Here is a 566948-nt window from a genome sequence, read left to right as displayed (position 1 = left end):
AAGCAGCCAGGCGGAGGTCAAGTTCGCAGGTACCAGTCTTGCTGAGTCAGCAGCTCCCCAGCCTTTCCGCTTGGCCACTGTGCGAGTCTGGGCGTGTGAGGACGGCAGGGGCAGGTGGCTGCAGTGCCATGAACTTTAGACCCTCATCTGAGCACTTCGGAAGTGGCGACACCTTTTATTGGAAATGTACAGCCTCCCCCACTCCCACCGGGGCCCTGGGTGGTGATCGCTGTTTTTTGGCTAGTGGTGGGGCAGGGAGCTGGGTCGCCCACTTGCCACCAGTGCCAGCCCTGACGGACACCATTGGACCCTGTCCCTGATCTCCTAGAGGTGACTGCATGGCAAAGGGGCTCCCCCAGGCCCAGCTTTCCTGCAGCCTTGATGAGGTGCCCGTGGAGACGGGCATGACAGGGGAGGTCAGAGCCAATGGCTCACGATCCTCACGGCTGCCAGTTATGAAGCTCTTACCCTGTGCAGGCCCTGAGTCCAGCGCTCTACGCTCAGCACTTCATTCAGGCCTCATGGTGACCATCTAAGGAGGTAATGTTGGGACTTCCCTGGTGGCACAGTGGTTAAGAATCCGCCTGCCAATGCAGGGGACACGGGTTCGAGCCCTGGTCCAGGAAGATCCCACATGCCGCGGAGCAACGAAGCCCATCCACCACAACTACTGAGCCTGCGCTCTAGAGCCCACGAGCCACCGCTACTGAGCCCACGTGCCACAACTACTGAAGCCCGCGTGCCTAGAGCCCCTGCTCCACAACAAGAGAAGCCACCGCAATGAGAAGCCCACGCACCGCAACGAAGAGTAGCTCCCGCTCACCAGAACTACAGAAAGCCCGCGCACAGCAACGAAGACCCAACACAGCCAAAAGTAAATAAATAAATAAATTTATTTTTTTTAAAAAAAAGAAGGTAATGTTTACCCCTAACCAGCAATTCCATGGCTAGGTATCTTTCCTAAAAAATACATGTACAAGGGTGTTCACTGGTTAATTATTCATTCATTGAATAAATATTTACTGAGCACCTACTGTGCACCTAGGAGGCATAGTTCTGGACTCAGGATACGGCTGTGAGCAAGGTCCCTGCCCGCCAGGAACCTAGACTGTTGTAAAATCAGAACACTGCAAAAACTGTGCCTTCAGGGGACCAGATAATTTACAGCACCTCCGTGCTTTGGAACACGATGCAGCTGTGGAGGAGAGGGAAGCAGAGCTAAATAAATACACAGGGAGCTGTGTAGGATGCATAACTCAATGGGAGGAACCATCTGGAAAGCAGAGTATGTACACACACACACGCACGCGCCCACGCGGCACGCACACACACACACGCACGCGCCCACGCAGCACGCACACACACACACCAGGCTCATCTAGTGCACACAGAGAAAAGTCGGGAAGAACACACACCAGATTGTTCACAGTGAACACATGTTAAGGGTCAGGTTTTGGGGCAGGGATAGCAAACTCTCATTTTTTAGTTTACATACTTCTATATTTTTTAAATGACCATATTATTACTTGTATACATTTGTATTTTTAAAATGTAAAAAAATTTTACGTTATATACTTTTATTTGTGATAATGGAATTGTGGCTATGTAAAGCAATAGTTTGGTTTTTTTTCTTTGGGTGGGGCAGGGAGATACAGACTGAATTATTGTAGAGGCAAACAGCCAGGGTGTCTGGGACTGGCTTTAAAATACTTCAGCAAACCGAAAAGGATAGATGAAGTAAGAGAGGCAAAATAGTGATCACCGCTGAATCTGAGTGGGTGGCACATGGGGGTTCGTTACACCGTTCTCTCTACTTTTGTGGATGTTTGAAAGTTGTGATAATAAAAACTTCTAAACGTGCTTAGAACATATTTTAAAAATTCAGTCATCCGGTGAAACCACCTGAGGCACGGCTGTGCCAGGGACGCCAGCCAACCGGCTCTGGAGCTCGCTCATCTGATTCTTCTTCCTCTGACCCCCAAGGCAGCCCAGGAGCCAAAGCAGAGCCTGCTCTCTCACCCCAGGTGGGGAAACTGAGGCCCCCCCCGGCAGGGCAGGATGGGCATGAACTCACCACAAGCATGGAAGACCCGTGCCCACTTGGTGTCACAGCTGGATGTGTGGAGGACAAGTGTGTGGTCGTCGAAAAGGGCAACGGGACCTTGGGTCCACAGGACCATGACAGACATATCTTCCAGGTCTGGGGAGCCAGACACAGGGCAGCAATTCAGGGGGCCTCCGACACCCCAGCCCCTCCGACTCCTGCTCGTGCCCTCCCCAGGGCAGAGGGTGCCGAGACCTGGGTCTCTGAGCCCCAGCTCTGCCCAGCCTGTGGAAGCACTGGGAGCCATCAGGAGCAAACCACGAAGATGGCTGTAAGCATGTGACATGGTGAGCTACTTCCTACCCTCTCTGAGCCTCGGTTTCCTCATCTGCCCAGAGAACCAGGAAGTATAGAGCGGCCAGCCTGGTGCCTGGCACACGACAGGTGTGCAGGAGAAGCATGTGTGGTAAGAAGCCCACCTGGGCGGCACAAAGGTGAAGGCCCCTGTCTCAGTCTCAGAATCGCTCGCTGCTGCCCTGGGCCAGCCCCTCCCCGCCCCAAAGCTTCAGCCTTCCTGTCTCCAAAACAATCATGCCAACTTTTAGAGTAGCATGGGCATCTCATGTGTGAAGCCCCTGGCCCACACCAAGGATGCTGCTGCAGCACCCTTCACGGGGCTGTGCATGTGGTTCAGGATGGACTTAAACGTGGGGCAGGGCTTCCCTGGTGGCGCAGTGGTTGAGAGTCCGCCTGCTGATGCGGGGGAAGCGGGTTCATGCCCCAGTCCGGGAGGATCCCACATGCCGCGGAGCGGCTGGGCCTGTGAGCCATGGCCGCTGAGCCTGTGTGTCCGGAGCCTGTGCTCCGCGGCGGGAGAGGCCACAACAGTGAGAGGCCCGCGTACTGCAAAAAAAAAAAAAAAAAAAACGTGGGGCATCTCTGAAACCCAGACCAGCGATGCCAGGGAGGAGGAAGAGGCCGGATTTCGGGTTGGAATCGGAAGGCTTGGACCTGCCACAGGCTGGCTGAGTGACTTTGGGGATCTCCTGACCTCTGAGCCTCAACGTCCTTGTCTCTAAATTGGGGCGATGTTGCCCTTCTGCTTTGATGGTTAAACGAGAATTTGAGTAAAGAGTCTGGCACATGACGGGTGCTCAAATAATGTTAGCATCCTCTACTCCCCTGGAGGGAGAGAAAGGTGAGTCAGCTCCTTTCCAGAGCTCTGCCCCAGCATGCTAGTGCCCGCTGGCACTGAGGATGGGGAGAGGCAGCTGCCAGCCTGAGGCACGTTTTAAGGAGCATCAAGGTGTGTACGGGAGCTGAAACTCTGGCGCTGAGCTCTGCCTTCAGAGCTGCCTGTGGGGGTCAGAATCCCTGCAGGGTAGCTGAGCGTTGACCCTGGGAACCCAGGGACACAGGCTGCCCCGGTGCCCCCCTTGCCTTGCAGGCAGCGCACGTGCCGGTCACAGTTGTCCTGGTCATCACAGTTCAGCTCACCAGCAGGACGGCTCCATACCCGCTAGATCTCCAGACCCACTGCCGCTGCCAATGGCAAAGCCCAGCTGATGACGGGGGCTCAGACCACACCTGTGCCTCCCTCCTCAGCAACCTCCTGGCCAGCCTCCTAACCCATCCCTTCCTCTTCACCCTGCCTTGTGATGATAGGTCCACTCCTGCTCAAGAAACGGCAATAGCTCCCTACTGCCCACACCATCGAGTTCAAACAACACAGCTGTCTCTCATGGCTGCCTGTGTTATGTCTCCAGCCAACATCCTCTTTCCAATAGGCAACTTCCTGATAAGATCCATTCCTTTCTCCAGGCCTTAGCTTCTGCTGTTCCCTCCACTTGAAATGCCCTCCGTCTTGCATCGCTTTGGAGCCCAGCGCACGGGGACTTCAAGGGAAGTCTTTCTTGCTCCCAAAGCCCACCTTGCCCTTCTCCGTTGAACTCTCAATGCATTAAGTGCCACCACAATTCAGCCCAAAGTTCTTTTACAGTTTCAGCCTTGGTAGATTTCCCTTTTCACCTAGATTAGGGGGTCAGCACACTACTGCCCGTGGGCCAAATCTGGCCCACTACTTGTTTTTTTAAATAAAGTTTTATTGGAACACTGTCACATCCATTTGTTTCTGTACTATCTCTTTCATCCTACAATGGCAGAATCAAGTAATTGCAAGAGAGATAGGATGACCCGCAAAGCCTAAAATATTTACTATCTTGCTCTTACAGAAAAAGTTTGCCAACCCCCAACCTAGATTGAAAATCCAGAAGGACTTTTCCCCAGAAAGGAAGGCCTAGCCCAGGGCTGGGCACATGTGTGCTTGAAAACTCTTGGTGATGATTTTTCTCCCAAAAGATCCCCAGCCATGCCTGGTTCCTATCTGGCTCCACTGGCCTTGACATCAGCTGGGAGGCAGGGGGATACCTATAATGATCTCCCTCCTCTTAACCCAGCCTAGAGCAGCTCCAAACTCCATGCCCCTTTCTGGGCCCAGAGATAGCCTACCTTGTCCACAAAGCCGCTATCCCGTCTGTCTTCACAGTTCAGGTCACAATCCAGGGTGATATCTGCAAGGAGAGGGCAGAAGGTAAGTCACGACAGTGTTTTCAGGGGCCCAGCACAGGCCTATGGCCTCCACATTTTAGCCTCGGTCTTGGCCCATCTGGCAAATGGAAGTCATTTCCAAGGAGACACTGCCCAGAGGTGGGAGCATCTGGAGCCTCCCTCCCTGGGCTGGGGAAAGAGGCCTTGGGGAGGAAGCAGGGTCAGAGCAAAGACCCAGGTCAAATGCTGCCCCCTCCAGGAAGCCTTCCCTGAACTCTCCCTCTCCTGCATCTCTACAGCCCTCGCTGTCTGGGGCACACCCTGCACTGCGCCTGGGTTGCCCTGGACATTCTTGGTCTGTATGAAGCTGCCTCGTCTCCTCGGGATGGGGCAGTGAGCCTGGACTTTGGTGTTAGGTAGTCATGGATGTGAATCTAGGCTCTGGCACCTATAGGCTATGTGGCTTCTGTGAGCCTCAGCTTTTCCCTAAATCCCAGCCTCCATCCCACTGTCTTAACCTTTCTCCCTAGAAAGTGGAGGAGATTTTACAATACAAGTGAAACCTTCAAGGGAGAGAGAGAGAGAGATTTGAAATGATTTTTAAACATGTGAAAAGGCACCCACCCACCACGCAATAAGTGCATGAAACTCACAAAGCTAACATGGGGCAAAACAAGCCCAACTCCAACGGACGCGTACAGTAAGATTCCACCCAGGGAGAATTCAAAGATAGGCCAAACTAGACTGTATTATTTGGGTGTGCCTATTCAGATGATAAAATCATAAAGAACAGCAAGGAAATACTTACCACCAGATAGTGGTGACCTCTAAGGGAAGGAGGGAGCTTTGATCAGAGAGGGGCTCGGTGGCGGGGGGCACTTTGGGGTATTGACCACGTTCCCTGTGCTATTTCTTAACCTGGGTAATGGTTGCTCAGGTGTTTGCTTTGTAACTATTCCTTAATGTGTGTGTATTCACACCCATACTCTCACGCACACATACATACATATGTACTTTGCTGTATGCGTATTTTCCAAAGAACAAGGGTGGGTGTGTGTTCAGGGAGAGGAGGTGGGGTGGTCCCCAACCTCAGTCCTAACTAAAGGGAGGCAAATTAAAGCAACAATGAGACAGCGACCTCTCAGAGTGGCCAAAACCGGAAAAGGTTGATAACGTACAGTGTTGGCAAGGCACTCCCATACTCCCTGCTGTGGGCCCGTGTATAACGTGGTACGGTCTTTTCGAAGAGCCATTTGGCAATATCTATCACAATTTAAATGTACCTTCCCTGTAACTCCGCAGTTCTGCTTCTAAAAACACCTCCTGCAGACAAAGCGTTTTCAACTTTCTTGCTAACTTTCTTGTTCTCCAAGTGCTTGTACCAACGCAAGCCCCACCCCCGGTAGAAGGAGTTTCCAGTTGCACATCCTTCGCAGATAAGTATCTTCTAAGGTAAGTATCCTTTCATTTGAGTTCTGATCATTGGGGCTTTTCTCATCTGTGATTTGCTGGGGTTTTCTTTTTTCTTTTCTGTTGTTATTGCTGTTGCTGTTTTGCCTGTTTCTATTGTTTGGTTTTTCTTTCTTATTGATCGGCATTCTCCATTACCTATAAGCACTGAGTCAGCTATATGCATTGCAAAGAAGAGCATTGCAAAGCTCTTCTCCATAGTATGGCTTTGTACTTGTCCTCCACTGTACAGAAGTTTTCAATTTTAATAGAGTCTAATTTATCAATCTTGCCCCTAAAGTCCTGTGCTTTTGTTTTGCCTTGTTAAAGAAAACTTCTGACTGCTTTGAAGTTGAAAAGATATTCTCTTCTAAAAGCTTTAAAATTCTGACTTTCACCTTGAGATTTTTAACCCATCTGGAATTTATTTTTGAGTATGGTGTGAAGTAGGGCTCCAGGTTCATTGAGTGTCACATGATAACCACATGAGCATGGGTCTGGGTTCTGGTTCTCCATTTGTTCCGTTGGTCTATATTTAACCCTGCACCAATTTCACACTGCCATTGGCTGAGGCCCTGGACTTACCCACACAGGTGAGGTAGAGCACCGCATAGGCCAGAGGCTCTTGGCCGGAATGGTAGGAAATCTGAACCTGTAGAAAGATGGGCCCCAAGGTCAAGTTGGCTGAAGCCAAGAGCCCTGCCCCGAAACACAGGTCTTGGGGGATCTGGCAAGGAGGGGAGGAGTTCCCAGGAAACTCTGTGCACTAAAGTTGAGTTTACCAACCCAGCTCTTCCTTTAGCCTTCTCTGTGCCATTTATTTTTCCATGCCTCAGTTGGCCTATCTGTAAAATGGGAACAATTTGTGAGGGATTCCATGGAGACGTGTGTCCCGGTGCTGCCAATGACTACTGTGTGCTTTTGGCAAGCCCCTGCTCCAAAGAACAAGAGCTGGGGCTCCTATTTCTGATCTCAGTTTCGCCATTCCTAAAATGAGGAGTTTGGACTGGGCAGGCTTTAGGGACACTCTCTTCACTCTGGGATTCAGACAGCCCTAGACTTGAGCCCAGCACCTCTGGGTTCTGTGACCTTGGCCAAGGCCCTTCACCTTTCTGAGCTGCCTTAGTCTCCTCATCTGCAAAATGGGCTTTATATAGGTCCCTACCTCAGAGGATTGTAGTGCAGATTTGAAATGATCCATGTAAAAGACGAACCTTATAGGAAACACCCAAGAAATACCAGCTACTGTTATTAGGGGGCAGGGGCTGTGATGTAAGAGTCAGTGCAGAGTTCTGGAGTCAGGTGTCCTGGGCTCAGATTCTGCATCCACCATGTGAGAATATCCTGGGAAAAGTTACTGTCCTGTCTGGGCCTCAATTTGCTCAGCTGTAGAATGGGGATAATACTAGTTCCATAGGACTGATTATAGGCTATGAGGATTAAAAAAGGAAAGCACGTGACATTCTTGACACGGTGCTCACAGCACACACCCAACAACTGTCAAAGGGGAGGCCGAAGATGGTGATGATGATAAAGCAACTCCAGGCTGATGTATCAAACCCCTTTGACCCACCGCCCTCCACGTGGACCTTCCCTTTTTGGCTCTGATGTTCTCAACTCGGCCAGAAGGTTCAGGATTTTATAGAGACCCCTCACCCCTCTGTCCTGGGAGCCCCTAAATCCTGCAGTTACTGACCCCTATGTGTCAAGCCCCAGCAATGATGCTCACCTCAGGCATAAAATTACCTGGATCCCGGGCAAAGGGGGGGAGGGGAAGTAGGGGACACTCTGATGACCCTCCTCAGTCCCTGCGGTCCTCGGTGCAGGGAGCTCAGACTGGGGAGGTATCCACACAGCCTCTGGCTCAGTGCAGGGCAACCAGGAGCGGCCCCTCACAGGACAGCTGGTCCTCTTGCCCTGCCCCGGGGGCCTCTGTCCTGACTCTCACCAACTCTGCTACTTACTAATCATGTGACTTCAGGTAAGCCACGCCCCTTCTTGGTCTGTTTCCTTGTCTATAAAATGGGTTCATTCTGCCTCACCTGCCTCACAGAACTCCCTGGATAGGATAATTTAGACACATGGATGGTAAAGATGTGGGGGTGATGGAGGGAGCCTGTCCCTGGGTGTCGAGCAGCTCTGACACCTGAATTCTAGCCTTCCCACTGATCGGCTATGTGGCTCCAGGACAGTTACTCTGAACCTTGGTGGCCCCACCTGTGAAATGGGGATCAGACCCTGCCTCTCAGGGCTGCTGTCAGGGCCGGGGGAGGTCACGGCTGCCCCAGGCTGGGCGCATGGTCAGTGCTCCTTAAAGGGCCAGTTTCCCAAAGTATCGCTCCCGACACGGAGTGGGGAACTGCCACCCACACGACAAGGCCTGGTTCCCATCACCCCTTTAGGGGGCGTCCCCTGTGCCCTGTGTCGAGGGACACCCGACTTCTCCCACTTTTTAAATCCCCCCTGCCCTGGGGCCAGAACACTGCCTCCAGCTGGGTCTTGTTAAACTCAAACTTAATGGGCAGAGAGAGGAGAGGAAGGGGAGGCACCCGGCCTCTGAGAAGTGAATGAGGGTCAGGAAGGGAGTGGGTTAGGGGAAGGTGAGGCCCCTGGGGAAAGGGGTCTCCCCAGGCAATGGCTTCCCTCCCCCATCTCTGCTTTCTCTCCCTCATTCAGAGTATCAGAGACCACAAGTCAACCCTCAGCCTACAGATGGGGAAACTGAGGCCCGACACAGAAGAACTAGGACAACTCCTCCCTTCACAAGGGGTCCTGGGAAGCAAGAGAAGGAGCAAAGGCTGGCTCCTGTTCCACACTAGGAGGAAGGTGCTATGATTATCCCCATTTTACAGTTGGGGGAACTGAGGCCCAGAGCGGTGATGTGACGCACCAGCAGACTCACAGTTTGTGTTTGTAAGTTGCAGAGCTGGCTGGCTCCAGGGCCAGGCACTTACCCACTGTGCTACCCTGCACTCTGGATAAAGAGAGGGCCCTGGGCCCTTGTGGAGTGAGATCTCTGCCTCCCCATCACTCCCTCAGACCAAGGGACCTGCTTACGTGACTGTCGTTGAGGTCGTTGCTGGGAGAGTTCATGACCACGACGATCTGCAACCCCGCATCAAAGCACCACCGCCCGGTGTCTGCATGTTCCTGGTCCCTCCACTCCGGGAGAGGTGGAGATGTCCACACCGGGGGTTCCGTAGACCTCAAACATCTCTGTTCCCTCAGGTACTGACCTGGGAAGAACAGGGAGCCACGGGAAGTGCTGGAGGGCAGCTCTTGTTCAGATGCTTGAGCCCTGGCTCAAACTCTTGCTTCCAGGAAGCCTTCCCTGACTACCCCAGGCCTCTCAGATTCTCACAGCAAGCTCCTGGAAGTCAAGCCTGGACCTCACACACAGATAAACATTCTCACATTCTAAGGTTCTGTGCTCGTTAATATTTCCCTTGTGAGTTCTCCAGGCATTAATTGTAGGGTTAAAAATTCCATGCTGTTCTGTGGGCCTGGGACCTCATTTCCCCACTCCAGCTAGTCTGGGAGTCCTGTTTGAAATCAGTCTCTTCATCCTCTGATTGTCTGTGGGGTGCCTACTGTGCATGCTGGCCTTCAGTCTGGCTAGGGAGCTGCGGACAGCACTGCCCAGGGCAGCCAGATGGGATTCAGGGTGACGGGGTCAGGGGTCAGTGGGATCCCATGTAGGGAGAGACCACTGTGGGCCAGAGGAACCAGAAGGCTTCCTGGAGGAAGCAGCACACACATCCAGCTGGGAGATAACAGTAGCTGACTTTGGTTGAGCCCCTGCTAGGTGCCAGCCCTATTTGACTTTCTTTATGTGCCTTATGTCATGTAACCCACTCAAAAACCCCAGGAGGTAGCGAATATTATTGTCTCCCATTTTACAGGTGGGAAACTGAGGTTAAAGTAAACTGTCCAAGGTCATGGAGCTAGTTAGTGGCAGGACTGGGGTCCAAACCCAGGTCTCTGGCTCCTGAGTCCACATTCTTACCCAAGAGTAATAACAACAGTAATCATGACCCCCAGGGCTCCCATCCCCTGAGCATTGACCATGGCAGGCTTGCCTGAGAGTTTCTGAGTATCAGCTCATCCAATCCTCAGCACAGTCCCAGGAGGAGGGGATCATTACTCCCACTTAACATGGGGAAACTGAGACTCAGGAGGGGCAAGAGGCTTCCCCAAGCTTGCACAGCTGGCCACAACAACTACCCAGGCCCTTTCCCTTCCCTGCCTCCACGGGGAAGAAAGCAGACTTCCTCCAAAGCACCCTCTTCACTCCTCTGCCAGCATGAGTCTGACACTTCTCGACACGCCTTTCCTTTAAAAAAAGAGAAATACATGAAGCCTAACTGTACTCCACCAGGCGGGTCCCACTCCAGGGCTTGGGCCTGCCAGGTATCCTCACCACGTGGGAGGGGCTGACACACCTGTGTCTCCTTCCAAGCAGGGCTGCCAGATTTAATAAAATACGGAACACCCAGTCGGACTGGAATTTCAGATAAACAACAAACAATTGTTTTAGTATGAGTATGTCTCATGAAATATCTGGGACATACTTACACTAAAAAAGTATTCATTGTTCATCTGGATTTCAAATTTAACGAGGCATCCTGGATTCTATCTGGCAACCCTACTCCCGAAGCTCTCATTTCCAGGGCTCTGTCCTATTGTGCCCTGGGTGTGTGAGAATCTAGATAGAGAGACATGGGGACACAGAGACAGCGACAAAGGGACATGAAAAGATATGGAGAGACAGAGAGACAGAGCCTCATGGAGATAGACCCGGGTACGAAGGGCCCCCAGCCTCCTCCCCCCAAACACAAACTAGAGCGGAGCGCCTTGGGTGGTCCTCCTGGTACGAAGCCCACCCAGTTCCCAGGCCCCAGCCTCTGGTTTGGGGTATCTCAGCGCAGCTCCCCTGCACCTCCCTGGCCTGAGGCTTGTATGAGGCACCAGGGGACCCCTGATGAAGATAGAAGTGCCCCTGCCCAGGAGGGACCCAAAGAAGCTGAGAGCTTGGTAGAGCCAGGACCAAGGTCAAGAGTCGGGTTCTAGCCTGGGCTGGGTGGCCCATCAGCCAGGTGACCTTGAACAGATCACCTAGGCTCCCCGGGCCCTGTTACCTCACCTGTAAAGTGGGATAATGACACCTACTGGGCCATCCTCACAGGCAATTGGGAGGCTCGAGCACGATAATGGATGGGCAAGTCTTTTGGAAAACCACCGGCCCAGGACTGGGGAAGGCGTTACTAGGGTAAATTAGGGCACAGGAAATGGGTGGATGGGAGCAGCTTGAAAGGGTGTACTGGGGTGCCTTCCCGGAGGAAGGCAGGTAAGCCGAGGACAAGGAAGAGACACATCTAAGGGGAAGGGGTTTCCACTGCAGAGCCTTAGGAGGTCAAGTGCAAACTCAGGCTGCAACGAGCTCATTTTCATTTCACCCGTATGTCATGGGAAGCCAGCGATGGTTCCTGATTAGGAGAGGCAACACAGTGGAACCATGACGAGGTGGCTAAGCCTGTGGACTCTGGGGGCAGGAAGCCTGGGTTCAAATCCCAGCCCCACCACTCACTAGCTGTGTGACCTTGTGGAAGTGACTTGGCCTCCCTGTGCCTCAGTGTCTACATCTATAAAGTGGGGTGATGAGAAGACGAAAGGAGTGTGAGTAAACACTGGGGATGAGTAAAATTTGGAGGCACCTGAACCCATGCCCTCACTTCACTGCTGGGGAAACTGAGGCCCAGAAGAGGAGAGACTAGAAGCCAGGGCCCTAGACTCCTAGTCTCGTACTCATGCTCCATCCTGCAGCCGTGTGTTAGGAAGATCAAAGGGGAGGTTTCTAGGCGGAGAGGCTGCGTCAGGTACAGGAGGATCTGGATTCCCCATTTCCTGGAGGACAGGGAAAGCGGCCAGAGGCTCACGAGGATGAAGTTCTTCCTCCAGCCAGGCCACCCCGAGTGCGGCATGCTGCTCTAGACAGCGTCCCCAGCCCAGTCCTAGAGGCACTTGTGGCTGGGGACCTCGTCCTCTCCCAATGAGTAGGACAGTCCAAGACCCCCCCCAGCCCTGAGCCCTTCTAGCCAGCCCAAGGGCCCAACTGATCCAGTAGTACAGCCAGCCTAGGAGCTGGTGCACAGTGGGGAAAACATGATGGGATGACCAACAGTTCTGGTTTGCCAGGGACTGAGGCATTTCCTGGGGTGCAGGACATTCCATGCTAAAATCTAGAAAGTCTTGGGCAAACTGGGACAGCTGGTCACCCTCACAGTGGTCAACTTCAGATCTAGCTGTTGAAAATGCAGATTCCAGAACCATAAGTTCTGCAGTCAGAGCTCAGGAACCTGCATTTTAAACCACACTGATGCCCAGTGAAGTCTGAGGACCATGGCTAAAGATGGACTGTCTCAGAAACAGTGCACCCTGGTCCCCCGGGAGTGTGGGAGTGACTCAATGCTAGCTCACGCCCTCCTGGGAATCAAGACAGGTCAGGTCTTCCTTTAGAGTCGTGCCACCCCTTCAATGGTGAGGATGATGGTGGCGACAAGGGTGATGAAGACGGCTCTCCTAGTCATAGGACGTCAGTACTATTTCCCCCACTTTACAGATAAGAAAACTGAGGCCCAGAGATGACAGGTGACTTGCTCAAAGTCACACAGCTGGTGAGTGACAGAGCCAGGACTCACAGCCAGTTCTGTCCCCACTCCCTTGTAAACTGAAACCCACTCTCTCCCTTCAAGGGCTCAGGGCCTCCACCTCTGGGAAAACAAAATCAGACATTTCAGAGCCACGAAATTGACAGCAAAGGTCTTTGTGGCTGAAAACAGGAAAGTTGACAAGCTGACCACCAAGGTCCCCAGCAAATTGGCCCATAGGAGCCGAGGAGACCAAGGCCCCAACAGCTCAGGCTCTGGGTACCAGCTGCCCCTCCCTCTTCAGTGAGGCTCCCAGATCCCCGACTGCACTGGCCTCACCAACAGAACACAATTCAGGAAGTCACTGCCCCTCCTTAATTCCACGTCTTCCTGCCCCTGGAAAATGGCAGTCACACAAACACTTTTTACAAAGTTCAAGTAGTTAAGAGAGTTAAAGATGCGTCCACCTCCCAGAGCCCAGCTCTCTGCACAGGCAGGTTGGAGCTTTACAGCAAACAAAATCTGGTAGAGACAGAAGGGGAGATGCCTTGTCAAACCAGGGAGGAGGCTCAGAGGCCTCCATGAGCAGAGCTTGAAATCCACTCTTCTACGCCAACCTCCTCAGAGTACCTATGGGGAAACTGAGGCCCAGGAAGGAGCAGAAAATTACTCAAGATGACATAGCAAAGGGTGAAAGAGCTAGGGCCAAAACTCTGGGTTCCTGGCCCCCGGTGCCCCAAGCCTTTTCCTTCTATTAGACCACCTCTGCTGAGCAAGGGGTGAGCTGTTTGCCCTTCCAGCTAGGGCAGCGGTTCTCAACCCTGGCTGCACATCTGATACGTGGCTCAGCACACCTGTGTATTACCCTTCCTTACCCTCCTCCCTAAGAATCCCTATTCAGGGGCTTCCCTGGTGGCGCAGTGGTTGAGAGTCCGCCTGCCGATGCAGGGGACACAGGTTTGTGCCCCGGTCCGGGAAGATCCCACATGCCGCGAAGCGGCTGGGCCCGTGAGCCATGGCCGCTGAGCCTGCGCGTCCGGAGCCTGTGCTCCGCAATGGGAGAAGCCACAACAGTGAGAGGCCCGCGTACCGCAATAAAAAAAGAATCTGTATTCAGGAGAGCAAAACCCCCTCACCAAGTCTGGGCCATCTCCAGCTCAGTGGAAGGAAGGAAGACAGGGTTTAATCCACTAGTGATCAGAGAGCCCCAATGGTCTTGCTCATCCTGCAAGGCTCTGGTTGGTGCCCTTTCTCCAGGAAGCCTGCCCTGACTGCTCAGCCTGTGTTAATTTCTCTTTTCCCATTTCCTCCTTCTCCCAGTATGGCTCAGAGTTCGTTCCCCAGCCATCTTGCGGATGGCAGGTTTGGGGACGCTTGAGGCTGTCTAGAGAGCCAGGAAGGATACTTAAAATGATGATGATGGTGGTTATAATGGTAGCAGTTACCATAATCGAATGTTCACATGCCAGCCATCGCCTACGTGCACTACACGCACAATCTCATTCAATCGTCCCAATAGCCCTTTGAAGTGAAGGCCAAAGCGCTCGGGCTGCATCCTGGCTCTGCCTCTCCTCACTGGTTGTGTGACATGGGGCAAGTGACTTAGCCTGTCTGTGCCTCAGTTTCCTCATCTCTGCAATGGGGATGAAGACAGTACCCATCTCACAGAATGGCTGTGAGCCTCAGTTAACATATGTTAGGCCTTTAGGGCAGTGACTGGCATGGAGCAGCCTCTAAGTATCATTGCTGATATTATGATGACCTTCATTCTATAGACGAAGAAAGAGCGACTTGAGAGATTAAGTGACTTTCCCAAGGTCAGACAGCTGCTAGATCGCAGAGCCAGGACTGAGCCACCATGCCCAGTGCCCTCTCTCTTGTTGGCCCACAGTCTGAGCACCAAGGATTCCTAAATCACTGTATCTCCGAGCCGGAAGGGACTTTAGAATTAGTCCAGTCCTGTTCCCCTTGCAAGACAGGAATCCTTTCCACAGCACCCCTGCAAGGCGGTCCAGCCTCTGCTAGAACTGCAGGACAGGGTTCTCAGAGGGCAGGGACCACGCCTGCTTGCTCACCATTGTGTCCCCATGCCTGGCACTCAATAGACCCCCCCCCCCACCAATACTTGAAATACTTGATGAATGTGTGAAAGAACAAACTAGGAGCTCTCCCCCATCCCCAATGTGGTCTGGTCATTGGAGGCCCAAGGGTCCCCCGTGTGAGGGTGCCAGACGCTCCACCCCCCACTCTGTGACTGTCCCACCCACAGCTCCTTTGCAAACCCCAAAGTGGCCCATCTATCCACAACACCCCAAGATACTGCTGCCTTTGCCTCTCATGGCCCAAATCCTTCCTCCATCCTCTAGGAAGGTCTGCAGGGAAGGAACCAGCCCCCGGGCTTCCTGGGGCAGGTCAAACTAGAGACACATCTGCCCCATGGGCGTGAGGAAGCCAGGGCATGAGGCAGCCGTGGGCACACAGCCCTGGAGGAGGTGGCGGTGCCAGCCGGCACAGGTACACCTCCTCCCTCATCACCCCTCTGTGGCTGCCACCTGCTTCAGGATCAGCTGAATCCCCTTCCCACTCCTCACTGCCCACCCACCCTCAACTGGGCTTTAGCTCCTCCTACTAGCTTGGAGGGCTTGCTCCAGACTTGGTTCCCTCCCATGACCAACTCCTCACCCCCTGTTATCTAATGCCCTGGAACCAATGCCATCTCTGCTTCTAAGTTCACTCCAATTTTTAAAGTCTTAGTCTGAGACACTGGTTCTCAGCAGGGTGTGATTTTTCCTCCAGGGCACACTTGGCAACGTCCGGAGATGTTTTTGGTTGTCATAAGTCGGGGTGTGCTACCAGCATCTAGTGAGTAGAAGCCTCTCTACCCCCATTCAGTCTCCCACACTTAACACCCGCTAGCGGGGGTTCTTTAAGAAGCCTGGCTGAGAAAGACGAGGACCCAAGCTTCCATGATTGACAGCTATGCCAAGGCCAAGGCTCAGGAGAGGGCAGCCAAGTCAGGCCTGAGCCTTGAGGAAGCCCCACACAGCTCGCAGGGAGAGCCCAAGAGGTCAGCACCGGGGGCCTGCAAACCCCCAGGCTTCTGGCTCTTACCCATAAATGTCCACGAGGGTCTCCACGCCAGCCACACACACGGCACTGGTGGGATGCTCCAGGGACACTCGCAGGATCCTCTGCAGAGACATGCTAGCCTTGGGCTGGGCTTGGGCCACAAAACCCCTGGCATGTGGTTTAAAAGCCTTTGTTATAAAGCGGAAACTAACACACCATTGTAAAGCAATTATACTCCAATAAAAATGTTAATAAATAAATAAATAAAAGCCCTTGGCCTTTCCCTTCCAGCCCAAGATGCTAATTCATTGGCTCCAGTCCTGGAAGCCCAGCCCCTTCCCAGAGCCAAGAGCTCAGGATTGGCTGGAAGAAACCCAATATTTGCATATGAACCTGTTGCTCCTGCCCAGGCACAGAGAGAGTTAATTTCTGACTTTAAGGGGAGCAAGTAAGTACCTCGCCGAGGCACCAGGACCCTGGGGGGCGTGCAGAGGTGCAGGGTATGGATCAGGGGACCTTACTTGCTTTCCACGCTCAGCCTCTTCACCCCTTTTTCTGCATTTTCAGAGATCATTGCTTTAGTGGGGAGTTTCTCTATCCTGATGGAGGAACTGATGAAAATGCAGATTCCCAGGCCTGGCCTCCAATTTGATAAGCAGCCTGTTGTCTGGAGTCTTTTTTTTTTTTTTTTTTACAAGCACCCCTATAGCATTTTGAGGCACTTTGAGGAACACCAACTTTTTTCTTAAGAGCATGGATTTTGCAGGCAGGACTGGATTTCAGCCCTGCCTCAATTACATCCTGACTGGGTGACCAGGGGCAAGTCACTTAATTGCTCTGTGCCTCACTTTTGGCATCTGAAAAATGGTTGTTATGAGGGTCAAAGGGGAAAACGTGGGTAGAGCTCTAGTGTGGAGCTCAGTATTCTTTTATTATGGTTGTTGTTGTTATTGTTATTATTGTTAGATGCCTAAAGCCTCTGGAAGGAGTTAGTGATAAGGGTGAAAGCCCTCTCTGGCCAGGAGCTTAGAATGTCAGAGTAGGAAGGCTCACTTGTTAGGTGGGGAAACTGAGCCCAGAGGGGCATTCGGCCACCTGAAACAGAAAGCGCGAGGGCTCTGGGGAGAGGAGTCTCAGGTCTGGACCCAGGCGCCACCAGGCACTGGCTGTGTGGCCTTGGGGGTTACGTCCCCTCTCTTGCAGCCTTGGTGTCCGCATCCGTAGAAAATGTGGCTACTCACCAGCCCTGGCAGAAATAATGGTGGGACACACCCTGTCCAGCAAGGCTCAGAAGGTGCTGAATAGAGGTTTCCTCCCTCCTCCCCGGTGACGCTGACAATCTGAGGCAGGGTGAGGACCAATATCTGCTCCCCCAGAGTCCCCGGCTAGTGCATTCACACCAATTCAAGGATCTCAGCAAGACTCTAAGACTGGCACCCCTATATCCCAGGTTCTGGTAACGATGTTCTTCTCAAGGAGAGCTGCTGGGCTGCTGGGTCCAGGGACAGCTTCACTTTTTTGGCTGTAAAACGGCTCGGGGGCTGACTCAGCTGTAGGTAAGAGTCAGAGTTCAGGAGGAAGCCTCAGGCAGGCTCCATAGCCTGTTTGTGGGCACAGCTGGGGAACAGATACAGAAGCAGGGGCATTTCTCTGGGCACTGGCCCACTGTGATGGCGACAGGATAGCCTCCAGCTCAGAGCCCTGGATCTCCCTTTGGAAGTAGACTCATGCTTTCACTTCTCCCCAGTTACTACATGCCAGCTTTTAGAAAGAGATTGGTGGTTCATTCAGACTAAAGTGTCCATGACTGATGGGCAGCAACTTTTTGCCTCTTAGTCCACAATAAATCTAAAATAAAGTGAATGAGTGAGTGAGTGAGTGTCAGGGGAGCCATCTGAGGCAGCACCAAGTGTGTAGGATGAGAGGGGTGATAATTTCGGGTCCCTGAAATCAGACCACTTAGGCTGGGTAGCTTAGTAGCTTTAGAGGCAGGAATTCAAGGGAATTATATTGGCCCTGGGCACCAGTCCTGCTGGGGACTCTCCCACTCTGCCAATAGGGCCCAGCCTGCCTGCCCTCTGAGAGATGGAGGAGATAGACCAGGGAAGGGAGAGGGATGAAGAGATAGGACCAACCCTCCCCCATAGCCATCTCAGCAGGGCAGGCAGCCTCACGGCAATGGGCGTGTGCCAGCCATCCTGCTGCGTCCGCCTGCCTGCCTGGCACTGGCCCTGGGGGCTCTCCCAGCTGGGTAGGAGCTGCCCATGGCCAGTGGAAGTTGAGCCAGGGAGCTGGTAGCATTGTGGGTGGCACTGAGAGCACCTCTCCCCCCGCTTCCCTCCCCTCCTCCCCACGGCCCAACGAACAGAAGCTAAGGAGGCAGCCATTTGAAGAAATGCATGTTGACATTTTTATTAATCAGAAAGGAGGTGACCAGTCACCTGGAACATTCTCGGAGGGAACATCAGCAAACCGCCCCCCAAACAGCCCAGCGGCAATTCCAGAGCTCCCTGCACTCAATGCCACTCCCCTCCCACCCGCAGCGCCTTCCCTGGGGAACCCCAGCTGCACACCCTTGGCCGCCGAAGAGATCCCTTCTCCTCTTGGCTCAGTCTGAGGGGCATCATGGTTATGAGCAGAAAGTGCACAGGCTAGACCAGGGGCTTGCACACGGGGTTCCCCAGAACCTTCGGGAAGGGGAGGATCCTCGTACACCACCCCCACCACCTTAAACCAGAGCAGTTCCGTTTTCATCAGTTTCACATGCTGGGTCTCCGTGGTAGCCTCTGATGGCTAAGTGTTCCACAGCTAAAAGAGTTTAAGGGCAGATGGCTCAATCTAAATGTCACCGAGAGCCAGGGAGAAAACCCAGAAGGTAGAGGCCCAGAGGCTGTGGGAGAGGAAGGCCGGCCGGTTCCCTCCTGCCCACGCTTGTCTGGGGCAGGGGCCACCTCTCGCCCTGCACCGGCCAAGCCAGCTTGCCTGTGCACGTCCCGGTGACCTCACCTGGGCCCAGGCTATTAAATTCCCGTGGCAGCTCTGCCTTGCCTTCTGTGGGAGGGGACACAGGCCTGCCACGGGGCTTTACTCACAGGTGAAACCCAAGCTACACGCAGGGTCTCTGAGTTGCTGAGAGAGACTGGGCGAGCCTTCCCTCCCACTGCCGGCAGAACGAAGGGGAATAATGAAAGACTATTAAAGGAAATTAAACCCCACCCTCAAAGATAACCTAATGACCCCCCACCCGCTTCTAACCTCTAAGCCCCCTCTCCTTGCTGCATCTGGAACAGCCAGACCCCATCACATCCAGAGTCCAAAACTTAAAGCCTGGGAGGCCTAGGGCGCAGAGGCCAGGTCCCAGGTTTTATCCCCGTGCCTCAGCTCCTCTGCCGTCCTGGCCTCCTCGCCTCCTGCCCAGCCTTCCTCCGTGCACCCTCCTCGGGCCTCACCTTGGCCTCTCAGCGTTTGTGAGCCGGAAGCAGCCTGCATGCGTAATTAAAGGTTTTCCAAACAGGTAACAGGCACCCTTCTGAGGAGGGAGTCAGGTATTAAAGGGGAGTTGTTGCTTTTTCTTCTTAAAACAGTAAAGCAATTATACTCTAATAAAGATGTTTAAAAAAAAAAAGGAACAGGCCATCAGATGTTGAGTTTTCCTGCCCTTATTCGCCTACATAAATATGGCTGAGGAGTGCTAGGAGATCACAGCCTGGGGGCCCCCTGAAGGAGAAGATAGCCAGAAAAGGAAAAAGGGGGCCCAAATCCCCCTTCCTGGTCTTACAAGAGCCACCGGTGGCCTAGACCCAGGGCTCTCACCCCAGGCCCCAGGCCCTGTAGGCCACGCCAGAGGTGAGGATATGCAGTGTCCATCCCTGTATCCTGGTACCCAGCACACTTGCGGGCACACAGGGGGAAGCGTCCAAGGCTCCCCCAAGAGGATGGAGGCCAGGTGGAGGTTCCTTATCCTGGCGGAATTCCCTGGCAGGTGGGGAGAGAGGATGGCGTGTGGGGAGCAGGCTCAGGGCACCACGTGCCACCACTTGAAGGGAAACGGCTTCCGGCGCACGTTGGTGCCGCAGTGGATCTCGCCACACAGCTCGTGGTAGGACAAGTAGTCATCGATGAAGGTACAGCAGAGGCCCAGAGGCTCCAAAAGGGACCGCACCTTCTCCTCCAGGCAGCAGCAGCCGTTGATTATGGGCCCGTAGGGTTTGGGGATGCCCAGGTACTTGCCTAAGACCACCATGTTCACCTGTAGAAGAGACAAGGCAAGAAAGAGACCTGGTTAGCTGGGGATGCTCTACACCTGCGGCCCCTTCTGGGTTCTGGCTCTGGCGGACCCATCCCCAGGGCCTGTGCCATCTTTGCCAGCATCTCCGGGCCACTAAGGCTGCCACTCGCTCAAGAACTAAGGTCTATGGAAGCAGAAAAGACATAGATCCGTAGTTGGAAGAGAGGATTAATAACAGGCAGGGCTGCCAGTAACATACATGGTAACTTCATATAAATAAAAGTCACCCCTTCCTCCAACACTTTCCTCCACCTATCAGAAAAGTAAATTATAATGACTTTGTTAGAACAAGATTTTACCGTTATCTGCCAAAAACTTGTACAGCAAATGTATCCATCTACAAGGTCCACGGTGTGAATGTCACAGGTGTGGTGCATTTATTGGTGCAGTACACACCAAGCTCAACCGTTCCTGGAAGCCCTGATAATTGTTACCGTTTATTGAGCATATTCTACGTGCCAGATATCGCATCCGTAAACCTCACAGCCTCCCTCCGAGGCCATAGCTTGGACCTGTTAAGTAATATAATTAAGGCCACACAGCCAGAGAACAGGGAGACTGAAATTTGACTCAGGTCTGACGCATGCCAAAACTCGTGCTCTTTCTACTCTGCCAGGGTGTAGCACTGTGGCTGCCTGGGGTGCTAAGGAGTTGGGGCAAGGGGCTGGGAGTCCTTGGGGGCACCTGGGTTTATCTCCAATGACACTTCTGCTTCCCTGGCTGGGGGACCTGGCAGGGGGCCCTAACACCACGGAAGGGAAGTCTGCCCAGTGCAGGGTACGGAGGCTTCTTAGAGGTAACTTCTGGCCCAGTGCATGGCCAGAGGAGCTGTCCTTGGTGTTCAGAGGGGACACTCTGACTCACTGGGTCATCTCAGTGTTGGGTGGGCTGCCCTTACACTCTCCACACCCCAGCCCCTCACCCTCAAGTCTGCCCCGCAGGGCCGTCCACGGCTGGGACCAACATGGAGCTGGAGGGTCCTGTGGGGGTCAGTCACGTGGCCTTGGCCCTGACCTGCTTGGTTGCCCACTAATGGGCCAGAACATGGTGGGAGTGGGGGCACACAGAGGGACAAAGGGCAGGGAGAGGAACAGAGAGCGGTATTCAGGACCATTGCCGGCCTGGCTTTGCCTCCTCCTAGACGAGGACTCAGGAGTCTGGAGGTCGGTCCATTTGCTCGCTGGAGACCTCAGGCAAGTCAACCACTCTCCTCCGAGGGCCTCTTTCCCCTTCTGACAAATGAGGGTTAACTGAGTGTTCCCTAAGGGCTCTCCAGTGAGAACATGCTGGGATCCTCTAGCTGGGCCTGGTCTGAAGCTAGGAGATTCCCATGGAGGGCTGTGTGCTGGGGAGGGGCTCCCAGTAGGGGAGGGCAAGGCCGCAGCCCAGGGCTGACCACGGTCATGGGCCTTCCCCCACGCTCAGTCAGAACCAGAGGCAGGTCACCCCTTAGAGCTTCACTGTCTGATACGGTAGCCATCCACCACATGTGGCTGCTGACGTTAAAATGAAAGTAAAACTTCCGTTCCTCAGTCACACTGGCCACATTTGAAGCCACATGTGGCGGCAGCCACGTCATATTGCACAGATGTAGAACATTTCCATCACCTGAGAAAGTTCTGACCGCACTACCCTAGAGCAGTGGTTCTCAACCAGGGCAATCTTGCCTCCAGGGCATTTTGCAACCATCCTACGATACACAGGACAACCCCCAGAGCAAAAGACTCTTTAGCCCCAAATATCGGTAGAACCAAGGTTGTGAAGCCCTGCCTGCGAGGTCTCTGCAGGGGCCTCACAGCGAGGGGTCAGGAGTGAATGCGACCCTGGCGGGGAAGCCAGACCCTACACACTGGCCTCCAGTCAGGACCCCAGGATTCACTGGCTGGTCCAATGACAGGGATTCGAGTAAAGGCCCCAGGCTGAAGAGGGAGGGTCTCCCATCCTAGGGAACCACCCCTCACTGCTGCCAATGCCCCGACCTCCTTTCCCAAGGGGTTGCTGGGCGCTATGGGCCGGGCTGTGCCAATGGCATCGCTCGGACCCCTCCCAGGGGCCGCATTGGTGAGATCACACCTGCTCATCTGCTTGTCAGGTGCCTGAGTTAGTGACAGCCAGGGTGGCAGCTGCCACCTGCCACCCCTGCCCAACTCAGGACCCTCTGGGGAGCAGACAGTGGGGTGCCAGCCCGGGGAGCAGAACAGGCAGCTGAGACCCAGAAGCGAAAGCTTGAAACATTGGAACCAAACCACGCTTCCGTTTTCCATTTTGAGGGGGGGAAAGGCCTTAGTTGTGGGGCTGCCCTGTGCACTGTAGGATGTTTAGCAGCGTCCGTGGCCTCCACCCACTAGATGCCAGTAGCACCCTCCTCGTGTGGCAATCAAAGTACCCGGGGCGGGGGTGGGGGGAGGAGAAATCACCCTGGTTGGGAACTACCGATGGAGATTTTCTATATCTGCCCCAAAAAGCAAACACTGGCGAGGTCCGCAGGGCCCGTCCCAGCCTCCTTGCCAGTCTGCCCCTGGATAGGGACGGTTTCTCCTCTGGACCCCCAACTGACCGCCCAGCAGGACCCCGCCAGGCACCAAGGATGGAAATGACCCGTCCTCCCTCCACGCTCTCACCATGTTGGGGAAGAAGGCTTCTGCTTGGGAATCCTTCAGGTAAAAGAGCTGGGGGATGTCCACGATGTCCCGCTCAGTCAGGCCCAGTTCCTGCTTCAGCACCTCCCGGTTCCAGTCAATGCATCTCTGAGGGTGGGAGGAGGGGCACAGGTACCCAGGGAGCCAGGAAGTATCCAACGTTTCTGAGCACCTGCTACGTGTCGGGCCCTGTGCACCCTTTAGCTTGTTTGATCCTCATAACAGCTTTGTGCCATTGCTACCGCAGATGGGGAAACTGAGGCTCAAGTGACCTGCCCAAGGGCACAGAGCTAGGAAGTAGTGGACCTGGGGTTTGGATCCAGGCAGCTTCTGGTTGCAAAAGTGCTTGCCGTCACCACACACTGTCCCAACCAGAGCCGGGCTTATGCTTCTGCCCAGCTCAGCTGTTTAGGAGAAAAGCGTCGGGCACCACTGGGGAGAAGCATGGGACCTCCTCCCGTCTACTGAGTAGGACTCCATGCCAGGCCTACACCAGGCACGTGGCAGGCATTAGCTCTGCCCCTTCCTGGGACCTCCTTCCACCCCATCTCCTCACCAGGTCACCCTGATTCTCACGCACCCCAGCCCTCGCCCCTACAGGGCCCTATTTCCCCACCACATCTCTCCCATCTCCCCAGACTTCTTGGGGAACTCAATTCTACTTCCGCTGAAACCCATCATTTCCCCAGAATGGGGGCAAGATGTCCCCCACTGGACTGGCACGGCTGTGTCTCTTCCATCAGACTGTGGGTTTCCCAAGAGCAGGGGCCCTACCCAACCCACAGGTCTCAGCAGCCCCCAGGAGAGTCAGAGGCCCAGGGCTGAACCCCTCACCCCCACCCCGGCAGTTCCTGGGGCTGCTTCACCCTCCACCCCCCTCACCTGTGCATACAGGTTGTCACTCCTGAGAATTCTGTCTTCCAGTATCTCATTAATGCTTCTCTTCACCTGGTAATTTAACCCTGCAAGAGAAAGAAGACTGCAGCCGGCTCAGGGAATACTGCCTGGGGCCACCTCAAGCCTGGGCTTGAAAATCCGGGCCAGGATTTTTCTCCCACCTCAGCGCCAGGGTCTGAAGCAAGGACTGAGAAAGCCAGAGACTGGAAACCCTGATGGGACCAAGCTCTGGCTGCAAGTAAATCCTGGTGATGGATTATAAACTCCTTGGGAAGGGACGCCTGAGCTCAGAGCCTAATAATAACAGAAGAGCTACCGTTATTGACACCCCCTATGCTCTGGGCCTCCTGTTATATTTATTATTGATCTCTAAAACAATGCTAGGTCAGGTTAGTTACCACCCTGCATTCAGAGAAGAGGAAATGGAGGCACTGAGAGGTTCAGAACACATCTTTGATCTCATAGCCGGCAAGTGGCAAGACCAGGATCTGAATCCAGGTCTATCTTTGCTGAAGGCTATGTGACATCCCTTCCAATGCTCCATTCCGCAGGTGAGAACACTGCGATCCCCGGTGGGGAAGGGGGAGGTGCTCAAGGGGGCCAACCAGGCCCTTGGAGGGTCTGTCGATTCCCCAAGGAAGGTCCACAGAGGGGCCCCGACCACCCTCCTGGCTTCTCACCCCTCCCTCTCTTGAGCCCCTGGCCCTGCTGCTTCCTGCTTCTTAGCCCTGGGCAAGCCGCTTCCCCTCTCTGAGCCTCAGTTTTCTCCTCCATGAAAAGGGATAAGGAGAAGGGGGTGAACGATCTGATTGGGCAAGAGCATGAAAGTGTATGTACGGACAGGTACGTGGGAAGGCTCATGGCTTCCTGTTCCTTTCTTCCCCTGGGGTGTGGCCAGGAACAACCCAGTGTATGGAGGAGGCCACCCAGGCTTCCATCCCTGGCCCAAGAAAGGGAGAGCCCTCATCCTTTGCTCCCATATGAAGGTGTTGGGAAAATCAGTGATGGACTCTGAGCTGAGAGCTGGCAGACAAATGGCCTGTAAGCAGAGCACAGCCACGTCAGGCATCAATGGTGCCCAGGGCTGGCAACGAGAGGGCACGGTCTGGCAGGGTGATGGGCTCACTGGCACTCACCGTCAAACTGGGCCGCCTCCCCGTAGCCCTCCTCCTTCTTCTCTTGGAACAGGTTGAGGCAAGCGATGGGGCTGGCCAGGAGCAGCCGGAAGCCCTGGCACAGAGGATGGGAGAGCAGCTCAGTGGACAGGTTCTCCCCCCATGCAGGAAACCCCAAACTCAGGAGGGGCCTGAGTTCAGAGGCCAGACTGCACATGGCAACCCCCCTCAATCCCTCCCACCAGCCACAAAGGACTGTCTGCACCTCCCCGAATCCTCCAAGCCGGTTCACACCTGCAGGCCTTTGTCCATAACCTTCTCTTTTCCTGGAAGCCCTTCCCCACTTTGTACACCAGGGAACTCAACCACTGGTCACTAGGAAGCCTCCCCTCCCAGGCTGCCTGCTCCCTGCGGGCTGTACCCTCCCTGATCGTCTCTGCAAGGTGCTGAGTGGTTAACATTGCTGGTCCAGAGCCCACCGTCTTGGTCTGAATTTTACCCTACTAGTTAGTTGCCCTTCTGAGCCTCGTTTTCCTTATTTATAAAATGGGGGAAATGATAATAGTACCCACCTCATGGGGTTGCTAGAGGATTAAACGCATTAAAACACATACATCTCACAGGTGCTCAGTAAATGTTTCCAATTATTACCAGTGTCAGTCCTGGGTCTTGACTGAGAGGTCTGGATCAGAACAAACACCCAGTAAGTGTGAGAATGAGTGTATGAGAAGTGAGCGAACGAGTTCCCTCCTGGGCTCTGACCTCCTCCAGGAAGCCCCCCCTGATTAACACCACCTGGCCCAGAGGGTACCCTGACTCCAAGCTCTCTATGGACCGAGGTGGTGAGCTAGTTTCAGGTGCCTTTGCCCTATCCTGACCCATCAGGATAGGGAGGGGCAGAGGTAGCTCAGGCAGGAGGAGAGGGGATGTACCTTTTGGTCGGAGGTGGGCACGAAGCTCAGGAACTCGTCCACGTGGCCCACCCAGAGCCAGTCAGAGTAGATCTCCACGGGCGCCTGCACCTGCTGGGCCTTCAGGAAGTCGCGCACCACCTTGGCCATTCGCCGCCCACCAGACCTGGCCAGGGAGGGAAAGAGCAGGGTCACCTCGTGCGTGTTGTGTGCTGGTTCCCTGCAGGCACTTCCTGAGCCCCTCCCTGCCCTGTCAACCCTCTGAATGGGTCTTCTTTGGTCCCTGCTTCCTGGCCCCAGCGCCCAGGTGCTCCCAGGAACTCGCTGTCCATCCTGAGTATCGCCCAAGAGAGTCTGTCCCTCCCTCACCTTAAAGCATCCTCCCCAAGGCCAGAAAGGTCCTGCCACCCCTTCTTGCAGAAGAGAGTCAAATGAGAGCCCTCCATCTGCCAAAGGGAACTGAAGACCCTCATCTCAATTCCTGGGACTCAGAGAGGTTGACTCTTTACCCAAGGCACCAAGCTTTTTGTTCAAAACATGACTGGGAGCTGGCAAGCCACCCCACATCCTGCTTAGCCCAGTGTTACCCAAAGTGTGGGAATTGTTGCCCACCCCCCATGTCCCTCACTTTCTTCAGGTTTAACTCAAATGTCACCTCTTTCTCTATGTGGACTTTGGAAATAACAACCACCCCTCAACTCCTTTCCCAGCTTTATTCTTCTCTACAGCATTTGGTACTATTTGGCATACTTGATATCTTGTTTATTGCCTGGCAGCCCACTAGAATGTAAACTCCAGGAGGGCTGGGATTTTTCTCTAGGTTCACTGCTGTATCCCCAGCACCTCTTATAGAATAGCTGCTGAAAAATATTTGTGAATGATATTAAGGCTTTTGAACAGCTGTGTAAGAGTCCACAGTCTATATAACAACAAAACTAGAAGGGAGACCCAACAAGCAGTGACACAAGGCAACACTGATTTGATTCAGGGGGTGGGAATGTGGAAAATATTTTTCTTGTATTTCTGTTTATTTTAATATTTAATATTTTAGTTTCTGTTATTTTAAGTCCCTCCTTGGGACTCTGCAGCCCTCTGCCTGGAGGCAGGGGAATGGACCAGATGACTCCAGCCTTGAGAAGCGTCAGACCTGGTCTCTGAGTCACATCAAAGCTGCCACCAGGAGGCAGAATTGTTCCAAGATCGTTTTAAATGTGCGGAGCAGAGCTTGGAGAACCCAAGATAGTAGAGAACAGAGGGGGCATTTGCTGAGCACCTGCTGTGTGCCTGCCTGAGGCTCCTCACACTGGGTGTCTTATTTAATCCCCAGGATAACCCTATTATGTACGTAAAAATGACAGGTCCATGTCATGATCTGAACTCTGCCGGACCAAGCTGTCTGACCTCATCCCCCCACACCCCCTCGTTCCCTCTGCTCCTGACCCACTGGCCTCCTTGCTGTTCCTCTAATGTCTCCAGCACACTCCTGCGTCAGAGCCTTCGCACTAGTTGTTTCCACTCCCTTGCACATCTTCCTCCCAATTAGCCACATCTTTAACTGTCTCATCTCCTTCAGGGAAATGTCAGCCTCTCACCAACGCTTCTTTTACCTAACATACAAGATGATTTACTTATTTATTATGTTTGCTTATTGTCTGTTTCTCTCTTCTAGGTTGTATGTAGGTTGTTTTGTTCACTGCTAAGGTCAGAAGCCAAGACAGGAACACAGGACAGCAGCCTGGATGTTAAATTTTAATTTGGGGTCCAAGGAGGAGATCTGAATTCTGACTATTCCCCTAACTTGCTGTGTGGTCCTAGGCAGTAGCTGCCCCTCCCTGAGCCTCAGGGTTCCATCTGTCTACCAAGAGCTTTGTTCCCTGTTTTCAACACAATAGCCAATGGAGTGAGGCCCAGCTCTGCTAGAGACCCCCCACACATTCCCATCCGGGGTCCTTGCTCTGAGCCTGGGATTTTCCAGAACATTTCTTTTATCCCCAGCACGGGGCCCCGAACCTGGCATATAGGAAGTCTCAATAAACAGTTATTGAATTGATAAATGAATGCATGAATTAGTGCATTCACTTCATTTATCTAAGCCTCAACTTCCTCATCTGTAAAATGGGGATAATAGTCATCTCAACCTCATAGGGCTGTTGTAAGAATTAATGGAGGTAACCTGGGTAAAGCTCCATGTTCATGGCATGTAGGTGATCAATAACTTTTATCCATTGAGTTCCAACCTACTTCAAGGCACATCCACTGCCAGGGGTCCAGCTAAATAATACCCAAGCATTCGGAAGTTGGTTAATGTGAATCCTTTATCCCCATTAACGGCTATTATATAGCTAGGACAGGGATTTTTTTATAAGCCCATTTCACCGAGGAGGACACTGAGGGATGACGTATAAAATAATTTGCCCATTTAATAATGTATCTTTGTCATCTGATGTATCCCTAGTACCTTCATCAGTGCCTGGCACATGGTAGGCATGCAATAAATATTTCTAAATGAATTAATCAAGCACCTACTATGTTCCAGGCCCTGTGGTAGGCACTAGTTAGATGATGTGCCCCAAATCATGTGGCCAATAAGTGGCAGAGGCAGGACTCGAACCCAAATCCGTTAGATAGCAAAGTCTGTGCTCGTTCTTGCCAGATCCCTCCTGGAAGCACAGAATGACTGCCCAGCGGTCCCAAGGCCCTTCTGCCCCCAGAGCTGTGGGCAGGATCCAGCCCCAGAGTAGTTCTGCACATGAGTCAGCAGCAAGGTGAGTGCACTCCTCTTGTCCTGGCCAACCTCAGCCCCGGGTACCCAGCCTGGGCACCCGGCTTCATGCCTGGGGTTGGTGCCAGGAAGCCTCACCTCACCTGATCCAGAGCCATGAGGCCACCAAGGTCACCACATGAGCCTGGGTAAACTTCCCAGGACTGCCTGGCTGCTCTGGGCCCAAGACCAGATAGCCAGGGCTTGGGGACGCAAGCTGGGGCACGCCTGGGCTCCATGCCAACCCCACACAAACCGGAAGGCAAACTCCAGGGCCTGGGGTGGGCTTAATCTTTAGGCAGGAAGCAGGGGATCGCACTAGCATCCCTGTGCTACACACCCCATTCTTCGACTGCCCACAGGCTGGGTGGGGACCCACCAGGGAGATTTAGCAGATGCTGTCATCTGTCTGAGCCCTAAACCCTAAATACCTTGTTTCCTCCTAGATGACAGCTGTCCAGGTAGGACCTGTCAAGTTACCTCTGTCACCCTGGTATCCTGACCTGCAGCCTTGTGGTGATGGCTGCACCCTTTCTAGCTGTTGCCAGGACAACAGCTATTTCGATGTCCTCACTGGAGAGGTCAACGGATCCAACTCCTACTTCTGCCCTGGATGATACGTGACCTCCCTGCTCTTCTGATGTTTCAAAAGAAGTCAGAAATCTGGCTTTTTATATGAAGCCTCCTGATACATGTATATTTAATGTTGGTGACGAATTATGCTCATAAAATACTAGGCAGGGCAAAAGACCGTGGACCAATAGTTTGTTTTTTCCTAAGATTCTGTGATCTTTCCTGTGACCTGTGATCCTAGGACTCTATTCCAGGATTCCGTGCAGGAACTTAAGACCACTTTTCAGACTGGAGAATTGTGTTTGCGGTGGAGGCAGGGGGTGTTGGAGAGTGGCTGCTGCCTTGGGGCCCCCGGGCCCTCCCGTGACCTCCACCACCCTCCTGCCCTGGTTTCTCACTTGGGGAAGCTGCTACCAATGAGGATTCGGCCCAGCGGGTACTCCTTGCCCCCCACTGTGACTGGAGGGCTGATGTCCAGGTTGCCGAAGGAGTCAAGGTCAGAAACACCAGCGAACTGCGTTTCCCGGATGACATATCCAAAGTCGGGACCCTAGGGGAAAACCATCGAGAGCTCTAACCATCAGTTAGAAAAGGAAGAGACAGCTCTTGGGGCAGGGGAGCGAGGGGTGCTCCTGGGGGAATCCCACTCCCTGAAAAACAACCACTATTCACTTTTCACACATCCTCCCGGTGCCCTGAGCCTTGCGCTGTTAAAGCCGAAGCCAATAACAGAACAATAACTAGAAAATCCCTGACTGTTTGGAAAGGAGGCAACATGCTTCTAAAGAACCCAGGGGTCAAAGAAGAAATCAAAGGGGAGGTTACACCGTATTTTGAAGTGAAAGGTAAAAACCACACAGCACGTTAAAACTTGAGGGGATGCCGGTAAGGCTGCACTTCTAGGGAATTGCCGCAGCTCTAAACACATATATCAAGAAGAGAAAGGCTTGAAAAATCTTCGCTTCCGTTTCCAGCTAGGAAAAGAACAGCAAATTAAACCTAAAGAAAGTAGAAGGAAGGAAATGATAAAGACAGAGCAGGGAACAGTGGAAAAGGCGCTGGCCAGGTCAAGCCCAGGGCTTGGGGTCAGGCCCTTTGTTGATGCAGACTCACCCCACAGAGCTCACTGTCACCTCCCCAGGGACTCTTCCCTGATCCCTCCAGGCTGGGGTAAATGTCCCTGCTCTGTGTGCCCATGAGTTCCTGGACCTTCCCCATCATATCCCCCACCAGACCCTGGCATTGTCCTGGAGGTGGGGGACAGGGGCCAGTAAACAGGCAGAGACGTGAGTTCTGGGACCCGGACCCACCTCAAAAGGCAGGTTAGCCTAGCGGTAAAGTTCAGGGGCCGTGGAGGCAGCCCCTCTGGTTTTGGTGCCACTGCTAACTAGCTGTGTGGCCTTGGGTAAGTTGCTTAACCTCTCTGAGCCTCAGTAAAGAGGGAAGAATAATATCCACAGGAGTATGGATATCCATACGTATCCATAGGAATCCACGTGGATTAAATGAGCAACTGTGTAAAGCTAGGAGGGAGGGCCTGGAACTCAGGACGTGGCTGCTGGGGCGGCTCCTGTCGCCCTCCTGTGTGTAGAAGCAGCATTGTGCCTGGCACACAGTAGGCGTTCAGAAAACATTCGTTACCTGAAGAGAGGACCTGGCTCACAAAAGCAAGAGCCATGAGGGCTCACTAAGGGTGTGTTGCCCTCAAAAGGCAGTTTGGTTTCCCCAGAGCTGACTCCTTTGTTCACTCCCCCTTGGGGGAAAGGAAGGACCCCAAGGAGGACTTTGCTGGCCTGTTCCTCCCAGAACAGGGGTGATTTGCATGAGATTTGCATTTCATTTACATATCCCTCCCAAACCTCCCACTAACTCCCCATTTGCCAGAACCCACCACCTGTGTCCTTTTGTAGCCCCTGAAGGACTAGGACCAGGCAAGAATGACCGGAGAATCCTATAGGAGGAGCCACCCACGGTTTCCCCACTCTGCCCTTGGCCGCATACCAGGATCCTCTTATAAGGGAAGTACTTCAGGCCTCTGTCTCGGGGGGAGTCAAAGACCACCGGGAAGGATTTGTGAGGCGCCTCGATGTAGCCAAACTCCATCTCGTCCTGGGAGGGGAGAGAAAAAGACCACAGGGACTGCCTCAGTATAGTATTAAGAATGGGTTAATCCCCCCAGGCCCGGGGCGGGGCGGGGCAGGACAGTGGATCTTCCCCAAGACCTGGCGGGTGCAGGGGCCAGGGAACAGAGGTGGAGTGAGGGCTCTCAGGACCGCAGCCAGAGGAGGACTCTGCCTGGGACCAGAGCACTTGGAGGGAAGCGGGAGACACTGGGGCGACGCAGGCAGTGGCGGGGAGGGGAGGGCGTTCCCCCAGACTGCATGCCCCCCACCCTAAATCCTGGCACCCAGGCCGGCCTGGCTTCTCTAGGGAAACAGAGGCCAGTAGGAGCCTGCGCAGGCCAGCTTTCCCAAAGCCAGTGTAAAGGACGGGGTTCAGGCCTCCCGGGCTGCCCTCCTCTCCCGGGATCGCTCCCGCACCCACCTGGATCCAGCGGTCATTCCGATTCTCAGTCCAAGGGCAGACGATCAGCTTGCAGTTGGCTTTCAACGCCAGGTCAGATATGTCTTTCAGAAACTTCTCATTTGAGCCATGGGAGTCTAAGACACTGCAAAACACAGGGAGAGGGGAGCGAAATAATGACTGCTGACTGTGGCCTTGGCCTCAGGGCCGGGGGGCAGGGGATAGATGGGGTGGCCTTGGTGCGGTCTGTGCTAGGCCCCGTGTGGACCCTGGGCACAGGGGTTCAAACCCAGTCTCTGCACTAGAGAGATTCATGGGCTAATGACAGAGACAAATAATGTCCCCAGATCACATCAGGTGACAGGTGCAAGGGGAGGGACAGGCCCGAGGCTGTGGAGCCCGAAGGCAGGGCACCATAAGTCCTGGAGAAGGTGACTGGGGACTGAATCTCACTGGTTAAGGTGGTAGTGAGGGGGCAGGTAGCCCCATCTCCTCCTGTTTCTCACAACTGGCCTAAACAAAGGAGTCAGGATGGTGTTAGTGAGCAAACAGAAAGAAAGAGTGCCCTTCTGAACACCTGGGCCCAGCTCAGCAGAGCAAACCTGTTTGGCCACACCCTTCCTGGCCTTTTGACTTATGTTCCAAGTCATCTATGGCCCTTTCCAGTGGTCCGACCTCTGATGCAGAGGCCCGGAGTAGCCTTGCCAATCCAGGCTCACCTGCCCATCAAGGGGCCTGACAAGGATTCTGAGAGATGGCAGAAGGACCAGGGACCCGGGTTGGGCCAGGGCTCACAGAGGAGCTTGGAGTTTGGGTCCCGAGTTCTCTGCAGGCCCAGGAGTACACCCACATCTGAGCAAGGCTGGGTCTCCCGCAGCTGCCAGCAGTCTGAACGGGGCCTGGCCCCACTGCCTGGAATAAATCCTAGATGTTCTGGGGCTGCTACCTGCAGGACACGGTAGGGCAGGTGTGCTGGACTTGAGTCATTGACCTCAGCCAGGGCCTTAGCTGCTCAGAGCAGGTGGGGCTGACAGGCCCAAGCCAGCCTGCTGCTATCCTGTTCCCAGCTTGTGTCCGTGGGTGCCTGCAATGAATCTGTCCAGTATGAGGGCAGGGCCAAGCCTGGTACGGCATTCTGTTCCTATCTCTATGAGTCCAGAGACGGTGGGAGAGCTGCAGGAGGGGCGAGGCCTCACCTGCACACATACACCTCCAGGGGGCACTGGGTGTTGGGGGTCATGATCCAGGGGGCCATGCGGAAGGTCACGGTGTCTGTGAAGTAGGGCACCTCAGGCAGCGTCTGGGGGGGAAATGAGGACTCAGTGGGCCCTGCAGGGAGCCCCATCAGGCTTCAAGACCCCGCAGCCCCCAGCCTCCCGGTCCTGGAGCCTCCACGCTGGTCCCTGAAGCCCCTCATCCTCTATCACGGCCCCCAGCGCCATACATACCTTGGTGTCCACCAGGCTGACGCTGAGAGAGACCAGCCCCAAGAAATCAGCGTCGGGAAAGGTGAGCCCCTCCACGTAGAAGCTGATCTTCCGTTCCCCCGGATGCCGCTCCACTTCGTAGTACAGCTGCTGGGGCCCCAGCACCTGCTTGTAGTCTGAGAGAGAATTCCCACCTAGGGGGAACCAGAGTCAGCACTGGGGGCCCAGTGCTGGGACAGGGGTGTGGGGCTGCGAGGATGTGAGGACAGGAAACCCAAGGCCAGGAATGTAGAGGCAGAACCACCTTTGTGTTAGATCTACTTGGACTCCTCCAGCTCTGCCATGTGCAAGCTGTGTGACCTCAGCTCAATGACTCAACCTCTCTGAGCCTCAGTTCCTCACCTGTAAAATGGGCTAATATTACATTTCTCATGCGGTCAGCGTAAGCTTTAAACTAGATAAGGAAGTAAAAACAGCCGGCACAAAAGATGAAAACAACCTAAATGTCCATCAACGGACGAATGGATAAACAAAATGTAGTATGTCCCTATGCTGGCATGTTATTCATCCATAAAAAGGAATGAAGTATTGATACATGCGACAGCACAGATGAACCTTGACATTATACTAAGTGAAAGAAGCCCGACACAAGAGGCCTCATATCGTATCATCCCATTTGTACGAGACGTACAGAATCGGTACCTCCACAGGGACAGAAAACAGATTAGCTGTCGCCTAGGGCTGGGGGTTGGGGGACGGGGAGTGACTGCTAATAAGTACAGGCCTTTATTTGGGGGTGGTGAAAATGTCTTAGAGCTAGAAATTTTGTGGTAGTTACCCAACATTGAGAATGTACTCAATGTCACCGAATTGTTCACTTTAAAAATGGTTAATTTGGGGACTCCCCTGGTGGTGCAGAGGTTAAGAATCCGCCTGCCAATGCAGGGGACACAGGTTTGGGCCCTGGTCTGGGAAGATCCCACATGCCGTGGAGCAACTAAGCCTGTGCACCACAGCTACTGAGCCCGTGCTCTAGAGCCTGTGCGCCACAACTACTGAGCCCACGTGCCACAAATACTGAAGCCCACGCGCCTAGAGCCCGTGCTCTGCAACAAGAGAAACCACTGCAGTGAGAAGCCCGCTCACCACAACGAAGAGTAGCCCCCGCTCGCCGCAACTAGAGAAAGCCCGCGCCCCTCAACAAAGACCCAATGCAGCCAAAAATAAATAAATTTATAAAAAAATAAAGTAAATAAAATAAAATGGTTAATTTTATGTTATGTGAATTTCATCTCAAATTTTTAAAAAAATCGCCTGGCACATAGTAGTTCTGGCCCGTAGCCTTTTCCCCTCCCCTGAGGGTTGTCTGGGAAGCGCCACCCTGGCACGCTCTCACAGCATGAAATGTTGTCAGCTCACTTACGGAGACTTTGCTTACGTTCTGGTATCACAGTAAGTGTTTCCAAGCTGGACTCCTGGGTAACCTTCCACCATTGGAACATTCTGGTCCCTGCCAGGCTCATTTAGCTGGGACAAGCTCTGAGTCAGTTTGAACAGAGGAGGATGAAGAGGAAGAAGGAAGGGGCAGGAGAGGTCTCTTGTGATTTATGAAAATGAGTAAGGGCACCTCAGGGTTAAGGATTAGTGTTTCTGCCAGGTTTTTTTTGTTTGTTTGTTTGTTTGTTTAATCCACAGACTTTGATTAATAAACTGTCAGAACAACTGGATTCTGAAGGCAAGCCTGGGCCTCAGCTGTGCTAGTCCCTGCCTCCACCCCACCCAGCCTGGACACTGCTGTTTTACATCAAGAACTCATTCCATGCTAACCGACCAGAGGAAGGATGGGCTCAGGAGAAAGGGCAAGGGTAGTGGAAAGAGGGGCTTTGGTGCCCAAGAGACTGGCTTTGAATGCTTGCTCCATCCCCAACTGGTTGTGGGACCTTAGGGCAGTGAATTCACATGTCTGAGCCTCAGTTTTCCCCTCTGTAAAATGGGTCTAGTTTGGGAACCTCTTTCTTGGGCGATACGTCGTGTCCTGATGGAGTGGCTGTTTGTAAGTGGTAGTGAGAGTCACAAAATGATGATGGAAGGAGAGAGAGAGGTGGATAAGAGAAGAATGGTTTGGGAAGCAGAAGATGGAGCAGGAAGGGAAGAGATCCCTCCAGGCCACTCACCCCTAGCGCAGAAGACCGCCATTCTCCTGGAATCAGAAAACGGCACGTTCAAGACCAGCTTGTGGCTGTCAAAGAGCTCATCAGGGCCATCGCAGCTCAGCACCATTGGGGCCATGTCCTGCAGGTCTGGAGAGAGGGGTGCCCATGAGACGATCTTGCTCCATCCCACACCATCACCCTGGACAACGCCATACACCCCTTCTGTTGCTCACCTTCCAGTGATGTCAGCTGGGTGCTGGTGAGGTCGATCTCCCTGGACCTGAAACTATCCCGGTCACAGTTCACCAGCAGGATAGCCCCATAGCCCTCAGGGCCCCAGCGCCAGGTTTTCTGTGGCAAAGCAAGAGGACTTAGGATCAGTGGGACCCAGGGGTCTCTGAGAAGGGGTTCTGGACATGGCTAGAGCTGTCTGCTTTGTTAACTTGGAGACTTTTGTATTCTGGGTTTGCTTAAAGATTTATAGAGGGATCATAGATTTGGGGAATGGAGTTCCAGGTCCCTACACCCAGAGCCACTCCACGCTTGTGCAGTGAACAACTTGAACAACAGCTCCTCCCAGCCATCAGACTGGAAGAGGAAGGGTGATGGCGCAAAACCCAGAAATGGCCTTTGCCAGTCTGCTGAGCTTTGGTCCTGCCAGCAGACTAAGACTGCCTCGCCCTGACCTTGATGGGGCTGGAGAATTCCTGGGAGACTCTCCCCATGCCAGTCCTCTCCTGGGGCCTGTCCCACAGTTTTCTCTGACTTTCACTTGAGATCCTGCAGGTCCTGCAAGATAGTCTGAGCAGAGAGGTGGGGAAGATGGCTGGAACCCTGCCTCTGTGATCAAAGCTCTTCCTGATGTGCTTCTCTTTTTTTCTTTTAATTTATTTGCTTATTTATTTTGGCTGTGCTGGGTCTTAGTTGCGGCACACAGGATCTTTGTTGCAGCATGTGGGATCTTTAGTTGCAGCATACATACTTCTTATTTGCGGCATGCGGACTCTTAGTTGCGGCATGCATGTGGGATCTAGTTCCCCGACCAGGGTTGGAACCCCAGGCCCCCTGCATCGGGAGTGCAGAGTCTCACCCACTGGACCACCAGGGAAGTCCCCTTCCTGACGTGCTTCTACTTCATCCCCAGCACACTCCGCAAGGCAGGGCTTATTTTCCCCATTTCACAGAAGAGGGAAAAGAGGCTCTGGGGTGTGAACCCCAAGTCACATAGATGGGATTCAAACTTGGGTCTGGGGGACCTCACAGGACCACTGCTAACTTATATGGCACTCTTGTTCACCCCTCTGGGTAGATGCTTCTCTGTACCGGCGCCCAAGACATGATTTATATCATAGGCCCCACCCGCCACCTTGCCCAAGCAACCTTGTGCAGTGAACACTCTGCACAGCCATCCGTGGCAGCCCTACCCCATCTTGTCCACAAAGTCTTCTATATGATTCAGGCTTCCTCTGTGGGGTCTTTCCCTGCAAATCATATCTTCTACCCTCCCAGGATGGCTTTCAGATACATCCGGTGGGATAATGCCTTGAGCCCACCCCATCTTCGTCCTCACTCTTCACGATCTGTCAGTCACTTGACAAGTCACCTACCATGCTTGGGGGTCCAAATACAGCCCAGGAAATAGAAAAGGCCTCAAGAAAAAGAACTAATCCCAGTTCTAAGGTGGCACAAGAGAGACCCAGAGAGGGTAAGCTGTTTTCCAGGAGTCACACAGCATGTTGATCACACAGTGTAAGTTAAGGCCCGTTCATGCTGATTTGGGAGTCCTCAGATGGCTTCCCTATACTGTTGGATACCACAGACCCTAGGAACCCATCACCCTTCTGGAGGAAGAGCCCACTCCACCCCAGGACCACCCCCAGGTTTGCCTGTCAACTCTGCCATCTTGGGGTAACCAGGAGAGTCCCACCTTGTCACCGTGGCTCCTCTTCACCTTGCCCGTGCGGCCCGTGTCAACGTCGAGGGAGATGTCTGCAAAGAGATGTAGAGGGACAACAGGGCTCCCCAGGCCCACCCTCGCACCATAACGTCCAGGTCGGGGCAAGCTTCGGCCCCTCCACAAGCCCTTGGGAACCAGGAAGTCCTGTTCTGGGGACCACACCCAACACCTGAGAGGCCCTTGTGGCAGCCCCGTGTGGTTCTGGGTGTTGGAGGGACCCAAGGCTCTGGCTCTTGAATTTTTGACTCATCTATGTGGGCTGAATTGCTAGCTCTTGGGGGCCCTGACTCTGGAGGTCGGGATCAGGCCTGAGGTTCTAGGTGCTGGTTCTGCAGTTCTCAGGGCCAGCTGCCGGGGTCTGGCCCAAGGTAGTGTGTGGCTCTCCATGGTTTAGTGATGTCTTGAAGTTCCAGTGAGTGTGATAGGCAGACTCTGGATGAAGGAGGCCTATTGTTGGTCTAGCTGGTGACCCATGGGCAGTGCAGTTTCCAGATTCTTATGGCCCTAAGTATGGCCGGGACTCCACCCCTGAGGCTCTAGAGTGGATGAACCACCTCTGAAGAAGCCAAGCTCCTCGATGGGGGAGGAAGATGTCCGTGGGCCTTGCACTTGGGGGCTCCCCTAAGACCCTCAAGCGGTCAGCATGGAGGGGTGGTTGTACGGAGAGCCAGGGAGGTGGGACTTACCGGCGCCAGTGAGGCAGAGGACACTGTGGCCCAGGGCAGCCTTCTGCAGCCCGAAGTAGGAGACTTGCACCTGTGGGGACATGGTCAGTCCTAAGCCAGCACGGCCACCCCTTCAGAAATGGCTGTGACAGGGGGCGTTAGGGGACACTCCGGCGGCCCTGCTTAGAGGTAGGGGAGGCATGGGGGTCCCAGCTACTCCCTGCTGCTGAAGGCCCAAGGCCCACGGGCTCCCGGCTTGGATCCACAGCCCCCTTCTCCAGCTGGAGAGGCTGGGATGCCTCCTCAGCTCCCAGGGCTGGGCTGAGGGGCGAGGAGGGCCAGATGGGGTGCAGGAGGATCCCAGAGGGAGCAGCTGGATCCTCAGGAACCCATGGGGATGTCAGAGAGAAAGAATGAGGGAAGGGACAGCTGTCACTAGGGACAGGCAAGTTATTCAACCTCTCTAGGCCTCTGTTTCTTTATCTGTAAAATGGGAACAATGACCACCCCCCACCCCCACCCCACAGTAGCAGCCCAAGCTCACAGAGCTTTCCCCATGCCCCAGAACCCATGGCCAGGGCTCCACCCAGGCCATCTCAGTGAGCCCCCAGGATGACCCCAGTAGATGGGGCTCAGAGGTAGGACTTGAGCTCCAGGGCCCCTACTCTCAACAGCTGCACAGTCTCCACCTTTTTGGTGTCGTTGGAGAAAAGGCTGAATCAATGAATCAGGGGTCACTGTGTATGTGGTGGGTGCCTGAGGGTGAGTAAGAAGGGTATCCTCTGTGAAAGAGAAGGCTTCCTGCTTCCTTAGGTGGGAGACACACACCCTGGTACGTACCTGTGTCCACATGCATGCATGTGTGTGTGGGTGCTGCCGAGAACTCCTGTCTGCACAGGAGCGGGGGGCTTGTTTGGGGTCTGTGCGGAGCTGTGTTAATGCGGGTGTTTGTGAATTTGAGGGGGTGAGCAGGAAGGCTGTGCTGTTACGGGAGCACTCGTGTATGCGTGCGTGTGACGTTGGGGCATTGGGGTGGGTTTGCATCTTTGGGTGTCGGTTGGGTTGTATCAGGATGTGTCGCGTGGATGTGGGTGGCAAAGCCTTGTGGGGTTTGGTTGAGTGGGGGTGATGTGTGAACGGGGTGTGCTTTGTGGGGGGCTCTTACCTTCTGTGGGGAAGTAGCCTCTTACCTCGAGATCGTTTAAAGCCTTACTGGCTGTGTCCACAGATATGATCACGTCCACGCCGGCATTCAGGGGCCAGTAGGCCTTACCTGTGGGCTCTGTCACCTGTGCTGTGTTGTAGACCGTGAAGACCTCCACCCCGGAGCTCCCAGAGACACTGAAGGTCTCAGCACCCTTGGGCACATCGCTGATAGAAAGGAGAGAGGAGAGCATCCGGGGGCTCAGGAGAGAGACCAGTGGGGTAGTGGGCTGGGGCTACCCGGCTATGCAACGGCACCCCCTAACAGCTGGAGTGGGGAGCGGCGGGGGGTGAGGGGCCCACTGGCCGGGAGACCAACCTGGTTGGGCCCCAGGGCTCCATCCCAGCTCTCCACTGATTTCCACGTGACCCACCCTGGGCACGTCGTCCACGGGCCTCAGTCTCCCCCTCTGCAACATGAAGGGCTTGGAGCAGAGCAGTGGCTGTTGAGCTCTGTTTTAGTGGCAGAGCCCTTTCAGTGGACCTCGCATGGAACCCCAGACAGAAGAAGGACAAAAGGGAGCCGGGGGTGGTGCCGAGCCACGGTGTTTAACCCTTCCACCCCCACCGTGGCCCCTGAGGCTCCAGAGAGCAGAGACTGAAAACCTCTGGACATCCTCAATCCCCCACCTCCCCCAAAGCTTCCTGCTTTTATGCTTCCAAATTCTCTAACCCAACAAGAAATCCGTTTGAGAGCACCTCTCATCTCCTCCACTGCCACCCCTGCACCCACCTAGAGTGCTGGGCAGCTTCGTAAGCCCACCTGTGCCCGCTCCAGCCTGTTCCCCACTCAGAACAGATCACGTTGTTCTTATGCTCAAAAGCAACGGTTCCCATCACACACAGCGAAGTCCTCACACTGGCATAAAAAGCCCCTCCCCCGGGCTTCCCTGGTGGCGCAGTGGTTGAGAGTCCGCCTGCCGATGCAGGGGACACGGGTTCGTGCCCTGGTCCGGGAAGATCCCACGTGCCGCGGAGCGGCTGGGCCCGTGAGCCATGGCCGCTGAGCCTGTGCGTCCGGAGCCTGTGCTCCGCAGCGGGAGAGGCCACAACAGTGAGAGGCCCGCGTACCGCAAAAAAAAAAAAAAAAAAAAAAAAAAGCCCCTCCCGATTTGCCCTCTGCCACCCCCCGGGAACCTCCTCCACCCCACTAGGCTCAGTCCTCACTCACTCTGCTCAAGCCACACTGACCTTCCTGATGTTCCATGAAGCTGCCAGGCTGTCCTGCCTCAGGGCCTTTGCACTGGCCGTTTCCTCTGCATAAAATGCTCTTCCCCCAGATATCCACAAGGCTCACTCCTTTACCTTCTTCAGGGCTCTGCTTAAATGTCACCTTCTCAGTGAGCACCCCCCGCCCATCGCTCTATTTAATGCTATACCTTGTCCCACCTTCTCCCACACTCTCCTTGTCCCTGCCACTCTGCTCTGATTCTTTTTGTTTGTTTGCTTGTTTGTTTTTAACATCTTTACTGGAGTATAATTGCTTTACAATGTTGTGTTAGTTTCTGCTGTATAACAAAGTGAATCAGCTATATGTGTACATATATCCCCCAACCCCTCCCTCCTGCGTCTCCCTCCCACCCTCCCTATCCCACCCCTCTAGGTGGTCACAAAGCACTGTCTGCTCTGATTCTTCATACTGTTAGGTATTGTCCGTCTCTCCTGCTAGAAGGTCAGGGAGTTTTGTCTGCTTTGCTCATTGCTAGCTCCCAGCACCTATAACAGTGTCTGGTGTGTGGTCAGTCTCATAAACACTTGTTAAATGAATGAATGGATTCAGTTGCCCCTAGTCTGCAGGGGGATTCAGGCCCATCTGCACCCAGTGGTACAGAATTTGACTGAGGCCATACCCTGCAAATTTCTCCCCATCTACCTGATATACCACATCCACCCAATACTCCAGAGCTCTGGGCTCCAGAAAGGGGGATCAGGAAGCCCTCAGTCTGCCAGGTCCCAGCCGGGGGCACCCATCTGCTGGGCCTCCACGCTACTTCTCAAGTCACCAGCTGCTTCCAGCCACAGCAGGTAGGGGCCAGCCTTCCTGGGCCGTAGACTCAGAGGGGATGCTCTGCAAACTCGGGCCACAGGGCACTAGGAGCAAAGTCAGCAGGGCCTCTGGGGGCGCTTGTCCTTTTTCAACCCCTGAATAAACCTGAGCTGTGTGCCTCCCTGCCCCAGCCCTGTGATGGGCCCCAGGGTTCCATGAGGCGTTTGGCCATGTGGAACACACACCCCGGAGGGGAAGTCGGACGAGGGAACTACGTGTCAGGGCTACCCACTGCCGTCCCCCAGGACAGAGCCGTCAGCCTCAAGGCCACCACCAAAGGTCAAGTCAACTTGCAAACGTCCACCCGACTGCAAAGATGCCAGGCCCAGAAGGGTCCTTTGATACATCCTCCTGCCTCCATCATTTCCTGTATCCCTGAGAAACCACCGAAGTATTAAAGCCCCTGGAGAAACCAGACACCCCTTCCAGATCCCTGCCGTGGTCACTCAGTCCCCACAAACAATGGCCCCCATTGACAATGGTGGTGATGGTCATAGTTACAACAGGCCCAAGGCCCACTCAGGACCTGGCTCTCTGACGCACATCATGGCCCCATAAGGCAATTATTATTCTCGTTTTAAAGATGAGGCTGGGGTGGAGAGGGGCCCCTGAGCCCTGCAGGCTGCTGGCAGGAACCACAGGTCCTCACCCCACTCCTGGCCTCACCATCCTCAAGAGGCACTTGCAGGCATCTTCCTTTGCCCTTTGCCCTTTGCCATTGTTTAGTCAGTTACCATAGGAACCTAAGCCTCCCAGACTTAGAACCCCCACTTTCCATCTCCAGACTCAAAGCTGTCTTTTGAACATCTCTTTAGGGTGTCTAACAGGTTTTTTACATTTAACGTGTCCAAAACGAAACTCTTAGCTCCCCACTTCTGCCCCGTCCAAACCTGCCCGGGTCAGGCCACAGTTGCCCCATCATCGGATTCATCCTGGCCTTCTCTCCTTCCCTCGAGCTCACATCCAGTCACCAGTGAACCCTGTCAGCTCCCCCTTTACAGCATCACCTGCTGACATTCACGTCTCTTCCACGCCTAACGCCCTGGTCCAGGCACCAGTGTTTTCCATGTGGATTTTCACAATAGGCTGGTCCCCCTGCTTCTTCTCCTGCTGCCCACGATCTGGTCTCAGCACAGCAGCAGAGGGATCCTCTTAACACAGAAGTCATTCAACATCCCTTCTGTTCACAGCCTTTCCCCGGGGGCTCTGCAGTCTGCGCGGAGTTGGCTACGCCCTCCTCACTCCTGCAAACCCAGCTCTTGTTCTCCCTCCGGTTGCCAAGCTCCCTCCTGCCTTCGACCCTTTGCACTTGGGTTCTCTTCGTTCACAATGTTCAGCTCCCGAGCCTCCGCTGGGCCCTCCATGCCTCATTTCCTTCTCAGAGGTCTTCCCTGACTGCCCTATTTAAGTCCGTGTGACATGGGTGACACCATGAACCCCACACTCCCTAACCCCACGACCCAGCTTCATTTCAACCCATGGCGCTTGTCACCTGACATGTCATGTTTATTTGACATGTTTTTCTATTGCCTGTCTCTCCTGTTTCTCCCTCTAGAATGTGGGGAATTTTCCTATTTTACTTTCACTAAAACTACTGTCTTCTCAGCACCCAGCGTGGTGTCTGGTGTGGGCAAGGGGTACAAGAAACCCCTGTTTTATGGTTGAGGACAAGGCAACCCAGGAACGTGGAACTGTACCCGAGCAAGAATCTATGGACCGGGCTTCCCTGGTGGCGCAGTGGTTGAGAGTCTGCCTGCTGATGCAGGGGACACGGGTTCGTGCCCCGGTCTGGGAAGATCCCACATGCTGCGGAGCGGCTGGGCCTGTGAGCCATGGCCGCTGAGCCTGAGCGTCCGGAGCCTGTGCTCCGCAACGGGAGAGGCAACAATAGTGATAGGCCCGCTAAAAAAAAAAAAAAAAAAAAAAAAAGAACCTATGGACCTTTCTGGGACAGACCCCCCTCCACCATGTCTTCTGCCTGCCTCTTGTTTGTAATTTTAGCCTCCTAGGCCTTCCCCCAAGTTCCAAAGAATAAATTTAATCAGAAAAATGAGAAAATGCAGAAACAATGGAAAACAGCCAAGCAAGACAAAATAATAATAGTTTAGCCATTAAACAAAGTCAAGGATCTCTAGTTCCTCCTCAAGGGCTATGGATAATATTGTGAGCCACGTCCTTTGAGCTCTTTTGCAGATACTGAAGCCCCCACCAGGTGGAAGAAGTTAACTGTATGCTGCCCACAAGCACATAGACCCCAGACTGGTTGGAAGGTTGATGATGTTGACTCCCAATTACCTCACCACCAGCCAATCAGAAGAATGTGCACGAGCTGATCACACACCCCGAAACACTCTCCCTCACCCTGTCTTTGTGTGTGTGTGTGTGTGGTACACGGGCCTCTCACTGTCGCGTCCTCTCCCGCTGCGGAGCACAGGCTCCGGACGCGCAGGCTCAGCGGCCATGGCTCACGGGCCCAGCCGCTCCGCAGCATGTGGGATCTTCCCAGACCGGGGCACGAACCCGCGTCCCCTGCATCGGCAGGCAGACTCTCAACCACTGCGCCACCAGGGAAGCCCCATGCTCAGCTTTTGGTGCCTCGTCTACCCTTCACAACAACCCTCGCAGGAACCCTTGCTGTCCTCATTTAGCAGATGAAAAAATCTTCTCAGAGAGGTTAAGTAACCTTCCTGGTAAAGGATGGAAGGAGCGGCAGGTTTGTCTTCTATATTATGCTGTCCCGCTGACTTGAAAATGAGTGTGTGTGCCCTGAGCGTGTCCCCGGCGGGGACCGGAGGAAGGAAATAGTCACGGAAGACGTAGGAAGGAAAAAGGAAAATGTTGAAACTTTGCAACACAAGCGCTTCAATGTGATCCCTTGGGAGCCGGCAGGATGTGGGGCACTGAGGCAGGAGAGCTCTCTTCCCCCTCCACGCACCTGAACTTTGCAGGGTGAAGTCAGTGCAGACCAGGAAGATGGCACCATGACCTCTGACCCCTTTCTGCCCTAAGACAATGAGACTGGGGTGTATCTTCACAGGCCTCGGGTCGGAGAGGGGTCTCAGAGGCCATCCTGGCCAGCTCCTTGCCTGTCGCAGAACCCTGTGCTTGAACAGGCAGCTCACTACCTTACAGCCCTCTGTGCTTTGACAGCTCAGGTAATTAGAAAGCTTTTCCTTTTACTTGGCTGCAACCTGTATCCAGAAGCTTCCTCCCACTGGGGCTCCACAGGCCACACCTTACCTCCGCTACTCGGAAGTTGACCACCTGGTCTCTAGGGAGAAGAGAAACACAGCAATCATGGAGCCCCTCCCCTGCCGTCCATCCTACCTGCTGCTTGGACACCACCAGCCCCCAGGGATGATCTCATGGGTCAGGGGACTCCTCTGCCCAGCCTAGGGTCTGGGCAGGGAGGGCAGAATGGGGCTGACCCCGCCTCCAGCTAGGGGAGTGGGTATGGGGGTGGCGGCAGAGGACCAGGTTGCCCTGGAGGCTTGTCCAGGGCATTGTGCCGGGGGAGAGGCGAGGGCAGAAGGGAGAATAATGCAGAACTGGATGGAAAGGCTGAGGAGCAAGCTGGCGGGCAGCCCTTGAGCAGACCAGGCCAGCCAAGCCTGTGACTCCTCCTTCACACTTGAGCAGCCACCTGTCTGCCCAGAGCCCCAGAGGTGCCACTCTCCAGGTGTCCCGGACTTGACGTTCCCTGGACCGAAGCCACAAGAAATGCCCTGGGACCAGCCAGCAGGACCTGGCAAGTCCTCTCGGGTACGACCAGGTCTGTGGTCGCTTCTGCCAGGAGCCGAGAACCACTGTGGCCAACAGTCCCACGGAGCTGGCCAGACCCCCACAGGCTCCGGCCCTAAAGAACGTCAGCTCCGGGGAGCACACGGAGTCCTGTTAGTGCTGTCGGCCGCTCTGCCTCAACATGCATTTCCTGAGCACCTACTGTGCCACGCTGGGCACCAGGAAAGAAGAGATGAGTCACCCCTGGCCCTGCCCTCATGGCATCCACCCAGGGCAGGGACATCACGGGCCCCAAAGTACTTTTACTCCGTTCCGATTCCATCCCCACGGCCCCTGTTTGCTGAGCAGAGCAGTTATTATCCTTCTCCCCATTTTACAGATGATGTGAAATTCAGAGGGAGGTCACATGCGGGGCGACAATGGAGAGCTGAGATGTGACCCCACTCAGGGTCTGACTCCAAAGCTCACCCTCTGCCTTGCCTTCACCCACCCCTCGCACCAACCCAACAACGTAGAAAATTCCCCAATAATGGGCTCTCTTGGGGTTGAGCTCATAGAATTTGCGATCAGGCAAACCTGGGTTCAAATCCCAGCTCTGCCATTTGTTGGCTGTGTGACTTTGGGCAAGTCTCTTGACATCTCTGTGTCTCAGTTTCCTTGTCTGCAAAATGGGGATCGTAGTAGTCGCTACCTCATAGGCTTGTTGTGAGATTTAATTGAGATAGTACAGCAAGCACTGTGAGCTGAAGATGGTGCTGTCACCATTGTCATTACTGTCACAAGGGGCATGGGGAGGAGGCAGACCCTGGGGAATAGGATTCTTCCATCTCCCTTCACTCTCAGACCTGACCCCAAACCCGGTTAGCGATGCAATTGTTAGCGTCCACATTCTGAAGGTTTTTTAGCTCCCAGACTAAGGTGGGAGCCCCTCGGGGGCGGGGGTGGGTCATATCATCTCCAGGTGCCTCAGCCCAGCACAGAGCTGAATAAGGAGCAGGTGACCAGTAACATTTGTCAAGTGACCACAGCAGGGCAAAGGTCACAGAAAGTTCAGGCCCCCGTGTGGCTTCCTCCTTGGTCCTCCCTGGGTGCTGGCTGTGGCCGACAGAGGTTGGGGAGGGCAATGGCTGACATCACATCACAGGCAGACCCCACATCACAGGCAGGGATTTTCCCCTAAGTGTAGAATGGCACAGGGTGTAGCTATGTCCTCTCCCTCTTTCCTTCCTTCCCAGAGATAAGAATCACGGGTGCTTTATGCCCTGTCATTGCTCAGCTAAGGCCACACCCAGAGAGCCTGCAAGGAGGGCAGGGCTGGCCAGGCCTTCTTTCAGTGGACCCCTGCCTGCCCAAGGATGGGGGCTAGAGATGGGGGGTGGCAGCTTTCCACCCCGGGCCTTCCCAGCAGAGGCAAACAGGAGCTGGGGGCCAGAACATCCTTAAGAGAAGAGCCCTGAATGGAAAGTCAGAATCATGAGTCACTTCTCCCCTCTCAGCCTCAGTTTCCCCATCTGCAAGATGGGAAATTGTATGGCTGTGCTCCGTGGATTATGCAATTCTCATCTGTAAAATGGGGGCCAAATTCACAGGTACAATTAACTGGTGATATTATCCTCATCTAGCATGGGAGGAAACAGGCTCAGAGAGGTTAAGTAACTGGCCCAAAGTCACACAGCCTGCAAGGACCAGCCTGACCCTAACTGGTGGTTATGACTGGTTACCAGCCATCTTGTTCTCTGCAGTCATCGAACTGACTCTCAGAGGCCCCATTCCAAAGGAGCTTCCTCCTCTGGGGCCCAGGCTGCACAGAGCCCAGTCTTCCTTCTTGTCCAGGTCCGGAAGCCCCAGCCCACCCTTTCACTACATCTGGCAGCCTGGCTCAGACCACACCCTCTGCAGGATCCTTCTGAGGGATTTCTGGCCTTCCCTTTGCCCACTCTCCCAGCACAGCGATGGAGACCCAGGTGGGGGTATAGGCAGGGTCATAAACGTGGGGGTATAGGCAGGGTCATAAACGTGGGGGTATAGGCAGGGTCGTAAACGTGGGGGTACAGGCAGGGTCGTAAATGTGGGGTTATAGGCAGGGTCGTAAACGTGGCAGGGAAGGTGTGCAGGAGAAGTGCTTGGCAGGACTTCGGGTGGCCTTGGTCTCAAATGCAGAGTGACTGGGTTCTCTGTTCTGGGGCCCAGGGTGCATTTGGAGACCCAACTCAGGTCTGTACCTGCTGCGAGGCCAGGCTCCTGAAAAGTTCCGGCCGGACCCAGCTCCCTCGGCACCCGCCCCTGGGTGGCAGCATTTGGAATCGCCCCCACTGCTCCCGGCCCACAGCTGAGGTCCCCCTCCTGGGCTCCCCAGGTGGCTGATGTCTTTGGCTGGGTGTGGAGTTGCCAGTTCCTTCCAGCCTCAGCCCCACCGCCCACACGTCTTTGAGCATCAGGACCACTTGGCAGAGCTGAACGGCTGCTTCTAGCCACAGCAGAGGGAATGGAAGCTTCTCTGGACATAGCAAAGGAGAGGACAACACATCACAGGGAAAGCATTTTGGGGGTCAAGGAGGCATCTACATCATGGGTGAGCGATCACCCCTCCATTCCCTGCATCTCGAGTCTTCTCTTGGGGTCCGCTGCCTGGCCCCGGGCCCGCCACCAAGAGAGGAAGGCGGGGATTGGGGGGAGGAGAGAGAAGTGGAGTTGGAAGTGATGGGAGCAGTAGGGGGAAGAGGAGACAGTCAAGGATGAGGAGAGGTTCCAAGACCAAAATGATGGGAAGGAGAAGCGGGGACAGGGAAGGGGCTATAGGGCCAGAAGAGGGGAGGGAAGAGTGTCTGAATGGATTCCCAGGTCTCAAAATGGGAGTTAGTTAGCAACGAGGACCAGGGAGGCAGGCACAACTGTAGACTTAGGGGGCGGCTGACCTCTGGTACCCTCTCTGATGCCAGTATTTTACGTTTCAAGAGCTCACACTGCCCCATTTCACATCCAGATCCTGTAACTCCCTGGCTCTCCTGGCTCCGTGGACCTTACAGGGGACCCCGGCCTCATAATCTCCAAGAACCCTCGAATCTAAACATTAACATCACTTCCAATGAAGGAATGCGATACAGCAACAGGACGGAACAAGTAGGAGAGGAGATCCTCACCTGGTTTTAAATCCAGGTCCCAGCCCGGCTCTCAGAGCCTGTCACTCATCATGAATTAGTGTTGGCCTTAATCCTGTAATTATCCCTGAGGAGCACAATTATGTTTCATTGTACTTCTTCGCAAGTTAAAAGCATTAATTTACTTAATGTAAACATCAAGTATATATAGATCAGGACTACCCTGGTGGTGCAGTGGTTGAGAATCCGCCTGCCAATGCAGGGGACACAGGTTCGAGCCCTGGTCCGGGAAGATCCCACATGCCGCGGAGCAACTAAGCCCATGCGCCACAGCTACTGAGCCTGTGCTCTAGAGCCTGCGAGCCACAACTGTTGAGCCTGTGTGCCACAACTACTGAAGCCCACGAGCCTAGAGCCCGTGCTCCACAACAAGAGAAGCCACTGCAGTGCGAAGCCCGTGCACTGCAATGAAGAGTAGCCCCTGCTCACCTCAGCTAGAGAAAGCCCACGCACAGCAACGAAGACACAACACAGCCAAAAATAAGTAAATAAAATAAATTTATTTATTTATTTTTAAATAAATTTATTTTTTTAAAAAAAGAATATATAGACCACAAGTTTTACAACTCTGTTTTGGCATTTTGGGTTTTTGAAATACAGGGAACCCCAGAAAAGAGAAGTGGTCTGGGTCTTTTCTCTGGCTCATCTGAGAGGCCCTACAGAGACCCCCTTCCCTGTGCTCCTGGAATTCCAGTCATCTTGGATCTAAGAGTCTATTTGGCTTTGAGGCTTGTGTAGGGCTGGGGGAGGCTTAGAAAAACTCCAGGAGATCGTCCCGAGCCCCACCCAGCCAGCCTTCTCCTCCATCCCTAAGGGTAAATGTTCATGTGATCTCCAGCCTGGGGCTCTGATTCTGGCCTCTGGGCAGCCAGGGAGCGCCAGGCTGGACGGCTAATGGATTCCCCATGCCACACCCCCTCTTTTTTGGCATAAGTCCTCTGGGGACCACCTTCAAGAAAAGGACAGAGACAGCCAGGGCCATCTGGCCAAACCCAGGGGTTCGCGGTGGAGAGCTAGCCCGCTGGGGTGAGGGTGTAGGATCTGCAGAGCATGCTGAGTCAGGGGATTTCTAAGGTTCCTTGGGCTGGGACCCCCTGGGGCACACAATTACCCCCAAATAACCAGCCTAGAGAGCACATGGGGGAATGAATCACATCCCATGACTCCCACACGCCCATCTCCACTGGCTCTGGAAGGTTGGGAGTCTGGGCAGCTCAGGTGACCAGCACAGGTGACCCTCTTCTGGGGGGCTTCTGCCTTCTACCAGCAAGGCCAAACAGAGGCCCCTTGCTCAGCCTCAGCTGGAGCCAGGCACCTGGCACTGGGGGTGGGAGAGCCCCAAGTTCATCATCAAGTACAGCCCCTTCATCCTAGACAGCCAAGGCCCTGGAGTGAGCTTCAAGCTCCTCTTAAACCTTCCCAGGTTGTCAACACACGGCCCCCTTCCTCCACCTGTCTTGACAATTCTATATCACCTTTCTCCACCTATCAGAGACCTCAGTGGCTGGAAGTTCTTCCTTAGGTCTACTTTTAAACCAACTTGCTGCAGAATAAACTTCTGTTTTCTAGTTTAGAGATTCTCCGTGGCTATGATGCTAGTCACTACCAACGTCCAGGGTGAAGTTTCTTTTTTTTTAACATCTTTATTGGAGTATAATTGCTTTACAATGGTGTGTTAGTTTCTGCTTTATAACAAAGTGAATCAGTTATACATATACATATGTTCCCATATCCCCTCCTTCTTGCATCTCCCTTCCTCCCACCCTCCCTATCCCACCCCTCTAAGTGGTCACAAAGCACCGAGTTGATCTCCCTGTGCGGCTGCTTCCCACTAGCTATCTATTTTACATTTGGTAGTGTATATATGTCCATGCCACTCTCACTTCGTCCCAGCTCACCCTTCCCCTTCCCCATATCCTCAAGTCCATTCTCTACTAGGTCTGTGTCTTTATTCCCGTCTTACCCCTAGGTTCTTCATGACCTTTTTTTTTTTTCTTAGATTCCATATATATGTGTTAGCATACGGTATTTGTTTTTCTCTTTCTGACTTACTTCACTCTGTATGACAGACTCTAGGTCCAACCAGGGGTGACGTTTCTTGAAGGGCTCTTGGGTACAGGTCCCTCACGGTGCTCCCTCAGGACCCCAGAGCAGCCCCCTCTCCCAGAGTCGGCCAGAGCACAGCAGCTACAGACAACCAGGCAGCTTCCCCTCGGCTGGGCCACGGCCCCCACTTGAGCATGCTAAAGCATCTGGTGACCCCAAAGGAGTTTACAGATGGCATCGCCCATGTTCCCACCACACACCCGCTGATCTGTCCTCTGCTCCTTCCACCCTCTGACACAGGATGGGAAGAACAAATAGTGGAGGAAAGGGAACCCACAGAGCTGCCAGAGCGGTAAGCACTTCCCACTCTCACAGAGCCAGGGCCCTACACATGCGTGCCCACACTCATCCTCCCCCTAAGCCATTAACATCAGTGCTGTTGCTTCCCCATTTGTCAGATGAGGTAACAGGCTCAGAGAAATGCAGCAGCTCGCCCGGGGTCCCACAGCCACCAGTGGAGCTACGATGAGGCCCCGAGTCTGTCCAAGTCCAGAGTGGGTGCTTTACCGCCACGCTAAACTGAATCGGGGGCTCAGTTCATCCTGCCAGGGCCCAGAGAGGGCCAGTGGCTTGGCCCACGCCAGACAGCAAGTCAGTGGCAGAGCCAGAACCAGAACCTAAGTCTCCTGGCTCCCAGTCAAACGCTTCTGTCCTCAGTCAGCAGCACAACCTATCATGTAGGGCCTGAGGTTCTGAAATTACCTTCCAGAAATAGCCATCCCCTGGGATGAGAACAGGGGTCTGGAATCGGGAAGATAGGGGCTCACCAGAGACCTCTTCCCTACTTTTGATGTTGAAGCGGAGTTACCAGATAAAGTACAGGATGCCTAGCTAAATGTGAATTTCAGCTAAACAGCCTTAAAAAAAAAAAAAAAGTATGTTCCATGCAATATACTAAAAAAAAAAGCATTTTTTAAAATCTGAAATGTAAACTTAACTGGGTGCCCTGTATTTTCATTTGCCAAGTCTGGCAACCATATGATAAAAGGGCAGCGGAAAATGGGATCTCTGTTAGCCACCCAGATGCAAGAGAACCAGCCCCACGCCAGGGCCCCCAGCATGACTTAGAGCCGAGGTCTGGCCTCCCAGGGCTCCTGGCTCTCCCTCCCCAGCCCCAGGCCACTGCCCCAGAGAGGGAGGCAGGGAGGTCTTCTGGGGCAGAGGCTCCCCTGAGGCCAGGTGAAGCTGGGCCCAACTCAGATCCCACCTTATAACAGACCTCAGCCCCCACCTACTCTGGGAGGGAGACTCTCACCTTGACTGCCCCCTGCCCATCTGCAGGGTCTCTGGTCCCATCCAATCCAGTAGAGATGGAGCTCATAGAGAGTGTGTTGAGTTGGAAAGACCCCCAAAGACCCCCAAGACCAACTTCCTCAATGGCCAGGTGGGGAAACTCACACTGGGCCAGGTCCCTGGACCTCCATCTGGGTAAAGCCAGGCCAGGAAGTATTGGGACCAACAGGGGCAGCTAATGCTTCCACTGCCCTGAGAGGTACCATCAGTGTCATAATCACCATCATCCTCCCGGCAAACACAAGCCCCAGGCTTGTTCCAAGTTCTTTTCCTTTATTAAAAAACACATCAAAACATAAGCCCCAGGCTTATCCCAGTTCTTTTCTTTCATTAACACATTGAATCATTCCCTAACCACTCCGTCTTGATCCCAGTCGCCCCGGCTGGCCTTCTAGGAACGAGCTGCACCACACACACTGCCCCTCCCCACCTCAGAGAGATGGGTTGGCAAGAAATTGAGGGCAAAATCAGGGGAGACCAGTCCTGTCCCCCGTCTTGAGCAACAACTCATTCTGATGCTCCACACAAGTTCCACTGGGATGTCAGAACGCAGAGCCCAGACCCTAAAGTCTGGCCCCAGGGCTCAGAGCTGGAACACTCATCCAGGGGCTTGAGGCCAAAGGCTTGACCCTGGTGCCAGGAGCCAGAGCCCCAAGATGGACCTGATATCCTAGTCCCTCTGCTCTGCTGTCCAAACAACCTCTTGTCAGCATCCTCCAATATGCCCCATTCGTCCACCAGGCGCCCACGCCGTTGCCGCGGGTCCTCCAGCCCAGCAGCCAGGTGGGTGCTTTCGGCTCTCACCTGTAAACATCCACGTATGTTTCGATTCCCACCACACACACAGCGTAGGTAGGCTTCTTCAGGGACAGCTGCACAGCTCTCTGTGGGGCCATCCTGTCCCCCAGGCTCCAAGTCTCCTTGCGCCCTGGCTTCCTAGCTCCTCTCCTAGGCACCTCGTCTCCAGGAAGGAGCGTGAGTTCTGAAGTTTCGGTGCTTTCCTCCTCCCTTTTATTTCACACTATGACCTGATTAGCCTGCCTGAGCCCGGTCCCCACCTCCATGCCCATCCCGCCTCACTTGGGCCTGTCAATCCAAGAGGCTGAGGGAGGTGGCACCCAAGGCGTCTCTGGGGGATGGGGAAGCGGGGACCCCTGGTGGAGCAGGGCTCAGCTGTCAACAGAAGACAAGCTCCCCAGCAGCCCCCGTCCCCCCTTCTCTAGCTTCCCCTCTATCCTCAGACTCTCAGTGCCTGAATCCACAGGGTAACGATGTCAGCATTTTCTGAGGGCTCTGTGCTGGCTAAGTGGCTTGCAGATCTTATGTCATACGTTAAGGGATCAGTTCGCACATAAAAGCACGGTGCAATCAGACTGTTCCGGCTCCGCCACTTAGAACCTATGATCTTGGCAAGTTCTTCAACCTCTCCATGGCTCCGTTTCTCCACGGAGAAGATGGCAGTTGTAGCCGTAGTACCTGTTCCACTGGGTTGATGTGGAGATTACATGAGCTATGTGTAGGAGGGTTAGCACAGTGCCTGGCACCTAGTATTCACTAGAAGAAAGCCTGGCAACTATTACTAGTCTCCTCATTTTACAGGAAGAGTCTGTATGAGGGGACAGAGTCCCCACCTCCAGAAATGCCCAGACTGATTAGGGAGATGGGAAACACACAAATGGCATAGACGTTTACTTGGTTACTTTTGATTTCGAAGATCTTCCTGGAATGATCCTTCTTACTGCCAACATACCTGATTGCAAGTGTTCTTGATCTGCAAAGTTCATTACACCCAAAAGCACTGAGGCAGAGTCTAGATTTGCCACATGGATACGGAACCCAGCAAAACAGCACTTCAAGGATGCTCAATGATTTTGTTTCCATCACTCTCACCCCTCCCCATTAACCAGGACCTGAGCCATTTTGTTTATCTGTAATGTAATGTGGAGTGTATAAAACAGGTTCCTGAAGAGCATGTGGGGATATTCCCATTAGAGAAGGATGGATGGATGGGTGGATGGGTGGATGGATGGATGGGTGGGTGGATGGATGGGTGGATGGATGGGTGGATGGATGGATGGGTGGGTGGATGGATTGATGGGTGGGTGGATGGATGGGTGGGTGGATGGATGGGTGGGTGGATGGATGGATGGGTGGGTGGATGGATGGGTGGATGGATGGGTGGGTGGATGGATGGATGGGTGGATGGATGGATGGGTGGATGGATGGATGGGTGGGTGGATGGATTGATGGGTGGGTGGATGGATGGGTGGGTGGATGGATGGGTGGGTGGATGGATGGGTGGATGGATGGGTGGGTGGATGGATGGGTGAGTGGATGGATGGGTGGATGGATGGATGGATGGGTGGGTGGATGGATGGGTGGATGGATGGATGGGTGGATGGATGGGTGGGTGGATGGATGGGTGGGTGGGTGGATGGATGGGTGGATGGATGGATGGGTGGATGGATGGGTGGATGGATGGATGGGTGGGTGGATGGATGGGTGGGTGGGTGGATGGATGGGTGGGTGGATGGGTGGGTGGATGGATGGGTGGGTGGGTGGATGGGTGGGTGGGTGGATGGGTGGGTGGAGATATTGGAAAGAGGGAGGAAGGCAGGTTGGTGCATAAAGAGCTGTCTGCAAAGACGATGATGATAACGGTGAGGCCAATGGTGATGATGATGATGGTGATGACGATGACAGGTGATGATGAGATGCTAGCAAACGCATCCATAGCCCTCACTGTGTGCCAAGCACAGTTCTAAGCCCCTTCCATGGATCTACTTATCTAATCCTCACGACAATACTGGTTGACAGGTACTGATTAGGCCTGGAATCCCAAGTTCAAACAGACCACAGCCTGGGTGTGCAGGATGTGTCCTTTATGGGTTGTGGGCAGGGTAGGGGCCTGGGCAGATCGTGGTGTCTTAAAAAGAAATGTACTCAGAGCTGGAGGAAAGGAGGAGGCAATAGCAGAGAGTGGGCAGAGAGGCTGAGAGGAGCACAAATATCCCCATTTTACAAGAAGAAATCGAGGCACCGACAAGTAAAGACCCTCTCAAGATCCATAGCTGGAAAGTGGTCATGCCAGGACTTGAGCCCAGGCCATCTGACCCTAGAGGGGCTTATACTGTGGAGGCCTCTACCTGGGAGGAAGAAGAGCGTGTCCTTTTTACCTTTTCTTCGTGCTCAGTTTTTATAAGCAAATATTTTTACCTTTGAAAAAAATAAAGTCTCTCTTGGAAGAAAAATAAGAAGAGTTTCCTGCTCCCAGTCTCCCTGCCCACCCTCTGCAATTTGCTCCCTTCCTCTAGTTTCTTCTGGTTCTGAGAACACTTAAGACACCAAGACCTGCCCAGACCCTTGCCCTGCCCACAACCCACAAAAGGTACCTCCTGCACACCCAGGCTGTGGTCTATGTGTACTTGGGATTCCAGGCATGATTCGTCAGGTCTGGGAGGAGGAGGGGTGGGGGAGCCAGATGACGTCATGGCCCCTCTCCCTTCTGGCAGGTAGGACACAGCTGGGTTTGCCTCCAAACACAGCGCTGTGCAGGGGCAGAGGCCTGGGGGTTGCTGGGTGACCATGAGACTCCAGCACAACTCCAGGACGTCCCTGGAACCACCCAGGGAAACTGTAGCAGGGAGGGGTTCCGGGGCTGGTGCTACCATGCCTAGCGCCTCATTTTCCCCATTCTTCAACAATTTTTTTGAGCACCTACCATGCGCCGGCATTATTCTGGCACTAGGGATACAACAGTGAAACCAAGTCCCTGCCCTCATGGGGCACACAGAGTAGCAAGAGGAACAGAGAATAAACTGGGAGGCTAGAGAGGGGGATGTCAGGAGGTGATGAGGACAAACAGAGCAGGGTACGGGACAGAGAGGATAGGGGTGCTGCTTTGATCAGGAAAGGTCTCCAAAGAAATGATACTGGGACAGAGATCTGAAAATGAGACCTTTGTGATCTCAAGGGCTCTTCCAACCTCTAGGTCATCTAGGATTCCATTCTCCCTGCTCCAGTCTCCCTGTCCACAAAGCAGGGCTGTTGATCGAGCTCAGAGTTTCCAAATGCCTTCAGGGGTCAGGCAGATAACATGTGTGAAGCTACCAAGTACAAGACAATAGGGACAAGTGGCGACTGTGGCAAAGGGAATAGAGCCTGCTTTGCCCAATGTATTGAAATTCAATGTTTCTTAAAAAGCAGAACACTATGGCTCAAGCAAAACTAACTCATTTGTAAGTCAGACCTGACCCTTGGGCCTTTAGTTAGAGACCCCAGCACTGACTGTTTATGAATTGCTGGGTAAGGAGGGTATAACTCTGGTTGGGGAAGTCATATGATGCCCACAGGGATAAGCTACCTGGGCCCAGGTGAGTCTTGGCACCATCGGGGCCTGGAACCTGCCTGTCTCGGGCCTTGTGACCAGTCAGAGTGGGCTCTGAGCTGTTCCCATGATAGCTGACACCAGCTGTGGGCTCTTCCACTCTGGGGGAGCCCCCCCCCAACACACACACACAGAGTCTGTACCTGAGCTTTCCTAGGACAACAGTGGAGGGAGGGAGGGAGGGAGGACCTGCAGAGCTGAGCTCCTAGACACCCTGCCCTGTGGCCTTTCTCCATGCCCCACACCCCTGAGCACCACGGGAACAGTTCCCTCTGCTTTCCAGAATCCTCAGCTTCAAGCTGGAAGGGTTCCTGGAGACCATCAGACCAACTCCTCCATTTTCCAGTTGGGTGAGCCAAGGCTCAGAGAAAAGCAATGACATCCCTGAGATGACATAGCAGTCACTGGATCCAAGGTTTTCCTTCCTTCCTTCATTTCTTCATTGATAAAACATCTATTGGGCACTTTCTGTATATAGGTGTTGTTCTAGAAATCAGAGTTCTCACCACCTGTTGAGTCCTCTCAGTTTCTTATATGGACACACCCCTCTGGGACCTCCCAGGTCACCCCCAACACCCTTCTGTGCCCCTGATACCCAGAGCAGGATCCTGGACCCCCAGGTGGATGGAGGAAGGGCCCCGAGGGCTCTCGAAACCAGTAGGTGGCATTTTGGGGGTGCTTTGAGAAGCCCCGGTTCTTTATGTCTCAGAGCAGAAAGAATTCAGCGAAAGGCAAAGTGATAGATAAGAAGTGATTTATTAGAATAGGACGCTTGTGAAGCTGACAAGCGAATGGGCAAGAGGGTGCCACGCCCCAAGAAGTTAGTGGGCTACAGTTTTATAATCAAAGGAAAAGTGGGGAGGAGGAAATAACCACCTTCTTCCTCATTCTTGAGCAGATGTCATGCTTCCATCATCAGCTCCTCCTCCAAGTTGGGCCAGGGAGTTTTCTTGTCCCTATGTGGTCAAGCCACGACTGTAAATGATTGATTTTTATGTGTGCAGAGAGCACGTCCTAGGGGTCATTAACTTACTGAGCTCACTGGGCAGGATGTGGGACTCATGCCACCATTGTTTTATTGTTTTGGGGCATGTCTCGTGCTTCTGTTGAATTGTTTCACTGTTAAGCAAGCTTGCTTGCTTTTGTGGCTAAGCAAACCTGTTTTCTTGAGTGATCATTAACTTACAGGGGTCTCCCATACTTTTTTCTTTACTTACAATCCCCCAGTGGGATTAACTGTTTAATTTGTCCCTTTACTCTCTCCCTATTACTCTGACTTAGCCATAGTGAGAAGGCAGGATTCCCACCAATTCCTGCAGGGCCAGAGCGCCTGGGGCTAGCGGCTCTAAAGGCAGGAAGTGGAGGGGGCCATGAGTCACCCAACTGGATCCACACTGTCCCCTCAGAGCCCCGAAACCCCAGCCCAGGTCACCAGGGACCTTCAGGAATCACCAACTCCTTCCTCGGCTCTGGGACATCTATGGCTCCGCCGCGTGGGGGGACTGGACTGGGCAAGGTCTAGGCCTGCGGGGCTGTGGTCAGGTAAGATCAGCCCCATCTCCGCAGGTGGCCGACTCAGCTGCCTCCGCAGCACATCTTCTCCTTCCCCACCGCCAGCATCGAAAGTCACACCACCTGACCCGTCTGCTCTCCCTCCCAAATCTCTCTTGACCCCACCCCATCCTCTCTGTCCCCACCCTCATCCCCGTTGCTACCCTGGTCCCAGCCACCATCATCTCTCAGCAGAGACCTGAGCTGCCTCCTGGTCCCCCAGACCCCAGACTGACTTGCACTCCACGCTGCAGGCAGCAGTGATCTGTTTGAAACCTACATCTGATGACATCATCCCCTGAGAAGCCTTCCACAGCTCCGTATGGTCCCAGGATAAAGGAAGGTGGGCAAAGCCTACAGCTGGGGGCTGCTGTCTGGGGTTCCAGCCTGGGCTCTGCCATTTCTTAGATTTCAGGACCCTGGGCAAATGATTTACCTTCTCTGAGGCTCAGTCTCCTAATTCATAAAGCCTGGAATAATGTAGAAATTATTAAGGACATATGTAAAGTGCCTGGGGCAGAATGGATCCTCAAAAAATAGAAATTTAGGAATTCCCTGGCAGTCCAGTGGTTAGGACTCGGTGGTCTCACTGCCAGGGTCCTGGGTTTGATACCTGGTCAGGGACCTAAAAGCCCATAAGCCACGCGGTGCGGCCAGAAAAAATTAGAAACGTAGCCTGGCATTCAAGGCTCCCAGACCAGGCCCCTGACGAGCCTCCTTCACTCAGTACCTGGCCCCTGTCTTGATCATTTTCCTCTGGGCTGCACTCCTTCCCTTCCTGGGGGTTGCTCCCTGACCTGGGCTTTTCCATGAACCTCTGGCCATCAGCAGCCTTCCTGCTCTCCCTTCCCCATTTCCACGTCTCTTCCTCCAGCATCCACTCCACAGGAAGACTCAATGCTTCCACTTCTTTCATGGATTCATAGCCCACATCCTAACAGAAAGGATTTGAGACAGCTTACAAAATACATCCAGGATGTGACTGATCTTTTTAAGTGAGAAAATGAAGTCAAAGAGTGGGAAAGAAAGAAAAAGACAGGGAGAGACGTTCTATCTGGTTGGCAGACTTAGCTGTGAGTTTCCTGGTGGCCCAGGAAAAAAAGGAAATGCAATCAATTCTGTGAATCATGGTGCTCAGAAGTTAAAACTAAACCAGTTGAGGAATAGAAGCCTGGCTCTCCAGGCCCTGAGAACTGCGAGAAATGCCCCCACCACTGGGTGTAGTTTAATAAATGGGGCAAGGGTGGAATATTAAACTAAGTGATTCACAACATCGCTATGGCTGGGTTTGGCTTGATTCACAGGTAGATTGGGGAAGGGACTGTCTATAGAAATATGTGCTTTGTATCCTTCCAACTCTCCTCTATGAGCATCCTTATTTTATCCAAACCTTTGATTAAATAGGGAGTGGCAGAGGATTTGGGGGTATCCTCTTTGATATTGGCTCCTCCTTGTGCTGAGAAAGCAGAGATTCAATACCTTTGAATGTCAGCCAACCTGGCAACCACCGACATCCCACTGTGAGAATAAGCCTGGATTCAACACCTTCTACCGGCTTACCCAGAGCTGGAGAATCATTCCTGGAAAGGGGCTTGGGGACAGCAATGTGTTAGGGGGCGTCCCCTAATGCTGAACTCCACATCTAGGCAGGCCCTTCCAGAAAACATGGTCTGCGGGCCTCACAGAACACACAGAGACTGAGAGGTCCAGAGAAGGGGAGTGACGTGCCTCTAAAGACACAGCCGGGTGGAGGCAATGTGGAGTAAGAGAGAATCAACCTCAGAGCTAGACACTTGGATTCTCAAGTCGTCGGACACTCCATCTGCATCTGACCTGTCCAACTGCTGTTCTCACCAGCTATGTTACTGACGAGACGCCATCAGCCAAGACTCCCACTGGAGAAACCACTGTACAGAAGGGTTCAGCATCTTGCCAAAATCAATCACCCATTTATTCAACAAACATTTCTTGGGCATCTACCATGGGCCGGGCCAAGAATAGATGAGAAAGACCAGATCCCAATTTGCCTTATAGGAAAGCATGGTTTATGGGGAACGTGGACGTGTGAACGCGTTGTCACGAGGACATTTTGTAAAAGCCACAATAAGGGGATGTGCTGAGGACCAGGGATGCATGCACGGAGGGAAGGGAGTGTAAGAATGCGAGCCAGCGCTGACTGAGCACTTAAGACGTGCCAACTAAGCGCTTTGCAGGCATCATCTTTTCTTCTTGCATCAAACCTAGGAGACAAGCGCTGTTGTTGCCTCTGCTTTGCAGAGAAGGAAGTCTAGTCTCAGGGAGTTTAAGCAACACGTCCAAGGTGTCCTGCTAATGAGGACAGAGGCAGAGCTGCAGCCCCATCCATGGGACTCAGAGACTGTGTATTGATCACCATGTTCCGCTGCCTCCAAGGAGGATGAAGCCAGGGCAGCTCTTGTGTTGTTATAGGCTGCAGGGCCACTGGCCTCAGCCTCTCCTGTTACGTCACATGCACCCCCAGCTTCTGCCCTGGGAAGGCGAGACTGTCCTGTGTCTGGCCTGCTGGTCCAGAGCAGCCCCGATCCCAGACCCCCGCACAGAGGCCTGATGGCAGGAGGACCCAAGAGATACCAGTTCCCAGACACCTCACACCATTAAGGTCCTTTGGACACTGGCCACCCAACTCTGGCAGCCCTTCAAGCCCTGGAGCCTCCCAGGACAGGGACCCAGGCCATCCAGCCCCTGCTGGCCTTGGCCTGGCCTGAGTTCCGGGGTCGGGGGCTAGCCTGGGGGCAGGGGGGGCCCTGATGGCTGGGGTAGAGGAGTGGGGGGTACGTACGATCCTAGAAATTCAGGGAAATAGGAGGCTTTACAGAGAACCTGGAAGTTCAGGAGGCCACAGTTAAAACAGATTAAAGAGCAGACCCTCGGGACCAAGCAAGGTAGGGGCTCAAAGCCCACATGCTCACCTCCTTCCCCCTCCAATAGGTCCTGCAGCCCTAGTATGGGGGCCTGGGGCTCCTCAGGCCCTCTCAGAAAGCCACTGGTCTGATTTGTCCCAGGTGATACACCCAGAGAGGGCCAGCAATTGATCCAAGGCCACACAACCCATTCTCTTTACCCCACGTCCAGGGAGGGAAGAAGGGGCGCTGCGGATCCAGGGGCATCAGCAGCTGGGGAGGCAGTACCAGCACTGCACAGAGCATGGGTCCAGCCCTGGCCCACCGTTCGCTGGCCACATGACCACGGGCAGCCACTTGACCCCTCTGGGGATGCTTTGGCCTCATCTGCAAAAAGGGACTCGTTATGTACACACCTGGTCCAGGTGCTGGGTTTTACAACACACTCTCCTCGACATCTTCCAGGTGGTGGCTGTGCTTATCCCCACCCGGCAGAAGAAGAAACCAGGGAGGTTTCTAAAGCACCTAGCACAGTGGACATCCCTGGTGGTCCAGTGGGTGAAACTCCAAGCTCCCAACGCAGGGGGCCCGGGTTCGATCCCTGGTCAGGGAACTAGATCCCACATGCTGCAACCAAGAGTTCACATGCCGCAACTAAAGATCCTGCGAGCCGCAACTGAAGATCCTGTGTGCTGCAACGAAGACTCGGTGCAGCCAAATAAATAAATAAATATTGAAAAATAAATAAATAAAGCACCTAGCACAGGCTGAGCTCCCGGGCCTATTAGGTTCCCTCCTGGTCCCTCATAGACCACCTCCTCCAGGAAGCCCTCCCAGATGGTTCTGGTTTCCAGAAGTGTTCTGTTCTCTAAGTAACCCCCACAGGCTCTGCCCTGGGAAACCACCTGCTTCAACCACATTCTCCTCGTCCCTCTGACAAGACGTCACCTTTCAGAGGGACAGGGAATGGCCAGGCCTTTGGCTCTGGGGGATCAGGAAGCTGGCTTAAATGAAAATATCTAGACTCACAGTGGTACAAGTGTTCTCAGCCACCCATCCCATAGATTCCGTAGCCAGTCAGAAGCCCCCACGTTCCCCAGGCAGAGGTTCCAGCCATCCCTTAACAGAGCTCTGGGGCTGTCTGGCCTTTATCTCCTTGACCCTGGCACTGAACTGAGCATCCTCAGGGACCCCAGTGTCACCTGAGAGCAGAGCTCCGGCCTTCTCCCCACCCCACCTGGCCCAGCAGTTCAATGAAGCCAGAGGACCTCCAGAGAGGAGAGAGAGTGGGAAAGGGAAGGAGAAAAACAGAAGGAAACAGTCTGAAAAACAGAGACAGAGACAAAGAAGGCCCAAAACAGAGAACAAAAGGGAGAGAGTGAGGAGGAGAGACACAGAGAAAAGCAGGGACAGAGACAGAGCGAGATGCAGAGAGAGACCGAGACGGAGAGAGACAGGCTGAAAGTCAGAGCAAGGGACCGAAACCAAGAGAGAATGAAAGGCACAGAGACACTGAGGAGAGAGGAGGAGGGAGTCTTAGAGCCCACAAGATCCTCTCTCGGCTTCCTGCTCCCCCAGGGTCTGTTCCTCCAAGCCCCCTGCTCCCTGCACTCGGACAGGTACTGATCACCTACTGTGTCCCTGGACTGGGTGCTGAGGGGACAACCCCCTTCACATCTCCCAGGTGGTAGCTGTGTTTATCCCCACTATGCAGATGAAGAAACTGAGGCTGGGAGCCATCGGGCGACTCAGCCAAATAAACTGGATCCAGCAGCACTAGGGAGCAGGCAGGAAGGTCATGGACGGGGAGACTGAGGCCCAGAGATGGGTGGTGACTGGCTCTGGATCACAAAGCAGCCAGCCACAAAGCCGAGGCTGGAAACCAGCTCACCTGGCACCTTACCTGGCTCCAAAGAAAACAAATAAATCTCATGAAGTCTTTGGCAAGGAAGCTACAGGGCTTATCAGATGGCCAACGCCCTAGAAGCTGTCAACACCTCCCGCCACATCCGTCTTGCCCACTCACCTCCCACTGCCTTTTCTGGGACCAGCTGCCCAAACTCGGGACCTGGGACCCTTTGCTGCAGTGCTGGCACACAGACAAATGTCTCCTTGAGCAACAAAATACAAAGTAACTATAAGGGACTAAAATAACTGCGTGCATGTGCAGTTGGGGCAAATGATGGACAGCAAGATACAAAAAGACCAAAAACTCAGCTGCCACTTCTGAAGAGCCGGGAGCAAAAGCAGGGTACCGCCCATGCCCTCCGCGCACACCACCACCAAAGGGGAGGGCAGACCCCCTAAGCCACCCCTCCGGCCTGACCCCTGGACACACCCCTACCCAGCTCACCCCTCCTCAGTGAGCCAGCAAGTGTTCTCGCTCCCTCCTGCTGCAGCAGGAGCCCCAGTAAAGCCTTGCCTGAATTTCTTGTCTGTCTTCTTATCAATTTCTATTGATTGGGGAAGGCCAAGAATGCTGATTGGTAACGCCAAGAGCCAGGTCCCTGGCTGTGGCAACTCCAGCTCCCCAACCCCTGCCCTCCAACCTAGCCTCCCATGCAGATAAGAGGCAGGGTGGCTGTCCCTACACCCCTCACTTTTGCTGACATCAGCAAAGTGTGTCCTGAGGCTCCCCCAAAGTGCCCGGTCCCCCTGGAGGAGGGGAGGGAGGACACACACTGAGACTCTGCTCTAAGCACTCACCACAGCTCACCGTGGTCCCTTGCACCCCAGAAAGGCGGTTACAGGTGAACAGAGCATGGCTCAGAGAGGAGCAGCTGCCTCCCAGAGTCATACAACTCATTCAGGACAGTTGTGACTCTGAGCTCGTGCTCCTGCCGTCACCCTGGCCCCCAAGGCTGATGGCTCTTATGTGCTCTGCATCCGTCCCTGTCCTGGGGTACCTGGGCTGAGAAGGGGGAAACACCCTCAGACTGGTCAGAGCCCTGATTGGGTTTTCCTATCTATGTCAGGGGACAGGGGATGGTTTGATGGTCTCTGAGGGTCCGCAGGCTTGCCTTTCATGATCCTCACCTTGCCCACGTGCTGTCTGGGGCCCGAGGTCCTTGCTTCCCCTCTCCAAAGTGGCTGTGATTCCTCATAAGCTGATCCCAGGATTCCCAAGTCTTCAGGACACAGCACCCACAGTTTCTGGGGGCAGGCGGCATATAGACATGAGTGTGGTCGTCTGCCTGGTCCCCCTGCCCCTGCCTCCTGACCCAGGGAGGCAGAGGGTGTGGGGGCAATAGCTCAAGGGCTCGAGGCTGCTCACAGGGGCACCACACACCCCCATAGTGCTGCCCCGCCGTCTGTGCTGGGGTGGGACACAGCCCGTGCCCTCACGGAGCTCTGGGGGCCTGGGACAGTCTCAGGCAGATGCAGAGTTGACAACACAGGTCTTACAAACAAGCAGAAAGAGATGCCCCCAATTCCACGGGCTCCTGGTCCAGCGTGGGGTCCGGAGCCTTCCGGTCAGAGGTATTGCTGGAGCCTCCTGTGCAGGGACTGGGTTTTCCCTCGCTGATTCAGAGATGCCTCTTGCTTCTCTGTCTTTCCTCCAGGCTCCCCAAGGAGGGAACATGATCCAGCGTGTTCACGGTCCCTCCTTCTCAGTCACACTTCAGAGAACGTCAGAGCCGTGGAGGCCACTTCACAGATAAGAGAACTGAGGCCTCTTAGATAAGAGGGGAGTTGGCTGTTGGCACGTGGCAGGCCAGGAACAGGGCCCGGGCTGGAACCCAGGCCTCTCTGCCCTCCTCTGCCTACCGTCACACTTCGGACACCCTGCCCCCAGCCCGCCAAGGCCCCACCATCCGTGCACTGGAGGGCCGTGGACGTCTCCGTGGCCTGGGCTCCACTTCCGTGCCAGGCCCATCCGACCAGCCTCGTCCTGCCCCCTTTGCTCCAAGGGTTGGCCTCTGCCTCCGTCCTGCTCGCAGCCTCCCGAGTCCCCTTCAGGGCTGGCAGCCCAAGGGTGGGAGTAGAGTCTGGCTCGGCCTGACATGGTACTCACAGACCCCAGGACAGGTGAGGAGTCCTAAACTGGACCCAACTTTGCAGAATATTCATCGGGCCTGACCCCACCCACGCTTCAGACACTTCCAGGCCGCTTGACTCACGTCCCCTGAGCACAAAGAACCGGGTTCCAGGGTTAAGAATTCGACCACGTCCTGGTGAAGCCACCCAAAACCAGGGCAGAAACCAGGCAAGAGGTCAGGGGCTCAGTACACGTTCAGCCAATGGGGCTTGTGGAGTCAAGGAAGCTTCTAGAAGCAGCGCTCAGTGCACAGGATTTAAAGACCCAGCCCAGAAAACACGGGGAAACCTCTCTTTTCATCCTGCCTGGACTCTGAAGAAAGTTTTGATAAAACTTTTGTAAAGTAAATCATGTTAGCTTGGTGAGAGAAACTGGCCTTTCTTTCTTCCTCATTCTAAATGTCTCTCCTCCAGAGATGTGCTCCGTTTGAGGGCAGGGACCACATCACATGCACCTCAGAACCCCAGCACCCAGCACAAACAGGGTCTGGCCCATTCATTATTTTTTTTCCTTATTTTTTTTAATTGAAGTATAGTTGATTTACACTGTTGTGTTAATTACTGCTATACAGCAAAGTGATTTAGGTATACATATATATATATTCTTTTCCATTATCATAGGATATTGAATAGAGTTCCCTGTGCTATACAGTAGGACCTTGTTGTTTATCCATTCTATATATAATAGCTTACATCAGCTAACCCCGGCCTCCCACTCCACCCCTCAACATGCTCCCCCTTGGAGCATGTCTGTTCTCTATGTCTATAAGCCTGTTTCTGTTTCATAGATAGGTTCATTTGTGTCATATTTTAGATTCCACATATAAGTGATATCATATGGTATTTGTCTTTCTCTTTCTGACTTACTTCACTTAGTATGATAATCTCTAGTGGCATCCATGTTGCTGCAAATGGCATTATTTTGTTCTTTTTTATGGCTGAGTAGTATTCCATTGTATATATGCACCACATCTTCTTTACCCATTCATCTGTTGATGGACATTTAGGTTGTTTCCATGTCTTGCCAGTCTGTTCATTATTGATGCTCCTGGAATGAGCTGATGACTTAATATTCCACGTAGAAGAGAAGATACTCGTAATCTGTGTCTCTGACAAAGGACTCACATCCAGAATACATAAGGAACGTCTACAAATCAACATGAAAAAGATAAACCACCAGCCCTGCACAGTAGAGCGGAACTCAAAACTCACACACTGCAACTATTAAGCAGGAACGTTCAAGGAGTTTCTGTGCTCACAGCTAGCTTCCCCGGCTGCAACCCCAGAGTCCCTCCAAGGTGTGTATCTGGTTGTGCCTTTACTCAGGGGTAAATTCTGGAAAGTATCAGGCTTAGTGTCCTGGGTAAGAGGGGCTGGGAAGTCTTCCAGACAGCACCCAGATTTGTCTCTGGGTTATCCGGACTCAGTGCTAACAGTGAGGTTGTCAGGGGTGGGGGTGGGGGGGGGTGGTTCTATCCACCCTCAGATGGGAGGAGAGGCTCCCTAAGAGCACAAGCTGAGTCTCCCCAAGAAGTAGGCAGGCAGAGTGGAAGGGGCACTGGGCCAGGAGTCAGAGCCTTGGGTTCCAGGCTCAACACCCTGCAGACTGGCTGGGTGGCATGGGCACCCTCTGTATGACCTTGGTCTTTACAGCTGCACAAGGAGAGGACTGAGTAGCTCTGATCCGCGGAGAGCTGTCCAGCACTGACTCAGTGACACTAGGCCAGGTCTGCACCACCTGCTACCCCTCTCTCATCTCCTCCCCAACAGCACCCCAGTGCCCCCAGCCTCAGCGACCCACTCCCACTCCAAATAAGCAGGTGAGGCCAGGTGGGGTTGGACTGAGTCTGGGCAGGCCTGAATCACCCAACCCGACCCTGGCCCTCTGTCCTGAGCTCTCAGTGCCATCGTGGCCCGGCAGCCTCGTTCCGAGCCGCTGCTTTGCTTTAATACGCACTTCCCTCTCCACTTCCCCTCGGTCCACGTGTGGCCTCCTTTCTCCCTGACGTCCAGCGCTGGTCCCCAAGGGCCAGCCCCGCACCCAGCAGCAGTCCACAACACAGGTGTCCTGGGCCCTGGCTGGGAAGGAGAAACACAGAGGAGGACAGTGGGGCCCCAGTCTGAAGGGGGAGGCACAGCCCACGCTCTGCAGAACCCTCAGACTGAGAGGAGAGACACACTGCCCGTCCTCAGGAGATTCCTCTCTGAGAGGAGAGGACAGCCCCTACCCTCGGGAAACTTCCCATCTGCTGGGGAGGTATAGCCCCTGACGACACAGATCACCTAGTCTGATGGGGGAAAGACAGCCCCTACCTTACAGGAGTTAAGGGTTAGGCAACGCCCCTCTCTCTCTCTTTTTGAAACTTCTGATCTAACAAGGGAGGCACAGACACTATCCTGGAGGAATCTCCAGTCTGACGGAGGAGCCCTCAGGAAACTGTCTTCCTGTCTCTTCCTGGAAGGGAACTGCTCTGTCGTGAGGGTCACTCTTACGCAGCACATTTGCTCAGTTCTGGCAAAGGGCTTTCACACGCTGTCTCCCTTAAGTCTCAACACCATCCAGGAGCAAGGCCAGCCAGAGATTGGCCCCCCTGTTTGACAAATGGGGAAACTGAGGCCCAGAAGGAGAAGTGACAGGCCCAAGGCCACACAGGAAGGCAGGACTAGAGTCCAAGTTTATATCCAAAGGGAAGGAGGGAAGGAGAGAGGCCGCAGACAGGGTGGATGACTAAGGGAGCTGGTTCCGCACACCCTTGGGCTGGGAGGGCTGGGCAGCTGGATGCCCTCTGCACCACTGCCCCTGTTACAGTCTGACTCAGGGCTGCCCAGAGCCAGCCTTTCTCAACTCTGCTTGGAAAACACTTTTTATCTGAGGGAGGCCTGCTGCCTTGCCAGACATTTACGAGCCCTGTGTATTGGTCTGGCCCAGGGAGCCTGGGCGCAGCTCCTGCATGAGCCAAGGAAAATGCCTGCTGGGGTGCAGCCCTGGCCCAGGCCACTTCTCTGAAAGTCACAGCTGGGTGGAGGCTGGAAATCAACAATCAGAGCCAGAGGGACCCCAGGGCTGAGTTGGCCCAATACCTGCCTTTTATAGGAGGGAACAGTGAGGACCAAAGGAAGGGCAATGACTTGCCCAAGGTCACACAGCACAACAGCAGCAGAGGTTGGACCTGCCACTGGTCCCCTGACCCTTGGCCGTGGCTCTAGCCTGCACTGGGGCCAGGTGGAGCAGCTCTACACCTCAAGCTGTCCTTGGGGGGACAACTCAGGTGTCAGAAAGATTGCCTGTATTTGGGGTATTCAGGGATCACCTTGGGACTGGATCCCCCTTCCTGGTTCTGCACCCTTGCCCCTGAGCATCCCCTAAGGAGGCCAACTCAGGTCCTGGCCGTGGTAGGAATTTGCCACCATGGAGGTCGTGGGGCTTGGAGGGTCACCTCACCGCTCTGCCCACCACTACGCGGTCAGCTGGCAGAATGCCCTGAGCAGGGGAAAGGCCCGGCTGAGATAGCTGCAGGAGGAGAGGGACTTGCTGTTTATTGAGCACCTGCTGTATGCCAGCCCAGAGAAAGCTCTTGAATATTACCTCATTCGAGCCTCATGCCATTGAACTGGACATCTTTATTAGAGGAAACAGGGATTCAAAGATGTTGAGACACTTTGCCCAAGGTCATGCAGCACGTACATGGGGAACTGGATTGCCCGCCCGGCTCTGAGCGCTTCTGAAGCCCAAGCTTTATTTCTCCATCGTACCCGCAGCCTCTGGAAGGGCCCCAGGGGATGCCCGCCTCCTCTGGGGAGTGTCCAGAACCTCCTGGAGACCTCACCCTGCTGACTTGGGCCTGTGGGGGATGGGCTCTCCCCATGGCTCAAAGCTGGCCTTGCTGACCCCCACCCCCAGTTGTAGCCCTGCTCACGGGGCTCCCTAGGCTTCCCGAGGAGAAGCAGTGAGGACAGCCAGACCTGGCCTTGGTGTATGCATGATCCCATTGGCATCCCCAGGCCAGCACAGGGCAGCACGAGATGCCCAGGGGCCCAGCTGAAGAGGATTCATGGGCCAGACTCAAATTTGCACAGTTCCAAGACTGGGATGGGAGGCTTAACTCCCAGCTGAACTCTGCCATATGCTGCTGTGTGACCTTGGACACGTTGCTGGCCCTCTCTGAGCTGCAATTGCCAGGAGCTGGTCACGGACATTCTGTGATGCATGAGTCTACACATGCCTGGTTAGGTTCAAAGATTCAGACAGGACCATTGCTCAGTCACAGTCCGCAGAAAGAGAGCCAGGCCAGGAGTGGGTGTGAGTTCCTGGGCCGCCCCTCTCTGGCGGGACCCTGCCAAGATCATCCCTCGCTAGCGGCAACATCAGCAGCTACCAGAGTGGAGGGTGGAGGGTGTCTTGCTCATCTGCAGCAAGACATGGCAGGTTTCCATTTCTTGTGTGAGAACTCAGCAGTGTGCTGGTGGCTGCCTCTGCACTCAGTGATGCCATATTGGTAGCTTGAAACTGGCTGTGGTGGGAAAATTTACACCACAGAAATTGGTAAACGCTACAAATGAGCAGATTTTGTTTGTGTGTGTATGTGTTTGGTTGGTTTGGGAAGCCAACTGTTAAGCATTTACCAGCATGCTGCTGGTTGTGTGGATGTTATCTTTCTCTAGAAATTTGTCCATTTCATTCACCTATATTTTCTTTTCATTTAAATTTAGTTTTGGGGCTTCCCTGGTGATGCAGTGGTTAAGACTCGCCTGCCAATGCAGGGGACACGGGTTCAATCCCTGGTCCGGGAAGATCCCACATGCCGCGGAGCAACTAAGCCCATGTGCCACAGCTACTGAGCCTGCGCTCTAGGGCCCGTGAGACACAACTACTGAAGCCCACATGTCTAGACCCATGCCCTGCAACAAGAGAAGCCACCGCAATGAGAAGCCCACGCATCGCAATGAAGAGTAGCCCCCGTTTGCTGCAACTAGAGAAACTCCGCGTGCGGCAGTGAAGACCCGACGCAGCCAAAAATAAATAAATAAAATAGATAATTTTTAAAAAAATAATAAATAAATAAATTTAGTTTTAGCAACTAAAGAAAAAATAAATTTGATTTCATCAAAGTTTTAAACTTTTGTGGGACTTCCCTGGTGGTGCGGTGGTTAAGAATCCGCCTACCAATGCAGGGGACATGGGTTCTAGCCCTGGTCCGGGAAGATCCCACATGCTGCGGAGCCACTAAGCCCGTGTGCCACAACTACTGAGCCTGAACTCTAGAGCCCACGAGCCAAAACTACTGAGCCCCTGTGGCACAACTACTGAAGCCTGCGTGCCCAGAGTCCGTGTTCCACAACGAGAAGCCACTGCAATGAGAAGCCCGCACACTACGATAAAGAGTAGCCCCTGCTCGCCACAACTAGAGAAAGCCCGCTCACAGCAAGGAAGACCCAATGCAGCCAAAGATAAATAAATAAATTAATTTTTTAAAAAAAGTTTTAAACTTTTGTGATTCAGAGGACAAGAGAGTGAAAAAACAATCCACAGAATGGGAGGAAATATTTGCAAATCTTATATCTGATAAAGGTCTAATATTCAGACTATATGAAGAGCTCTTACAACTCAATATTAAAAAGAAAACCCTATTACAAAATGGACAAAGGATTTGAGTAGACAGTTCTCCAAAGAAGAGACACAAATGGTCAATAGCACACGAAAAGATGTTCAACATTATTGGTCAGTAGAGAAATGCAAATCAAAACCACAGTGAGGGGCTTCCCTAGTGGCGCAGTGGTTGAGAGTCCGCCTGCCGATGCAGGGGACACGGGCTCGTGCCCCAGTCCGGGAAGATCTCACATGCCGCGGAGCAGCTGGACCTGTGAGCCATGGCCATTGAGCCTGCGCGTCCGGAGCCTGTGCTCCACAATGGGAGAGGCCACAACAGTGAGAGGCCCACATACTGCAAAAAAACCCCACAGTGAGATGTCACCTCATACCCATTAGGATGACTACTACCAAAAAACAGATTATGGCAAGCGCTGGTGAGGATGTGGAGAAACTGGAGCCCTCATGTGTAGCTGGTGGGGATGTAAAATGGTGCAGCAGCTTGGAAATGCAGCTTGGTGCAGCCCCGTGATAGTCTGAGAGTTCCTTTACCTCTCAGGACGAGGCGAGTGAGGAAGGAGGTATGAGAGGAAGGGACTGTGACCCTGGAGACTCTCTTTGGAGAGGTAGCAGACACCTCTCTGGAGGCCTGGGCTCCTGTGTGTTTGCATGTAGGAGTGTGAAGGTTGGCTCCACAAGCTTGGCTCCCAGAAAGATCATAGGACATGGGTGTCTCCCCTCTTGGGGTCATTCAAAGGCCAGTAGATCTAAGATGGTCTCTATCTTCCCATTCCAGGTACCAAGGGGGTTTCCTTGGGTTTTCTACGTACAGCTTCATCCTCTCCTGTGCCTGCCTCATTAAGTCCCTTTGTTTATGCCTTTCTCTTTTCCCCCAATGAATCGCGTCAGAAGTTTACCAGTTTAATTAATCTTTCCAAAGAACCAACTTTTGGAATTTTAAAACTCCCATTTTTTTTTTTTTTTTTTACCATCTCTCACTTTTACATTTACCTTTCCTTTCTTTGGGTCTATCTTATTTTTCTAACTTCTCAAACTGGGTGCTTAATTCATTGATTTCTTGCCTTTCTTATTTTCTACCCCAAACGTTTAAGACTATGTTTTTGTTCTAAGAACCAATTTAGCTGAGTCCCTGAGTTTCCATATGTTGTCTTTTTCACTATTGCTCAGTTCATAATTTCCATCAATGTCTTTGATCAGTAAGTTCTCTAAAAGACTTCTTAAAATTTTCAAACAAATAGGATTTTCTTATTATCCTGACTGAGTTCTCAGTTAATTGCATTAGAGTCAGAGGATGTGGTCCGGATGATACAATTTATTTTGATTCTGTTGAGACTTGCTTTGTGGCTGGTACCCATATAGTCAGTTTTCACAGGTGTTCCCTGTGCTTGAGAAGAATGAGTATTTGTCCATGCTTGATGCCCGGTTACGTGTATGTTGATTGGATGGAGTTGTTATTTTTTTTATTATTATTTTTTTTTCTTTTTTTTGCGGTATGCGGGCCTCTCACTGTTGTGGCCTCTCCCGTTGCGGAGCACAGGCTCCGGATGCGCAGGCTCAGCAGCCATGGCTCACAGGCCCAGTCTCTCCGCGGCATGTGGGATCCTTCCGGACCGGGGCACGAACCCGTGTCCCGTGCATCGGCAGGCGGACTCTCAACCACTGCGCCACCAGGGAAGCCCCTCCCTTTTTTTTTAATGTCAGCATTTAGTGCTATAGATTTCCCTCTCCACATTGCTTTCATTGTGTCCCATGTATTTTGGTATGATGTACTTCTATTTTCAGTTTAATGTACTTGTTATTTCCCTGAGACTTCCTCTTTGACCCATGTATCATTTAGAAGTATATTATTTAATTTCCAAGCTTTTGGATATTTTCCTATTATCTTTCTGCTATTGATTTTTGTTTACATCTCCCTGTGGTCAGAGATCACACTCTGTAAGTTTTCAATTTTACATTTTTTGAGATTTGTTTTATGACCCAGGATATGGTCTGTCTCGGCATATGGCCCATTGGTCCTTGAAAAGAATGTATATTCTGCTGTTGTTGGGTGGGGTGTTCTATGCATGTTAAAATAGATACTGTTGGTTGGTAGTGTAGTTGAGTTCTTCTATAACTGCTGATTTCTGTCTAGTTTTTCTATCACTTGTTGAGAGAGTTAAAGTCCCCAGCTGTAATTGTGGATTTGTCTATTCTCTTTTCAGTTCTGTCAGTTCTTGCTTCATGTATTTTGTAGCTCTGTTGATTGGTGCATGCACATTTAGGATTTCTATGTCTTCTTAGTGAAATGATTCTTTCATCATTATGTAATGTCTCTCTCTGTCCCTGGTAATTTCTTTGCTTTGAAATCTATGTTACCTCATTATTAATGCAGCCACTTATGCCTTCTTTTATTACTGTGGGCATATTATATCTTTTTCCATCCTTTCATCTCAGCATTGGTGTATGGTGATTGTCTTTTCTCATTCAAGTTGAGATCGTCCTAGTTCTTGGTATAACAAATAATTTCCTACTGAAACCTGGACATTTTGGGTGTTATGTTATGCAACTCTGGATCTTATTTAAACATTACGTTATAGCAGGGCCCCTCTGACACTGCTCTAGTCAGGAAACAGGGATGCCACCTCACGGCTGCCAGGTGGAAGTGTGAGCGCAGTTTCCCTGTTTAGCTTCTATTGACAACTGCCGGGAAGGGTCTCCTGATTACTGTTGTGTGTGAATAGCATCTTAGGCTCCCCAGTAGGCTGGGAGAGTCAGGGGTGAATTGTTACTGCTCCCTATGTGGTCTCTACTGCTACCACAGGGGTGGGGGGTTGGCCTCCTTACCCTGGATGGTAGTGAAAGTCCTGACCCTCTTCTAGACCTCCTCTGACACCATGTCAGTGAGAAGGAGCCTCTCATTACTTCAGGGTGGTGGGAGACCAGACCCCCTCACGTGGTCTCCACTAATACCACAGCATCGGGGAGGCACCTCATTAATACCCAGTAAGAATGAAAAGCCCAGCTCCTCAGTTTCCTCTGACACCAGCACAGCAGAGCAGTTGGGGCACCTCCTTATTGCCTGACAAAGATGGAAGTCAATGTCCCCTACTCATCCTTCGCTGGCAAGGTAAGCCTGGGGTCACAGTCTTTCCTACACCGTTTGGCCAAAATAGGCGGTTATTGTCTAGAAGCTTCCAGTCTTGTTCAGCTGACCTTTTCCTGGTCATTTGGCTAAAGACAGCAGGCTTTAGTGGGGTTTTTTTGTCTGTGTTTTTGTCTGATGTTTCTGGGTTGCTGGCTTCTCTGGTACCTGGTCTGGGATATACAGGCATAAACAAAACTCAGGAAACTCAGCTTTGTATATTTTGAATTTATGTTATTAAACCATCCAAGTTCAGAAGTATTCTAGCTTTCCAATGTATTGAACGTTTTAACATTATCTGGTAACTGCTTTATTATATTTATTAATAATGTATGTTTTCTATATTTATATACAATTATATTTATTAATTATATATTGTATTTATACATTAATATATAATTATATATATTAATCATATATAATTATATATATCAATCATATATAATTATATATCAATCATATATAATTATATACGATTAATATATATAATTATATATTAATCGTATATAATTATATATATTAATAATATATTGCATATATAATATATACATACATTATATATATATATATGAAATAAAAATTCATATTCTAAGGCAAGTCAAGGAAAATTTAAACATAAAAATGTTTCTCTGCCCCTTGGCCTCCTCTCTCCCCTGGGCTGTGCATCACATAGCTGCATTATGCATTGATGAGACCTCCCCACTGGCAGAAATACTTTATACTCAACCATAAAGAACATTCTCCCAGCACCAACAAGACAACTCCTTAAAAGACAACATTCTTTCTTAATCTTGTAAGGGCTCATGACCTACCTCTCTGTACCTGTAGATCTGAATTGTGCAAATTACCTACATCATTTAATGTACAGTCCTCTGTCTCCAAGGCACATATAACAGTGCTTTGACCTCTAATGGGCAGATTAGAAGAGATTTCCAAGAACTGTTCCTCAACGTGGCGCAAGTAGAGTTTTCCATTTCTTTCTTAGATGGACTGATTTTTTTCGTCGATAGTATATATACTTATACAATATATAAACATAATTACATGATTGTTCCCTAATAATATTTTACGCACAATTTCTAACGCCACGCCAGCTTCCTTCGGGTTGGCTTTTCTTTTCGTATGTCTTTTCCTATTCCTTTACTTTTCAAACTTCCTGTGATTTAGTATCTTGGGACTTTCTCTGGTACAAAGGTGTGCTTTTTTCACCCATTCTGACAGTATATGTCTTTAAACTAGATAATATAATCCATTTCTAATTATTGTCGTTGCTGTCTCATTATCTTGTTCATCCAAATATTCAGCTGCCTACTACGTGCCCAGGTGCTGGGTTCTAGGTGCTAGGATTTGGCAGTGAACCAGAGAGCTGACATCCATGGCCTCGGGAGAGTCCGAGTCTGGTTGGGGGAAACAGGCAATAAACAAATGACTAAAACACGCATTGTTTTAGTCATGCATGAGAATTCCAAGTAGTTTATGTAGATATTCTCCCCTCAAGGAGGTAGAGCTTAAGTGTGGGCTGCACATAATGACTTCCTTCCAATGCATAGAAGATGGCAATGGGGAAAAGAGCGACTTTACAGCAGTGTGTTGATTTCCTAGGGCCACCCAACAAAGCACCACAAACAGCGGAGATTTATTACCTCAAGTCTGGGAGGCTAGAAGGCCACCATTAAGATAGCAGCAGGGTTGGTTGCTTTTGAGGGTTGTGAGGAAGAGAGCTCTCCCAGGCTTCTTTCCCTGGCTTGCAAATGGCCGTCTTCATGCTCACATGGTATTCTCCCTGTATGTGTGTCTGTCTCCAAACCGCCCCATTTATTATTAGGTCACCAGTCATATTGGATTAGGGCCTACCCTAATGACCACGTTCTAACCTGATTACCTCTGTAAAGCCCTTATCTCTAGATAAGGTCACATCCTGGGGTCCCGAGGACTTCAACATGGGAATCGGGGTGGGGTACACATTCTACCCATAACAAGTGGAGAAAACTAACCGGTTGGTCAGCCGGGTGATCAAAGCCAACATCAACAGTGAAAAGATGTGGTGATCAACACCATAGATCAGGGCAAGTTCGCTGCTTTATACAGGGGCCGGGAAGCCTCTCTAGCAGAGTAACACTCTAGCGGGAACTTGAAGGAAGTGAGGGAACAAGCAATGGGTGTATCTGGGGAATCCGAGTGCCAGGAAGGGGAACAGGATGTGCAAAGCCCTGATACAGGTGCTTGGTTGGCACATTCAAGGACCTTCTGGGAGACCAGCATGGCCAGGGGGTGGAGGGAATGGGCCAGGGTACTAGGAGATGAGGTCAGAAAGGTAGAAGGTAGAATCGTGTTGACCTTGAGGCCAAAGGAGAGGTCCCACTCATCTGAGTGAGATGAGGAATTATTGGAAGAATTTAGACAGAATCCCTCTGGATACCTTTCTGACCACAGATTATAGGGAGGCCAAGTGGAAGCAGAGAAAGCAGCTGGAGACGGTGTTAATAATCCCAACCAGAAACAGGCAGTGGAGCAGGGAAAAGTGGTCAGATTGAAATTATTTTTTGGAGGCAGATCCGACAGGGTTCACTGATGAATCAAACGTGGGGTGTGAAAGAAAGAGAGGAGCCAGAGATGACTCCAAGTTTGACTCCAAGTGTAAGTAACCGAAAGCATGGAGCTGGGACTGAGAATCTGGGGAAGGCACAGGTTTGTAGGGCTGCAAAGCAGGAGGACAGTTTTGCAGGTGTTGAGACTGAGGTCCCAATTAGACCCTCAAGAAGTGAACCGCAGGAGGGGACTGGGCAATCTCGCTGGAGTTCAGAGGCAAGGGCTAGTTTGGAGATATGAATGTGCGCGTTGTCTGCAGTTTTGAGCCAGGAGACTGGGTGAAAGCTCCTAGGGGGTGTAGATGGAAGAGAGGCGAGGCCCAAGGACCACATCGTGGAACCCTCCAATGATTAGAGGTTGGGGAGAGGAAAGGAGCTGGGAAGGAGTAGCCAGGGAGGTAGGAGGAAAACCGAGGAAGAGTGGGCACGTCCCAGAAGAGGAAGTGTCTCCTGAAGGGGCATGATGAGCTCTGGAATGCTGCAGACGAGTCTAAGAAAGGGATTGAAGATGGACCTTAACCAAGCCTCCCAACATTTTCCAAGTTATGGCACACACAGAAAACACCAGTATTTGTGTGACCCCCAGGGAAACCGACAAGGCTGTCGAGGATGAAGGTGACTAACTTGGGACCTCTGGCCACCCAAGGCTCTGTCCAATGCCCCAAGAGTGAAGAGAACCCACATCTGGGCATGTGAGACCCTTCCGTGCATGGGACTCCAGATGGAACACTCTGGACAACTGGGCTCAGCAATGTGGATGTCGCTGGTACCCTTGACCAGAGCTGGGACAGTGGGCCATGGGAACAAGTACCTTATTGCAGGATTTGGGGAAGACGTGAGAGGCAAGGTATGGAGACTGTTCATGCAGCCACCTCTGCAGTGCTTTGCTGAAATGGAAGCAGAGAATCAGGCAGTGGCTAGAAGCATTTGGACTTCTGGCGGGGGGGGCATTAGTTTCCTCCTCATGCTTTTCTCCCCCTCTGTTTGTTTAAATATTATATCCTCTATTTCTGTTTTTTCAGTAGTTAAAAACTTAAAAGCAGTTGTTGGCAAACATTTTCTACAAAGTGCCCAATAGTAAATATTTTAGGCTTTGTGATAAAATATTTTAGCCATACTGTTTCTGTAGCAACCACTCATGAAAACAGCCATAGAGAACACATAAAGGAGTGGGCATAGCTGTATGCCAATAAAACTTTATTTGTAAAAACAGGCACCGGTCCTAATTTGGCCCAAGGGTCATATTTTGCAGACCTCCGTCCTAACGCATATGTAAAAAATCTCTATATTTACTCTCCTCCAAAATCATAGAGCAGCCTTAGAAAGCTTTAAACCTGATCACCCCTCTTGGCTTCCCATGCTACCGTTGTCTGGTATTTTCACTCTACTCTATTTTTTTAAGCTCTCAAAAAAGACATTATCACCACTAATTACAGATTCGCTGTTTCATTCGATTTACTCACATGTTTCGCATGTTTATTATTCACATTTCCATCTGTTTAGACTTTTCTTCTAAAATTATTTTCTTTCCTTTTGCATCATAAAGGATGTACTTTATGATTTCCTCTAATGTGTCTCATTTGGAGCTAAACTCTCAGCTTTTCTTGATCTGAAACTGCCTGAAACTCCCCCTCACTTCTCAGAGATAATTTCACTAAGTATCCAGTTCTGGCCAATAGCTAGTTTTCTCAGCACTTTGAAGGTATCATTCTACTGCCTCTGATACAAAGTGAGTTATCAGCCGAATTGTTATTCCTCTGTAGGTGATCTGACTTTTCTAACTGCTTTAAAGGCCTTCTCTATCCTTGGTGTTCTGCAATTTCAATATAACTGTCAAGATGTGTATTTCTTTTACGTGTTCCTGGTTGAGTTTCTGAATTTGAGGATTCGTCTCTCATTAATTTTGGAAAATTCTCAGCCATTATCCCTTTGAAAAATGTTTCTCCTTCTTCTCCCTATTGTCCCTATCTAGAATTCTGAATCCGTTTTAGACTTCTTCATGTCATTCTCTTAAACTCCCTTCCATAATTTTCATCTCTTTGTCTTTCTCTGTTGCAGTTTGGAGATTTCATTCAGCAATCTGTCAGTTCACTAATTCTCTTTCCAACTGTGTTTAATCTACACTCAACCTATCCATTGTCTTTTCTATTTCAGTTTTATGTATTTCATCTCTAAGAAGTTCAGTCTAAGTCTTTTTCAAACTGCCTGATAAGTGCATTTTAGTTTTGAAATTAACTTTACTGAGGTATAATTTACTGAGATGTAATTATATTGTCTAAATTTGCATACAATAAATGCATCACTTATAAGTATACAGTTTGATGAGTTTTGACAAATGTGTACACTTATGTATAACCACCACCACGATCAAAGCATAGAGCCTTTTCATTATCCCCAAAAGTCCCCTTGTGTCCTTTTGCCATCAATCCCCTTCTCCACTCTTGGCCCCAAGCAACCGTTAATCTGCCTTCTGTCACTATAGATTAGTTTCTGCCAGTTCAAAGAGTTCATATAAATCAAATCATACAGTGCATACTCTTTTGTACCTAGCTCCTCTCTCTCCACATAATGTTTTTGAGATTAATTCAGGTAGTTGAAAGTATCCATAGTTCATTCCTTCTTATTGCTAAGTAGTATTCCATTATAGACCACAATTTGTTTCTCCGTCTACGTGTTGATGGACATTTGTGTTGTTTCCATGTTTTGAATATTATAAACTGTTATAAACATTCATATACAAATCTTTTCCAGGACGTATGTTTTCATTTCTCTTTGGCAAATACCTAAGTGTGGAATTGGACTCCTATGGTAAATATATGTCTAATTATATAAGAAACTGTTCCTGATCATTCTTAATAGTCTCTTGTACCATGGTGATGCTCCCAATACTTCCTTTTATTTGTTTAAATTATTTAGCACCCTTATTTCCCAGTATGAATGCTCTAATTCATATTAGAGCTCAGGTGTTTGCCAGTCTGATTCTGCTGCTTGTTTCTATTAAAACTTGCTCATGGAATCTTGGGTTTTGTGTGTTTTTAAAATTGTTCATTGTAAGCTCATGATCATTAGAACTCTATCTGGAAATTTTATAAGGCTTTGATTGACACGTTTTCCTCCAGAAAGGATTTCCTCCAGTTTGTTTTTGCTGGACACCTGAGAGCATTACTCCCTAGGAACTACTTGAAATTCTCAGCTTGAAGTTTCCAGACTAAGCAAGAAGCAGGAATTTGGGCTCTGATCTCACCTGAGGGTTGATCCAGGAAGTAGTTTATTTCCCCTTCCATCCTGAGTCAAAGCCAAGGCCAGTCATTTTTCCTGCCATCTCCTTTTGGAAGACAGGTATTTTTCAAGTGTACCCTTTCACTAAAGATGTTGTCTACAGAGGTTCTGACTTTATGAGGGATCTCAGATCCCACTACCTGGTCAGCTCTTGGGTTTTGTCTCCTGCCTCGTGCACACCTGTTAAAAGCAAAGGTCCACTTGCTGGCCCTGGAGGGGATGCAAAACGGCACAGCCACTTTGGAAAACAGTTTGGCAGATCCTTATAAAGTCAAGCATGTACTTACCATACACCTCAACAATCTCACCCCTAACTCTTTACTTAAGTGAAATAAAAACCTACAGTTAAACCATAACCTGTACACAAACGTTTCCAACAGCTTTATTCGTAATCACTAAAAACTGCAAACAACCCAGATGTCCTTCAACAGGTTAATGGTTAAACACACTGTGGTACAGCCGTACAATGGCATAAACTGCTGATATACACGACACCGAGGAATCTCGAATACATTATGCTAAGTAGAAAGAGCCAGACACAACAGGTGACCTAGTGTTTGATTCCATTTATATGACATCCTGGAAAAGGCAAAACTAGAGGGACAGAAAGGAGATCAGTGTTTGCCAGAGGCTGTAGATGAGAAAAATGGTTAGAGGGACACAGGGAAATTTGAGGGGAGGTGAAATGACTCTGTATCTTGATTGTGGTGGTGAGTACACAACTATATGCATTTGTCAAAACTCGGAGAACTGTACACTAAAAAAAGGCGGATTTTACTCTATGGAAACTTGGCCTTCATTTGAAAACCAGCAAAGCTCTAGTTTACAAGAATTTTGCGGGGAGCTGCAGTTCAGGGCTCACATAACTCTCCTGACTTCTGCACACATTCTTTTCTATTTATTATTTTTTAATTTTTAAAACTTATTTATCTATTTTTTGCTTTGGAGTGCTTCTAATTTCTTGCCAGCTCAGTCACGCGTTTTAAAACATTCTCTTAGATCTTTTGTCCAGAGGACCAGCCCAGTGAGGGAGATATCATCTTTATCCTCAGAGGATAAAGGCAATGGAGGAAGACAGAGCAGGTTAGCAAGGAAGAGCCTCCTCCCAAGTTTCATCCATGGATAGCAGCCCCCCCGGGCCTCTCGGGGCTTCCTGGACCTGTGAGATCACATACATTTTTCATGATGACAGTAATGGCTATAATTAACTGGCAGAAAAATGTGACGCACAGCAGGCAGCTGGCTGGGCTCACGGACAGGGAAGTGGCGCTGCATGACTTATGACACTGCTCTGGGTACCAGCAGGGCAGGCCAGAGGGACAAGTGGCCTGACCAGGCTCCAGAGAGAGATCTGGAGAAGTGCAGACATTCCCTCGCACAGGCAGGCATCAAGGTACAGAACGCTGAGGATGGGCCTGACTCAGTCCTAGTCAGCGAGTTCCAGAGCCTGTGCTCCCTCCACAAGGGAAATAAATGCCCACAGTATCAATTTCACTGGCAACTCTTAGAGCTGAGTGCTCACCGGGGCCAGACATGTAGCCTAGCCTTTCGCCAGCATTACTGCGTGGAATTCTTCGGTGCCCCTGTTTCAATAGCACCTGTCTCATGCGGTGGCTGTGAGGATCCAGTGAGCTGCATTTGTGAAGCGCTTAGCATTGGGGCTGTGACTCAGTGAATGCTGGCCATTGTTATCACCATCCCCATTAAAAAGACAAGGTAACTGAGGCCCACTACTGTTAAGGGACTTGCCCATGGCCACACAGCTACTAGGTTGCAGAATTGGGAGTACGTGGCTCTAAAGCCTCACAAGACAGCCTTCCTGGAGCCAGGTCACAGCTAGACAGAAGTTTTCTGGCCTCAAGTGGGGCTTTCGTTAAAATATTCCAAAGAGGGCAAAATGGTTCCCTTGGGCCTTCTCCACCCAGCTCTTTGCATCTCTACCCTGTCCTCACTGCCAACCACCTATCCCTGCCTTGCATTTGTTTCCCAGCTCTAAACACCTCCTCCAGGGAGCCTTCCTTGATTTCCCCACCTTCCTTCTCTCAAAGCACAGGATGGATTCTGTGTCATTTAATGAGGGCCTATTTGATGCCAGGTACTGCCTGAGGCTCTGGAGATGTGAAAATGAAAGAGAGAGACAAGTCCCTGCCCTTGTGGAGCTGACATTCTAGTGGAGAGAAGGGATAATAAACAAATTTTAGGACAGTAAAGGTAATTGCAGATTGTGATTAGATCTATGAAGGAATCAAATAAGGAAGTCTGAGAAAGCTTCAGAAACAAGGAAACATTTAAGCTGAAACCTCAGGGATGAGAAGGCCCCAGACATTGTCAGGAATAGAGTGTTCCAGGCAGCAGGAAAACAAAGGCCCCGGTGTGGAAAACAGCCTGGAGGGTTTAGGAAACTGCAAGGAGACATCTGTGACTGGAAGGTGAGGGAGGGAAGGGTTAGGGTAGAAGATGGAAGTGACAGGCGGGGGTTGGGTCATGCCAGGGCCTCCATGGTTTTGACTGAATAAGGTGGGAATCACTGCAGGGTTCTGAGTGGAGGATGCCAGGCAGGGAGTGGATTCTACGGAGGCAGGATAGGAAGAAGGAAGTTGCAGCGGTCCAGGCGGGGCTGATGGGGAGGCCTGCACCAGAGCAGCGGCAGTGAGGTAGCGAAAGGTCAACAGGTTGAATGCCTGAGGACCCAGGGCTCGCTCCTCTTCAACGCTGCTGACCACTGGTGCCACCCATCCCTCCTCTGGATTTATTTCCCAACTGCAAACACCTCTTCCAGGAAGCCCTCCCTAATTCTCCCACCTCCTCAGCTTGTATCCCAGGGACCCCTTCCCTATCCGCATTGCTGGCTGTTGAGAAGACCGTCCTGGAGCCGCACGCACCTCCATGCCCAGGGCCACCACATATCTATGGGATCAACAGCTTCAGCTCAGGACGGAGTCCAAGACTGGAGACAGTTCCTGAGACTGGAAGTTTAGGACGAGCTGTCTTCGGAGGGAATCTCTTTTCCCCAAATCCTTCTTAATACCCTTCTGCTCCAACAGAGGCTGCAGCTCTGGATCCAAAGGTTTGGGAATGGATCTGCAGAGGACAGAGCCTCCCAGCGCTGGCGGGTATTAACATGAGCCTCCCATGTCAATACCCGCCTAGCACTTTCCCCTATACTACCCCACTCCCTGCGCGACCCCCGCCATTAGGGCTGGTCCTGACGACTCTCCCTCCAGAACCTCACTCATAACTTTCCCCTCCTCATCAGCCCCAGGCCGGGGCCCTGCCTTCTTCATTCTCCCAAGAAACACTTACCGAGCACCTGTTGTGTTCCTGCTTCTGAGCTGGCCACTGGGATCAAAAGTAGCCAGGGCACAGCCGCGCCTCACAGTCTGGGGGAGGCAGATGGCAAACTGACGATGACAGTGATGGTGGTAATGAAGTGACAGTGGGGATGATGGGTCTGATTTGTTGAGGGCTCACTATGTGCCCAGCACGGTGCTAAGCACGTAACGTGTGTTAACTCACCTGGTCCTCATAACAGCCTTATGAGGTGACAGTAATTCTTTTAATAATGGGTAACGTTTACCACCTACTAGTAAAGTGCCAGGCACTGTTCTAAACGCTTCACAGGTGTCAGCGCATTCGAAGTGGTACTAATATTACCCCTATTTTACAAGTGAGGAAACTGAGGCACGCAGATGTTTAATAACTAGCCCAAGGTCACATGGCCAGTTATCGTCAGAGCAAAATGCATTTGCTATGGCGGCTGAAGGTAGGGGGTGCTGTGGGGCACAGAGGAGAAAGAAGTCCATTCCTCCTGGGCAGATCAAGGAAGGCTTCACAGAGGAGGTGACTTTTAAGTCTTAAGGAAGTAGCAGGGGTTTGACAGGTGGGTGTGAGGGAAAGAGCATTCCAGGCAGAAGGTCAGTGGAGCAAAGGCCAGAAGCATGTTTAGGGGCAGGGTACAGTTCAGCTTGGCGAGAGTGTCGGGTGGGGAGGCTTGGGTTGGAGAGATGGGGAGAAGCCAGGTCACAAAGGGCCCTGGGGGTCAGGCTGAGAGGCCTAGACTGATCCTGCAGTCCCCTCCTTTCTCTCCTGACCTGATAAAACTAACTCCCAACACTGCTGGGCACAGAAGAGATAAGCCTTCCTTAAATCAGACCCACGCAGCAACCTCCACCTGCCACCGGAAGACTGTGGGCCCTGCTTCCCACCCTGTTCTTGTTACACCCCAAAAGTGTTCTTGGTAGCCCTCAGGCCACTTCACTGCCACCCCTAATACCGTACCCAGATTCAGTGTATGGGTTTCACTCCACCACCACACTTCCCTGTACCTCCTTCCTCTGCCCAAAAGCCCTCCATTCTCCTAGCCATCTGTGCACATCCTGTTCCTCCCCTGGGCTCAGCTGAGGAAGCCCCTCCTCCAGAAAGCCCTCCTGGATCACTGTAACCCAGGTGAGTTTCCGTCTTAACTCTTCCCCCCTACTTGCCCATCACTTGGGACCCACATCATGGCTGGAACTATGGACTCTCAGCTTGCTTCTTACCAGTGCTGTGTCCTCAGCTGGAATGTGACGTCCCCAAGGGTCAAGACCATATCCTATAATTATGTATAAAAGGTAGGCTCTGTTTTCTGAACGCTGCACACTGCGCCCAGCAGCAGGACCATATGAGGCTGCGCTCCGTGCTCACTTGACCCCACAGTCATCCTGCATCTTGAGGAAACAGGCTCAGTGGGATGAAGGGGTTCCTCCACAGGCACCCTAAGTCTGTCTAACTCCACACTCCATGTAAGCAGCTGCCTCTCACATCTGACCCACATCACACACTCCTTACAGCAGATGCTCCGTAGAGAGTCAGAGACTGATCAAAGGTTGCTCCAACCCCAGGAGTCACCTTCTGTGCCATATCCTGCTTCAGCTCTGTTCTTTCAGATGCGATTCTCCCGCAGGGCTCCTGGCGGCCCTCCCTAGTACTGCTACGGGCACTGGCCGACGACAGTGGGGTCTGGGTGGCTGGAGGCTGAGACTCAGAGGTTCTGAGTTCCTCCATCAGATGCTGGCCTGGACTCACTCCAAAAGGCCACGGGCGGGACTCTGAATTGAGGCCCCAAGGAATCCAGCTGGGTGACAGGTGCAAGCGCTCGTCGCTTTGCTCTACCAAATTGCAGCCAGATGATAATAGTCACAGGTGGCGTGCGTTGGGCACTTGCTGTGTGCCAGGCACCGTGCTAAGCCCCTCGCAGGCATTTCTCATTTCTGCTCCCAGCAACCTTGAGAAGTCAGTACTGTGACCACCCCCATTGCACAGGTGAGGATGCTTGGTGCATTTATTCCACCATCCGGTCACCTGCCGAGTCTACAAATATTTACTGAACACCTACTACACACCAGGCATGGAGCCCAGAACTGGGATACAAAAATGTGCAAGGTGGGCTTCCCTGGTGGCGCAGTGGTTGGGAGTCCGCCTGCCGACGCAGGGGAACACGGGTTCGTGCCCCGCTCTGGGAAGATCCCACATGCCGCGGAGAGGCTGGGCCCGTGAGCCATGGCCGCTGAGCCTGTGCATACGGAGCCTGTGCTCCGCAACGGGAGGGGCCACAACAGTAAGAGGCCCTTGTACCACAAAAAAAAAAAAAAAAAAAAATGTGCAAGATAACACACAATCCCGGCTCTGTAAAGCATACTGCTTTGGGTTGCAGGTACGAACCCTCCTGGGGGCAGGAGATGCAAAGGTTTCACTAATTGCTAATGGTGGGGAACTTAGCGTGTCCACAGCAGAGCACGGGGAATTGCAGTGAGCCTGAAATCGTGCATCCTGTCGGGTTGCACTGGGCACCCACCCAGAGGGAACGCCCTGGGAGTTGCTCTCACAGAGGGACGGCTGAGCCTTGCTGAGTGTCCCCATCTCCTGCACCCTGCCAAGGGTGGGGGAAAGGAGGTGACAGTCGGGGCAGCCAGAGGGGAACCAGGAACCTGCCACGTTACCCAACCCAGGGAGGGTGCAGGTCATGAAATCACAGCTGCCGTGCGGTCAAGGACTGACATTTGGCTTTGGCAGTGAGGACTTCCTTAGAAGGGGCTCTTCTGGGGGCACTGGGGGCTGAGAAGGACTGCGGAATGGAGCAGGCCAGGCCAGGAATCAGGGGTGGAGGGGGTTCAGGACCACATTTCCCAGACTGAGGGCTCCTGTGGGTCTGTGGCCTGAAGGGACTGAGCCATGGAGGGACAAAGGCTGTCCAGGGCTATTCCTCCCATTGGCAGATGGAGAAACTGAGGCCCAGAGAGGACAAGGAGTGGTCCGGGCCACACAGCAAGTGGGAGAGGGCAGACGGCCCGGGCAGGCCACGCACCACCCTGCAGGGTAGCTCCTGAGTCACCAGGTCCTCCACACGGGGCTCTGTGGCTTCCTCATGAGGCCCCATCATGTCCTCATGCCTGGTTTCCTGGCTCCGGGGCAGTTACTCACAGGCTTGTTACAGAGGCCCCAACAGACAGGGGGAGGGGTGAGGCAGGAGAGACTGGCCTTGGCCTTGGCCTTGGCCGCTGGCCAACTCCCTGCTCCAGCTTCTCCTCTTCCTTAGGCCCTTCTCACCGCTGTTTCTTCCTTCCTGGGGCCTCTGTTGGTATCCAAGCTCCCCAAAGTGGGGAGCAAGGGCTGGGGCTAAGCCTCCCTCATTAGATTGGGGTCTCCTGCAAGGCAGGGCCTGTGTCTCTCCAGCCACACCAGCAGCTCCCCCAGGACTTCCCTCCTCAGACTAGTGGCTCTGCCTGGACAGAAGCTTCTCCAGAGTGGACCTGTGTCTCTCCCATGCCCTGGAAACTGCCGGGACGCCCTGCTCTGGGAGACCGGCCAGCCCCGGTAAACTAATCCCTTTTCTATTTGGGGTCAGTAACTAGAATCCAAGAAGTGGCTGTTTGGGCAGCCGCTTCAGGACCTCATCCTGCTAACGGCCTTGGGGAGAGGGTTTACCTCCAGACTCAGCATACCTGGGTTTGCATCCCGCACAGCCATCTCCTCACCCTGGGACCTAAGGCAATTTACTAAACCTCCCCGAGCCTCCTTGCCTCACCGGTAAAACACAGACAGTAGCAGCCACCTGCCTCGTGGGGTTGGTGAGGATCAATGACATAATGCTTGCCAAGTGTCTCAAGCGGGGCCGGCACACCACAAATGGGTGTTATCATCATCGTTATAAAGAGAACCACGAGAGATGACCACACCTCAGAGGTGCCCGGTGCACGACTGTTTACAAAGCACTTCCATCTGTGGTCGCGCGGGAGTCTCAAAGGAGCCAGTGTGGTGACTTGGATGGAGGTTCTCAGCAGAGGCTCCAAAGATCCAGACTCCTTTCCTGGAGTCACAGAGTCCATCCTCCTGGCTCTGGGCTCGTAATCCTGACCCAGCAGTTGCTCGGTATCTGTACTGCATCTGAATATTTACAAGCTGGTTGCCTGGAGCACATTACTTCACCTCTCTAAGCCTCGGTTTCCACATCTGTAAAATGGGGACAAGAGTAGTACTTCTCTCATAGGCTTGTTGTGAAGAGTAAACAACATTATGCATCATCAAAGAGCACAGAACAGGGTCTTGCAGAGTTAGTGATATCTACTTTTTTTTTTGGCCGTGCCTCTCAGCTTGTGGGATCTTAGTTCCCCGACCAGGGGTCGAACCAGTGCCCCCTGCAGTGGAAGTGTGGAGTCCTAACCACAGGACCACCAGGGAGTTCCCAGTGCTATCTACTTAAGAGTTCATTAGTATCATTATTTACCCAGCACCTGCTGCGTGCTTGGTGTCTCACTTAAAATATCACATTTAATCCTCATAACCATATTGTTTCATTTTTACAGATGGAGGCAACTGGCTTAGAGTGCATTTGAGGTCGGGTTCCCTGGGAAGCAAACTCTGAGATGGAGATTTGCATGCAGACGGTTAACTGAGAAGTGCTCCCAGGATCAACACCTGTAGTGGGGAGGGGGGTGGGAAGCTGGCTTGGGTGAAGGGAGAAGCTGGGCTGTGATGCACTCACAACGGGGCCTCAACCGACCCTACCAGAGGCTCTGGAGCTGCAATGTCCCTGAGAGATGACCTACGTCGAGCCGAGGGGCGGGGCTTTGTACCCCACATTGAGGAATCACTAGATATGGGCTGCCCAAGGAAAGGGGCGTGGCCTTGGGCGAGGCAGCTCCCTTTGGTTAAGGGCAATTCCTGGAGAGGGACTCGTCCGAGAGCAGTCAGCCACCGATATTCCCCAGAGCTGGGGCACGTGTTCTTCAAGGATCTTCTGTTTTAGTGGAGGCAGTGAGGGAAGCATGTAGGCAACACGAACCACACAGAATTTAAATGACTTGCCCTACATTTCCCAGCTAGAAAATGGCAGATCCAGAATTTAAACCCAGGTCAGATCCTCATTCTTCCTTCTACATCACACTGCCTCCCATCAAATAGGGAAGGAAAAAACACAGAAAAATGAAATCCATAATACAGGGCAGGGGCTTCCCTGGTGGCAGTGGTTGAGAGTCCGCCTGCCGATGCAGGGGACACGGCTTCGTGTCCCGGTCTGGGAAGATCCCACATGCCGCGGAGCGGCTGGGCCCGTGAGACATGGCCGCTGAGCCTGCGCGTCCAGAGCCTGTGCTCCGCAACGGGAGAGGCCACAACTGTGACAGGCCCACGTACCGCAAAAAAAAAAAAAAAAAAAAAAAATACAGGGCAGGATAATTTCACTAAGTATGGAAATATAAAGAGGGATACTGAAAACCATCCATGTGGCAGACTGCTAGATGCCCCTCCCCAGATCCACCCTCCCCTTCTTTAACAGTAAAAGCTTTAGCTGAGCACACGGCCACCCAGCTAAAGACTCCGTTTCCCAGCATCCCTTGCAGCTGGTGTGACCATGTGACAAAGATAGGTCCAAGCCACGTGATAGGAAGTGATAAGTGCAACTTTTGGATTGTGCCCTTAAAAAACAAAAGAAAGAAAGAATCCTGCCCTCCTTTCCCCTTTCTCCCTTCTCAGTAGGTGGAATATAAATGTAATGCAGGGACCAGGGGCAGCCAGATTAGATCATGAGGTAGAAGCCAAGTATTTAGGAAGACAGAGCAACAAAATAGAAAGAGTCCGGGACCCAACATGTCAGTCGGCTCCCATATCACTCCTAGACTGTGTATGTTCTGCCCGTTCCTCTCCTCTCTTGTGAAAGCCACTGCTTTTCTGGCCTTTGTTACAACTACAAAACCTAAATGCCAGATGATACAAAGCAGGGTAGCCCCATCAAAAGGGAACCTATGTTAACATTCGATTCTTTTTTCCTCATATATCAATATATACATGAATACTCGTCTATGTATGTGGGCACATGTATTTGATATGCAAAGGGTGTGGATTTCCCAGCCTACAAACTCACGTACGAAAGAAATGCAACTTTATTTTCCTGCAATTGAACATAGTTTATGTCTCAAGCTCCTTGTTTGCTGCTGGTGGAAACCCGAACAGGCCAATGGATAACCTCAGTCATTTCAGATTAATTTCAGTTAAGGATTCATCTGCCTTGAGCAAATCAGGGTGAGTTCCATCAATTTAGGGTTCTTCCTCCTCATCCCTCACCCCTTCCTCTTTCCTCAGTAGCATTTAAGTTCCAGTTAATAACTGAAATAGAGCATCACAATATCATTGACCAGAGCCAGGCCATCTGGCATTTGGGTAGAATCAGAGGTGGACATCATGCCCTGTGGCTAGTGACCGTTCTGAGGAATCTACATCCCTTTCTGGTTTCCAGCTGTGGAGTCTCAGCTGCTCTGGCCCAGCGCCACCTTGTCATGACCCCACAGTGCCACTGCACAACTTGCTTGGAAGTTCCATAGCCTCTACACCCCACTTGAGGTTGGAGAACTCAGGCTGCTGCTGGGCAACCCTCCCACATCTCTGTTTCCTGGGCTCCAGGCTTATGTTCTCTCTCTTCTCAGATTCCCAAACTTCTGTGGCTTCATCCCCTGCCCTCTGAGCTCCTCTCAAGGGAATGGGGGAGGGGTGCAGTCTGTCTGTTTTCTTCTGAATCTCTTTGCCGTATACAGTGTGGCAGTTTCGCTGCTTTTGCCCTGATCCCCAGGGCCAGCTCCCCTGCCTTGGGCCAGGGAGGTCTCATGTCTAGGCCCGAATGCAGGACGGTCGGTGGGTTGAAAGGAAGTACATGGCAGGACAAGCTCCCTTTTAAGAGTTGCTGCTCACCCCTCCCTCCACACTCCTGCTGGCACAGAGGACACAATCATGGGAAAACATAGTTCCCAGCAAGTCTGAGTTGAAAAACGACTCAGAAAAGTGGGATTCTGAATGGGAAGATGTTTGAGGAACATCTTAACTAATACATTTCACTTATATTTTCCTCTTAATGTGTGTATAAGACTGACAAATATAAAGAACATTGCCTGAAAGAGCTCTTTTGGTAAGAATAAAACAAAACCTGAGAGATAAGGGAGCATCCTGTCCTAGTTTAATTGGTGGGTTCTTTTCTCTATTTATGGTCCATAAAATATTGGTGTTGGACAATTGGTGGGAGTCTTAGATTTGATGAACTTTGGTTGCTTCTAATACTCTCCCCATATTGCAGATGAGCAAACTGAGGCCCAGAGAGGTGAAGTCAAGGTCATGCGGCTAGTAAGCAGGGGAGCTGGGACTTGAACAGAGGCAGTCTCGCCCTAGCCATGAGACCATTCTGCCTACTTGAGGCATCCTTCCCTTTCCCCTGTCCAGTTTTGTCCTCATGGTCTCATTTGCTGTTTACAAACATCTCATAAGGAAGACAAGGACTAAGGTGGGGATGACCCCTGCTTTTACAGTTAGGGAAACTAAGGCCCACTGAGAAAACATGACTTGGCCTTAGTGACCCAGCTGAGGGAGAGTGGAACCAGGTCTAGCCCCAGGTCTCCTCTGAAGAGGACCCTGCCGTTCCCCAACACTTGCAGACCCTCCTCTGCCACACATGCGCAACACATATGCCCAAATGCACGTATGCACCCAGAAATACACACACACAGAACAGGGCTGGCTTGACCTCCTCCCGGTGGCTTCATCCCAGGACACAAAACCATAACCCGGCACGTGTGCTCTGCCTCCTGCTCAGGGCAGCCGTGCCGGGCTGCCGGCAGGGAAAGTGGAACCACTAAGCTGTGATTGACTCTCCATCCCAGTTACCAGGAATAGTTTGGGAAGGGCCTGTTGGCTCCTGGAACCAGGAAAGCAACATCAAACACGGCTCCTAATGCACCAGAAGGAAGTCTGGTTCATTAACCAGGAGGTGGCTACCGCGTGGGGAGGGGAGAGGCCATGAGTCTCAGCAGAGAGAACTGGAGGCTCGGGGTTCAAGTCCCAGCTCCACCAACGTGTGGCATTGGGAATGTCACTCCCCACCCATGACTGGCTGGGGAGGCCCCTCTGGCATTAGAATCTTTTAATAATAATAACAACAACTTCTATACTTGGGAAACTCTGGGCCCCTTGTGTCAGGGATCACGTCTGTCTTGCTCATCATTAGAGCCCCAGAATTGGTCCTGGCACATGGTAGGTGCTTAATAAACGGTTGTTGAATGATTGGATGGCCACCTCTTTCTATTCACACAAACTTTTACAAACCTCCTCTCATTTGATTTCATGCTGGGGTTGGTATTCCCATTTTATAGATGAGGAAACTAAGGCTCAGAGAGATTGAGACTAAGTACAAGCTGTGACGTTAATTTCTGTGTGCTACTTCTCCCCAGCTTTATACTATTTGACGTTCATTTCCTCTTCCCCCTAACTTCTTTGTCATTTGAACACCCCTACACACACACACACACACACACACACACACACACACACACACACATCATGGTGTCCATAGGTAGAAATATGCCCGTTGCTCAGATTGTCATACATTACAAAGCTGTATGTCTTTACCAGGGGGACATGACGATGACGAGGAGGGTAATGCCATAGACTCCCCAGGATCCATTCTCCCTTCCTAATGGGACCCTGAATTTGCCAACCTGATGCTTTGGGAGGAATTAACCCCACCCTCAGCTTCAGAGGCAAGTGTCAATTAACTTAAGCCACTTAGCATGTCCCATTCTTCTGGCCACAGTTATTGACAGGGAGGTGGACAGATGACCCAAGGCAGATCAATCAAGACCAACAAGACCCCCTTCCAGAACTTTTTTGAGCCACCAGGTAGCTTTCTCTTTTCTACTGCATTTGAATCTAGAAACACAGAGTCACAGAAACTTCTTCAGCCATCTTAGGAACACAAGGGGAGAGTCTGACTGAGCATGGAGCTAATGTTGAGGCAGTATTGAGCATGTATGAGCTGCTGGATCAAGCTGTACCTGAAGGTCAACCTACCTTTGGCTTTTCAGTACCATGCGCCAATAAATTGTTTGAGTTGGGTTTTCTACAACTTGTAGCTGCAGAAAAGTATCCTAACAACTATAAACAGTTTCAATAACATCCCCACAATAAACACAGTGACTGCTTTTATAGGTTCTCATAACCCCACTTGTTATTAAGGTAGATTGTAGGAGAACAGGAAGGGGGGCACGGCTCCTCCAGCTCCATCCATACTGCCACTTCTCTCCACAGTTTTGTTAAATAATGACCTCAAGGTTATACCCCCAGATGCAAATCTAGGGTGAAGCCCCAGAAGCTGCTGGATGAGCATGGAGGCAGAGCTTAAGAGCCCACAGCAGAGGACACTGGCCAGAGCCAGGCCAGTCTCCCCAGCTCCATCTGAAAGGAGCCGCAGCTCTCACAAACAAGTTCCTGTCTCTCAGGCAGCCTTGGTAGAAAGATCAACTTTCCATGAGCAACGGTGACACTTAGGTAGTCCCACTCCTCCATCCCATCTTTCCATTTCTGTCCTCAACTAATCTTATCTACTGAGCAATTACCTACTGAGACCTCTTAGTTTCTCAAATGATTTATTAATTTAGAAGTTCCCTGAAACCTTCAAACAAACTTCACCCAGACAATAGAAGTTAGAACTAGAGCGGCAGAAGAACACGGTGAGAGAGGTCACTGGGATTTGGGATTTGGGGTTTGGGTTCAAGTCCTGGCCCTGCTGCTTCCAGGATGTGTGACTTTGGGGAGCTCACGTCACCCCTCGGTGAGAGGCAAAATAACGTCCCTTCAAACATGTCCACATCCTAATCCCCAGAACCTGTGAAGATGGCGAAAGCTACTTTGCAGACGTGATTAAAGTGAAGGATTCTGAGATTAGGACAATCAGGAGGTTATCCTGGATTATCTAGGTGGGCCCAATCTAACCACACGAGTCCTTAAAAGTGGAGAACCTTTCCCGGCTGTGATCAGAGGGAGACGGGACTACAGAAGGGTCAGAAAGACACAGCATCGTTGACTCTGAAGCTGGAGGAAGGAGGCTGTGAGCCAACGCCAGTGGGTGGCCTCGAGATGCTGGACAAGGCAAGTAAACAGACTCTCCCCTTAGGGCCTCCAGAAAGGAAGGCAGCTCTGTCGACATTTTGAACTTAGCGAGGCTCATGTCGGAATTCTGACCTCCAGAACTCCACGAAGATAAATTGGTATTGTTCAGCCACTGAGCTTGTGGTAACGTGTTACAGCAGCCATAGGAAACTAATACAGACACTGAGCCTCAGTTTGCTCATTTGGGAAATAGGTAACAGCACCGACCTCCATGGAATCCTGGGAGAACTGGAGGTTGAGAGCTCAGTCCTGAAATCCCAAAGTCCAGGGTTCAAATCCAGACCTACGCGGGGGTTTCACCTCTCCACCCAAGTGGCCCAGCCCTGGGAAATCTGTCCCCCACCTCAGCAAGGCACCGCCCCTACACTTGCCTCACCTGGCAAGGCCAGAGCAGTACAGATTAAGGGAGAATCTTGGGAGGGGCCAGAAGAAACAGGGGCGGGACCCAGGTCCTGGCCCAGATGCCAGGTGCATCCTGGATGTTGGAGAGAAACGGCCCCCAGAGTCTCAGTCCCTCCCTCCTTCTATCCAGCCCACGGCTGACACTTTCTCCAGGGAGCAAGCAAAGGAGAACCTCTAAACCCCCACCTCAAGCCAGATCCAGGTTAGACTCCCTTCTCCCCAGTTCTTTCACTGACCATTGTCCCCAGAGACTTAATAAAGAAGAAACAGGGTCACACAGTGGGCCAGAAAGATAAAACCAAATCCCAGGTCAGCCACCTACCGGCTGTGAGAACTGGAACCAATGACTTTGTCTCTGAGCCTCCTCATTTTCCTCATCATAAAAATGGGATAATAAGGGCTTCCCTGGTGGTGCAATGGTTGAGAGTCCGCCTGCCAATGCAGGGGACACGGGTTCGTGCCCTGGTCTGGGAAGATCCCACATGCCGCGGAGCGGCTGGGCCTGTGAGCCATGGCCGCTGAGCCTGCGCGTCCGGAGCCTGTGCTCCGCAACGGGAGAGGCCACAACTGTGAGAGGCCTGCGTACCGCAAAAAAAAAAAAAAGAAAGGGATAATAAGAGTGCCTAGCTCACTCACAGAGCTGTTTATTGAGCACTACATGAATAAGCACGTATTAGGAAGGATTAGAAACATAGTGTTTAATAAAGGTTATCATTAAATTCCCTTTAAGTATCTCCCCTGCACACACACAAACACACTCTCACACACACAGAGAAAGAAATAATAGCAGGGTCAGACCTCACAAGCCTCACAAGCAGGTATTAATGACTTACTGTGGGTAAGGCCCAAGCAAACCCTGGTAGAAAACTGGAGGACTTATGTCCTTTCCCTGCTGGGGGGCTTGGCCTTAGGGAAAGAGGGACACCAGGATTCCCAGCCCAGAGGGGTGGGGCGAGGGCCAGAGCTGCTTTCTGGGAAAAGAGAGCAGACAGCAGCCTGCAGTTGGAGAGGCAGCGAAGGTGGGATGTGGGAACCCCTCGTGCTTGGCTGTCGTTTATGGAGTCTTTAAGTCTGTCCCAGGCACTTTTCAGTTTTTGAATGTTTAGGTTGTTTAATCCTCACAACAGCTCTGGAAAGCACGCTATTATTACCCCCATTTTATAGACAAGGAAACTGCGCCCCAGAGTAACCTTCCCAGCTGGCAGGGGGCACACGGGGTCTGCGGGCAGGTCCTGGCACTCCAGCGCTCCCCAGACTTCAGCCTGAGCAGGAGTCTCATGGGGATCTTGTTAACACGCGGTCTGGCTCAGGTCTGACCGGAGGTCCAGCCGCCGTATTTCTAACAAGCTCCACAGACCATACCTGGAGCTTCCAGAGTCCATATTGACGAGATTAGGATAAGTGTTCAGTATTGTTGTTATTATTAATAATGAGTTTTGCTACAGTCCTTTAAGGAAAGTGGGGGCTTGGAGAGCTTAATTTGTCAAAGCCATAGAGCCAGCAAACAGCAAAAGTGGGATTTGAACCCAGGGCCCTTGATCACACCAACACACCAGGTCGACGTGAAACAGAAGGATGCCTGGGACGAAGGATGCCTGAAACTACCGACGAAGAGGGACTCTTTTTGGGGTCTCCGGTGTTTCTTCAGCATCTGGAGGGCGGTGAGACGAGCCCTGTGATTGGAGGAGCGCCCCCCACCCTCCGCGCGCCTCTGGTCCTCTCGAGCTGGGATGCCCCCGGCGCTGGCTCCAGCTGCGAACCCGGGCTTAGTCACTAATGAGCTCGCCGCCCGCCCTAATCCTGGGCGGAAAGGCGCTAAACCCTTGCTCCGGGCTCATTCCAGGGCCGGGTCGGGCCGTCATGGGTCGGGGCTTGGCCGGGCGCGCCTCTCTCGCCCCGCTCACGCCACGTGGTTCACCCCTCCCCAGCCCGGGCCCCCCAGCATCACCACGGAGGGCCAGAGGAAGGGCTCTGGCAGTTCTTCTGGTCCAGGCCGACATCCCCGTGTCACAGATGGGAAAACTGAGGCCCAGCAGGAAGTAACTTACCGAGAGTTAGCAGAGCTGGTCTCTGTGGAATTCTGGTCACCCGACTGTCGTCACCTGTTCCCGTCTAGACTAAACTAGTGGCTTAGTGCTTAGGTCAGACCCTGGCACATAGTAGGTGTTGAGTGAACCTGGGCCTTTGGGGTCATCCCAGAATTCCACAATGAACAGGTGAAAAAGACAAGACTGTGGCTGAAGACTTAGTGGGAGAAGTGAGGGGGTGGAATATTCTAGAAAGTGCAGAATAGACCAGTAAAATGTGCCTATTTTATACGAATATCTGCTAGAAACACCAACATTACTGTCTTTGGAAACAGAATTTGCCCATTTTTCTTTGCTTTTGCCTTCACTTTGTAAAATGTAAACTCAAGCCCTGGGCTGACAATTTGCTTGCGTATTTCATTTAATCCTTTTAGCTGGAGATTATATTATCCTTGTTTTACAGATGTGGAAACTAGTTGGAATCAGAGGTATTAGATCACTTGCCCAAGATCACGTAGCTGGAAAGAGAACTGGAAAAAAAAATTATTTTTATACAGCAGGTTCTTATTGGTTATCTGTTTTATACACATTAGTGTATATAGGTCAATCCCAATCTCCCAGGTCATCCCACCACCACCACCTCCCCCCAACCCCGCGTTCCCCCCTTGGTGTCCATACATTTGTTATCTATATCTGTGTCTCTATTTCTGCCTTGCAAACCTGTTCATCTGCACCATTTTTCTAGATTCCACATATATGCGTTAATATACGATATTTGGGGACATCCCTGGTGGTGCAGTAGTTAAGAACCTGCCTGCCAATGCAGGGAACACAGGTTCAAGCCCTGGTCCGGAAAGATCCCACATGCCGCGGAGCAGCTAAGCCCGTGTGCAAAAAGCTACTGAGCCTACACGCCTAGAGCCCGTGCTCTGAAACAAGACAAGAAACCACAACGAGAAGCCTGCGCACCGCAATGAAGAGCAGCCCCCGCTTGCTGCAACTAAAGAAAGCCCGCGCGCAGCAACGAACACCCAATGCAGCCAAAAATAAAAGTAAATAAAAAATAAATAAATTTATTATTTAAAAAAATATATATATGATATTTGTTTTTCTCTTTCTGATTTGCTTCACTCTGTATGACAGTCTCTAGGTCCATCCACGTCTCTACAAATGACCCACTTTCGTTCCTTTTCATGGCTGAGTAATATTCCATTGTATATATGTACCACACCTTCTTTATCCATTTCATCTGTCAATGGGCATTTAGGTTGCTTCCATGACCTGGCTACTGTAAATAGTGTTGCAATGAACATTGGGGTGCATGTGTCTTTTTGAATTATGGTTTTCTCAGAGTATATGCCCAGTAGTGGGATTGCTGGGTCATATGGTAATTCTATTTTTAGTTTTTTAAGAAACCTCCATACTGTAGGACTGAGATTTAAACCCAGGTCTGTGTTTTTTTTCCAACTGAATTGAACTAAAAGTCTGTTGAGAGCTTTCAGACTTGAAGTTCTGTGGTTCTGCTGGGTTATTTAAGATTTTTGAATTGATCTTTTTGCAAAGGACAAAGTCAGCTCTTCTGCAGCCTGGTACCTGAGTCTGTTCCCAGCCTCTCTGCCCTGGTCATCCCACAGCTGCCAAGAGGAAGCACCACTCTGATTCCCCAGCCTCCTCTGGAGGCTGGGTCTTGATGGAAAATATCCCAGGAAACATGCAAGTTTTTGTGCAGCAAACAGCCACTTGGCCAGTTATAGCAGAGAGAACCTGAAACTGGAACTCAGGAGAACTGGGCTATTAGTCTCATACAAGTCAATTCCACAGATCTTTCCTAATGTTGAGTGACAGATACTGTCCTGGGATTGGAGATAGAACAACAAATAAGACACTTCCACACTCTGCCCCTCAGTCTCCCCATCTGTAAAATGAGAGCATATGACTGGGTCAGAGATGGCAACATACATAGCACACAGGCCTCTTCTCTCCCTTCCAGCTCTCATGGCAGACATTGCTAATTGATCCCAGTGTGCTTTCCTGCTGAAACACATCTCAGCCTCAGCTACGTAACTCCCAACAGCCACCAAACACCAAGGATAGAAGTGCCAGAGAAGATGAAATATTTTGCCTTCCCACGACTAAGGCAGCTCAGGTTCTGCCCAGCTCTGCCAGTTCAGCCAATATCTTCCAATTCTCCCAGAGCCCCCAGCCCTGTGATTTGTCTGCTCCTGGAAAGGATCCTCCATCATGATGGGTAAGACCGCTGGGCCAAGCCAGAGAGCCACAGGGCAGCCTCCTGCTGCCTCTTTCCTGGTGGTGAGAGGAAGGAGACTTAGCAAGCCCCCTAAAGACCTGATCCCCAACGCAGCAGCTCCTAGCAGTGCTGCTTCCCAACCCTCCCCAGGGAGGCTTAGCACTCCTGCAATCATACATCGTCCACCTGCCCCCCAAGACCACATTGGCTCAGACCAAAGTTGCGAAAGGAAAGAAGTAGGAAGTAGGAGCCAGGGAGGAATCCCACAGAATTGTAGCTTTTCCATATTCATCGTGTTGTTGCATACCTCCAAGCCTTTACACATGCAGTTCCCTCTACTCTGACTGCTCTGCCCCCTTGTCTGCCTGAGGAACTCTCATTCATTCCTTGAAACTCTATTCACCTATCCTCTCCTTTGGGAGGCCTTCCTTGCCCTCCCTCTTAGCAGTCACCCACTTCTTCTTGGGTATGATGTCTGTGCACTGTGCACACACTTATCATTTCTGCTCGCCCTTGTAGTGATTTGCACACTTGTCTATCTCTCTCTCTGAACTGCAAACTCCTTGAAGGCAGAACTATGTCTTATTCCATCAGGGCCTCGGCACAGAGCGCAAACTCACTAAATATTTGTGGGTCTGTTGATCCAACCCCAAACCCTACCACCTGAAACGTTTAAAATACCCCAAGCTGATGAGACGGGGACAAGTATCATTAACCCCAATTTGCAAGTGACTCAGCTCAGGTAAAGAGGCATGCCAAAAAGCCACCTGCTCATGCCACTAGCTAAGTCAGGGCAAGGATCTGGGTGTCCAAGTTCCCCAACATTCCAAGGAGGGGAAGTGTTCCCTCCCTTTAATGCTGCATAAGAGTTGACCAACCCTGAGTGTCCATTCGTGTTTTTTCACTATTTATATTCTGAGGCTGGAGCAGTTAATCCAAGGGGTAGGAGCTACACACTCATGCTACCATAGTCAAAAGTTTACACCATTTGTCCCAGCAAATGCCTTTCAAGAAATCAAAAACACAAAGTGCTAATATCTTTAATAAGCAAAAAGTGGTTACAATTAGATAAAAATAATAACTCAGTAGAAAAAATAGATAAAAGTCACAAACAGGCAAGCCTCGTGATTTCAGATCATTTCAACAATTATTCATTGAGCAACTACTGCATGCCAAGCACTGTTCAAGACATTGCAGGTGCATAGTGAACAAGACAAGGTCCCTGCTCTCATGGAATAACCTAGTGAGAAGGAGACAGGCAATAAGGTACAAATAAACATATATATCTCATACAGCAGGCAGTGATAAGTACTATGTAGCAAAGTAAAATACGGTGTTATGGGGACTTCCCTGGAGGTCCAGTGGTTAAGACTCTGCTCTTCCACTGCAGGAGGCGCGGGTTTGATCTCTGGTCGGGAACTAAGATCCTACATACTGCGTGGCACGGCCAAAAACAAAATTTTTTTTTAAGCTTTGGTTAAAAAAAAAAAAATACGGTGATACGATGAAGGTGATAGAGCTACTCTAGTTGGGATGGTCAGGAAAGATCTCTCAAGAAGGTGCTGAGCTATTTACAATAGCCAAGACATGGAAGCAACAAAAGTTTGCTTCCATCAACAAATGAATGGATAAAGAAGATGTGGTATATATACACAATGGAGTACTACTCAGCCATAAAAAAGAATGAAATAATGCCATTTGCAGCAACATGGATGGACCTAGAGATTATCATATTAAGTGAAGTCAGACAGAGAAAGACATATCATATGATATCATTTATATGTGGAATCTTAAAAACATGATATAAATGAACTTATTTACAAAACAGAAATAGACTGGGAATTCCCTGGTGGTCCAGTGGTTAGGACTTCATGCTTCCACTGCAGAGGGCACGGATTTGATCCCTGGTGGGGAGACTAAGATCCCACATGCTGTGCAGCATGGTCAAAAAACCCAAACAAACAGAAATAGACTCACAGACATAGAAAACAAACTACTTATGGTTACCAAAGGGGACAGCAGGGTAGGGGGAGAGATAAATTAGGAGTTTGGGATTAACATATACACATTACAATATATAGAATAGATAAATAACAAGGACCTACTGTATAGCACAGGGAACCATGTTCAATATCTTGTAATAAACTATAATGGAAAATAATCTGAAAAAGAATATATATGTATACATATATATGTATGTATGTACGTATGTATAACTGAATCACCTTGCTGTATACATGACACTAACACGACATTGTAAATTAACTATACTTCAATTTTTTTTAATGGTTTAAAAAAAAAGAAAGTGCTGATATCTGAATGATAAAAACACTCCAGAGGAGGGACCACTGAGGTAGTACAAGGTCTCTAAGTAGGAATGAGCTCAATGTTCAGGACGCCAAAAGAAGGCCCGTGTGGCCAGAGAGAAGTGGGCAATGAGGGGAGTGTAGAGTACAAGAGGGGTCAAACGTGCAGGGCTCAGTAAGCTGGAGGGAGAGTTCAGATATGAGGGAGGGGGGAAACCATCAGAAGCAGGAGAAGGACATGATCTGGTTGCATTCTTTTTTTTTTAAATCACTTTGGCTGCTGTGTGGGAAGTTGACAAAAGTGGGGCCAGAGGGGAAGCAGGGAGCACAGTTAGGAGGCGCCCATGTCAGTCCAGGGGAGAAGTGACGAGGACTTGGAATCAGGTGAATGTCTGGAGGTGAGGGTGGTAAGGATTCAGGATGTTTTGGGGAGAAATTGACAGGATTTGCTGATACCGGACTGGATTTGGGGATGAGGGGGAAAGAGGAATCAAGGATACTGTATATATTTTACCTGGGGTAGGTGGTGGTATTTTTCTTGGATGGGAAAAATGGCAGAAGCGGGGGCAGGGGGCGGGTGGCAGGAGCTGGTTTGGACAGAAGTTTGGATCTTAGTTCCCCGACCAGGGATCAAACCCATGCCTCCTGCAGTGGAAGCACACAGTCTAAACCACTGGATGGCCAGGGAAGTCCCCAGAAGTTTTATTTTTTTATTTTATTTTTGTTTATTCATTTTATTTCCTGGCCTACAAGTAAAATTAACCAGTTAGTCACTATACAGAAATACATTCTTATTTTACAAGAAATACAAATGGATGACATCCCTGATTTTGCAAGCTCAGTAAGTGTATTGAGTGGCTCTGGATTTCCCTATTTCCCTATGTCACCTGGTGACAGCCACCAGTGGAAAGACCAAAAAGGTAAAATTACTGGGCTTCCTAGAACTCTAATTTTAACTATTTTTAGGATTTCAAAGTGGGAGAAAGTGTCATCATTATTAATGCTGTGCCTATGCTAACATAACCTTTCAAGATTTAGAAGATAGCTGAAATATTGTGCATGTTTCAGTGTGAAAATTGATTTTTTAAAGTATAAATCAGGGAATTCCCTGGTGGTCCAGTGGTTAGGACTCAGCGCTTTCACTGCTGGGGCTGGATTCCATCCCTGGTCTGGGAACCAAAAGGTCCCGCAAGCTGCGAGGCAATAAATAAATAAATAAATATGTGATTCTCCCTGGGGGTGGGCAATAATAGTATTAGCTAACATTTGTTGAGCTTTTCGTCTGTGCCTGGCACGCTTTACATCAGGGGTTTGAGGTCAGATAATTCTTTGTCATGGGGCAACATCCCTGGCCTGTGCCCACTAAATGCCCGTAGCGCCCGTGCACACGCACACGCACACGCACACACTCAGTTAGACAACCAAAAATGTCTCCAGACATTGCCTAATCATCCCCTGGGGTAAAATCACTCCTGGTTGGGAACGCTGCTCTACATAGATTCTCTCATATAATCCTCGCAAACACCCTATGAATTTGGTCATCATCCCCAATTTACAGATGAGGAAAACTGAGGCCCAGAATAGTTAAGTTGTTTTTTGGCCAGGGTAGGCTGGAGTGCCCATTGACCATCCATGGAAAGATACTGAGCAGGCAGGTATATGGATGCAGCTGGAGTTCGGAGGGGCAGTTAGGGTGAAAAGAGAGAGCCTGCAATTGGTAGTCACTGGGGTCTAGAAGGAATTGACACCAGGGGCTGGGGGAGGTCACCTGAGAAGGTAATGTCCCCTCTCTTATTTTTCTTTTTGGCCATGCCACACAGCTTGCAGGATCAGTTCCCTGACCAGGGATTGAACCCAGGCCACGGCAGTGAAAGCCCGGAATCCTAACCACTATGCCACCAGGGAAGTCCCCCCTCTCTTCTTTTGAAACACTTCATTCCTCCTGTTATCTCTGCTGTCTCCTGCATCACCAGTTTCTCTTTCTTTTCTGAATCATCCCCATAAGCAAACACAGAAAGTGTCACCCTCCCTTGATCTCACCTCCCCCTCCAGCTCACTGCCAGGGAGGGGGCAGGCTCCCCACCCCTCCTTGATGCTGAGGATGAGACATGCCCTCCAAGAGGGGTGCTGGTCCCAGGGAGGGGCATAGGAGGCTTCTGGGAGCTATTACTTACAGGGTTCATGGGACTGAAGCAGCAGCTCGTGTGTGAGACCTCGGTGTGGGAGTGAAGAGAGATCGTGTGTGTGTGTGTGTGTGTGCACGCACGTGTGCGTCTGGGCTGGCCTGGGTGAGCATCAGCTCATCTGTGCACGTGGAGTCTGGTTAATGGGGGCAGAGGCCGAGGCTTCGACCCCTCACAGGCCCCTCTTAATCCAGGCCTGACCACCCCAGCCAGGAGCCATGCGTCCCAGCCCCATGGGGGCCCCAGGGCTCCACCTTACATCCCATGGCTTGTGAGGGCAGGAGGGTCACCCACCTGGCCCCAGGACAGAGGACACTCCTGCAGGCCACATGTGTGACTCCTGTCTTCTCTCTTGGGCACACAGAGGCCACACCCACAGTGGGACTAGAGGGTGACTGAGCTCCTCCTCGGGGTGTGGGATGCACTCAGCCCTGCTCTCGGTACCATCTCCCAGCCTCGCGATGGTGGAGCAGATGGAATGTCATGGTCCCTCAGTCACACCCTGAGGTGTGGGACTCCTGTTGGGAAAAGTCAAACCTGCCCCCCTGCAGCACTCGCCCCCACTTGGTCCTGGCTCTCCCCACCTGGCCAGCCTGAACTGATACTGTTACCAAACCAAACCCATTCACGGTAAAGCCAATCTACTGACACTGGTTGCAGTGAAGGAAAGGGCAGTGTTTATTGCAGGTGTCAAGCAAGGAGTACAGGTAGCTAATGCTCAAAAGACCCGAACTCCCCAGTGGATTTCAGAGAAGGGGTTTTAAAGACAGGGTGAGGGAGAGAGTTGCAGGGTCACAGTCAGCTCATGGACATTCTTCTGATTGGTTGGTGGTCACATAATCGGGAGTCAGCGTCATCAACCTTCTAGTTCCATCCAGTCTGGGGTCTAAGTGGTCAGCATACAATTAACCTCTTCCACCTGGTGGGGGTTTCAGTATCTGCAAAACAGCTCAAAGGACGTGTCTCAGAATATTATCTATAGCCCATAAGGAGGGACTAAAGATCCTTGCTTTGTTTTATGGTTAAACTATTATTTTGCCTTGCTTGGCTGTTTTCCTTTGTTTCTGCGTTTTTTCATTTCTCTGATTAAATTTGCTCTTTGGACCTCAGGGAAGGTCTAGGAGGCTAAAGCTTTTCTACAGAAAAGAGGCAGGGGACATGGCAGGGTTCTGCTCAGTTATGATACCTCTGTCAGCTCCTGCATTCATTCACTCATTCATTCATTCAGCACCTACCATGGGTTGGATCCTGTCCTGGGAACAGGAGCACAGCAGTGAACAAGACAGAGGGAATGACCCCTCCAGGCTCGCAGGGAGATGGTGCAGGACAGGCAATTACCAACACAAATAAGTAGGGCTGCCAGATAAACTACAGGACACCCAGTTAAATCTGAATTTCGGGTAAACAACAAATCAGTTTCCATGTCCCAAGCAATACTTGGAACCTGGGATAATTATCCATTGTTTATCTGAAATTCAGATTTAACTGGGTGTCCTGTGGTTTTTTGCCTACATAAGGTATTTTCAGCTGGTAACAAACAATCTGAGGAAACTAAGCTAGGGCAATTTTTGTGATAGAGAGTGATGGGGGCGGGGTCTACGTTAGCCAGGATGATGGGGGGGGATGGACCTGAATAAGGAGGAAGATCCCACCCACTTCCAATTTCTTCAGCTGTATCCTGGCTTCTAAGATTACACTCATTATCACTATAAAAACCTTAGAATTGTCCTGAGGAGCCAGGCAAAAGCGGAGAGATTCAGTGGATGTGATTCAGACGCCTGTAACAGGGTGGCCCCAAAAGGACGTCTTTGAACAGAGCTGAGAATAGAATCAAGGAGTAAATCCATCAGTTGAACCCAAACCCAAACCCAGACACTGAGCCTCAAATCTGACTTGAGAAATGGGGAGTATGTAAACTGAGCTCACAAGAGCCAGGCTACATAACCACTCCCTTTTTAGATGATGGGAGATCCTTTTCAAGTGATGATAAGGGGGACGCAAGTCCCATCAAGGTCATGGGCAAAAACCTAGGTCTAAGCCTGAGGTTTCTGTGGACGTTAGGGAATCTTAGAGGAGATGATCACCCCAAAATGGCTTGGGAAGTCAACCCCAAAATTTGCTTGAGGTGGTAAAGTCCTTGACTCAGTGAGCCCACCTCTCTTAAGCATGAAAAGAATTGAGTAAAAAAAAAATTTAAGAGAATCAAACATACAGTAGTTACATGTTTGTGTTAAAAAAAATAATGGGCACATGTTTGGAATTTTAAGTATTTGTAATATTTAAAAGAATGTGCTCTATGGGAATAACAGATCAGCCTTAAGTTTCTAATTTAAAATGCATAAACAAATCATTGATTTAGACTTGTGATTTTTAAGTCAAAATCTTACTAAATTTGTCAACACTATTAAAATAGTTATAAGAATTTAAATTCACCATATTTATAAATGTAATTATTAGATTTCTAAGATCTATTTAAGTGCTTGAGAGAGTTTTGTCATTAAAGCAAGTGAAATATTTTAAAAAGAAACTGAATATATTAAATTTATAAGTGTAGTTTAAGATGTTTAAGCCTGTTTAATTAACCAAGATTATAGAAAAAACATTCATCCAATGCCCCCTTAAAATTATTTTAAAAGTTGCTATATTCGTAAAAGAAGATTTTTAAGCTAACTCAAAGACTAAAGTGAGATTGTTGAATTTATAAATATAATAAATTGAACATCATACATTAACAATTTTTGAAAACCAAAGGAGAGTCCGAATACTTTTTTCTACTCAGAAAAGCCACCCTCAAGGACACCAAAAACTCACGTTGACACTCATGTAACAATAGCTGTGGAAATTAAAATCAGGTCACCTGCTCCCACTTTCCCAGTGATTTGAGGTCCTCGCAGGCGTCGCCAGACTGTCCAGATGGACTGGGCGCTCTCTGGCGAGGCCCAGGGTCTCTGGACTGCTCATGTCACCTTCTACAGACAGCCAGCCTCTTGGCTTCAACCCTCATAGGCAATGCTGTATCCAGACCCCGCCCACCAGTAACAGCAGCACCTACTATGTACCAGGGGCTTTATGTGCTTTATCTCCTTTCATCGTTTCAACAATCATGTGAAGAAGATACTTTCAATCATCCGCATTATACAGGTGGCAACATGGAAAGGTGAAGACACAGAAAGGTAGAGCAGCACCAGAATTCAAATCCACGCTGCCCAGCTCCAGGGTTCTCCTGGCTGTGTCACCGCAAACTTCCCCCTAAAGAATGGAATCCGTCTAATTAACTAACGGAACGAGCCCCTTCTTTCTTCCTTCTTTGAGCGCTGAGGCTGAGGGTTCCTTGTGTCATTGGTGCCCCCTGCTGGAAGCTGGGCATATGGCACAGCCGTTGACAGCCACTCAGAAAGGAGCTCACCTGAGGTTTCTACCCAGCAGAGGGAAAGAAAGGGCTCCAAGGGCTACCCTGGTGGCGCAGTGGTTGAGAGTCCGCCTGCCGATGCAGGCGACACGGGTTCGTGCCCCGGTCCGGGAAGATCCCACATGCCGCGGAGCCCCTGGGCCCGTGAGCCATGGCTGCTGAGCCTGCGCATCCGGAGCCTGTGCTCCGCCCTCCAGTTTGCCCCTAAGGTCAGTTCCACTGTCCCATCTGAGCCCTCATCACTTGTCACTTGGAGTACAGCCTCCCAGCTGCTCTCAGAAGTCCCTCCCACCTATCCTCACCTGCAGCAGAGAGAGATCCTACTTTCCATGGCTCCCTACTGCCCAAAGAATCCAGCGAGAATGCTCTCTGGCCTGGCAATTGAGGCCTCCATGGCTTATCCTGGGACTGTTTTCCTGGCTTTGCCCCCAAAATATCCCCCCACAATTTACCCTGCCCTTCCACATTTCCTTTCCTTGGCTGTGCTCTGCCTCCTGCCAGGAATACCCTTCCCTCATCTCTGCTTGTCAAACTCCTACCCAACCTTCAAAGGTGAGTTCAAAGGCCACCTCTTCCATGAAGCCTTCCCTTCTTTCCTCAACTTGAATTAACTTCTTCCTTCTCTTTTGAAGCAGAGGCTGTGCATACCAGCCAGACTACCAGCAGCACCTGTATCTCTGCCTGAAGGCTTTCTCTTTGAGCAGACAACAAACCAGGAGTGCTGGGGAATTACCCCAGCCCCCACCCAGGCGCAGCCCTCCACCCATGGTACAGTTGGAGGATGGAGGATGAACACCCCAGCTCCCTCGCCCCTCGCTGGGATAACTGAGTTAGTGCTCCACAAGCAGCAGTTGCCCACCAAGGTAAATCGCTTTATTCCCTAACCTTTACCGCCGTAATTCCTCGCTCCCTTACTGGTGTTTCCTGGCACTGCCTCTCAAATAAACAACTTGCACTGAATTCCTGCCACGGGATCTTCTTCCCGGGGAACGCTTACTAAGCTGTCAGTGCATTCTGTCCATGGAACTTAGCTGATGCCTTTGCTGTAGCCCTGGTCAGCAGAGGCCTTGACTGATGACTATTAAAACCACAGACAAGGTGAATCAAGCACTTTCTACGTGCCTGGCCCTTTATATGTACTATCTCATTTAATCTTATGACAACCTGGGAAGTAGGGGTCATTGTTACCCCATTACACAGATGAGAAAATCAAGACTCAAGTAAAATGGCTTGTCCAAGGTCTCAAAAGCTAGCAAGTGTCAGAGCTGGGGTTTAAATCTAAGAGGACTTCTTCTAGAGATGGAGAATTTAACCATCTCGTGGGGTGTAACAAGAATAATTATAGCACCTATGTCCAGGTAGTTATAAATGCCTAAGAAGCATTCTTATAAAAGGGTATATGTGCGTATGTGTACACACATGTCTTATAGATCACGCACCTTCTCCTGCCCAGCCCAGTGCCTGGCACATACTCAGTGGTTATTTATTAAGCTTGTTAGAGTGAATCAACAACCCAGGCTCAAGGGACCAAGGCATTAAGGCAACAGGACAGCCATAAAGGATGAGGCTCAAAGGACCTGGCTCTGCTACCAATAGGCTTGGGCAGGTCACTGCCCCTCTTCAGGCCTCACTCCCCCTTCTCTGGGCCTCAGTTGCCCCTCTGTCCAGGGAGGGGACCCTACTTTAAGGGACTGGACGTCACACAGAGTCCCTGAACCCTGACCCCAAATGCCTGTGGGGGAGAGGGTTCCAAAAGCTAAAGGAAGGAGCTGAGTGAGGCTGTAGAGAGACAGGAGGCATCCTTAATCTCTCAGATTCTCGCTGGCTAGTACCTTTTCTCAGGTGAGAAAAACCTCCTTCCTCCCGGCTTCTAAAATGGGGATCTGGCGCCACCTTGTGGTCACTAACCTCTGCCATCCTCCACCACATTTTCTTTTCCGTATCTTCTTGTCACAGACCTCACTGATGCCCTCTGGGAACTCCAGAGCAATTCCACTCTCTCCACCAAATATGTATGTACTATGCCCAGGCACCAAGGCTCAACCCAGGAGGGATGATCACAAACAAGGTGGCCACAGTTCCTGCCTAACAGTTCAGAAGAGTCTGGACCAGCACCGCCAATAGAAATATAATACAAGCCACAAGTGCACAATTTCACATGTAGTTTTCAATTTTCTAGTAGCCACATTTTTTTAATTAAAAGAAATAGGTGAAGTTAATTTGAATAATATTTTTATGTAACCCAATACATCCAGAATATTATCATTTCAATAGGTAGTCAATATATTTTTGATTATCTTTTTTATTTTATTTTTTTTGCACACTAAGTTTTTGAAGTCTGTGTATTTTACACTTCCAGTGCATCTAAATTTGGACTAGCCACATTTCAAGCGCTCAGTAGCCCCAGGTGGCAACAACTACCTACCATGTTGGAAAGCACAGGTCTACACAGACCAGTCAGCTTAATCCGGCCCCATGGCAGCTCTTCAGAGGTTTGACCCATTACATCTTATTCAAGGTCCACATTCGTAGCTCTGCTTTAGGGACGTGGAGGGATTAAGAATCCAAGTTCTGTCCTCCCACTGAGCTGGGTTTGAATTTCAGTGACTACGATAGGATGATGGGCAAGTCAATTTACCCTTTGGAATGTAAAGTGAGGGTGCCTCTGGGGTCGCAGCAGGAATGCCTGGCAAGCATAGGCACATGAAAAAGATGCTCAACATCACTAGTCATTAGAGAGATGCAAATCAAAGCTACGATGAGGTATCACCTCACCGCAGTCAGAACGGCCATCATTAAAAAGTCTACAAATAACAAATGCTGGAGAGGGTGTGGAGAAAAGGGAACCCTCTTGCACTGCTGGTGGGAATGTAAGTTGGTGTAGCCACTATGGAAAACAGTATGGAGGGTCCTCAGAAAACTAAAAATAGAATTACCATATGATCCAGCAATCCCACTCCTGGGCATATACTCAGACAAAACCATAATTCAAAAAGATACATGCACCCCTATGTTCATAGCAGCACTGTTCACAATAGCCAAGACATGGAAACAACCTAAATGTCCACTGACAGATGAGTGGATAAAGAAGATATAGTACATATGTACAATGGAATATTACTCAGCCGTGAAAATGGATGAAATAATGCCATCTGTGGCAACGTGGATGCAACTAGAGATTATCATACTAAGTGAAGTAAGTCAGAAAGAGAAAGACAAATACCATATGATATCACTTGTATGTGGAATCTAAAATATGACACAAATGAGCCTATCTATGAAACAGAAACAAACTCACAGACATAGAGAACAGACTGGTGGTTGCCAAGGGGGAGGGGTTGAGGGAGGAATGGAGTGGGAGGCTGGGGTTAGCAGATGTAAACAATTATATATGGAATGGGTAAACAGTAAGGTCCTACTGTATAGCACAGGGAACTATGTTCAGTATCCTGTGATAAACCATAATGGAAAAGGATATTTTAAAAAGAATGTATATATATGTATAACTGAATCACTTTGCTGTGCAGCAGAAATTAATACAACATTGTAAATCAAATATACCTGAATAAGAAAAAAAGAATGCCTGGTAAGAAGTCAGTGCTCCGTAAATAATGACCTTGTGAATCAGAGCGTTAGCCCACTTTTTGGCACCATGAAGGGTACTTTTAAGTGTCAGATTGACTTGGCTCTGGCTCCCCAGTTGTTTTAGTCAGACACCAGACTAGGTGTTGCTATGAAGGTTTTGGTTTTTTTGTTTTTATTTTTTTGTGGTACGCGGGCCTCTCACTGTTGTGGCCTCTCCCGTTGCGGAGCACAGGCTCCGGACGCGCAGGCTCAGCGGCCATGACTCACGGGCCAAGCCGCTCCACAGCATGTGGGATCTTCCTGGACCGGGGCACGAACCCGGGTCCCCTTCATCGGCAGGCGGACTCTCAACCACTGCGCCACCAGCCCTATGAAGGTATTTTTTATTTAGTTGTTATTAACATTTAAATTAATAGACTTTGGGAATTCCCTGGTGGTCCAGTGGTTAGGACACAGAGCTTTCACTGCTGAGGGCCTGGGTTCAATCCCTGGTTGGGGAACTAAGATCCCACAGGCCGCCTGGCATGGCCAAAAAAATAAAATAAAATAAATCAATGGACTTTGTGTAAAGCAAGTCACCGCCCCCCCCCCCCATAGTGTGGATGGGTCTCAAGAGCAAAGACTGAGGTTTCCAGAAGAAGAAGAAATTCTGCCTCAAGTATACATCATAAGAAACCCTGCCTGAGTTTCCGGCCGGCAAATTTCAGACTCAAGACTGCAGCATCAACTCTTCCCAAATTCCGGCCAGCCTGCTGGCCTGCTCTGCAAACTTCAGCAATGCCAACACGAACCATGGCATGAAGCAGTTCCTTAAAATAACTTTCTGTAGGTGACAAGAGCCCCGGAAGGATCTGAAGGGTGAGTATAGAGCAGGACACACGTCCCTCATTCTGAATACCTATGGTATTAGCGGCTGAATAACCGCCTGGCTCCAGTCACTGCATAAATATAACAATGTAACACCCCAGCTCTGCCCTCCTCCTGAGTGGAATATCTGGCAGGACCAAGGGCAGGAACAGGAGCAAAATTAATGCCCCATACCAGAGCCCATCCTTCACTGGCTGGCCAGGGAACCCTTCCAAAGGAGTGGGATGAGAGAGTGGGCTTTGCTGGGGAAAAGGGGATGTGAGGGACCAAGGAAAGGCCCAGGGTATGGGGAGCTGCTCTTGAGGGCAGAGTTGGGGGGTGAGGAGGTCCCTGGGCACAGAGTAGCTGCCTTGGGGGTGATGGCCCAGGCCCCATCACCTTACCACTCTGGCCTCCTGTCAAAGTTCCTGTCGAACTCAGCTCCACATGGCAGCCAGAGTGATTTGCCTAAAGCACGCATCATGTCATTGCCATGTTTCAAGGTCCTTCCTAGGCTTTCCTGTGACCTTAAGATAAAGCCAAAAGTACTCTTCACGACCTATAAAATAAGGCATTGTGAGACATGGCCATGGCCAGGCCAGACTCTCCCCATCCCCGGCCCTGGCCAGATGGAACTCACCAAGCCTTGCATGTGGACTTCCCTCCGTCAGGAACACTCTTTCTTCTTCCCCTCCCTATGTCCAGCCCACCCTCCTGGTCTCACCTTGGACACCCAGCTCCATCCCCTTATTTGACATGGTAGCCCTGCTTCCCCTCCTCTGGGCCCCCAGGGCCCTGGCTCAGTGGCCCCTCCAGAGCTTCTGTATTTGAGGATCTTAGACACAGCCATCTGCTTGGGTGGCTTCGGGGGGGCCTAAAGGTGATCACAGGGCACCCGCCTGTTCCTGCCTTCCCACTCCCTCGAGGCCACAGCTGTACTGTTTTCACATCTCAGACTACCTGGTACCCGGTACAGCCTGGCACACAGTGGTTCACTGAATAATGTCCACTCTGTGCCCTGGGTTCCTTCATTTGCTCTCTGGCTGGAGGACCTTGCACCATCCCTGTCCCTCTCTGAGTCTCCTCGGCTAATTAGAACCTTGCTCTGATTTGCAGACTCTGAAGTTCTGGACATCATGAAGGGGAATGAATGTATGCTTGTGACACATTGCAGAGGCCTTTAAAGTGTGATATCAAATAGCATGTACAGTCAGAAGCCTATTTTTACAAAAAGTTAACTATATACAGGCATAGAAAATAATTTCCATCTCCTAGGACTTGAGTCTGTAGTCCTAACACACTAAGCCTTTTGCTGTGTATCCGCTGGTTATTCCTTACAACCCTGTGGGCTGGGTATTGCTAGTATCTCCCATACAGAGGTAGAAACCGAGGCCCAGAGAGGTCCCCAAGCTATTGAGGGGCTGAGCTGGACTTGACCTCAGGTTTGCCAAGTCCAAAGGTCATGCATGCTCTTCACCGCCAGGCTGGTCGATGTCTCTGTGCAAATTGGGGATAATAATAGCTCCCAGCTCTTAGGATCTTTGGGAGGATTAAATGAGCTAAGAGATGTGAAGCCCTTAGAGCAGCTCTTGGCCCAGCCTAGGACTCAGTTAGCGCAGTCACCCACAGCAGCATCAGACTGCTTCTGCGTGGGCCCTGTGAGATCACATGCCAAAGTGTTCACAATGCTCATCTCTAGCCCTGGGGTCATGGGAGACCTTTTTTAAAATTATTTTTCCAAAATGATCAGATAGAGGAGTTCCCTGGCAGTCCAGTGGTTAAGACTTTGCCCTTCCACTGCAGGGGGCACAGGTTCGATCCCTGGTCGGGGAACTAAGATCTCACCAGCCAAGCGAAGAGGCCAAAAAAAAAAAGAAAATGATCAGGTATTACTTGTGTATTTCTTCCTTTTTAAATTCTTGCATGTATGATGCCATCAGTGAACCTGAGCACAAGGCAGGCCCGTGAATTATCTGGGTCATCTCCCCCGTCCCCTCAAGGCCTGGCACAGCGAGAGACAGCTCAGACGAGCTTCTCCCAGCCCAGCTTCTCTGGCCACTTGCTTGGCGGGAGCCAGACTGAGCTGGGGGTGTGAGGTGCATGTCGGTGTCAGAACTGACCCAAGCTAAGCCTGCCCTTTGCTGGCCTTCCCCAAAAGGCACAATGAGATGCCACGTGGGTCTTCTGGGCCCCAGGGGAGCAGCCGTGATGGCTGAGACCTCCGGCCCTGAATCCACCAACAGCTGTGACCACTTCAGCTATTTTAAACCCTTGGGCACCCGGAGGCTCCCATCCCACCAACCAGGCGCCGTGACCCAACACTGCAGGCCCCAAGCCAGGGACAGGAGCCTTGGAGCACGTGTCAGCGGGCCTGGGTGGGATTTTTTTTCTTTTAAGAAGAGGGAGTTTCATTTCTTGAGTGCTCGCCTGTGCCAGAGACTGTGCTAGTGTTTTCTGTACATCGTCTCATGTCATGTCATCCTTACATCTGGGCGGAGAGATCACTTCATTCGCAGATGAGGAAAATGGGGCTCCAAATGGCAGGCTGGGTGAATTGTCCAAGGTTCCACAAAGGCGGGGCTGGGATTAGAACTTGGGATTCGTCTTCTGCCAGTTAAGAGACAACATTCCTTCCCGGCTCTTACCTGCTTTGCCCCTGCCGTCCACCCCCAACCCTCCCACCGCACCCCTGCAAGTTCCTATCCTGGCTCTGCCGCTCTTAGGCGCTATGAGACCAGACCGAGGGCGAATTCTTGAACCTTTTTGCGGCTCGCTTTCTTCATCTGTAAAGTGGTGGGGTTATTGGGAGGGTATAATGATCTAATTCCAATGCATGAAAGGTGCCGCTGGAACAGCCCCTGGCACGCAGAAAGAACGCATTAAGGGCCCACTGTTATTCGCTCTCTCCTGGCAATCACCACCTCTGCCTGATGTTATCACTCCCCTGCTCCTGGGATGACCTGCCCAGGCCCGGGTCCGGGTGCGGTGCTTCTTCCCCCACCCTGGGCCCCAGTGGGTGAAATGAGGGTGCTGTGTTCTATGATGTCCAGGAAGGTGGGGACCCTGGCATACGCCCCATATCTGCCGCATAGTAGGGGCTCAAAAGTAACTCTGGTAGAGGGATGCCGGGATAAGAGCCCACCTCGGAGGCCTCGAAGTCAGCTCTGAGCTGCACAAGTTTTTTACCTCTTTGGCAGGTGGTCACCCTGCCTCCTGATTGGACGGTGCACCCAGGGGCCATGGGAGCCTATCAAAAACTACCAGCATCTCCCTGGGTCTGTGCACCTTGAGGACGGATGCCCCCTTAGCCCGATTCAGGCCTTCCTCCTTCCCCACCCACATTCCTCCTAGGTGCCGGCTACCCAGGAACAGCTGGGGTCTTGGCTATCTCCTAATTTGGGCTGCCTCAAGGAGGCTGCTGGGGTCAGGAGTCTGGGTGTGTCTCAGCCTTGAGCCCTTGTGAGCCCCGACCCTCTTATTCAGACGCACCCCGTCCCAGGGTTCCCATCCCCCTAGCAGACATACCCCCTTCCCAAACACGCATCCCCTCCAGCCTGCCACGTCCTTCTTAGAACCTCCGCCCTGTCAGGAACACATCAGTTCCTGCCCCTTCTACCAAGGACCACTCAGTCTTATGTGAATTATCTGAACAGGCCCTGGCTTGGCTTCAGAGCTGGAAGGGTCTGGGATTCGGTGGGGGCTGCTTCAGGCTCCCAGTGGGTGTCATTCTGAACCTCAGCCTCCACAAGACACGAACTGACCTCTGCAGGGGCACCGTCCTTCGCCCAGTGGCCCAGGCCAGAACGGTGCCCCCTCACTATCCCTCCACGGGAACATCAATATTTCAGTCCACCAACAGGGGTCAGATCAATCCCCTTCTCTCCAGCACTCTCAGCAGCCCCAGCAGGGGTCTTCATGGACCCTGCCCAGGGGCACCTCCATCCAGGGCAGCCAGATGGCCTCCTTCACTTCCACCGGCAACCGTTCCTCGCTGAGGAAGCCATGGCAAGGCTCCCGTCGCCGCCCACCAGTGCCTTGGCTTGGCGTTCTGGCCCTGCAGCCTGTCGAGTTCCCCACTCCCACCCCTCTCCCCTTTCCCTCTGTAATACTGATCTGATTGTTGGGGGCCTAACGGGGAGAGGGGGCAGGCTGCATCCGGCTTTCCGGTTTGGTCAGGAAGTTCCCTCTCCTCCTTTCCCCTTAGTTTGCAAACCCCTCCTTTAAGAAGGTTCAGGTCCGGGACCCTGGGCTGGTTTAGCGCATCCGCTCGCTCTGAGCCACCGCCTCCTGTCCCCGCCCCTATGACAACTCCACATTTGCATTATCTGCCCCGCAGGGCCGGGGGGCGCCCGGAGGGGCGGCTGGCCCTGTGTCCTGGCGCCGGCCAGCTGGGGGCCCACCGAAAGTATGTTGAATGAAAGAATGAGCAAATCAACCAGTGAAAGTAGGAAATTGGCAACTGCTGACATCACCCAGACCATGGGGGGGGGAGGGTTGGGGTGGGCCTGGGGGGGAGGGGCAGGACTGGGGGGCCTGGGGGTGGGGCCCCGCGGGAAGAGTTATGGAGGGCGTGGCCACGCTTGACGGACGGGCCCACAGCCCACTGCGAGAGGAGGCCGACAGGCCGCTCCGCCCACCGGCGGCAGGATAAAGGCAGAGCCGGGGAGCCGCGGCGCTCGCGGACTGCTGGAGGGGTTACCTGCGGCAGGTGCTCCAGGCAGACCCAGAAGAGAGAGGACTGGCACGGGGCCAGGCACTACGGGGAAGATGCTGCGCGAGCGGACGGTGCGGCTGCAGTACGGGAGCCGCGTGGAGGCGGTGTACGTGCTGGGCACGTACCTCTGGACCGATGTCTACAGGTGAGCCGGGCCTCCGCGCCGGCCCAAGACCCCCTCCGACTCCGGGCTCGGCCCGAAATCTGGGCCCAAGAAATCCTGAGACCCTCGCCAGACTCGGGGACACGGACAGCCTGCCTCCAGCCCGAGTCGTCCCTCATCCGACGCCCCCGCGCCCAGAAATCCTAAGAACCTTGCCCAGAAACCTGACAGCCCCCAAACTTTGTGTCAGCCTCCCCGGAATCCGGAGACCCTCCCAGACACCCTGACACAGCCCCAGCACCCCTACTACTCCTTTCCAGGCGCCAGACCTTTCACCAGAGTCTTCCCACCTCTCCCGCCCCTCTCCCAGGACGACCTCAGCACCCACTCAGCTTCCCCAGCATCCTTTCCTCTTTTCCTTCCCCGCTCTCCCCTCAGCACCTCCCTTACGCCCTCAGACCCTCCTGGCTCACCACCCGCCTCAGCCCAGCCCCTCCCTCCACTCCCAGATCAGCTGAGCTTCCTCCAGGATTTGCCAGGGGCTGGGGCAGGGCCAGAGGGGAGCTGCCCAAGGGCGGAATCTGGCCCTAGGGGTTGCCTAGGCTCCAGCTTCGCCCTGTGGGGGCTGCTGGTGGTTGCCTGTCGCCAGGCACTGGCCATGAGCTCCCTGTCCCCCTTCCCCTGACTTCACCCTGGGCTCGGGACCGAGGGTGTGAGGTGGAGTCTTTGTCAGAGGCGCTCTCCTGTTCAGGATGCTGTTCCCCCTGGCCCTGTTCTCCTGTCCACGAACCCTGGTGGGGTGCAGGATTTCTGAGACAGCAGGACCTGGGCTGGGGGAATTGAAGTCAGGGATCCCCTGCTACCCAAGTGCAATGCCCCGTCTCCCCACCATGCATGGGGCAGGTCTGGCGAAGGTGTGGCTGGTGTGAGTGAAGGGGTGGAGGGTCCAGGGTGGGATCCTGCAGCCCTCTGTTCCAAGCATTTGAAATGTTCCCCACTGCTGGCGTGGGAGGGGTCAGTGCTGACAGGAGGGAGCGTGCAGGACCCAGGGGTGGGGACCCCATGCTGATACCCTTGGGCAAGTCCCCTGAGCCTCTCTGTGCCTTGAGCTAAGCTGGAAGTGCCAAAGTGGCTTACTGCTCCCAAATCGTTCTGTCATCTGGAGCGCCCTGCCTCTCTCAGGCCCCCCCACCAAACCCCATCCCTGTGTCTTCCCACACATCCTCCCCAGCCCATTGTCTCTGTCGCCTCCAGTGGCCCTGGCGGCCCTGCTGGCCCCTCTCTAGCCTCTTCCTCATCAGGCACTGGTCTTCCCTGAGAGCAAAGGGCCTGGTCACCGTGCAGACCAGGGACCCTCTCCACTCATTGGCCCCTGGCTTCTGTTGTCCACATGTAAACCTCAGGGGTGGTTTCTGAAGGTCATAACACAAAACTGGAGTGTGGTCCAGGCCTCAGTGGCCTGGGAGCGCTCCCCTCCCTTCTCCACCCCCCAAGTCCGAACTAGGCACTGCCAGGGAGTGGGACGGGAGCCAGGACGCTCAGGTCTCTAAGCCTCAGCTGTCACCATACCCGCCTATTTGTTCACTGCGGCACTTTCAGTGCAGCCTGAAAGGCTGGCATGGTGCCTCCACTGAGGGGTGAGGAGTAAAGAAGGGGTTCAGGCTCAGGCCCCCTGCCCGCCCTCTGTCCTGGCAGAGAGAGGCCCAGCCCGCGTAGGGGCAGGGAGCAGGGGAGATGTGGACTCTGGCAGGGGGCAGACGTGTGATGATCCCCTTTGTCCTTTCTCAAGAAACCAGCCGCAGCCCCAGCGACCCTCACCTCCCACCTGCACTTCACCTAAGACTCTCCGCCACCCCCAAGAGAAGCAGTACAGTCTAGACCAGCGCTGTCCAGCGGAAATAGAATGCAAGCCACAAATAGAGCCACATGTGTAATTTTTAATTTTCTAGTAGCCACATTTTTAAGGTTAAAATAAGCAGGTAAACTTAGTTATAATAATATATATTTTATTTAACCTAATATATCCCAAATATTAGCATTTCAGTATGTAATCAATATAAAAATTATTAATGAGCTAGTTTACATCCTCTTTTTCTTGCTAAGTGTTTGAAATTCAATGTGTGTTTTATATTTACAGCCCACCTCTATGCGGACTCACCGCATTTCAGGCACTCGAGAGCCACAGGTAGCTGGTGGCCACTGTCTGTGCTGAACGGCGCAGGTCTAGAGCGGCGCTTCTTAACCTCGGCACCAGCTCATTTGGGGCTGGATCATTCTTTGTCGCCAGGAGCCGTCCCGTGCGTTGTAGGATGTTTAGCAGCATCCCTGGCTTCTAACCCCTGGATGCCAGTAGCAACTCCCCAGTTGTGACAACGCCAGCAGTCCCTGGCGGGCCAAGTCACCTCCAGCTGAGAACCACTGGTCTAGTGGACAGAGGCCCCTTCTGAAACTAAGGAGACTGGGCCATTGTTACTCCTGATAGCTGTAGTGGTAAGAGCGACTGTCAGTATTAATAGCAGGAGATATTAGTGAGCACTTACAGACCAAATGCATTATCTCCTCTCTTCGTCTCCACAGACCTTGGAGGCTGTGCTAGGATCATCCTATTGTGTAGATGAGGAAAGTGAGGCTCAGAGAGGTGAAGCCATTTGCCTGATAACACACAGGACTCAGGTCTAGTTCCGTGTGGGTCAGAACTCAGGCTCTGAATCTCCACTCCAGCCTGTGTGACCCTAAAACTAGCAGGTTGAACTGGGTGCACCTCTCAGCATGTGTCCCTCCCACCCTCCACCCAGGCCGTGAGCCCACTGCCCCCGGAGACTTCACCCACTTCCAACTGACCCTCCACTTCCCACTGAGCCCGTCCCCACCCAGACACAGGTCCTGACCCAAGACCCCACATGATGCCCCAGGGGCTCCAATCTCCAAGGAGACGCCAAGGGACAAGGTCTGGTGGACCCTGGGCCTAGTTAGTGAGGGAGTAGTGTCTTGACCCCTCACTCCTGAGTCACAGAGGCAAGTGAAGAGACCTCAACACCCACCCCTTTTCCCAAGGGCTCTGGGCCACCTTTCCTGAGATGTACACACGACCTCCTTCCCCTCCAGACACACAGCAGGGGCCTCGCCTGCCCCTTCCTCAGCAGGCCCTGAGGGTCACCCTCCCTCTCCCAGCAAAACTGGTCCTTTGGGGATGATGACCTGACCCAGCCACATTCTGAGTAATGGCAAGCTATAAATAGATGCGCAGAAAGAAGGAAGTAGGATTTTTTTTCTGGAGATTTCCTTGGCGATCACTGTTGAAGATACTTGCTGTTTCCTTCTACCACCCCGAAGTGTACTTATCTTAGGTCTGGCACATGTACGCCTTGTCCCCGCACAATCTCCCCTGATGGTCCCTTTAGCTGGCAGCCGTTTCTCCACTGGGGCTGGCCGGGGTCCCCATCTGATTCTGGCTTGGAGTTGGAGAGAGGACATTGAGTGAGCGGCACCCCCATGTCGGTTTCACCCTCCCCGCTCACCTCGGCCGGACACCCCCCGAGCCTGGAGGGATTGGAGAAGGGGCAGCCTCGGAGTAAATTAACGGGGTGATCGCGCTCTGCCTGACTCTCCCGCAGACTAGGCTGTGCAGACAGCTTCTCCTATCCCTCCCTGGTTCACGCGTCTGTCCTGGGGCGTGAGAGTTCTCCATTGGGCCGGTGTCCCCTTCTCCCTGGTGGAGAGAGGTCAGGACCCGTACCCTGAGGTCTGCAGGAGCTTCAGAGCAGAGACGATGGTATCAACTATCTCTTGCCTCTCCAGGGCTTTCTCCTGGTTACATTTGACTCGTGATGAGCCCATGAGGTAGGAAGTAGGGGTGATCCTGTGCCCCTTTCTCTGAGATACCCTAAGGCAGAGGCTAGCCAGCCATTTCTCCCGGCAGGGTCTTGCCCATCACTCTCTGGCAGAAGATAGGAAAGGTGGTACCAGGGCAGGAATTCCTAGACGTCAGCACAGCAAAATGCTGGAAAAACGGGGCATGGGGCAGTTCCATATCCTGGCTTGGAGAACCTGCCGAATCTAAATTCATCCCCATCTCACTCCCTCAACTCACTCAGACCCCCTCTCTCTGTCTCTTGGTTGGTCTGAGTGTTTTAGAAGGTATCCTTAGGCAAAGGCCAGGGAGGGTCAGCAGTCCGGCCTGAAGCAACGAGGACGTGGCGCCTCCCCGTAGGGTGCCAGGCCCCATCTCCTGCTGACTCCCCTGCGCGCATTCCACTCCGGCCACATTGGTTTCGTGGATGCTCTTGGCCCTGGAATGCGCCCCCCTCATCCCCACCTCAGGGCCTCTGCAGGTGCTGTTCCCTCTGCCTGGAACACTGTCCCCCAGACCTCTGCGAGCCGGGCAAGTCTCAGCTCACGTGACCTCCTCCAAGCAGCTTTCTTGACTCCACCCCATTTCGCAGTGCCCGACCCAAAGCCCCAGTCACTCCCTACCCCATGACTATTGTTTTTATCTTTGCAGATCTTACTATTTACTTAATATTACTAGCTAACTTATTCTGTACCAGGCAGCCTTCTGGGCGCCTTGCACACGCATCTCACGTGTACTTAATAATTTACATGTGTTTAAACCTCACAACAACTTTATGAGTTAGGTACTATTTTGGGGGAAACTGAGGTAAGGGATGTTTGTCCAAGATGGCACGGCTGGTAAATGGCGGTAGTGTGGAGACCAGGCCCGTGACTGGTCTGCCGGGCCGCCTGCTAGGGCTCGTGTTTTAGGCTCGTCCTCTGCCTGCTCACTGTCTTCCTTCTTCCTGTGAGCTTCCTGCCCTCAAGTCACTGAAGGGCCCCTTGGCTGGCTGAATGGATGGATGGCTGTGGCCAGGGATGCATGTGGACTGGCCTATCGTTGGCCTGTCACTGGGCTCTCCACCCCCGGCCTCAAGGGATGGATACCGTTGGACGGGCCAGTGGAAGGTCAAGGGCATGTGGCCGAGTTTGGCCAGAGCAGCACTTGCTCCTGAGAGAAGGACAGGAGGTGGCATTCAGGCCAGGTCAGGTGGCCCCATAAATTAGGACAACACCCAGAGCCCTCGACTCGACAAAGGAAGCCCTGCCAGGAGCTGCTCCAGGGCCTGGGCATCAGGCTGGCTCCCGGGCAGCAGCAGGGTCCTAAGGGGCAGCTGGCACCCTGTGGTTCGAGCCCACAGCCCCCTGCACGGCTGGGGTCCCTGAGAGCCTTGCCTCCCTACCCACAGGGCCTGAGCACAGTGGCAGGGGCTCACCCCAGTGCCCACCCCCGGCTGGACAGGCACACCTGTTCAACTTTGGGGGAGGCCAGTTTTTGGAGACAGCTCTGTCTTGCCCAGCCGGGCCCAACCCCATGCCTGGGGCTTTGACTGGCCCAAGCCTGCTTATGCTGGTCACTCACCCAGGAGCCCAGGGCAGGAAGCCAGCCTTTGGTCTCCCCTCTCTGGACCTCTGAGCCCCACGTGCAATATAAGTAGGGGGCTTCTCATTTGATCCTCTCCTGAGCCAGGCCTGACAGTCCCCCTCCCCCACCAGGTGTCCCTACCTGAAGGACCTTTAAGGAGGACTGTAACCTCTGGATCCTCTCCCAGGAACAGAGCAACCAGGCCCGGAGCTCAGAGCACTTGAGTTTACCCCACACCCTGCCCATCTCAGGCTGTCCCTGAGACTCAGAGCAGGTGCTTGCACTCTGTGGGCTTCAACATGCTCATCTGTAAAATGGGATGACATTAATACAGGCCTCGTGGGGTTATCGAAAGGATGGACTGAGGTCACGTGGGCCAAGGGCATGAAACAGTGCCTGGTACATAATACTCAGTAAGTGGTTATCAGGAGTTAGTATTGGGTTTATTATAATATTATCAAAACAAATAATAATGAACTATGGCCTCAGAAAGTTTATAACGTTCATGGGAGAGAAATGTTGAACAAGTGTTAAGTGTTGTTTGAAGCACCAGCAAAGGGAGGGAGAGATGAGTCCTGGATCATAATAGGATCAGGGAAGACTCCCTGGAGGAGGTGGCAACCTAGCTGAAGGGTGGACAGGGGTTCACAGTGTGACCAGGACAGGCCATGCAGGAGCAAGTGTACCTGGCAAGAAAGTCGGGACACGTGGGGGCAGAAAGGGCATAGTTTCTGTAGCCTGGAGTGTAAGACTAGAGGGCGGATACATTTAAACTGGGGCTTTGAATGCCAGGCTCAGGTGTTAAACTTTGTTCTGCAGGCAGGAGGGAGTCATTGAAGGTGTCTGCGGAGGGAGTGACCATAGATTAGATTGTTTCTTCCCTCAGCAGAGGGACCTTGGGCAGCTGGAGGCACCAGTGCCTAGTGAGAGAGGCTGCTGAGCTTACCAGGCACAGAAGAAGGCTGGCTGAAGACAAAAGTCATGTTTCGTCTTCACCCATCCCTGTCCAGACCAGCTACCCACCCCAGGCCTCCAGCCACCACCACACCAGGCGGCTCCTGGAGGGTGCTCGCCATGGGGTTGCACGCCAGGTTGGCACCCACAGACCCCCTCCGATTCCTGCAAAGACCCAAGGACAGGGTGTTAAACCCAGCCTGCCAGGAGCTGGGCTCACTGTGGAGTAAGCCCCGCTGGTGTTAACAAGGCCCAGGGCAGGCGGACAAGCTGGGAGAGCCAGGTGCCAGCGAGCAGCAGGCACGTAATGCCCTCGAGTCCCAGGCTGAGTGAGCATCCCAGCCCCGCAAGGCCAAGCTGGTGACCCTCCCCACTGACTGAGCGAAGACCAGAGAGGCTGACTGGCTCCCTAGAGGCCACACAGCATTTGTAGGGCTGAGCAGATATTAGGTCACAACACCCAGAATTCTCTTGGGCCAGGCACAGTGAACATCCCTCTTCTATCAATACATCTGACACTACTTTCCAGTCTTGCTCAATGTTCCTTTGGTTGACTCCTGAATCCATTGCCCACCCTGCACCCTGGTGGATCTGTCTGCAGTGCAAAAATGATCACGTCTCCCCTGCTCAGAAGCCTCGGTGCCCGCAGGAGAATGGCCAGCTCCTTGCCATGATCTGGGTCCTCTCCCCCCACCCCTCTCCCTCCCCTTTGCTCCCAAACTCCAGCCACGTTTACCTCCTTCCAGTTTGTTGAACATGCTGGGCTAGCTTCCACCTCAGGCCATCACCCAGGCTGTCCTTGCTGCCTGGAAGTCCCTGCTCCTCTTCCTCTCTTCGCTTTGTCCAAATTCAGCGGTTCTCACACTGGTCCCCAGACCAGCAGCAGCAGCATCACCTGGGAGCTTGTTAGCAACGCACTTTGCTCCCACTGTATATGTGTATCAAGTCATCCTGTCATACACTTTAAATACATACAATTATATTTGTCAGTTTTTCCTCAGTAAAGTTGGGGGGGGGAGAGAAATGCAGTTTCTCTGGCCCCACCCACCCCATCTGCTGAATCAGAAACTCTGGGGGTAGCCCGACAACCTGTATTTTAACAGGCTCTTCAGGTGTTGCCGATGCAACTCGAATTTAAGAACCACTGATTTAACTAATTCTTAACTATCGTTTAGAGTGTAAAATTTAAACCTCAACTCAAATGTGCCACTTCCTCCACGAATCCTTTCTCGACCTCCAGGCGAGGGCTTCATGGAACCCCATACGTCTCCTTTAGAGCAATTTTCACAGCTGTAATCACATAATTGTGTAATCCGTCGGAAGTCCTTCTCTTCCACTGGAACATTTGCTCCATGGGCCCCGGGAACATATTATCTTTTTTGCTCTACCCCCCAGGACCTAGTATACGCCTGGCACATAGTAAGTGCTCAATAAATACATGTTGAGTGAATGAATGACCACATAAGCAAGTCCCCTCTTCCAGCCCTTCCTGCAGCAAACATTTACTTACCGTGTGTCTGTGCTAAGCCAGGTGCTGGAACAAAAAGAAAATCCAATCTCTACCTTCAAGGAGATAAACTGCCACAAGGGGAAATAAACATGGATGGAGACAAATCAATTGAGTCGTCAGAGAGGGATGGGCAGTTGCCAGGCAGAGAAGTCAGGGGAAAGCACTACAGGTAGAAGGAGCAGCATATGCAAAATGCATGGTGAGATGAAACCATGCAGGGAGTTGAGAGGGTGGGAGGAGTTGCAGGAAGTGAGGCTGGGGAGTCCAGTTGAGATGCGGTGGCTAAATGCCGCTGGGCGGATACCAGGCTACAGAGTTTGGATTTATTGTTTGGTAGACACTGAAGAGCCATTGAGTATTTTCAAGCAGGCACGTAACCTGATTTCTTTTTTTTTTTTTAATCACTCTGGTAATACAGTTTGGGAAACCAAGAAGGGTGGGTCCATTCATTCGTTTATTCCCAGAATATATATTGAGCATGGTCACGTCCTGGGTACTGGGCTATGGGGGGCAGTGCAGATGTGGTCCTAGCCTGTCCTTCCATCTACATATCTTTAGCCTCTTTTCCATAAGCAGGAGGTCATGGCCACCACCATCCCTGCTCTAGTTCCCTCCGTAACTTCCTAGGCCCCTCCCTGCAGCATCCAGGGACAGTCAAGGTGGCGGCAGCCCCTGGCTCTTGGGTTTCTGCAGGGGATTCTGAGAGGTTCTTCCTGGGGAGGGAGGGAGGCAGCCATCCGGAGCCACGGGGGACAGCCATGGGGGACAATAGATGCCTTTGTTGCTTCTGCCAGGGCTGCTGGAAGAATAGTTGTTTGCTCAGCTCAGAGCAGGACTGTTGCTGGGGTGGGAGGGTGTGAGTCCCCAGAGCTCCAGTGTGGGTGGGGCGTTAACCCCCGAGCCTCTGCAGCCTCCTCTAGTTTCTAACTAGCTCAGAGGAATGAGGGTGGCAGGAAGCATCACTTATATCTCACTATTGTCAGAATCGAGGCCCTAAAGATTATCCTGCCCTGTGAGTTTATAAAGCCATTTTTTCTAAATAGAGTTGTATGCAGAAACCCATTATATGAGACAAGATGAAATAACGTGACTCTGCTTAAAGGGAGGGTGGGGATCTGGCAGAGAGATCCCCAGCTTTTCAGCACCTCCTCCCTACCCCTTTGTCCAGGCCTGCCCGCTCTGTGCTCCCCAGACTCCAGCCACCTCTGACCTGGTCCCATTCTCTCATTTTACACTTGGTGAAATTGAGAGAGGAGAAACGCCTTGCCCAAGGCCACCAGCAGGTTGATGGTCAAACCCAGGACTACTCACTAGGGGAATGTTTCCTAGATCTGAGCCTACAACTGCCCAGACTCCCGTAATTTTTACCAAAAGCATATTCTACCTCTAGTACCATTAACTTAAAAATTTTCTTTAAACCAACTCTTATTTTTGTTATAACTTTAAGTGGAGATCTTATATGATTACCATAAATGCCCAACCTTTATCACTTGCCATAAAAGATAATACATTTAATAAGTACATAAGTCTTCTTTTAAATTGTGCATCCATGTGCCACCTAAGAGCATCTCACCTGGGTACCCACACCTCCTTTTGGGATTTGCTGCCTGGAGCTGCTAAAAGGTTCACCTGTGTCCTGCTCAGCTCCACCCTCTTTGCTGAGTGTGTGTGATGTGCCAGCCGTGTGCTAGGCCCTAGAGGAGACCAGACCCTGCCCTTGCGGGCTTACAATGCAGAGGAAGACAGACACCCGGGGTAACACCATGAGGCAAAATGCAGACACCCCGTTCCCCCGTCCCCGCCGAAGAAAGAGAGACAGGAGGGATGGGCGGTCGTCCTGCATCTTATGGGTCGGCAAGTAGACACTCAGAAGGAGCGAGGGACAGACTCAAGACCCCCTCGGCAAGTCAGCGGCAAAATTGGGCTTGAACCCATATCTTTTGCACATGTGCTCCCAATCCAGTGTTTCTACCCAGACTCTGTGCCTCTCCTAAGGCTGGATGTGAATGGAGGGCAGCAGACCACAGCCAACAAGTGTCCCCATGATGGGCTGAGGAGTTTAGAAGGGGACAGACAAGAAACAGAGTGGTTCTGGAGCTTCTCTTACAAGCTCCTTTCCCAGCCCTGGACACAGGCTGCCTGACCATTGCCCAGTGGTCTCTCCTGCCAATGCCCGAGACCAGTGGTCTTTGCCAGTAACTCCTACAGTCTATGGCCTGGATCGAAGAGACCCTGCCTGGGGGCCTTTGCAAACTCACACTCAGGGCCTTGGCCATCTCATCCCAGGGCTCTAAGCACCAGAGTGCGTTGCTGCACATCTAGACCAGTGGTTCTCAAAGTGTGGCCCCTGGACCAGCGGCACCAGCAGTTCCTGGACACGTGGTAGAAATGCAAACTCTCAGGCCCCACTCCAGACCTACTGAATTTCCGAAATGCTGAGAAGGGGCCAGGCAATCCGTGTTTCGACGAGCCCTCTGGGTAATGCTTTTGCTGCCACTGCTACTGCTCCTGAACCTTGAGAACCACTGGCCCAAAGCTCTCATTCAACCCTGGTCACTGTTTACAACTTCAGCTGCCCCTCAGGCATGCCAGCCAAACTCTCTGGGAATGGGATCCACAGATCTGTAGCCTTCAAAACAGTGAAGATTTAAACAGCACCCCCTGATGATTCTGATGCCCGATCACAGTGGAGGACTCTTCGGGAGCCCAGGAACACCAGACCTTCAAAATAGCAGACGTGCCTTTGAGGCAGACACTTGTACCTGTATCTTAGTCCCAAATCCCATGAGAATCCACCCAAATCCCTCTGAGCCCTTTTCAGCCTTTAGGAACCTTCAGACGGGGGGCTGGAGATTTAGCAAAACTGTCAGGCCTGGGTACCTTCCTCCTCTATCTCCCCGTCCTGCCTGTTATCTCCCCTTAAGCCAGTGTCTTAATCTGCTTGAGCTGCCGAAACAAAATGCCACAGGATCAGTGGCTTAAAAACAAAAATTTATTTCTCAGAGTTCTGGAGGCTGGAAGTCTGAGATCAGGGTACCAGCATGGTTGGGTTCTGGTGAGGACTCTCTTCCTGGCTTGCAGCCAGCCGCCTTCTGGCTGTGGGCTCACATGGCCCTTCCTCGGTGCACGAGAGATCACTGTCTCTCCCTCTCTCTCTCCCCCTCTCCTCCCTCTGCCTCTTCTTACAAGATGACCAATCCTATCAGATTAGGACCTTACTCTCATGACTTCATTTAACCTTAATTATCTTCTAAAGCGCTGTCTTCAACTACAATCAGATTGGGAGTTAGGGCTTCATTGTCTGAATTTGGGAAGACTGAAACATTCAGTCCATAGCAAGCAGCTCAAACCAGTTCGTTTTCTGCCCTGAAATCTTGATGGCTTTTCAAGAATTCCAAAGTTATTTCCCTTTCAATAGAAAACCACTCCAGAGCCCCAAGGAATGACTCTCAGAGAGAATTCCAAGCTGTGAAAGCTGTGACAGAAAGTAGAGGTCTTTGTGAAAGAGCCAGCCCACGCTTGCCCCTTGAAGACCCGAGTTCCAGGCTTCTTCTCTGTGCAAACCCAGCGCTTTGACACCTGCCTCGTCTCTATCAGCCGAGGTCTCCTGGCCTTCAGCTCAGACGCTGGACAGGGGTTGGGAGACAGGGTTCTAGGCCTGGCACTCTCTTTGGAGCAAACTCATTCCTCTGTCTGAGCCTCAGACCTCCACCCATACAGTATCAGGTGGCTCCCAAGCTGGTTGCCTGTCAGAAACACGAGGAAGCGTGTTAAGAATTCAGATCCCCAGGCCCCACCCTGGAACATTCTGACTCAGTGGGTACAGGATTGGCCCAAGGAATCGGTAATTTTCTTTTTTAGGCCAAAAGATGTTTTCATTAGAATACAGTGATTTTTAAAAAAAAATTAAAGTATAGTCAATTTACTATGTTTCAGGTGTACAGCAAAGTGATTCAGTTATATCAGTTATATGTTCACGTATATGTGTATATATAGGCTTTTTCAGATTCTTTTCCATTGTAGCTTATTGCAAGATATTGAATATAGTTCCCTGTGCTATACAGTAAGTCGTTGTCGTTTATTTATTTTACATACAGTACTGTGTAGCGGTTAATCCCTAATTCTTAATTTATCCCTTCCCCCACTTAAGGAATCTGTAGTTTTAACAAGTGCCCTCTTCACTACCAGGTGATTACAGTATAGCTGGGTCCCTAGGGAGACCAGGCAGCCAGGGAGTGTCCTTACAGCCTCGTCCCTCCAGGAGTCTTCTCCTGAAGCCCCTTGTCCCACCTGTCCAGGAATCCCCGTGACCGCCCTCCTCTCTCCATACAGCGCGGCCCCAGCCGGGGCCCAGACCTTCAGCCTGAAGCACTCGGAGCGCGTGCAGGTGGAGGTGGTGCACGACAGGCAGCCTGAGGAGGTGGCCGCCGACGGCAAGCAGCGCTGGCCTCTCTCGCCCAGCACCACGCTGCGGCTCACCATGAGCCAGGCGAGCGCCGAGGCCAGCAGCGACAAGGTACCGTGGCCGGGGAGGCGCCCCCGCGAGGGCCGCGGGAACTGGGGACCGACGGTGCTGGCATCAAGACAGGCTGGACCAGCGCTATTGATTGAAGCCGCATGAGGGCCACACGCGTCATTTTATGTTTTCTAACAACCACATTAAAAGAGCAAAAAGAAACAGGGGGACTTAATTTTGATATTTTTTCCTTAACTCCATCATCAAAATATTATCATTTCAACATGATATCAATGTAAAAAAAGTAACTAGCTTACATTCTTTTTTCACATCAAGTCTGAATCTGCTGTGCATTTCACGACTGTAGCACATCTCAGTTCGGACTTGCTACGTTTCAAGTGCTCAATAAACATTCGCAGCTAGTGGCTATGGTATTAGACAGCCTGTTGTTAGATCATAGAATGATGACTTCATGGCAGGTTAAAATCGTGTGCTGCTGAATGACGAACTCTTAGAATCATTGGAAGTTACAGCCACAAACATCCTTGGTCTCATCGTGTATCAGACGGGATGCTGAGCGCCCACGCAGCAAAATGATTTGCCCAAGTGCTGGAGCCGAGACCAGACTCTCTCTTCCCTAAGTTCTCTAATTATGAACTTCACTGTGTGCCCCATGTCATTGATGACGCTGGGCGTTATCCAGTAAGAGCAACCTAAGCCCCGTCGTTGCTTGGCGGCAGCTAGACACACACCAAGGCAGATGTGCGGCCCCCACAAGCAGCAGAATGCACCATGCAGATGCACTCTGAGAAAGGGGAGTCCCATATCTAGTTGGATAATCTGAGAAAAACAGCCCACCAACCCAGGAGTACTTCCTGGAGGAGAGGGTTCAGATGTTTAGAGAGGGTCAGCTTGACAGGCTGTGAGGTGTGAGGGAGGGAGGTGGTCGTTGCAGATCTTCCTGCCTGTGATCTGTGATCTCTGCCCTTCTTTCCCTCCCAATGTGTCCCCTCCCTGTCAAGGTCACCGTCAACTACTATGAGGAGGATGGGGTCACCCCCATCGACCAGGCTGGGCTCTTCCTCACGGCCATTGGTGAGTTGACATGGCTATGGCCTGGGTGCCTTTGTTCCCCAGGGGCTGGCATTGCTGCTCTTCTCAGCGACACTTGGGCTGTTTTCAGTGCTGCTGACCTGGCACTCAGAGCTTCCTCTGAATAATGCAGGCCCGAAAAGTGATGCCACACGTGCCCAGGCCCTTATGTCCTGGGGTGGGGATGCTGCAGGAGGAGGCATGCCTTAGTCTGCCAGCGACTCACCCCAATGTCAGGGTCCGCATCGCAGGCTCTGGGGGCCATGGAGGAGAAAGAGCAAAGTCTGCTCCTCTCCCGCCTCTCCCCTGCAGCCTGGAGAAGAACTTGACTCTCATAGTGAGGGGAATGACCTGTCTACAAAACCTGTGCTATCCTCAACAATCCAAGCTACACACTTGCCTTCCCCAGACCCAGCCCAGGGACACAAAGATGCAGCCTGGGTCCTTAACTCACCTAGTCCAAGTCCTTCATTTGATTCACAAGGACACTGAGGCCCAGAGAGGTTAGGGAACTAGTTCAAAGTCACACAGCAACTCAGTGGCAGGTTGGGTCCAAAACTCAGGATCATTCCCCTCCTGGGTTCTTCCCATTTGCAATGCACTCCCCTGCCCTGGATGCCAGGGCACGTAGGTTGTGGTCTTCTGCAGCTTCATTCACTCGACTCCTCTGCAGTGGAGGTATTACTTTTTTAAATTTTAAATCAGATAATGTTTAAGCCAGGGCGACATTTCAGTGGGTCATTTTGTCCATCCAGCTTCAGTTTCACATTGATAGAGTGGCCGCATGTCAGGGGGAGGGAACTACCAGTTACTGAGAGTCAACTGTGTGCTGAGTGCTTTAAAAATAACAATGTCTATTTTCTGAACACCTGCTCTGTGTCCGGGACTTTGGTGAAGAGGTGGCATTTATTGAGCACCTACAGTGTGCCAGGCTTCAGTAATAAGTGGTTTACTATCATGATCTCAATCTATTCTTACATCTATTCTGAGAATGCACACTAGTATTGTCCCCATTTTACAGATGAGAAAAATCAAGGCTCCTAAAAAAAATAAAACGAACAAAAACTTACCTGAGGCCACAAACCCTGAAAGTGGTTTGTGGGACACCCCACCATTTCAATTATCTCACATCCTCCAGGGGTCTCAGAACTGTCCCCACAAAACAACTAGTTCCCAAGCCAGCCCCTCCTTCTCCAACCCTGTGTCTTTAGCCACTGAAGCAGGCTCAACAGCAGTGCTCTCCTGCTTCTGAGCTTATTCCCAAACGGGCTTCACTGCTGGCCACCTGCCCTTCCTTCCTCACCGAGGGAGTGAGTACCTGGCCTTGGGGGTGGGGGGTTCCTCAGGACAACCTCGGGGGGCCTTGGGAGATGAAACCCAAGCCTCCCGGGTCGCAGCTGAGGGCTGGCACGTGTGTCCACCTCACGGGCACACAGTGCCCCCAGATTGTCTCAGGTGACCGTCCCTGAGGAAACCTAACCCCACAGAGACAAGGACATCTGAGGACATTAGCAGGAAGGGCAGTGGCCAGAGGCCTGGCAGAGAAGGGAGATGCCCAGGGGCTGACGACACCACTAACGAGACTTCCACCCTAAAGCATGGCAGACTCGGGATGGACGGCAAAACAGTGCACTGTGAGGAGGCAGGGCTCTGCTAGGAGACTCTAAGCTTGTGCTCGGAGCAAGCCTCTCGGTGCTGCAGGCATGAGAGTCCGAAGATACCAAATCCGCACGTGATGAATGACCAGGCTCATCCTTCTGGGGTTCCGAGGCTGTGCTCTCACTGAACAATGATTTCTTTAACTGCCCCAAGTTCCAGATATTTAGGTTCCGTGGGTCAGTGAAGTGTCCCCTCTTCCCCCCGCCACCAAAAAATAGTAAACCTGACCATTTTGACACTTGGCCAGAAAGAAAAGACAGGAATAAAACCATTTACCGTCAATTATCACCATCATTTTAACATTTTAACACCTAAAGAGTAGGCAGGGCATAATCTCAGAACAAAAGACAGTCGTTTACATTGCAGAAATAAAGCTTTATAAAAAACTCACCCCATTGAACTTGCGTTTCCTGTTCCACCAGCAATCCTAGTGAAAATTGGGTTTCTTTTGAGACCCACTGGTCTATCTGACCCCTCCGGGTCCCATATTCCCTCAGGCATCTACCCCAGGAGCCCCTGAGCCCCATGCTCTGAGTAATCATGCAGGGGCAACACCTCAGAGGCAGGAACGCTCTGAATGTCCCAGGATGGTGGGGCTGCCCCCAAGGATGTATCTGAGTCTGTCTCACCCTAGTTCTGTGCTGAGTCCACGCTGAGCCAAAAACACCCCTGACTTCAGAGTGGACAGTGTTCTGGCTCTGCCTCGTCCAGCCACATTGTGACCACCACCCTGAGCCTGTTTCCTCATCCGCAAAATGCGATTCACGGTGAACTCCTGCACAGTGTTTACAAGGGTTCAGTGGGGTGGTGCATCCCGAGGGCCTGGCGTGGGCTAGGTGCGCAGTCGATGCTCTTTGCTTTCCTCCCTTCCTCTTGGGGCCGTCCATTTTCCCTCTGCCTGGATGAAGCTGAAGAACCTTCCCGTGCCTCAGTCTTCCTCCTGGGATTCGAGAACGAAACTATAATGCCCTTGGCCAAATCAGACTGTGGGTCTTGGTCCCAGTCCTGCCAAAAACCTGTTATGTGCCCTCCCCCTCCAGACCTCTTTTTTTTTTTTTTTTTTTTTTGGCTGTACCACACAGCTTGCAGGATCTTAGTTCCTCAACGAGAGATTGAACCCGGGCCCACGGCAGTGGAACTGCAGAGTCTTAACCACTGGACCCCCAGGGAATTCTCTAGACCTCCTTTTTCCCAGCTATAAAATGAGAGTTTTGAGCTCATTTGTCCCTGAGGGCCTCTGAGCCCCCAGTTAGGGCTGATTTGCCAAGCCCTCCAGGTTAAGGGGGAAAGTGGGAGGGGAGGGATCTCGGAGGGAGGAATAATCTCACCCTCTTTGCTGTGGTCCTGGCAATGAGAGCAGTACATGTACAGGAGCCTTGAGAATTTTTAGCATCAGCTAAGGCCCTCATTCCTTGCATCCCCTCCGGAGAGCTGAGGATAACTGCCCTAGTTGGCTGTTGGGGAAGAGAATCCTTCCTCCCCAAGCTGCCCAGTTAGGCAAGAAGGCCTGGCACCCTGCCACTGTCCATGGGGGCCGGAAGCCCGCCAAAACTCTTATGCCTCTGTGTCGAAGCCGAGGCAGTGTTTTGATTCTCAGGGCAGACTGCCTTGAACCCAATCCCAGTGACATTTCCAGTTAATCTGCCCCATACCCCAGGTGCCACCTGACACCTTGGGGCTATTCTGGGGAGCTGAGGTAGGATTCAGAGCCTCTGGGAAATGTCTGGACCCCAGAGGCCCTGAAACAGATGTCCTCTCCCTCCTTCCCCAGGGAAGACAGAGCCATCCCGGGAGGCCAGAGCCCTGCGCAGACCATGCCCGCCCTGCTCCCGTCCCCACAAAGACCATCCCTTGGAATCTAGATAAATTGGACATTGGGGGAAGCTTTGAAGGGGAGAAGTCCTTGAGGGATGGCTTATAGCTTGAGGGTGTTTCTGAGGGAGGGGTGGAGGGGAGAGGAAGCCATTCCAGTTGACTGTGAAGTTGGGTCATGGGTCATAAGAGAGAACGTGTCGAGCACTGTGGGAGGTCGGGAGGTGGGCGATGAGGGAGCCCCATTACGCAATGCCTGAATTTCATAATGGGAAGTCAGTGAAACTTGTCTGAATTTAATAAACCCAGAAAGAGCAATAAGCACGTTATTCGGTATTATAGAGATTGCCTCAGGCAGGTGAGGGGACGGGCTGGACAAGGAACTCCTGGGTTTTTTTAGAAGCTATTTGGTACTCTTTGATTTTTTTTTGTTTTTTGCACTGTACAAATATTACATTGATTTAAAAAATTTAATTTAAGAAATTCATAGTGGGGAGTTCCCTGGCAGTCCAGTGGTTAGGGCTCGGTGCTTTCACTGCATGGCCTGGGTTTAATCCCTGGTCAGGGAACTAAGATGCCGCAACCTGCGCTGCACGGCCAAAAAAAAAAGTAAGTAATGAAGTAAAGCACAATGAAGTGCTTCATAATTTCTCTCCTGTGCCCCACTGCTTTCACAGACCACAGGATCCGTGATGTGGAACCATCTTGCAGCCTAGAGACCAAAGCCACACGGCTGCCAGGGTGGGGAGGTGGCCAACTTCCCTGAACTTCAGGGGGGAAGTCCTGGTCTTGAAAGGCAGGCTTGGGTTTTGGAAACAGTCCAGGGTAGAGATCAGCCTCAGACAGTGGAGGGAACGGCCAAAGGCAGGAGTCTGGAGTCAGAGACCCGAGTGGGACCCCTGGCTCTGCACTCTCTGGGGACTTCATGGTCAATGCCCTGCTGGGTGTCTCTGTTTCCTCATCTGTATGGTACGAGTGGCTGGGTGGAGAGGGGGGCAATTGAAGGGAAAACACACATGGGAAGTGCTGTACCGTCCACAAAGAACTATACGCGCAGGAGAGATTGTTATCTTGAAAAGCAAAGAGTGATTCCTGGAGGAGGCTGGGTCTGCAGCCGGTCCCCAGGCAGGAGCTTCAGGAAGCCAGCCTCCCCGAAAGGCAGCATTCCCTAGGGAGTGTCCCGCTGGAAAGTTCATGAAGGTCTGGGAGCCAAAATCAATATTGTTGCTCCAGGACCTTGTTGTTTATCCATCCTATATATTACAAGTTTACATCAGCCTCTTTAACAGTAGCTGGTGGTGCCGCCTTCTTGGCTTTCTCCCTAGAATTCTTATCCTGCACCAGCCTCCCAGCTCATCAGCCCAATTTGCTGACAGGTGACGTCTCCAAGTCTGGGTTTGCTCACCTGTAAAATGGGAACAATATTTATCTCATAGGACTGGGGGCTTCTTGGGAGCAGGCACGGGGCCCCGATTGCCCACCGCTGGTCCCCACGACTTGTGTGGTGCGTGGAACACAGTAGATGCTCAACAGTGATTTGCTGCGTGAATGGGATCAATGGGAAGAGTTTATTTAACTATTTCCTATAGCGCCTGACAGTGGGGCTGCAGAGGTGGGAGTGCTGCCTCTCCAAGGACCAGGTGCCCTTAAAGCCCCCCCGCTCCTACCTCCTTCAAAACCCAGAAGAGCCACAACCAGGGTTAAAAGGGAATCGGACTGCGGGCAAAGGGAGGCCCCGAATATAATACCCCGACTTAGGAGAGAGAGAGAAGATGTTTCTGCCTCTTCAGGGAGAGAGCACGCCTGCCAAGGGGACTGCCCAGGAATCCATTCATTCCCACCCAACTCCTACCTCGGTGCAAGTCATGCTCAGCATGAGGCCGAGCCCACTAGGCAGTTCGGGGCCCTGAACCCAGCTTAGCTCATGTGTCGCGCCCATCACCTTCCCAACAACTCCCCTGCCCCGCCCCGTCGGTCTGTAACTCAGGGAGCCATGTTGCCTTCCAAAGGACACTTGGCAATATCTGGAGACATTTCGGTTGTCATAGCTGGGGGGAGTTACTGGCATCCAGGGGGCAGAGGCCAGGGGTGCTGCTTACCACCCTGCAGTGCCCAGGACGGCTCCCACAGCAACGACAACAAAAATCCGGCTGAAAGTGGCAGCAGTGCCCACCATTGCAATTAGGGCAATTCATCTAACTGGAAAGGGCCCCACTTTTCAGATAAAGAAACTGGGGCTCAGAGAAGCTGTCTAACCTGCCCAAAGCCACACAGCTTATAAGCAGAGAACCAAGGTTGAAGCCCAGCACCGTCTGGTACTAAACCTTGGGCTCATTTCAATGCCCCACACGGTCCCCACAGCAGGCCGAGGGATAGAGAAGGTCCCTCCCCCAAGAGAAAGGATAAACAGGGACCCTGCAGTGGATCCTCTATCTGGTGGCCTGGCCTCTTGGGCACCCTCAGATCAAGAGGGGTTGAAGACCCAGTTTCCCACCCAAAGTAAAACCCTCAGTCCTTAGAGGTGGGCCCTAGACCACCAGGAGTTCTGGGAGAGAAACGCACACACGTGCACGTATGCACACACGCCTAGGGCAGACTAGGAAAGGCAGGTAGGGAATCCTATGAAAGTTTTCAAAATATGAGCTTTGATTCAGACCAGACGCAGCGTGTGCTTCAGTTCTGCTCATGCGACCTGTGTGCCCCTGCGCATGTGGCTTGGCCTCTCTGAACCGAGGCTCCCAAATCTGTCCAGTGAGGCTCATCCCATCCACCACCCAGAACTGACTGAGGAACAGTAAAGGGGTGAGAGATCCCTGACCCACCTGGCAGCCCCTCCAAGAGCTGCGCAGTCTGCACGGTATCTGCTCGTGTTTCCATCCCACAGTGGGGGGTGTTGAGGTAGGGGGTTGGCTAAGATGCCCTCAGCAAGGCACTCCCCTTCTGGGAACCAAGCAAATGGGTGAGCTGCACCCTAATCCCACCCTAATCTTCCCCCTGTCCCAGGCCTACCCAGTCTGGCAGGCTCAGCAACTCACCCATGTGTCTGTCCCCAGAGATCTCCTTGGATGTGGATGCAGACCGGGATGGCGTGGTGGAAAAGAACAACCCAAAAAAGGTACCTCGCTACAAGGGCAGACTGAACGGGGGGCTTCCAGGGCCAGAGCCCCAGGCTGGGTCCTGCAGGCAGCCGTGGTCCTCCCAGCAAGCTTCAACAACTGTCATTTTACAGATGAGGAGACAGGTTCCCAGACACACACTCCAATGACAGAGCCCACCAAGGAGCAAGCTCCTTAGAGGGACAGCGATGGAGCAGGTTCCCGAGTCCCAGTGGCTCCCATCCACAAGATGGGGACACCCAGTTCACAGAGTTGGTGGAAAGGATGAATGTCCTGCCACAGAGGAAGTACTGCCAAAGCATTTGCTCTTATTATTTTGCCTTTTTTTTTTTGGACCATGGGGAGCAGAAGATTGCATTAATCGTTTCCAATTCAAGGCACATCATCTGTAATGGTGCGTGCACAACCCCTCTCCCGTTTTTAGTTTTTCATTTATTCATTCATTCGTTCATTCATTCATTCATTTATTCTCTTTGATCCTGCATTCCCCACTCCCATTCTGCTCCCCTACGAAGGAGCACTTCAATGGTTTTAACACATCACTTTCTGTTCTTGTGATTCTTGCGAAACATGCGGTGTGGTTTGCGTGTGTGTATTTTTAACTTGTGCAGACAGATAGCATTGTGTTCTCCAAGTCGTTGATTCCTACTTTTTCCTCAACCCCATTTTTAAGCTCTGCTGGTTTTGCTCTATGCACATCCAGGCTTCTTTTTTTCCATTTTCTGCCCTTGTATGGCATTTAAATTTTTGCCATGGCCATACATTACTTTTTTTTTTTTTTTTTTTTTTTTTTTTTTTGCGGTTCGGGGGCCTCTCGCTGTTGTGGCCTCTCCCATTGCAGAGCGCAGGCTCTGGACGCACAGGCTCAGCGGCCATGGCTCATGGGCCCAGCCACTCCGTGGCATGTGGGATCTTCCCGGACCGGGGCACGAACCCGTGTCCCCTGCATCGGCAGGCGGACTCTCAACCACTGCGCCACCAGGGAAGCCCCCATACACTTCTTTTATAATAACAACGTAAAGTCTGGTTTAAATTATATGGAGATGGATACTTTAAAAAGCTAAATAAATACAGCCCATTGAGAAGCCTGGGGCCTAGCAGCCAGCCGCAGACTCTCTGCATGTCCTCAGGCCTATAGGGGAGTCCATTCCCCCAGCCTTCTTAGGGGGCTCTGCCCCAGCCCTGCCTTCCTGAGGGCAAGGCAGCCCCACACATATGTTCTCTGTGTCCATGGCCAAGCTACGTGCCAGTAGGCACCACAGAGGCCTCTGAGGCATCCAACCTCCGCTGAGGAGCTGGGGAGTCACCCAGTCCCTGTGGGTCTGAACTTACCCAGGCTTCCTCCATCTGGGCCAGTGAAGTTTCATACGTTCTTTACTCATCCCATAAATATTTTTTTAAATTTTATTGAAGTATAGTTGATTTACAATATTGTGTTTAATTTCTGCTGTACAGCAAAGTGACTCAGTTATACATGTATATATTCTTTTTCATATTCCTTTCCATCATAGTTTATCCCAGGATATTGAACATAGTACCCTGTGCTATACAGTAGGACCTTGTTGTTTATCCATCCTATATATTACAAGTTTACATCTGCTAACCCCAAACTCCCACTCCTTCCTTCCCCCACCCCACCTCCCCCTTGGCAACCACAAGTGTATTCTCTATATTTGTGAATCTGTTTTTTGTTTCATAAATATCTTCATTTGCATCATATTTTAGATTCCACATATAAGTGATATCATATGGTATTTGTCTTTCTCTTTCTGACTTACTTAGTATGATAATCTCTAGGTCCATCCATGTTACTGCAAATGGCATTATTTCATTCTTTTTAATGGCTGAGTAATATTCCATTGTGTATATGTACCACATCTTCTTTATCCGTTCGTCTGTTGACGGACATTTAGGTCATTTCCACGTCTTGGCTATTGTGACTAGTGCTGCTATGAACATAGGGGTGCACGTATCTTTTTGAATTATGGTTTTGTCCAATATATGCCCAGGAGAGGGATTGCTGGATCATATGGTAATTCTATTCTTAGTTTTTTGAGGAACCTCCATACTGTTCTCCATAGTGGCTGCACCAGTTTACATTCCCACCAACACTGCAAGAGGGTTCCCTTTTTATTTTATTGAAGTATAGTTGATTTACAAAGTTGCGTTTAATTTCTGCTGTACAGCAAAGTGACTCAGTTTGACATATATTATATATGTATAGTCTTTTCCATTATGGTTTATCTCAGGATATTGAATATAGTTCCCTGTGCTATACAGTAAGACCTCCTTGTTACCCATCCTATATATAACAGTTCTCACCTGCTAACCCCAAACTCCCAATCCTTCCCTCCCCCACCCTACCTCCCCGTTGGCAACCACAAGGCTGTTCTCTGTGTCTGTGTGTCTGTTTCTGGTTCATAGATAGGTTCATTTGTGTCATACTTTAGATTCCACATATAAGTGATATCGTATTGTATTTGTCTTTCTCTTTCTGACTTACTTAGTATGATAATCTCTAGGTCCATCCATGTTGCTGCAAATGGCATTATTTCATTCTTTTTAATGGCTGAGTAATATTCCATTGTGTGTGTGTGTGTGTGTGTGTGTGTGTATGTGTGTGTGTGTGTGTGTATTATGTTTGTTTATTTATTTATTTATTTATACCACATCTTCTTTATCCACTCATCTGTCAATGGACATTTAGGTTGTTTCCATGTCTTGGCTATTGTGCTGCTGTGAACATAGAGGTACATGTATCTTTTCGAATGATAGCTTTGTCTGGATATATGCCCAGGAGTGGGATTGCTGGATCATATGGCAACTCTATTTTTAGTTTTTTGAGGACCCTCCATATTGTTTTGCATAGTGGCTGCACCAATTTACATTCCTGGGTAGTGGCTGCAAGAGTCTCATACTGGGTCTGTCTCTCCAGTGTCCTATGGGGTCTGCGCTGGGGTTGAGAATATCTGACAGAAGATAGAGAAGACAGCACTGACCTCTCTCCTCGCCAATGCAGGCATCCTGGACCTGGGGCCCTGAGGGGCAGGGAGCCATCCTGCTGGTGAACTGTGACCGAGACACACCCTGGTTGCCCAGAGAGGACTGCAGCGATGAGAAAGTCTACAGCAAGGAAGGTACCACAGAATCCACACTTGAGCTTGGGGTGGGGAGCAGGGAGGAGCAATGAAAGCACTTATGATAAGTCTTGGGCTGGGCCAAGGGTGAGGCAGGTGTGGCCTTGGGTCTCCTGAGGATGGTGGACTCAGGTATCCACTCCTGCTAAAAAACAGACAATAAAACTATCGATATAGTTCAATTGGAACCATGTTTTTTTCTTTTAAAGTTTTTTTGTTTGTTTTGTTTTGTTTTATAAATTCTTTTATTTATTTTTGGCTGCATTGGGTCTTTGTTGCTCTGCACGAGCTTTTTCTAGTTGTGGTGAGCAGGGGCTACTCTTTGTTGAGGTGCGCAGGCTTCTCATTGCAGTGGCTTCTCTTGTTGCAGAGCACGGGCTCTAGGAGTGCGGGCTTCAGTAGTTGTGGCACGCGGGTCCAGTAGTTGTGGCTCACAGGCTCTAGAGCTCAGGCTCAGTAGTTGTGGCACACGGGCTTAGTTGCTCTGCAGTATGTGGTATCTTCCTGGACCAGGGCTCTAACCCGTGTCCCCTGCATTGGCAGGCGGATTCTTTTTCTTTTCTTTTTTTTTTTTTTGCAGTACGCGGGGCTCTCACTGCTGTGGCCTCTCCCGTTGCGGAGCATAGGCTCCAGACGCGCAGGCCCAGCGGCCATGGCTCACGGGCCTAGCTGCTCCACGGCATGTGGGATCTTCCCAGACCGGGGCACGAACCCGTGTCCCCTGCATTGGCAGGCGGACTCTCAACCACTGCGCCACCAGGGAAGTCCCTGGAACCACGTTTTTTTTTTGTTTTTTTTTTTTTTGCGGTACGCGGGCCTCTCACTGTTGTGGCCTCTCCCGTTATGGAGCACAGGCTCCGGATGCGCAGGCTCAGCGGCCATGGCTCACGGGCCCAGCCACTCCACGGCATGTGGGATCCTCCCGGACCGGGACACGAACCCGTGTCCCCCGCATCGGCAGGCGGACTCTCAACCACTGCGCCACCAGGGAGGCCCCTGGAACCACGTTTTTTAAGAAGTTGTACATATGTAGAAAAAGGAGCAGAAGGAAGTTCCCAAAAGGTTATAGGAAGTCATCTGTAGTGTTGGAGATAACAACTACTTCTTATGCTTTTTCATAATACGCAGGCTTGAGGTTTGCTTTGTCCTGATTATAAAAGTAACAGGCCAACATTCCAGCCACAATTCTCCTTTGTTCTTTTAATTAAGATATAATTGACACACAACACTAAGTTTAAGGTATACAGCATAATGATTCGATTTCCACACATCATGAAGTGAGTATTACAATAAGTTTAGTAAACATCCATCATCTCATATAGGTACAAAATTAAAGAAGTAGAAAAACAAAATTGTGATAAGAACTCTTAGGATTTACTGTCAACAACTTTCATATATAACATACAGCCGTGTTAATTATGTTAATCATGTTGTACATTACATCCCTGGTAACTTATTTATCTTACAACTGGAATTGTGTACCTTTCGACCACCTTCATCCAGTTCCCCCACGCCCCCACCCCGCCCCAACGCAATTCTCTTAATTCTAACCTCCTCATGCATCCACCCCTCAGACCTCAAGGACATGTCCCAGATGATCCTGCGGACCAAAGGCCCCGACCACCTCCCCACCGGATACGAGATCGTTCTCTACATTTCCATGTCGGACTCGGACAAAGTGGGCGTGTTCTACGTGGAGAGTGAGTGTCCCCAGCCTGGCCCTCCTGCAGTTCCCATCCAGTCAGTGCTCTCTGAGATACCCCTCGGGGGCCCAGCTCCTCCCTTTAAGGCTCCCCAGACCCCTCCCCTTAGTAGTCACAGGTGCAGGTGACTGGAGAGGGCCAGCTTCTTGGTAATGGTAACCAGGACCACCGTTGTCCTGTGAAGTCAAGAGGACCCGTGGGATAGATCTCTCCTCCCTCAAAGGAGTTGGCAGTGACAGATTTATGTGGAACCCCGACGAGTTCCACGTGAACCAGGGGAGGAAGGGCTTTTGAGGTCCATCTTTCCCAGAATCACATCACCTTCATGATACCTGAGGCAGGTACCCACTCCCTCCCACCCCCACCAGGTGTTTTCTGCTCATCTCAGACTTTCTGAACATGAGAACTGCCCCTGACTTTTAAAGAGCCCGTGACGATGCTGTGGGCACCTTCAAGGAGCGGAGCCCTTGTCCTCTTGCCAAGGACAGGGCCTCCTGGGTCCCCAGTGAGTCAGGAAGGTGCTTCTGCCATGGAGCTAATCCCCGCAGCTGCCTGCTCTGTCTCGTTCCTTCTGTGAATCGGTGTCGAGCCCCCTCAGTGCCAGGTGCTGGTCTCAGCGCCGGGATCCCTGGGTGAACTCTGCCATCACACCCTGCCCTCGGGAAGGAGACGGTCTAATGAGGAAAGCACAATTGGAGGAAATGACACAGACCAAGCAGTAGAAAACGGCAGGGGCAAAGGCGAGGCACCGCTAGCCTAGATGGTCTGGCAAGGCCTCTCCGAGCAGGCGACATTTGAGTTGAGAACCAAAGCAACCATGAGAAAGAACCAGCCGTTCATGAGCTGAGGGAAGAGTGTTGTAAGCAGAGGGAACAGCGCGTACAAAGCCCGGAGGAGGGAACCAGTATTGGAGGAACAGACAGAAGACCGGAGGAGGGAGATGTGTTGGAGTCAAGGTCAGCGAACTGGGCAGGGGCCAGCGCATGCAGAGAGGGCTTGCATTTTATTCCAAGCGCACTGGAAAGCCGTTAGAAGGTTTTAAGCAAGTGACTGTCAAGGTCTGATTTATGTATTAAAAAGCTGTCTCCGCAAAATCGTTTGCTGTGGTGCAGGGTGAGGCCTCCCCCGCATGCCCAGCTCTCTGGGGGGCCCAGGGTCTCCAGGCTAGCTCTGGGGCCCTCCTCTGACCAGGCCCACTAAGAGCAGTCGCCATGAGGACTTGGTCCCAGTGGCCCTGGACCCTCACCTCAGGGAGGGATTTAGCCAGGACAGCAGTGGACCCAGCTGCCACCTGAAGCCAGTCCACCTCCTGATCCGCCCTGGGCTCGGGCAGTGACCTCACGCAGGTTGGAATGTCCCCAGAGTCAGGCCGGCTCCGCCGCCTAAGCGGGCCGGAGATGTTGATGCTTACCCTGTCCAGGCCAGGGTTGCCACGGCGGATGGGGCTGCCGGCTGGACAGGAAGGGTACAAGCAGGATCTCGGCTTCTCGAGCACATTGTGTCGTATTGTGACCCTCAACCTGTTGCTGCTAGTGACACCTGGACATTATCTAGAGCGTCTTTTTGTTGATGACAGTGGATTGAGATCTGGCCCTTAATCACATCCCTCTCCCTCACTGCCGTCGAGATGGGTCCTGAGCAGACAAGAAAAGGAGGAGCCACTGCTGTGAGTGCTTTGCGATGCTGTTCCCCGGTCTGTCTCATCTGGGCTGCCATCTTGCAATGTGGGGGGAGGGGCGGTGTTACTGATGCAGCGATGATCCCAGAATCGTCAGTTTCCCACAGAATTGGAATCCTGGGTGAATACTCAGTGCCACACTAACCGGGATGAAAAATAATTCATCTGTGGTACAGTTTCCTCTTCTTCCTTTTCAGTCATGCAGGCATTTGGGGGTTTTGTCAAAATCCATGTACACCTGTGGATAAGAATATATTGTGTTACATGAACGTCATGTGTCACCTGTGTCCCTCAAGGGCAGGGGGCTTGGCTGGAGGCTGAGGGACCCTGAGAGGGAGCTCCAGAGCCCAGGAGGTTCAAATCCTGCATCTGGGCAAGTCTACTCACCAGGCCAGGCCTTGGGTTCCTCTTCTGTGATGTGACGTGGGGCTAAGGAGAGGCCTGACAGTTCCCGCTGGTGACAGAGATTAGATAAGGAACATGTGTCAGCACTCAGTAGCCGGCCCGTGGAACACTCTCTCTTGCTTTTGGGGGGTTATTATTATGAGTATTAATTACAGTAAGTCCCCTACATACGGACGAGTTCCGTTCCAAGAGAGCGTTCGTAGGTCCAATTTGTTCCTAAGTCCAGCAAAGTTAACCTAGGTACCTAGGTACCCAGCTAACACAATCCAAGGGCAAGCTGCAGTTTCACTTACGCCGGATATTGATGGAACGCACGTTCGCATCTTTGAAATTTCGCAACTTGAAGGTTCTTATGTAGGGGACTTACTGTATAATGATTGCAGTGGACAGGTGTCTCCAGTGCTGTTAGGAGGACCCAGGTGTCTGTGCTCCAGCCTCAGATTCTGCCTCAGGATCCCAAAGTTGGGACCTGACCTCTTCCTACAAGGGTGCAGTGACCAACTTGTCCCAGTTTGCCCAGGATTTTCCTGGTTTTAGCTCTAAAAATCCCTCATTCCAGGAAACCCCTCAATCCCAGGCAAACCAGGACAGATGGCCACACTATCAAAGAGTCTCCTTGGGAGGTGGAATGGCTCCAAAGTGACCAGAAGGGTTATGCCACATGCCAGCCTGCGGGGCCGATGCCTGGGGCTAAGGAGAAGTCAGGGTGGCTGGCGGGGCCCAGCCCGAGGCACGTGGGCTGCTCAATAGAGGGTCATTGTTGGTTCCTGCAGGGAGAGCTGGTCACACTCAGGCAGGACTGCACCCAGCTGGGACAGGGGATGGGGGAAGGAGGCTCCGCGGGACAGTGGCTGGATTGTTCCCGCTAAGTCATCAATCTACCTAGAGCTGGCCCAATACACTAGAAAGAGAGGCACATGTAAATTGCAGGCCATAGAGGGGGAAAAACTGCATGCAGATGGGCAAGAACGCATCCTTCCATCTGGCCCAGCTCCCCTGCCAGACCCCCACCCTCCCAGGCCCGGGTGGAGCGCGCGCACACACACACACACACACACACACACACACACACACACACACACACACACAAAAACCACCTAGCTGCCCAGAGCCCTGGGAAAGTTTTGGAGTTTTCTGCAAAGACAAGTCAGTTTCCAGGCCTGAGGATCTCTTTCCTAGCACCAGTTCAAGTGCAGCCTGGGACAGGTGGACATTGGAGGGCCTGGGTGCCCGGGGGAGAATTTTTTTAATTATGCGGAGCCATCTGGATCTACTTAGTGATTGGGACACAAGGCATATGTTGTCTTTTCTGAATGAGAAGGACTTCACCTTCTGTCTTGAGCTGTTCCTTGGGACACCCAGTGTCTGAGTCTATATGCCTCATTTCTTGGGCCCACCTAAGGGAAGGTGAGGTGAGGTATTTTTCTTTGCCTTCTGTTCCTAAGCCATTCAATGAAAAGGTCATGAATTTTGCAGTAAGGGGTGTGCTGACACATTCATGGGCTCTCATAGTAGTAATACCAGCAAGTCCTAGCTGTGTTACCAATGGTTACCCTTGGTTACCGAGCTTACCTCAATTGCTGATGCTGTCATTTTATCTTGCAAGGACCCTGTGGCGTAAGTGTTATTATCCCCCATTTAACAGACGAGTAAACTGAGGCTCAGGGAGGTTAAGTGAATTCCCTGAGGTTTTGCAGCTTGTAAGCCAGAGAGGTACTTGAACCCACATCTCTCTGACTCTGGAAGTAATAACCACTAAGGTAACCCACCCTTAATGAGATGTATAACCAGGGTCTAGTTGAGCACATTGTCCTACGTGAGGAACCATCCTGAGCCTGGGCTTTGCTGGTTCCTCCGTTCATTTTGCAAGTTTTAATCAAGCACCCTATTCATGCCAGGACTGTTCTAGTTACATGCTCTAGCCCTCAGGTGACTGGTCAATAATCATACCCATTGTTGTTGACAACAGTACTAAGCTGAGCCTGATTCTGCCCTTCCAGCTCTGCAGGGCATAAAGAAACTCCTTCTGGAACTGCATAGGGTCCTACCTCCATGCCTTGGGCAATGCAAGTATCTCCTCTCCTCACTGCACCCCACCTCTGCCGCCCCCAGGGGCATCTCAAAGGCTGCCTTTCTCTGCTCAAACGCCTCCCACCCCGCCTCCCTTCCCCTGTCCTCCTCACCCCAGTAACCCCACGGGCTCTCTCACCCCGTAGCTCTACTATGACGCTTCCCACATCTGTACCATCTTATCATCAGCTGAGCACTGCTCCTAGACAGAGGGGCTGCATCTTGCCCATCTCTGTGTCCCCCAGAGGTCCATGTCCACGTGGTCACAGAGTAGTGATTCAACACATGTGCTCTAAATTGGCCTGAAAATTCTCCCACGGGGAGTGGTATGGGAGCCATCGGTTCATTCAGTAGATATTTATGAAATACAACCTGCCCTGGACCGGGCCTGTCTCAGCCCCCATGCAGGTGACAGTCTCTCAGAGCCAGCAACTAAACACTGAGATCATGTCCATTTAAAGGCTGTGATGGGGAAGGACAGGGGCTGCGGAAACTCCAGACAGAGCCCCTGGCTTGGTCTCTGGGGGATCTGGCTATGATTCCCAGAAGTGACACAAATCAAGGCCTGAAAGAAGGAGGGAGATAACTCTTCCAAGCAGAGGGAGCAGCGCTGTGAAGAGCTGGGTGGTTTCAGTGGGGCAGGAGCGTGGGAGAAACCAGCCACAAAAACGTGCAGCCAGGGACCCACACGCCAATGTGGCTTGCATTATATGGAGGAGAATTTGGGGCACAAATGGACACTTTGGTGTTTTATTTATATAAAGGAGAGGAGAGGTCGGGGTTCAGAACTAGACAGGGATTTGAGTCCCAGCTCAGCCACTTACTGGCTATGTGACTGGCTATGTGACTCTGGACAAGCCATTTCTTATTTCTGGGACTGTTTCCTCCTCTGTAAAATGGGAACAATAATTCCCTTCCTTGACATCACTGGCTGCCCGGTCCTCAGCTGCTACATTTCGTGTCCCCTTCCTGGGAGAGTTAGCTCACTTTATAGGCAAGGAAGCCAGAAGCCAGGAAGGGTGTCTGGTTGAGTGCCACATGGCTGGGGCCCTGCAGTGCTGGGAAGATGACCAGGCCACGGCCCTTCTGGTGGCATTTTCTGCTTGTGCTTTTCTCTCTGTGTCTAGAGGACAGGTTACTCTGCCATCGCGTCCCCCATCAGTGACCCCGCCCCACGGACGGTTGTGGATGGGGCCTGACCTTGGTCCTTCTCCCTCCAGACCCGTTTTTCGGCCAGCGTTATATCCACATCCTGGGCCGCCGGAAGCTCTACCACGTGGTCAAGTACACGGGCGGCTCTGCTGAGCTGCTGTTCTTCGTGGAAGGCCTGCGTTTTCCCGACGAGGGCTTCTCGGGCCTGGTCTCCATCCACGTCAGCCTGCTGGAGTATATGGCCGAGGTGAGGGCTCCGGGCCTCTACCAGGAGGGGCTGCCCTGCGGGCCAGGTGGGGCTCCTTCTAGAGGGCCACTCCCGGGGGGTCCCCAGTATGCTCTACTCCCCTCAAAGCTCCAAGGGGAGGGGGTCCAGGCTTGGAGTCCCGGATGCCCCACCATCCACATGTGTCTGCCAGCGTCCTCTGAGCTATGCTCTGGGGGTTCCTCCTTACTGTACCTACTCTCCCGGATTCTCTTCAGGTGATTTTCTCTTACCTCATGCCTGTCCCTGGTCTGTCCTCCTCCCTGCAGAGAGCGGGCCTAGTTCTGAGGCACAGAGTGCCAAAGGTTAGCACAAGAAGCAAAGTAGGCCACACACATGAGCCTTCCCTCCCTGCCTGGTCCCACACCCTAGCTGTGGGTTCTACCAACTCTGACCACAGGCCGAACCCCAAATCCCAGTCGCAGGCCGTGTCCCCTCCCTGTGGCCAGACATCTCACCCACCTTTGCTCTTGGTTTTGGGAAACTGGACGAGAAGGAGAGCACCTTCCCCTCCTGAGGAGAAGCCCCCCACCCGCCAGCCTAGGATGTGTCCTGCCCACAAGGACCTCTCATCAAAAATGGCAGCCCCAGACCCCTACCCCTCAGGCCCACCCAGCTTTGTTCAGATATAGGGAGGGACTTGGTTGCCCTCTCAGACACAGGGTTTGCTCCCCAGTTTCATCCCCGGACCGCTTTGAGGCAGGAGGCCAAGGGCTCTGCCGAAGGTGAAGCTAGGTCTCGCTTAGATTTATGAGAAGGGGCTCTGGAGTCAGATGGCCCAGGTTTGAGCCCATGAGACATTGGGCAAGTGAATTTACTCCCTATGCCTTAGTTGCCTCATCTGGAAAACAGAAATGACAAATACTGCTGCTTCCCAGGGTGACTGTGAGCATACAAGCTTGTGAGATCTCACTCACAAAGCAGCCTCAAGTCGCTGGGAAAAGGGAAAGGCAGGAAAAGCAGAGCTAACAGGAGGGGGTAGGGAGAGGGCTTCTCCTGCTCCCCCAGTGCCTGGAGCAACCTGGCCATCAGGGTCTCTCAGATTGGCCCCCTCCAGCGGCCACTCAAAAGGCAGACCCTGGGGGACTTCCCTGGAGGTCCAGTGGTTAAGACTCTGTGCTTCCACTGCAGGGGGCACAGGTTCGATCCCTGGTCAGGGAACTGAGATCCTGCCTGCCGTGCAGTGTGGCGAAAAATAAATAAATAATTTTTTTAAAAAGGCAGACCCATGCAGGAAAGGCCACCTCCATCCTCCCCACCAAGGGCAAGGGCCCGGTTTCCTGTAGCTTTCCAAAGCCAGCCATGCAAAGGAATCATCTCATCTTCCTTCAAGTTGCAGGCAGGCTTCCCGAACCTTTCCCTAAAGAGCAATGTGGACATATCAAAATTTCCCCCAATAACATTATAACACTCACACATAGAAAAGGGCAAGGTGCCCAGAGCAAAAACAGAGGAAGGCCGGGGCTGGTTCAGCCATCATGTGAGCCGATTTCAGGAAGAGAACTTTGATGCAGCGAGATCAGACAGTGGTTGAGAGTATGGGCTCGGCAGCCAGACTGCCCGGGCTTATATACAGGCTCTACCACTTACTCACCGTGTGACCTTGGACAGCTATGTGACTTGGTTTCCCCATCTATAAAACAAGGATTATAATACTATCTACCCTCTGGGGTTATTGTAAGGCAGAAGTGAAATCTCACATGTAAAAATAGGACCTGGCGCACCGTAAGCGCTCCCTGAGGTACTACTGTTATTGGTTTCACCCACTTTGTTAGGCAGGAGTGAAAAGCACCCTGACAAGACTTTTTGATCCCCTCCTCTTCTCCCCCACGCCCAGGAGGTCCCCCTGACACCCATCTTCACGGACACCGTGACATTCCGGATCGCTCCGTGGATCATGACCCCCAACACCCTGCCTCCTTTGTCGGTGTTTGTGTGCTGGTAAGCATTAGGCACAGCGCAGAGAGTGGCTAAAGCTGGGGCTTCAGGGGCAGACAGACCTGAGTTCAGATCATGCTCTGTTACTTAACAGCTGTGTGACCTCGAGCAACTCACTTGGCCTCTCTGTGCCTCTGTTTCTCTGAGACGCTCACATCACAGAGTCACTGTGATGATTAAGTGAGATGAAGCAGGTGAAGTATTCATCCAAGGTCCTGGCACAGAGTTTTTGTGCTCTAAAAAATAATAGCTAGCGGGCTTCCCTGGTGGCGCAGTGGTTGGGAGTCCGCCTGCCGATGCAGGGGACACGGGTTCGTGCCCCGGTCTGGGAGGATCCCACGTGCCGCGGAGCGGCTGGGCCCGTGAGCCGTGGCCACTGGGCCTGCGCTTCCGGAGCCTGTGCTCTGCAGGGGGAGAGGCCACAACAGTGAGAGGCCCGCGTATCACAAAAATAATAATAATAATAATAGCTAGCATTTCTTTCCCATATCTACTTGGCCCATACGATGTAGTCAGGAACCTTTCTCTACAATGGATATTCAACTCATCTTATTCATCCAGCAAGTCTTTAACTGAGCATCTATTATGTGCTAGACAGCTACAGCGAGATGAGAAGCAGGGGAAAGAAGTGCCTGCAGGTGATACTGGCCACACCACCTGGCCACACACCCCTGCTGTCCTGGACCCATCCCCTACCTCCATGCTAGGCATAGCTCTTCCTTGGAAATCTGGGGAGTCAGAGATGTAAGGCTTTGGGGCAGGTGAGGGTGAGAATTCCCCTCCTCGTTTTGTTTGTTCATGACTTTGGTAAACACTGCATGAGGGGATGAGTTTGCTTGGCCCTTGACTCCAGTGGCCTTTGCAAAGGTGCCTTTGAACACAGATGTGGCCTCATCTGCCCAGCACAGCCCAGAGATGCCAACTGCTGTTGCCACCTCAGTGGGCTGGCCCTCATCCCTCCTCACCCTCCCTCTTGGCCTCCCCCTCTTCCTACACTTCTCAGCATGAAGGACAATTACCTGTTCCTGAAAGAGGTGAAGAACCTGGTTGAGAAAACCAACTGTGAACTGAAGGTCTGCTTCCAGTACATGAACCGGGGAGATCGCTGGATCCAGGTAAGGAACCCTAAGCTGGGAAGGACGTGGTCCAGGGCTCAGGCAAGAAGAGGCAGCTTAATGTCAATGCCCTGGCGCCCAGCTGCTCCACGTATGCGAGTTCTGTCCTCAGATCACACATGCACGTGTACACAGGGACAGAAATGTACAAGGTAATTCACTGCAGCTTCTTAGGGTAGCAGAAGACTGTAAAACAACCTAAATGTCCATCCACAGGGCAAGGGGGTGACCATATGATTGGACAGCCTTTCTGTGGAGTACTATACATCAGCTTAAAAGAAGCCAATCTATAAATAAAGAATGCACTTCCAGTTAAGGTATTACTTGCAGGAAAATGTATACAGATGTTACCAGTTATGTTTTTTAAAATGGGGTCAGTATGAGTACAAACATGCTGGGGATGTGCAGAGACTATCTGAGGGATATGTAAGAAACCACTGCTGTTATGTGCTTGGGAGAATTGGGGAGGCTGGCTAGTATTCACTGGTGGCCCCCTGGGCTCGTCTGATAGCTCTTCCCGGTGTCCCCACAGGATGAAATTGAGTTTGGCTACATCGAGGCCCCCCACAAAGGCTTCCCTGTGGTTCTGGACTCCCCCAGAGATGGAAACCTGAAGGATTTCCCAGTGAAACAGCTCCTGGTGAGATGCTGAGGACCACCTTGGGGGATGAGGGAGGGCACAATCCTGGGACTCTTACAGGACAGAGTGGTCGGGAGGCCTTGGGCACGCCTGGAAAATCAGTTTACTGCAAATTAGTCTGTTGCCTTCATCTTCTCATCTGCAAAATGGGTCAGTTGGGATAGTAATCTCTAACATCCTTTCCTGCTCTGATAACTGATGCTTTTCCAAAACATGGAGAGTTCTCTCATGGGAAAGGAGAGCTATGGGAGACAGAGGCCTGACTCCTGACACTGCCCCGCCTCCAACTTACAGCAAAATAAGTTTCAGAGAGGAAAATTATAGTCAAGCAATTGTCGAAAAGCATGGTTCCAACTTCAAAGCTCATTAAATCTGTGATTTTTTTTCAGTTCATGAGTTTTTTAAAAAGCAATCTGACCCCCACCCTCGATTCTAGAGGTCATTACCACTCTCTTTTTATGCCCTCAACAACCAACTGAATGAGGACAGAACCAAAATTAGTCGTCTTTGTCCTCACCTTCCACCCTGAACAGGCAGGACGAGGCTTGAACAGAACACGAAACAGAGACTGGGTAGATCAGGTGGCTTTGCCAAGGTCACACACAGGGCAGCCTCCCGTGAGACGTCAGGGCTGCTCAGAGGCAACCCTTTGCCAGGTCCACACCTGCTTCTTGAGAACATTCACTAACCTAGTCCCTTCATCACAGGGAGATGGCACAGCCAGTGGTGTGAGCACAAAGCTCTGGAAGGCCAGACAGATCTGGCCTTGAGTCCCAGTTCCACCCCTTAGCAGCAATGTGACCTTGGGCAAACACCTTAACCTCCTCAAGCCTCAGTTTGCTCATCTGTAAAGTGGGGATAGAAACAGTATCCATCTCACAGGCTTATTGTGAAGATTGAAAGCATTATATAAGGCATCCGTTCTGCTCCTGATACAATGACTATTATTAGCTGCTGTTCTGGTTCTCATTCCACAGCCCTGGACACTGTCCTCGGTGAGGACTGTCCACTTCCTCTAACATGAGGGATAGTCAAACCAGCCAGCAGGCAGGAGAACCAAGGCCTCTCAGATCCTTCTCTTACTCTTTCTTCCCAGGTCACCACCTGCCTTCAGTGTTCCAGGCTGGCCTAGTACCAAGGCCCCCAGACTGCATTATTCCTGGAGGCCTGGGCCAAGCCCAACTTTGTGCTGCATGCCTGCCTGCCCATGTGAGGCTGTAAAGCCCCAGCTGCCCCAGCCTCTGGCGAGTCTCACCTTGCCATCTGGGGCTCATAGGCGAGAAAGCACTAAGCTGCAGCCATTCACCCTACTGGGCACAGCTGTCTCTTGAGCCTCTAAGCTGGGCCAGGATAAGCCACATCTTCTCACTCTTTGGTTTTTATTAGCAAGGATTTGTGCCAGACAAGCTTAGTTCCATCCCCAGTGCAAGCTCCCAAGCAAGATCCCTACTTTTTTACCAAAAAATCATGAAAGGAAACTTAAAATTCAGGGGGTGTCACTGGGGTTATATCATGTAACTGCAGTCTGTTGGAGCTCTGTGCTAAGAAGGATTCTGAGGCTATATCTGGGCTCCAGATATAAATATGAATAAATAGGGTTAGTTGGGAATGGGTTGGGATGGTATATGTGTTACATATCTGCCATTCCTGCATGTATTGGTCAGCTTTCACTTGGTAAGACTGTAGTAACAAGCAGCCCCCATATCTCAATAGCTGACAACAGCAAAGGTCCATTTCTTGCTCACATTAAGAGATGAGTGGGGATGTCAATAGCACAAAATGAGGACCAAACCAGAAATCACCAATATGTCTCCGTGTTTAAGCAATAGAGGCACACCCAGAGACCCAGATGTATACACACACACAGACACTCGTATATTCACATTCATTCTCACGCTCATACTGACATACTCACAAACTCAGCCTCCCCATGCCAGGGTCCTGCTCATCAGTGGGAATAAGAAGAGCATGGGTGACCCCCCTAGAAGCTAAGTGCTCACAGAACCAGACCAAAGGTAGTGAAAAGTGGTCATCAGAGGGTGGCTGGCTTCGGGCTAAGGGCTCCTGGCCGCAAGAGACTAATGACGGGTGTCTCTTGCCCAGGGCCCAGATTTTGGCTACGTGACCCGGGAGCCCCTCTTTGAGCCTGTCACCAGCCTTGATTCCTTTGGGAACCTAGAGGTCAGTCCGCCAGTGACCGTGAATGGCAAGACATACCCCCTGGGCCGGATCCTCATCGGGACCAGCTTTCCTCTGTAAGAGAAGCCAGGGTGGGCCTGCGGGCAGGTGGGGGGAGGCAGGGGGTGTTATTGTTTCCCTCTAGGAGCAGACTGGGTTGCTCGTACATGGAGTGATTGGCTGGGAGAATTAACCTCTCCCATGACTCTCTGACAAGATACAGACACTCTTGGAAAGAAAACCAAGTTAGCCTTTACATCTTAGTATGAATTAGGACCTAATACAAAACTAAATAAATAACCCTCCTCCCAAAATGGGAGGGAATATAATGGCATTATAAAGAAAGTGGGGAAGGGATGAAGGAGTTCAGAGAAGGAGTACTGAAAGAGGATCAGTGCACACCAACAAATCCTCGGGGGTGCCCATTCACAAAAGACACATGAGAAGACATGGCTCTGCCCCAAAGCCTGAGTCCCTGGCTCCCTGGCCTGTCAACAACACCTTCACTCCCTCCCCAGGTCACCCACCAGTTGATGAGAAGGCAGAGTCTTCCTTAGAGCAGTTGCTGGGGAGAGAGTGAGTACTGTGGGTCCTCACTTCACAAAAGGGCTGCCAGGAACCCGCACATGTGGGACCAGCCAGGATTTGGGCACCAAGTCCCTATAAGCCACATGGGATTCTCTACCTTCTGCAGCAGGCCACTGACACAGACAGTGACCATTTGCTCACCCTGCCCTCCTTCTCCCTCCACTCAACAGTCACTCATCCATTCAGCAGGTATTTCCCAGGCACCAGCCAAGCACCAGGCCCTATGTCAGACATGGGGTTCTAAACATGAAGCCCAGCCCCCACCTTCCAGGAGATGGTGGAGATCACAGACATGAAACAGAGGGTGTGTACAGTGATAGAATGATACAGAGTCAGAGAAACCCAAGGAGGGGTCCCTAACCCCCTTAGGGGAGATCACAGGGGCTCTTCTTAGAGACAAATATCTATTGAGAGTCTTCTCTGTGCCAGGTATTGTTCTGGGCTGCGGGGAGACAACAGTGAGCAAAGCAGACAAAGTCCCAGCTCTCAGGAAGTTTTCCATTAGGGATGGAGGCAGTATAGACAATAAACATGGAATTAAGCAAATAAATAAGATACTTCTGAGTGCTAATAGGTGCAATGAAGAAGATAAAATAGGGTACATGATAAAGAGCGATGAGTCAGGGGCACTTTGGCTTTTGTGGTTTTGAGGAAGTGACTTTGGGATTGAGGCTCAGATGATGAGAAGGAAGCAGCCATGGGAAGATCAAAGGGAAGGAGCATTCCAGATAGAAGGAACAGAAAGGACAAAACCTTGGTAACAAGTTTAGCATGTGGCTAGAGCAAACAGAACAAGGAGGAAGGGAGGAAGATGAGGTAGGAGGGACAGGCAGGGGCCAGATCACAGAGGCATTTGTTGGCCACTGTGAGGTTTTGGGGTTATATTATAAGGGTAATGGGGAGATTGAAGACCTCAGGGAGTGTGGAAGTCAGGAAGGGCTTCCTGGAAGAGGTGTCACTTGAAATGATTGAAGTTGACAAGTTAACAGAGAAGAGGTACATAGGCTAGGGAAGATTTTGGAATCACGCCTGTGTCCTAGCCCCCTCCAGCAGTCCATGAGGGATCCCTGAGCAGAGAAGCTGGCTTCTTACACCTACTGACACCCTCAGTGGCCAAAGAATGGGCTCTATGCTCTTCACACAGACCATGGCTACAGCTAACTCCTCCTTTTTCCCCTTGGGCTCAAACACCTTTCTGCCTGTGCCAGGGTCTCTGCAACTCAGGCTCCTTCCCATGACTTTTCCACCAATGCTATTCTGGGTCCAGGCTAGATTCTAGAGTCTGAACTCCTCCTGCAGACCCTCTGGTGAGACAGGCACAGTGGGCAACCTTCTGAAGAACTGTCTCCTCCCCAACCCCACCCCAGGTCTGGTGGTCGGAGGATGACCAAGGTGGTGAGGGACTTCCTGCAGGCCCAGCAGGTGCAGGCACCCGTGGAGCTCTACTCGGACTGGCTGACCGTGGGCCACGTAGATGAGTTCATGACATTCGTCCCCATCCCAGGCACAAAGGTGAGCTGGCCCCTGAGGCTGGAGTGAATAGGATAGTGCAGAATCCCTGTACTACCAGCTCTTGTCAACAGAGAGGGGTATCTAGAGGAAGACAACCGCAGAGAGGAAGAAGGAAGTAGGCTGAAGCTGGTTTGTACGTTGTTGCTGTGGCAGGTAAATGTTTAACCCAATAAATCCAAAATATTAGCGCCTTAGCATGTAGTCATTATAAAAATTATTCATGAGGGATTTTACATTCTTTTTTATATAAGTGTTCAGAATCAGGTGTGTATTTTACTCTTAGCACATCTCAACTCAGACCAGCCACAAGTCAAGTGTCCAATAATCCCACAGGGCTGGTGGCCACTGCGCTGGCCATAATGCTCTAGAGAGCAATGGGGTATGGGCTTAGGGCTCTGGAAAGGGGTTCTTTCATTTCCCAAGAAGTGAAAAGAAACAACTGCAACTTCAAACCCTGGAAATTTGGTGCAAATGGCCTGGCCTCTTGGCCACTTGGAGAAGCTCTTCCTCTCTGTCCAAGGTCACCTTTGACTCTGAGCTTTGACTCGATGGTGTTGCTGAGGTGGAGGAATTTCTATAGCAGGAAGGGTGAGAAATATTCCTCTGAGGTAGAGAAAACCCTGCCAGGTGGCCTTTGCTCAGCAGAGAGTGGCTTGAGACAATATGCAGGTGGGACCCCGGGGGCTGAGAGCAGGGGCTTCTTCACGTTTCTTGGCCACCTCCTCTCTGCTGACACTGGCCCTCTGAATGGTCTCTCACAGGAATTCCGGATGCTCATGGCCAGCACCTCGGCCTGCTACAAGCTCTTCCGAGAGAAGCAGAAGGAGGGCCATGGGGAGGCCATCATGTTCAAAGGTGAGTGCCCTCAGGGCCTTGGCAGGGAGCAGGGAGCTGAGCCCCCAGAGAGACCCTTGGGAGGACAGGGCAGATGAGTGCCTTGTCCCTGAATACCCAGCTCCACTTCCTGGACATCCGGCCCACTCCGGGGCTGTGAGGTCACCGTGGTGGGAAGCAGCCCTGGCCTCTGTGACCCTCGCTGTGGCCAGCGGGACCATCGAGCTGCCCACTGCCCCTTATGACCACCAGCAGTGCCTAGTGCTTCTTCAGGACCTAGTGTATACTTCAAATGGCACCAGACCCCAAGGAGAGTTAAATGGTTCAAAACTGACACGCAATCTGTGTTCAAGGAGCTTGTGTTTTCGAAAGGGAGATAGAGAAGAATATACATAATGCACTTGAGGGGTAGGAAGAAAAGTGGGAGTCGACAGACGTGACGTACAGTCAGACGTCATCACCGTCAGTCCCGGAGTGAGAAATCATCTGCTTAATTTAGACATCCACGTAACTGGGATAGACAGACTGGGATGAGCTTTGCTCTTAAACTAATCATGGAAAGAGACAGAGCTGATCAGGTACAGACGGTGAGCCAGGTCAGAGAGGCCGTGACAATGTCTTATGTGCTCTTCCTACATTCCCTGTTGACACCTTTCAGGCTGGCGTCTCTAATCCACCTGCTCCCAAAAGTCTGCACCCCTAAGGCTGATTGATACTTACATACATTACCACCCTCCATGTCGAAAGGCAGTGTTCCTGATAGTGACTGGTGTCTGGGATGGACAAGACCAACTTAAGACCACTGTCATTTTTTAATTCCCACCGATAGGAAATTTTTCTAGATTGGCAGGCATGAGTCTTGACTTTCTGGAGGCTTCTTTCTATATGAACCCCTCAAAGCTACCCATAAGGATATAGGAACTATTATCTTTGTACAAATAGGTCCAAGGGGTGGTGTGGAGACAGCTCAGGTACAGGGTGCAACAGCACCGATCTCTTTGCCACTAACAAGCTACGGGACTAGGAAACACAGAGGACCAGGATCAGGCAGGGAAAAAAAGAGTTAATAGCTTAGGCTCTGGAATCAGACTGCCTGGTCTGCTTACGGGCTCTTCCACTAGCTGTAAGACCTTGGACGAGTCATGTAGCTTCTCTGTGCCTCCATTTCTTCATCCTTAATGCTGGAAGCTACCTTATAGAAATGTGGGGAGGATTATTGAGTTAATCCATGTAAATATCTGGAAGACTACCTGCCACATAGCAGGCGCTCCTTGAGCATTAGCTATCACTAATCAAGCCAGAAGCCACGGGGGCCATCATGATGGAATAGGAGGCAGACGCAGGCATAGACCAGGACAAGGGCCAAGCATGAGGCAGGTCTGGAAAACAGGAAGGGTGACGCCCCTTGGCATCCTGCTTCTGCCACACTCCCTCTGGTCTGCTGCTCATCCTTAGAAGCAGGCTTCTTGTGCCACCCTACCCTCTGGCCAGAGAGAGAGCAAGACAGCTGCCACCCCTTCCCTGGCCCAGGTGACGTGGCCAACCCTGGGGAAAGGAGTTACCCCTGGGGTTGCCCTTCTGTGCCCCACCCTGTCCCAGCCCCTCTCCCTCATCCTAAGAGTTAGCCCAGAAGCTGGGGGCCTTGGCAAAGGGGAGCACCCAGGCTGGACACCTAAAACTAGACTGTCCCCTGTCCTCTGACCCCCACAGGCTTGGGCGGGATGAGCAGCAAGCGAATCACCATCAACAAGATTCTGTCCAACGAGAGCCTCGTGCAGGAGAACCAGTACTTCCAGGTGAGGGCAGGGCAGGGGCTTGTGGGAGGGACAAGGCTATGACCAATGGCACCTGTCACATCCTCGGGGCTTCCATAGGGAATGGCCAAGGGTTCAGGGCACATGACAGAGGGAAGGACCTCAGTAAGCATTCGGTCCAGCCTTTCTGGTTTACACCTCTAAACTGGAGGCTGAATGGGGTGACAAAGCAGGTCAGTGGAGGCTAGAAGCAGACAGGAGACCTGGGAAGGAAGGTGTATCAGGCAGTACTAAAGAACCAAGGGCTCTGTAAGGCTGCAGCCCAGAGCATTTGGGGGAGACCCACACTCATTAAAATATGATGACAACTACAGACCTGCTCTCCAGAAAATTTCATATGTAAACACATGCCATGAATTTTTATTTGTTTTAGGGGATCAGAGATCCCTGAAGTTTTCGATCTATGGATGAATCCCACCTTTGGAGTCCCTAAATCTCAAAGATTGTATCCAGAAGTAGATACCAGTCAAAAGGGTCATATTTAGTTGAATTAGATCTCTCTTTATTTGCATGGGCATATTTATTTATTTATTTACTTACTATTTATTTAGCTGCTTTGGGTCTTGTTGCTGCGTGCGGGTTTTCTCTAACTGCGGCGAGCAGGGGCTACTCTTCATTGTGGTGCGTGGGCTTCTCACTGCGGTGGCTTCTCTTGTTGCAGAGCACGGGCTCTAGGTGCACGGGCTTCAGTAGCTGTGGCACTCAGGCTCAGTAGTTGTGGCGCACGGGCTTAGTTGCTCCGTGGCATGGGGGATCTTCCCGGACCAGGGCTCAAACCCATGTCCCCTGAATTAGCAGGTGGATTCTCAACCACTGTGCCACCGAGGAAGCCCTGCATGGGCACATTTAGAGTATCAAGTTTAAATTTAAAAACTCAAACTGATTTTTTTAAATGGCTTAATTGACTCATATGAGTAGGAAGTCCAGCAGTGATATGGATTTCAGGCACAGGTTGATCAGGGCTCCAGCTCTATTTCTCTGCACTTCTTGGGCTCTACAGGTGCCCTCATGACAGGAGTATAGCTGCAACAGTTCAAGGTCTCATATCCATCCAGCACACCATCCACAAAGAGGGAGGTCTGTGCCCCCAACAATTAAACAAAAGTTTTGCATTTCACTCTGATTGTGCCAACCTGAACCAATTATTGTAGCCAGGGGAATTCCATATACTGATTCCCTTAATCCTGGTTTATTGCCCATCCTTGAACCAATCACTGGAGCAAAGAGGCAGGGGCAAGGGTCCACGAATTAGCTGTCACCAGGAGGGGAGGATGGAGTCAACCCAACCCAATAACGGGCTGCTACATTTCAGGGGGAGGGGTGGAGTGGAGGCTGCAGAAGCAACTGCAGAGTTTCCCAAAGTTCATATAATGCCTCACTGGCTATTTGAAAGCTGACTTTATTGTAACTCCCCTCCGTGGACATTTTTTGGCTTCGGGTAAATCTGAGGTCAAATCCTGGCCCCTCGTTTTGGCAGTTGGACCTTGGGCAACTCACTAAGGACTCTACATTTTGGGTAGAGTCTCTAATAAGGGGCTAATAATAGTGTCTACCTCATGAGGTTGAGGCTTAAATGAGTAATGTATGTAAAGCACTTAGAACAGTACACTTAGGGTTCTTGTACATATTAGTTTTAATTATTATTAATCAAAATCATTGTCACTGTTATTCTCACCACACGGGACAGCCTAAGGATTCAATGAGATACTGCATAGCAAGAACTTACCACAGCGTCTGGCTTGTAGTAGGTGGTGCTCAGTAAATGAGCCCTCACTAGTGTTATTTCTGTGATTTTCTAGTATTATTTCTGTAATCTTCTCTCTCGTTCTCTTTATTACTACCATGACTGGTGGGAGGGGCACCAGAGAGGTCGGCGCGTGCTGGAGTGCCGGGGTGAGGTTGACACTCTCCCTGGAGTGCCGGGTCCCCTGCAGGCAGGGGTGAGGTTGACAAAGGTGGCAGGGGTGTCCCCTCACTTGCCTGCCCTCCCTTCTTCCCCATCGCCCAGCGCTGCCTGGACTGGAACCGCGACATCCTCAAGAAGGAGCTGGGGCTGACGGAGCAGGACATCATCGACCTGCCTGCCCTCTTCAAGATGGACGAGGACCGCCAGGCCAGAGCCTTCTTCCCAAACATGGTGAGGCGCTCTGGACCCCAAACCTCATCCAGGCCAGTCAGGGGCAGCCAGATCCAGAGGGACCCCTCGGCTGAGGCTGTCCCATCAGGAGGCCCGGGTCCCAGTCCCGGCTGAGTTGCTGTGTGGCCTCCCACCCACCCCAGGCACTCACCCTCTCTGGGCCTTATTCCCTTCTGGGGTGATATCCTTATTCTAGCTGCCCCCTGGGGTCCTGGGGGATCCTTTAACAGATTGGAGAGTGTCTTGTAAATTAAAAAGGCCTTTATAGACAGGAGGGATTCTTGTTATCATAGAGCAGAGTCTTCTATGTGATAGAAGGAGGTTAGAACACACATACACACACACATAGATACATATATACACACATGTACACACATGAAAACACACATACACGCATGCGTGCAATGCACACGCTGATGCGTACATATATAGCCGCATGGACATACACATAATACAGGGGTGGGTTGCCTCGTTTTCCACTCAGCTCTGCCATGTATGAGTTGCTTGGCCCCCCCGAGCCTCAGTTCCTCATCTGTAAAATGGGGATAATCACAATCGCTACTTCATAGGGTTGTTGGGAGGGTTCAGTGAGCTTAGAACAGGGCGGGGCATAGTAGGTGCTCACTAAACGGAGCTGTGCCCCCCCCCCCCCCCGCTTCCTTGTTGCAGGTGAACATGATTGTGCTCAGCAAGGACCTGGGCATCCCCAAGCCATTTGGGCCCCAGGTTGAGGAGGTATGCTGCCTGGAGACACATGTGCGCTCCCTGCTGGAGCCCCTGGGCCTCTGCTGCACCTTCGTGGATGACATCTCCGCCTACCACAAATTTCTGGGGGAGGTGCACTGCGGCACCAACGTACGCAGGAAGCCCTTCACCTTCAAGTGGTGGCACATGGTACCCTGACCTGCAGGGGGCTGTTGTGTGCCTGTCACAGCCCATCAACAACCAGTGTTGAGGCTGGACCAACCCTTGTGGGTTTTATTATGATTGCAAAATGCGCTTCAGCAATAACTATCAGGAAACTTGGGGGAAAACGTTTATTACTTTTCATTTTATTTTTACTTACAGGACCTAGAAATAACCTGGCACACCTGGGGCCACACAGTGAGGTCATGGGGAGAGAGAGAGAGAACCCACGGAACTGGGGTTCTGCTTTTATGGGAGTTGAGGGTGAGGGCCTAGGATTTCAAGGACTCACTCTTTATTGGGGAATTTAAAGCATAAGAGTGGGAATTTAAAGCGAGGAACGAGGAAAAAGGCAGGTGGCCCAAATGGTCAGTTATCAAAAGCAATCAAGATCTCTAAAAGAAAGGAGCCTCAGTGGGGGGAGGCGGCCTGGCTCTTCATCTAGTTGTGTGGCTGGCAACGTGTTTACTCAAGATCGCCGTGTTCGAAGTGGATGTTCAGCAATCAGAGCTGAGTCAGGCCCTCGTATTAGAAGAAGGAGAAAATCTGACTGTCAGGGTTCACACTACAGGGGCCTGGGCACCTCCCTCCTTCCTTGAGTTCTCCAGACTCTTCACACCCCCAGAGAATCCCCCTGCCTGACGTGGACTGGAGGCCGCGTCCTCCAGACGCGGGGAGGGGATTTGAGATATCTGTGCCTTGCCTTCCCTCAGAAGGGCCTCAGGGTCCACGAAGTCACCCCCTGAGCCTCCATGCTCTCCTTCCCGAAAATAGCTGGACATTTGGCCAGTGTCTGTATAGCCCTGACGTGAAAAACAAAACAAAACAAAAACCGCTTTACCCAAACCCTTCCCCAAAGAATCTTTAGTCTCTTGTCCAAAACTGAATGAGGGGAGAAGGGAAGGACGTTCTGGGATGACCAGTTGTCCCTGTAGCCATGCCTTGTGGGTCAAGGTAGATGGCATGGAAAGGGATTCTGGAACCCCAGATGTACCTTGAACTGTCATCATCCTTTGAAATTCACCTCCCTTGGCCACCTGGACACCCCCAATTATTCATTCCTTAACAGCCTCTGTCAAATCCCCTTGGCTTTCCCTCTGCCGTGTAGACACCGTTGGCTAGCCTCCTTAGACTTGGACTCCCTGAGGGTCCAGTAATTGAGCTTACAACCTTCCCTGGAAGTGGACTTTATCAGAGCAGCCTTCCCTGTTTACAAGATTCTTATGCTTCTTCTTTCTCATGGACCCAGGCTCTCCCAGATGCTTGGGGGTTGCTCCCCACACCAGCATCCTTGTGGCCTGAGAGTTCACTGTATCAAGATGCTCCAGGGTGAGCCAGATCCATCTTCTCTTGCTGGGTCCTTGATTCTCTGGCCAGTCCCTGACCTCCCTCCTCTCACAGCCTCCACTTCCTATTCCAATGCCGTCTCTCCAGACGGCTAGACAAGGACTTCTTCCCCACCAGCCAGGCTCAGACCTTCCCCCAGGACACAGTGAAAGACCTGCCTCTCCTCTCCAGACCTCAGATCCAACACATAAAGACCCTGTCCTAACCTCCAGCCTGAACAGCCAGTTCTGGGCCAGCTGCTGGCCTTAGAGACGGATTGATTATCCCATTGAAGTTTCTCAGTGCATTTGCTGAAGACCCTCTCATTTGGACATAATCAGATTCATTCTCTGGCTCCAACTGAAAAGACTCAGTTTCAGCTAAAAAAAAATTCCTTTAAGGCCAGCTGATTGAGGAGAATAAGTGAATTATAATTCCACTTTGAGGGTTAGAGAGGAACTGATATATAACCAATGAAAAGGTGGTAAATGTGTATTCTTAGAGAATGGGATTTTCTTCTTGGATTATTCAGTCATTCAGCAAACATATACTGTATGCCTCCTTAAGTTCCAGGCGCAGTGGTGGGCCCCGAGGACACAGTGCTTAGTAGCAAACTGCATCTGGCCCCTGCCTCACGGAGCCGGTCAGTTCCCAACCTGAGATGCCCACACTTAAATGGCCAGCATTTGCCCTTTCAGGGATGTGCTCTTGAGAAATACCAATTCGCTATATTCAGGAAATGCACAGGACACAGAGCTTCCAGCAAGTCACTATCTCAGTGAAATGAGGGGATTGGGTCTTCTTTAAACAGGCCTCCTTCCCATCCAGCTGGGCCAGTACCACCTAACAGATCAGACCCCAGGGCCTTCAGAAGCTGTTGTCCCCCCCTTTGGGGACAGTGGCTCCTGCTTTTGGGGGCCAAAGCCCCAGATCTCTCCAACCCCAGAGCTGAAGACACCAAGTGCCTATTTGTGGATGTTTATCTGCAGACTTAGACTTTGTTGTGTGTGTGTGTGTGTGTGTGTGTGTGTGTTTGGTTAATATGGGTTTTGGGGCCTTCTTTCATTTTTTTCTAGTCTGCCATAAAGGGAAGTGAGTGCTTCCCTGGTGGAGACAGTGTGTGTTTCTAGATTTTTCTAAGGCTCTCCCCATCAATAAGTCAGTAACTTCTGATGATTCTGGAGCCCCCAGGACTCACTCATTCCCATCTTGCTTGCCCACTCATGTGACTACCCTTGGCACGGACATCTCCCCCAGTACCCCCTGGACTCATCAGTCTTCCCCACCCACCACTTTCTATAAATGTAGACCTAGAATACACTTCTGTGTTGCAAAACTCAGCTAAGTTCCTGTTTCAATCTTTATTTTGAAATATTTTGTATAAGAGAGCAGGGGGTATCATGAAGATGGCAAGAAGTGGGGCACAGTTTCAGCTTTCTGGACGAGAGGCCATGCTGGAGATCAAAAGACGTTTGGGGAAGAACCTGAGTAAACAGCAAGAAAATAAATGGTCAGATGGGAAGTCATGTGGCTTTTGGTGTGATGTTCATGGTTGCTTCACGGCCACGGCCTGGAAGGAGGCAGGCCATACGCGGGCCCTCTCCTGGTCCTCCAGCCCCTGCCCCTCTGCACACAGGGTCAGGGCTCTCAGCAAGGGTATCTCAAGGGTTTGGAATCCCACACGCATTCAGTAGATGTATATTAAATGGCCACCACCCAAGGTCAAGACCAACACCCACAGTAAAGTCTGACAGTGTTTCTGGTGGGGCTCCCCAAAAGCAGACCCCGAGGTGAGCGTTTGGGAACAAGTGACTTATTAAGGAAGAGCCTCCAGGAGAAACCAGGAAGGGAGTGGAGGGAGCAGGGCCAGGAACGGGAAGAAGCCAAGAGCGTGATTTCAGATGTAGCCTCAGCCTGGTCACAGGAGAGCTCTAGAGCGTAAGTGGCAGCTCAGTTGTTCCTCCATCTGGAGGCCGAGTTTCGTGTACCTACACGAGTCGGTCATTAGCTACGGGGACTTCGGCTCTCTGAACAGGCAACGGGGGCGCCCGTAGCCTACGGGCAATCATCCAGCTGTAGTTTTGTTTTGTTTTGTTTCTGCCACACCGTATGGCTTGCAGGATCTTAGTTCCCTGATCAAAGATTGAACCCGCGCCCTTGGCGGCAGTGATAGCGCAGAGTCCTAACCACTGGACCACCAGGGAACTCTCCACAGCTGTAGTTTTTAGCAGCAGAGTCACAAGAGCTGGGGAATGGGCCCGAAAAGGATCTGGGCAGAGCACTGACTGTGTCCACTGCTCTGAGTAGTATCATGTTCTCGTAATATGGAATTGTTGCACGTGGGTATTTATGATTTGACCCATGGTATAAAATCCATACAACATAGCCACGATCTAACAGGGTTTTTGTGAACAAACCCCCGAGGCTCTAAAATAGAACCACCTAGTTGGTTGCTACACCTAGAAGCCACTTCCAAGCACTTTGGAATGCACCTGGGGGGTTCTTACCCCTCAACCCCATCTTGGGTTTCTGGACAGATGTTCTGACGCAGCCATTTACAAAGGCCACTGCAAAATGAAAATCACTAGTTCGCTTATTCCTGGACTTAGTCCGGGGGTCATTCTTCCCTTTTATACCCAACTAATGTGGCCCAAGCCAATCTTCTATGGGGTTTTCCTGACGCACCTATTTCTGAGACTCCCCAAGGGATGCTGGTGTGTTAAACCCATCCTGCTGGTGTTTTCACATCTTGGCCACTCACTCACCTCAGGATTGCTGAAAGTCACCCTGAGACGTCTAGAACAGCACCTTCCAATAGAAATACAATGCAAGGGGCTTCCCTGGTGGCACAGTGGTTAAGAATCCGCCTGCCAATGCAGGGGACACGGGTTCAAGCCCTGGTCCAGGAAGATCCCACATGCTGCGGAGCAACTAAGCCCGTGTGCCGCAACCACTGAGCCTGTGCTCTAGAGCCTGTGAGCCGCAACTACTGAGCCTGCGTGCCACAACTACTGAAGCCCACGCGCCTAGAGCCCATGCTCCGCAATAAGAGAAGCCACCGGAATGAGAAACCAGCGCACCGCAATGAAGAGTAGTCCTGGCTCACCACAACTAGAGAAAGCCCACGCGCAGCAATGAAGACCCAACACGGCCATAAATAAATAAATAAATAAATTTATAAAACAAGAGTTCCCAGAGAGCTCCCCATCCCCTTAAAAAAAAGAAAAGACAAGAAATACAATGCAAGCCCCATATGTAATTTTAAATTTCCTGGTAGCCACATTTTAAAAAGTGAAAAACAGGTGAAGTTAATTTAATAATGTCTTCTTTATTGCAGTATATCCAAATTATCATTTTGACAGGTAACCAAAATTTTTAAATATTAATGAAATATTTCACGTTCTCTTCTTTGGTAGTAAGTCTTTGAAAGCTGATATATGTTATATACTTATATCACATCTCTCTTAAGACTAGCCACATTTTAAGTGTTCGATAGCCACAAGCGGATCATACTGGAAGGCGCAGTTGTAGAATCCTGTCTACCAGGCTGAGTCCCAGTTATAGAAATAGGCACGTTCCTTAAATCCCCAGAATCCAGCTAGGCCAACTGCAACGCTAACAAAAGCTGACTGTGGGTTTTTTTGTTTTTGATTTTGGCTGTACCACATAGCTTGCGGAATCTTAGTTCCCCGACCAGCGATCGAACCTGCGCTCGCAGCAGTGAAATTGCAGAGTCCTATCCACTGGACTGCCAGGGAATTCCTAAAAGTTGATTGTTATAATACCAGAGAGAGAGACAGAAGATAGACATCGGCCCTCCCTGGCCCTGGTGTACAGAGCCTTGTCCCTTCAGAAGGTCCTCTTGCCTGAACCGTGGCTGCTGCCACGTTACCAGGACTGGCCTCTCTCTTGGCAAGGGGAGTGCCTTTGGCCAAGTCCCCTCTGCCCACTTTAGGAAGCGAATCCCCACCAGCCCCATGGAAAGGGAAAACATAATTCCCTCACCTCTAGCCTCTTTTCCCTCATCGTTCCTCGGGATACAACTTGATTCTGCATCTTAATGTAAGATGTCTTTAGTTCCCAGGTGAGGGGAGTTCGGGTCCCCATTATCTCAGCCCCTTCATTCCAGATAGGATCTGATCCAGACCCTGACATAGCCAAAAGCCTGTGGGAGTGGGATCCCTCCCCCCTAAACAAAAGAGCAGCCAGGGATGAGCTCTGCCTGCCCAGTGGGACTCATCCGGGATCCTTGCCCAAGTGGCATCAGCTCCAGGGGACTGACGGCAATGTTATTGGTAACTCAATACAGTGCGGTGACACCAAATGGCAGCATGTGGAATCTTTTCTCTAGCCGGACAACCAGAAAAAGACATGTCCAGGCAGAGAGCTCAGTTCTGCAGCCGTGCCTCAAGCCTGACTGATGTGGCAATCTGGTTTTTTACCTATGCCTCACCCCCCAGCCAGCTGGGCTCCGGTTCAGCCCTGACTTCTGAGAAAGCAAAGGCCTGGTCTCTAGCTAGTCTCTAAGCAAACTACCCAGTTCAGTTTGCTTTTGCCTCAGCCCCTCACGGTCTGCAAGCTAAGGCCCCTTTATCACAGTCACGGGTAAACCCCATGATGACCCTTTAAGGACAGTCTCTGACTGGCATTCTAGGGCCCTACTCATAAGCTTCTCTGCCACTGAAGTGTTAAAAGACACCTTTAAAAGGACTGCTTTGTTTTCCTCCCGATGGCAGTTCCTGGCACATAGTCAGTGCTCAGCAAATATGTTTTGAATAAAACAATGAAACGCCTCTTCAGCTAGGCAATGGAAGCAGAAATAGCCCAATCAGATGAGGTAATAATAGCCACCATTTCTCAAACACTGACTACCTGTCAGGCACCTGCCAGGTTGAACTATATGAAATGCCATTTTTAAAGGTCACAAGGGTCAAATAGAGATGATTTCATATAGTTCAGCCTAATAGTTTACATTCATCATCTCATCTAATTCTCACAACAAAGATGTGAGAATTATCCCCACTTTATAGATGAGGAAACTGAGGCTCAGAGAAGAAGTGACTTGCTCCAGTTTACACAGCAGGAAGCAGCAGAACCTGGATTTGTTGTACCCAAGTGGTCTGATTCCAGAGCTCGCCCGCTGAACCCCTGCTCTTGACTACCTCATCTTAGGAACAACTTTCTAACCCGAGTTCAATGAGTCGTCATTCTTTTCTTCATAAATGCTGCCTTTGCACTTGTCATTTTTTAGCATACTGGATGAACTATTTCGAATCTTATAACGAGAACACCTGCCACCTGCAAGCAAGTGTCTGGAGATTATAGGATTCCTGTAAACCCTTCAAAGGCAATAGAGCCCAAAGTGAAATAACTTCTACATAATACAGAATATGCTTTCAAGTCTTCCGCTCAGAGTCAGATGGCATCTCACAATCATGAAATGTAAATTATAGTCATTCATCCACCCATTCATTCTTTTTTGTTAATATTACTGTAAGCATCTATTGTGTGTAAAACTGGAGCGATCATATAATCTTTCATCTAAACCAGAATGAAAGGGGGCACTACTAATAATTTTACCAGTTTAACAGATGAAAACTGGGACCATGCTGAGCAAACCAGGATGTCTCTTCTCCCTGAAAATCCTGTGTCTGAGACATGATCTCATCCCTCAAGGAACTGAGAGAGTCAGGGAGACAGGAGAACAAAGAGGCAAACAGATGGAAGAGACACTTGATAAATATTTGCTGAATGGAGGAATGAATAAGGCACAAAAGCTGTGGAATCATACATACACGCGTGCGCACACACACACACAATTATTTCCAGCCAGGAGAGTGACCAAGGGTGGCCTTAGTGTTCAACTGGGCTAGACTGTTGAATGAACGCAGGAACGCATGACTGGGCAGAGAAGGGAAGAAAGGCTGCCGAGCTGAGCAAGGACACAAAGGGGTGTAAGTATATGACAAGCTTGACAAGCTTGAGAAATGGTGAGTATACGGAATGGCAAAGATATAGACTGAAGTCATACTGGAAATACTAGGTTTTGAGCAATGGAAACCCCCTGAAGGTTTGGGGCTGCTGCAGTCACATGACCAATCCTGTATTTTAGAAAGAGGACAGTAACATATATTCCTTTGTTGCTATTAAGAAACTACCTGAGGAGGGATTTCCCTGGTGGCACAGTGGTTATGACTCCGTGCTCCCAATACAGAGGGCCCAGATTTGATCCCTGGCCAGGGAACTAGATCCCACATGCATGTGCAACTAAGAGTTCGCATGCCACAACTAAGGAGCCTGCCTGCCGCAACTAAATAAATAAGTAAATAAATAAAATATTTTTTAAAAATACACATAACATAAAATATTTTAAAAAAAGAAACTACCTGAGGAATGATCAAACCATGGTACATCCCATTTATATATTTTGTAGCATGTAAGATGAAATAGATCTATGTGTACTGACATGGAAAGAGCTCCAAGACAGAGCACTTGATATATAAAAAAAACGTCAAGCAAAGCCATGGATTTCCGTAGACACATATATGTGTATACACACGCAAAGAAAAAGGTATGGGAGCAATCCCATGAAACTGACAATAGTAATCACCTCTGGGAAAAGAAGCGTGACTGAGGGGATTTAAAATTTATCTGTGTTGCTTGAAATTTTTACACAGTGAGAATTTAATTACATATGTACTTTTAAATAAGTTTTAAAGTCGCCTGAAACCCTTGGCATCTTATTTATGCTGAAGTCTTTCCATCCTGATTAGCATAATCTCTTTCTCCTAATAATTCACAGTTCTCTTTTACCTTTTTTCTCCCCCCAGCTGGGCTTCCCACCACCAGTTGAAAATTGATAGCTCCTTACAGATACTAATTCATTTTCTCCTCCTCCCTGTGAGGTGACTATGATTTTTTTCCCCCATTTTACACAATAGGAAACTAAGGCACAGAGAGGTTAAGTAACTTGCTGAAGGTCACGTAATAAATGGCTGTCCTCTCTCCGCCCCGGGTCGCTGCAGCCTCCGCCGCTTTCGGGCCTAGCAGCCTGAAAAAAAAAAGAGAAAAGGATTAAAAAAAAAAAAAAAACCAAAACGCTTTAAAATCCATCAGGGACTTCCCTGGTGGCGCAGTGGTTAAGAATCCGCCTGCCAATGAAAGGGACACAGGTTCGAGCCCTGGTCTGGGAGATCCCACATGCCACGGAGCAACTAAGCCCATGCGCCACAACTACTGAGCCTGCGAGCCACAACTACTGAAGCCCGTGCGCCTAGAGCCCGTGCTCCACAAGAGAAGCCACCGCAACGAGAAGCCCACGCGCCGCAACTAGAGAAGCCTGCGCGCAGCTACGAAGACCCACCACAGCCAAAAATAAATAAATTAAATAAATAAAAAATTTTTTAATCTTAAAAGAAAAGAAAGAAAAAAAAGAGCGAATCCTCCTCGTAGGACCCGCGGGGCAGTCACTTTTGCACGCTTCCGGCCTGCCCACTGCCGCCGCACCTAGGCGTCCGTGGGTCCCCGTCCGTTGGTGCAATGGTGAGCCGCTCGCGCGCCCGTGTTCACGCGCCTCCGCCCGCCCCCGGCGCGCCGGCCTCCGCGCTCCACGTGTCCGCGCAGCCCTTCTCCCGCCCGGCGAGGGAGGCGGCTGCGCGCTCCAGCCGCCCCGGGCTTGCCGAGTGGGCACCAACAAGTATTTGGTTTCCCTCTTCCCCGGGCTGCTGTAATCTTAAACTGCCGGGAGCCCGAGGCCTATATTTATAGAGAAACGCACGTTCCGGAGGCCGCCGTGGGCACCACTGGGTTGCCTCTGGGAGAATTTTTGTAATTTGGAGGGCAGTCCCCGTTTTAATTTTTTTCATTTTTTGAAATTGGGAGCTTCCAGACCAGGACAGCTGAAACTTAACAAACTCCCAGGGAGAGCCGTATTGTTTTTGAGAGCCTTTTGTCTGCGGTTTGGCATTCTCGTCCGGACTGTCCCCGAACTCCTCTCAGGCCCTCCCCTCGGAGCCGACTCCAGCTTCTCTGAGCTTCACGGCCACCTGTGAGCCGCGGCACGGGCCTTGGCTCGGAGGGGAGCCCCCTTTGTCCTGTGTGGTCCCTCTAAGAAGTCCTCCTGGCGGGGCTCGGGGTGGTGGGGAGATGAACGCTGCGGCCAGCAGCTACCCCAGGGCCCCCCTGTACGTGGGTGACCTGTACTCGGACGTCACCGAGGCCACGCTGAACGAAAAGTTCAGTCCTGCGGGGCCTGTGCTGTCCATCTGGGTCTGCCGCGATATGCTCACCCGCCACTCCCTGGATTATGCCTACATCAACTTCCAGCACACAGCTTTCGCGGAGCGGGCCTTGGATACCGTGAACTTTGATGTGATTAAGGCAAAGCCAAGACGTATCATGTGGGCTCAGAGGGATCCCTCTTTGAGAAAATTTGGTGTGGGAAATACCTTCACCAAGAACCTGGACATACAGATAACAAGGCACCGTATGATACTTTTTCTGCTTTTGGAAACATTGTCCTGCAAGGTGGTGTGTGATGAGAACGGCTCTGAGAGTTATGCCTTTGTCCACTTTGAGACCCAGGAGGCTGCCGACAAGGTCATCGCGAGGATGAACGGCATGCTCCTCAATGACCGCAGAGTGTTTGTGGGCAGATTCAAGTATCGAAAAGAGTGGGAAGCTGAGCTTGGAGCCAAAGCCAAGGAATTCACCAATGTTTATATCAAAAACTTTGGGGAAGAGGTGGATGATGAGAGTCTGAAAGAGCTATTCAGCCAGTTTGGTAAGACTCTGAGTGTCAAGGTGATGAGAGATCCTAGTGGGAAATCCAAAGGGTTTGGCTTTGTGAGTTACAAAAAACACGAGGATGCCAATAAGGCCGTGGAAGAGATGAATGGAAAAGAAATCAGTGGGAAAGTCATTTTCGTCGGCCGTGCACAGAAGAAAGTGGAACAGCAGGCCGAGTTAAAGCGAAAATTTGAACAGCTCAAACAGGAGAGAATTAGTTGCTATCAGGGGGTGAATCTCTAAATTAAGAACTTGGATGACACCATTGATGGTGAGAAGTTAAGGAAAAAGTTCTCTCCTTTTGGATCAATCAGCAGTGCTAAGGTGATGCTGGAGGATGGGAGAAGCAAAGGGTTTGCCTTTGTCTGCTGCTCATCCCCTGAAGAGGCAACCAAAGCAGTCACGGAGATGAACGAACGCATTGTGGGCCTCAAGCCACTGTATGTCGCCCTGGCCCAGAGAAAGGAAGAGAGAAAGGCTCAGCTGACCAACCAGTATATGCAGCGGGTGGCCAGGATGAGAGCAGTCCCTGCCAATGCCATCTTAAATCATTTCCAGCAGCTGGGGGCTACTTTGTGCCAGCAGTTCCACAGGCCCAGGGAAGACCTCCGTATTACCTAACGAGTTAGCACAGATGAGGCCTAAGCCACGCTGCAGCAAGGTGGGAGACCTCAAAGCTTCCAAGGAATGCCAAGTGCTATACGCCAGTCTGGGCCTCGTCCAGCTCTTCGCCATCTGGCTCCAACTGGTAATGCTCTGGCCTCTCGCGGCCTCCCTACTACCACTCAGAGAGTCGGATCTGAGTGCCCAGACCGCTTGGCTATGGACTTTGGTGGGGCTGGTGCCGCCCAGCAAGGGCCGACTGACAGCTGCCAGTCTGGAGGTGTTCCCACAGCTGGGCAGAACCTAGCGCCTCGTGCTGCTGTTGCTGCCGCTGCTGCTCGGGCTGTTGCACCTTACAAATACGCCTCCAGTGTCCGCAGCCCTCACCCTGCCATCCAGCCCCTGCAGGCACCCCAGCCTGCGGTCCATGTGCAGGGGCAGGAGCCGCTGACCGCCTCCATGCTGGCCGCAGCACCCCCCCCCCCGCCCCCAAGGAGCAGAAGCAGATGCTGGGTGAACGTTTGTTCCTCCTCATCCAGACGATGCACTCAAACCTGGCCGGGAAGATTACGGGGATGCTGCTGGAGGTTGACAGCTCGGAGCTGCTGCACGTGCTGGAGTCCCCGAGTCTCTCCGCTCCCACATGGATGAAGCTGTGGCGGTCCTACAGGCTCATCATGCCAAGAAAGAAGGTGCCCAGAAGGTGGGCGCTGTCGCTGCTGCTACCTCGTAGACAAGGACAAAGCAATTCACAAGCCAAATAAACCCTCATGGAATTCAGCTCAAGGTTTGCAGACTTCCTAGCTCGTCCTATGGACCTCAACACCAAGACCCACAAATTGCGCCTTTAGTAGGTCATTTTGTATCAAAAGGTCAATTTTGACGTGCCTAGAATTTTTCAATTAAAAGAATATATTCTCTGGGTTCTGATATGGCCCAGACAGTGTTAACTTTTTTTTTCTATTGTGAGTTTTGATTTTTTCCCCCCAGAAATTGGTTTTGTTTGATGTACCCAAGTCTTAAGTTTCTCAATAAAGAAAAAAATCTCCATAATAAATAAATAAAAATGACTGATATAACAGGATCTGAACCTCCCAAAGGACTGCATACTTAACCATTCCATCTCCCTGCCTCTCTGGAAAGTCAACTTGCTTTTAATATTCTGCATCCCTCTGACTTCTTTTGCTTTCACTGAGCCGATATCTAGCCATTACAAATGAAATTTACCACCATTCCCTTTTTGCATTTCATTTACATGGTTCTGTCTCTGATACAAAGGGGTGTTCAAAATTCATACTCAGCTGGAAAGGGAGTTTTATCACATACTGTGTTTAAAAAGCACACACCCACACACATCCAGAAGACCAAATTAACTGCTAATTTGAGAGTATGCTGGTGATGTGGCAGGCAGATGAGAGCGGGACAGAGGTTGGCAGTGTGGGTGAGCTCTGATTTGTGTGTGTGTGTGTGTGTGTGTGTGTGTGTGTGTGTGTGTGTGTGGTGCTATAGGGTCCACCAACGTGACAGTCCCCAGAAGGCCTCAGGCCACTTACTAAGTCCAGCAGCTGAGCTGACTTCAGCTGTGTGAAACGCAGCCCCATCTGGAATGGGGGTGGCTTGTGACTTTTTGGCTCCGGGAGTTCATAGAGACTGCTCATGAAATTGGAGAAGTCTGTAGCATATGATTGTCCCCATCCCACTCAGACAGAATATTTTGAGAAGTCTAATTATATAGTGAGGGTGGAAGGGAGCGGGTTTAGATAAGCCCTTTCTGAGGGCAGGTTGGAAAGGGCCTATAGGGAGCCCTGGGCAGTTCTGCGAGGCAGGGGTGCCCTCTGCAGGTAAACCAGAGGGGCTGCAACCACTGTGTTCCCATGGGCCTTGGGGGCATGTCCGTAGCCCAGCCATCCCCCTAACAGAAGATGCTCACCTCCTCGCTGTGTGACTTAGGGTGAGTGGTTGACCCTCTCTGAGCCTCAGTTTCCCCAACCGTAAAGGACAAAAACCCCTACCTCATGAAGTTGCTGTAGTGATCAGAGAGAGAAAATGCACCCAAACTGCTCTGCAGAGGGCCTGGTACACAGTAAGTCTTCCAAATGTGGCAGCTACTACCAGCAGAGGCAGTAGCAGCAACAGCCCCATTATCACTGTCACTGGCATCTTGAACAATAGTAAAGATGACGACGGAGTGATCTAGCAGAGGGAGAAGGGCTTCTCTGAAAGCAAGCACAGGCAGGGCTGGGGCAGGGGCTGGAGGAAATCGGGGCCAGGCAGCCCGAAAGCATTTTGATTTACCAACTATGTCTATTCCAATTCTGGGAGACAGTTTTCGCCTCCTCTTCTCCCTAGAGCCCCACGGTGCCGAATTACACTGCTCCCTGGAAGCAAAATACCCCAGGCAGAGAGCTGGGATATACTTGGAGGAGCCCAGATGTTTGCAAATCTCACAGTGGTGGACCTACTCACACTGATCCGCAGAAGGGACTCTTTCTACAGCTGAAGGGAAGGAAGGAGTCCCTTCTGTCTAACTTTGTCTCCTACCGTGACCCAGCTCCCAGCCTCTCTGTAAGGGTGTCCTGCTTTCCCCCTCCCTCCACCTCCCCACCTCCCCCCACCCCCCATAGATCAGAGGGCTGGACCAGGTGGAGGCCTGGGCTGTGATCACCACCATCCGTTTCCTCCACCATTCCTGCCCACCCAGGCTCACTCCTTCCTTCACTCTGGTCCCTGCAAAGGCACCCAACCCTCTTGACGTATCCTAAAAGGTCTCTAATGCTAACTTCAGGGAAACAAACAGGGGTTAGCAAGACTAAGATAAGATGGAGAAGTTACTAAAAATAAGTAAAGGAAGAGTAGACTCTGGTCTTCACCAGGACAAAAAGGAACCAGGGTGATTGCTCTCAGTTCCCCTGACTGACTCAGTTCTCTGGTTTTTCTTGGAGAATACTTCCTTTACTTAAAAATTTGATGTTACAAGAGCACCCAACACGGATTTCGAGTTAAGAATTCCTGATTTAGGGGAACTGGTTCTGCCGTTTATGACGTGGAAGATTTGAGGCAGACTGTGAGCTTTTAGGGGTTTCCACTCCTTTTAAGTGAAAAGAAGGGTATTGAGGCCTGTGAAGTCAGGAACTCGTCTGCTTTGCTCACCACTGAATGCTTGATGCCTAGAAAATGCCTGCCACACAGAGGCACGCAGTGACCATTTGATGAATGAATGTGATAATAACTGTCTCTCCAAAGAACTGTTGTCTGGATGTAAAGAACTTCATAAATGGGAGTATCTACTCCACTTAAGCTAAAAAAAAAATTTTTTTTGATGTTTTGTTCATCACGAATTTTTTTGCATTTTTTTAATAGTGCACTAAAATATTACTTATCTTAATGAACCGAGTTTTTTGACCATCTTAAATTCTGTGCACTCACCTTGCACTAGTCCTGGCCCAGAGATTAAAGCTGCCTGGGTCTCCACTGGGCTCCCTCCTCCCCAAACAACCCACCCTTAACCCCATCTCTCTTTTCACCTTCTACAAGGAACAGGGACAGCTCACCCTTTGTTTTTATTTACTCCTTCCTTCAACCAATACTGACTACATACCTACTATGTGCTAGGTCCCGAGCCAGGCACTTTGGAGACAAAGACGCACTTGTTCATTCATTAAATGTTTTCTGGCCACCTTCTGGGTGCCCGGTCACTGTGCCAGGCTCTGGGGACACAACAGTGAACAAGATAGACATAGTTCTTGACCTCTGGTGTGAGAAGTTCAGAGGATAAATATATTCGTAAAGAATTAAAAACAAACTTATTGCAGATAGCAATAAGTTCTACAAGGAAAATAAAGTGAATAGGCCATGCCCTCAAAATGCCCACAGTCTGGGGAGACAGACACATAAATGGGTAATTGTTAAACCAGGTGTTATGTACATGGATGGCAGATGCAGAGGATGTTTCAATGGAGGTGGACAAGAGGTGATTTCCTAGGGAGGAGAAAGTTGGAGCTGAATCTTAAATGGTGAGGAACTGGCCACATGGAAAAGGAGGAAATGGCACCCCAGATCCAATATGGAAGTGAGCAAAGGCTTGGAGGTGAGGAACAAGGAGGGGAGCAGAGCTGGTTTTATCACAGGGAGAGATGAGACAGGAGGGGCCAGTCTTGGAGGCCACTGGGACCCTAGGTGGGAATGCCCAGAAGATGGCTGGAAACGAGAGAGGGTCAGCCAGAGAGATGGAAGACGATGGCCCATTAGTCGAAGGCAAATAAAATTCTGAATTTTGGATGAGAAGGCCCCTGAGTCCCAGCACAGGGATCTATTGGGGTGGAGTGAGTTTTTCTCAGAGACAAAACTCTCCCAGGCTATAAAATCATCAGGTATTCAACTTTCCTTAGCCCTATGCCTGGAGGGAATCCAGTCTGGTTGCCCTAAATCACAAGACACTCAAAACATAGTTGAGTGTACAAATGACAATTGATTCTATGCTTTTTGGTTTTAATTTTTAATTTCCAGCCCTTGGAGAAGAAAGAGGTCCTGAAGCAAGATCCCCACCCATAATTGTTCAGCTTTCTCGTTATCCAAAGGCTGAAGTCTGTAAAATGGAGTTAGTTATGCCAACCCCCAAAAAAGTTGTTATGAGGACTAAAGGAGACTGCTTATGGAAACACCTTTGTGAGTGATGAAGTTCAGAATAAACATAAAGCCTCTAGCTAACCGGCGAAAAGCAGTACTTCACTAGCTAGACAAGTGGAAACAAACCAAATAACTTTGGGTCTTATCACAGACCCTTGGGAAGATATGTCAGGAGCAGGCCATGAAAATCTCTAAGTCCTCCTGTAGCTGTGCCTTTCTGGAATCCCAAAGTTCAGGGCGGAGGTACAGCTGCCCAGGAATTTATTTCTCCATAAATTTGAGCTCCCCAAATCCCCATGAAGCCCAGGAATGATGTGACTGCAGGGTGCGTGGGCCCATTGGCACCAAGAGCACCTCCATAAATCAAGGTCTCACTCCCGCTGGCCTCAGACTGCTTTTTCCAAGGTGACTGGGCAAAGCAAAAGGGTAGTCACTAACCTAGGAGTGGCATCTGCCTCTGAGAAGAAAGAACCCTGCAAATGCCTACAGGACCAATTCTCTAGAAACACATCCCTCAGAAGGAGAGGTCGCTCTTCCTTCATCTCAGAAGGTAATGCAACCAGGAGGACTTCAAGGGAGGGTGATAATCTTCCCCTGAGTTCATCCAATTTGAGTAGCCCCTTGAGGCAGACTTGGAGGAGCCCTATTCCAGTGCGGGGTCAGCCCCAGTGAAAAGTCAAGGTGACCACAGCCCTGTCACCAGTTACCCCTAGGGCAGCTGCCCAAGGCAGCCCCCCAAGGCAGCCATGTGAATCACAGAATCTTAAATCAGCTGGTACAACACCCTGATGATACAGGCGAGGGAACTATAGGCCGGAGATGGGGAGGGACTAGTCCAAGGTCACACAGTCTCCAGGGGAAGATTCAAGGTTAGACCCAGGGGTCCTGGCTGTTTCTTGTGGCCTCACTACACACCTCCTCTAATGAGGCCACGTGGCAGATCTAGCCCAGGACTCCAGGAACTAAGCCTCATCCACCAATTCATTTGGCCACCTTAATTTCTCCAGTAGCATCTAAATTATGTGAGTGTGGAAGCCAAAGAATATAAAAAGGTGCCTTTCACAAGGGTAGGGGATTAAGAAGTACAAACTACTAAGAAAAATAAACAAGCTACAAGGATATACAGTACAATACAGGGAATATACCCAATACTTTATAATAACTATAAATGGAGCGTAACCTTTAAATTTTGTGAATCGTGTCATACACCTGAAACTTATATAATATTATACATAACCTATAACCTCAATTTTTTTTTTCTTTTGGCCATGCCACGCAGCTTGCAGGATCTCAGTTCCCTGATCAGGGACTGAACCCTGGCCTTCGCAGTGAAAGTGCCAAATCCTAACCACTAGGCCACCAGGGAACTCCCTCAATGTTTTGAAAAGGTGCCTTTCAGGGACTTCCCTGGTGGTCCAATGGCTAAGACTTCACGCTCCCAATGCAGGGAGCCCAGGTTTGATCCCTGGTCAGGGAACTAGATCCTGCATGCCGCAACTAAAGATCTCCCGTGCGGCAAAGATCGTGCATGCGGCAATGAAGATCCCATGTGCTGCAACTAAGACCCAGTGCAGCCAAATAAATCAAAATAAATATTTTAAAAAATATATAAAAAAATAAAAAGGTGCCTTTCTTGGACTTCCCTGGTGGCGTGGTGGTTAAGACTCCACCTGCAAATGCAGGGGACACGGGTTCGAGCGCTGGTCCGGGAAGATCCCACATGCCGTGGAGCAACTAAACCCGTATGCCACAACTACTGAGCCTGCGCTCTAGAGCCCGCGAGCCACAACTACTGAAGCCCGTGCGCCTAGAGCTCATACTCCGCAACAAGAGAAGCCACCGCAATAAGAAGCCCGCGCACCACAACGAAGAGTAGCCCCCGCTCGCCGCAACTAGAGAAAGTCCGCACACAGCAACGAAGACCCAACGCAGCCAAAAATAAAACATAAATAAATAAATAAATAAAAGGAAAATAAAAACCTGCCTTTCATATGTGAAAAACAAGTGGGCAGAGAAGGAAAAACATCATCCTGGGAAACACAGGTACCTGCAAAGTTAGCTAACTACATGAACTGCGGGAGGTGACTGAAGAGACCATGTGACTTGGAAGACAGAGGCCACACCTGCCCAAGGTAATCAAGCCCCCAGAGTTTTAACCGATCAGTGTTCTTGGCCTCCTTAATAGAAATTGATAAAAGGCCAGACAAGAAATTCAGGCAAGGCTTTATTGGGGCTCCTGCTGCAACAGTGGTGAGTGAGAACAAGTTACAGGTTCCCTTGCTGGCTCACTGAGGAGGGGTGAGCTGGGTTGGGGTGTGTCCAGGGGTCAGGCCAGAGGGGTGGCTTAGGGGATCTGTCCTCCCCTTTGGTGGTGGTGTGTGCGGAGGGCATGGGCGGTACCCTGCTTTTGCTCCCGGCTCTTCAGAAGTGGCAGTTGGGTTTTTGGTCTTTTTGTATCTTGTTGTCCATCATTTGCCCAAACTGCACATGAATGCAGTTATTTTTAGTCCCTTATAGTTTCTTTATATTTTGTTGCTCCAGGAGCCATTTGTCCAGGTACAAGCACTGCAGAAAAGGGTCTCAGGTCCCAGGTCCCAGGTCTGAGATGAACTAAGCAGGGGTCTGGAAAAAGCAGCTGAGATGACTGAAATGGAGCCTTAAAACACAGTCACACAACCTACTGTATAGCACAGGGAACTCTACTCAATGCTCTGCGGTGATCTAAATGGGAAGGAAATCTAAAAAAAGTGTGGATATATATATACGTATAACTGATTCGCTTTGCTGCACAGCAGAAACTAACACAACATTGTAAAGCAACTATACTCCAGTAAAAAGTAATTTAAAAAAAAACACACTCACACACACAACACTTTCATAGGACTGTTGTGGGGATTATGTAAGATGATGGATCATAACGTCTGGTACATAGCAGGTGTTCAAGAAATGGTTTCTGACACTAAATGGCTAAGCCATGAAGGGCCTGGTTCCCTTCTCGCCCCTCTTTTACAGAACAGAGCTTACTGTATTGCAATCGTCCAGTTGCTTGCCTATTGAGAGTAAATTCAGTGAGGGCAGCAACCACGCCTGGCTTGTTCACACACTGTAGCACCCCAGCTCCTGGCACATAATAGGTGCTCCATGCAGATTTTTGAACAAACGAAGGAACGAACAAACAAATGAATTGAGGCAGGAGATAGATGGGCCCCAGGCTGAACAGTTTCTCCTCTGTGGACAGAAACTCCAAAATAGCAGAAACTCCATAAAAACAGGATGATGGAGGAGTTGGGCCCTGACCAGATAAGAGATAAAAGACCACCTATTCCTCATTCTTGGAATCAGGGAGACCTCCTCGACTACACATGTGCAGAAAGGCTCCTTGGGGGCTTCCGTGGTGGCACAGTGTTTGAGAGTCCGCCTGCCGATGCAGGGGACACGGGTTCGTGCCCCGGTCCGGGAGGATCCCACATGCCGCAGAGCAGCTGGGCCCGTGAGCCATGGCCGCTGAGCCTGTGCGTCCGGAGCCTGTGCTCCGCAATGGGAGAGGCCACAGCAGTGAGAGGCCCGCGTACCGCAAAAAAGAAAAAAGAAAAAAGACAGGCTCCTTGGAGGTCAAAAAGGGAGGAGGGGGGCGCCACCTCATAGTAAGTGATGTGAAGTACCCATAGGCCTCTTCACTACAATCCATCTTGGCTAAGAGATGTGCACGCACACAGGGGAGGACCCTGAGATATACCAAATACCGACTCAGAACCAGGCAAAGCAAGATGACTAATCAAAGGAAACCCGGAAGAAATGCCCCATAAAAGTGATTCAAACCAAAAGGGTGCGATTCTCTCTATGAGTCCACCCGTGTATCTAGCCACACGTACTGTACTCTTTTTTTTCTCCTAATAAACACTTCACTTGTTTCACTACTTTCTGTCTTTGTGGGAATTCTTTTTCTGCAAAGCTGAAGAAACAAGGCCTTGCCACTGACCAGTGGTCTAGTGGCTAGTTTTCGTGCTCTCACCGCTGCGACCTAACCTCAATCACTGGCCAGGAACTGAAACCCTCTTTCAAGCCGCTGCAAGGCGGAGGCCACCAGAGATCAGAATTAATGAATGAATGAATGACACTTCTGCCGGTCATCTTTGAAGTCCCCGCGGTTCATTCACCAACCCCCCTGATTTGCCCGCCACTAAGGGGGTTCTCAGGATGTGGGAGTGTTGAAACCTGGACAGTCTCAGGCAAACCGCACTATGTCTGACAGAACTCAGCGACAGAGTTGAGTGACGTGATTGATTGATAAATGTTCAGGAAGAAAGGGGTTAAAATCGGGATAAGGGGCTTCCCTGGTGGCGCAGTGGTTGAGAGTCCACCTGCCGATGCAGGGGACGCAGGTTCGTGCCCCGGTCCGAGAAGATCCCACATGCTGCGAAGCGGCTGGGCCCGTGAGCCATGGCCGCTGAGCCTGCGCGTCTGGAGCCTGTTCTCCGCAACGGGAGAGGCCACGACAGTGAGAAGCCCGCGTACCGCAAAAAAAAAAAAAAAAAAAAATCGTATTAAGACTTGTATCAGATGGCTCCGCCCCATCATGCTCTTTGTCCCACCCCTTTCCACTGTCCTCCTTTTCAGACTCCGCCCCCTTCCTTGAGGAAGGTCACCTTCCAACGCGGGAAGCCAAGTGGGCATGCGCTGAGCCCACCGCAACTGCGCACGCTCTTGTTGGCTTTCTCCTCCTTCCCTCCTCCCCCTCAGAAAACCGGAAGCCGCCTCCCACTCGGTGGTTCCTGCGCGGCTAGCGGGTCCTCGGTGGATCCTGGCTCGGTGCCGCGGTGCTCGGCGGGACGCCGGCGGAGAGTGACAGGGGTTAAGGGGTGGGGCTCGACGTCAGGATCCAAGATGGCGGCGGTGGTCGCAGTCTCCTTGAGGCACCGGTTCCCGGCCACAACCCTTGGCAGAGCCTGCCTGCAGGTGAGCTTCGGCTCTGGGGTGGGAAGGGCAGGGATGAAAGTCACAGAGATGGCTTGCAGCTGAGGGGCGGCGGAGGAGATTGAGGGGAGCACAGGACCAGGCCTCAGGGAGGAGGATACCAGCTCCCGTTTGCTCAGGGCTCTGATTTTGGACGGGAGCATACCTGCTGGTTATCTTTCTGCACCTCTCTGCAGCCTGTGAGTTGGTCTGGGCGGAGAGGACTTTTTTAGACATAAGAATAAAAAAGAAGTTCAGAGAGGGGACTTGAATTGCCCAAGGTCACATGGCGAGCGAGTGACGACTGGCTTGGAAGCAGAATTCGAGTCCAAACATTTGAACGCCAAGCCCTTTTCTGCCACCAAACCATCCCCTCTGAGAAAGAACCGCCGGAGCGTGAAGGATGGGACTGGGAGGCGAGGCACTCCTCCGGGGTGCAAAGGTTGAGGGCTCAGTAAAGAGGGGAAGGGAGAAACGGAGGAAAATCCACTCAGCCCCTTGAGGATCTATCTGGGTTCCTTAAAGCAGCGTCATCCTCTCAGTATCCCTGTCTGTAAAGGACGTATCGTAATACCGACAGAGTTTGGGCTTGGATCACAGGTACAGAGCTTGGCACTGCTCTTGTTTATATTATTGCGGGTGCATTGATACGTTTCCTCCGCGCCCCTTGTATTGTCAGGAAACTACACACTTCTGATCTGCATTCTAAATGGAAACAGGTAGAAGGGGAAGGGAAACTGCCATTGCAATCTGTGTATATCAGGGACTGAGGTATTACAAATATCTTTCAAATCTTTTTTCCTCCTCTGGGCTCCTGAAAAAACCCTGTAAGGTGGGTGAGCAGGAATTCTAACCTCCTTTTTAGAGATTTGAAAACTGAGGCCCCAGAAAGAAGATTTTTTTACTTGCTCAAAAATATCGCAGCCAAGAACCAGTTGTTCCAGGACCTAAACTCAGTGTTTTGAACATAATGTGTGAAAAACTCCTAGCACAGATCTGGGCACATGGTAGGTGTACAAGAAATATTCGGTCCTCTCCTCTTCTTGCACTCCCATGAGAATACGTCTCATCTTAAGAAACTGCTCTGGCTGCGCAGCACCGTGCATATGGCCCATCTTCTAATGCTAGCTCTTTCCACTATGCTATACGTGAACTTAGACGGGTCATTTTACAGTCTTCCTGAGAAGGAGGGCTGAGAAAGAGGACTGCCTACCAGAACCTCAAGCTGGTGCCCTCTGAACATTAAATTGGTGATTGATAACGACATTTTGACCAGTTCCTTTTATAGCTGCTGAGCAGGCAATTAAGTTGTGAGAACCCCACCAATGAGAGTGAGTTCTAAAGCTCAGGTGCCTCTTCCAAGCATGAATTATAGGAAAGGCTGGTTTCATAGGTCAGTGTTGCAATTCCAAGTGAGGCCATTGTAGGGCCTCCTGAGGGCAGAGAAAATAGAAGATTCCCACACACATGCACCCCCTTGTAGGAATATGCATTCAGACCCACAAAAGCCACCTAAAAAGTAATGAGCTTGGTGTATTAGCTCTGGGTACACTCAGGTTCCTAGGAGTCTAGGACACAGTAGGATTTCTCTTCTGAATTCCTTTTATTTAGTTTGCACCACCGAACCACAGTTCTGCCTGTATTTAACTGTAATGTATTAACTGTTGTTTGTGGTGTTGCCTCATTTCTTCGTCTAGACTCTGTATTCCTTGAAGGCAATTACCACCTACTTTCAGTTGTGTATATCATTGCTCCTAGCACTGGCAGGGCGTAGGATACCTATCTGCCAATCAGAATAATACGAGAACTGGTACGGTTGCCAATACTGAAAAGCAGAACTTATTTTCTGAGCCATGCTAGAAACTTGGCCCTCTAGTTAATCCTATGAGGTAGATTTTAATACTCCCAACCTTCTTACAAAAGAGGAAATAAAATCAGAAAGGTTAAGTAATTTGCCAAAGAACATCCAGCTACTAAGTGGTAGAGCTTGGATTTGGACCCATGCCATTCACACATCTAGCTCCAAGCCTGCTCCTTAAGGAAGATTTCCTAGGGACATAACAAGCTGCCTTCAGCGTGATCCAGAATTCCCCCTTCTCATCCTCCGTCCGGTTTCAGTCCAGTTGTTGATGATCTTGCTTCTTCCCTTAAATTATAAACTGTGGGTTTCATCTTATCCAAGATTTCTTACAAAGGTGCGCTAAGCCTTGAATACTCACTAGTTTTGTAGATTGAGGTAGAAATGCTTTTGAAGGACCACCCCCCCACCCCCCGCTCCCGCCACCTTGGTCATGGGTTTGTGGTATAAATTTCCGGACAGGCTACAAAGAAAAAAAAACTCAAATTTTTGCCCACCTCCCCACTTCCTCCTGTATATCCTCCTTTTCTGCCTGTTACTGTGGGACAGTCGGCAGCACTCCACTGGCTGCCCTTCACTCGTGCTCTCTGTCCCACTGCTTATTCAAAGATAGCTCTCCAGGGCTTCCCTGGCAGCTCAGTGGTTAAGAATCTCCTGCCAATGCAAGGGACATGGGTTCAAGCCCTGGCCCGGGAAGATCCCATATGCCCCGGAACAACTAAGCCCGTGCGCCACAACTACTGAGCCCACTTGCCAAACTGCTGAAGCCTGCGCACCTAGAGCCCATGCTCTGCAGCAAGAGAAGCCACGACAGTGAGAAGTCCGTGCACTGCAATGAAGAGTAGCCCCGGCTCACCACAACTGGAGAAAGCCCACGTGCAGCAACAAAGACCCAACACAGCCAAAAATAAAAAATAAAATAAAATAAATATATAAATTTATCTTTTTAAAAAAAAGATAGCTCTCCATGAGAATTCCCTGGCCGTCCAGTGGTTAAGACTCCACGCTTCCATTGCAGGGGTCATGGGTTCAATCCCTGGTCAGGGAACTAAGACCCCACAAGATTTGTATGTGAAAAAATAAAGAGGCAAAGATAGCTCTCCAGAAAGTCTCCCCTCTCCCCTGCCTTACCAGGTTTTCCTTCTCTGTTGGATCAGCAGCAGCAGCACACAGCATGGTGTAATTTCTTCCGTCTTAAAAAAAAAAACAAAGAAAAGCTGGATCCAGCCACCACCCCAGTTCTCCACTCATCTTTATAGAAAAATGTCTCAAGAGGTGTCTAAACTCACTGACCACAGTTCATCTCCCCACATCTTCCCATGAACCTATTCCAGTCAGACTTTTCACACTTACCACTTCACGGAAAGTACTTGGGTCAGGGTCACCAGTGACCTTGGCTTTATTAAATCCAGTGTCAGTCCTCAGTTCTCATGGTACTTGGCTCTCTGAAGCATATTGTTCACTCCCTCCTCAAAACACTTTTTTTGGCCTGACTCCCAGGACATCCCAGGCTTCAGGTTTTCCCCCTTGCACGTTGGCAGTTCTTTCTGTCTCCCTTTGCTGATTTCTCCTTTTTGCCCCAAATTCTAAATGCTGTGGCTCAGTCCTTAGGCCTTGTCTTTATAGACACTCCTTTGGGCTTTAGAAACCTCCTAAATTTATGTCTCCAGCCCAGACTTCACCCCAAATCTTCAGATTCAGATGGCCACCCAACTATATTCTCAAAATCTCCTCATGGATATTTAATAAACTTTGCTTGCCTAAAACCAAAATCCTGCCACACACACCAACTTTCCCTCCCATTGCAGTTGATGGCAACTTTATCCTTCACGTGGCTTGGGCCAAAAACTTTGGAGTCATCCTTACTCTTTGCCTCACTCCCAATCTGTAAGCAAATCTGTCAGTTCCTTCTTAAAGTGTATTTAAAAACTAACTGCTTTTCACCATTTCCACAGCCACCAGCCTCGTTCAAGCCACCATCATCTCTTAGCTGATTATCGCAGTTACTTCCTGCTTTTCTTGCTTTCATCTTTGCACCTCTACAGTTGGTTCTCAAAACAGGAGACAACATGATCCTTTCAAAACTTGTCTTTGTCACTCCTCTTCTCAAAACCTTACAGTAGTTTCCCATCTTACTCGGGGTAGAAGCAAAAGTCCTTCCAAGGCCCTGCGTGGTCTGGTTCTTCCATTAACGTCCTGATTTCCTCTCCTGTTCCTGTCCCTCTCACTCACTCCATTCTCAGCTACCACCGGCGCCTCATTTCTCCTCAGACACATTCCCACCTGAAGATCTTTGTGCTCCGTGCTCCCTCTGCGTTCTGTGCTCTTCCCCTAGATTTATGTGTGGCTTGCTTACTCACCTCCTTTGGGTCTTTGCTCAAGTGTCAGCTTTTCAGTGAAGTCTTCCCTGGCCACCCCATTTAGAGTTGTCTCCAGGATCCCTATTCCCCTTCTACCCCTCCCTCCACCCCCATCATGGCATTTATCACCACCTGACAAACTATAGGTTTTATTTGTGTGCGTCTCCTCCAATCACTGTGTAAGCTGCACAGGACTGGGATGTATGTCTGTTTGGTCCTTGATTCCCCCAAAGCCCAGAACAGTCCCTGGAGCATAGTAGTTGAACAAATAAGTGAATGACTATATCTGGACCAACTACCGCCTAAAATCTTGCTGACTGTATAAGTAGAGTAAAAACTTTTGCTCTGTGGATCTTTTGGGGGAGAGGAATTATCTTTTTGTGCTGTTCTGTTTTGGATTTGCATTTTCACCACTATATAGCAGCTAAAAGGTTGGACTTTGGAGTCAGATGACCTATGTTTGAATACTGGCTCTTCTGTTATATGACCTTATTCTCATTTTTTAATTAAGAATAAAAAACTTTCCTCATAGAGATGTTGTAAAGATTAGACATAATTTAGTATGACATCTGGCACGTGGTAAGGGCTGAGTGATGAAAGCTATTACTATTACTTTCTACTACATAGACACCTACAGAACAAATTTTTAGATTTCTTTGTTTGGGGAATGTTGTTTTAATCACAGCTCCCATAATCCTGTGGATTAACTCTTAGTTCAGCCCTCAAGATGAACAAAGTTCCATCACTTTTAGAACCACAACCTGCCCTGGCCATTTTGATTTCAGTATCTTCTCTCTTCATTCCTTTTAGCCCCCCCTTACCCCACCAAATGTTGTATAAAATACGTTGTGTACAAAACTCAAAATGAATTTAAATTGTTTTGGAAAAAAATTAGTGACACTTTGGGGTACCCCAAAACTTATGTTGGGCTTTATCGCCTTCAGATATTCTGTTGTGTGGGGTTTTTGTTTGTTTTATTTTTTTTTTTTATTTATTTTTTTTTTTTTGGCTACATTGGGTCTTCGTTGCTGATCGCAGGCTTTCTCTGGTTGTGGCAAGCGGGAGCTACTCTTTGTAGCGGTGCGCGGGCTTCTCATTGCGGTGGCTTCTCTTGTTGCGGAGCACAGGCTCTAGGCGCATGGGCTTGTTGTGGCTCGTGGGCTAAGTAGTTGTGGCTCGCGGGCTCTAGAGCGCGGGCCCAGTAGTTGTGGTCCACGGGTTTAGTTGTTCTGCGGCATGTGGGATCTTCCCAGACCAGGGCTCGAACCTGTGTCCCCTGCATTGGCAGGCAGATTCTTACCCGCTGCGCCACCAGGGAAGCCCCCCTGTATATTTTTTAAAGGCATTTTATCCCTTTCCCCCTACTACCTGCCTCAGGCATAGCAGCCGCCCACTCTGGGAAACAGTTGAGCAGTTTCTTAAAAAGTTAAACATATAACTACCATACAACCCAGCAATTACACTCCTGGGCATTTATCCTAGAGAAATGGAGACTTATGTTCACACAGAAACTTGTCCACAAATGTTCATTAAACTGTATTCATGATAGCCCAAACCTGGAAACAACCTGCATATCCTTCAGTGGGTGAATGGCTTAACAAACTGAGGTGCATCAGACCATGGAACACTACGTGGTAATAAAAAGAAAGACTGTTGAGGCACATAACTTGGCTGAGTCTCTAGAGAGTTGTGCTGAATGGAAAAAAAGCCAGTCTCCCAAAATTACATATGAGATGATTACATTATATAACATTCTTAAAATGACAAAATTACAGAAATGTAACAGATTAGTGATTGCTAGGGGTGAAGGAGTAGGAATGGGAGGCCTGAGGGGCATGGCTGTGGCTGTAAAAGAGCGGATCTTTGCCGGGCTGGAAATAATGTTCTGTACCTGGACTATATCAGTGGTAATACTCTGGTTATGATACTGTGCTGTAGTTCTGTACAGTGTTACCACTGGGGGAAATTGAGTGAAGAGTACACGGGATCTCAGTATTATTTCTTATAAATGCATGTGATTCTACAGTTATTTCCAAATGAGAAGTGTAATTTAAAAAACTAACAAATCTGTGGGTATATGCAACAACGTGAATGAGTCTCAGAGCATCGTGTTGAGTGAAAGAAGCTAGACTCAAGATGTATTGTCACATGGCATGTATATGAAATTCTGTAAGAGGCAAATCTGTAGTGATAGAAAGCCGATCAATTGCCAGGGGTAGGGAGAGAGTGCTGACTGCAGAGAAACACTAGAGAACTTTCTGAATGGAAATATTCTGTCATAATTGTGGTAGAAGTTATATAACTTTATCAAAACTCATCAAATTATACACTTAAAATTAGTGAATTTTATTGTAATGAATATACCTCATTAAATCTAACAAAAACAAAAAAGGGGGTGTGTTAAGCAAGCGAAAGCCGCTGGAGCTAATATCTTCAAGAGGGAATTCCCTGGTGGTCCAGTGATTAGGACTCCACGCTTTCACTGCCGAGGTTGCAGGTTCCGGGCAACTAAGATCCCGAAAGCCATGCAGCGCGGCCAAAAAAAAATAATAATAATGTCTTCAGGAATCTTTTCACTTCCTCCACTTCCTCTTAAACACCACAAGGTGGCATTAGCCAAACGTTCCTGTCATTTCACATTGGAGCCCCTAGTGAAGAGTGTTCATTTGCAGAAATGACTTTCCTTTTATTAAGGATCTTAGCCAGCGTGGTGATAAGATAAAATACAGCTTTCATCCTCACCTTCACTTTCATTTTCTTCATATATTCTCTTCTTTTATGCTGAGAGCTGATATTTTCAGCTTCACTTAATTTGGGGCGGTTTTTGCCAGCAAGTAATAAACTCCATTGCATTTCTTGTAATTACTCAGTTAACCTTAAGAGTTTTTACTTTCTTTAACAGTGTATAAGAGAAATAGCTGGCCTGGAATACCATCTGAATATTTCTATCTTCAACTTATAAATGCTCTTTGGACTGGCAGGATCCCTCATCACCATAGTGGAAGCTCAGCAGGACTTGTTGAGACCTTGTTTCATCTGCCTAAATGCAAAAGGGCTTCAAGGACTATGGGATGGGGGCAGCTTAGCATTACAGTTAAGTCCCTTACATACGAACAAGTTCCGTTCGAGAGCGCGTTCGTAAGTCCGGTTTGTTCGTAAGTCCAACAAAGTTAGCCTAGGTACCCAACTAACACAATCGGCTATATTGTACTGTAATAGGTTTGTAATACTTTTCACACAAATAATACATAAAAAACAAACACAAAAGATGAAGACATTTTTAATCTTACAGTACAGTACCTTAAAAGTACAGTAGTACAGTATAACAGCTGGTGTACAGGGGCTGGCATCGAGTGAACAGACAAGAAGAATTACTGACGGGAGGAGGGAGAGGAGGTGGGAGATGGTTCCTTGCTGGAACCAGATGCACGTTCGCACGTTTGAAAGTTTGTAACTTGAAGGTTCTTATGTAGGAGACCTACTGTATACAGTAAGTTGTTAGGACTCCGCGCTTTCACTGCCGAGGACCGGCATTCAATCCCTAGTCGGGGAACTAAGATCCCACAAGCCACACAGCGCAACCAGAAAATAAAGTAAAAAAATAAAATTGTATTAAAAATTTTTAATTAAATTTAAAAAATTGATAGACTGAGTAATGCACATTACCCTCCCTTATCCAATCAACTGAAGGCCTCAGTAGAACAAAAGGCTGACCCTCCTTCGAATAAGAGGAAGTTCCTCCTGCCTGACTGCTTTCAAACTAAGACACTGATTTTTTTTCTTGCCTTTGGACTTGAAATAACGACTCTTCCTGGGTCTTGAGCCTGCTGGCCTTTGGACTAGAACTATACCATTGGCTCTCCAGCTTGCCACCTGCAGATCTTGAGACTTGTTACCCCTGTAATCACGTGAGCCAATTCCTTATAATAAATCTCTTTTCCTATATGTGTATATATATGTATACACCATTGGTTCTGTTTCTCTGGAGAACCCGAACTAATACACCTGCCCTTAAGGAGTTAAGACGTAAAGAGAAGAAAACGGCACCACGAAGAGACCTGAGAATGTTCACAAATGAATAGTACAGTGTTTAGGAACATGGGTTCTGGAGCCAGACAGACAGACCTGGGTTCCAATCCTGGCTCCACTCACCAGCTCTGTAATCATGGGCCCATCACTTGATCTCAGAGCCTCATTTTTCTCATCTTTAAAATGAAGATTCAATGGAGTAATTAATATAAAGCATTTAATTTGGTGCCAGGCAATAATAGTGTTTTTTTTAATGAGTATAAACTTAAATATAAAACTTTTTTTTGAGCAACAGCACCCTTTTTGCAAATATGTTTTTATGGGGAGGCTGTTCTGGCTGAAGGAGTGAGGGAAGTCAGGCCTACCCTCTTAACTTTATCCTATCCCGGCAGCCCTTGGGTGGCACTCTAGGATTCCTTGGCTCGCTGTGTGAAACCCACTGGCAGGGACTGTAAGTGCCCAGGAGATGGAACAGAATCATCAGAGAGAGCAGGTCTCAGCTGTTTGTTAGTTCCCTAAATTTATTTTAAGATACAATATTCTTTATCTTGTTTCCTGCCATAATGCTATGGATGGAATGTTTGTGTTCCTCCAAAATTCATATGTGGAAGCCCTAATCCCCACTGTGGTGGTATTTGAAAATGGGGCCTATGAGAGGGAATTAGGGTTAAATTAGGTCATGAGGGTAGGACCTGTATGATGGGATTAATGCCTTTATAAAAAGAGGGAAAGACATGAGATCCCTTTCCAACATGGGAAGATAGAGCAGGAATGTAGCTCTCTGCAAACCAAGAAGGTCCTCACTAGACATCAGATCTGCTGACACCTTGATTTTGGGCTTCCCAGCCTCCAAAACTGTGAGAAGTAAATGATTGTTGTTTAAACCACCCAGTCTTTGGATTTTTTTACAATGGCCCAGACTAAGACACCTAATCTAAAAACACCAGCATCTCATTTTGACAACTGCAGTGGCTTTCTAACTGGTTTCCCCAGATGTCATGTGACAATTCTTCCTTTGTAAGCCAGTGATGTTCTTCTCAAAAAGAAAAATGATTGTGTCACCCACCTGATACATTTTTATTAGCTTCTTATTGCTCTTAGGATAAAATGAAAACTTACAAGTCTTTCTTAACTTCCTTGAGTCTGCCGCTCTTCCATCCCTTGTCAAGTCACCCTGCTTTACGGTGGACTTCTCTCTGTCCTCACAGGTGCCTGTGCTCTCCCCCACCCGGGCCTCTACATGTGTTGTTCCTAGGTTTATAACACCCTGTTCTCCTTCCCCTTCATCCCTATACATCAAGCCTCAGCTTAAGTATCATTTATAGAGCCTTCCCCGACCACTTAGACTAGTGCAAGTCTCTGCTGCATTCTTCCCTCTCTACACTTTATTGTGAATATTTCATTTCTTGTTCACTACAAAGTAGATTCTATAAGGGCAAAGGCTATGTCTGTTTTATTAAGCACCATTTCACCAGCCCCCAGCACCATGTCTGGCATATTACAGGTACTTAGTATTGTGTGTTGGATATTGGATGACTGCCTATTCCAAGACTGTGTCAGTAATGTGTGGGTTTGTATCCAGTATTGCAGTTTATAGTGGCAACTAAATGAAGGACTTATCTTGCATTTTTAATGATTTTTTTTTCCTTCTTGTGAACTTTTTAAATTTCAGGCCTGCCGTGGGGCCCAGACAGCTGCAGCCACAGCTCCCCGAATCAAGAAATTTGCCATCTATCGATGGGACCCAGACAAGACTGGAGATAAACCTCATATGCAAACTTACGAAATTGATTTGAATAAGTGAGTATCTCTCTGAAAGCTAGGTATTTGATAAATGAAGGTGAGCTCTTGATCTATTTCAGGGACATGCTTTTCCCATCCTTGGAAGGTTTAAAAACAGATTATCCAATGGCTCTGGAATTTATCATCTATTTTTAAAACAAGGTAGATACCTGATTGAAAAACATAATACCAAGAAGAACAACTTTTACAAAATTCGTTTCCTTCCTGCAAATCAAAGCATAACAGTTTCTAGGAATACTGACAGAGATGGCATTATGCATAGTATCTGAAGTCATTAACACATTAGCAATTTAAAAATACTCAATGTTTTTATGTTAATTTATGTATATGGACCTGTGTATTCTGTAACAGTGATAAGCGGTGTAAACTTGGCTGGAATGGTGATAGGCCAAGATAGGGTGTAGTTTAAATATTAAAAATGATCCATACTTATGTTTTAGCTTTCTGTTTCTGTCGTAATAATTGCCGCAAACTTAGTGGCTTAAAACAACATAGATTTATTATCTTATAGTTCTGTAGGTTAGAAGTCTGGTAAAGTTTTCGTGACTAAAATCAAGGTGTCAGCAGGCTGTGTTCCTTTCTGGAGACTAGAGAATCCGTTTTCTGCTCCTTCGAGCTGTTGGCAGAATTTAGTTCCTTATGGTTGTAAGACCGAGGTCCCTGTTTTCTTGTTGGCTAAAAGCTGAGAGCCATTCCCAGTTTTTAGAGAAACTGTATTCCTTGGCTCATAGTGCACATCTTCAAAGCCAGCAACAGCACGTTGAGTCCTTCACATTACCAGTCCTGAACCACTCCTCTTCCATCTTTAAAGAATCTCCACAGGTAGCCAAAAGGAAAGAAGAATCTAGTGGGCTGTGCTCTAGCTTCCCACCACTCCACATCTCCACCTCCCAAGTAGAACCAGCGCTGTTTTGTTTTATGATCTGTTTTATTTGTAAATGAGTAAGTATTTCTTTTGAACAAAAGCTTCTATGGCACCAAAAAAATTGTTCGAAAACCACAGGTACTTTAAATGCTTTTTTTAAACTCTATCAACACACAAACTCTTTTAATAAGATAGAGTTAATTGATATATAATCTTCTTCTCAGACAAAATTATCAAATATTCAGCAACCAAAAATTATTAATAAAATTCAAAGAAAGGGAAATTGTACAGGCCACATTTTCTGACCGTAATACAATAAAACTAAAAATTCATATTAAGAACAAAAAAACCCTAATTACTTGGAAATTTAAAGCACTCTTTTAAATAACTACTTGATTAAGGAATAATAAAAATATTATTATCAGATACTTAGAAAATAAAAACATTGCAAATTAAAACTACAGGATGTGATTAAAACTGGAAGAGTTAAATTCATAACTCTGTTCTTAACGATAAAATTTAAAGTGATTGCGTTTACTTCCAGTAATGGCAGAATAGTTTCCCTCATACTAACCCTTCAACAAATAATAACTGTACACTCTGGTTTATAAGATAAATATAAGAAGCAATGACCTGAAGGCACAGGAGAGTGACCAAAGCAGGCAGACACTGGAAGGGAGTTGACACTTGGAAGTATAGGGTGTTGCTTGGATAAATAAACGGTTTTTGCATGTTTTGTTTTTTTTTTTTTAATATTTATTTATTTATTTTTAGCTGTGTTGGGTCTTCATTTCTGTGCGAGGGCTTTCTCTAGTTGCGGCAAGCGGGGTCCACTCTTCATCGCAGTGCACGGGCCTTTCACTATCACAGCCTCTCTTGTTGTGGAGCACAGGCTCCAGATGCACAGGCTCAGTAGTTGTGGCTCACGGGCCTAGTTGCTCCGCGGCATGTGGGATCTTCCCAGACCAGGGCTCGAACCCTCATCCCCTGCATCGGCAGGCAGATTCTCAATCACTGCGCCACCAGGGAAGCCCCCTGCATGTTTTTTTTACCTGAGGGCAAGCCCCGGTTGATGTGGGAGTGCAAGGGCTAAAACTCGATTTAAAAAAATCACAGTCTAGGGACTTCCCTGGTGGTGCAGTGGTTAAGAATCCGCCTGCCAATGCAGGGGACATGGTTTCGAGCCCTGTTCCAGGAAGGTCCCACATGCCACAGGGCAACGAAGCCTGTGCGCCATAACTACTGAGCCTACGCTCTAGAGCCTGCGAGCTACAACTACTGAAGCCCACACGCCTAGAGCCTGTGCTCCACAACAAGAGAAGCCACCGCAGTGAGAAGCCCTCACACCGCAACAAGGAGTAGCCCGCGCACCACAACAAAGAGTAGCCCCCGCTCACCACAACCAGAGAAAGACCACGCGAAGCAACGAAGACCCGATGCAGCCGAAAATAAATTTATTGAAAACAAAGACAAGAAAACCCCACAGTCTTAGTGTGGTCACTAGCTTGAATAACCAGATGATATACTTGGAAGCTACCATAGCACCAGAAAATGAGGGGGAAATCCTGGAAAGAAGTACAGAGGGGGAGCCCCAAATTCTATTTATGAACTGTGCCCAGATCTTGAGTTCAGCCATACTAATTGTTGCTTTAAAAAAAAATCAGGGGCTTCCCTGGTGGCGCAGCGGTTGAGAGTCCGCCTGCTGATGCAGGGGACACGGGTTCGTGCCCTGGTCCGGGAAGATCCCACATGCCGCGGAGCGGCTGGGCCCGTGAGCCATGGCCGCTGAGCCTGCGCGTCCGGAGCCTGTGCTCCGCAACGGGAGAGGCCACAACAGTGAGAGGCCCGCGTACTGCAAAAAAAAAAAAAAAAAAATCAGGCCGTACTGAGGGCACAGGCAAAAGCGGGTGCGAGCGGGTGGCTGGTGGAGCTGGTGTGTCGGGTGGGCGGGCCGGAAGCTGAGTCGCCTGAGCCCGCAGCTTCCAGCACCCTGACCCACGCTCGGCTTGTCACTGGAGGGACGGTGGAGGGGCTCGGAGCAGCCGCACAGCGAGGAGCGGCAGCAGCGGCCTCAGGTCCTGAGTCTCTATAGAAGCTGAAATCCATCAATCTCCGTTCTTCAAAATGCAATGAAATGTACCAAAGATTGTATTCCGACTGGCATGTAGGACATGCATGGAACCAGATAAAGCTGGTCTTTGGGGACACTGTCAAAACATAAAGGAGCCATTACTTTTATATACGTCGGAATCCAGAGTGGTTTGGGTACCGGGCCCTCGGAAACGATGGCTGCACTTACCTGCTGCCCAGTGTGCTGCAAAGGAAAGGAAGCCATTCATTGCTCATACACGCCAACCAGGGGTCCTTCACCATAAACAGTGGGAGCAGGATATCTTACCCAAGAGGGTTCTGTCATCCAGTGCTACATCCCCAGGAACTCCCTCCAAAAAAAGGAAGAACCTGATCCTTTACAAGACAGATCAGTTAGTCCTTACCAACGATTTAAGACAACATTTAGGGCTTCCCTGGTGGCACAGTGGTTAAGAATCCGCCTGCCAATGCAGGGGACAAAGTTTCAAGCCCTGGTCTGGGAAGATTCCACATGCTGCGGAGCAACTAAGCCTGTGCGCCACAACTACTAAGCCTGTGCTCTAGAGCCCGCGAGCCATAACTACTGAGCCCACGTGCCACAACAACTGAAGCCTGTGCGCCTAGAGCCCATGCTCCGCAACAAAGAGAAGCCACCACAATGAGAAGCCGGTGCACCGCAACAAAGAGTAGCCCTCTCTCACTGCAACTAGAGAAGGCCCGCACACAGCAACAAAGACCCAACACAGCCAAAAATAAAATAAATAAAAATAAATAAATTTATTTTTTAAAAAAAGAAAACATTTAGATAATATGGGAAAGTTTTGATTCCAGTGCATCTAATAACTTCCGGTGTTTGGTTTGGAATGTTTTATTATGCAGCCATAAAAGGAGTGAATGTCGTTCCTTTTCTAGAACTTACTGGGTTACCTGACAGCGTAGTAAACATTCTGAAAAATTCCCAGAGTGGAAATGCACTAACAGCATATGCCCTGTTGAAGATTGCAATGCCTACGCAGTACACTGTGACCCTGGGGGGGACCTCCTTCACTGTGAAGTATCTGCGCAGCCACGGCTACATGTCGACGCCACCTCCTGTGAAGGAGTATCCGCAAGACAGGATGGAGGAGACAAAAGAGCTCCTCACAGAGAAGCTGGAGGAGACAAAGGACAGGCTCAGTGAAAAACTGCAAGAGACCAAAGGAAAGGCTTCTTTTAAGAAAAAAGTGGAATAGGGTGCCTCATATACCAGGTTATAGACAGTTCCTGCACTTTAACCCTTGGAGACTATGGACAAAGGTACATGCTCTTGATTATTTTTTTGGTTAGCAGCCTAAATATAGCAGTTCTTTGAGGGTTAAAGAACTAAGATAACTTTTTAAAGTTAAACATCACTAGAAAAATCAGTGTTTTTTGAAAAGAAAAAATGAATCCAGTAGAAGAATTTCACGTCTGTAGCAGCGTTAAGCAGTCGCCCATGTCTTCAGGCATCCCTGCTTTGTGCTTAGATGCAGCTGCTCTCTCCTTGAGTAGCTGATGCAGCCCTCCACAGATTCAACTCTAGGTCTTCATCTTTGTTATTCATTGAGGTTTTAACTATATTCAGTTCTCAATGTGGAGACAAACTGTTATCATCAGAACTGTTTGTGAATAAGAGGATATTTAGTCTTTCTATAAAGACAGTATATAACGGTTACATACCAGTTAAAATGTAGGCTTCATATGAAGAAAGCTGAATGAAAATTGGGTCATGTATATGTAAATAAGATGTATTGGTTATATGTAAATGAAAAATTGACCCTTTAAAAACGATTTTTACCTGAAGCTTGCCAGAATCAAATTTTTTAAGCAAATCTGTGCAGCGTAGCACTTTCTCACCCAGAACGTAAAACTGTAATTCCTGCATCATGTCCTCTCCAACTGATCTCTCAGAGGAAAAGGGAAAATCATCACACCTTAAGTTTATGGTGGAGATCAGACACCCTTAGCAGTTCCTGGAGCTTGTGGTTCTCAGCAGTGCAGGTTTGGGAGGATGGGACCTGCCTGTCCCTGCCACCTGGTCTCCACCAGCCAGAGTCGGTCTTGATTCCATTTTGGAGTAAAATTTTAAGGTTGTAGCCGCTGTTTTCCTCTTGCATTGAAACATCCTTACTTGAGCATTTTACTTGAATTTTCTAAATAGCAAAGCTATCATTAAAACCTGCTTGGAATGAAATTCAGTCATGTCAGATGTGGAAGTTGCCGCAGTTTGTGTGGGTGTGTTTGAGGATGTGTTTGTGTGTTTCCTCTTGCTCTGCCTTTACTTCAGTTCTAACCTTTGAATTGAAAGAGGGAACGGGCCTCTTTCTAGACTGTCTTTGTTATGGGTGATCTGATAAGGCAAGAGAATGCCAGAAATAGTCCCATAGGCATCACTGCTGTGAGGCTGGGTTTTCGTATTAAATACTGAGTTTGGCCAAATTTTGAGAATACGTTAAAGGGAAAATAATGTTTACATTTGATACGTCTAATCATTATATTGGCTGTGCTGTGGTTGGACTCTTCTTTGTGGGGGTGGGTGGAGTGGTGAGGGGGCAGGGCTCACTCTGCCACATGCAGGCCTGATAAGGCAGGATGGTTTGTCTCCTGATACAGATCGAACGCGTGATTTCAAATTGACAGCACATTTTCAAATCCAAAAACAGTGAACATGTTTTAGCTTGTTTATTAAATAATTCACATTTTTGAGTATATTAAATGCTAAGATAGATATGAACGAATTTGTTTATTTTTAACCACTGAGACTGCCTGGTTTAAAATCACGTGTTATATGAAATTTACTTTTCACGTTGCATAGGGCGTGTTTTCCAATGAGGATAAATTGTGGGTTTTAGAAGCACTAATAATCCTGAGTTTCCACCTTTGGTTCAGCCCATTTGAGATTTGTTGCCATCCAGTTTCATAATTGTGTTGTGTTTGTCCAGTTACAGAAAGTGAGGCGCTGGGGAGTGCTTTGAAATTCTCTAGTGAAACATTCTCTGAAGGTGTAAAAAAAAAAAAAAAATCACTCTTCTGAGGAGCGTGATACAGTCCAGGGTTACTACAGCATGTTACTCATAAGGTCCAGCATACAACCCAAAATTACTAATCATACAAAGAAACAGTGAAAAGTGAAAAGACAATCAGTGGAGACCAGCCTTGAAGCAACCCAGTTGTGGGAACTAGCAGAAAGGATTTTAAGCAATTATAATTGTGTTCATAGATAAAGGGAGATACGCTCATGATGGGATAGGAAATCTCAGCAGAGAGTTAGAAACTATTGATAATTAAAAAGGACCAATGGAAAATCTGGAACTGAAAAATACAATATCTGAAATAGAAAATTCACTGGATAGGCTTAACAGCAGGTTGGAAATGACAGTAGGAAGATTTGGTGAACCTGAAAGTAAATTACTAGGAAGTGTCTATTCTTAAGACAAAAAGGAAAAAAAGATTTTTTAAAAAGAACCTCATTGATCCATGAAACAGTATCAGAAGGTCTAACACACGTGTAATTGGGAGTCCCAGAAGGAGTGGGGTGGGAGAATGGGCAAAAAATATATTTGAAAAGGTAATGGCCAAGAATTTCTCAAACTTGTGAGAAACATAATTTACATATTCAAGAATCTTAGTGAGGGCTTCCCTGGTGGTGCAGTGGTTAGGAATCCGCCTGCCAATGCAGGGGACATGGGTTCGAGCCCTGGTCCAGGAAGATCCCACATGCTGCGGAGCAACTAAGCCCATGTGCCACAACTACTGAAGCCTGCACGCCTAGAGCCTGTGCTCTGCTACAAGAGAAGCCACCACAATGAGAAGCCCATGTACCACAACGAAGAGTAGCCCCCGCTCGCTGCAACTAGAGAAAGCCCTCACAGAGCAACGAAGACCTAATGCAGCCATAAATAAGTAAATAGATAGATAGAGAGATAGATTTTTTTTTTTAATCTTAGTGAACTCCAAGCCCAACATAAATAAATAAATAATAAATAAATAAATAGAATCTCAGTGAACTCCAAGCAGGGTAGATATACAGAAAACCACCCAAGCACATCATAATCAAATTGCTGAAGATAAAAATAAACAAAATCTTGAAAGCTATGAGAGAAACACATTGTATGCAGGGATATGAAGGATTGTTTACTACTCATCAGAAATTACAGAAGCCAGAAGACAGTGGAATGTCTTCTCTAAGTTACTAAAAGGAAAGCTCTGTCAACTGAAATTCTGTATTCAGCAAAAAGATCCTTCAAGATGAAGATGAAATTAAGATATTTTCAGATAACAAAAAGTAAAAGGAGTCATAGCTTCCTGTACTGCGTGAAAGAGGAAGTTTTTCAGCCTGAAGAAAAATAATACCAGGTGGGCCAGAGACCTATGCCACATGGAAAAGGAAGTTTTTCAGGCTGAAGAAAAATAATGCCAGGTGGAAACTCAACTCTTAGAAAAGTAATAAAAGGCACTATATATGATAAATACAAAACCATTTTTTTGTCTTAACTTTATTAAAATAGATATGACTGTTTAAAACAAAATCATAGGGACTTCCCTGATGGTCCATTGGGTAAGACTCCACGCTCCCAGTCCAGAGGGCCCGAGTTTGATCCCTGGTCGGGGAACTAGGTCCCACATGCATGCTGCAACTAAGAGTTGGCATGCCGCAACTAAGAGTTCGCCTGCCACAAGTAAGAAGTCCACATGCCGCAACTAAAAGACCCAGCGCAGCCTAAATAAATAAATAATAACATGTTTTAAAAACAGAACAAAATTATAACATTGTCTTACATAAAATATAACATACATAGAGGTTGGAATGTTGTTACATGAAATGGTACAATATTAACTCTAAATAGACTGAAAAGTTAAGGACATATAATTCTAGAGTAACCATTTTTTTAATGCAGAGAGATATATAGCTAAAATGGAACTGGAATATATAAATTAAATATATGTATACTAAAATGGAATTCTGAAAACATTTACTTAATCTAAAAATACTACTTAAAAGAAGGCAGGAAACAGAGAACAGGGAGAAAGTGTTGGGACAGATAGTAAAATGATAGACCCAAATCCAACCGTATCAATAAGTACATCAAATGAAAAGAGACTAAACACTCCAATTAAATGGCAGAGATTGTCAGAATAAGTAAGTACATCAAATGAAGAGACTAAACACTCCAATTAAATGGCAGAGATTGTCAGAATAAGTAAGTACATCAAATGAAGAGACTAAACACTCCAATTAAATGGCAAAGATTGTCAGAATAAGTAAAGAAGCAAAGCCCAACCACATGCTATTTACAAAAAAATGCACTTTAAAAATTTTTTTGGCCACACTGTGGGGCATGCAGGATCTTAGTTCGCCGACCAGGGATCGAACCCTCACCCCCAGCAGTGGAAGTGTGGAGTCTTAACCACTGTACTGCCAGGGAAGTCCCCCCAAATGCACTTTAAATATAAAGACACAGATAGGTTGAAAGTGAAAGAGTGGAAAACAATATACATGCAATCTGCATTAAACATAAAAAAGAGTGGCTGTGGTAATATCAGATAAAGTAGACTACAAGGCAAAGAACACTACTGGAAATAAGAGGGAACATTTCATAATGATAAGGGGATCATTTTATCAGGAAGACATAACAATCATAAATGTGATTATGAAATACACATTCTTTTTAAGTGCACATGCTACATTCACTAAGATACTGGGCCATAAAACAAATTTCAATAAATTTCAGAAAGTTGGAATCTTACAGGGTATAATGTCTGACCACAGTAGAATTAAAATTTAAAGCAGTAACAGCAAGATATTTTAGGTATCAAAGCAGAAATCACAAGGGAAATTAGAGAAGATATTGAACTAAATGATAATGAAAATATAGCATTTCAAAATATGCAAGATGCATCTAAAGCAGTGCTTAGGGGGAAAATTATAGCTTCAAATGCATACATTAAAAGAAAAAAGGTTTAGAATCAATGATCTAAGATTCTACCCTAAGAAGGCAGAAAAGTAAGAGCAAGGTAAACCAAAAGCAAGTAGAAAAATGAAATAATAAAAATAAGAGCAAATAGGATGGGGGCTGGGGGTAAGACAGCTGGTAGAAAAAAATAAAACCAAAAGTTGGTTTTTTTGGAAACAAATTTGATCATCTCCTAGCCAGACTGGAGAAAAATAAGAGAAAACAAAATCTCAGTATCAAGATGGAAAGAGAGCCTATGGATATTAAAATGATACCGAGAGTATTATGAATAACTTTATGGCAAATTCAGTAATTGATGAAATGGACAAATTCCTTGAAAAAATACAACTTACCAGATTGACATAAGATGAAATAGAAAATATGAATAGTTCTATGTTACAGAAATTAAATGTGTTATCAAAAACATTTTCACACGGAAAACTCCAGGCCCAGGTGGCTTCACTGGTGAATCATATCACACATTTAAGAAAAACCTAACACAGATATTCTTTCAGAAAATAAACAAGGAATATTCATTTCCTAGTTCATTTTATGAGGCCATCATAACCTGATACCAAAATCTAACAAAGACATTACAGAAGCGAAAATTACAAATTGGTATAGGTCGTGAACATAGACACAAAAATCCTCAAGAAATTTTAGCAATTCAAATCTAGCAATCTATAAAAAGGGATAATGCCTTAATGACCAAGTTTCAGTTTATCTCAGGAATATGAAGTTGGCTTAACACTGGAAAATCAATCATTGTAATTCATCATATAAAGGATAAAGGAGAAAAGCCATAACTCTGCAAATTTGAAAAAGAAGGAGACTTCCTCAACCAGATAAAGTATCTAGGGACTTCCCTGGAGGTCCAGTGGGTAAGACTCCACGCTCCCAATGCAGGGGGCCTGGGTTCAATCCCTGGCCAAGGAACTAGATCCTGCATGCATGCCGCAGCTAAGACCCGGCACAGCCAAGATAGACAGATAGACAGGTAAATAAATAAATAAAAATGAATCTTTTTTTTAAAAAAAAGAGTATGTATGGAAAAAGCTACAGCTAACAACATGCTTAATTGTGAAATATTGAATGCTTTATCCATAAGACCTGGAACAAAACAAAGATGTCCACTCTCCACTTCTATTCAGCATTTTACTGTACATTCTAACTAGTGCATTAAAGGCAAATGAAAGAAAAGACATGAAGATCGAAAAGGAGGGAATTAAATTGTCTGTAGTCACCAATAACTTGATTGTTTACATATAAAATTCCAAGGATCCAAGGAATCTACAAAACTACAAGAACATACTAAGTAAATTTAGCAAGGTTGCAGGATACAAGGTCAATATGCAAAAATAATTTTTTTATACTAGCATCAACCATTCAGAATTTTAAGGTTTTAACCAGGGAAATTAGGCAACAAAAAGGAAGAAAAAGAAATTGGAAAGTAAGAAGGAAACTCTTTCTTTTCACAGATCACATGACCTTGTATATAGAAAATCCTAACAAATTCACACCAAAAAATTATTAGAATCAATAAATTAGTTCAGCAAAGTTGTAGGATACAAGATAAGTATATAAAAATCAATTGTATTTCTGTACACCAGCAATGAACAATCCTAAAATAAGAAAATGATTCCATTTACAGTAACATCAAAAAGAATAAAATACTTAGGAACAAACTTGGCAAAAGGAATGCAAGACTGAAAACTATAGAACATTGTTGAAAGAAACTAACAAAGACCTAAATAAATGGAAAGATATTTCATGTTTCTGGGTTGGAAGACTTAATATTTTTAAGGTGGCAGTGCACCCCCAAGTTTATATACAGATTCACTGTAATCACTCTCAAACCCCAGCAGCCTTTTTTTGCAGAAATTGACGAGCTGATCCTAAAATTCATATGGAAATGCAAGGGACAAAGAATAGCCAGAACAAGCGATTTCTATGTACCAAAATGTTATTTGCAGCATTGTGTGTAACAGGGAAGGATTTTAAGTGTTCTTCCATAGGAAAATGGTTCTTCCATAGGAAAATGGTTCTTCCATAGGAAAATGCTTCTTCCATAGGAAAATGGTTACGTAATTACAGTCCCTTGGCCGAGTTGTTTTGAATGAAAAAAGCAAGATACTATCATATATATATTGCATTTTTTTAAGTCTGAGAAAATTTATACCAGACTCTTAATATTGCCTACCTATTATGAAATTTAGCATGAGACAGGTTAAGGGAAGAGCTTTAGCTTTTTAGCTATTTATATTTGAAATTTTTATAAAATGCAAATACTAACTTTTGTAACTTAAAGAAAACGAATAAATAGAATTGATGTACATAATTTAAAACATGCCAGGACAAGAATAGACAGATCATTAGAATAAAAAAAGTTCTAGGGAATTCCCTGCCAGTCCAGTGGTTAGGACTCCATGATTTCACTGTCGAGGGCCCATGTTCAATCCCTGGTCAGGAGATTTTTCCCCTAAAGATCCTGCAAGCCACGTGGCGTGGCCAAAAAAAAGAAAAAAAAAAAAGAGTTCCAAAATAGACTACATTATATATAAAATTATAGTATAGAATGGGGCGGTTGGAGGGGGAGCATCACAAATCAGAAGCAAAAGAGGGTTTAGTCAGTCAGTGATTTGGGGCAGTTGATTAGCAATTTTTGCAACTTGGGGGAAATAATTTTAAAATGGAAGAAAATTCAAAATATTCATCAAACCTCAGGAAGGAGTGTGGTCTTTTAGACTTAAAAGAGGATAGTATCATAAGGGGAAAAGTGGTCAGTTTTTAACAATGTAAACATTTAAATTTTATGTGTGTTTGAAAATTTTGATTACTGGGGGTTTCCCTGGGGGGCCAGTGGTTAAGACTCTGCGCTGCCAGTGCAGGCAGCGCGGGTTTGATCCCTGGTCGGGGAACTAGGATCCCACATGCTGCGTGGAGCGGCCTTTAAAAAAAAATAAAAGTGAAAAAAAAATTTTGGTTACCAAAATCAGAAGTCAGATAGCCACTTGCTGGTTGAGGGCGGGAGCAAGATTAGCAACAGATGTATTAGATGTGTGATGCTGTGGTATATATTTGGTCTTGTTCTGTCTTCTAAAACCCTTGTAATCCTAAAGAATAAGAACTATAGGGTCATCTTTTGTTATATTTTGTTTTCGTTCCCAGTTCCTGAAATAGCTTCAGAAAATAATAAAGGTGAAATGGGTATCTTTTGTTATTCATAACAAGCCCCTTTCAACCACACCTGAGTTTATATTAATGCGATGATTTCTTAAAAAGCCCCTAGATAACCACTGGATGGGGGCTGGTTGCTAGGGAATCCAACCATGTGATTAGAGGGCTGGAACTTTCAGCCCCATCCCCTGACCTCCCAGGAGGGGAGAGGGGGTAGAAGTTGAATCAGTTACCAGAGACCAGTGGTATAGTCAATCATCCCTACGTAATTAAGCCTTCATAAAAATCCTTGAAGTACACGGTTCAGAGAGCTTGGGTTGGTAAACTCCAGGAGGTGCTGGGAGAGTGGCCTGCAGGAGAGGGTATGGAAGCTCTCCTCCCCTTCCCACATACCTTGCCCTGTGTGTCTCTTCCATTTGGCTGTTGCAGGGTTGATCCTTTTATAATAAACCAGTAATCTAGTCAGAAAACTTTTTTTTTTTAATTCTGTGAGCCACTCCGATTGATAGTGGCAGAATTGAGTTACACTGTGGGACACCCACTTGGTGTTGCAGAATTGCTTGGCATGGGAAAGACACCCACACATTTGGTGACCAGAAGTGAAGTATTGGGAGTTAGTAGTACAGAAAAACAGAAGAGTTTTTGTTTTAGAAGATGGTAGGCTCAGATCTTTAAAAGAAAAAAAAAAAAAAAATCCCCAGACTTCAGTAAACAAAGAGGCAAAGAACATGGACAGACTGAGTCTATAGAATTAGTCCACTAGAATGAACGCTCTGTGCGGGCAGGAATTTGCATCTGTTTTGTCCTCTGGTGTATCTCTAGCACTTAGAACAGAACCTGGTACAGAGCAGGCTTTCAGTAAATAATTGGTAAGTGAGGAAAGCTCAGTGAATTTATGACAAATATTCAATCACTGTAGTATTCAGAGATCTCAAATTAAAACACTGACAGTAATAACTTCTCCGTTCTCAGAATAGCAGAGGTTTTTAAAGGTTACAATTCCCAGTGTTAGCAGAGGTACAGTGAAAAAGGTATAGCATATTGTTGGCAGAAATACGTACAGATAATGCAGGTATGTTAACCAACCTTATTATGGTAATCATTTCACTATATATCAAATTACCATGTTATACACTTTAAATTTACACACTATTATTTGTCAGTAATCTCAAAGCTGAGGGGAAAAAAGAAATAGAGACAAAGAAAGGAAATTGGAGGGGGGGGTCGCATATTTTTTTAAATCCCATTCATAGAAAATTACTGAGAGGAGCGCAGGTAGCAGTGGCAACCAGGAAGTAGATTTGCTGAGCGCTTCTCTGTGCCAGGTGCTATAACAATTGCACATTTTGTTTTGTTTTTTAATTTTATTGAAGTATAGTTGATTTACAGTGTTGTGTTAATTTCTGTACAGCAAAGTGACTCAGTTATACATACATATATTCTGTTAAACATACATGTATTCTTTTTCATATTCTTTTTCGTTATAGTTTATCACAGGATATTGAATATAGTTCACTGTGCTATACAGTAGGACCTTGTTGTTGTATGTTTTTATTTCATCTTCATAATAATCCTGTGATACAAATAATAATTCCATTTTACAGATAAAGAGACTGAGGCTCAGAGAGAATAAGCCATTTCCATAGAGTCACAGTCTCTGCATGATGATAATCATAGTGAGACCAAATGTCTGTGGCAGACACTGCTCTGAGTGTTTCATTTTCCTCTATGTTAATTCACCTGCAGCAGTCCTGTGAGATGTGGGCGTTGCTCTCTGTGCTTTGTAGATAGGAAGCTGTTAACTAACCATATAAAGCTACTTACTATTTTTGTCCAAAAAAATAAAACTAAAATTTGAAATAAATTATTTTGGAAAACTTTTCAGTGAGCTTTAGAAGAAAAAATAAAAACTGCCAGTATATGGAAGTTGTCTCCTAACCTAAATATTTCTCTTCTTCTTTAGCTTTCCATTTCCTAGAAATGTATTTGCAGTGTGGCACTTAACATGTGTAAGAATTCTGCTGTACTTAAAATGTTTAAGAATGTGCAAAAATAAAACTATGGAAAAAATTCTGAATGTGACCTGAGAAGGCCATGGATAAGAAGAGCAGCTAATATATGCAGCTGTCTCAGATCATATTTTGATAAAGTGTAGGGAGATTGAACTTCACATAAGTACAACTGGGTCTTTTATTTTTGTGAGTTTTTTTCTTTTTTTTTTTTTTTGGTCAGCTGTGGTCCTATGGTGTTGGATGCTTTAATCAAAATTAAGAATGAAATTGATTCTACCTTGACCTTCCGAAGATCGTGCAGAGAAGGTAAGCATTTCCTTCCCTGTTGTTAGGCTTGGACACTTTTGTTCTGTTTCCCAAAAGAAGCCTGGGCTGGCCAGAACTGATACCAGGGGATACCTGGAGAATGGCTGCAGCGCTCTGCCAGGTGACCTTGCCACAAGTCACACTTCCTTTTCTTAGGCAGAAGTGTTGGAAATTTGAACTGTGGTATAAGTTCTGGTTTCTAAGTTTGCTTCCCTTCAGGAGCTTTCACTTGCATGGTTACTGCTTCTGGCAGTCCCTGTGAGCTGCTGCATCCTTCAAGGACCAGCTCAGATATGCTAGCTGGTCACCACAGAGCTCTTCTTTAGGGGAGTAGTGGGGAATTTCTAGCTGGTGCTCGTGCACACTTAACACTTGTCCAACAAGGGGGACATGCGTCCCCTTCCAGCTCCCAGCATTACACGTGCACAGAGCAGGTGGTCAGTAGGAATGTTCTGGATGTAAACAGCGATTCCTACAGTGTGCTGCTGATTCCAGGCAGTGTGCATACCGACATTCTTTAATAGCTATGTATCGATTTTATGTACTAGAAAAATATAATTACTAATGACAGTGTAACAGTGATAGAAATGATTTTTAAATATAATTTTAAGGTAAAATGAATTGATTTAAAGTAAACTCCTAAGTAATCATTCAGATGGTTCTCAGGTGTGGGAAGAATCACACGGGGGTGCTCTGACGGCTAACTGATCCTGGTGGCTGTGGAACACAGACTGTGCAGACTCCATTCTGTGCACTTCACGTGAGATAGACAGGTGCTGTTACCATTTACACTCAGCGTACATGTGAAGAAACTGAGGCCCAGGGAGGTTAAGGGACTTCTGAAAGGACACAGAGATGGTGAGTCAGGAGCCAGGACTCAGCCAAAGTTGTCAGATTCCAGAATTACACTCTCAGGTGATACACTTACTGGCCGGGCTCGGAAAACCTGGGATAAAACCAAAACAGGGCAGCTGGGGCCAAGACCAAGGGCTGTGATTGAACTTTCTCCCTAAAATAACCTTCCATAAAAGAAAAAGTCGTTATAGCTATTGGCCCATCGCTCTTTATCTGTGTTCTGCTGTACATCTCAAGCATTTAAAGTCCTACTTCTAAGACATCTGTTTTGATTCAGCTAATCTTACAGGATTGGATTCAGTGTAGCAGATGCTAAGGGTATGATAGTTTGGCTGAATCCTGCTGTTTAGGGAACATTCTGCTGTAATTAAGTACCAGCCTTCCCACATAAGTCCTGACAACACAGGAAATAGACGCTTTTCAGTAAGCTTCCCCATAAAACTCTTTCAGAGCCAAGAACACAAGGTGTGGCCCATGTGGGCAAAAAAAAAAATGAGGCAGAATGATATTAATTGTGGCTACTTCTGTTTCCCTTGTAGTTTGTGAAGAGAATTTCCAGGGGAGCCTTTTTAAGAGAAGTCTCCTTGGATTTTTATTATTATTGTATTTATACCATTTCTTATCAAAGCGCACTGCTCTGCTGGATGCCAGGCTCACAGAAATGTGCTGATAATATTCGACCTCTTGGGGAACTGTAGGAGTATTTGCTTAAGTGGATACTTGTGTCCCATTATACTTTTATTAAGATTAACGGGAGGGGGAGAGAAAGTTGATAACCCAGTCCAAGTTTCACAAGTAACCACATTTCTCCGGCCTAACTACTTTCAAAAAACAGCTTCAGTCCAAAAAAAGAAAAAAGAAAAAACAGCTTCAGAAGAAGTGGTAGCAGGGGCTTAGAGCGCGTAGTCATTTGTAACTCTGAAATACCTAGGAAATTCCGTACACAGGAAGTGAGTCCAGGCTAAGAAAATTCTCGTTTCAGGGTCCTTGGTCAGCACCTTATTTTGCTTACTTTGGTTTGGTTACACATTAGCTCATCCTCCTTGAAAAGTCAGTGCTAAGGCAGCTTTTGTGGGTTTCATGTCCCCAGTGTAGGCTTTGTGGAGACAATAGAATGAGATCTGTCTCTGGACAGTCTGTATCCAGGCCTCAACTTTAAGATGACCAAGACAGTGTTGATTTATTTTGGGGTGTTATAGCTGTTAAGAGTTTGAGTCCAGGGAATTCCCTGGCGGTCCAGTGGTTAGGACTCTGTGCTTTCACTGCCGTGGGTCTGGATTCAATCCCTGGTCAGGGAACGAAGATCCCACTAGCCTTGTGGTGCGGCCAAAAAAAAAAAAGCTTAAGAAAAACAGAGTTTGAGTTCAAATAACAGTGACTTAAAAAAAAAAACAACTGGTTTTTCTCTCAAAATACATGAAGCAAGGAACTAGGACTGGTGTGGGCCCTCCGTGATGCCAGCAGCACCCCAGGCTCGTCTGTGTTCCAGTGCCATCCTGAGCAGATAGCTTCCAACCTCAGGGTTGCCTCCTGGTCTCACAACATGGTTTTTGGAACTACAGCCGTTAGATCTACATTCTAAGAAGAATGGGAAGGAGAAAAGGCAGCGGGCACCTCTGCACAGGTGTATTCCATGTCAGTGCTACTCCTGCTGGTAGAGTAAGGACAGTCGGGAAGGGAGAATTGCAGCTGGACTGCCTCCAGCTGGGTAGGGGAGTGTTAACTGTGCTGTGTCTCAGGCATCTGCGGCTCCTGTGCCATGAACATCAATGGAGGCAACACTCTCGCTTGTACCCGAAGGATTGACATCAACCTCAACAAAGTTTCCAAAATCTACCCTCTTCCACATATGTATGTGATAAAGGATCTTGTTCCTGTGAGTTCCTGCCTGTGTGTGTGTGTGTGTGTGTCTCCCCACCACCCCAGCACCTCCCGCCCGCTTCTTTTTTTTTAAGGGGGGCAGGAGGTATGTGTGTTGTGCTATAGTTCTTCAGGGCAGGGTTTTTTCCTGTCTTGAGTTTAGTTAAGGAATTTGAATGGCAGAAGATAAATGGCCTAGAAGGTCATCCAGCAGCTCATTTGGTGAGGATTGTTTGGGAATAACAGGGCACAGAATTTTAGACCTGGAACAGTTTCAGAAATGAAGAATTTGGCCATAACAACAAAGAGTTCATGTGGCAAATACCAGTTGGGAATGCAGCCATTCTTATGTGTTTTCATGTCTACCTCCCTATATTTGACCACCTTCCCTTTCCCTGACTGGGTGTTCTCAAGGGCATCTGAGGAGAAAGGACTGTGGGATTGGAAAGTTTCCCAAGTGGGTGAAGGAGAAATTCCCTAACCACGCTTACATGTGACCACTTCTCCTTTCGTGACCTTTGCATGTATCAATGCCAAAGGAGGAGAGTCTGACTACTGCCTGTCACAGGGCAGGAAAGTGGGCGGTGTCCCAAAAATGGGATAAGTAGGAAAGCTAAGGAGTGGTGGTGGAATCTGACCCATTTCTTCTTCCTCCTCTTAACCTCAGGATTTGAGCAACTTCTATGCCCAGTACAAGTCCATTGAGCCTTATTTAAAGAAGAAGGATGAATCCCAGGAAGGCAAGAAGCAGTATCTGCAGTCCATAGAAGATCGTGAGAAACTGGTCATTATCCCTGTTCATTGTCTTGACTTGAGGAATTTTGTTGCAAAGATGTTTGTCAGGAAGTGGGGCTTAGGGGCAGAGGGGGTGGGGGGCACAGCATGGGATCATGCAGAACATTCAGCGTCTTCTGGAAAGGAACTTGAGAACCATCTGTCCAAGGGTTGGACACCCATCCTATCGGGGCCAGGTGGGTAGTGAGAACCTATGAAGGGCGCAGAGAGGACCAAGGCCCTGGAGTGCTCTGCCTAGAGGGGCTCCCTGCTACCGTGTTGCCAGACATTTGTCTTTTTCAAAAGAAACCAGGATGTCGATCGCCAGGTCTTGAAAAGTTGACAGCTAAATCAGAGTTACTCTTTAACCCTGTGGGCAACTAAAACACATGCCGGCTGTTTGCGGTCCTGCTGCCACCACCCTGTTTGCAGATGGGAGTGAGAGAAGCCGATAGCAAAATTGGAACTAGAACTTGGTGCTTTCCTGACACCACACGTCTAGTGACGCGGTGTGGGCTTGTGGCAGGCCCACTCACTCTTGGAGTTGCTACCCCTGGGTACAGGCTATGAAGTCTCTGCAAGTGAAGGGGTTATTAGCGAGCTTGTAGTCTCTTTCTCGTGTACACTTCTACCTCCTCTAAGAAGGAGGCACGCACACTCACTGCCTGCACACTTGGTGTCCTTTGGAGAGGAAGAAGTGGGAAGGGGACCAGATGGAGATAGGTCCCAACATCATGCCTACACGAGGGAAGGACTCGTGCTGTCTCAGGGTCACCACTTCATTCGTTTACATGACAGTCCGTTAGCAGACTAAGCGCACCTCAAGGGCAGGGGCTGTGTCTTATACCCCTTTCTGGATCCCAGGATCCTGGCATGTGCTGTCTTATCAACAAATATGAGTTGTGTGAATGAATAAATGAATTCTGCCTTTTAGGTCTGGGGGAACATGTAGCCCCTCTCCTCTTCCCCATAAAATATTAAGAAAGGAAGGTCCTGGTAAGAATGCCCAGCTCTGTTGTCATCAAGATGTTGAGGGTCAGCGTGGTGATGTTGGAATTCAGAGCAAGCAGCTGCCTTCTCTTCCAAGAGTTTCTTGTTCTCAGGGCATAGCTCTGCCCAGTTTCTAACTCCAGGGAGTCTGACGCATCCCAGGGTCCAGGTTGGAACTGGCCACCCTGGCCCAGCTTGTCATTTCACAGTCCTCAGGTAGGAAAGCTTGTAGCTTATAAACATCTCCTTGATGTACTATTTTTAGGGATTGGAGGGTTCCCCTGAGCGTGTTTTCTAGGTAGTCAAAATTCACTCATTTAAATACCAAACATTTGCTTATTTAGCATTTTTCACTTCTTCAAATTAATATTGCTGAACCTAACTTTTTTTCATGATTTTAAAAGCCATAATGCTCATTATAGGTAATTGGAAAAGAAAACTAATTTTCAAATAATCTATAATTCCACCACCCAAAGGTAATCTCTATCGACAACTACCCTTTTATAAGTAAAGAATATGACTATCGTGAAGGCTCTTAATCCTGTGACCTTATGCTTTCTAGACAGTGGAGCCAGTTTACACTCTCACCAGCTGCCTGAACAGAACATAAATTTTGTTGAAGACTCTGGGTTACAATCATGACCATCAACTCTGTGTCATCTGTTTTCAGCTGTCACTTCACATGTCAGCGTGCCCTCCTGTTTTGCCACTTTTAATCAGTTTCTGTTGTTCTCCAAATCAGAAAGTCCAGTTAGAACTGGTTGGGCGTGTTGAGTCAGTGTGGCAGTGTTAGAGGACGGATTTCAGAGTCAGGCCGCCTGGGGGCCCATCCCAGCTCTGCTGTTTGCAGCTGTGTGACCCTCGGCAAGTGACCTAACTTCTCTGAGCCTCAGTTCCTTACCTGTAAAATGGGAATCTCATAGCACTCACCCCAGGATTATTGTGACAATCAAATGAGGTAGTCAGTAAGGCACATGGTGCTCAGTGCTGGTTGGCTGTTTAGGATAATGTTGATGTTCCTATCGAAAACTTGAGGTGTCTGCTGAGCCAGGGCAGAGGCTGGTGTAGACTCCAGATGCCTCAGCACTCAGGGCCTTTTTAATTTCTGCTAGACTGCATTCGAGGTGGTAAGTTGTTTTCACGTTTTTGTTTTTGTTTTGTTTTTAAGATAAGTGAGGGGTTATTTATTAAAGGATGAATACACTGTACTTGGACTTAAGAACTCTGGGCTCTAATCCAGCAGATGTCTAAATTTCAATTCCAAGATCTTTTTTATGAATCTGATAAATCTCTGCAAACCACTCCTAGGATTTTGCCAAGAAGACTCGCGTGCGAGTGGGCACTTTGTCCGTGCTCTGACCCCAGACCTCGCATTTAATCAGCTCAGAACACGACCACCTCTTCCGTGGTGGGCTCCTGACTGCCCTTTCTCCCCGCACAGGACGGGCTCTATGAGTGCATTCTCTGCGCCTGCTGCAGCACCAGCTGCCCGAGCTACTGGTGGAATGGAGACAAGTACTTGGGACCCGCGGTTCTTATGCAGGTAAGGCGCTCCTTCATTTCTGTAAGAGAAATGGAAACCGATGTTCTGAGGGGCGATGGCTTCCTTCTTTGGCATCCATTACAAACGGTAATTGGTTGCATCACCTTCACTTGGCTTTCAGTAAATCTGGGGCTTCATCTGCAAAATGCCTTCACTTAGTGTGGTGAGGGTCACGCCAAGGGGCGGTGGCTGCGGGTTGGCACACCAGGCCTTGCAGATGTTTCAGATGTTTCCTGTGCTGCTGGCTCTTCCCTGCCCACCTGCCCGCTTTGCCCGGACTGCATCTGTCAGAAGGCTCCCCATCTACCTCTCACAGGATTTTTAACGTGGAAGCAGGGGAGAGAGAAATTTCGTTGAGGAGCAGTTACCCAGCTGCAAGGTTGGAAATTGTTTCCAGGCTAGTGAAAGCCTGCAGTACTGGGCTTAGGGGTTGCTTGGAAAGAAAGTAGTGTTGTTTTTCGTCGTCTTTCACTATATGTGTAGTTCACTGCAGACAGAGTCACTGTCTTTGTTCCCAGAAAGCTCATACTTTTTAGATTTGTGGCCAGTGCTCTTCACAGACTCTGAAGCAACTCAAAGAAACTTCTTGTTTCTCATTTTCCCACAAAAAGAGAAGTTCTGTGGTTGTGTGACCAGTTAGCAGTACCGATTGATTCCTGGCCAAATTAAAGATTGAGTAATGAGGTACATTTGTAGCTGGCGCTTGGACCAGTGATCTGAGTTGTTGGGAAATGTAAAAGTGGTGTCCGTAACACTGCTGGAGCCGGCCCGGTGACCAGGAGCTTAATCAGTTTTCAGCTGGCTGATCTCAGGCTTCTGGGATGGGTATGCTAATCAAAAGAAGCAATAAGTGGAACAGATGTTCTCTCTGTGCAGGTCTGTTACCAGTTCACCCAAAGGGAGTGGGTAGGTGCTCTGAAGGCAATTAAAGAGAGTCGAGGACACCATCCCTGCCTTCGCTCATTCATGTTCTAGGGAGGAAGCTAATGAGCAACACGAAATCAGTAGAAGGTGATGCTTGATGGTATATTATTAAGCACCAGCGACCAGGGGCATGTGGTTCAAAGGTTGGTGGGGCTCATTAGTCAAGGTGATCAAGAGATGTTACAAAGGGTTGGGAGCCTTTCCTTGAAAGATGGCAAGAAGTAAAGTGTGGAGATGGCTTCCAAGCTGAGAATTCCTGTTCCTCTGCGCGCCTGGAGCTTTGAGTTGAACCAGAGGGCTGCTCTGGCCAGTTAAGGTGACAGCTCAGCCCACCAGTCCCCGGTTCCCCCAGGCCTATCGCTGGATGATCGACTCCAGAGACGACTTCACAGAGGAGCGCCTGGCCAAGCTGCAGGACCCGTTCTCTCTGTACCGCTGCCACACCATCATGAACTGCACGAATTCCTGTCCCAAGGTACGCGGCTGCGGCCCCCCGTGCGGCCCAGCACTGACGTGTGCTCGGCGGGGAGCAGAGAGCACTCTCCCCTCCGTGTGAGCCTGGGGGTGTTGGCGCTTAGTTGCGGGGCACAGGCTCACTCAGGCCCCCTTGAGAAGGGTTTTCAAGTCGGGTTCACACGGGCCTGGTGGGAGTCAAGGATGCCACGAGGACCCGTGAACAGGAACCTGGGTTTGCCCTGACTTTGTGGGAACCACGGGAGGAAAGCCGTCTGAGCACAGGCAGCTGTGAGGGCTACATTCCCTCTCCGGGCCCCAAGGTCGCTGTGTGGCAACATGGCTGCCGGTCCGCGCGGCTCCCTGGCAGCCAGCCTGTGCTTCCTCCTCTGCGTGTCTTTCCTCAGTCTCGGGGCTCCTGCTTGCTTAGCTTTCACTCCCTCTTCCTGTTCATACTTCCTGCTTCCTGTTCATATTCACCCTGCCTACGGCTTCAGCATCTGCCTGGCTTCTCTCAGCATTTCTCAGCTCACATTCCTCGGAGGGAGTCTCCTTGGCCCAGCTTAGCTTTCCACGGCGCAGCCCACGCACGGTCAGAGCTGGCCGGCCAGCTACCGTCAGGTGCCAGCCCTGGGCCGGTCAGTGGGCGGGGAACAGCCAGGGCTGCCCTTGGAGCAGAGACTGTGGGCAGAGCAATTTCATTTTAAAGGTGCAGTGAGTAAGCAGGCAGCGAGATGGAAAACTCTAGCACGACCAGTTAGCAGCTTAAAAAAGAAAGAAAGAAAGAAAGAAAGAAAAGGCAGCGCATCTTAACAAACATGAAATCCAGACTGGGTAATTCCACAGTGTTTCAAGGGCCCCCCTTCCCCTGCCAGATGCTTCTCATGTGCCATCGGCATTGGGGTGGGCCTGGGGCCTGGTGGGGTCCCGAGCAGTGTGGGAGAGCTCAGGCTCCGCATCCTGCTGCCTGCGTTTCTACCCAGGCTCTGCTCAGCGAGCCTTGTGGCTTCTGAGGCAAGTCATGCCACTGAAGCGCTTAGGACAGTGCCTGGCACATAGTAAGCACTTAATGGGACCTTCTGTTCGTTTGAGCCGGTCAGTCAGAAGACAGCCTCTCCAAGGCTGGGGCCTGGCTTGTGTATTTCTTCAAAATCTCCGCGGAGGATCCTGCGGTGCGCTCCTAGGCGTGAATGTTTGCATCGCAGAGGGCAGCAGACAGACCAGACAACCAAGGACAGACTTCTCTGTGTCCTGCCCTCCCCTTCAGTAAAGCAGGGGTGGACACTGGGGCTGTGAGGCTAGACATAGGCCCAGATTGTTTGAACTAGAAGGGACCTCAAAAATCGTCAAGTGCAGCCCCTTTACAGGTTCGGAAGCTGAGCCCATGAGCGGGAGTTGGGGGTGGGGGCATCTTGCCAAGGTCACTCTCAGGTTGGGGGCAGGGCAGGCCTAGAAGCAGGCCACCCGCCTCCCAGTGCCTTCTTCCTACGGGGGGACTGGGTACAGTCTGTTTACTGACTCTAAATTCCTTTTGATGGGGCAGGCTCAGCGTTCAAAAGGAAGTGCTGTGGAGGGCCTTCCTCCTTCCCCAGCCCCCTCCCTGGTGGTGGTATCAGCTTCCTTCCAGGGATAGTTTGTGCTACACGCAAATGTTCCACGTGTCCTTTGTCACAGTGTCTACCTTTTCTCACTTAACACATTTCGGGGATCCTTCCATATCCGTCTTTTAAAGAGTGTCTTCTCTTTCCTTTTCTGTCTCTCCGAAGATCTTTTTTCTTTTTCTTTCTTTGCACACTTTAATTTCAGAGTTAAAGTTGTCCTTCTAAAATGAGGGGACCCAGGACTTCCCTGGAGGTCCAGTGGTTAAGACTCCACGCTTCCACTGCAGGGGGGCACGGGAACTAAGATTCTGCATGCCGCTCAGCGCAGAGCCACATAAAATAAACAATTTAATTTAATTGAACAAGGGGACGCTTCACTAGCCTCAGATGAGTGCTTGTCTGATCTTACCAAATATTTGGTGATCTCACTTCCTGCTCCCAGGAGACTGGCCCCGCTGGGTTTAATTGCCATACCTCGTGCAGGACAGATGTTACAGCTGTGAGGCCAACTGCAGCTAATCCAGTGTTGTGGGCCACTTAACCAGTGGTGCTTAGGAAGGTTAACAGAGGCTCCTTTCTCCCACATACCTTGAGGGCTTGCAGATGCAGATTTCTGGTGATGATGATTGAATGATAATGGTAATGATGTGAAACCTTTAGAGATAACTGGCTAATTTTGACACTGTAGTCATAGAAGAGATGACTCTTCCTTGGGCTCGTTGACCTGCCACACTGAGCCTCACCAGCAGGAATTCAGTGAGACAGGGCTCCTGCCAGAGAGAGCTGGCCGTTTTCAAACGTCTAAGAGTGGAAACAGAAGAGAGCTCTTAGTCCAAACCCCTGGGTATTAAAGGACTTGGTTTGTAATCACCGTGCTTTGACCAGCTAGGTCAGGAGGTCCTGGGTCGCCCAAGGTCATGGGGTTCTTCCGTTCAGTTTCACTTACCACTTGGTATTGCTTCTCTTCTCTTTTTTCAAGGGGCTGAATCCAGGGAAAGCTATTGCTGAAATCAAGAAAATGATGGCAACCTATAAGGAAAAGAAAGCTTCAGCTTAAGTGTTCCCGTGCTAAACATGACTGTAACCAGCTCAGCTGAACGTAATTTGTATCTAATCTGAGTTCCTTCAAAGGTCTCGATTTCCCACAAATACAGCATATATAATAAAAATTTTAATAAATAAATGTTATTCTACTTTATTAACAAAAAAGCAAGCCTGTTCCTTGTACTTGCTGCAGTGGGATGTGAAGGTGCCAGAAGGAGGAGTCCTTGTCCTTGAAGAGGGGGCCAGGCCTCCAGAACTGAGCCACCATTGGGGGTGGCTACGATGGGGACAAGCATAGAATTGGTGTCACGCAGGACCTGGGGCTTGTTCCCAGCTTTGCCATTCACCAGCTGATGACACTGGGCAAGTCCCTTCTCTTTGCTACTCCATTTGCCCATCTGTAAAATGGGATTCCTAGCTGTGCCACCCTCAGCCACCTGGTGTGAGGATGCCTGCATTTACTCTGGGTGCTCAGTAAACAGTGGCTCGTCATTATACGGCACCCCAGTTTCTACAGCTTTCAGTATTAGAATTCTTCAAACCAAATCTTGGTAAGTTCTTTTCTGTCTCATTGAGGCCAGGTTACAGATACTTCCAGCACAGCTATAAACTCCAGTTAGTTCCACAAATGACCTCCAGAGACCTCGCACGGGAAGCATGAATTCCCACCACTGCTGCCTTGGCTCTGACGCTTACTACAAAAGCGGTAACACTGAAAAAGCAAACAGTGTAAAAGTTTGTCAAGTTAAAAATGGAAACTCCTCAAGTTTCACATCCCCTGTTGACAGTTCACACATTTCCTCCAGACCTTTATGTCATTACAATGTGCAGCATATGTAAAGTTTTTTTCCCTTCAGAAATAAGGTACAAAATATTGATATTAGCAACTTTCTATTTTGTCTTTTTTTTTCATTGTGGTTAAATACATACAGAATTTACCACCTCAGCCATTTTTCAATGGAGAATTCAGTGGTATTAAGTACATTCACGTTATCGTACAACCCTCACTCCAGTCTATCTCCAGAGCTGTTATCATCTTGCAAAACTCAAACTCTGCCCATTAAACACTAACTCCCCATTTCTCCTCCTCTAGCCTCTAGCCACCATACTTCCACTTTGTATTTCTGTGACTTTGACTACTCTATCTCATATAAGTGGAATTATATAGTATTTGTCTTTTTTGTAACACATTTCACTAGGCATAAAGTGCTCAAGGTTCATCCCTGTTGCAGCACGTGTCAGAATTCCCTTCCTTTTTAAGGCTGAATAATATTCCATTGTACGTATGTGTCATATTTTGTTTCTCCATTGATCCATGAATGGACATTTCGGTTGCTTCCATGTTTTAGCTGTTGTGAATAACAGCAGCTTTCTACGTTTACCCCACGATATACAAGGGCCTCTGGTGCTAAAGATCTACCTGTGTGTGTGTGAAATTTATTTTCAACCTTAGCTTTTTTAACCACTGGTTTCTTGCTCTGTGGCGTAGATGCATCATTACTTATTTACCCATTTCCCCTGCTAACGCACATTCGGGTGGACCCTATTTTCACTCTTAGGAATACTCCAAGGCTGTTTTTAAGTTGTAGCATTGAGATCATCCTGGAAACAAAGGCTTCTTTTATCAGGAGGCTAAGAAAAACGTCTGACTCACCAAGAATGAATCTTAATGAGCATTTCTGGCTTTAAAAGGGGATGGTTCGGGCTTCCCTGGTGGAGCAGTGGTTGGGAGTCCGCCTGCCGATGCAGGGGACACGGGTTCGTGCCCCTGTCCGGGAAGATCCCACATGCCATGGAGCGGCTGGGCCCGTGAGCCATGGCTGCTGAGCCTGCGCGTCCGGAGCCTGTGCTCTGCAACGGGAGAGGCCACAGCAGTGAGAGGCCCACATACCGCAAAAAAAAGAAAAAAGGGGGGATGGTTCAAAAGCACTAGTGTCTGGCATTGTGAGAGGTGAGGTGCTGAAGGTAAAGATGAACAAGATTTGTCCCCTCCCACCTAGGAGCCAAGTTCACCAAGAAAAAAGGAACAAACATTAAATTATTAGAAATTTAGAGAACACAGTCTTTGCCCTTATGTTAGCATCTAAAAATTCTTGGCCACCTCAGTAAGACCACACAGTACACAGTCCTCAGATGTTAAAGCTCCAGCTTCGGAAGTGAGAACTGGAAAACCCTCAGGGAGCCCTCCATGCCCGGGCTGGGAGGGCAGTAGGGCGAAATCTGCCTTCCAGGTCTGTTCACACCTAATTGGTTTCAGACAGCCCCACGGAAGGTCGCATTCCTTGGATTCATGGGTAATTTGACTTTGCTTCTAATCACTAGACCTGTATGGAGAAAGATGGGTTTTTTTCTCATGACTAATTTAATGGCTTGTAAAGATGAGTTCTGCACCAGCCAGCTTCTGAGGAGAGGCTGGGGTGTTGCCACTTCAAATCAGCTTCATCAGACGTCAAGTTTGCAACTGTAGGTCACTCACCCCATTTAAACTCAAGCTAAATTAGAATATGTTATCAACTGATAGTTTAACTTACTGCTTATTTAATCTTTTATTGGATTGCAGGCAAATGTTCTATTTCAAGTCACAAAGACTTTACTAATAAAACTGCAGGCTTGAGCAGAGAAAGACAGTGTTTTGTCCTTTATGCTACTTCTGTTCTCTGATAGTGTCCAGACAATGTGCTTTCATTCACAAAAATCATCCTGTGGAATGCTTCAAGTTTCTCTAGGGCTGAAGCCAGCCATCCCTTCTTACCCGGTCTTTGTGCAAGTTGTTGAACCTCTGAGCCTCTATTTTCATATCTGTAAAATGGGAATTAAGAGCATTTACCTCTCAGAATTGTGGGTAAAGTCTACATAAGAATAAATGTGAGTTCTCGCCAAAAAGAAAAAAAAAGTAAATATGTGAGGTGTGGATGTGTTAATTGATGAGGAAAAATCCCTTCACAATGTATATAGATATATCAGATCATCACATCAGACACTTTTTTTTTTTTTGGCTGCGTTGGGTCTTCATTGCTGTGTGCGGGCTTTCTTTAGTTGCGGCGAGTGGGGGCTTCTCATTGCGGTGGCTTCTCTTGTTGTGGAGCACGGGCTCTAGGCATGCAGACTTCAGTAGTTGTGGCTCACCGGCTCTAGAGCACAGGCTCAGTAGTTGTGGCACATGGGCTTAGTTGCTCTGCGGCATATGGGATCTTCTGGACCAGGGCTCGAACCTGTGTCCCCTGCATTGGCAGGCGGATTCTTAACCACTTCGCCACCAGGGAAGTCCACATCATACCCTTTAAATATCTTACGATGTTGTCAATTATACTTAAGCTGAAAAAAAAGAACTTTAAAAATAAATTCTTAACATGTATGAGTTTAAAAAATAATAAATGTGAAAAGCATCTAGCTTGCAGTTGAGCAAATGCTCCATAAACTCAAGTTAACTGATTTGTCTCAAATACCTACTGTGTGGAAGGCTGAATCCTACTACAAAGGTGATTAATTCCCTGGGAATTCGCTGGCGGTCCAGTGGTTAAGACTGCGCGCTTTCACTGCTGAGGGCCCAGGTTCAATCCCTGGTCAGGGAACTAAGATCCCACAGGCCACGCAGCACAGCCAGGCAAAAAAAAAAAGGTGATTAATTCACAGCTCTCTGGACTTGAAAACTGGTGTATTTCCGACACAGCTGGCTAGAGTTAGAGACCTCCTGTTCAGAGGATGGATTATCTGTGCGAGACTAAAAATGCTCATTTCTCGTCTCCCACATCACACTGACTGCTGGGTGCCAGAGGGTGTGCCGCTGACTCCCAACACTCAAGTTCTCTTCCAGCCTCCTCCTTGCCCGGGAAACTATATACAAGACAGACTGCTGAAACTGCACCTTATGTGTCTAGACAGCCATAATCTTGTCATGGGGTTTGTCACTAGGTGAGAAAATCCCTTCTGTTGCAAAAATCTAGTGAAACTAGAGAAACTGAGAAGTTTGGCAATGCTCTAGAATAAACCAGTACAAATTAGTGAATTCTCCAGCTTTTTGCCACTCGGACTGTTACCCCAAAACTGGGTTTACCTCTTGGTAGCTGTCGAAAAGACACAACCAAGGCAAAGGTCAGGAGAAGGAAGGATTTATTCTTTGCAGCGAGTAAGGAGAACCCCGGGATATCTCCCAAAGCAGTGTCTCCCCAACAGCAAAACTGGAGAAGTTTTAAGCTAAGGGTACATACCTATTCGTGAAGGGGCTTGGGCGCTCGACAGAGTCCAAGCTTTAGTTGATTGAAGTCACGAGGGTCAGAAAAGGTCATCATCATCCCTCAGGTTCCAGTTGAGCATTTCAGGCTAATCTTCACCACTGAAACAGAACTGGGAGTCTTTACAACTGATATCTTTGCTATTGTTACTTCTCTTGCCTGATAACAGTTGTCTATTCTTTTGTTCCCTTAAGATCATTAATTACTGAGACCTGTTCTAGGTCAAGGATTGTGGCCAGGCTTAGATCACAAAAGACGGCTTCTCTTATGTCAAGAAAGCCGTGCCTGGTTTTCTTTCTCTGGGTTCTCCCTACCCTACCTGGTTGCAGGACCAGGCATATTATGTCCTTCCTGTGGGCCCCCAAGGGAGCAACAGCCCCCGAAGGGAGTCTTCTCCATGGGTCCTAGCCCACAGATGACTGCAGCCCAGCCCACAGACCGCCCAGATGACCACAGCGAGGGCCACTTCCCCAAAGGTAACCCTGGGCAGAGGCGAGGACTTCCACATCCTCTGTGGTTTGGAAGGAAGCTTCATCTGGTCTCCCGCCTCATGAAGACCATGGACCAAGCGGCAGGTGCAGCTCCTTCCCAGATGGCTCAGAGGATGGAGTCTCTTAAATGCCAAGTAGCAATATGAAGAATGAGGGGCCAATCTTGCGATGCAGTCCCCAAGCCCCCTGCTTTTATGAAGCTTGTAGCCCAGCACCAGGATCTCAAGAAAGCAACTGACTTCTGCCAAGTTCCTGCCCCCCCATTTCATCTTTCCAGCAGCTTTCATTTCACAGATGAGCAGAGAGGCTCAGAGAGGGAAAGTGACTTTTTAAAGCTCACACAGCTAGACAGCAACTGATGCACATCCAAACCCAAGTCTCTCTGGTGCCAGAGCCCAGCCACTTGCCACTGTACCACACTGCCTCTTGGCAAGGGCATCGAGCAAGTCATTTATACAAACCTAGCCATCCTGCCTGCCATGGAAATCAGGGTTCCCCTGGTTAAGTGGTCTGCCAGACATCCAGCTGAGCCCTGGAGGAGGAAACAGGGGCTCTGAGAAGTTCAGTAGGCTGCCCTCACTGAGGCATCAGCAGAAGAAACAGGTCTTCTCACCTGAACTGAGTGAAGCCAGCCCCATCCCCCAGGTGGTCAACCTGCTCCACCAGCAGCCTGCCCCAGCTGAGCGAACAGCTCCACCACCCCCTACCTGCTCAGACCAAAACCCAGGGAGGAGAGGCATCTTTGATTCCATTCCTATACCTCCACCTCCCATGCATCAGCAAGTCCTGCCGATATGTACCCCTTTATCAAGTGTATGTATTGAGTTCTCGGTATGGACCAGATACTGTCAAGGCCTTCCCTGCTTCCCCTCTGGAGTCTCTCCCCCACCATTACTCTCCATCGCAGCTCTGTCTCCTTCCAGCCCTTTGTGTCTATGTGTTCATGTGTCTGAGGGCTGTCCTGTCGGATTCCCTGAGTGTCCTCCTCTCTATGTGTCAGTCTGTCCCAGGGCTGTCACGTCTGTCTCTCGGCGCCCCGCCCCTGCGTGCGCGTTGGGAGCGGCCTCGGACTACAAATCCCGGCAGCCCCCGCGGCGCGCGGGAGGACGTGGGGCCGCAGAGGGCGGGGCGGGGCTTGGCGGTGCGCAGAGCCTGACTGCGGCACCTTCGCCGCCGCTCCAGCCGCTGGGTCCTGCAGGTGTCCCGGGCCGCCCAGCTCCGCAGCGCCCCGCGCCCCCGGCCTTCCGCCTCGGCCCCGACCGCGGGGCATCGCGACGCCCGGGCCCGGCGATGAGCGCGAGGAGCCGCCATGAGCGCAGGTGAGCGCGCAGCCCCAGCCGACAGGAACCGGGCGCGGTCCCCGGACCGCCCGTCGTCGCATCTGTCGTGGGGGGACACCCCCACCGCTGGGGCGCGGGCCGAGGGAGCGGCCCCCGGGACATCCCCTCGCCCGTGCGCCCCCCCCCCCCTTCCCAGAGAGGCCAGGAGCCCGGGGATGGCACCGCGCAGAGCCGTCCGCTCCGCGCCTTCCTAAAGCCCTGGGAGAGGAAGCGCCTGGCGCCGCCGTGCAAAAGGATAATCCGGGGGCCGCGGTGGCGGGGCGCAGGGAAGTGTCCCCGCGCAGTGACGGATGTCCAGGTGGGGGAAGAGACGTGGAGGCCGCTGCATCCAGGGCCTCTGAGCGGTTGTTCCTCTTGGTTGAATGAATGAATGGGGTTGGAGAAGCCAGGGCTCCTAAGTCCCTGGATCGGAGTGCCTTGGGGCACAAATGCCACTCCTGATCCCCTGAGTCAGGCCTCCAGAGCAAGCCTGTTAGCTCGCCGGTCCAGGGACCACACCCTCCATGTTACCTGTCCCAGGCCCTGTGTCTGGAGGCCACCCTTTCCAGAGTCTAATTCTACCTGCTGCAAAGGGTGCCAGTAGACCTCTCGCGTTTAGAAGGGTCTCATTTCCACGTGGGTCACTCAGAGCCTAGACCTCAGCCAAGGGCCACCAACGCTTGAGCATCCTCTCTGCAGCTGCAGACCCTTCATTCAGTTCTCTCCCTCCGGTCTCCCACCTTACTCCCCCCCATCCCCCCCTCCAACTCTAGGCTGCACCCAGGGTGAGGAAGGGGAAAGGCTGAGGACATATGGTCCCAGGACTCCAGATCCAAAGATCAGGGAGCTCCTGGCAGATGATCCCTCACACTCAGCCTGGCCCAGGAGAGGAGCTTCTGGCCACAGAAGCACAGCAAGGGAGGAGGCAGCAGTGCTGCCCTGGGCCTCTGCCAGGTCATCAGGAGGAAACCCGTGCTTCCGCAGGAAACGAGAGATTCCCAAATGGCTTTGACGCCAGCCCCTCCGCTCTGCAGTACTCCTGGCATTGCCCCAGGGCCAGGGAGTCAGACTAGGTTCAAGTCTAATCTTGACCACTCAGAGCTGTGTGACTTTGGACATGTTAATCAACCTCTGTGCCTCATTTTAAATGGGAATCCTAATCTGCACTTTTGGAGAGGTGGCTGTGAGGATGAACTGAGAGGAATGTGTTCATTTAGACCCACTCATTTTCAGCTTCTCCCCTTGCAAGCTGTATGACCCTGGGCAAGGGATTTTGAAACTGTGTTCCTCAGTTTCCCCAACTGTAAAATGAGATGGTAATAGTCCCTCCCTCAGAGGGTTACGCGTGAAGATCAGTCGCGGTTATTCAGAAGACCAATGCAGTCAGTCATTTGTGAAAGTATTCTCCTCCCAAGCAGCTGGCCTGAGCTGGTGGTACCAGAAGAGATCAGACACTGCTCCGACCTTCCTGTGCCATCCCTGGGGAGACATCCCTGCCATCCCTTCTGAGTGTTTTGACAGATGTTCTGCAAGAGCATGCCCTGGGCTTGACCTTGCTGGGAGACTAGAGTGTTCCACAGATGTGACTGCCTCCTTCCCCAGGTTGACGGGGAGAGCATCCTTGTGAAATGATGGGTGTGTGATAGACACAAGGAAGAACTTCCAGAGGCAACATTGTTTAGGTCCTGGGGGAAGTGATCCAGTGAGGGCAGCTCCAGATGGTCTCTGGCAGGGCCCTTCAAGAAGAGGCTTGTTCCTCTGCACCTCCCAGCTGACCCAGAGGCAGGAGGTGGACACACTGACTCTTGCACCATTGCTTCCATGCTCTGTTATGTCCGCGAGGTGTACAACCTTCATTCATTGGTTCATTCAATAAATGGTTCCTGAGTCCCAGCCACATGCCAGGCAGTGTGAGCAGGAGGGCGATGACACCTGTGCAAGCCTGATGTGTTAGTGTCAGTGGGTGGGGGTGAGGTGGGCAGAGAGGATTTTGGAGCAAGGCCCCTTCCAACTGCGAGACAAATTGGTGGGCACACTGCCTCTCTCAAGGCTCAGTTTTCTCATCTGTAAAATGAGATAAGTTGCTTGATTGTTGCAGGACGAAAGCAGATTGGCAGGAGCAAAGTGGCCCACGTGGGGTCAGTGCAGCACGCTGCAGTCCCATCCCCAGCACAGCTGCTGGCCTGAGGGTTTGAAGGCCCGGGGAAGAGCTGTTGAGTGCACACAGGGGAGCAATGGCACAGCTGTGGGTTTTCAGACAGGGCAATGGGAATGTAGAGGGGAGCCTGAGAAATGGGTCAGAGCGGAAGCCACACCTCCTTGGCAGGGGAGCCAGCAATGCCCTCCTGTACAGGCCATGCTTCAGGAACTTCAGACGCCCCATGTGCCAGCTACTTTGTGGTTATGATCCTAGAGATGGGAAACGGAAGCCTGGAGAGAGGCTGAGTCATTTGTGAGAGAGCCAGGAGCACAGTGACTGATGGGGACGACAGCGATGGCGCTGGTAGTGCCGTGGTTAAGAGCGTGGACCCTGCAGCCACACTGCCTGGATCCACGTCCCACCGCGTGCTGGCTGTGTGGCCTTTGGGCAGCTTACTTCACCTCTCTGGGCCTGAGTTTCCTAATCTGTAAAATAGGGATAAAAGTAGTCCCCACTTCACAGTGGTGAGGAATGAATGAATCGAGGTGTGTAAAGCCCTGAACGGTGCCTGGCCTGTGTCAGCCCCTGATAGCCCTGAGGTACTCTTTTTGTTGTTGTTTTGGTTTTTGGCCGCACCGAGGGCTTGTGGGGGATCTTAGTTCCCCAACCAGGGATCGAACCCATGCTCCCTGCAGTGGAAGCACGAAGTCCTAACCACTGGACCACCAGGGAAGTCCCCCCTAAGGTGCTTTTTTTCCTTACACCCCAGAAACTGCCCGACAAGAACCCTAAAGGGGGCGAAACTACCCGCCCTGACCCACTCAAGGAGCAGGTCTCCAGGGCTGGTGAGGGGCTTCGGCAAGAAGGACAGCTGGGACTGTGGCCTTTTGAGGAGGGGACAAGAAAAGGGCTGGGGCTTGTTGGTGGCCAAGGACCTGAGAACCCAGGTTGCCAGACCGGGTCAGTTGCCCTGAATACCTGTGGTTCTGCCCCCCAAGACAGGATCCAGGGCGAGCCTCCCCCGCCCCTGCACAGCACACACACACCAGGGAGCAGAAGGGCCTTGGCTGTTGTCTGCGGGCTGTTGTCAGGAAGGGAAGGAAATCGTGCCCTGACAAGCCTCCCTCACAAGCTGGACTGGCCGGGACCAGAGAGCAAAAGGGACTACCCCCGGGGACCCAGGCTGGGGTCTCCGAGCCCCAGGGCAGAAGGCTGACCAGGCCTCCTGCCCTCTGGCTTTGAGACTTTACCGTTGGCCAGACACCAGGATGGTTGAGAGCTACAGGCTTCGTGTGTATGTGTGTGAGTTCCCCAGAGACCAGGCCCTTTCTGGAGCTGGTGGCAGCTCCGTATATTTTCTGAGTCACCCAGTGGACAGGGGAGGGATTGACTGTGGGTGGAGCTTGGGTTAATTTGGGTTTTGAGTCCTCTTGTTTGAAAGAGGCCTCAGGTGGCAGAGGGCATATGCCCTGTTCTCTGGAAGTGCCCACATTGGCCCCCAAAACACAAGATCTGGGCTCTGACTTCCTGGCTCCACCATTTACCAGGGGGCCTTTGTGACTCTGAGCCTCGGTTCCCTCATTTGTACAAATGGGAAAAATAAGAGTCCCCTCATCGAGTTGCCAGAGGGTTAAATGAGCTAATTCGCGTGGAGGGTTAGAGCAGCTCTTGTCACCTGGGAAGCGCTTAATGGATATTGGCTGTTCTTATTATGGTAATTACCATAGTAATTATTATCACAGTCCTTATGTGGAGATATGGGGGGCTGCGATAGGACAGAACAGACTCTGCGTGGTCTGATGGGAATTAAAACCCACCCTGGGACTTCCCTTGTGGCACAGTGGTTAAGAATCTGCCTGCCGATGCAGGGGACACGGGTTCGAGCCCTGGTCCAGGAAGATGCCGCAGAGCAACTAAACCCATGCGCCACAACTACTGAGCCTGCACTCTAGAGCTGGCGAGCCACAATTACTGAGCCCGTGTGCCACAACTACTGAAGCCCATGCGCCTAGAACCTGTGCTCCACAACAAAGAGAAGCCACAGCAATGAGAAGCCCACGCACCACAACAAAGAGTAGCCCTCGCTCGCCGCAACTAGAGAAAGCCCGTGCACAGCAACGAAGACCCAGAGCAGCCAAAAAAAAAAAAAAAAAAAGAAACCCCACCCTGGAGTCAGCCTGCCTAGGATTGCATCCTGACACTACCATGTACTTGGCTGTGTGATCTTGGGCAAGTTCCTTAACCTCTCTGAGCCTAATTTTCTTCTATAAAAAGGGGATGGGGCTTCCCTGGTGGCACAGTGGTTGAGAGTCTGCCTGCCGATGCAGGGGACGCGGGTTTGTGCCCCAGTCCAGGAGGATCCCACATGCCGCGGAGCGGCTGGGCCCGTGAGCCATGGCTGCTGAGCCTGCGCGTCCGGAGCCTGTGCTCCGCAGCGGGAGAGGCCACAACAGTGAGAGGCCCGCGTACAGCTAAAAAAAAGGGGGATAATTATTGTGCTTACATGGCAGGGTCATTGTGTTAGCCATGTAAGAAGGACCAGGAGCAGAGCCCGCACGTAGCGGGGCCTCGGGAAATGTTGACTATCATGGTTGCTTTGGGGCTTGGAGAAGCTGCAGAAACCTAAGTGTTTGGGGACAGAACAGCTGAGGGGCTGGGGATGTTGTGACAAGCAGTTGCTTGGGACACCCTGGGCTTATTGGGTGGAACTTTCAGATCAGGCCTCTGCAGGGCTCTGGTTGGGGAGGAGGAGTAGGGAGCCCAGAAAACCAGCAGGTTGCCCCCCACCTTCCCTGCTTTCCCATCCCCCTTAGTGAACTTCTCCAGAGGCTCCTGGGAAACATGCAGATGCTCAGCACCACTGCCATTGTGCCAGCAGGTCTGGGAGGGGCCCAGGCATCTTCATGTTCTAACAGGTTCCCCAAGAGGTCCAGGGAGCACAGTTAGAGAAACCCTGACAGAGGCCATGAGCCCCACCCCGTCCCGGGCCCCAGAACACCCACTGTCTGCTTGCTCGGCTAGGACCGCAGCACTACAGCAGGGGAGGCAGTAGAAAAAAAAGAGTTTCTACAGTAGAGATGCCCACTGGTCTTCCCTGAGCCACAGTTTACCCATCTGTAAAATGGGGGTGATAGTGGGCCCTTCCTCACAGAAGGAACCTGTCAGCTGTTCAGCTGGGCCCTGGCACATAGCGGCTTCTCTCCTTGAGCCTTGGGGGCTTTCTCAGCTCAACCCTCCTCTCCAGCCCACCCCCAGTGACTGGGTTCTTCCTTCCTCCTCCCCGCATTCCACCTTCAGAGTGAAGCTGCCCCTTTCATGGCTGCCCTGACATTTTATCAGTCCATACTCGACTTCTCGGCATCTCCTCACTGCCAGGCCTGTGCTGGGCATGAAGGTTGAAAAAGGATGAGCAGGGACTTCCCTGGTGGCGCAGTGGTTAAGAATCCACCTGCCAATTCAGGGGACACGGGTTCAATGCCTGGTCCGGGAAGATCCCACATGCCGCGGATCAACTAAGGCCATGTGCCACAACTACTGAGCCTGCACTCTAGAGCCCGCATGCCACTACTCCTGAGCCCACGTGCCACAACTACTGAAGCCCACATGCTCTAGGGCCCGCATGCCGCAACTACTGAGCCCGCATGTTGCAACTGCTGAAGCCCATGTGCCTAGAGCCTGTGCTCCGCAACAAGAAAAGCTACCGCAATGAGAAGCCCGCGCACCGCAACGAAGAGTAGCCCCCTCCCGCCGCAACTAGAGAAAGCCCACGTGCAGCAAAGACCCAACGCAACCAAAAATAAATTTTAAAAAATATAATAAATTAGAAATAAATAGGGCTTCCCTGGTGGCGCAGTGGTTGAGAGTCCGCCTGCCGATGCAGGGGACACAGGTTCGTGCCCCGGTCCAGGAAGATCCCACATGCCGCGGAGCGGCTGGGCCCGTGAGCCATGGCCGCTGAGCCTGCGCGTCCGGAGTCTGTGCTCCGCAACGGGAGAGGCCACAACGGTGAGAGGCCCGCGTACCGCAAAAAATAAATAAATAAATAAAAATGACGTCTAAAAAAAGAAAAAGGATGAGCAGCCCTGTCCCTGCCCTCAGAGTGTAGACCAGATGGAACGTGGGACACAGAGCTCCCAGGAAGCTAATAGCTGGAGGTGTGGGGGGGTGCTCTTGAAGCCCAAAGTGCTCAACAGGCCCCGTCCCCCGACTCTGCGCCCACACCGAGTCAGAAATCGCCAGACGCATGAGGAAACAAGGTCCTACGAGTAAGGACCCACAGGACAGCCCGGTAACAGACCCGTGAAGACTCGAGTTACTGGATTTATCAGACCAGATTTATAAAATGACTGTGCTTAAGTCGTGGTTAAAGAAAGAAGGAGGAGCCCCCCCAACCCCCCCCCCAATGACATTTCTCCCTTCTGTCCACAGACAGCAGCCCGCTCGTGGGCAACACGCCCGCCGGTTATGGGACCCTGACGATAGAGACATCTATAGATCCCCTCAGCTCCTCAGTTTCATCCGTGGTACGTGGGCAGGGGAGGGGCAGGGGCAACTCCAGGTGGGGGTGGTACAGGCCCAGCCAGATACCCTGGCTTCCTCCTCCAGCCCCCGCCCACCCCACTCCCTGGCCTGCTCTCGCCCGTGTCCACAGAGGCTCAGCGGCTACTGTGGCAGTCCATGGAGGGTCATCGGCTATCACATCGTGGTCTGGGTGATGGCGGGGATCCCTCTGCTGCTCTTCCGATGGAAGCCCATGTGGCGGGTGCGGCTGCGGCTCCAGCCGTGCAGCCTGGCCCGCGCCGAAACCCTCGTTATCGAAATAAGAGACAAAGAGGTGAGAGACGGGGGAGCAGGGGCGAGCCTGGAGCTGGAGTGGGGTGGCGGTGGCTCAGGGTTGCGGGGCGGAGGATGCTCGGGTTCTCAGCCCAACCTGGCCGCTGACGTTCTGTGGGACCTTACACAGGTGCTTCTCCTCCCTGGACCTCAGCTTTCCCATCTGAGCAGTGGGCAGACGGGACGGGGTGGGTGATTCCCAAGGAGGTCACCTCTATCCTTGATCCCTGCCTCCTCCAGCAGGGGCCACCTGGCTGTCGGGTGGGGCCGGGGAGGGGAGGGGTCTCTTCCAGGACTGAGTCCACACCTCCGTGTTCCAGGATAGTTCGTGGCAGCTCTATACTGTCCAGGTGCAGACTGAGGCCATCAGCAAAGACAGGTGAGGCAGCCCCATCGCCCCTTCCCAGGAGCCCCTGCTCCCCCTGCCCTCCCCCCGTGAAGGCTCTGATCCCGGGGTCTCCCATCCGAGAGAGGGAAGGTGGCTCTGTGGGGATGGGGAGGTGCTGGGGCAGCTCCCAGAACTCCATGGTAACCCCACCCCCGTCCCCAGCCTGGAGCTGCCCCCACAGACCCAGGCGGAGGACGGCCGGAGCCAGGCAGCTGTGGGGACACTACCAGAGGGGACATGGAAGGACACCGCCCGGCTCCACAGGACCGAAGAGGCAGTAAGTGGACAGCTGGGTTCTGGACAAGTCCTTGCCTGTCTCTGGGCCTCAGATTCACACCCTGTACAATGGGGACTGGACTCCAGCTGTTCTCTGGGCGCCTCTGGTTCTCTCGTCCCAGTCGTCCAGGATGCTGGCCGATCACCTTCTACCCCTCCATGCCTCTCCCGCCTCTTTCCTGTGCCATCGCCCTGCCGCCCCCCACACACTCCTCCTGGGGCCGCCTCCAGCCCACCTCTCCTCTCTCCCACCCAGCAGCGGACGCTGCGCTACTACCTCTTCCGGGGCCAGCGCTATGTCTGGATCGAGACCCAGCAGGCCTTCTGCCGAGTCAGGTAGGGGTCAGGGCCGGCGACGCTACACCACGCCCACAGCGGGTGCTGCATTGGGCAGAGAAGGTGGCATGAGGTGGCCCAGCCTGGACTCCCCTCTGAGCTCTGTGCCTTGGCCCCCTCAACTCGCTGAGCCTGTCTGTAAATAGCTCATGAAGGGAATCCCGGCCTCCTAGGGTTGTTTCGAGGGTAAAGTATATTACTGTCATGTAAGGCTTGGCACGGCACCTGGCCTGAGGTGGCAACACTGCTGTGAATCAGACCGTAAGCTCTGGACTTGGACCTTCTGTTTGGCGTCTTGTACCTGCTCTGCCACCTACTAAGTGCTTGATAAATACGAGCTCAGTTTATGTCTTAGTTTGAGCCCCGAGAAGCAGACCTCAAGACGAGGATTCAAGTGCAGGGAATCTGTTTGCAAGGTGATGCCAGGAGACGTAGGGGAAGTGAGGCCGGGAAGAGAAGGCAGCCGGTGGAGGGGGCTTGACGTGGGCACCTGGAGCACAGTCCCTTGGGGATCCCTTTGAGCCAGTGTAGAGCACGCACCTCAGGGTGCCCTCACCCAAGGAGTGAGGAAACCAGGGGGTACGTACCCCTCACCTTCCTACCGTTACCGGTTGCGGAATACATGAACTCTTGCACAACTTCGCCCTTCCTAGCTCACGGGCAGACCATGCTTATGCAGCCAGGAGAAGCCCTCAAGCCAGGACAGGTGTTTCCAGTAAGAGGCTGCACCGCACAGACGTGAATTCCAAGGGGGTGTGGGGAGGGCACCAACAGCCTCTGCTACGTGAGAGGAATAGCAAAACTCGCTGACGTGGGACTTCCCTGGTGGCGCAGTGGTTAAGAATCTGTCTGCCAACGGAGGGGACACAGGTTCGATCCCTGGTCCGGGAAGATCCCACATGCTGCAGAGCAGCTAAGCCTGTGCGCCACAACTACTGAGCCTGCGCTCTAGAGTCCGCGAGCCACAACTACTGAAGCCCCGCATGCCTAGAGCCCATGCTTCGCAACAAGAGAAGCCACTGCAATGAGAAGCCCGTGCACTGCAAAGAAGAGTAGCCCCCGCTCGCTGCAACTATAGAAAAGCCCGCACACAGCATTGAAGACCCAACGCAGCCAAAAAAAAATTTTTAAAAATCGCTGACCTTTGTCACCTAGTAAGTGCCAGGAACCGTCCAAGCACTTTGCAAAACTTATCTCATTTAATCCACCCGTAGCCCTGTGAGGGAGATGCTGTCACCGTCTCCATCTTGCAGATGAGAAGTCTGAGGCCCAGAGAGGTTAAGTGACTTACCTAAGAAGGCATCATTGTAAAGAAAGCTCTAAATGTCACTAAATAATAGCGGCTGTTGTCACTGTTAAGTATTATCATCATCACTCATCGTTTTTCCTGGGTGAGATGGTTTGGGGCCCCATCAGAGGAACAGAAGGAGAAAGTTAGGCCCAGAGTTCGTGAGGGACCAGCTTTCTCCCGGGAACTCGGTGTGGCAGAGGTGGGCCAGGAGGGGTGGGGGGTGCAGAGCTCAGACCCCACCACCCACACAAGTGCCTCTCCCATCCTCCCAGCCTGCTGGACCACGGCCGCACCTGTGACGACCTCCACTGCTCCAGCACCGGCCTCAGCCTCCAGGACCAAACCGTGAGGTGGGTGCTGCCCTGAGAGCTGGGGCCTCCTCTCTTACCCCCCTGGGTGTGGCCTTCTTCCAGTCACCTGCTTCTCTGGGCCTCAGTTTTCCCAGCTGGAAAGTAGGGCGCTCCATCACTGCTAGAGGGTCCAGCTGCCACGGCCCCTCCATCTGATGGCCCTGCCGCTTTTCCTCTTACAGGAAGACCATCTACGGCCCCAACGTGATCAGTGTACCAGTCAAGTCCTATCCCCAGCTGCTGGTGGACGAGGTAGGGCTGTCCCTGGGCCCCACCCCAGCTCTGGCCTGAGCTGGCTGTGTGACCTGGGCCAGGGGCTTGCCCTCTCTGGGCTACCCTTACAGAGGCAGATTGTACCAGCTGTCCTCTCCTCCGTGGTGGAGAGCTGTCTCAGAACCAGCCCCAGTCAGCTCAGGGAGAGGAATTGGAAGTTCTGGTCCAGGCTGGGACTGGGGCTTAGAGGCCAAGAGACAAACCCACACAGCCTGGGCTCCTGCTGTGTGCCAAGCGCCAGGCTCCAGAGTCTGGGTCCTTTCCGTGCATTACCCACTTTCACGCTCCAACAGCCTCGTGGTAGGGACATTCCGTTCACACATGAAGAACCGGAGCTACAGAGTAGGGGACGTGGCATGGCCAAGGTCACATGGGGACAAAGGGAAGCCAGTGACGTGGACACACCTAGAGTACGCTGCTAACATCCCAGCCCTCTGAGCCAGGGGCAGACACCTGTGAGACAGAGAGGAGGCCTTGGGAGTCTGGCCTGATGTAAACTCTAGTCGGTCACCTGGGAGCTGTGTGGTTTTAGGCAAGTGACTTAACCCTTCTGTGCCTCAGTTTCCTCAGCTGTAAAATGAAACTGATGGTAGCATCTGCCTTGTGGAATTGTCCTCACCATCGTATGGCATTTAGATGATGTGCTTAGCAGGGGCCTGGCGTGTAAACACCCGTGTGTCCTCTTTAGAGCAAAGAAGCTGCTGGCTCAAGGGACATCTGGACAGGACTGACCAGGAGACAGGCCTGGCTTTCGTCCTTTGGCAACTGCCGGGCCCTCTGCTTCCGTGGGCACAGGAGGCCCAGCCTGCGGCTGGGCTGCCCTGGGGGACCTGGGCCCTGACGCTGCCTCCCCGCCCCTCCCCCAGGCACTGAACCCCTACTATGGGTTCCAGGCCTTCAGCATCGGGCTGTGGCTGGCTGACTACTACTACTGGTACGCCCTGTGCATCTTCCTCATCTCCATCGTCTCCCTCTGCGTGTCGATATACAAGACCAGAAAGGTGTGCGGTGTGAGGCGGATGGGGCGGGGCAGGCGGTGTCCGAGGAGACCTCCGCCCACCCACTCCCTGCTTGTCCCCCTGCCCACAGCAAAGCCAGACTCTGAGGGACATGGTCCAGCTGTCTGTACAGGTGTGCGTGTGCCGGCCTGGGGGAGGTGAGAGGCTGGGGGAAGTGAGAGGTGCGGGAGGGAGGGAGGCTGGGGGAGGTAAGAAGCTGGGGTGGAAGGGAGGCTGGGGGAGGTGAGAAGCTGGGGGTGGAAGGGAGGCTCGGGAGGGAGGGAGGCTGGCTGGGGGAGGTGAGAGGCTGGGGGAGGGAGGGAGGCTGGGGGAGGTGAGAGGCTGAGTGAGGGAGGGAGGCTGGGGGAGAGACGAAGGCTGGGGGAGGCAGTGGGGGAGTCCCCTCCAGGCTATACTGAGGCCCCTGCTTGCCCGAAGAGGAGGAATGGGTCGACTCCAGTGAGCTCGTGCCGGGAGACTGCCTGGTGCTGCCCCAGGAGGGTGGGCTGATGCCCTGCGATGCTGCCCTGGTGGCTGGCGAGTGCATGGTCAACGAGAGCTCTCTGACAGGTCAGTTCCTGCCCCTGGCCAGCAGTCTCCCATCCCCCATGCCGGGCCACTGAGCCTCTCTGCCTTGTGTCAGAACTTTTAGATGGAGTTCTCTTTTCCCTTTGCTCAGGTAACAGTCCCGGCCTCAGCAGGTCCTACCCCTGCAGATGCTGGGTGAGGCACTGCTACTCTTTGCCAGGCAGTGAGCTCAGGGCTTTACAGAGGTTGAGCCCTCTCGTGTCAATATCTTATTTGAACTATAAAAGTAACACAGCTTGTTACAAAATAATTCCAACAGAAGGAGAACACCGGCCCCCACCCTGGCCCCCCACTCTGCCCATGCTGTATGCTCACAGCTCTTTCTGGCTCCCCTGAGAGATGGTTCCTGGAAACTGGCTGCACACGTCCCAGGATTGTCTCACTGTGCCTGTGTCTTTTGCCCTCTCTGAGCTTCAGTGTACCTCTCTGTAAAACGGGGGCAGTGATTTCTTCAAACATAGTTACAAGCGTTAAATGAGACCTGGGGCTTCCGTAACAGTTCTAGGCATAAGGCTTGGTCTTGGTGGTGGGAGGGACCAGCATGGGCCTCATACCACATCCCTCCCAGGGGAGAGCGTTCCAGTGCTGAAGACCGCCCTGCCGGAGGGACCGGTGCCCTACTTCCCAGAGACCCACCAGCGGCACACGCTCTTCTGTGGGACCCTCATCTTGCAGGCCCGGGCCTTTGTAGGACCCCATGCCCTGGCAGTGGTGACCCAGACAGGTAACGAGTCTGGGAAGTGGGGAGGGATGCTGGGCCCAGCACCTAGAGGACAGGTGACACAGAGCCAGGCAGGACCCATCTCTACCACTGTCCTGCAGTGTGACTCAGGCACGTCCCACCCCTACTTGGGATTGGCTGGAGTGGGCAGGGGTGGGGCAAGAAGGAAGGAGCGCATCCCTTAGGAAGAGAGCAGTGCTGTACATCTCCAGCAGGCCCCTGCCACGTGTGAAAGGGACCCAGTGTGTCACCAGATTTGACATTTTTCAGCGAAAGACACACATCTGGATTTTACGTGAAACCACCCAGTTTGTAGATGGTACCAATTCCTTATTTACTAAGCTTATGAAGGCTGGGCAAGGCCTGTGGCCATCCCGTGTGACCGCCACACTGGGTGATTGCTGACCCCAGGAGCGTCATGCCTTACAACCCCAGGGGTGTGGGTGGTGTGGGGGAGGGGTGGGGTCATCCTGACCCTCAGCTTCCCCTGCCTCAGTCTCCCCATCTCCTCCCAGGGTTCTGCACGGCTAAAGGGGCCCTGGTGAGCTCCATCCTGCATCCCCGGCCCATCAACTTCAAGTTCTATAAACACAGCGTGAAGTTTGTGGCTGCCCTCTCCGTCCTGGGTGAGTGGCCCCCCGCACCCCACTTTGCCAGTGGCCCCCGGAGCCCCGTCCCCAGTCCCGCTGAGCCCCTTGCTGTCTCCTCAGCTCTCCTCGGCACCATCTACAGCATCTTCATCCTCCACCGCAACCACGTAAGCCTTGGGGGCCGGGGGGGGGGCTGCCACCGGGGGCCCAGGGCCCACCCGGCCTGGCCCTTGGCATTCACAGTGCCCCCTGCCAGGTGCCTCTGGACGAGATCGTGATCCGGGCTCTGGACCTGGTGACGGTGGCAGTGCCGCCCGCCCTGCCTGCCGCCATGACTGTGTGCACGCTCTACGCCCAGAACCGGCTGCGGAGCCAGGGCGTCTTCTGCACCCACCCGATGCGCATCAACCTGGGGGGCAAGCTCCGGCTGGTGTGTTTCGACAAGGTGGGGGCCGTGGGGTGGGGGACACAGCCAGGCCCCCCACACCCACATCCCTCATTCAGCAACGTTGACTGAGGGCTTGCTGAGCCCAGCGCCCCGCCGCCTGCCCGTGTACCCCTGCTGTGGACACTGGCCACCGCCAGGTCCTGTCCTGGGATGGAAACACTCAGAGGCACCCTCTCCCCCAGCTCCCACCTGCATCAAGCTCACAGTCTGAAGCATGAAATGTCTAAACTCATTTCATTTGTTTGTTTGAGAACCATTGAGGGCCTCCTGGGTACCCAGGGCTGCTGTCAACACTGGGGATCCAGCAGTGGCCCACACAGAGATGTCCCCACCACCATAATGAGTGAACCAGGGACCACAGAGAGCTGCAGATGGTGATGGGTTCTGGGGAGGAAGCAAATGGGGTACGTGATGGGTGGTACATGGGGGTCACTCCCTTAGAGGGCAGTCAAGGAAGGCTCCTGTGGTCCCTTGGTGACCTCTGAGGGGTGGGCCACACTGAGAGGAGAGCAGGGCTGGCAAGGTGGAGGGGAAGAAGTAGAGTGGCTCATGGCTCCTTGGGGGAACAGAGCGGTGTGCCTGGGGCTCGGGGAACAGTAGGGAGGGGGACAAGATGAAACGGGCAGAGCCCTGATCCATCAGAGGCGGGTGGGCCCTGGTGTGGAGTTTGGACGTTATTTAAACTGAAAGGGTGGGGCTTGGTCGTCTTCGCAGAGCTCCCAGGCCAGCGAAGGGGCCAGACGTGTAACTGAGCCATTGGAATATGGTATGGGAAAGGCAGGCCTCCGTTCACTCATTCATTCACTCATTCATTCATTCATTACACTGAGAGCTGTACATGGCCAGGCCCTCTTCTTGGTACCACAGTGAACAAATGATGGAGTAGTAAAGAGGCCATGGGTGGGAACCCCGAGCAAGCACTCCCTGACCCAACTGCAGGGTTAAAGAAGACTTCCTGGGGGAAATGATGCCAGACCAAGAAACGCCGCGGGTTGGGGAGGACAGCCTGGCAGAGGGACCTGCTTGAACAAAGGTCCAGCTCTGGCTCCTGGGGTTCCCATGGGCCCCGCCTGGCCAGGGGTGTGGGCGCCCACCGCAGCAGGGCGCAGCTCACCCCAGGACTCATCACTGGCCCGCCCGCTTCTTGCCCCCTGCAGACAGGCACACTCACAGAGGACGGCTTGGACGTGATGGGTGTGGTGCCCCTGAAGGGGCAGGAGTTCCTGCCACTGGTCCCGGAGCCCCGCCGCCTTCCCATGGGGCCCCTGCTCCGGGCACTGGCCACCTGCCACACCCTCAGCCGGCTCCGGGACACCCCAGTGGGTGACCCCATGGACCTCAAGATGGTGGAATCTACTGGCTGGGTGAGGAGGCCGAGCCCTAACTAAGCCCACCCAGTCTTCATTCTAGGCCCTCCAGGGGGCGTCTCTATCATGCCCACCACGGAGAATAACAATGGCCAAGGCCTAGTGCTGAGCACCTACCCGGTGCCAGCGCTCTGTTGCACGGGCCTCGTCTCATGTCCTGCTCCCCATAGCCCCAGGGAGGTAGCTTCAAACCTGCTTCACGAAGGAAACTGAGGCTGAGGGCGATTTGGAATAACTTGTCCAAGGTCACCCAGCGGCTTGTAAATGGCAAAGCCAGAGTTTGAACTTGGGTCCTCCCAACTCCACGAGCTTAACTTGAGTGTCACCCACTGCCTCTCTCCACGGGCCGAGGATTGGCTGCCCCAGGCCAAGCCGGCACCCGGCCCCTCGGTGCCAGTGTTCTCTGCCTGCCTCCCAGGTCCTGGAGGAAGGATCGGCTGCAGACTCGACATTTGGGACCCAGGTCTTGGCAGTGATGAAACCCCCGCTTCAGGAGCTCCACCTGCAGGGCATGGTGAGCTGAGGGGGTGCCTCTGGGGCGTGGGCTGGGAGGGGTGGGCTCCACAGGCCAGCCCCTCAGCTGCCCCCCAACCCTACAGGAGGAGCCCCTGGTGCCGGTCAGCATCCTCAGCCACTTCCCCTTCTCATCGGCTCTGCAGCGCATGAGCGTGGTGGTGGCGTGGCCGGGGGCGGCTCGGCCCGAGGCCTGCGTCAAGGGCTCCCCCGAGCTGGTGGCAGGCCTCTGCGACCCCAAGACAGGTGAAGGGGGAGGGCCCCAGAGTCTGCAGGTCGGCACTGGCACGGAATGGGGTGGGCGCCCGGCCCGTGTCGCTGCCTCCACCTCCCCGTCCCAGTGACACCTGCCTCTCCCTGGCAGTGCCCACCGACTTCTCCCAGATGCTGCAGAGCTACACAGCTGCTGGCTACCGCGTGGTGGCCCTCGCCAGCAAGCCGCTGCCCATCGCACCCAACATGGAAGCAGCTCAGCAACTGACAAGGTGGGCCCTGGGCACTGAGCCTACGGCCTCGCGAGGGCAGAGGGGGGCAGAGCCCAGGGCCGATGCCCCTGCCCAGTGGCTGGGGAAGGGGTCGTGGCCACTGCATGACCTCTGACCCGGGTCTGCCCACCCTCCAGGGACACAGTGGAGTGGAAGCTGAGCCTCCTGGGGCTGCTAGTCATGCAGAATCTGCTAAAGCCACAGACGACACCCGTCATCCAGGCTCTGCGGAGGACCTGCATCCGCACCGTCATGGTGACAGGTACCAGCAGGGCCTGGGTTAGGAGGGCAGAATCTACCCCATCCCGGGCAGAGATAAGGGTGCCTGGCGTCCCTTCCCGGGGCATCTCTTTGGGCCCCTGCCTCAGGCCTGGGCCTTTTCAGACATTTCAGGTATCTTCACAGTCTCCCTCCTGAGTGATAATTGTCACCCCAGTTGACAGATGAGGAAAGTGAGGCTCAGAGGAGTAGAGTGACTTCCAAAGAGTCTGGGGCTGGAGTTGGACAGCCCGGGTTCCAGCTCAGCTGCTGGCGACCTCTCCCCAAGTTCCAGTTTCCAACTCTGAGAAATGGGGGAAGTTAGGTCAGCCTCAAAGGTTGTGACAATTTCATGGAGCAAGAAAAGAAAGATTCAGGGGACTTTCCTGGCGTCCAGTGGTTAAGACTCCTCGCTTCCAGTGCAGGGGGCACGGGTTCGATCCCTGGTCAGGGGACTGAGGTCCCACATGCCGCATGGCGTGGCCAGAAAAAAGGTACACGTAGAACTCCAACCCAGGCTCCCAGTTTCTCCTAAGACCTTTGATCCCTAGTTTTATAGACAAGGAAACCCAGGTTCAGAGACACTGATACCCTGCCTGAGCTCACTGAGCCAGTCATAGCAGACAGATGCTGTCCGGCCTCAATTTCCCCATCTATACGTGTCAGGGTGAGGATGGCCCCCTCAGTAGCAGCTGGACCCTGACCTTGCCCCATACCCCCAGGGGACAACCTGCAGACGGCGGTCACCGTGGCCCAGGGCTGCGGCATGGTGGGCCCCCAGGAGCGCCTGGTCATCGTCCACGCCAAGCCGCCTGAGCGGGGCCAGCCTGCCTCCCTCGAGCTTCTGCCAGTGGAGTCCTCTGTAGCCGTGAACGGGGCTCAGGTGAGGCTGACCCCGAGTTCCGCCACAGACCCCACCCATGACCCCACCCCTGTGTCAGCTGTCCCGGGCCCCAGCTCTCAGGGTGGGCAGGGGGAGCTCAGCTGAGCTTCCCGGGCCCCCAGGATGCTGACCAGGCCGCAAGCTACACCATGGAGCCAGACCCCCGATCCAGCCACCTGGCCCTCAGCGGGTCCACCTTTGGTGTCCTTATGAAGCACTTCCCCAAGCTGCTGCCCAAGGTAGGGCTGCCCCGGACCTCCCTGGTCGCCCCACACCTCGCCACGCTCTGCTCCCTCCTCTTGGCTGCCTCAGCCCCTCCCCTGTCTCCCTGTGCTCCCAGGTCCTGGTCCAGGGCACCGTCTTTGCCCGCATGGCTCCCGAGCAGAAGACAGAGCTGGTGTGTGAACTGCAGAAGCTTCAGTGAGTGCCTACGGGGGAGGGGCCTGCGGGGGCCCAGCTGGCCCATATGCCCCTGCTTCCCACCCCAGGCGTTCAGGAGCCATCAGCCTCAGAGAGCCCAGCAGGCACCCCCGGGTCTGTCCTGCTGACAGTAGTACACCGCCCTCAGTATCTGCGGGGGATTGGTTCCGAGAGTCCCTGCAGATACCAGCGTCCACAGATGCCCGAGTCCCTTATGTAAAACGGCGTGGTACAGTCGGTTCTCTGTATCCATGGATACAGACCCCGTGGATACAGAACCTGTGGATACAGACCCTGTGGCCACTGTAATTGCACCTATTTACTGAGCACCTACTGCGTACCATTTACTGAGCATTTCCCAGGCACCCGGCGGGCAGTCGGGATGCAGCCGTCCCCGGGTTCTGCCAGCCGGCCCGGGAGGTGGGTGGGCCATTTCGCAGCTGAGGAGGGCCCTCCCGGGCTCAGAGCCAGCACGTGAGTCCGGACCGCGCCTGCCCTCCCCTCTCCGGCAGGTACTGTGTGGGCATGTGTGGGGATGGTGCCAACGACTGCGGGGCCCTGAAGGCGGCTGACGTGGGCATCTCGCTGTCCCAGGCCGAGGCCTCAGTGGTCTCGCCCTTCACCTCGAGCGTGGCCAACATTGAGTGTGTGCCCATGGTCATCAGGTGAGGCGGGCAGGGGCCTGGTGGGGGGCGGGGTCTCGGCAGGGCCCGTCAGCCGGCCTGGGCCCCCTCATGCCCATACCCGCTCCCCAGGGAAGGTCGTTGTTCCCTGGACACGTCATTCAGCGTCTTCAAGTACATGGCCCTGTACAGCCTGACCCAGTTTATCTCTGTCCTGATCCTCTACACGGTGAGTATCTGCAGGCCCCGTGCCGGGCCCGGGGCGAGGACCTCAGCGGCGCGGTGAGGAGGCCGGCAGGCTCTGGAGTCGGCAGCGTGGCCTCAAATCCTGCTGCAGCCGCGTGGCTTAGGCGCTCCGGAGCCTCGGCAGTGAGGCTTGTCTGAGATGATGAAAGCACTGAGCAGCTGGTGCACAGTAGGTCCTCAGGAACGGGAGCAGCTGTCCTGTGCTAGCGTTGCATCCCTGTCCTCTGGGAGTTCCCCATCTTCAGGGGGGCCTGAGACAGAGCCCAGGCAGGGGCGAAGGAGGCAGAGGCAGGAGTGGGACACCCGAGGCCTCTGCCCCTTTCCCATGGATCCGCCCATTCCCCGCTCACGCTAACTCAGACCTCGACTGTGCCTCCGGCCTCCTGTCCAAAGGGTATCACCCACTCCTCTGCTCAGAGCATGCGTTGCTCGCCCGCACTGGAAACAGGTGACGCCATGGGGCACTGCAGGCCTTGCGCCAGCTTTTGTCCCTGTGTCCACCTTAAACCTGAGGGCAGGAACTGTGTGTCTTCCAGAAACCTTGGGGCTCCACAAGGCAGAGCCTCAGCCTCCCTCTCAGGCCGGTAGTTCCCATCAGGTCAGCAGGGATGCCTTCTCCCTCAGACGGGGAGAGGGGCTTCCTGAAGGCAGGGCCGCGTCTCCTTCATCAGGTTGGGAGTTCCCAGAGGCAGGAGGGTGCTGTCCGCCCATCAAGTTACAGGGCAAGAAAACACCTTCCCCATCAGACTCCTGAAGGGCAGGGCTGGTGCCTGTCCCATCAGACTGGGAGCTATCCTCCCCTCCGCCCTCCCTCCCTGCCGGCAGGTCAACACCAACCTGGGCGATGTGCAGTTCCTGGTCATCGACCTGGTCATCACCACCACGGTGGCGGTGCTCATGAGCCGCACGGGGCCGGCGCTGGCTCTGGGTCAGGCGCGGCCGCCAGGGGCCCTGCTCAGCGTGCCCGTGCTCAGCAGCCTGCTGCTACAGGTGGCCCTGGTGGCCAGCGTGCAGCTGGGGGGCTACTTCCTGACCGTGGCCCAGCCCTGGTGAGTAGCAGGGAGCTCACCCCAGATCCCACCCATGCCCCGTCCTCCTCACCCTCGCTCCCTGACTCCCGGTCCCTGTGCTCCCAGGTTCGTGCCTCTGAACAGGACGGTACCCGCGCCAGACAACTTGCCCAACTATGAGAACACGGTGGTCTTCTGTCTGTCCAGCTTCCAGTACCTCATCCTGGCCATGGCCGTGTCCAAGGGGGCGCCCTTCCGCCGGCCGCTCTACACCAATGGTGCTGCTGTGCTGGGGGTGGGATGTGCTGGGGGTGGGTAATGGAGGGGAGGGGGGATGTGATGGAGGGAAGGGGGGATGAGATGGAGGGAAGGGGGTATGAGATGAAGGGAGGGGGGATGTGATGGAGGGAGGGGGGATGAGATGGACGGGAGGGGGATGAGATGGAGGGAGGGGGGATGAGATGGAACGAGGGGGATGAGATGGAGGGAGGGGGGATGAACTGGAGGGAGGGGATGAGATGGAGGGAGGGGGGATGAGATGGAGGGAGGGGGATGAGATGGAGGGAGGGGGGATGAGATGGAGGGGTGGGGGGATGAACTGGAGGGAGGGGATGAGATGGAGGGAGGGGGGATGAGATGGAGGGAGGGGGATGAGATGGAGGGAGGGGGGATGAACTGGAGGGAGGGGATGAGATGGAGGGAGGGGGATGAGATGGAGGGAGGGGGGATGAGATGGAGGGAGGGGGGATGAACTGGAGGGAGGGGATGAGATGGAGGGAGGGGGATGAGATGGAGGGAGGAGGGATGAGATGGAGGGAGGGGGATGAGATGGAGGGAGGGGAGATGTGATGGAGGGAAGGGGGGATAAGATGGAGGGAGGGGGGATGAGATGGAGGGAGGGGGGATGTGATGGAGGGAGGGGGGTGTGATGAGGTAGGGGGGATGAGATGGAGGGGAGGGGGATGAGATGGAGGGAGGGGGGATGTGATGGAGGGAAGGGCTGTGGGGCTGGTGCCTGTGGGGTCCCGTCAGGCATGGGTGTGAGTGTGCGGGGCTCCCTGGCTGACGGACTCCCCCCCCCCCCAGTGCCCTTCCTGCTGGCCCTGGTGCTCTTGGGCTCTGTCCTGGTGGGCCTCCTCCTGGCCCCCGGCCTCCTGCAGGGGCTGCTGGCGCTGAGGAGCATCGCCGACACCTACTTCAAGCTGCTGCTGCTGGGCCTTGTCGCCTTCAACTTCGTGGCGGCCTTCATGCTGGAGGTGGGGCCCACCCCGCGCTGGGGTGGCAGGGGGCTCTGGGGGGTGGGACTCAGCCACAGCTGCCCCCTGCGCCCTCCCTGTCCCCGGCAGAGCGTGCTGGACCAGTGCCTCCCAGGCTGCCTGCGGTGGCTCCGGCCCAAACGGGCCTCCAAGAAGCGCTTCAAGCAGCTGGAGCAGGAGCTGGCCGAGCAGCCCTGGCCACCGGCCGCCGGGCCCGGGAGGTAGCGCAGGCCCGCCGGCCGGCACCCTAAACACTGGATCTCCCTGCTTCTGAGCCACCGGCCAGGACCTATCTCCAGAGACACCACTGCCATCGCTCCTGCAGCCCTGAGGTTGGCGGTTGTCACACTCATGTCCCACGTCTGCCCGGCCCAACCTTCCCTGCCCCCGCCCGGGGAGATGCTAACTACCCTTGTCCCCCACTTTGGACGCCCCATGTAGAGACAGCGGCACCACCTGCACTCAGAGCCACTGTCAGTGGAGCAAATAAAGTCATAATATTTTCCTGCCTCGGCCTGCCTGATACCACTGACCTGGGTGCCCCTGGCACGTGTCTGCTCCCGGCATCCGCTGATTTTTCAGATCATGTTGGACAACTCCCCTCTCTGAGCCTCTGTTTCCTCATCTGACAGTCATATCTCCAGGTTGAGCACATGCCCGGTGCTCCGTTCAGCATTTTATAGGCATCATCATTTAATCCTTATAACTGTGGAGTACTGCCCCCGCCTTTTTTATTTTTATTTTTGGCCGCACCGCATGGCTTGCAGGACCTTAGTTCCCCGACCAGGGATCAAACCTGGGCCTGTGGCAGTGAAAGCACTGAGTCTTAACCACTGGACGGCCAGGGTATTCCCCGTCCCCCTTTTAGAGATATGGAAACTGAGGCTGAGAGGTCACGCAGGTAGTCAGAGCTGGGACCAGATTGCTTTGACTCCAGAGTCCACACTCTTAACCGTCCTACCCTCCTGCAGGGGCAGGAGAGAATGGGCTTGACTCAAGCCCATCGAGTCAGCACCTAGTCAGCTTGCCAGCACCTACAAGGCGTTTAACTGGGGCAGTTCCCTGCTTTCCCCACCTCCCGCATCCTGGGATGTGTTTACGGTCCAGTTCTTCCCTCAGATGCGATCCAGGCTCTGAGCCCACGTTTCCCAGCCAGAACCACGTGCGCCATCCCCCGGGGAAGGGTGGGTGCTTCTGACCTCATCCCACCAGTGGGACCCTCGCCAAGCCCTGCTCTGGAGATGCGGCTCCGTCATCGGGTCCATCTGTGCTGGGCAGGGGACCACAGGAAAGAAAAGCCCCCGCCAACCTCATTACTGGAAGCCCTGGCACCACCCCCAGCCCACCCTCGTAGGAGCTCAGCGAATGTTGAATCAAACTGAGTGCAAGGATGGGGGGCGTGAGGAGGTAACCTGTGACACCAGGCGCATGCACAGACCCTCTGCACTGGGCACTGAGCCATCAGACAGCAGTGGTTCAGGGGGGCACATGCTGTTCAAAGGGAGGTTGGAGGACACGGCGAGGCCTGGGTTTGATTCCCGCCTCTACCCCTAGCTGATTCTTCGTGCATTTGTTGGGCAGTCGTGTGCCAGGCACAGGGGCTACGGCGGTGAACAAAAAACATGACCTCTGCCTGGGTGCAGCTTATAACGTGAGAGGCGAGCAGGGAAGGAGCAAATCTCCAAGAACACTGGGAGAAGAGTCACCACACCTGCTACTCCCTCCCCGGATAGCTGCCACCTGTGCTTGGGTCCTTCGAGCCAGAGGAGTGGGTAGAAGCAGCAGAGGATCTGAGAGCCAGGACACTAGAGGTGGCAGCTTTGGGGCTTCAGTTTCCCCTTTTTGTCAAGCGTAGGGGACAGCAGTTCTGCCAGGCGGTTTCCTCTCCTACACTAGTGGGATTGCATCTGGCAGCCGTGAAGGGCTAAGGAAGGGCAGAGAGGGCCGGGCTGGCCCCCGGGGCCCATAGTGCTCCAAGTGACAAAAATCCCTGCTTATTGTGCCATAGACACTGGAGCGGGGAGGGGGGCGGGGTGGCTGATAGTTATTCATTCATCCATTCACTTGACAGACCAGCACTGGGGAACGAACGATGCATGGGACATGGTCAGTCCCTGCCTAACAGGATTCAGTGTCTAAGGGACAAGCAGCCTGAGGAGACCTGACGGTGAGGGCCTGAATCAAGGGGCATCTCGATCCCCCTCCCAGCCTGAGCCCCCTGCCCCAGGCCTAGATTCCCGTGACCAGGCAGGACTGCCCCAGGGGCAGGAGACCTGCAACCCCACACCCGGCCAGCCTCCCAGGAGAATCCACTGTACATCATTTATTCATTCCACAAATGTTTACTGAACAGCTGCTCTGAGCCTGGCACTGTGCCTAGTGAGCAAAAACTGAGGATGAGCAGAAGCAGACCTTGTCCCTGTCTTCACGTGGCTGACAGGCTCTTCGGGGAGAGGGGCGGGATTCACATGGTCTCAGACATAGGGCAACAGCTGTGACCGGTAAAGCAGAAGATGCTTAAGAGCTCTAACAGGGAGAAAGGGAAGCCGCCTCTGAGGAAGGGAGGGCTTGATCTATAATCTGAAGGAGGAAAACCTCACCAGTGTTGCAGAAGGAAGAAACATCTTGAGCAAAGGCCTGGTGGCAGGTGGAGGAAGGGAGGGGTTTACTGAGAATCAGCCAGAAAGCCATTGAGGCTTTTGGGAGACCAGGCAGAGGGAATGAGGAGGCAGAGCCAGACTGTGATGAAAGGTAGGGCCTTTGGGGGCCCCGGGGGAGTTTAGCCTTGTTCCCGGGTACCTTGGGAAACCAGTGAAAGGCTTTAGGTAGAAGCCTCCCTGCCCCCCACCCTGTCTGAGGTGAGTGGGTGAGGGCAGGGCCCGTTTGGGAAGGCCTAGATTGGAGGTATTACAGAGTCAGAAGTAGTGGTGGGAGCTGGATTGCCTGCAGGGGGTGAGCACACGGGAGTTACAGTTAGCCGGGTGAGGGAAGGACGGTGGGCTCATTCCCTGCATGGGAACACCTTCAAGGGCCACGTCTGGGAAAGGTCGGGATGTTGTGAATTTGGACTTGGATCCTGTTGAATTGGATGTGCCTTGGGGACATTCGTGTGGCCAGGCCCAGTAGCCTGTAGCCTGTGGTTTCAAAGAAATGCTGGTTATGGAAGGCAGCTGTGGCCAGGAGCTGGCTAGGGAGACCCGGAAGGCACAACCAGAGAGGCAGAAGGAAAACCAGGCCAGGAAGGCTGTCCTGGAAGCTGGGAGAAGCCAAAAGGGAGGGCAAGGCTCTGTCTCTCTGAGCCGCGGGAGGCGAATCATCTTCCCGAGCCTCCTCTGTAAAATGGGGGCAGCACGCCCACTTCAACCATCTCACCACTTTGCGCTCCAGCTGTGATGAGGCCGTGAGGAGAAAGCACTTTGCACAGCGGAAAGTGCTGAACAGACGTGAGGCTGGCTCCGCGGGCGCCTCCTCCCCGCGGGGCTGCCCCCAGAAGAGGGTTGAAGACCCGAGGTCGCGGCGTGGCGGCCCCGGCGGCGGCGGCGGCGCTCGCGTTAGGACCCAGCGGATCCAGGCTGGAGGGCGGGCGCCGGCCCCGTCGGGGGCCCGGAGGGGGGTTCGGAGCGGGCAAAGGGGCGGCTCCGGCGGGCGGACTCGGAGCGGGCCGCGGAGTGACCCGGCCAGGTAGGCGCGGGCCTGGCGGCCTGACCGGGCCGGGGGCGCAAGGGGGGACTGGGTCGTGGGCCGCGACGTCGGAGGGCCCCCAGGTACTGAGGGTGCGGGTCTCTGCGGGTCCCCGATCCTGGGGGCGGCTTTCCTTTCGGGATCCCTGAGTCCGGGGCCGTCTGAGCAGATGCTAAGAGGGCACTTGGAAAGTTTGGGGTCGTTTGGAGGGGAAGACGCAAGTTGGGAAGGGAGGGGAGCCCGATTTGGGGGGCGTCGGGGATGGGGCGGCTTTTGTTCTCCCTGGGAGGTTGGAATGCGGCGGTTGGGGTGTGGGTGTCCGGCGGGAGCGGCGGGGACAGAGACGCGGAGAGACAAAGAGAGATCAGAGACCGAGAGAGCGCGAGGGAGCGCGCCCGAGCAAGTTTCCATGGTTGATTGTTCCCAGCTGTGCGGCGCTGCAACATCTGGTTTCCTCCAGCCGGACCCCAGCCCGGCCTCTGGAGCAGACAGAGCCTCCAGCAGAGTGAGTCAGTGAGCGTGGGGGCAGGGGGCCCGGAGGAGGCCCCACTAGTGCCCCTCCTCGCCAGGCACAGAGGGTAAGGGGCGTCCCAGCCGTGGAAGGGGCCAGGGGCCAGGAACAGGCCTCCTAGGCAGGTCCCGGCCTCCCGACACCCAAACAGTCTGTCGTCTAGATGTGCTTGGAGGTGTGGTCCCCTGGAGGGACCCGCTTCTGCCACAGGGACTCTCTTCTTTACAGCCCAGCCCTCCTTCCCCCAATAAGCCTGGGCCTGGGTGCTCAACCTCCGAGGGGAGGAAAGACTCCTTGCAGGGGGCCGAGAGGCCTAGGAGGGGCTTTGGGGACCGACAGAACCCCCTGCCCCCCAACCAACCTCCCCAGCTCGGGGCCTTCTCCTGAGTGGTGACAGCTCCAGCTAGCCTGCCTGCCACCAGCCTGGGGGGCAAGTAGGGGGCAGTGAGGCCTTGTGGGGAGCTCCAGGCCTTTCAGTCCCCCACCAAGAGGAGGCCAAGGGTGCTCAGAATGGGGATGTGGGAGCCAGATGTCCCGGCCTGGGGGGCAGCTTGAGTCACAGGTCTCGCCCCCGCCACCCCACCTCATCCCCACCCACCCCATCGACTGCAGCTAGGGTTGAGGAGGGAGTGAGAGGCTGAGTGTATGAGACAGGCAGCGGGACTGGACAGAAGGAGGGAAAGATGCCCATGTTTCTGCCCCTTCCCTCCCCCTCTCCCTCGACTCCCTGGGCGAGGCACGATGGGACAAAGTTAGGTTTCCATTCAGCTGTCCGGAAGAACTCCTTTTGTTGTGGCAGGGCGGGGGTCCTCCGGATGGGTGAGCCCGGGGACTCTCTCCCAGCCCTCCTAGCAGAAGGCTGACAGCCTTGGGGCTGCCCCGCACTGAGCTGGGACTGGACAAGAGGACCTGTAGATTCTGCCAAGTCCACTGTGGGGTCAAAGACTGGAGGCTAGACTCAACCAGGAGCTCTTGAACTTCAAGAGCCCAGTGAAAGCTAAGGACCACGGCCCTCTCCCCAAAAAACTACACACATAACACTTGTCATACAATGTCAGGTTGGGGGACATCACGGTCCCCTTCAGCGCTACCCTCTAGGATCTGGAGAGGCGCTTTTCAGACTCCACCCTAAGTGCTTCCTGCTGCCGCAGACAAGTAGACCTCAGTCTCGGTCTCGTGAGTGTGCGATGAAGTCAGCCAGGTCTTGGGAGGCCTGGAGGCCTGGCAGGAGAGGAATCTTCTAGGGGTGGGAACCCTGCCCAGGCCTGGCTGTCCCAGGGGCCCCCGAGGCCCAGGCACACATGTGGTTTCCTGCTAAGTCTGGGTTGCGATGTTGGCTGGGCAGGGTTGGAGTCCCGAGGATGGGCCTGGGGTCAGGATCAGTGCATTAGACACCTGGGGAAGTGCTGAACCAGAGGGTGGGCATGGGTTGTGGCAAGGAGAGCAGGGGCAGGGCTGATAGAGGATTAGAAATGTCCATTTAGTGAGCAGGGCAGGGTAGGGTCTGTTTGTCAAGACCAGCTCTGGAGCCAGGTTGGAGGCCAAGTCCCTCGGGACCTGAACACCCAGTGGGCCATCAGGGACAGAGGATGTCCGTCCAAAGTAGTCCCCTCCCCCTGGGCCCAGACTCCATGACCCTCCACCTGCCTGGCTTCTGTTCCGAATCCCTCCTTCTCCAGGCTGAATTCGGGGCAGCAGAAGTGGGCTCTGCAGCCCTGGGGTAGTGGCCCGGGATACAGCTTGCTCCCTCCTCTTCCTCCAGCTGTCCCCTGACACCAGTCCAGCCCGCCTTGTTGTGTAACCATGAGAGCTGCCTACCTCTTCCTGCTGTTCCTGCCCGGTAAGTGGCACCTAGGTGGGTGGGGCTCCCTTTATGTGGGTTCCAGTAGGATTTGTAAGGGGAGGGAGCTGGCAGTAAGCTTTTGTCGTGTCCTATGGCCAGAACTCAGCTTCATCGCTCCCAGGGCCGTCCACCTCTTGGGCCACAGACAGCTGGTAACCCCTCCCAAAGACTAGAGGCACCTCCTGGGCCCCTCCTCAACCCTCCACAGCAGCAGACTGGCAGGATTCTGGAGAGTGGGCCCAGACACCAGGATCCACATTTTTCTTCTTACTTACTGACCCTCCCAGGAGCTGAGGTGCAGGAATGGAGGCCCCTAAGGCAGGGAGTCTGAAGGCCTGGGTTCTAGACCCCTTTGGGGCCCAACTAACCTATACAATCTTGACCTTGGAGAAGTCCCTGTTAGTCAAAATGAGGAGTTATCAATGGGGACCCCAAAGGCCCTGCCAGGTCTAACATCCATTAATTTAACAGATATTTGTGGAGCTCCTTCTTTGGGCCAGGCACTGAGCTAGGCCCTGGGAACACAGTGATGAACCAGGCAGACAGACCCCGCCCTCATGGTGTTGCCTGCCAGTCTAGGGAAGGGAGATGTGATAAGTGTCAGATTATGTTGAGTGCTATGATGGAAATAAACAGGAGAACGAGATGGAGAGTGTGGGTGGGCCAGCGAGGGCCTCTTAGCAGAGCTGAAATTTCAGTTGAGACTTGAAGGAGGAGAAGCAAATCAGGATGACAGGCCCAGGGAGAGTCAAGTGCAAAGGCCTTGGGGCAGGCAGCGGCCGGCATGGGGGAGAGGGGCAGGATATGACCCGTGAGGCGACACAGGACCAGGGAGTATAAGGGCCTTTATAGTCAAGGAAGGCGCTTGCCTCCTATGGGTCTAGAGTCTGTTGAGGATCTTAGGGTCTTACAGGCCTGCCCTAGGGACCTCTACCTACCCTCCCCAGAAGTGCTTTGGGGCCTCTGCTGCCCTTCCCTGCTGGACGTCCCCTCAGCTTTGCCTCCCCACAGCAGGCCTGCTGGCTCAGGGCCAGTACGACCTGGATCCGCTGCCTCCGTTCCCAGACCACGTCCAGTACACCCACTATAGCGACCAGATTGGTAAGCGCCTTGTCCGCCCCCAGGCCTCCCCGCCAGCCCTGCTCCCTGGATCTGCACGGCTCAGCCAGGGATCAGGTGGGGTGGTAGGGTGATGGGAATCTTGGGGTATGGTCCCTTGCTCAGTTGTGACCTGGGGCTGGGGGCTAGCCTGACCCCCACCAATTCCACATTCATCTTTATTTTCAGACAACCCGGACTACTATGATTATCAAGGTAAAGGGCTGAGGGCAGGATAGGATGGGCAGGCAGCTGGGTGGGGAGTCCGTAGAGACCTGCGGGCGATGGGAGTAGGGGAGCAGACCCTTTCATCATCTCTCGTTGCAGAGGTGACTCCTCGGCCCCCGGAGGAGCAGTTTCAGTTCCAGTCCCAGCAGCAAGTCCAACAGGAAGTCATTCCAGCTCCCACCTTAGGTAGGCCACCAGCTCCAGCCAGCCCCGGGAGTGGGGAGGTCTGTCCAGGGCTGGGAGAGGTGACCTCACCCTGCCCTGAATAGACCCGTCCCAGTGATCTCTGCCTGCCTCTCCCCCAACACCAGAACCAGGAACTGTAGAGACGGAGCCCACGGAGCCTGGGCCTCTGGGTAAGAACCTTCCTGACAACTGGAGGGACAGAGGCATGGCCCCGGAAGTTAGGGTGCAGTGGCGTGCGGCACTGGGAGGACAGAGAAAGCCAGGCCTTTTGCTCTCGCTGGGGTAGATGGTGGGGTGAGGGGCTTACAGAGGTGCCCCTGCTTTAGGCTGGCAACTCCAGGGCCCCCCGAGGCAGCTCTGGGAGATCCCCCTGCCCCTGGGCCCAGCTGGAGGCCAAGTTGGCTGCAGCCTCAGGAGGCGCCTCTACTCCCAGACACTGGGGCGGGGCGGGGCGGGAGCACGCCGGCGGCAGGACAGGGTGGTGCTCAGAGGCAGGAGAGGCAAGGATGGGGCAGGAAGCCCAGGCCAGCTCAGCGGTCCTCCCCTGGCCAAGAGCCCAAGAGCCAGCCTGTGTGTGAGGGACCCTGTCTCACAGCTCAGCGTGTGAGTGTGCGGACCTCCTGTGAGGCTGCTGTGGACTTTTGTGACTGTGTGCGGGTATAGGTTTGTGTCTGAATATATGCTTCCAAGCATGGTTGTGCATTTGTATATGTATAAATACACTGGATAAAATTGGGCAGCCTCGCAAGGTCCAACAGTGCTCGCGTGTGCGTGTGTTGGTGTGTGCACGCAGGTCTAGGCTGGGCCTGAGGGTGCAGGGGTACCTAGGCCCTGAGAGCCAGTCTCCCATGGGTGCGGTTGGGGGCTGCCACCCAGCTCTAAGCCCCCAGCTGCAGCCCCCCCAAGTGTGATCCCACCTGTCACTCAGACTGCCGCGAGGAGCAGTACCCGTGTACTCGCCTCTACTCCATACACAAGCCCTGTAAACAGTGTCTCAACGAGGTCTGCTTCTACAGGTGAGCGCAGGCAGGGACTGGGGGGACGGGGGAGGCAGGGGAGCGAGGGGGACCACAGCTCCAGCCAGCAATGTGGGAGTGGGGAAAGCTAGTGAGTCCCAAGGTTGAGCTCAACTCTGGTTACGCCCAGGCCTAGGGGCTGGGTCTCCGGCTCTCCCGTGGGGCAGGGTGAGGATGGGGCTGACGTTTCTCCCGGCCCCGTCCCTCTGTCCCTCTCAGCCTCCGCCGTGTGTATGTCATCAACAAGGAAATCTGTGTCCGCACGGTCTGTGCCCACGAGGAGCTCCTGCGAGGTAGGAAGGCCTCCACCCTCCTCTTTCCCCTGCCCCCATGCCCACTCGTCATCCATCCACGCGTCCACCCATCTGATGTTTATTAAACATGTGTTCAATCCAGGGCCACTTCCGGGGAATCCTGAGCTCCCCTCCCGGCTGCTTTTTATCCTCAGAACATCCCCCATCACCACGGTTGGGGCGGGGGTAGCAGTTTCCATCACCTAGCCGCACCCTGACCCCCACTCCTTCCTGCCACCCCCAACAGCTGACCTGTGTCGTGACAAGTTCTCCAAATGTGGCGTGATGGCCAGCAGCGGCCTGTGCCAATCTGTGGCAGCCTCCTGTGCCAGGAGCTGTGGGGGCTGCTAGGGTGGAACTGACACCCCGAGCCCTGGACCCTCCTCGGATCTGGGGCCCTCAGGCTCTGCCTGACCTGGTGCTTTTCTCCCCAGCCAGACGTTCCTCTTATCCCGTAAAATGTTAGTGGCTGCAGCGCCGGGGGTTGCCTCAGGCCCTTCCCCCAGCCTGCGGCCACCCTTGGGGCACAAAGGGGGCTCCCCGGTGTCCAGTCTCCGCCCCCAGGTGGGGGACATCCCAGGCCTCTCTGTGGGACCTGGGCCCCTGATGTGTCTTCTCCATCCCTCTGAGGACAGTCCCCCACTCCAGCCCCACCCCAAGGTAGGCTATGACCCTCACCCCAGCTGGTCTGCTTGGATTTCCTACAGCCCCTGGGCATAGACCACCTTTGTTTTATACAAAATTAAAAACAGGTTTTTACAAAAGATTCAGAGTCACTTTTTCGGTCGAGGGCACAGAGGAGATGGCCAGCCTCAACACTGCATGTCCTCAGGGAGAGGCTCCCAGGCCCCTTTGGGAGAAGGGTAGGTTCAGGTGACCTGTGGCCTTGCCTCCTCATCCACCCGCTTCAGCTCTGACCTGCCCAGAAATGGGCCATGACAACTGCCCCCCGCCCCCAGGGTGTGTGTGTGTGCGTGTGTGTGTGTGCGTGTGTTGCAGGGGGTTGTATCAGAAATAGAAGGTTCAGGAATATAGCTTCCTCATTGTCAGGGCTGCCTGGTGAGTCTGTGAGTGCCCCATCACCAGAGAAGGGTGCAAGGCAAGATGAGAGGCCGCCCATGTGGAAGCGTATAGGGTGGAAGGCAGGAGGTCAAGGTTGGTGGACTCTGATATCAAGGGCTTTGGCAGGAGGGAAGGCTGGTGCAGTTCAGAGGGCAGAAACAGGGCAAGCTGTTACAACACCTCCCTCTGACCAGCATAGGAGACCAGGCTCTGTCTGAAGGCTCAGCACACAGGCCTATTTAACCCTCCAACCAGGCCTATGTGGTGGGTACAGTTAATATTCCCATCTTACAGACAGGGAAACTAAGCCTAGATTACATAAGCCACCCAAGGGTCCACAGTGGTAAGTGGCAGGGCTGGGGTGGAACCTGACTCCACTGGACTCCATGAGATGAATGGAATTTCTCCTTGGAAACACTCACTGAGCATCTTCTGTGTGTACTTCCTCATAACCACCCTGGGAAGCACGTTCCCATTTTACAGAGGAGCAAACTGAGGCTCTGATAGGTTAAGCGGCTTTGCCCAGGATCACCCAGCGGAGCCAAGGCAAGACCCCACGTCCACTCCCAGGCCTGCACTTGTTTACCACACCGCCTGGAATGCCTGTTACTGTCCAGAGGGCGGGCCCTGTCCTGAGGAGGAGCCAGAGAAAAGGGCAGAAAGCTTCAGCTGGAAAGAGTCGAGCGGCACAGGTTGGGTCCCATCCCAAACCTCAACAGCTCCATCTGTTAAATGGGGTGGGTGGCCCAGGACCCTGGAGGCCTCCACATCCCGACATCCTGTGAGGTTGGTAAGTTCCTTACCTTTCGTCACAGGCCTTTCAAAAGCTGCCCCCATCTCCCTGAGCACCCACTCGGGGACCCCATCCCTCTGGCCCCAGGGCCCTCCTGTCCCCCCTCCTGTCTCCCAGGTGGAGAAGGCACATTAATAGTAAAGGGACACATCTGTACAAACCGTCTTTTTTTAAATGGGGTCGTCTTGTTACAAAAAACACAACAGTTCTGAACAGTTAACATTGTAAAAACGTACAAAAATACAGGGACTCTGAACTCTGAGGAATTTCCTGACAAATACTCTGAACTAAGGCAAAGAGATCTCTGGGAAGCCAGAGAAGGTCCCCTGCCCCAGGCCTGGACATCCCTTCTCTTTCCCGTGAACCTGTGCTCCGGGGTTGGCCAGAGACAAGGTGGGGGGGAGGTCTCTCCAACCCCTGGCTTTGGCTCAGACACTCAGGGAGGACCTCAAACTGGTCCTGGGGGACCTCACACGGGCTCATCCTGGGGGAGAGGGGGCTGGACTGAGTGGGGAGCCCACAGAGGGTGGTCGGCTCTGACGAGGCTGGGAGGGCGCTGCCGGGTCTGGCCTGGTGCCGGAGTCCCCCCCTCCCCTGTCCCGCCCCAGCCACGGGACTGCTCTCCAGGGTGCCCGCCGGCAAGGTGCTCACTTCTCTGGGGGGCCGGAGGAGGGGGAGAAAGAAGCTGAGCCCCTTCGAAGCTCCTGCTGCAACTGTCCCTTCAGTGTGGATACCTGGAGAAGAAAGAGGCGGTAGGGCCAGCCCAGGACCCCAGCCTGGTTTCAGAAAAAGTGGGGCGGCGGGGGTGGGGTGTGGCTGATGGAAGGACACCAGAAGGGACCCAGTGCTGCCTGTTTCAGAAAAACCAGGTGTCATTAAGAGCCAGGGTATTTCCTCCCCTTCTCATTTTGCTCCATGGAGCAGCGGGGTGTCTCCAGACTGCTCGGCCTCTCTTTGGGGGCCACCCATCCCCACTCTCACCACTAGGCCAGGCCTGGAGCTAGCTGGACTCCAGGGGTGGACCTGTGACCCAGGCCTGGACCACCAAAGCAGCCTTGCCCTGCAGACACGATCAGGGCAGAGATGGTCACAAGGGGGCCTGCGGTCTCAGCTGGCCAATGAGGCTCATCCTTGGGACTTGTGCTGCTGACCTCAGGGAAAAGGGCCCCCCTCTCCGCTGGGATCATGGGTTATTAGGATAACCCGAGGCTGGAGCTGCTGAGGCCACCTGTGCCACCCGGGGAGACGGCCTGCCCGGGCATGGAGCCGTGGCAAGGGGACTGAGTTCCAATGACATCACTTGAGCCCGTGTCCAGCCGTGGCTCATAGCAGCATAGATCCACCCGGACCGTTTCAGTTATGGGTGCCATTGACCACTTATACCCAAGAGGTTACTGCCAGCCCTCTCCCTGCCCCCACTTCTTCCTCTCCCTCACCCCCTCCTCTTCCTCCGCCCCCTTCCCCCAGCTCCACACTTCCATCCTGGCCCAGCCTCCTGAAGGGGGAGTCCTGCCAATGCTGCCGCCCCCTGGGGAAGGACCAGAGCCCACCAGGCCTGAGTACCTGCTCCTCCAGGCCACGCACCCGCTGCCGGTGGGCCCGCTCCCGCGCCTCCAGAGTGCGCTCCGTCTGCACCTGGGCACTGCGCAGGCGCTCCACTTCCTGCTGCAGCTCCAGCCGCTGCTCATCCACCTCCAGCCGCGCTGGGCTGTGGTTCTGCTGCAGTGCTGCCACCTGGGCCTGCAGGAGGGGCCACGGGTCAGGCCTCTGGCCGAAGGGTGTCAGGCACCTCCCTGGGGTGGGAGCCTGAGGGCCCCTTGGGGCAAAGCAGGGGCTGTAGGAGAGACCCTTGTTTTTCTCCCACCCACCCCCCAGCCCTCCTGGCCTGCAAATCCTGGGTCAGGGTAGTTAGTGACCCCCGTTCAGGCACACAAACACACACACAGACATATTCAAACACAGAAACAAGCCCATATGTGTATACAGATATAGATAGATAAGATAGATAAAAGCATGTAAAAACCTGTGTTCACACGGATGCATGCATATGTGCAAAAGCCCAGTACTCTTACATACATCTACATACAAGAAGAGACCTGTACACGAAGATACAGATATATCCCTAATACTTAGATATGCCACATCCATGCACCAGATTCGTGCTACACGCGCAAGAATACTCTCACAGACACTCATAGCTCTTCACGTCCACAACCAACGTGAGCACACAGGCGCGTGTGCTGACAGGTCTCTTTCCTCTCCACTCTGGGGAGGACCCCTCCCTCTGGGACCTGGCTCTGGGCACCCCCTCCAAGGCTCTGGGCTTGTGGACTGTGGGGGTGGAGTTGGGTCCAGGGCTGGGGAGAGAAAGCGTGTCCAGGGCTGGGTGGGCAGGGGCTAGACCTCCAGCAGCTGGATCTGCCCCCGGGCCTCGGCCAGCTCCAACTCAGCCTCTGTGAGCGTGTGGTCCAGGAGGCCCTTCTCTGCGCTCAGCCGCACCGTGTCCTCGTGACTGCGAAGCTTCTCCCATTCCACCTAGGTGGGGAGAGTGGGAGGGGGTCAGGGTGCTCGGGGAAGGAGGGAGGTCCCAGGAAGTGGGAGCAGCTCAGAAAGGGGTGTTGGGTTACAGGTAGCAGGGCCGGGGGGACTTGCAGCCCCCACATCCTGGGGACACACAGCTGGGACCAACCAGGGCTGGGACCCAAGGAAGTGAAGGGAGGGCCCTAGGGACACAGCCCACCTTGTCCAGCATCCTCTTGAGGGCCACCCGGTCCTTCTCCAGCTGCAGGGCTGAGCGCTCCGCCTCCCGCTTCTCGGCCTCCAGCTGAGCCAGGGCACGCTGCAGGCTCCCCAGGCGCTCCTGCAGCAGCCGCCGCTCATCCTGCAGCTTCTGGACCGTGTGTAGGGCCGCAGCCTCACCTTCTTGCCGTTGCCGCAGCGCCTGCAGCAGAAGCCAGCGAGTCCCTAATCCCTCTGGGCCTCAGGGTGTGCATCGGAAGCTTGGAGATGACGATGCCAGCCTGCCAGGCCCACTTTCTAGGTAAGGCTATTATGAGGCCCACATCAGGGAATGGTCACCCGAGGCCAGACAGTTCTCTCTGGGCCTCAGTTTCTCCATCTGTATAATGGGGATATGGACTGAGTGAACCACGCTTCCTCACAGGAGGCTGGGCCTAGGTTTGGGATAAGGTGGAGATAGGTGAGAAGGTCCCGATGCCGAGGGCCTCACGGTCCTGGGAATGGAAGGGCCACCCTGGCCCTCACCTCCTGCAGCTGTTGCAGCCGGCCCTCGGACTCCACCCGCCGCAGCTCCAGGTCCGCTAGCTCGCCCCGCACGGTCTGCACCTGCTCGGCCAGGGAGCTGCTCTGCTTCCTTGCCTCGGATAACGCCTGCCGCGTGGCCTCCAGCCGTTCCTGCGGGACAAGGGCTGATGGTGCCAGGCTGTCCTGGGAGCCCTGAGGCAAGGGGCTCCTCTCTACTCGGGACCTCCGGGCCAGGTTCACAGCCCCTTAAACAGGTAGTCCTCTCACCTGGAGAGTAAGCCAGACAGCAGGCCTGGCCCACAGCCTAGCCACTGACCTACACAAGGTGGGGAAGCCCTCAGACCCCAGCTCTTCCCTTAGCCTGCCCCTGGGTCCTGCAGCCTGTCCCAGTAGGCTTGATCCCACCTCCCCTCAGAGCCTCTCCTCATTGCCTGATGCTCTTACTGGGCCCACCCCTCCCTCAAAGGCAGCGCTTATTGACCGTCCCAGGGGTCAGCTCTCCACCAGGGCCCCCGAGCCTGCCTTTGTAGGCTAACTCTCACTGGGCCCGCCCGCAGCCAGACCCTGGAACCCCCATACTTGGAGCACTTGGCGGTCATGTTCACAAGCAGTCAGGGCCTTCTGCATGTGCAGGTTCTTGTCCTGGGTGCTGGTGAGGCTGGCGCTGCTTTGGGTCAGAGCCTCCATCAGGCCCTGCACCTTGTCCCGCAGGACCCCCTCGCTCTCTTCCACCTTGGCCAGGGCCCCCCTCAGCCGCTCGACCGTCAGCTGCAGAGTCCCCGCCTTCGCCTCACTGTCTGCCACCTGGTGGGAAGACAGACAGGATGGTCCAGGTGTGCCTAACCCAAGCCCCTGCCACCTCTCTCTAGGCCTTTCTCACTGATACTGTTCCCATGCGTTCCCACTGGCTCAGGTGACTACAACCTGGGCCCGGTCGCACCGCCAGTTAACTACCCTCACACAGAATGCCATCAACCTGGCTGTCCCAGACCCCGTGGTCTTCCGCCGGTTCTCATTCCCCTTTCCTCCCTGTTATGGAGAAGAAAGGGTAACCACCACAACCCTGAGATTTTCTGTGTTCTTGACTTAGGTGGGTGACAGTGTAGGGCTAGCAGAGCTACTGAACATTCCAGTTAGAGCTGAGCTTCCTGGCGGCCAAGGCAAAAAAAGAAAATGAGTGAAATCTATCTCTCTAACTGGTCCCACATGCCTCCTATGAGTGCAGACTCCATCAGCAAACAGTCCTGAATTCTCATTTTGGCCCTGCCTCTTATTAGCTATGGGATCTTGGGCAATGACGTCACCTCCGTGAGTTTCCATCCGCCCATCTGTGAAATGGGGTGATGATAATACCTGCCTCGCAGGGTAGCTGAGAGGATCAAACAGAGTCCCCATAATGCACTTGGCACAGGGCATGCAGAAGAGGGGCCTGAGGTCAGGGGAGGGGACCCACCTGCCTCTGCAGGGAGTCGACCCGCTCCTGGAGGGCCTGGGCCTGGGCCTCCCGGTCGCTCAGGCCCAGGCGGCTGCGCTGCAGCTCCCCCTCGAGCGAGCGCCGCTGCAGCTCCAGCTTGACGCTGCGGCTCTCAGAGGCATCCAGCACCTCCTTCAGACGCCGCTTGTCGCTCTCCAGCTTCACCTCGTTGGCCTTCATCTTGCTGATCTTCTCCTGTGGGTGGGGCAGGGCTCAGGCCCCAGCTGTGCAGCCCACCCCACGCCTCCCACATCCCTCAGGACCCTTAGGAGGAAGTGGGGAGCAGCCTGGAAGTGGTCACAGACACCACTTGCTGTGTGACCCAGGGCCAGCCCCTGACCCTCTTGGGGCCTCCGTCTCCCCACGTGCTCACAGGGTGACCTGAGGATCCCAGAGCACTTTCCAGTTTTGCCCAAGTCTCACAGGCTGTGTGATCCAGGCTCATCCCTCCGTCCCTGCTCTCTGGCCCTATTTCACCTCTGTGTGGTCGAGGGACCAGATTGGTCCAGGGACGCCACAACCTGGGTGTTTACAGAGCCCCAGGGCGGTGAGGGTGGAAGGTGTAAAAATGCAGATTCCAGGGCTTCCCTGCTCTGCTGCATCGCTCTCCAGAGGCGGGCCCAGAGCTGCATGTGGGACCTGAGCTGAGTCGGGCAGGAGCCCTGGGCCCTGCCGGGTTTTAGGGGATGATACTCCTCCCTTCCCGATACGGGGTCAGCTGGTGAAGGAGACTTGGGGAGTGGGGATAGGGCAGGAAGACAGACAGGGGTCCTTCTCTTCCTGTCACCATCCTAGAGACAGGGCGGGGCAAGGGGGTGTTATTACAACAGCGTCCAGGCCTGCCCCGCTTCCACCCTGCTCAGAGCCCCAACCCTGCCATGTCTGGGCCCAGCAGCCCCACTCTGGCTCCTGCCCAGCTTTGTTCCTGGCCTCCTCCCGCGGCCCCTGTGGCTGGGCCCAAGGCCAGAGCCGGAGCCGCAGACACAACAATCCAGCTCAAGCTCGGCCTGGAGCCAGAGGCCTGGGGTGGGCTGTGGGGACAGGCATGGAGGGCCAGAGGAGGAGAGGGGAGGGGGAGAATCTGCCGCTGCAAGAAGGGCTCAAGGCTTCGGCGGCCTGGACTGTCACCACCAGGGCCTGTGCTTCCTGCCCCAGACACACACACACACACACACACACACACACGCACGCACGCACGCACACACGTATATACAGATGTCTCCCAAACACACAAAACTCCCAGAACACCAGTGGTGTGGCTACACAGAGATGAAGGAAACAGGTCCGCTGAGCACCGTCTATGTGTTAAGAGTGCACGTGCATCGTCTCTGGGAGAGAGTTACTGTTCTCCCCCTTTTATACATGAGGAAAGCGAGAATCACACAGCAGGGCAAGAACTTGAACCCAGGTCTGTGAGCTGCAAACGCCCAGACTCTTTCTTCTGTAGCCTAAGGACCTCATATGGAACAAGATGATGAAATCTGAATGTGCTTTTGGAGAAAGTCACAGGCTGGTCACGTCAGTGGGTGCTGGCAGACCCAGGCAGACAGAACAGAGATGTGCACAGGAGGCCTTACAGACGTCCATTCAGGCGCACACAGATCGCCCGCACCCCGCCGCCCTCTCCCACTGGCCCTCAGCTCCTGCCTACCTGGCTGGCCCGGAGCTCGCTCTCGGTGGCCTGCAGGCCCCTCTCCAGGGCAGCCACCTGGTCCAGCACAGCCCGGCGCTCCCGCTCGCTGTGCCGCGCGCTCTCCTCCTGCAGCGCCAGCTCGGCCTGGGCCCCGCTCAGCCGCCCGTCCACGCTGCGCTGGGCTGCGGCCCCCGCCCAGCTCCGTCAGGCCCAGCCAGGCACACAGCCTGAGCCCTGAATCAGGTTCACCCTCCGCCCACTGCAGGGCTTGCCTCTCTGAGCCCTTGGGGGGTCCGTGGGTCTGGACACGGGGTGAGGCTGACCAGGGAGGGGGCCCCAGAGGAGACAGCCCGCTCAGGCCACGGTGGCCAGGGCAGGGACGCAGGAGTGGCTCAGGCCAAGCCCATAGCCTCCCACCTCAGCTGCTAAGGGCACAAGAGAGCAAAGCAAGGACCCAGAGGGTCAGACTCACCCTCCTCACTCGCAGCCACCGCCCTCTGCAACTGCCTCGCCCGTGAGGTCGCACTGTCCCTCTCGGCCTCCGCCTCCGCCAGCTGGCGACTCAGGGTACTCGTCTGGGCCCGAAGCTCATCCTGCAACCCCAATGTTGGGGGGAAGGGAAGACCTGCTCGGACGACCTGCGGCCCCTCACAGGGCCCTGGGCCACGGGGCTCCCCCTGCAGCCACTCACGCCCCACCTCACCCGTTCTCTCTGGGCGCTCTGCAGCTCCTGCAGGAACTCCCGGAGGGCCCCCCGCACTGCTTCCGGGTCCAGGTCTGGAGATGCCGGGGAGGTGGCAGGTCCTGGGGATGGTGGCTGGGACCCAGGGCTGCGTTCCAAGGGCTTGGGGCTGCTGAGCTCTTCCCCACTTCCTAGAGAATGAGACACGCTCAGGATGCAGGAGCCACAGGCCTCTCCTGCCTGGTTGGTGCCTGCAGGCTCCCAAGGCATCTCGCCCGTCCCTGCTGAGCCCGGCAGCCCAGTGAGCTCCCCACAGCGCAAACTGGGTCCCCTCGGCCTCTTGCTTAACCCTTGACCAGCTCTTCCAATCCTCAGAACCAAGCCCAGCTTCCTTGCCATCACCTGTCACTCACCCCTACCAGCATCACCCTCTCCCTTGACAAGCTGGCCACTTCACATCACCCACAGCTCCCACGTTCTAGAACATTCCCTCTTACAAAGGCACCAGGACCTTTGTACCTTCTGTTGCCTTCTCTCTCAATGGCTTCTCTTTGCCTGGCCCATTCCTACGTGTAAAGAACCCTCCTCAGGGGCTTCCCTGGTGGCGCAGTGGTTGATAACCCACCTGCCAATGCAGGGGACACGGGTTCGAGCCCTGGGCCAGGAAGATCCCACATGCCATGGAGCAACTAAGCCCGTGCGCCACAACTACTGACCCTGTGCTCTAGAGACTGCAAGCCACAACTATTGAGCCCGAGTGCCGCAACTACTGAAGCCCGAGCGCCTAGAGCCCATGCTCCGCAACAAGAGAAGCCACCGCAGTGAGAAGCCCACACACCGCAAGGAAGAGTAGCCCCCGCTCGCCGCAACTAGAGAAAACCCACATGCAGCAGCAAAGACCCAATGCAGCCAAAAATTAAATAAATGAATAAATAAATAAATTTATTTTTTAAAAAAAGAACACTCCTCAGACGCCTCCCTGACCCCAGGCTGGGTTAGGGTGAGCTCATCCCACCCTCATGGGGGCCCGATGTCTGCCTCTCCCACCCAGACCACAAGCGCATGAGGGCTGCATCCCCTGGGCCCAGTCCAAGGGCGGACACTCCATCCCCTCAACACCGCCCTGTAACGAGCGCTTACTATGTGCCAGGCACTGGGCCAATGCTTTCCCTACATCATCTCGTTTCATCCTCACAGTAATTCCCTGAGAGGTAAGGACCAACTTCCCCCCTTCACAGGCTGGGCAGGCTCAGAGCAGTTAAGTGATTTGCTTGGTCTCAAAGCTTGGAAGATCCAGAGCTGGGATTTGAACCCAGGTGCCCCTATTTCCCAGCAGAAAAACTTGAACTGTGCTTCGGAGATGACAGGCAATGACGAGGTGGGAGGGGACAGGGCGGACAGAGATGAGACAGCACCTGGAGGTCAATAATGAGAACTGCAGGACAGGGGTCGGCCTTAGCAGTGACACCCAGCCAGCCCCACGGCTCCATCAGCACCCAGAGGACCCAGAGCGGGACGTCTACCCACTGCCTCCCTCCCCTCAGAGTGAAGCCGGTACCCTCATGGCGGCCTGCAAGGACCGCTTGAGCAGGTCTGGTGTCCCATGGCCTCACATCCCACACCTCTCCACCTGGTTCGCTACACTCCGGCAGCGCTGTGGCCCTTGCTGTGCACAGGACAGGGGTACCGCCACTCAGGACTTCTCCACTTGCCCTCAGTCTCTTCTCCCACCCTTCCCTTCCCCACCTCCTCCTCAGCGGGGCTCTCCCTGCCTCCCACAGGGACACCTTAGCCCCCGTCCTGGCCTTAGCTTCAAAAACAATTTTACTGGGGCTTCCCTGGAGGCGCAGTGGTTGAGAATCTGCCTGCCAATGCAGCGGACACGGGTTTGAGCCCTGGTCTGGGAAGATCCCACATGCTGCGGAGCAACGAAGCCCGTGCACCACAACTACTGAGCCTGCGCTCTAGAGCCCGCACGCCACAACTACTGAGCCCGCGCGCCACAACAACTGGAGCCTGTGCTCCGCAGCAAGAGAAGCCACCGCAATGAGAAGCCGGCGCACCGCAACAAAGAGTAGCCCCTGTTCGCCACAACTAGAGAAAGCCCGCACGCTGCAACGAAGACCCAACGCAGCCAAAAATAAATAAATTAAAAAAAAAAAATTTTACTGTGATAAGATATATATAACAAAACATGCCTTTCTCACCACCTTTAAGTGGCATTAATTATATGCTGTTGTGTGAACATCACCACTGTTTCTAAATCCTTTCCATCACCCCTATTATGGGTTGAATCGCATTTCCTCAAAATTCGTATGTTGAAGTCCTAACTGCCATACCCAGAATGTGACCTTATTTGGAGATAGGGTTGTTATGGATGTCATGAGTTAAGACGAGGTCATATTGGAGTAGGGTGGACCCTAATCCAGTATGATCGGTGTCCTTATAAAAAGGGGGAATTGAGACACACACTCAAGGAGAGCTCCGTGTGAAGACTGGGGTTATGCTGCCAAAAGTCAAGGAACTACCAGAAGCTAGGAAACCTGGAACAAATTCTTCCCTAATGCCTGTAGGGGAAGCATGGCCCTGTAGACACCCTGACCTTGGACTTCTGGCTCCAGAACCCCGAGACATAAATTTCTGTTGTTTAAGCCACTCAGTTTGTGGTACGTTGTTACAGCAGCCTTGGCAGACTAATACAACCCCAAACTCTGTAACCAGTAAGCAGTAACTCTTAATTCTCCCCTCCTCACACCCCCTTATACCCTGGTAACCTCTACACTCTTTCTGTCTCCATGAATGTCTATTCTAAATATTTCATATAAGTAAAATCATACTATATTTGTCCTTTTGTGAGTAGCTTATTTCGCTTAGCATAACGTTGCCAAAGTTTACCCATGTTGTAACACGTATCAAAATGTCACTCCTTTTCAAGGTTGAATAATAATGGTATCACACGATCAACTCACCTGCCGACTCACACTTTGGTTGCTTCCACATTTTGGCTACTGTGAATAATGCTACAACCAACACTGGTGGACAATATCTATTCAAGTGCCTATTCTTTTGGGTATATACCTAGGTGTGGAATTGTTAGGTCAGACGGTAATTCTAAGTTTTAGTTTTTTGAGGAACTGCCGAACTGTTTTCCAAAGGGGCTGCACCGTTTTACATTCTCACCAGCGATATCCCTTGACTGATTTTTCCTTACCTATTTTCCAGCTCCTACCACCACCCAATACATTCTATATTTAATTTATACAGCACTTTTATTGTCTGCTACTCCCATACCTAGACCATAAGCTCCATAGAAGCAGAACTGCTTGTCAGTTTTGTTTACCACTCCATCCCCAGTGCTTCAACTGTACTGGGCACATAGTACGTGCTTAATAAACAGCGGAACTGAATGAACGAATGCAATCCTGGGGCTAAATCCGTGGATTTGAAGAGGCAACAACTCAATATCTCATAGTGAAATTTCCCACCGTTCTAAGATTCCACAGGTTCTATTCTAGGCCCTAGGAATCAAGGTGAGATTGGGGTCAGGCCGAGACAAGACGAATGCTCCCTAAAAGGCTGCTTGCACCCGCTGAAACACAGTGCTGATTTTCCCAGAGTCATCCCCTGGGCCTTGGGAGCAGGTGCGGGTGGGAGGATCTCTTCTGAAGAAGTTCCTGGAAAGGGGGTTGGGCTGAATGTGTATCTTTCTGGGGTAGATATGGGGGTCACAGTTCTGGTATGGAGGGGTGTGGAGCCAGCGACAAGAGAATGAAGAGGATGAGGTGCTGATGGAGAGAGGGCAGGGGTCAATTAGAAAGGGTGGAGACTCAAAGACTCAGAGGAGTTAAGGGCATTAAAAAGCAGCACCCCCAGCCACTATGGAAAACAGTATGGAGGGTCCTCAAAAAACTAAAACTAGAGCTGCCATATGACCCAGCAATCCCACTCCTGGGCATATATCCAGACAAAAATATAATGGAAAAAGATACATGCACCCCTATGTTCATAGCAGCACTATTCACAATAGCCAAGACATGGAAACAACCTAAATGTCCATCGACAGATGAATGGATAAAGAAGATGTGGTACAGGGACTTCCCTGGTGGCGCAGTGGATGAGACTCCATGCTACCAATGCAGGGGGCCCGGGTTCGATCCCTTGTCAGGGAACTAGATCCCACAACTAAGAGTTTGTATGCCACAACTAAGGAGCCAGCGAGCCGCAACTAAGGAGCCCTGGAGCCACAACTAAGGAGCCCACCTGCTGCAACTAAGACCTGGTGCAACCAAATAAATAATTTCTTTTTTTAAAAAAAAAAGATGATGTGGTATACACATACAATGGAATACTACTCAGTCATAAAAAAGAACAAAATAATGCCATTTGCAGCAACATGGATGGACCTAGAAATTATCATACTAAGTGAAGTAAGTCAGAAAGACAAATACCGTGTGATAATCACTTAAATGTGGAATCTAAAATATGACACAAATGAACTTTTGTAACACAGAAACAGACACAGAACAGACTTGTGGCTGACAAGGGGAAAGGGGGGTGGGAGAGGAATTGAGTGGGAGTTTGGGATTAGCAGATGCAAACTATTATGTATAGAACGGATAAACAACAAGGTCCTACTGTATAGCACAGGGAACTATATTCAATATTGTGATAAATCATAATGGAACAGGATATTTTAAAAATGTATATACATGTATAACTGAATCACTTTGCAATACAGCAGAAATTACCACATTGTAAATCAACTATATTTCAATGGAAAAAAGGAAGCGCCACCCTCTACTCCCTTTAAAAAGAAGCTATGTTGTGCGCAGATCAGCCTGGGTGAGTGGCAGGACAGAGACTGGGCTCGAGAGGGGCGTGGCCCAGCGAAGGGCCAGAAAGTGATGTAAGGGGGGTGAGGGGCGCAGGTAGGCGGGTCTCAGCAAGGAACTAGCTGAAGAGGCGGGGTTTGAGACTGGTCATCAAAAGAGGGGCGGGGCGGACCAGGCCAAGGGCGGCCTCGTAGGCGGGACAGAACTGGACATGGGGGCGGAGAGTAGGGGCGGAGGTTCTGCGAGGCCCGCCCAGTGACCCTCCCCCTCTCCACCGAGCTCTCTCACCTCCAGCAGGCGCGCTCCGGTTAGGAGAGACGGGCGCGGGCCGCGGGGGAGGGCTGGACACACCACCGAGGCCCAGGCCCCGGCGCAGGGCTGAGCGCAGGCCCCCCAGCTGGGCCTCCGCTGCGCGCCGTTGCGTCTCCACGCGGGCCAGCTCGGCCTCCAGGCCTTGAGCCCGGCCCTCGGCCGCGCTCAGTCGCAGCCCCAGCTCCGCAGCCTCGGCCCGGGCGGCCTCCAGCTTCAGTTCCAGGCTGCGGGCATGGTCCAACTGCTGTTTCTGGGCGCTGTGTGCCTCCTCCAGGGAGCCCAGCAGGCCTCGCTCGCGGGTCCGGAACTCGCCCTCTTGCTCCTGCAGCTTCCGCTGGGCTCCCTGGAGCTGGGGTGAGGGGTCAAGGCCGGGAGGTGGGGGTCAGCAAGGCCGCCCCTCAACCCGACACCCACCCTCCCAGGCTCAGCCTGGAGCCCACGGGCCCGAAAGTGGCTTGCAGAACTCCTGTTTCGTTAATGGTCTCCACCCAGGCAGGAGATGCAGGAACATCATGGGAGTATGGAAGGAAACTATTAGAATTTGTTTACCTCTTTCTTCTGTGTATATGCCTTGCAATGTACACAGTTTATTAGTAATAAGCTCACAGCTAATGCTTACACAGATAGGAATTATTAGTGCCAGGCACTAAGTACTTTCCCCTCAAAAAAATCAACTCTAATTACCACTATAAATCATCCCCATTTTACAGATGAGGAAACTGAGCACAGGGCAGTTATGTAACTTGCCGGAGGCCACACAGCTAGTAAACTGAGAGCTAGGATTCAAAGCCAGGCACCCTGGCTCCAGAGCCTTTTCTCTTAACCACTAGGCCACACTGCCTCTCGGTACACATAATTTATCAATAAATCCCACAATGAGGGGAGGTAGTAAAAAATTATTTACCAGTGAAGTGCATGGTCACACACACTCACACATACCCCTCTGGTTCCGAGAATGAGTCAACCTCTCACAGTCATCAGTTTCAATGGAGACCATCTATGGAACACCTCCTGGATGACAAGACCTACACAAGGACCTGGTATACATCCCCTGCTGTGCTAGCCCCTATCCCATGAATGCTCTAAAGCACAGAGAGGTTGAGTGATTTAGTCAAGGTCACACAGTAGATTCACTGCCAGAAAACACAGAGTGAAAAGAGTGTAGGCTTTGGAGTCTGACAGACCTGGGTGGCTGTGTGACCTTGAGTAGATCCCTTGACCTCTCTGAGCCCCAGTGTCTGGTTCCCTCTGTAAACTGGGGCTAATTATACCTACATCATGAGGCTGCTGGGAGAATCAAACAAGATTCTGTCTACAAGGCTCCCCCCACCCCCACTACACAGTTCTTGCAGTTGTTATTACTGCTATTATTATACCTGGGGAAGAATCTCAAGGAGTGGGGAACAGGGACCAGTCCTAGGCGTGATCTCTCAGAATGACTCCAGCATTGGAGTCCCCATTGCTTCTCACTGGAGAAGGCCCAGGGCAGCCTGGCTGCCTCTGAGGATCCTCCTCCTCCAGGCAGTCTGCCCACCATCTAGTTACCTCCTGCCGCACAGCCTCCAGGTTGGCTTCGCCCTTCAGCAGCTTCTGTCGGAGGCCCAGGGCCTCCCGTCTGCCCTCCTTTTCTGCCCTCTCGCCCAGTGCCACGCGGCCCTGCAGCTCCACCAGCTCCCGGCCCAGCCTGGTGTTCTCACTGTCCAGCATCTTCATCTGTGAGAAAGAGTGGACACAGGCAGGACCTAGGACCCATTCTCAGCACCCACAGCCCCTTCTAGCCCAGGGTACTGGAGAGTGCCCGCAGGCTCAATGGCAGCCTTTTCAGCTCTGCCCCTATACCCTGCCCAGTCCAAACCGGGCACAGAGGGTATTTGGGACCCACTGCTCTAGGGACACATACATTGAACACCACCCCAATCCACTGGGAGCCTGCCCCTGATAACTCCACCCTGGTTGAGCCACGCCAGGCACCTGGGCACCAATGACCTCAATGTACCACCTAATCATAACTACCTATCGTGGAGAGTAGAGATAGGGCAGGGCAGGAACTCTGGGTCACTTTTCACCTCTACGATGATGCCTAACTTTTATGGAGTGTTTACCATGTGTCCAGCTCTGTTCTAAGCACTTTGCTCCTATTAACGGGGTAAGTACTAACATTCTCCCTCTTTAACAGACATGAAGACGAAAGCTTAGAGAGGTGAAGAGACTTGCCCAAAGTCACACAGCTCATAAGCAGCAGACTGGGATTTGATCTCAGACAAGCAGAATCAAAGGGATGTTTCTAGGCCCCTATTTCCCCAGAGGAGCAGGTGGGGGGATGAGGCCTACTTACCCCACAGTGCTACAGCAAAGGGAATATGAAAACGTGCCATAGCAGACAAAACACCCAGCAAGAGCCTGGCACACAGTTCCTTTCAGGGATTCCTAATGTTTCCTGGGACTTCAGCCCGTTGGGAGGGGGCCCGGGTAGAGGGGTACATCGGTGGGAGGTGGAGGGGATTTGTTATTCAGGCTGCAATATCTCTGGGGAGGCAGGGCCTGGGTGCCAAAGGGGGCTGTTTCCTGTTCTGCCGGGTCTTCTAGGGCGGGAAAGCCTGAGCCCTTGGTGTCCAGGGCAGTGCCCAGTATACAGCAGGCACTTGTTAAATGCTTGCTGTTATTGATGGGCTTGGAAATCATCTAGTTCAGGGCTCTGCAAACTGCAGGCCAAAATTCTGCAGGCCAAATTCCACCGGTCATCTGCTTCTGTAAGGGCTTGAGCTAAGGATGGTTTGTACATTTTTAAGTAGTTAAAAACGGCTCATTTTTACATGGTTGAAAGAAAAGCAAAAGAAGAACAATATTTCCGACACGTGAAAAGTATATAAAATTCAGGGGACTTCCCTGGTGGCACAGTGGTTAAGAATCCGCCTGCCAACGCAGGGAACACAGGTTCAAGCTGTGGTCCAGGAAGATCCCATATGCCACGGAGCAACTAGGCCCGTGCGCCACAACTACTGAGCCTGCCCTCTAGAGCCCGCGAGCCACAACTACTGAGCCCACATGCCACAACTACTGAAGCCCGCGCGCCTAGAGCCCGTGCTCCGCAACAAGAGAAGCCCGCGCACCGCAACGAAGAGTAGCCCCCCGCTCGCCGCGACTAGAGAAAGCCCGCACGCAGCAAAGAAGACCCAATGCAGCCTAAATAATTTTTTTAAATCATAAAAAAAGTATATAAAATTCAAATTTCAATGTCCATAAGCAAAGTTTTAATGGAACACACGCCACTCATGTAGGTACCGTCCAGACCTGCTTCCTCCCTACGATGGCAGAGTTGAGTGGCTGCAACAGAGACCGTACGGCCCATAAAGCTGGAAATATTTACTACTGGGCGCTTTACAAAAAAAGGTTGCCAGCTCCTGACCTAGTTCACGGGATCTGCACCTCTTGCTGTTCACAGATTCCTTTGAGAATTGGGCAAGAGCCCCAGACCCAGTCTTTGGAGAAATGTGAGCGAGTGTGAACACAAATGTATCCACACACACACACAAACACACGGTTTCAGGGTCTGAGGATTCCTCAAAGCCCACCCATTAATACCAAGGTTAGGTAACAAGCCTTGTTATAGTTCAAGGCCCTGGTTTTACCTATGAGGGACCTCGGCTCCCAAAAGGGGGTGCTGTGGCCCAGCGCACACAGTGACTGCCCAGGGGTGTTACCTGCCGCCGGAGCTCCTGCAGCTCCCTCCGAGCCTCCAGCCGTGAGCGCTCCACCTCCTGCAGCCCAGCCCGCAGCTCGCCAGCCTCCTTGCCCACAGCCGCCCGGGCCTCCTCCAGGAGCACGAGCTTCTGTTCCTTGTCCTCATTGGCAAGCTTCAGGCTGGAGGGGACAGAGGGCAGAGGTAGCCCCAGGTCCTGGAAGAGTAGGTGAGTGGCCCTACACAAAGGTCCCTTCCCCTGATTCCCGGAGTGGGTCTGGCAGGCTCTTGGCCTAGAGGTTCCCCCAGTGCTGCCTGCAAAGTGGCCCTCTCCTGAGCTGAGCCCTCCAGGGCTGGGGATCAGGCCCTCGGCGGAGAGAGGTGGACCAGCGACACACGCTAGTCTCCAGGGTGATGCCAGTGGGTGAGGTCAGAGTCTGGGCCCAACCCTGCCTGCAACCACCATTCCCCTTCCTTCAGGGAGGACAGTCACCTAAAACAAACCAAGTCCGGGCTTGGTTCGAGGGCAGAGACTCCCCATCTGCGCGATTTCCCCAGAACCATGGGGGGTGAAGTTAGTTCCTGGGATGACATTCAGTGCGAATGAAGGACGAGGCTTGGTGAAGGGCTGGGGGCTGGGCCCCCGTGTCACCCCACCTGATCCGCTCACTCTCCGCCTTCTTCACGGCCACCCGCAGCTCCTCGTTGGACCGCCGCAGGGCCTCGAGCTCCTTGGCCCCCTCGCTCAGGCTGCGCCGCAGCTCACCCGCCTCCTGGCGCCGGGCCTCACGGCTGTCCTGGCTCTCACGCAACTTGCGCTGGGCCTCCAGCAGCTCCCGCCGCAGCCCGTCGCGGGCATCCTCCAGCAGGTGCAGCTGGGTCCGAAGCTCTTCTGCCTGTGAGGACAGCGGGGGTCCACATACGGGGGTCGGGGCCCACTCAAGCTGGGTGGAAAGGAGCCCATCCCCGTCTCCCTGGCCACGGGGCACCTGCCCCATCCCTCTGCAGCGGCTCGGACTGCAGGTGTGAGTTATGATTTGGGGCAAAACATATTGGAGTCAGCGGTGCTCTGGCCTGAAATAAACATCAATCAAGATCATCCTGTGGGACTTCCCTGGTGGCACAGTGGTTAAGAATCCGCCTGCCAATTCAGGGGACACGGGTTCGAGCCCTGGGCCGGGTAGATCCCACACGCCGCAGAGCAACTGAGCCAGTGCGCCACAACTGCTGAGCCTGCGCTCTTAGAGCCCACAAGCCACAACTAATGAGCCTGCATGCCACAACTACTGAAGCCCGCGCGCCTAGAGCCCGTGCTCCGCAACAAGAGAAGCCACTGCAATGAGAAGCCCGCGCACCGCAACAAAGAGCAGCCCCCGCTCACCGCAACTAGAGAAAGCCCGCATGCAGCAACGAAGACCCAACGCAGCCAAAAAACAAATAAATAAAATAAAATAAAATAAATAAAAAGATCATCCTGTGGATCAACCTCAAGAGGGCAGGGACGCCCAGCCCAGCCTCTCCGTGAGAGCCCAAGTCCCTCACGTACCCAGCATGTACTTAATAAACGCCTAACGCCTGCCGCCTGCTTCCTTTCATGCATTCCTTTGTCCTCGAACACACGCTTCTGGGTTCCCAGCGGCGTCTAGGCTGCACTGCCTAGGAGGAAGCGGGTGGGTGGACGGGCAGGCAGCTCACCTCACGCAGGCAGGACTCCCGCTGCCGGCCCAGGTCTCGGGCCTGTTCCTGCAGCCTCTTCACCTCCTGCGCATGGGCCGCGGCAGTCTCCTCAAGCTGGGCCCGCAGGTCCCGCAGCTCGGACGTCAGGGCATTCACGGTGCTCTAGGACACACGGGCTCCTGAGACTTGGCACTGCCGTGTCCTCCTCCCCCGCACTCCCAACCCGCACCGCCACTGATCCCAGCTGCGCCAACTGAACTGTCCATTTGCGGCTCTAGACACGGCCCCTCACACTGGCCTGCCGGGCCCTCTACTGGTCCCTTGACGCCTGGCAAGTGCTATGCACGTAGCCGGTCTCTCCCTCAGGCTAGGGCATTCACAGGGCAGAGCTGTGCCACCTCCCTCCAGTGGGGACTCCCAAGGAAGGGGGAAGCTCCGCCGACCGCCTGGATGCCGCCCCCAGGGCAGAGCCACGTGTCCCCCTCGGGCAGTGCTGTGCCCCCCCCGATCCCCAATCCCGGCTCCGATGGAGGCCCACCCGCCCCCGCCTGGCCTACCCGGTCCTGCTCCTGCCGGCTCTGAGCATCGCGCTTCTGTCGCTCCATCTCCAGGGAGATGGCGGCCAGGCTGTGCTGCGTCCCCATCAACTTCTCCGACAGCGCCGTCTTCTCGGACTCCTTCAGGGACAGGGCCTGGGCAGAGGCAGGGAGCAAAGGGCTCGGGGTGTTGGGTGGTCTTGGGCATGCTTGGGCCTTTCCCCCACGTTGGCCTCGGAAATGTGCCCACTGGGGGCTCGGGGACCTGACTGAGCCACCACAGGTGAAGCCAGGGCAGAGGTGCAGGCTCACCCCCTCGGCAGCCCCAGGAAAGGGTACAACAGCAGTAACAATAACCTGGACACAGATACAACTCGGACATCTCACATCCTGAAGCAGGGCCTTTCATTATTCCCATTTTACAGATGAGGCTACTGAGGCTCAAAGAGGTAAAGTGACTTGCCCAGGGTGATGCAGCAGGTGAGGAGAGGAGATGGACGCAGTCTGCCCTGTCTCCATTACATTATGGGAAAGTCAGGAGTTAGTTCTTTCTGAGGAGGGTCAGCTGCTGCATGTGGGCTTCGCAGGGACTGCTCAGAGGCGGTCATGGGGACGCCATGCCCAGCCTGGGGTGGGAGGAGGGATGGGAGAACGTGGGTCAGCTTTTCTGGAACAATGCTCACGGTGTCATGACTGCTGCTGCCACTCAGTAAGCGCCCACCACGTGCCGGGCGCGCTCGCTGGACAGGGGTCTCAGCGACGCTTCACAAACACCCCTTGAACTCCCCCATCCTGAAGGTGAGGAAACCGAGGCCCAGAAAAGGACTCCTAGCTCCTAGCTGCGGGGTGGCTGAGCGGGGACCAGCCCCAGAACAGGGGCCCCTCAGGCAGCAGAGGCGGCTCACGAACCTGCTGCTTCTCGCTCTCGGCCAGGAGGAGGCCCTCGTCGCGCTCCTGCTGCAGGGCGGCGATCTCCTCGCTCAGCTCTTCCTTCTCGGCCTCCAGCCGGGCCAGCAGTTCCTCCCGTTCCCGCTGCAGCTGACTCTGCAGCTGGGCCCGCTCTGCCTCCAGCTCCCGCCATGCCGCCTCCTGGGGGCCAGGCCCACGTGCGTGTGACCCACGAGGCTGGGCCCAGACAGCCCCTCGCCAACCTCGGGGCAGCAAGGGCCGTGGGGCAGGTAATCAGGGAACTACAAGGTGGGGTGGGTGATAATGAGGGCCGTGATGGGGACATGCCAGGAGCAACAGCCTGGCCTTTGGGTGGGCGGGGGGAGGAGGGTGAGGGGTCAGAGAATGTTTCCTGGAGGAAACAAGCAGCCGTCAGTCAGGTAGAGAGAAAAGGAAAAGAACCCCAGGCCAGAGTACAGCCCCGGAGACGACTCGGAGGAAAGAGGAAACATGACGAACAGGGAAACTGTGATATTTAAGGTCACTGGAGCTTGGATTACGAGGAGGACATGGTGAAGGACGAGGCCAGAGCCACAGGCAGCAGCCAGGCCAGACCAGACCAGTGGGCTTTAGGGAGGGGTGACCTGATTTTCAGGACAGTTGAGACGGCAGAGCCTCAAGACACAGTGACAAGGAGCAATCTGAATTTTAGAATAGCGGGTTGCTCAGAGCTTGTGAAAGAGGGACCAGGATTGGGGGTTGGGGTAGAGGGGAGTTGGGTCAGCTGTGAGCAATGAGAGGGCATGGGTCTGGGGGTGGCAGAATAGCTGCAGAGAAGAGTACAGGCATGGTGACATTAAGAGGCTGAGTCTGCTGGTGCAGGGAGAATGAGGGAAGGCACAGGAGAGTTTGGCTCCCTGGGGACTGGGGGGGTACAACCCATAGGCAGAGCCCACTTGGGGTCTGAGGGAGGTGCCTGGCCCCAGCACTAGTCCCTAACAGCTGTGTGAAAATAGTTTCTGCTTCAAATGCTCTGTCGCCACCTGCTGGAGAAGTGATTCTATCCACAAATCCAAAAAGATTACGTACAAGGTGAATGGCGCCCCCTGGTGTCGGGAGCCACAGCCTGAACCTCTGTCAGTAGCAGCCCAGTCCAAGATGAGGGACTCAGGTCCCCTGTCCAGAGGCCCACTCTGGAGAGTATCTCAGTACGATAGTAATAATGACAACCAGCAATTGTGGAGCATTTACAAAGCGCCAGTCTCTATGTTAAGCTCTTTGTAAGGATCATCTCACCTCATTCTCATAAATTATACTATCATTATCCCCATTGTCAAGATGGGGAAATGGGGGACTTCCCTGGTGGTCCAGTGGCTAAGACTCCGCGCTCCCAGTACAGGGGGCCCAGGTTCGATCCCTGGTCAGGGAACTAGATCCCACATGCCGCAACTAAAGATTCCACATGCTGCAACTAAAAAAAAAAAAAAGATCCCGCATGCGGCAACGAAGATCCCACATGCCGCAGCTAAAACCTGGTGCAGCCAAATAAATAAATAAATAAATTTTTTTTTTTTAAATGGGGAAATGAAGGCACAGAGACCTTAGGTAACATAACCAGCATTTGGCCAAGATCAGGTTGAAACCCAGGCAATGTAACTCCAGAGCCAGTGTTCTTAGGTACTTCTGTCTTTTGGTGACCTGGCCCCTCGCCTTCTATGTGCTCTGGTCCCCCAAGTGATTTTTCATATGCAAACTGCACTTCTTAGCAAATTAAAGTGCTTTCTGACTCTACATGAGATCAGCATTTTCCAAATATGGTCGTGGACCCCCTGCATCAGGATCACCAGGGCTGGACCAGATTGGGGCCCGGGAATCTGCATGTTTGATAAGGAGTGGTCCCCGATGGATCCTCCCAGCTGCCCCCAGAGCCCCTGAAACAGAGATGAAGTTCCATTTCACGGATGCAGAGTGAGAAGGATACTCGCCTGAGGTCACAGAGGAGACAGAGACAGTGGTTCAGAGCCCTCCCCCACCCCACCGCCTGCCCCAACCCAGCTGCCTGAACCTTCTCTCGCTGGAGTCGCTGTAAGTCCTCCTTGTGGACTGCCCGCTGCTCCCGCAGAGAGGCCTGGGCCTCCCGCTCAGCCTGCACCAACTTCTGGGCCATCAGTTCCTTGTCCAGAGCGACCTTCTCCTCTGTAGTTGTTATCTGCTGCCGCAAGCCCGCCAACTCCCCTGCACAGAAGGGACGGAAAGGAGAAACAAGCTCCCCTCCCAGTGGGCCAACAGACTCAGGCCAGGTGAGCTATGTGGGCAAAATCCCAGAGGGGAGAGGGCCCACCGGTATCTAGCTGAGTTCCCTTGGAGAACATTCTTGCCCTCTCTGGGCCTCTGTTTCCCCGTCAACTGCATGGGCCCAGTGGCCCTGTCCCCCTCCCTACCTACCTGGAGTGGCATCTAAAGGATGAAGTGACTGATGAGGAGGGCCCCCCACATGGAGAGGACAGCAAAAACATGAGAACCCCCATCACTGACTGAGTGCTTATCACGGGCAGGCACCTGGCTGAGCACAACACAGCTTCACATCACACCCACGTGGCTTATCCCCAATTTACAGATGAGGAAACAGAGGCTCAGAGGACACAGGTAACCTCCCAAGGCTGCACAGCTTTCCATGAGGCATCACCTTTGCTGACTGCCTGCCATAAGCATACTTGCTGGACTCTCGGCACTAATGAAAGTGACCAGGGGAGGGTGCACCCCACAGGGGACAATCTAAAAACTATCCTCGGGGTGGGAAGTCCACCAGAGACTGTCAGCATTTCCCTTCCCGGTTCTGTCTGGCTCACGTGGACGTGGACGGAAAACTTAATTTTCGCGGCCCAAGCAGGTGCTTAGTAAATGTTTGTTGAGCAAGAAAAACCTGTGAGTTCAGAGACTGGGCGGGAATGAGAGTCGTCAGAAAAGCAGCTGATGATGGCTCCGCGGAGACGCAGAACTCTCTAAGCGCCCTGATGATGACAGACAGCAGCCACCGCTGGCTGCAGAGCCAGGCACTGTGCCAAGGCCATGCTTTTCTCACCGCATCCTGGCAAAGCCTCATCACCTCTAACTGTCAGATGAGGAACCCGTGGCCCAGAGAGGGAAGCGGCTGGCCTGGGACAGTGGCTGGATTGGAAGCCAGGTCAGCCACAGCCCAAAGCCAGTGATCCCAGTTTCGGTGAGACCCCAGAACTCGACAGGTTACAGCTCCAGCTCCGGGCTGGAGCCCGGGGTTCCCCACCCCTCACCCCTGGCCTCCCTACCGGTCAGGGTCTCCTTGGCCAGCAGTAGGGCCTGCCCATCTGCTTCCAGCTGCTCCCGCCGGGCCTCGAGCTGCGCCAGCTGCCGCTGCACCTCAAACAGGCTGCTCTCCAGGGCTTCCTTCTCCAAGCTGCAGCACGTACGATCCCTGAGGCCCCGGGACCCAGCCTCCCGGGCCCCAGGACACTGTGAATCCCAGGGCGTGGCCAGCCATGGGCCAGGCGCCAGCCCACCTGCCCAGCCGTACCCACGCTCCCCGGGGAAGCCTGAGCCCAGGCTGAGATGAGCTGGTGACCTGGCCCCTGAGGGCCCGTGCTGGACGTGGCTGGCCACGGGGTGGCTCCGTCAGACCCCCCAGGGCGGGCTGGGCAGAGCTCAAGGCCTCACCGCAGGCGTGTGGCCTCCTCCGACAGGGTCCGGCCCTCACGCTCGGCTGCTGCTAGCTGCACCGCCAGGCCGGCCCGCTCCTTGGCCAGCGCCTCCTTCTCCCGGGCCGCCCGCTCCGACGCCTCCGTCTGCCGCTGCGTCTCCCGCCGAGCCTGCTCCAGCTCATGCTCCCGCCCGCTCAGCTGCCGGGAGAGCTGGCCCCACCCCGGTGCTGTGAGCACCAGCCCTGGAATCCCCCAGCCTGCTTATCGGGCATCACCCCGACCCTGGGCCCGACCCGGCCCTGGCAGGCAGGAGACCAGGTTCAAGCCCCGGTTGTACCCTGATGTGCTGTGTGAACCTGGACAAACCACAGCCTTCTCTGGACCTGCAGTGCACGCACATGCAAACATAAGGGTCGTCACTTAGTTTGGGTGGCAACCAAACACTTCCTGCACCCCAAAATGTCCAGAAAAGCTGAATGTATAAGAGAAAGCAAAGGAGAGCTGTGCTGCAGGCCTCAGAAAGGGAACCTAGAGCCTGGCTCCCTGCACCGTGTCGTCTGTTCCCTAGAGGCCCCTCCCAGGAAGCCAGGCCCTCCAGGACAGACACCCTAAGATCCCTTCCAGCTATGATTTCCCAACAAGTCTAAGATTCCAATTCTAAAATTCTCTACCAATTATCATATCATTAATCTTTACTGAGTGGTGATTCATTTCTCTAAGTGCTTACACCGTATACTCTTCAGAACAACGCTTTGTGTTAAGAACTATTAGCCCCATGTTACAGGTGGGGCCACTGAGGCATGGGGAGGTCGGGTAACTTGCTCAAGGCCCCCAGCTGGCAGAGGTGGGGCTGGATTTCAGCCGGGAAGCAGGCTCCTGAGCCTGTGACAGCCCCCAGGACAGACTGCAAAAGGCCGGGAGCCTAGAACCCCTTCCCCACCTGCTCCCCAGACCCCATGTACACCCACCTGGGCCAGCTGCTCCTGCAGCCGGCAGCGCTCCTGGTGCAACTCCGGGAGCTGGCGCTCCAGGGCCCCCCGGGCCTGCTCTGCCGCCCGCAGGGAGCCCTGCAGGCCCTGCCGCTCCACCTCGTGCTCCAGCCGCAGCTGCTCCAGCAGCACCTGCCCCTCCTGCGCGGAGGCGGCCTCGCGCTCCGCCTGCCGCTGCCGGCCCAGCAGGGCTGCCTTTTCCTCTTCGAGCTGTGGGGGCCAGGCGGAGGCGAGTGACCAGATCAGCCCAGGCCCTCATGGTCCGAAGAGGTCCCACCCGGGACCAAGGATGCCTTCTCCACCCACCTATTACAGCCAGCACGTGGGAGGCTCCCGGGGGTAAGGGGCGGTGCCGTAGGGTGTGTGGACACTGGGGAGGAGCAGAAGGAAGGGCCCATGGAGCTTCTTCCCTCTCAGACCATGAGAGAGAAGACAGACAGACAGAAGGAGTCAGAGACAGAACAACAAGACAGAGGGACAGAGGTGTACAGGGAGATGTCGGGGCCTGGGGATGCCTCAGCGGGGTCTCTGAGCGGGGAGGACAGGCAGGCGAGGCAGGAGGGCCTGCTGGCACACAACATACCTGGGCGACAAGGCGGTTCAGACCCAGCTTGTCCTGGGCAAGACTCTCGTTCAGGGCGCTCAGCTTGGATAAGGAGTCCCGCAGAGAGGCCTCCTCGGCCCTCAGCTTGGTCATGGAGAGCTCAAGCTCCACGCGGCCAGCCTCAGCCTGCAGGGTCAGGACCAGGGCAGCCAGAGACGGTCAGGCGGGGAGAGATGGAGAGAGATGGGAAAAGACGTGCAGAGACATGGAAAGATAAGGAGAGATGGGGAGAAAGGCAGAGAGATGGGAGAGGCAGGAGGTAGGGAGGTGACGAGAAGAGGCACGGAGAGACAGGGCCCCCAGAGACAGGGCAGGGGACACGAGGAGGGAGATAGAACATGAGAACACGAGACAGAAACAAAATCCCTGCAGACGCCCTGCTGCCCACGCTGCTGCGCACCCAGAGCCGTGCAAGGACCAATGAAGCTGCTCCCACTGTGGGGCGCGGCCAGAGGTCAGAGGGCACCCCAGAGTGGGGTCTAGGGTGGCCTTGCTCAGGGCCCAGACCACAGACAGCAGGGCAGGCACCGACCAAGATCTGTGCCCCCAACCCTCACAGACCCCAGGACCTGTGTCCACAGATGGGACTGGATGACCTGAGCTGCAGGCCCTGCCCCAGAAGCATCTGGAAAAGCAGGGATATGACCAGTCCTAAAGGTCAGTTCACTTATGGCTGGGATCAGAGATCAGTGTGTGGCCAGGGTCAGAGGTGAGCCTGAAATAGGGGTCAGTCTGCGCCCAGAGTGAGAAGGCCTGGGGCCTAGGGTAGAGGTGGGTTTGTGGCGGTGTGGCAAACGGGGACCCACCTTGGTCAGCGCCTCGGCCACCTCGGCCTTCTCAGCCTGCAGCATGTCCCGCTGAAGCGTGGTACAGCTCAGTGCCTCCCTCACCTCCACCAGCTCCTTCGCCAGCCCTGAGCGCTTCACTTCCAGCTGCTCTAGTTGTCTATGGCTGTGGGACAGAGGGTGGGGGGGTGCCCCACGTCACTCCCCTACCCTGAGTCTCCCATGGCCAGACATGCTGGAGCAGCCAGGGGCCAGGCCCAAGGCAGGAGCCTCATCCACAAGGACAGCCAAGCCCACTGTTGGGCCTCAGTTTTCACATCTGCAAAATGGGGTAACGCTCGCCTCATAACGTTGTGAAAAGGATATGTGTCCTGGGACTTCCCTGGTGGCACAGTGGTTAAGAATCTGCCTGCCAATGCAGGGGACACGAGTTCGACCCCTGGTCCGGGAAGATCCCTCATGTCACAGAGCAACTAAGCCCGCGAGCCACAACTACTGAGCCCATGCATCGCAACTACTGAAGCCCGCGTGCTCTAGGGCCCGCGTGCCGCAACTACTGAGCCCGTGTGCTGCAACTACTGAAGCCCACGCACCTAGAGCCCGTGCTCTGTAACAAGAGAAGCCACCACAATGAGAAGCCCACGCACCGCAACGAAGAGTAGCCCCCGCTCGCCACAACTAGAGAAAGCCCGCCCACAGCAACGAAAACCCAATGCAGCCAAAAATAAATAAAATTAAAAAAAAAAAAAAAAAAGGATACGTGTCCTTATTGTAGCTGACATATCTCTCCAAGGGCCTTCGGAAACAAGGATAATATCCACCGCCACAATGTACTAAACATCACTGTTACTAATCCTCACAGAAGTAAATAGTGAAGTGGTTAAGAGATTAACTCTGAAGCCCCAATGACTGAGTTCAAATCCTGGCTCTTCCACTAACTAGCTGTGTGACCTTGGGCAAGTTACATAACCTCTCTGTGCCTCAGTTTCGCCATCCATCTCATCCAAATGGAGATAATAATAGCTCCTACATCACAGAGTTATCACGAAGGTTAAATAAGAGAATCTAAGTGCTTAAAATGGTGCCTGAGGCTTCCCTGGTGGCATAGTGGTTGAGAGTCCGCCTGCCGATGCAGGGGACACAGGTTCATGCCCCAGTCCAGGAGGATCCCACATGCCGCGGGGCGGCTGGGCCTGTGAGCCATGGCCGCTGAGCCTGCGCGTCCGGAGCCTGTGCTCCGCAACGGGAGAGGCCACAACAGTGAGAGGCCCGCGTACCGCAAAAAAAAAAAAAAAAAAAAAAAAGTGCCTAGTACTTAGTAATATAAGTACTGATGTTATTATTATAACTTTAAATTTAAAAATTATTAATGTTATATTAATATTATTGTTAATTAACTTAATTAATAATACTAATGCTATATAGTTAATATAACTACTGTTATATTCGTTTTTTTTGTTTTTTGGCTGTGCTGCAAGGCATGTGGGATCTTAGTTCCCCAACCAGGGATCGAACCCACGCCCCCTGCAGTAGAAGCACAGAGCCTTAACCACTGGACCGCCAGGGAAGTCCAGTTGTTATCATCATCCACACTCTACCTCCTACCAGTTCTCTGATCTCAGGTAAATGACTAAACCTCCCTGAATCTCAGTTTCCTGAAATGGGTCTGGTGAGAAGACCCTATAGCAGAGGGGTGCCATGAGGCTCCTCGAGACGGTAGAAGGCCCAAGACACAGTCAGTACTCCCTAGCCCCCAGGGACAGTCGGGAGCCCCATGGCCCACCCAAGCGGCCCTGGCAGGGAGCCAGAAGCCACTCACCTGCGCTCGAGCTCCCTGCGTGTCCGTGCGCTGTCCTGTGCTGCGTCCTCCCGCTCTTCCTCCAGCTGCTCCCGCTGGCGCCGCAGCTCCTCCTGGGCTGCATGCAGCTTCTCCCGCTCCTGCGGTAGCTCCTCAGCCTGCTGCTGGGCCACCTGCAGGCTGTGGGCTAGGCTGTCCTTCTCCCTGCAGGACAAGGGGAGGGGGAGCTGAAGGGGATGCAGAGGCCACTCCCACCGGGGAAGACGGCCGTGCTGCTGTCCTAGCCAGGAGCCACATCCTCCCATCCTCCAAGGCCCCGGCCTCTAGAAAGCCTTCCTGCCCCTAAGCATGGCCCACTCATTTCATCCATGTCTCCCTGGAGCTGACTCTTCCCGGCATAGGGCACTCAGCTTTCCTTCTACCCCAACCAGCCCGCTTGGAGGCCCAGTGGAATGGATGGAGGCACTGGCGTTATCTCCAACTACCCCACCAGGTAAAGATGCCAGGCTAGGTTCCTGAGACATGTGGGCAATTTTGCTGCCAGCTCTGCTAGTCCACGTGACCAGGAAATGCCCCCTACAGCACCCTATGCCCCTCAATTCTGGGAGGCTCAATAGAGCTGGGTCTGTCCAGATCCCACAACTGCCTGCTGCCCAGGCCAGCAACACATGGTAGCCAGGGCAGGGGAGGGAGGAGGCTCCTTCCAAGGCAGGGGTTTCTAGCTCAGGCTTAGGGCTGATCGCTATCATATCCTCCACTGCCGCCCCCCTGCGCTCAAAGTGGCAACCTGTAAATACTGATATATTAGATACGAAGGCTGGCAGTAAGTGGGAAAAAATATTCGACATGGGCTTCCCTGGTGGTGCAGCGGTTAAGAATCCACCTGCCAATGCAGGGGACACGGGTTTGAGCCCTGGTCCAGGAAGATCCCACGTGCCTCGGAGCAACTAAGCCCGTGTGCCACAACTACTGAAGCCTGTGCACCTAGAGCCCATGCTCCGCAACAAGCTACCGCAATGAGAAGCCCACGTACCACAACGAAGACCCAATGCAGCCAAAAATAAATAAATGAGTAAATAAAATTATCAAAAAAAAAGGGTGGGGGTCAAACTCTGTCCAAGTTTAAAAAAAAAAAAATTTGACATGAAATTAAGAAAAATAGTAGAAGGCAAAATGAGGTGTTCAGGCTTCCCTGGTGGCACAGTGGCTGAGAGTCCGCCTGCTGATGCAGGGGACATGGGTTCGTCCCCAGTCCTGGAAGATCCCACATGCCGCGGAGCAGCTGGGCCCGTGAGCCATGGCCGCTGAGCCTGCGCGTCCAGAGCCTGTGCTCCGCAACGGGAGAGGCCACAACAGTGAGAGGCCCACATACCACAAAAAAAAAAAAAATGAGGTGTTCGCTGCGAATCCAACTACATAAAAAGCCCCTTTCCTTCCAAGGCATGGGAAGCACTGGTTTTGCTGTCAGATGGACCTGAATCCTAATTCCTACCCCAGCCACGTCGCTGTGTGACCTTGGACAAGTCTCTCAACCTCAGGACGGTAACAGTTGTGAACTGCATGAGTTTGATGGGAAGACTAACTGAGATAATACACAGGAAGCACTTGGCAATAAGCCTAGCACATAGTAGGTATACTGGAAAGGTTTGCAAACTGACTGCCAGGAAACACAACCGGAAGCAAAGCCAGTGCATTAACAGGGGTTAGGATGAGCAGGGGAAGCTGTGAGGAGGTCCCATCTTTTTATTTCCCCTCAATTTTTCAAACTTTTTATTACGTGGTTACATTTACAAAGAGAAAAACCAAAAAACAAGCACCCAAATAATCAAAACAACCAGGCAGCTAAGAGTGGATAATTTCTTGTCTCCAAAATCTCCAAGAGACAGAGTCGAGAATAACAGTGTCAATATGGCTCTTGGAGATGATAGAAATGTTTTACAGTCAAATGTCCTACTTGTTAGCACTTGAAATGTGGCTAATGCAAACATTTACATTTGTAAATGTTTACTTAATTTACATTTGAACAGACACATGCGGCTAGTTATGACCATATTAGTGCAAATCCGCATGTTCACAGGCTCTGGCTCGTGTTAGGCCCAGACGCTGACTTATTCTCTGGGCTCCCCGCCTCTGACCTCCCCGCACCTGTTCAGGAGGTCGACGGCACTGCGCAGGCGCTGGGCCTCGCGCTGTGCATCCTCCTGGGCCTGGGTGGCCCCGTCGGTCTTATCCCGAAGACGCTGCAGCTGTTCCTCAAGGGCACGGCGCTCCAACTCGCTGTCACTAAGCTGCTTCCGCAGGGTGCCCAGGAGGTCCTGGCTGGCCTCATAGCGCCCCCGCATGTCCTGTGGCATATGGGAACCACTGAGTGTAGGGGAGCCCTGTGAAGCACCCTCCCCGCTCTCCGCATGATGCACACCAGCCTACGCTGCGGCCTAGGCCTGGGTCCAGGCCTGGGGCAGGAGAGTGGAGCTACGCCCCCAGACTCAGTTTCCACTCCCCTGCATCGTGCCCTCACCAGCCTTCTGAGACCTCTGCAAGGCCTCTGAGCCTCCATCTCCCTGGGGTCCCAGGCAACCTAAGTCCCCAGGACACCAGACAAACCGCCAAGCACACTCCTTCCCCTCCCCCACTTCTGACGCCGCCCCCCTCCAAACACACACCAAGGCTCTCTGGCTCTGTGTGGGAACCCCATCTCCCTTCCTATACCAGGCCTCTTACTCCACCCCGGGCTCCGCCCCCAGCTTCTCAAGCCCCTCCCACTCTAGACTCAGATTCCTCCAGTGCTCTCAGCCACCTCCATGGGTCCTGACTCAGCTGCCGTTTCTCAAGGCTCTGACTCTAGCCTGAATGCTCAGGCTCCTCCCCTAAGACCCCGGCTCCGATCAAGGTTGCCCAAGCCCCTCCCCGCTGGACTCGAGCTCCGCCCCAGGACACTCAGGCCCCTTCTCACCTGGACCTGCAGCTGACGCTTGTGCAGAGCGGAGTGAATCAGGGCTAGTGTGGAGGAGTCCGAGCAGGCAGGGGATGGGCCTCGGCGGGGGGAACGGCCACGGCCAGGCGAGGAGCGCCTCGGTGGGGACGGGGTCCGCGCCCCCGAGAGCCCCCGCAGGCTGCCGTCCGATGCGGCCGCTGTACGCTCAGAGCCACTTAACTGGACGCCGCTCTCCATGTCTGACAGGACGGCCTGAGGGTGGGTTAGGGAGGCAGAAGGAGAAGGGGAGCTGCGGGGTTAGTTGGGCAAAGAAGCTTCAGGAGGCAGTGGGGCCACCAGGGTCCTCATGTCTAGCTTCATCCCTAACCCTGCAGCACTTTCTCACCTCCGCTAGCTCACAGCCCTCAGCCCACCAGGTAAGGCCTCCCATTTACTGGGAAGACATGATTCAGCGTTTCTCACAGATGGGCAGGGAACATGCAGTGCCTCCTCTCCAACGGGGAACTCCCCCGGGGTGGGGGGCAGGGGGTGGCAGATTTTGGGCGGAGCTAGCAGGGGTGTTAAACAGCAGCCTAGGTTTCCAGGGCCCCTAACCACTTGCAGTTCAGCTGAAGGCCACCAGGGGTCGTGGTGGCCCAGGACTACCTGGCCTTGCCCTGCCCAGGGTTCCCACCCCTTCTGGCTTCTCCCGGCTCCGAACCTGTGCCAGGTCCCTCAGGGTCTGCTGCAGCCCCTCTCCATCCTCCGTCTCCAGGGCCGCCTGCTCCTGGAGCCGCAGGGATTCCTAGAGTGGTGTTGGGGAGACAGGCAAAGAGGGGTCAGGGTCTCTGCCCTAGTCAGAAACCCCACCTTCGTCTCCCTCACGGGACTACCACCAATCAGTTGGCCTCGAAGGCCATGCCCAGGGGCCAGCAGCTCGGTAGACCCCACAGCGGCCCCAGTTTCCTCACTGAACAGACCAGGCCCAGAGAGGTGTGGTGTCCTGCCCCAAGTCACACAGCCTATTGGAGGAGAGCTGGACGTAGAACCCAGGCCAGACCCCACACAGAAGGATGACCAACCCAGGCAGTACCCTTGAGAGGGGTCCCTCTGGTGGGGAGGCAGCTGAGTTCCAAAAGAAAGAGCCCTGGGCTAGCAGGGCACAGGCATGAGTTCAAGTCCTGACTCCCCAGCTTAATGGCTCTGAGACTCTGGACAAGTATTTCCCCTTGGGCCTCAGGTTCCTCATCTGTATAATGGGGATCATGCTACAGAACTGCTGACAGGATGAAATGGGATAAAGGAGGTGAATGTGCTTATCACTCAAGCTGGCACATACTAGGTGCTCAATTAATGAGGGGTGAAACTGAGTCTGAGTGGGATGCTTGGGGTTGGCCCAAGCTACCCAGCCCTCAGCCTGTGTCCATGGATCTGGTCGGTCCCCCCGCCCTGCCCTGCACCTCACCAGGGCCTCAAGCTTCTCAGTGAGGGCCTTGTTGAGCCGATCCTTTTCCAGATTCTGGTTCTGAAGGCGCTCGACTGTCAGGGCCAGCTCAGTCACTCTGGAGGTAGGGGAGCAACACAGGTGAATGGGAGACCCACCCAGCTTCTCCTCAAACCCACCAGCTCTGTGCCCTTCATGCTTCCCCAAACCTGAGGCAGGGACCCTAGGATTCGCCTCCCTTGCCGTGTGACCTGAAGTCACTCTCCTTTCTCATCTCTAAATGAGAATGAGGTGGCCACCCACTTTATCTCACGGGAAAACCCCTTGGGACTAGTCTAGGTCTCAGGAGCAGAGGCTGAACCGTTTGTGATGTGCCCTGGGCAAGAGCCCTACGAACCTCCGTCTCCCCCTCTGCCAAACGGGGTGCCTGGGGAGACTGGCTGAACTCACACAGGGGAAGGGCCCATCCCTGTTGAACAGACGCCCCCTCCTCCCTGTATCTCCGGGCGTACACTCTGTGGGGAGGTCTGCCTCGCGTGGTGCCTCTGGGCGCCCACCTGGCACTGAGGTCGGCTTTGTCCAGGTTGCTCTGCACCTGCAGCTGGGCCAGGTCCTTCTCCTGGAGCACCTTGTCCCGCAGCTGCTCCTCCAGCTGGGCCTGCAGCAGGGCCTGCTTCTCCAGGGACGCCTCGGCCCGGCTCTCGGCCAGCTGCAGGCCTGCGCTCAGCCCCAGGCTCGCCTCCTGGATGGCTCGTGAGGTCCGGGCCAGCTCCCCTCCCAGCTGCAGCAGGTCCCTGGTGTAGAGAACACAGGATGGGGATGGGATGCGGGGGAGGGCTCCCAAGTGTAAATTAAAACTACAGTGGGAAAAAAAAAAAAAAAAAAAACTACAGTGGGATGCCATTTGTCGCTATCAGACTGGGGACAAAAAGTCACATAATGCAGTGTAGGTGAGGCTGCGGGGAAACAGGCTCTCCCTACACTCTTGGTGGGAGGGTGAGTGTAACCACACAGAGGGCAATTAGAAGAACTCTGAAAATTATAAATGGATAGGTTCTAGGACCCACGGACTCCATCGCTCAGAATTTATCCTACAGATATGCCCCAGAGCAAGGAAAATGACCTGTGTATAAGGGGATCTCCACTGCAGCCTTGCTCATGTAAGAAATACTGGTGGCAACCTAAATATCTATCGAAAGGGAGCTGCTATCGCCTTTTCTTTTTTCTTTTGGCCACCGCGTGGCTTGCAGGATCTCAGTTCCCAGACCAGGAATTGAATGCGGGCCTCGGCAGTGAAAGCCCGGAATCCTAACCACTAGGCCACCAGGTAACTCGGCAGGGAGCTGCTATTAAAAACATCATGGGGCTTCCCTGGTGGTGCAGTGGTTGAGAGTCCGCCTGCCGATGCAGGGGACACAGGTTCGTGCCCCGGTCCGGGAAGATCCCACATGCCGCAGAGCAGCTAGGCCTGTGAGCCATGGCCGCTGAGCCTGCGCGTCCAGAGCCTGTGCTCCGCAACGGAAGAGGCCACAACAGTGAGAGGCCGCGTACCGCAAAAAAAAAAAAAAAAACATCATGATACATCCCTTCAATGGAATACTCTGGAGCCAAGAAAAACGAATGGGGAAGCTCTTTAGAGCCTGATGTGGAACCAATTCCCAGCTATAACTATTGGGTGAACAAAGCATCTTCAAGAACTGCAAAAAGGGAACTCCCTGGTGGTTCAGTGGTTAGGACTCTGTGCCTCCAATGCAGGGAGCATGGGTTCAGTCCCTGGTTGGGGAACTCCCACAAGCTGTGCGGTGTGCCCGAAAAAAAAAAAGAACTGCAAAGATGAAATTCTCCCGAGTGTATAAAAGAAAAGTGGGGGCTGGGGGTGAAACGTACAATCTGCTGTATTTGCTTGTATCAAATGAGCCTGAGGGCTTCCCTGGTGGCACAGTGGTTGAGAGTCTGCCTGCCGATGCAGGGGACACAGGTTCATGCCCCGGTCCGGGAAGATCCCACATGCCGCGGAGCAGCTGGGCCCGTGAGCCATGGCCGCTGAGCCTGCGCGTCCGGAGCCTGTGCTCCGCAACGGGAGAGGCCACAACAGTGAGAGGCCCTCGTACCGCAAAAAAAAAAAAAAAAAAAAAAATGAGCCTGAGTGTCTGGGTCAGAGGCAGCAGGAAGAGTTGAGTTTTCACCATATACCCTTTTGAAATTTGAACCTTGTGCATGTGTGAGTTATTCAAAAGCAAGATGTTAACATTTTAAATGCTAATTAAAAATTAGGTATTTTAAATATATCAAATAGGTTAAATCCTCCCCTTTCCTGAATGAACTGTACCACTGGGTACCTAACGGTAAGAAGAGGAAGTGCCTTATTATAGAAGAATTCCAGTTAATACGTGAAGAAGTGACAGAATGAGACAATCATGATTCTGCAGCCTCTGACGAATGTCTGGACCTTGGCATTGAGCGTCAAGGGCTGCTAACGCACAGACAGAGGCTCCTGATGGCAGAGTACACACGGCGCTTATGAAGAAGTCTTGTCAAAACAAAACACAACAACCCGAACCTGAATCTGATCAAGCCTTAAATCCAACATCCAATTTACAGGGCACAACCCTGTTAAAGGTGTTAAAGGACACCACAGAATCCAGACTGTGGGAATCTCTAAGGACGACTGTCCCGGTTTCCTGAACAAATAAAAGAGACTTAGAAGACAAATCAGCCAATCACACTTTGTGAACATCTATGGATCCTGATTCAAACAATTTTAAAGACAAAAAGTGAAGAAACACCATCAGTGACACTGATGAGTCAGCTGGAAATTTGGATACTGAGAGAATAGTAGATGATCTCAACAAAAGATCATCGCTCAAACAAATGTTTAAGGCACAAAAGGAAACAAACTGGTCGGCCTGCCTCTAGGCTCTCCCCTCTGCAGCCTCACCTGCCCAAAGACCAAGCAGGACCAAGTACCCTGTGGCAGGAGGCCTTTGAGGCTCTTTTCCAACCTGACCTCCTTTCACTTGCCTTTTGCTTCAACCCCACTGGCTGCCATTTTCTCGCACCTCCAAGCCTTTGCTTCTGCTGCTCTGCCTGGGGCGCCCTCAGCTCTGCCAGTTAAAACCCCGCCCATCCCTTGGGGTCAGAGCAAATTCCACCTCCTCAATGAAGTATTTTTCTGACCTCTCCACCCCTCCCAGTTTTCTGAGCATCCAGGACAGCCTTTCTGTTCCACTCTCACGTCTCTAACCACTCACTTCCTCAGTCTAGAGGTTGCAAGTTCCTTTTTTAAAAAATTTAATTTAATTTAATTTAATTTTTGGCCACACCACACGGCTTGTGGGATCTTAGTTCCCTGACCAGGGATTGAACCCCGGCCCTTGGCAGTGAAAGTGTGGAGTCCTAACCACTGGACCGCCAGGGAATTCCCTAGAGGTTGTGAGGTCCTTGTTAGCAGAAGCTGAATATCATAGTAGATTAAAAGCAGGAACTGCAAATCCTGATTCAGCCACTTACTTACTGCTGTGTGACCTTGGGAAGGTCACTCTACCTCTCTGAGCCTCAGTGTCCTCATCTGTAAAATGGGGATCATTCCAGTTCCTACCTCATAGGGACACTGTGGATATGAGATGAAATAAAATGTACAAAGAGCCTAGCTCAGAGCAAACACCTAGTAAACCTTTACTATTTACTGGTAATGACTAGGAAACAGTAAATTTAGTAAATACCAAATAGTATTTAGTATTTAGCCTTAGTCATTTGGTCATAAATAGCCAATTTAGCAAGTACATTAAGTAAATACTAAGTGACCGCCATGATCTTGGTAAGAGTTAATTATTACTAGTTGCCTCTGCATCTCCGTAGGGCCCGGCACACGGTAGGTGTTTTGGGTCGGACCGAAGTTCAACTGAGTTGAGTTGAATTCAGTGTGCAAAGCAGGGTTGTCTCCCGGCTGCTGCAGCGTCTCCCCGAGCCGCCCCTCCGCCGGCCAGGCCTCCTCACCTCTCGGTGGACATCTTCACCTCGCTGAGCAGCCGTCGGGCCCCCACAGCCTGCCTCCACAGGAGAAGCAGGCGGCTGTGCTCCTGGCTGAAGTAGGCGTTGAAAGACTGGAGGGCAGAGGGGCTGAGTGAGGGGCTGGAGCGGGGGCCGGCCCACTTCCTGCCCCAGCTCTGACCACCCCGGAGGCTCCCAGGGGGCCGGCTCTGGGCCCGCATACAGGGCTGTGCCGGAGCTGTATGGTCACCAGCTCAAGCCTCCCGCTGGCTCGGGGAGCTGGATTTCAAAGCCTCCACGGACTGCAAGCAGCAGTGAGGGAGGGCAGAAAGCGCTGGGGACCGAGGTTTGCATCCCAGCTGCCAGCCAGCTGCATGACTGGGCAGCTATCCAACCTCTCTTTAGAAGGAGGATGATGACACTTTCCACATATGGTTACCATGAGGAACAGAGGAGAAATCGCCTGCCTGGCACTGGCACGTGGTATGTGCTAATCAAGGCTATTATTATGACAACCATTTACCTCTACTAAAGGGCTCACCTGACCAGCAGGGCCCTCCCTCCCCCTCCCCCTCCCCCTCCCTCCCCCTCCCCCGCCCCGCCCCCATAGGCTGTTCCCCTCGGGTCAGCTCCCCGGTGCCCACCTCTCCCTCGCGCCTCCACGCTGCCTCCCGCTGCTCCAGCTCCTGGCGGCTGCGTGTCCAGTCACTGGTCACCTTGCGTATGTCCTCACTCAGAGCCTGGTTGGCCGAGTTCGCCTGGTCCAGCTGCTCTCGGAGCATAGAGTTCACCTGGGCCAGGCTGGCGCTTCTGGGTGGGGGAAAAGGGACCAGTGGGTGCGTGGCCAGAGAGGACAGCCCTGCCAGCCACGTGCTATCCCCCGCTGTGTCCCACCTCTGCTGTTCCTCCTCCAGGCGGATGAGGGCGCTCTCTAGGTCATGGCTGTGCTCTGTGGCCTAGGTGGGAGAAGCGGGGGCATTAGGCTGGGCAACATGGAGGGAAGCGTCTGCCCTGCCACAGCCCGGCACCCACCCTCAGCCGCTGCTGCCCCAGCTCCGCAGCTCTCTCCAGCAGCTGCTGCTCCAGCTCCGAGGTCTTCTTCTTGTACTGGAGGATCTGGGGATGGGTGGAGAGTGGCCGGTCAGCCCCAGGGGTCATGGGGGCCGGGCCAAGTGAGCGCAAGGGTGGGCAGGAGCAGGAGTGGGTGGCCCTGACCTTGGCCTGCAGCCGCTGCACGAGCTGGGCCTGCCGCTGCTGGCCCTCCTGGTAGGCCTGCAGCTTGCGCCGGTAGGAGGCCTGCTCCTCCTGCAGCTGCCTCCGCAGCTCCACGCTCTGCCGTGCCAGCCCCCTGGGCTCCTGTGTTTCCAGCTCCCCAGACTCCAGCCGCACAGCCTGCTCCAGCTGCAGGGAAGGGCCCTGGGTGAGAGTCCTGGGCCCCCCAGGAAGGCAGTCACAGGCCTCTGCAGGGGGCGCCAGGCTGGACCCGGACCCACAATGCCTTGCAGGCACATGTGGGCAATACCATGATGCAATGCACGTGTGCACGGGTGATGCAGCCGTGCATGGACACACAGACTGGGCAAGCGCGGATACACAGACTGGGTGTGCATGGACACATGCAGGTGGGCCCACAAACGTGTGCATGCAAAGCACAAAGATGCACCTGGGATAAACCTTAAAGGCCCTGGGCACACCGCGAGCCTCTCCTCCAAGACGCCCAACCCCCTCTGGTGGATAATGATTGGACTCATGCCCCTGTCTCCCCACCCCCACCCTAAGTGAGCTCAGAAAAGCCTGGATTTTGCTCCGCATTGTATTTTAGAACAGTGGCAGTAGCAATGTTAATGAATTAACAGCATGAGCACACGTGAATACATTCACAGGCATCAATACACGTATGCATATCTGAGCTTAGAGACATGCAAGCACATAACACACAGAGGCCACCTAAAACACCCCGAAGGTGACACAGATGAACTCCTCCCGCCCCCGCTCCCCACACACACAGCACTCAGGTTTGTAAGAGGTGCGCACAGGGGTTCTAATATAAGGTGTGGTTTATTAATGCCCTCTCAGCCCAGCCTAGCCTTGGGCTCCCTCCTCTCCCTGGGCTCATGGGAAGCCTCTGCGGTCGCCGCCCTTGCCTTACCCACAGGCAGCTTGCAGCCCCTTCATCATCAGACCCTGGGGGCAGAGGCGGGATGCCTGCCGGCTCTGACTGCCTCGCTAGCCTGGAACCCCCTAACACCCTTAGGTACCCGCTGGTCCCAGGGGGCCCCTCAGCCTCCTCCAGCTGTTTGGAAGGGAGGAGGGAGGAGGCCGCTGAGGACAAGCAAGAACAACAGAGGAGCGACAGTGCCCAGGGAGAACCAACAGCACGAGAGCCCAGCCCAGTGCCTGGCCTGCAAAAGCCCGGGCAGGGTATTCACACGCCCACCCACACTGGGTCCCAGGGAAGCCAATGGCAAGGGCAGCTACTCTCACCCACGCTAGTAGCGGGGCCAGGCCAGGTCAGCCCTCCAGGCCTGTGTTAAGCGGTATGGCAGGAGAGACCCAGTGAGCCACCAAGCTGAGAGGCATCTCCAGCCCCACCCCTGTTGCAGCAAATATAGAAATGGAGTTTTCCCTCCCCTGAGAACAAGGAGAACAAAGGGAACAGTGAACAGGCTAGAGAAGAAACATAACCTGGCCTGAAAGAGTTAATCACTCCTCGTTTTACTTTAACTGTCACTAATTAGTAGTAACTTTACAAAGCTAACCTCACTCCCTGACACTATGTAATTTAGTTCAGCACCTATCACGCCTAGCTCTTCAAGTTACATCCCCTGCCTCTCAATCCCTAACCTTACTTTGTCCTGGCACTTACATTCGATAACAAATCACCCCCTATAGTTTTTGCATTTCAGAAACAAGGTCGCCGGCTGATAAACCAGAGGCAAACGAACGAGGCAAACGGACACCATTACCAGACCGCCGGACCCCAATTACTGGGCGACCTGACGCCAGCTATGACTGTTTTGAAATAATGCAAAGGAAAGGAAGAATGCAAGACCTTCACTACTCTGATCCTCATCACACACCCCGGACTGCGAGCCCCACATATAAAATCTTCCCTGATTCCCAAGGGTGGGGGCACAGTTCTTGAGGTGCTAGCCTGCTGTGTCTTGCCTTCGGCCTGGCAGAAAAATAAAGCCATCTCTCTCTTCCTCCAAAATCCCTGTCTCCGTATTTCTGTTCGGCCTCGGTGCACAGGGAAGCCGATATTCGGCCAAACCACGCCCACCCCCGGGGACAGCGCTGGGCAGGGTGACTGTGCCCACGGAGGCTGCCTGGGGGCTTCAGCTTATGTGGGTGGGGATCCGGTCTGAGGGTGGAGGAGAAGGCAACGTGCAGGGGGTCTCCACCTGGAGGGTGTGCTGCAGGCCCGTGGCCAGCATCTGCGCGAAGTCCACCTAAGTCAGGTGATGGGCAGAGCATCGCATCTGAGTGTGGTGACGGTGGCACCGAGATGCCGTGAGTGTGTTGTGCATGGATGCGGGCGCTTCCTTGGGGGTGGGGGGGTGCGTCTTGTCGTCTGTCTCCATGTGGGACCCTGTGTGTCTCTGGGTCTGGGCCTTCACAGGGACCGGGTGAGGTGGTGGCTGCAGTCCCAGGACTACGTTGTGCTGCGGGCGATGGGTCGTCTTCATGTGCACCCGTGTGTCCATGTGTCTGTATGACTGTGTGCACAATCACAAGTGGGCGGACCTGGGGAGCGAAGCTGGGCTCTGCACGCGTCTGTGCACTTGTGTGTACCTTTGTCTGGCTGTAGGTGTCCAGGAGCTGTGAGACAGTGTTGTGTTGTCTGCGGTGTGGGTATGCCGGATATACCGCGGTGTGTGACTGTGCGTGTGGGTGGGACTGTGCGGTGTCTGGGCAGCTTCTGTGAATCTGAGTGTCTCCCCGAGGTAGGTTTGTGTTGGTGTGCGGGGAGGGTCTGACTGTGGCTGTGTTGTGTGCATTTTGCACATCTGTGTGAACCAGCTGCTGTCTGCTTCGTGGCTTTAGAGGGCTTCCTGCAGCCGCCAGGTGCTCCACCGCTTCTCCAGCGCTCACCGCCAGACCCAAGCCACTCCTGGCCACACCCCACCCCTTTCCACAAACTTTGCTGCTCACCAAGCAGCCTTTCAATTTTACTTGTAATTCAAGAGGGAAGGAGGCTGCTACCAAGCCAGGGATGAAAGAAGTTTACTGTCCCCCCTAGCAACCGCTGCCCCAGTCCCCGACATTCCGGTCCAGGTTGCCACGGACACTGGGGGTGGGGGGGCAGGGGGCCTGGCCTGTGGAGCCGACTCCCTCCTTCCCATCCCAGCTGCCTCGCCCAGCACCTGCTCGTCAGGGACAGGAAGAAGCGGGGGTCTCCACTGGGACCCTGAGGTTCTCCCTCTGACCTGGGAGGTAGCCACTAGGAGCCCCTGCCTCAGTTTCCCTACATGTAGTCAATAGGACAGAGACCCTGACCTCACCTCCACTCCCCTTTCCCAGGGATGCTGTGGGGTTTAAGGGGTCGGAACAACCTCACTGACTGGCCCCCAAGCCAGCGCACGTGCAGCAGTTATAGCCACAAGGGCAGGCCCTGTCACCTGCAGCCCGGGGACAAGTGGGCAGCAGGGAGTGACCGTGCCGCAGGAGCACAGAGTCCCGGACCAGGGGTCTCGGCCCAGCTCCACCACCGACCTTGGGCCTGTCACGTCCCCTCCCTGGGCCTGTTTCCCCATCTCTAATGAGGTGATCTCCAGGCTCTGAGGTTCCCTGTGGACCCACCCCCAGGAAAGGCCTCAAGGTCACTGTCATGCAGCCCCTGCCTCCAGGGGGCCACATCTCAGACAGAGGACAGTCTCCTGCCAGGCTCGCTCTACATGCTATTCAGGGGCCTCTCCAGCCACACAAGGAAACTTTCTAGACCAAAGCAGCTCCCCCAACCGGCCCAGCCCCACAGCTGTGTCCTAGAAGCAAAGGGACCCGCTACCTCCACCTCTTCTTCCCTCCCCCTGCCAGCCTGAGGGGCAGTGCTAGCCTCACTGTCAGTCAGAAGTTGGCATTTAAAAGAGGCAGCCAGGGTTTCACTGGTGGCACAGTGGTTGAGAGGCCGCCTGCCGATGCAGGGGACACGGGTTCGTGCCCCGGTCCAGGAAGATCCCACGTGCCGCGGAGCGGCTGGGCCCGTGAGCCATGGCCGCTGAGCCTGCGCGTCCGGAGCCTGTGCTCCGCAACGGGAGAGGCCACAACGGTGAGAGGCCCGCGTACCGCAAAAAAAAATAATAATAATAAAAAATAAAAAATAAAAATAAAAGAGGCAGCCAAAAATAAATAAATAAAAGAGGCAGCCCCCAGGGGCCTGACACTGTGCCAGGGGCCAAAAGATGACCAGCCTAAACTAGGAGGGGGCTGTCTCAGGGCCCACCACCAACAATACAGACTCCGCCCAGCCCACCTGCCACGCCCCCTGCAAACTTTGGGAAAACTAGCTCTGCACGGTCCCCAGTGCCGGCCACCATCCTGCTCTTCTGCAAGTCCCAACACGTCAGGGGCTTGTCCAGGCAGGCGGATGTCAGGACACAGGCACATCCCACAACGACACAGTGGAACACAGATCCCTCTTCCCATCACGGGTATACAAGCCCCTGTGTGGACAGGCCCGGCTCAGGGGTCTAGCCATCCCTAGCTCTGCTAGTCCCACACAGGGGACCCTGGGCCAGCTTCAATCTTCCGTTTGTAACATCAGGGGTCACGTCTGAGGCCCTTCCAGCTTTCCCAGGGCCAGGTGCCCCCTGGAACTCCCAGGCCGGTTGCCTCTTCCCATACCCAGGAAACAAAACTGTAACACAGAGCCCTCAGCTGTGTGACCCTCAAGCAGGGTGCTTTCCCTCTCTGAGCCTTGGTTATCTCCTCTGTTGAATGAGCATCATAATGGTCCCGACCTTGGTGCATTACATGTAAAGCACCCAGCTCATGCTTGGCACAGAGTAGGCACTCAGTAACCAGCAGCTACTATAATGAGTGTTATTACCACCCACACATCTCCCATCCGCACACACACTCCCTCCCTCATGCAACTCTCTCACCAACTTTCAGCCACCATCAACTCCCCAGGGTCACTTCCCACGAGCCTGGAGGCCTAAAGGAGAAAATGCACTAAGAACCACCTGTACTCCACCCACACCGACCTCCTGCCCAGGCCCTGCAGCACAGGTCCGGGGGACGTGAATCCTGCCTGGACTTGCAGGCAGGCCCGGCTTCTCCTTCCTTCCTTCCTTTGCTGGGCCTCACCCCCACGGGGAGCAGGGCAGGTCTGTGGCTACCTGTGCCTACCCCAGCCTGTTGGGTGGACCCCAAGGCCCAGGTAACCGGGGGCACAGGAAGATGCCCAGAGACTCAAGGGGTGGCAGGGGCCTCTAGGGGTCTTGTGCTCCGTGCCCCACCCCCCAAGCAGGCTCGGGACAGCCAGGAATGAAATACCCCAGTTTCCAGGCACTTCATCCCCTCGTCTCATTGATTCCTCACAGCTCCGTGTCACATTACTGTCCCCGCTACGGAAAGCAGGCTCGCAGCGCGGGGTGATTTGCTCAAGGCCGCTCAAGTGGGCAGAGCCACAATCTGAATGGAGGCGGCCTGACTCCAGGGCCCACATTCTGCCCAGAAAGCGGGCCTGCCCTGGCTGTCTCCCCACCCCTGCGGCAGGGGAGCCCCTAGCCCAGCTCTCAGCCCCCCGCAGCACCCACCCTCTCACTGACCGCGTTGTACTTGATGGCCAGCTCATCGCGCTCAGCCCGGCTCTGGGCCAGCAGGTCCTCCACGCGGGACAGCTCCTGCTGCAGAAGCTGGCTCTCCTCCTTCAGTGACAGCATGGATGCCATCTCGGTGGCCGGCAGCAGGGCTGGAGAGGGACAGCGGGCACACAATTAGCTTCCACCTGCATCCTGAGGGACCGCCTCCCCCTACAGGTGCCCTACCCATCCCTGGAGGCAGGAAGATGGACCAGGTCCCCACGAGGAGCTGTAGCTGAGGGGGCCCTTCCCAGACTCTCTCGACCCAAATATGAGGTGTGGGTGCCGCCCTCCAGGGGGAGCAGGGGCCCATCAGCCTTCCTGCCCGGGTGGGGAATGGACACTGCCGCTCCTTATACTTCTACAAAGCCCTGAGCTAAGCTGAGCTGCCCTCCCCCTCTAATCTTGGGTTCATCCAGCTCACACCTTCCCTGGGAGAGAATGTGGTGTTTGGGGTTTAAGTCTTTGCAGCAGGCTGCCTGCAAGCAAGGAGGGGACGCTCAGCCCTGCCTTCCAGCAGCATCACATGGAGAACAAGTCTGGGAAAATTACACCTCTGAGCCTCCATTTCCTCATCTGTAAAATGGGACCCTCCACCACAGGCTTGTGCCTGCCCCACAGTGATTATTCAAGAAGTGGAAGCTGCACTCGTTACCGTCATTATGACTGTCGAGGAGGGGGATGTGAGAAGAGGTGAGATGCAGGCAGTGTCTGTGAAGGGGAGCGGTACCTGGGCTCTCAGGCTGGGAGAAGTTGCGGGTGACAATCTCCCTGATGCGGGCAGGCAGGCAGGTGGGCTGGGAATCCTGGGCCGGGTCCTGCACGTTCAGGCCCTTCTCCTGGCCCGACCCCAGGATGCTGCTCTCCAGTGTCTGCAGGGAAAGAAGGAGGGTCTGCGGGGAACCTGGGACCTTGGGCTCCCTGGTGTGGGTGGGAGAGAAACAAAGTCCTGCCGCACCAAACAGATGTGGGTGCCCAGGAGACCCTCGGGAAATCCCCAAATGGAAGGAAGCCTGGGAGTTAGAATCGCAAAAAGCCCAATGGGAGGATACTCTGTGTGCCCCCTGCCCCGGGAAGGAGGCCCCCTCGGGGGCCAGAGAAGCAAACCAAAGCCCACGGCCCACTCACAGACCTCCCAGGGCAGCACAGAGCGTTGGGGGCTCCAATCCAGCTCCCGCCCTAGATGGGTGATGACCCCACTGCTCCAGCAGAGGTCACCTCAACCCTAAAATCTGGAAGTAGGGACTTCCCTTCACTCGAGGGGCACTGGATAAGGGAGTCACGGAGTTGAGCCCTGAGCACCCCTCTACCACCAGTCTGGCCGGGAGCTGCAAGCTGGGGTCCCTGCGCACCCCGTCACCACACCTCTCCCACCCCTGGACCCCTAAGATGTGCCCACGCCTCCCACTCCTGCTAGGCCCACACTCCCCTGCCCTGGACAGGGTGGGCACAGCCCCCAGGACCCACCTGGATAACCGCCTCCAGTGCCAGCTGGGCCTCCAACGACCCCTCCAGCCCCAAGTTCATGGGGTGGAGGCCGTGGGCACCCCTCTCCAGGCCCTGCGCCAGGGCCCTGGAGACCAACACAGCCCGCCCACCCTACAGACAGACTGCTGTGCTGAGCGCTGGGCAGATTAGGCTTAAATCCGGCGGCGCCCCCACGTGATCAGGGAGGTGGGCGGGGCTGAGGGGGGAGGGGAGGGGAAAGGAGAGGGTGGGCGGGAAGCTGGGCAGCGGGGAACAGGAGGAGGAAGGACGAATAGGGGGAGGAGAGGAGAGAGGGGAGGAGGTTGGGGAGAAAGGGAAGGAGTGGAAAGAAGAGGGAAAGGATGGAGAGGAGGGGGAAGGGAAAGGGGGAAGGGACCTGGGGGTGAAGACCCCCCCACTACACACACACACACACGCACACACACACACACACGCACACACACTCTACCCTCTCCAAGCACAGGGCGGTGGGGTCAGCATACAGGAGGCGGGAAAGGCCAGTCTTCAAGACTGTCTTTACTGACCCAGAAAAGGGGTCACAGGGTTTGCTAAGAATGTCTTTATAGGGTGCTGGGATGAGGTTTTCCCACATCAGGTGCAGGCTGTGGAATTGCCCAGTCCAGGCAAGGAGCTGAATCCCTCTTCTCCAACTCCCAGCCCCACCCCCCGCACTAGCTGTGTGCCCCAGGGAAAGCAACTTTGCCTATCTGAGCCGCCGTGTTGCAAGATGCGAATATTGGCACCCATCCCATGGAGTCACCTGGGGGCATAGAGAGCTTACAGCTGGGCACCGGGCTCAGAGTGAGCATGTGATCAATACTGATTTCATTCATCTGAAGATCTGAAATGTACAGTCCCTGTACCCCGGACCCTGGGGCTCAGAGGTCCACCCACTGCCTGCCATTGTTCCTTCCCTAAGGCAAGGAGGCTGTGCGGTGTAGTGGTTAGGCTGTCAGCTCTGAAATCAGGGTCAGATATGGGGTCGCATCGGAGCCCCAGCTCTGCCACTTGTTGGCAGTATGACCTTGGACAAGTTACCTCTCTGAGCCTCAGTTTCCTCATCTCTAAAATGAAACTGATAGCACCTACCACATAGAGTCACTGTGAAGATTAAATGGGTTGAACAGTGTAAGGGGTTTGCACCACAGCTGGCACGTGGAGTAAACGGCGGCTGCTCTTCCCATTGTCATTAGCACCATGTGTCTGGGCTCCTGCTACCTCTTGGCCCACAGCCTCAGGGTGCCCTCTGCTCTAATGCCGTGTCCCATAGGAGGCACATTCATGTTATCTCATTAAATCCTCACCTCAACCCATTTCCAGATGAGAAAACCGGGACACAGAAAGGTTGGGGCTCCTACCTATTCAAAGTGGCACACTGCTGCAGGGAAGTGGGAAGCCCTAAGTTCTTTCCACTTAAGCCAGGCAGCCTCCCAATAAGTGCCTCAAGGGCAAGACCGGGGCATTTGCACTTCAACGCTCTACCAACCGTGTCTAAGTCAGACCCAGGAATGCAGCAGGTGCTGCATCAACGTACATCAGTCTAAGCGGAGCCTGGAACCCTCACCCGCAACTAGGGAATCTGCTCTGGAAATGCAAAACCAGGAAACAGGGTACACTGGGCCAAAATAATAAGTGCCTCCACATTGCCATGGCAACCAAGGCCAGATTTAGGCAAAACTAAACGCAGCCAGAGGCAGGAAGCCGTCACTACAAAACCCTGGGACTCCATTTTCCCCCCTCCAGACAGCCTCCAGAAAGCCCCTCTACAGGCTGCACACCCATAACCAGAGCAGGGGGAAGCCACAAGCACCCGCAGGCCAGGCTCTCCAGACCTGCTTGCCCAGCTTGGCAGAGACGGGGCCCCAGATGTGCTTGGTGAACTGAACTGAATTATTCTGTGCCCTTCCCCAGCCAGTGCCCTAGGGGATGGGGGAAGGGAGCAGGATACCAGAACCCTTTGGGCTGAGTGATTCCAGCCCTTGGCTCTGTCCACAAAGTTCTCCCCCTCTGGTCCTTCTGGGTTCTATTATAAAGCCCAAGAAACCGTATCTAAACCCTGCGTGTATGTGCATTTTCTAATGTCTGCAGCTTCCACCCAATTCTCAGAACAACAATTGAATTCCTCATAGGAAAGATCTGGATGTTACAGCTTCAGCGTCTGACTGCCAGGAATCCAATCTGGCTGTGCCTCCCCACAAGCTGTGTGACCCTGGGCCAATGGCCAATGAGTTTGCCTCTCTGAATCTCAGTTTCCTTTTCTGTAAAATGGGATAATAACAGTACCTGCTTCTATTAGGAGGATTAAAAAAGATGATCTACGCTTAGCTATGTGCCTGGATATGGTGTGACAGAAGCTGCTCTGTGTTCACCAAAAAACATTTCTGATTCTTCTTAGGAATATGGCTAGAAGTCATTTCCCAGACTCCACTGAAGTCAGATATGGCCATGTGATCAAGTTCTGACCAGCAGAATTAAGACAGAAAGAAGGTGTGCCACTTCGGACCTGGCCCATAAAAACCTCCCACAAGGACTCCTCTCCTCCCCCCAGCTAGAAGGAAATAACGCTGAGTTCCTAGGGGATGCGAGAGCCACAAGCTGGAAGGGGTCTGGGTCCATGGGTCACCATGTAGAAAGCCACCGAACAGGACTTTTCACAAATGAGAAATAAACTTCTGATGTGTTAAGCCACTGAGATTTCAGGATTTCACTATCCTATCAGCTAGAATTACTTTAATGATTACCCACTGTTACATAGTGCATACGTGTTGTCTATTATTAGCGTTATCATCACTAATATTATTGGCTCCTCCCAGTACCCAGTGTGCTTGGTGAACTGAACTGAATTATTCTGTGCCTCTCCCCAGCCAGCGCCCTACCCAATCTAGAACCCTGCCTGGTACACAGTAGACCCTCAGCCATGGTTGGGCGAATAAACACAGAGGAGACACCCTTTGCACTTGCTCCCTCCCCAGTCCTGCTTAGTCCTTTGACCACCCTGCAAAGCTGCCATTTACCAGGTCCAGCTGCAGGCCTTAGCCAAAAAGTCCCTCAAAGGCCACTCATGAGTTTCAAACATACCAGCTGCTCTCACCCACTTATCCTTTCTTTATCCTCCAGTTGCTGACTAGAAATTATAATAAAAATATTGAGCCAACCATGAGTCAGGCTCTGTGCCCCAGTTTCTGCATCTGTACCATATCTGTTTTAACCTTCTTGACAGTTCCATGATGCTGGTACTGTTCTACCCACTTTACAGATGACAACACTGAGGCTGGGTGAAGTTAAATGGTTTGCTCAAAGTCATCCAGCCATGAAGAGCTGAAGCCACAGGTGAGAAGTATGCCTGGTTCCAAAGTTTTAAACAATCACACAATGGCTACCATCATGCACTGCTTACTGTATGCCAGGCGCCACCCTAGGTCTCTGATGTATATTATATAAGCCACTGCCACTGCTTGCCTGGCCTGCTGAGATGGCTCCTCATGGGTCTCCCTACTTCCTCTCTTGTCCCCCAGCCCAGTCTATTCTCACACATCCCTCTTCTATTCAACCCCCACGCTGGCTACTATCACTCTCAAAATAAAATTCAAAGTCCTACCGCAGTGAACAAGGCCTGCTCAGTCTAGCCCTGGTCTACCTCTCCACCTCATCTCCCCTCTCCCCCAGCTATTCCACTCTAGCCATGCTGGCCTTCTTGATTCTCAAACACACCAAGCATGCTCCGACCTCAGGGCCTTTGCATCTGTCATTTTCTCTGCCTGGAATGCTCTTCTCCCTTCCTTTCATGGTTGACTCCAGACCCTGGCCAAAAATGTCACCTTCTGAGATTGTGAACTCTGACTTCCCAGCCAAAGTGGTTCCTGCCAGTAACTGTTCACTGTTTTCTTCTACATGTACGTTGTCTGTCTGCTCCAAGGTCAGGGACCAAGTCGTCCTTGTTTACTGCTGTCTCCACAGGGCCTAAGGCCCAAAGCGCCATGAACAGCTGTTGAGTGAGTGAATAAATGCTAGGAGACAAGTAGTAATATAGGAAATTAAATGAAAAAAACAAAGAAACGGTTTGGCAGGGGTCACACAAGGCAAGTCTTGGCCATGTTTGATGTGACCCACAGACTGAGTTCCCATAAGGGCCCCAGCGAACACATACCCAACCCCTGAACACCTCGCAGGAGTTCAAGGTAAAAACCAGGCAGTGTCCCCCACAGGGGACTCCTGGGTGGGAGGGGTACCTAGTCTCTGAGGGCTGACCCCCATCCCCAGGGCTTGAGAGGAAGACCAGAGAGGAGGAGCTAAGTCAAGGAAACCTCCAAGATCCAGGGGTTCTAACTCCTGAGGTCTTTCCTGGCTGAGGAGCCTGGCCTTAGCCTCTGGTCTGATCAGGCCACAGGATTTGTTTGTTAAGCACCTACTGTGAGCTTAGCTAAGGAAAACAGGGCCCCCTCCCCCAGTGTCCCAATCCCCCAGACAAGTCAAGGTCCCAGATGGAGCTGGGGAGACTGGCCACCAAGGGGGCAGACATTGCCTCAGAGCGCTGTCCTCTCGGGTTGGCAAAAAGATCACAAGGGAGCCTGCTCGTAACGGCAACCCCAGAGACTGGCACGAGGGTGGGGTCTCAGGCCCTACTTTGAGTAACCCAAGGAGGGCCCAAATCCCTGCACAGGCGGTGCCATCTTGGGCAGTTCAATTGGCTGCTCTGGGCCTCAGTTTCCTCATCGGTAAAACGGAGCTACTTTCGACGCCGTAGGTTGCACTGAAACACAATCCCAAGCGAGGAGGGCAGGGACGGTGCCTGGCCCACACGAAGCCGCAGCAAGTTATCGCTGCTGGTGGTGACAATTGGGAAAAGCCTCCTACCCCAGCTCAGCCTGGAAAGAGGTGACCCCCGGGGCGGAGAGGCGCTTGTCTGCAGGCCGCTGCGCCCGGGCAGGCCCCCGCCTCCTGCCGCCTACCCGAGCCCGCGGGAACCCGGGCAGGATTTGGAGCAGGACGGCTGGCAGGATGTCCGCAGAGGCCCCGGGCGCGCTCTCCAGGAGGCCGAGCCGGGCAGCGCCGGAGGGTGCGGCGCGTACGCCCTGAGCGCCTCCAGGGCCGGGACGGCGGCTCCAGCCCGCCCCCTGGCGCGCGCCCGCCTTCCCGCCCTCCGCGCGCGCCGCAATCTCGGCCCCGCGGCCTTCTCCCGCCGCAGCCCGCCCCGCGCGCCCGAGCCCCTGACCCACGGGAGCGCGCGCCGCGGACCTCCTACCTTGGCGCGAAACCACCGCTGCCGCCGAGGCCGAGCGGGCCGGGCCAGGCGAAGCCAGAGGGCGGAGCCCGCGCCCGACCCGCCCGCGTCCCCGCGTCGCCTGGGGTGGAGGGCGCGCCCTGGGCCTGGGGCGGGGCCGGCCGCTGGGAGCGTGCGGCAGCCTCAGTCTACAAGCGCTTATCTGGGAGCCGCACTAGATGGGGGGCTTTTCATACACGATCGCATTTACTGCGCCGGACAACCCAGGAAACAGGGATTATTAGCTCCTTATGCATAAACGGGAAAGTGAAGATTAAGCTAATTGCTCAGGGTCTCGAAGCTGAAGCGTGGCAGAGCTGGATGCTTGGGAACAAAGACCCAGCTGCAGTCTCGGTTTTGTGTTCCCTGGCCCAGCCTTAAAGGCCTTAAACTCTTAACACCACACTTTCACCAATGGACAGATCATCCAAAATGAAAATAAATAAGGAAACACAAGCTTTAAATGACACATTAGACAAGATGGATTTAATTGATACTTACAGGACATTTCATCCAAAAAAAACCAGAATATACTTTCTTCTCAAGTGCTCATGGAACATTCTCCAGGATAGATCATATCTTGGGTCACAAATCAAGCCTCAGTAAATTTAAGAAAATTGAAATCGTATCAAGTATCTTTTCCGACCACAACGCTATGAGACTAGATATCAGTTACAGGAAAAAAACTGTAAAAAATACACGCACGCTGAAAAGCAATTAAGCCCTTGCACCACAGCTACAAAGCCTGCGCTCTAGAGCCCATGAGTCACAACTACTGAGCCCAAATGCTACAACCACTGAAGCCCGTGCTCCTAGAGCCCGTGCTCTGCAACAAGAGAAGCCACTGCAATGAGAAAGCCCGTGCACCACTACGAAGAGTAGTCCCTGCTCGCCGCAACTAGAGAAAGCCTGTGCACAGCAACGAAGACCCAACGCAGCAAAAAAAAACAAAAAGAGACAAATGACAATGAAAACACAATGACCCAAAACCTATGGGATGCCGCAAAAGCAGCTCTAAGAGGGAAGATTATAGCAATACAATCCTACCTCAAGAAACAAGAAAAATCTCAAAAAAACAACCTAACCTTACACCTAAAACAATTAGAGAAAGAAGAACCAAAAAACCCCAAAGTTAGCAGAAGGAAAGAAATCATAAAGATCAGATCAGAAATAAATGAAAAAGAAATGAAGGAAACAATAGCAAAGGTCAATAAAACTAAAAGCTGGTTCTTTGAGAAGATAAACAAAATTGATAAACCATTAGCCAGACTCATCAAGAAAAAAAGGGAGAAGACTAAATCAATAGAATTAGAAATGAAAAAGGAGAACTGACACGGCAGAAATCCAAAGGATCATGAGAGATTACTACAAGCAGCTATATGCCAATAAAATGGACAACCTGGAAGAAATGGACAAATTCTTAAAAAAGTACAACTTTCTGAGACTGAACCAAGAAGAAATAGAAAATATTAACAGACCAATCACAGGCACTGAAATTGAAACTGTGATTAAAAATCTTCCAACAAACAAAAGCCCAGGACCAGATGGCTTCACAGGTGAATTCTATCAAACATTTAGAGAAGAGCTAACACGTATCCTTCTCAAACTCTTCCAAAATATAGCAGAGGGAGGAACACTCCCAAACTCATTCTGAGAGGCCACCATCACCCTGATACCAAAACCAGACAAAGATGTCACAAAAAAAGAAAACTATAGGCCAATATCACTGATGAACATAGATGCAAAAATCCTCAACAAAATACTAGCAAACAGAATCCAACAGCACATTAAAAGGATCATACACCATGATCACGTGGGGTTTATCCCAGGAATGCAAGGATTCTTTAATATACGCAAATCAATGTGATACACCATATTAACAAACTGAAGGATAAAAACCATATGATAGGGCTTCCCTGGTGGCGCAGTGGTTGAGAGTCCGCCTGCCAGTGCAGGGGACATGGGTTCGTGCCCCAGTCTGGGAGGATCCCACATGCCGCGGAGCGGCTGGGCCCGTGAGCCATGGCCACTGAGCCTGTGCGTTCGGAGCCTGTGCTCCGCAACGGGAGAGGCCACAACAGTGAGAGGCCCGTGTACCGCAAAAAAAAAAAAAAAAGAAACGAAATGGAATCATTTGTGGTGAGGTGGATGGACCTAGAGTCTGTCATACAGAGTGAAGCAAGTCAGAGAGAGAAAAACAAATACTGTATGCTAACACATATATATATAGAATCAAAAAAAAAATGGTTCTGATGAACCTAGGGGCAAGACAGGAATAAAAACACAGATGTAGAGAATGGACTTGAGGACACGGGGAGGGGAAGGGTAAGCTGGGACAGAGTGAGAGTAGCAATGACATATATACACTACCAAATGTAAAATAGATAGCTAGTGGGAAGCAGCCGCATAGCATAGGGAGATCAGCTCGGTGCTTTGTGACCACCTACAGGGGTGGGATATGGAGGATGGGAGGGAGATGCAAGAGGGAGGGGGTAAGGGGATATATGTATACATACAGCTGATTCACTTTGCTGTACAGCAGAAACTAATACAACATTGTAAAGCAATTATACTCCAATAAAAATGTTAAAAAAAAAAAAGGAAAAAAAGAAAAGCAAAGGCCTTAAACTCCTAAGATCTGGCCTTGACCCGTCGCCCAACCAGACTAAGGGGGCATGCCTGCCCCATTTCAGAGCCCAAGCCATGTGAGACCTCAATGACTTGACCTGTAGGGAGAATGTCTTTGTTTTCCTGATTGACCTGCAACCTTGGTTGAGGCACTCTGGCCTCAGTTTGTTCATCGGTAAAATGGTGGAGCTGCCCATTCTTTCTCACAAGCTCAGGTGCCTTCTCCACATGGGATGGGGATGAGACCATAGAGAAAACCATGCTTTTGAAACTAAACAGTGATGTGTCCTGTCTATTCTAACAATAGGTTAGATGTCCATCCTCTCACCTGGCCTCAACTTCCCTGCGTTCTTTTTCTTTGCATAAATTTATTTATTTATTTATTTATTGGCTGCATTGGGTCTTAGTTCCTGTGCGTGGGCTTTCTCTAGTTGCAGAGAGCAGGGCCCACTCTTTGTTGTGATGCGCGGGCTTCTCATTGCAGTGGCCTCTCTTGTTGTGGAGCACAGGCTCTAGGCGTGTGGGCTTCAGTAGTTGTGTCTTGAGGTCTTTAGAGAGCAGGCTCAGCAGTTGTGGCACACGGGCTTAGTTGCTCCGCGGCATGTGGGATCTTCCTGGACCAGGGCTCAAACCCGTGTCCTCTGCATTGGCGGGCAGATTCTTAACCACTGCGCCACCAGGGAAGTCCATTCCCTGCATTCTTGAAGGCACCAGATCCACCTCAAAAGGGGGAGGCAGGGCTTCCCTGCTGGCGCAGTGGTTGAGAGTCCGCCTGCCGTTGCAGGGGACACGGCTTCGTGCCCCGGTCCGGGAAGATCCCACATGCCGCGGAGCGGCTGGGCCCGTGAGCCATGGCCGCTGAGCCTGCGCGTCCGGAGCCTGTGCTCCGCAACGGGAGAGGCCACAGCAGTGAGAGGCCCGCGTACCACAAAAAAAAAAAAAAGGTGGGGGGGAGGCAGGTCTGAATCTCTAGGGCTTAGGGAGGGGTGTTTTGTCTATAAAAGCATATTTCATTTTATGATTTTACATTTGAAAAAAAGTAAATACCCAGAAAGAAAAGCAGCAGGCCTACAGCCAATGGTTTCGCCATCAGTCAGAGGGGATAAGTGGGAGTTTTATTTATCAAAGAGGAGCCTGGGCTTTTTGGGTTTTTTTTTTAACTTTTTTTTTTTTAATTTATTTTTGGCTATGTTGGGTCTTTGTTGCTGCGCGCGGGCTTTCTCTAGTTGTGGCGAGCGGGGACTACTCTTCGTTGCGGTGCATGGGCTTCTCGTTGTGGTGGCTTCTCTTGTTGCAGAGCACGGGCTCTAGGCACACGGGCTTCAGTAGTTGTGGCTCACAGGCCAAGTAGTTGTGGCTCGCAAGCTCAGTAGTTGTGGCTCACGGGCTCTAGAGCGCAGGCTCAGTAGTTGTGGTGCACGGGCTTAGTTGCTCCATGGCATGTGGGATCTTCCCAGACCAGGGCTCGAACCCGTGTCCCTTACATTGGCAGGCGGATCCTTAACCACTGTGCCACCAGGGAAGTCCCCAAACCCATGCTCTTTCCTCTACACCATGCTGCCTAATGTGAGATTTTGGGAGGGACAGCAAACACGGTTCCTCTCTCCTTGACCCTATCCCCGGGGGCCCCAGGATCCTGCTGCAGGGAGGCACATACTTACACCAACCCTCCTCCAGAGGCCTTGAGCTCCCCTGCTGTGCTGACTCAGTGACTCTGCTCAGCTCAGCCTGGCCTGTGAGCATTTGAATACCCAGGGCTGCTGCCCACTGGTCACTGCTCCATAACCAGGTGGTGCCCAGCCCAGAGCTCCAAGGTCCAGCCACCAGAAGGGAGTTGTGTTGGGTACTCACCCACTCACTGCGGAGGGTTCTAAGTCTGCAACTCAGGTAACTGGGAAACAAGTGACTGGGACTTACCAACCCCAGGTTGCTGGAGCCAAGTGCCTGCTGAACCCAGGTGCTAGGCTGGGTTGGACTCTGCCCACCAACAGCAAAACCACATTACCCAGGAGGCTTAGAGGACAGATGTTCTGGTTAACTGGATTTGCCAGATATCTTAAGGCTAATTGGCAATGCCTTTTAATGCCTGGCTTTAACAGCAAAAAATTAGAAAGACCAAAATGTCCAGCAATAGGGGACTTGCATATGTAAGTTGTTCATTTAATGGAATACTATGAAGTCATTCCAAATGTTACAAAAAAAGTTCAGCAACTGGAGAAATTGTTATACATATATATTTTAAAATTTTATGTGTGTATGTATGTATTTATTTGGCTGCGTTGGGTCTTCATTGCTGCTTGCTGGCTTTCTCTAGTTGCGGCGAGCAGGGGCTACTCTTTGTTGCAGTGCTCAGTCTTCTCACTGCAGTGGCTTCTCTTGTTGTGGAGCATGGGCTCTAGGCGCACGGGCTTCAGTAGTTGTGGCTCGTGGGCTCCAGAGCGCAGGCTCAGTATTTGCGGCACACGGGCTTAGTTGCTCCCTGACATGTGGGATATTCCCGGACCAGGGCTTGAACCCGTGTCCCCTGCATTGGCAGGCAGATTCTTAACCACTGCACCACCAGGAAAGTCCAGAAATTGTTATATTAAGGGAAAAGTTTCGGAATAGTAGGACAGAATTAGCCCTTGTTTGTAATTTTTTTTTTTTTTTGCGGGATCTTAGTTCCCTGACCAGGGATTGAACCTGGGCCACAGCAGCGAAAGTGCCGAGTCCTAACCACTGGACTACCAGGGAATTCCCGAAAAATATTTCTTGTATATAGATATAATAGGAAAAACATGAGAAGACACTAAAACGTTAACCATGCTATCTTTAGGTGTTAGGATGACAGATGACCTCTTAAACATAGATTTTCTTTTGTTGAAAAGATGGTACATTTACATGGTTCGAATTCAAATAGTGCAGAACATTGTAAAGTAAAAGTAAGTATCCCTCCCATCCCTGTCTCCTAGCCACCCAGTCTCTCCCTGCAGGCAACCTGTGTGGTGCTGTTTCCTATATATCTTTCCAGATATTTTATGCACATAAAGTATATTTTCCCCTTCCCATTTTATGTGAAAGAGAGCACGTCTACACCTTACCCCCAGTACTTAGCAGCTTAACACATTTATTGTCTCAGTTTCTGTGGGTGGGAAATCCAGGTGCAGCTTAGCTGGGTATTGTCTCCACACCTCTCACAGGCTGCAGTCCAGGTGTCAGACAAGAAATGTCTTAAGCTAAGTTTTGGGGTGATTGTTACCCAGCAATAGATAACTAATATAGACGTGTAGACTATTTCCAGTCTTTGCTATGATAATATTACATTTGCTTGTTAATATTGTGTTTTTCTGTTTTCTCATTGCATTACACACCCATAATCAGGTCTACTCTGCCCACAGAGGATGGTATATTCCTGTCATTCCTTGCTCAGAGAAATCAACAGATATTGAGCACCTACTGTGTGTCTATAATGCATTTCAGTGGTTTCCAATTACCTATGGAATAAAGCCCCACCCCTTGGTCTGTCATTAAACACCTGCCATACTAGGGACGCTTTCTTTTGCGGTACGCGGGCCTCTCACTGTTGTGACCTCTCCCGTTGCGGAGCACAGGCTCCGGACGCGCAGGCCCAGCGGCCATGGCTCACGGTCCCAGCCGCTCTGCGACATGTGGGATCTTCCCGGACCGGGGCACGAACCGTGTCCCCTGCATCGGCAGGCGGACTCTCAACCACTGTGCCACCAGGGAAGCCCCCATATTAGGGCTTTCTTAATCCACATGGAGGGAATGGGAACTTCCATGTATTAGGCAGGTCTTAGGTGCCAGCCCTGTCAGCAGCACCACTCAAGATCAACCTGATTAAAAGCATGGATGCTAGAGCCAGGCTGCCTGGGTTCCAACTTAGCAGCTATGTGACTTTGGGCAAATTACATAATCTCACTGTGCTTCAGTCTCATCACTTGTAAAACAGGGATGAGTATCTATCTCATAGGGCCGTTGTGACAATGAAATTAATCTTAAAAATTATTTATTTATTTTGGCCGCACGGCTTGCAGGATCTTAGTTCTCTGACCAGGGATCGAACCCGTGCCACCTGTAGTGGGGACGAGGAGTCTTAACCACTGGACCGCCTGAAATGAATTTTATGTTAAGTGCATAGAACAGTGCCTTGTGCAGAGTAAGCAGCACATAAGCAATAGTTGCTGTCCACATACAGGGAAAGTGAGGCCCCCAAGGAGCAGGTTAAGTGACCTCCCAAGGCCATACAGCCATTAAATCTGTCCACTTTAAAAAAAAAATTTGGGCTGCATTGTGTCTTCGTTGCTGTTCCCGGGTTTTCTCTAGTTGCGGTGAGCAGGGGCTACTCTTCATTGTGGTGCGCGGGCTTCTCATTGCGGTGGCTTATCTTGTTGCGGAGCACAGGCTCTAAGCGCTTGGGCTTCAGTAGCTGTGGCACTCAGGCTCAGCAGCTGTGGTGCAGGGGCTCAGCTGTTCCATCGCACGTTGGATCTTCCTGGACCAGGGTTCAAACCCGTGCCCCTGCATTGGCAGGAGGATTCTTTTTAAAATTTTTTAAATTTTTTGCTGCGTTGGGTCCTCGTTGCTGCACGCGGGCTTTTCTCTGGTTGCGGTGAGCAGGGGCTACTCTTCATTGCGATGCGCAGGCTTCTGATTTTGGTGGTTTCTCTTGTTGCAGAGCATGGGCTCTAGGCGCACGGGCTTCAGTAGTTGTGGCACATAGGCTCAGCAGTTGTGGCTCACAGTCTCTAGAGTGCACGCTCAGTAGTTGTGGCGCATGGGCTCAGTTGCTACACGGCACATGGGAATCTTCCCACACCAGGGCTCGAACCCGTGTCCCCTGCACTGGCAGGCGGACTCTTAACCATGCATGACCAGGGAGGTTCCTGTCCAGACTCTTTTCTCACACTGACTCCCATCTCCAATGCCCTTCGCTCACCTCTTGTATTAGTTATCTATTGCTGCCTAATGATATTACCATCTTGGCAGCTTGAAACACAGTTACTAACTCAGTTTCCGGGGGTTAGGAGTCTGGGCACAACTTGGCTGGGTCCTCTGTAAGGCTGCACTCACAGTGCTGGCAGGCGGGGCTCATCCGAGGATCAACTGAGGAAGGCTCTGCTTCCCAGCTCAGGTGGTTTTGGTAGCATCCGGTTCCATGCAGACCGCTGCCCTGAGCTGCAGCTATTTGTTGGCTATCGGCAGAGGCTACTTTTGCCACCTTGACACTGTGACCCTCGGATTAGGGCAACTCACACAACATGGCAGGTGGTTTCTTTAAAGCACGACAGATGTTGCAATGCCATGTCATTTAATCATGGAAACATCTTGCTGTAGTCCGCCTGCCACCTCAATGCGTCCAAGTCCTCCTGCTGTACAGAGAGCAGCTCAGGTCTCAAAATCCCGAAACCCAACATCCATCTCTTACCCCCACCCCACCAATTTGGAAGCTCCAGTCAAGGGTGTAAATGAAGAGATGCCTGGTTTGGTACTGGGAGTTTTCCTGGGGACCCTGGTCCCATAGCTGGGATTCCAGTTGGTGATGGAGAGCACCAGACTATCCCCTGCCCACCAGAGACCCCTCAAGGTGCTTTTCAGGTTAGATTTTGTGACTGCTGTTTCTTCATCAGCTGCCTTATCAGCACCATTATGAGTAATGGTTCTGGATGCGTTACCTGATTCTACATCAAGGTGATTAAGGTCAAATTATAGGATGGGCACCCACTAGTGCTTCATATGCCTCATCTGAGTGACACTTGGCTTAAGGAGCCTGTGGTCACACATTTACCAGTAGACAACCTAGATCAAAGCCCAGGTCTGTCTGCAGGACCCAAGGGCTTACCTTCAATGGTATATGCTTCTGGTTAAGGCTCTCCTCTAACTCTAAGCTTCCTCTTTTCTAGCCTCTAAGCACTTATAAAGAAGATAGGGAGTAATGGGAAGCAGACACAAAGAAGTTTACCACTCCTGAGAATCCCTTGATGCAATTTCCTTTTCCTTATTCAAAGGACATGAGGATCCTCAATTCCAATTTTCTTTGTCCTCCCTTAGACAGTTTATTAGCCAGAGTGGCCATTTCTATAACCAACAACAAAAATGCATCTTTCTTACAGAACCCAGACATGACAAGCACCAAGGCCTTTATCTTATTTTTTGGCCTCTGTGTGCCCAGATACCCTTACTATTTAGGAAGATGCTTCTATGGGGAGGTCTTGGTGGGAGGCAGGACTCTCCTCCCACATTAGAAGGCAAGGAGCCCAGAATGTCCCAGAATGGCAGAAAGACTGTCTCTTCTATGTGGAAGGGAAATTGCTGGTTGCCTTAGGGCAAGAGGGCCAAATTCCCCTATTTTGGCCAATCTGTCACCATGGCCCTAGACTTTTAAGTCTGGACAAATGCTCAGTGGTGAGAGGTGGCTGAGGCATCCTGGAGGGTTTGGCAGCCATGCTGCCAAAAACACTTCCATCTCTGATGTACACTGACAGAGTAGAAATATTTATTTTTCATCTTAGAAATCTGGTCCCACAAAGGGGCTAACACTTCAGTTCATCATCTTGACCCTTCAAAAAAAGAAATCTTTCAATTAAGAGGTAACGTACGTCGATAAAAGCAATTTTAGAGGTTGTGCTCAGATAAAATTATTTCTTATAAAATTATTTCTTATAAACCAGGCAACTCTAGACTTCAGGTTGCTTCAGAACTCCTTCTGTCTTTCATGTACAGTCCCTGAAGAAGAAAAGAAAGTAAGAGGTTGTCTGCAGACAAGGCACTTCAGAAACCACCCAGGAGAAAACCCAAGTCCGCCAGGAACTGCACTGTGAGCCCAGAGAGCTGCCAGCGAAAGGGAAGGCCAAAGCCCCACCTGCATGAGAACAGCTGCCACTTGCCAGCGCAAACACTGTCGCACCTGGTTTCCAGCGTCTGCCCGGCCCGGCAAACACGGAAACCAGGCCCCATAGCCGAGATGAACACTGCTTCCTGGGGCTCAGAGCAGCTCCTGCGACTGACAGTGAGGAATGCTTTCAGAGGCCCCTGCGGGCGCAGACTACAGAAGCAAGCCTTTTGCAAAGACAATGAGTTAGTGCAGATCAGCATGTTAGCAAAGCAAGTATCAAAAAAATCTTAAAAGTCTGGATAATACTCTTGATTTCCCTCCTGATTATCTGTCCAAGCTGCAGCCTATAAACCTGCTAGAAATCAGGAAGGAATCCCTCCTCTTAAGGCACCTGACTGGAATGGCTACAGCCAATGGGAGTGAGGAAAGCCCCCCTCCAGACACTGATCACGTGACACCTGTAACCCCCCCCCCCCCCCGAGAAGGGGTGATCTGAATCCAGGCAGCACACTCGACCCCTTCTTTTGCTTCAGGGGCTTGTGTTTAACACGAGTCTTTGCGATGGAAGAAGTCTCAGAGTCTCTCTCAAGTCAAGAGGACAGACAGGGACAGGGATCCTGCAACGCTTCTCCCGTGTTCTGGCTGCACGCTCGAATCCCAGGAAACAGCGCGACATGGTGCCCATTTACTGCCTGACACGCCCAGTCTGTCAGGCGAGTTCAGGCAAGGAAGAGGAGAGGAGAGAGTCATGCTCCAAACAGAGGCTGGCCAGGGAGTGCTTCATCCTCCTTCCTTCTGCCCAGATGAGGCAGCTCCTTTCCAGAAGTTGTGTGAGGAAAAGGAGTTGTGCTCAGGTCAGAACTGGACCCAGCCTGTGCCTGGCTGAGTCTGGCTGGAGGTGGACCTGGAAAGGTTAGATAGGGAGGGGTGGGAGATTTCAGATATCTGAAAATACAAAGCAGATAAGACGGGACTTATTTCTGGGCAGAAAGAGCTCCAAAAGGCCAGTCCCCGAATGTTCTAGAACAGGGGTCAGCAAACTACAGCCCAGGACTAGACCAAATCTAGTCCTCTGCCTTTTTTAGTAGGTAAAGTTTCACTTGTACAGAGCCATGCTCATTCATTTATATACTGTCTGTGGCTGCTTTTGAGCTACAAGAACAGTGCTGAGCAGCCGGAACAGAGACCACATGGTCTGCACAGTCTAAACTATTTGCTTCCTGGTCCTTTATAGAAAATGTGTGCTGACTCCTGTCCTAGAGCTTGTCCACATAAACAACTGTGTGACTAGTATTTAGCATCTCTTCACCCTGACACCAAGTAAAGGCTCGAAATTTTAAGGAAGCAGAAAAGGCAAGAGACCCTGCCTCAGAGGTCCCATGACAACGGGCCAAGGCCAGAACCCAGGTTAACTCTCAGCCCAGTATCCTAGGGTAGCTGCAGGGGAGGAGGGGAAGAGGGAGGTACTGGTGACAAGCCAAAGCACTTGGTGAGGTGGTTTAAAGACCAGAAAGAGTTGCAGAAGGTGGCTCCAGGCCACCCAGCAGTGGACACCAGCAAAAAGCCTTCCCGGAGAGAAACATGCCTCCCAAAGTGGGCACTCTGGGGCTCTGTCCTCTGGCTGGCCGGAAAATGTCTGAACCAGAGCTGTTGCTCCCAGGTTTTTGAGAGAAAGAGCCTCGGCCCCAGTCCCCCACAGAGAACATGACCCTCCTCACCCTGTGGATTTGGTAAAGTCTCCCCAGATGTCGGCGGTGGCAGTAGCGGCAGGCTTGGGCTGCGGCCAGGACACAGTGGCACCTCCAATTGATGTCTCCAAGTCTGAAGGGAAGGGAGAGAAGAGAAGGAGACAGAGGAGTCAGAGATCTCCCCTCTTGGTTGTCTCAGTGACCCCGAAATCAGACTCGAGATTCCAGGTGACTGAGAAAGACATATGCGGAGAGACGTGCTTTGGGGCAACAAAACACCTACAAGCAGCCACATTTCCACTGTCTTCTTACGAGCCCTTGAGGGGCTCCTGGAGACAGCAGACGGCCACACACCCGGTGGAGGGGAGGGGTACCAGCAAGGGCGAGTCACACACCATCGCCTGTACCTGAGGCTGACCTCGTTTCAACCGTTTATGTTGGAAATCTGTTTAAAATTTACTATCTCCTGCCCTGACCTCTTGGATGGAGAATGCCCACCAAAACCACAAGGTCATCTTCATATAAAGTCCTCAGTCCAGAGTCTGCATCAACAAGCTGAGACAATTCTGTGCCAGACAAGTACCAAGTGCTGGGAGCCAAACTGGTTAGGGGCTGGGGAGAGCCTTCCAGAAGTAACAAAGAAGTGGGCATCTGTGTGTATCTTTTTTTTTTAAGTGTGTGTGTATGTGCAGTATTGTGGGGAGCTGAGGGCTGCACTGTAGGCTTTTGGCCTCTGGACCTCTCCCACTATTAGACTTGATCCCGCAATTTCTCTTGTTATATTTTGCCAGTTTATCCTTTTTACTGAACACGTGAACTAGTTTCTACCATTTTACTTCGTATTTTCTGTTTACCTTGCTTAATTTCTTTTCTAATTTCCTACTTTTCATAAGAATGATAAAGTTTAATTTACTCCTTTTGGCTTTTTTTTAATCCCTGGGCTGTTTTGGAAGCTATGGATAGCATTATCAGTCTTTCCATATCTACTGCTTAGAATGCCTAGAGTTCCACCATTTTTAGTTATACAGCTGCGTGTATCTCTTCACTGGGGTGGGTGGCATGATGGGGCACCAGTGCTGCTTTTGTGTCTTTCTGGCACCTCCCCCAGTGCTGCCAGCTGTCCTTTCTGAAGGGCCTGTGCCTGCTACCCTCCACCTTCCCACCAATTTGCTATGTCTAGGGACTTTCCTGGAGGTCCAGTGGTTAAGACTCTATGCTTCCACTGCAGGGAGCGCAGGTTCGATCCTCGTCAGGGAACTAAGATCCTGCATGCCACGTGGTGTGGCAAAAAAAAAAAAAAAAAAAAAAAAAATTTTTTTTTTTTTTTTTTGCTATGTCTAATGTGCTCTGGGCTGGGAAACCAGATAAAACTAGGGCCCTCCACAGTTTAGTTTTGCAGTTCACCAAGTGCCTAACAGACATTATCTCATTTGAACCTCATCACAGTCACTGGAGGAAGACAGGCCAGGACCAGCTGTTTGACTTTATGCAGGTTACTTAAGTCTCAGTTTCCTTATCTCTAAAATAGACAGTAACAGTGACTACTTCATAAGACTGACTGGTCTGAGGATTAAATAAGTTAATATATGTGGAAGGCTTAGAACAGGCCCAGCAAACAGTGATGATAATGACGACAACATCACTAAAATGCGAGCTAACATGCAGCGAGTGCTTACAATGTTCCAGGCGTTGTTCTGAGTGCTGTATGTGGATTGGCTCATCGGATCCACACAAGAAACCTGTACTGTAGGGATCATTACTACCCCCACCCTACAGATAAGAAAATTGAGGAACAAAGTAGTAGGCAATTTTCTGAATTTGAACTCAGCCAGTCTGATTTTGGAACATAGAGTAAGTGCTCAAAAAATGTTAGCTATTCACAACTCTCATTACATGACACCATTTTGTTCGTAAACATGCCAACTGCCTGTCTTACACATTAAAACATAAGGCCTTGAGAGCAAGGACTTGGGCTGTACCTGTAGTATCAAAAGGGTCTCAAACACTACCTGGCACATAGCAGGATCTCCAAACTGGCCATTAAAAATGCACCAGCAGGGCTTCCCTGGTGGCACAGTGGTTGAGAGTCCGCCTGCCGCTGCAGGGGACACGGGCTCGTGCCCTGGTCCGGGAAGATCTCACATGCTGCGGAGCGGCTGGGCCCGTAAGCCATGGCTGCTGAGCCTGCGCGTCCGGAGCCTGTGCTCCGCAACGGGAGAGGCCACAATAGCGAGGCCCGCGTACCACAAAAAAAAAAAAAAAATGCACCAGCAACGGAGGGACGGCCTAGGACAGTGGCTCTCAGACCTTAGTAAGCACACAAATAACGTTAAGTATGCAGAGTCCTGCCCCCGTCCCTGGTGATGCCAAGGCAGGTGGTCCTCTGACCTTACTCTGAGAATAACTGCTAGGGTCCAGGCAGGGGTGCTCCCTGACTGCTACTCCGGCCACCCTGCTAGATTAAGGTATTTCCCACAGGGCTGAGGTTTGAAGCCTGACCTCCAGATAGGGGAGCCAATGTCCATGACCATTAAAAGGGCAAGAAAGCAGGCTTCTTGTCTGGATCCTGCCCCCCATTCCCCCAAGATGCTGGTGAGAGCTGTGTGGAGAAAGCGGGCTGGTGACAGTCACCCAGCCTGGGGAAGGCCAGGAGCATCAAGCCGTGCTGGGCAGGCAGGGCAGGGACATTGAAGGACTGGGCTGGCATCCCAGCACTGCCAGAGGCTGGCACTAGACACTAACTTCTGGAATCCCAGGGTCTCCAAAAGGCATTCCCTACAACCTGGAACAAGCACCAGTGCACCTGCTGGGGGAGCTGCCTCCCAGCTTTCTAGCGCCAAACAGCCTCACTGAGGAGCTTGCTTCAAACTAAATCTCCAATTTTATTTCCCACCACTCACCTTGGAACACTTATGCTGCCTTCATCTCCCTAAACACAGCCAGTGTTTTAAACATTAAAAGTCTAAGCCTTATTCACGCTCTTCTTCTGTCTGGAATGGCAAGTGTCCCCAGCCCCAATCTTCTTCCCTCAAGGTCCAGTTCAATGCCACCTCTTCCATGAAGCCTCCCCAGATCATGCTGGCTGGTAGTTACTCTGGTCCCCATACGTTTGGTCTCTGTGCCCATGACTCCTCTCTCCTACTATGCTGAGCTCCCTGTGAGCAGAGACCATGTCTCCATCACTTACTCACTCACTCAGTGAGCAGCCTCTGAGAACCAGGAACCCACATGCTGATGATTTCACAGCAACAAATGAGTTGTAGCCCCTGCCCATCATGGGGGACAGACGCCCTGAAGGGGTAAGTGGTGGGAAGAGAGGAAGCCCTTACCCAGTGTGGACAGGACCAGCTTTGTGGCACCCACCTTCCAGTTTGTCACACACGGGTACTAAGTGTGACCAGTGTGAGTGAAGGAGGGAAAGCCATGGGGCCCCACCTGCCAGAGAGGAAGAAGAACCCAAAGGTGCAGGTTTAGCACCAAGAATAGTCACCCTCGAGCACTGACCTGAACTGGGAGCAACTGCTGGCTGGACAATGGATGCCGCCACAGACAACTGCTCCCCAGGGGGAGGGATCAGGGTGGAGGTTTTCCCCCCTGGGGGAGGGGGAAGCAGGCTCAGTCCTCCTGTGCTGGCGGGCCGGGCTCGGGGAGGCCCAGCTGCTCCTTCCTTCTTCTTCATGTTCTAAAGAGAGGGCAGGAATGCGAATCAGTCAGTTCTGCTGGAGTGCCTCTGCGATCAGAAAACTTCAAGAGGAGGCCCAAGGTGACCCCTGGGCCCCAAACGTCCGTATCACCAAAAGATGGTCAAGAGCCATCCATCCAACACTTCCATTGTTATGGGGTGTATTCAATGCATCACAATTCTAAAGCTATCACAAATGCTTTTAATTTAAAAACTCAGCACCCGACTTCATTAATCATCAGGGAAATGCAAATCAAACTACAATGATATACCACTACACACCCACCAGGACGGCTAAGACGTAGCATATCAAGCACTGACAAGGGTATGGAGCAACCAGAACACTCACATTCTGCTAGTGGAAGTGTAACCAGAGAAAACCACGTTGAAAAAATGGAAGGGTCTTTAAAGCTGAACGTATGAACCGACACCCCTGCCATTCCACTCCTACATGGACCCAACAGAAATGCATACACATGTGCACCAAAAGACGCACATTTGAACATTCACAGCAGAACTACTTGCAATAGCCCCAAAATGGAAACTACCTACATGTCCACCATCAGTTAAATGGGTAGATACTGGGATACATTCTCATAACGGAGCATGCCACAACGAGAATAAAGCAACTACACAGAACAATATGGATGCTCTCACAAATACTACAGAGTAAAGGAAAGGAGTCATACACAAAAGGGTATGAAGTGTATGAGTCAATTAATAAAACACTCAAAACAAAACCTAGGGTGTTCAAAGTCAGCACAGTGGCCACTCCATCCTGTGCGAGAGAGCAGGAGAGGGGCTTCCAGAGTGCTGAGAATCACCCACTTTCTTGATCTGGGAGCTAGTTTGTAGGGGTAAACCTGGTTTTTAAAAATTCACTGAGTTCTACATTTATAACGTGTGTACTTTTCTGTACGCGCATTATACTTCGACAAAACATTTAAAAAAGAAAAACAAAAACCTGAACACCCAGGTGAACCAGAAACCAGAGTAGCTCAAAGGTGAAGACTACGTGGTTCCCACCTTGTCAGGAGAGCAGCAGCTTAATCACGTGCTGAGACCACAGCCTGAAGGCAAAAGCCCTCAAAGACCTGGGCGTGAGCCCAGCTGTGCCAGTTATTTCTAGCTCTATGACCCTGGGCAAGACCCTCAAGCTCTCTAAACCTCAATTTCCCCACCTATAAAAGGGGAGGATGTTTAATTCACACGAGAAGTACCTAAAAAAACACTACCTGGCACAGAGCTGATGCTCATTAAATGTTAGTTTCCTCCCAGCAAGATAGAGATTCACATCCCCAACAGTTCACTGGACATGACCTGGATTTTCTCTTAAGGGCCAGCTGGCCAACTTCAAGGGTCCCAAACCATCACCAGCATGAAGCAGAAAAGAGGAGAAAGAGATAGTAAGTAAAGAGGAAGAGCGTTATTTTAGGGTTACAAACTTTCTTCAGAAAACAAATCCACGGGGTCCTTGGTTCCCCCAAATCACTCATCTCCACCCCCGTAGCCAGGTAAAGGCCAAGTCATGGCTGTCCAGCCCAGCTCGACCTTTCCCTCTTCTCAACAGGAGCTAACGGGGGAAAGCCAGATGTAGGGCAGCTCAGGACAAGACACAGGGAGCCAGGACAACACCACCAGCAGAAGCTGTCCATGACTCCCAGTGCCCACCCTCGAGGCTTTCCTGCCCAGAGTGCTACCAAATCTTCTTTCCTCAAGGCTCAGACCAAGACACAGCTTGGGATGAGCACACTGACCCCCCACCCCACCCCAGCCCCCAAAGCCAGGACAGAAACACCAGCTCTGGCAGCAAGTGACTGACGTTCCTTAAAGCAGAGGCTTGGCACATGCCGTTCCCTCTGCCTGAACCACCCTTTGACCCCTCTTCCCTTGCTTACAGGTCGCTTCTGCAAGGAAGCCTTCCTTGGTTCCCCCTAACTCTGGACTGCACGCTCCTCCTCTAGGAGCTCATGGCACTGAAGACATCCCTAGGTCGTAGAACCATCCCGCCATGTTGTAATCACACCCAGACTCCCCCCATCTCAGCTCAACTCTGAGCTCTATGACAGCAGAGCCCTTTCGTTCGCCCCCAGCACAGTACCTGGCACCAGGCAGCTGCTCAATAAACATGTGCTGAACTGTGAGAAAAGAGTGATGGGCTCTGGGCTGGGCTTGGTGTGGTGGCCGTGACAGCCAAGTGAGGGGGGGACTCACTGCAATGTTGAGCTTGATGGTCTGGCCCTCCTTGAAGCTTAGGTCCAATTTGGGACCTTGATCTGGGTTCTCAGCTTGTTTTGCAAATTCACACTGCTGTTTCACCCACCTGGGGAGAGAACAGGAAGGAAAAGGTGAGGAGGAGGCGAGCTGCCCTGCCTTCACGCACTCACTTCATTCATACCTGCCACCAGTCCAGGACGAGGCTTTTACTGCAGCAGCGGGGCAGAAACTGAGAGCAGCTTGGGAGTTAGGTGTGAATTTAAATCCTAGTGCTGACGCATACGCAGCTGCACGCACGTCAGTTTCCTCATCAGCAAAATGGGATGACAACTCTCTATGCCTTAAAGACTGCTATGAAAATCATGAGGTCACTTATGTAGAGAGTCCTAACACTGGTCTTTAGGAAATCTGAGAACCTGGCCATCTCCTCCTCAGCATGTGGCATCAAGACTAAGACAAGTTCTCCACATCCTTCCAGGGGCTTAAAAAGTAGATGGTGAGACAGGACAAGTGCCCAGAAAGTACTGGAAGCAACCAAAAAGGTCTCCTACCCTCCATACACCCCTCTTAGTAGCCACCCGAAGCAGAGAAGAGCTAGAGGGGCCCACGAGAGCAGCTGCACACTCCCCGCAGCCAGAGGTGGAGGCCTGCAGATGGCAGGCGAGAAGGCTTTCCTGCCCATTTAGCTTCAGAAAGCACCACCAGGGTGTGTGCTGAGTGGCCTGGGAATCCGAGCACTGCTTATCACAGCATGGAGGGACAGCCCCAGAAAGGCCAAAGGAGCCTGACAAGGACTCTGGCCGCTCAGGGGCCTGATGAGGGAAGAGATGTGACACCTCAAAGGCTGGGCCAGCTGACTGGGATGGCAGAGATGCACCTCGGGTAAAGGGAATGACTTCAAAGCAGAGATGAGGACTGGCAGAGCGCAGAGAAGGTGACCTGCCCCGAAGGAGAAGTGAGTTTTCCTGAGGCTCTGCTGGCAGACGTACCACACACCACCGCCTGGGTATCCTAACCTGGGAGACCATTCTGTCCGGGGAGAGAGGGAGGAGGCATGAGTATGTGTCTCCTGGAGCCACTCACTTGAAATGGTCCTGCAAGGCAACATTGAAGTCAAAGGCATCACCTCGGTCCCCGAAGCCAATTCCAATAAACGCCCGTCGCCCTGGGGGACAACACACGATCAATCCCACTTCCCAGAGGCAGAGAAAACCCTTCTCAGAGGAAGAAGCTCCAAGTCCCATGCGTACCGTTTCCATCTTCGATGCGGATAACGAAGTACCTGCTGGAATCCATCACGCTCTCCACAGCTGTGCCTGGAAACTGATCCACTGGGGCCTGAGCAAAGAGCTCCCCTGAAAGCATAAGGGAGGGTGAGCCTTGAGGACCCCCCAGACTGTTTCTATCACATGACTGGGGCCTTTTCCTGAGAGGCAGATGGGCAAACCTGACTCTGGGTTTCAAGTCAAATCCACTTTGGCCGAAGGGAAAACAGAGGAACATAACCAAGGAGAGGTTTAAGTCAGAGGTGGCTTACAGGTCAGATCCACTCACAGTTTCAGCATTTTCAATTTAACTGCCAAACACTTCAAAATCAGATTACTTGTAAAATAATCCAGATGTCTGGCTTCTCTTAAAATCAAAAGCTCTAGCAACGCTGGGCCTCCATTTCTACATGAGAACGATGGGCTGGAGCTGCTGGCCACTCATTCCACCTGCCTCAGCCATTCACAGCCACGGCCTGCACCCCCAGGGCCCTGGCTCACGGAGATCATACCTTCAGAAAGGACCTGGTGCCTGAGGCAGGCCTCCAGAGGAGCAGGTGAACCCAGTGGAAAGGGGGGAGGGTTTTTGCACTCACAGAAGAATCTGAAGCCAGTGGATTTAATCTAATCTCAGGCCAAAAGAGTGACTGCTTTTAAAAGGAGCTCTTGTGAAATGCATCCCCTCATTAACTACGGCTCTCCAGGGTGCAGTGCAGCACACACCTTCTGTGAACATTTACGACTCGCATCATTTTTGCGTGTGCTGATCTCAGTTGACGTTTTAAGTATTTAGCCAATAGTTTCTACTAAGTCCTATGGTTCAGAGGTGACTGTGTAATTAAGGCTGAACTGAATCCAAATCGGTGGCCTGAGTCTGTAGCTTCTTGTTAATTTCTCTCTCTAGTTCTGTACCTGGGGACTGGGATTCACCTGGATGCCTTCAGCCTAGAGCAGTGGTTCTCCACCATGGCTGATTTGTCCCTCCCTTCCACCAAGGGACATCTGGCAATATGCGGTGACATTTTTGTTTGCCACAACTTGGGGGGTGCTACTGGCATCTAGTAGGTAGAAGTCAGGGATGGTGCTAAATATCTGAAATATGACTTAGACCACAACACTCAGCTGGCCCCAAATGTCACTAGTGCTGAGGCTGAGACGCTCTGGCCTGGAGTGATTGCAAAGTGAGAGACGAGCACGACCCAGTGGGCATGACCTCAAGCTAAGAGCGTCCTGGGGTGGGTCCTGCAGGTGAGGCTCAGCTTTGAGCAGTGGCTGGTACCCCAGGTGTGTACCTTAAAGTCAGTTCCCAAGGCCCCTAGAGAACAGGTGTTGCCATTCCCTTGTGACACCTCCTGGGACAACCCAGCAACTCTGACAGCCAGAGTTCTCTGGCCTAGCCACAGCAGCTGTCCCTTCAAACTCCTCTGCCACCAATGCTCAGTCATGCTCAAAACAAATCAATGCTTTGGGTCACCCTGCAGTTCACAAAGCATTCGGATAAATATGTGCTCACTTTGTATTTCCAACAACCTTGTGAAGCAGGAGCTAATGTGAGCCCCATTTCACCAAAAAGGAGGCCAAGGTGCCAAAGGTCACGTGGCTGCCCAAGGTCCCACAGTTCAGACAAAAGTGATGCAGACCTGAGAAGAGGCAGCCGGTTCTGCCTATGAATCTCGGCATTTTATTTGCCCCACAAGGAAAATCTCTACATGTTAGAAAAAATAAATGACCGAATGCCGGGGCATCTGACTGGGCAAGCCCTGCGCCCGATTCCGGCTCTGGCTGCGGGGGCTGGCACTATTCCAGGCCACGCTGCCCTGCACAGCTCACCCAGAGGCCCTGGTGGTGCAGGACTTCAGAGAGATTTCACCAAAGGTGAGAACTGCCAGCTGACCCCAGCACAGCCCAGCTTGGCTTGTCCTCTCACCACAGAAAGAGCTGAGAAGGACAGTTTCCAGTTCTTTCAGTTAATGGGTGTGGTCAACCTGGGAGGTTACCATTTGGTCGATAAGCAGAATTCCTGATTAAGAACCCGAGCTCAGCAGCAGAGGGCTATGCGTCTTCACCCGGCTTATCTTCCAGGCAAGCTCCGGAGCTTCCTACTTGGGACCAACCTGCATGTCTTCTCTCCCTGGGCTCCAAAATTAGTATTTTCTTAAGGATGCCCAAAAGAACAGGTGCTTGACAGGAAATACTTCCTTTTAAACTAAAGGCTGGGGGAATGGAAGCGGCTTGTAAGTATACCCGGGCCTTTGATTTCCAGGACAGGGCCCCACGATCCCTGAGTGGCTTGGCCAGGCTCGGGCCACCCATCCCTTCACAAAGTGGGAGGTATGGTACCACGCAGACCTCCCTTGCCTTTACCTGAGGTCCTGTCCTCCAGCTTGATGTAGGCCACCTGCCCTTTTGCAGTGATCCGCAGCCGGCCACTCCATGATGGCTGGTCCAGCTGCCATTCCGCAGCCCTAAATGGACAAAAACCATTGTGCCTCTGCCAGAGGTTCCTGCTCCACTACTCCAATGCTGGGGGTGGGAATGGGAAGGACATGTGGGCTGCTCGCTCCAGACCAAAGGTTGGCAAACGTTTTGAGAGAAGAGCCATACGATCTCTGTCCCAACTACTCACTCTGCTACTGCAGAGGGAAAGCAGTCATGGTGCATGAACATGTGGGTGCTTTAATTATTTTAACCAAATATTTTCTACTGAGCATGGCTGTATTTCAGTGAAACTTTATGGACAACCTGAATTTCATACAGTTTTCCCATTATGGAATATTCTTTCAAATTTTCCCCAATCACTTAAAAATGTAAAAACCATTCTTAGCTTCTGAGGCAAACAAAAACACAGTGGGTCGTAGTTGGCCAACCCCAGTTCCAGATTATAGAGACTGTCTCTGGAGTAGGATTCCAGTTTTCTTTCTGTAGAGAAAGCAGCTACCAGGGCCCATGGTTTGTTTATGACACTGCTAGGCTGCAGTGGTCAGAGCAAACATTTGGGACCACTGAGACCATCTTGAAGGAAAAGGAGAGAGGGGAGCAATCATCAGCAGAAGAGAAAAGGAGAGCAACAGGACATGTGGGATAAGTGAATGAGCATTCAAGAAATACATTCTCAAAGGTATCCTAAGAAGAAATAAACCCAGGAAACCACAGACCTATCACAATGGCCTCTTTTGGCTCTTTTAAAGTATTAACTTCATATTTTAGTTCTAAGCAGCAGCTCAGTAAAACCCCCAAAAGCAAAAACCTTGGGTGTTTCCAAGAGGCTTTTCTTGGAAGTCCCTTAGCGTATGCCAGGACTTGGAGAGATACCATTAACTGTGGACGCAGATTGTTTTGAAGGCCACACAAATGCAGACTCTCGATTCACAAGTCAGCTGACTCAGCTTCAGTTCCTCTTATTGGGGCAGGAGGCCTTAGACTCAAGATAAGCAGAGTTCTGAGGCTGAAGGGCAGGGGTTGGCAGTTTCCTCTATGCCAACCTAGCCAGTCCTAACACTTGGTAACCTCGATCTCTTGGGACCAAGAGGGACCAAACTCATCCTACTGAAGGGGATGGGGGCAGATGATCACCTCTGGTTTGACGGCCCATCTCCAGTTTGACGATAGAAAGCAAAATGTTTGTTATTTTACTATTGTTGCTTTCATATTATTTTAAAATTATGTCATGGATGTAGTAAGTATTCAATAAAATATTTGTTCACTAGAGAATCAGCTATAAGGGCTTCCCTGGTGGCACAGTGGTTGAGAATCCGCCTGCCAAGGCAAGGAACACGGGTTTGAGCCCTGGTCCGGGAAGATCCCACATGCCGCACAGCAACTAAGCCCGTGCGCCACAACTACCGATCCTGCGCTCTAGAGACCGTGAGCCACAACTACTGAGCCTGCAAGCCACAATTACCGAGCCTACATGCCACAACTACTGAAGCCTGCATGCCTAGAGCCTGTGCTCCGCAACAAGAGAAATCACTGCAATGAGAGGCCCGCTCGCCACAACTAGAGAAAGCCCGCATGCAGCAACGAAGACCCAACGCAGCCAAAAATTAATGAATTTTTTTAAAAAAAGAAAAGAAAATCAGCTATAAGCCCACATTAACACAACTGGAAAGTAACAAGAGGCCAGGTATGTGGACACACCACCATTCTTGTGGTGCAGGCCAATCCTGTATTTCCAACTAACTTGGACAAACATTGCTTTCAAGAGCCCACCCCCACCCCCGGTGGCACAAACAGCCATTGGCCAGGTTGTCTGTGTCAGGTACATCATATTTTCTTTTAATATTTTTCTTCTTTTGATACATGGTGACAAAATGCAAACAGTACAAAGAGATATCAAGTCACAGGAAGTCTCCTTTCAACCTCCATTCTCCTCTGGGGGGGTAGTTTCCTGTGTTCCCTTCTACACACTCTACGTTTACAAACACGGGTATTTATTTCTCTCAGGTGAACATTTCACCAGCGAAGTACGGATGGATGCTTCCCAACTGCCACACGCTGTGATAAGGACTGCAGCTCGTGCCAAAGAAGCTGGGCAGGGAGGGGTCCCTGGGCTTTCAACATCAGCTTAAAACTACCCGGGACGAGTTCTTTTGACCGATTCGGGGCTCCCTTTCTTCCCCTCGGGGATTTCTGCCAGTGACAGAGTGCCTTTCCCGAAGGCTTTTCAAGGATCCCTTCAAGGCCATCGGTTAGCTCTGAAAAATATAGGTCTGTGACACCACCACTACTGACCCCGTTTAGGGTCCCTGGCCCACCTGGGTCCCCGGCAGCCCGCTCGGCGCTAGATTCGGCTTTCATGCCTTCCGCGCTGCCGGGAGCCCCATGCGTCAGACTGAGAAAGGCGAAAGTTTGGGTCCCCCTCCCTACTCTGGCCTCGAACTGGAAGAAACCGCAGCATTACCTCCCCGCGCACCCTGCCCCTCGCCCGTCAATTGGCGGGGCCGTCCTCAGCTCCCACAGTGGGCGTGTCGGGGGTGACAGGGAAGGGGTTAGGTGGTGGCTAGCCTGGCCCGGCGGCGGGTGGTCACCTGTAACCACGGTTGGTGGCCCGCGGCGGGATGCGGTAGACGTGGACCTCTGGCTTGACACAGAGAACCGACTCGTACTCGCCTTCCTCCATCTCGACGCCCGGGGCCCGCTGGACTTCCGGCTCCTTCCCCGCCGCGAGGCGGAAGCGGCGCGACTCTATGATCCATGTCAGGCTAGAGCGGCAGCCCGCGGGCTTCGGCCGCTCATCGCCCACGCGCCCTCTGCTGGAGGCTCTGGCTCAAGACATGCGGCGGACGGACCTAGGAGCTCATTTGATGCGGAGCGGACTAGGGTTGTCTGGGGGCTTTCTCTTCCACGAGGTCTCGCGGGCCTTTGCAAAGAAAACTTTAATACAGATCCCACTGCAATCCATTGTCTGGTTGTGGGTCATCCCCATCGCCTCAACACTTACACCTGGTGTCCAGTTGGCTGAGATTCAAAGCTGTAGCTACCTAGACAGCTCAGCCTGACGCCTCTCTCTCCTCCAGCCTCTGCTTCCCTCGGCTTTTCCTGAATGTCCCGCCATCTCCTCACTCGTAAGCCGCGACTGAGGCTTTTCCTCCTAGAGAAATCCTTACCTGTCCCACCAGCTAAATGCAATGTCCCTACCCTGCCACCCTTATCCTTACCCACTGTGGGCCCAGGGCCCCTGTTGCCTAGACTCAGCAAAAGGTTGTATTCAAAGAAGCAAAGTTTAGTAATAACATAAATAATTTAAAAAGTATCCCAGTCTTAACTTGGATTTCTCACAGAATCTTATAGGAGTTACAATGTCTAACCGGAGTCAAATTCTCAAAATCTCTTCTCCTCCTCTACCATTCTCTCATTCATTACACAAATATTTAATTAAGTGCTTACAATGTGCCAGGTCCTCTGTGGGGCACAGCTGATCCCAAATTCACTGATTTACTGAATGCTCCCAAACTTTCTCCACTCCCTTCTTCCCTCTCCTCTCTCTCTCCTTTCACTCACTCTTTATAAGCTCTTTATTATAGGATTGATCTACCCTCTTAAATTAAAAAAAAAAATTATTGTGGTAAAATATACATAACATAAACTTTACCATTTTAACCATTTTAAGTGTACAATTCAGTGAAATGAACAACAGTCACCACTATCTATTTCTAGAACTTTTCATCATCCCAGACCCTTTACCCATTAAGCAATAACACCCCATTTCCTGCTACCCACCCCCCACCCCTGGTAATCTCTATTCTACTTTCTGTATATGAATTTACCTATTCCAGGTACCTCATACAAGTGGAATCATACAGAATTTGTCTCTGTGTCAGCTTATTTCACTTAGTGTAATGTTTTCAAGGTTCATCCATGTCATAGCCTGTATCAGAATTTCATTCCTTTTAATGGCTAAATGATATTCTATTGTATGGTGTAAAACAATTAATAAACAGAAACTGCAATTAAATAGGAGACCAGAATGGGGAGCTCTTACACCCTGGGATGATAGCAGAGCCCAACAGGAAGAAGAAAGACTCCTCTTCTTTCCTGGCAAGAATTCAGCCAATGAAAAGCCACGAACTCTTTGTTTACTGTATCCTTCTTTTTCCCAACTTCCTTTCCCCCTCTGTGAAAGAGTTCTGCTTCCCTTGCCCCGAGGGAACTTGCACATGGCTGGCCATTGTTGCAGACTCTGAGTTGCAATTCTCTGCTGATCTCATGTAAACCCATCTTTGCTGGAGAAATTCTGGCGGTCTATTTATTTCAGGTCAACAACGGATACACCACATTTTATCCATTCATTTGCTGATGGACATTTGGGTTGTTTCCACCTTTTGGCTATTGTGAATAATGCTGCTGTGGATTACTGGTGAATAATACCTGTTCAAGTCCTTGTTTTCAGTTCTCTTGAGTATATATCTAGAAGTGGACTTGCTGGCCCATATGGTAATTCTGTGTGTAGCTTTTTGAGGAACTACCAAACTTTTCCACAGCAGCTGCATTTTCCATTTCCACCAGCAAGGGTCCCAGTTTTCCACATCCTTGCCAATACTTATATTCCATTTCCTTTGATAATAGTCATCCCAGTGGGTATGAAGTTAACCTCTCTTTACGTGAATTGATTTAACTTCTAATTTCAACTTTGCTCCTTACCCTGATTCTGCACAGCAAAGAAGAAATTGAGAAGTGAGATTTCTTCCTCCTAGTTCTTTGTTCCTAACTCATTTTCCTAAAGTCCTGGAGTGGCAGAGACAGAAGTCCCCTTAGAAGCTGGAGGGGAGAGATGTTGAGATGGGAGGGGAGAGCACACTCTCACACTGACAATCTTGTCCCCTCACATTCTCATCATTCTGTTTACATGTCTGCTCTCCCACTAGACTGCAAGCTTCTTCTTTTTTTCTTAAAGGTTTTTTATTTTATTTTATGTGGACCATTTTTAAAGTCTTTATTGAACTTGTTACAACGTTGCTTCTGTTTTATGTTTTGGTCTTTTGGCCATGAGGCATGTGGGATCCTAGCTCCCCGACCAGGGATCGAACCTACACCCCCTGCATTGAAAGGTGAAGTCTCAACCACTGGACTGCCAGGGAAGTCCCTAGACTGCAAGCTTCTTGGATGCAGGACCCTGTCCCTGCCTTTGTGAATCCCTGTATTCAGCAGCACAGGGTCTGGTACAGAGTAAGTGCTCAGTGAATGAATGGGTAAATGAGTGTGTGTGTGTGTGTGTGTGTGTGTGCGTTCATTTGGTTACATCCCAAAGCCAAGGGGCAATTTGGGAATGAGGCACTGTGTTTCCTCTTTCACACTGTCTTTGCATCAGTATGTGCTGCACAACAGTAGGGGAAAATAGGGTATCCCAGGAGTAAAGCACCTGGACCTTTTGAGTTGGAGAAAATTTCAACTGGGAGAGCATCTAGGACCAGCTCTTAAGAGCTAAACTTTGGGATAGCATCCACCATCAGCACCAAGATCCGTCACTTCCTCTCTGGAAGCCAAGCAGTGTGAAGGTGGCCCACGGTGACTGTTTTTATTTATTTATTTATTTATTTATTTATGGCTGCGTTGGGTCTTCGTGGCTGCGTTGGGTCTTCGTGGCTGCGCTGGGTCTTCGTGGCTGCGCATGGGCTTTCTCTAGTTGCGGCGAGCGGGGGGCTGCTCTTCGTTGCAGTGCGCAGGCTTCTCATTGCCGTGGCTCCTCTTGTTGCGGAGCACCGGCTCTAGGTGCATGGGCTTCAGTAGTTGTGGCACGTGGGCTCAGTAGTTGTGGCTCGCGGGCTCCAGGGTGCAGGCTCAGTAGTGTGATGCACATGGCATGTGGAATCTTCCCGGTCCAGGGCTCGAATCTGTGTCCTCTGTCTTGGCAGGCGGATTCTCAACCACTGCATCATCAGGGAAGCCCACGGTGACTGTTTTGGGGCTCCCCATGAAGCTGCCCCTGGTAGGACACCTTCCTCTCATGAATCTGGAAGGGAATGCTCACTCTGTGCCAGGGGGCAGCCAGGTTTTACAATGTGTTCAGAGCACTTCCCGTTCAGTTCAGTCTAACAAAGATGGGCATTGAACATCGACTATAGGCCAGGTGCTGGGTGATGGGACCACAGAGATGAGGCCCCCCCAGCTCCTGCCTTCAGGGAGCTAACAGAGAGGAGGAGACAGAGAGAAATGCGGAGTGAAAAGTGCTATGATGGAAGAAACTCACAGGGGGATGTGGGAGCGAAGAGAAGAGAGATCCCACTCAGCCTGGGGGCAGTCAGGGAAGGCTCTCTGGAAGAGGTTACCTTGACACAATAATCCCTGTGAGGTAAGCAGAGCAAGGATTTGTACACAGATGTTCACAAGAGCATTATTCATAATCCAAAAAAGTGGAAACAACCCAAATGTTTATCAACTGATGAATGGATGTACAAAATGGGGAATTCCCTGGTGGCCTAGTGGTTTGAATTCCGGGCTTTCACTGCCATGGTTCAGGTTTAATCCCTGGTTGGGGAACTGAGACCCCGCAAGGTGCACGGTGCGGCCAAAAAAAAAAAAAAAAAAAAGTATATTGGCCATAAAAAGAATGAAGGGTTGATAGAAGCTACAACACAGATGAACCTTGAAAACATCTGCCCCGTGAAAGCCAGTCACCAAGGACCACATAGTGTATGATTCCATTTAAATGAAATGTCCAGAATAGGCAAGTCTATAGGGACAGAAAGATTAGTGGTTGCCTACGGCTAGGGGTGGGGTGGGAGGACTGAGGTGATGGCTAAGGGGTGTGGGGCTTCTTCTGGGGGTGATGAAAATATTCTAAAATTGGAGTGAGGATTGTCCAATTCTGTGAAGATACTAAAAGCCATTGAATTGTACACTTTAAGTGGACGAGTGGTACAATACATGAATCAAATCTCAATGAAGTTGTGAGGAAGAAAGTGCCCTGAAAGGGGGACAGAGTCTCTATTGGCCACCCACCCCCCTCAATTCTATCCTCAGATCCCATGCCTTTCTGCTAGGGGTGGGGCTTCCTCTTCTCATCTAGATTCTCACAGAGGTTGTAAGCTCCAGATGGGGATGGAGAGGGGGCTGGATCCCCTCCGGAGCCTCTGCCCCCTTAAAACTCCAGCTTGTGGAATACTGGGACCTGAGAATTCTGAGGTTGAGACTGCGCTTTCTGAGGTGGAGACGATGGGGGGGGGTGTTTGAGGGGTCTGGGAGGGGGGCAGGTTTCCCCCAGATGGGTCATCTACCCCTGGGGCAGGAAGGCTCAGAGGAAAGGGGAAGGCTTAGGGAGCCCTAATGGGAGAGAAGGGAGGAACTCCAAGGAGAGAGAGAGGGGCTCGGTCACAGAGCTGACCTCTCTGTGCCAGGTGAGAGCCTTTGGGAGGCTGGAGCTGCACCTGGAGTGGGGGTCACCTGGGAGCGGAGGCTTGTTTGCATTGTGGGGATACAGGCCCAGAGGGTAGGACTGGAGGGTAGGCAAGGCTGGGAGGAAAGGAGAAGGGAGAGGGGATTCGGGTCAGCAGCTGTTAAGGGTACCTCCCCTGTGCCCCTTGTAAACAAACTGTGAGAGCTACCAGACCCCCAGTGTATCCCCAAGGCCTGATGTCACATGTCTGTTAAACAACTGGTGATTGCATGGGTGAGTGAGGGAATGAATTAAGCTTGTTTGGAGGCAAGATAGTGTGGTGAGATAAGCAGTCTTGGGAGTCACACAGGCCTGGGTTTGAAGCCGGTTCTTCTGCAGATTTGCTGTGTGGTATTGGACAAGACTCTGGGCTACCCTGAGCCTCCGTTTCCATATCTTTAAAACAGGGCTGAACCCACTGACCTCAAGGACAGGGTGGTTAGAATACCGTTGGCAAACGTGCCCAGCAAATAGAACGTCCCTCCGTGGATGGTGGCCGGCCTGTCATGATTTAAAGTGGAAGAAGCAACATCAAGATCCTCAAGGTCTCACTGATGGGGTAGGATTTACCCTTAGAAACCAGTTAACAGTGAAGAGAGGTCCGTGGCGTCTCTGTAGAAAGGGTGTTGATGTTGCCTCAAAGGAATTCAGAGGCCGGAGAGAGGGCTAAGGTGGTTGGAAGCCTGGAGAAGAGTTGGGAGCTTGAAGGATGGGGGGGGAGGTGCTGGAGAAAGAGAGAGAAGTGGGAAACGAGCGGAGAGGCTGGGGGATCTGCAGGGTTAGGATCGCAGGAGTCTGCCCAGATTAAAACAGAATGTTTGTGTAGGGTGTGGCAGTACAGCCTAATAGGAGGTTGGGTAGGAGAAGCAAAAATAGAGACCCTAGGGGCTTCCCTGGTAGCTCAGTGGTTGAGAATCCGCCTGCCGATGCAGGGGACACGGGTTCGATCCCTGGTCCAGGAAGATCCCACATGCCGTGGAGCAACTCAGCCTGTGCACCACAACTACTGAACCTGTGCTCTAGAGCCCGTGAGCCACAACTACTGAGCCTGCGTGCTGCAACTACTGAAGCCCACGCGCCTAGAGCCCCTGCTCTGCAACAAGACAAGCAACCACAACGAGAAGCCCGCGCACCGCAACGAAGAGTAGCCCCCGCTCGCCACAACTAGAGAAAGCCTGCGCGCAGCAGCAAAGACCCAACGCAGCCAAAAATAAATAAATGAATTTATTTAAAAAAAAATGACCCTAAGAAAGGCTTTAGAAAGGGATGTGTCCAGGGCAGGGTCAGGGTGCTTTGGTGAACTACCTATTGCCATTGGTGACTTTAGGGCCCCAAGACAGACGTTCCCCACTCCTATTCCTTAGCTCCAAGAAGAACGGAATTTTCCTCTCTAGCAGCAGCAGCCGTGACACTCCTGGGCTCTCTTTATTTTTGTTTTGTTCTGTTTTTGGCTGCGCCGTGCAGCATGTGGGATCTTACTTCCCCGACCAGGGATTGAACCCGCGCCCCCTGCAGTGGAATCGCGGAGTCCTAACCACTGGACCGCCAGGGAATTCCCTCTTGGGCTCTCCTTAAAATGCATCTTAGGATATTAAGGGCTCTGAGAAATCCTGCAGGAAGGAGCCTATTTCATTTTAACTCAGCACTTTCCAGACACATTTGGCCTCAGAACCCTTTTTTTTTTTTTGTGGTGTACCTCATGGGACCAATATCCCCAAGAACACCTGTTAGGAAATGCTGCTGTAGGGAAAAGTGTGTGGGTTTTGGGACCCAATAGGCCATGGTTTGATTCCTGCTCTGTGACCTACTTGGTGTTGGACCTCGGGCAGGTCACTTTGTTTCCCAGAGCCTCCTTTTCCCCAGAGTCATCATGAGAATCGGGGAAAACATGTGGGTAATGCATGTGGCTGGCTCTCTGGTCTTGCTGCATGCCTCTCCTATGCCGGGCCTGGTCCTACCTCTTCCCCTGAGCCAGGCTCTCTGCATGACAGACTCCACGTGGGCTGCTGAAGAGGCAGTTGGGTAATGGGCTTGGTGGAACTTTGATTGGATTTCTTTTCTGGGAACACAGCATTTGATGCTCCTCACTCGGTACCCTCGTTGGCCCTGGCACAATGCACAACAGAAACGCCCTGATGTACGTGGAGTGTAGGATCACGGCTCCAGAGGCCCAGCCAAGTCCTGGCCTGAGGACTGCCAGCAACAGGGCTGGTGTTGAGCCCACCATATCAGAAGTCAGCCAGGTAGGGACCTGCATCTCTACTCCCAGCAGCCACCTTTCCTTTCCCCTGCCCAGGTTTCCTTCCCTCCCCAACTTCTTTAATTAAGCCTCTATTACAAGTGGCACAAAACTCAATTCAAACTGGATTAGGCAGGAATGAGAACACATCAGCCTGCGTAACTGACAAATCTACCTGTAGACTTCAGGTATGGCTGGATCAAGGTGCTCAGTGAGTGTCTCTCAGCTCTGCCTTCCTCTGTGGCATTCCCAGGCAGGCTCTCTCTGCAAAATGGCAAGAATTGCCCTGGCCACTCCAGGCTTAAATCTTCCCATCTTACATCCTCTGGCTTAGCATTCCTAACAGGAGGAGAGCCTCTTTGCCATAGTTGAAGTCTCTGGTATCAGTGTCATTGGCCCAGGTTGTAGTCATATGTTTATCCCTGAACCAGTCACCATGGCAGGGCAGAGTGGCCTGGATCTCTTGGTATAATGGAACCAGAGGTGGTACTCAGCTTGCTCCGCTGAGCTGCGTGGGCCGAATGGAGACAGGAAGTTTCCCATAAAAGAATGTTGGCTTTGTTATCAAAAGAGATGCTGGCTGGGTGAGCAAAATAAGAATTGCCTATTTACTTCCATCGCCTTTAGCCTCCCTGTCCCTGATATCCTTTAGTCCCCTGACAGCTGCTCAAAGCTTCCATCCATGACCCTCCTCATCCCCTAGCCTGCAACCTAAGCTCTCAGTGCTCCTCTCGGCCTCTTTCCATCAAAAAAAAAAAAAAATTTTTTTTTGAATGCCAAGTGGCATGAATTGAAGAGCACAGAGAAGATCTTCCTTTCTGTGTCCCCAGAGCCAAAAATGTCACCATAAAAATAGTCAACACTCCCTTGGATTAAGTATCACCCTCTCCCTGTAGCCTCTGTTATAAATCATGGCTTCTCCTAGGCGCCCGGAGAGGGCCTGAAATGGGGGTCTTGGAAGGAGGCTGTGGTAAACATTCAGGGCTTCCTTTACCTGCCCATTTACTTTTCCAATGCGCATAGTCAGGGGGTCTCAGTGCCACCACTTAACCAGCTGTATGACCTTGGGCACGTCACTGCAGCCCTTTGAGCCTCATGGGCTCATGTGTGTCATGTCGAGGATTAACTGAGTTAAGTCCCTGGAGGCACCTGACACTGGCCCTGCCCCGTGGTAGATGCCCTTAGTGTTGGCTCACAGTGAAAACTTGTATTATCAACTGATTGAGCCAGGTTGCCTGGAGTTTGCTGACTCAGGTGAGGCTTGGAGCTGCCTCTAAGTCACTGACTCAAGGTCACCCAACTAGAGAGTGATGGGCATCAACACCCAGCTCCAGAGCCTGAGCTCTGAAGTAGCGGAAATTGTGGAAGCCTCTCTTGGAACTTGTGAGGGTCTTGAAGTCCCCCAGGGCACTCTGTCAAGTTGTCCTCAGTGGCATCCCCTTGGCCCAGGTACTACTCTGGACTCCAGGTTCACGTTGGAGCCATCGGTGCTGACCGAGCCTCTCTCCCCCTGCCCCTTGTCTCCTCCTTGCCTCTCTCCAATGTCTTCCCCAGTTAGGCACGGGATCTCCCCGTCCCTGAGGCCAGGACGATGCCAGAGAGTGGGAGAATCCCTCCAGAATGGGCCAACACTTGAGCCAGTACCATGGGCATCTTCGTTCTAGGTTGTGTTTACAGATGCTGAAGGGATAGACAGTGGGAAGCAGCCCTCATCAGAACCAGGAGAGCCAGAGGACGGGCCCAGACACAGAGAGGCAACAGAGAAGGGGTCTCCAGAGCTCAGCACCCAGGAGCAGATGCCTCCGGCGGGGCCAAGGTGAGCCAGGGGCTTCCCAGAGAGCAGCTCCAGGAGAGAATCCCCTGTGACTCACCTGGTGGTGGGGGAGAGGAGGGACAACTTCCAGGCTAAGGTGGATCCACCAAGTCACAGCCCCTGTGACAAGTCACAGCCTCTTTCATAGCATGAATCACACTAAATAATTATTCATGTCGACCTTTTGCCTGAGCTCCCCCACTAGACCACAAACTTCTGTGATGTGTCTTGTTCAAGGGGCATTTATGTCTTGTTTAACCTCACATTCCTCATGCCGTGGACTCTGCCTGTAGCAGATGAGCAATAAATACGTATTCACTGAATTCATAGAAGAATGAACAAAAGAGAGGCTGAGAGACACAGAAACACACATTTATGTGGAATTATTGTTATTACTTTCTAAATATTGTATATATCTTTAAGCTTGCCTACAGTGAGAATATATTCTTTTTAAAAAGAGAAAATGGAGGGGCTTCCCTGGTGGCACAGTGGTTGAGAGTCCGCCTGCCGATGCAGGGGACACGGGTTCGTGCCCTGGTCCGGGAAGATCCCACATGCCGCGGAGCGGCTGGGCCCGTGAGCCATGGCCGCTGAGCCTGCGCGTCTGGAGCCTGTGCTCCGCAACGGGAGAGGCCACAACAGTGAGAGGTCCGCGTACCGCAAAAAAAAAAAGAGAAAATGGAGAGAGAGCCAGACAGAGGCAAAGTGAAAGACTTGGGAGACTGGTCAGCTTATCATTTAAATTTGATTATAACCAAAAACCTCTAAATAATCTCTTCTACACGATAAGTTAGGGGAATCAATCAAAGCCAGGTGTCAGCACCCCTGAGACAGGCGTTGCGCACCGTGCTGGCAGAAATAGAAACCATTTCCACACATCTGCTTACACAACTTGGCACTTTGTTTAAACTGCTTTAAAACTGTCTTTACCCTCATCTATTTCTAGAAATATCTAGGAAATAAGTGCATATTCAGGCAAAGTTTTATGCACAAAGATTTCCACATTATTTTAAATGCTAAAAAATTGGAAATGCCAGTGTGCACTAAATGCTCACAATAGGGGGATGGTTAAGTAAATTATGATTTTCTATAAAATAGAGAATTTTAGGGGACTTCCCTGGTGGTCCAGCGGTTAAGACTCCACGCTTCCACTGAAGGGGGCGCAGGTTCAATCCCTGGTCAGGGAACTAAGATCCCACATGCCACACAGTGCGGCCAAAAAGTAAAAAAAAAAAGAGAGAGAGAGAGAGAATTTTATACTTTCATTAAAAAGCATGCTTAGGGCTTCCCTGGTGGTGCAGTGGTTGAGAGTCCGCCTGCCGATGCAGGGGACACGGGTTCGTGCCCCGATCCGGGAGGATCCCACATGCCGCGGAGCGGCTGGGTCCGTGAGCCATGGCCGCTGAGCCTGCGCGTCCCGAGCCTGTGCTCCGCAACGGAAGAGGCCGCAGCAGTGAGAGGCCCGCATATCGCAAAAAAAAAAAAAAAAAAGCATGCTTATGAGAGATTTTTGGCATGGGAAAAATTTAGATTATACTGTTAATTGAAAAAAGATTGCAAAATTGTATTCGCAATATAACTAGGTAAAATTATGTAATAATTGAAGATGGTATTTAAATTAATCCCCATTAAAAATATGTATGTATATCCTTAGGAAGAAGCCTGCAGGAAATACTCCGGAATATTAAAGTGAGATCAGATAGGTGCAGATTCAAATCCGGACCTGTCAACTTCAGCTTAATGACCCGAGGCTTAAGTCTTCCGACCTCTCTGAATCTCAGTTCTCCCTGATCTTTCTTTTCTTTTTTCTAAAAAGCAATAAGTAATAATAAAATATTAAATCCTAACTCTCTTAAACATTGACCTCAAAGTGTCTGTGATTGGGGGAATTCACATTAGTCCTTTATTCTTTCTCCTAGGCATTAAGTTATGCACCTATGGTGTGCCGAGCCCTGTGCGGGTGCTCTGGGAACTACGAAGAAATATAAGAATGTAAAACTCTGCCCCAGTTTGGGAGCTGAGGTGTCCCTTTGTCTGTTCTCCCCAGGATGAAGCAGTCATCTTTGGCCCCCACAGGAAGGGCCCGGGGAGCTGCAAGCAGGCCAGGATCAGGCCACGCCAGGAAGTGAGCTGGAGGTGCTGCCATCCAGGGTCCCTGCAGCACAGGAAAGGCTGCAGCAGCAGAGCTCATGGAAGGAGACCAAGGACCAACAGGGGAGCCAGCAGAACCTAGGAACTGTGGAGGGTCAGTTCCCCGAGAGCCACCAGGTAATGTCCATGGAGACCTGGGCAGGAGGGTATGGAATGACTGACCCACAGGGGAGGCGAGGGAGCAGGGAATTGTTGGAGGAGATGATGGGGGGTTCTGTGTAAAATTAAAATCGGGACATGCTGGTTTTAACAAAGCTCAGATAGCTTTTCACGATGATGGCGCTGAAGGCAAAGAAGGAAGCCCCTGCCCCTCCTGAAGCCAAAGCTAAAGCAAAGGCTTTGAAGGTCAAGAAAGCAGTGTGGAAAGGCGTCCATAGCCACACACACACACAAAAGAAGATCCGGACGTCACTCACCTTCCGATGGCCCAAAACACTGCGGCTCAGGAGGCAGCCCAAATATCCTCAGAAGAGCCCCCTAGGAGAAACAAGCTTGACCACTGTGCTACCATCAAGTTCCCCTCACCACCAAGTCAGACATGAAGAACATAGAAGACGACAAGGGACTTCCCTTCCTTGTCAGAGTGGCGGAGTGGTTAAGAATCCGCCTGCCAATGCAGGGGACACGAGGTCGAGCCCTGGTGCCACGTGCTGTGGAGCAACTAAGCCTGTGTGCCACAACTACTGAAGCCCGCGCGCCTAGAACCCGAGCTCTGCTACGAGAGAAGCCACCGCAATGAAAAGCCCGCGTGCCGCAACGAAGAGTAGCCCCTGCTCACCACAAGTAGAGAAAGCCTGCGCGCAGCAACGAAGACCCAACGCAGCCAAAAATAAATAAATAAAAAGAAAACAAAAGAAAGGAAAATAGAAGACAACAACACACTGGTGTTCATTGCAGACGTCAAGGCCAACAAGCACCAGTTTAAACAAGCTGTGAAGAAGCTCTATGACATTGACGTGGCTAAGGTCCACACCCTGATCAGGCCTGTTGGAGAGAAGAAGGCACATGTTTGAGTGGCTCCTGACTATGATGCTTTAGATGTTGCCAACAAAATTGGGATCATCTATACTGAGTCCAGCTGGCCAATTCTCAATATAAAAGTTTTCACTATAAAAAAACAAAAACAAAGCTCAATTTCTTTTTTTTTTGGCAGTACGCGGGCCTCTCACTGCTGTGGCCTCTCCCGTTGCAGAGCACAGGCTCCGGACGCGCAGGCTCAGTGGCCATGGCTCACGGGCCCAGCCGCTCTGCGGCATGTGGGATCTTCCCGGACCGGGGCACGAACCCGTGTCCCCTGCATCGGCAGGCGGACTCTCAACCACTGTGCCACCAGGGAAGCCCTCAGTTTTTTTTTTTTTTAATGCTAGGATATTCTAGCATCTGTTTCTTAGCTGCTGAGCACTATGGGACCCTGCAAGATGTGGTTAGAGTATGGTACCTTTTCCAAACTTATTTGAATGTAAAATATCTTTTAATTTATTTTTATTTTAAGATTTAAGTTTTTTTTAAAAAAACAAACAGCTTCAGTGAGGTATAATTGACATACACTTGCGCATACTTCAAGTATACAATTTGATGTTTTGGACACGTGTATACCCACGAAACCGTCACCACAATCAAGAAAACAAACACATCTATCACCCCCCAAAATTTTCTGTGCCCCTTTGTCATCTCTCTTCCCATTCACCCCCAGCCTCAGGCAACCACTGATCTGCATTCTGTCGCTATAAACTTGTTTGTATTTCCCAAAATTTTCCATAAATAGAAGCATACAGTATCCACTCTTTTAGTCTGGCTTCTTTAAACCATCATGATTATTTTGAGAGTCAGCTATGTTAATGTGTGGATGAATGCTTTATTCTTTTTATTGCTGAGTAATATTCCATTGTACGGATATGTCACAATTTCTCGTCCTACTATATAGCACAGGGAACTATATTCAATATCTTGTGATAGACCATATAGGAAAAGAATATGAAGAGGAATGTTTATATATGTATAACTGAATCACTTTGCTGTACAGTGGAAAGAAACAAAAACCAGTTTCTTCATTCTTTCATCTATTGATGGACATTTGGTTTGTTTCAACTTTTTGACTACTACAAATAAGACTTACAGAAACATTCATGTCTATACGTACATGTACTTTCATTTCTCTTGGGCAAATAAATGCTTAGGAGTAGAATGGGCCATATGGTATTTGTATGTTTAACTTATTAAGACACTGCCAAACTTTTCTCCAAGGTGGTTGTGCCATTTTACGTTCCCATGAGCAATGTATGAGAGTCCCACTTGTTCCACATCCTCCCCAAAACTTGGTATGGTCAGTTTTTAATTCTAAGCATTCTAATAGGTGTATAGTTGAATCTCACTGTGGTCTTTATTTTCATTTTCCTAATCATGTCAAGCATCTTTTCATGCGCTTATGGGCCATTTGTATATCTTTGGAGAAATGCCTATTCAAATACTTTGCCCATCATTTTAATTGAATTAGTCAATTTATTGTTGAGTTGTAAGAGCGCTTCGATACTGTTATCAGATCTACGATTTACAAATTTTTTCTTCCATTCTATGGATTGTCATTTCACTTTCTGACCTTTTCTTACAAAACTGGGTTGTTTTTTTATTCTTGAGTTTTGAGAGTTCTTATCTATTCTGAATACAAATCCTTTATAATACATGTTAATTTGTAAATGTTTTCTCCCAGTCTGGGAGCTGTCTTTTCCATTCTCTTAACAGTGACTTTCAAAGAACAGAAGTTCTTAATTTTGATGAAGTCTAATTGATCAGCTTTTTCTTTATGGCTTTTCTTTTGGTATTATTTCTTAGAAATCTTTACTCAACCTGAAGTCACATAGGATTTTCTCCGATGTTTTCGTTGAGAAGTTTTATTGTTTTAGGTTTAACATTTAGGTTATGATCCACCTTGAGTTAATATTTTGCATATGGTCTGAGTGATGGATTGAGGCTCATTTTTTGCATATGGCTGTCCAACCATCCCAGCACCATTTGTTGAAGACTATCCTTTCTCTGCTGAGTGTGCACCTTTGTCGAAAATCACTTGACCACATATGTGTGAGTCTCTCTACTTTGTTTCATTCATCTATTTGTCTATCCTTATTCCAACACCACACTGTCTTGATTATAGCAACTTACTAAAGTCTTAAAATCAGTTAGTGTAAAAATCCCCTTTGTAGGGAGTGCCGTGAAGGACTCTGGTTCTTTGAAACATCCCTTGGGAAATCCCATTTAAAGAAGATCATCTCACTTTCTGCAGGCTCCCATTCTACCCGCACAGAGAAGCCTGGATATGACTTTGGGCAGGTCCTGCCTCCTCTGGGCCTCAATGTCCTCATCCCTCAAAATGATGGAAAGTGGGCAACCTTCTAGGGGTGCTGGGAGAACTCCGTAAGATAATGCTTGCAGTGCTTGCTTGAGTAAGGGTTTGACAGCTGGTCTCTGGTGAGTGTTGAGGGTCAACTGAGAGCCAGGATGGGGCTCACCATCTTGATGTCCTTGTCCTTGGCAGGACCCAGAGTGTCAGCCCTTCCCAGGTCACCTGGCCGCCAATGAGCCAGACATAGTGCAGCCAACAGAGCCTTGTTGCACCTTGGACAGCTGTGGACAGCAACTGGGGGACAAGCCCCCCAAGGAAGTGGACACCCCACCCATCAGGCCACAGGGCGCTCTGCCAGAGCCTGGCTCAGGGGGACATGAGGACAGTCCCCAGGAAGCAATGTCCCTAATGCCCACGGCAACTCTGGAGGAAAAGACGGCCCACTCTTCCCCACCATCTATGCCAAGACCTAACACACCCAAAGAAAGGTAAGGCATCCTCTGATGGCCCCCCCACCCCACTCCCTGACCCCAACAAGACTGCTGTTCTGCTAAGCTACAGGGGAGGTGAATTCTAGTCCTGACAGCTCCTGATATGATGTAGAACTTGGTCAAGTCATGCCCCGCTGGGCCTCCATTTCCCCATCTGTATAGTAGCTCTAATACCAGAATTCTTTGTTCCACGGGCCTATTCTTCAAGAGCCATGTCCCCACAGGGGATGTGAGGGTATGAGGAGCCCGTCTGGGATTAGAAGGCCAGGGGAACTAAGCTGGGGCGGTGGACCTGAGTGTCCTGGGGGCTGAGAGAAGGAGTGTGCAAGGGGCAAGCCTTGAGCCGAGCCCCTCTCTCACCTGGGAGTTCCTCCCTTGTTTAGGGACAAGGCTGTGGAGATCCAGGCAGCACTGGGGCCTGTTCCTCCACCTGTAAGTAGAGCCACAGTGGGGATGGGGACAGGGTGGGCTGGGGATCAGGAGGATGAAGGGGGCAGAGACAGAAATGGGACAGTATTTGGAGTCAAACTGGGGAAGGTGTGAGCGTGTGCCTGTGTGTTTGCATGAGTGTGCACATGTATGTGCATGTGTGTATGTGTGTGTTTGCACATGTGCATGTGTGTGCATCTTGGGTGGGGGTCAAGGATGCTCTTACACTCTAGAGTCCTTGGATTCACCCCAGGTCATGGCTTTTTCCACATCAGCACGGATTTCTTCCACCCATTTGCTCTCAGTCACAGCACACAACCCAAAGCTTCCCTGAACACCTGGGAGGCTCCCATCCCCCTCCCAGCCATCCCCACCTCTGCCAACTCTGCCACTTCCCAGTTCTTTGATTTCATTGAGCAACCTGTGAATATACAGTCATCGTCTGCCTGGTGGAATGGTAGGTTGGAAAAAGAGGAATCAAAAGAGCCTTTAGGGAGTATAATCTACAAAAATATTGAACCACTATGTTGTACACTTGAAACTAATATAATATTGTAAATCAACTGTGCTTCAATTTAAAAAAAGAGGCTTTAGGTTTGGGGCCTGAGCAACAAGTGGTGTCATTAACCAAGGTGGTGACACTGGGGAAGCAGCAGACAGGAAGAACCTAAGGTTCTGCTTTGGTCATGTCCTAGACACCCAAGAACAAATGCCAGGAGGACGTCTGGAGTTAGGAAGGACAGAGAAGTCAGGATGGGAGATGTAAATGTGAAAAAAATGGGGATAACATCTAGGAGAGTGAATATAGAGCAGGAAGGCATCTGAGGACAAGTCACTGGGTCTCTACCACATTTAGAAATGGAGGGACTTCCCTGGTGGTGCAGTGGTTAAGAATCTGCCTGCCAATGCAGGGGACACAGGTTCAAGCCCTGGTCCGGGAAGATCCCACATGCTGCGGAGCAACTAAGCCCGTGCGCCACAACTACTGAGCCTGTGCCCTAGAGCCCGCGAGCCACGACTACTGAAGCCCATGCGCCACAACTACTGAAGCCCGTGCGCCTAGAGCCTGTGCTCCGCAATAAGAGAAGCCACCGCAATGAGAAGGCTGTGCATGGCAACGAAGAGTAGCCCCCGCTCGCCTCAACTAGACAAAGCCCACGTGCAGCGACGAAGACCCAACGCAGCCAAAAATTAATAAATAAATTAATTAATTTTAAAAAAATGGAGCAAGAGCAAGGAATGGCCAGCGAAGGAGGCTGCCGAATACTCAGGGAGAGAGCCAGCTGGTGAGAGAGCGGGAGTCTGGAGAAGAAGGCATTTCCAGAGGGATGGAGTGGTCTTCTGGGTCTATCACCACTCAGTGGTAGGCTCTGAGGAGGGCAGAGATCTGACCACCACCTTGCAAGGGTCTGGTTGGGGCGTGGTGGCAGAAGCCCGACTGGAGATAGGAGGAAAGTGGAGATGGAGTACAGCCAAATCTTTCAAGGAATTTTGCTCTAAAGGAAGAGCAGAGAACTGGGATGGTAGTTGGAAGGCTTTGTACTGTCGGGAGAGTTTTTTCTTTTAAAGAGGGAAGATAATACAGCATGTTTCCATGCTGATGGGAATAATCTGGCGGAGACGGTAGTGCTGATACTTTAGGAAGAGCGGGTGTGTGGTGAGAGCTGCATCTTTTTTTTTTTTTTTTTGAGAGCTACATCTTTGAACCAGAGAAAGGGCTGGGCTGGAGCCTGCGTGGCGTGGCCTGGTTGGAGGTGGGCAGGGGACAGCTCATCCCTCTAATGGGACGGATGCAGGAGGTGCTGCATTTGCTGAATGAATGAGTGGGAATTTATCGAGCGCCTACCACAAGCTGGCTGCTGGGTCAATATGGATAAAAGAGGCAGATGAGGTCCTGCCCTCTGGAAACTTACTTCTGGTCAGGCAGGCAAACAACAGGCACGGACAGGGCCATTGCAAATTGTGTTGATTGCAGTGAAGCAAATAAACAAGTGGTGAGATGGGGAGTAACTCGCTCAAGACCACAGCTCAGAGAGCCAGGAGGGGGCAGAGCCCAGGTCAGGGGTGGGGGAGGACATGGGGCGGGAGCCTAGTAGGTTGCAGGAGAGAGGTGGGCCTCCCCAGGGGCCCAGAGAGGGAGGGGCAGGGTGAGGATCCGCTGCAGAGTGGGTGGCTGGGAGAAGTTTTGTGGGACAATCTGGCTGGCTGGAGGCCTCCCAAATCCCCTCCCCGGTCCTGTCCCCAGGAGGCGAGGGACATCGGAGAGAGGAGGGAGATGGACCATACCCAGAAGCAGCCTCAGGATCCCGCGGGGGCCACGGGGGCCCAGGACCTTGGCAACCCCCGGCCGGGCTTCATGAAGTGCTTGTTGGAGGTGTAAGAGGAGAAGGCCACGCTTTGGAGGGTCACCAAGGCCCGTGCGCCGCCAAGCCGGAAGTCCCCCAGGACCCTGGCCCCCGTGCCTGTCTCTGTCCCGGTTGGCAACTCAGCCCCAACCCTGCCTCTGACCCTGCCTCAGAGTCCTGCCTCAGCTCCTGCCATGGCCCCATGCTGGGCCCGACCGCCAGCCCCTGGGCCACTTCCTGCCCCCATGGGAGCCCCAGCTTCAGTGCGCATCACAGTCCTGCCGGTCCCTGCATCAGACCTGGGCTGGAGAAGGACAGAACTTTTGCACCACAGCGGGGAGAGGAGCCTGAACTACCCCAAGGCACGGTAGGAGCCACCCCAGAAAGGGTGTCTGGGATCAGGGCCTGGTCCCAGGGTCCCTGGCTACTCTCTTCCAGATTCTTGTCCCTGTCACTGCACCTGTCTGTTCCCTCCCATGTGTCCCCGCTCCATTTCCCCTCACTTCTGTCTCCTGTCTTTCCCAGCTCTTGATCTTTCATATCTAGGCCCCTTTTTCTCTCTAACCCCCTTTAGACTCCCCATACCTCTGCCTTGCTCCTCCTCTGGGTCACTCGTAGACTCTCTTGACCTCTTAAAGCCTCCCCCGGGGTTCCTCCCATGACCCCCTCTGCCTCGGCTCCCCATCACCCGCCCCTAGCTTTTGGTGCAGGGCCGGGGTGGGTGGCTGAATGTGTGCCCTTTGCCCGGGCTCTGTCCTCTGCAGGCAGGAGCTGGAAGAACACTGCCTCTTGAAGGTGTGTCAGATCTGGGAGGAGAGGTCGGAAGAGCACCTCACACTGAAGCAAGAGGAAGGTGAGGGTGGGCCTGGCCACGGGAGCCCCTTGCGGGGCAGGCAGAATGCTCAGTCCTTGGGTTTATGAGCCCGGGGTGGGGGACAGGGTTGTTGATCGTGCTGCTGCCCTGGTACCTACCCCAGGCCTGCACTTGGCTAGTGGGGTAGGAGGCTGACCCAAACTCTCACACACCACGGAGTTGGGGAGCACAATCCTGCTGGGTCCTCTCACCTGGGGTCCAGTTCTCTTCTCTGTTCCAGAGCCACCTGTCTGAATGAATGGAGCAAGCCTTGCAAAGCTCTTTCGCTTCTGGAGACGTTTGTGCCTACCCCAACCCAAGCCCGTGCTACTGGTCCTCTGCAGAGGCCACCTGGATGGGACGCAGGGCTGTAGAGCCTCCACCTGTCCTAGACCATCCCTCACCATTTAACAAGACCACCCGCCCTGGACATGTTACTGAACCAAACTGGGGTCTGCTTGCCCACACGCAGTAAAGTCAATCTACTGACACCGGGTTGTGGTGAAGGAAAGGGCAGCGTTTATTGCAGGCTCCAAGCAAGGAGTCCAGGCAGCTAGCGCTTAAAAGGCCTAAACTCCCTGATGGCTTTCAGGGAAAGGTGTTTAAAGAGAGGGTGAGAGACAGGGTTGTGGGGTGTGTGATCAGCTCACGGACATTCTTCTGATTGGTTGGTGGTGAGGTAATCGAGAGTTGACATTATCAACCTGGTTTCAACCGGTCTCGGGTCTACGTGCTCATGGTCAGCATACAGTTAACTTCTTCCACTTGGTAGGGGTTTCAGTATCTGCAAAACAGCTCAAAGGACATGGCTCAGAATATTATCTATAGCCCTTGAGGAGGAACTAAATGTCCTTGACTTTGTTTAATGTCTGAACTATTATTGTTTTGTTTAACTTTGTTTAATGTCTGAACTATTATTAGGTTGTCTTGTTTGACTGTTTTCCTTTCTTTCTGCATTTTCTCACTTCTCTGATTAAATCCATTCTTTGGAACTTGGGGAAAGCCTAGGAGGCTAAAGTTTTTCTACAAACAAGAAGAGGCAGGCATAGGACATGGGAGGTGTGTGTGTGGGGTCTGTCCCAGGAAGGCCCCATAGGGTCCTGCTCAGTTACACACAGGTCCCCATTTTCCACTGCATCCCACCTCCACCAAAAAATTTAAAAGTTCTGAACATGCACCCTGGGCGAGGCACTGTGCCCTTTGCTCCCCATCGTCCTTGGGGTTGGGCCCCGTGATTCCACTTACCTGCGCTTTGAGGAGTGATTGCTGCTTCCTCTGGGCTCTGGAGGTGGCCTAATCAGCCGTCCACATCCACTGCCAACCCAGCCACACCCGGCTCTTGCCCTGGATGAGGAGGTGTGTGCCCTCCTTCCACCCTCCGCTCTTCCCCAAAGTCTGGGCCAGAGCGGCCCCTTCTTCTGCCTTCCCTGAGTGCACTCTCTGGCTCCCTAGGACCCCATCTTTGAAGTTCACTCCTTTTAGCATTAGAAGTCTCTAGTCATTTTTAGAGGGGCTTTTCTAGGTCCAGCGCCCACTGCCCATCTTCTTGAGCTGAGTTCATGGACAATGTGCCACTTTGGCTTAGAGACTCAGCATTCTCCCCAAGGCTCAGCCCTGCCTGGTGAGGAAAGAGCTGGCTACCTGCTCTGATCGTCCAAACCACCCTGCATTTGGGATGATCTTACCACTTTTGAGAGCTGTTCCGTTTTCCTTCTTCAGCGTGCCTGCCTGTGGCAGCTCACCACTTAGTCCAACCCTAATCCCAGCCCTACCTCTTCCCCACATTTCAGTTCTGTTCATCAGAGACTTAGTCTACGATGTGCCAAGCAATGAATTAATACAACCTCTCTGGGAGGGTGTACTGTTGTTCTGTCCATCTTACAGATAAGAAAATTGAGGCTCAGAGAAGCACAGTGACTTGCCCACGGCAACTATATTAGCTTGCTCAGGCTGCCATAATGAAGTACCGCAAACTGAGTGGCTTAACATTTATTTTCTCATAGTTCTGGAGGCTAGAAGTCCAAGATCAGGGTGTTGGTATGTTTGGTTTCTTCTGAGGCCTCTCTCCTTGGCTTGCAGACGTCTGCCTTCTCCCTGTATCCTCACATGGTCTTTCCTCTGTGCACATGCATCCCTGGTGTCTCTCGTGTGCCCAAGTTTCCTCTTAAGGACACCAGTTAGGTTGGACTAGGGGCCACCCCAGTGGCCTCATTTTAACTTAATCACCTCTTTAAAGGCCCTATCTCCAAACATCATCACATTCTAAGGTATGGGGGTGGGGTGGTACTAGGGTTTCAGCACATGACTTTAGGCGGCAGGCACAGTTCAGCTCGTAACAGCAACCCAGCTTCTCAGGAAATGGCAGAGCCAGTCTTATCACTAGGTCTGTTGATTCTAACCTGGATTTTGCTGTGGGCTGTGAAACCAGACACCACACATGTTATGACCAGGACACGACTTTTCTATCAAGTGGTGCTGTTCTGGGACTTTCTCAGCATTTTTCCTGGTCCTCTGCTCCGGTCCAGACAAACGGAGCTGTCTTAGAGGGTATGTCTATCCAGATAAGTAACTGCAGAGCCCCAAGGCCAAGGCACAGACTCGGAGTCAGAAAGATCTATCTGGTCCTCTAACCTCTGAGCCTCAGTTTCCCCATCTTTACAAGGGAATAAGCATTCTACTCTTACCAGGCTGTTGTAAGAATTAAATGAGAACATGGCTATAAAGAGCTTAGCACAGTGCCTGGCACATAGCAGGGGTGCCCTAAAGTGGGCATGTTCTGGTGCAAGGTGAAGGCAGCTAACTAGCTGAGCTTTTGCCACACCAGCTGAGCCCTTGGTCTGACCTTGTACTAGAGAGTGAAGTGAGTCAATGGGCCCACACCCCTCCACTTTCAGTCTTCGTTAAGTTTGTCCCTCTACCCAGCCATGGTGATAAAGAAGGCTGGACAGGTGGTGGTTGGAGCGGATGGGATGAATGGTAGAAACAACCCCAGTGCCCACCCCAGCCTTCCGCAGCTACTTTGAGATCTTCAGTGGTCATGGCGAGGTGGATGCACAGAGCCTGGAGAACATCCTGCTCCTCGTGGGCATGTCCCTGACACCGGCCCTGAGGAGGTGGACTCCTCCACCGGTGGAGGATGCCCTGAGGAGTGCTGATATCGATGGTGAGTTGAGGGAGGCTTCATCCTGAACCCCAGGCAGGGTCAGGTTCATGGGCAGCATGAGACCTGTGCAGTCACACAGGGCTCTGCGCTTACAGGGTCCTGACTTTGGTTTAATGCTCTGCTGTTACAGTCTAGAAATTCTTGATAATCTTTGAAAGAGGGGCCCTATTCTGCATTTTCATTTTGACCTGGGCCCCACAAATGATGTAGCTTGTCCTGGCCCCAAAGTTAGGGCTCCCTGAGTACCTACTCAGTGCCAGGTTCTGGGGACCCAGAGATGACCAAGACTTATTTCATGACCTAAGATGTAGGTGATCTCTGAGATCACTCCTTCCAGAGCTTTATGTGTGCTTCATCGGACATTCCTCCATGACTTGGTCACTCATTTTACCAGCTGTATGACCTTGGACAAATCACTGAAGTTCACCAAGTCTCAGTTTCCCCACCTGTAAAATGGGGCTTACAGCAATACCCATCTCACTGGGCTGTTAAAATAATTAAATGAGATAATCCAGGCAAAGCATGGAGCACAACACTTGGTGCAGAGCATGCATCCGGGAGACATTAACTGCTGGTACTATTCATTCACTAAATCTTTATTAACTGGCTACTGTATGTCCATTCCTGTGCTGGGCACAGGGAATAAAGACATGTGTAAGACCTATGAGACCTGCCCTCGAGGTGCTCACACAGTCAATGACACAGAAGGAAGAGTTGCTAAAGGAAGCAGTGCTTAAGGTGGCTTGGAGGAAGGGATCAGGAAGGAAGGCTTCCTGGAGGAGGTGATGCCTGAGCCAAATTGTGAAAGATGAAGCAGGAGTTAGGCAGGGAGAGGGGAAGGAAGAAGGGCATTGCTGGTGGCAGAAATAACCTGGACAAAGGGAATAGGGCACAGGGTGAGAAGCATCACATGTGGTTTGGTTGGCTAGATGCAGGGAACACAGCGGAGCTGTAGGGGGCCTGGGCTCCTGACCTCTGAGTGTCAGCTCTGCTTCCTCCATCACTGCCTGAGTGTGAATCCTCAGACACAAGCTAAGAATGGACCTCAGCTCGGCCCCTACATGACCCCAGGCAACAGCCTACTTTTGTCTATGCCTCAGGCCTCATCTGTGACATGGGGATAAGAGTATTAGGCGACCCCCCCACCTCCTCCCCCCCACCCCCCCACAAGGGTGGCTTTAAGAATTAGAGACCACTCATCAATTTGTCAAGTAGTTCAGAGAACATTTGCCAAGCACCTCTCTGTCTTAAGCCCTGAAGACACAGTGCAGAACAAAACAGCCAGTTCCTGTCTCCCAGAGCTTCAGTTAAATCCCAGATCTTATGAGTGTGTGGTTCAAGTACAAGGGTTCTATGACAGTGTCCAACAGGGGGTCTGACCTGCACTGGTCTGACTTCCCTAAGGAAGTGATGGTCAAGGGGGAGCATTAAGTGAGAGAGTTGGAGGGAATTCCTTGGCAGTCCAGTGGTTAGGACTCCGCGTTTTTCACTCTGCGTTTTCACTGCCGGGGCCCGGGTTCAATCCCTGGTTGGGGAACTAAGATCCTGCAGGGCCACAACAGACAAACAAGAACAAGCAAACAAACAAACAAAAAGAGTTGGAGGGTGGTGGAGAGAAGTCTAGGAAGAGGAAGCAGCGTGCACAAAGGCCCGCAACAGGGAAGAATGTGGCCCCTGGAGGGAGAGCAGGTTAGCGCTGGGGAGTTTGGTACCAGGTGAGGCTGGAGACAGGTAACGGGCAGGTCTAGCAGGACTTTGAAGGCCAAAGTGGGAAAACTGTAGGTACAAATATGTTCTCATGCAGAGACTAGCACACTGTAATAAGAGTTGCTGACGTTTAATGAGCGTGTATTATAAGCATGGCCCTATTCTGAGCACGTTGCCTCAATTTCTCTCCCATGAGAAAGGTGTTAAGGTCATCCTCACCCTATAGATGAGAAAACTAGGGCTTAGTGGGGTTAAGAGACTTTGCCAAGGTCACAAAGATAGTAAGTGGTACACCTATGACATGAACCCAATCTGCTGCTTCCAGGAACTTCTGGGAGCTTCTAACCCAGGAGATTTTAATTTTCACCTTCCACTTTCCTGTGTGCACCACGCTCTCCGCATTGAATATGCGTTACTTTTATCATCAAACCCAATGAGTAAACGCTAATAACCGTGCCTGGGTCGCAATGCCCGAGCCTGCTCTGAAAGGCCCCTGGCCACACTGTATTCTTCTGGCCTCCACAGGAGACGGCCACGTGAACTTCAAAGACTTCTTGGCCGTGATGACAGACACCAAGAGCTTCTTCTGCTCTGTGGGTGAGCAGGGGTGAGCCCAGGGCACTCAGAGCTGGGGGGAGGGGCCAGGTGGCTGCTGGGGCTGTTAGGCATCCAGGGCTGTTAAGTGGTAACGGCAGCCACCATCCCACGTCCCCAGCAGAGAAGGCCTGACGGACATGGCTCCCCCAAACCCCCGCACTCTGCTCTTTGAGATCCTGTCCCTGCTGGTGGAGATGCTGGCCTTACCTGAGGCAGCCTTAGAGGAGATCACCAGGTGAGCAGGACTGGCTGTTGGGAGTGGAGGGTTGCGGACACGGAAATGGCACCTAGCGTTTTGGCAGCTGAGGACTTTTGATAATTAGGACTATTAGTTGCCGGTGAAACCCACATAAAACTGGCTTATACAACAGGGGAATGTATTGGCTCACATCACTGCTCAGGGCCTCAGGAATGGCTGGATCTAGGAGACCAGATGATACCATTCAGGCTTTCTCTCTCCCGCTCATCTCTGCATTAGCTTCAAGCTCAGCGAGCCTCTTCCCACAGTGGGAAGGACGGCAACCGGCAGCCTCTACTCTACGCATACCCTCCTTGTCTTGCAACCTCAGCAGCAAGAGGAATACCTTCTTGCAGTACTCATACAGCAGTCCCAGAAAGGGAATGTGATAGGGCCTGTCTAGGGCTAGAGAACACGAGGTGGAAGCCTCCCCGTGTTGCCAGAGTGGGCTGGTGGGTGGTTAGTGGTTCACCTAAGGAAGAGACGGCTGTGTACAAAAACAACACGAACATTCGAGGGCTAGAAGCAGAGGGTCAAGGCAGAATGGCCCACCTGGTCTCTCTTGCAGCACACAGAAGCTTGTCCCTATCGCTCAGAAAGTTGGATCATTTTTTCCTGCCACAGACCAGGCTTTTTCGGCAGGGGCCGGAGGAGGGGCAATGATTGCAGGCTGTTCCACTAATACCAACTTAGCAAACCCCAAAGACAAGAGATCTTTCTTCCTCCCGGCATCTATAAATCACTAAACATATATAAGTCTGAAGACGACAAATGTATGATTTTAAAAGCAATAAAACAAATTGCCAGGTATCAATTTCTCCAGTTTAAAAACAGGGGTTCCCTGGTGGCGCAGTGGTTGAGAGTCCGCCTGCCGATTCAGGGGACACGGGTTCGTGCCCCGGTCTGGGAGGATCCCACGTGCCGCGGAGCGGCTGGGCCCGTGAGCCATGGCCGCTGAGCCTGCGCGTCCGGAGCCTGTGCTCCGCAACGGGAGAGGCCCGCGTACCAGAAGAAAAAAAAAAAAAAAAAATATATATATATATATAAAAATTCCAGTAATCTTGAAGCCCGTGTGTGCCCTACCCCAATCACAAAGTACTTTCTCCCTAACAAGAACCAACCCTTATTCCTTTGCTTTTTGTTTTAAAATTTCACTGCTTATTTTTTCCCTTATCGTTCATTGAAAATTTCACACATACGGCAAAGTTAAAAGAATTTTCCAGTGAACATTTATATACCCACCACCTAGATTCTACTGTTGCCATTTTGCTGTACTTCTTTTGCCATGCTTCTATCCATCTGTTCATCGATCTATATTTTTACTCATTTCAAAGTAAATGATAGTTATTTCCCTCTAAATACTTCAGCATACATGGCATTAGCTAATAATCAATATTTGAATAGAGCCTCCCCCCCGCTGCATATTGTGAGGTATAATGTACATTCAGTGAAATGCACAGATCTTAAGTGTATCATTGAATGAGTCTCAACACATGCCCACACCCCAGCAACCTGAACCCCTTTCAAGATATACAGAACTTTACCATCATTCCAGAAAGTGCCCTCATGACCCTTACCAGTTGGTCCCTGAACTGCCCCCGCCATCCAGAGGCAATCACTCTTCTAATTTTTTTTTTTCCATTACAGAGTGGTTTTGCCTGACAACTTCATATAAATGGAAACAAACCGTATATAGTCATTAGTGTCTAGCTTCTTTCACTCAGCATAATGCTTTTGAGATTCATCCATGTTGCTGTGGGCAGCAACAGCTCACTCCTCCTTATTACTGTATCCCATTGGATGAATATACCACAGTTCATTCATCCATCCTTTCATTGGTAGATTTCTGAGCTGTTTTTAGTTTTGGGTTATAATGAGTAAAGCTGCTATTAACATTTTTGTACAAGTCTTTGTGTGGACATATATTTTGTTACTTGGGTAAGTACCCAGAAATGGAATTGCTGGGTCACAGGATAGGTGTATTTTACTTACAAGAAACTGCCAGACTTTTTTATCTAAGTGATTCTACCATTTTACACTCACGTCAACAACGTACGAGAGTTCCAGTTGCTCCACATCTTGTGCATATCTATACTGTCAGCCTTGCTAGTTTCAGTCTGGTGGATATGCAGTGGCACTTTTTAAAAAAAAAATTTCATTTACTTATTTTGGCTGCGTTGGGTCTTCGTTGCTGCGCGCGGGCTTTCTCTAGTTGTGGCGAATGGGAGCTCCTCTTCGTTGCTGTGTGCGGGCTTCTCATGGCAGTGGCTTCTCTTGTTGTGGAGCATGGGCTCTAGGCACACGGGCTTCAGTAGCTATGGCACGTGGCCTCAGTAGTTGTGGCACACAGGCCCTAGAGCACAGGCTCAGTAGTTGTGGCGCATGGGCTTAGTTGCTCCACGGCATGTGGGATCTTCCCGGACCAGGGCTTGAACCCGTGTCCCCTGCATGGGCAGGCGGATTCTTAACCACTGCACCACCAGGGAAGCCCTGCAGTGGCACTTTTAAATTTTGACTCACACTTGTTTGTATTCCTGAATATCTTATTGTTTAGCTTTCCATATTTTTTTACCTCTATCGGAGTGGACTCATACTATAAGTCCTCTGTTACTTTTTCTTCTCAGTGTTAGGTATTTGTGACTCATCCATGTTCTTATGCATAGCTGTAGATCATTTATCATTTTCACTGCTACATACTATTATCTGGTATGACTACATCATAATATATGTATTTGTTCTGCAGATGGACATTAGGTCTATGTTCAGTTTCCAGCCATGGTAGAAACAGTGTTAAAATTTTGTATATGTTTCCAGGATACCTGGGCAAGAGTTTCTCAAGAGCAGCAGTTTTAAAACTTTTTCATCTAGGAAACTGTCAATATTTTCTATATATGAACTTAAAACTGAGAGATCTAAAAAATATTAATTTATTTAACAAAGATAACCCCATTACATGTTAATAGAAAAAAAACATTTTAAATGAAAAAATAACGATATTTTCCAAAACAAACAAACAAGAAAGTTAATGAGAAGAATGGCACTGCTTTACAATATTGAGAATCTCTTCAGTGTCTGGCATAAAAGAAGTTGGCTGGATTTTCCTATATGCTTCTGCATTCAATCTGTTGTTTTGGTTGAAGAATATGAAGAAATCCGGCCTCACACAAATATGTAATTGGAAAAAGTATTTTAATAGCCTTTTCATTTAATATCCCATATATCATGGAGGTAGTTTTCTTTGATAGTACACCAAACTTGACGAGCAGTAGTGTCTTAAAAGTTGGTTGCAATATGGAATCTGATGCCATATCTGTGAACTGTTCGTTGTACTTTTTAAAAAAAATATTTATTTATTTGGTTGTGTGGGGTGTTAGTTGCGGCCGGCAGGCTCCTCAGTTGCAGCTCCAGGGCTCCTTAGTTGTGGCAGGCGAACTCTTAGTTGCAGCATGCATGTGGGATCTAGTTCCCTGACCAGGGATCGAACCCGGGCCCCCTATATTGGGAGCACGGAGTCCTATTCACTGCACCGCCAGGGAAGTACCCTCGTTGTACTCTTTTAAATAAAAAATCTATTGTTTTTGTAGTTTAAATGGATCTTTTCCCATAAATGGCTTTTGTAACATGCATTGTTCATTTAGAACATATTGCGTATCTTCTAAATGTTGACACATTTCATTGTAGTTATTCCATATATTATATGTATAATTATTAATATCACCCCTAATGTCAGACAAGTCTTTAGGGAATTCCCTGACGGTCCAGTGGTTAGGACTTGGCGCTCTCACTGCTGGGGCCCAAGTTAGATCCTTGGCTGGGAAACTAAGATTCCACAAGCCACAAACGTTTTTAAATATTAGAAGTGTCGTGTGAGGCTACAGTTCAGTTCACTCATTTGACTGTTATAAACTATTCTGTGTATGAACATGCATATGACACATGCTTATTATAATGGATTTTTAAAATTTTATTTATTATTTATATTATTTTGGCTGCACTGGGTCTTCATTGTGGCACGTGGGCACTCAGGCTCTTCGTGGCAGTGTGCGGGCTCTCTAGTTGCAGTGTGTGGCCTCTAGAGCACTCGGGCTTAGTTGCAGTATGTGGGGATCTGAGTTCCCTGACCAGGGATCGAACCCGGGCCCCCTGCATGGGGAGCTCGGAGTCTTAACCACCGGGCCACCAGGGAAGTCCCATGATAATAGATTTGCTTTCCCAAATTCTAATTTTTTACTTGAAAGCTTTCATTTTGTCATAGGTAACAAATGCTGTCAGCTCTTTTCCTTGAAAGGATGGGCTAACTTCATCCATTTTCGAGAAAACACCTGCCAAAATACGCAAGGCTGCATAACCATAGTTTGTCCTTTTTTCAAGTAAAAAATGACATTTAGTGTGTAGGGGAGGTAAAATTTTCCTTTACCCTCTTAGAGCTTCCAGCTGGGACTGATGTAAGACAGACCAACAGGAGAAAAGCATACAAGTTTAACTTACACGCACATGGGAGCCCTGACAAGAATAATGAAGACCCAAAGAACTGACAAGCCCGAGGGGCTTGCATACAAGGATGAAAAGAGTAGCAACTGTAGAAGAGTAACTAAAACATATGGGCAGGGGCTTCCCTGGTGACGCAGTGGTTAAGAATCCGCCTGCCAATGCAGGGGGCACGGGTTCGAGCCCTGGCCCGTAAGATCCCACATGCTGCGGAGCAACTAAGCCCGTGCACCACAACTACTGAGCCTGCACTCTAGAGCCCACGAGCCACAACTACTGAGCCTGTGTGCCACAACTACTGAAGCCCGTGCGCCCAGAGCCTGTGCTGTGCAACGAGAAGCCACCGCAATAAGAAGCCCGCGCGCTGCAACGAGGCATAGCCCCCGCTCGCTGCAACTAGAGAAAGCCCGTGCGCAGCAATGAAGACCCAGCACAGTCTAAAAAATATATATATATATATGTGTGTGTGTGTATATATATATATATATATATATATATGGGCAGAATTAGGAAGATAAGAGTTATTTTAACCATGTCTGTTTGTACAGAGTTCTCTTGGCCTGGACTCTTTTTTTTTCCTTTGGCCGCACCACACGTATACACTGGCCCTCGGCAGTGAGAGCACAGAGTCCTAACCACTGGACCGCCGCGAAGTTCCCTCTTCCTCTCTTGTGATAAGAATGTTTCTTCCTCCTGGTTCAGGGAGGGCAGCTTTCACCTGGGAATTTTGTCTCCTGCTTTTAGAAAGAAAAAGTCAGTGGACCCTTCTTGCATCTACTGTTTTTCAAGTGCCTTTAACTCAAAATAATCAACATGCTGAAGTGGCACATATTGGGACGGCATGTCCTAAACTCCTTCCTTCCCTCCATCTGGCACTTCCCTAGAAGGTTCATCTATTAAAAGCCGAGTTGGTGGCCGTGGAGAAAAAGTCGGGTTAGAAGTTGCAAAGAGATCTGTGAAAGGGGGAGGAAAACACAGATTGGAACAAGCAGGAAAGAACAAATCTAAGCACATGATCCTGTATTTCCCTGGATCCGTCTCTTAGTCCTGAGAACAGGTCAGTTCAGTGACAGTCGGAGCTCACTTTAGGAGGCAATGGTATAGGTGGGAGTAGGGCACCCGCCTAACTTAGGCCTTTATATGGTGAGCTGCTAGCAAGCATTTACTGAGGGGCATTTCTTTGGAAAAAGAGAAACAGAAGTTAATGGTTAGAATAAATTGTAAACTCAGTTTCTGAGACCAGAGGGCAGTTAATTGTGAGATTCTTACATGTCAGTCTCAAAGCATCTTCAGATGGTGAAGGGACTTCCCTGGCAGTCCAGTGGTTGAAACTCTGCGCTTCCACAGCAGGGGGCACGGGTTCGATCCCTGGTTGGGGAACTCGGATCCTGCATGCCACACAGTGGCCAAAAAAGAAAAAAAAAAGGTGGAGTGAGGCTATCTGGTGGCTCTCTGATGAATTTTCTGGCTTGCAGTTTGAATGTCTTTGGTGACGGCACTGGGTGTTCCCGTGAACTAACAGCAGCAGGCATACAGGGTTGTTATACATGATCTGTTGCAGTGATTTTTTCTTATGGACGTTTATATTAAGTTGCTTTAGCTTGCAGGGCATTGGGAAAAGGGCAGTCCTAGTTTTCAGTGATGCCAGGTCAGGAGGGTGGAGGGAAACTAGAAATGTTGATTCACTTTGTGAATACAAGTGGCAGGAGCCAGTTTATAAAGAAGACAAAAAGCTCAAAGTGAACTAACTGTTCAGCAACCTACAAAGGGGTGTTATAGCTTTTATTGAAACACAGAATTTTTCTTTCCACAATCAGTTCCATTTTTATCAGATAATCAAAGTAAGACTAATTTGTCTGTAAAAATTTTTTTTGTTATTGAAGTGTAGTTGATTTACAATGCTGTGTTAGTTTCAGGTGTACAGCAAAGTGATTCAGGTCTAATATATACTAATATACATATTAGTGTGTGTATATATATATTAGTGTGCGTGTGTATATATATATTAGTTTCTTTGTGGACAAATCAGGCAAGTACCAGAAATCACAAAGAGTTCCCTGGTGGCCTAGTGGTTAGGATTTGGCGCTTTCACTGTGGAGGCCTGGGTTCAATTCCTGGTCCAGGAACCATCTCACAAGCTGCACAACGCGGACAAAATTAAAAAAGAAAAAAAGAAATCACAGAGACAAAGAACCTAGAAAGTTAAACGTATGGCTCTCTCCATTCTTTTTTACTTTTAATTTACTGTCATGGTTGACAAACATCAAACAGTGCACTTTAATTGTGCATTTTGTTCTTAGGTTGAATTCATAGCATTATAATGTTAAACATCTGGTAGAGATAACATATGCTTGTTTGACTAGTCTTAATTTACATAAGCTTTTTTTCCCCTTTCTTTAAGCCAATTAAATACAGCTCTCTTACAAGTTAATTTTTATCAATACCATCTGGAGTAGAAAAACATTACTTACATATTATATATATACATATATATATGCGCATAAATAAACATGCAAGACCCAATGCAGCAAAAATAAATAAATTTAAAAAATAAATCTATTTAAAAAAAGGAACTCGTTTCATTTCTGGTGGGAATGCAAAATGGTACAGCCACTTTAGAAGACGGTTTGGTGGGTTTTTTTTTTTTAATTCATTAATTAAGTTATTTTTGTCTGCATTGGGTCTTCGTTGCTGCGCATGGGCTTTCTCTAGTTGCAGTGTGCGGGCTTCTCATTGCGGTGGCTTCTCTTGTTGTGGAGCTTGGGCTCTAGGTGCGTGGGTTTCAGTAGTTGTGGCATGCAGGCAGAGCACAGGCTCAGTAGTTGTGGCGCACAGGCTTAGTTGCTCTGCGGCATGTGGGATCTTCCCGGACCAGGGATCGAACCCATGTCCCCTGCACTGGCAGGCGGATTCTTAACCACTGTACCATCAGTGAAGTTCCAGTTTGGTGGTTTCTTACAAAACTAAACAAACTCTTACAATATGATCCAGCAATTGTGCTCCTTGGTATTTACCCAAAAGAACTGAAAACTTAGTCCACACAAAATTAACTGTGCTACACCTACATAGTGGAATATTCAGCACTAATAAGAGCCATCAAACCATGAAAAGACAGAGGAAACTTAAATGCATACTGCTACGTGAAAAAAACTGATCTGAAAAGGCTGCATACTTTACAGTTCCAACTATGTGACATTCTGGAAAAGACAAAACAATGGAGACAGTAAAAAGATCAGTGCTTACTGGAGTGAGGGGAGAGGGAGGGAAGTGGAGCACAGATTTTTAGAGCAATGGAACTATTCTGTATTGCCATAATGGTAGATACATGTCATTTCACATTTGTCACAACGTTATACAATGTACAACACTATGAGTGAATCCTAAGGTAAACTATGGCCTTATGGTAATAATGATATGTCAGTGTAAGTTCATTAGTTGTAACAAATGTACCACTCTGGTGGGGGATGTTGATCATGGGGGAGTCTGTGGGTGTGTGTGTGTGGGGGAAGGGCAGCGGGTAAATGGGAACTGTCTGTACTTTCCACTCAATTTTCTGTGAATCTAAAAAAGTCTATCAAAAACCTTAGTTAAGAAAAAAATACACTATAAATAGAAAGTCCCCCCCCCCAAATTAATTAACCATATACACTTGGGTTTACCTCTGGATTCTTTATTCTCTTCCCGTGTCTATATTTCTGCAAATACCACATAGGTCTTGATTACTACAGCTTTATAGTAAGTATTCAAATCAGGTAGAGTAAGTCCTCCAACTTGTTCTTTTTCAAAGAGTTCTAGATCCTGTTCTATTCTAGGTCCTTTGCATTTCTATATAAATTTTAGAATCAGTTTGTCAATCTCTATAAAAGAGGCTGCTGGTATTTTGTTGTGATTGCATTGAATCTATATGTTCATTTTGGGAGAAATGACATCTTAATAATGACAAGTCTTTCAGTCCATGAACATGGTGTAACTCTTCACTTATTTAGGTCTCTAATTTCAGCAGGATTTTGTAGTTTTCAAGATATAGATCTTTTACATATTTTGTTGAATATACCCATAAGTAGTGATAAGGTGCTGAGAGTTTAGACCTCTGCAAAGCATGAGAGTTCACGGTTAAGAAGTTTAAAAAAAAAAAATATATATATATATATATATCCGTAAGTATTTCATATTTTATACTGTTGTAGATGTTTCCATTTTCCTATTGCTCATTGCTGGTATTATAGAAGTATAGTTTATTGTTGTATATTGATCTTGTATCCTATGACCTTGCTAAATTCACTTATTAGTGCTGGTAGCTTTTTATAATAGATTTCTTAAGATTTTTACACACACAATGATGTCATCTGTGAATAAAGACAGCTTTACTTCTTCCTTTCCAATCCATTAGCATTTATTCCTTTTGCTTGTTTTATTGCACTGGCTAAGACCTTAAGTAAAACAAAAGTGATGACAGCAAACATTTTTGCCTTGCTCCTGATCATGGGGGAAGCAATCAATCTTTCGCCATTAAGCTTGATTTTAGCTGCAGGATTTTCGTAGATACTTTTATCATGTTGAGGAAGTTCCTTTCTATTTCTAGTTTGCTGAGAGTTTTTATTATGAATGGGAGTTGAATTTTGTCAAATGCTTTTTCTGCATCTTGAGATGATTATAAGGTTTTTCTCTTACATTCTGTTAATATAGTAGATAAAACTGATTTTTCAATGTAAACTAACTGCATTCTTTGGAAAAACTCCACTTAGTTGTAATGTATCATCCTTTTAATATATTACTGGATTCAACCTGCTATTTTGTTAAGAATTTTGGCACCTATGTTCAAAGGAGATATTGGTCGTTAACTTGCTTTTTGGGTGATATCTAGTGTTCCTGTTAGTATAATGCTGGCATCATAAAATGAGTTACGTGCTCTCATGTCCTGAAAGAGTTCATGAAATCTTGGTATTCAGTCTCCTCTAAAGGTTTGACAGAACTTACAGTGAAGCCGCTTGGACCTTATTTTCTTTGTGGGGAGGTTCTTTTGTTTGTTTGTTTTGTTTAATTGAAGTACAGTTGATTTACAATGCTTCAGGTGTACAGCAAAGTGATTCAGTTACATATATACATATATTCTTTTTCAGATTCTTTTCCATTATAGGTTATTACAAGATATTGAATATATTTCCCTGTGCTATACAGTAGGTCCTTGTTGTTTATCTATTTTCTATATAGTAGTGTGTATATTTTAACCCAAAGTCCTAATTTATCACCCTCCAACTTACCCCTTTGGTACCAATTAGTTTGTTTTCTATGTCTGTGAGTTTATTTCTGTTTTGTAAATAAGTTCATTTATATCATTTTTTAATTTTCCACATACAGGTGATATCATATGATATTTGTCTTTTCTCTGACTTCACTTAGTATGATAATCTCTAGGTCCATCCATGTTGCTGCAAAAGGCATTATTTCATTCTTTTTTTATTCCATTTTATATTTTATCATCTTTATCCAGTCATCTGTTGATGGACATTTGGGTTGCTTCCATGTCTTGGCTATTGTAAATAGTTCTGCTATGAACATTGGAGTGCATGTATCTTTTTGAATTAGAATTTTCAGCTTTTCCAGATATATGCCCAGGAGTGGGATTGCTAGATCATATGGTAACTCTAATTTTAGTTTTTAAAAGAACCTCCATACTGTCTTTCATAGTGGTTTGTGCCAATTTACATTCCCACCAATAACGCAGCAGGGTTCCCTTTTCTCCACACCCTCTCCAGGCTTCCTCTTTCTTCTTGAATATTTCTGGCAGTTACTTCTACATAATATGGATGTACTACAACATTTTGGTTAATGATCTTTAGACTTGTATCTACTGACTTCTTGTTATGGTAAGAATTTAGCTGTCTGATACAACTATCCCCTCAGCTCCTCCTTCCCCATTCAAATATATTATCATTCTTTTACTAAATATTTGGGGTTTCTAATATTATGGCTACACAATTATTCATAGCTGAGCATTTTTTATATAATGATTTCATTTCCTTTCTTATTTTTTCATTTCCTAAAAGTTGACAATTGCCTTGATGTTTTTTTTTTTCTTTGTACTCACTGACAATTCTTGTACCTTCCTAGAGCTTCTTTTTCTTGGAGGCATTTTCTAAATAATTCCATTTTTCTCATTTTTGGATTAATTTCTTCTTAGGCATGCTGCAGAGCCGTCATCTTGGGAGTCTGTTGTCATCCTAGGAATTCTTTCTTCCTTTCCTCTGATTGGAATTCTGTCTACTGGATCACATGTCTTACTTTTCCTTGATTTGCTTACTCTTTCTTGGTTTGATTTGCTTAAAAAAAATAATAACGGGAGCATGTTTCACCAGTAGCTTTTTGGGGTTAGAAAGGCAGTAATTCAGCGACAGATATGGGAATGCCAGCCCTTGAAAGTTTTGTCTTTTAAGCTATAGTGATCCAACCTAAACTGGTTGTCCTCTATGGCAGTTGCACTGCCATTGTGGGATCTCCCTTCACCATCTTCCTTTAACTTTTGTCTTTCTCCTGTGTTAGATTTCTTATTTTCTGTATGTATATCTTCCTTTTCTTTTTGGTTTATGCCCTCATTTTGGAAGAACATGCCCTCCAGTACCTTCCTGAGAAAGGATGAATGGGAGGCATGAGTTCTGAGATTTTGTATGTCTACAAAATTGTTTATTCTACCATCACACTTACTGAATAATTTAGCTAGGTACAGAATTCTAGATTAGTGTATTCATTAAGGAATAGACCCCAATGTACTACAGTTCAAACAATATAGTTTATTTCTCTCATATTGATGGCTTGGAGGAAGCAGGCAGGAAGGCAAGGTTGCTCAAGCACCCAGTTTCTTTCCCACTTATTCTTCCGCCATTCCCTAGGTCAATCCTAAGCCAATTTACCAGCAACACATCTAAATTCAAGCCCATAAGAAGGGGAAGGAGAGGAAGTAGAGAGCAAGCAATTTCCTTTAAAATGGCGACTGAGAAAGTTGCACACACTCTGCTCATGTCCTGTTGGCCCCTGTGGGGTGAAGTTATTTCCTAGTCCATCTTTTTACTCAGGATGCTGTCTTTTCAGGTTCTAATTCTACACAGGGGTCTAGATCCAATCTCCATTTGAGGGCTCTGGTATTCATTTTCTATTTTCTCTGTGTGAAGCTCATTAAAACCCAAAATTCCAGGCTTCAGGGATAGGCAGAGGTCCTAGCAGAACCACCTGCTTAAGCCCTACGGGCTTCCTAACACTCTGAGTAGCATGCCTAGCCTTCATCACTGCCTACAAAGTCTCAGGTAGTCTGGCCCCCCCATCCTGCTGCCCATTTCTACCCCCTTCTCCCTCACACACAAGCTCTAGCACCTCTCTGTTCTTAGAGCTCACCAAGCTCTTTCACGCCTCCTGGCCTTTTCACAAGCCATTCCCTCTGCCTGAAAGAGGCTTCTTCCCGATATCCACTTAGCTTGGTTCCTCCCCTCATTTTGCTCAAATGCCACCACCTCGAGACTTTCACTGACTACTATGGACAAAATAGCTCATCACTACCTCCTACTCAGCTTTTACTTTCTCTCAGAACACCCATCACTCCCCACATGGTACCATAATTTATTTACTTGTTCATGGTCCGACTCTCCCACTAGATATGTGCCTAGGTGGTTGATTTAAAAAGTGATACCAGGGAGCAGACGTGAGGGAAGGGACATGGACACAGAAGGAGGAGGAGCCAATACAATGATGTGCTACTGAGTCAGCCATCCCCAGGATCTTCTGAGGAGACGATGAATGGTGGCTCAGAACCATCAGGGGAAGAGACAGGAGCCTGTATACCTCAGCTGCTGGCTCCTTTGTCAAGGGTGCCCCACACAGATGTTTAACTCCCCTGCACTTCTGGGGCGCATATGTGTCAGAGAGGCTCTGGAGCAAGCAGCAAGAGGTAAGATCTGAGGTGAGACTGGGCCAGGTTGTCCCTGTGCAGAGCTGGTTGAGGCCCACGTAGAAGTGGTTGCTGTGACAGTGGCTGGACTAAGAGGTGGGGCTGAGAGATGACACAAGGACCTTATATGAATATCTCCTGCACTGCTCTTTCCCAAGCGTTTAGGTGAGTGGCCAGCATACAGTAAACACTCAATAAATATTTGAATGAATGAATGAATGGTGCTGCAGTCTAGTGGGGAAAAGGCAAGTAGTGATGAGTTAAGAGTATTAAGTGGGCTGTGATAGGGTTAAGTACAAGTTGTCAGGGGGCCTATAGTGGGAGCCTAACCCGTCTATTGGAGGAGAGAGGACTTCCTGGAAGAGACGGCCTTTAAACTGCGACCTGGAAGACGAGGAGGAGTTAACTGCACAGCTGGCTTACAAAGCACTTGCACATCTAAGTAAAAATACCAGTGATAGAAATCATGGGCAACATTTACCACGCTCTTTCCTTGAGTCAATTTGCTGAATGCTTAATGGGTCTTGTTATTTAATCTTTGTTTTTAACCCCATAAAAAACGCTGACTGATCTGCTTAGAGAAGTGACTTCCAATGACTGGCAGAGATAACCATTTCCCCCCACTTTATAGGGGTGACCGAGACCCAGAGCAGAGCAGTGACTCGCCCACAGTTACAGGAAGTTAACAGGTGAGCCAGGACTAAAACCCAGATCTCTTGTGGCCCTGCTCCTGAGCTGGCCAGACAGAACAGGGGCTCAGAAAGAGTGAGGGAGGAGGAGGGTGAATTAAACACGGCTGGGCTGAGCTGGGTGGCACTGCCTCCCCAGCTATTACCAGAAGAAGCTGAAGGAAGGCACCTGTAAGGCCCGAGAGATGGAACCGGCCATTGGCCGGCTGCAGTCCCAGAAGAAGCTTCCCTACAACCCGCAGCAGGCAGACTCCTTGGAAGTCCCAGAACGAAGAGCCCTCAGGATCCTGAGCCAGCTGAAGCAGCAGAACTATGGTGAGGGCCCTGGGTGCCACACAGCCAGGCCCAGGAGCTGAGACATGGTTTCCCACTTCGGGCTTAACTGTGTGCCATCAGCCAGCTGGCTGATAATCACCACCCATCTCCAGCCTTCCGCACACCCTTTCCCCTGAGCCTTAGCCCTGAGCACAGGTTGGTCCCAAGAGCCTGGACTGAGGAGGAAGAGTGCTTAGCAATCCCACCTCATCATTTATTGAGCACCCTCTGGGGTCACTCACTATGCTAAGCCCTTTGCAGACATGCTAGAATTTAATCCTCATAATCACATACTTACCCCACGTATTCACGATGAGAAAACTGAAGTTTAAGCAACTTGCCCAAGGTCCCACAGCTAGCATGTGTCAGAAAGGGGAGATTATACCCAGGTCTGACTCTAAAACCTGTGCTCTTTCCTCTGGGCAAGGTTACCTTCCCATAATAGTAGACTTCTACTGTGTGCCAAGTGATGGGCTAGAAGCTTTCTAGAGTCTGTAGAGTGTGCCTATCAGACTCTGCCAGGACTCATCCCAAAGACATGTGCTCCTTTTTAAACAGGTATTAGCCCTTACACTGTTCTCAGCATTTAGCTGAGTGCTTTGCATATATTATCCCTTTAATCCTCATCATCAACTCTGAGGCGGATACCACCATCAGCTCCAGCTTATGCAGAAGCTCAGAGAGGTTAAGTTACTTGCCCAAACCCACCCAGGTCGTTATGTGGCAAAGCTGGGATTTCACATGGGTCTGCCTGCCTCCCAGCACTGGACGTGCTCTGAAACATTCCCCTCTCCTGCCTCTTCCACCTTTGCCAGCTGCCAACCTGCAAAGCCCCTATGCCCAGGTGCCTTGCATCCCACTCTGCCCGAGGCTGGACAATACGGTCCGCCGGAAGCAGGGCAGCCACTACATGCTGGAGCTGTGTACCCCCACAAGCCTGGGCCCTGACACCCGTAGCCTCTTCTTCCAGACTAGATCTCAAGGAAGCAGGTGGGTACCCAGAGGGCAGGGACTGCAGCCCAGGCCCATCCACCTCCTTCCTTATGAAGTCCCTGGCCTAACCCAAGGGAAATCCATCCTTCCAAGAGATGCCTCAGAGACTCTTGTTCCAGGGAGGAAAAAGGGGAAAGGATGGAAGGGGGAAGAAACTAACCTTTGAGTGTCTGTGTCCCAGGTAGATTGTTCCTAAGTCATGGTACTTACGCCTTTCTGTGCCCGGGACTCGGTAGCACTACCTGCCTTTCTCATGCAGGGGGTTTAAGTCCTTTGCCTGAGTCTGATTCCATGTTAGGAGTAGTAGGAAACAGGCTTAGCAGCTGGGTGGAGGGAAGCTTCCCCTGCAGCAGTCCTCTTCCAGGCATCCTGGGATAAAAGAACACTGGACTTGGAATCAGGCCTCTGAGCCCGACTGCTGGCCCCATCACCTCCCTGGGAAGGACTCCTCTCCCCTTGGGTACATGGGGTGGTTCACTTCCTCCCACCCTTCTCTTCCACCTCTCTCCCTAGGGAACCCAGCTCTGACAGCCGAAAAGTGGCTCAGTTCTGTGCCGGCTCGAACCCACTGACCCTGCGGAGTCCTGACTCTGGGCAGCTTAGCAATCAGGGCCTGCAGACGGACGGGTCATCAGGCAGGGACTGCTGCTGGATTTTGCTTTTGTGGCCTGGTAAGCCAATAAACAACAAGAACCTCAGCCTCTGTGCCTGGTGCCAGGGAAGGCCCCAGGTTTTCACCCTTCCACTCGGCTCTCAGAGCGGAGGGCCTCAGTCTCCCTCAGGCTTCGGAGCCCCTGAAGCAAGACTCGCCTCAAAACACCGCCGAGGGTCAGGAGTCCTGCTAGAGGTGGCCCTGGGTTCAAAGTCTTGACCTCCTGTGCACTCTCAAAGCACAGAGCTGGGACTATTCTCAGATGGGTGCCTCCACGCCTTGGACTAGGAGTCCCATAAGGGCAGGAATTCTCTTTCCCACTTGCTTGAAGGGAATGGTGAACATAATGGAAGTACCTGGGAAAGACACTGGCCCCTAAAACGGACAGACCCTGTGGAAGGGCAGGAGGGGCCTCAGCCATGCTCTCACCAACAGAGGGCCAGGACCCAGGGGTGCCCTTCCCTTGGAGCCTAAGCATGTGGGTCCGTGGCCCCAATCCATACACCACCCCAGGCCTATTACTCAAAGCGAGAGCCCCTCCCTAGGACTGAGCAGAGATAGCTTCCCAGTGGTTAAACAAGCAGCCACAGCAAGAGGTTAGGAGGCCAGAAACTGAAATGAGGACAAGGTTCTGACAAGTTTAAAACATGTATTTAAAATACAATTTATAAAATGCTTAATCTGCCAACTCAGGAGCCCGCGGTGCGGGGTGGGGTAGGGTGGGCAGCTACCCGCTAGACCAGCAGAGCAGGACTGCAGGGGTGCGGCCCTCCCTCCCATGCCCTTCTGTTCAGATACCCAAGGGGCCCATATGCACCCCTGGGATCACATGGCCGAAAACAGGACCCCAGAGGTTTCCAGAGTCTCTGCCTACCAGGGAGGCTGGGGCAGCCCTGCCGGCCCATCCCTGAGCAGAGCATCCCCAGATGGGGCAGAGCAGGGTACGGCTGGGCTAGACAGGGTGGGGTGAGGCAGTGGGCTCTGGAAGGGGCTGATGGTAGCAGATAGGGTGTTGCCTCCTGCCTGCAGGTGGGGAGCACCCTGACTGAGTGGGCGGAGAAGGGTTGGTCACCAGGCCCAGACCCCCAGCTCCTTTGGTTATAGGCTGACATCAGAGTAGTGGCTCATGGGAAGCAGTTAGCTGGAAGGTCTGAGGCCTGGCTCACGGAGTCAGGGAGGAGCTGGGGGAAGGGGACAGTACCATGAAGGCAGATAAAGGGGCAGCAGCCTCAGGTTTCTGCCCCCAACTCCCCTGGGGTTTTCCAAGCCAAAGCCTGCAGCTTACTTTTAAAAAATTAAAAAAAAAAAAAAAAAAAAAAGCACTTAAGGAAAGTTACAGACAACTACCCCCCCAAAAAAACCCCCAAAACAACCACAAACACACACACAAAATCCAAACCGTTCTCTCATCTCCCCTCCCACCTCCCCCCAACACAATAGTTTCCTGTTTTCATTTCTTTCTCTTTAAAATGTTGCCTGTCACCTCTCCATCTGGGAAGCCAGGACATGACCGCTGGTGGGTGGTGACAGGCACACAGCGGGCAGAGCCCCATCTTTGGCCGCAGGGAGGTGGGAGCATCAGTCCCTACTACATCCTTGATCCACAGACACCCATCAGCCAGCCTCCCCTTGGCTCCCACTAGAGGAGGGCAGCAAGGACAGGCGGTCCCGACAGCTGAGCAGTCAGCACTTCTGGCCTTCCCACCTGGCCTACCTCTGTACCTTCTCCAACTGAAAAGGACAGTCTCATCTTGGGCCAGAAACCACTATTACATGAGGGATGGACACTATCCGTTTAGAATGCAGAAACTTGGTCAGGGCAGTGGAACTGTAAAGACAGCAGCAACCTTCTCCCTTGCACACTCCTGGAGGTCACTTCCCCTCAGAACAGCAATGTGGGCACCATTCAATGTTCTGTGGGTTCTTACTGACTGAAGCTTTGTTCCAGCTCTGCTCACGGACAATATCCTGGCTTCACGCAGTTATAAGCCTGTGCTATGGACTAGTTACTGACTTAACCGACAGCTGACCTTTCCTCCTAATGGGAAGATGTAGTGGGCCAAGGCTTGCTGGGCCCGGCTGACATCCCCACAGGGCAAGGCTGAGAGCCAGCAAACCAAAGGTGGAGTGAGCCTGCAAGACCTAGCTTGCCACCTTGGCCACCGCGAGCTGCCCTAATCACAAATGTCACACCAACCACTCCAAAACTCATCTGCTGAGCAAGGAGGCCGTCTGGCTGGCTGAGGGATATAAGGCGAAGTGGAACGGAAGAGATCGGACAGCCTGAGAGGGACCAGATTGTATACACACAGCTGCTCTGGGCTGGACCCCCTAAGCCTCTTCCACCTCAAAGAGCCAAAGCAAATCTCCAGGCTCCAAAGACCGAGGGGAAACTGCCTTCATTCCAGGCCCTTGCTCTGGAAAAAGGGGTCGAGGGTAACCTAGGCCTATGGGGAACCCGTCTGTCATTACCAGTCTTTGCAATGCACAGCTTGTCTTTCCCCAAATGTTATTCAGAATGGTCTGCTCCCAAGGTAGTGATTTCACAAGGGAAATGTACCGGGTAGAGTTACCGAGCTGATGCCATCAACAGAGATGGTGCTCCACAGACCCCTGAGAGTTCTAAGCCTTGCTGGAGTGGGAAGACCCACCTACCTTCTGACCACACTAGGCAGGAGGCTCAGAGTCCTGGAGTCAGACTCTCTCCTGGCTTTCCTTGTGCTGACAGCAAAACACTGAGCAAGGCTTGCAGCCTCCCTCCTAAAGCCCGGGAGTGCAGCCTCACTCCCTGCCCTCTTCTAGAAGTAGTGAGCCCAGCTGGTAGGGAACCACCCTGAGGGGTTTTGGAAGGGAAAGTCTGTTCACTTTCCCTATCTCCCAAAATACTAAAGGTGAGGGGTTGGCACCCTCCCCAGGCTCTCTGAGCCTACAGAGCTGGCCCAGTCTCCAGGTAGGGCCCAGATGCTCTGGTACTTAGTTGCGGGGAGGGAGGTATAGGCATGGGGTGCTCCTCTGTCCTGGGCTGCAGAGCCCTGCCCCTTTTCTCGGCGGCAGTAGGAATACAGAAGCTAAGCTCACCAAAATCCTATTGGTTAATGTTTCTAGTGGATTGACCAGAAACATTTTTAAGTAGACTACCAAACTACCCTTTCTCAATTAAAAATTCATTAAACTGCTAAAACCCCTCCCATGTACTTTTTTTTGCAAATCAAATATTTGTATAAACAAACAAAAATAGGAAGGAAAGAAAAAAAAAAAGAAAGGATATCTTCAAATGGAACTTGCTTTTAAGTGATGAAGACATGCACTTGAGGGTGGGTGGACGGGAGTTCTCATTTGTGTTTTGAAATCCCAAATTAATGAGCATGATAAACTGTTATTGCTGGCACTGGCTTCACCCCAAGCGGCCAAGTGGCACTGTCTGACTCTACTCTGAGTCCTTGGTGGGTCCCCCCAACCCTCCTCTAACCCCCACCCTTTCCCTTTCCATGGACTTGGGACAGCCCTTGTAGAAGTGCCAATCACAGTGGGAAGGGGGGGAAAGGGAGGTCACAGTGCATGGGGTTCAAGGTCACAGTGGGCGGAGCAAAGGGGATCACAGTGCAAGTAAGTCAGGTCGTTCCCTCTGCTCAAGTCCAGCTGTCTGCCACGGCAATGCGACCCGCAGCGGACGACCCAGGAGGTGGTGACGGCGGTGGCGGCGGCATCCTTCCCTGCCCGCGTTTATCTGCGCTGTTTGAAGCCTTGTGATCCATCAGGACCCAAAGGCTGTCTGATCACATTGTTAGGCTGCCTGCTGTCTTCAGGTTGGGAGATCCTGGTTGGCCTGAAGGGAAGAAGATCAGAGTGAGGCCTGAAAAAGGGTATAAAAGAGGCCCCTAAATCTTAAAATCAACCAATTCTGCAGCTGGGGCAGAAGTCACAGTGGCTATTAGCCAGCTCTGGCTCTCTGAGCCTGCTTCTTTGGCAAGCGGACTCAGTGCAGCTCCAAGCTGGGAAGCCCCTGGGAGCAGGTGGGGTGGACGGTCCATGTTCACCTCTAGCGCCTGCAGCACTCTTCCCCACAGGCTGGTTTGCCATCATTCACCGGAGGCAGAGGAAGTGCTCAAGGGCCCATCCTGTACAGAGGCAGTGACCATGGATAGCATCTCTTCCACAGAACTTCATGGCACAGACTCCCCAGAGGTCGGGCCAAGGTAAAGACCTCTAACCAAGAGCTCATCAGAGTGACCTGGCTCCCGCCACTGCTGCTCTCCTGCTTCTCTCCAAATCATGGGATTAATGGTTGACTCATATTACTGTGGAAAACTACAAGAAAATGGACTTTTTCTACTTTGCCAAATGAAGGCTTACAGGAGAGATAACAGAAGTCCATCAAAATAATGAAGGCGTAGAAATAAGGTACAGATTAGCACTTCAAGTCCCAGAATACACCATCCAAGGAGGAGTCTCAAAGTTAGAAAGAGGCTGTTTCAACAAATACTGCTTTACCAGGAGGTGACAAACTTACATAATACAACCTCTAGGACTGCAAAGAAAAAAATGCCAGGAATAAAAAAGAATTTAGAAAATTCACAGAAACATCACAGTGGGCCATTATAAGGCCCAAAAGATAACATCCAGAATCCACTTATTTAATTGCACAACAAATGGACAAGGCAGGTACGATCATTATCCCATTTTTCAGACTAGGCACAGAGGGGTTAAGTAGGTCTAAGTTAAGCAGAAGTTAAGTGGCAAAGGGGGACTTTTCCTCTGTGGCGCAGTGGTTAAGAATCCACCTGTCAATGCAGGGGACACAGGTTCGAGCCCTGGTCCGGGAAGGTCCCACGTGCCGCGGAGCAACTAAGCCCGTGCGCCACAACTACTGAGCCTGCGCTGTAGAGCCTCAAGCCACAACTACTGAAGCCCACATGCCTAGAGTCCGTGCTCTGCAACAAAGAGAAGCCGCTGCGATGAGAAGCCCGCGCACCGCAATTAAGAGTGGCCCCCACTCACCACAACTAGAGAAAGCCCGCGGGCGGCAATGAAGACCCAACGCAGCCAATAAATGAATAAATAAATAAATAAATTTATATATAAAAAAAAAAGAAGTTAAGTGGCAGAGATGGGCTCAGACTGGCTGATTTTGACTCAAAGTCCATGCCTTTACCCTGTATGCCACACTGGCCCCTGGCGCCTGCAGAGGCAGCATGCCAGCAAAGCTTTCAGAGCAGTCCCAGAGCCAGTGCAGACAACAAACCAGCCCTACCAGCCGGGGTGGGCAGCTGCAGCCACGATGGTTCCGGCCATGATTCTCACTGCTTTTCACTACTCTGCAGGCAGCCAGCCCACTCTCCTCCTCCTCCTCAAGGTGGCCTGGTGGAGTGGTCAAGTCTGGCTGGCAGGTCACCCCTGCCAGCTACACTCACCGGTCGAGGATGGGTTTCTCTTGCTCCTCCTCGGGGCTGGCACTGCCCAGGATCCGCTTCCGGGCCTCCGCGTACTCTGCCTCCCGCTGTGCTAGGGACTTGACGGGAAGGGCTGGCCTGCTGGTGGAGTTGGGGCTGCTGACCACACCGTTGCTGGTGGGCCTCTTGAGGATGCGAATCTGTGGAGGGGGCCCCGTGGGAAGGCTATCGTCCTGAATCACAATGGGCACTTTGGGAGGAGATTTGGATTTCCTGCTGACAAAGAGCAAACACAGCTTCACAAGTCCTACCCTTGACTACAGAGGCCCCATCCATGTCCCACACCCACCCCTCACCACTTTTCTCTCCCTCCCCCTCCTAATTCTATTCGTTATTCTCTGGCCTCTGACCAGACATCAAAATTCTCACTCTTCAAGAAGGGTTTCTCGAAAGAGCAACCTTGCCTATTAAGCTCACGCAGCCCACAGGTCTGCTCCTCAGACCGAACCCCAGGCAAGGGGGGCAGGAACGTCAGCTCATTCTGGAACTTCTATCCCCGTGTTCGTCAAAGTCACATCAACCACTGTCGGGCCCCTGCGGCAAAACACCTCTTGTCCAGAATCCAATGGCCTCAGTTAAAACCCCAGCTTCCCTACACAGACCAGCGTGTAACAGGCCAGTGCGGTGGGAGCCCCTTAGCTTGGGGATCAGCAAAGTGTTCACTCCCAGTCAAGGTCCCACAACATGCACTCAGACCAAACACTCCAGCTCCGCCGTCCCTGCCTGGCATCAAGACAGGATTTACCAAACTGCCTCAGCCTCTGGTGAGTGTCCTGTGCCTCCCAGAGACAAGCTACTCCAGACACTGGATGGCCTCTTCAGAAGAGTTTCTGAGCAGAGACCCCTCCCTCACCAGGACTCTCTGGTCTGCTGGACGCGGCGGGGCTGGGGTCAAGGATGACCCTGGAAATAGTGCTTGGCAGTGCTCAAAGGAAAAGCACTGTCCAAGGCTGGTAGATGTGCACATCGGGCAATGTGTCCACAAGGGGAGGAGGAAAACGACACAGGAAGGGAAAGAAACAAAAGCCACAGGAGAACAAGGGATCCAGGCAGGAACAGCCACCCCTCAACAGCCACAGAGACCCTCCCCAGAGCAGTCAACTAGCTTCTCTTCAGAACCAAATAGCGCTCAGGGGCCTGTTTTCAGAGCCTTGGTTGTCAGGAGGAGTAGGTACTGGAGGGCTGCTGCCAGGGGGGCTGGAACAAGTCTTGGGTGGGACAGGACAGCATGGCCAGGGGACTGTAACCAGGCGCTAGTGTCGTTGCTGAGATGAGCAGACAGACAAGGAGCCAGCACTCGGATCACAGAGGCAGGGAGCCAGGAAAGTCAGCAGACGGGCAGGGCACCCTCAGTTCCCTGGGGATGACTGTGCAGCCCATCAAGCAAGTCCAGAGAGGCCCCCCCTCCTCCCTGCCGCCTGTCCCTGGGGGAAGCTGACAGGTTACCAGGGCAAAGACAGACTGCTGAAGTCAACTTTCACCTGCTTCGGAAACCCACTTCCTCTGCTGCCTGGGTGGGGGAAAAAAGCTATCCTTAAAGGTCTTGAAGGATTCCCAAGAATCTTTTCTTCTAGGATACCCTCGTAATGCCCCAAGCCACCAAGTCACGGAGGGCCCAGGGAAATCATCTGTCCGACCTCCTCGTGTCACAGAGAGAGAAAGTGATGTCCAGAAAGGGAAACAACTTGCTCCAAACCTCAGAGTCAGGCCTCAAGCCGAAGCCTTCTGACTTGTCACCCCCCACCTCACACAGGGTGCCCACTAAGGCAGGAGGCAGGTGCAACACTCCAGCCTCACTGCCAAAGCCGCAAGCCACCGTGTCCCTAAGGGAAGGGTTCGCTGCCCAGGAGCCTGACCTGCCTGTATCTAACGGCCAGCTGGAGAACACCACTGACTGCCCAGCTCTCACGGCAGAGAGCATGAGCCCTCAGACCAGACAGCAGCCTTACCTCTCCTTTTGTGTGATCTTCAGTTTTTTTTCCAACCGTCTGTCTATTTCCTAGAGGAAAAAAATGTATATAAAAAGTGGAAAAAAATCTCTCTCAAATAAAAACTTACGTCTTTATTTTCAGAGCTAAGGGCACTGTCCTTTCTGACCAGGGACATTACTGTGTCCTTTGAAGTAACGGATGCAGCCCTCCCTTTATGAGACTCCGGGATTTGGGGCTCTGACTCCCTGCAGGCTCATCTCCCTCCATCCCCGTGGCTGCGGTGAGAGTTCTAGACTTCATCCTTCAGCTGGGTTCTTTGCATGGCCTCCAACTAGTCTCCTGGTCACCAATCAGTCCTTCACAGAGCCAGTCGTATCAACTTTCCAAATGTAAGTCTGACTGTGTCACTTCCCTACTTAAAACACTTCAACTGCTGGCCGGATCCAGTCCAAGCTCCTAAGCGTGCCTCGCCCACACATCCCCTTAGCTTCTGTCCCTGTGCTACACCACAGCGAAACCGAACTGTGACAGCCCCCAGAACCCAGCGTGCTGATCCGCCTGCCTGCAATCTCCGCCTCCTTGCAAACTCTCATTTATCCTGCAACACCCAGCTTGAATGTCCACCTCTTCTTTCTGAAGTCTTCTTTGATCCCATACAGCTAATCACCTACTCCTCAGACATAAGCTCTCCCTTTTACATTCCTTCATGATCATGTGTGTCACATATTTTATGATCTATTTTTCTTACTCGTATGGACTTGAACTGTGAGTAGCACCTAGCAAAAGGCCTAGAACAAAACAGAAGCCTAACACCTGTGGAACTGGATGGAAGTCAGAGTCCTCAGGCACTCAGCACCAGGAACTCCTCCACGGCCTCGTGTACGAGCCTCCATGCACGGGACAGGGAAGCTGTGCACAGAGCACAGCCCAAACCTCCAGGTTCCTTGGCTGTCCCACTGCTTTTTCTTAAAAAACGTTCCACCAACCTGCAACGGCAAGACCATCCAGCTACTGGATTATGCAAAATTATGTATTTCTCTGGAGAGTAGATCTATAACAGTGGTTCTCAACCAGGAGTGACTTTGTCCACCAGTACGTGTGGCAACGTCTGGAGACATTTTTAGTTGTCATTACTGGAAGGGAGCTGCTACTGCCATCTAGTGGGTTGAGTCCACAGATGCCACTAAAATCCTACAATGCACAGAATAGCCCCACAGCAAAGAATTATCTAGCCCCACATGTCAACAGTGACAAGGCTGAGAAACCCTGACTTATAAGATGGATGGGATTTTCAAAGGAGTCTGTTACTTGCAAAATGTTAAGAATGACTACCTTAGTAAAACGTTTTTGAAATTTGCTGAGTTCCATCTCAGAGCTCAGCGTGTAGCTAGTTTTCACAAATGCTCTGTATTTCTTCTGCAGTTCAAGCTGGTTAACCATATTATTCAAATCTTCTACATTCTTACTGATTTGTTTGATCTATGGACTACAGAAAGAATCAAGAATTATTCCTTCTAGTACATTAAAGTTTATCATTGTGAAGTAATCTTCTTTACCTTAAAATCTATTATTTCACATTAATAAAGCTATGCCAGTTTTTTTTTTTTTGGTTAGTATCCCCTGAAATGTTTTCCTCTCTTACTTCTTGTCTCTCCATGTCCTTATTTTTGTTTCCTGTAAGCAAGATGAAGCTAGCCTAACCATATGAAGCTGAATTTAAATCGAGTCTGACACTGACACTCATTATGACTGATGCTGAGTTGTGTTTAAAATTTTTTGTTTTTATGAAAAACCCAAAGTATATTTAGGCAAGCACAACAAACTGTATTCTGAGGGCACCATCAACTCTCTGGAGGGGGTAGGAAGCCACAGAACAAAAACCTCTCACTCAAGCATGGAACACAAGTTGGCACCCGATGGCTGTTAAATGACTGAATAGAAATGGTGCACGGAGGGTAAGAGAATGGCCTAGATGTTTTCTGTGAACAGACAGACACGCACTCTAAGGGAATCTATGCCACAGCACAGTCAGTAATGTAATTCTTCTAAATTTTTGGATTAATAACAGTGTTACTGCCTGAGTAAATACTATGTTTCACATTAGTCTAATGCCCCCTACCTTTTATGGGCTTTTCACAAATAACGTGCAGTTTTAAAATTCCACACTATCATTCTGCTCCAATCTGAAGATGAGACTTCCTATTCAAGTTTCTCCATCATAAATGCAAGGTTTCACATCTGTGGGATTCAGGTGTCTTCAAACAGTCAAAATCAAATGCCTCCACCGGCGGGCAAGTAACCAAACTCCGTAAGCAGGCAGCACCGTGAGGGGGTGCGGGGCTGTGAGGCACCAGAGAACACGCATTCCTCCTACAGACAGGCAGCCAAGCCCTGGAGGACACGGCCAGGGCTGCTGTTTTAGGAGATTTTTATGGGACAGCTCTAAATGTTTAAACGTCATTATGTGAACTCTGGCTTTCATATCTCCTTAAGGGCCAAATAAGACAAGAGGCAAATGGGCCTAACACGGTAGCTGATTTTTTAAAACACTGTGGAAAAATACACATTACAGTGGCTGAATCTGAGAGGTCGCATCCGGGTTTCCTCTCAGGAAGGCAAACTGCTTCCTTCTTTCTCTAGGGCCTTAGGGAAGACGAGGAATCTGCCCAAGCCCAGCAAATACAGCTCGGGTGGAAAGAAGCCTTTCAAGAGGGCATACGGACTATAATGCTTAATGGCTGTCAATACACTCCCAAACACTCATTTCTGGCACACCAACTCTGTTTGATAAACAAAGTAGCTTGTATCCGTCTCTGTCAGATGAAGGCAAGTTGCTCAGGGAGATTAAGGAACTCAGCCAAGGTCACAAGGTGTACATCATGGAGGCAGCCCTAGAACTACGGCCTCTGGAGGCCCTGTCCCGTGCTGCCACACCCCCAGGAGTGCTCAAACCCTTGGAAATGCTGCTAGAGTCATTAGATATTGATCCCCTCTTCCATATAGCCCCTGAATCCTACACTGCTCCCTGGCACTCCAATAACTAATACTCCCATCAATTTCCATCGCGTCAGACAGGATGGTTTATCGGAGTTGAAGAATTCTTCCATCAGATGAGAGGACAAGATATGAACCCAACAGCTCTGGTGGAAAGCGGATCCTGGCCATCTCCAGATGGCCAGCTGTACACCAGCATGCTCAGCGCCGTCCAAGCAGGAGAGGGGTGCTCTGCCAACAGCTAGAGAGGGCACTGCACCTCACTCTGGAGTCTGTCCAGGTACCATGAGTCAGTCCATTCTCTCCTTGGACAAGGCTTTGCAATCAATCTGCTCTCAGACTCATGCTCTGAAGAGCTGGACCAAGTGGAAACTTTCCTACAGGGTGCACTACAAGGAGAATGCTTGTCTCCTCCAGAGATGCAATAGCCCAAAGGAATTAAACAGGCCTCAGAATGTGTGAGGAAGCATCTAGATGTGGGCCCCAACAAAGAATCTAGTTATCTAAGGGCACCTTCTCTTTTTAAAAAGATGCACAGAGGCCCGGCCCAAGGTCAAGGCTCCTGTGTTAGAGGACCAAGGACTTCTGTGTTAGTGAAAGAAACCCATAAGCTCATCACTTTATAACTCAGCTCTGAGTGAGGAAGCGTCGCCTGGACACAAGGCAAGTTTTAGGGGATAAGCAATCAGAGGGGAGGTGTTAAGAAAGTTTGATTTCCTACGGCTTCTCCTTCCAGAAAAGCTCTTTGTTTGTCAAGTAGCATTGAAGAGACTCCAGAAGATGATGCTCTCTGCTAAGTGGGGTGGCCACCTCTCTTTGGGTCAAAATTCTAAACAAAAGATCTCTTGTTACCAAGCACAGGTATCACTTCTCCTGTGGAGCTACTCCTCTACAAAAATGAGGTACATGCTTCTTGGTCTGAGAGAACAAGCGAAACCATAAAGAAAGCAAGCATGGGGGCAGGAGGTCATGAAGAGCCACAGTGGGGAGCAAGGTGGTTCTGGATGGGCTCATCCTCATGGGAGGCAGAGGGGAGGCCACAGCCACCGGGTGAGCGACACAAGACATCAACATCTGCAAATTCAGCTCCCCCAGGGAAGCAGCACAGCTTCACCGGCTGCCGAGGACCTTAGTCTTGCAATGATTATGCTCACGTGAACCTCCAGCAGAGGGCTGGGAATGGAAGCATGGGAGGGGAGGAGACGCCTCAAACAGCCTAAGCCGTGACCCAGCCACAACCTTCAAAAGGGGCAGAGGCAACAAAGAGGACCAGGATGTATGTGCAAGGGCAGGCAGACTACAGTGAGAGCCTCACTCCTGTAACACTAAGAGGCGCATGAGAAAGGAAAAAAGAAAAGTGAGAAGGTAAGGGGTGAGGAAAGAAAGGCAGAAGAGAGAAACAGATAGGTTATTCTGGGCCTTGGTGCAAAGTACAGCAAGTACAGCACCATTACAGCTTACTGTCCCCAAAACCAGACTTTATCAGCTCACCTAGGGATGGTGAAGCTGACTCACACTAGCCACACTCGCAGGAGACAGAGTGAACAAACCCCAATCCTGATCCGTTACACTAGGAGGGGTGGGAGGAGGTGTCCTGTCCTTTCCGGAGCCCGACCTCCGGCTACCAGCTCCCCAGGGCCCCCACCGCACGGTGTCCTGCTCCACCACAGCACCCCTCTCGCTGATAACCCAAATCCTCTGGTCACCAATGCAGCCAGCACAACTTCCAAAGAATCCAAGTAATCTTGTATTGAATGGAGGTCTAAGAGGTCTTGGCTCTGAGTTAGGAAATAACATCTTTTTATCAGCAACAGTTACTATTTAAGTGACTTTTCCGGGGCAATTTGCCTCTCTTTGTCAGTTTCCATTTCAGAAGAGGATCTTTTCTGATTTTCCTCTCAGATTCAAGGAATTAATAACTGGTCTTGGGCTCCCTGTGAACCACTATGCCCCACAGGCTCATCTGGTCTCGTCCAGCTATCCCAAATTGGGGAGCACATATCTACAAGCAGACCACTGGGGGGATCTGAAGAGACAGGAGTCCTGAAAGTACAAGTGTTTCTCTCAGAACCAGAGCCTGACCGGTCCTGATGAAAAGCAAAGAGAAGACGCTGTCAAGGAGTTGATGGTGAGACCACCTTCCAAGTACGTTCCGGCTCCCGAACTCCCACCACAGCAGGAAGTGCCCAAGCAGGGCCTAATGTCTTTAAGTTTTGGGCAGGACATCAGCGCCCATTCCCCTAGCTAAAAGACTGCCTGTGTCTCCATACCACACACAAGGATGGAATTCTGGCTCCTTCCACGAGGGCCTCAATTTCATTCAGGAATAAAGCAAAAAGAATTCATGGGGAGAACCAGCAAAATCTGGTCTAAAACCGGATAAGAAGGTCTCTGTAACTTTTAAAGTGCACCACTGGTCATTTCAAGTCCAGATGTGCAATCCATAGAGACGTTTCCAAACAACCTTCATATCGACGTGTGTAACTCCGTGCTTCATCCCTGCCTTGCTTCTCTACATCAGTGGCATGGCAGTGACACTGTCCTGCCCCAGTGGGGCTGGCCGTCTCCAATGCTTCTGCTTATTCTACCTCCCCCGACTAACTCCAGGGAGGGAAGCACCCAAAGTCGTACCACCCCAGGTTTGATTTTACAGTGATGCTTCAGGATTACTGTCAAGTTCAGAAAATCAACTCAACTCCTGAGCACACAGGATTGGGTAATTCAGAAAAAGCAAAAGGCAGAAATCAGAAGTTGAGACACAAAGAAGACCTGTGGGGGCACAGCTAGGCCATCAGCTGCCTTTTTAATACAGACGCAGGTTAGTCTGTTTGAAGGTTCCATTTCCCGCAAAACATTCCTCCTTCCTCTGTTACTCCCACAGCAAGGAAAACATTCCACTTTAATTACGTGGGCCACTGTAGGGCACAGGATATAGTTCTAAAGCTCCCTCCCTAAGGAAGTCTACGCTTTGTTAATGTATCTCAAGGCCATTTTCCTTTTGCTTTTCAGTGATAAAAAAAAGCTGGAGACAAGCATTTATGGAAAACCTACTATAAAGTAGATGTGCTAGAAGCTGGAAACCCAGAGATGAGTAAGGCAATCCCCGCTGATGAGGAGAGCCTAGCCAGGTGGGAGAAGACAGATAAACCACAGTTGCCATGTTGGTTGTAACAACAGTGTTTTGGAAAGAGAAATGAAGGCGGGACGAGCCTGCCATGAGAAGTCAGGGAAGCTGCAGAAACTTAAAGGACTAGAGTTTCAAGGAGAAGAGAAGGGGCATAATAAAGTTGGGGAGAAAGAATGAAAACATGAATAGAGGGAAAGAAAAAAGGAACCCCAAATAAGATACTTCTTAAATGGAGATATTCAAATCTAGAAAGGTATTTGATAATGGACCCATCTCTCTTTTAAAAAATCTAGGTTTGGAAAACCATCTGAGATTACTTTAGCTGCAGTCAGCAATGGTTCTTATTATTTGGGGACTTCCCTGATGGCACAGTGGTTAAGAACCCACCTGCCAATGTAGGGTACATGGGTTCAAGCCCTGGTCCAGGAAGATCCCACATGCCATGAAGCAACTAAGCCCATGAGCCACAACTACTGAGCCTGTCCTGTAGAGCCTTCAAGCCACAACTACTGAGCCCACGTGCCACAACTACTGAAGCCCGTGTGCCTAGAGCCTGTGCTCTGCAACAAGAGAAGCCCGCGCACCGCAACAAAGAGTAGCCCCCGCTCGCCACAACTGGAGAAAGCCCGCGTGCAGCAACGAAGACCCAAAGCAGCCAAAAAAACCCCCCAGAAAAACAAAAAAACAAAACATATTTGGTATCAACACTACTCAAAAAGCTACTGCATGGGCTTCCCTGGTGGCGCAGTGGTTGAGAGTCTGCCTGCCGATGCAGGGGACACGGGTTCATGCCCCGGTCTGGGAAGATCCCACATGCCGCGGAGCAGCTGGGCCCGTGAGCCATGGCCGCTGAGCCTGCGTGTCCGGAGCCTGTGCTCCGCAACGGGAGAGGCCACAACAGTGAGAGGCCCGCGTACCACACACACACACAAAAAAACAAACTACTGCATAAAATTAGTTGTAACTCATAGGGCCAGCATGATACGAACTGGAAGAACTTAGGCACACCAGAAAACCACAAAAGGCTTTGGGGTGGTACACTGTAAAGACCAAACAATTCGTACTTGCTCGTAAGAAACAACCACTTCCTGCTTTCTTTTCCAAGTTCGCTACAGCTTTCTGGACCTCTCTGCGCCTGCCCAGGAAGAGGGAATCCTTTGGGCACACTCTCTTCTGCACTAGATCCAGCTATACCACTCAGTGCAGTGGTGACCGCCACGTGTGGCTGGTAAGCACGTGACATGTGGCCAGTCCAAACTGAGACGTGCTTTAAGTTCCAAATACACAGCAGACTTCCCAGACTTAGTACAAAAAAAAAAGAGTGTAAAATAGCTCATTAATATATTTTCAATATTTATATGTTGACATGATACTACTTTGTATGTATTGGATTAAATTAAAAATATTAAAATTAACCTCACTTGTTTCTTTATACTTTTCAAATGTGGCTTCTAGAAAAATTTGATATTACCTATGTGGCTTGCATGATACTTCTGTTGGACAACACTGCTTTAGATCTAACCCTAGAATAAGATGTGCCTCTGTTGTACATTTCATCTGTCGGCAACTAGTGACTGAGCGTCTTAAGGACCCAAGAGGCACGGTGTGTATTGATGTGCAAGACCTACTTTGGTGGGTCCTATCTGTCATGTCGGCATAACAGCAACTAGCACTCATCCAGCGCCCAATATCTGGCTCAGGTCCTGCTCTGGGTAACATTCACCACCTCAGTTCAATCCAGCTCTCTAAGCCCCACTGTCCCACTGAAACTGTTCTTGTCGAAGTTGCCAAAGACATGCAGGCATTGGCCAAAATCACTCGTAAATTCCAAATCTTCACTTAGCTCCGTTGGGTCTTCGTTGCTGCACACAGGTTTTCTCTGGTTGTGGCGAGTGGGGGCTACTCTTCGTTGCAGTGTGCGGGCTTCTCATTTCGGTGGCTTCTCTTGTTGCAGAGCACGGGCTCTAGGCACACGGGCTTCAGTAGTTGCAGCACACGGACTCACTAGTTGTGGCTCACGGGCTCTAGAGCACAGGCTCAGTCGTTGTGGCACACGGGCTTAGTTGCTCCGCGGCATGTGGGATCTTCCCGGACCAGGGCTCGAACCCGTTTCCCCTGCATTGGCAGGAGGATTCTTTTTTTTTTTTTTTTTTTTGCGGTATGCGGGCCTCTCACTGTTGTGGCCTCTCCCATTGCGGAGCACAGGCTCCGGACGCGCAGGCTCAGCGGCCATGGCGCACGGGCCCAGCCGCTCCGCGGCACGCGGGATCCCCCTGGACCGGGCCACGAACCCGCGTCCCCTGCATCGACAGGCGGACTCCCAACCACTGCGCCACCAGGGAAGCCCGGCAGGAGGATTCTTAACCACTGTGCCACCAGGGAAGTCCATTAATTAACTGAAGTAAGCTTTTATATATAGAATGCATAAAGCATTTTCTTTATTCAGTCTCCAGACACTACTCTCCTGGTAGTTCCCTCTCACATTCCATATTTGATTTCTCCTATAACAAGATAGGTTCCTCTTCCTCTCCTGATCCCTTGAGGTTGAAGAGTTTGCCCCTTCTGTATCCAAGCTGGCTTATTAAGTGATCTCATCTAGTTCCACAGCTTTAAAACCATTGATACACAACTGCCAACTTGACATTCCCACTTGCATTTCAAAAGGTATCTCAACCTTTTGTGTCCAAAACCCAACTCTTGATTTTACCCCATCACCCAAACCTGCTCCTCCCACATTCCCTTTACTCACCCCATTTCAGCAATTCCAGTCTTCTAGGGATCAGGCCAAAGACTCTGCACTCATCTCGATGCCTCCTACACACCCACATCAGCAAATCTTGTTGGTTCTATTTTCAAAACGTACCCTGAATTTTCTCAACACTTCTGCTTCTGTGACCACCCTGGTCCGAATTACCAACAGCCCCTGAATGGTCAGTTGTAACAGTATCCTAATTAGTCTCTGTGCTTCCATTCTTGCCCCTGAAGTTTATTTTACACACAGCAGCCAAAACTACCTCTTTAAAAACCAAGTTAACTTCTGTTTAACACCCTCACATGGCTTCCTACTTCAAGGCGATCTCCACCACGGCCTCCTGTTCTCTACTGGATCTGGCTCCCTGCTACCTCTGACCTCATCTCTTGCCACTTTCTCTTTCATCCATTCCTACTACATAAAATAAGCACAATTCAGCCTTAGAGCCTTTGCACTTGCGTTCCCTCTGCCTGCAATGTACTTCTGCAGCTTCTACATGGCTTGCTCTCTCAGCCTATCTTTATCTGAGAGGCCTTCTCTGACTGTTTTTAAGAAAAGGTACTCCTGGGGAATTCCCTGGTGGTCCAGTGGTTAGGACTCCACGCTTTCACTGCCGAGGGTCCGGTTTCAATCCCTGGTTTGGGAACTAAGATCCCGCAAGCCACACAGCACAGCCAAATTTTAAAAAAATAAAAATAAATAATAAAAAACAAAAAAGGTACTCCTGCCAGTCACTTTCTATGCTCCTTTATTTGTTTTATTTTTCTTCATTGTGTGTGTACATAAAATATTATTTATTATTTATTGTCCATCTTTCTGCACTAGAAAGTAAGCTTTATGAGAGTAGAAACTTCATTCACTACAGCTGTCCGGAGTGCCTAAAACAGTACCCAACACATAAATCAAGGAACAATCCTATGAAACAAGATTTTAGCGCTATATCCCCGTTTTACAAATGATTTACAAACCAATTCAGAGGCGGTTATGTAACCTGACCATGGTTCCACAGCTACTATGGGGTGGAGCCAGAATATGAACTGGGTCTATCCGGATCCAAAGGTAGTGACACTCTCCATGTTCCAAATAAAATCTAAGGCTGCCTTAAGCACTTCACAGTAGTGGTGGTGGGAGCACACTCTCCAAACACTTGCCACAGATATGTGTCAGGAAGGCACCAGGTCCTTCCTTCACCACCCTAATCCTCACCACAACTCAAGCGATGTACAGCACCCCTGCTGCACGCTCAGAGGTTAACTGACTTACCAAAGGCTACGCAACTAGTAAGTGAGAGAACTGAACCCTAAACCTCAAGAGGAGGAAGCAAAAAGGTTCAGGAGTGTGGCTGGTGTGTGGCCGCAGGAACTAAGAAGCAGAATAAAGACTGACAGGGAGGCTCCCCCGGTGGCACAGTGGTTGAGAGCCCACCTACCCATGCAGGGGACGCGGGTTCGTGCCCCGGGCCGGGAGGATCCCACATGCTGCGGAGCGGCTGGGCCCGTGAGCCATGGCCGCTGAGCCTGCGCTCCGCAACGGGAGAGGCCACAACAGTGAGAGGCCCGCGTACAGAAGAAAAAAAAAAAAAAAAAAGACTGACAGGGATCACCAACCTGCCTGCCTGCCTGTGCACCCCGAGCCAGGTGAGTGCAAGCCCACAGTTCCTGAGGAAGGACTACAGCAGAGCTCAATTCCAAAGTCCAGGTCTTAAATCTAAGAAGTGCCCCAAAGGAACAAATTTCCAGAACAGGCCTAGCAATTTAGATGTATCCCTCAGAAACTCTGTAACTTGCCATCTTGAGACGATGTATTATTCTGCTTCGAGTGCCTCTTCAGAGGGTCTCCATGGGGGAGGGAATCCACACAGTCCCTTACCTTAAAGGAGTGGAACAGGCAGGGGTGGGAGTAGCGGTGGTGAGCCCAACCCCTGGAATAAAACAGGAAGCAGAGTCTAATGGGGGTCCCCTTTCTCCATGTTTATTATTGCTTTCTCCTTTCCCTTTTCATACAACACTAAGCAATACAACTCTTAGAGTAAAACAACATACAAATTAGTCCTCTGGGGCGCCAAGAAAGAGACCCCTCAGCCAGTCCTGTTGCACCCTAATGGGACAGAGGCCACACTGTCAATGGCTGGAGAGCAGCCCTCACACTCAGAGCAGCAACACGCTCTGCTCCAGCACTGTCTTTGAACGATGCTTTATTTACCTCTCATCACCAGGCAAGGCAGATTTTATTAATCTAACTTTACAAATGAGGAAAACGAAGCTGAAAGGTAGTGATGAAATAAAAATTATTTTAAGACAAAACAGGAAAAATTTAAACACAAAAGATTCCTCTGCCCGTTTGGGCCCCCTCCCTCCCCCTCTAGTGTGCACTGTGCACCTGTATTATGCATTAACCACACCTTCCCAATGGCAGAAATACCTGCTCAACGGTAAAGATCCACTTTTCTTCTGGTGTCGGCTACGCACCTCCTTAGTAGATAACGTTCCTTTCTCAATCCTGTAAGGAGTCAGAATGACCTACCACTTGCCTTGTACATGCAGACATCTTTGGTGAACTTTATGTACAATGCCAATATATCAGTTTGCTTAAACACAGTGATTGGTGCAGAACAGACTGGTCAGACAACCTGGGGAGATACTGGGTTGCACCTAATGCAAGTTCTCAGCTTAAATACTTACTTATGACCTTATTAACGTTACTAGCTCTATTACTTGTATTCTACCTGTTTTACAAGATTATAATTTTTTGCACTGCCAAATGTATGACTGAGCCTCTAATAAAATTAATGATGACTAGGTCACTTGAAACAATTGACCAGATATACAGTTCTGTAAGATCAATGACTGTAATAGTCTAACCCTACATACAGGAAGAAGCAACAAGAGGGAACCACTTCCTGGACCATAACAGACTAGTAAGTCAGGTGGTCCAGAAGCTTTTGGCTACTGTTAACAGGGCCTAGTCGAGTAATAGCACATTAAGTGGCCTATCAACAAAATCCTCACCTGACCTGGGAATGAGCATTCCTAGTGCCATGGGGCAAACTGGTCAGGAAATGTCTCCCAAACCTTGGTTGAAATTAAGACCGAAAGGGAAGGGACTGTACAATAAAGAATGTTGCCCACCATCCAGTTCTACAAGAATCAGGCCATTAGCCACTGCAGTCACTGACCTAACAATACACCTAAAAAGAATTCAGGGTGATGATCAGGATGAGGCATTTTGTGCTCTGGGAAAACTGGCAGAAATGGCCCTCAGATATTTTCAGGAGAAGATTGTATGGACCCAGTTTCTCACATCTTCCCATACTTAGAAAGCACTAAAAGCATTAACTGAGATGACCTGCTCCTCGTAAACAGCAGTAACCTTCTACCAAGGTGCACGTGCTTGAAGTACGTGCACCCCTTCGCCAAAATCACACATCTACTGGCCTCTCCCTTTACCTCTTCGGAACCGTTCTCAGAGCTCTCTGAGAGACTGTCTCCGGGTTATAATCCTCAGGTTGGCTAGAATAAAATTTTCCATTTCTTACTTAGACTGACTGTTGATTAATTTTTTCATTGACAGTAGGTAGTGACTTGCCCCAAAATCAGACATGGCACTTGAACCCTTAGCCTAGACTTCTGACTTCTGCCACGGATGGTGGAAGTGCATCATTGACTGGCAGAGGCAACCTATTCTTTCTTGCTACCTTTTAGAATGAAGACAGCAAGTCTCCTCTCCCAAAGGAAACATTAGGCATACAGACTGGGAGACGGAGCAAAGTCACTATTACCACCCCCCAACACCAGGTTTTATTCAAACACCCAAGGGCGCCTTCACCAAAGGCTAGTGAGAATCACGCACTCAGGAGGGTCAGCAAACAACGCCTCCAGGGCCAAGTCAATCAATAAAGCAGGCAGGACAAAACACAACAGGTAACACAATACGTAGGTAGGTAACATGCGGTGGGGACTATGGAAGAGAGGAGACTGAGAGGAATCAAGACGTAGGTAAAGACATTCAGACTCAATATTTAAAAAACAACGTGCACCCCAAAAAAGTCTATAGGTCGAATACCTGAGGGCTGGCAGTGTGAAGTACAGATAAAGGGATCCTAAGATAGCAGAGATGTTCAATCTTCTCAGGAGATCTGAGCAAAAATTATTTACATTCTCTCTCTCTCTGCTTGGCTAGATGTTAAAAAGTTATTTCCCATTTATAATCAAGATCTCAGGGAATTCCCTGGCAGTCCACTGGTTAGGATACCACACTTTCACTGCCAAGGGCCTGGGTTCAATACATGGTTCAGGAACTAAGATCCTGCAAGCTGCGTAGTGCGGCCAGAAAAAAAAAAAAGATTAAAAGAAAGACTTCAATCACTTGCAGTCACTGTTCTTAGTATTAACAGCTAACAGAAGCATTGTCCTTCTGGCTCTTGAGCACCGAGTTCAAGTTTCTCAGATACACAAAATTTATTAGCTGGTCATCCAGAAGCAGGAGGTCAATCCCAGGCAAAACAAATACAATACTTCAAAGGAACTAGCAACTAAGCACCCTAAAGCACTTAACTAGTTAAATATCTGCCAAGAAGCAAAGGTAAACAAACTGTCCAATAAGATTCCTAAGTGTAGGCTCAGGATGCCAAAAGCCTCGGCTGAGACCGACCATGTGATTTCCTCTCCTGGACACTAGGAATAATAGTACCTACACTTCACTAGGTCACTGAAACAGAATGGGATAATGAACGTAAAAAGGCACTCCACCTGCCCAGTAACGAGCTCTCAAGATGCTGTCTAAGAAGCCCTTTCAGAAAGGCCAGTGGAATTTGGGAGTTCACAGGTTTATAGGCAGTGTTCATTCATTCACCACCGCGATGTGCAACTAGGTAGCAGAAACACAACTGACAGCTGAAGGGTCGCAAATGCTTTTATAAGCGAAGAAGGCAAGAGCATGAGGGCTGGTAATTTGGCTCCCAATGTCTATAAAGAGTAACGACAGTCCTGACCTTTCCAGACTCGAGTCATAACTGTCCTGTACAATCTCATCTAAGGATCACACCCCTGAAGAATGCAACTTTTTTTTTTAATCTTTTTTTGGCCACGCCACACGGCATGCAGGATAATAGTTCCTCAAACAGGGATCAAACCCACACCCTCTGTGTTGGAAGCATGGAGTCAACCACTGGACCTCCAGGGAAGTCCCAAAGAATGCAATTTTAACTGTACATATTTATTATTCCTTTTAGAAAGGAATGACTATTTCCTGTGTTCATTTTATAAGGAAAAGAGTTTTGGGTGTGGGGAGTGGATAACTTACTGTGAGGGACATTTTAAAATCTCTTACCCTCAGGGCTAAGACTCTTTTAAGTACACACAGACCACTGTTAGGATTTGTTGCTAATTTCTGTGGTGGCTGGTTTTAACCTTTATCTTGCATAGAGCTGAGCTGGATGTTAAGGAGAAGGATGCTTGGCGGAGTCTAGCATAGTTTAAAAAACCCTTGGGAAGAGAAATCTCTATAGCTACCACTTAAAAAAAAACATTTCATTTTGTATTTTGGCCACAGATAAAAGTAGCTAAACTCAATCTTCTCCTAGGAAACCAACAAGTCAGTAGTTGTCATGACAGGAAAAAATTTCCATTTCCATGGAAAGTGTGCAGGAAAGAACCGACTCCACCTTGTGAAGGCTAGCTAACTGATACAGCCAGAAACTGACATTAACTGTGGGAGGCCCACAGCAGTGTAAAGGGAGAAACTGGAAAGAAAGGGCTGGCCCCAAGAATACTTTTGAGTCACCAGATCTAGACAACAGTGCCTTTTCTCTTGGAGGATTTTACCAAAAGCTTTAGAAAGACACACAATTCTGTCCTGTTGTAGAAGGAAAAGCAACTTTCCGAATTCCAACCCACAGCACCATGGCAGTTCTCTTGTACACCCAGAGCATGCTGGAAACAAGACCCCCGTGCAGCCTCAAAGAAAAGAGCTGAGCAGTTACGAGTGAAAAGCTTTCTCCAGAGTCCCAGGGACAGACTGCTCAGCACAATCATGTCTAAACTAACTGCTTTATAGAAAGTCCTTTCTGAAGACATCAGTGCCTAGAACTCAATCTTTCCAAAAGGACCAGAAACATTTTAGAAATGGTTCCTTTGGGCACAGTACACCTAGATTTGTGCTGATAGCACAAATCTTAAATACCTTCTTTACTGTAAGGACAGACATAAGGAAATCAGCACCAGGTAGCCCCAAAATAGCTAGTATTTGCCCACTATCCACAGCCACTGTACACCTTCTGTGATGACAGCAATTACAGGTAGCACTGAAGACCCCAAAGTGAGGTGGCAGCCACACTTCAGGGAGAATGGCCTCTTCTCTAAAGAAAGATAAGCAAATCAAAGGTCTTATCTCTTAAATTAAAAACTATGTCACTACTCTGCTAAAAAAAAAAAAAAAAAAAGCCTCCAAAGCTCCTTTCTGCTTTCAGGACAAAGTCCAAGCTCCCCAGAACCAAGTACAAGGAGGCTCTTCCTGATCTGGCCTCTGCATACCTCTCCGCATACCTCTCGGGCCTCATCTCTTTCCACTCAGTCCTGCCAACACTCTACCCTCCAGCCAGAAGGAAATACTTGTAGCTCTCCCAATGCTGCAAACTCTTCTCTCACTGCCTCCTTGCCTATGTGTGCATTTGTCCTACATTCTACCTGCCCCTCCCCTCTCAGACCTACTACTGCTTTATTCAACTGGTCCTTCAAATCTTATCACCTTCTCTACAAGACTGTCTCTGATCCCAGCCACGGTACCCTGTCTGTGCCTCTTCCAAAGAAAGTGCTGCCCCACTTGACTCCTCCACTGGACTGTGCTGTGCCTAGTACCTGGAATACAGCAGGTATTCCATGTTTACTGGCACCTTACTAGAGACTTATATACCATGCAGTACTGCTGAAGGGCTAATGTTTAGATGACTAGCTCAATGAGGGTAGAAAGTAAACATAATTTAAATTCTTAATCCAGAAGACCAGTATCCTTTAACTTACGCAAGATGCATTTCTTTCCAATTAGCTACATGACTTGCCCTTGCAAAAAAGAATAAAACACAACTTTTGAGATGCAAGGAAATTAGAAAGGTTGCCAACTCTTTATAATAAATACCAGTCCAATTCCATTTATGTACTATCTGTCTTCCCCTAGGACTGGGTTAGCTCATTACCAACAAGATGGACTAGGTCGTATCTTTTTTGTGTGTCTAAACAACAAGTGAATATAAAGCTTCAAACTATCAGAAATTTGAGCCTGAGTCCATTAACCAGCTTTTAAGAAAGCTTTGATTTTAAACTTTTCCCCTTCTCCCTTTTCTTTTTCCTCCTCTAAATTCTACCCCATGCTTGCACAGTAATAATTAACCAGTACCAGATATCTGAAGACTGCAACCTCTGATAACATCACTGATGCACAAGCCTAAGTTGTTTTCAGAACAAGATGACCTTTGCAGGCTCCACGTCCAGACCACCAGGTCACAGACCACCGGGCAGGAGGCACATAGACCACAGACAGCCTGGCTCCTGGAACTATGATTAAGAAATGTCACAAGAGCATGATTAACCACCAGCTTCCCCTCTCCTTCCCCTTTAAAAACTCCTAACTAAGGAATTCCCTGGAGGTTCAGTGGTTAGGGCTCCATGCTCTGAAGTTGAGAGGCCGGGTTCAATCCCTGGTCAGGGAACTAAGATCCCACAGGCCGTGCAGCTCAGCCAAAAAACCCCCCAAAACAAAAAACAACAAAAACAGAAACAAAACAAAAAACCAACTCTTAACTAAAAGACCAAGTTGGAGTGGATCCGAGACTTGTCTCCCACTTCCTTGCTTGGCACCTTGCAATAAAATCCTTACTCTGCTGCAAACACCTTACTTTGCTGTGCCCTGGGCACGTGAGCCCTTTTCGTCTTTTCAACTTGAGCAAACTGCTGATCTGATTTCGGGGGGGAGTAAGGATTACAAACTACTGTATGCTATTTGTCCCTTGAGATGTGCTTAAGACAAGGATGCAATTTAGAGTTTGAATCAACATAAACTCAATTCTACATTTTCATTTCTCCCAAAGGCAGCATATTTTTAAAGAAGCATTTCCTCAACGGAATGTAAGTTACATTTTTTGAATTGTCCTTTTTTTGAGGATGTAACTCCTTGGGAGAACAGGTAAAGGGACAATTTTATATCAGATACACCATATTAACTAAAAGCAAAAAGCAGTGTATTTACAGAATATTTGAGGTGTTTCTCAAAGTCAGTCTTCCCCTGAAGGACACAACAGAACTTGATATTGAGTGTTCTGAAAATACAAAGGAGACAATGACCTCACATGTACTGACAAATAAGAAAAAAATTCTAGCATGATGGCAAAATTCTTTTGTGGTATTGGAGGAAAGGGATCACCAAAAGCCTCTACTTTCAAGGATTAGAACTGCCTCTAAATTATATAAAGTTTAAATGCTCACTTTTAGAATTAGTCGACCCCAGTTGCTAGTCTTGCCATCCCGGTGTTTCATTTTTTTGCAAGGGGTTGTGTATGTGTAATTTAACACTCATTACCATATATCAGTTGAGAGACAGGGTAACCTGAAGCTAAGACTTTCACATATGCAACCGGGTACGTCTTCAGACGCTGTATAGTTAGTTGGTTTCCCAGTGATATGGACACTATGCTTCAACCCCTCCTTCTAAAATGCACATTTACAAGACCCTTTGTGAAATTCGCAAAGGGAATCAAATTCAAGAGAACCTTCAAATATAAGCCCAAAACAAACATATTAAAAATGAAAGTTAATGCCCAACTCCCAAATTTTCCATAGGTCCCCAGGTAGGAGACAGCAAAATGCTAAAGAATCCAGCTTTGGAGTCAGGTCAAAATCCCAGCTTCCCAATTACTATCTGTGTGCCTTGAGCAAGAGAGGTTACTCCCTAAACCCCAGTTTCCTTATTTACTAAAGGAAGGTAATACCTCTACGGGTTACTTCAATTAAATAAAAGCTATATAAGGGAACTTGCATTTTGGCAGTACTGCTCATGATGTCAATGAAATAAGGTTTGGGTTCTATTTCTGTACCTGGCACTTATAAAGGGTTTTCGTAAAGTACAGTACAAATACTGGACGAGCACCAGAAAGATCTAAGTTAAATCTTACATCTCTGGTGTTTATTCAGCTATAAAATGCAGGAGTGTGCTAGCTGATCTCTAAGCAGCTTACCAGTTCTGAAAAACTAAAGCAATCCTCAATTTCTGAACCCTACCTTCATTTTTGTTTATTTTCTTATTCCTTAACATGAGAAACTCATGTCCCTTTGAAACATGTGAGGAAAAACAAAGAAAGGACAAGATGCTCAAGAAACTTATCATTTGAGTCATATTCAAACTGTAGGCCAAGCTTTTTTTGCAGGGAGCAGCATGAGGGGTTCTGAATGATTCACTCACATTGGTGGTAGGCAATAAACGCCCTACCGGAGACTGTAAATTCTCTGGCACAAAGTCACTGCTAAGCACGCTGTCTAGCACAGAGCAGACACTCCCAAATGTCTGTTGAATGAATAATACCTAGCTGACACCTGTTGCTCCCTATAAAATCTTTCGATTGCTCTCCTTACTCAAGTCAAAATCCAAGGAAGATGGTCGGCACAGAAGAGCTGTACCGAATACCTTCTGAACGAATTAATTCTTCAAATCCTCAATTATGCTAAGTGGGAAACAAAGACCTTGAGAGAAACGCTGAACCACCACCGGGAAAAACTTCAACGCCAAAGTTTCAACATTAAGGAAATGTTAAGGGATCCGTTTCTCGACCTCTTCAAGCGCTGACAAGCACCCTAAAGTGCGCTTGGGGGAAAAAAACCCAGCTCGTTGTTCTACCCCGGTACACTCGGCTCTCCACGCCCTACTTCCGACACAGAAACCTTCACGGTGGATGTCACTCGAGCCAGCACTGAACAGACACGAACACGGGGAGGACAAAAAGACATCTCCCCACCTTCACAAGGGTCACCATAGAACCACATACTCTGAAAAGACCAAATTAAACACGAACCTAATGGAACTGGCTATTCGGCTTAAGAAAAACTAATTTCCTATAGCTTATGGAGGTAAACAAAACTCCAAAAACCGAAGTCGAACGGTCCATTTTCCCCCTCCTCTCCCAGGAATGCGCCTACTTCACATACCGCACCCCTCCCCCCTCGACCCCGGCGATCACACTTCGAGACCCTTCCCCGGTGCTCAGATCGTTGGGTGGGCCTCGGGGAGAGAGGCTGCCCGCTGGGCTTTCGGTTGTTACGGCGAGGTCCCCGGGAGACGAGCCTGCCGCGGGCTCTCAGAGTAAAATTGAAAGAGGAAAAAAACCCCAGACTCGCCCACCGTGGCGTATGGCGCAAAGCAGTGGGGGATTTTAGCAGAGTTGAGGGGTCCAGAAATGACTCAATTTCCTCCTCCTGCTCTTCTGCGGAGCCGGGCTTGCCGCCCCAGGTCCGCGCACCCCCTCCCCACATGGTGTGTAGCTCCTCTTCAAAGCACATGAACTTTAAAATGGTGCTTTGGGCGGGGGGAGAGCCGACTGGGAAAGGAAGGATCAAAGGAACTTGCGGCGGGTTAGCAGGCGCCTGAAAAACAGGCCCTGGGGGGCGGGTGTGGCGCCCCGGGTGACGTGCACGTCGCTAAGGGGGTGGTGGGTGGAAGGAGGCGCACCGGGCAAAGGTGGAGGGAGAAATGGAACGCGGCCCCTTTAAGAGGCCTTCACGGCGCTCTGGGGCCGGGGGCCTCTCCTTCGCCCCCGGTCCGGCGTGCGGGGCCCTTCCTCGGGGAGAACCATCCCCAGACCCGCTCCCCGGAGGGTTCCCTCACGCCAGGTCCCGCCCGGTCCAGCCCCGGGGCGGCGGCTCCTCCTTACCCCGCTGTCTGCCGCCTCCTCCCAGCTCTCAGCGACCTCCTCATCTTCCATCTTACTCGCCGCTTTCCCTCCTCCCCCACCCCCTATCCGCGCCTGCGCCCTGAGTCGCGTCTCGGTCGCGGGCGCCAGCGCGCAAGGTTTTGCTCAATGAACCCCGCCCCGTTCCAAGCCCGGAAGAGGCTTCAGTCCAAGGCCCAAGATCATCCAGGAAGCCATCTTGGGAGAGGGCAGAGAAATCAGAAAGTTGCCATTTTTCTTAAGGGCAACGTGATTTTTCTCTCTCCCTCTCCCCCGCCCCCTCCCCGTCCCCCTCCCCCGCCCTTTCTCTCTCTCTCAGTGGGAGTCCCTGGAACCATCTTTTCTAAGGGCAAACAATTACTTTTTTTTAAGTCGTAGTTTCCATAAACTGCATATTATGCTTTTTCAAAATTCTGAAAACATTTTTATACCTCAACAAAGTGAAACAGGAGATAAAACATTGACCAGCTTAAACTGGTTTTGACTCCTTAAATAGGTTATTGACTAATCAAATCTTGAGGGTTTTTTATAGAGACATTACTGCGCATGTGCAAGGCCGGAACCCACGTTTCCAGGATGACCCCGGAACCAAGAATCTTCAGTCTGGGGAACTCAAACAATAGAAATGTTGCCATCGGACCCCTTAACCAGCTGAAGCAAGAAGTCCTTCAGTAAGGAAAATCCGGCTTCCATCTGCCATAGTACCTTGTTTACCATATATGGACTGCTTTGAAAACTAGCCAATCAGCTTGTGCCAAGTTTGAAATGTCCCTAACCTCTTAAATTTTGCCCCAAACCCTGGCTGGGGGAGACAGATTTGAGCCCTGCCTCCTGTCTCCTTGCCGGTCCACCTCGCAATAAAGCTTTTTCCTTTCTCAAAAGCTGGTGCCATAGTATTGGCTTCTGTGCGCGCCAGGCAGTGAGCCCTTGCTCGGTGAGAATTTCTGGCGATCGCAAACGAACTAAGCTCCTGTGATCGCCTGGCTGAGGCACTGTAGCCCCCGGCTGGGTGTAGGCCCTCGTCACCGACCCTGAGTGGCCACCTAGACCCGATTTGTCTAGAGGCTCGGCTGTCGGGTTCCTGCTTCCCGCAGCAGCTGCGCTCCAAGCTCCTCCGCGCTACTTTCACTTTTGGGGAAAGAAACAGCTCCTGGATCTTTTGGGTGAGTAACCTCATTAAAACGCGCTTGTGCCTAAATTGTCTAATAACAATTATTAGACAATAAATGTCTAATCAGGATTGTGGGTTAGAGTCCCACTCTAAGGGAGACAGTATGAAAGGTTCAATCCGTTGTCTGGGAACTAAGATCCCACAAGCCGCACAGCGCGGCCAAAAAAAAAGTTATAACCACCGAGGTACCCAAAAGATCCGGTTAGAATCCCAGGCCTTTGGATTTCTTGGTCTATGTCTGACTGTTTTGCTTGTTAGGAATTGGCTAATAGGGTTAACTATTGGATGACCACAGAAAAACTTTATTGAATCTGTTTTATGTCATTTTGCTGTGGTCATCCTGAGAAAAAAATACTTCCAAGATGGGGAATGATAACAGCGTACCAGACGGCACTCCCTTGAAAAGTGTTCTTTGAGGTTGGCCAATGTTTACCTCTAATGATGAAAGAGGTATAAAAAAAAGAAAATGATTTTCTTTTGTAACACTGCCTGGCCCAAATATCTACTGGAGTCAGGGGAAAAATGGCCCCCAAATGGGTCTTTGAACTGTAATACTATTATACAGTTAGACTCGTTTTGTAAGAGAGAGAAAAAATGGGACGAAATCCCGTATGTAGACTCATTTATGTCTTTATATAAGAGGAGAAATATGCATAAGGCATTTATTGATAAAATGATGGGTCAGAGGGAAGAACCTCACAAAAAGCCTGTTTTACCCGAGTCAAAGTCTAATGACGATCTAGTCCCTCTGTCTGCACCTTTTGCAGTAGCCGGACTGTGGGCACTTCCTACGGTAGCCCCTCCCTCAGCACCTCTTGTGGTTCCCGCGAATCCTGAAGGGGATCTTCCTGCAGGCAGTGCCAAGACTTTTACCAGTCCTCCTAGGGCTGCTGGTCCGGCTCTGTGCTCGCCCTTAGCAGATGGTCAACAAGGAATGGTCTACCCTCCCTGTACCCTCCAGGGTATTCAGTTTGGCCCAGGGAACACTCGACTGTAGGCGGGACAATTTCCATTAAGGCAGGTCCCAGCAGGCTTGGATGACCAAGGCCAATCCAGAGCACTTGGAATCATGCATCATCGTTATCAGTCATAGATTTCCTTAATTATAAAGCTAAAATGCCATCTTATCAAGATGATCCTAGGAATATGGAGAATCTCTTTACATATATTTTTGCTGTTTTTCATCCTAACTGGGCTGACATACAGACCCTCATGTGTATCCTACTCAGTCCAGAGGAACGCAGCATGATATTAGAGAAGGCCTTCCAGGAAGCCAAAGGCTTCATGAATTAAAACCAAATAATCCAATCAGAACTCCAGCAAAGCAGGCCATCCCTGGAACTGAACCAGGATGGGATCCCAGTGACCCAGGGGATCAAGCAAGGCTGAATCATTATAAAGATTGTTTAATAACTGGACTGCAGAAAGGGGCAAACAGCTTCAAGAGGGTCCGGAATGTACAGCCAGGGCCTGAGGAGGGCCCATTCACCTTCCTTGAAAGGCTTTATGAGGCTTTCCGAAAATATACTGATATTGATCCGGAACACCCAGATGACATGGGACTGGTCAATTTAAACTTTATCGGTCAGAGTGCCCCAGATATAAGAAAAAACCTAGAACGACTGGAAGGGCAATCATGGACACCAACGTCTCAGTTGGTCCAGATTGCTTTTGAAGTGTTCAAAGGCCGATACGAAATTTGGGAAAAGCAGGAGCAATGCATCGAGCACTGCATCGTGAGGCAGGTTGCTCTGCTCAGCTGTAACCAGTCAAAACCCAGCAGGACGTCTGCAGGAGAGAACAGACGACCACGGGTAAGACCCTGGGGACCTCCAAAACCCAGCCGGAAAGGCCATCCATCTGTTGGGCCACAACAGTGTGCCTTTTGTTAACAGGAAGGGCACTGGAAAAGGGAGTGTCCAAAAACAGACAGGGCCCCCTCTCCCCCAAGATAACATCCATTACTGGTGTATCTGGGGAAGTCTCTCAGAAACCTTCTCTACAATGGCTTGAATGTCATGTAGAGAAAACACATGTAAAGTACAGCTTTGTGTATGTGCCTGGATGTCATAGTCCCTCATCAGGGCAAGAGGTACTAACAAATTTAAACGACCAAGTGGGTTTCTCAGCAGAAAAAGTAGACACCAAAGTACTCCCAGGTCAAGACTGCGCCCTCCAAGCTGCGCCATTACAATTGGGAGACAAGCCTCAACCAGATGTCCCTGAAGAAATTCTTCAAAAGGTAAGAGCAGAAGTTTGGGCTGACGGGACACCAGGAAGAGCCAAGACGGCTGACCCAATAGTAGTAAAACTCCACCCAGGTGCCCAGGCTCCAAAGTTAAAGCAGTACCCTTTAAAGAGGCACCCAAAGGAAGGTATAAAGCCTCTGATAAACACTTTTCTTAAATGCCAATTAATCCGACCTTGTCAATCCCCGTATAACACTCCCATCCTACCAGTACAAAAACCTGGGACTGGAGATTATCGTTTTGTACAGGATTTGAGAGCTATCCGCCAAATTGTAGAGGATGTACATTCGGTGATGCCAAATCCTTATACTTTGCTTACAACTTTATCTGGAGACTTTTGCTGGTTTACAGTTCGGAACTTAAAAGATGCCTTTTATTGCATACCCCTAAGTCCTGAGTCCCAGGAACTGTTTGCCTTTGAGTGGAATGATCCAGAGACTAATATAAAACAGCAGTAATCCTGGACTGTACTTCCACAAGGATTTAAAAATGCCCCCACCATCTTTGTGGAGGCCTTAGCCAAGGACTTAAAGGATCTTCAGTTAAATGAAGGAATCTTACTCCAGTATGCGGATGATATACTTACTAAGCGCTAGTATAACTAAGGAAGCTTCAGACCGAAATACAATCTTCACTTTAAACTTTTTGGCAGACCGGGGATATAAAATCTCCAAGGGAAAGGCACAAATTTCTCAACCAGCTGTAAAATATCTAGGAATTGAGTTATCAAAAGGAGAAAGAAACTTGAGAGATCGAAGGGAAGCACCCACCACCAGAAAGCAATTGAGAAGATTCTTAGGAATGGCTGGGTTTTGTTGTATTTGGATTCCTAACTTCGGACTTATAGTCAAACCTCTATATGAGTCTCTCAAAAGAAATGCCAATGAGCCATTAAGCTGGACTGCGAAATGCCATGAGTCATTCCGCACCATCAAGGAGAAAATTTCAACAACCCCAGCACTTGGTCCCCCAGACATTAGAAAGTTATTTGATCTTTTTGTGCATGAAAGACAGAGCATGAGTCTTGGAGTGCTAACTCAAAATTTAAATACTGCCAAAAGGCCAGTAGCTTACTTTTCCAAACAATTGGATGTTGTAACTCAAGGATGGCCAGTTTGCCTCCGGGCTGTGGCTGCAACCTGTGACCTTTTACAAGAAGCTGAAAAATTTACCCTGGGTTGTCCTACCACTGTGCACACCCCACATCGTGTGCAACTTTTACTTGAACCAAAGGGCCGATATTGGCTTACTTTGGGGAGACTGGGCAAATACCAGGCCATACTATTTGACAACCCAAAGGTAACATTAAAAGAAGTATCTGCTTTAAACCCAGCCACTCTGCTCCCCGGAAGAACCTGTTTACGATTGTACATGAAAACAGAAGAACCTGTTCACGATTGTATACGAAAAATTGAAGAAGAGTATTCTAGCAGACCTGACCTGACTGATCAGCCTTTAGAGAATCCAGATATGGAAATGTTTGCAGTCGGGAACAGCCTCATGGATCGTGGACTCCGAAAAGCTGGATATGCAGTGGCAACTCATCAGGAGGTCGTAGAAGCAGAAGCTCTCCCTCCAGGTACGTCTGTCCAGAAGGCAGAGCTCGTAGCCCTCAGGAGAGCCCTGCATCTTGGAGCTAAGAAAAAGGTAACCATTTATACTGCTTCTAAGTATGCCTTCTCTGTCATGCATGCACATGGGGCCATGTGGAAAAAGAGAGGTCAACTAACATCAGGAAAGAAAAAAATTAAACATGCAGAGGAGATACTGGCCTTATTAAACTCTGTTTTTAATGCCGGAAGAAGTAGCCATAGTACATTGCCCGCACCAAAAGACTGATAGCTGTATAGCTAAAGGAAATAATTTGACTGAACACGTAGCAAAACAGGCGACCAGAGCCAAACACCCTAGCACTCATTCAAAGTGTGGACCTGTCCCTGTTTAAGCCTCAGTATTCAGAAATGGATCTAGAGAGAGATGATGAATGGGGATTTCACACTGACTCTTGAGACATAGATGGTGATCAGTACCAAACAAACAAAGAAGGCTGGATATATAATGAACAGGGATTAGTGCTTATGCCCCAACATTTAATGGAAAGAATTATTACTCATCTACATCAAGGAACCCATTACGGGAAGGATGCAACCTATCATTGGCTACAAAAGTTTATTGTTAGTCCATAAATGCAAAGGACCATCCAAAAGGTAATACAAAATTGCCTGATTTGCACCAGAAACAATCCTAAAGCTGGGCCACCTCCAATATTCAAAGGGGTGCAAACCCGAGGGACAGAACCAAGAGATGCCTGGCAAATAGACTTTACTGTTATGCCAAGAGCCATGGGACATTATAGATATTTGCTGGTATTTGTGGACACCTTCACAGGACGGGTCAAAGCTTTTCTGTGCTGGAGAGAGAAATCTTCCTAGGTAAAAAGGCCTTACTAAAAGAAATTAGCCCTCATTTTGGGTTGCCTCTTTCCATTCAAAGTGACAGTGGAGGAGCTTTCATAGCCAAGGTAACGCAAGGGGTATCTGGGGCCCTCAGACTACAATAGAAGTTACATGCTTCATGGAGCCCTTATTACTGAAATGATGAATCATACCTTAAAAGAGACAATCACCGAAGTATGTTAAGAAACCAACTTCACTTGAGATAATGTCTTAACAGTTGTCCTGCTGAGGGTAAGAGTAGCCCCTAGAAGCAAGTGCCACTTGAGCCCTTATGAAATGTTAACGGGAGACCCTTCCTTAAGACTAAGTATTATTGCTGTCTTGAAAGTGATCTCATTGTAAAAGAATTAGATACTATAAAATGTGTACAGTCCCTTGGTGCTATCTTATTTTCTGTATATAAATATGCCTCTAGCCAATTAACATTTCCTGCAGACATTCCTGTGCACTGCATAAGCCCAGGGAATTGGGTCCTCCTCAAACTTGGAAAAATGACTGCCCTGAGGATCAACTGCAACCCAAGTGGATTGGAGCCTATGAAGTCCTTCTGGTTACACATTCTTCAGTAGAGCTGAAAGGAGTTAAACCTTGGATACACCCCTCCAGAGTAAAAATAGTACCCATTTCTAACCAGCACCCCCCTTGTCCCCTTTACAGTTCCCAAACAGGGCACGCTCTCCATGGACAGGAGGAAGTAGGAGGACCCAACCTTACTAACACCAGAGGGGCCTGGAAACCCACTACTGATTTCTCGGCCCCTAATTACACTTGTAAACCCTTAACTGAACTTAAGTTACTTTTCAAATAGAAACAGGACAGCTAAGTCTCCACCTGGTCAGGAAGAGAAGACGAGGACATCTCGAAAGTAGACAGCTCCACCCAGAAGTCTGGACCAGGCTGATATAAATCCAAATTCAGTCACTAAGAATGTTAAAAATAACATGTTTTCACTGGTTCCCAAAGAATAAGTTCTGTTTTTGGAGGACTGTTAAAATTAGGAATCATAGTTCTGTGTATCATGGGGTTAATCTTTTTACTCACCAAATTTTTTACTTATTGTCTATCTCATATATTTAAAAAGGCCTCCCCCACTCACAAGTTGATTGCCCAAGACTTAAGCGTTCAGAGTGGGACTCGTGAATATTTACAATCAAGTGCAAAAACAATTTCATTCCTCTTATAAAAATCTATGCCCCTTCTCAGCAGGAAGCAGCTAGAGCGGTCGTTGCCCTATTTCCCTTAAGATTGAGGAATGTCCAAAGTAAAAGAGGGGCACTAAAACAGCACATAAAACATTGACCTGCTTATCCTAGTTTTGTCTCCTTAAATAGGTTGTTGACTAATCAAACCTTGAGTTATTTTACAGAGACAGCACTCCCATGTGCAAGACAGGAACCCATGTCTCCAGGATGACCCCAGAACCAAGAATCTTCAGTCTGCAGAACTCAAACAATAGACATGTTGCCACTGGAGCCCTTTACCAAGCAAGAAGTTCTTCAATAAGAAAAATCCAGCTTCCAGCTGCCCAAATAGCTTGATTCCAATCAGCTTCTGACTGTGAACACTAGCCAATAAGCTTGTGAAATTCTCCTAACTTACATTTTGCCCTGAACACTGGACAGGGAGACAGATTTGAGCCCTGCCTCCTGTCGGTTGACTCACAATAAAATGCTTTCTTTTCTTAAAAGCTGGTGCCATAGTATTTGCTTCTATGTGTGTTAGACAGTGAGCCCTTGCTTGGTAACAAAAGGATGAAAAATATCCGCTGATGCATAAAACATTTTATTATTTCTATCTGGTAGAGTGAAAATGATTACAGTATTTCCTGCTCATAAAGCAGTATTCCAAGCATCTATTAACACTAGTTTATATCCTCTAGCTTGAGGTGAAAACATTAGTTGTTTTATCAACATTAGTTGATAAATTGCACCTGAGCTGGATGACCAGAACTGAAGTTCTCCTGAGTCTTTAATGACAGATTCGTACATTAACTTCGAAAGTTACTTTATGTGTCTTCCTAAACAATGTTCTTTTTTTTTTTTCTACGGTATAGAATTGGAGACCCTGGACTTTAAAGTTCAACTTTGGATACTTCCAACTTTTTTTTTTTTTTTTGCGGTACGTGGGCCTCTCACTGCTGTGGCCTTTCCCATTGCGGAGCACAGGCTCCAGACGCGCAGGCTCAGCGGCCATGGCTCACGGGCCCAGCTGCTCCGCAGCATGTGGGATCTTCCTGGACCGGGGCACGAACCCGCATCCCCTGCATTGGCAGTCGGACTCTCAACCACTGCGCCACCAGGGAAGCCCTGCACACTTCCAACTTTAATATGCTGTGTGATCTTATGGAAGTTGCTTAGGATTTCTGTGCCTCAGTTTCAGTTTCCCCAAGTGTAAAAAAAGATAATAATAATAGCTCCTTCAAAGGTAGATTGTAAGGATTAAATGAGTTACTATGCTAAAAATCTTAGGAAAATGCTTAACCCATAGTAAGAGTTCTAAAAATTAGCTATTATCATTATAGAGGTGTCTTGCCTGCCTTAAGAAGACTTATAATTCTCACTTCTCTAGTTATCCTTTTTTCCCCAAAACACAAAAGCAGGAGGAAAAGCAAACACCTTGTGATTTTATTCTCACTGACATGTTCCTGTAGGCCTCTCAGTATTAAAACCATATCATTCAGTAGTGTTGCATTTGGCTACTATAATCAAGTTATCTGACTTAGAATGGGTTTTTTGAATGGGTTTTTTCTTGTGTTATTAGCATGCCATTAATCTTTCTTTTTTTAAAATAAATTTATTTTTGGCTGCGTTGGGTCTTCCTTGCTTCGTGCAGGCTCTCTCTGGTTGCGGCGAGCAGGGGCTACTCTTCATTTTGGTGCGCGGGCTTCTCATTGCAGTGGCTTCTCTTGTTGCGGAGCATGGGCTCTAGGCATGTGGGCTTCAATAGTTGTGGTGCACGTGCTCTAGAGTGCAGGCTCAGTTGCTGTGCACGGGCTTAGTTGCTCCGCGGCATGTGGGATCTTCCTGGACCAGGGCTCGAACCCGTGTCCCCTGCTTTGGTAGGCGGATTCTTAAGCACTGCACCACCAGGGAAGTCCACCATTAATCTTTCCAAAGTGACAATTTCCTGTTGAGAAATGTTGCCATTTGTATTCCTAATGATTATTATAAATTGCAGTCATGTATTAACTCTGAATAGTCTTTATTTAAAGTAACATGCTTACTAATTTTCTGGTTTCATGACTTCCTGTCTCTGGAATATCAGTCATCTCTGAGTCTGTCCTCAGTCCACTGTTTTTACCTAGATGCTCATGGTGTAAGCCACCCACTGTTGGTGACTCCCAAAGTTGATTTACAGCCCTGAATTGACCCGGTGTTTCCGATTCATATAGCTAGGCTTCTTATTGGCACTTCACATGGCTATTCCACTAGCAGCTCAAATACTCTATTCTAAAATATCACTAATACCGTTAACGGCCTGACCAACTTCAAAGATGAAAGATTTTGTCTTGGGCTTCCCTGGTGGTGCAGTGGTTAAGAATTTGAGCCTGTGCTCTAGAGCCCGTGAACCATAACTACTAAGGCTGCATGCTACAACTACTGAAGCCTGCGTGCCTAGAGCCCATGCTCTGCAACAAGAGAAGCCACTGCAATGAGAAGCCCGTTGCACTGACCACGCTCACCGCAACTAGAGAAAGCCCGCACGCAGCAACAAAGACCCGATGCAGCCAAAAATAAATAAATAAATAAATTTAAAAAAATGATTTTGTCTTGTTCACTCTCTGGAACTATATTTACTTTGAATACATCCTCCTGTGAACTCATTCTTTTAAGTAAATTATCCTAACTGAGCCTTGGCAGCAGAAAGGTGGATGAGACCATCAATCAGTCATCACCTACGTCTAGTTTTCCCTAATTGCAAGTCATCAAGTCGTTTTAGGCTTTGTAGTTGCAGTATGTTACCAGCAGAGGGAGACAGTTTCTTACAATTGTGTTACATTTGGCAATGAGCCTTACTTAACAAAGGAATTTGCTGGGCATTTTTTTTTAATTGTTTCTGATATTCTCCAATTATCTTTTTAAAAATTAATTAATTTATTTATTTTTGGCTCCGTTGGGTCTTCGTTGCTGCTCCTGGGCTTTTTCTAGCTATGGCAAGCGGGGTCTACTCTTCATTGTCATGTGCAGGCTTCTCACTGTGGTGGCTTCTCTTGGTGTGGAGCACAGGTTCTAGGCACGTGGGCTTCAGTAGCTGTGGCACGCGGGCTCAGTAGTCGTGGCACACGGGCTTAGGTGCTCCACGGCATGTGGGATCTTCCCAGACCAGGGATTGAACCTGTGTCCCCTGCATTGGCAGGTGGACTCTTAACCACTTCACCACCAGGGAAGTCCCATGCTGGGCATTCTTAAGACTCAATCTACTAAGAGACCAGAAAGATAGATATCTTGGAGCTCGTTTGAGCTCGTTTCCTTTGCAAAGGAAATAGCTTTTCTTCCACTAAATGGATAATCAAGAGGCCAGCCCTAGTTAATCACATAGGCCTCCTGGGCAAGTCCCTTCCTCATCTGTAAAATGAGGGGATGGAGCCAAGTAAGGTCTAAAATTGAGGAAGTGGTGGAAGTTTCTTCCTCCAGGGGGAGAGCCCCAAAAGTTGAGGCAGTGGCATAAACAGGCACTGGCAGAGACCCTAAAGCATGAGCTTCTCTTTCTTGTGAAATATGTTTGTTATACCCTTCATGTTTGGGGCTTAGTGATTTGCACTCAGACCTGCAGGTACCTTTGATCTATCACGTGAAACACTCTGGTATGTGATAGGAATATAAGAGCAAAGCCCATAGTGAGAAAACTTTCCGTCTGATTTCCAATGTGGGGCTATGTAGACAGTTAAATAAATGGCAAAACCTACCAGTATTTAAAATGTACATGCCCGTTGAGCCAGCAATTGCATTTCTAGGAAATTTCCCTGTAGATACATTGGCTCATATGCAAATAAAATTATGAGGCTATTCATTGCTGCTTTGTTTATAATCACAAAAGACTGGAAACAAATGTCCATCCCTAGAGGATTCATTTTAAAACTATATGGTCCAGCTATGCAAAGGAATAGAATGAATTGTTAACTTAGATGGTTCTAAATAAACTGACATTAAATGATCTCGAAGAACTATAGTTAAGTTTAAACAAAAAGCAAGATCCAGAGCAGTGTTTATAGTCGGCTGCTGTTTGTAGGCTTATCTATTTATATGTGTATGTGTGTATTTGTATATGCATCTCTGGAAAGATACAAGGGACTTGTAACAGTGGTCACTTTGGTGGAGAGGCAAGGTTTACCAGGTAGCTGGGGGGACTGGTAGGATGGACTTAATATTTATTATATGTCCTTTTGTACCTTTTGACTTTTTTTTATGTACATATATTATTTATTCTAAATAAGTAAGAGCATAAGAAATGAATTTCAGTAATGGATTGTGGGGATGAACTCTGCATGATACTTATGAGAGAGACCATAGCCACTCCTCTCATCCTAGCCTTATATCTTGTCCCCGTACCTCCAGCCATGTCCCAATCTGTCTTCACACTGCAGAGAGATTGTGCTAAAACACCATTTCATCACATATCCTCTTTGCCCCCAAATCTCCATGACCTAGGAGGTAATACCCAGTTTTCTTCCTGATATTCCAGGCCGTATATAAACTGACCTCAATCTTATGTCCTCTTGTTTGTCAGAAGCAACATTGTGTAGAGTTCAATAGCAAAGGCTTTGAGGTGAGACCACCTGCGTTCAAACCCTACCCATGACCATGAGTTGAGTCACTTAATCCCTGGGTGCTTCAGGTTCATCATCTGTAAAATAAGCTAAACAATGGCACTTACTTAGCAGTTATTTGGTACATAATGAGAGTATACAATATACATCGACTGTGATTATTATTAAAGACTTTGCTTTAATAATAATACTTTTGTGCTTATCACAATTGATAATTTTATATTGGCTTATTTATTTGTTTATTGTCTGTCTCTCCCAGTAAACTGTTGGGCTCTCCACGAGGGCAGGGACTTCGTTGTTTTATTTAAAAGTACGTTGCTGTACATACCACATGGCTTGGCACATATTAGGTGCTCACTAAATATTTGACTGAATGCCCTCTTAGTTTTCAAATTCCCAGTTCATTCATTCTTTCATCCATTTAACCAATATTTAGCGAGTCCCTACAGGGTGCCAGTCTCTATAATTATGATAAAGCATTGAACAAAACAGACAAAAATCCCTGCCATCCTTGAGCTAGGAGATTCAGGGTGGAGTGGTTTCTGTATTTGAACCTGTTCTAACATAATCTAGCAGTTCCAAACCTAACTGGACATCAGAATCCCTGGGGAGCTTTAGAAGAAGTCTAAGTCAGTGTCTAAAGTGAGCCCTGCAACCTGCATTTTTTTATACAAGTAAGATTTTATTTTTGTCACTGTTAAGCGTCTGAATTTTAAACAGATTCTTGGACTCATGACTCATATCAGTTGGCTCATTCAACTTTAGTACCTACCTCACCCCTAGTAGCTTTTCCAGAACTACTACCTTCATCATGGAACTCCATGAGTTTTCCCAATTCAAACTTGAACTTCTTCAGCATTTTTACTTTATTGTCTATTTATTTTTATTAAAAATTTTTTTATTGAAATATAGTTGATTTACAATGTTGTGTTAGTTTCAGGTGTACAGCAAAGTGATTCTATTATACATATGTATATATATCTGCATTTTTACTTTTCTAACAAAGACATCATGGAGTGGATAATTAGACTGGTGAGCCTCATGTCTTTTCCAATGCTGTCTGGAATCAACTTATTGACAATTTCTATCTCGTCATTTGTCTGCATCATCTTCTGGATTTGTCAGACCCGTTGGTGCTGAGCGTAAGTGGTCTTCTGAATTTGATTGTTGCATTTTTTTAGTAAAGCCAAGAGAGAATAGACAAGCAAATAACCATTGGTAGTCTTGACATCAACATGAGTTTCAGTCACGATCTGCTGTTTTTTTGACCATGGAGCTCCTTTTGTCACAGGTATGATCCATGCCATGGAAATTAAGCAGTTTTTCCCCTGAACATCTTCAGTAATCAGCTTGAATTTTTTTAATGCAACTTCATCATTCTGCAGATCAGGAAGGCTCACTTCAAAAACAACAACCCCTGAGGCCATCAGATGGGATTTTGGTTCCCAGAGGTTTTTTTTTTTTTTTTTAAGATTTTTTTGATGCGTACTATTTTTAAAGTCTTTATTCAATTTGTTACAATATTGCTTCTGTTTTATGTTTTGTTTTTTTGGCCATGAGGCATGTGGGATCTTAGCTCCCCAACCAGGGATCAAACCCCCACCCCCTGCATTGGAAGGCAAAGTCTTAACCACTGGACCGCCAGGGAAGTCCCCCTGGAGTTCTTATGACTAGTGTTTTTCCAATATTTCTTATATTGAACATAGCTGGTGCTTTCACAACATACCAATCTTTCTTAGAAAACAGATCAACCACTTTCTTCTTGGTACCCTTTTTGCTGCTATTCATAAGGTGCTTGTTCTTGCTGACCTCCGTGGTACTGTTCAGAGAGCCAAAAGGTGGAGCCTGCATTTTTAAAAGGAAGTGCTCAAAAGCTGGTCCAGTGTTTCTAACATTGAGTCTACAGGGTACTTGGGGGTCGGGGTGGTGGGGTTCACAAGTTCTATGACAATTTTTAAGCTTGGGATTTTTAATGATACAATTTTAATATTTATTTATGTTTATAATTGCCAAGTTTCTCTTTTGCAGTGATATTTCCTAACTGAAAGACTTGAGTTTCTTAAATCAGTGTTTCTCATACTGGGATTCCATGAGTGTTTACCCAGGGGTCTTTGCATTATTCAAGTTTGTGGAACACTGATCTAGTGCTTTCTAGTGTGAGATTGACCCAAGTTTGTTCAATAGCATCTTGCCTTCCCAACTTGAGAGCAGACCTGGGTTCTGGCCCAGCCCTATGTCCTAAGAGATGTCCCAGAAGGTCCACTTTACCCAGGGTGGTGGGCTGGCAGCTCAAGGTTGCTTCATTTTTAGGTGCAAGGGATGAAGACTGAAGCCCTTGGGCTCTGTATCTCTGGCATTTCCTTAGACCACATGCTGTGCAGGTAATTCACGGAGGTTCTCACCTACACACCAGGCTGCTCCCTTGGAAGGGGGATTTTGCTGGAACCAGTGATAGTGATACTGGAAAGTACAAGAGCTTGGGAACCAGAAGCGCCTGAGTTCAAATCCTACCTTCCCCCCCAACTCCCCAGATATGTGGCTTTGGGAAAATAACTGATATATCCCGCACCTCAGTTTCCTCATCTGAAACATGGAGCTAGTAACAAGTCACACAATGGTTGGTACACAATTATGGGAGGCTTCGGTTGCATAACCAAGGCACTGAGTTTCTCTCCTTCAGTTGACATCAAGAGCGCTTGTGCTCATCGGGCCCTCGGGGTACACATGAATTAATTCCTGGTCTAACATCTATCATAGACTCAAGCCGTTGGGAAAACTGCTCAGTTGTCCCTAGCAGTGCAGAGGAGGGTGAGTGCAGTTCTAATGCCGTTTGTAGGCACCCGAAGAAAGCGGGCGCGGAAGCGCGAGGTTTCCTCACTCCAGCTTGGCTCCCCCAGGCGGCGTTCCAACCTCGGAGAATCTCCGGGGACCAGGGGGTTGGAGGGTGGGGGCGGCGGGCCGCGGCGTGTACCTTCCCAACATGGCGCCGCCCATAGGCCGCCTGCCGCGGTCCCGCCGCACTGACGTGTGTGCGCGCGCGTGTGTCCTGTGTGCCGGTCCCCGGCGCATGCGCGCTCCGTGTGGTCTTCTCCCGGCCAGAGCAGCAAGAGCGGCGGCGGCGGCGGTGACGGCGGCGGAGGCGGCTGCGGCGTTAGAGCGGAGGAAGATGGCGGCTCGGAGCGGCTGGGTGTCCCGCCAGCTGTGAGGAATCCCGAGTGCGGCAAGCGCGGCCTGGGGCGGAGCGCCTCTGCTCAGATCCTATCCCCGGCTCCCTCACCTTCTTCGCCAGCGGAGCGTACCCGAGAGCGTGGCGCTGGCTGGGCCAGGTGAGGCCTCTTCCTCTCACGGGGCCGCGGCGGGGAGCTGGCGGCTTATGCCCTTTATGCCACGGGTCCGGCGCAGGCCCTGCACCCCGCGCGGGGGTCGGTGCCGGCTGGCCTGGGGGCCTTGCTGTAGTCATTCTCGGCCTCCCCGGGTGAGGCAGGGCGGAGGAGAACCCCTTTCCAGGCAGCCCTTGGGATGGGGGCGAACCCGGCCTCTCCCCTCTAGCACGGCGGTTTTCGTCCCCGCACCGGAGCCACGAAAGGGTGTGTGACCAGTGTAAGGATGGCTTTGGGGTGTCAAATTATCTTCCACCCCACGCCCAAATCTTTAACGCCTTTTGAGAGGAGCCGGAGTTCGGTGCCCTCCAAAATTGGGGCTGCGGCGAGGGGCCAGCATCTCTGAAGCTGCAAAAGGAAGATTTTGGAATTGGCTTAAAAAATGAAACACAAGCAGCCTTTCCTACCCCTTAGTTTTTTGAGTGTTCCCCCAGTGAGGTAGGAACTGCGGATCTCCTTGATTGAGACAGCAGCCCACGTTGTGACCGTGGAAGGCTTCTGGTGAGAATTGGTGCAAAGGGAACCGTGGAGGGTGGGAACCAATTTGTAAACGAAGAAAAAAACAGTCGTAAGATCTTGATAGTGTCTGGAAAGTAACTTCGGGGCTAATGAAGTCCTCTCGATCCTTTGAAACCTTTGGATTGTTGAGATTCGGAATACCCAATTGCTTTTGTCTGTTAATCTCCCGAATTTTATTAGGAAAATAAAAGCTTCATTTCTCAATTGCCAAAGTCTTTGGACTTTTCCGTGGTGGGATTCCTACTGCTCAGCGTGAAGATTCAGACACATTACCAGTTCTCGCTTGCTGGCAGGGACATTGTACTATACTTACCCTTTTTGAGAACAACTTTTGTTGTTGTTGTTCAAATGCTAATTTGGAGACTTTGTTTCTTTCAAGTAGGAAAGCCGGTTTGAAGCCTTGTGGTCTCTTCCTTGAGGAATGAAGGCTTCAGTTGCAGTTGTGCTATGGGGAATTGTTGAGGAGATAGCATTGGCTTGGGCACACCAAATACCTTTTATAACTTAAATTTGTGTTTAAGAATGATGACGTCATGGATTTAAAGGGACAAGGAAAATTTGAGAGGAAATAGCATCATTTAGAATTGAACATTTAAGATTCAGTCTATAGCTTTTACAGTGAATAGTGGTGCTCTGTTTCAGATCCCTAATTTTGAGTGTATTCATGTGTATAATCTGATTGGTTTCCTTTCTGTTGTATGTTGTCATTTTATATCCTGTAACTGTTTGCTTTTGACAAGCCCAGTATGAATATATTACTTTATCTACATTGACCCATGGGTGTTTTGTCTGTTTCAAAAAGCTTTTAATTGTTAAAATGACAACTGTTTAGTTTAATAGTAGCTAATTTTTTGACCCTTTTTTTCTTTTCTTAAAGCCTTTTCCATAGAGATTTGTACATTTTCTTAGTGCCTTTGCTAAGGACATAAACCTAAACCAACGACTTCTCCATTTTAGACAATTGGAGAGCCACTCTCCATTTCAATTTGCTAATAAAGAGTCATGAAATTAATGCAGTGAAACATCCTGGTGGTTTGACATTATACTTCTTGGCATAATGTGTTGCATTGTTGTGCTAAATCATCATCAGATATTGATGCACCTTCATGACATCCATGACATCATTCACTCTCCAGCATTTTGCCTTTTGCAATTTCTTGCTTTCTCAGAGTCACAAAGAAAGAGGATCAGGAAAAATAGCTTAGGATGCTTCTTAAATGTCTGATTTCTAGAAGAGCCTTCTCTAACACTGCTTTATATAGTTAAAACCCTTCTGTAGGACTCAGAGCTGTGTAATTGCTACCCATTGTGAAAATGCTAGCAAAACCTCTAGGTTTTACAAGAATATTGAGGTCCCAAGGAGAAGTTATCTCAAAGATGAACAAATACGTGATTATCTTTGTGATTTCAGGGTTGTTTTAGTCTATATAAAACTAGAAGCCATTTGTTTAAATATTGCCCTTCCCACTTCACAAGATTGTTAATGTGAAGCAAAAGAGTAATGTTTGTGAAAGTGCTTTGTAAAATAGAAGGTGAATGTAAGATTGATTATTCAATAACCAGTTTTATGAAAATACCTATTGAGAGCCCTCTGTGTGTTGGACATTTTGGGAAGTAGGTACTGATGATTCTAACCGCTTTTGGTCTCAAGTTGCCAGCAGTCTGGTCAGGGAGCCAGACTGAGAAACTAGTTAAATATATTGTAGTGTAAGAAATGCACTGAATGCAACCAAGGAAGTCAAGGAAGGCTTCTCAGAGCCAGGATGTCTTTCCCCAACCTTTCCTGTTATTCTGCAGAAAAATATGCCTTTTGTGAGCAACCTGCTTTTTATAAAAACTTAAAAATTTTCTGTCACAAGTTCTTTTCCTCTTTTATTCATTCATTGTCATGACACTTCCCACACAGTATGCCCCAGTTATGGTTTCTGCATTCTCAAAAATCCACCAGAGTCTTGGGAGAACCTTTTTGAGAGTGAGTCATATGCACAGGCAATAAACACAAACATTGCAGCTGCAGTTTCAAATATCTCCGATTACTAAGTGGTGACAGCTCTAGAGTGGTGATGCTTTTATTTTTGTTTTGTAAACTGGCACAAGAAGTACTGTATGATTTGAATTTGATCACATTCAGTTAATAAGTGTTTAGTTGTCAGTCCCTTAGAATGTTGGCTGTAAGTGATTATTAGTACTGTCTCCGGTCTCCCAATAATAAATAAAACAAGAAGGTCCTTCTCCTTTTGAGGTGAAGCTGACAGTTTAAGCCAGAAGTATACTAAACTGTTTTATAGAATCTATTTATGTAGATCGAGGCTGCTTAGCATCTCTGATATTAAACTTCTGTTCAATGCAAGTTCCTCATCTTAGTGCTGTGGTATTTTATGATTAATTTAGCATGTTGTCACCTACATTGCAGAAATTTTATGGATTTTTGGATTGAGTGGAATCTGTAAGTGGTGCAGTATTGAACACATACCATCTGTATCTTAACTGAACATGAGTGCTTTAAGGTGGTGGTTGACAAGGAAGTGAAGGTGATGTGTCTGTTCATTCTTCTATATTGTGGCAGTTTGTCACATGTAGAAAGGTATGACCTACAGACAAGTCACTTTAAAATTGCCCAGTATGAAGCTCATAACACTACAGCTTATTTTTAAAATTGTTTCTTATGACATTCTTCTAAATATCTTGTAAAATTAGTGGTACTCCTGTATAGCTTAATTTTGTGCTTACTTACTCATGCATGTATCGGAAAGCAAATTTGCTTTGAATTCTGATTCTTCCTTTATTAAGTTTCTACTTTTTAATTTCTAAAGTTTTCTCCTAGGCTTTTTATTTAATTTTTTCTAGTGTTGCTGTTCTGTTTTGCTTCAAAGGTGGCTGTTTTGCTTCAAAAGTGGAAGTATCTTGTGGTACTTTGATGCTTGTTTATATATATAAATCTGATAAATGTACAGATATTCTATAAAGCAATAGTTACTTGTAAATTTTACTACTCTGGACAGTAACTTAGCTTAAATAGTAACATATTTTCTCTTGTCTCCTAGTAATACATAGATTTCAGGTAGTTCATTTAATTTCTTTTTTTTTTTCCTGGCTGTGTTGGGTCTTCGTTGCTGCGCTGCGGCTTTCTCTAGTTGCGGCGAGCAGGGGCTACTCTTCGTTGTGGTGTGCGGGCTTCTCATTGCAGTGGCTTCTCTTTGTTGCGGAGCACGGGCTCTAGGTGCATGGGCTTCAGTAGTTGTGGCACGGGGGCTCAGTAGTTGTGGCTCGTGGGCTCTAGAGGGCAGGCTCAGTAGTTGTGGCACATGGGCTTAGTTGCTCCACGGCATGTGGGATCTTCCCGGACCAGGGCTCGAACCCGTGTGCCCTGCATTGTCAGATGGATTCTTAACCCCTGCACCACCAGGGAAGTCCCAGTTCATTTAATTTCTATAAAGGCAAGCAAGTTCCAGTTTTAGCTACTAATATTCCCTTAGAATATTTAACATTTAGGATACGTTTATTTCAGCTATTTTAAGGAATTCACTGGTATGGCATACTCTTCCAAATTTGTGTTTCCTTTATTATTCTCATTTTAAATGTTTGATTCATGTTACTATCTAGAGAACAAGAAATTTTTTTCCAGAATGAACCTCTTGGTGCATTGTTTGGAGAAAGATTGATGTTAATTATAAATTGATCAATACAGTTTTACTAAATGTTGCCTCTCCCATCTGCTGGTTTTTCAGATGCAAATCAAGGGAAAATGGAATTTATCCTTCTGTTTCAGTATTTATTTTTAAAGCTTTTTTGCTTAGTAGTCTTGCTGTGTTTTTCCAAAAAGCGACAGTGTCTTGTCTTTTCTTGGTTGATCCAGCAGTGTTAAATGTTTGCAGTCTGTTCTGCAGGACTGCTTTCTTAGCTTTTGCCTTGAGATACTTAGATAGATCCTTCAGTCTAGTCAAAAGCAAGCAAGCTGCTGTCTTCCTTATTACTGAATCTGAAGTTTTACTTTCCTGTGGGTCCTTCAAATTTTGATTTGTCTGTCTTCCTTACGTCCCCCCACCTTTTTTTTTTTTTCCAGTAAATGCAGTTCTCTCTTCCAAGTGTGTTTCATAAATCATAATGGAATTTTGGAATATAATTCCCTATAGAGCTGCATAATGATGTGTGCGTTAGAATTTCACATTTTATTTAACTTATAAGTAACTTAATGGTAATGAATCTTGAAGACATTATGGTAGGTGAAATAAGCCACAAAAGAACAAATATTGTATGATTACACTTGTATGAGGTACCTAGAATAGTCTAATTCATAGAGAGAGAAAGTAGAATGGTAGTTGCCAGGGGCTGAGGAGAGGAGGGAAGGGGGAGCTACCTTTAATGGATATGGAGTTTTCGTTTGGGATCAAAGTTCTGAAGATGGATGGTGGTGATGGTTGCACAACAATGTGCATGTACTTGATGCCACTGAACTGCATATTTGCAAATGGTTAAAATGGCAGTTTTTATGTCAAGGTGTATATTAACACACACACACAGGAAGCTTAATGGTTTACGTGTGCTCTGTGGGCTGGCTTGATAATTATTTATTTCAGTATAGTAATTAAGATCATAGGCTTTGGCCCCAGGTAGACCCAGGCCTCTACCCTAGTTCTGCTACTTTGCTTGGGTACGCACCTTAGGTTCTCTAAGCCTCAGTTTTTTCATCTATAAAATGAGGATGATGCCCCCACGTTTTGGGACAATTAAATGTGGGAATACGTGTGAACTTTCTCAGCACATTGCCTAGCATATAGTAAACACTTAAATCTTACACATTATTATTACATTGTTTTATGGAACAGTAAAACTGGGACAAGGGAAACTTGTCTCCTAGCTTCCTCATAGCATAGTCCAATGGCATACTTGTCCTGTATGCAGACATACCTGTAGCAGGAATACATGTTTTCTGGTTTCTCCCGTGCTTCCCTTTCTGTATTTGATTGGAGAACTGGGCTTATTCATGTCTTCATTTGATATCACTGCCCTTATGTCTCTTAAATCCATCTAGATGTGATCTTTCTTTTATGCCTCTTGGTTTTCCAGGGACTTTATAGAGCATATCCTCTAACTCAGCTGTCCACGTGTTCACAACTGAGTCCATTGTTTCACCTCTTACCTCCCTTAACATAAAAACCTTTACTAACCAAGTTCCCTTCTTAATATTCCCATCTCTGTAGATAGAATACGTTTATTCTGGTCTGATAGACCATGAAACTGGGAGTCATTTGTTAATACCCTTTTTTTAAAAAAAATCTTTTGTATCCTGCCATGTAGATCTGTATTATCTTCCTCAGTATCCCTTAGGTTTCCCTGCTCCTCGTTATACTTGCTGACATGACTCTAGACCAGGCTTTTATGAGCTGAGGGCAGACTGAAGTACTGCTGTAGTTCTTAACTAGTCTTGTTGCCAGGGCTCTGCTACTTACTAGTTGTATGATCTCAGCCTCCCTCATCTTCAAAATGGGAGTTACAATTCCTACTGCATGACATACGTGTGCAATATTTAACTAAGTGTCTAACACATGGTGAACACTGCATAAGAAGTATTTGCTGTTACTTGAGTTTTTCTTCTTGGTAACTTCTGGAAATGGTTAAGATCGAAGTGACAGTACTACAACAGACCAATCTTAAGGGACTGCGATCTGAATGTTTCCCCTCTGATCGGGAACCTACGGTAACTCATTATTGCCTACTCCCTTGCTGATCTTTGAAGCTCTCCATTTGGCCCTCATTGTACCTTTCCAGCCTTATTTTACATGATACCCATCATGCGGTCTGTTCAAGCCAGACTAGTCTCACTGCCTCTCATGTATATCATGTTCATTTTTATAACTGGAATATTCATTTTCCTAGGTAGGAGGCATATTTTTCATTAACTACTCTATCCAGCTCTGTAGAGTATCTCCTGTATGCTCCACCACTTAACCACTGTTGCCCTGTGCTAATGAATTCCTGCCAAATACTTCAAAGGAATATATCATGCAGTATAATTCACATGTAATATTTTTAGTGTCTTCTGTGCACATTTAGTACTTACATATTAGGCACTCAAATATTCATTCAGTGTATGCGTTTGATTCTTTTGGGCTGATGTTCTTCGTGAGCTTTCTGAGGCATTGCATGATCCTAAGTGTCTGTTGAGTCTTTTTTGCCTTTTTGTTCATTGGTCCATTCATTCAAAAAACATTTATTAAATGCTGTGTGCTAGGCATGGTTCAAGATATTAGGGTTACAGTGGACAAAATAGGCAAGGGCTCTGATTTCTAGGATCTTACATTCGAGAATGAAGAAAGCAGTTAATGAATGAACAAAACTTCAGACAGTAATAAATACTTCAAAGAAAATAAAAGAGAGTTAGCTAAAAGGGAAGACTGAGATTGGTTTAGAGAAAGCCTCAGTGAGAAGGTGATATTCAGGCTGAAAGACACAAGGCAGAATGTTTAATGCTAAGTTGTGGGGACATAAGGAACAGCTAGCGCAAAGGTCTAAAGTACAAACCAGGATCTAGTTGAGACTCTCAAGTTGCATTTGGCTGTTGTTTAGTTTTTGCTTCATAATCTAAAATAGCCTCCTCCCCTTCCCATTTTTTTTTTTTTTTTCTTTTGCTCAATGACACTGCCTTTTTTTTTTCCTTTTTTCTTTTTTTTTTTTTTTTGCTGTACACGGGCCTCTCACTGTTGTGGTCTCTCCCGTTGCGGAGCACAGGCTCCGGACGCGCAGACCCAGCGGCCATGGCTCACGGGCCCAGCCTCTCCGCGGCATGTGGGATCTTCCCAGACCGGGGCACGAACCCGTGTCCCCCGCATCGGCAGGCGGACTCTCAACCACTGCGCCACCAGGGAAGCCCGACACTGCCTTTTTGAAGAGACCAGTCTGGGTCTCTGGTAGACTCTTCCACAGTCATGATTTGTCTTACTATTTCTTTGTGTCAATTAAGTCCTTCCTTTATCACCTTTTAAGACAATTGACAATTTGCAATCCTTTGTGATACTATGTATTCAAGTTGTATCACACTTGATGTCAGCTTTTGCCATTATAATGATGCTGAATTTGATCACTTGGTTAATGTGCAAGTCCTAGATCTTTCCATTGTAAAGGTTTCCCTTTACATGGATCAAGTAATCTGTGGGTAGCAATTTAATACAACACAATTACTCTATTCCATCTTTCACCTGTTGGTTTTAATGTCCGTCAGAGATCCTTGCCTGAATCAGTTGTTTCATTGGAGGTTGCAAAAGGATGATTGTTATTGTTGTATTCCTTCCACATTTATTAGCTGGCTAATAAATGAGAATCAACTGAGAATTAACTACTAAAAGTCTCTCCTAATAAGGCAGGGTGTTTTGTTTAATTCTTTGCTTTTCATTGTAAATTTTCTTGGTGAAGAACTGGTCACCTCAGTGGTAGCAAATGAGTTTCTTTTCTATTTTCTGTATCATTGTAGGCACGTGAATTTTTATTTATTCATTATTTTACAGTTAGTTACAGCCATTAGTCTCTTTTTTTTTTTTTTCTCCAGTACGCGGGCCTCTCACTGTTGTGGCCTCTCCCGTTGCGGAGCACAGGCTCCGGACGCGCAGGCTCAGCGGCCATGGCTCACGGGCCCAGCCGCTCCGCTGCATGTGGGATCTTCCCGGACCGGGGCACGAACCTGCGTCCCCTGCATCGGCAGGCAGAGTCTCAACCACTGCGCCACCAGGGAAGCCCCATTAGTCTCTTTAACGCAGAACTTTCACCAGTATGAGTGTCTTCAAGCTAGTGTTGTGTCCTTTTGATGTGCCCCGTGTGCCCTTTGGTGTTTGGGTTGTTTTCTCTTGCAAGATCTTCCAGGTGCACCTTGTACTCTCTCTGTTCTTGACCCGAAATCAGTCATTTTTCTAGGAAGACCTAGTTACTTTTACAGAGAATGCCATTAGAAACCAAGATCTGAGTGCTACGAATGCTCATTGCTTACTGGGTCTTCATTATTTCTAGGTCCTTTCAATGGGCAGAGATAGAAAATATGTTTTTTAGAAATCAAAACTTCATATTGATATTTCCAATTTAATTTGAATCTTTACAGGGTTCTTTTCTTTAGATTTTATATTTGTCTCTCTTTCCTTAAACTGGAAATCTTATTTTTTTAGTACTGTTCACGTTTATTTGTTCTATACTACAGTATACATAACTCTTATTTTTATTTAAAAAATATTTATTTATTTATTTGGCTGTGTCGGGTCTTTGTTGCAGCACGCGGGATTTTCGTTGCTGCGCACGGGATCTCAGTTGCAACATGCGGGATCTAGTTCCCTGACCAGGCATTGAACCTCGGCCCCCGTGCATTGGGAGCGTGGAGTCTTAATCACTGGACTACCAGGGAAGTCCCATACGTAACTTTTAAAAATATAGTCTTCAGGGCTTCCCTAGTGGTGCAGTGGTAGGGAGTATGCCTGCCGATGCAGGGGACGTGGGTTTTTGCCCCGGTCCGGGAGGATCCCACGTGCTGTGGAGCGGCTGGGCCCGTGGGCCGTGGCCGCTGGGCCTGCGCGTCCGGAGCCTGTGCTCAGCAACGGGAGAGGCCGCAACAGTGAGAGGCCCGCGTACCACAAAAAAAAAAAAAAAAAAAAAAAAATATATATATATATATATATATATATATATATATATATATACACACACACACACGTATATATATACACATACATATGTACATATACATATATATATAGTCTTCATGTTGTTACTAACAAGATTACTGAGGTAAATTTAAAATTTATTTGTCATTCTTTTTTTACCCTTAGAACATTCTGTCAACATCCAGTAAAGAAAATGGAAAACATACTAGATAGTTCAAATATAGGAGATTTAATGTAGGTTGCAAGACTGAGAGAGCAAAAAAGAGTAGGGCAGGGTGATTTAGAGATTAATAACTAGGGTGAAATTGAAACTTCCCTGGTGGTCCAGTGGCTAAGATTCCGTGCTCCCAATGCAGGGGGCCCAGGTTCAATCCCTGGTCAGGGAACTAGATCCCACAAGCATGCCACAACTAAGAGTTTGCATGCTGCAACTAAAGATTCTTCCCACTGCAACAAAGAACCTGCATGCCACAACTAAGACCCAACACAACCAAGTAAATAAATAAATATTAAAAAATAAATAAAGTAACTGGGGCGAAACTATTATCTCAAGAGTTGGGAACAAAAGGGATAGATGGTATTATCAAACCTTTTAAAGAAAATGGAGAGGGGGTCACCCACGACCTCAAGCACTGCTGCCACTTTCAGATCTGGGACCAAGAGGGGGAATTGCCAAGATACGCCACATGGCTGGTGCTTGGATCATCCTCTTCCTAATGTTTATTAGTTTCTGGTTTATCCTTACAGTGTTTCTTTTTGCAAAAATAAATATCTACATATATTCTTTTTTATCCGTTCTTACACAAAAGATTGCCATATATGTACACTGTTCAGCATTTCTTTTCACTTAATATATCCTAGAGATTATGCCTTATTGGAACAGAGGTAGTCCCTAATCATATTCACAGCTTCATTGTGTGGATGTGCCAGATTTGTTCAACTAGTCACTTTTTGATGGTAATCAGTAAGTAATGCTTTACTGCTGATCTTTTAAAAATAGATTTTGGTGGGAATTCCCTTGCGGTCCAGTAGTTAGGACTCGGCACTTTCACTGCCGAGGGCTTGGGTTCAGTCCCTGGTTGGGGAACTAAGATCCCACAAGCCATGTGGCGTGGCCAAAAAAAAAACCCACCCTACTTTAAAATAGATTTTGGTATGTGTGTTAGAAAGAGCATTGAGCTGATAACAGGGTCTGTTTTGCCACTAAATACATGACCTTAAGGAAGTCACCTGTTTTTGGACTTCAGTTTCCTCATTTGTAGAATAAGGGTTAAATTGCTCCATAATCTCTAAGATCTCCTGCTATAATATTTTATATTTTTCTGAGAGTTTTATTAGCCGTATTTTAAACCTATTGCTCAGTAAAGTATGTAAAGCATAGGAAAATTATAAACGAGAACGTAAGGTTAAGTTTTAGAAGTACTACTGAGGGTTTTCTAAACTTGAATCTGTTCAGGTGCTTGTTAAAAAAATTAAGATTCCTGGGCCCATCCCTGTTTTCTGAAACAGTCTCTAGGAAGTGTACCTACTAAGTGATTTTTTTTTTTTTTTAATGATCAAGCTTGTGAAACAAGATTTACTTTATGTGCATATGCCATTGTCCTTTAGGTTTCCTGAGGATAGGGAGTAGTCAGGACATTATTTACCCTTCATGAATTCCTTTTCTCTGACCACCACCAGAAGAAATATAAGTAGAAATGAAAATTTCCATTCTCTTACAGCATCTTGTCAAAATGTACTATGTTCTTTGCAGAATGTTTTTGTGTCAGTGAGGTTGCTGATTCTATATGCAAATTGAGAGATTTGATGGGAATACCATACAGTTGTAGAGTGCTTTGAATTCTGCTTCCTGAAACACTGTTTTCACCATGCTTCTCATTTGCTCACATTTAGTGAATTCCTTCCTAGAGACTTCAGAACATATTGGATTCCAGTTCTGGTTCCTTTTCTTTTTACAAAGCTGGCTAATTGTAGGCAAATGAATTTATCTGGGTCTCATAATCTTCATCTGTAAAACATAACTGATAATATGTCCCTTATAGAATTGAGGTAGGGTTAAATGAGATAAGGCGCTTGGCACAAACTCTTAATACCTGTTGATTCCCTTTCCTCTCAGCTAGTCTTCACACCAGCTGCCTTTTAATGATTTCTTAAGAAGTTGGTACTCAGAGTCCATGGACTGGCAACGTTGGCATCACCAGGGTGAGAGTGCAGAATGTCAGGTCCCACTCCAGGCCTGCTGAATCTGAATCTGTAGTTTGAGTTGCTCATTAAAATTTGAGAAGCATTGGAACCTTAAGAGATTTTCTTTTTGTCTGAGTTCCTAATGATTTCGTTGTTCTTTTTACCTTTGGCAGGTTGGTTTTGCTGTGCGCTATTAGCTAAAGCTATTTTAGATCAAATATGTGAGCACGTGTTCAGAATAAAAGTTCACCTGCAGAAGTGTTTACGTATTATTATTAAATACTATTAAAAGTTAGGTTTAGGTAGATTTTTTTATAGTGAGAAATTCAGAAGAGTGCATAAAATATGTGCAGTGTAAAGAATAATTATAAGCAAACATCTGTGTAACCGCCATCCAGGTCAAGTGATAGAATATTGCCAGTGCCTCAGAGGTACTTCCAGTGTAGCCCTTTTTGATTACAACCATTTCCTGTCTTAGAAGTAACTACTGTTTTGTCTCATGATACTTTCCTTGCTTTTCTTGATAGTTTTATCCCCTGCGTATCTAAACAGTAGTTTAGTTTTGCCTGTTTGTCAACTTTACATAAATGGAATCATACTTCGTGTATTTTTTTGTTGTCTTCTTCTGGTCAGTATTAGAGATGTATCCATTTATTGTATAGATTTTCTTTTTAAAGTAGTAGAGCGCAAAAAAATTCTGGCAAGTTTTGAATAATTTTAGCTGTAGTATTAAACCTTGATTTTTTAAAAAGAAAACAGAAACATTAATTCAAAAAGATATATGCACCTCACTATTCATAGCAGCATTATTTATGACAGCCAGGATATGAAAGCAACCTAAGTGTTCATCAGTGGATGAGTGGATAAAGAAGATGTGGTACACACACACACTGTAATACTACTCGGCCGTAAAAACGAATGAAATTTTGCCATTTGTGACAACGTGGATGGACTTGGAGGGTATTATGCTTAGTGAAATAAGTCAGACAGAGAACGACAAATACTGTGTTATATCACTTATATGTGGAATCTAAAAAATACAGCAAACTAGTGAATATAACAAAAAAGAAACAGACTCATAGATATAGAGAACAAACTAGTGGTTACCAGTGGGAGAGGGGAGGGGCAAGGGTCAAGATAGGGGTAGAGGATTAAGAAGTACATTCTACTGTGTATAAAATATATAAGCTACAAGGGTATATTGTATAACACAGAGAATATAGCTAATATTTTATAATAACCTTTAAAAATTGTGAATCACTGTGTTGTATACCTGAAACTTATATGATATTGTACATCAACTATACCTCAATTAAAAACAAAAACCTTAATGCTTAGTTTTCTTTGGAAAACACCCATTTATACAGTTTGTTTTTTTCTCCTCTACTTAAAGATACATAGCTGTAATATCTAAACCACTGTGCACTTTGTTTCTACATATTACAAAATTGCTAGTTTTGTTATATTTATTTTTTGCAGGAATATTATACACTCTCCTGGGTGTCTTTTGTTTTAAAATTAGACTGTAGAGGGGACTTCCCTGGTGGTCCAGTGGCAAAGACTCTGGGCTGCCAATGCAGGGAGCCCGGGTTTGATCCCTGGTCAGGGAACTAGATCCTGCATGATCTGGCATGTGGCAGTGAAGATCCCGCATGCTGCAGCTAAGACCTGGTACAGCCAGATAGATAGATAAATATTTTAATAAAATAAAATTACACTGTAGAATAGCCTACTTTTATTTTTATTTATTTGTTTATTTATTTTTGGCTGCTTTGGGTCTTAGTTGCAGCATGTGGGCTGTTTGTTGCCGCGCACAGGCTTCTCTCTAGTTGTGGTGCGTGGGCTCAGTAGTTTTGGCACGCAGGCTTAGTTGCCCTGCAGCATGTGGGATCTTAGTTCCCTGACCAGGGATCGAACTCATGTCCCCTGCATTGGAAGGCGGATTCTTAACCACCGGACCACCAGGGAAGTCCCTATTCTACTTTTTTTTCTTTCATTTTTATTTTTGGCTGCGTTGGGTCCTTGTTGCTGCGCGTGGGCTTTCTTTTTAGTTGCGGTGAGCAGGGGCTACTCTTCATTGCCGTGCACGGGCCTCTCATTGTGGTGGCGTCTCTCGTCTTGGAGCACCGGCTCTAGGTGCGCGGGCTCTAGAGCTCAGGCTCAGCAGTTGTGGTGCATGGGCCTAGCTGCTCCGCAGCATGTGGGATCCTCCCAAACCAGGGCTCATACCCGTGTCCCCTGCATTGGCAGGTGGATTCCCAACCACTGCGCCACCAGGGAAGCCCCCCTATTCTACTTTTAAATATGTATTTTTACATTTAAAAACCAGAACCAAGTTGAATTTACTGAAAATTTGGGAGACATTTTTATAAATTACAGAATAGATGTTTGTTGTAATCAATTCACATAAGTGAATCCTTTTTTACAAACTACCACAGATAACTACTTTTGACAGTTTGAAATGAAATTTTCTCTGTGGATTCAAAAAAATTCACTTCTGCATTTTTAGGCAGAAATGGCTTCTTAAATTTTGTAATATGTTGTAGAGTATTGTCCACCTCCTTTTAACAGCTACTTAAGATGGTTGTGTCATAATATGTTTGTCTACTCCCCTGTGAATGGACACTTGGCTTGTTTCTATTTATTTTTTAAATTTGCTGTTAAAACAGTGCTGCATGGAACACCTTTTTTGCAGTTGTGCCAAGGTTTACTTCAGACGTATTTCTAGAACTAGAATGTCTGAGTCATCTGGCCTGTGCATTTAAAATGTTGATAGATAACACTTTAAAAAAGATTTTAACTGGTATGGTTTAGTTTTCCTTGACAGTCCTCAACTTGATCGGAAATTTTGAATTATTTTTATCTTAAAATTTATCTTTATTCCTTTGTCATTGATCCATTCTATTCATTTACCCATTGTCTACTACTTGCTAGTTGCTGAAGGCAGTATATATATATGAATTAGACATACTTGCTGAGAAAGATGTGTACCTGATTATTATATATGGTAGAAAGTGAGAGGGAAATATAAAGGGAATTCATAAAAAGAGATTCCTTCTAGTTGGAGAAATCAGGGAATGTTTTCCACAGTAGGTGGTGCTTGAGCTAGCCTCGAAGGATGGGTAGATTTGCACTTAGGCAACTGCTTCCCAAACAGAGAGCAGCAAGGAAAAAGGATTTTGGAGGTAGGAAGGAAGAGGCTCTGCTGAGATTCAGTTTGGCTGAATGATAGAGGACTAGACTGCGGTAGGGAGAGATACACAGAAAGAGAGCTTAGACCCAGATTGTGTTGACTTTAAAATGATATACCAGCTGTGGAAGACAGTTCTTCAAAATATTAAACAAGGGACTTCCCTGGTGGCGCAGCGGTTAACAGTCCACCTGCTAATGCAGGGGACACGGGTTTGAACGTTGGTCTGGGAAGATCCCACATGCCTTGGAGCAGCTGGGCCCGTGCACCACAACTACTGAGCCTGCGTTCTAGAGCCCGCGAGCCACAACTACTGAAGCCTGCACGCCTAGAGCCCATGCTCTGCAACAAGAGAAGCCCCATGCTTCTGCAACGAAGACCACGCACTGCAACGAAGAGTAGCCCCCGCTTGCCACAACTAGAGAAAGCCTGCGCGCAGCCACAAAAACCCAGCGCAGCCAAAAATTAAAAAAAGAAAGATTATAGAGTTACCGTATGATCTAGCAGTTCCATTTCTAGGTGTCTATCCAAAAGAATTGAGAGCAAGAACTGAAACAGATATTTGTATATCAGTGTTCATAGTAACATATTCACAGTAGCCAAAAGGTGAAAACAGCAAATGTCCATCAATTGATGAAGGGATGGAATGGAATAACATGTGGTATATACATACAATGAAATATTATTCAGCCTTCAAAAGGAATGAAATTCTGACACATGCTACAACATGGATGAAGCTAGAAGATGTTATGTTAATAAGTAAAATAAACCAGACACAGAAGGACAAATGTTTTATGATTCCACTTACATGAGATACCTAGAGAGTAGTCCAATTCATAGAGACAGAATAGAATAGTAGTTACCGGGAGCTGAGGGGAATTAGTTTTTGTTTTTGTTTTTGTTTTTTGCGGTACGAGGGCCTCTCACTGTTGTGGCCTCTCCCGTTGTGGAGCACAGGCTCCGGACGTGCAGGCTCAGCGGCCACGGCTCACGGGCCCAGCTGCTCCGTGGCATGTGGGATCCACCCGGACCGGGGCACAAACCCGTGTCCCCTGCATCGGCAGGCGGACTCTCAACCACTGTGCCACCAGGGAAGCCCAGTATTTTTTTTTTTAATGTGACTTTATTTGGAAATAGGGTCTTTTAAAAAAAATTTTATTTATTTTTGGCTGCATTGGGTCTTCGTTGCTGCGCGTGGGCTTTCTCCAGTTGCCTCAAGTGGGAGCTACTCTTCCTTGCGGTTCGCGGGCTTCTCATTGTGGTGGCTTCTCTTGTTGTGGAGCACAGGCTCTAGGCGCGTGGGCTTCAGTAGTTGTGGCACGCGGGCTCAGTAGTTGTGGCTCATGGGCTTAGTTGCTCCGCAGCATGTGGGATCTTCCCGGACCAGGGCTCAAACCCGTGTCCCCTGCATTAGCAGGTGGATTCTTAATCACTGTGCCACCAGGGAAGCCCGGGAGGTAGTATTTAATGGGTATGGAGTTTCCATTTGGGATGATGAAAAAGTTCTGGAGATGGATAATGCCATTGAAATGTATACTTTAAAATGATTAGAATGTTAAGTTTTATGTTTATTTTACTACAATAAAAATAAACACAAAATAATGCAACGTTAAAGACCTTGAATATTAAAGAATTGGCACTGAGGACTCAATGATCTAGATTTGCACCATGAAGATCAATCCTGAATCGAAATAAAGGATAGATTGGGGAAGGAAGGAGTAAGCAGTGGGAAAACCAGCTTATTCTCTTCATTGCAGTAGTTTAGTTAAGAGATGATTTTGGCCTTTAGAGTAACAGTGAGGTAATTGGAAGGAAGGGATAATATGAGAGAAATCTGTCAACTAATTAGATGTGAGAGGAAAGAGAAAAGGAAAAATAAAAGGGACTTCTAGGTTTTGAGTCAGGTAAATGGAAGGAAGGAAGATAAGCGGGTAGCTGGGAAAATGTTCAATAGGAATTTGGTGTCAGCTGTCTAGAAGGCAATTGAAAATAAGAAGATGCAGAGAGGTAGTTCAGGAATATCAGGCCTAGAATTTTGGAGTGATTAATTTGTCCATCCGTCTGTCCATCCATCCATTTTTTTGAACAAATGTTTCATTGAATTTGTCTTATACCAGGCATAGAACATGGACACATCAGTCTGTATCCTCAAGGATCTCACAGTCTAGCAAGTCGCTCTCTTAGTAGTCATATTTGAAACCATGTGATCCTCTAAGGAGAAAATGTAGCAAGGGCAGAGAAGGCAAAAATGGAATTTTGGGGTCCACCTCAACATTTGGGGTATCAAAGGAGAAAGGAACCTCAAAATTAGGGGACAGAGAGATAGTAGACACCAAGGGGAACATATATAGTCATCAAGAAGTAAACTGAATTTGAGGAATCAAAATAGTGCTAAGATGAAGTTGGAAAATTTCAGAAATTTCTTTAAAATGAATTTGAAGTTTTGCTATTTTTATTTTGTCCATGGGAGTGATGACAATGTAATCTTGTTTCCTTTTTTTCTCTTTGCCATTTTTTATATTTTTTGATCCATAACTGATTGAGATAGAATTACATTAGTGTGCCAGTCAGCTGTGCTTTCAGCTTTGGATTTCTGCTGTCATCAGCAGAAATTCCCACTTGGAACTTTTGTCCTTAGTTTTTACCTATAAATAAAGTATTGTCGGGACTTCCCTGGTGGCGCAGTGGTTAAGAATCCGCCTGCCATTGTAGGGGACACGGGTTCGATCCCTGGTTGGGAAAGATCCCACAAGCCACGGAGCAACAAAGCCTGTGCGCCACAGCTACTGAGCCTGTGTTCTAGAGCCTGCGAGCCACAACTACTGAGGTGTGCACACCTAGAGCCCATGCTCTGCAACAGGAGAAGCCACCACAATGAGAAGACCACATGCCGCAACTAAGAGTAGCCTCTGCTCACCACAACTAGAGAAAGCCTGCGTGCAGCAACGAAGACCCAGTGCAGCCAAAAATAAATAATTAATTTAAAAAATAATAAAATAAAATAAAATAAAATATGGTCTTCCTTCAATCTAAATTGGCCTAGCTCACAATATACTTCTTTTTTATTGTGGTAAAATATACATAACATAAAATTAACCATTTTAGCTGTTTTTAGGTGTGTAGCGGCATTAAGTGTATTCACATTTTTAAAAAATTTTTAAAAAATTTATTTATTTATTTTTGGCTGCGTTGGGTCTTTGTTGCTGTGCGCAGGCTTTCTCTAGTTGCGCCGAGTGGGGGCTACTCTTCGTTGCGGTGCGCGGGCTTCTCATTGCTGTGGCTTCTCTTGTTGCAGAGCACGGGCTTTAGGCACGTGGGCTTCAGTAGTTGCAGCATATGGACTCAGTAGTTGCGTCACGCGGGCCCTAGAGCATGTGGGCTTCAGTAGTTGCAGCACATGGGCTCAGTAGTTGTGGTTCATGGGCTCTAGTGCGCACACGCTTCAGTAGTTGTGGCTCACGGGCTCTAGAGTGCAGGCTCAGTATCTGTGGCACATGGGCTTAGTTGCTCTGCAGCATGTGGGATCTTATCAGACCAGGGATCGAACCTGTGTCCCCTGAATTAACAGGCGGATTCTTAACCACTGCGCCACCAGGGAAGGCCCACATTTTTTACGTAATAATAATACCTTTCTTTATTCTTACTGCTTTTTAAATCAAACCTTTTTCCTAACAAGTTTTCATCTTTCCCACATAGAAAATTGATTCTGTTTATTTAATTTCACTATAATATTTAACTTATTTAATTTGAAGTACCTAGTAGGTTGATTCAAGAATGATACTTCATATGTGGTATATATACACAATGGAATACTACTCAACCATAAAAAGGAATGAAATGTTGCCATTTGTAACAACATGGATGTACTTGGAGGGTATTCTGCTTAGTGAAATAAGTCAGAGAGAGAAAGACAAATACTGTATATTACTTATATGTGGAATCTAAAAAAATAAAGCAAACTAGTAAATATAACAAAAAACCAGACTCAGATATTGAGAACAACCTAGTGGTTACCAGGGGGGAGAGAGGGGAGAAGGGGAAAGGGACAAGATAGAGGTAAGGGATTAAGCAGCACAAACTACTATGTATAAAATAAATAATCTACAAGGATATATTGTACAGCAAATTGTACAGGAAATATAGGCAGTATTTTATAATAACTATAAATGGAGTATAACCTTTAAAAAGTGTGAATCACTATGTCGTACATCTGAAACTTATATATTATACATCAACCATACCTCAATAAAATTTTAAAAAATACTTCATTTTCCTTGTTTCTTTGAAAAAAGAACTATAATGTTTTATATTTTATACCATATTATACAGAAAAATGGTTTTGGGGCAATAAATTTTTTTAACCTTTCAACTAGCTTTATCAAGTTTCCTTTTCCCGTATTTGCTTCAGAATTTTATTTTATTTATTTATTTTTGACTACGTTGGGTCTTCATTGCTGTGCATAGACTTTCTCTAGTTGCCGCGAGCAGGGGCTACTCTTTGTTGCGGTGCTCAGGCTTATTGTGGTGGCTTCTCTTGTTACAGAGCATGGGTGCTAGGAGTGCGGGCTTCAGTAGGTATGGTGCGCAGACTCAGGGGTTGTGGCTCACGGGCTTAGTTCCCCCAAGGCATGTGGTATCTTCCCGGACCGGGGCTCAAACCCGTGTCCCCTGCATTGGCAAGCGGATTCTTAACCACTGGGCCACCAGGGAAGCCCCAGAATTTTTTTTTTTTTTTTTTAAGGAAAATGTAAAACACAGGTAGTAGTTGAAACCGTATGTATTCCCCTTCCAATCCCAATTGTCTTTATCTCTCTCTAAAATAACCATAATGAATTAGGTATTTATCATTCCCATGCATGTTTGTATATTTTACTATATATTCATGTATTCACACTATAGTATATAGTGAATGTATTGTTATGCAAGTATAAATGTAAATGACAGTCAGTTTTAAGTTTAAAATGAGCAATATTGCACAAATTACATTCTGTTTTTTTTTGCGGTACGCGGGCCTCTCACAGCTGTGGCCTCTCCCGTTGTGGAGCACAGGCTCCGGACGCGCAGGCTCAGCGGCCATGGCTCACGGGCCCAGCCACTCCGCGGCATGCGGGATCTTCCTGGGCCGGGGCACGAACCCGTGTACCCCCATCGGCAGGCAGACTCTCAACCACTGTGCCACCAGGAAAGCCCTACATTCTGTTTTATAAAGTAATTTTTGTGAATGTGAAAAGTGAGTTGGTGGAGCATGTCGTTTGTACTAACATATGTAACTTTTTTTTTTTTTTTTACTAACGACTTCCCTTACATTTGAGGTCTAAAGGTAATGTAACTTGCTTTAAACTGAAAGTATGTGTGTTTTTTAGATTAATTTATTTTATTTTTGGCTGCGTTGGGTCTTTGTTGCTGCGTGCGGGCTTTCTCTAGTTGCGGCGAGCGGGGGCTACTCTTCGTTGCAGTGTGCGGGCTTCTCATTGTGGTGGTTTCTCTTGTTGCGGAGCATGGGCTCTATGCGCGCGGGCTTCAGTAGTGGCTCGCGGGCTCCAGAGCACAGGCTCAGTAGTTGTGGTGCATGGGCTTAGTTGCTTCGCAGCCTGTGGGATCTTCCCAGACCAGGGCTCGAACCAGTGTCCCCTGCATTGGCAGATGGATTCTTAACCACTGCGCCACCAGGGAAGTCCTGAAAGTATGTATTTTATGAAATGTATATTTAATGAATATATTTATTTCAATATATTAACTTTTTAAGTTAATTTAATGAAAAAGTGTATCCATTATTACTTCAAGTAGTTTTTGGACAACCACTGTTGCCAAACCAGCAGAGGGGGCTCAGCAGTGTACAAAACTGCCAGTGTCTATTCTGACTGGGAAAGTTTTGCAAATTTAGTTCAGAATATAGAAGTAGAATAAATAGAAGAGTCTTGATGATTCCATGTCTGCATATAAATGACTACATCTCAGTTATTACAAATTTGATATCAGTATCACTGCAAGTGAATGTTATTAATAGTAAAATTCTTGTGTAACATCTAAATCTTCAATGCTCTTTCTCCTCCCTCCTTACCCCCTGCACCTATATATGTGTGTGTGATTTCACCCCCTGCACCTATATATATGTGTGAGATTTTGCATTTCTTTCTAAATTAGATTCTGGTAGGCAGCAAACATTTGTAGAATTTGGTGCAATTGTTTTGTTCGAATTCTGAAAATTAATTTTTTCCTTCAGTTCTTTTAAGTTTACAGATAGCTTCTTGTTCTGGCCATAACACTATGTAAATAGGAAGTAATAACGAAGGTAATTAATTATGCTAATCTGCTGTTTTAGTTAAGAAGCCTTTTCTCTATAAAATTAAAATAAATACTTAGAAATATAACCATAGGCTTCCCTTAAGTACTTCTGCATTTTACAAAAATTGGTATAAACAACTTGTGGGTAAGCTGATTTTAAAGAAAAGTTTTCTTTAAAGTTGTTAGGCTTCCTAAATTGGAATACTTTAGTCTAGAAGTCAACTATGGAGGGAAATAAGAGAGAAGAATATTTTTTTCTCTACTAGTGTAATATAAGCAGATGAGCATTAGTATAAGTAAATTGCATAGGTTTAGTTACTTTATCAGTAAATATAGTTTCTATACTAATTCTCTGTAGAGGATCATAATTAGAAAATTATTTGAAATGTGAAAGAAAATATTTATTTATATACAGTGTTCTGTTCCACTCAGAAGGCAGGAATAGGAATATTATTTGTACAAAGTAACAGTAACAAACTCTTCTATCAGAATGAAACTAGAGATTATAAAATCATTCGGAAGTCAAGACATAGATACTTTTTACATGATGAAAAATAGTTTCAGGAAATTTTAAGGATAACAGCGTGAGATTTGTAATTATGGGATGATTACTTGTCATTAAAAAGGTATAAAATATATACATATATAGTATTATTTCTCTGTGTATGCCTTGTGTGTATAAAGACATCGCCAATGTTCTCTGACTAAAGGATTATGCTCATTGGAAACCCAAATCAAGTGAAACTGATCATGAAAGACTATTTTATCTCCCTTTGGACCTGTAGTACGTGGTACTGCTTTCCAGTGGAAATTTCTTTGCTAGGCTTAGAACTGCTGGTATAAGGGATTGTAAATTGCATATTTTTCTTTGAATAATTTTTGCCTCATTGTGTAACAATATAGGGCACACTATTTTGCTAACCAGCTTGAAGTAAAGCTAAATATGTTTACATCTTTGTGCTTATTAAAAACATTGATTCGTTCAATTTGTTTCAGAATATACAACTGCTTTTCTCAAAGGAAACTTTAACAAGCATGTCTTCTGGTATAAAATTGGTATATATGGTAAAACAAATGTATTTTCACTACTGGCTTGTTTAAAATGTTCTATTAATATTGATACTTTAACCATTAACTTCTGCAAATAGAATGTAAAACAAAATGCAAGGAATATTTACTATATGCCTTACACTTTTCCGAGAGTTTACGTGTGTTAAAGCATTTAATTTTCACAAAGCCTCTATGAGATAGGTATTATTATTACCCACATTTTATAGATAAGGAAACTACGGCTTTTTAAAGAAACTCTAAAATATTGCTTTTTTTTTTTTTTTTTTCCTGGCCATACCGAGTGGCATATGGAACTTCCCCGACTAGGGATGGAACCCGTGCCCCCTGAAGTGGAAGCTCAGAGCCCTAACCACTGGACCACCAGGGAATTCCCAGTAGTATCCTTTTAATTAGTGTAGCAGTTTAATTAGTTCAGTAAACTCTTTTTCTTTCTTCCTTTTTTAACTTTATATAATGGAAAATGTCAAATACATGCATAAATACAGAGGATAATACGGTGAATCTCTGTGTACTCATCACTCAGCTTCAAAAATTACCAACATTTTTAACTGTCTTATTTCATTTATCTCCCCACTTTTGGGCAGGGTGGTGGTGGAGTATTTTAAAGCAAAGTCAAGATACCCTATTATGTCATTAATGAATACCTAGATATTCATCTTTAGCTGATTTTGGGGTCTTGGAGGTGATTTGTTCATGAATTTTGCAGTTCTTATTGAGAGAGTACACATTTAGGATTGCTTTTTCTTCTGCATGAATTGACGCCTTTATCATTGTGAAATGTCTCTCTTTTTTTTCCTAGTAATATTCCTTGTTTTGAAGTCTACAGTGTCAAGTGTTAATATAGACATTGTAGCTTCCTAACGCTTGAAATTTCCCTTATATCCTTCCCATCCTTTGACATTTAGACTCTCTCCACCTTTATATTTAAGGTGCATTTCAGGGAATTCCCTGGCCATCCAGTGGTTAGGACTTGGCGCTTTCACTGCTGAGGGCCCGGGTTCAATCCCCCTGGTCAGGGAACTAAGATCCTGCAAGCCTCTCGGCGTGTCCAAAAAACAAAAAAGTACATTTCTTGTGGACAGCTTGTATTAGGCTTTACTTTTTTAGCCAGTCTGATAGTCTCTGTCTTTTTTTTTTGTTTGTTTTTTTGGTACGCGGGCCTCTCACTGTTGTGGCCTCTCCCGTTGCGGAGCACAGGCTCTGGACGCACGGGCTCAGCAGCCATGGCTCACAGGCCCAGCCACTCCGCGGCATGTGGGATCTTCCCGGACCGGGGCACGAACCCGTGTACCCTGCATCGGCAGGCGGATTCTCAACCACTGCACCACCGGGGAAGCCCAGTCTCTATCTTTTGATTGGAGTGTTTAGACCATATGCTTAGTTTATTTCAATATAGTTAGAGTTTTTATCTATTGATGCCATCTTGCTATTTGTTTTCTCTTTGTACCATCTGTGCTTTGTTCCTTTTTGTCTTTTCCTACCTTGTATTAAGTAATTGAGTATTTTTTAGTGTTCCATTTTATCTCCACTATTGGCTTATTAGCTGTACTTCTTCTGGGTGCGTGTGTGGTTCTGGGGTTTACAATATAGATATTAAACTTATCACAGTCTACAATATGCATTTTACTTTTATCTACAGTCTGTTATACAGGGGTATGATGTTATACCTCTTCACATGTAAGACCTTGTACTTTCTTTTTTCCCCATTCTTTGTGCTATTGTTGTCATACATTTTATTTCTATGTGTTGTAAACCTCGCAATACAGTATTTTTGCTTTAAACAGGTACCTTTTAGGGAAATTTTTTAAGTGAGAAAAGAAGTCTCTTATATTTACCCATATATCTATCATTTCCTGTGTTCTTCATTTCTTAGTATATGTATATCCAAATTTCTAGCTGATATCATCCTTCCATCTGAAGGACTTCCTTTAACATTTCTTGTCATGCAGGTGTACTAGTGTTATATTTTTTCTACCTTGCTTGTCTGAAAATATTTTTATTTTACTTTTAGGATATTATCATGTATATAGAATTCCAAGTTGGTTTCTTTTTCTTTCAGCACTTTGAAAATGTCATTCCATTGACTTATGGCTTTTGTAGTTTCTGACAGGCATTCCCTATCAGTGGTTTTCAGCAATTTGATTATGATGTGTTTTGGTGTGGTTTTGTCATTATGTATGTGTTTTTATTCTACCTGGTTTGTTTAGATTCTTGGAACTCTGGGTTTATAGTTTTCATCAAAGTTGGAAAATTTTTCACCTTTTTAAAAAAAATCTTTACCTGGCTCCTTTTTTCTACCAGGACTCTAATTACATGTGTGTTAGACTGTCTGCTACTACCACAAAAGTTACTGAAGCTGTGTTAAATTTTTTCAGTCTTTTTTTTCTCTGTGTGTTTCATTTTGGATAGTTTGTGTTGCTGTGTCTTAAGTTTCAATGGATTCTTTCCTTCTTCATGCTCTGATCTGCTGTTAATTACCTACAGTGACACTTTCTTGTTGTATATTGTATTTTTCATCTCTGAAAGTTTTTTTTCCTTTTAAATGTCTTCTCTCTCTCTCTATTATAGTTGTTTCTTTTTAATTCCTTGAGCATAATAGTGGTGTACTTTTTATAGCTCTTTTAATGTCCTTGTCTTCTAGTTCCATCTGCCATTTCAGGGTCTTGGTTTGGGTATCTGGCTTTTGTTGTCTTTCTTTTTTTTATATATAAATTAATTTTATTTATTTATTTTTGGCTGCGTTGGGTCTTCGTTGCTGCATGCGGGCTTTCTCTAGTTGCGACGAGCGGGGGCTGCTCTTTGTTGTGGTGCGGGGGCTTCTCATTGTGGTGGCTTCTCTTGTTGCAGAGCACAGGCTTTAGGCACGCAGGCTTCAGTAGTTGTAGCGGGTGGGCTCAGTAGTTGCAGCCTGCAGGCTCAGTGGTTGTGCATGGGCTTAGTTGCTCCACGGCATGTGGAATCTTCCCGGACCGGGGCACGAACCCGTGTCCCCTGCATTGGCAGGTGGACTCTCAACCACTGCGCCACCAGGGAAGCCTTTGTTGTCTTTCTTTTTTTTTTTTTTGCGGTACGCGGGCCTCTCACTGTTGTGGCCTCTCCCGTTGCGGAGCACAGGCTCCGGACGCGCAGGCCCAGCGGCCATGGCTTACGGGCCCAGCCTCTCCGCGGCACCTGAGATCCTCCCAGACCGGGGCACGAGCCCGTGTCCCCTGCATCAGCAGGCAGACATTCAACCACTGCGCCACCAGGGAAGCCCTGTTGTCTTTCTTTAAAGAGTGTTTTGGCAGACAGGTAAGTTGCCTGCTGATCAGTTTCATCTTTTTGAGGTCTGTTTTTAAGTCTTGCTAAGGTGGATCTACAGTAGTCCTCAATTTAGGGACAGTTTAGCTCTATATTAAGGTGAACTCTCTGGGGTCTGCACTGAATATCCTAGGTGATCACCGAAACTCTCCAGTCTGACTTGATGGAACTTGAATGTCTTCCTGCTTGGGAGCTGTGGGAATTGATCATCTTACAACTTTCTTGTAATTCTTTGCCTGACTTTGTGGAGTTTCACTATGTATGTGTTGCCCAATACTAAGCAAAAATTCAAGAGGTCACTGACCATTTCTGGAGTTCTTTTTCTGTATGGCTTCCTTCCTTTCTGGAATTCTGCCCTCACAAGTTCCAGCCTCCTCAGCCTCCCTGAACTCTGTTATCTGTCTCCTCAAGTCAGAGAAGTTGATGGGCTCTTTTGGTTCCCCCTCACTTCATTTAGGTCCAAAAATTGCCTTCAGGCAGAAGGCCTGGGCAATCACTCTTTTTTTTAGCTTGATCTAAAGGCATGATTAAGTTAAAATTTTAGAGCAAGAAAGCTTCACAGGCAGTTCTGCGTACTTCCCATTGTATTCCTCATGAGGTGTAATTTCTGTTGGTCTCACAGATTGAGCTCTAGTTTCAGATATCAGCCTGATCTAGCTATTAGTTTTCCATCAATCTTTTATATAATGCTTTTAGCACCCTTTGTTGATTATAAATTATTAGAGTTTGCAAAATGATAATGCTCTTATTCAGTCATTCCTTCTTCGTCTAAATAGAATTCCTCACAAGGTTCTTTCCCATTTTAGCTATTTGGTTGCTCTGTTGGTTAGTATAGGAAAGGCAGGAAGAGGACTGGATTCTTTCCATTTTATTAATGAAGTTTTAGTAATCATGAATTAGTCCCTTAGCAGCCTCTCCTAGTGACCGGTAAATTTTCTTTGGTATCATTTTGAACTTACAAGTTTTTATATATTGGATACATTTGACTCCACAATAGTTTTCTTAGGTTTTTGTGTTTTTTATGCTCAGACTGTTTCCTCTTAGGCCCATGGGAGTGCCTTCAAGTTGGGTCCTATGACCTTTTGACATGACTGCTTTAGTCTTTAATAGCCTCTTTGCTTTTGGGCACAAGAAGATATTCCAGGCTCATCTTGTACGTTTCCTGCCCCAATTGTAGAAATGGCCATTTCTTTTTTTTTTAAGTGATTTTTAAATGATTAATTAGTTAATTAATTTTTATTTTTGGCTGCATTGGGTCTTCATTGCTGGGCACAGGCTTTTCTCTAGTTGTGGCGAGTGGGGGCTACTCTTTGTTGTGGTGCGCGGGCTTCTCATCGCGGTGGCATCTCTTATTGCAGAGCATGGGCTCTAGGCGCGCGGGCTCAGTAGCTGTGGCGCGTGGGCTCTAGAGCGCAGGCTCAGTAGTTGTGCATGGGCTTAGTTGGTCTGCGGCATGTGGGCTCTTCCCAGACCAGGGCTCGAACCCGTGTTCCCTGCATTGGCAGGCGGATTCTTAACCACTGCGCCACCAGGAAAGCCCCTTTTTATCTCCTTAATTTTATACTTGTATCTCTTTTATGTTGGGTTTTTGTTTTTAATGGAGTAAACGTAATTATTTATTTGCTTTACACTGCACCTGTAGTAGTTTAAAAAAAATAATGACAATATTGTTACTACAAGTAAGACAACTGAATACAGCTTTATTTTTTTCGTGAATTTTTTTGGTACTTAAAATATAACGCACAGAAGATATGCAGTAAGAAACACTGCTTTTTTTTTTTTTTTTTTTTTTTTTTGCGGTACGCGGGCCTCTCACTGTTGTGGCCTCTCCCGTTGCGGAGCACAGGCTCCGGACGCGCAGGCTCAGCGGCCACGGCTCACGGGCCCAGCCGCTTCGCAGCATGTGGGATCCTCCCGGACTGGGGCACGAACCCGCGTCCCCTGCATCGGCAGGCGGACTCTCAACCACTGCGCCACCAGGGAAGGCCAGAAACACTGCTTTTTAAAGCTACTTGAACTAATTTCTCTCTCAGTGGTATTATGCCACCAACTTGTTATACAATTAAGTAATTTTATTTTTTCAAATATTTTCTTCTTGTTAATTTCTCAAGATCACTGCTTTCCTTTCTGAAACTCCATTTAATGGGTGTTTACTTTCGTCCAGAGAATTTCATTGTACAAGAATAAAAGAAGTCGAATGTTTCTGCATACCTGTTTGTCTGTTTGGTTCATCTTCATGTACTCTCCATTTAACATTTCTCCTGTCTGGAGTTTTGACTATGGTTTGCAGCTTAAAAGAAGTAACAGGGAAGTACATAACTCCTCACAAACCAGGGGTTATCTTTCTTTTGTATGGTAATGTTATTGTGTGAGTGGGAATTCTACAAATGTATGTCAGTTTGATTTTAGAATTTGTAAACTGATCTGGAATAGTAAATGTGAAGCAGTGAAATTAGGGGCATTTCGTTTTATAGTATGTTATTATTTATGGGCTTTTTTTTTTTGCGGTATGCGGGCCTCTCACTGTTGTGGCCTCTCGCGTTGCGGAGCACAGGCTCCGGACGCACAGGCTGAGCGGCCATGGCTCAAGGGCCCAGCCGCTCCGCGGCATGTGGGATCTTCCCGGACCAGGGCACGAACCCGTGTTGCCTGCATTGGCAGGCAGACTTCCCAACCACTGCGCCACCAGGGAAGCCCTATAGGCTTCTTTTAAAGAATATTTAGAAACTAACAAAACATTGTAAATCAACTATATTTCTATGAAATTTTTTAAAAAAGAATATTTAAAGGCAGCTGTTTAGGATAGACCATTCAGTTGACCTTTGGCTCCAAGGACAAAATCTCACCATCACATATTTCTTTCTACCTGGAATTTAATATTATAAACATTCTTTGAATACATTTGTATTTTGCACAGTCTTCACTTATTTTTATAAAAATGGTACAAAATACTGCATTTTGACATTTCTTGTTTTTTTTTTTAAACCAGACAATTGATACAGTATGCAGAATCAGCTTCCCTGAGATTATAGCAAATTTAAAGAAAGTCAAAGATAGAAATTTGTTTCCCTGACTCCACCCTTTAAATGTGGACTCTTAAATTTGAATTAGAGTATTAAAGATTTTCAGCCATCACAGTATCCATCTGAATACAATATGATACAACACATATAAAAGGGCAGGTGGCATTGGCAATTTTCACTTGTTCCTGGACGCTGTATCTTACGGCATATTGTCTGCCTAAAAGCAAAGTTCTGGCTGTGCATGTTGCATCTTGATTGCCTTTTGGGCTCTTGCCTTTGTCTGGACTTTATCGGAAACTGCAACAACAATACGTGAAATATGGGTTTTAATTAGACAAGTTATTAATGAGCAGAGTCGTAACTTGTGAAGTGGTGAAAAGTAGAAACCATCTGTATTATTTATCTAATGTTGCTTAGGTCTTATAGGCCACCTAACTCAACAAATATTTATACAACTCTAAGATAATGAAGATACTGTACAAGATGAATAGAAGGCCAGAAGCATACTTAATTGGCTGGAGGGGATGGGAGAATCCCCTCCAAAAGAAAGAACTCAAATAATGAATAGGAATTTGCCATACTGGCAAGTAGGAGAAGGGATTTGAGGAAGAGAGATTGGTGGCCAGCAGGAGCAAAGACCAGAGATGGGAAAAGAGTTTAGGTTATTTGAGGAACAAGTAGCTCAAAATGACTGGTATATTTATTTTATATTACCTGGTAATTTCATTCATTTTATTAAAATGTTCATATTTCTGATGGGAAGAATTAAACCAAATAAGATATATTTTCCAGGGTTCAGGAGGATAACTATTTACTTTCTGTCCAGTTGACATTCTATCAGAATTTCTTCCATTAAATCTTTTCATATATTCCATAAGTGTTCTCTTTTTGGAGAGAAATACATGTATTTGATCTTCCTTCATTCAGTAGTAATAATAGCAATCTGCTTTCCTGCTATGTTGGAGAAATTTTAAAGTTTTAACCTATAAATGCAATATCATTTTTAAGTATAAGCAGAGCTCTCCGTATGTGAGGTTAAATTTACTGAAGATGGCAGTGACATTTTGATATCATTTGTTTCCTTCCCCCTCCCTATATCTGCTTATTATCCCAGAATCAATCAATTTATCATAACTTTTGGGGGGAAGCAAAGGCATTCCGAAATCAGTGGATCTTTTCTAAGGAAAAAATATGCTGCGTCAGAAGTGACTAAATATTAAAAATGAGGAGATATAACCAGTGACTGATACTATGTATTTCCTCTAAGTCCTTTATTTATTTATTTTTTAATGGGTTTGCCTGATTTCTTTTCTTTTCTTTTTTTTGGCTGCGGGGAGGCGTGTGGGATCTTAGTTGCCCCACCAGGGATCGAACCCACGCCCCCTGCAGTGGAAGTACATAGTCTTAATCACTGGACTGCCAGGGCAGTCCCCCCTCGAAGTCCTTGAAAATGTTAGTTTATTTATTACTTCCTACATACTTCTGTTGACATTTTCGTTATGGGGTGTTTTAGAGGGAAGGTGTCTTAGCTCAGGCTGCCATAACAAAATACCATACGATAGTTGGCTTAAACAACAGAAATTTATTTCTCACAGTTCTGAAGACTCGTAAGTCGAAGATCAAGGTGCTAGCAAAGCAGCTGTCATTCTGAGGCTTCTTTTCGTTTGTAGGTAGCTGCCATCTTCTTGTAGGCTCACACGACTGCTTCGGGGAAAGAGAGTGAGCAAGCTCTTCGGTGTCTCTTCTCATAAGGGCACTAATCCCATTATAATGGCCCTACCCTCGTGACTTCACCTAACCCTAATTATCTCCCAAATGCTCCATCTCCAAGTAACCATTACATTGAGGGTTAGGACTTTAGCATATGAATTTGAGGGGGGGACACAAACATTCAGTCCTGAACAGATGGTAATAAGAGTTCCTCATCGGTATTTTATGGTTTTATCATTTCAGGACTATTCCCAAAGGAAATGAATAGAAGATCTTAAGAGTTTGCTTAATAATGTGATCAGAATTGAGCTTCGGAAAATCCTCTCAAAGGGGTCAATTGAGGCCTTGCCTCCTTAATATTGATATGCTTTTGTCATACAGCTCTTTTACTATCTATATTTTGAGTTATTTGCACGGAAGCTGAATATATATTAATAAATGTTGATAGCTCACTTCAGCAAAGGGAAGAATAGTTTGTAAGCAAGGGTTTTGTGATTTACTTAATTCTTAAGTCAGCTACTTAAACGAGCAGTCTAGTTCTGCGTGTGCAAATGTAAAGGAACGCTTGTGGGGGTAAAATTGGCAGTCATATGACAGTTAGAAGTGAGGTCTTGGGTGCCATCTTGATGCCTTGTAATGGAAAGTACTGGTTGTTTTTCATTTCTTTATTTTTAACCTTCATTTCCCCATTGTGAATTTCCTGGCATAGATATACATGAAAGTTTTATTTGCCCAAGGTATAAAGAATGAAGTTATGCAGCAGTCTTCTGGTTGAAATTATTTTCTAGCTCTCTCGGCCTTAGTGCCATCTTCTTAGAAATTTTGGCGCTCTGAGAGTCAAGTGGAGGAAGAAGTGAATAGGCACAAAAGAAGAAAGATGAGTCAGAGGTCCAGATAAACCGCTAGCTAGTGCAGCATGGAAGCCACAGGAGCAGAAACAAGGAGAACCAGAGGCCAGGGACACTGGTGCAAATTCTTGGATCGCATGCCTAACATCTAGAACTTGTCTCAGTGATCTAGAGCATCCATTGCCATCTGATTGCCTCCACCACATTTGAGAGGCCCTTCTTGCTCATACCAAATCAGTCCCCTTTGGTCCTTTATCCTGGACCTGTGACATTCTGGACTAGTTCTGTTCTCAGTGTGGTTGAATATAACACATGTACAATAAATCATCTCTTTTGTTGTCTTAGCTGAAGAAAAAAAAAGAAAAATTATTTCCTATCCACTGTAAAACTAGCTTAGTATCAAGCTACATTGTATGCGCATAAGAATTTTACCTAGGTGGAGACAAATTAGGAAGATGAGGGAAATTAAGCCACACCTACTGGAAGGGGGAGAATCTACATGAATCATTTGGAAATTTGCAAGGGAGATTTCTCTCCCCTCTTTTTTTTTTCCGCCCCCTTTTCAATCATTTATATTAGTATGAACTCATGGATATTTATTTTGTGCTCAAATTGTTTCATCTTTGGCCATCAGGAGTTCTTTCATTTGTCTCTTATGTTCTTTTGATATAATGCCATACGTGTTTTGTTTTTGAATCACATCCTTGCTTTCTGGCACTACAAAATTATTCAGGCTCATCGTGTGTAGTTCCTGTCCTAGTCCTAGTTCTGCCATTTCACCAAGCTGCTGTTGTTCCTTTTATTGGAAAATAGTATTAGAAATCAAGATCAGGGGACTTCCCTGGTGGTGCAGTAGTTAAGAACCCGCCTGACAATGCAGGGGACCCGGGTTCAAGCCCTGGTCCAGGAAGATCCCACACGCCTTGGAGCAACTAAGCGCATGTGCCACAACTACTGAGCTTGCGCTCTAGAGCCCGTGAGCCACAACTACTGAGCCCATGTGCCACAACTACTGAAGCCCACACGCCTAGAGCCCCTGCTCTGTAACAAGATAAGCAACCACAATAAGAAAGCTGCACACCGCAATAAAGAGTAGCCCCCGCTCGCCACAACTAGAGAAAGCCCGCGTGCAGCAACAAAGACACAATGCAGCCCAAAAAAAAAAAAAAAAATCAGGATCTGGGTGCTAGATATACTAATTGCTACTGGGGGTGTTGTTGCTTCTAGGCCCTCTCAGCTGACAGTGCAAGGATATATATGTATGTATACTAACCCCTGTATATATATAAATCTATAACTTTCTATATGTAACCATCTATATTACATTGTATCTCTACTCTGATCTGTTATCACATGATCATTCTACACTCCTTCCCTCACTTGTCTGTAAATTCCCACTCCAGGACAGTGAGAAGCTTGGCTCCTGCCATCCACCATTCATCTACTAATTGTTCAGCTTCATTATACATATATAGCTATATTAGAATTAACTGTGTTTCTGTGGGAAACGAGTTCAAGTAGAGTCTAGTGCTTACATGCAGTTCCTTTTGCATTTAGTGTTACAGATGCCACTCATGTGGTCAGCAACTTTTCATGCACTCATGACTGTTTTATATATTTGTAATACAGTTAGATTCTTTAGTCATAGTCTCACTCCTTCCTAATAAGCTTTTTAAGAATTTGCATATATTAAGACTCTGTGCTGTAAAGTTCTGTGGGTTTTGACAAATGTGGATTGGGATAGTAAGTTTTACTTGAATTTTAAAATGCTTTTAAAAATGGTTTGGCCAGAACTGTAAGTCCCACTTCTAAAGTGCTATGATTCTTTTTTTTTTTGGCTCCACTGTGCGGCACGCGGGATCTTAGTTCCCTGACCAGGGATCGAACCTGCGTCCCCTGCAGTAGAAGCGAGGACTCTCAACTATTGGACCACCAGGGAAGTCCCAGTGCTATGATTCTAATGCTTATCATTCTTTGTGGCCTCCCTTTAATGTTTTTCTTTTGGGACGTAGCACTATTAAAAGTGGGCAGTTTGGGGCAAGGGAGTGGGAGCTTGCTTTTTTGTTTGTTTTTGGCAACATGCAGATTTCCATAGAGGATTAGTATGTCTTCAAAAATTCCAGGCGTCTTAGAATCTGTGATTGAATCATGGCAGTTATTTGTAATCTGGCACAGAATAATATCCTGGCGTTTTCCCCTGATCATTTTGAAGTGTCATCCCTATTGTTCATTTTACAGTTTTATACTTAGTTGACTCATTTGGTTAGCAGGGAGTTCAGGTGCAGCAAGTAGCTCAAGATTTACTTTTATTTCAGTAGCTTCATCAGGGAAGAAAAATTTTTTTTTTTTTTTTGCGGTACGCGGGCCTCTCACCACTGTGACCCCACCCGCCGCGGAGCACAGGCCCCGGACGCGCAGGCCCAGCAGCCATGGCCCACGGGCCCAGCTGCTCCGCGGCACGCGGGACCCTCCCAGACCGGGGCAAGAACCCGCGTTCCCTGCATCGGCAGGCGGACCCTCAACCACTGCGCCACCAGGGAAGCCCCCCCAAAAACCTATTTTATATCGTACTACCAGCTAAGGCAAACTGTCTTAGTAGATGTGCTTTTGGTCACAAGGAGGGCCATGTGAAAGAATGGTCTGATAAGAGTTCTTCAACACTAAACGCTTCAGGAGTGCACTTGGCAACCCAGAAGTGAGTCACTAACATTAAGCTCTTCAGTAAGGGACCTTGTGATCTTCATTCATTAAAAAAAGTATTTATATTGGTGGGCTTCCCTGGTGGCGCAGTGGTTGAGAGTCCGCCTGCCGATGCAGGGGACATGGGTTCGTGCCCCGGTCCAGGAGGATCCCACGTGCTGCAGAGCGGCTAGGCCTGTGAGCCATGGCCGCTGAGCCTGCACGTCCGGAGCCTGTGCTCCGCAACGGGAGAGGCCACAACAGTGAGAGGCCCGCGTACCACAAAAAAAAAAAAAAAAAAAAAGTATTTATATTGGTAAGGTAACTACTAATGTGCTAGATGTACAAAGATGAATATGACTTAGTCTCTGCTCTCAAGGAGTGTACAATGTAGTGGGGAAGAAAGGAATCTAGTGGAGAAGAAGCAGGTTATAGACATGGGGGCTGTGTAAGTGAACAGACTTTTTGGTGACGTCTGTTGGAGATTAGAAGAGGTTAGTTGGCTCAACATAAATTGAAAGTTTTCAGAACAGATAAAACCTGTTCAAGGGCATTTACTCATTGCTTACATGGCATCAGTGTAGCTCACCTCTATGTTTTGTCACTAGTCTAAGTTTAAATTGTATGGTAATAAAAGCTATAGTTGATTGTGGCTAGTGAGACTAACTCAAGTAGTCCTATTACAAAAGAAATGGAATCAGTGGACAGAAAGGTCTCACAAAGAAAACTCCAGGGACTTCCTTGGTGGTGCAGTGGTTAAGAATCCGCCTGCCAATATAGGGGACACGGGTTCGAGCCCTGGTCCGGGAAGATCCCACATGCCGCGGAGCAACTAAGCCCGTGGGCTACAACTACTGAGCCTGCGCTGTAGAGCCCATGAGCCACAACCACAACAAGAGAAGCCACTGCAATGAGAAGCCCATGCACCACAACGAAGAGTAGCCCCCGCTCGCCACAACTAGAGAAAGCCCACGCACAGCAACAAGGACCCAATGCAGCCAAAAATAAATAAAAATAAAGAATCCGCCTGCCAACGCGGGGGACACAGGTTCGAGCCCTGGTCCGGGAAGATCCCACATGCTGCGGAGCAACTAAGCCCGTGTGCCACAACTACTGAGCCTGCACTCTAGAGCCCACGAGTCACAACTGCTGAGCCCGTGAGCCACAACTACTGAAGCCCACACGCCTAGAGCCAGTGCTCCGCCACAAGAGAAGCCACCGCAATGAGAAGCCTGCGCACCGCAACGAAGAGAAAGCCCTGCTTGCTGCAACTAGAGAAAACCCACGTGCAGCAACAAAGACTCAAAGCAGCCAAAAAATAATTAATAAATAAACTTCCTTTAAAAAAAAGAAAACTGCAGGTCTATATAGATTTGCAAGCAATTTCTGCCAAATATTCAAGGAACAGGTAATTCCAGTTTTATGTAAATTCTTCCAGAGAATGGGGGGGAAAGGAACAGTCCCCAAATCAGTTTATGAAACTAGCATGATTTTGATTCCAAAACCAGGAATGGACAGTACAAGAAAGAAATTATATGTTGTGTTTCTCATGAACATAGATGCAAAAATCCTAAACTAAACATTAGCAGAATGAATCTAGCATTGTAAAACATATAATAAACTGTGGCCTAATTCAGTTTATCTGAGGAATGCAAGCTTGTTTTAACATTAGAAAATCAATTAGTAAGGTGGTCCAGTGATGGTCCTATGGTTAATCAAGAATCTGCGCTCCCAATGCAGGGGGCCCGGGTTCCAATCCCTGATCAGGGAACTAGATCCTGCATGCCGCAACTAATCCCACATGTTACAACTAAGGCCCGGCGTGCCGCAACTAAGATCCAACACAGCCAAATAAATAAATATTTTTTTTAAATCAATTAATATAACTTATTTCACCAATAGACTAACAGGAAACATGATATTTTAATAATTGAGCGAAAGTATTTGATAGACTTTTTGTTTTGTTTTGTTTTTGTTTTTTTGCGGTACACAGGCCTCTCACTGTTGTGGCCTCTCCCGTTGCGGAGGAACAGGCTCCGGACGCGCAGGCTCAGCGGCCATGGCTCACGGGCACAGCCGCTCCGCGGCATGTGGGATCTTCCCGGACCGGGGCACGAACCTGTGTCCCCTACATCGGCAGGCGGACTCTCAACCACTGCGCCACCAGGGAAGCCCTTGATAGACTTTTAAAGCCCCTTTATGATTTTAAAATCAAGTCAAATTAAAATCACTTGTTGCATACACTGCAGGTGGGAGTGTAAATTGGAACAGTCACTTTGAAAGACAGTTTGACATTATCTAGTAAAGATGTATAACCTACACCCAGCAATTTCACTCCTAAACATGTACTCTAGAGCGTTGTTTTTCAGCCTGTGGCTTGCAGCCCATTAGAATGAAGACAATTTAGTGGCATTTGACCAACCATTTTCTTAACTGGTAAATACAATAGAAAATATCAGTGTACTTTACTGTAAGGGTATTATTTTGTGAAACTTATTCCTAGCTATGTATCTGTGTATGTGTGGGTAGACTGATTTATGAGGTAAAGTGTATTTTCTTATTGTGGTTGCTGTCAAAATTTGAAAGCCAGTATTCTAGAGAAGTTAAAAAATGCTCATTATTTCATAAGAGCAAAACATTGGAAACAATTGATTTCATTCAACAAGGATAAATTATGACTGATTCATACAGCAAGGTTTTACACTGCAGTGAAAATGAACTGCAGCTACGTTTAACAACTAAGCAGTGTATTGCTTAGGAATATATATGTATTTTTTGTTAAAAATTCTTTTTTTACAATTTAAAAAAAATTATCTATTTATTTTTGGCTACATTGGGTCTTGGTTGCTGCGTGCGGGCTTTCTCTAGTTGTGGCGAGTGGGGGCTACTCATTGCGGTGGCTTCTCTTGTTGCAGAGCGTGGGCTCTAGGTGCACGGGCTTCAGTAGTTGTGGCGTGTGGGCTCAGTAGTTGTGGCGCACAGGCTTAGTTGCTCTACCGCATGTGGGATCTTCCCAGACTAGGGTTCGATCCCGTGTCCCCTGCATTGGCAGGAGGATTCTTAACCACTGCACCACCAGGGAAGTCCTATGCAGTTTTAAAAAATTGTGGTAAATTTACATAACATGAAGTTTACCATTTTAATCATTTTTAACTGTACAGTTAAGTGGCATTGAGTACATTCACATTATTGTGCAACCATCACCATTATTCATCCCAGAATGTTTTTATCTTCCCTGACTGAAACTCCATACACATTGAACAATAATTCCCTGTTCTCTCCACCCTCTAGCTCCCCTGGCAACCACCATTCTACTCTGCTGTATAACTTGAGTACTCTAGGTACCTCACATAATCGGAATCATGTGGTACTTATCCTTTCATGTCTGGCTTGTTTCACTTAGCATAATGTCTTCAGGCTTCTCCTTGTAGCATGTGTCAGAATTTCCTTCCTGTTTAAGGCTAAATAATATTCTGTTACGTGTGTATACTACATTTTGTTTATCCGTTATCCACTGATAGACATTTGAGTTGTTTCTACCTTTTTGCTGTTGTGAACAGCGCTGCTATGAACATGGGTATACAGATACCTGTTTGAGTTCCTGCTTTCAGTTCTTTTGGGTATATACCCAGGAGTGAAGTTGCTGGATCATATGGTAAATCTGACTGATTTTTTGAGAAATTGTCATACTGTTTCCCACTGTGGCTGTACCTCTCTATGGTTTTGTCTGTATGATATATCAATATTTGGCTGTTAAAAATTAATTTTAAAAAGGCAAAGTCTCCTTCTTTCCCTCCTCAGAGGTGCTGCTCCTAACTTTGATGTGTGTCTTTCTAGATCATTTTTCTATGCATATAGATATAGATACAGATACCTATGTGGATATACAATTTTGATTTGTTCCTTTGTTGTTGTTGTCGTTGAACTGGCTGTGAAAGAGCTGTTCAGGTGCTCTCTTAAAAATAAAAATGCCTGGGATCCAACCCCCCAGAGATTTTGATTAGCTTGGCTTGAATGGGCTTAGGAATCTGAATTTTAATAGTTCTCAGACGATTCTGATGGGCAGCCATTGATTTATTATTTAACATAAGTGGTATTATATTAATCATATTATTTTTCAGTTTTTGGAGATCTTTTCATGCCAATATATGCTGGCATACCCACATTTTAAAAAACTAGTGCTTTAAATTCTGTAGCTTAGATATAGCATAATTTACATAGCCATTCTTCCATTAATGGACTTTTATTTTCCTCTTTGGCCGCACTGCACAGCATGCAGAACTTCCCCGACCAGAGATTAAACCCGTGCCGCCTGCAGCGGAGGAGCTACATCTTAACCACTGGACCACCAGGGAAGTCCTATTAATGGACTTCTAGGTAGTTGCAAGTTTTTGTCATTACAGAGAAGATGCAGCAAACCTCCACTAGTGCACATGTATAGATGTTTGTGTTGGAAAGATGCCTGAAAATTAACTTGCTGAGTCAAACGGCAAGTCAATGCCACCAAATCCAATACATTACTGCAGTATTCCTTCTTCTGAAGAAGGAAATGCTTATATAGTTGACCCTTGAGCAACAGATGTGAACTGCAAGGGACCACTTATACAGGGCTTTTCTTTTTCCAGTAGTAAATACTGCAGTAGTACACCATCTGGGGGTGGATTGGAGGAAACGCATATAAGGAGGGCTGTTATTGGGTTGGCCAGAAACTGCGTTGGGCGTTTCCGTAAGATGGCTCTAGTAGCACTTAGTTATCTTTAACTTGATTAAAAACAATTTTGTTAGATTGTATTGTGGCAGCTGTCATACCAGCGTGCACTTAAAAAAAACCCATCAAAATTGGTGAATTTTTGTGTAGCCATTTTAATATTGAAGATGGAAGAAAAAAAGCAACATTTTCGGCATATTATGCTTTGTTACCTTAAGAAAGGTAAGAACGCAACTGAAACTCACAAAAAGATTTGTGCAGTGTATGGAGAAGGTGCTGTGACTGATCGAACGCGTCAAAAGTGGTTTGTGAAGTTTCATGCTGGAGATTTCTCGCTGGGCAATGCTCCACCGTCGGGTAGACCTGTTGAAGTTGATAGCGATCAAATCGAGACATTAATTGAGAACAATCAACGTTATAGCACGCAGGAGATAGCCGACAGGCTCAAAATATCCAAATCAAGTGTTGAAAATCATTTGCACTAGCTTGGTTATGTTGATCGCTTTGATGTTTGGGTTCTGTATAAGTTAGGTGAAGAAAACCTTCTTGACCATATATCCACATGTGATTCTCTACTTAAACGTGACGAAAACGTTCTGTTTTTAAAACAAATTGTGACAGGCGATGAAAAGTGGATACTGTACAATAATGTGGAACAGAAGAGATCATGGGGCAAGTGAAATGAACTTCCACCAAGCACACCAAAGGCTGGTCTTCATCCAAAGAAGGTGATGTTGGGACTTCCTTGGTGGCACAGTGGTTAAGAATCCACCTGCCAATGCGGGGAACACAGGTTCAAGCCCTGGTCTGGGAAGATCCGTGCACCACAACTACTGAGCCTGCGCTCTAGAGCCCACAAGCCACAACTACTGAAGCCCACGCACCTAGAGCCCATGCTCCGCAACAAAGGGAGGCCCCCGCTTGCTGCAACTAGAGAAAGCCCACACGCAGCAACGAAGACCCAATGCAGCCAAAAATAAATAAATTTATTTTTAAAAACCCAAAAAACAAAGATGGTGATGCTGTGTATATGGTGGGATTGGAAGGAAGTCCTCTATTATGAGCTGTTTCCTGAAAACAAATGGTTAATTCCAACAAGTACTGCTCCCAGTTAGACCAACCAAAAGCAGCAGTTGTCGAAAAGCGTCTGGAATTAGTCAACAGAAAATGCATTATCTTCCATCAGGATAATGCAAGACTGCATGTTTCTTTGATGACCAGGCAAAAACTGTTACAGCTTGGCTGGGAAGTTCTGATTCATCCACTGTATTCACCAGACATTGCACCTTTAGATTTCCATTTATTTCAATCTTTACAAAATTCTCTTAATGGGAAAAATTTCAATTCCCTGGAAGACTGTAAAAGACACCTGGAACAGTTCTTTGCTCAAAAAGATAAAAAGTTTTGGGAAGATGGAATTATGAAGTTGCCTGAAAAATGGCAGAAGGTAGTGGAACAAAATGGTGAATACATTGTTCAGTAAAGTTCTTGGTGAAAATGAAAAATGTGTCTTTTATTTTTACTTAAAAACTGAAGGAACTTTTTGGCCAACCCAATAGTTATACGCAGATTTCAACTGAGTGGAGGAGGGTAGACGCCCCTAATTCCCGCCTTGTTCAAGGATCAGCTATACAAGAAGTTCTGTGCAATAGTAGAAATACTTGTATGTGTTGATATATTTAAAAGAAACTTAAAATCAATTGCTGTTTTTTAATTATGGGGAAAATATTCATTTAATGCTACAGAGCTGATTATGCAAAGTAAAATGAATTTGATTTTTTAAAAATTATTCCTTCTGGGAATTCCCTGGTGGTCCAGTGGTTAGGACGCTGCACTTCCACTGCAGGGGCCACGGGTTTGATCCCTGGTCAGGGAACTAAGATCCTTCAAGTTGCACGTTGTGGCCAAAAATAATAATAATAATAAAATAAAACTTAAAAAAAATTTCTTCCTTCCATTGAAACAGATCTGCAGTGGATGACTGAACTAGAAAGATGTTAGCCCTTCTTAAAACTGAAACCATGAAGTGATGATTGCTTTAACTATCCTTAACTCAGGGGAGACTTTTGTTTTCCTCTGGAAAAAGACTTTCCTCTGGATTTTGAAGAGTTTTCTAACTTAGATCATTTTGGAATGAGGTTTGGATTTGTTCCTTTTTTTCCTTTCTCTTTTTTCTTTTAATGTGTCATAAAATAGCATCTTAATGTTTTAAACTTTAGCTTCTATGGGAAGTTTTGAAACTCTATGGTTTGACTGTAGTATCCCTAATAACAGTAATAAAATTTGATGTATTCCATTGCAGTTTAAAAGAAAAAAAGGTGCTACAGTTGTCTTGTTAAAAATACAGACCTTAAGAATTTAGTGGGGGAAACACTTGAGTAAAAAAACGTTATGAATTCACCAGCCAATGAAACAAAAGAGCAGCTAAGCTATTTTTAAAAGAAATCAGGTTACATTCATCTTTCATGCATTCTTGCCAGTAGCCATCATTGTCTCTCTTTTTCTAGCATGTGGAAATGGTTTCCCAGCATGCTGGGAGTTTTAATTTAAATTAGCCTTTAAAAAATTTCAGACTGTATAACTTGTTTAAATTGTGGGATTTTTTTTCACAAAGTAAATAAGTAGTAAAATGAAATAGCCTGACATAGTAGTGAAATAGTAGTCCCCAAAAAATTGGTTCAGGTTCTTATTGTCTTGAGGGTTTGTGCATGCGTGTGTTTATAAGGTTTCCTTTCTTGGAAGGAAAAGCCTTTATCAGAGATTATGATCTTCCAATCCAACTTGTTCAGGTTTTTAAACGTCCTTTTATGAAACTATGACGATATTAGATGGTAGGATTTGTGGGTGTGGGTAGGTAGGTTTTTTTGTGTTTTTTTTTTCCTGCCTTATTTGGGAAAATAAAAAGTTGTCGACCCTATGTCAGTTCAAACAAACTTGCTGGTCTGTGAAATTCAGAGGTCTGGGAACCATTGTGATAGAACCTTTCCCCAAAAAGCTAAGAGAATCCTGATATGCAGTGGTTTTGCATACTCCTCCCTTGTTTTCAGAATGAGGGTACATAATGGCAGAAAAATCAGAGCATCTTAAAAATAGTAATGACTTGGGACTTCCCTGGTGGCGCAGTGGTTAATACTCCGCGCTCCCCATGCAGGGGGCCCGGGTTCCATTCCTGGTCAGGGAACTAGATCCCACATGCATGCTACAACTAAGAGTTCACATGCCGCAACGGGGGAGCCCATGTGCCGCAAAGAAGGAGCCAGCGAGCTGCAACTGAGAAGCCCATGTGCTGCAACTAAGACCCGGTGCAACCAAATAAATAAATAAATAAATAAATAAATATATATATATATATTTTTTTTTTTTTTGGTATGCGGGCCTCTCACTGTTGTGGCCTCTCCCGTTGCGGAGCACAGGCTCTGGACGCGCAGGCTCAGCGGCTATGGCTCACAGGCCCAGCCGCTCCGCGGCATGTGAGATCTTCCCGGACTGGGGCACGAACCCGTGTCCCCTGCATCGGCAGGCGGACTCTCAACCACTGCGCCACCAGGGAAGCCCATAAATAAATATTTTTTAAAAATAGTAATGATTTGCTTAAGTACTATACATTTTATTTATTTTTAATTTAAAAAAATTTTTTAATTTTTTTGGTTGCACCATGCAGCTTACAGGATCTTAGTTCCCTGACTAGGGATCAAACCCGTGCCCCCTGCAGTGGAAGCATGGAGTCTTAACCACTGGGCTGCCAGGGAAGTCCCTTATGCCCCATTTTTACCCTCTAGTTTTATTTGTCTTTAACCATCTGAAATCTGTGATTTATTATTTTTCATTTAAATTTTTGATATGAAGTTTGTCTTTTTCAATCAGAATATCTAGAAATGAACATTTAGCTTTTGTTGACTCTAAAATGAATTCATAAAGCTTTGTTTGCTTATTCATTCAGCAGCCTTTTGCTGAGTGTGTATATGAATGCAAGAAATAGAATTATTTTCTTTTGTGCCCTAAGGGGAGAGGAGGAGGCAGACAGACAACAGTATAGTAATTGCTAGTATGAAGGCAGGTACTTAGTATTGTGGAAGCACAGAGGGAGAGGTAGGTGTGCTTTGAGCGTTTCTGCAGCCTGGTGCAGTCAATTTTGAGTTAACCCAGTTTACTACTGTTACAGTATGGTTATTGGCCTCTTTTGCATTTTCTTACTTTCCTAAATAATTATTTTCAAGAGGAAAATAATTTCCAAGCCTAGAAAATTGTACCTTTTAATGAACCTTTTCTCTAACTCTCCTCTGATTTGTACTACACTTCAAATGAAAGCCTTTTGTTTAAAATCACTGTTACAGTTAAATTATTATTATTTTTTATAAATTTATTTGTTTATTTTTGGCTGCATTGGGTCTTCGTTGCTGTGCGCAGGCTTTCTCTAGTTGCGGCGAGCGGGGGCTACTCTTCATTGTGGTGCGCGGGCTTCTCATTGAGGTGGCTTCCCTTGTTGCGGAGCACGGGCTCTAGGTGTGCGGGCTTCAGTGGTTGTGGCACGCGGGCTCAGTAGTTGTGGCTCTCAGACTCTAGAGCATAGGCTCAGTAGTTGTGGCACACGGGCTTAGTTGCTCCGCAGCATGTGGGATCTTCCCGGACCAGGGCTCGAACCCGTGTCCCCTGCATTGGCAGGCGGATTCTTAACCACTGCGCCACCAGGGAAGTCCTACAGTTAAATTACTACAATTAGAATTACGCTATACTTTGTATATTATTACTGTCTTCTCTTAAAATCTAAAAATTCAAGCTCTCACGAAATATAAATTTGAGTGTTAAAGTTTTGTTATACTTTTTTCATTTTGTACCACATGAAACATTTTGCTGAACTTAGAGTATATGGTTCTCCATATGGAATTTTCAGAACCTAGAACATCTTCATTGATGATTGAAACCAGTATATTTTTCTCAGCCGTTTATACTTAGTAAAATCCTTTGGCTGCTACATATGAATATGGGGAATGGCCCTGAGAACTGTACGTTTCTGCTACTATTCTGTAACAGTCATAAAATGCTTTCATTTAACATCAGCCATTGCAAAGAATGATAAGAAAGTATACTGTTGAGTAGTTTGGGAAAATACTTTATTTTTCTCTTTTATTAAAGGGACTCTTACTTGGATAACACAGAGATGAGTTAACCATTTAAAAAGAACAAACCTCACTGCTGCTGATATCTGTTATTAAATTTGGAATGCTTTCTAGAAACAGCTCTCTGAATTTACTTGTCAAAATAGCTCACAGTTTGCTAATAGCAACAGTAGTTATGCCAAATTATTCTATTTCTAGACTTTTTTTATATCAAAACATTGACTGTCAGGAACTAAGGAGTCTCCAGATCATGAGCTTCTGTTAATGTAGATAAAATATTAAGTAGTTTGTACATGTGGTAAAATGCCCATCGAGTAAAAAAGTTTTTGCTCTTTTTTAAAAAAAATTTTTTTATCATTCTTTTAAAATTTATTTTATTTTTGGCTGCGTTGGGTCTTCGTCACTGCGCGGGCTTTCTCTAGTTGCAGCGAGCAGGGGCTACTCTTTGTTGCAGTGCACGGGCTTCTTATTGCGGTGGCTTCTCTTGTTGTGGAGCATGGGCTCTAGGCACATGGGCTTCAGTAGTTGTGACACGTGGGCTCAGTAGTTATGTTGCATGGGCTTAGTTGCTCCATGGCATGTGGGATCTTCCCAGATCAGGACTCGAACCCGTGACCCTGCATTGGCAGGTGGATTCTTAACCACTGTGCCACCAGGGAAGCCCAGTTTTTGCTCTTTTGTCCTAAAAGTAATTCTGCAAGTGGCAAAGAATATCGTACAGGAGACAGTAACTTGAAAATCTTTCCTCTTTCCACCTTCCCCCATTTCATTCTCTGGGATGCTACCTATTCTTTAAAGCCAAAATGCTTGCTTCTGTGTTACTTCCTTCTCATACTAGTTGGAAGCCATCTCTTCCTTTCCTGAACTGCTAGAGCTTCTTGATTGGTACCACAGTCTGTCCTGTGCTGGTATTCTTTATGTGTCTTTGGCTCTTACTGGGTGAATCTCTTTGAGAGGAAACAGTGGCATATCTTCTTTTTATAATTCCCATGAGATCTAAGCACAGTATTTTCACATATAGCAAATGTTCCATTGGTATTTATTGAGTGCATGAAGTAAGGTAGAAATTTATATTTTACCATTTTTTCACTTCTTGTAACTTTTTCATTTGACCTAGTACAATGATGATAATAATGGTGGTATATTAATATGAAGAAGACTTATTATCATCTTAGATTGGATCATATTATGGTCTGTAAATCTTCATTCAACAGTATTTTCTGTTTTCAAGGATAGTATTTAATACTTAGCTCACGGGACTTCCCTGGTGGTGCAGTGGATAAGACTCCACGCTTCTACTGCAGGAGGCCCGGGTTCGATCCCTGGTCAGGGAACTAGATCCCATGTGCATGCCATAACTAAGAGTTTGCATGCCACAACTAAGGAGCTCATGTGCTCGCGGGCCACAACTAAGGAGCCTGCGATCCGCAGCTAAGGAGCCCACGTGCTGCAACTAAGGAGCCCACCTGCCACAACTAAGACCCAGCACAACCAAATAAATAAATAAATATTAAAAAAAAAGCTTAGCTCCCATTAGTGTGGCCGGGGTGGGTAACTTCATGAGTTCATAATGAGGTCTGTGCAGGGTTGCTACTTTGCCCCGAAGCTTGAGAGGCCCTCATGCTGACGATGACTGTGGGTGCTTTCCATTCAATCCAGCTACGCATTCTTTAGTTAGGTCTCAGTGCTTTTTTTTTACCATCATCATTAAGGTTCTTCCTTAATTGCATTTTTTAACCTTTTGAAATTGTGAAGAATAAGCTTGATTGTATTTTAAATGTTCAATTTCCTTTCAGGTAAGTGAAGTGTATTCTGATTTTCTTAAGAAAAGAAAATGTGTTTACTCCAAGAGGATTGTCAGATGGCTAGTTGTGTAGAAATCAAAGGTACAATTGGTCAAATATTGTACTAGGCAGTGATTGTTACATGGATAACAAAGTAGTTTCATTCCCATCTTGAATTTCTTTGAATCGATTTTAACCCTTCACAAGTTAATCTGTTTCCTCCAATAAGTTCAGAGGAGTTTGTTGCCATCTGCTGGCTTTACAGAATCTTTATGAAGTAGGTGGGGAACTTTCATTACTTAGGGATAGAGAGATTTTCCTGTTTTAACTGTGTGACTTAGCCTTGGTAACAGATCATTATTGCTAGAAGCAGTAGCCAGATCTCCCAGTCTCAAAGTCTTAACCTTAATTTAAACTCCAGAAGGGCAAAATATTTGGGTTTTAAATATTGGTTTGTATTTAGTTGGATATAGTGTAGTAGTTTTTCAAAAGAAAAGATACAGCTGGGCCAAATAAATGGTTTCTCTTCAGTACCATCCCTCTTGACCCAGCAAAGGGTCATTGGGTACGGCTCAGGAGTCTGGCAGCAGACTCTCAGGCCAGTGTACACCTTTTGGCATGAAAAAATGAAAAACTGTTTCAAAGTGTCTCTATATCCTCTGGGAGTATGAGTGATGATTTCATTACCTAATCATGGACATGAAAATGAAGGGTTGTGCAAATTGGTGCAGGGCACGTAATTACAGAGGATTTGCATCTGAGCCCATACCTGTGTGTTCTCATTGGCATCTGTGCTCAAAGCCAAGTCAGCAAACATGCCCTCGGGGGCATGAGGTTTGCTGCTTTTATGGACAGTGAAATGGTTGAACGATGAGAATTGCTTAAAACTTGGAATTACAAAAGTGTGAGTCCCTTTATTTAAGCTTGCTAATTGTACTTTGAGAAGGTTTGGGAAGAGAGTAAGAAGTTGTTTTATTGAGCCAAACAGATTTATTTTGCTTGGGAAAAAATAGTAATATAAATAACCTTTTGCAGCCTTCATTGATTCAGTTTGTTCAGAAGCAGACCCTCAGCTCACAATCTGTCAAGATGTGTAAGGGAGCAGTTGTATTTCACATGTTATATTTAATTCAAATGTGAAAGATGCAGCCGAAATCAAGGAATCTGTTTCTTTGGACTCTTTTCCTTGGTGAATTTCAGAGGTGAATGAGGGTTAAATATACGAGAAAGTCAACAAATAAAGGAATATGGTCAATGGGAGATGAAAAATGATAACTTGCAGGGGAAAGAGTAAGAAGGATTGTGGGAAGTGATATTTTTTCCAGTAGAAAAAGGCACTTTTGTGGGAGAGGGGCCAGAAAAATTCTAATTATTTTTATTGTTTTCTGTACTCTTTTTTAAAAGATTTTTAGAAATTTTATATTGGAGTATATTTGATTAACAATGTTATGTTAGTTTCAGGTGTACAGCATAGTGATTCAGTAATATATATAAATGTGTCTATTCTTTTTCAAATTCTTTTCCCGTTTAGGTTATTACAGAATATTGAGCAGAGTTCCCTGACAGTAGGTCCTTGTTGGTTATCTGTTTTAAATATAGCCGTGTGTACATGTCAGTCCCAAACTCCCAATCTATCCCTCCTCCCCCCCTCCCCCCGTAACCATAAATTCATTCTCTTAAGTCTGTGAGTCTGTTTCTGTTTTGTAAATAAGTTCATTTGTATCATTATTTTTAAGATTCCACATGCAAGCGATATCATATGATATTTGTCTTTCTCTATCTGACCTACTCCACTTAGTATGATAATCTCCAGGTCCATCCATGTTGCTGCAAATGGCATAATTTCATTCTTTTTAATGGCTGAGTAATATTCCATTGTACCACATCTTTATCCATTCATCTGTCGATGGACATTTAGGTTGTTTCCATGTCTTGGCTATTGTAAACAGTGCTGCAGTGAACACTGGGGTGCATGTATCCTTTCGAACCATGTTTTTCTCTGGATATATGCCCAGGAGTGGGATTGCTGGATCATATGGTAACTCTATTTTTAGTTTTTTAAGGAACCTCCATACTGTTCTCCATAGGCTGTACCAATTTACATTCCCACCAGCAGTGTAGGAGGGTTCACTTTTCTCCACACCCTCTTCAGCATTTATTATTTGTAGATATGTTTGTTTGGCTGTGCCGTGCAGCTTGCAGGAACTTAGTTCCCTGACCAGGGATTGAGCCCGGGCCCTGGACAGTGAAAGCACAGAGTTCTAACCACTGGACCACCAGGGAATTCCCTATAGATTTTTTTCTTAATAATGACCATTCTGACTGGTGTGAAGTGTTATCTCACTGTAGTTTTGATTTGCATTTCTCTGATAATTAGAGATGTTGAGCATCTTTTCATGTGCCTCTTGGCCATCTGTATGTCTTCCTTGAAGAAATGTCTATTTAGGTCTTTTGCCCTTATTTTGATTGGGTTGTTTGTTTTTTTGCTATTGAGCCTCATGAGCTGTTTTTAAATTTTGGAGAGAGACTAATCTCTTGTCTGTTGCATAGTTTGCAAATATTTTCTCCCATTCTGTGGGTTGTCTTTTCGTTTTGTTTATGGTTTCGTTTGCTGTGCAAAAGCTTTTGAATTTAATTAGGTCCCATTTGTTTATTTTTGTTTTTATTTTCATTATTCTAGGAGATGGCTCAAAAAAGATATTGCTGCAATTTATGTCAAAGAGTGTTCTGCCTGTGTTTTCCTCTAAGAGTTTTATAGTATCCCGTCTTATATTTAGGTCTTTAATCCATTTTGAGTTTATTTTTGTGTATGGTGTTAAAGAATGTTCTAATTTCATTTTTTTACATATAGCTGTCCAGTTTTCCCAGCACCATTTATTGAAGAGACTGTCTTTCCTCCATTGTATAGTCTTGCCTCTTTTGTCATTGATTAATTGACCATAGGTGTGTGGATTTATTTCTGGGCTTTCTATCCTGTTCCATTGATCTATATTTCTGTTTTTGTGCCAGCACCATACTGTTTTGATGACTGTAGCTTTGTGGTGTAGTCTGAAGTCAGGGAGCCTGATTTCTCCAGCTCCATTTTTCTTTCTCAGGATTGCTTTGGTTATTCAGGGTCTTTTGTTTCTCCATACAAAATTTAAGATTTTTTGTTCTAGTTCTGTGAAAAATGCCATTGGTAATATGATAGGGATTGCATTGAATCTGTAGATTGCCTTGGGTAGTATAGTCATTTTGATATGTAACTGTTCTTTTTAGGGTAGGAGTTAGGGCTAGAAATGGAAAGGCCTTCCTCTAGCAAGTTAAGCATGTGGAAAAACAGTTCACTGAAAATAGGGCAGATGTGGCTAAGGATTTTTTATTTAACACAGTTTATAGTGAACCTATCACAATACTTCTCTACTTTTGAGGAATGGAGGGAATTGCTGCTGCCCTCCCTCTGCCGCCACCACTCTCCCCCAGATAGGGGGATTTAGGCTACTCTCCTACCTTTTTTTTTTGGCTGCGTTGGGTCTTCGTTGCTGCACGTGGGCTTTCTTTAGTTGTGGCGAGCAGAGGCTACTCTTCGTTGCGGTGCATGGGCTTCTCATTGCGATGGGTTCTCTTATTGCAGAGCACGGGCTCTAGGCACACAGGCTTCAGTAGTTGCAGCACGCAGGCTCAGTAGTTGTGGCATGCAGGCCCTAGAGTGTGTAGGCTTCAGTAGTTATGGCACGTGGGCTCAGTAGTTGTGGCTCACAGGCTCTAGAGCGCAGACTTAGTAGTTGTGGCGCACGGACTTAGTTGCTCCGTGGCATGTGGGATCTTCCCGGACCAGGGCTCGAACCTGTGTTCCCTGCATTGGCAGGCAGGTTCTTAACCACTGTGCCACCAGGGACGTCCCTCCCCTACTTCTAATTAGCCACCCGTTGTTCATCATCTTCAAGATTCTAGCAGCCACTTTGCTAGGATACATTGCAGTATCATGAGCTAATTTTGTGGATAAATTATGTTGGGAGCAATTTCATGAGTTTTGACTCATGTTTTTCTTAATGTGATCATTCTTCCAGTTTTTAAGATGCTGTACATAATTAGTATGTGAATTACAGGAGCGGTAGAGATGAGGTTGGAGGTTTCTTTCCTTTGCTCTCCTCGCACCCCCGCCCCTCACCTTTTGGAACATTTCAGATCTTTCTCTAGGCCCCAAAGTATATTTCAGGGTCACTCTTCTCTTCCTGTTATTTCTTATCCTTCTCGTTAGTGCTGGAGGGAATGCTGGAAATTTGTAAGGTGGATGGCGTAGTGAATGATCAGGGTAGGTGTGTATGGTCAAGGGAATAGATGTATTAACAAATTATAGAATGAACTCAGATGCCCCTTCAAGAAATGACTTGCTGCCTGTTTGTAAGGAATGTAGCAAAAGAAAGCTGTTAGTCCTTTCAGGGTCTGCCACAGCATTGGAAACAAGGTCATGCTCTTCTCAGGGCAGGCAGTGGTGGTGAGCAGAGCAGTGATCTAAGAGCCTCACCTTCTTGCCCAGCTCTGGAGTCCTCTGCTGGCCGTCCTTGCTCCCGAGCTCTCTGTTGGACAGGCTTTGTCAGATCTGCCTCATGGTCTGATGGCTCCTCCTGCTAAATCCTATTCTTTTCTTCTCGTAAGAGTTCTCCCCATTAAACCTTTTTCATTCCTAATTTTATTTTAGCATCTGCTTCCTCTAGAATCTAACCTGTGACACACTTCTTACATAAATCACCCTATTTCCTGAACATTGTACTGTTTTTACCTCAGGATTTGCATGAAACATCACTGGTGTGGTATAAATGAATTACCTGCCTCTGTGTATGTTTTATTTATTTATTTATTTATTTATTTTTGGCTGTGCTGGGTCTTTGTTGCTGCATGCGGCTTTCTCTAGTTGCAGTGAGCAGGGGCTACTCTTCATTGTGGTGCGCAGGCTTCTCATTGCGGTGGCTTCTCTTGTTGCAGAGCATGGGCTCTAGACGCGGGCTCAGTAGTTGTGGCTCATGGGCTCTAGAGCGCAGGCTCAGTAGCTGTGGTGCACGGGCTTAGTTGCTCTGCGGCATGTGGGATCTTCCCGGACCAGGGCTCGAGCCCATGTCCCCTGCATTGCCAGGCGGATTCCTAACCACTGCGCCACCAGGGAAGTCCATCTGTGTGTGTTTTAACTTGTGCTCTTCCTAGAAAATTCAGGGAATACAGGTAGCACAAAGACATTTAAAAATACCCATAATATTTTTTAAAAAATTAATTAATCTCCACTAGAGGTAACTGTTAATAGTGGCTTATTTTGGTAAACTTTAGAGAAGTGTGTTAAGTGTTCACCTGGGTGAATTTTTCACAAACTGAACACATCTGTGTAACCATCACCCAATCAGGAAGCTTTACCACTACCCCAGGAGCCTCCCAGTCGTTACCTTTGGTAACCGCTATCCTCACTTGCAACAACATAAATTAATTTTGCCTGGTTTTGAACTTGATATAAGCATGGTCATGTAGTATGTACTATTTTGTCTTCTTTGCTCAGTATTATGTTTAAGAGATTCACCCATGTGTGTATCTGTGGTTCCTTGCTGTATAGTATTCTGTTGTGTGAATGTGCCACAATCTACCTGTTCTGTTGGTGGTGGGCATTTGTATTATTTCCAGTTTTTCACTCCTTGGATCTGTTATGATGTTTTCTAATATAAATATTGCCTTGTGTTTGGTATTATAGCTAGTTAAGCCTGTTATTGAAATATTTATTGTCCTCTTAAGTGAATTACCTTGTATAAAAGCTAAAAAACCTGTCATTTCTTATTCCCATATCCTCAGAATGTTCTTTTTACTCTTTTAGGACCCACAGTTAGTTTTTTCTTCTAAGTTTGAGGTGTTGAATCATATTACTGGCCAAGGGAAGCTAGTTGCTGTTCCCTTTGCTGTCTGCCAGTCAGATCCTTGAGTTAGAGGAGTTGTTGAGAACAAGTTTTTTGGTTTTATGGTTATACCAGAACTCGGCTGTCACTCTGGTTTTCAGTGGAGAGAAAAAAATACCATCAGAAGCCTTTAGGGATTTATTAGATATTTGGGATGGCATTGGTATTTGAGCTGTACTTGATAAATTAAGGCGGCTCACAACTGGTGTGGGAAAGTGCTAAAGGACAGATTTCAGATTGAGCATCTAAAAGAAATCATGAACAGCTTGGATGCCTTGCCTGAGTTATTTCAGAACTTCAGACAGTGTATACTGATGTTTGTTTCTTTCCCGCTGTAGCTGTCAAGTGGAATGTCATGGCCAGCTCCTCGGACAGTGAAGATGATAGTTTCATGGCTGTGGACCAAGAAGAGACTGTGCTGGAAGGGACAATGGAGCAAGATGAGGAGCCCCGCCCAGTATTGGAGGTTGAGGAGACTAGACATAATAGGTCCATGTCTGAGCTGCCAGAAGAGGTTTTGGAGTATATCCTGTCCTTTCTCTCACCATACCAGGAACACAAAACTGCAGCCCTTGTCTGCAAACAGTGGTACCGACTTATTAAAGGTACTGTGGAAAGTGGAAAGTTTTTTTTTTTTTTTTTTTTGAAAGTTTTATTTATTTACTTAAAATTTGTTTGAATGATTTATTTTTACCTCCCAATTTCATTTTCTCTTTTCTCCCTTAAATTTATTGTGGTTCTAAAATTCAGTGTTAGACGATTAGCATTGTACATTTTTCTTTTCTCTTTATCCTGCCTAATTTTATGAACAGCTTGAATACTATAGTATTTAATCCAATTTCCAGTTTTAAAATGAGGATTCTTTTTCTGCATATTCTTGGAGTTGATCTGGTATGTTGTGTTGTTCTTGAATAGGTAGAGTAGGGATGGATTTGGATTGACAGTAATAGTTAACCTTCATATAACCCTTATTATTGTCAGGACTATTGTAACTGTTTTACAATCCTCATAGCGAACTATGAATAGCTTAAAGTAGCTAATTGTGGCAGATGTGGGATTATGAAAGCATTTACTGCTTGATTTTATCTCTAAACACAACAGGCCCTATGTATGTCTTTTACTTTTTAAATGAGTTTCTTTTTTTTTCCCCTCCATTTTCTAATCAAGATTTCAACTTTGACTAAATGTTGAGGTTACTAGTTGTACTGTAGTTTTAATTAATAGCAGTTATTTGGTTTCATTCCATTTTAGGTGGAAAGGGCCCATTTTTTGAATGAAGATGACCGAGCCAGTTGAATAATCTTTGATCAAAGCAAGGGTCGTATCAATTTTTTCTTTCCTGTTGGGAACAAGGCAGCCAGAGATATGAGAGAGAAAAACCTCTAGATCAGAATCAGTCTTAAAATCTTTTCCTCAAATCAGAGTGATTCTCTGAGGATTAGGGTCCCTGTCATTTGTCCAAAGTCCAACCTAGAGAGCTAATAAGGACCAGCTGTGTTGAAACTGTTTGCTGGGCCCTGTGCTCATCTGCTCCCAACTGGTAATACTGGTATGCACAGCCTGCTTCTGTTTGCAGAGTTAACGGACTCTTCAGGAGAGATTGGCTCCTTACACTGTGGAAATAGATGGTTTTACCTCTAAAATAGAGGTGGAGAATCACAGACAAGGGGTGGTGATCTAATCAAATATATGAATTTATTCTTAGGTTTTATTTGGCGTTCTTATCATTTTGATCTTTCTTTAGGAGAGAAGAGCCTTAACCTAGTACTCGCATTCTTAGATCTTCTGGGGGAAGTCACTGCCAAGACAGCTTTTTTTCCCCTCAATCATTATGTGTCTGTCTTTTATTCATTACTGCCTTACCTCATTTCAGCATTTGCAAATCTGTATTACTTCACCAGTGCGTAGTTGGCAGTATGGTCACACATTAAAAATGGGCATGTCTTTTTTTTTTCTTTTTTTAAACATCTTTATTGGGGTATAAATCCTTTACAATGGAGTGTTAGTTTCTGCTTTATAAGAAAGTGAATCAGCTATACATATACATATATCCCCATATCTCCTCCATCTTGTGTCTCCCTCCCACCCTCCCTATCCCACTCCTCTAGTTGGTCACAAAGCACTGAGCTGATCTCCATTTGCTATGGAGAATATAATGTAAAATAGCTATCTATTTTACATTTGGTAGTGTATATATGTCCATGCCACTCTCTCACTTCATCCCAGCTTACCCTTCCCACTCCCCGTGTCCTCAAGTCCATTCTGTACATATGCGTCTTTATTCCTCTCCTGCCCCCAGCTTCTTCAAAACCAAAAAATGGCCATGTCTTTTTAATATTCCATTTCTTAACTGTGAGTTCAACCAAGGGATAATGATCATCATTAGAAAATATGTTCTGTGATCCTGCTTAAGGATCCATTAAGGTGGCATAAATTCAAGAATGATACACTCTTTCAAAATATAAATAATTGGGGCTTCCCTGGTGGCGCAGTGGTTAAGAATCTGCCTGCCAATGCAGGGGACACGGATTCGAACCCTGGTCCGGGAAGATCCCACACGGCGCGGAGCAACTAAGTCCGTGCACCACAACTACTGAGCCTGCGCTCTAGAGCCCGCGAGCCACAACTACTGAGCCCACGTGCCACAATTACTGAAGCCCACGCGCCTAGAGCCCTTGCACCGCAACGAAGAGTAGCCCCTGCTCACCACAACTAGAGAAAGCCCACACGCAACAATGAAGACCTAACACAGCCAAAAATAAATAAATAAATTTATTTAAAAATTTTTATATATATATATATATATATATATAAAAATTGGTTGTACTCTTCATTCAAAATGTTTCTCTTTGAAATAAGAAAGTAATTTCATGTGTTGGGAAAGCAGATTGTTCCAGAAATATAAAGCTCTCACTTTTTTAAAAATAGACTTTACTTTTTTAGAGTGGTTTTAAGTTCACAGCAAAACTGAGCAGGTTCGTAGGTTTCCCGTATACCCCTGTCCCCAGACATGCACAGCCTCCCCTACTTTCAACATCCCTCACCAGAGGGGTACATTTCTTACAATTGACGCTCATACATTGATACATCTTTGTCACCCAAAGTCTGTAGTTTACATAGGGTGTACATTCTGTGAGTTTGGACATATATATAATGACATGTATCCAGCATTATAGTAAAAACTCGGATTTTTTTTAAAAAAACAGCTTTCCTTTGTTATAAATTCATCATTTCATAATCCACTGTAAGCTTATTATTACTCCTTGTTTAAGATGGAGAATACTTGGTTGCCATGGTCTAACCATAGATATTTACTGAACAGCTGTTATATTCCGGAGACTGTTTTACCACGCTTTTTCTCATAAAACTAAATTATCTCCCAGCCCCTTTGCTTTGGAGTAAATAGCACCAATTATTTTGATGTGTTGCCTCATGATATGATGTAGAGGGGAGCAGATTTTAAGTGTGAGCTGATTTTGTAACCTTGAGGGAGTCACTTAACCTTGGTAAAATGAAAGGATTAGATCTTCCAGTTTTTAAATTCTGTGATTCTGTTTTCTGTCTTTGAATGAAAAAATCAAAGAAATTTGGAGTTCCTCAAAGAAACTTATGTCTTATAAAAGTGATAAGACAATTAATAGATGCAGATTTAATAATTTGATTTACAAGCGAAGAGTCCAGGCTGAAGCTTTTGTTATTTTTGTCTTTAGGTGTAGCCCACCAGTGTTATCATGGTTTCATAAAGGCTGTCCAGGAAGGAAACATTCAGTGGGAGAGTCGGACTTACCCTTATCCTGGAACCCCAATCACTCAGCGGTTCTCACACAGTAAGTATTTACTGTGAAAGCAGATCCCATCCTGCCGGTGGTCGTATTTCCAAAAGCTACTTTGGAGGCTTGTATTTTGTCTGACTTCTTAATGAAGAAAATGTTAAATAAGGGTTTATATTAATTTTACAATCAGAATTAGGGAAGAGCATGAGCCTAAATATATTGTAGGCACTGTGATATAATTTTGTATTCTGCTTTTTCATTGGATTTTTGTACTATCTCTACTCCAAAGAGGTCAAGGTGTTATGCTTAGGTTTTTAAACATTTGACATCATGTAAGAGGCAAACAAAGGAAAGGCATACATGAAGGTTTTTCTGGGATCCTGCTTAGGGAGTAGCCAGAGCTTAGCACTAATTTTTGCAATAACTCTTTATCTTAACGTAGTGTATGTTCAGCAAACACTGAATTTGACTAGGGTCACACAAAAATTTTGAACATGAAGGATATTGTTTATAAAATACAAATTTAAGTAGTAAAATTATAAATAAAATGTTTTGGCAAATAGACAATTTAGAGTTTTTGACTTCTAGAATTTTTTTTTTTTTAGGATTTTTTTAAAAAATTAATTTATTTTATTTATTTATTTTTGGCTGCATTGGGTCTTCGTTGTGGTGCGCGGGCTTCTCTTGTTGCGGAGCACAGCCTCTAGGCACACAGGCTTCAGTAGTTGTGGTACGTCGGCTCAGCAGTTGTGGCTCAGGGGCTCTAGAGTGCAGGCTTAGTAGTCGTGGTGCACGGGCTTAGTTGCTCTGTGGCATGTGGGATCTTCCCGAGCCAGGGCTTGAACCCGTGTCCCCAGCATTGGCAAGCGGATTCTTAACCACTGCGCCACCAGGGAAGCCCCAACTTTTTCTAGAATTAACTCTCCATTTTAATTGATTTTTGTAGATGCCATTTTATTCTTTTTTTTTTTTTTTTTTTCCGGCTGCACCCCACGCCTTGCAGGATCTTAGCTCCGCCACCAGGGGTTCAACCCAGGCCCTGGCAGTGAGAGCACCGAGTCCTAACCACAGGGCCACCAGGGAATTCCCGATACCATTTTATTCTATTAGTGATTTATATCCCTCCATCAAAGTGAGACTGAGATGTGATCTATCTTAGGCCACAAAAGCTGTATTTATTAATGGTTTTTCATAAAGAAAGTTCATTGACAGGAGAGGAAAGCCGCTTAGAAAGTTCTCAGAATTGCTGCTTTAGTTATATTACTTCTGTATTCAGAAACCTTCAGGACTTCCCCGGTGGTGCAGTGGTTAAGAATCCGCCTGCCAATGCAGGGGACACGGGTTTGATCCCTGGTCCGGGAAGATCCCACATGCCACGGAGCAACTAAGCCTGTGCGCCACAGGTACTGAGACTGTGCTCTAGAGCCTGCGAGCCACAGCTGCTGAGCCCGTGTGCCACAACTACTGAAGCCCGCACGCCCACAGCCCAAGCTCTGCAACAGGAGGAGCCACTGCAATGAGAAGCCCACGCACTGTAATGAAGAGTAGCCCCCGCTCGCTGCAACTAGAGAAAGGTCACGTGCAGCAACGAGGACCCAACGCAGCCAAAAATAAATTAATTTTAAAAAAAGAAAAACAGAAACCTTCAGTGTCTATCCAGTGCCTACAAGATAAAAACTTAGTCTTATATTTAAAACCCTCTTTAAGTTGACTTATTTCTAAATTACCACTTCATCTCCCAACTTTTCCCAAGAGCTCTCCTCTTTCAAGTTGTCACTTTGCTGTACTTGATTCTTCCTCTCTAGAGTATTCCCAGCCACTTAGCTGAAGCCTGCTTCTCCTTGAAAACTCAGTTGAAGTTTTAGCTCCTTTGGGAAACCTTTTCTCAACTCTCTAGCCCACAGAAAAATTTTTCCTGTTCCGAGCTTATGTCTGGAATACTAATTTGGCACTTAACTCACATTGTCTTTCATTGTTAACTTGTATGTCTGTGTCTTTTTTTTTTTTTAAGCCATATTTTGAACTCTTGAGGGGAAGGAGAGTTATTGGTTATCCATGTTGTGTAAAAATTACCTGCAGACTTAGCAGCTTAAAATAACATTATCTCACAGTGTTCCTGAGGGTCAAGAATTTGGGAGTGGCTTAGCTGGGAGGTTGTGGCTCAGGGTCTCTCATGAGGTTGCCGTCAATCTGTCAGCTGGGGCTACAGTCACCTGAGGGCCTGACTGGGGCCCGGTGAATCTGCTTCCAAGCTCACTCAGTAACTGTTGATAGGAGACTCAGTTCCTTACTACATGGACCTCTCCATAGAGCTGCTCACAGCTTGCCAGCTGACTTTCCACAAAATGAGTGATCTGAGAAACAGAGACAGACACTAAGACAGCAGCCAAGGTATCTTTTACACCCTAATCTCTGAAGTGAATACCATCTTTTCTGTTCTATCCTGTAAGTCACACAGGGATTGACCAAGGGCGTAATACCAGGAAGTGAGGATCCTTGGAGGCCTCTTGGTGGTTGACTGCCCCAGACCACATGCTGTACTCTCATATCCAGAGGAGAGTTCCGTAAATAATGAAAATAATGATAACTCGTCATTGTCTTTGAATTGTATCTAAATAGATCAAAGGAATGGGTCAAACTATTTGCTGTGTTTTCAGTTCTCTCAGGGAGCTATTTTTGTGCTGTTGTAAATCCCCTGGAGCAGTAGATCTCAAAGTGTGATTCCTGGACTTTGGGGGAGGAAGGCATCTATGAGACTCTTTGGGGGATCTGTGAAGTCAGAACTGGCTTCATTTGTTTTAATCTGTGAGTGTGTGGTAGTGAAGAGCACAGTGACAGTGGAGTAGTTGAGTTCCCTTACCTTGAGTCATGCACAGGCTGCAGCAGTTTCCCCAGCATTGCCTTGGCACCGTTAGTGCACATGTCAGCACAGTGAAAAAAACAATAAATTACTACCTCTACAACTACTACTACTACTAGTACTTATTATTATTATTATAAAAGTAGTTTTGAAAGAGTCTCAAATGTTTTCAGGAGTCCACAGACCACACTTTGATCATGACTGCAATAAACTATACATGAGTCCTTGCTGAGAACATTTAATGAAATTACAGGAGGATCCATATTAGGTCCAGTATTTATTGTTGAGGGAGGGGTAACCTCAGTTACCTACAGATGATTGGAATGAGAAGCAAAGACGGGGTTTCTAAAGACAGGACTTTTATTAGAATGGTGTTTGGAAACAAATAGTTTTAGAACCCTAAGAGGGCAATCAAATGAATCAGGGTGAAAGTGAAACTAGAATAGGAAATAGGGGTGAATAAGTATCATAGCAACAGTTTGGCTTTCTGATAAGAGAGGGGAAAAAATATTTTTCAGTTAACTAGCTTTCGAAAAAGAGTATTACACAAAGTAGAGGCAGTTCTTTGAAGGGGAAATAGAAAGGAATAGTACCATGAGTAAGCTCACAGAAGCTCAGGGGTTGGTGGGTTTTGATACTTGTTTTTGCTTAAATTTTTTTTTCATTTCCTTACTTGGTATTTTCATTTCCTTACTTGATATCCAAGAAAAGATTTCTCATTGTCTTTCGTTGTCTCTTTCGGTCTGTCTCTTTATTGTTTTCTTCCATCAGTCTCTACATGCTATCTAACTGGCAAACTGAAGAGGATTATTACAGGGAATGGGCAGTTTTCAAAATAGGTTGAAAACAAGGCATTCCTTTAATTTTTTTCCTTAGCTCCTTCAACTTCCATCTCTGTATTTCTCCGTTTAGCTCTATTTTATTCCTTATGCCTAACTCATGTGTAGCTTGAGATCCACATTTCCAGTTCTTTGCTCGTACTGCCACAGAGATTCACAGATGTTTCATATTTAGTGAGCCAAAAGTAGAATTCAGTAGTTTCCCCCCAGTTTTCTCCTCTCTTTAATTTAGTTAATGGCATTATCATTCTCTCAATTATACAAGCTTGAAATCTTGGATTAATCCTCAATTCTTCTCCCTCCCTCAACAACAAAAGTCAAATCTTGTTGATTCTGTTCTATCTCTGCACTCTCTCTCATATCTTTCCTTTCACCACGCCCCCCATTACTCACACTTATGACTTAATCATTCCATCTTTCCTAAATCTTTTCTTTCTTTCTTTTTTTTTTTTTTGGCCGTGGCATGTGGGATCTTAGTTCCCCAACCAGGGATCGAACCCGCGCCCCCTGCAGTGGAAGCATGGAGTTTTAACCACTGGACCACCAGGGAAGTCCCCCTAAGTCTTTTCTATACAATCTTCTTGCCTTTCTTCTCTCTTCATCTGAACCTGGTGTAGACACTTGGCAGCCATCTCCAAACCTGGGGACAGTGCCACCTCCTAGGGCATCTGGAAATGTGTAAGGCCATTGTTTATTGTCTTGACTGGAAAGTACTACAAGCAGTTAGTAGGCAAGGACCTACTTGGGTTGCTAAATGTTGTGCAGTGAATGGGATGATCCTGCACACAAAGAATTGACTTGCTCAAAATGACAGGAGCTCCTGTCGGGAAAAACTGCAAACCTGAACCATAAAACCAGCCTTGTCACTCCTCTGCCAAAAAGCCTGAGCCTTTTTGCACTGCATGTAGAAGTTTCCACCCCACCTGGCATTCACCAAGCCTACCTTTTCAGCCTGACTCACTGCTGCATCCTTACACAGCCAGGCTCTGCCCACACGAGATTCCTTGTTTGTCTTCAACTTCCCTACCTCATGGCTTTGTTTGGATGCCCTGATTTCATTTTCCCTTCCCCTTCCATTCCTCTTTCACCTCTAGACTTGTTCGCCCCATGTTAATTGATTGAAAATGTCCTGACCTCTAAAACCCATCTTGGAGACAAAGCCAAAAGCCACCGTCTTTCACACTACTCTCAAATTCCCCACCATGGAGATTAAGCTCTTCTCTTTTTCTGCTTATACTCGTTTAATACACTCTTCATACCTTCTTCTTAATGTTTTACCATTTGTCTTTTACCATAATTATCTGTGTAAGAGAGGCTGCATGCAAAGGAAGAACTTTAGACTTGGGAAGCAAATTCCTTGGCTCCTCTAACCCACAATTTCCTCATCTGTAAAATGCGTATGATAAATTCTGTTTGTGCCACCGGGTTGCTAGGAAATTTAATTGAGGAAACACTTGCAAAAATATATTTTAACCTGCAAAATTATAGGACGATGATGATGTCTCCTCCACAAGATTGTTGTCTACTTGAGGACAGTCAGGCTCCATGTCTTAGACATCTGTGCACCTTTCATAACACCAGGTTCATAGTTGACATCTATTAATTCTGTGGAATTGTGTAACAAAGATACAAGCGATAGAGCTTCTTTCTTATGTAGAAGTCTGGGACAAAAAAATGCAGGGAAAATAAAATGAAGCCAGTTCTCCTGGTTATTTGATGAGTATGTTCATGGCCAATCATGCAATCCTTGATTGAGGTAGAATGTCCCTTTCAGATTGACATAGGGGTCTGTTGAATCCCCAGCATTATGTTTTGAAAAACCTTTTAGTGTTTAGGCTCCAAATATGGTCAGGTCATTCCATACACTTGCTAATCTTGCTCCTGCAATAGCCAGCAGGCCCAGACTGGATAACCAACCTTTCTTATTCCATAGTTACATAATTACAGGCCTTATCAAGTATGTCCTGGCTTGTAGATGTGAGACACATGACAGCATAGTCTCTAAGCATGGGATAAATGCCTCAGGACCTTTCCCTGGAGACAAGTGAGGGAACAAGAGAATTTAACCTCTGAAAGTGCAAAAATTAGAGTTCAGTGAACATTAATCTGGTGACTACCAGGCACCATGGAAAATAAGAAACAACTGGAAGACCTTGAACTTCAGAGGATTATAATATAGTAGGAAAAGTATTCAGAACACTGAGGAACTCTTTGCTTGTCATGAGTGTAATTGTGCATATTTGACTTGTCTTCGAGTAGGGATTATTAGATTTTAACTTGAGGTATGTGACTTGCAATAGTTGTTTGTGGAGCAGTCAAGCACATTTCAGAAAGCTTGAAGAGATCTAGCAGTTGGAATAATCACGTTCTCAATGTTATTTCTTAGCAGAGCAGTCATACTGTACTACAAATGGTAACTTTTGTATAGCACATTCCAGTGGTCTAGATGTTCTGAAAGGAGAATGTTCTGTTTGGGTGGAGAACTTTGGTAGAAGGAAGTATTTACTTGAGCAGTGGTATTTGCTTAAATTCTTAATTTTTTCTGAAAGGCTCATTGAACTTGGGTCCCCAACCCCCACCCAGACCAACATGTACGCATCTTAAATAAAAATAGGCAAACAGAGTTCAGTAGGATGCTTAAAATATTTGAGTGTATTATTGATGGCTGTTTCTCATTCCCATTATATCTGAGTTCTAAACATAGCTGCCTAAATTGACTCCCTTCCTCTCCAAGCTTTGTTGATAATGACTGCTGGATATTGAAACTACAGTGTGTGAAACTTGTCGTTTCAGTCGCATTAGCTTTGCATAGGGTTTGGGCTGTACCTTCCTCTTCCAGAAACCTTTGTTTGCTCAAAGAGAAGCAGGAAAATGCCAATTGCCTTATTTTAGTATAGCATTAAAATACACGTGGTAAGGACCTCATGGGGCCCAGCTGCTGGCTAGGTTTTCAGTCCAAATAGAGAAGAAGAATGTTTGCTACCTCTTTGAAAAATAAAGGCGCTGTGCTTTTTTGCTGCACGAAGGAAGCAGCTGCCCAGAGTTGATCTTTGAGGGATAGTGGGACATAAATGAGCTACTGACTTTTAGTTATGAAATCATGGATTTGTCTTATTAAACATTGTTACAGTGAAGATCAGTTAAGGTTTCAGAAGCCAGAGGATATTGCTAATTTCTGTTCTGGGGTTATGGATTATCAGGTGGAAGAGAACGTTCTTTTATGCCAGGCACCAGTCAGTTCAATTCAAAATTGCCCCAGTTTGTTGGAGTAGCTAGTTCAAAAAGGTATGTATGAGAAGACCAAGATACCTGAAGCTTGCCCCCTTTAGTGGATATTAAAGTGTGGCTTCAGTAATTATCCTTTTTGTTTGTTTAATGTCATCTAACTTGATCCTTTGTTATTTGCAGTTCTCAACAAACCTGAAACATGAGCAGTGGACTTACATAGGGTTTTACTTATTTTTTTTTCTTCTTCTTTTTCCTTTGGGCCATGCTGCTTGCATGATTGAACTTGGGCCCTGGCAGTGAAAGCACAGAGTCCTAACCACTGGACTGCCAGGGAATTCCCAGGATTTTACTTCTTAATAGACTTTCTTATTGGAATGTTAATTTAAAAACTGATTTAGATATGGATTAGAAGTTATTTTCAAAGGCAAAGAAAGTCAGTAGGAATAAAAAAGGGGATGGGGGAATTACCTGGCAGTCCAGTAGTTAGGACTCGGTGCTTTCACTGTGGGGGCCCGAGTTCGATCCCTGGTCAGGGAACTAAGATCCCGCAAGCCTCAGGGCACAGCCAAAAAAAAAAAAGGAAGAAAGTCAGTGGAAAGTGTAAGATCATTTAAACCTTCATATACCATTGTAGCATGTTTGAGTTCTGGGAGTAATTAAGTATTTTGCAGATGTGAGCCTGTTGATGATTAAATGGTATTTCATTTCTTCACATCTCTAGTTTCTTTAATTTCTTTGTTAATTTGAAAAGTCTGTAGCTCTGTTATTGCACAGCATCAGAGGTCAGATTTTTTTTTTAAATTTTATTTGTTTATTTATTTTTGGCTGCTTTGGGTCTTTGTTGCTGTGCCCCGGCTTTCTCTAGTTGTGGCGAGCAGTGACTACTCTTCATTGCGGTGTGCAGGCTTCTCATTACGGTGGCTTCTCTTGTTGCAGAGCACGGGCTCTAGGCACACGGTTTCAGTAGTTGTGGCTCAGAGGTTCTAGAACTCAGGCTCAGTAGTTGTGGCGCACGGGCTTAGTTGCTCTGCCGCATGTGCGAACTTCCTGGACCAGGGATCAAACCGTGTCCCCTGCATTGGCAGGCAGATTCTTAACCACTGTGCCCCCAGTAAAGTCCCAGATGTTTTGGATTTACGCCTTCCACTGGCTGAGATTACCGGGTGTGACTGAACACATTGCTTTTATTATCTCTTAACTCATCCAATTTTTGGACTTGGCTTTCTTAGTGTAGAGTCCTTAAAGGCATATCAAGTGGGCTGAGTTAAGAAAAAATAAAAAAGGAGGGTTATTCCCAGAGCTAGTGTATATCACAGAGGTAATTATAGCGGTGGTGTTTCCCTTTTTCTGAACTTGAATAAGTGGTGCCAGAGTTCAGAAGAGATCTTAGAAATGGTGGTGTGCTAAACTGAACAAGACCTACAGGTAAACTGGATGATCACTGAAGCCACGCACTAGTGGGTTGAATCTCTGAATTTCTTTTCCCTTTACCCTTTCTTTTATGTGACGCTTAACTTTTTTAGCCTAGTTTCACATTGAGAGGTCTGTTTTTCCCAGTGGTATGCATGAAATGAATGAAGTTTTGCTCAGCCCTTTTCCTGAAATACAAGATGGTAAATGCAGGACTGGAAGGAGCGCATGGTCATCTTTTCCAAAGGACAGAGGCTAAGTGAACTTTCCAACGAGAAGCAAGGTGGCAGCGCTTAGCTTTCATGTTTCTTGTCTAGACTCTGGCTCTGGTCTTTCTGGTTTTACGGGAACAGCCCCTCTCACAGTCATTGACTCTTTTCTTCAGAATAGTGCCCATTGGTGAGGTGTATATAGTCACCTAATTAAAAAGGCTTTTCTTGGAGACCTTGGTGCTTTTTAACTGTTACCTACTGCATTGGTTTTCTATTCAGCACCAACCAGTCGGCCTTGGTGGCTTTTGGATACACACCTAGGAGCTTAATGACTTTCATGTTTTTTCTCTCAGTTGTTTGGGGACCATACTACCTCTGAGATCGCTGAGCTACATTGGTTCTGTATGTGTGGTTACTTTACGGCATTGATTAAAATTGTTTTCTTTTCTTTTGAAATTTTAAATTTTATTTATTTATTTATACATACAGCAGGTTCTTAAAATTGTTTTCTGTCATTCTCTTCCATATAAAGTCTTGTTATTGTTTTGTGCCTCATGTTTCATTTGAAAGCAAAAGCAATAAGACGAGGACAGGTGGAGAGGAACGGGAGGACAGAGTACTTCTGTTAGCGCTGACTGTCTTCTCCTAGCCCTAGATGATGATAATGCAGATTTAGATTAATGATGCAGCTGTGCTGAAATTTCACTCATTGAACACCCGTAGTCTGAATTCTTGTGTTCTCTTGCTAGAATTATATTGTCTTATTTAATGATATCATTGTCAGTTTGCTTAGTGTGCTCAGAAATAACATAACATTTCCATAGCTTTTCTCTGGTCCTTATTTTAAAGGTTAATGTGATATTGATCAACCTGAAGACAGGAGGCTGGTTATAGAAAGGTTGATACCTGGGAACAACTGCGGAATGTGTGAAGTAATTGATCTTTGAAAGATATGGGCTATAGTTAAGGTTTAGAGTGGCTTCAGAATTAGACATCAGTTATTCATTTATTGTTTTCTCTCTAGGTGCGTGCTATTATGATGCTAATCAGTCTATGTATGTGTTTGGAGGCTGTACCCAAAGCAGCTGCAATGCTGCCTTCAATGACCTCTGGAGACTTGACCTAAATAGCAAAGAGTGGATCCGACCTTTGGCTTCAGGTAAGAGAGAAAATGCTGATCTTTGCTTCCTTATCAGGTAACCCCCTTTGTGTGGAAACTCTACCTGATCCTTTAGGTGTTGGTCTCAAGAACAGATTATTGGGGCCCCAGATCCTTTGTCAAATCTGCTTGTAAATGCTAAGAGTAATATGCTTGTGTAAGGTCTTTGAATTTTTTTTTAATTATACTTCATCATTAGTATTGGTACCCTGCCAAAATTGCTATACTACTGTGTGAATTCATTTGTGTGGTTTTCTGAAGTACTTGTACAGGTGTGATATGTTCTTTGGTATGAAGTTGAAGTAAGAGCAGAAGAAGCACAGTCGTGAGAACTGTAGTTGACTGACAGAAGCTATTGTCCCAGGGCTAAGATGTCTGAATATCTTGTTGTTGCCAGCTCAGGTATTTGGGCAGTGTATGGAACATGCCTCTGCTGGTTACTTTTAACAACTCAGGAGTGTGGGAAGATTCCACAGCAGGTACATTCCTGCACAGTCCCACTATGCCACAATTCTGGCAGAAAGAAACTAGATTATTTTCTCTTTTGACCTAATCTTTCTTGGGGAAGAAACACACACACACACACACACACACACACAAATTGTTTTTGCACTCATGAGGCGGGACAGTTTGAAAAGGCACAGTTATGAGATTGGAGGGGCTGGTGTGATGGAGAAATAGAGTCCACTGAGTATAAAGTATTCTGCTAGATTTGTTGGCAAGCTCTTCCCAAACATTCTTCATTGGCTTTTCAAGGTTGGAAATCACTCTAGGACTAAGGAGACTTGGGTATCCCTTGGGCAGATTCCATACTTATTTAGGTCTTGATTTACTTTGATTACTAAATGGAAGACAACATGGTGTATTAGAAAGGTCACTGGACTAAGAGTGAGGAGACATGAGTTTCATTTCCTGGCAAAATCACCAATTCTCCATGTAACTATGAACAAGTTACCATATCTTTCTGGGAGAAATATGGAGGAGGAGCAGAAGATTCTGTTTTTAAATGGGTCGGGAAAGCTGGTTTATGTTTCGTTTATTTCTGTAATGACTGCTGTGAATGTCTAGGCCAGGGGCTTAAAATCATTTCATGAGAAGAAGCTACATTTTGCTTCCCCAGAGCTGTAAGTTCTGTTTCTTTCCTCTGCAGTAGGCAAATATAGGAGGGAGGAGCATACTGACAGTGGATAGTCACAAGTGGGGCTGGGTTTTGTACAGATGAAATTCTTTCAAATTATTGGAAAGATAAAGAGATGTTAATCATTAAAATTTTTTGAAGATTAGTATTATTTTAGAACCTTCAGAATTTTGTACTTTGGAGCATTTCCTTTTCTAGCACTTTGTCCTTTATTGTACTTAATGCAATATTAATTAAAATCTAGAATCACAGATTCTAAAATGCAGAGGGTCTTATTGGCTTAAACATCCTACTGCCATTGTACTTGTTGTCCAGGCCCCATTTCAGAGTAGCTTTGATGTTCCACTCGCAAAATACAAATACTGCCTTTCTCTGTTTCGTAACTAAGCTTTATGCCTTTGGCATGGGTGTTGCTCTTTCTTGTAGACATGGAGCTCTGGACCTTCATGGCCTGTTGGCATCTACTTTGCTTATTTTTCCTTATTTCTCCCTATAAGATAGACATGGGATGTTTTGTTGTTGTTGTTGTTAAATACTAAGTTTAAAGGCAATGCTTTGAAATCCCCAAGGTAGAAGTATCAGAGAAATAACTGACTTTGTAATTCAGATTCTACAATGGATCTGAATTTTTTTTATTATTATTATTAATTTATTTTTTAGCTGGGTCGGGTCTTAGTTGCAGCACGTGGGATCTTTTCATTGCGGTGCAGTATCTTCGTTGTGGTGCACAGGCTTTTCTCTAGTTGTGGTTGTGCAGGCTCCAGAGTGAGTGCACGGTCTCTCTAGTTGCGGCACGGGCTTAGTAGGCCTGCGGCATGTGGGATCTTAGCTCCCCCACCAGGGATCGAAACAGCGTCCCCTGCACTGCAAGATGGCTTCTTAACCACTGCACCACCAGGGAAGTCCCAGGGATCTGAATTTTTTAAAAATACAATGTTACCCAAGTCTTAAGTTTCTCAATAAAGAAAAAAATCGCCATTAAAAAAAAAAAAACAATGTTAGACTGTTCCCTTTTATAAAATATATTAGCTCCTGAATGTTTAAAAGTAATTTTCTAACAAAATGTCTCAAAGAATCTAGTTTCTGCTTCCCTCTAATCTACAATTAGAGCCTAGTTTTAGAGGGGTGGAAACTGAGCTTCTTGAATGTCTACTTTAAAAAAAAAACCCACTAATTTAATAAAGAGTCCTATGAGATTCTCATTTAGGCAGAAATCCCATGGGAAGATTGCCTGGGGAAATGTTTCTATACGCTGTCATGAGTCGCAACCAAAATTACTTCCTAACTGAAACATCAGTGAGTCTTTCTGAATAAAACACAGTTGTTGGTATGTCTTGGTGTGCCTGACTCACCCGTTTTCAGTGCATGGTGGTGGCTAAGTTAGATGGTAGCTGAGGGAAGGGTGCTACCCCCACCCTTTGGTACCAGATGTGACGTCTTCTAGCATTTGAGTATTTGCAAGTGATGGGTATCTAGGGTGATAGTTTTTTTTTGTTTTTTGTTTTGTGGTACACGGGCCTCTCACTGTTGTGGCCTCTCCCGTTGCGGAGCACAGGCTCCGGACGTGCTGGATCAGCGGCCATGGCTCACAGGCCCAGCCGCTCCACGGCATGTGGGATCTTCCCGGACCGGGGCACGAACCCGTGTCCCCTGCATCGGCAGGAGGACTCTCAGTCACTGCGCCACCAGGGAAGCCTAGGGTGATAGTTTTAACAGTGCTCAGTCTTCAAAAGTGTAGCTCTTTGGAAAAGAGCATCAGAAAACAGTGGAACAGTTTGGGTTAAGAGCAGAATCTTGATAAAGAATGCTACTGTATCAGGTATCTTTTTACATGTGTATTTGGTTTTATTACAGATGAGACTGGAGCATCTCATTTTGGTTGGTGTCTTAGCACAGGCTGCCATAACAAAATACCAAAGTCCGGGGGGATTTAACAACAGAAACTTATTTCTTACAATTCTGGAGGCTAGGAGTCTGAGATCAGGGTGCTGGTGAAGGCTCTATTCCTGGCTTTCAGAGAGCTAGTGAGCTTGCTGTGTCCTTACATGGCAAAGAGTGAGTTCTGGTATCTCTTCCTCTTTTTATAAGAGTGTCTAAACCTAATTATCTCCCAAAGCTCCCGTTCTCCATATGCCATCACACTGAGATTAGGACTTCAACATATGAATTTTGGGAGGACAGAATTCAGTCCATAGCAGTTGGAATTAATGTGATTTGCCAATGAAACCTTGTCTTGCATTCCTTTTGAAATGATAGAAGGAGGGAGCATCTGGAGGGAGCATGGTGGTGATGAGTGCTGGAATGACAGCTCTTACAGTTGAGAGAGACCTACAGTACTTCTCCGACATTTCGGAGTTACGTGAGTTACCGCCTCCTCCCTTTTACATGAGGGTAGGTGATCCCTACCCTCATGGAGCTTATACTGTAATGGGGAAGAAAAAAAAAACAGTTATGAAGGAAATGAGGAATGAGATACAGAATAAGAGGGGGAGATCTACTTTAAACAGAAGACGACCTTTTTTGCTGAGATATGAAAGATGCAGCAGGGAAGGAAGTGATAATGGCATATACAAAGAAGAGGACATATTGGAGGAACTGAAAACAGAGCTTTGTGGATGTAGCATAATGAGCAAGGGATAGAGTGGCACAGATGGAGTTGAGGTATAGATGGAAGCCAAATCATTCACAGACCATAGTCTGTGAGATTTTGAGATTTTAAGCAAAGGAATATTATGATCCTGTTTACATTTTTAGGAACACTTTTGCTGCTATTTAGGAAATGGGTTAAAGAAGGCAAGAAAATAAAGCAGAGAGAACAGGTAGGAGGCTATCAGAATAGTACAGGTGAGAGACTGTGATGGCTTGGACTAGAGTCCTAACAGTGGAGATAAAGAGAAGTGAATGAATTTGAGCTGAATTTTTGTGTTAAAAATGATGGGACTTCTTGATGGATTGGATATGGGGGGGTGAGAGGGTCAATCAAGGCTAACTTATGTTTCAGGTTTGTTCACTTAGGTAGGTAGTGGGGCCATTTGCTGAAATGGAGAAGAAACATTTGGAAGAGTTTTTTTTTTTTTTTTTTTTTTTTACCTCTTTAAACATTTAAGTGATGGTATCAAGTAATTAGTTGTTATGAGGAGTTTGGCATTTAAAATAGAGGGCTTGACTTTCCTTAAATGGCAGTACAGTCCTTTTGCTTAGTTAATTCTTCTTTTATCCTTCATTTGTTCATTCAGCAAATATTTATGGATTGCCTACTCTGTGCCTGGTATTGTTTTAGATGCTGGGGATACATGACTGAATAAAACAGACAAAAAATCCTACTGGAGATTAAATTCAAGTGAGGGAAGACATATTTAAAATGACAGGTACAGGGCTTCCCTGGTGGCGCAGTGGTTAAGAATCCGCTTGCCAACGCAGGGGACACGGGTTCGTGCCCTGGTCCAGGAGGATCCCACATGTCGCAGAACAACTAAGTCTGTGCGCCACAACTGCTGGAGCCCGTGTGCCCCAACGACTGAAGCCCGTGCGCCTAGAGCCCGTGCTCTGCAACAACAGAAGCCACTGCAATGAGAAGCCCTCGCACCACAAAGAAGAGTAGCCCCTGCTTGCCGAGAAACTATAGAAAGCCCACGTATAGCAACCAAGACCCAACGCAGCCAAAAATAAATAAAAATAAATAGATTTTAAAAATAAAATAAAATGACAAGTACCTAATATAATATATTAGAAGATGATTAATGCTATTGAAGCAAAACTATAGCATAGTAAAGGGGATGAGGAATAGGGGAGATTATAACTAGGGGGATCACGGTAGACCACATGGAGAAGGTGACATTAGAACAAAGACTTGATGGGTACAAGAAGTGAACCATGTGGATATCTAAGGAAACAACATTCCAAAGAATAATCAGTGCAAGGGTTCAGAGGTGAGAGTGTGCTTGGGACAGTCAAGGGGTAATGCGAATCCTGTGTGGCTGGAGCAGAGTGAACAAAGGAGACTGTACTAGGAGAGGTTGGACAAATAATGGAGGAGAGGGTGTCCTACATATAAGGCTTTCTGGCTGTTATAAGGACTTCGTGGACTTTGTCATATTCTTTGAGTGAAATGGCTGATGATTGAGGTTGCTGAGAAGACTGTCAGATGGCAAGTGTAAAAGCGAGGAGATCAGTTAAGAAATGGTAGCAATAGTCTAGGCAAGAAATGATGGTGATTTGGACTAGGGTGTTAGCAGAAAGATAAAAATTGGATGCATTGGATAGAGCCCACAGTTTGGATATGGAGTGTGAAAGAGAGGAGTCAAGGATGGCTGTAAGGATTTTTAGCCTAGGCACTTGAAGGAATAGAGTTGCCATTCACTGAGATGAGTAAGACTGTGGGTGGCCAGGGTTGGCAAAGTGCAGGAGAGATGAGAGATTCAGTTTGAAGCATGTTAAGTTTGAAATGCACATTAGGACATCCAGATAGAAAAAGGTATGTGCCTGGAGTTCAGGGGAGAAATGCAGGCTAGAGATTTTTGTGTAGATAGCCAAATGGGAGTCATGTAGATGGATTTAAAGCTGTGAGACTGGGTGAAATTACCAAGGGAGTGAGTGAAGATAGAGAGGCTAAGTCTGGGAGACTCCACCATCTGGAAATCAGGGAGGAGAGGGAAACGGCAAAACATTAGAAAAAGAGCAAGGTTGGGGGGGTGGGGGCGGTGGTATGAGAAAACCAGGGGAATGTGGCATCTTGGAAGCTACCATACTTGCACGTGTTTCCAGAAGAGGAGGAAATAGTCAACCACGTCATATGCAGCTAAGAGGTCAAGTCATATGACTGAGAACTGACTTTGAATTTAATAAAGAGTATTTTCAATGAGAGGTAAGGATGAAGCCTACTTGGAATGGTTTTAAGAGAATGGGAAGAGAGGAGTTAAAGATAGTAAGTATGAACAATACATTAATTTTTTTAAAAGAGTGTTACTATAAAGGAGAGCAGGGAAGTAAGGTGCTAAGTAGAGATGAATGTAGACTTGAGAGTTGTTTTTTTTTTTTAAGATGGCAGATATAACATGTTTATTTGCTGATGGGAATGATCTTCTAGAGGGAGGAATTGATTTGGATAAAGAGGAAGAATTAATTGCTAGGACAGTGTCTTCACATAGTGACAAAGGCAGAATCTACTATACAGGTGGAGGGCTTGACTGTGGATAGGAACACTGACCCTTTATCCAAAGGAACAAGAAGGAATATCAGATTACGGATGCTGGTGGATGGGTAGATGTGGGAACTGGTGGAAGTTCTCTACTGATTGCTTCATCACTCAGATAAAATAATTAAGAATGGAACAGAACAGAAGCCCTTGGAAATCTGGGCTGGTGATTATGAATGTACAATTATATTCATTGTAGTCTTTGCCAGGCGGTTCTAGGAAGTTGAATGTTTCGACTTCCTGTATTGTACTAAGGTAACACCTTCACTCTTAGTTTTGTTTGACTCAGCCTGTGTTCAGTTCCCAAAGCAAATGAGCAGTTCTTAGGACAGGCACTTCAAAAGACTAATGTTTGAACCACTCTTTCTAAAATACCCTTTATTCAAACCGAAGCTCATTTTGGCATCTGTTTAATATATAATGTCGTAAGTCACAGCCTTTTTTGGTTACTTTAAATCCAGGTAGAAATTTTCAAGTAGAAATTTTTACGTTTAATATTGGACTGTTGTTGTGATTTTTAAAACTTATTAAACATTAGCTCACACCCATTTACAAAAGGGAAACACATTTCAGTTTTAAAACCCTCCATAGTTATGAGAGTCTATAAATTTTGGGAGAGCCTATAAATGTCAGGTAAAGATTTAAAGCTTAGCCTGTCAACTCTAGTCCTGGAGCACAGTTGATTTTCCTACCACATTCTCCCCATAGAATCTTCTTTCCCAAGGATTTTTTTCCCCCTTTCTAGTTTCTTCCCTTTTAGTCACACGTGGAGTTCCAAATGATGGGTTGTGGTTCAGGCCCTTTGTTTTAGAAAAACATATCAAGGTCTGAGACACACGTACTAGATGCCTGTTCTAATCTTGGCCTTGCTACTTCTGAGCTACTTGCTTTTGAAGTTAATCACGTCTGCATTTTCTGGGCCTCGATTTCCTTCACTGTATAAAGAGGACAAGACAAGACCACTGTTCCTAAAACTACACAGCAAATCACCTGGGAAACTTACTAAAAATATAGATTCCTCAGCCTCATAACAGTCACTCGCCTGCTCTCAAGGGATTGGGGAGATCTGCATTTTAAAAAAGAAAATGTCCCAGTTGATTCTAAACCTAGCTAAATTTGGAAACCCTGGATCGCTGCGAAATCTTCTTGCTTTCTTACTGTGCAAACTGTGACCTCACTTTGTTGTCACAGTCTATTAGGTGGGTGTGTGCCAAACTGGACTCCCTAACTGTTGTTAAGAATGGCCGCTCTGTGCTCTCTTAGCTGCTGCTTTGTAGAACTAGCTGTTACCCTAGTTAGGAATAGCCTACTTTCTGAGGAAATGATTATGGAGAAAGGTTTTGGGTGTTGGTTGCCCCAGACTCTTCATACATACTACCTAACTTTCAAACCAACCCAACTAGGTTGGCACTACTATTATCCCCATTTTGCAGGTGAGGAAACTGAAGCTCAGAGAATCACCTAATAATTTACCTAAGATCACACAGCCAATAAGTGATGGAGCAGTGATTGAAACGCAAGATTTTGTCTCTAGAGTCTGTGTTTTTTTCTACTATGACATGCTGTGAGTAGTTTTATTTTATTCTATAGTTTGCTAGTTTCACATTTTCAATTTTACTTTTTAAATGGACTTTTAAATTTTAGAATAGAACAGAGTTCCCACAACCAGTTTTCTGTGTTGTTAACATCTAGTCATAATAGTACATTTATGATAATTAATGAACCAATATTGATACATTATTATTAACTGAAGTCCATACTTTATTCACATTTCCTTATTTTTTTATTCTGATGTCCTTTTTCTGTTCCAAGATCTCATCCAGGACACATTACATTTAGTCTTCAAGTCTCCTTAGGTTCCTCTTGGCTATGACAGTTTCCCAGACTTCCTCGTTTGTTGATCTTGACAGTTTTAGGGGTATTTTGTGGACTATCATTCAGTTGTGGTTTGTCTGATGTTTTTCTTATGGTTAGACTAGAGTTATGGATTTGGGGGAAGAAGACCATAGTGGTATAGTGCCCTTTTCATCCCATCCCATCCCATCAAGGGTAAATGCTGTCACCATGATTTATCACTGTTGATGTCAGCCTTATCATCTGGCTGAGATAGTGTTCATTAGATTTCTCCACTATAATAATTATTCTTTTTTTTCCCCTCCCTTTAAAATTCTTTTTTAAAGTTTGTTTATTTTCCTGTGATTCTCTTTTCTTTCTTTATAGTTGCCCTTGGTCCTTGATATTCAATTTGAGGGGGAATAACTAAGCTGTCTGGCCATTATGTCTATCATCAGAGTCAGGAAAGAATGATGAGCAGAGGGTATGTCAGCAAAGAAACCTTTTCGCAGCTTAGAGAATTTTAAAATATCAACATGATTTGCCTTTTTAAATTTTTTGGTGGGAAGCAGGAGGATGCTGAAGACAGAATCTCTCTTTTATTATGACTTAACCCAATCAAGATCCTTCCAGCTATCCAGAGTCAGAAGCTCTGTTGGAAATAATTTTGTTTCCTTAAGACCATTCCTCAAGAGAAAAATCACATCTTACAAAATCACTGAGTAATCCTGCAGAAAGTCTACTTTTGGAGTCAGGGGCAGGAAAAAGAAAGAGTATTGGTCATATCAAATGTTTATAGGAAGGCCAGAGTATCCTCAGAAGCTGAGAAGTGCTGGAACTATCCAGAAATAACTTCCCAGAGTGTCACTGTTTCTCTTCTGTGTAAATGATACCTTAAAAATGATACTCATAGGGTTCTTGGATCCATTGATGAAGCTTTCTGTTCTGTGTCTAGTGGAAATGCTTACTCTTAGGTTTTCTACTGCCCTTTCCTGAGCCTGTGGTAATATCACCTGGAAAGAAGGAAGTCTGGGACTGATACCTGGCACCAGATATAACCAAAACAGCTGACAGAAAAATGTGTTCAGGAGAAGATGACCCAGTCCTTCCCTTGCCTTAGGTCCCAAATGTCAATGCTGACATTGAAATAGCTGGATGTGGAATTTTTTAGAATAAAATGTATTAGTGTACTTATAGGCATTAGATTCTGCTTTTTAACGTTGCTTTGCATCTAAACACTTTATACATTTTTTTAAAAAAAATCACCATTATATGTAAATGTGTTCTGAGAATACTGTCTATGGAGAAGGGGGAGAGATGGATGCTTATCAGCTGGTACATATTAGACTGTGTAGCAAGAGGACACGATTGCATGCCTTTCAAATGCACTTCAAGCTTCTCTTCTGTCATAAAAAACAAATCATTGATCCCATTGTTTTAATATTTTCTTCATGAAGGAGAAGTCCCAATTTGTTCTTACCTACAGATCTTTTCTTGATTACCAAAATGTATTAAAATCTGTCCTTAGTTTATCTCTTCCATGCTGGAAATTCTATATCCTTTAACTTTATTCATTTGGTCCAACTCATGAGCCTTTCCTGTCCTTTCTTAAAACCTTCTAATCTTTTTTCTTATTTTAGATAGAAGTTCAGAGTGTCATTGAGAATATAAGCAGTGACTTTCTTTAGAATTCTGAGCTTTCATATCTACACGTGTGTTCATGTCTGCCTACTATCTTGACAAACAATTTTTGGTTGCTCTTGGATTCCTTGTGCAGTAAAACTCTCAGACCATCTAGTGTTTCTGTTTATTGTCAGGTATACACATAATTCCCTACCCCACACCCTACCCCGGGCAAGAGTACTTCATGTTTTATGACCACAGTAAACTTCATTTTGTATGATTTATTAATGTTGTGTCCTGAATGAAGTTTTAGAAAGCTAGTCCTGTGTGGGGGAACACAAAAGGTATTGTCCTTGTGTTATCTCTGACTTCTCCTTCCCCATGAATGACCCTGTTGGTTTCTAGTACACTCAGCACTACAGTGTACCACCTCGTGCCCAGTGCACATTGTTTGGCTGTTTACAATCCAGGATCAGGCCAGTTTCTCAAGTTTTCCAACTCTCTTAACCTTGAGGAGATTTTGTAAAGAATCTACAGGGTGCTCTTCCCAGGTGGGTGAGAGTTGCATTTGGTCATTTATTAACTTAAAAATATCAGCCTGAATTCTGGGAAACTACTTTATCCTTTCAAAGCTCAGAAGCTACCTCTCATCTCTTCTCTGGGAGATGAACTCTTGAACTATACTTTAATTGACTACTTATCAAACAAGTAGTACCCCTGATTATTTTCTCTTTTCTATGGTTCTCTTGAAAGTGACTGTGGGCTGTGGATTTTATATGTGGTTTGTTGGCTTTTGCACTGTGTTCCTTTCTTGCTTTCTCTTCCCATTTTAGTAAGCTGTGTGAAATCCCATTGCCCAGTCTTAAAATGTTTGTTGCTATATGATTTATATGTATATATGAGTTATAGAGTGGTTAGATATTAAATGAGGAATGTGTTCTTAAAGACCTCACATAATGAATTTTAATTCTGACAATGGATTGCTGGTATTTCTGTTTACTGGTGAAAGTAGTGGGTGATACCATGTGACAACAGTGTAGCATGCTTTAACATTAGCTTTGGCATTAGCCATTTTTTCTTTCTTAACAATAAATTTATTAAGACAGTTTACATATAGGGAAATGAACAAATCTTAAGTGTATAACTCAAAGACTTTTTTACATGTGTATACAGCCATGTGATGATCACCTAGATCAAGATACAAAATACTGCTATAACTTCAGAAAGCTCCCTGTGCCCCTTTCCTGTCAGTACCACTCCCCACAGAGGTAACCACTATTCTGACTTCCAAGAGATTTTTTTGAGATTCATCTTGGTTTTTTTTTTAAGATTCATCCATATGGTTGCATCTATCAGTGGTTTATTCCTTTTCATTGCTGTCAGTATTCCATAACATGAATATACCACTTTTTTTTGAACCCATTCTCCTGTTGATGGATACTTGGGTTATTTCCACTTTGAATATAGCTGCAGACAACATTCTTACATAAATTTGTTTGTGGACGTATGCACTCATTTCTTACTTAAGACCTACTTGTCAACTTTAAAGAATATTCTAGGGGGCTTCCCTGGTGGCACAGTGGTTAAGAACCCGCTTGCCAATGCAGGGGACACGGGTTTGAGCCCTGGTCCAGGAGGATCCCACATGCCACGGAGCAACTAAGCCTGAGCGCCACAACTACTGAGCCTGAGCTCTAGAGCTCACGAGCCACAACTACTGAGCCCGTGCACCACAACTACTGAAGCCCACACGCCTAGAGCCCGTGCTGTGCAACAAGAGAAGCCACTGCAATGAGAAGCCTGTGCACCACAACGAAGAGTAGCCCCCGCCCGCCTCAACTAGAGAAAGCCCGCCTGCAGCAACGAAGACCCAACGCAGACAAAAATAAATAAATAAAAGAATATTCTAGACACACTAAGTACCCAGAGAGTTCTCTCCTCACTTAGTCTTGCTCTAAGTAGGAGGATATGTTGATATAACTAAGTATTTTAGAGGTTTGAAGAAAAAAGACCACTCAGCTAGTAATTAAAGGTACACTCATTATTAGGGCCTCATAACCTAAAGTGATGGGAGGAAGAAGGCTAGTTGGTGGTAGTACCATTAAGAGCATGGTTTTTGTGCCGAGCAAACACAGGTTTGCATCTGATCTCTTCAGGCTAAGGTTGCTTAGTAACTGGATGACCTTAGACAGGTTGTTTAACATTTCATTTGCCTCACCTATAAGGTACACATGGTAATACCTACATTTCATAGTTTTTGTTCAGATTATATACAATACACCTTTATATATATACTGAAGTCCTAGCTGAGGAGTGTAGAGAGTGGTCATAAGTTATCCTCGAGTTCCCAAAGCTTGAAAAGTGCATTCATTCCTTTGTTTGTTCATTTTCATGCTTTATTTATTGAGTATTTATGCCCAGTGCTGTTCTAAGTACTGCAGATATAGATGTGAACAAGTGGCAAGATCTATAAGACAATAAACAAATCAATACGAAGAAAATATAAAGAACTAAGAGGAAAATAACTGGTGGTGCAAGAAAGTAGATGGAGGTGTTTAAATAAGTTATAAAATGTATATAGAGCCAGGACTTATATGGATGGATAGGTTTTTAAAAGAAATATGACTTATGAGGAGAAAGGTAGTAAACTAATGAAATAGGATTCTGTTCACAATTTGTTACCTTTTTTTTTTTTGGCCCCGCCGTTTAGCTTGCGGGATCTTAGTTCCCCAACCAGGGATCGAACCCCGGCCCTGGCAGTGAAAGCGCCAAGTCCTAACCATTGGACTGCCACAGGATTCCTTGGTACAATTTATTTTTAAGACTAGTTGTTTTATTTTGTTTTGAAATTTCTTTATTTATTTTTGGCTGAGTTGGGTCTTCGTTGTGGTGCACGGGCTTCTCATCTCGGTGGCTTCTCTTGTTGTGGAGCACAGGCTCTAGACATGTGGGCTTCGGTAGTTGAGGCTCATGGGCTCTAGAGCGCAGGCTCAGAAGTTGCGGCACGTGGGCTTAGTTGCTCCGTGGCATGTGGGATCTTCCTGGACCAGGAAACGAACCCGCGTCCCCTGCACTGGCAGGCGGATTCTTAACTGCTGCGCCACCAGGGAAGCCCAAGACTAGTTGTTTTTATTAAGATTATGTGATTTTTTAAAAAATAACTCTGACATATTTGAATCTCCATCTCCATTTTTTTTGTTTTCATAGTAGGAAGGCACCCAGGGCCCAGATACCATAGTGTTAATCGCTTTGAGGAAGGCATAGGATGTTAAGTGACTACTTTAAATTCTTTGTTGAGTGAGCTCCTTCCTGCTTCATGGACCCGTTCCTGGTTAATCTTCTTTATGAGTTGGTGATTTCTCCTTGTCTCCTCTAGCCCTATGCAATCCTGGAACAGCCTGGATCTGTGGTGGTCTCGGGAGATGTGAATGAGAGCAGAGCCAGTGGGTTCCCCTAGGAAAGGAAGGAATCCTTTCTGTTTATTTATAAAGTTCAGATCCTGGGATTTTTCCAGAATACATGCTTTTCTAAGGTGGGTACACATTCTCTCCTGGTGGAGAGAAGAGTGGGGAAATTTGCATAGCACAAATCTGGGTGAACTTTAGTCCTCTAAGGAAGAGAATAAATAAGGTTATACCATATTTCAGTTTAGCTCTCTCCTGCCTGACTAGGATTTTCCTGTTTTGTTACCAGGCCAGAAACTTTATGACTAGCAACATTGTTTTGACTTCTAAACAGAACCACTTAAAAGGGCACCCCACCCCTACCCCCCACCCTGAGAACTGCAATTAACAAATTACCAGATTAAACTCAGACTCTGGACCTCATCTCCTTCCCCAGAAATTGAATCAAAAGACTACTTAAAATGGTAACAAGGAACTGTTACTGGTTTTCATGTTGTTAGTTTTTAACTGATAAGTGCTGCCTTATTTATCAAGTGGTCTTTCATGTGGGTTTGTTTAGAAGTGAAAACAGTGCCAACCAGGAATTTCTTTTTGTTCATGCCTATGGCCAATATAGTTATACAGGATCTAAAAGTTTCTCATCCCTATTTAAAAAGTTCCTCTTGTTTTGGATGTTCTGTAAATGACCCAGGGAGTGATGTTTTTAAAGATATGAGTATAATTGTAATAATGAAAATGTGTGCCATGAAGCCTGAGATCCAGACAAGCTTTGTCTAATATTAGTGAGTTGTTTTGATATCAATCAGTAACTTTCTGACCATGTTGCAACTGAGGAAAAAAATAGGAAAAGGAAAAAAAAAAATTGGAGTGTGAGGGGAACACCTAAAGAAGTGTTTGGTCTTTCCCCTGCTGAAAGGCACACTGATACCTCCAGGGTAGGTTGTGATTAACTGGAGCCAGGTCTTATCCCAGCCCACAAGGGATGCGTAACCATTTGGCTTCCTTGGAGGGGTTCAGTTCTGCAAACATTTTCATGAGAAATAGTTCCTGTTCTTTAGGATAATATAATAATATAATCTTATTGGGAGATTCTAAATGGATAATTTCAGCACTGTCCTAAATGCTCAGATTGAGGTTAGATAAAGGTTGTCCCTCTCCATTCACCCCTCCCTCCCCTAGGAGGTCTTTAGCCCAGCATGGGAAGGAATGTGCTGGTCCTGAAGAAAGCCATGTCTAGAAGAACTTAGTTCTTTTGCATCCAGTACCATGTCCTTGGTGACTAACTTAAGTCCCTATTTTAGAATTAAAGAGCACAGTTGGCTAGAATCAAGTCTTGGAAAGCAGTTTAGGGGTTCTGTAGTGACTTTGCCAAAGAGTAACTTTATATTTCTCTCCTACCCTTGTTCTTTAAAATAGGCATTATAGTTTTGTATCTTCCCTGGGCATGTAAATAATTGAGGAGACTCAGCATAATTATTATTGGCCACATTGAAGTTCAATTGGAAACATTTTCATTAGCTGAAGAGAAACTGATATCTGTTCCAGATAGAACCTCTGTGGTCCTGGCTGCATACTTTGGAGACCATTCTGAATAGTTATTAGTCTTCAAGGTGTTTAGAGTGCCCAAGACAGACTTTATACTCATGAATTGTGTTCTTCTCAGTTCTCCTTTTGTCTCCCCCTTCCTCAAGTCATAAAACCATGAAACATGCTTTTCTTGTTCTGATTACAAAGTATTACCTATAAAATCAAACCAGTTTAGAGATGTAAGCAGTTAAATTATAACTCCAGTAATTTTCTTTAAAGGGTCTCTTCCCTCCTAAGTTATAAGTGCCAGCCTATCTTCTTGTGCCCTCTAGGTTTTCTGATTTCAGATGCTAATGTGGTGTTCTGGGAAATACCTCTCCAAATTATCCTTCTCTTGACCTGTGACTCCTGCTACCAAGGTCAGTCACTTCACACACTACCATAATGACAGCTCTGTCACACCAAGGGCTTGGTCCACTTCCCAAGACCCAGCTTGGGTCCTATCAGCAAAATTCATCTCCCCCTACTCCCCCCCCCCCACACACACACCAACTCAGGCTCCTCACTACCACAGACGAGTACCCACAGAAGAGAAACTGTGAGGTAGGGTTGTTGGTTAATCTGGTCTATCTGGTCTTATTTTGCCCTCAAGGCCAGTTTTGTGTGGGATAGACGAGAGTACCTCATTTGGAGCTGCGAGTGAATGCCTTTCATTGGACCTACCCTGAGAAAGTGAGTGCGAGTGAGGAGTTGTTAATATGAGATGGAGAGTATGCCCTGAAACCTCAGTCCCATTATTCATTCTTTAATGTCCCCTTTGGCATCATTACTACAAAATAGTAATTATTTGAAAGCATCCAGGGAAAAGTTTTTGACTTCCAGTTAAGAAGCAATTTAGACCCCCTTTTTAAAAAAGCAAATCACACACCAAAGCATTCTGTAATTCCATGAGCGAAGTGGAGATGTTTTTGTCCAGTGCTTTTCTTCTGGATTAATTGGCATGCTAGTGAGTCTCGCTTGGTAGAATTTTTCATGCTCATAGTTTTCTTGTTTTCAAACTTTACCTCTTATACGTACCTAATTCCTAGTATTAGATCTTTCTATTTTCAGAGTCATGGAGAACTATTAGCAAGTCACTTATGTTGCTGTAAATAAGTCTTAAATTGACTTGTCTGAAAGCAGTAGGTGGAAAAATTTTTTTCCATTTATTTATTTTGAAGAGTGTAGGTTCAGTAACATGTAGATGAGGATGACCAAGGAAATATTTGTGTATTGAAAATGTTAAAGTAGTTCCTTTCGGCACCCCCCCTTTTTTTTTTTTTTTTTTTTTTTGGCGGTACGCCGGCCTCTCACTGTTTTGGGCTCTCCCATTGCGGAGCACAGACTCCGGACGCGCAGGCTCAGTGGCTATGGCTCACGGGCCCAGCGGCTCCACGGCATGTGGGATCTTCCCGGACTGGGGCACGAACCCGCGTCCCCTGTATCGGCAGGCGGACTCTCAACCACTGCACCACCAGGGAAGCCCCTCAGCACCCCTTTAATCAAAGCACTTGTCAGGGACAACCCACTTTGGACCCATGTTCATATAGTCATAAACAGAGTGTATGTATAAAAGAAGTCTGGATAGATTCAGTGTTAAGGAAAATCATATAAACTGGGGAAAAAGTCAAAAGGCTGACCACATGCCCTTTTAATGTCATCTTCGAGCATTTTCTAACAGGTTCACCCAAGGATTATTTAACTCTCCGCAACATGGTTCTCAAGGTCTAGTCCCCAAACATCAGCATCACCTGGGAACTTGTTAGAAATGCAACTTCATGGACCCTGCCCCATACCTACTAAATAGGAAACTCAGAAATGGGTCGCAGCAATCTGTGTTGTAACAAGTCCTTCAGCTACTTCTGATACAACTGAAGTTTGAGAACTACAGCTCGAGGGGAATGGTAACTATAACATCTGAATAGTAAACCAATAATATTAATAAATAATGCTCACAGTATGGAGAAGTAAAAGTAGCTTTTTAGCCATGCATAAAATACAGGCACCCCCAATTAGAATGGGTGCTTGTTTTATCTTGTATCAAACAATCACACTTCTCTTCTAGTGCTAGGGTCTACGTGAGTAGACACCGCAGTTGTGGGAAAGTGGCGTAGAAACCAAACCAGAATTTGGCATCGCTTCACTGTTTTACCATCGTCTTTGCAAAAGTAAACGAGAATGCCTTGTAATTCTACCAGAATTCTACCTTGTAATTCTGCCTTTCATATGTGAAAATTTCTTCTGATTTCATAGGAATCTTGGGAAACATGTGAGCCAATTAGTGATTTTAGGGAATGTTAGTTCTGTGTATAGGGTGCCTATCAGATTATCCAGTTTCCCACAGATGCCTTTTTGGCTTGTGCCTTGTTTTGAAACTTGCTCCATTGATCATATCTCCTGTGTGATTAGAAGCCTTTAGTGTTTGGGGAAAGAAGCCGGTGAGGATAGCCATCAGCTCTGGGAGGAACGAGCTTAAGTAACATGTCTGTCCAAGTCTGACGTGGGCATATTTGGTTCTGTGGTGCTTGATGAGAACCGATTTGGGAGTGACACCCTTTCTAACTCCACTTCTGTGTTACAATGATATTTAGACTGTCTAGAGCCCCAGTGACCTCATATTTTGAAGGCAGGCCGAGAAAGGTCCTAATGAGTAGAAAACCTCCATTTATAAGTTTTCTTGAAGGAAGGGTATTTATTTTATCATGTGTCACCGTGATGATGATGGGCCTTTTAACTGTGGAAGGTCTTCTGTTGTCAGACTGCCCTATACTGTACAAGATTTCCAGTGACTCATCCCCTCTCTAATGTCACAGGTGGGTGTGTTAAACAACCATGTGATGTCATTCTAGCTACTGTGTGGAACGAATTGCTTGCACATAGGTGTAGTTCTTCAAAGTTTAGGACCTGATATTTTATCTAGGCATAGTCCATATAAAAGTTACTTTCCTCGCCCAATAACGTATGGTCATTTTGTTTGTTTGTTTGTTTTTTAATAAAGTTTGTAAATACTACTCTTTACATAGCTTGCTTTTCATGGAACTTTAAAACAGCAAATAAAGGTATGTAATTTGAAAATGAGTTTTCTTGTTTTTCTGAGAATTCTGGTAAAGATATTGTTTGCTTTCCAGAACTCGGATAAATAGACTGTTTATTCTTTAAGATACAGAAATTGCCAAAATTCATTGACCTCTGCAGTCTCTGATCTCACCATAAATTTAATTCATTTGTGGACCTTGCATTAAGATAATTGGGAGGAGAATTGAAGACCCTTTGCTTTAAACAAATTCAAAATAGGAAATATGTAAATTTTAAAAATGATAAAATTAGGGGCTCTTGACAAAGGCTTTACAATATTGATTTCTTCAAGTAACAGGAATTTTAAAGTATCCAATTTGCAACAAATAGCATTACGTGCATGATTGGGTCACAGAAAATTTGACACACCAGTGTCTTTGACCTCTTGTTGCTGCACCAACTGTACAGAGGTTGTATGTTGAATTCTGTGCCCTCCCTCCCCCCTGCTTCATTTGTTCCTGTAGGGTAATTTTCCCCCCACTTTCCTTATAAATTGAGGTGGAGAAGCACAATTTAACTTTTCAGTATGACTCTATATAGCTGTCAAGATAGTATGATGCTGAAATTAAAGCTTCCATATGTGACAAAACAGACCTTGGAAATTTTGGATGAGAGGATTCTCCTACTTCTTTGGATAAGGAGTAGAGGGAAATTTTTTGGCTTTCTTAAAGGTCAAGATATTTGAGAAGTCATTTCAGGAAGCCCTTATTTAAGATAATCCTTAAGGATTGATTTATCATTGTCACTGGTCCCAGTTTACTTTCTTTGGAGAGCCTGGAGAACAAATAAAGGGTCCTGTCTATATTAGAGGTAGAGTGTGACCCAGAGCCTTGTGGAAAAGAGATCCTAAGAATAGCCTTCTGTTCAATTTACTTATCTCTCTGTCTGTTCTAGGTCTGTGGCTTTAATTAATTAAGATTTAGGTTGTAGGGCTTCCCTGGTGGCGCAGTGATTGAGAGTCCGCCTGCCGATGCAGGGGACATGGGTTCGTGCCCTGGTCCGGGAAGATCCCACATGCTGCGGAGCGGCTGGGCCTGTGAGCTATGGCCGCTGAGCCTGCACGTCCAGAGCCTATGCTCCACAACGGGAGAGGCCACAACAGTGAGAGGCCCGCAGAAAGAGAGAAAGAGAGAGAGAGAGAGAGAGAGAGAGAGAGAGAGAGAGAGAGGGAGAGAGGGAGAGAGGGAGAGAGGGAGAGAGGGAGGGAGAGAGGGAGGGAGGGAGGGAGGGAGGAAGGAAGGAAGAATGGAGGGAGGGAAGGAGGGAGGAAGAAGGAAGGAAGAAAGAAAGAAAAAGAAAGAAAGATAATAAAAGATTTAGGTTGTAAATCAACTATATTTCAATTAAAAAATTTTTTTAATACAAAGGAACTTAAAAAGATTTAGGAAAGAACTTTTTCAGCTTTGAAACACTCAGACCTTTTGAGGTGCCTGACTTGTCTGTGGTAACTACTCAGAAGGAATGTATCTGTGTGCATGAAGAACAATCTAGAGAATGAGTATAAGCTATGCCTCGGTATTCTCATCTGTAAAATGAAAATAAAGGAACTTCTTTGGTGGTCCAGTGGTTAAGATTCCACACCTCCACTGCAGTGGGCACGGGTTTGATCCCTGGTCTGGGAACTAAGATCTCACATGTTGTGTGGTATGGCCAAAAACAAAAAAAACATAAAATGGAGGTAAAACTAGAGTTTTGGAAGGATTAAATTACTTAATACATGCAGAGTACTTAGAAATGTGCTTAGCATATAATAAATGCTCAGTAAATATTAGTCATTATCATTAGTAGCAGTAGTAATAGGCTTTTAAAAAGTCTTTTAACTTTATTTTTTATTAATTAATTTTATTTTTGTCTGCGTTGGGTCTTCGTTGCTGCACGCAGGCTTTCTCTAGTTGCAGCGAGTGTGGGCTACTCTTCGTTGTGGTGCACGGGTTTCTCATTGCAGTGGCTTCTCTTGTTGCAGAGCATGGGCTCTAGGCACACGGGCTTCAGTAGTTGTGGCACACGGGCTTCAGTAGTTGTGGCACATGGGCTCGGTAGTTGTGGCACACGGGCTTAGTTGCTCTGCGGCATGTGGCAGCTTCCCGGACCAGGGCTCAAACCCGTGTCCCTTGCATTGGCAGGCAAATTCTTAACCACTGCACCACCAGGGAAGGCCCAGTAATAGTTTTAAGTAGCAGTAATTGTAATTTCTCTTAAAAGTCAGTCAGGTCACCCATCCATCCCTACCACCTTCCCCATACCCTGTGAACATAGGCATAGAATTTATAAAGTTAAAATCGTTTGTCTAAAGTAGTACTGTCTCTGTAATGCTGGAAATGTTGTGTATCTATACTTTCCAATTCAGTAGTCACTAGCACATGTGGCTAAATGGTGACTGTGTTGGGCATGCAGGTCTAAAGTATAGTCTTTACTTGGGTTTGATTTTACATGTTGTTATGTTTTACAAACACTCTTTTTGATTCTATGACTAGTTTTTCCCCTTAAGAGGTATGTATTCTTATACTACATTTGTAATCTCTTTACACCCAGCAGTGGTAAACATTGGTTTGCCTTGCCTCATAAAGTATTGGTAATTTATTTCAAAAGATATTATAGGAAATACATAGTACACATGAAAGAGCAAACCCTAACTAGTCTTATCATGTTAACCATTGGTTTTTGTTTCCAAATCATAGTTCGGTATATTTGAGTTACCCTTCTGGGACTTGGGAAGACCTCCTTTTCATATCATGTAGCATCAGTTACAATTTCATTTCTATTGTACTTTCTTGAGCTAAATAGTTACTCTGCCAGGAATACTGTAATCATATTGTAGTAGTTAAATATGTCCACCAGTTCAGTTCTGTTCTCATAAACTTTGTGCCATGTAGAAAGCAGTACTATCAGATGTCTGTGGCCAATTGACCTGGTATTAACGTCGTATTAATTTGCTTTAGCAATGATAATAACAATACCAGGCACTGTCCTAAATGCATTATGTGATTTAAGTCATTTAATTTTCCCAACCACTCTTTTATATGGATATTCCTTGATCTATTTAAACACTGCAAATAAGCATCCTGGTATCTTTTCTTTTTTCATTTGCTCAGCTATCTTGTTAGATTAATCCCTAGAAATGGAATTTCTGATTCAAAGCATATGCACTTAAACTTTTTTGATACAAACTGCTCATTTTAAGTTAAAAATCCTATTTTTGTTTGTTTCCATGTTTTGCTTATTGGGGGAACCTTGGTATGCTGCTTCACTTTTCTGTGGGGGAAGGGTACACCTTGCCGCTTGCGGGATCTTAGTTCAACAACCAGGGATAGAACCTGGGCCCTCGGCAGTGAAAGCACAGAATCCTAACCACTGGACCACCAGGGAATTCTCTGCTTCTTCACTTTATACAATTTAAAAGCTGGGATTTCCAGTATCTCAAATTCAAATCCAAATTTTAGTCTGGAAAGTTTTTAAGCTACTACTCTGCTGAAGTCTGTTACATATTTTTTTTTTTTTTTTTTTTTTGCGGTACGCGGGCCTCTCACTGTTGTGGCCTCTCCCGTTGCGGAGCAGAGGCTCCGGACGCGCAGGCTCAGCGGCCATGGCTCACGGGCCCTGCCGCTCCGCGGCATGTGGGATCTTCCCGGACCGGGGCACAAACCCGCGTCCCCTGCATGTGCAGGCGGACCCTCAACCACTGCGCCACCAGGGAAGCCCCTGTTACATATTTTATTAGCTTTTTCCAACTTTTTCACAGTACTTAGGAGTTCCAAAGTAGGGGCAAGAACTTGAAGCTTTATTTGGTATTTCACAAATTAAATCATTTGGGGTAACACTAGCATTTTAACTAGACTGTTGTATTAGTTAGGCTTTCTAGTTGGGCTAGGAGGCTTCCTCCTAGGAGGGCAAAAGTTTTTAACCAGAAATCATGAGATTGTATGAAAGACAACATATCATGAGTAGCCCCCTTAGTCGTGATTCCTGTGAGATATGAGGATAGCAAGAAGTGACTCATGGAATACTTCACCTAGTGTCTCAGCAAGAACCATTCCTAGAGAAGACTTGTTTCTGTGGTCAGATCCTGGTCTGGATTGATGTGTGTTCTATTAGAAAAGTATTCAAAATATCTGATGCTCACTCCATATTCTGAGTGCCAGTACCTTCCTAGTAAATCATGTTGTTACTCCTTTTTTTTTTTTTTTTTTTTAACCACACCACGAGGCTTGTGGGATCTTAGTTCCCTGACCAGGAGTTAAACCCAGGCCCTCAGCAATGAGAGCACAGAGTCCTAACCGCTAAACTGCCAGGGACTTTCCTCATGTTGTTACTCTTAAGTTGCATCCCAGGGAAGACAGTCCTCTTCTCCACCTTCTCAACCTCAGGACTGTGTAATCGACACCATTAAAGCAGACTGAGTAGGGCTTTTCAAACTGTGTTCCCATACCCCTTGCTGAAGGGGGAGGCCAAGTTATCCACTTAAATTGGAGCACCTCAACAGCTATCATGTTAATATACTGCTGGGCTTCTTTCTGCTTAAGATTTCCTTTGAAAAATAGATCCTGTAGCTTTAACAACAACAAAAATTCTTTTTAATATTCCAGTATTAGTAAATACTGGATGAGACAAATTACTTTGGTCTTAAGCAAACTAAAGGTGGCAGGTAGAGTAAGAGACTGGGAGAAATAGTTATTGTGTCAAAGACAAGAAGCTCTGACAAATGATGCTCCTGTGGGACATTTGTTAGCCATAAAGTTTTCCAGCATAAGCCAGATTTCTATTGTTTTGAAATGTGAAATCATGGCTCAGAGGTCCAGCCTGGAGGGCCTTAGTAGCCACTCTTGGCTGCAGTTTCATTGGAATGCTTTCATATCAAGCCTTGAAAGTCCGCTTCCATTGTGCTAGTGAGGCCCATAGCTAGGGGCCCAAAGGTCACTATGTTAACATTTGACTTATAGGACAAATGAGAACTGCATTCTGCCTCCTTTTTTTTTTTTTTTTAACCTATGTTTGTTAGCAGCAGTTATTTTTAAGATGTATCTAGCCTTATATATACTCCTCCCCGGATCCTTTACATGCTTTCGTTTGTGATCTCTGTTAAGCTTATTGAAGGGACGGACAGGAGAGTCAACATTTATTGAGTACCTGCTATGTGCCCGGCACTGTGCTAGGTGCTTTGAATTACTGTTTAATGCTCAAAACAACCTTATGAGATATATACGCTCATCCCTAATTTCAGGAGAGCAAACTAAGCCTGAGAGAGACTAAGTAACTTTCCTCTAATTCAGGTTTCTTTACTTCAGTTATAAAAGACGTATAAATTGGGGATGGTTTTCTCTCAGACCTGCAAACCCAGTTTTGTCTCCTCCTCTCCCTTATGCTTTGTAGTATTGGTTCCTGTTTTGCCACTCTTCCAGGAAAAGGTGATCTATAGACAGCCTACTTACGGTTTTTTGTGAGGCCCTGAATCCTAACCATGCTGTTATTGACTTCTCCCAGGGTCCTATCCTTCCCCCAAAGCTGGCGCGACTCTGGTTGTATACAAGGACCTGCTGGTGCTGTTTGGTGGTTGGACACGGCCAAGCCCTTACCCCCTACACCAACCAGAGAGGTTCTTTGATGAAATACATACTTACTCACCCTCTAAAAACTGGTAAGCCACAAGGATAAGGTCCTTTCAATCTGGAGTAGAAGATTTAAAATGTTTGGATTCCTTACCTTTTTTTGTGTGTCCAGGAATCTCTTTGAGAATTTGATGAAAGCTTTGGACTCTTTTCCCAGAAAAACAAAATTTTTACATATGCACAGATTTTGCCTACAGTTTCAGAGGGTTTACAGGACCCCCTTAAAACTTGAAGTTAAGAACGCTTATTCCAAAGAGAAAATGTAGAAGACATTTATTCCTCTTCCAAGAAAAATGAATGAGACAGTTGAAGAATAGAGAGCTTTTCAGCTTTGGCTACTGACTCCCCAGGAGTGCTGTGGACCCAGATGATTCTTTACTCCCTGCTTTGTCCCCAAGACTGACTCCCAGTTGTTTTACAAACTTGTCTTTTTTAAATGACAGTAACCTCTGTTCCTTGTAATGGACTACTTAGTACAGGGCTCTTGGCGGCCGCCACTGATCAGATCAGGCCTCTAGGAAGAAATAGCAGGTGGTGTTCCTTCAGCAAACTAGTCCGAAGCAGCTAAGGAACCATAGTGGAATCCCTTGTCATTGTTTTCTCATCACTCTACCTCCAAGCCATACACATTGAGAAGCTGAAAGTGTACATAACGCTAGCAGATTCGTAGAAAAGGCATAAATACCTTGTGGCATCCTCCATATATTATCCTAACAGTTTCTCTACTGAAGGTGATAGGATTGTCATTTTAAATGGAAGCCTGCTTACTGTTTTCCGCCTTAAACACATAAGACCAGAAGCAGAGGGGCTGACTTCTTGGCTTCCTCCTGTCTTTCTGTATTAGGTGGAACTGCATTGTGACAACCCATGGCCCACCTCCCATGGCTGGGCATTCTTCTTGTGTGATAGACGATAAAATGATCGTCTTTGGTGGCTCCCTAGGATCCCGGCAGATGTAAGTATATTTGGCTTGCTCGCTATCAACCTGAACATAAATACTCCTGGAAGAGTAAACTAGGTCAGAAAAGTAAACTAGTCAGGGTCAGTATTCCTGAGCATGGTTCTAATTAATCCAATAATTATCTCTCCCCCTAGTATTCCATTTTTTGATTCTAGTCGTAGACCAATAAGTTGAAAAACTTGCTCCATAGAATCAGGGCTGTGTAGAATCTCTGTTTTGCTTGATATGTGGTTCAATTCAGTGGGATCAAGTTCTGATGGGGCCTCCACCTTGTCTGTTTCTACCTGTGCCTACAGAAGGCCACCCTCCAAGAAGCAGAGTACTTTTCCTTCTTCTCCTTTATGGCCCAGCTTTAGAGAAGGAGAGAGGTCGATTGACAGGACAGGTGGAAATGGTTCACTCTCCAAATAGGATGGATTGAGGGAATGGGTAGGAGCAAGAAAACTGTGTCAGGCCTGACATCCCCTGTGAGGTGGTTCTCCCTGCCCACTGCCCTCCACCTCTGGCCACGACTGGCCAGCCCAGGCCAGGCCCAGAGCAGAGTCTGTGAATCACTGTGTATCTGCTTTGGCGTTAGCAGCAGTAGCGGTCGTTTCCTCTGTGCTTTGAAATGGAAGTTGATGAGCTGTCAGCAATAAAACCATTCCAGATCCAACCCTGTTCCCCCTCAGGGTACTTTCCATCTTCTTATTTTAAAACGGTATGGAGGAGGCAATGTGAGCTCTACCCTCCAGATGAGAGGGTTTAGGGCTTAAGGTATTGGAGCTCTTCCTCCTGTGTTTCTGTGTGTGAATAACTGACCATAGAGAGGGGACCGTAAAATAGAGACTGCCATTTAGGAGTCTGTCCGTGCCATACTGGTCCCTTGAGGGTTGGAGATGCCAATTTGTCCTTGATAAAACTGCAGCTTTCATTAGCCATGGTGAAATTACCTTTTGTAGCCAAAGTCAATAAATCTTTATCTCCTGGACAATGATAGAACTGCCTTTTGAATAATTTTTTTCTCTTCCTTGTGGGTTTTGCCTTTGAAAGACTGTATCATGACTAGTATCTATTTCCTGCTATCACCAATTAATTAACTCTAACTTTAGGTATTATTGTTTGGCTACAGACATGACTCAAATGAGGCCTGATGGGTCAATGGAAAGAGCAAAGGTTTGAAGCTCTCCTTTCCAGGGAAAGGAGGAGAAGAAAAATATAGTTGAGTGCTAGCTATGAGCATGGCACTCATGGGGGGCATCCTTATGAATGTAACTTCATTTATATCAGTTCTTGTGGTCCCTGAGAGCTCCCAACTGCTTCATTCTTTTGTCCTTGTCTTATAGGAGCAACGACGTCTGGGTCCTTGACCTCGAGCAGTGGGCGTGGTCCAAGCCGAACATCTCTGGCCCTAGTCCTCATCCTCGAGGTGGCCAATCTCAGGTGCTCAGAAATTAAAATAACTATTCAGCAAACACTGTAGCATCTTTCAGTTAGGGCAGGAGAGGGAGGAGGGAGGCAGGTAAGATGCCAACATACATAAGCCAAAGAGAATTTATCATTCTTTCTTGCTGGTATTTATTTTTCAACTTCTAATGGCTTATCATTATTTTTGTTGGCTTTATATTATGCCTCTCCTGAAAGCATTTACTTTGCTTTTTTATTTTTCAAGAGAACCCTGCATTTTATGTGGTTGGCACTCTCATGTTAATAATGTTTGATCAACAAAGAATCCATTCAGGTGAATCATCAGTAATTTGTTTACAAGGATCAGAATTGACATGGTTTGGGTAATGGGGATCTTATGGTAAATAGAATACTCTCATTTGGGAGCTGAGTAGACTATTTTCATTTACCACTGAAGTACAGGAGGTCAGATGCCTGTGTCTTTGTAGATTTATTTTAAATTTCTTCATCTCCCCAGATTGTCATAGATGATGCAACTATTTTAATCCTTGGAGGGTGTGGTGGTCCCAATGCTGTGAGTATTGCTGGTATGGCGTTCCCATGCACATGCTGCTAAGTATTCAAAACTTGCTTCCCCTGTCTCATCTTGTAAAAGTGTACAAGGCCATTTCTATAGCATTTTTATTTAGAAAATACCTTTTCCACTTTGGGTATGTAGCCTTTGTATTTTCTGGCCTTCTTCTCCACTCTCTTTTTGCGGAGGGAAGCTTTTCATCAGAGACATTCGTCTATTGAATATTCATATCTAAAGTCTTCCTAACTCCCACTTAGTCTTTGGGCTATAAGGTTTGCTGCTGTTATTTTTTCAAGGATGGGTGGGACAGAAAAGCAGGTGGATAATGGCCAGAGTTCACATGGAATTTATTTAAGAATGCAGATTCAGGGCTTCCCTGGTGGCACAGTGATTGAGAGTCCGCCTGCCGATGCAGGGGACATGGGTTCGTGCCCTGGTCCGGGAAGATCCCACATGCCGCGGAGCGGCTGGGCCCGTGGGCCATGGCCACTGAGCCTGCGCATCCGGAGCCTGTGCTCCGCGGCGGGAGAGGCCACAGCAGTGAGAGGCCCACGTACCACAAAAAAAAAAAAAAAAAAAAAAAAGAATGCAGATTCAGACATGCTGGATATATATTATCTACCGTTTCATCAGTGTACACATACACACATAAAACCACAGGCAAAATTCAAAACCACTTAAAATTGATTCATGGGGTCACAAGTACAATTTCACGTGCCAGGCCAGTGGTAATGTATGAATGAATGAATGGCTAGAGATTTTGCTATTCTTTCTGACGAATTCACACACTCTATGACAGGCAGCACAACTTTGAGATTCCAGCTCTGTGTGTGTACGTGTTTTGTGACGTGTACCACACCTGAGTCCTGTTGTTGGTGCTTCTCTTACAGCTGTTCAAGGATGCTTGGTTGTTGCACATGCACTCAGGTCCCTGGGCCTGGCAACCACTCAAGGTGGAAAATGAAGACCATGGGGCCCCAGAACTGTGGTGCCATCCAGCTTGCCGAGTAAGTAGGGAGCTGACAGGCCAGCAGAAGGAGAGTCCTAAACTCTAAAGCCAAATTAACTCATCAGATTTCCAAGCAACTTTGTATGGAAATTGAAAACCCCTTGATGTCACAAAAGAGGTGGACATTGACCATAGCTTTTTGGGTATTTCTCACATACATGAGCCACTAGGTGGAAAAACTTAACATGGGCCCCACTTATCCTTTAAGCCCCAGCTTTAAGCATCTCTTTGTCTCTAAAACTTGCCCCAGGGTCCCCCAAACAAATACTTGATTCCTTCCTCCACTCTACCCCTATTCTGTAGAGATAATTCAAATGGTAGCACATGTCTCCCTGTAGCAACAAATTGTTCCCATCTATCCCCACATCTAGCCTAGAGGGCAGACTGCAATCTTTTCACCTCTACATCTCAGGTACCTACAAAACACGTGGCACATCCCAGATGCTCATGATAAAATGTTTGATGGTTAAATGAGTGATCAGAACTGAGCACAGGTTTTTTGTCTTCCAGGTAGGGCAGTGCGTGGTGGTCTTCAGCCAGGCTCCTAGTGGGCGAGCCCCACTCAGCCCCAGTTTGAACTCTCGCCCATCACCTATCAGTGCCACTCCTCCAGCCCTAGTTCCCGAACCTCGAGAATACCGCTCTCAGTCTCCGGTAAGGAGTATGGATGAAGCTCCCTGTGTTAACGGCCGCTGGGGAACACTGAGGCCCAGAGCGCAAAGACAGACCCCCTCAAGTTCCCGAGAAGGAAGCCTTTCCCCAGCCAGAGGCGATGGCTCTCCCATCCTCAATGGTGGGAACTTATCTCCAGGATCAGCAGCTGTAGGTGGCTCTTCCTTGGACAGTCCTGTACAGGCTATATCTCCTAGCACTCCATCTACCACTGAAGGATATGACCTAAAAATGGGACTTTCTTTGGCCCCCCGACGAGGGTCACTACCAGATCAGAAAGATCTAAGATTGGGATCAATGGATCTGAACTGGGATCCGAAACCTGCTTCCAGTAGCAGTCACATGGATGGTGTGGACAACAGAACAGTTGGGGGAAGTTTGAGACACCCTCCTGAACAGACAAATGGTGTGCATACCCCACCGCACGTGGCCAGTGCCCTTGCAGGAGCAGTTTCCCCAGGTGCCCTGCGTCGGAGCCTAGAAGCCATCAAAGCAATGTCGTCCAAAGGCCCCCCAGCCTCCGCAGCACTAAGTCCTCCTCTGGGGTCTTCTCCAGGCTCCCCTGGGAGCCAGAACCTGAGCAGTGGAGAAACAGTGCCCGTTCCCCGCCCAGGGCCTGCCCAAGGAGATGGACATTCCTTACCTCCCATTGCCCGGCGCCTGGGCCACCACCCTCCACAGTCCCTAAATGTTGGCAAACCCTTGTACCAGAGTATGAACTGCAAGCCCATGCAGATGTACGTGCTGGACATTAAAGACACCAAGGAGAAGGGGCGAGTCAAATGGAAAGTATTTAATAGCAGTTCTGTGGTTGGACCTCCCGAAACCAGCCTGCATACAGTGGTACAAGGCAGGGGCGAACTCATCATATTTGGAGGACTCATGGACAAGAAGCAGAATGTGAAGTACTATCCAAAAACAAACGCCTTGTACTTTGTGCGAGCAAAGAGATAATATGTTCTAAAACCCTTTCCCTTCCTGTGGCTTTTAATTTGGAATTTTCCAGCGTGCAAGCATTTGGACTGAGAATTGAGAAAACAAGGGACAAAATTACTCTCATAAACCAAACCCCAATTCCCAACCTCACTCACTCCAGGCTGGGATCAAATCTCCATTAAGAAAAGAATTATATAAATATATATTATATAGCCAACTCTGTTTACAAAGAGGGAGAGATCTCCGTCCTGGTTCAGATAAAATTGTTGCTGTGTTTTAGCAGAGGCTGTGCTGCCTTTTTCTACTTTGCTGATAACTAGACCAAGAATTTAGGGAATAGATTAATACCAGAACCTTACTAAAGAAACTGAAGAGCCACCTGTAAATCTTATTTGGCCTTCTTAGAGTTAGAAAAAGAAAGGGCATGTGTAAGATGCACGACTAGAGGTTTCAGATTCCCATGCTTCAGGGGCTGGCAGGGTAAAAGTAACCTGTAGAAAACTGTTCTTCTCCCCGCCCTGCCCCGCCCGCAGAGGACCTGTGAAAACTTCTCTTTGCAGTAATGCCCTGTGCCTGGCCCTATTCTGCTCTTTGTGACTGAGGAAAGTTACCCAACAAGGGATTTTGTTCCACGTTTGTGTGCCGGGATCATCGTGAAACAAAGTTTATGCAGAAACACCTAGTGTCCACTGGTTTTTGCTCTCTCCATGTTTCAGAAAACATTCTGGTGTCTGATTGTGGAATTTTCTGACAATCATATTTCGTTGCAGTTGCCAAAAACCACATTTGTTCTCTTTTTCTTTCCCTTAAAACCTGATCCTCAGAGGCTGCCTTTGCTATTTATAGGCTGCTTTTCTTCCCTCCTTCCTCCCTCCCTCCCTCTTTTTCTTTAATATGTGGATTTTTTAAGCCCTAAAACCTTTCGCACTTTCTTTTATTAAGCTTGGGTGCCCAGAGAAATCTCTTAGAAATATTTCTGGAATCCATTTTCTGGTGTCACTAGGGGACCAGTAGGGAATTCTGAGATGCCAGTATCATGAGAAATCCTTGAAGCATCAAAAGATACTGTTTTACCTTACGGGCTTCTTTTTATTTCCAAAGCACGTTGGACACACCCATCCATGTTTATGGAACGTGGAAATGGATCTTGGGAGAGAATCCCAATAACGGTTCCTTCTAGAAATGACTTTTGCCCTTGTTTGTGACATGCATTTTTCTGCCTGGCTGTTGACTGGTGATTGGGTTGAGTATCATGTGCTTGGCCTCTTTGATGCGTGGCTGACCTTGGGAGCAGCTCCTTCTTTGTCATTGTCATGTTTACCTGTCACCCAAACAAGGCTTGGGTTTTTACTTTCATGTCATTTCTGAGATAAGGTGTAACCAACCAGAGCATGTTCTTTGGTTGACACAGGAAATTACAAGTTACCAGTCTCTAAACCACGGCCTGGACATAGGAGACATTGGCACCACTTAAATGTGGATTTTTTTGGTGATTTCTCATCAGTAGAAAGAGGATTTTTATTTTGCCTTTAGGGTTTAAATTTCAAAACACGGCATTTCTCATCCCCACACTCCCCTTTTTCTTGTTAGCATTTCCCAAGCGCAAGCCTGCTACAGCTGGCCCTGGGTCCTGGCTCTCAGCCAGCTCTTAGCAGTCTGTCTGATAAGTCTGTTTTCTCCTGTTAACGTCATGTTAAATCCTTTCCCCTAGCCATTGGCTCTACAATGTGGTCTTGGTGGGAAAGCGCCCCTGGTGCCAAGCCCAGGAAAGGGCCAGCTCATGGGGAGGGGTATGTGTTCCAGAAACTGCTCTATGTGCTCCCTTAGATGAGGAAACTACCATGTGCCTACTTACTGTGGTGTCCAACTGCTCAGAGCTCAGCACTTAGCTTTCCAGACTCTCTGCTCTGGGCCTGTTGCCAGTCCTTCTTTGGCAAAGACTGTTTGATCGTGTGGGGGTCCTTATTCACAAGAGAAAGCTAGCCTAGAAGATCAGCAATTTTGGCATTACTACTATTGCTGAACCTTGTTTATGACATTGCATTTGTGCATGGACAGTGCCTCCAAACTCAGTTCCTACTTAAATATAAAGTATTTGGAAGCCTGCAAGTTCAGAATCTCAACTTTGTAATCTTTCCTTTTGTCCTGTGGCCTTCCTAAGCCAGCTGTTAACTTGTTGATTCCTTCTACTTTCCCCAAGTAGGCAGGCAACAGAGATGATGATTCTCTTAGAAAGTAACCTGGCTCCTCGGAACTCCATGGCATCCCAGTATTACCCACGCCACTTGGAACCAGACTGTCTGTTTACAGCTCTTGAAGAAGAATCTGCCTCTTCCGCACCTGGTGGTGTGGGTCCTGGTGGCTCCTGGGCGTTGTGGCCGTGTATCTTGGGAGAGTGACTCAACATAGTCAAGGTGACTGTCTCCTCCGGCCCTTGTGAAGCCGCCCCATGCAGTGGAACTTCAGGCGTCTCAGCTGAGGTGACCATTTCCACGGCGCCATGGATGCTTCAGTCAGATCAGATTTAACCACAGCTCTGGTTTTGACATGATGCCGACTTTGTCTTAAAATTCACTGAGGAAAATGAGGCAAAATATTTTTTTAAACCCTCAGGAGCACCTAAAGTAAATATTTATCCATATTTAAGTATTTAAAATACATTTTGTTTCTACTTGAAGCTTTAACCCCCTTCCATTCCTGCAAGTGTGCCTTTGAGAGCCCCCATGTCACATTGACTCCACTGGCCACCTCATTGACGTCGTGAGAATTTTAGTCTCTTCCCGTCCTCTTGAACAGAGCTTCCTGTTTTCTCATTTTGCAGGCTGTGCAGCAGAGAGGGTTCTGTATTTTTGCTCATGTTTCTGCCCTGCTGCTACACTTCGGTGGTGGGTTCCACAAACCACCACCCACCCACCCACCGCACCCACCATACATTTGGAAGCACACATTTGGTATCAAAACAAACTTAAATTTTAGTTGTAAGGCAATACTGGGCTTACTCTCCTCCCAGCCCTCTGGAGATTGATTTCATTTTAATATTTGAGTTTTCTATCAAGAGCTGAAACCACGAACTATCCTAGGAACGGTGTCCAAACTCTTTAAAATAGAAGAAGAGGAAGAAGAAAGAAAAGCAACTGAAGTCTTGACTTTGGAGGACAGAAAGCCACCAGCTGATGGAGAACAAAGGGATGCTTCCTTTTCCTTTCACTTTATTTTTCTGGATTTCCTTCTGCTTTGCTTCTTCAGAGTGACATTCCTGGTTGGTTTGTCTGTCTGTCCTTGTCCTTGTAATGATCCTGGTATGGTGATGTGCTCTGCTTTGCATTATCTGTGGTCTCTTACCAGCGCACAAGTCAGTGGGGAGGATCTGAACACACCCAGGGGCAAGGAAGCCGAACTTCAAAGCCTGTACCCCATGCAGCCTCCCCATGAACTGCAGAAGGCATGTTCTGCATGGTCACCAGTAAGTGGCTCCCTCCACCATGTTCACTGTCAAATGAAAGCAACCCTTAGGCATTGGCTCCACTGTACTCTCTCTTTCCTCGCTCTGCTCCCTTCCCACCAACCAGGGTTCATGTCAGTGCACACCTGTTGTGCCCTGACGAAGCTGGTGCTGTGAGTGATGTTTTCCATACAGCTCAGGGGTCCTGGGTGGCTTACCCTGAGATGATCATTTTAGGCACATAACAGTGTAGGAATGAAAAGTGGATTTGATTTCATTGATATTTAAATCTCTGTCGATTTTATTTTTTGTTTATGATTTCCCCAATGACTTTTTAGCAGTTTAACAAATAAAACAAAATGGATAGAATTGTCTTAACTGTTTTATTAGTATGAAAGAAAGCAAGCTGTGACGAAAAGCAATTGGAGATTGAAGTTGGAAGCAAGGTAGTTGGAAAGATTCTCCTCCTCTAGGAGGTTGCCCGTCCATGAGGACGTCATTTAATAAAGCAGCTCTCTCCATCATGCTTGAAGGACTCAGTGTTTCAGAGCCTCAGTACCACCCTGCATTGGAGACCCAAGAGAGGTGATGAGCTTGGAGCAGAGGCCCAGGGACCAGGATGACATCTACGCCATCACTGGCCTCCTAAGCAAAGATGAGGACACGGGGCCTCCGGGTCTTGAAACAGCATAGCAAATGGGGGTTCAGAACACAGGCCTGAGCCCTATAGGCCTGTGGCTAATTCTGCCTTCCGCTATTTACTACTTAATCTTGGTTACAAGTTTCCTATCTATAAATATAGTTTCTATTTTATAGGATCATGAGGATTAATTAAAGTTGTATATGAAGAGCACCAGCACAATGCCTGGCACATAATAAATGCTTAAGAAATGGTGGCTGTTATTTATAATTAGCCCTTGAAGAAAATACGTGATCTTGAATGAAAGTGCTGGGCAATGTGTGTAAATTGTTAGGAGCATGGCCATACTAAAGATTATGCATGTCTACAGTTGTCTGAGTCGTCTTTTACATGTCACCATGAGAACCCCTGAGGCTTTTGCCTTGAGAGCAGTACGTAGCAGCTGCTGCCATCAATCAGGTCAGAATGGTCTCAGTAGTTTCGTCTCCCTGTGGACTTTATTCTTTGGTTTGCCAGTTGAATTCAGCCTCTAGCTCGTGAAGGATTCTGCCTGGATTCAAAGGCACACTTAGGAGTCCCTCCCATCAAGCCTCTTAGATAGCCTCATCCACCAGAGGGCAGACAGCAGAAGCAAGAGAAGAACTACAGCCCTGCAGCCTGTGGAACAAAAACCACATTCACAGAAAGACAAGATGAAAAGGCAGAGGGCTATGTACCAGATGAAGGAACAAGATAAAACCCCAGAAAAGCAACTAAATGAAGTGGAGATAGGCAACCTTCCAGAAAAAGAATTCAGAATAATGATAGTGAAGATGATCCAGGACCTCGGGAAAACAACGGAGGCAAAGTTCGAGAAGGTGCAAGAAATGTTTAACAAAGACCTAGAAGAATTAAAGAACAAACAAACAGAGATGAACAATACAATAACCGAAATGAAAACTACACTGGAAGGAATCAATAGCAGAATAACTGAGGCAGAAGAACGGATAAGTGACCTGGAAGACAGGATGGTGGAATTCACTGCTGCAGAACAGAATGAAGAAAAAAGGATGAAAAGAAATGAAGACAGCCTAAGAGACCTCTGGGACAACATTAAACACAAAGACGTTCGCATTATAGGGGTCCCAGAAGGAGAAGAGAGAGAGAAAGGACCAGAGAAAATATTTGAAGAGATTATATATAGTCGAAAACTTCCCTAACCATGGGAAAGGAAATAGCCACCCAAGTCCAGGAAGCACAGCGAGTCCCATACAGGATAAACCCAAGGAGAAACACACTGAGACACATAGTAATCAAATTGACAGAAATTAAAGACAAAGAAAAATTATTGAAAGCAGCAAGGGAAAAACAAAAAATAACATATGAGGGAACTCCCATAAGGTTAACAGCTGATTTCTCATCAGAAACTCTACAAGCCAGAAGGGAGTGGCATGATATACTTAAAGTGATGAAAGGGAAGAACCCACGACCAAGATTACTCTACCCGGCAAGGATCTCATTCAGATTCGACCGAGAAATCAAAAGCTTTGCAGACAAGCAAAAGCTAAGAGAATTCAGCACCACCAAACCAGCTCTACAACAAATACTAAAGGAACTTCTCTAAGTGGGAAACACAAGAAAAGGATCTACAAAAACAAACCCAAAACAATTAAGAAAATGGTAATAGGAACATACATATCGATAATTACCTTAAACGTGAATGGATTAAATGCTCCAACCAAAAGACACAGTCTTGCTGAATGGATACAAAAACAAGACCCATATATATGCTGTCTACAAGAGACCCACTTCAGACTTATTTCTAAGTGGTAGAATTATAGCTAATTTTAGGGGTTTTTTGCTTATGTATATTCTGTAGTAACCACAGGTGTTTCTTGTACAATAGATATATTAATATTTTTAAAAAACATTCAGAAGAAGTCAGATTCCATCAGATATAGGTCAATTTCCTGTGTCTCCTACATTTAAAGGATAAAGGAAGAGAAGGACACCAGTTTTCATGTAGGTAATAAAAAAAGAAAAAGGCACACTTAGTATCATTTGGGGGCTGATGACATGAGTCTGCCCACCCGTGTGGGAGCCTGGGAGGGGGGGCTGCAGCCCTGAAGCCACTTGCTGAGTATGCGCCAGTTTCTCGTAACCCTGGGTCTTTGCGCCAAGCACTGTCACGTTCTTTTCATTCAGTGCATGCTGAACGTTAACCTTATCCCAGGCTCAGGTGCTGTAAGCCTGCAGGTCTCATCCTGTCTGCACAGTTGTGTTTCCCAAGCTGCAAGATGAAACTTTTCCATTTCTAACAACGTGTGGTCTGATACTCTCTGTTCTGTTTACTGTACTTTGAGGCCTATAGCAAACTAGACCATGGTGTGAGGAAGGGTCTTGGGTACAGAGGGCCCATGTGCTGGCAGGTACTGATTTGGTGGTGGTAGGGATAGAAGGATTGTTTCGGATGCTTCCACAGTTGCCCTTGCAGAAGGGTTGGGCTTGCTCCTTATGGCTCTATTGGGCTAAACAAGGTCCAGTAGGTAGAAGCTCTAGAGAAGGCTCATTGGGAAGAACTTTGTACTGTCAGAGCTCTACGTAAATGAGAGGAACCAGTGTGGCATCACTGGAGGAATTCAAGCATTGCCTAGATAGTCGGACTATGGGATGTTGTAGAGGAGGTGATGTTCGGTGGGTAGGGTGCTAGTGGTGATTGGTGGTCCGGGAAGACCCCACATGCCCAGCCTTCAGAATAGGTCAGTCCCATAAGGCTCCCTGACAGCTTCCTAACTCAGTCCATCTGTGCCAGGGGCCATGCTCCTAACTACTGATGAGCAGGCTCCTGCTCTGGAAGCGTCAGAGCATGAAGATAGCAGTGTGATTGACCCCACGTCAGAGGATGTGTGGAGCAGAGAGGAGGGAACTTGCCAATTTGAGGAGAAACCTTAATGTCAAGGAGAACACAGCGCAGAGAAGAGCCATGACTCAATCCCAGGCCTTGCAGGAGTTGGCAGCCAGCAGTCCCGTGCAGTCCCAGCACAGTACTCCCTGGCCACTTCCCTGGGTACTAAAGGGCCAGAGGCCTGTGTACATTTGCGTCTCAATCACAGCACCCAGCCAGCGAAAGGGCAATGCCACACTGTCCTGTCTGCTTCCCGCATCTCTACAGCTCTTCTCCAGCCGGCCCTGTGGGGAAGCAGTGCAGGAATCACTGACTCCAACAAGGAGACAAAGGCCTTACACGTGCTGTTACTACCCTGAGCCGGCTCCTCAGCCTAAGACTTTGCCTCACATCACCCTCATCCGGGGAACCTGGGAAAGACCAGGCTGTGAGTATCCTCAGGTCCAGGTAGTACAGGAGGCATCACCTTGAAATCCTGCAGGCTGGTCTGCTTGTAGTGTCACCACAGGTGACTGGGGTTTACCCTTCTTACCTCTTCCGGGAAGAGGGGAGCATCTCCAGCTAGTCTGCCTTCTGCTCTCAATGGCCGTAACTATCCCCTTCTCCCTACAATATACCATTGACAAAAGCAGTCCAGCATTCTTGTGGATTCTTTATGAGGTAATGATTTCACTATTGATGGAAGTATTCAAGCAGAGACTGGTAAATTGTATGGGAGGTGATGACAGAGATGATTTATGCATCAGATCAATAATGAGACCAAGGGACCGCCATATGCCCTTTTAATTCTTGAGACGTGGTTCTGTGGACTTAGAACTTCCCAGAGAGGCTGCAGGACAGGGACATAGGCACAGACTTTGGACCAGAAAAGACCTTGGTTCAAAAGCTGCTCCTGTCTCGTTGAGCTGAGGCAAGTCATCCCACTTCTCTGAGCCTCAGCTAAAACGGTTATGATGCCGCTGGCTTCACAGGTTAGCAGTTCAGCTGGAGCCAGCAATAATTGCTAGTCTATGGCCTGGGTGTGATTCCTCAAAAGACCACCTGGGGGCACCCTGTGAAAGGCTTCAAGTCCTCCTTGACACTATCAGAAGCAGTCTTGAGAAGGAAACTAAATGGGCTAGAGGAGAAAACTGCCCATTTCTCCTCCACCTCTGTTGGTAAAGCCTGGGGAGGACCCCTTCTCTGGCCTCTGCCACACCTCTGAGCACCATCCCGAAGCTGGCCGGCCTGCCCTCTCTGCTCCAGCCCCCGGCTGTGGGAAAGCCAGTGTTCTCCCCATGGGGTTGGGCTCTGGGCCCGGGCCCTGTCAGTATGCACAAAGCTGAGCTGAAGTTTTAAATGCCTGAGAGGCCTGGCGGTGTGTGCCATGCCCTTACCAGGGAGCCTGTCCGCCCACCCACTGCAGGGAAGAGAAGGAGGGCTGAGGGCCCTGGAAGAAGGAAGCCCCTGCTCTGGGGCCCTGGGACCTGGGCTGCTGCCCGCTCATCAGCAAGGCCGGGAGGGCCCAGGGCTGCCCTGGGGATCACTCATTCTCAGCACATGTTCCCTGAACGTGGACTGACCCCTGAGGCACTGGGCACAGATAAAGCAAAAAGAGGCCTGCCCCTGGAGGAGTTCACAACCTCGTCACACGCCAGGGATTGTCGCCTTGGCTGAACAAAGACTACAAATCCTGAGCTTCTGAGGCCAAAAGACAGTCCAGTTATGTCATACCAAAAGACGAGGAGAAGGTGAAGTCAGTAGAACAACCAACACAGCCAGCAGGGGGCAGGACAGTTGAGAAGAAGCCAGAGAACTAGGAACTTGTTCTCCTTGTCCTGGCCTCACCCTGCTAAACTGAGGCAGAGGGCAGATGAGGACCGAGCCTTTCTGGGAGATCCCAGCTCGGGGGGGCCCAGGCCTGGCCTCTGGCAGGCAGTAATGCAGAATATGCAGACCTACAGGCCTCAGACTGGGAAGACAGACTCCCTGTGCTCCAGGAAGGGTGAGAGAAGCTGTGGGGAGTCTGGCATGTCCAGAGGAGCCGGTGTTCAGGGCTGAGGACAATGCAGAGTGACCAGAGGTCATCCCCTCAGATGTAGCAGGGACAGAAGCTCAAGACCAGGATCCGCAGTGGGAGGAGAGAACACCTCTAACAGGCCAGCATGGACGAGGCCATGGCAAAGGTACAGAGGAGAGTTCTCTCTGGAGCAGGAGGCCCACAAAGGCCCAGGAGGGATGACATCTGCGGGCTGTGTACCCCACCCGCACTCCACCATGCCTCCCCGCCACCCCATGAACACGAGCCCCAGGGCCAGAGGAGGGAGGGATGAAAAGGAACAGCCTTGTGAAGACTGAGTGTTTAAGCTGTATGAGGAATGAGGAATCACTGAACTTAAGTTTGCCAGGAAATTGCTGGATTAAAATGTCTGCGTAGCAGAGACAGATTAAATTGAGTCCGAGGAAACAAAGCTCTGTTTCTTAAATGTCTGAATCCGTGGAGGTAAAAACTTGTACTTGCTCCAAATAGAAGGAGAGGAGTCAGATGAAGTGCCTGGGATCCACAAGAACCAAGGATGAGAGGGATTCTGGCAAGTGCTGGAGGAAGGAAAGAAAAGGGTCTTCCATAGAGGGAGCAGCCTGTGCGAAGGCACAGAGACCCGGGTGTGACGGGCCTCTCCAGAGCCTCGAGGTCAGTGTGACTGGAGTGGACAGAACTGGAGAATGAATTGGAGATGGGGGACGAGAGGCAGAGCCCAGGAATGGGTGCCTGAACCCAGACAGTGGCAACGACGAGAGATTAGAAACATAAAGAGAAAAATCGGCCTCTGGTGGCCAGCTGGATCTGGAGGTGGAGAAGGAGGTGTCTGGCCAGCGTGGATTCCTGCATTAAGCAGATATATATAGTACCCACTGTAAGGGGCACTTCCAGGCCCTGCCCCCGCTCTGTGGAACTTACATGTCAGTGGAGGGGCAGGAGAAGGGACAGACAAATGTGTAAACAACTAAGCAAGATTATTCCAGATGAATACTATGAAGAAAATAAAAATGGGATGTGACAGAATGTGATGGGGTTGGGCTCATCAGAGTGTCCTTTCTGAGGTGACATTTCAGCTGAGACGTGAATGTAAGAAACAGCAGCCATGCGAAGATGGGGGGAAGAGCATTCCATGCAGAGAGAACAACAGGAGGAAAGGCCCTGAGGTTGGTGTGAACTTGACAAGTGCAAGGAGGAGAAGCAAGGCCAGTGTGGCTGGAGTGTCGAGTAGGGGCAGAGTGCACAGGTGGGCCTTGTAGGCCATGGTGAGGGAGGGGTGTGGACAGCAGGTGCAGTGGGAGGCTGTTAGAGGGTTTTAAGCAGGGGATTGACCCGAGGCTGTCCAGGTCAAGGACACCAGCCTTGCCACCAAGCACAAACCTGTCACATCCCAGCCTAAAAAGAACTCCCTGGGGATGATTTGGCAGCTCCAGCCCCAAATCCTGTATTTAAAGGTAATCTGGGGCTTCCCTGGTGGCACAGTGGTTGAGAGCCCGCCTGCCGATGCAGGGGACACGGGTTCGTGCCCCGGTCCGGGAAGATCCCACATGCCGCGGAGCGGCTGGGCCCATGAGCCGTGGCCGCTGAGCCTGCGCATCCAGAGCCTGTGCTCCGCAACGGGAGAGGCCACAGCAGTGAGAGGCCCATGTACCACAAAAAAAAATAAAATAAAGGTAATCTGGACATTTTCAGTCTGCCGACTAGAATCCTCTCTACCCTACTGCCCTGCTTACCAGTCTGTGTCAGAATGTGGAACACACAAGGGCAAGGCTTGCATCTCTTTCACTGTTGTCTTCCCAGTGTCTGGCCTGGCACCCAGAGCGCTCATAAATATTTGACAAACACATGTCCTCATCCACTCGTGCCTGGCATGTTTGCCCTGCTTCCTAACTGGTCCTTCAAGCCATTCTTCATGTTGTAGCCATAGCCAGGCAATCAGTCAACACATTTTTATTAAGTTTTTACTATATTTCAGACATATTCTAAGCAATAGGGATTATTATGGGCTGAATTATGTCTCCCCCACCCTGGAAAAAGTTCATATGTTGAAGTTCTAAGCGCCAGTGTCTCAGAATGTGATATTTAGAAATAAGTTCTTTTTTTTTTTTTTTTTTTGGCCACACGGCCTGCAGGATCTTAGTCCCCCCAACCAGGGATCAAACCTGCACCCCCTTCAGTAAAAGGGCAGAGTCTTAACTGGGCTGCCAGGGAAGCCCTGGAGATAAGGTCTTTACGGAGGTGATGAAAGTAAAATGAGATCATTCAGGGTGGGCCCTAAACCAGTAGGACTGGTGTCATTATAAGAAGAGGAAATTGGACAGGGACTTAACACGGAGGGAAGGCGACGTGAAGACCCTGAGAGAAGATGGTCACCGACAAGCCAAAGAGAGGGGCCTGGAATGGATCCTTCCCTCTTAGCCCTCCAACGCAGGGTTCCCCAACCCCAAGGCCATGGACTGGTACCGGTCCATGGCCCGTTAGGAACCGGGCCACACAGCAGGAGGTGAGTGGCGGGCGAGCGAGCGAAGCTTCATCTGTATTTACAGCCGCTCCCCATCGCTTGCATTTCCGCCTGAGCTCCACCTCCTGTCAGCATTATGGTGAGTTGTATAATTATTTCATTATATATTACAACATAATAATAATAGAAATAAAGTGCACAATAAACGTAATGCGCTTGAATCATCCCAAAACCATCCCCTCCTCCCACCGTCCGTGGAAAAAATTGTCTTCCACAAAACTGGTCCCTGGTGCCAGAATGGTTAGGGACCACCGCGCCAAGGAACTGACCCTGCCAACACCTTGATCACAGATATTTAACCTCCAGAACTGGGAAAATACATTTCTGTTGTTTAAGCCACTCAGTCTGTGGTACTTTGTTACTGCAGCTCTAGGAAATTAATACAGGGATATAACAGAACAAAAAGACAAGGCCCCTATCCTAGCTTATGTCCTAGGTGAGGGAGACAGACAATACGTTTTAAAATTTCAGGATCAAGAAAGGACGATGTGAAAGTGAGCCAGGGGTGTGCGGGCATATCCTTGAGTGTAGGGGAGGAAGGCTTCTGTGCAGGAGACCTGAGCCAGGGAGCAGTCATCCACGTGAGGCACTGGGGTGGTGCAGGGGGCTCCTGGGGTGGGGTGCAACGCAGAGGCCCTAAGTGGGAACAGGAAAAGCCCAGAGTCGCTGGAGTGCAGTAGGCCAGGGGAAGAGGGTGGCAGTTGAAATGAAAGCGAGAGGTAGTCAGGGGCCAGTCATGGAAGGCCTGGAAGGCATGGAGTCTGGATTTTATTCTGAGCGCAGTGAAAACTACTGGAAGACTGTAATCATGGGTGTGATAGTAGTGGATTTATGTTGCAAAAAGATCACTCTGGTGCCTGTGTGGCGTCCCCGAGGGCAAGCAGGGAAGCCCTAAAGGAAGCAGCTATAGCATCCGAGCAAGAGATGGAAACATGAAGCTGATGGTGTCCCTTCTCCACTTACACTCCCTGGGCGTCCCACCCACCCCCAGCCCTGCCCTCCAGGTCCTCAGGTTTCTGTGTGTGTCTGCCCTCCTGAGCCACCTGCGTCCCTGCCTTGAAGACCTTCCTTTGGAGGCCTTGTGGAGCCTTGTCCAGGAGGTGCTGTATCTGGGGAGAAGACCAAACCATGAAAAAACGAGTGGATTAATCCGAAGGTTCTACACTAGAAGGGCCTTTAGATAGATGGCCCACCCGTTTCACTTGAGACCCAAAGAGGAGATCCTTATGGGGACACACAATTTAGTGGTCAAAGAGGCACAGGAGAGAGGAACTCACTAGGCCATGTTCACAGCATCCTTCTGAAACACAATTCCAACTACCCCACTCCCAGGCTGCAACACCCGACTGGCTTCCTGTCCTGAGCAGTGGTGACCATGTTCAATGAGGCCTTTGGGCCTTGTTTCAGACTGAATTGCGTCACCCCCACCGCGTGTTAAAGCCTTAACCCCCAATGTGACTTATTTGGAGGTGGGGCCTTTAAGGAGGTAATTAAGGTTAAATGAGGTCATAAGTGTGGGGCCTTAACCCAATATTACTGGTGTCCTTATGAAAAGAGGAGGAGACACCAAGGGTGCGTGTGAACAGAGAAAAGGCCTTGTGAGGCCGCAGCTGCCTGCAAACCAGGAAGAAAGTCTTCACCAGGAACCAACCCTGCTGGCACCTTGGTTTTGGACTTCCAGCTGCCAGAACTGTGAGAAGACACTTTCTGTTGTTTCCAGCACCCCGTCTGTGGCGCCCAAGCCAACTGATGCAGAGCCCAGCTTTTGAGCTGCCCAGTGCTCCTGTTAAATGTTCAGGCTCACAGACCCATCCGACCCCCTGAAGCAGAATCCCTGGGGGTCGGGGCCCGAGAACCCATGTTTTGAACAGGCTGCTGACGCTCACTGAAGTGTCTTCTCCATGAGCTCCTGAGGGCAGTGAAGACTGATCCCCCCAACCCTCCGGCCACTAGCTCCTCTGACCGCCAGCCTCCCTCTCTGTGCCCAAGAGGACTTCACATCTTATCTGGCCTCCAGGTTAACTAGTAAGCTCACTCTGTCGAGTTGCCCCCTTTCCTCACACTCTCCCTGAGCCCTCCACAAGCCAAGCCTGAGCAGGGCTGGGTGTGAAGTCTGGAAACCCAGAGATAAATCAGATCTGAGGCCTGTGACTGAGGCACTCGGGGTCCACGGTGTGAACTCCACACAGCTGTGATTAACCCCACCTCTGGCAGATGCGCTAGGAACTGCAGGAAGGGGAACTGAGTGACCTGGGAGTACAGGCAATGGTTTCAAGCTGCAGAATCCTGTAGGAATGGTTATTAATTTGTTGTATTTCTGCCTAGCTGCAGTGCAAGCAAGTTGCGGGCAAGTGCCCTGTCCCCTCTACCCCCTTGGGGCCTCATAATGGACCTCAATGATTTGTGGGTTCATGGCCCTCTGGCTGCTTTCAGCTTTACTAGGAATGGCCCTCCTAGTGGCTGGGGTCAAAGTTTTAAAAACACAAGACCCAATCTGGCAGAACAGAGACATCCTTCAGAGTCCAGGAACCCTAGGTTCTGAGCCTAGTTTTCCCACTGACCACCTGTATGGCGTGACTTCAGACAATCCCGTTGTCTCTGAGTTTCCTCATCTGTAAAAGAAAAGAAGGATAATAATATTTACTCCACAAGTTTGTTTATAGAAGTAAACAAGCTAACCTCTGTAAAGCCCCCACTGTCTGGCTCTTAGTTGGCCTTCAATAAAAGTTAACTTATAGAGGACTTCCCTGGTGGCAGAGTGCTTAAGAATCCGCCTGCCAATGCAGGGAACATGGGTTCGAGCCCTGGTCCGGGAAGATCCCACATGCCGCAGAGCAACTGAGACCGTGCGCCACAACTACGGAGCCTGCGCTCTAGAGCCCACGAGCCACAACTACTGAGCGCGCGTGCCTAGAGCCTATGCTCCGCAACAAGAGAAGCCACCGCAATGAGAAGCCTGCGCACTGCAACAAAGAGTAGCCCCCACTCGCCGCAACTAGAGAAACGCTGCGTGCAGCAACGAAGACCCAACGCAGCCAAAAAAAAAAAAAAGTGTAATAGACAACCTGTCAGTAATGACCCACTTTGCGTCCTGTCCAACTAATGGGCATTTACTGAGCACCCATCTTCTGGGTAACAGGCCTGATGCCCAGTGTTGGAACAGTGGAGAAGGGCTCATGGCCTCAGTGCTGAAACGTCAGCTCCAGGAGGGCAGGGACTTCTTGTTGCCATTGTATTCCCAGCAGCTGGAACAGGCCAGGCATACAATAGGCGCTCAGTTATTATTTGTTGAATGAGTGACATCAATCAATAAATGAGTGACTGGAGAGCCTCTGACTCATTTTTAAGACCTTGAGCAAGTCCGTTGACATCTCTCAGCAGCTTTTTCCCCATCTGTGAAGCCAGTGGTGTTTAATTCATATCGAGTTCCTGCCGAGCAGGAATAAGCAACAACAATAATAAGCAAACTTACTGAGCACTGCTATGGACCAGGCAGTGTTGTAAAGAACCCTAGGAGGTAGTAGTATTTTACCTCCACTTTATGGAAGAGGAAACTGAAGAGCAAAGAGGCAGGGAAGGCTCCTGGAGAAGGGGGATTTGATCAAGTTTTGGAGGAAAGACTGAGGCTGGGACTGAGCAAAGTGAAGAGGATCCACGGCCCAGAGGGCAAGTCCCTGTCCAGGGCGTCTCTGAGCCGGGGTGGCTGCACACATAGGACCTACGTGGAACCCGGCAGCCTAACCCCGCCCCCCGCGTCTCCATGACAACAGCCTCCGCACATGCGCCTCAAGCACCGGCGCCTGGGCTGGCGGCTTGAGCCGAAGCTGGACGCAAGCAGGGCGGAAGCTGGCTCGGCTGGCTGGGCGGCGGGAGCGCTGGGCAGGCTTTTAAAGGGGCTGTCTCCACCCGGGCCCATTCGCCCGCGGGGACTGCTGATGGTGAAGGCTGGGTGGGCTTGGGAGTCAGGATCCAGGAGGCAGAGGAGAAGCAGGTCTGTGTGACTCCCCCACCCCCCGGAGGTGACAAGGGAGCTAGGGACTGTGTAAATGCCCTCTGGGGCAATAATGGGATGGCTGTCCCCCAGGGGGCAATACGGAGGAGAAAGGACTATGGTTTTGCACCTTCTGGGTGATAAGAGGGGGACGGGGGTGTGTACCACCTCAGGATGTTGAAAGGGAGCTTGGATTCCAAAAATGTTAGTCGTAATAATGAGGAGGGTGGGGCTCCATAGTTGCTCCATCCTCTAAGGAGGGAGCTGGGGCTCCAGGGGAGAGTCTGAGGGCAGGTTAAGAGGCCTCACAGGTACAGCTTAGAACAGTTACCCTCTCCCATCCCCTACTCTCAGCTTTCTACCATCTACCCTCCCCGTCAGGTTGCCCAGCCATGGCCAGACTACCTGCCCCAGGCTCAGTGGTTGTCCCAGACTGGCACGAGAGCGCCGAGGGCAAGGAGTACCTGGCCTGTATCCTGCGCAAGAATCGCCGGCGGGTGTTTGGTAAGTGCCCCCCTCCCCCAGCCTGTCACCTGCCACTCCCTGGGGAGAACAGTGTCCCCTGTGGTGGGGGGCGTGGAGCAGAGAAGCAGGGCAGTGAGGGCCTTCTCCACTGCACTTCTCAACCTTGGGGACCCCAGAAGCCCTATCCTGGGGTCCCCACCCCCAAACCTCCTTAGCGTTAATTCTGTCATCAGAGCCATGGAAACAGCCAAAACCCTGCCAGGAACCACTGTCACCAGAGAGGCTGTTGATTGAGGCCTCAGCTGGTGGCAGGCCCTCTGCTGGGCACTTTATACAATGGACTCCAATTTAACCTTCTCAACAGCACGTTGCAGACTTGTCCAAGATCCCCTAGTGAGTAGAGACAAGCCTCTTCCATGTCCTGCTGTCTCCAGGGTAAGACACTCATGTTCCCCAGGATGAAGCTAACTCACGCAGGCAAGGTCAGCTGACAGGCCAGCAGAGGGGCCTGGCATCGGCTGCAGGAGTCCAGCTCTGGCCGGGAGAGACAAAACAGCAGAAGGCTTAAGACCAGAGAGTGACAGGCAACCCACAATTTAGGACTTTCAGGTCCTACACCTGTAGGTGGATCATAGTGTAGACTTTATTTTTTGCAAGCTTTAAATTAAAAACATTCAGGGCGGTCCAGTGGTTAGGACTCGGCGCTTTCACTTCTGTGGGCCTGGGTTCAGTCTCTGGTCAGGGAACTAAGATCCCACACGCTGCAAGGTGGGATCAAAAAAAAAAAAGAATAAATAAATAAACATTCTTAAATATCTCACTGTATTGGTTCTAAGGAGTTTATATTAATTAAGAATACTTTTGCTGATATTTCTTCACTGAGGAGAGAATTAGGAAAAACCTTTCCTTTACCTGTGGGAAATCTAGGATATGTGATAGTATTAATAAAAACCATCTCAGGGAATTCCCTGGTTGTTCAGTGGTTAGGACTCAGTGCTTTCACTGCCGGGTCCTGGGTTTGATCCCTGGTTGGGGAACTAAGATCCCGCAAGCCGTGTGGTGCGGCAAAAAATAAAATAAAATAATAAAAATCATCTCATGCATCAAACTTTTTTGAAAAATGGTGTTATTTGGAGTAGGCACTGGCCCAGTTCACAGAGCACAGGTGTTCCCAGCAGAGCTTCTCCTCCGGGGATGCTGCTTGTATCCCAGGCCTCTGTCATGAGTGCTGTATAGGGAATGGTTGGTTGGCACTGAAGAAGCCCTGAGAGATGAGGTTGTACACCCAAGGTATGACGGGGCAAGTGCACGTTGACTCCCTGACCCCACCTGGATCCCTCCTTGCCCCAGGGCTGCTCGAGCGACCAGTGCTTTCCCCGCCTGTGGCCATTGACACCGCCCGCTACAAGATCTTTGTGTCTGGGAAGAGTGGTGTGGGCAAGACAGCGCTGGTGGCCAAGCTGGCTGGCCTGGAGGTGCCCGTGGTGCACCACGAGACCACTGGTGAGTCCCTCCTAGGAGGCCTTCCCTGGGGTGGAGAAAAGACTTGCCCTGGACCACATAAGCTGGGATTTGTAACCAGCCTTACCATTTACTCTGCAACCTTGGAAAGTCACTTCACCTCTCTGAGCCTACATTCGCTCCTTTGTCCAAAAGGGATAATAGTACCAACCCCTTGGGGTTGTGGTGGGGTTGGTACTAGCGATAGTGGTGGTAACATGCCTAGCACTGAGCTGGCACAGGGTAGGTGCTCAGAAAACACCGATCTTCCTTTCTTGTTTCCTTCTACTGGATGCTGATTGACCATCATGTTGCAATATCTGAGAGTATTCCGGGACCTTTGGCTTCCCCAGTGCACAAGAGGAAACTACTTTGTCATGGCTAGGGCTAGGGCCGCCTCTCCCTGGTAGACTGGAGGCTCCTCTGGGGCAGGTCAGTTTCCCACGTCGGACTGAGAATTCTCCCACGTCAGGGACTATGCCTTCCCCATCAGACTGAGGACCCATTAAGGTAGGGACATATCTCCTCTTCCTGTTCCTTCTGGGCCCCCTACTCCTCTCCACCTCTGCCTCCCCCATGCTGAGTGACTGACCCCGGCCTCCCCAGGCATCCAGACCACCGTGGTATTTTGGCCGGCCAAGCTGCAGGCCAGCGACCGTGTTGTCATGTTCCGCTTTGAGTTCTGGGACTGCGGGGAGTCTGCGCTCAAAAAGTTTGATCACATGCTGCCGGTGAGCAGGAAGGTGGGCCTGGGTGGGTCCAGGAGGGGCTGGTTGCCTGAGGTGGGCTTCTGAGTACAGGCGTCTGAGCCTGGCCTGCCTGGTCTGCAGGAGCCAGAAGCGGGCGTGAATGGACTGAGGATGCTGCCTGGGCGGGGAGACCTCTGCCCTGGGACCAGCCGCTCCCTGCTCTGGGCCGCAGTTTCCCGGTCTGTGAAAGGACGGATGGTGCTGAGACTTCTCAGGGCCCTGCAGCCGATAGGCTCCGGTTACAAGCCTCGTATGAGCCGCTCATCAGCCTCTATCCCCAGGCTTGCCAGGAGAAAACAGATGCTTTCCTCTTCCTCTTCTCCTTCACTGACCGGGCCTCCTTTGAAGACCTCCCTGGACAGCTGGCCCGAGTAGCAGGCGAGGCCCCTGGTGCGGTCAGGATGGTCATCGGCTCCAAGTATCCTTTGGGTGGCCCCTAGGACTGTCAGAGGCCACACTTGGCAAGCCACGGAGCAAGGGTGTCAGGCAGCCTGCCTCTGCCCAGCTATGGGGTCCAGCCCCATGGGCTTTATCTTAAAGGCTGCAACAGGGCCTCCCCCAGACCCTGGGTGTTGGGGGCAAGGGAGGAGGGAGAAGGCTGGGTTTGATGGAGTGGTAAGCAGAGGTGCCCGGCCAGGCTCCTTGACCCTCCTCCAGATTTGACCAGTATATGCACACGGACGTGCCTGAGCGTGACCTCACAGCCTTCCGGCAGGCCTGGGAGCTGCCCCTCCTGCGGGTGAAGAGTGTGCCAGGACGACGGCTGGCAGATGGACGCACGCTGGATGGGCGGGCTGGGCTGGCCGACGTTGCCCATGTGCTCAACGGCCTGGCAGAGCAGTTGTGGCACCAGGACCAGGTGGCAGCTGGCCTGCTCCCCAGCCCCTCAGAGGACCCCCCCAGCTGAGGGGTGGTGGCATGATGAGTGGGCACTCCCCACCCTCAGTTGACCCAGAGCAGGACCCAGGGCCCAAGGCTGGGACAGGAATATTGATCTCATCCCGAGGGCTGGCCAGAGGGTCCTAGTCAGGGAGAATGGTGGCCTGAGAAGGCTCCCAGCCCCAGAGCACTTTCCTTGTGGAATTCTTGGCAGTGAAGTGGAGCACAAGGCTCGGTAGGGCAGCCATCTGAGGGCATCTGGCTGTCCACTGGCCTCCTCCTTCTGCCCTAGGAGTCTGGGTTTCTGGAAACGGAGGAACTGTATGCGCAAGGCCTGAGGGCTCAAGCGTCTCCCCAGCCTCCCCCTGCCCTTCCCCCTTCTGCAGCAACCATGGAGTGTGACTGGGGAGAGGGGGTGCCTCAGCTGGGCCCTGGACCTCAAGTGACTTCAGTCAGAGCCTGTACGTGTTAGTTGAGGTAACACCATCTGCTGTACCAGGTAAACCCTGAACTCTCAGTGGCTTAACTTAATAGAAGTTTTTTTCTTTCTATGTCTCACCTCAGGTGGAAGTGAAGGTGGGTGGGGAGGCTCTGCTCTATACACTGATTCAGAGACCCAGCCTCTGACATCTTAAATGAGTTTCTTCCCAGTTTGTCCTGGGGCATCAACATCCAGTCAGCAGACGGGATGAGTGCAGGTGGAAGGTCCCCCAGCAGGTTTCTATGGACTTGGCCTAGGACAGTGTGCCTCATTTCTGCCCACATTCCATTGGCCAGCACCTAGTCACATGGTCACACAGAGCAGCAGGGGAAGTTGGGAAATGTAGTCCACCTGTGTGTCCAGGAGGCAAGCACCTCACTCTGGAATTCCTTTTTTTGACCACGAAGCTGTCAAGCTATGCTTAGGACAGGGGCCCTGCCAGCCTGGGGGAACCAGAAAGTATCACTGGGCAGGGACTGGGCCAGGTGGGGGGGTCAGGGCGTGAGCTGGCAGGAGGCCAGCAAGGACAGGAGCAGGAAGGTGAGTGACCTTGTGCCCTTGCCCCATCAGCCAGACACTAGTGAATGCGGGCTAGAGTTGTAGGCACCTGCGGGCAGATGCCTACAAAATCGGCCTTTATACTTTCTTTCCCTCCCCGGTGACACCCTCTCCAGCCCCATAGATGGACCCCTGGGCAGAGAGCCGGCCTGAGTCTGACCCAGCTGGAAGGGCCCTGGATGCCCAGGTCAGCCAGCCGACCCTCAGAGCCCCCTCTCGAGAAAGCAGCTCTGAACACTCCACACTCACACGCATGGTCATGTGCCCACACACACCAGTACTTGCCCTAAAATGCTGCCCCGCTTCTCCCTCCTGGCGCACACAGGAGGCTCCTGCATGCTCTCCCTGGCTTACGCTCCTGGCTTACTGATGGCCTGCATGGCACTGCTCGTCAGTCTGTCCACCCTGTGCACTGCCTGTAGGTTTGTCAACCTTTCCAGGCCCTAAAGCATTGATTTTAGCACCTTCTTACCCCCAACTCAGGTTCAGAGCTGAGACCTGAGCTTAGCCCATGTCCCAGAGGAGGAATGTTGCTGGGCAGGACCCAGGCCTCACAGCCTGCACAGCCCACCGGCTGACTCCTGCTCCCGCGCCGCAGAGTGTCCCACCGCCGCCTTCAGCTCTGCTTTGGCCCATTTCCCTCTGGTCTTAGCTCCAGTAGACCTCACCCACCAGGCAGAGCAAGGCAGGACCCAGCCAAGGTGGCCTCTGGGCTGGACTGTGGCCTTCCAGCTATGGATACCCGTGTGTGTTGTGGGCACCAGCTACCCCACATCCCAGCCAGTTATCTCAGGCCTTAAAGCGTCAGCATCCTTCTTGGGCACCAGCTCAGCCAAGAGCCAGAGGCTGCTCTGGAGAAGTAACCTAGATCCTCCCCACAGCAGAGCGGGGCACTGGTTGGCACTGGTTAGCACTGCTCCAGTCAGAGAATCAACCCCTCACACACTTTCACCCCAAGCCAGGAGGTAAACAATTCCCTTCTCCCTGAGTAAGAACGAAGTGGGGACCACAACGGTGCTAAGACTTGGAGCCGGCCACCTGCCGTCCCAGCGCTGCCTTCTCAGCCCCTCAGAGCCCAGGCCCAGTGCCACTTTGGTATTTCATAGGCTACCCTCTTAGAGGCCTCCACCGAAGTACAGAGAACTGGAAGCACGAGGGAGGAGGGAGCTGCAGAGCCATAATTCTCCTAATAGCTGGTGGCTGTCCCCGCAGAGTGGACTCTGGGCAGGGTCGTGGAGAGCGAATGAGAAGAGAATGTGTGTGCACACACACACACGGACTCAGGCCGGCTTTGTGGGCCTGGCACCTGAGCAGTCCACAGGGCTCTGCACTGGGGGGCCCACACCTGGTTTAATGCTCTGCTGTTGCCATCTTGAAATCCTTAATAAATTTTCAATAGTTTTCCACTGGACACCACCAATCACGTGGTAGGTCCTGCACAGGAGAGGGTCCAGACTCCAGATAAAATTCCTCTCTCAGGGCCTTGGAGACAGAGGCCATCCTGTGGCCTGTCCGGAGGCCACCGGAAGTCGGGGAGTTGCCTTCTCCCCATTTTGGTGCCAGAAATTCCACCGTTAGGTTAAGCCTTACCACAGCTCAAAGGCAAATACCCTGCTGCTCCCTTTGTGGGCCCTGAGGCTACCTGGAGGGAAGGGGTGGTGACTGTGCCCCCAGGCTGGTTCAGGGGTGAGCCCTGACTTAGAGGGGATCCTTGGGAAGAGGGAAGCCATGTTTGCTCCTCCGGGCCCTGGAGCCCACAGACTTCAGGGCTCTAGAGGGAAGCTGGAGGGAGGAGGGACTAGCTTCTCCAGGGGTGGGGGTGTGTATGTGCTGCAGCCCAGTCCTGGTGCTGTTTGTCAGGACATCCCAGACCCCTCTTCTTCCCTCCCCAAGCCCCTTTCCTACAGAGGGGGAGTGCTATGCACCAAATGGTTGTGTCCCCCCAAGATGCGTACACTGAAATCCTAGTCCACAGTGTGATGGTCTTAGGGACCTTTGGGAGCGGATTTGGTCATGAGGACAGAGCCCTCATGAATGGGATTAGTGCTCTAATAAGAGGGACCCCACAGAGCTGCCTAGCCCCTTCCACCATCTGAGGACACAGAGAAAAAGTGCTGGCTGCGAACAAGGAAGAGGGCCCTCTCCAGAACTGGGCTGTGATGATGATCTTGGACTCCCAGCCTCCAGAGCCACGAGAAATAAATTTCTGTTGTTCATAAGCTACCCGGTTTGTGGTTTTTTGTTATAGCCGTCCAATGGACTAAGATAGGGAGGCTGAGGCCAGAGAGGGTCAGGCGTTTCTCCAAGGTTGCAGAGCCATGGAGCAGCCCTGATGCCCTTAGCCTTCCGTACCCCTCTCCCCTGGACTGTCCCTTCCCCTCATCCCCCAATGGTGTCTTCTGGGTGCAGCCCCTCACATGATCCCATCTGGTCTTGCTTTTCCAACCAGAAGCCTGGGGCTGCCTGTAGGAGGGGAAATACGGTACTGGTGCCTGGCTCCCTCCTTCCTCTCCTCTTTTTCTCCTTCCCCCATCCTTCCCAGGCCACAGTGAGCTGGTAAGTGAAGCTCCTGCCTGCTGCCAGCCACCAGCCAAGCCCGGCCTTGTGGACAACAAGGAGAACCCCAGGCAAGTTGCCTGCTCCCAGGATGAGGAAGGAGATGCAGGAGCCAGATCTGCAAAGGCTGCTGGGCAGGCCTCCAGAGCCTTGGGTGAGTCCGGAATGGGGGTGGGACTCCCTGGTGCTGCCCTGGATCTCCTTACTCCCAGGGCAGCCTGGTGCCAGCCATGACACCACCCCCGGCCTCCACCCCGTGCCATGAAACAGACTTGGGGGAGCAGTGCCCAGAGGGTGGCATGGGGCTCAGGGCCCAAGACAAGTCAGAGCTGTGTGGAGGCAAATCCCCAGAGGCCCAAGCTGGGAGTAGGGGGGTGGGGGGGCCCCTCCCTCCCTGTGACCTCAGACCTAGAGGCTGGGTCAGTGGGGGCGAGGTGAAGTGGGGAGAGTTGGTGTTCAATTCTATTCTAGAAAGAAGGGGTGTTTCCTGGGAGCAAAGGGGACCGACTGAGGCTTGGGGCCGTGGTCCAGAAGGAAGGTGAAGAGCTGTGACCTTGGGTTGGTCACTGTAATTCCTTTGCGTCATCTATAAAATGGAGAGAACAAGAGCACCCGCTCACTTCTTCTGAGTTGTAACAAGTAAATGCGTGTAAAATATTTAGCACTGGGCCAGGCACTGAATTAAGGGCCCAGCAAATGTTGGCTACTGTCTTTGTCGCTGCTGTTGCTTATGGTAGTGGTGGTGTTTCTGGGGCTGAGAGCGAGTGGAGAAGAGGGAGAAGGGTCGCAGATCGCGCCGACAGCGCCTCCATTGTTGCGCTTTATAATTAGCCAGCGGTGGGCGGGCGGGTGGGCGGAAGGAGGGGCGGCCCAGCTGGGCTGGTGGAGAAGTTCCTGGCACCTGCACCTGCGCCGGGGTCCTCTCACCCGCACTCCGGTCCTGTTGCGCCCAGGACGGCGATGGTGCCGAGGACAAGGACCGGAGGACGACCGTCTCTGCGCGTCCCGCTGCAGCATTTGTGTCCCAGACTCCGGAGGCAACATTTTCCGCGACTGGAAAACCGAAATCGGTGAGACTGGGGCCAGACAGGACTCTTACCCCCACTTCACCGCTTCACTCTGGCAGCCGGAGTAGCCCACCCACCGTCCCTCTCTTACAGGGAGGAAAGAGAGGTCTTACCTCCGCGAGGAATCCCGTGGCATCTCTGGTCCTTTTCTTGCAATGGGCAGTTCCTCCTTTGAGCTAAGCCCAGTCGCTCTTGCTGTGGCGCGAACTTTCCTTTTTTTTTAAAATTTATTTATTTGGCTGTGCCGGGTCTTAGTTGTGACACGCGGACCTTCGTTGTCTCCTGCGGGATCTTTAGTTGCGACACGCGGTATCGAACCCGCGCCCCCTCATTGGGAGCGCGGAGTCTTAACCACTGACCGCTAGGGAAGTCCCACGAACTATTTCCTTTAATTTGGGCCTTAGTGGGACTGATAAACCCAGCCCCCAACTCCCCACCCAGGGTGGAAGTGGGGTAGGGTGGGGCAGACCGTTCCTAACTGCCCTTCTACCCCCGCGATGGGACAGACTTCCTGCTCGTGAGGGAGGACAAGCTGCGACCCCCGCGGCGGGCGTGGTGACAGCGACTCCTGCAAGCGGAGCTGGCGCGATAAGTTCCAGAGGAACCTGAGCGCGCCGGGCTGCTCCTGGAGGAGGTGAGCGCGGCGCGGTCGGGCTGCGGGGGCTCAGTCCCCGAGGCCGAGCGCGGGCTTCCCTAACGAGCCTTGTGACCTGCGCAAGCGACTTCAGTACCTCATCTGTAAAATGGGCTTTACCGTAGCGTCAGCCCATAGAGGGGCTGTGATGATTAAACTGGCGAGCGTGCAAAGCGCTCAGCCCACGGCCTGCTCATTGGAGGTGCTCAGTAAATGGGAACCAGCAGCCACTACTCTATGACTCCGGCCTACTCAGCGTCTGCGTCTGTCTCCACGTTTGTAAAATGAGGGTGCTAGTTCCCCCCTCGTTTGAATTTCAAACGAGGAAACGCAAATCAAAGCGCTTTTGAAGGTGGCCAAGGGCCCGCGCGCGCAGAACGGGAACTGTCACTCCCAGGCTGGATCATGAGAGGTGGGGCTCCGGGCTCTGGCCCATCCGGAGACCCCGGCCCCCCAAGGAGTAGTGTCTCGCCAAGCGCCGCGCCCTCGCCGTGTACTTCGCCAAGCTGTGCGCCCTGGGAGCTGCTGGCAGAGGAACTGAGCCAGCGTGTGCCGCTGTAGGTGGGAGGGACGAGCCGGGGCGAGGTCAGCCCGGGGGCGGAGTCTTCCCAGGTACCGGTGACCCTGCCCTAGTCCTGCAGGCCCGACGTAACCTGGACTCGGACGGGGGGTGGGGGGAGCTACTGCGGCGCCTTCGCCTGCTGCAACCTCTGCAGCAACACGTGCCCAATAAGCCACTGGACTATCCGCCGCTCCAAGCTGGACTTGTCTCGGGTGGGCGGGGCCTCCCGCAGAGGGGAGGGGCGCCAGCCGCAGGCTTAGCCACATCGAGGCTCCATTGCTCCTCCTTGCTTTGCCCGTGAGGCAACTCCTGCTTAACTCACTTTAGGTCTCAGGCTTGTCCTTTCCGCAGCCTGGGGTTCAGGCCGTGCCCGAGCGGCTCCCCGTCCCTGATTCCCACCCGTTCAATGCCCCTCAGATGCTCGCCTGGCTGCAAAACACCCAGCCCAGGCTGAGCTTTGTGGGGAGAAGGGCTCTCTGGTTTTAGCAGCTGGCACATTTTTTTTTAATAAATTTATTTTACTTATTTATTTTTGGCTGCGTTGGGTCTTCGTTGCTGCACGCGGGCTTTCTCTAGCAGCCGCCAGCGGGGGTTACTCTCCGTTGCGGTGCGCGGGCTTCTCGTTGCGGTGGCTTCTTTTGTTGCGGAGCACGGGCTCTAGGCGCGCGGGCTTCAGTAGTTGTGGTTCGCGGGCTCAGTAGATGTGGCTCGCGGGCTCAGTAGACGTGACTCGCGGGCTCTAGATCGCAGGCTGAGTAGTTGTGGCGCACGGGCTTAGTCGCTCCATGGCACGTGGGATCTTCCCCGGCCAGGGATCCAACCCGTGTCCCATGCATTTGGCAGGTGGATTCTTAACCACTGTGCCACCAGGGAAGTCCAGCTGGCACGTTTTATCCCTGTGTCCCCAGCCTAGAGACTGCCCTCCCATCGTGTTAGGTCTCGCATTCGGCGGAGGGTTCAGCTTCTGACCCCTGCTCTGCTCACAGATTCCTGGGCAGGGCTTCCCATGACTCCTACTTCTCCAGCACCCAGAGGCACCAAGTGGTGAGACAACTGCCTGGGGAGAGTCCAGCTGGGACCTTACGGGGGCGGAGTTGATGCCAGAATTCTTTCTGGCAGGTGGCAGAGATCCTGGCCTGAACAATCTATGGGAAAGAGAAACGTGCAGAGATGGTCATGGCCCGTCTGCTGACCGAGTCTACACTGCAGCCTTCCCACTGCGTGACGTAGAGATGACACAAACCCAGCTTTCTTCCACTGCAGGGGCATCAGGAGAAAATTCTGGGACTTCCCTGCAGCCCTCCTGCCTTTCCTCTCCCTAGGGCCCCTGTGATCTGCCCGGGTACCAGGTGCCTGGTGCAGACCTCAACCCTCCACAATTGTTGTATTCATACTGGGCCTGCTGGGGCTGCTGGCAAAAGTACCAGCCCCTGCACCACATACAGGAGGACTTTGGGGACAAGGAAGCTATCTGCTTTGGTTGGTGCATCTGGTGTTGGGGGTGAGGGCTGGGAGCTGGGGGTGAGTACAGAGATGCAGGCTCATGAGCATTCCGTCCCCCCACATTCTGTCACCTACACAGCCTGGGTGCTGCTCTTGTGGGTACCCTGGTCTTTACCTCTGGCCTAGTTACCATGGGCACAAATGTACCAGCGTGATGACTGGGAGTGCTGGGGGGATGAGCTGCATGGGCTGGGTCAGCTGGCTGGTTGAGGATAGACCCTCCCAGGATGGGGTACCCCTTGCTCATAGGGAGGAGATCTGTGCGAGCAGGAGTTCCTTCCTCGTGTGCTCGCTCTGTGATACTTGTGCCACATGGAATATTTCCGAGATCTGCCCCATGGCCAAGGTGAGCCAGGGAAGAGAGCAAGGGAATGGGTAGGTGTTTGGGACCCAGCACCTTGGGCCTAGCTGCTGGGAAGGCAGTGTGCCCTCTGCTGTGCGCCCTCTCTCCCTCCTCTGCAGATGGGCTATCTCTTTGACCATCTGGGAACTGTGTTCTTTAGCATCCTCATGTGCTTCTGGGCCACAGCCTTCCTGGAGCACTGGAAGCACAAGAGTACCACCTTGGCCCACCACTGGGACTGCAGTGACTTCCAGGAAGAGGAAGTGACGCCCAGCTCAGCCCTCCAGGCCCAGAACTCTGCTTCCTGCAGTTCTCAGAGGCCATAAGGCATGCTGGGAACAGCTCGGACTCTGGAGTCCAGCATCCCGGGATCCAGATCTGACTCTTCCCTACAATTTTCCTGGGTCACTTTCCCACCCTCCCCTGACATCAGGATGATATAAGGTTTGGTGAAGTTAAATACTAGAGGCATTTAGAGGCTCAAAGAGAAACTCTTCCTGAAACAGGGAAGAAGGAGAGAAGCGTTCCACTCACCTACCCATCTAGCCATCCACCTGTCCATCCAAACATCTAATCATTGATCCTGAATCTGTTTGCTTTTCTCCGTCTCCACTGCCACCCTCACTTTCCCCACCCCCTAGCCCCAGTCCAAACCACAATTCTCTCTTACCTGAACCCCTGCCGTAGCCTCCCAATATATCTCTCTGCTCTTATGTTTGCCCCCATTCAATCCATTCCCAGCTGCCAGGGCAATCTTTTTTTTTTTTTTTTCTGTACGCGGGCCTCTCACTGCTGTGGCCTCTCCCGTTGCAGAGCACAGGCTCCGGACGCGCAGGCTCAGCGGCCATGGCTCACGGGCCCAGCCGCTCCGCGGCATGTGGGATCTTCCTGGACGGGGGCACGAACCCGTGTCCCCTGCATTGGCAGGCGGACTCTCAACCACTGCACCACCAGGGAAGCCCCTGGGGCAATCTTTTGAAGATACGAATCACATCCTGAATTATCCTACTCAAAGCGTTCTAGTGGGTTCTCATATGCACTTGGAAAACTATCTAAGCCCCTCACAGCAGCCCACAACCCTGTGTGATCTGGCTTCTGCCTAGTTCTCCTCCACTGCCTCCACTGGCTTCCTGCTGTTTCTTGAATAGGACAGGGTTATTTCCACCCCAGAGCCTTGGCACTGGCTGTTCTCTGCTAGAATCTTCTTCCAGACTTTATATGGCCTGCTTTTTGTCATTCATATCTTGACTTAAACGTCACCCTTTTAAAGAGGACTTTCTTGGGAATTCCCTGATAGCCAGTGGTTAGGGCTCTGCACTCTCACTGACAAGGGCCTGGGTTCAATCCCTGGTCGGGGAACTAAAACCCCACAAGCTGCGAGGGGGTGGCCAAAATAAATAAATAAATAAAAATAAAGAGGCCTTCCTTGATCACCCAGTCTGAAGAGGCTCCCTATCACTGTTTTAATCTCATCACAGCATTTATCACTACATTTTCTTGTTTATTGTTTTTTGTCTGTCCTCTGCCACTAGAATGTGAGCTCCAGAGACCTTGTGTGTGGTGTTGCTGTCTCCCTAGGGCCCAGAACAGTCCCTAGCATATAGAAAGTGCTCATTAAACATTTGATGGGTGAATCTGTGAACCACAAATCTATCTCTCCACCTATCCATCTGTCCAGATATCCATAAGGTAATCCATCCAACAGTTAGGGTTGACAAGAAGATAGAAACGAGACTAGTTATTTCAACAGAGAGGATTTAATATAAGGTATTGATTGGTTAAACAGGTTCTGGAGGACTGAAAAAGCAGGAAGGAAAAACTGAAGTAACGAAGTCATTGTGAACGGCACCTCTTTTTTTTTTTTTTAAGAAGATGTTGGGGGTAGGAGTTTATTAATTTATTTATTTTTGCTGTGTTGCGTCTTTGTTTCTGTGTGAGGGCTTTCTCTAGCTGTGGCGAGCAGGGGCCACTCTTCATCGCGGTGCGCGGGCCTCTCACTATCGTGGCCTCTCTTGTTGCGGAGCACAGACTCCAGACGCGCAGGCTCAGTAGTTGTGGCTCACGGGCCTAGTTGCTCTGCGACATGTGGGACCCTCCCAGACCAGGGCTAGAACCCGTGTCCCCTGCATTAGCAGGCAGATTCTCAACCACTGCGCCACCAGGGAAGCCCCCAGCACCTCTTAGAGCAGTGAATTATACAACTCATGTGACTCAAAGAGTGGCCCTGCCTCTGCACACAGTCTCCTCCCCAACCCCTGCCGTGCTTCCCCTTCATTTTCCCATTACTTAGCACCTGTTTGTCTTTTAGGTCCTAGCTAAAATGTCATTTCCTCTGAGTGACCATCCCTGAAGACCAGTTTTCCTTCATATGAGTTATTCACAAGTACATATTTGTGTTCATTTATCTAATGTCCGTCTCCCCAACCAGACTGTAAACTCTGTTAGGACTTAGATTTTGTCCAGTTTGTTCATCATGTCATATCCAGTATCTACTGCAGAGTGTATGTGGTCGGTTAATAGTTATTGAATAACTAATACATTATCTATTCATCCACACATCCATCCATCTACCCATCCATCCTCATGTCCATCGTCCATCCAACCACACCCTCATGTCCTCCTCCACCTAGCCATCCATCCGTACATGCACCCATCTGCCCATCTACCCACACATCTGTGCATTCACTTATAGAGATTTGCCTGTCTAGTTTGCCCACCCACCTGTCCACCTACTGCCACCCGTCCTTCAGACTATCCAGCCCTCTCCTACGTGTGCATCCATTTGTTGTTTACTTCTCTGGCTACTCACCCACCCATCCACCCATCCATCCATCCATCCATCCATCCACAGGCTCTTAGCCAGGCCTTAGGGGAAAAAGGCCCTGCAGAAACAAAAATGAATCAGACCTCATTCCTGCATTTCCAGAGCTCCCTGTGCAAACAGGAAAAGGCAGGAGGCTTCCCCCGCCCCAGGGTCATGACACCCAGACCCTTGGGCCCTGGGATGTACATTTCTGTTGCCCCCTCTGATAGGAGTGCCCACATCCAGAGTTTGCTGCCCTGGCCCCACAGATGGCCCAGAACCCAGTGACAGGCCTGAAGGAGCCCTACTTCCCACCCCACACCCGTCTTCCCCGCCTACTCACCAGCTCTGCAGCCATCCTCATCATGGTGAGGGGGCATTGGGCCCTTGCTCTGGAAGGACTGTGCCCTCCGGGATGCGCTGGTGCCCTGGTGGACCTGCCTTCCAGCTCTGACAGCTCTCCCTGCTGGCCCCCAGCTCTGTGTGGCGATGATTTTCCTGGTGTCTGTCATCATTTACTGTGGCATCATCAGCATTGCAATGTTCCACACGGCCAACTCTGTGCTCGTGACCCAGGTGAGTGCCCCTTGGAGCAATGGAGGGTGGGACCACTGTTCCAGACTCTGGGCACAATGGGGGCATCCTCAAGTTCCTTCTGCCTCTCCACGTGGCTGGGCTCAAGGTGATAGCCATCACGCTGCCTAGGCTGGTAATCTTGCACAGTGACATCGGCAGCACTGTGCCCTACCTGGTACTAATCCTCCTCCTGGGCCAGATCTACACCTCACTGGCTGAGCAGCTCACCAGGTGGGATGAGTAAGGGCAGGAGATCGCAGGGGTGTCCTGGCATCACTTGGGAACTGTGAGCCCTGAGGCAGGGCTCCGTGCATCTCAGAGCCTGCAGCTCCCACCTTGGTGTCCCCAGCCTGCTCAGCCAACCTCAGATGAAGGTGGCCAGGGGGGCATGGTTGGCCTTAGGGGAAGGTGGATTGGGGACAGAAGCATATGAGCTGACCCAATGGGCTGGGCCTGCCCCCTTACACTCAATAAAACTCTGACCAGCTCTGCCTTTTTCCCAGAGATGCACAGAGCCCAGACCCTCCATGAAGATGCCTTCACTTTTAAAGTCTTCATCTGCCAGTTTGTCAATTTCTCTCCTCTCCTTTCTTTTTTTGTTTTTCTTGGCCACGCCACACAGCATGCTGGATCTTCCCCAACCAGGGACAGAACCCATGTCCTCTGCACTGGGAGTGCAGAGCCTTAACCACTGGACCGCCAGGGGAGTCCATCTACTCCTCTCCCTTCTTTGTGGCATTCTTCAAAGGCAGGTGAGGACTCTCCCACCCACCCCCACCAAGGCTGTCGACTCTCAGATGATTTGCCAGCAGAGTGGCAGCATCCTTGAGCCTCTAGATTTGTCTCTACCAAGGTCTTGACCTTGAAGTTGGTCCTTGATTTCCCTGGACTTCAATTTTTTAAAAAACATGTTTATTTATTTAGGTTGTGCTGGGTCTTAGTTGTGGCAGGCAGGCTTCTTAGTTGTGGCTCGCAGGCTCCTTAGTTGTAGCATGTGAACTCTTAGTTGTGGCATGCACGTGGGATCTAGTTCCCTGACCAGGGATCGAACCTGGGCCCTCTGCATTGGGAGCATGGAGTCTGAACTGCTGCCCCAAGGAAATCCCTGGGCTTCAATTTTCTCAACTGTAATATTCCAGTGCATCATTGGGTAAATGTGAAACTCGAACACTTGCATTCATTCATTCACTCAACCTCCCATTGCTGACATTTGGCTTCATCACCATCTTTGTGGTCGCCTTTCCACTGAGCAGTCTGGACTGGATGCTGGGGACACAGAAATGAACCAGAGCTGGGCCTTCCCTCTAGGAGCTTCCAGTTTTTAACAAGGATGGGTCAGGAGTCCTCAAGGGCTAGACTCCCAGGAGGTGGTGTTACTGTGTAATTGCCATTGTCATTTGGCAGGAATGGGAGGGAGAATCACCAAAAGAACCACCCCTCCCCCCACCAGCAGCATGACTCCCTCTTCCTGGGCCAGAAATACCCAATTGACTTCTTATGGGTTGAGCAGTAGATATGGGCCATGGTCCCAACAGGCCTTGGGAACATAGCCTAGTTGGGGGCGGTGGGACAAGGCCTCCCAGCAGCCCGGTCACCAGAGTTATCTCTCAGTGGGTGGGCAGGGAGAGAGGTCAGCCTCAGCGTGGAGTTTAGCTGTGGCCTGGCTCCAGAAGGGGTGGGCACATTGCCAACAGATGCGGTAGGTCTACAGGTTTGTGGGATACCCTGGTGAGCACGGCAGGCTGCTTGGCATGTGGAACGAGGACGTGAGTATCCTTAGAGAGCCAGCTCTTGCGGGACGGCGGGGGGCATCACACCCTCAGGCCTGGCAGGGCAGGATCTGCCTCTGGGGCCTCCAAGGAGTAGGGGGCCAGCCCCTAAGCCCTGAGTAAGGTGCTGCGTGTCTGGCAATCACAGTGAGCCTGGAGGCTGACTTCTCGAGCTTGCTCAACAGCTCTTCATCATCACAGTGGGCAAACAGCTGGTCAGCAACGTGCAGGAGTTCGTTGTGCTGTGAGCGCAGGGGATGATCTGGGGGTTGGGCCTAGTCAGGCTGGGGCAGGGGGCCTTTATGAGAGCAAAGCAGAAACCACCCCCCACCATGGGGGTCAGGACCCTGGAACATAAGTCCTAGTTCTGCCTCCTGTAAGCTCTGGCTTTGCTTCTAAGCTTCAGTTTGCTCACCTGTACAATGGGGACAATAATACCTCTCCAAGAGAGTTGAGTGGATTAAATGATATGCTGAACAGGAAAGAGGAGGGCTTTCTATTAGCATTTTAGATTGGGGAAGGGCTTTCAGAGACCGAGGATGGCCATGTAGGAAGCACAGAGTTTAAGAGCCCTGGACTCTGGAGTCTAACAAACAGGACTTGAGCTCTGGTTGCACCATTTACAACTTGGGGAGCCTTGGGCCAGGTCTCTGAGTCTCCATTTCCTCCTCTGTAAAGTGTGAATTATCATGGTGCCTATCTTTAAGGGAGTGGGAGGATAGAAATGGCATTGTCTGGTCCCAGGAAGCTGAAGACCTGGCGGCAGAAGAGACACCTGGCCGGGCTGCAGGACACCCAGATCAGGCAGGAGCAGCGGCGCTGGGAGGAGGACTGTGAGCTCATTGAGTTCAAGGGCCAGTTTGATGAATACCTGGAGATGGGTGAGCAGTGGCCCAGCAGTACCAGGCCCAGCAGGGTTCCTGGGGGCCTGGCCCAGCAGGGGAGGTGACCCCAGGCCTGACACTCCCCAACTCCAGTGCTGCAGTCTAGGTTCATCACCATCTTCGTGGCAGCCTTCCCACCGGCACCCCTATTTGCTCTGCTCAACAACTGGGTGGAGATCCGACCGGACACCCAGAAGTTCTGTGTGAGTACTGGTGGCTGGCGGCTGAGCGGACCCGGCTGCTCCTGCTTGAAGCCATTGCCTACCTTTCTGTCATCGTGAATGTGAGGAGAGGGGGGTAAGGAGGGAAATACAGGGTCAGAGGGGAAAATGAAGATCAGAGACTGGGAGGAGGCTCGGGAATAGGGAAATGGGTGCTGAGGGTGGAAATCAGGGTGAGAGATTGGGAAATAGGGGCAGAAGGCTAGGATCCTCGGGCACATGCTCCTGCCTGCGGGAGTGGGGCTGGACCTGGGCGGGGATGAGTTAGGAGACTGGGCCCTGAAAGGCGGGACGGCCTTCCTGTGAAGCCCCCTTGCAGGCTTTCCTCATGGCCTTCACCTCGGACTTCCTGCCACGTCAACTTCATGCTGGCGCCCACACCCCCTGCTTACCTTGCCTAGGGCAACCACACGCCCTGCAGGTGGGAGAACGACCGGCCGGGGCTGAACGCGGTGGGGCGGGGCCTGCTTGGGAGGGGCGGGGCCCTGAGTCTGCGGACCCGCTGGGCCTGGCTGGGGGCGGGGTGCTGAATCTGGAGGCGGGGCAGTGAGCTTGTGGGAGGGGTGGGGCGGGGCCTAACTGGGAGGGCAGGAAGCTGAGTCTAGGGGGCGGCTAGAGGGCAGAGCTGGCTGAGGGTACTGCTAACCTGGCAGGGCCAGGCTCTAGGGTGGGGAGGGGTGGGAGTGCCGGTCGCGGAGTCGAGAACCTCGCGGGACCCCGCGCCCTCCTCAACCCAGGTACAAGGGCTTTCGCGACGCTCAGAGGAATCTCACCCTCTTCTACTGGAAGCTGCTGGCTGTGCGTCTGGGCTTCATCATCGCCTTCGAGGTAGGCTCAGCCATCTGTGCGTCGGACGGACCCGGGTCCAAGTTCAGGCTGTGCGGCTGACTGGCTGTAAACGGGGTATATTACAGAATAGGATCTACTTCATAGGATCGCTCTGAAGATTCAGTGGCAAGTACTTGCACAGCATAGTGGGTGCGCAGTGAATTAATGTCACGACTACTACTATTATTGTCTCTTGGCAACAGCCCTGGAGCTCCTTCCAGCTTTGCTCAAGATCCTCTTTCTCTAGCTCTGATTCTAACAGGGTCCCTAGTGTTAAGGGGTTCGAATTATGCCTCCCTGTCTTTGGGCAAATGAGGACCTCTTTATGCTTCGGTTTCTTTACAGGTAAAACAGGGGAAGTAATTTACTCACCTCCTAGAGTTGTGAGGATTAACTGAATGAATACCCGAAACCCTCAGAACAGTGCCTTGCACTTAGTAAACGCTCGGCAGATTAAGATTGCTAAAGCAGTCCTTCTCTTTGGCCCCTCCTTCTCCCCAGCACGTGGTGTTCTTCCTGGGCCTCATCGCCTGGCTCGTGCCCGACGTGCCAGCCGCCCTGGCTACCAAGATAAAGCGCGAGCGTTACCTGGCCAAGCAGGCGCTGGAGGACGACAGGGAGGCGCTACTTTCGGTTAGCACCGCCCACGGACCCTGGCCCCACCCCTCTGACCGCGCCCCTATGCCTGCCCCCAGGCCTAGGCTCTGCTTTCTTGCCCCGCCCTCTTGTTTGGCCTCGCCCAGGGGGAGGATTGGCCGCTTGCCCTCAAATTTTCGCCTGGCCTCCCTCTTCATCCAGCTCCGCGCACGCCACGCCCCTTCTTTTACACTGTTTCCACCACTGTCGCTTCTGCTCTGGAGGGCCCTCCTGCTCAGCCTAACCTAGCCTTGCTTTCCGTCCACTGCAGCAAGGGCGCTGTTCCCAGAGCCCAGGACGTAGGGTCGAGTGAGGAGAGACTGCCCTTCCAAGACCCTAGTTCCCCCAGGATCCTCCCTCCTTTGGGGTCCTCTGCTTCCAGCTAGGGGTCTGGGCAGTACCCTGGCCAGCGGCCCCAAGGTCGGCCCTGGAGTTGGGATGAGAGGGCTGGGGTTCTCTGAAGACCCCTAGTCCTGCATTGCCTCCCTCTTCATGTTTCCAGTGTCCTGCTCTATGTGCAACGCTGACAATAATCCTCTCTGCGCCCCAGCGTGCCACCTCTCCATGGACATCTGGTCCCCAACCACTCTGTGCAGTGTCTCCTCATTATGTGACTGTGCTCTGGGGGGCGAAGTGGATATGAAGGAGTGAAGGGACCTAACCTCTCTGAACTGAATGGTCAGCAGTTGGTAAGGGAGAGCTCATTAGGGTCTGGGCGTGGACCTCTTGCCCTGTATGCTCATCAAGACCTGTAGTGTGTCAATAGTAATGAAAGTGTCTATAGTTAGGTCAGCTGAGACACCTCCCAATGGACTTCCACACACTTTTCACCAGATCCTCCGCAAAGCCTGGTGAGACAGTACTGGGCAGTAGTTAAGGGCACAGATTGGTGGTGGAGTCACAGACCTGGGTCTGAATATGAATTCTGACTTTTATTTGCTGTGTGACCTTGGGCAAGTTCAATTTCATCATTTGTAAGATAGGGACTTCATAGAACTGATGAGAGATTTAAATGGGATAATGTACTTAACATGTACAAGTCTCATGTCCTCATCTGGTAAGTAGGAGCAGTAACAGTATCTATCTGGGTTGTGGTGGATATTAAATGATTATTTATGTGAAGTGCTCAGAACAGTGCCTGGCACACAGTGAGTGTACAATAAGAGTTGTTAAGCAACGTGAGTATTAGTATTTGTATACATCTTCATATTAAGTGTCTGGCAATTACCAATTGCTCAAATAAATGGCATGCGAAGGGGATTCCCTGTGGTCCATTAGGACTCCGGCGCTTTCACTGCCAGGGCGGGGGGTTCAATTGCTGGTCGGGGAACTAAGATTCCACAAGGCTCACTGCGTGGCCAAAAAAAAAAAAGAAGGCATGCAAAGATTGCATACCACTGGGCTATTTGAATTTTTTTTTAACATCTTTATTGGAGTATAATTGCATTACAATGGTGTATTAGTTTCTGCTGTATCACAAAGTGAATCATCTATATGTATACATATATTCCCCTATCCCCTCCCTCTTGCATCTCCCTCCCACCCTCCCTATCCCACCCCTCTAGGTGGTCACAAAGCACAGAGCTGATCTCCCTGTGCTATGTGGCTGCTTCCCACTAGCAATTTTACATTTGGTAGTGTATATATGTCCATGCCGCTCTCACTTCGTCCCAGTTTACCCTTCCCCCTTCCCGTGTCCTCAAGTCCATTCTCTACATCTGCGTCTTTATTCCTGACCTGCCCCTAGGTTTTTCAGAACCTCTTTTTTTTTTAGATTCCATATATATGTGTTAGCATACGGTATTTGTTTTTCTCTTTCTGACTTACTTCACTCTGTATGACAGACTCTAAGTCCATCCACCTCACTACAAATAACTCAATTTCGTTTCCTTTTATGGCTGAGTAATATTCCATTGTATATATGTGCCACATCTTCTTCATCCATTCGGGACATTGAATTGGTTTTTTGAGGGCTCATTCAGTGTGGACTAGAGCCTGGGAAGTCTGGTGGAGGAGGCTGTTGGAGATGGTGAGGGTGGGTCATTACAGGTAGCAGGGGAGGACAGATCATTCATGAGGAGCTGTGATGCTGGGAGGATGGCCAGGATGGTGCCAGGTGTGTCACATCACTGGCTTTCACGATTTCCGTCTCCCAACCATAGAGATGAGTGATCCCTTTATAGATGCTGTAGCAGGCTCAGAGAGGATCAACACACTGCAGAGTTCTCAGGATCCCTGAGGAGACCAAGGCTTGGGAGTTTCTCTGCAAAACTCCCAGGATGCTCCCCAGCCCCAAGAAGCCCCCTGAGCACATCTCACATTTGGGAAGCTCCAGAAGAGGGGTGACCTGTCTGTCCCCTGGGAGGAAAAGCAGTGCCTCCCCCATCTTTAGGATGTCGGTCTGGGGTCCTTCAGAGCCTCTCCTGGGCATAGGACTCCCATTGTTCCAGCCCCCCTCTTGTACCTCAGACTGGCCAAACCGGTTCTGGGAAAGGGGGGCGGGGAGCAGGCACGTTGAGACAGCCGCCTGCCCGCCCGCGAGGTTCCCTCCGCCCTTGCCTCCCCTTCTCCCTGCCCCACACAATACCCGGGAGCTTGCATTGCCTGGCTCAGGGGCCATGCTGACATCGCCCCCTGAGGACCCGGCTGCATCCCCAGAGCTCTCAGGGTGTCCTGGAGCCCTGGACCGTGCTGGAGGCTGGACGGAGCTCCCTGGCTGAGGTAGGGCCCCACCTGGCTGCCAGCAACCCCTTCCTCCTCCCGCCAGTCTTCCCAAGCGAGTCCTTTGTGCAGCCTGCCTGGCCTCTGATCCTGGCTCCCACACACTTAAGGCCTCTTGGGGCTCCACAGCCTGTTTGGCCTGGATTCCCTTTCCAGTCATGACCTCCCACTTGGCCTTGTCCCTTAAGGAGAAGAGGGGCCCTGGCAGGGCCCTACTCCTCAGGCAGCAGGGCAGGGGGCACCAGGGAGGGGGAAGGGAAAAGCTGGGCACAGGAGGTCAGAGATGCTTTCTCCGGACCATAGTAGTGTCCAGGGACCTTCCCTGCCAGCCTTACCAAGTGGGCCCATTGTCCATGTGATTAGCAGTGCCCACTGGATGGGACACTTTCTGGCCCTGCCCATCCTTCTCAGCCTGCAGAGATACTCACGATGACCAAAGTTTCCTAGGTGGGGTGGCTGAGAGGGGCCCTAGGGGCTGCTCTACAGATGGGCACACTCAGGCCCAGGCCCAGGCTATGATTTGCCTAAGGCCAGTGTCAACGCAGGGCCTTGAACGTTGGCAGGGGTTTTCCCCTGTGGGTTCCAGAATGACCCTTGCCTAGTGGGCACTAGAGTATCCCGTGACAATGTCTTGGGCAGGTAATGTCCCTCTGTTACCTGGGGCCAGTCTCTTCCTGAGGTTTTTTTTTTTTTCTTCTTCTAGCAGGGATAAGCTATAAACACTATGAACATAGTTCTGCCCCTCCTTGGTCCCCAGCATTGAGGCTGAGTGGACAACATCCATGGAAGGCCACAGGGCTGGCATCCTGGCTAGATGGGTCATTCTCATTGTCCCTTGGCCTGGACGGAGGTGGAGGCTGACCCACTCCTGACTTCCTCCCTAGGGACCTGCCTCCAGCCTTGTGGCCCCTGAGGAGGCCTTACACGCCCCCTCCATTTACTCAGCCTTCTCCTCTGAGGCTTTAATAGGGGGTGCTCCTTGGAATTCCCTGGTGGTCCAGTGGTTAGGACTCTGCGCTTCCATGACAGGGGGCACAGGTTCGATCCCTGGTCAGGGAACTAAGATCTCGCATGCCGCGTGGCATGGCCAAAAAAAGAAATTTTTTTAAAAATTGGGGGTGCGGGCTTCCCTGGTGGCGCAGTGGTTGAGAGTCTGCCTGCCAATGCGGGGGACACAGGTTCATGCCCCGGTCCGGGAAGATCCCACATGCCGCAGAACGGCTGGGCCCGTGAGCCATGGCCGCTGAGCCTGCGCGTCCGGAGCCTGTGCTCCGCAATGGGACAGGCCACAACAGTGAAAGGCCTGCGTACCGAAAAAAAAAAAAAAAATTGGGGGTGCTCCTGCCCCAAGGGTTCCATGTTTTGCTCATTTGTCCCTGCAACTGACAAGGGCAGGGGGTTCCTCCCTGCCCTCTAGGGGCTTCCAGAACCCAAGTGGAGAGAATCACCCAGAATACAAGGGAGCAGAGTGTGTATTCTTGCACATGTGTACCCACAGAAGCAAGAGGGACTTCTGTGTTAAGGACTTCTGATTCCAGCAGAGAAAGAGACCTGTCTGGTGGGCAGTGGTCCCCTGTGTCTCCTGCCACATGCTCCTACAAAATAGGGTGTGTCTCACCCTCACTGCCTCAGTTTCCCTAATTCTGCGATGGCTGAAGCCATCCATCTGACTAGAGAAAGACTAATAACACTCAGAAGAATGACTGTCAACTGCAAAGCTCCCACTGTGTGATAGGTGCTTCATATGCATTATTCTTTTTTTTTTTTTTTTTTTTTGCTGCGCCGTGAGGCATGCAGGATCTTAGTTCCCCGACCAGGGATTGAACCTGTGCCCCCCTGCATTGGGAGCGAGGAGTCTTAACCATTGGACTGCCAGGGAAGTCCCCCTGCATTATTCTTTTTTTTGCGGTACGCGGGCCTCTCACTGTCGTGGCCTCTCTCGTTGCTGAGCACAGGCTCCAGACGCGCAGGCTCAGCGGCCATGGCTCACGGGCCCAGCCGCTCTGAGGCACGTGGGATTCTCCCGGACCGGGGCATGAACCCGCGTCCCCTGCATCGGCAGGCGGACTCTCAACCACTGCGCCACCAGGGAAGCGCCCCCTAAATTATTCTTAATTCTCCTATTAGCGTTTTGAAGCATGACTGTCCCATTTACCAGATAAGAAGAGACTTGCTCCCTGTGGGGAGAGTCTGGAGGAGAAACTGTCCCTCAGGAGCAGCCACCCTACCTGTACTCCAGGCAGGGGATGAGAAAGCAGGGGAAGCAGGTTGACGGACTGCAGAGAGTGGGACCCAGTCACAGATCCAGCTGTCCTCCACTGGGTCCTCCCCTCTTTCCCTCTCTCCCAGGGTCACTGACACTGTCACTGTTTCTCTCAGGCCGAGGCTTTCTCCCTATCTCTGTGGACCTGGGTCCTTGGGTATTTCAGCCAGAACAGTTCACTCTCACTTCCTCCAGGATGCCTTCCTGGAATGCCCGGGTTGAGCGGAGCCCAGCACCCTAATCTGATGGTTCCTCTGGGTTGGCTCTTGCCAACCTGGATTGTAACTGTTTTCATTTCTGGCTTCCCCACGAGACTGGCAATCCTGCGGGGCATGAAACATTTGCCCATGTGTCTCCCCGAGTTTTTCCGGGCTTCACATCTGTCTCTGAATATCTGGTCTGTCTGAAATTTTCAGTGTCTCTGTCTCTGTGTCTCCATCTCTGGGTCCCTGAATGTCTCAGCGTCTGTGGTTTTCTGGTTTTGAGTGCTTTGGGGTCTTGGTTTCTGGGTTGCTGTCTAAAGGGTCTCAGTTTTCCAGGTCTCAGTCCCTCGGTCTCTCAGTCTCTGTCTCCTGGGTCTCCTGGCCCTGCGAGGCTGGGCACTGCCCCTTTGGCCTGAAGGGGCCTCTGGGGGGTCCTCGCTGCCCAGCCTGCCCACAGCGAGGCCAGGCTAGGGTAGGCCCCCGCCCAGCCCGCTGCCTGTTCCCTCCCTCCCTACCCGCTTGCCTTACCACAGGGTTTGATGAATCAAACTCTTTGTCTGGGTGGGATCTCCCCCAGCCAGCTGGGCAGAGAGAGGGCTTCCCCTGCCGGAGCAGCCGAGCGACATCAGCTGTGGGCCTTGGCTGGAGAGGTGAGGGGCTGCAGGAGGGCAGCCGGCAAAGGGCCACGGGGCAAGGGCTGGGGGGGCTCAGACCCCTTGATCAGTAGACCTGTCCTGAGGCTCCGGCAGCCTGCCTCGGGACGACGTCCTGCCCAGAGAGGACCCATTCAGCCTGGCCCGATCCTGGGGCGGGGAGCTGGGGTAGGGAAGAACCCCTCCCTCACCCCAAGCTGAGGGGCTGGGGCACTTCCCTGCCCGTCTCTTGGGAGGGCCCAGTCTGATCTGCGTGGTGGCCCGCCTGCCAGTGTGTGACCCTCCCAGCCAGCTTGGCATGGGTGTGGGCACCACTCAGCGCTAAAGGCTACAACTCTGGGCGCGGGAGGGGAGGTTGGGTAACACCAAAGCAAGGATTTCTGGGCCTGTGTGTTTGTATCTGCATCATGGTGTGTGAGTGTGAATGGAACAGGAGTGTGAGAAAACTTGAGTGGATATGGAAATATCTGATGGGTCATCATGTGTTTGTGAAAGTCTGAGTGAATATATGTACTTGTATAAAAATGTGTGTGAGCCTGCGAATTAGAAATGTCTGAGTATATCCGTGCAAGTATGTATGTCAATGTGTATACTTGGAAGAAAATGTGTGTGGATGTGCATGGAACAGACATGGGTTTGCGTGACAATGTGCGTATCTGTATGTCTGATTGCATGTCAGTGAGAGTCAGGAAAGGTGCAAGGTGCTTCAGAGCACAGACTCAGAAGCTAGACTGCCTGGGTTTGAATCCTCGCTCCATTATTTACCAAATAACAACTGCTGTGCCTCACTTTCGTCACCTATAAAAAGGGGCTAATAATAGTATCAACTCGGGGTTGTTGTGAGGATTAAATGAAATAAGATGTGTAAAGTACTTGGCCTGTCATTCAGTAAGTGCCAAGTAAGCATCAGCTATTACTATATAATAAGGTGTGTGTGTGCTTGTACAGATGTGTGTACACAAGGCTTTGTCCAGGTCTCCAGGACATGGTGCTTACTGGCCAGCCCTGCTGTCCTGTGTCTCGCTCTGATGCCTTCTCCCCTGCAGGCCCAGGTGGGTGGCAGAGCAAAGGAGGAATGGACTGTGGGCCACCTCCCGCCCTCCAGTCCCATCTGGCTGGGCCACCTGGCACTGCCCACCGCCCAGTAGCTGTGTGCCAGCAGGAGAGTCTGTCCTTTGCGGAGTTGCCCACCCTGCAGCCCCCGAGCCCTGTGTGTCTGGATCTCTTCCCCGTCGCTCCAGAGGAGCTGCAGGCACCTGGCAGCCGCTGGTCTCTGGGGACCCCTGCTCCTCTCCAAGGGCTGCTATGGCCACCATCCCCAGGAGGCCCAGACACCGAGATCTCTACCGGTGGGGGAATGCGGCCCAGCAGGGCTGGCAGCTGGCCACACTGTCCTAGTGCCCAGTCCCCAGCTCTGGAGGGACCCTGGAGTTCCCAGCACCTACAGCCACAGCGCCGGGCCAGCCACGGCTCGGAGAAGAAGTCAGCCTGTGAGTCACTCAGGGTGGGGGGGGGGTGGCCTGGTGGGGAGGACGAGGAAGAGGTTGGGTGGCTCTTTTAGGACCCGTAAGCCCCCAAATTCCCCAAATAGGTGGGACAAGTGATAGATTTTAGTGATAAGGGAACTGGGGCTCAGGGGAGGCAAGTGACTTGTCCGAGGTTACACAGTGAGTGGCTGGCCTGGCCTCCCTGGTCCTTTGCCCACCCGTTGCCAACTGCAGTCAGGCACTTTGCTTCCTCTCTGCCCCTCTTGTTGATCCCATTACTCTGGGGAAAGTACCCGGCAAAAACATTGGCCTTTCTCATAGGCACATCCCGCTGATGCTCAGGGCCACAGAGCGGTGGCAGGGAGGAGAGGAGAGACCCCAGTGGGTGCCAGCCTATTCTCTCTCACCCCACCTCCCCCTGCAGGGCGCAAGATGCGGGTGTACCAGCAAGAAGAGGCCCTTGGCAGCCCTGAGGCCCATGCTGTCTTCCTAGAGCCAAGCCAGGCGACAGAACAGGCCCTGAGCACAGCAGAGCCTAGGCCGCTGGAGCTGCCTGGGCCCACCCGAGTGGGCCTCGAGGGGCCTGAGCGGAGGCGCTTCTCAGCCTCTGAGCTGATGACCCGGTTGCACTCTTCCCTGCGCCTGGGACGGAATTCGGCAGCCAGGGCACTGACCCCAGGGTCAGGCCCTGGAGCTGCTGCCCGGGAAGGTACAGCCTCCTCCCCGGGCCCTAAGAACAGCCCAAGAGCCAGACGCGGGGTGGGGCACAGCTCACGCTCACTGGATACCTGAGACTGGGGCCTGGTCAACTGGAGTGTGGTGGTGCCCCGGTGCCCAGCGCCACTCTTGGGGCCACCCTCCCTCAGCTCTTGCCCCCTCCAGGGAAAGCGTCTGGAAGAGAGTCGCGCAGTGTAGAGATGCGGGTGGACGCTATGGCGATGCCGGCTCTTGTTGACCTGAGCGGGGGCCACGGCAGCTGGCCCGAGCCCAGGTACCACCTCCCACTGCGGCCTTGGGTCCGAGGCGGGGTACAGGTGAAGAAGGGCCCTGACACTCCCTTTCTTAGGCTAGATGCGCAGGAAGAGCCGGCTCCGGGTTCCAGAAGCGCCAGCGAGCGGCGCCAGTCACGGTTCCTCCTTAACTGTACGTGGGAGGGGGTCACCGAGGAAGGGTCTGGGGGCTTTGGTGTACTGGGAAACTGGGGTTTGGAGAGTTGAGAGGTAGGGCTCTTGTGAGAGGGAGAGAATTGAACTCTCAGTATCCAGCACAGGGGCTAGCACGCAATTGGTGCTCAAGTAGTGTTCGTGGAATGAGTGAGTGAATTAATGAATTCACTGAGTCCCGCTATCCGAACCATCGGAAAGGCTGGTGAAGCGAGGCGGGCCCTCGGGGGAGCCTGGGAAGAGCCGGGCAGGGCTGGCGGGCGCCCCACGGCCCTCCCCCGCCCCTCTCCCCGCCCAGCGGTCCTCTACCAGGAATATAGCGACGTGGCCAGCGCCCGCGAACTGCGGCGGCAGCAGCGCGAGGAGGAGGGTCCGGGGGACGAGGCCGAGGGCGCGGAGGAGGGGCCCGGGCCGCCGCGCGCCAACCTCTCCCCGAGCAGCTCCTTCCGGGCGCAGCGCTCGGCGCGAGGCTCCACCTTCTCGCTGTGGCAAGACATCCCCGACGTGCGCGGCAGCGGCGTCCTGGCTACGCTGAGCCTGCGCGACTGTAAACTGCAGGAGGTGGGCGCCGGGACCCGGCGGGCGGGGCCGGCGGGACTGCCAGCCGTGGGAGGCGGTCCTGGGGCCCAAAGAGGCCGGGGCCACATAAGGGGCGGGGTCAGGAGTAGGTGGTCCGCGGAGTAAGGTGGTCCGCGGACTAAGGCGACGCGGGCCGCAGGGGTACCCGGCCAGCGGGACTACAAACTGCAGTAGGTGGGCATGGGATCCAGCGGGGAAAGAGGGGCCACAAAAGAGGGGCTGTCAATGGGGAAGATGGGTCTAGAACACGACAAGGTGAGGCTGGATGCAAGCGAGGACGCAGGAGCCCTGGAGTCAAAGGCGAGTGGGGAAGCTCGATGGAGGGGCGGTGTCAACGGGGCAAGGCCTAGGATAGGGCAGGGCCAGAGGAAGGGCGGAATCTGGCTGGGCCTTATGACAGAGAACACTGAAAGCGGGGACTGGGCTGGGGGAGCCATGCAGAGCGCAAAACGCAAGGTGCGCGCAGGACCTAGCGAGAAGAGCAGGGGCGGGGTCGGAGGGAGGGCGGGGCTCATGGGAGGGCGCACCAGGGAGGGGCAGGGCCATCAGAAGACTAGGGCCCGGCTGGATGGGCGGAGCTAAGGGCGCAAACCAGGGCTGCAGTAGGGTTTGGACAATCGCAAGAAGCAGGAGGCGTGTCTCCGAACCCCATCTGGCGCCAGATCCTGGGTGAGGCTAGAGAAGGGGAGGCGACACCGGAGTGCAGCTACGTCTAAGGAGGTGGTGTCCAGGGCTTGGGGTGTGCGTGGTGGGCGAAGCGGTCGCATTCAGCGTGGGCTGGTTCCGCCTTTTCAATCCTGCGTCCGCCCTCACTCAGGCCAAATTTGAGCTGATTACGTCCGAGGCCTCATACATCCACAGCCTGTCGGTGGCCGTGGGCCACTTCTTAGGCTCGACCGAGCTGAGTGAGTGTCTGGGGGTGCAGGACAAGCAGTGGCTGTTCTCCAAATTGCCCGAGGTCAAGAGCACCAGCGAGAGGTGAGGGAGTGGTCTGGCCTCGCCGGGAATCAGGGACCGAGCCTGGGGTCCCATATCTGGGGTCTCATCCTGGTGCCGGCCCTGACCCCTCTCTGACCTTTCAGGTTCCTACAGGACCTGGAGCAGCGGTTGGAGGCCGATGTCCTGCGCTTCAGCGTGTGCGATATTGTGTTGCACCACTGTCCGGCCTTCCGCCGCGTCTACCTGCCCTATGTCACCAACCAGGCCTATCAGGAGCGCACCTACCAGCGGCTGCTGTAGGGCTGGGGGCTCTGAAAGGGGAGGTGGGGGAGGATAGGGGAGTCTCAGGCAGCAGTAGGCGCAGAGGACTGGGTGAGGAAGGGTGACCTGGGAGGGGAAGGGTACCTGAGAAGGGCTCTCTCCTGAGAACGCACCTCAAGGACAAATGGGGTGGCTGGAGTCGTGGATCCAGAAGTTCAGGGTCACCTGTGATCGCAGACCCTCCCCTCTCCCCATTTTCCAGCCTGGAGAACCCCAAGTTCCCCAGCATCCTGGCTCGCCTGGAGGAGTCTCCCGTGTGCCAGCGTCTGCCCCTCACCTCCTTCCTCATCCTGCCTTTTCAGAGGATCACCCGCCTCAAGATGCTGGTGGAGGTACCTAGAGGGCACCAGGCTGTGGGGAGGGCTGGGTGGGGGAGATGCTGCTGTGCCCTCCGCAGCTCCTTCCGGGCACCCACAGCTGGGCAGGGTCACTGGGAGAGGTCACAGCCTGCCTCACTGTGCTGACCCCACCCTCCAGAACATCCTGAAACGGACAGCACAGGGTTCAGAAGACGAAGACATGGCCACCAAGGCCTTCAATGCACTCAAGGAGGTGAGCTCGGCAGGGCGGGGGATGTCTGGCTTCCAAGGGCCTCCCCGGAATCCCTGTGTGCCTCTAAAGGAGCCCCAGCCTTCAGAGTCTCTGGTCCCCAGGTGGGAGCCTGAGGCTGGGCTCTGGGAGCCGGGGTAGGGGGCGCTGCAGGTGACCCACCTCTGGTCTCCCCAGCTGGTACAAGAGTGCAATGCCAGTGTGCAGTCCATGAAGAGGACGGAGGAGCTCATCCACCTGAGCAAGAAGATCCACTTTGAGGGCAAGGTGCGTGACCGCAGCCGATAGGATGGGGCACGCGAAGGGACAGCCCTGTCTCCTCCTTCCCTGGGGGCTGCAAGCCAGTTCATCACTGTCCAGCCCTCCCATCCCCTGCCCTGTGCTCTCTGCCCCGCTGCCCCCGGCCTGACCTGGGCTCCCGCTTGCCTCCTCTCTCCTCCCAGATCTTCCCGCTGATCTCGCAGGCCCGCTGGCTGGTTCGGCACGGGGAGCTGGTGGAGCTGGCCCCGCTGCCCGCAGCACCCCCTTCCAAGCTGAAGCTGTCCAGCAAGGCAGTCTACCTGCACCTCTTCAACGACTGCCTGCTGCTCTCCCGGAGGAAGGAGTGAGTCGGGGCGGGGGTGGGTGTAGATGAGAGTGGAGCTCTCTTCTTCCCCGCCAACGGGCTCACAATCAGTCCATCTGACAGGCTGTGCTCCCAGGGCTCCCTGAGCCTTGGAGGTTCCCCTAGGAAAGGCAGAGCTAGGGCAAGTCCATTTCCTGGACCTGAGAATCAAGGGCTGAACTGTGTGCCAAGAACTTTGAAGCTGCTCTGAGCTTAAGCTAATTGGAGCAGAGATTAAAAGCACAACCCTAGAGTCCCAGTCTCCTCTGAGTCATAATGATACTGATCAACATTTACTGAGCGTGTATTCTGTTCCAGGCATGCGGTGTGGATTGTTCCCTTTAATCCTCTAATCATCTTCCTGAGAAGTAGTCTCCCTTGTTTTTCTCAAGATCATGGAGCTAGTAAGTGCAGGAGCCAGGAGGAGGCCAGGTCTGTCTGATGCCAGGTCGCAGGCTCTTAACTATTGTACTATCCTGTCTTCCATATGTAAAATAGAAGGGAGATTCAATGTGATAATATGTGAAGAGTTTAGCAGAGTGCCTGGTACATAATGAACATTCACTCAGTATTAGCCTTGATTATTATAAGTTTGGGATGAGGGAGAGACTTCTGGAATGATGTAAGCCTCTGGATGGGACATCGTATGCCATGAAAAGGATGGACATCCTATGCTGTGAAAAGAGTTCATTGCTGATTTACTCATTCATTCAATGATGCATCACTGAATCCCTGTTCTATACTGGGCCCTCCAAAGTGTGTAGGAGCTCTCAGACCAGTGAAAATACATCCTGATAACCACCTGTTCAGGGTTTTGATGGAAGGGGGTAGTATACTGTAGTATCCCCTGGTGTGGGGTGAGAATCAGTAAAGTTTCACAGAGGAAGGAACATCTGAGTTGGGTTTTGAAGGATAAGTAGGAGTTTTTCAGGTAGAGGAATTTGGGGGGATATAGCCAAGTCACAGAAGGGTACAAGAGCAGAGTATGTTTGGGAGACGATGAAGCCTAGTATGGCTGGATTTATAGAGGGGGAAGGGCAGGAGAAGGAAGTTGGGATGTTGAAAGTCATGGCAGGAAGGCTAGACTTTCTGAAGGCAGTAGGGAACATGGGGAGTTAAGCAGAGGCGTGATATTTACTCCAGGCCAATTTGGAGAATGGGCCGGAAGGGCAGAGACCAGAAGCTCTTGTAACTGCCCAAATGAGAGTAGATGCTCCAGAAGTGGTAATGGGCTTGGGGATAACTGGATTCTGGGGACCATAAGGAGGTAGACAGATAGGACACAGCTACTGGTTGGGTGTCGGGGGAGAGGGAGGAAAGAGGTGAGAATGACTGAGTCTCCTTTTGGGCAACTTGGTGGCGTCTTTCACTGGAATGGGGAACAGTGAAGGGACCTGGTTTGGGGTAGGAGATACTGGTTTTGTTTAGATGGGTTGAGATGAAGGAATTTATGGAACATCCTTGACCCACCCACCCACGCATCCTTCCCATAAGGGTTTATCAGACCCAAACAGTGGGCCTGGCAGTGTTGGGCGCTGGGATACAGCGGCAAACGAGACAAAGTTCAGCTTCTCTACCAGTTAGAGAGTCAGACACGAAACAGTCCATAGATCTCATCAGGGGAGCTGCCCAGTTAGTTCTTTGGAGCAGAGCCTCCAGGAAGAGGTTCAGAGAGAAGTGGAAAGTGTGCCTGGGGGCCAGGGACTGGTCTCCATCACCTTCCACCTCTGTCAGTGAGCCAGCACGAATGGAGCCCCTGTTCCTTTTAGGGACTTTGCTGGCTGCCAGGGAAGCGGTGCCCTGTGCAGCCAGGTTTCTTTGAGGAGGGACCTAGAGGGACAGGTGACCCCTTCTCCTCTCTTGCAATCAGAACTCATCTCGTCCTGAGGGTGGGGGCCGGGCTGACCTCGCCTCCTCTGGTCCTGCAGGCTGGGGAAATTCGCCGTCTTCGTCCACGCCAGGATGGCTGAGCTGCAGGTGAAGGACCTGAGCCTGAAGCTCCAGGGCATCCCTGGCCACGTGTTCCTCCTTCAACTCCTCCATGGGCAGCACACGAAGCACCAGTTCCTGCTGAGGGCCCGGACAGAGTGAGTGGGCTTGGGTGTGGGGAGAGGACCCCCCGGCAGGCACAAGGCCTTTATCTCTGGCTTCAGGATGGTGGCATAAGGCTGGACATGGGCAGAGCTGGCATCCAGGGTGTCCTGCACCTGTTCTGTTCTTATGCTCAGAGCTGGGTGGGCACCGGCTTGGGAACAGGGCCGTGGGTGGGCCCTGGGGTAGAGAAGACCTAATTCTGGGTCCCAGGTCTGGAAATCGTATCCAGTTCTCCCAGCTCCGGTTTCACCACCCTGGCCCTGGGAGACTGCACTTTGCATGTTGTGACAACTCAGACCCCCTTTCCCTAGAAGTGAGAAGCAGCGATGGATCTCAGCCATGTGCCCCTCTACCCCCCAGGAGGACAGGGAGGTCATCAGCGAGGGGGAAGGTAACAGCCTGCCCCCTACCCCCACTGGAGCCACATTCCCTGGGCTGGGTACCTCATTGCTCTCCCCTTTCCTCCAGCCCCGGGTGTCCTGTTGCCAGCGGGGCTAGTGCGAAGAGAGATCAACTGGCCTGGGGCAGGCAGGGGCAACTCTGTGAAAGCTTGAAGGATGGGTAGGCTTGACATAGGACAGACCAACCTCCACGTGCACAGGTAGCACCCTGGAGATGACATAGCCTTTTACATCCTCCCATTTCGTCCCCATTTTACAAGTTAGAAAACAGATTCAGAAAGGTAAAGTGACTTGTCCAAGTTCAGCTAGTAAGTGGCAGAGCTGGGACTGGAACCCAGGTCTGTCTCTAGCGTTGCATCAGTTGCAAAGAGGACGGGAACCAGAGTGGCTGGGGCATGGGAGTGGGGGTGGTAGGATGAGGGATCTGCTCTGTTGAGCCAGAGGCTTCTCTGGGTATGAAATGAGGCTGGTAAGCTAGGGTGCAGCCCCATCAGAGAGCATCTTGGTGTAGTGGGTACCAGGTAGCTTTGGAAGGTTTCTGAGAGAGGGTGTTAAGGCTAAGCTAATGAAGGGGAAGGTAGGGAACTCACTTCCACCCAGTACCTTCCATGTGCCAGGGTGCTAGGGGCTTTGTATATGCCTTTATTTTATTTAATCCTCATGACGATCCTATTAGTCATTAGTCAAAAATCCTATTCATTTTTCCTATCTGAGAAAACTGAGGCCCAGGAATGTTAGGTAACCTGCAAGGTCATACAGCCAATAAGCTGGTCTAGCCCCAAGGCCTGTGGTTTTCCCGATACTCCCAGCCCACCTAGTGTGGTAGAAGCGGCTGAGGGCCTGGACTGGAGCTGATTCTCTGACTTGAGCTAGAGGTCCTGTTTGGGTTGGAGGGTAAACTTCCCACTCCAAAGAGGTGGTCAGGGAAGGCCCCTGAAGGATGGGGAGGGGCAGCCATGAAAAGATCTGGGGAAAATCATTCCTGGCAGGCGGAACAGCCAGTGCAAAGGCCCTGAAGGAGGAGGGAGCCTAGAGTGTTTGAGGGACAGCAGGGTGACAAGTGTGACTGAGCTTCATGAGCGAAGGAGAGAGGGGAAGATAAGGGAGGTGAGGAGGTTAGCACGGGGGGCCACACCAGACTGTGTAGGGCTTTGTAGGCTGTGGGGAGGACTTTGGATTTTATTCTAAGAGGAGCGGGAAGCCCTGGAGGATTATAAATGGGGGAGTGATGTGGCTTGAATCTCAGCTGAGAAGGAGGGACTGGAGGGAACACCAGAGTAGCATGAGGGGACATACAAAGGGACCATTACTGTTTTGTGGGGGCTTTCTTGGGGCAGTTAGACCAGGAAGTCAGGAACAAAGTATTGAATTGAGCTGGGAAGATGAGAGCCCAGGCACAGAAGCAGTATTGAAGCCGGGAGAGACTGGATTCACCTAGAACTTGTGTTTAGGGTCAGAGAAAAGAGTGGCCAGGGTGGACAGAGGAAAAGCAGCAGCAGAGACTACCCTCCCAGCCCTTATTTGCTTCTGCTGCCTCTCCCTGCCTCCCCCTGCCCCATCCTACCCTGGGGACTCCCTCACTCTCCCTTGGGCTCTCAGACCGCCCCCAGGTTCAGTGTGTCAGGACATACAAGGCACTGCAGCCAGACGAGCTGACCTTGGAGAAGACTGACATCCTGGCAGTGAGGACCCGGACCAGTGATGGTGAGAGGGGCCTCCTGGGAAGGCCGCCCTGATGGGGCTTCGGTGGGCAGGAAGTAGCTAGGTAGCTAAGACTGCACAGGAAAAAGGTTATGCAAGTGTTGGTCAACCACAGCATTCAAGAATCAAGTTAAAAAAAATAAATAAATAAAATAAATTTAAAAAAAAGAATCAAGTTAGACAAGAGGAGGAACTTCCGGCTTGCAAAGATTAGGATTGAGAGTAACTGATGAGGGAGAGTGGGAAATCCCTTCTGAGAGGATGTCGGGAAAAACAGGTCAGAAGCTCATCTACAAGTCTGCTAGAGGCATGCTCCTTCCGGGATCTGGGGGATGCTGAGATGATGTCACCTCGGCCCCAGGGCTGCAGACGAGGCTTGTATCAGGGCCTAGGTGTTTCCTCGCAGACCTAGCCCAGGTGTTCCTTTGATGCCACTGATGCAACTCCTGGCCTATGTGCCCTTAGGCTGGCTGGAGGGGGTCCGCCTGGCAGATGGTGAGAAAGGGTGGGTGCCCCAGGCCTACGTGGAAGAGATCAGCAGCCTCAGTGCCCGCCTCCGAAACCTCCGGGAAAATAAGCGGATCACAACTGCCGCCAGCAAACTGGGGGAGCCCGTGTGATGGGCAACCATGGCCTGGGACACCTGCTCCACACCCGGCTCCTGGACAGGCCTGGAGGGGGCCTGCAGTGTCTCCATGCCCCAAGATGCTGGCACTGGGACTTCTGTTCCGAGACCTGGCATTGAGAGTACAGGCTGGACACAGGAGGGGCTCTCCCCTGTCATACTACTCAGTGTCCACAATTCAGGGACGAGGGTAGTTTCTTCCTCTGGCTTGGGGGCCACAACTTGTGACCTCTGATATCTGGCAAGGGCTGGGGCCCTCTCCCTTTCCTGCCCTCGACACTGCCTGACTCTTGGTCCCTCTGGCAGGGACCTGGCTGGCAATGGCTGTGGTGCTGCTGGGTGCTGGGACCTGTACATGTATATATATCTGGAGTCTTCTGGCCTGAGCCTGTGGGGGCCCTGGTTGCTGTGACCTGTCTGTAAATAAAGTCCCATAATGCCTTTGCTTGGAGTCTGTGAGCCTTTTGGTGCTGCCTCCACCCCAGCCCTATTTCCCCAGCTAAAGATCAGGAGGGTCTCTGGCTGCCTCCCACTGGGCATTGGCCCTTCTGTAGAGTTTACCTCTTAACCAGAGGAGGGTGAGAGAGGGGCTCTATATCAGTTAGGCTGCTTCGGGCTGCAATTAACAAAATATCAGATTCAAACAGTCTTAAATATTAAAGAGAATATATTAGTTCTTGGATTTTTTTCTTACAGCTTCTTTAACAAATTAGCACAAACTAGATGACTTAAAACAACAGAAATTTATTCCATCGCAATTCTGACCAGAAGTCTGAAATCAGTATCATTGAGCCAAAATCCAGGTGTCGGCCGGGCTGTGCTCTGTCTTGTAGAGGAGATGTGCTCTAGGGGAGAATTGTTCCCTGGCCTCTTCCAGCTTCTGGTGGCTGCCAGCATTCTATGGCTTGTGGCCGCATCACTCTACTCTCTGCCTCCGCGGTCACATTGCCTTCTTTGTGTGTCTGTCTAATCTCCCTCTGCCTCCCTCCTATAAGAATACATATGGTTGGGGCATCCCTGGTGGCACAGTGGTTAAGAATCCGCCTGCCAATGCAGGGGACATGGCTTCGAGCCCTGGTCCGGGAAGATCCCACGTGCAGCTAAGCCCGTGTGCCACAACTACTGAGCCTGCACTCTAGAGCCTGCGAGCCACAACTACTGAAGCCCATGAGCCTAGAGCCCATGCTTGGCAACAAGAGAAGCCACTGCAATGAGAAGCCTGGTCACTGCAACGAAGAGTAGCCCCTGCTCGCCACAACTGGAGAAAACCCGTGCGCAGCGGCAAAGACCCAACACAGCCAAAAATAAAATAAATAAATTAAAAAAAAAATAAAAGAATACATGTGGTTGCATTTGGGGCACACCCAGATAATCTCCCCATCCTATAATCCTTAATTTAAATCCCATCTGCAAAGAACCCCCCTCCCCTGCCTTTGTCCTATAAGATAACATTCACAGGTTCCAGGGATTAGAATGTGGATATCTTTTTGGGGGGGAGCATTTCTCAGCCAACTGAGAAGTGTAGTGGCAGGATGGGCTTCAGGCAAGGCTTGATCCAGTGGCTCATTGATGTCACTGACAACCCAGCTTTTTCCATTTCTCTACACTGTTTTCCCTATAATTGGCTTCATCCTAAGGCTTCCAGGGGCTTCTTCATTTACATCCAAAATGGAGGAAGAGAATTGTCTTTGTCCTAGCATTCCCTGTCAAAGTCCCGGGATGTTTTAGACCTGCTTGGGTCACATTGCTACCTCTGGGCTGATCACGGTGGCCAAGGAATGGTGTGTGCTAATAGACCTAGCCTAAGTCATGTGCTTTATCTCTGGAACCAGGTTATATTCTCTGGAACCCCAATGGATCCCCAAGTGGAATCTGATGGCTGCTGCAAAGGAGGAGTAGGTGCTAGGGAGGCCAATGTTCACTGAAACCCAAGTCACCCAAGAGAGTGGAAGGACCTGGGAATAATGAGCTTGGAGATGTGTACGCACCTGAGGGGATAGGAGCATCCTTCATCTCTCAAGAGGAGGTCATGGGGCAAAGGAAACAAATGAGTTAGGGTGGTCCGAGAGGGCAAACATGGGCAGATGGGAAGAAGCTCAGACCCATGAAGAAGGCTTTGGGAATGACTTTCTAACATGAGATGGTGCAGGGAAGGTGGAATGTATGGGCTAAGGGGACAGACATATTTGAATTTGAATGCTGGTTCATTTATATCCTGTATGATTTTTTTATTTTTTGGGCCACATTGGGAGTGCAGAGTCTTAACCACTGGACTGCCAGGGAAGTCCCCCGTATGACTTTTTTTTTATTAATTAATTTATTTATTTTTGGCTGCATTGGGTCTTCGTTGCTGCGCGTGGGCTTTCTCTAGTTGCAGTGAGCAGGGGCAACTCTTTGTTGCGGTGCGCGGGCTTCTCATTGCGGCGACTTCTCTTGTTGCAGAGCACGGGCTCTAGGCACACGGGCTTCAGTAGTTGTGGCACGTGGGCTCAGTAGTTGAGGCTCGCAGGCTCTAGAGCGCAGGCTCAGTAGCTGCGGCGCACGGACTTAGTTGCTCTGCGGCATGTGGGATCTTCCCGGACCAGGGCTTGAACCCGTGTCCCCTGCCTTGGCAGGCGGATTCTTAACCACTGCGCCACCAGGGAAGCCCCCCCGTATGAGTTTTTAAAATATAGCTTTTACTTTGGAATAATTTTAGGTTTACAGAAACGTTGCAGGATTATACAGAGAGTTCTGTATACCCCTTATGCAGTTTCCCCTAATGGTAACATCTTACATGACCATGGAACAGTTGTCAAAACTAAGAAACCAACGCTGGTACATGACTATTAACTGAACTCTAGATTTTCTTCCGATTTCACCAGTTTTTCCACTAATGTCCTTTTTTTTTGTTCCACGAGCCAGTCCATGTTCCCACATTGCATGCAGTTGTCACGCCTCCTTAGACACCTCTAGTCTGTGACCGTTTCTTAGTCTTTCCTTGTTTTTCATGACCTTGACAATTTTGAGGAGTTCTGGTCAGTATCTTGTTAGACTGTCCCTCTGTTTGGGTTTGTGTGATGCTCGTGACTGGGCAGGAGCTGTGGGTTTGGGGAAAGAAGACCACAGAGGTGAAGTGCCCTTCTTGTCACATCATCCCAGGAGGCACGTCATGTCCCCATGACTTATTACTGGTTGTGTTAACCTTGATTACATGGTTGAGTTTGGTGTCTGCCAGCCTTTTCCACTGTGAAGTAACTATTTTCTCCTTTTCACAGTCTGTTATTTTAAGCAAGTGGAGCCCACACTCAAGTTGGGGGGAAGCCATACTCCACCTCCTGGAAACTATATCTACATATATTATTTTGAATTCTTCTGTTAGGAAGATTTTTCCTCCTCCCACCTCCCCCTCCCCCCATTTATTTCTATCAGCGTGGACCCATGCCTTTATCTATTTTATTCTTTGGGTTATAATTCAATACTAGGTTATTTATTTTATTGTTCAGATTGTTCCAGCTTTGGCCATTGGGAACTCTGTCAGATTAGCTCCTGTGTCTGTGATATCCCCCATCCTTTTTTTTTCTTTTTGAGCATTTCCTTACTTTCTGGCACACGATGCTCCAGGTTCATGTTGTATTTTCCCTTTCTCAGCACCAGAATCAGCCATTTCTCTAAGGAGCGTGGTTCCTTTTACTGAAGGGTGGTGTTTAGAAGCTAAGATCTGGGCACTGGATGTGCTCATTGCTACTGAGGTGTCACTGTTTCTAGGCCCTTTCATCAGACAGAGGTAGGAAAAAAAAAATATATATATATATATATACACACACACACACACAAAATGTGATTTTAGGCAAGATGCATAATGGCGCTAAACCTCAGTTTCCACCTCTGCAAAATGGGGATGGTGACAATAGTACCTACTTCACGGAGCCACTGTGAGATAAAGTATGTAAGGTTGACACAGTGCCTGGTCCATAAGAAATTGCAGAAAATGGTGGCTTTTATTGTGAGAGCTGCATAGCCAAAACACGGGAGCCCTTGTGAGGTGGTGAGGCCTCTGTTCCTTGAGGATTTAAGGAACTCGGAAAGTCCAGGAATGGGACTTCCCTGCACTGAGTAAAGACCAAACGGCCTCTCTGCTTCTTCCAGTGCTGAATCTGCACGGAGATAGCCAAGGTTGGCACCAGGTTGGCAAAGCAGAGGAAACAAGCGCTCCTCATTCAACCTGCCCTGGCACATCTGGCTGACACCGGCGTCTGGGCTAGGCTGCTGGGAGCTGGCGGGGGCAGGGGGTGGCTCTCTTTGGGGCCGTGCTGCCGGGCAGAGAGGCAGGCTGCACGGGGTCCCATGGGGTCTACTTCAGGAAGTATATCCAGGCAAGCCATCTTGGGGGAGCCCCTCTCTCAGTGGTACCTCTGCCCAGTAGGCTGTGCCCTGGCATCTGGCCTTGGCCAAGGACCCAGGGCCCTGCCCCTGCTTGCTGCAGGAGACGGAGGGAGGTGGGGGTGCTATTGGGCAGGACAGGAGATGGGTGGGCATGTCTGGGGCAGGGGTTTTGGCCCCTGAGGCTGTCTGCTCAGCCAGTGTCCAAGCCGTGGGCCTCCAGGAGCTCATCTCAAAGGCTTCCCGCCCAGTGCCAAGCCCCTTCTGCAGTGACTGAGGGGATCCTGCTGTTCTCCGCCCCCCCAAAAGTTCCCAAACTCTGAACGTATTGTTTAGAAGACTTTATCCTGAAATGAATTGAGAAAGAAACTTATTCAATTGTTCATTTTTAGGGCACAGTGAGGTTTCAGGGTGAGCCAGGAGCCAAGCTTCAGCCCCAGCAGGCGCTTACCTCCGGGGCAGCCAGCATGGAGCCCACAGCACAGAGATATTCACCTTTCTTTGTTCATTCTCTCCCTCTCTCCTCTCTCTCCCTCTCTCCCTCTTTGTGCTTTTTTTTTTTTTTTAATATAGTTTAACTTATTGCAGTCTATTTATTTTATTAAATTTTATTTATTTTGGGCTTCCCTGGTGGCGCAGTGGTTGGGAGTCCGCCTGCCGATGCGGGGGACACTGGTTCGTGCCCCGGTCCGGGAAGATCCCACATGCTGCGGAGCGGCTGGGCCCGTAAGCCATGGCCGCTGAGCCTGCGCGTCCGGAGCCTGTGCTCCACAACGAGAGAGGCCACAACAGTGAGAGGCCCGCGTACCGCCAAAAAAAAAAAAAAAAAAAAAAATATATATATATATATATATATATGTTTATTTTATTTATTTATTTTTGGCTGCATTGGGTCTTCGTTGCTGCGCGCGGGCTTTCTCCAGTTGTAACGAGCGGGGGCTACTCTTCATTGCAGTGTGCGGGCTTCTCATTGTGGTGGTTTCTCTTGTTGTGGAGCACGGGCTCTAGGCACGCAGGCTTCAGTAGTTGTGGCTCGCGGGCTCTAGAGCGCAGGCTCTGTAGTTGTGGCGCACGGGCTTAGTTGCTCCGCGGCATGTGAGATCTTCCCGGACCAGGGCTTGAACCCGTGTCCCCTGCATTAGCAGGCAGATTCTTAACCACTGCGCCACCAGGGAAGCCCTACTGCAGTCTGTTTAGAGTTAATTTTGTTACAGTTTATTTTTTGGCCACACCACGTGGCTTGTGGGATCTTAGTTCCCCAACCAGGGATCGAACCCGGGCCCCCAGTAGTGGAAGTGCAGAGTCCTAACCACTGGACTGCCAGGGAAGTCCCCTTCTGTGCTTTGTTCTAATCCCCTTCATTCTCCTCTCTCTCATTTGTGTCTCCTGTGGGCCAGGTGGGCTCAGACAGCTTCCTCTTACCCTAATTGGTGAGACAGACAAGTGAACAGATGCAGTGCGGGGGCTACCAGTTTTGAGAGTAGGGCAGGATGTGGGGCAGCAGGAACTCTCCTATGCTGGCAGTGTGTAAACTGGCACCACTACTTTGGAAAACAGTTTGGCTGCATCTGCTAACGCCAAGTACATGCCCACCCTATGACCCAGTAATTTCACTTCTTTCTTTGTTGTTTTTAAATATATATATATATGTTTGTTTGTTTATTTATTTATTTTGGCTGCGCCAGGTCTTAGTTGCGGCACGTGGGATCTTCGTTACGGTGTGCGGGATCTTTTTTTTTTTAAGTTGCAGCCTGCGGGATCTTTTTTAGTTGCGGCACGTGGGATCTAGTTCCCTGACCAGGGATCAAACCTGGGCCCCCTGCATTGGGAGCACAGAGCCTTACCCACTGGACCACCAGGGAAGTCCCTTGCTTCTTTCTTTGCATATACGCCCAACAGAAATCTGTACACACGTGCCCCCCAAAACACGAACTATTTAAAATGTTCTTAGCAGTACTGTTCGTTAACTGGCAAAAATGCTGGAAATTACCCAAATGCTCATCAATGGTGAAATGGATAAATTCTGGTCTAGTCACACATGGGAATGCTATGAGTATTACCGTTCACATTGGAACAGTAATGAGAATAAACCATCGGCAACTATGCGTAAAGAGAGAGAGAAGCCAGACGCAAAAGGGGACTTCTTAGATAATTGTTTTTGCATAAAGTACAGAAACAGGCAAAACTAATTGAGGGGTAGAGGTCAGGGTGGAGATGCCCTGCGGCAGGACTAGTAACTTATGGGGGAGGAGTCTGATGATGCTGTTTATACAGGCTGTTCATCTGGGGACAATCCATTCAGCTAACCACTCAAGATCTGTGTACTTTATACCTGTGAGTAAACTTCAACAGAAACTTAACCCTGGTGGGAGGAGCCCTGGGGCTGTGGGTGGGCAAATAAGGGAGCAGCCAGCTCTTACAAGGGATCAGGGCAGGCTTCCTGGAGGTGGTGTCACCCAAGCTACAACTTGAAAAGCTGAAATGGAGGTGGCAGGACAAGGACACAGCAGAGCAGAGATACCCAGGATTTGCCCTCCTCTGGGAACCAGCGGCTTGAGGAGAAGCTGTTTCCTGTCAGGAAGAGAGAAGGAGTCAGTGGCTCGAGTCCTTGACCTGACCTTGACTTTGGCCTGCTCCTGATTTGCTTCCATGTGAGAGGGTCCAAGGATCATTCTTGCTCCAGTATTCTTTCTGGGTTTACACGGAGGCTCAGCTTCTGATTCCAACAGAGCTTAGCTGTGATTCAGAACCTCCCAGGATTAGGAATCTATGTGGCTGGAAAATGATCCTTTCTGCAGATGAAGGAAGTTTGGTAAGAAAGGCCTTTGGAATTTGAAAGTTCATCATGGAGGCAGGAGTGGCAGGACCTGGACCTGAAATCCTTTGAGCACCTGCTGTGGGCCCGGGACAGACAGACACTCTGCCATCCAGTGACTCCAAAGATTTCCACAGCCACCTAACTCTGCAGGGCAATGGAAGGATGGGAGGAAATGCTTTATAAACTGTGAAGTGCAGTACACTTGGACAAGACCTAAAACACTTCAACACCTCACTTGAGTGGTTGAGCAGCCCGTGTGCGTGGTGTGGGTAGTTTGGGGCTGGGGCATGGTGTTGAAATTAAACCTAAAGGATGCCACCCATGAACCTGTTATTAGAGCAATGATAAAATACCAGGTACCGGGCTTCCCTGGTGGCGCAGTGGTTAAGAATCTGCCTGCCAATGCAGGGGGACACGGGTTCAAGCCCTGGTCTGGGAAGATCCCACATGCCGTGGAGCAACAAAGCCCGTGCGCCACAACTACTGAGCCTGCGCTCTAGAGACCACGAGCCACAGCTACTGAGCGTGCGTGCCACAACTACTGAAGCCCGCGCACCTAGAGCCCGAGCTCCGCAACACGAGAGGCGACGCAATGAGAAGCCTACGCACCGCAACGAAACAGTAGCCCCTGCTTGCCGCAACTGGAGAAAGCCCTCGCACAGCAATGAAGATCCAACGCAGCCAAAAATAAATAAATAAATGTATTTTTTTAAAAAAAAATACCAGGTACCATTTACTGACCACTTACCAAGCCCTGGGATAAGGCCTGTATGTCCATCTTCATGTTAAGTGGGTATTGTTGATTCCATTTTACAGAGAAGACTGACACTCAAAGAGAAAGGCACGGGGGACTTCCCTGGTGGTCCAGTGGCTAAGATTCCGCACTTCCACTGCAGGGGGCGTGGGTTTGATCCCTGGTCAGGGAACTAAAATCCCACATGCTGCGAGGTGCGGCCAAAAAAAAAAAAAAAAAAAGTCCTTTAAAAAAAAAAGGGAGAGAAAGGCACCATGTGAGTCCAGAAACGAGAACCCCATGCGGTCTCACTGCCCTGTCCATCTTTCTAGTTGGTCTTTAGACTACAAGCTCATTCCAGCCTCGGGGCTTTTGCCCTGGCTGCTCACTCCTTCTGGCATGTTCTCCCTTCAGATATTCAGGTCTGGCCCCTTCTTGTTATTCAGAACTTGGCTCAAATGCCACCTCCTCAGGAGCCCTTCCATAATCACCGTGGCATACGTGGTCTCCCTACCTCCCCTCTTGCCACTCTGGGATTCCTTGTTTATTTATCTATTGACCTGTTGACTGTCACTGCCCCATTGGACTGTGAGCTCCACCAGGGCAGGGACCCCGGCTGTGGCCACAGTGCCGCATGCAGCGCCTGGCACAGAGGAGACACTCAGCAAATGTTTGTTGAGGGGCTTAAGGGGATTCGAACCCAGCTCCACGTGACTCCTGAGCCTGAGGTCTCTGTGTCCCCTCGCACCTGCTCCGCCCCTCGGTTCCCACACCACACCCCTGCTAGGAGCCACATGGTGGCAGTGGGGCAGGGGGTGAGCACAGGTGTCCTCAGGCTGCGGATGAGGCTGCCCTGGGTGCCAGGAGACCAGCTCAGCCACTGTTGCTGCCCTGACCTGGATTTGAACCTGGGCTCAGCTCTCACTTCCTGTCCCTGAGTGATCCTTCCCCATTCCAGGGTCCTTCTCTCTGGGCCTCAAGTATCCGCCCAAGATTATATTTCTGACACTCCTCAGAGGAAGAACAAAAAGAAATGGGCCGAAACTGCAGCAGGAAGGACTCTGGTTAGACATAAAGTAGAACTTCTGAGCTGTGGGAACTGTAACAAACACCTGGGCGGGTGGAGGAAGTGGAGTTATGGAATCTCCTCCCCTGAGCAGCGTGAAGAACAGGATGAACAGTCATCTGCTGGGCTGGGGTGCAGGAGTACGGACAAGATGAATTTTGGAAGCCACTCTCAAGCTCTTGGCTCACGTGCTGCCTTGAGGGCCAGGGACCAGGGACCTGGTCAGCAAGGAGAGAAGGGGTCAGCTGTTAGGCCCACCCGGCATTGGTGTGGGTGTGGGAGAAGGTGGAGAAAGAGGCTGAAGCGGGCAGAGGCTGTGCTTGCTTATTTAAATCAGGCAATAAGGACTCGGGAAATTTTAAGGTGCTTTAGAGTTTCCAAAGCAGGGTGTGGGGAAGTGAGCACTGGAGCTGGAGTCAGGCAGACCTGGCTTTGAGTCCGGTTTTACCACTTATAAGCCATGATGCTCTAGGCAAGTTACTTCCCATTTTTGATCAATTCCCTCCCCTGTTAAATTGGAATGATAATGCAGATTAAAGGAGGTGACAGTTTGAAAAAGGACTTGACAAAAAGCATTATGATATATGGCAGACTGGGCAAGTTTTATTATGATAACAATTATGGTGGTTTTGTTTTCAGTTCAAATTATGCGCCATGCATAAGGTCATTTCATCCTAACATCATTTCATCCTAACAATAACCTAATTTTTTTTTTTTTTTTTTTTTTTGGTCATGTCCCGTGAACCCGGGTCCTTGGCAGTGAGAGTGCAGAGTCCTAACCACTGGACCGCCAGGGAATTCCCACAATAACCCTATTTTTGTCACCCATTCTACAGAGTGAATGAGGCTCAGAGTGGTGACATGACTTGTCCAAGGTCACATAACCAGCTGGAACCTGACTCAGGACTTAAATCCCGTATGATTTCAGTCCAGTATCCTGCACCCTCCCCCTGCTGCCTATGATTGACTGAGAAGGTACTTTACAAATTGTAAAATGATGAATATCATCATCATCATTTTTTTAAAAAAGTGATTGCTGTTCATTAACTAGTTTCCTCTAGAGCAGGAGTCCCCAGCCCCTGGGCCATGGACTAGTACCGGTCTGTGGCCTACTAGAAACTGGGCCACACAGCAGGAGGTGAGCGGCAGGCCAGCGAGCGAAGCTTCATCTGTATTTACAGCCCTCCGCATCGCTCGTGTTACCGCCTGAGCTCCACCTTCTGTCAGATCAGCGGCGGCATTAGATTCTCATAGGAGCGTGAACCCTACTATGAACTGCGCAGGCGAGGGATCTAGGTTGTGCGCTTCTTATGAGAATCTAACGCCTGATGATCCGAGGTGGAGCTGAGGCAGTGATGCTAGCGCTGGGGAGCGGCTGCAAATACAGATTATCATTAGCTGAGAGGTTTGACTGCACAGAGACCATAATAAAACAATTGCTTGCAGACTCATATCAAAACCCTATCAGTGGGCTTCGCTGGTGGCGCAGTGGTTGAGAGTTCGCCTGCTAATGCAGGGGACACGGGCTTGAGCCCTGGTCTGGGAAGATCCCACATGCCACGGAGCAACTAGGCCCGTGAGCCACAACTACTGAGCCTGCGCGTCTGGAGCCTGTGCTCCGCAACAGTGTGAGGCCCGCGCACCGCGATGAAGAGTGGCCCCCGCTTGCCACAACTCGAGAAAGCCCTTGCACAAAAACGAAGACCCAACACAGCCAAAAATAAAAATAAATAAAAGAAGGCTCAACATTTAAAAAACAAAAACAAAACAAAACACCCTATCAGTGAGTGGCAAGTGACAATTAAGCTGCATCTTACCTAGTAGACTGGACATAAGCAACACACTTCGGGTGTCACTGTATCGCATCACCCCCCAGATGGGACCATCTAGTTGCAGGAAAATAAGCTCAGGGCTCCCACTGATTTTGCATTATGGTGAGTTGTATAATTATTTCATTTTATATTACAATGTAATAATAATAGAAATAAAGTGAACAGTAAATATAATGCACTTGAATCATCCAGAAACCATCTCCCGCCACCCGCCATCCCCCTCCGTCTGTGGAAAAATTGTCTTCCACGTAACCGGTCCCTGGTGCCAAAAAAGGTTAGGACCGCTGCTCTAGAGGGAGCAGAGTACTTCTCAGTTCTGCCACTAGAGGGCAGCAGAGCCCCGGACTGGGACCCAGAGGTCCTGAGGGTGGTGCCCTGCCCACTTCTCACATCCTTGGGTCTTGAGCCCTCCTGATGCTTAGCTGTGTGCTGGAGGGTAGGAGCACAGAGCAGCGGGCTGGCCAGGGGGCAAGAGATGGCACAGCCTTTGGGAAATAGGAGCACATGCCCAGTCCTGACTTCAGTTCTGAGAGGAAAACGTCTGACAAGCAAGATGGCGGTTGGTCGTGACACCCTCCTCCAGGAAGCCCCCCGCTGACTCCCGGACTGGGTCAGGAGCCCTCTTCTTGCTCCCATAGCCCTGGAATCCACGGCATCAGCATCACAGGGTACGTCACCTTCTCTATGCTCCCTTTGGACGGCCGGCACCTTGAGGGCCGTGCACTCTGACTCCTTCAGGGGTCCCAGCATGGGCCGAGCTCTCAGGGGTGCTTAAGGCTTATTGAATACATGTATGTGGGCAGCGGGTGTCTGAGCTGGGCTCAGAGCCCCTTCCTTCTGAGACTGCCCCGAAGGTGGAGCGAAGGGGAAGGGAGAATTCCTAAGACTGAAAGATGCTTATCTCCAGAGGCTCCGGAGACCACCCACTTGGCCCTGGGATGTCTGAATCTTTATGCCAAGGTCTTGGCTGCACAATGCGACCATAAAATCACCCCCACCAGGTACTAAATGTTGTTTGTCATTTCATCCACGTTGTTTATCTCCTTAACCCCTGTGACAACCTTCCAAACAGGTTCTATATATACCTTCCAGATCTTTCAAAGGAGGAAACAGAGGCTCAGAGAGAGGAAGTGAGGTCACACAGCAAATAAGAAGCAGAGCCTCTTTGAACCCAGACCCACCCGACCCAGGGCCTACTCCCTGAAGTCCTTTGCTCTAACAACCACCCTCTCCCAGCTCTGCAGCGGTTCCCAACTCAGGAAGCCCATGCATGTCCGCCAGTCACCACGGTGCTCACAGCAGCCCTGCAAGGTGGGCAGATGGGGATGGGAAGCATGGGGCAGTGTCGTACCACGGTTCACTCAGACGGTCGCTCAGGAGCAGCCCTTCCCAGCTCTGTGTTCAGTGATGTCAGGCTGGTGCTGGAAATGAGCCATGCTGGGCGTATTTACGCTACTGAAACCAGCTGCCCCCCATCCCTGTCACCACCCGACGTCAGAGCTTGTTAATCCTTCACCAGCACACCCCTGGATGAATAGGAGCCCACCGAGCCTCAGAGAGAAGTGAAGATACTGAGATGCTCACAGGCCATCTCTGCTTCCCAGCCAGGCTTCAGCCCCTCTGCCTGGCTCCCCCGGAGCCTCTGCCCTCCCTCTTTGCTCACATCCTGCCTGGGTGTGGGAATGATGCAGTTTCAGCAGCTGCGCCCCTGATCCTATTATCCCCTCCAGGGCGTGACAAGTGCCTGTGACTGGCCCTGCTGGGCCTCCTGCCCCTCCCTCCTCCTGCCTGTGGACTGGGGGTGCTCCTGCCCCCCCCCCGGTAAATGTTGTGCCCAGCGGGTAGTGGGATGCCTCGAACCCGACTTTGATATCCCTCAAGCTGTGACCCGCCAAAGAAGAGTGACACCAAATGGTGTCACATCCACCTTGCCTCAATGCCTGTCTACACCTGCCCCCCGCAGGGTAGGGTGAAGCAAGGCTTTGCGAAGGCAGGGGTGGACATGTGCTGGAAGGCTGTGTTTCTCGGCTGAGGTAGTGGCTGGTGGCACTGGTCACTCAGGGCCCCAGTGGCACCCTGGCCACTCAGCCCTACAGCCACTCGGGCTGCTGGGGGTGGTTTTGGGGTCCAAGCGTGCAGTCAGTGCACCTGGAGGTGAGGACATGTGGATGGGCTCGGGGAAGAGCATAGGGAAGGAAGGGGGGCCCACATCCCCTTTTCCCAAACAGGTGCCTCCCTACTGGACACCCCCACCGAGTCTGCTGGTTTCCAGGAAAAGGCCGATGCAATCGCTGAGTCAACGGATTGAGGCTGGTATCACCCTAGCAGCTCTACGAGATGAACCTGTTGCTTCCAGGGCCCAGCAGGGCCTGCCCAGGATCCCCGGACCTGGCCAGGTTCCCACTACCCACCCTGCACCATTGTTCCTACCTGGCAACCAGCCCTGCCTCTCTCGCTCTCCTTCTCTCCTGCCCCAACCTCTAGCCCAAACATCACGTCATGCCCTGAACCAGCCTCTCTCCAACTTCCCAGATGCCAGACTTGCTCGCTCTGCAGTAGGAGGGGGTGTCAGGAGACCTGGGTGTGAATTCCGGGACCACACGTACCGGCTCTGTAACCTTGGGCAAGTCCTTTTACCTCTCTGAGCCTCAGTTTCCTCACTGATGAGATGCAGGTTGTCACCCCACTGGGCCTTACTGTTCAAAGGATAGAAGGGGCCCGGAGGGTGCCGGCAGGCAAGAGGTGTTCAGGGAATTAATGGCTTTTACAGACTCTCCTCCAGCATGACCTGTTTTCCCAGGGCCTGTGGGGGAGAAGGGAGCTGTGGAATCTTCTGCTCGCCCACCTCACATCCGTCAGCATCAATCGTCGTGCTCATCATACAGCTCCCTGGTTCACTGGCGAAATGGGTTCGAGCTTCCCACCTGCGTCTCCCACCTGAGCCGGCTCTGAGTTCCTCGCATTAGCAGAGCCTGAGGTGTGGGCAGGGAATGGACACGGCCAGAGGCCACCATCTGGGCGAGGTCAGGACCTGGAAGAATCCAGCCTGTCCAAGAGGAGAGCGGACAAGACTGCCTTGTGGGGGGATTCGGAGGGGAGGCCTGGTCCTCTCCGGGGCAGCTCCAGGTGATGGCCCCCGGCCAAGGAGCCCATGCTGTAGGCTTAGTGCCCACACCCTGGTTCTGGTGTAGCACGGCACCCCTGCTCCAGACAGCGTCTTCTTGTTTTTTTTTTGGGTTTGGGAGGAATTAGTGAAGTTGTTCTGTAATTAGCAGTGTGGTGGGCACCATCCAGGACTCGCAAGGGGGGCTGGGAAAGAAGGGGAGAGAGCCTGGGGACCAGGATTGCTCAACAAATGACCGGTGAAGTGGGAAGAGTGGGAAGGGAGTGGTGGATTGAGTAGAGTGAATCAGTGAATGAATAAGTGAGTGAGTGAATTAATGAATAAGCTAGTGCCTGAACAATATTAGCAAACACTTAGGTAGCTCTCGCTACATGCCTGGCGTTGTTCTAAGCCCTTTCCTTGTCTGTACTAACTCAGTCATCACAAAAGTAAGCTGTCTTACTACCTCCATTTCATGGAGGCACAGAGAAGTTAAGTAACTTACCCCAAGTCATACAGATGGTAAGTGACTGAGTTGGGATTGAACCCCTACAGGCTGGCTCCAGAGTCTCCCGATACCAAATGGGAGCACAGCCCCAGGACTAGGAGGAGAGTTCATAGCTGAGTGGTGGGAAGCTGGATTTTGTAGTCTGGACCTTGAGACTTCAGACTTCACATTATTTCGTAGGTCGTTCATTCATTCATTCCACATATCTGCTGGCCACTCACTCACTCACTCATCCATTCACTGAGTGCTAGCTCTGGGAAAAGGAGGGGTGAGAATTATGTTTCTGTTCTGCCCTGGCAAAATGTGTCCTTCAGGGCTCAGCTCAGGTGCCACCTCCTCCAGGAAGCCTTCTCTGATATCCTCTGCAGAGGCTCCTGGGCTTCCCTCAGTATTATCTTCCCCCTGCGCCTGCTTCCCTCTCTAGTAGGGCAGTGCTTTAGTCTCTGAATTCTTGGTATACCTTGGGTGCTCAATAAAAGCTTGATGAAGCAACTTGTTGCTGCTGGGCCTCCTCCTGGGTACTGCCAGCACCCTGCTCTCTGCTGCTTCCTCTCCTCACTCCAGCCAGGATGCTCCAGTGTCTGGGCACACCCCCCAAAAGACTTTCCCATCCTGCTGGTGAGTGGAAACTCCCCAGGCACTGGTTCCAGCCAGGGGCCATGATCAGCAGGAGTGGGATTCACCCCTGCCTCGGGAGGGAGGGAACTGGGCCCGCCCTAGCTCAGCAACCAACAGCAGCCTCTTCCTTTGCTGGCTAAATGTTTGTTTTCAAATTCCTGAGGCCCGCATCACCTCTCACCCCTGTCCCCACTGGCCCCCGGCCTGGCTTTGCTTCCTTCCTCCCCTTACTTGACCAGGCTGGTTTGCCCTGGGGAGCTGGGCCAAGCCTGTCTCTCCTGCTGCCCACCAGCTAGGGCCCAAGCCTCGAACTGGCTGACTGGGGAACCCAGAGATTGGGGCATGAGACAGGGAGCTCAGGAGCCGTCCCCAGCTCCTCCGCAGAGAGTATGGAAAGGCCAAATCTTTTCGCTCTTCAGGGAATCACAGGCTGGTAGCCAGAACAAGTTACTGGGTTAGTCGGGTTGGGCAGACCTAGGCCTGGCTGAGGAGGCCCAGCACAGGTCAGACCTAATTCAAACCCTCCCCAGCTGGGAGTCTTGAACAAGTAGTGTGGTGGGTCTCAAACTTGAACTCTTGTGCCTCAGAATCACCCAGGAACCTCGACAAAAATACAGACTCCTGGGCCCCATCCTCTGACTTTCTGATTCAGTGGGTCTGAGGGAGAACCCGGGGGTCTGAATTCAGAGCGTGCTTCCCTGGTGATTCAGATGCAGGCGGCCCACACTGCTGACACACAGTGGTGAAAAGCTTGAAGAAGACAAAGCCAGGTTAGACGGACAACCACGGGTTCTAACCCCAGCTCTACCATGTACCTGTGCTACGACTGACCTTTGAGAACTGCACCTTCCGGTTCAGTGGGCACTGGCCACAGGTGGCTGTTTACGTTTAAATTCATTGAGATGAAATAAAATTCAAGCCAGGTCCTCGGGGGCATTGGCCACAATGCCAGTTCTCAGGAGCCACCATATGGCACAGAGCAGATACAGAACACTGCCATCCAGCCATCACTCCATCCACAGAAAGTTCTCTTGGACGGCACTGTTATAGAATGTCAGCTCCACAAGGGCAGAGATAATCATTTGCTTTGTTCCCTGGTGTCCGAGATATACAGCATAGTGCCTGGAACATAGTTGGAGATCCATAAATACTTTTTTAGTTGATTTTTTATTGTGTTAAAATAGACCACATATAATGAAAAATTGACCATCTTACCCATCTTTAAGTATCCAGCTCTGTGGCATTAAGTATATTCACATCGTTGTGCAACCATCACCACTATTCATCTGCAGAACTTTGTCATCATCCCAGACTGAAACTCTGACCCTATGAAACAATAAATCGCTATCAATAAATGGGTGATCTCAGTCACCTCCCTGCCCTGAGCTTCAGCTTCCTTACCTGCACAATGGGTGTCATACGAGTTCCCATCTTGCGAGTCTGTAAAGGTTAAATGAGATCTAGAGCGTGTGTTTAGCACAGACCCTGACGCAGAGTAAGTGCTCATTAAATGTTCGCTTTTGGGGTTTCCCTGGTGGCGCAGTGGTTGTGAGTCCGCCTGCCGATGCAGTGGACGCGGGTTCGCGCCCCGGTCTGGGAAGAGCCCACATGCCGCGGAGTGGCTGGGCCCGTGAGCCATGGCCGCTGAGCCTGCGCGTCCGGAGCCTGTGCTCCGCAACGGGAGAGGCCACAGCAGTGAGAGGCCTGCGTACCGCAAAAAAAAAAAAAAATGTTCGCTGTTACTGTGTTATTGCCCCATCGGGCAGTCTTGCCTGAGTATCCCACAACTCCCTGCTCTCTGAACTCTCCATTCAAGTAGACAGAAACAGGGACCACTGTTGGTGTGAATGACATGGGTGTTTTTGTCTCCAGGGCATGAGCCGCTGTTGCCTTTGTGTCCTCAGCCAGGCTAGCTACCCTGATGACCGTCACTTCCAGCTGCTTCACCAACAGCTGTCCTGGGACCCTGCAACACCCCCTGAAATGCGGGCGGAGTTGGAATAAACCCTTACAGACGATGTCAAAGTACAGATGGGAAGGCTGAGGCCCAAGGTCACATAGGAAGGCAGAGGCAGAGCCACGGCTCAGAGCAGGAATGCTGATCCCAATCTTTTCAAGACACTACGTGACTGGCACATGGGAGCCACTGACTGAATGAATGGATGGATGAATGAATGAATGCTGTCAGGTGGATGAACCTCCTTCTGCAGCTGAAGAAACAGGCTCAGCGAGGTTAAGTGAGGTGCTTGGTAAATGTTTATGGAATTGATCGCATAGTGTCAGAGGGCAGGGCATACTGGCCAGGCACCTTGAACCCTGCAGTACCTTTAATCGCTGCCCCCAAGGGACAGCCAGGACGGTCTGTTGATCTGGACAGGAAGTTATCATGGCGGAGTAGAAGGAGAAGCTATCTCTTGGCATCATGAAGGAAGGAAGGAATTTCTTTGGTTTTGGAGTCAGACAGACTCAGATCTGTCACAGATCTTGAGACAAGGGAGCAGTCTTGCTGAGCTCTCAAACTTTCTAAGCTTGGGACCCTCCCGAGACATTATAAAAGCTGTGGCCTCCAGCCACTGGTGAGCTGGTAAATGTTTACCAACTGGCCCTCTCAAAGGAGAAAACAAATGCTCTGGTTTGCCTCATTTGCTGATTGCTATGGTGTAGACGCTTCCACTCACGGTTATTTCAAGGTACCAATGAAAGCTGGCTCACAACACTCATGAAATGTTAACAACACGCTCTCCCTGAGCCAGACGAGCCACGGCTCCAGCCCGTCAGGCCAGGCTCGTCCCCTTCCCGTGCCTCATCTTCCTCGGCTGTAAAGTGGAGGTGCTGATGGCTCCTACCTGCAGGGCTGTCGTGAGGATGAAATGGGTTGTTTCTACGCTCCAACCCAGAGGCCGGGAGATCAGCAAGTCTAGGGGGGCACCGTGGAAGGTCCCACCTTCCAGCCCTGGCTGGGGCGTGTTGAGGGGGCCCAGAGGGCAGCCAGGAGCCTCAGCTGTGGGAGACCGGCACCTCATCCCCTTCCCACCCCTGGACTCCTGGGCAGCCTATCCTTCCTTTCTGATTCCCGGCCCAAGGATTCCTGGGTTGCCCAGTGGAGGTGACCACGAAGCCCCCCGCCCTTCTGTTTGGGCCACTTCCGGAAGCGGGTGGAGCAAGGGGGTGGGCAGAGCAGCTCAGTGGTGACAACAGAGTTTGCCCAAACCTGGAAAGACAGGCTCATCTGCCCGAGTCTGGCTAATCCCCTCCTTTCACCCTGGCTTAATTCCTGTACCGTGGGAGGGGGGAGGAATTCCCCTCCGCCACCCATGCAGCCCCTCCTATCCCTACCTGAATGCTGGCAGGACCCTGGGCACCCAAGGGAGCCCTCCTTTGACAGTGGGGTACCAGATCACGGTGCCATGCCCCACTCTGCATCTCTCCTCTTGGTTTTGGCATCTAAGACGCCTGCATCCAGGGGCAGTGAGCCTGGCAGCTAAGGGGAGCTGATCATGTTGAGAAGGGTCCTTCTCACTTTGGGAGGGAAGACTGCATTCCTGGCCAGGTGTTCTAAAAGATTCTTTGTAAAGAACAGGAGAACACAACAAAATATTAGGGCAGAAAGGGACCTATGGCAAAGACAAGCCTTCTGCTGCAAAGATGGGGAAACTGAGGCCAGGGAGGGGAAAGGTCATGTTCATAGTCGCACAAGGACTCAGAGGCTGAGCTGGGACCTGGACCCGGTCCTTGGATGGACAGTCTCTTTTTTGCTACCTGGTGAGTGGTGGAAGGGGCTGGAAGGTAGTGGCGCAGGAACACGGCTGTGCTGGAGGGAATGGGTGACCAGTCAAGGCCTACAATTTCCCTCTTGCTGTTGACCACCCTCCTGCAAGCCCCAGGCCCTGAGAAGTGGAGTGAAGGTGAGTCTGGGGGTGGAACACTCCCCTTCCTGAGGTGTAGATGATGCTGCCTGCGGGTGGGGACCTGGGTCTGCCCAGCTTTGCCCTTAATTCCCTGTGTGGCCTTGGGCAATTCATGGTCCCTCCCCCCACCCCACCCCCGCCCCTTGACACCAGTCTCTCTGGCAGCAAAATTGGCGGTTTGGACCAGACCAGTGGTTGAAAACTTGTTTTAAGCTGCAGAATGATTGTCTAGGTGCCTGGTATAGAAAACAGACACAAGAGGGACAGAGCTGGGGAAGCTGGGGTTTGAAGAGGGGCCGACAGCAGGAGCGTGGAAGAT

At 49.6% G+C, this 566948-nt stretch overlaps 13 protein-coding genes and 3 pseudogenes across 35 annotated transcripts in view; 11 read left to right on the top strand and 5 right to left on the bottom strand.

Annotated features, from left to right (window-relative positions):
* Positions 1-15890, bottom strand: part of LOC307198840 (protein-arginine deiminase type-3-like) — a gene marked incomplete at both ends in the record, with an annotated part of 20394 nt that extends 4504 nt beyond the window's left edge. Inside the window, 11 exon segments of the mRNA XM_079946117.1 lie at positions 469-494; positions 1035-1041; positions 2020-2069; positions 2071-2200; positions 3485-3538; positions 3541-3586; positions 4553-4614; positions 6626-6692; positions 9098-9200; positions 9202-9276; positions 15799-15890. Of these exon segments, the coding sequence (XP_079802243.1) occupies positions 469-494; positions 1035-1041; positions 2020-2069; positions 2071-2200; positions 3485-3538; positions 3541-3586; positions 4553-4614; positions 6626-6692; positions 9098-9200; positions 9202-9276; positions 15799-15890 (712 nt within the window).
* A 3881-nt stretch (positions 15891-19771) lies between these two features.
* Positions 19772-52109, bottom strand: LOC307195047 (protein-arginine deiminase type-1-like; the record flags this gene model as incomplete). The annotated part of the gene is made up of 16 exons (XM_079938696.1): positions 19772-20005; positions 22666-22791; positions 23566-23645; positions 24717-24810; positions 25628-25772; positions 29339-29490; positions 30942-31049; positions 31485-31608; positions 32660-32763; positions 32912-33084; positions 35065-35190; positions 35277-35394; positions 36971-37032; positions 37687-37756; positions 38856-39036; positions 52018-52109. The coding sequence occupies 16 exons, from the start codon at positions 52107-52109 to the stop codon at positions 19772-19774; spliced, it is 1989 nt and encodes a 662-aa protein (XP_079794822.1).
* Positions 52110-113819: 61710 nt separating this feature from the next.
* PADI2 (peptidyl arginine deiminase 2) lies at positions 113820-158141 on the top strand. The gene is made up of 16 exons (XM_079941075.1): positions 113820-113990; positions 126161-126344; positions 127307-127379; positions 133901-133962; positions 136983-137100; positions 138675-138800; positions 144177-144355; positions 146211-146314; positions 147315-147426; positions 147959-148066; positions 150170-150321; positions 152200-152344; positions 153106-153199; positions 154889-154974; positions 157001-157129; positions 157799-158141. Exons 1-16 carry the CDS (start codon positions 113899-113901, stop codon positions 158030-158032), a joined length of 1998 nt encoding a protein of 665 aa, XP_079797201.1. The 5' UTR covers positions 113820-113898; the 3' UTR covers positions 158033-158141.
* Positions 158142-167081: 8940 nt separating this feature from the next.
* On the top strand, positions 167082-169484 carry LOC307193710 (polyadenylate-binding protein 4-like; annotated as a pseudogene). Its single transcript has 2 exons — positions 167082-168896; positions 169032-169484. The product of its transcript is annotated as a polyadenylate-binding protein 4-like (transcript).
* An 8390-nt stretch (positions 169485-177874) lies between these two features.
* On the top strand, positions 177875-212980 carry SDHB (succinate dehydrogenase complex iron sulfur subunit B). Its single transcript, XM_079928537.1, has 8 exons — positions 177875-178333; positions 188250-188377; positions 202718-202803; positions 205398-205534; positions 206186-206302; positions 208724-208825; positions 210102-210224; positions 212783-212980. Exons 1-8 carry the CDS (start codon positions 177938-177940, stop codon positions 212858-212860), a joined length of 1167 nt encoding a protein of 388 aa, XP_079784663.1. The 5' UTR covers positions 177875-177937; the 3' UTR covers positions 212861-212980.
* Positions 191385-193866, top strand: LOC307188694 (protein FAM210A-like; annotated as a pseudogene). Its single transcript has 2 exons — positions 191385-191764; positions 192142-193866. The product of its transcript is annotated as a protein FAM210A-like (transcript).
* Positions 212981-218703: 5723 nt separating the features above from the next.
* ATP13A2 (ATPase cation transporting 13A2) lies at positions 218704-239572 on the top strand. Of its 5 annotated transcripts, none has more exons than XM_079930135.1 (29): positions 218704-218889; positions 225458-225552; positions 225681-225863; positions 226183-226241; positions 226413-226527; positions 226786-226862; positions 228426-228503; positions 228686-228755; positions 229643-229777; positions 229866-229932; positions 230213-230344; positions 230931-231086; positions 231599-231709; positions 231794-231840; positions 231930-232118; positions 233279-233485; positions 233907-234002; positions 234088-234247; positions 234366-234486; positions 234624-234748; positions 235467-235627; positions 235750-235866; positions 235968-236047; positions 236560-236712; positions 236803-236899; positions 237742-237965; positions 238053-238204; positions 239013-239182; positions 239273-239572. In XM_079930135.1, exons 1-29 carry the CDS (start codon positions 218880-218882, stop codon positions 239405-239407), a joined length of 3522 nt encoding a protein of 1173 aa, XP_079786261.1. In that variant the 5' UTR covers positions 218704-218879; the 3' UTR covers positions 239408-239572. The 5 variants fall into 5 exon arrangements, with proteins under 5 accessions (XP_079786261.1, XP_079786262.1, XP_079786263.1 ...); XM_079930136.1 differs by having other exon boundaries at positions 226783-226862; positions 229670-229777; XM_079930137.1 differs by having other exon boundaries at positions 226783-226862; positions 234148-234247.
* A 3028-nt stretch (positions 239573-242600) lies between these two features.
* Positions 242601-248787, top strand: MFAP2 (microfibril associated protein 2). Of its 2 annotated transcripts, none has more exons than XM_079900592.1 (9): positions 242601-242863; positions 245137-245214; positions 246229-246318; positions 246505-246531; positions 246643-246729; positions 246855-246899; positions 247658-247745; positions 247965-248038; positions 248286-248787. In XM_079900592.1, the coding sequence occupies exons 2-9, from the start codon at positions 245178-245180 to the stop codon at positions 248387-248389; spliced, it is 552 nt and encodes a 183-aa protein (XP_079756718.1). In that variant the 5' UTR covers positions 242601-242863; positions 245137-245177; the 3' UTR covers positions 248390-248787. The 2 variants fall into 2 exon arrangements, with proteins under 2 accessions (XP_079756718.1, XP_079756719.1); XM_079900593.1 differs by having other exon boundaries at positions 242846-242863; positions 245054-245214.
* A 1272-nt stretch (positions 248788-250059) lies between these two features.
* Positions 250060-298681, bottom strand: CROCC (ciliary rootlet coiled-coil, rootletin). Of its 7 annotated transcripts, XM_079912809.1 has the most exons (37): positions 293342-293588; positions 292605-292746; positions 291842-291984; positions 286284-286469; positions 286101-286184; positions 285963-286024; positions 285713-285878; positions 285075-285181; positions 281636-281872; positions 281100-281196; positions 280356-280439; positions 279674-279907; positions 278866-279065; positions 276742-276924; positions 274944-275088; positions 274117-274263; positions 273513-273743; positions 272561-272754; positions 272176-272303; positions 270936-271105; positions 268892-269071; positions 268004-268138; positions 267465-267608; positions 266427-266665; positions 265792-265951; positions 263636-263803; positions 262067-262439; positions 256968-257137; positions 256737-256857; positions 256283-256446; positions 254611-254826; positions 253737-253961; positions 253158-253307; positions 252634-252834; positions 252297-252428; positions 251457-251633; positions 250060-250627 (listed from the first exon to the last, which is right to left on the bottom strand). In XM_079912809.1, exons 1-37 carry the CDS (start codon positions 293399-293401, stop codon positions 250541-250543), a joined length of 6042 nt encoding a protein of 2013 aa, XP_079768935.1. In that variant the 5' UTR covers positions 293402-293588; the 3' UTR covers positions 250060-250540. The 7 variants fall into 7 exon arrangements, with proteins under 7 accessions (XP_079768935.1, XP_079768940.1, XP_079768939.1 ...); XM_079912814.1 differs by lacking the exon at positions 293342-293588 and adding an exon at positions 298605-298681 and having other exon boundaries at positions 285713-286024; XM_079912813.1 differs by lacking the exon at positions 293342-293588 and adding an exon at positions 298312-298495 and having other exon boundaries at positions 285713-286024.
* A 9865-nt stretch (positions 298682-308546) lies between these two features.
* Positions 308547-322092, bottom strand: NECAP2 (NECAP endocytosis associated 2). Of its 3 annotated transcripts, none has more exons than XM_079918625.1 (8): positions 321962-322092; positions 319299-319399; positions 316920-317024; positions 316753-316834; positions 315667-315775; positions 313275-313452; positions 309801-309903; positions 308547-309027 (listed from the first exon to the last, which is right to left on the bottom strand). In XM_079918625.1, exons 1-8 carry the CDS (start codon positions 322051-322053, stop codon positions 308829-308831), a joined length of 969 nt encoding a protein of 322 aa, XP_079774751.1. In that variant the 5' UTR covers positions 322054-322092; the 3' UTR covers positions 308547-308828. The 3 variants fall into 3 exon arrangements, with proteins under 3 accessions (XP_079774751.1, XP_079774753.1, XP_079774752.1); XM_079918626.1 differs by having other exon boundaries at positions 308548-308986; XM_079918627.1 differs by lacking the exon at positions 316753-316834.
* Positions 322093-328919: 6827 nt separating this feature from the next.
* SPATA21 (spermatogenesis associated 21) lies at positions 328920-361161 on the top strand (the record flags this gene model as incomplete). Its single annotated transcript, XM_079946017.1, is given in 16 exon segments — positions 328920-329048; positions 330709-330860; positions 332905-332920; positions 332922-333125; positions 336538-336833; positions 337220-337268; positions 339511-339642; positions 339646-339977; positions 340375-340463; positions 343468-343626; positions 345859-345940; positions 346052-346165; positions 359421-359596; positions 360412-360586; positions 361103-361124; positions 361126-361161. Coding segments are annotated over 16 exon segments (2163 nt in total).
* Positions 354876-388520, bottom strand: SZRD1 (SUZ RNA binding domain containing 1). 4 transcript variants are annotated; one of them, XM_079912661.1, is made up of 4 exons: positions 388405-388473; positions 368641-368690; positions 366653-366904; positions 354876-365067 (listed from the first exon to the last, which is right to left on the bottom strand). In XM_079912661.1, exons 1-4 carry the CDS (start codon positions 388453-388455, stop codon positions 364965-364967), a joined length of 456 nt encoding a protein of 151 aa, XP_079768787.1. In that variant the 5' UTR covers positions 388456-388473; the 3' UTR covers positions 354876-364964. The 4 variants fall into 4 exon arrangements, with proteins under 4 accessions (XP_079768787.1, XP_079768786.1, XP_079768789.1 ...); XM_079912660.1 differs by having other exon boundaries at positions 366653-366907; positions 388405-388471; XM_079912663.1 differs by lacking the exon at positions 368641-368690 and having other exon boundaries at positions 388405-388520.
* Positions 388521-403140: 14620 nt separating this feature from the next.
* FBXO42 (F-box protein 42) lies at positions 403141-501293 on the top strand. Its single transcript, XM_079901184.1, has 10 exons — positions 403141-403391; positions 454753-455019; positions 458125-458241; positions 467761-467895; positions 491207-491360; positions 492176-492286; positions 493618-493714; positions 494196-494252; positions 495143-495259; positions 495772-501293. Exons 2-10 carry the CDS (start codon positions 454770-454772, stop codon positions 496885-496887), a joined length of 2154 nt encoding a protein of 717 aa, XP_079757310.1. The 5' UTR covers positions 403141-403391; positions 454753-454769; the 3' UTR covers positions 496888-501293.
* Positions 501294-512265: 10972 nt separating this feature from the next.
* On the top strand, positions 512266-517682 carry CPLANE2 (ciliogenesis and planar polarity effector complex subunit 2). 2 transcript variants are annotated; one of them, XM_079927361.1, is made up of 6 exons: positions 512266-512364; positions 512746-512868; positions 514180-514332; positions 514936-515060; positions 515360-515496; positions 515736-517682. In XM_079927361.1, exons 2-6 carry the CDS (start codon positions 512757-512759, stop codon positions 515983-515985), a joined length of 777 nt encoding a protein of 258 aa, XP_079783487.1. In that variant the 5' UTR covers positions 512266-512364; positions 512746-512756; the 3' UTR covers positions 515986-517682. The 2 variants fall into 2 exon arrangements, with proteins under 2 accessions (XP_079783487.1, XP_079783488.1); XM_079927362.1 differs by lacking the exon at positions 512266-512364 and adding an exon at positions 513194-513264 and having other exon boundaries at positions 512792-512868.
* Positions 517683-519643: 1961 nt separating this feature from the next.
* On the top strand, positions 519644-527830 carry LOC307198794 (anoctamin-7-like; annotated as a pseudogene). The gene is made up of 15 exons: positions 519644-519706; positions 520506-520622; positions 521718-521800; positions 521895-522027; positions 522167-522246; positions 522802-522859; positions 522935-523041; positions 523138-523316; positions 523398-523469; positions 523568-523664; positions 523781-523924; positions 526695-526832; positions 526942-527040; positions 527170-527276; positions 527544-527830. The product of its transcript is annotated as an anoctamin-7-like (transcript).
* Positions 527831-530524: 2694 nt separating this feature from the next.
* On the top strand, positions 530525-548109 carry ARHGEF19 (Rho guanine nucleotide exchange factor 19). 3 transcript variants are annotated; one of them, XM_079941102.1, is made up of 17 exons: positions 530525-530549; positions 530652-530742; positions 531244-531375; positions 538265-538708; positions 539130-539414; positions 539588-539848; positions 540167-540429; positions 541265-541425; positions 541530-541682; positions 541910-542039; positions 542185-542259; positions 542434-542523; positions 542700-542860; positions 544789-544947; positions 545266-545345; positions 546955-547059; positions 547522-548109. In XM_079941102.1, exons 4-17 carry the CDS (start codon positions 538294-538296, stop codon positions 547674-547676), a joined length of 2493 nt encoding a protein of 830 aa, XP_079797228.1. In that variant the 5' UTR covers positions 530525-530549; positions 530652-530742; positions 531244-531375; positions 538265-538293; the 3' UTR covers positions 547677-548109. The 3 variants fall into 3 exon arrangements, with proteins under 3 accessions (XP_079797228.1, XP_079797229.1, XP_079797227.1); XM_079941103.1 differs by lacking the exon at positions 530525-530549 and having other exon boundaries at positions 530561-530742; positions 539588-539696; positions 539772-539848; XM_079941101.1 differs by lacking the exons at positions 530525-530549; positions 530652-530742 and having other exon boundaries at positions 531319-531375; positions 539588-539696; positions 539772-539848.
* Positions 548110-566948: the final 18839 nt, after the last annotated feature.

The sequence above is a fragment of the Stenella coeruleoalba genome (assembly GCF_951394435.1).
Source record: "Stenella coeruleoalba genome assembly, chromosome: 1".
Classification (NCBI taxonomy): Eukaryota; Metazoa; Chordata; class Mammalia; order Artiodactyla; family Delphinidae; genus Stenella; species Stenella coeruleoalba.
Note: the sequence above shows the minus strand (reverse complement) of the source record. Positions and strands in the feature narration are given on the sequence as shown.

Excerpts from the sequence above, each read along its gene's own strand:
- PADI2 (XM_079941075.1), top strand. The coding sequence starts at position 113,899 with ATGCTGCGCGAGCGGACGGTGCGGCTGCAGTACGGGAGCCGCGTGGAG. Across the intron at positions 127,380-133,900 it reads GCTCTTCCTCACGGCCATTG|AGATCTCCTTGGATGTGGAT; the intron begins GTGAGTTGACAT and ends GTCTGTCCCCAG. Across the intron at positions 133,963-136,982 it reads AAAAGAACAACCCAAAAAAG|GCATCCTGGACCTGGGGCCC; the intron begins GTACCTCGCTAC and ends TCGCCAATGCAG.
- SDHB (XM_079928537.1), top strand. The coding sequence starts at position 177,938 with ATGGCTCCGCCCCATCATGCTCTTTGTCCCACCCCTTTCCACTGTCCT. Across the intron at positions 205,535-206,185 it reads TGATAAAGGATCTTGTTCCT|GATTTGAGCAACTTCTATGC; the intron begins GTGAGTTCCTGC and ends TCTTAACCTCAG. Across the intron at positions 208,826-210,101 it reads GACCCGCGGTTCTTATGCAG|GCCTATCGCTGGATGATCGA; the intron begins GTAAGGCGCTCC and ends CGGTTCCCCCAG.
- ATP13A2 (XM_079930134.1), top strand. Across the intron at positions 231,710-231,793 it reads GGCTGCCCTCTCCGTCCTGG|CTCTCCTCGGCACCATCTAC; the intron begins GTGAGTGGCCCC and ends CTGTCTCCTCAG. Across the intron at positions 232,119-233,278 it reads GGCTGGTGTGTTTCGACAAG|ACAGGCACACTCACAGAGGA; the intron begins GTGGGGGCCGTG and ends TGCCCCCTGCAG.
- MFAP2 (XM_079900592.1), top strand. The coding sequence starts at position 245,178 with ATGAGAGCTGCCTACCTCTTCCTGCTGTTCCTGCCCG. Across the intron at positions 246,319-246,504 it reads CCACTATAGCGACCAGATTG|ACAACCCGGACTACTATGAT; the intron begins GTAAGCGCCTTG and ends CTTTATTTTCAG. Across the intron at positions 246,532-246,642 it reads GGACTACTATGATTATCAAG|AGGTGACTCCTCGGCCCCCG; the intron begins GTAAAGGGCTGA and ends CTCTCGTTGCAG.
- CROCC (XM_079912808.1), bottom strand. The coding sequence starts at position 293,401 with ATGAACTTGGGGCTGGAGGGGTCGTTGGAGGCCCAGCTGGCACTGGAG. Across the intron at positions 286,185-286,283 it reads TGCAGCGGCTGCAGGCCAAG|ATCCTCCAGTACAAGAAGAA; the intron begins GTCAGGGCCACC and ends ACCCATCCCCAG. Across the intron at positions 253,962-254,610 it reads TCGACTCCCTGCAGAGGCAG|GTGGCAGACAGTGAGGCGAA; the intron begins GTGGGTCCCCTC and ends TCTTCCCACCAG.
- NECAP2 (XM_079918625.1), bottom strand. The coding sequence starts at position 322,053 with ATGGAGGAAGGCGAGTACGAGTCGGTTCTCTGTGTCAAGCCAGAGGTC. Across the intron at positions 319,400-321,961 it reads GCCACCAACCGTGGTTACAG|GGCTGCGGAATGGCAGCTGG; the intron begins GTGACCACCCGC and ends TTGTCCATTTAG. Across the intron at positions 315,776-316,752 it reads GCCTTGCAGGACCATTTCAA|GTGGGTGAAACAGCAGTGTG; the intron begins GTGAGTGGCTCC and ends TTCTCTCCCCAG.
- SZRD1 (XM_079912660.1), bottom strand. The coding sequence starts at position 388,455 with ATGGAAGATGAGGAGGTCGCTGAGAGCTGGGAGGAGGCGGCAGACAGC. Across the intron at positions 368,691-388,404 it reads AGGAGGCGGCAGACAGCGGG|GAAATAGACAGACGGTTGGA; the intron begins GTAAGGAGGAGC and ends TTTTTCCTCTAG. Across the intron at positions 366,908-368,640 it reads AAGATCACACAAAAGGAGAG|CAGGAAATCCAAATCTCCTC; the intron begins GTAAGGCTGCTG and ends GCTCTTTGTCAG.
- FBXO42 (XM_079901184.1), top strand. The coding sequence starts at position 454,770 with ATGGCCAGCTCCTCGGACAGTGAAGATGATAGTTTCATGGCTGTGGAC. Across the intron at positions 455,020-458,124 it reads GTGGTACCGACTTATTAAAG|GTGTAGCCCACCAGTGTTAT; the intron begins GTACTGTGGAAA and ends TTTTGTCTTTAG. Across the intron at positions 491,361-492,175 it reads TACTCACCCTCTAAAAACTG|GTGGAACTGCATTGTGACAA; the intron begins GTAAGCCACAAG and ends TTTCTGTATTAG.
- CPLANE2 (XM_079927361.1), top strand. The coding sequence starts at position 512,757 with ATGGCCAGACTACCTGCCCCAGGCTCAGTGGTTGTCCCAGACTGGCAC. Across the intron at positions 512,869-514,179 it reads GAATCGCCGGCGGGTGTTTG|GGCTGCTCGAGCGACCAGTG; the intron begins GTAAGTGCCCCC and ends TCCTTGCCCCAG. Across the intron at positions 515,061-515,359 it reads AGTTTGATCACATGCTGCCG|GCTTGCCAGGAGAAAACAGA; the intron begins GTGAGCAGGAAG and ends CTCTATCCCCAG.
- ARHGEF19 (XM_079941102.1), top strand. The coding sequence starts at position 538,294 with ATGGACTGTGGGCCACCTCCCGCCCTCCAGTCCCATCTGGCTGGGCCA. Across the intron at positions 542,260-542,433 it reads CCTTCAATGCACTCAAGGAG|CTGGTACAAGAGTGCAATGC; the intron begins GTGAGCTCGGCA and ends TGGTCTCCCCAG. Across the intron at positions 544,948-545,265 it reads CTGCTGAGGGCCCGGACAGA|AAGTGAGAAGCAGCGATGGA; the intron begins GTGAGTGGGCTT and ends CCCTTTCCCTAG.